This window comes from Dermochelys coriacea, chromosome 15, assembly GCF_009764565.3.
Source record: "Dermochelys coriacea isolate rDerCor1 chromosome 15, rDerCor1.pri.v4, whole genome shotgun sequence".
Classification (NCBI taxonomy): domain Eukaryota; kingdom Metazoa; phylum Chordata; order Testudines; family Dermochelyidae; genus Dermochelys; species Dermochelys coriacea.
The window spans coordinates 2,651,700-3,226,393 of NC_050082.1; the positions used below are offsets into that span (position 1 = coordinate 2,651,700).

The 574,694-nt window shown below is 48.2% G+C and overlaps 7 protein-coding genes and 2 long non-coding RNA genes across 26 annotated transcripts in view; 7 read left to right on the forward strand and 2 right to left on the reverse strand.

Annotated features, from left to right (window-relative positions):
- Positions 1–3,170, reverse strand: part of LOC119843888 (fish-egg lectin-like) — a 10,074-nt gene extending 6,904 nt beyond the window's left edge. The window contains 1 exon segment of the mRNA XM_038373836.2: positions 2,927–3,170. Within this exon segment, the coding sequence (XP_038229764.1) occupies positions 2,927–2,981 (55 nt within the window). The 5' untranslated portion in view covers positions 2,982–3,170.
- A 38,889-nt stretch (positions 3,171–42,059) lies between these two features.
- Positions 42,060–387,511, forward strand: OSBP2 (oxysterol binding protein 2). 8 transcript variants are annotated; one of them, XM_043497816.1, is made up of 15 exons: positions 42,060–42,387; positions 97,120–97,328; positions 102,220–102,297; positions 258,342–258,592; positions 319,315–319,513; positions 324,625–324,742; positions 327,310–327,376; positions 328,845–329,012; positions 338,654–338,899; positions 370,928–371,048; positions 382,598–382,701; positions 383,316–383,411; positions 384,095–384,279; positions 385,618–385,838; positions 386,643–387,511. In XM_043497816.1, exons 1-15 carry the CDS (start codon positions 42,206–42,208, stop codon positions 386,783–386,785), a joined length of 2,388 nt encoding a protein of 795 aa, XP_043353751.1. In that variant the 5' UTR covers positions 42,060–42,205; the 3' UTR covers positions 386,786–387,511. The 8 variants fall into 8 exon arrangements, with proteins under 8 accessions (XP_043353751.1, XP_043353755.1, XP_038229476.1 ...); XM_043497818.1 differs by lacking the exon at positions 42,060–42,387 and adding an exon at positions 62,197–62,344; XM_043497819.1 differs by lacking the exon at positions 42,060–42,387 and adding an exon at positions 62,386–62,408.
- On the forward strand, positions 48,220–60,965 carry LOC122456763. Its single transcript, XR_006275805.1, has 2 exons — positions 48,220–49,762; positions 60,002–60,965. It is a non-coding gene; the product is annotated as an uncharacterized LOC122456763 (long non-coding RNA).
- A 4,321-nt stretch (positions 387,512–391,832) lies between the features above and the next one.
- LOC122456764 lies at positions 391,833–393,348 on the forward strand. Its single transcript, XR_006275806.1, has 2 exons — positions 391,833–391,996; positions 392,226–393,348. It is a non-coding gene; the product is annotated as an uncharacterized LOC122456764 (long non-coding RNA).
- An 814-nt stretch (positions 393,349–394,162) lies between these two features.
- Positions 394,163–418,921, forward strand: LOC119843811. Its single transcript, XM_043498365.1, has 11 exons — positions 394,163–394,199; positions 397,675–397,857; positions 400,538–400,618; positions 403,972–404,081; positions 404,595–404,676; positions 408,902–409,242; positions 409,294–410,188; positions 411,790–411,897; positions 412,452–412,559; positions 413,060–413,111; positions 418,593–418,921. The coding sequence occupies exons 1-11, from the start codon at positions 394,163–394,165 to the stop codon at positions 418,828–418,830; spliced, it is 2,235 nt and encodes a 744-aa protein (XP_043354300.1). The 3' UTR covers positions 418,831–418,921.
- A 9,478-nt stretch (positions 418,922–428,399) lies between these two features.
- On the forward strand, positions 428,400–457,138 carry LOC119843813 (trichohyalin-like). 6 transcript variants are annotated; one of them, XM_043497833.1, is made up of 18 exons: positions 428,400–428,742; positions 429,217–429,352; positions 429,633–429,695; positions 429,738–429,788; positions 430,399–430,503; positions 432,550–432,777; positions 435,985–436,047; positions 436,676–436,771; positions 441,639–441,740; positions 442,519–442,692; positions 445,379–445,510; positions 446,229–446,449; positions 448,528–448,666; positions 449,618–449,701; positions 450,501–450,703; positions 452,860–452,938; positions 454,070–454,285; positions 454,822–457,138. In XM_043497833.1, exons 2-18 carry the CDS (start codon positions 429,317–429,319, stop codon positions 454,846–454,848), a joined length of 2,019 nt encoding a protein of 672 aa, XP_043353768.1. In that variant the 5' UTR covers positions 428,400–428,742; positions 429,217–429,316; the 3' UTR covers positions 454,849–457,138. The 6 variants fall into 6 exon arrangements, with proteins under 6 accessions (XP_043353768.1, XP_043353769.1, XP_043353766.1 ...); XM_043497834.1 differs by having other exon boundaries at positions 432,553–432,777; XM_043497831.1 differs by having other exon boundaries at positions 428,402–428,742; positions 429,193–429,352; positions 432,547–432,777.
- Positions 457,139–458,067: 929 nt separating this feature from the next.
- Positions 458,068–485,831, reverse strand: LOC119843872 (zinc finger protein 883-like). 6 transcript variants are annotated; one of them, XM_038373788.2, is made up of 6 exons: positions 485,694–485,831; positions 483,495–483,655; positions 481,123–481,204; positions 477,598–477,724; positions 469,628–469,747; positions 458,068–465,807 (listed from the first exon to the last, which is right to left on the reverse strand). In XM_038373788.2, the coding sequence occupies exons 2-6, from the start codon at positions 483,506–483,508 to the stop codon at positions 463,976–463,978; spliced, it is 2,175 nt and encodes a 724-aa protein (XP_038229716.2). In that variant the 5' UTR covers positions 483,509–483,655; positions 485,694–485,831; the 3' UTR covers positions 458,068–463,975. The 6 variants fall into 6 exon arrangements, with proteins under 6 accessions (XP_038229716.2, XP_043353763.1, XP_043353761.1 ...); XM_043497828.1 differs by lacking the exon at positions 481,123–481,204 and having other exon boundaries at positions 485,694–485,825; XM_043497826.1 differs by lacking the exons at positions 481,123–481,204; positions 485,694–485,831 and adding an exon at positions 479,900–480,099 and having other exon boundaries at positions 483,495–484,628.
- A 34,541-nt stretch (positions 485,832–520,372) lies between these two features.
- LOC122456765 (tripartite motif-containing protein 15-like) lies at positions 520,373–525,283 on the forward strand. Its single transcript, XM_043497836.1, has 4 exons — positions 520,373–520,668; positions 522,419–522,505; positions 523,920–524,141; positions 525,065–525,283. Exons 1-4 carry the CDS (start codon positions 520,597–520,599, stop codon positions 525,182–525,184), a joined length of 501 nt encoding a protein of 166 aa, XP_043353771.1. The 5' UTR covers positions 520,373–520,596; the 3' UTR covers positions 525,185–525,283.
- A 3,316-nt stretch (positions 525,284–528,599) lies between these two features.
- Positions 528,600–555,876, forward strand: LOC119843815 (zinc finger protein 420-like). Its single transcript, XM_043498366.1, has 11 exons — positions 528,600–528,623; positions 529,304–529,413; positions 533,887–533,900; positions 534,175–534,288; positions 534,641–534,988; positions 542,715–542,828; positions 543,204–543,695; positions 548,977–549,090; positions 550,484–550,987; positions 552,952–553,065; positions 553,442–555,876. Exons 1-11 carry the CDS (start codon positions 528,600–528,602, stop codon positions 554,023–554,025), a joined length of 2,532 nt encoding a protein of 843 aa, XP_043354301.1. The 3' UTR covers positions 554,026–555,876.
- The last annotated feature ends 18,818 nt before the right edge of the window (positions 555,877–574,694 follow it).

Here is a 574,694-nt window from a genome sequence, read left to right on the forward strand (position 1 = left end):
GGGATCACAAGAGCAGATCTCCATTCTGGGGGCATTTGGGATAGCCTGAGAGCATTTTCCATAACACATTTGTTTGGAAGTGAGAGGAGCTCTTCCATTCTGCTCCATATGGAAACCTCATGTGTTGCTCAGGAAGGTCTCAAACTGTACCCATGAAGAAGCTGCCTGCAGTTTAAACATTCACAGCAGCTGCAGGCTGACCCATTTTCATAGAACCATAGATTCCAAGGCCAGAAGGAACCATTGTGATCATCTAGTCTGATCTCCTGTATCATACAGGCCAGAGAACTGCCCCAAAATAATCCCTAGAGCAGAGCTTTTAGAATAATATCCAATCTTGATTTTAAAATTGTCAGTGACGGAGAATCCACCATGCCCCTGGGTAAATTGTTCCAATGGTTAATTACCATCCCTGTTAATTCTCCTAGATTGAAGAGTGCATTATCCAATATCTGTTCCCTATGTAGGTACTAATCAAGTCACCCCTTAACCTTCTTTTGGTGAGCTAAATAGACAGCCAGTCCCTGTGAGCCGGTGCAGGGGATCCAGGCCTTGTGAGCTAGTGCGGGGGATGCTGCCTCGGCAGGGTGGGAGGGAGTCTCAGAGCTGGGCTACTCAGTGTGCGCTTTTTGCCCCACAGGGAAGGAGCCCATTTCTGGGGGGGGGGGGGTCCTGGTGAAGGAGCCATGGGTCATCAGCACGCAGCAGTGCTTCTCCTGCTGGTGGTGGCTGAGAGTTTGCACCAGCCACTTGGAGGGGCACTGGAGCAGGGGAGGGACAATGGTGCCTTGTCTAAGGACGGCTCTGGATCTGCTGGATTCTGATTGGCTTAGAGAGCAGCTAGCTGGTGCCTTTCAGTCAATTAGGGCCAGCACTAGGATTATCACCATCCTGCTCCTTCTCACAGCCCCGGGGCAGCAAGGCTGGGGTCAGCGAGGGGCCAGGGAGCTGGCTTGGGTGTGCCTGCATGTGGTGGGAGTGCTGCAGTGCCCACAGGACCCTGGCAGCTGGTGGTGTCTGGGCAGCAGGAAAGAGGAGCCCATGGCTTTGTCCCCCTTCATCCCCGACCTCTCCACCTGCAGGCTGGGCAGCACCATGCTCTGTCCCCATGGGCCTGGCCTCCTGCTCCACCCTGTGTGTCATGGCTTCTGTCAGCCCCAGCGCGTGAGACCTTTGGGCAGGGGGAGCCCAAAGGGCTCACGCTCTGGGGCACTGTGTGCAATTCTGGTCTCCCATGTTTAACAAAGATAAATTCAAATGGAACTGGTGCAGAGAAGGGCTACTAGGTTGATCGAAGGAAAGGAGACCCTACCTTATGAGAGGTTTCAGAGTAGCAGCCGTGTTAGTCTATTGGCAAAAAGAAAAGGAGTACTTGTGGCACCTTAGAGACTAACAAATTTATTTGAGCATAAGCTTTCGTGAGCTACAGCTCACGATGAAGTCCAATGAAGTGAGCTGTAGCTCACGAAAGCTTATGCTCAAATAAATTTGTTAGTCTCTAAGGTGCCATAAGTACTCCTTTTCTTTTTACCTTATGAGAGGAGCCTTAAAGAGCTTTGTTTGTTTAGTCTAACCAAAAGAAGGCTATATGATTGCTGTCTATAAATACATCAGAGAGATAAACACCAGGGAGCTAGAGGAGTTATTTAAGTTATGTGCAGTGTGGAGCCCAGGGCAAATGGATACAAACTGGCCATCAGCAAGCTTAGGCTTGAAATTAGGTGAACGTTTCTAACCATGAGAGGAGTGAAGTTCTGGAGCAGCCTCCCAAGGGGAGCAGTGGGGTCAAAAAACAAAACTGGCTTCAAGAGTGAGCTTGACAAGTGTATGGAGGGGATGGTATGGCCTATCAGCGACTGCCTATAGCAAAAATCTCCAACGGCTGCAGATGGGACACTAGATGGGGAGGGCTTTGAGTTACTACAGAGAATTCTTTCCCAGGTATCTTCCTAGTGGATCTTGCCTACATGCTCAGGGTCTAACTGATCACCATATTAATGTTCGGGAAGGAATTTTCCCCGGTGTCAGATTGGCTGAGACCCTGGTGGTTTTTTGCTTCCTCTGCAACATGGCATTGGTCACGTGCAGGTTTAAACTAGTGTAAATGGTGAATACTCTGTAACTTGAAGTCTTTAAACCATAATTTGAGGACTTCAGGAACTCAGCCAGACTCAGGGGTCTATTGCAGGGGTGCGTGGGTGAGATTCTGTGTCCTGCAAGGTGCAGGAGGTCAGACTAGATGATCACAGTGGTCCCTTCTGACTTCAGTAAGCATTTCTGAGTAAGAATATACATTAAAATTTTAAACCCAACCAGTGTCCTCCCATAAGTTACTTGCCACAGATGTCAGAACACGTTAGTATTAGAGCTGAGTGGGTCTAATATTTATTTAATTTTCTATCTAGATATAGGAATTAGATACAATGCTCCTGTCAGAGATTTCTAAGTTATTATCTGCAAAAAAAAATTAGAGTTGTCACTTGCCTAAGTAGCCCCTGGAATCATGGTTAAAGTCCACAAAAATTGTGCATACTTTACTTTGCATTTATCAACTTATAGAAATCAAACTACACCTATGGGCTGAGCCTGGGGGCAGGGCTGGGAAGTGAGGCCAAGCAGGTAGCGTGGCTCAGTCAGGGCACAGAGAGCTCCTGCAGAATGGACGGGCGATAGACAACTTAGTGACACCCTTTAAAAAACCTAATTATCAGTGTTTATATTACTGTCATTAGTGCAGACTGCAGGGGCCAGAATGTGAAAGGGCAGGCCATGCATAGAGGAAAATCTGGTCCCCAACCCATGAGCATCTGTCTAAAAACAATTCCCCAAAATGTGGCAGTGAATCCAAACTCAGTCCTGCACTGGGGCTGAGAGACCCACGCAGCCGTCTGCAAACCCTTTCAACAAAATCACTGTTCCCATGTACATGAGCTCCCTGCAACCAGGGGCGGCAGCAGCAGCAGGAACTCCCAGAGCATCATCTTCTCGGCCCGCCTTCGACAATGCGAGCTCTCCCATTGGCTGCGGTGGGGCAGTCCAGGGGCTTTTATAGCTCAAGCGCAGCTGCAGACTGAGCAACCTTCCCTCTACATCCTCAGTAAGGAAATAGGGGAATATTTACTTGGCAACACCACCCCCTGGAGCAAAGGCTATTGATCAACATTATGGGTTTCCTCATAGCAGCTCTGACACTTGATCCCTTACATGCCAGCCAGCCCAGCAAGTATTGTGTTTTCTAGGTGAGCACTTGGGTTAAGTGTTTCCCCCTGCCACACCCGTTCGGATTTCTGAGGTTAACATATGGAACGCAGCCTTCTCCCAATGACCTTACAAATGTTTGTCTTAGGAGGTAGATACACAGGGCGGGCTCAGAAATCCCCAGGAGACTAGATCTCCAGGCACAAGGTACAGTCAGGGAATCAGCCTCCAATTCTCTCTGGGTCTTTTAGCTCACAGTGGCGTGTGAACTGGCCCCAGGGTTTTTTCATCCCTGTACGAGCTGTGATCCAGAGAGGGAATTGAATTGTCTCGTTAGACTGACCTCACACTTGGTAAGGCAACTCCCATCTTTTCATGTGCTGTGTATTTATACCTCGTACTGTATTTTCCACCCCATGCATCTGATGAAGTGGGTTCTAGCCCATGAAAACTTATGCCCAAATAAATTTGTTAGTCTCTAAGATGCCACAAGGACTCCTCGTTGTTTTTGCTGTTACACTCAGTGTTTGGAGGGTGCCCTGGCAGGTGAAGGGTTGATACCAGAACTGGTCCCATGTGATTTTGGAAAAGGGGGACGTCCACATGGACACATCTCAAGCCCACCCCTTAAAAACAGTCTCTAGGGCTATGTCTACAAGGTAAGCAGAGGTGTGATTTGCAGACATGCCCATGCTAGCTTCAAACTAGCTAGATCATGAAACATAGCAGAGAGCATGAGGTGACACAGGTTTCCGATCTGTTCTGCATAAGCCCCCCTGCTCCCCCAGCTCCCCGCATTTGTACTTGTGTTGCTAGCCCCCACTGATGTCTCCTCTGCTATGGTTAGTGAGTTAGCTAGATTAAAGCTAGCATGAGCATGTCTATGAAAACTGCAAATGACACCTCCGCTGGCAGGGTAGATACAGCCTACAAGGAACACAGCTCTGTGAATGTTCAGTGTAATGTAGGGATGGGCTAATAGGAGTCAGACCCGCCATAGTGGCTTCACCTCCAGCCTCTGCTGGTTGGTGGGGGGGAAGGAAGTACTGTCCAGCTCCCGTGAAGAGATAGCTCGCTGCCCATCTCTCATCTTGCTACTTCCTCTTTGCCACCTGTCCAATGCAGTCACACAGTGCCATGACCACCTAGTTCAGCTGTTGGTGATTACAGCTCTAGGATTGCTGTGTTGAAACTGCAAGCTGTCACTTTAAGAGTGAGAGTTGCTAGTTCTGCCTGTGGGCCAGAGGGCTCTGCAGGGTCGTGTGCAAGCTGAGCCAGTCTGGAAATAACTAGTCTAGAACCACATGGGGTGAGCTGTGGGAGCAGCCTGCTTTCTCTCTTTCTGTTTTTGGTTACTGTGTGTTCTCATTCTGGATTCTAAATGTTGAAATCTTCCAGTGGTTTTTTTAATATAACATCTCTATGTATAAGCTGGGAACATGACATTGGCTAGAGCAGCATTTCTCAAATGTGGCCACCAGAGGTTTTTCATGCGACCACAACAGACTCTGGGCAGAGATGCGGGAGGGAACAAAGCAGTTCCCCCCTCCCTGCACCGTTCAGGGGTGGGCTTCAGCCCCCCCTCCTGATTCAGTCAGAGGCTCCAGTGGCAGGCTTCCTCCTACCCCCACCTTCAGCTGGAGGCTCCGGCAGTGGACTTCAGTCCCCCTCCCCTGGTTCAGCCAGATGCTCCGGCGATGGGCTTAGTCCCCCTCTCCTCTTTCAGCTGTGGGGCTCTTACTTCAGCCCCCCCTCCAGCTTCAGCAACAGAGTTCTGGGGGCAAGCTTAACCCCCCACCTTCAGCCTTGGGGCTCTGGCAGTGGGATCCATGCTTCAGCGCCCCGCCTCCCTGCTTCAGCTGCGGGGCTCTGGGCTTCAGCCCCACCATCCCCACCCCAAATCCAGCTGTGGGGCTCTGGCTCTGGGCTTTAGCCATTGGGCTTCAGCAGGGCCGGCCTTACTGGATGCCATGGTGAAAAGGCAAAGAGCAGGGTAAGCCTGAGGTGCGAGGCCATTGAAGGGAGCTTGGAGCAATGGGGGCAGAGCAGCGGGGGCCTCAGGGATGATGGAGAAGCAGTGGGTGCTGAAAATCTGTGGGGGGAGACTGTGGAGGCCGAAAGGATCCAAGGGGGCCAGGGAGAGGCATCAGGGGCCAGAGGCAATGGGCAGGGAGCCAGGGGAGGCAGTGGGGGCCAAGGGCACCAAAATACAACTGTACATTATTTTTATTATTGGACCTGCAAAAAACCCTACATAAATAAATGACAATGATTTGGACATGGATATTTGCATATTTATTTGCTTTTCCTAAAGTTAATTAAATATTTTAGGAAAATTTGTCAGAGCTGCCACCAGCAAGAGTTGAGGGCCGCACTCTGAGGCCACCAAAACATTTGTTGTGAGAACCCCTGTGCTAGAGGGCATCTTGCTGCTGCTGTGTCTCTCAGCTATGGGGTGTGGGGTTGGTGGGACGTGTGAGGCTGTGACCGAGTGGAGCTATGTCTGTTTTGTAAATGCCATTTGGCTTTAGGGGCCCCCCTTCGTATTGTAACCATCGTACTGCAACCTCCTCTGGGGACTAGAGAAGCCATTTTGTAGTAGAGCTTGACATCTAGCAGAAAGACTATGGCCAGTGTCAGGCTGTCTGGAGTGATTCACGAGCATGAGAGCCAACCTCGGGACAGACTGACAAGAAGCAGGGCAGAGCCCCCAAACTGGCTGTATGTTCTATAATTATATTTCAGCAGCCCAGTAACAAGTGTGAACTCCCAAAGCACTGTAACAGCCTTACCCCGGAGTTACAAACAGTCCCCATGGGCATTCCAGCCTATCTCACCACTCAGGCAAGCTCAGCTCTGTTATAATAGTTGCTTTACTCCAAAAGTAGATTTTTGCTTTACTCCAAAAATCACACGTACTCAGGTTGAGTCCAGTCCCAAGAGACCCGTCGCTTATCCCAGGTCAATTTGTACCTCAGATCTCACACCAAAGACAATGCTTGTAGACTATCCTATAGTAAACTAAGGATTTATTAACTAAGAAAAGAGAAATGTTATTTACAAGTTGGAGCAGGCAACATATATACACAAATGAGTTACAGTTAAGCTCCTTTGTTTTCAGTTTAAACCAATTGTTACCAAAAAAATCCCAGGTTTTACAGAAAATATTACATTTTTTTCCAAATTTCACCCTGCTTTTGTATTATTCAAATATATATAAAAAAGCTTGTTTTATTAGGAAAATACAATTCATTGCATGAGACATAGAATATTAGGGTTGGAAGACACCTCGGAGGTCATCTAGTCCAAGCCCCTGCTCAAAGCAGGACCTACACCAACAAAATCATCCCAGCCAGGACTCTGTCAAGCCGGGCCTTAAAAACCTCTAAGGATGGATATTCCACGAGCCCCTAATCATGTTTGTTGCCCTCCGCTGGACTCTCTCCAATTTGTCCACATCTTTTCTATAGTGGGGGGGCCCAAAACTGGATGCAATACTCCAGGTGTGGCCTCACTAGTGCTGAATAGAGGGGAATAATCACTTCCCTCGATCTGCTGGCAATGCTCCTACTAATACAGCCCAATATACCATTGGCCTTCTTGGCAACAAGGGCACACTGCTGACTCATATCCAGCTTCTCTTCCACTGTAATCCCTAGGTCTTTTTCTGCAGAACTGTTGCTTCGCCAGTCAGTTCCCAGCCTGTAGCAGTGCATGGGTTTCTTCCTTCCTAAGTGCAGGACTCTGCACTTGTCCTTGTTGAACCTCATCAGATTTCTTTTGTCCCAATCCTCTAATTTGTCTAGAAAAAAAGAAAAGGAGTACTTGTGGCACCTTAGAGACTAACAAATTTATTTGAGCATAAGCTTTCGTGAGCTACAGCTCACTTCATTGGATGCATTTGGTGGAAAATACAGTGGGAAGATTTATATACACACACAGAGAACATGAAACAATGGGTTTTATCATACACACTGTAGGAGAGTGATCACTTAAGAAGAGTTATTACCAGCAGGAAGGAGGGTGGGGAGGAGGAAAACCTTTTCTGGTGATAATCAAGGTGAGCCATTTCCAGCAGTTAACAAGAAGGTCTGAGGAACAGTAGGGGGTGGGGTGAGGGGAGATATAACATGGGGAAATAGTTTTACTTTGTGTAATGACCCATCCACTCCCAGTCTCTATTCAAGCCTAAGTTAATTGTATCCAGTTTGCAAATTAATTCCAATTCAGCAGTCTCTCGTTGGAGTCTGTTTTTGAAGTTTTTTTGTTGAAGGATAGCCACTCTCAGGTCTGTAATCGCATGACCAAAGAGATCGATGGGGCATCCAGGATTTCCAGGTTTATGGATCTTGGGTAGCAGATAGAATACCCCAGGTTGGGGTTCCAGGGGTGTGTCTGTGCAGATTTGTTCTTGTGCTTTTTCTCTCTATGCAATTATCTAAATCATTGATGAAGATATTGACAAGAACTAGACAGAACTGATTCCTGCGGGACCCAACTTTGTATACCTTTCCAGCTTGACTGTGAACCACTGATAACTGATTACAGTGGACGAGAAGTTGGATAAAAGTCAACATTGTGCGCTTGTTGCCAAGAAGGCTATTGACATATTGGGCTGCATTAGTAAGAGCATTGCCAGCAGATTACAGGAAGTGATTATTGCCCTCTATTCGGCACTAGTGAGGCCACATCTGGAGTATTGCATCCAGTTTTGGTCCCCCCCACTACAGAAAGGATGTAGACAAATTGGATTGTGTCCAGCAGAGGGCAACAAAAATGATTAGGGAGCTGGGGCACATGACTTACAAGGAAAGGCTGAGGGAACTGGGCTCCTTTAGTCTGCAGAAGAGAAGAGTGAGGGGGGATTTGATAGCAGCCTTCAACTACCTAAAGGAGGGTTCCAAAGAGGATGGCGCTTGGCTGTTCTCAGTGGTAGCAGATGACAGAACGAGGAGTAATGGTCTCAAGTTGCAGTGTGGGAGGTCTAGGTTGGATATTAGGAAACACTATTTCACTAGGAGGGTGGTGAAGCACTGGAATGGGTTACCTAGGGAGGTGGTGGAATCTCCATTCTTAGAGGTTTTTAAGGCCTGGCTTGACAAAGCCTTGGCTGGGATGATTTAGTTGGTGTTGGTTCTTCTTTGAGCTGGGGGTTGGACTAGATGACTTCCTGAGGTCCCTTCCAACCCTAATCTTCTATGATTCTAAGAGAACCCCACAGTGCTGCAGTTGGGGGTAAATGTCAGAGGACCCGACATAAAGGAGTTCTCATGTTTACTGGTTGCACTAGGCTTGAATTCTCTGGGACACTGTATGCTGGTGAACCTGACCACCAGTCTGGGCCAAAACATCACCCAGATCCAGTTCCTTTTGTAGCCCTTTCCCCAGGGCTCTATTTATTCTCCAACACATGATTATTCTATGGTAACACACAAAGGAAATACAGAACAAACGGAAACACAATAGTCCTGTTCTGAGCTGGGCTTGTGGGACCCTCTGGTAGAATCTTAGAAGTGTAGGACTGGAAGGAACCTTGAGAGGTCTTCTAATCCAGTCCCCGTAGCTAAAGAATCTGGCCCTGACCAATCTGGAATCTCCATCCTTAGAGGTTTTTAAGGGGGTGGGGCGGGTAGGGGTGTCCACGGAGCCTTTTTGCCCTCTCACAGCCTTCTGCTGCAGCCACAGGAGAGCATACTCTCAGCCCTCTCTTGGAGCGGGGCCCTTGTTTATATCCTGCAGCTGGGAATCAGACCCAGTCATTAGCTGCTCTCCCTCTGGTTCAGCTGATTCCCAGCCCCTGCCTGCTGGGTTTTCCTCCAGAGCAGGCCTGGGTGCGCCCTGGCCCTCTGGCTCTCAAAGAGACAAACCTGCCCTGTTCCACCCCCAACCAGCTCCAAAGTGGAGTCAGAAACATGTTTTTTGCCTACGTAGGCTCCCTACCCCGTGAAAGAAAGCCTTTATTCATATCACTGAGTGTGTAACATGATGAAGTGTAAATGCATCTGGCTGCAAAGCCAGGTACCATCATGTCAGCCTCTCTCATAGCATGCAGCCACATTAGCAGGGCGTGGCCAGCAAGGAGAGTGCAAGGCAGTCCAAGCAAATAATATCTCAGGGCCTCAATGGGTTACACTAATAAAATAAGACCATCAGGATCTTGTAAAAGGGATAAGGCAAAATGCCACATTTATTGTAAATATAATAAAAATATAGAAAACACATACTGTTATGTTACTACTTATTCGTTACTTATCCATATATCCATTCATACATTCATTCATACAAGTTCTGCATAGAGGTTATAGTAACGAGCCTAGAAGTTGCTCGTGACAGAGCACTGGCCAGATAGCTTGTACACAAGAGTGGAGCCAAGTCCGTGTCAGATGCACCTCCAATGCTCCTGGAGGGTGGCAGAACCAGAGACTCAAAGTTCTCAGTTCTCAGAGTCTATTTTTATAGGAATTTATTCCTATGCTCATCCATGGAAATTGCGTCGTCATACTGTTAGTCATGACGGCTCCATGATGGCTGTCAGGTGCTCATCAGCTTTCTTTATCCTTTGAATCGGTCAGGTGGATTCCAGTTTGCCCTCCGGGGGTTCTCTGGTTGTTTCCACTTGGCACCTTCTTCGGCCGATTGATACCAAATTCCTAGGCTGGCATTTCCCTGATTATTCAAAACCAATCATTCATTCACATACATTCTTTACTTTAATAAAAACACATTTATCATTTCACTGAGTATTGTTATTTATTTGAGACTCCCTGTCTTTTAGCATAGCAGCCATGTTGGTCTGTATCTGCAAAAAGAAAAGCAGAACTTGTGGCACCTTAAAGACTAACAAATTTATTTGAGCATAAGCTTTTTTGAGCTACAGCTCACTTCATCGGATGCATGCAATGGAAAATACAGTGGGGAGATTTTATATACCCAGAGAACATGAAACAATGGGTGTTACCATACACACTGTAATGAGAGTGATCAGGTAAGGTGAGCTATTACCAACAGGAGAGAAAAAAAACCTTTTGTGGTGATAATCAAGGTGGGCCATTTCCAGTAGTTGACAAGCACGTGTGAGGAACAGTAGGGGGAGAAAATAAACATGGGGGAATAGTTTTACTTTCCTATTTTCGATGTCTCCGACTCAAGGAATATTTCCAACGCACCTCTGAGCAGCACGCTAATCCACAGAAACCTTCCTACCAACACTACAAAAAGAAGGATTCTGGGTGGACTCCTCCTGAAGGTCAAAACAAGACAAGACTGTAGACTGGACTTCTACATAGAGTTCTTCCGCCGACATGCACGGGCTGAAATTGTGGAAAAGCAGCCTCACTTTCCCCATAACCTCAGCCGTTCAGAACACAACGCCATCCACTGCCTCAGAAATAACTCTGACATCATAATCCAAAAAGTTGATAAAGGAGGTGCTGTCGTCATCATGAATAGGTCGGAATACAAACCATAGGCTACTAGACAGCTCTCCAACACCACATTCTACAGGCCGTTACCCTCTGATCCCACTGAGGGTTATCAAAAGAAACTACACCATCTGCTCAAGAAACTCTCTGAAAACACAAAAGAACAAATCTGCACAGACACACCCCTGGAACCCCGACCTGGGGTATTCTATCTACTACCCAAGATCCATAAACCTGGAAATCCTGGATGCCCCATCATCTCAGGCATTGGCACCCTGATAGCAGGATTGTCTGGCTACGTAGACTCCCTCCTCAGGCCCTACGCTACAAGCATGTAGCCATGTACATTGGCCAAACCGGACATTCTCTACATAAAAGAATAAATGGACACAAATCAAACGTCAAGAATTATAACATTCAAAAACCAGTTGGAGAACACTTCAGTCTCTCTGCTCACTCGATTACAGACCTAAAAGTCTCAATTCTTCAATAAAAAAACAGACTCCAATGAGAGACTGCTGAATTGGAATTAATTTGAAAACTGGATACAATTATCTTAGGCTTGAATAAAGACTGGGAGTGGATGGGTCATTACACAAAGTAAAACTATTTCCCCATGTTTATTCCCACCCCCCACCCCCGCACTGTTCCTCACATGTTCTTGTCAACTGCTGGAAATGGCCCACCTTGATTATCACTACAAAAGGTTTTTTTCCTCTCCTGCTGGTAATAGCTCACTTTTCCTGATCACTCTCGTTACAGTGTGTATGGTAACACCCATTGTTTCATGTTCTCTGTGTATATAAAATCTCCCCACTGTATTTTCCACTGCATGCATCCGATGAAGTGAGCTGTAGCTCACGAAAGCTTATGCTCAAATAAATTTGTTAGTCTCTAAGGTGCCACAAGTCCTCCTTTTATTTTTCCTGTCTTTTAACATCCCTGATACAAGCTACAGCGCTGCTGGTCTCCACCTCCCCGACAGCAATAAAGTTTGTTGCACCGCCACTGGCCCAATGCGCTGTGATCAACCTCCAGAAGTATTCGGAAGTATCCCACAATGCCTGTTCTAGCCACTCTGGTCATCAGTTCGAATTCTACTGCCCTGGCCTCAGGTGGACAGAAACACAGGGATTGCTGGGATGCGAAGCGATGCATCACGAGGCTTTGGGACAGGACCCAGAATGCCCCGCACCCCACGTCCCCTTCCCACAACTCACAGCGCCAGAATGGGAAGAGGTGCTCTGTGAGATACCTGCCCATAATGCACCACTCACAATGCCGCTGCAAGTGCAGCAAATGTGGCCACAACAGTGCGCTAGCAGCTGCCAATGTGGACAGACTGCAGCGCTTTCCCTACTCAGCTGTATGAAGGCGGGTTTAACTGAGTGCTGCACATCTGCAAGTGTAGCCAAGGCCTTAGAGAGAGTAGAGTCAATTGAGCGGTTTACGTTTACAAGCGTCAATCTCAATCACAAAGTATCAGTTTAGGGAACGGAGTCAATTGAGCAGAACCAATTGAGCGGTTTGTGTTACAAGGTGTCTATATCAATTACAAAGCATCACTTAGAGTTAATTAACAGCTTACAAGGTACGTACTTAGAGTCAATTGACGGTTTGCAAGCCAGCACGTCTGCAGCTATGGAGAGCTGCAAATCAATATTGCAGAATTACAATTATTACAAATAGGAGAATTACAAATATTATAAATAGAATTACAAATATTATAAATATGCCTACAAATGGCCTGCCCCACCACCAGACATTCCTCAATCACTGCATTGGTTCATGCAAAAGGCAGCTGCTTTCTGCTCAGGTATAAATGCGGGGCTCCCTGACCTCCAACTCCTGCAAGGGCCCAGCCCCCTTTCCCTGTTCAGACACATTCATCTACAGGATAAACCCTTTAATTTACATCTGGGCTACATGGTACTGGGGGTGCTGCAGAGGATCTGCCTTTTCTCCGCAGTGAGTCCAGTGCGCCTTGCGGGGCACCTTGTTCCACAGAAGGGCAGTTAAAGGGGCTGTGATTGTTGAAAATTGGGATATGAGCTGCCGATAACACCTGGCAGTCCCAGGGAAGATTTCACTTGTTGCATTTTGGTGGAGACTGGAGATTCCACAGGGACTTTACCTGACCTGTCAGAGGCTTGATTCTCCCATTTCCCAGAGCATAACCCAGGTATTTCGTTTCCATGCAGCTAATCCAATGTTTAACTGGATTGGCTGTGAGACCCTCTGCCCTGAGGGACTGGAGCACAGCTCTGATACGCTGGAGATGCTCTGATGAGGTGGTTGCATAAACCACTGCATCATCCAGGGAGGTAGAAGTATCTTGTCCATTAGACTTTGAAACATCAGTGGGGCTCCACGGCACCTGAACAGATGGACCTGGAATTGGTAGAGACCATAAGGTCTGGCAAATGCACTCCAGCTCCCTGGACTCGGTCCAAAAGGATCTGCCAGTATCCCTTAGTGAGACTTAAAGTTCCTAGGTATTGGGCCTTCCCCAGCCCAGCCAGCATCTCATTAATTCAAGGCACAGGGTATGTGTCAAATTTAGATGCTGCAGTTACTCTGTGGAAGTCAATGCAAAACCAGCTGGCTTGGGGACCAGAATGGTTGGACTACACCATTTGCTGTGAGATTCCTCAGTCCCACTTGGAGCATGCTCTGCAGTTCTTTCTTTATGGCATCCTTTGACTGCTCAGGTATGCAGGAGCAGCCCTTCTGGACAGAGCAACAAGTTGAAGATGAATGTGGTGTTTGATCAAATGGGTTCTCCTGGGCTGGGTAAGCCACAGGATTCTATTCCCAGCTCTGAGCCATGGGGTGACCTTGGGCAAGTCACTTTGTGCCTCAGTTTCCCCATCTGTAGAACAGGGTTGATACTGACCTTTGTAAAAGGCTTTGTGATCTACTGAGGGAAAGATGGAAGTGGTATTATTATAATAAGTGGCTTGAACACTGGATGGATAAGGGAGACCTGGGATCTATCCCACCTTTTTTGTGAACCTGGACAAATCATGCCCCCTTTCTGCCTCAGTTTCCCCATCTGTGAAATGGGAATAATGGTATTGGCCTCTCTTGTAATGCACTGTGAGATCTATGCATGGAAAGCACTGTTCTCTGTTCCTCTCTCCTAGGTGTGTGGCAGGGATTAATCTGTGGGTGGTTGTGTAGGCCTTGGCAGATGTATGCGGCCATTCGAGTCACAGCCCCACTTTGTTCCCTGGCTCAGAGGCAGGTTGGATGTTTTAAATTTTGCTTCTGCTGCTCAGCCCAGCCCAGGAACAAACAGCCTTGCTGATAAGGTAACAACCACATCAATCCACTGCTGAATCAGCTCCAACTGTAAATAGTGGGCAGGGTTCTTGAACAATAAACCCCCTCTCATTACCTGGCTGGCGGGCAGTCCTCCCCATACCAGCACCCTGTGCAATTCCACTGAAGCGAGGTGTCAGGCAGGGCTTGTCACTCAGGCATTAGGGCACCACCTGCTGCACTGTGTGGAGCCTCCCAGGCTCCAACTAGTTCTAGCTGCCTGCAGCACATCACATTCCACCAGATGCAAAATCGGGCTCAGACTTTCCAAAGTGTCCATTACGCACAGTGGTTTCCCCAGGAATTGAAATGGGGGGGCGGGTTTCAAATTTACGGGGAGGGGTCAGGGCCGAGGAGGGATGAGACCGTGAGGGTGAAGATGGGCTGTATGGCACTATAGTAAAAACTGAAAAATGTTTCCTGACCATTTTATTAGATTTTAAAATCATCACACCAAATTAAAGTTGGCTACTCAAGCCTTCTATGAAGCACTATGTCTACATCATTCTTGGTTTCTTGTTATAATTTTGCACAACTCTGTTAATGAACTTCTTGAATGCAATGCATTCATCTTTGGTGGCTTCTCGTGAGTCCGGTACTTCCATTCCTTCAACTGATATGTTCATTAGTTCATTCCCATGATCAGGCAGAAGGAGACTTCTTTCAGAACACAAAATTCTATTCAATGATGAAAAAGAACGCTCGACTGTAGCTGTTGTGACTGGGAGTAGCAAGAGATGAATTCCTACTTCTTTCATCCCAGGAAACAGAGCACAAAGACCGGGTTGAGCCACTAGTGATGATAAAAAAGAAGTTGAAGTCAAATCTTCATTCATTCGTCATGTGATATTCCACTGTGTGTTCAAATTCTCTATTCTGTCCTGAGCATATGGCAGCCCCATTGCTGGTAGTGCCTCACTCCACTCAACTGTTGGTGTTTTATAGGACAGGGATCTGTAAAAGCTACGTAGAGGTTGAATAGAATCTAGAAGTTGCTGTTGTAGATTTTTAAGAATCAAGTCTGTGTACTTTTTCAGTTGTCTTAACAAACACTTCTTGTCCTCTTCACTTAAGGATTCAATATAAATGCCTTCATTAGTGTGGTGTTTAGATGCTGCTTATAATTATTAGAACTGGGAGCACTGGCTGTTGAGTGTCTGAAATGACAGGAAACAGGAAGGGGTGGAGGGAAGTTGAGGAGGCAGAGTGAGAGCTACCGAGGGTGCAGCAGCAGCTTGGTAAAGAGCTTTCCACATTAAAAATAAAGTCCTGTTGAAGTTTGTTAGTACTTTGCCTGGTTGCTACAACAATTAGTCAACTTCTGGACTGAAGTCTTTGCTTCTTCCAGTACTTTTTCAATTGGATATCTCTGAGTGATCCAAATGTAGCTTCTATTGCTGGACAAAGATCTACTACTGTTATAGCAGATGCCTGGATGGCATTGTTTAATGACCCAAGTGGTTTCAACAGTAGACTTACAAGAGAAAGAATGGCAATAGTCTTCTCTGAACGTAGTAGCAAAAGTAATCCACCAGCCTCGCTACTTAGATCCATCCCATCTTGGTAGATATTTTCCAAAGCCAGTAATAATGGCTGGAGTAATTTTAAGACAATAGCCAAGGAGAAAGCCAGCGGGTTTTCCCAGGTTGGACTAATTTGAACTTCAGTCCCAGTGTATCTTCTATATTTTCCAAGATATTCAGTCTTTTTGGACTCTTGCTGAAAAAAGAATATAATGAAGATGTTAAATTTATGGCTGTTTTAATGTCTTTTGAAGAGTCTGCAGCTCGTACTAGCACTAGTTGGAGTAGATGGCCTCTGCAGTGTGTATAGGAGAGACTAGGGTCACACTTTTCTCTGAGCAAAGCTTGTGCTCCACCATGTCTTCCAGTTTGCAGCTCCATCAAATGCACAAGCAGCCATCTGTCTGGGCTCCAATTGACAAGCATTTAACTCTTTTAAGATGTGGGTTGTCACAGATGCAGACAATCTGTCTTCTATAACTTGAACATCTAGAAATGCATCTACTGGTCTACTACTGACATCAAGATAATATACACAATGACTTAATACTTGATGCCCATTTGCATCGGTGCATTCATCAGCCATGTATGCAAATTTTGGGAATGTGGTGAGAGAGTTCTTCACTTTTTCATCTGTTGAGTCTTTCATTGTTGCACCACATGGGTCTAGCCAGTCAGTTGAATTTCTTGCAGAAAGATAGTGAGCATTTGCTGGTCTTGTTCGGAACCAGTGTTCAACTTCAGGATGAACAAGTGACAATGCACTTAACATTGGCCTCCAGTTTGTAACGTATGGTATCTCTTGCCTAAATAGAAAGTATGATGCCACAGCCATGTTTTTTCGCATGAACTATGTTTTGTAACAGCCTCATTAACACTCACCGGTGTTGTCCTTGGTCAGTGGAGACTCAGAGTTCAGAGGTGCTTTCATATGAGTTCACCTCCCAGGTGGGGGCAAGAAGATACCTTGCTCTTTCCTCCAGCTGCTCACTGTTCACTCCGGCCGCTGTTGTTCGTTGTGCCACTGTTCACTCTATTGCTCTGTTGCCAATGGCCCTGCGCCATCACCTTCTGCTGCCACCTGCCACTGTGACCTCTGTGAGTTGGTCTCTTGAGGTTCCACCAGCTCTCAGTGATTTCAGCTGAGCTCTCAGTGCAGGAATTTCACTGCTAGTGCGGACTGGGCCCTCTCTTCAAATCAGGTCTAAGTGCTTAGATCCGATTATCAATGATTTCAGCTGTAGTGGTTACTTAACAAAACAAAAGATTATCTATGGAGCCTAATCAGTTCTGTCTTTAAACAGTGGAGAGGGGCAGGTCTAATAATACTTGAGACTCAGGCAGACCATCAAGCAAAACACCTGTCCCCACCTTCTCTGTTGGTGCCCTCAATCACCACAGGCTAAATACAGTTCTACTGCCCTTTACTCAGACAATAAGAATAACAACATTTCTTTACCCCTGCATTCAAGTGATTTGTAACCCAATCCCAGCCAAAATCTATCATTTGGGCAACACTGCTCTGTTTGCTGGATACCTAGGTAATTAGGTGTGAATGTAAATACAATCTGGTCCTGAAGCCTTTCCCTCCAGCCCCCAGCTCATCACTAGCTGTCAGGGAGAGCTCATTTAGACTTTGCTTACAAATCATCATTTGAAAGTATTAGGTTGGCCAACATCACCGAAATGAATGCACTGACATGGTCATAAAAACAACAGCTGTACAAGGAAGCTAGTCCATGTTCATACTTTTCAAATCTATTATACTTTTTCAGATACACGTATTTTATCATGCACTTTATATGCTTTTAAAGTGTGTATTAATGTTTCAATTTTAATTCAAATTTCCAAACAATCACTAAATTGGCAATACTACATGTAACTAATTCACAAAACTGAGGGGGTGTTGGAGAAATTCAGGGTAGCAAATTCCCCCATGGGGAGTGGTGTAGGGAAATCCCTGATTACGCAGCAGGTCCCAGGGAGAACAAGAGCTGCTGGGTGCTGAGCACTGGGGACCTTCTAGGGTGCGGCATTTCCAATAGGAGAATTAGGGGGCAGGACTCACCCTGGGTCTGACCGAGCATCCTCAGCCCATCCTCCTTCCACTGTCTGACAGTCCCCAGACCTGTCATCTGGGGCCTACTTCAAGATTGTGGCTTCTCAGTCCCCACCACAGCCTCTTTACCAGCAGGTGAGCCCTAGCCCTGGTGGGCATTCACGGCTCCCATTGCTAGGGTGTCCCTCCTCCCTGGTTTCCAGGGGTACTACAGATGCAGGGAGGGTACCAGGGGGGAGGAAACGTGAGATCCCACAGTTCCTGAAAGCTAAATCAGTGTGTGCAGGTGTCTTTGCTGCAGAGTTAACCTGGCTAATTGGCACCTGGGTCTGAGCACCCAGCTTGGCCTCGCCCAGGTTAGCCACAATGGCAAACCAAGAGCCACACTTCACAGCCTGACTCAACAGCCTTCCTGTGCCTGCATCCTCACTGCTGCTGCACTCCCTGTGCGTGTGGCATTAGGACTTCTGGGGGCACTGCCCAGAGCTCTTTGCGCCACCCTAACTGAGCCACTCTATGCTCCTTTCCCAGTGAATTGTGGGAGAACTTGTCTGTCCTTCTGGGCACGGGGGGGAATTGTGGAAGATACTGGAGGACTGTCAACACTCAAGTAGTTTAACCTGCGTTCACACTACAAAGCAGGCAGGTGTCAGCCCATGTGAAAGCTGCACCCAGGCTGTAGCTTACAGCCCAGAAAGGGCCAACTAGCCTCTGTGTAAAGCACCACCATGCTCAGGTGAGAGGGGTTTGTGTATGGATGGGAGGGGGGTTGAGGGATACATCTGGGTAAGAGTCTGGGTGACCTCGGCAATGAAAACCATCCTGTGTGTGGTATGTGTGCTCCTTATCTCCTGCAGAGTGCACAAGTGAGCATTACTAGGTATAGGAACCTAGTACATCTCTGGGCACTTGAGAAATGCTCACTGCTACTGTTTTAAGACTAGCTATGGCCCTGCAGTATTCCTAGAGCTGAGGCCAAGATGCAAAGCTCTGAGCCAAACTGAGGTCCAGAGGGCTGGTACTTAGAGGGCCAAGTTTAATGATAACCCTTAGCTCTTATGCAGCAGTTGTCTTCAGGGACCTCAAAGCACTTGCCAAAAGAAGGCCAATATTGTTACCCTGCTTTTGAGATGGGGAAACTGAGGCACAGAGACTTGGCCATGGTCACACAGCAGGGACTAGAAACCAGGTCTCATGATGCTCAGTCTAGTGCCCCAGCCACTCAATCATGCTGCCTGTCTTTTGCGGGAGTTAATGGAGTCGTACCCACTTACCCAGGTCTGTATCTGGACCTTGGCTGTAATTGTCCTAGAGGTTCTCTTCTCCTGCCTCCCAGAAGGCTGAGTTCTCTTGCCCCCTGTATCCTGAGATGGTCACTGTGGAAGAACCAGAGCAAAGGCAGCGTCAGCTTCATCCCTTGGGCAGAGCCAGCAAGAGGCTGGTGTTTGTCTGGGAGCCCCACACAGTCCCTCACCCTGCAGAAAATAACTCCGTGCAGTGCATATTCCCTGAGCGAGCATCACCTCCCACACCTCCCTGGGCGTTGTCCCCAGACCACAGCAGCTTTCGCTCCTGCTCAGCCCACCAGAGGAGCCCGCCCAGCAGAGACTGTATCAGGAGTATGCTGCTGGAATACCCTCTGCCATCCTGGTTCGTGGGCCCTTCGGTTGTAGCTGCCTTGCCACGCTGCATCTTTGCTTTTGGCTGAATTCCTGCAGGAGCCCTGCACTCTCCTGTACCAGGGGATCTGGAACCCCCTGGCCCACCATTTGATGTGCTCTGCTCTGCTTCTAGATGCACAGCGCAGAAGTATCCACAGCTGGCTGGAAGAGCCCTGTGGGTGTGAGCCTGCAATGAGCAAACCAGGCAGCGGTCAGCGACTTTGGCCCTTTTCACCTCTCACATCAGAAAAGGTGTCTGCTGGGACATTTAAAAAAATCCCTCAGGAGGCTTAGAGCTTTATGATAAATAAACCCAGCCATTCCTGTCTCTATGCAAACTCACACAGTCCTTACTTGGTGAGCTGTCTAAACACTACCCAGATTCTCCACTATATAGAGTGGGGCCGGGGGTGATGACACATCTGTTCAGTCAGAAAAGGACCCAGCTCATAAACTAGCTTTTGTGCTTGATCCATCTCTGGTCTGAGCATTTAATCATGTCCATACTGCCTTACCCCTCACTGCAATAATAAATGCACATGAGTCTGTGCAGGTGCACACACACACACACACACACACACATGCTCTGCAAAGTTGGCTTGATGTTCACATGTTCCCATAGTTGGGGTTGGTCCTGCTTGGAGCAGGGGGTTGGAGTAGATGACCTCCTGAGGTCTCTTCCCACCCTAATCTTCTATGATTCCATGGTTCTATGCCATAAGTGGATGCACAGGAATCAACTGGGTTCAGATCTTTGCACTAGTTCCTCACCCCAGGAACGCAGCACATGGAACGTTACATAACACCATGTCAGCCCTTCCCCAGGCGCTGCTCTGTCCACTCCGACCTATGAAGGAGAGACGCTGGGTGTTGGTGCATGCTGAGAGCATCCTTCCTGAGCCTGGTGCGAATGTCCCCTCGGAGTAGTGTGCTGTAGCAGCACCAAGGACAGACTGGAGCCAGAGGTGCCGGAACAGGGGTCTATGCCCTCCCACTTTTTACCAGCTGTAAGGGTGAGTGGGGGGAAGGAGTAGTGAGCGGGGGGCATGGCCTTGAGGGGAAGAGGCAGTGTGGAGGTGGGGCCTTGGCAGAAGGGGTGGGGTGAGGGTGGGGCCTTGGGGCGAAGGGGCAGTGTGGGGGGGCAGGGCAACAGTTCAGGTGCCGGTGGCCCCCACTTTTAGGGAGGTTCCACTGCTCCTGACTGGAGTCTATTCTGATTGTTCATTCAGGGCCAGCTCTCCTCTCTCCCCAGATCCTGTGGGTACATAGAATCATAGGGTTAGAATGGACTATAGGTGCTGACTCCATGGGTGCTCCAGGGCTGCAGCACCCATGGAAAAAAAAACAGTGGGTGCTCAGCACCCACTGGCAGCTCCACGGATCATCGCCTTCCCCTTCCCCTAGTGCCTCCCGCCCACCAGCAGCCCTACTGATCAGCACCTACTCCTCTCCCCCCGCCTCCCGCCCGCCAGAGGTCAGCTGTTCTGCAGTGTTGGGGTGGCAGAGGAGTGGAGGCAGGGAACAGGGCCAGATTAAGACATTCTGAGACCCTAAACTATGTCAAGTGTAAGAGGCCCCATACCATAAAAAAATTAATTTATTATTGTTACAGAAAGGACATATTGACTATATAAATGTAACCCTTCTGCCCATCAGAGTTGGCAGCAACAAGGGCCGGGTTCAGTATCTAGGGGTTCCATTCCAATAACACAATGCAAAACTGGCTTGAGCCCCCACCCAACGACCTGGGACAAATATATACCACCCCTGCTGGGCGCCTCCAACAGGCAATACTTCCCCTCTCGCAAGCACATAGTCTGAGTATAGCAAAAAGCCTTTTAATAAATGTGGCATTATGTTGGGGAAACACCACCAACAGGATTCATAACACAACCCATGAGCAAAAAAAACCCCACCCCAAGCAAATTGGGGCATGTCGTTTCCCTTTGGTTCTTGAGTCCAGCAACCCAAAATCACCCAAGTCCCAAAAGTCCAACGACCCAAAAGTCTCTGTCACTGGTCAGGGCAGCCCGAGAGTTCGAAAGTTTATCTGCAGAGCTTTACCTCCCAACCTTGGTGGAGATGGGGGGGGAGGGGTTAAGGGGCACCTTACGTGGTCCAAAGCTGATTGCCCCACCTCTCTATGGGGTTCCGCTCTGCCAGCCGCCCCCATGAGCTCCTCCAGGCATCCGACAAACTGCTCTGCTCCACCAGCCACTCTGCTCTGCTCTGCCAACTGTCCCGCAAATGGCTTTGCTCCACTAGCCGCTCTTCTCGCCGTCCCATAAATGGCTCGGCTCAGCTCTGCTTGCCATCCTGCAAACTGCTCCGCCATATATCTTCAGGCTCCCCCACTACACAACACTCATTGATTTCAGCTCTTAGTAAGTTTAGCTCTTTTGTGATTTCAGCTTGTAGTAAAAAGAAAAGGAGTACCGGTGGCACCTTAGAGACTAACAAATTTATTAGAGCATAAGCTTTCGTGAGCTACAGCTCACTTCATCGGATGCATTTCGATGCATCCGATGAAGTGAGCTGTAGCTCACGAAAGCTTATGCTCTAATAAATTTGTTAGTCTCTAAGGTGCCACCGGTACTCCTTTTCTTTTTGCGAATACAGACTAACATGGCTGCTACTCTGAAACCAGCTTGTAGTAAGGGAGCCTCAGTGCTGGTGCACCATTAGCCCAAAAGGGAATTCAGCTCAGCAGCCTGTAACTAGACTCCTAATGGAATCAAAATTAGCTCTGATATTCCACAGTGGAGAGAGGAGGAAGTGCAATTAGCATGTAAGGCCCTCACCAGGGGGCCTAGACCACCAAGTATTAATACCTGTCCGCAGCCTCCCTCCTCTCACTGGGTTTTTGGAACCCATGACCCTTGCCTAGCAAGTGCTGCTTAGTCGATGGTAGAGTCCCTCCATCATAACAAAAGGCCGAGTACAGTTCCACTGTCCTTGATTCACATAATCAGGATAATAACTGTTTATTCTTGCCCCAATAACAGAGAAACTGGGGCTCCTACAGCAGCCAAAGTGACCATCTAGGCAGGGTGGGGTGCCTATGCAAATGAGATCAGCCCCTGAAGTTCTTTTCCACAACCCACCATGACTCGCCACCAGATGTCAGGGTAGAGCTCATCCTGACTCTGCTTATATCAATATGAAAGCTTTGCATATATTTGCATATATACAAAGGTGAAGTTGTAAAAATAGAATAATAATCTAACTAAAACACGTCTTGCAATATACCTGTTTGCATTATAAAATAGTTTCAAATTAACATATTTTCATCTATGATTTCTTAATTAGTAGATATGAAAACTTTATATCTACAGCAACACAAGAGCAGTTACAGTTACACAGACCAGCTTACTTAAAGGAACCAAGACAACTTGCAGTATGTCTGTTTGCACATCACATTCATTTTAAAGCTGAAATTTAAAACATTTTCCTTCATGATTTTTGGGGAGCAAAGTCATTGGTGATGTCCTCAAATGATAAGCTACACTTTCGATGTCACTTTCGATGCACAGAATGTTTAGGGCGGATAGCTTTTCTTGCAGCATTTTCTAGGCAGTGATCTCACTTTGGTTCATTTCTCTATCCTCTATCTCCCCCAGGACCACTAATGAATCTTGAGTAAACACCCCGGACACACAGAGTGACCACAAGCTATATGCGTGAAAGGCACAGAAAGAATTTACCAGAAAAAAGACTGGTAATCTCTAGAGAGGCATTGAAAATGTGAGAAAAACTAGCCTATATTCAAGCAAATATCATGAATATTATAGGCTTTAATAGCTATAAATCATATATGCACATAGTTTGAAATAACTTGCTCACCAAGTACTCAGAATATTTTGATATATCTGTATATCTTCCTTCACTTCTCTCAAAATCCTCTATTTATCCTTTCGTCAGTGCTCTCTGATATTTACTGGGAAGGTTCCCGAAACTGACAGAGGGAAGCCAAAGCAAATGTATCCTCCTCAAGGTCCACAAGCTGATCACCTGCAAACTCAGTCGTGTGAAGCATGGATAGTGCATGAAGCAGAAAGCAGTGTGTGCACTAAAATACACAATTGTACGTACGTCCAGATCAAAAGGAAAAAGAACCCACAAACACTTAAGAAAGCGAAGAAAAACAGGAGCGAAGGCATTATACGACTGAGCATGCTGGACCGTAAACAAAAGACGGCGCCCTTCTGGCTATTACCAGCCAAGGGGGACGCTGTACTCCTAGGACAAGTCCCATGTGAGTATGAGCTTGGCAGCATGGCATCACAGCACTGCTGTCTCAGACCTCACATTTGCCCCGATTTTATCGGAGGTGAGATTATTTATTTCTTTAAATAAGTTCTGAAGGCACGGTCAGAATGTTACCAGTGGCAGCTGGCCAACAAAACTCTGCTTTAGGAGACCGATAGCAGACTTACTCATAGAAATACTAATTTTACAAGTGCAATTACCATTTTTTTCTTAGCCCTGGCCTCCCGCCTGTCAATAATGAACAATTAGTGAAGGGTAAGGGTATTTGTGTAACCAGATGTGTATATTTTTGTCATATTTGAACAAAAATGTCTATATTTAGAAAAAAGAAAAGGAGGACTTGTGGCACCTTAGAGACTAACAAATTTATTTGAGCATAAGCTTTCGTGGGATATAACCCATTTCATCAGAGGCATGGAGTGCCAACTTCTATGTGGATGCTCTTAACTCAGTTGAAGATATTTTGGCCTATTTTGGTTTAGTTTAAACCTGCTCAATTTAAGATAGCTTAGCTTAGCTTAGCCCTAATCAATTTAAGATGGACTGAAATCAGTTTGGTTTAAATGGAAACCAGAGCATGAACACAGCCTCCTCGACCAGTTTAATAAACTGGTTTAAAATCCACCTTACGTTAAACTGGTGGAATTTTCTCTCTGGAGAAGGCCTCAGTCTGTGGAGGACTGAGCAAAAGCTTGGAACTCAGTATCTGACCTACTGAAGTCAACTGATTTCAGAGTAGCAGCCGTGTTAGTCTGTATCCGTAAAAAGAACAGGAGGACTTGTGGCACCTTAGAGACTAACAACTGAGTCAACTGAGTAAGTCAAGGGGGTAAGGGCTGATTAGTAGCCTCCAAAACTGCCATGAAAATTTACTGGCCCAGGTACAAAATCTACTGAGATGTAGCTAATGGGCTGACTCCATCCCTGCAGTAAGCAGAACTGTTGGCCTTCAGTGTATTTCCCCCCTGCTTACTCCAGATCTGAATTTGGCCCATAGCCTCAAATAGGGCTACTTTTCTCATTCCAGACTTCAATAAACTGTACTTTCAAAGGGTCATTTTGCTGCTTCCAACAAACTTTGCTTAAAAGAGGCAAATGTAAATCTCCTCCTATAGTAGGGTGACCGTCCATCCCATTTTTAAAGGGACAGTCCCGGTTTTGGGGACTTTTTTTATGTAGGCACCTATTACCCCCCACCCCCGTCCCGTTTTTTCACAGTTGCTATTTGGTAACCCTACCTACAGCTACATAGTATATACACCCCCTCTGTCTAGGTCTGTACCATACGCAGAAGAGTCAGGGCTTTAACCTTCCCAGAGTGCCTTGGTCTACTTCCCATGCTGGAGAGCAAAAAATCATTGGTTTATAAAGAAAACGGGAATTATTATCAGACCCCATTTAACTGCCAAAATATCTGCAGAACGAATGGGGATAGGCAGCCTTTTGTTAGAAGCAGGGGCTTGCTGCAGCAGCTCCAAGGCATGCAAAGGAAATGGTCTCTCTGCAGTGCTATTGTTTTTCTTGTTACAATGTCACTGGTATGTTACTAGCAAAATGCCTGACTACTGGGCCAAATAATCATCATAATTGTTTTACAGCTTTCATATGTTCCCAGCGCTGCACAAATGGCAGCGAAAGGCTCCTCAGAACAACCCTGGGAAGTGATACATGTAGTCAGGTCAGCTCCAAAAAGGTAAGTGAGTTGGTCAAGGCAACAGAGTGAGTCAGTAGCAGAATTCGCAAAAAGAAAAGGAGTACTTGTGGCACCTTAGAGACTAACAAATTTATTAGAGCATAAGCTTTCGTGAGCTACAGCTCACTTCATCGGATTAAAATTAGAAGTGTATGTGTGGGTCCTCCAGACCATGCTGCCTTCCCTTGGGGCCACACCTGTGTGCGCAGAATCACAAGCCACCAGCTTGTGAAGGCAGTCCTGGTAATGGCCAGTGATGCCCAGAGTGCTTAAAACTCAAGCCCCGTATATCCTGTGCCATGAGGGTGTGTGGCTAAGTACTGCCATTGGATTTGCTCCCAAACCCCTGCTGCAGTAAACGATCAAAGCCAACACCTGGGATTGTGTCATTTATTGCTGTTGCTGCTCACTCCACTTTGGCCAAATGCCAGTTCCAGGCATGCAGTAACAGTCAAACAAAATAATGAGTCTAACCCTAGTAATGGCTGCAATAGGGACTGGCTCAGAGCTGTTCACTGGCCTGGGTGAAATGGGTTGAAGTTCCAAGTCCAGTGCCCTCCCAAACCACCGTCACCACTGGCGCTAATTTGCATTGGCACTTTTCAACATTCAGTAGAGACACCAGATGAGCCCAGAGACTGAGCAGATCCCTCCAGGTGAGGGGTCAAGGACACAGGTTTGGCTGGGCAGTGCATGGAAAACTTGCTAAACTGCAGTGTGGATTATCCCTGTTCCATGCAGAAAGACCTGCTTACAGTCTCTGGGGTTCTCAGTCCAGCTGCTTTCACTGGATTCCACAGTGAATTATGTTAAATTGAATTAAGGCCACTTTAATTCTGAATAACAACCTCCACATGGGGATTTTATGCAGTTTAACTGATCCATTTCAAATTCACATATTTAGTTAATTCAGATTAATTTTCCCTGGATGGCCCCATGTAGACAAATCCAATCCACTTCCCATTTAGAATAATAAACAGGAAAGGTCCATACCAGTGCTTGAGCAGGTGGCCCAATCCTTCAAAATTTACTGATATGCAGAGTCCAAAATAGAGTCAGTGGGAGTCAGGGTTTCCTCCCAACTTTGAGCTCTGGGGTACAGATGTGAGGATCCACATGAAATACCCCCTAAGCTTATTTCTACCAGCATAGGTTAAAAACTTCCCCAAGGCATAAATCCTTTCCTTGTCCTTGGACGGTATTGCTGCCACCACCAAGTGATTTAGACAAAAATTCAGGAAAGGGTCACTTGGGAGTCCCCATTACCCCCAAATATTCCCCCAAGCCCCTTCACCCACTTTCCAGGGGAGGCTTGAAAATACTATACTAACCAATTTGTTACAATGTGAACACAGACCAAATTCCTTGGGTTTTAGAACACTGAAAATCAATCAGTTTCTTAAAAGAAGAATTTTATTTATAAAAAAGTAAGAGAATCACCCTGCAAAATCAGGATGGAAGGTAACTTTACGGGGTAAATAAAAAGATTCAAAACACAGAGGATTCCCCCTCTGACTCTGCTTCCCAGTAACAAAAAACAGGAATAAAACTCCCTCTTAGCATAGGGAAAATTCACAAGCTAAAACAAAAGATAATCTCATGCATTTCCTTGCCCTTACTTACAATTTTTGTAATCTTCAGTGGATAATTTCAGGTATATTTTCAGGGGATGTTTTGCCTGCCTTGTTCCTCTCTCTGTCCAGAGAGGGAACAAACAAAGAGAGCACAAACAAAACTTCCCCCCCCCCCCACAGATTTGAAAATATCTTCTTTCCTTATTGGTCCTTTTGGTCAGGTGCCAACCAGGTTATTTTTGCTTCTTAATCCCTTACAGGTAAGGTGATTCAGTACCTCTGGCCAGGAGGGATTTTATGTTACTTCATACATAAAGATTGTTACCCTTCCTTTTGTATTTATGACAGTGGGACTGACTCACACAAGTAAAGATTATGCCCAGAATTGGGCCCAGACAAGAAAAAACAAACGTTGTTTTTGTTTAGGTCCTACATAGAATCATAGAATATCAGGGTTGGAAGGGACCCCAGAAGGTCATCTAGTCCAACCCCCTGCTCAAAGCAGGACCAAGTCCCAGTTAAATCATCCTAGCCAGGGCTTTGTCAAGCCTGACCTTAAAAACCTCTAAGGAAGGAGATTCTACCACCTCCCTAGGTAACGCATTCCAGTGTTTCACCACCCTCTTAGTGAAAAAGTTTTTCCTAATATCCAATCTAAACCTCCCCCATTGCAACTTGAGACCATTACTCCTCGTTCTGTCATCTGCTACCATTGAGAACAGTCTAGAGTCATCCTCTTTGAAACCCCCTTTCAGGTAGTTGAAAGCAGCTATCAAATCCCCCCTCATTCTTCTCTTCCACAGACTAAACAATCCCAGTTCCCTCAGCCTCTACTCATAAGTCATGTGTCCCCTAATCATTTTTGCTGCCCTCTGCTGGACGTTTTCCAATTTTTCCACGTCCTTCTTATAGTGTGGGGCCCAAAACTGGACACAGTACTCCAGATGAGGCCTCCCCAATGTCGAATAGAGGGGAACGATCATGTCCCTCGATCTGCTGGCAATGCCCCTACTTCTTGGCAACAAGGGCATACTGTTGACTCATATCCAGCTTCTCATCCACTGTAAGCCCAGGTCCTTTTCTGCAGAACTGCTGCCTAGCCATTTGGTCCCTAGTCTTTAACATCAACCCTTTATTGTTAATTCTTTTCCCCATCAGATGTTAACAATATTCATCTGGTTCCAGTGGGTATTTCATTAGGTTTGCAGGGTTGTTGTAGCTGGGTTGGTCCCAGAGCTCTATCTAAGTGCGGAAGCTTGTCTCTTTCAGTGCTGGTCCAATGAAAGCTATTACCCCTCTTTGTTCATTAGGTTCTCATTTAAGGCAAACAAGGTTTATTTTTCCTGTGTCCTACCTGGATTCTATTGATTTATAGTGGGATCACTACAGAGCTCAATCTAAAGGTTTTTAAAGTGCCTGAGCATTCCACATACTCGTTGCTAACTCAGAGGTAATCAACTAATTAGACACAAGTACTATTTGCCTTTTAACAGCCTGGAGCGGTCTGGAGTTCATTAGCCTGTTAATGACGACTGTAGGTACAGGGTAATATAAAGTCACCTTTCCATAACAGTACCGTTAAAATAATAATATCTGTTTAATTTAAATCAGAAAGGCTGACTGATAATGTGGCTTACTAGCCAAATCCAGCAGAGAATATCAACAGCCACCTTAACCATATAGGTGGGCAATCATTATGCCATGAGGTGGGTTGACCAGAGTGGGCAGAGGCAGGAGGTTTTAGCTGCTGGGGAGGAGTTTTGAGACCGGATTAGCAGGGCCTTCTTTGACAGAAAGAAGCAGCTGCTCCATCTAAGCAGCTGCTCTACAGAAAATCAAGTGGGGGGCGGGATTATAGAAGGACCCAGTTACAGAAAGTAAAGAACATGATTTGTCCAAGCAAGTAGAATTGTGCTCCTTTCACTCCCTGGCCATTGCAATGCAAACCCTGACTTCAATGCCTAATTGTATTCATTGATTTATTTGACTTGTTTCTATAGTTCCTGTCACTCCTGTGCAATTGGATATGTTTCTGTTGTTTCCTCAGAAAGATCAGAAAGGAGAGATAGGCCCACCCCCAAACTTGGGATCCAGGTTCAGATATGACCTAGGGTTACCATATAGCAACTGTGAAAAAACGGGACGGGGTGGGGGGTAATAGACGCCTATATAAGAAAAAGTCCCCGAAAATGGGACTGGCCCTTTAAAAACGGGACGGCTGGTCACCCTAGATCTGACTGAACAGCATGGACTTATTCTCAATGGCAGAGTTGGAAGCCCCCAAAATGTGAGAAGGTTTGGAAACCAGACTGCAGACCCCCTGATTTGGGAGCTGGGTTTACGTAGGTCCAGTACTGAGATATGGTGCCAGATCCTCAGCCTCTACTAAAGTCCTTTTGTGCTACTCCAGCTGTGCAATGGGACATTTCACCAGCCCCCAATGGACAGGTGAGGATTTCCCCAGCATGACATAGCCAGCTTTACACCACCTCCTCCCCTGGCCAAGGAGGCTGGGAAAAGGCATGTCAGGAGGTGGAGCTGAGTAACTGCACTGCTCAGTGTGTGTAGAGGTGGCAGAATCTGCATCTAAATGACAGTAGAATAATCCTCCTTCCTGTCTTGTTGTTATCATGAATAGGTCGGAATATGAACAAGAAGCTGCTAGGCAGCTCTCCAACACCACTTTCTACAAGCCATTACCCTCTGATCCCACTGAGAGTTACTAAAAGAAACTACACCATCTGCTCAAGAACCTCACTGAAAAAGCACAAGAATAAATCTGCACAGACACACCCCTAGAATCCCAACCAGGGGTATTCTATCCACTACCCAAGATCCATAAACCTGGAAATCCTGGACGCCCCATCATCTCAGGCATTGGCACTCTGACAGCAGGATTGTCTGGCTATATAGACTCCCTTCTCAGGCCCTACGCTACAAGCACTCCCAGCTATCTTTGAGACACCACTGACTTTGTGAGGAAACTACAGTCCATCAGTGATCTTCCTGAAAACACCATCCTGGTCACTATGGATGTAGAAGCCTCTACACCAACATTCCACACAAAGATGGACTACAAGCCGTCAGGAACAGTATCCCCGATAATGTCACGGCAAACCTGGTGGCTGAACTTTGTGACGTTGTCCTCACCCATAACTATTTCACATTTGGGGACAATGTATACCTTCAAATCAGCGGCACTGCCATGGGTACCCACATGGCCCCACAGTATGCCCACATTTCTATGGCTGACTTAGAACAACGCTTCCTCAGCTCTCGTCCCCTAATGCCCCTACTCTCCTTGCGCTACATTGATGACATCTTCATCATCTGGACCCATGGAAAAGAAGCCATTGAGGAATTCCACCATGATTTCAACAATTTCCATCCCACCATCAACGTCAGCTTGGACCAGTCCACACAAGAGATCTACTTCCTGGACACTACGGTGCTAATAAGAGATGGTCAAATTAACACTGCCCTATACCGGAAACCTACTGACCATTATGCCTACCTACATGCCTCCAGCTTTCATCCAGATCACACCACACAATCCATTGTCTACAGCCAAGCTCTACGATATAACCGCATTTGCTCCAACCCCTCGGACAGAGACAAACACCTACAAGATCTCTATCAAGCATTCTTACAACTACAATACCCACCTGCTGAAGTGAAGAAACAGATTGACAGAGCCAGAAGAGTACCCAGAAGTTACCTACTACAGGACAGGCACAACAAAGTAAATAACAGAACGCCACTAGCCATCACCTTCAGCCCCCAACTAAACCCTCTCCAATGCATCATCAAGGATCTACAACCTATCCTGAAGGACGACCCATCACTCTCACAGATCTTGGGAGACAGGCCAGTCCTTGCTTACAGACAGCCCCCCAACCTGAAGCTAATACTCACCAGCAACCACACACTACACAACAAAAACACTAACCTAGGAACCTATCCTTGCAACAAAGCCCGTTGCCAACTGTGCACATATCTATTCAGGGGACACCATCATAGGGCCTAATCACCTAAGCCACACTATCAGAGGTTCGTTCACTTGCACATCTACCAATGTGATATATGCCATCATGTTCCAGCAATGCCCCTCTGCCATGTACATTGGCCAAACCGGACAGTCTCTACTTAAAAGAATAAATTGACACAAATCAGACGTCAAGAATTATAACATTCAAAAACTAGTTGGAGAACACTTCAATCTCTTTGGTCACTCGATTAGAGACCTAAAAGTGGCAATTCTTCAACAAAAAAACTTCAAAAACAGACCCCAATGAGAGACTGCTGAATTGGAATTAATTTGCAAACTGGATACAATTAATTTAGGCATGAATAAAGACTGGGAGTGGATGTGTCATTACACAAAGTAAAACTATTTCCCCTTGTTTATTTCCCCTCCTACTGTTCTTGTAAACTGCTGGAAATGGCCCACCTTGATTATCACTACAAAAGGTTCCCCCCCCCCCCCGCCCGCTCTCCTGCTAGTAATAGCTCACCTTTCCTGATCACTCTTGTTACAGTCTGTATGGTAACACCTATTGTTTCATGTTCTCTGTGTATATAAAATCTCCCCACCCTATTTTCCACTGTATGCATCCGATGAAGTGAGCTGTAGCTCATGAAAGTTTATGCTCTAATAAATTTGTTAGTCTCTAAGGTGCCACAAGTACTCCTTTTCTTCTTCCTGTCTTCCTTGCCTTATTTTTCTTTTCTTTTTTGACTATTACCCTTGCTCATAGGATACTCTTAACTCCCTGGGGATGGGATTCTGAAAAGCCTTTCACAGGCACACTCTTATTTCAGTGCTGCTACAGAGACTTTCAGGGCAGGGTTTGTCTTAATGCTGAACTTAATGCTAATAAAATGTTGTTATATTGGCATCAGCTGCATTAGAAATACAGGGAGATAAAACATGCTCTGAGCATTACTATGGGACATGAGGATCCACCCTGCTGTGAGAAATAATAGTAATAATTAATAATAATGTTCAATATAAAGTGTCTATCAATTTGCCACAAAGAACATACAGGTGATTAAGCACTGGAAGGCAATGAAATAGGGCAGGGCAGGGCAGGGGGACCCCTGTTACTAGGGAATACAGGAGCAGGGCCAGCTCTGTTCAGTGCAGGCAGCCCCCCGCTTGCTGACCCCCGTGTCCAGGCCTAGGTGCCGACTCCCCAGGGCTCCAGCACCCACTGAGAAAAAAACGGGGTTGCTCAGCACCCACGAGCCACAGTCTATAGGGGGTGCATGACACGTGCGCTTAAATCCTGGAACGATTTCTCCAGCGGGGGCTGGTCCACAGCCGCAGCTCGGAGGAGATGCTTTCACTGAATGACGTGGAGCTGGGAGCGCGGCAGGGGCACAAAAGGGGCTGGATGGGGGTCGAGGCAGCTGAGCTATGGGGAAAGCGCCTGTTGCTGAGTTGTTTTTGCTGGTGGGTGCTTTGGAAGAGGTGTGTGTGTGTGTGTCGGGGAGCTCTGCCAGTTTTGGGGGGGCTATTGTCAGCATATTTGTACACTTCTTTCATATTCTAGTTACTGTGGCTCGTGGGTGCTGAGCAACCCCGTTTTTTTCTCAGTGGGTGCTGGAGCCCTGGGGAGTCGGCACCTAGGCCTGGACACGGGGGTCAGCAAGCGGGGGGCTGCCTGCACTGAACAGAGCTGGCCCTGCTCCTGTATTCCCTAGTAACAGGGGTCCCCTTATTAATTATTACTATTATTTCTCACAGTAGGGTGGATCCTCATGTCCCATAGTAATGCTCAGAGCATGTTTTATCTCCCTGTATTTCTAATGCAGCTGATGCCAATATAACAACATTTTATTAGCATTAAGTTCAGCATTAAGACAAACCCTGCCCTGAAAGTCTCTGTAGCAGCACTGAAAAACAGATTCAGATTATGGCCTGGTCTACCCCAAATTTTGTGCCGTAGCTGTGCTGCTGTAGTCACTGTAGTGTCGACATATCCTCAGATAACAGCAATTAAGGGTTTTGCAGAGGTATAACCCAGAGAGGATTTTTAAATTCTATTCTTCTTGCTCTGCATAGTCTCCCTCATGGGTGGTGGGTATAATAGGCCAGGGAGTGAAGGCTCTGCCTTCCCTGGCTGGAGCCGCTGCTGCAGGACGCTGGGCTGGGGCTGCTCAGGCCAGCCAGCCTGGGGCTGGTGTCAGACGGCCCACATGGCTGGGGTTGATGAGGCTGTCCAGCCCAGGGCTGGGGTTGGCCAGCCGGAATGTAGAAGGGTTGTAGAGGGGGACAAGAGGGCTCAGGGCTTCTGCCGTGGAGGGCCTCCCTCCCTTTAGTTGCCCTCTGCTCTCCAACTCTCCTTCTGTTTTCTTCCTTCTCTCTTCCCTCTTGTAGACTATGGGACATGAGGATCCACCCTGCTGTGTCCTCTGCTGCCCTCCATTGTCCTACCTCATTCTGTTCTCTCTTGTCTCTTGAGATTCTCAGCTCCTCAAGGTTCTATCAGTCAGATTTTTCAAGGAGACATCGCCCTACAAGGTGACTGGAGGAAAGAGGCTGTATGAGTACTGGGAGGAAGGATGGTCCAGTGATTAGGGCAGGATGTGAATCACTGGACCATCCTTCCTCCCAGTACTCATACAGCCTCTTTCCTCCAGTCACCTTGTAGGGCGATGTCTCCTTGAAAAATCTGACTGATAGAACCTTGAGGAGCTGAGAATCTCAAGAGACAAGAGAGAACAGAATGAGGTAGGACAATGGAGGGCAGCAGAGGACACAGCAGGGTGGATCCTCATGTCCCATAGTAATGCTCAGAGCATGTTTTATCTCCCTGTATTTCTAATGCAGCTGATGCCAATATAACAACATTTTATTTCTTTCACAGTTCAGGGCAATTGCAGCTGTATCCCTCTCCGTGGTCTATCTAGGGCACCCGTTTCTAGGCTCCCAGCTCCTTGGCTGGCTCCTCTCCTGGGCAGACACCCGCGTCTCTCTCTCCCTCCTAGCCCAGGTAGTTCATGGCTGCACAGTGCCTGGCCTACACTGTGCGTTCTCCAGCAAGTCAAACTGCCTCTGCTGGCCAGCTTTGCCTTCTCCTCAAAGGCTATAAATACCATAATTGCCCACAGTTAAATTACCACCCAGTTCTTTCTAAGCAAGCACATTTATTCATAATGTGACTGCATTACAGAGTAAACATATTAAAAACAAGAAAAGAACCTACTTGCAGGCCAATAAGATTACCAGAGATCAGCCCAACCCCAACAAGTGCTTTGGCAGGTGATTGGTCCTTCAAACCCCACCAAGGCATTTTTCTGTGGTTACAAGTTCATAACACCTTTTGCTCAGAACAAGACCTCTCCCCACTTGAATTGGAGTCACTCCTTTAGACATGTGACCCATGAGTCCCTCAATGCCAATTGGCAAGGGGGTTACAAGAACATCCCGGTCTCCACATTCTGGTTCACCTAAGAATGTCAGATGAGGTCTTAAAAGAAAGTCAGGGTCACACTGGTCGTTAATATAGTTGTAAGATGTATGTCTGACTCTGATGTAAGCAATTATATATATATGCTGAAAATATGGTCTTCGAGTTTCTATCACAGCAGAGGTGGAGAGACAGACAAAAGATTTTTATTTGCCTGTCTCTGTCAGCATGTACATTAAACATCAAAAGCCAACACAATGGTGGCACAGTTACAGATGAAGTCAACAGAGAGATATGAAGTCAATGAGGAAAAGCACAGAGTGTGGGAATGGAACCTTATCTTGAGATATGCTTAAAAGGTTAGCTGGACTATATTTGCGGAACAGAGAAGACACCCTGTCATCCTGCACCTAGGAAGTAAACAGGCCATGTGTTTACATTCATGAAAATGGGACCTCAACTAGCCTTGTGTGAAAGTGGCAGTGGTTCTCAACCAGGGGGAACGCACGTCTCTCTTACCAAGAGAAGTTGGTCCAATAAAAGATATTACCTCACCCACCTTATCTCTCTAATTCCCTGAGACCAACACAATTACAACACTGTTATGCTTTTGTTTAATATGTAAAACATATTACTTCCAGCATCCTTACTCACTATCGCTTGAATCTTTGATAATAAACTTACACTTGTTTTCACTGTCGATATAGCTCAGTGCAGTGGTATTGAGCAAGAAGCTGATACTGAGTTAAATCAGACAAACTGGTGTGTACACTGCCTTGGGGACAGCAGCTGGTATTTCTGTGAGTATTCAGTGGAGAAGGGCCTGGACACTACAAAGGAAGACTTCAAAGGGACTCAGGGGGCGGGGTAGACCAACCGTAAATCTGAATGGCATAGGCCAGAGGAAGGGTTTGGGTGGCTGACATGCAGGTGATATCAGGGAGCTGACACCCAGCTAAGCACAAGCAAATAGCCCTCTTACTGAAGGCAGGGGGGTAACAAGATGGTGCACAGTCCTGGGTACCCCAAGAACCATCACAATACAGTTTGGGCCTTTGATCTTGGAACCCTAAGAACAGGTAATCATTACTCCATAGGGTGCAGCTTCAAAAGGTGGGGTCTGGAGGTGGGAATCTGCATTCAATTCCTCCCAAGCATTTCCAGTTGTTACAAACTGCCCTTCCCCCAGGACAATTCAGTCAAGTTCAAGAGAGACTAGGTGATTTTAATGATTTATTGAAAACTACAATAGGATCTAAATATACGCTCCTAGGCTACAATGACAGCAAGTAAATCAAATCTCACTTCCGGCTGGGTGGTCAGGTGAGGCGTACAAGCTGCGGTCAGATGAATCTGTTTCTCTGTCTAGAGTCTGTCACCACTGCACTGCATGCCAGACACCACACATCCATATATACTCTAGGCCAGTGGTTCTCAAACTTACAGTAGAACCTCAGAGTTACAAACCCTTTGGTTCATAACTCTGAAATGCATCCGATGAAGTGAGCTGTAGCTCACGAAAGCTTATGCTCTAATAAATTTGTTAGTCTCTAAGGTGCCACAAGTACTCCTTTTCTTTTTTCTGAAATGTTCGTAACTCTGAACAGTCCTTTCAAAAGTTTACAGCTGAACATTGACTTGATACAGCTTTGAAACTTTACTGTGCAGAAGAAAAATGCTGCTTTAACCATCTTAATTTAAATGAAACAAGCACAGAAACAGTTTTCTCACTTTGTCAAATCTTTTTTTAAACTTTCCCTTTATTTTTTAATAGTTCATGTTTAACACAGTACTGTATTTTTATTTTTTTTTGTCACTGCTGCTGCCTGATTGCTTACTTCTGGTTCATCAATGAGGTGTGTAGCTAACCGGTCATTTCATAACCCTGGTGTTCATTAGTCTGAGGTTCTACTGTATTTAATTGTGCTCCCCTTCTTTGTGTCTGCAGTTGTTTATGTCCCCCCACACCTCACACATAGATATACCGATAAAAAGAAATCAACATGTAATTCTCACTAAATATTAAAATCAGTAAGGCATTGATTCAAATGAAGCCAACAATCCACTGTAATAAGAGCAAAAGCAAAACTGCGAGTATGGTCGATGCTTACAATAAAATGTGCTCACCATGTCCTAGCAAATGGATTAATATATAGATGGTAACGACTTTATATAATGCTATATAAGCTTCACAGAACTCTGTCAAAATGCACAGCATCAGCTGATGACCTGATATGGCTGGAGGAATCCGCTTTGTTAGTTGTTCAGTGTTGTGGGTGAAAGATGTGCATATGTTTTTCCCCCTGAATCTTCTCACGCCCCCCCAGAATACATTCCATGACCCCCAGGGTGGCCCGCCCCCCAGTTTGATAATTTCTGCTCTAAGCTATGCATGCGGCTCCCCCTACTGCTGGAAAACGTGAAACACATACTAAAAACAAGAAAGGGTAGAGGTGCCTCACCCCGGGGACACAGGAGCGTCTCAGGGTGTGGCCTGTATTGGGCTCTCCAGTCCCCTAACATGCTTGGAAAGGGATTTATGATAAATCCCCCAAAAAGCCACTTTTGCACCAGACTAAGTGTCCACATGGTGTGTGTGTGTGATCCCAATATAACTATAACTGTATATAACCAGGGTCTGAATGAGCTCTCCCCTGACAGCTACCTGGGAGGGGGAGAGACTTAGGAGCAAACTGTACTTATATGAACACACCTACTATGCCTAGATATTTAGCAGATAGAGCTGTGTTGATCAAAGTGATCAACTTTGGCTGGGGTTGGTTTACAAATCCCTTTAGTACTGAATGCAGGGTTAGTGAAATGTTATCAATGTTGTTGTCTTTATTGTATGAATAAAGGGGAGCAGAACTGTGCTTAACCTGTCCCAAATGAGGGGGTGACCCACAGCTGAAAGGATCTCATTAAGCCAGGGGCTTAAATGCCAGAGCTCTGTGAAAGTAAGAAGGGTGGGGACAGGTATTCCAGCTAGGAGGAGTGGACTCTCCCTAAGGATCCCCAGTCTAATTTAACCTTTTCCTCCCCACTGTTCAAAGATAGAGCTAAATAGGCTCCATTAGGAGCCTTTTGGTTTTTTAAGTGCTCAAAAGAGTTGACAATCGCTTGTGGTGGGACAGCTCTCTGCACAACCCCAGAATTGAAAATCACTGAGAGCTGGGTGAAACCTCAAGAGACTGACCTGCAGAGGTCACAGCAGAGAGGCAGGTGGCAGACGAGTGGCACAGAACAAGTGGGGCAGCCAGGCAGTGAGGAGTGGCCAGCCAGAGCAAGCGCTCAGATGGTGGAGCAAACAAGGTGCCTTCTTCCCTGGGTGGGAGATGAACTCACACAGATGCACCTCTGAACCCTGGGTCCTCACCGACCAAGGACAACCACTGTGAGTGGGGTATGGTGAGGAAGCAGAGAAGGGTGCAGAAAAGGAACTGTTGGTTGTAGAACTCAAGAACATGAGGTGGAAGGCACTGTCCTATGCACTCTGGGGTGGGTGTCCTGCTCACAGTTTTATGTTTATGAATCCTGCTTGTGGCATTTTCCCTAACTAATGTCGGGTGACTTCCCTCCTTTCATTAAAAGTTTGTTTTCTACACTCAGACTCTGCTTGTGAGTGGGGAAATATTGCCTCTCAGAGGCACCCTGGGGTGTGTGCAATTTTCTCAGGTTACTGGGTGGGGGCTCGAGCTGGTCCTGGGTTGTACTGTTGAAAAGGAACCCCTAGGTATTGAACCCAGCCCTGGTTGCTGCTGGCTCCACCTGGCAGAAGAGTTACATATATAAATGGTAAAATTTCCCCATGTAAACAAGCCATTTGTTCTGCAAATTCTGCATCCCACTTTTGCTTGCTTAACTTCATTACGTTTTAGAGTAGCAGCCGTGTTAGTCTGTATTCGCAAAAAGAAAAGGAGTACTTGTGGCACCTTAGAGACTAACAAATTTATTAGAGCATAAGCTTTTCGTGAGCTACAGCTCACTTCATCGGATGCATTTGGTGGAAAATTCATTACGTTGAAACTTTTTCCCGTTGGCAGGAGAATTAAACCCTTAGGCCTGGGCTACACTAGGTGGGGGGTTCGAACTAAGATATGCAACTTCTCCTACGCTATTCGCGTAGCTGAAGTCAAAGTATCTTAGTTCAAGTTACCTGGCCGTCCTCACGGCAGCGAGTCGACCGTGGTGGCTCCCCTGTCACCTCGGCTTACTCCTCCTGCCGAGGTGGAGTACAGGCGTCGATTCGGGGATCAATTTATCACATCTAGATGAGATGCGATAAATCGATCCCCGATAGATCAATCACTATCCGCCGAGCCAGTGGCTAGTGAAGACGTACCCCAAGTGTGCTAGTGGAGATTCTGTTTGAGGACTGAGTAAATTAACAATGGGCACAGTACTATGACATCCGGGTTCTATGTCCAAGGGAATTTATGTTTCCAAAGACATATGGCCTAGCCTTCGACCCTTTGTAGACTACGAGGGGTTAATGTCTGTCAGCTGAGCGGCTAGTATACAGCACTAGGAATCAGGATTACTGGGTTCTGTTTCCTGCTCTGTCTCACTGTGTGAACTTCAGCAAGTCACTTCACTTCTCTGTGCTTCAGTGTCTCCACCTGTAAAATGGGGGTGATGACTCAGGGGGTGACTGTGTGTATGCAGGTGGGTTATTGTTAGCACTAAATCTTATAGTCTTCATCCAGGGAAAGCTTCCATGGAAGGTGGGGAAGGGGCAGAGAAATAATGGAAGGCTGTGACCCTCTCTGTTTGTAGTTTGGGAAAGGTGCTAGAACATACCTGCTGCCTGCTCCACAGAGTGCAGACCAGTCCGATTTGGTATTTGTAGTTCTGCCATTCTCCTCTGCCCCATCCACCTTGATTAGTAATAACAATATCTACCTCTTACGTAGCATTTTTCATCCATAGATCTCAAATCACTTTACAAAGGAGGTCTATATCCCCATTTTACAGATGGGGAAGCTGAGGCACAGAGAGGGTCATGACTTGACCAAGGTCACCCAGCAAAGAAGTGGCAGAGCTGGCAGTTGAAACCAGGTTTCCTGAGACCCAGTCCATTGCCCTTTCCACTAGGCCACATTGCCTCTACATTTACCTCCTCCCACCTTAGCTCCACAAGACAGTCCTGAGTATTTGGCTTCTCCTTCCTCCCTTTCTGGCCTGTATTACAAAGCTCCTACACCCTGGGGACAGCCACATGTGGCAAAGTACACGGAGAGGTGGTTTTCTTTTCCTTCCCTTCCAAGAGTGTCTCACCAGCTATGGATGGGGCTGAGAAGGAAACGCTGTGCTGGTATGTCGGCTGCCCACTGCTGTGGCTCTCTCCATGATATGCAGGAAAATTGCCCCAGCCACATGAGCTGTGAGTCTCTCACAGGCCAGGAGCCAGAGGGACAAAAGAAGGGCTATGTGTCACACTGCAGATTTCAGGGCAGTGCCACGGTACAGGGTACTGGTATTGGTGAGTTTCCTTACATACATTAGTAAGTGCATTTATCTGGATTGTCTAAATGCTGCATAGCAGCCCTAGGGACTGGAAAAGGCCATAAGCCTAATTTTCCAAGGCTGAGCATTGGTATCGTCCCACTGGTTGCACTTGGAGTTGTGTGTGCTGAGCACTTCTGAAAACCAGGCCTGGAGAACAGCTTTGAGACTGATTGGTATTTCCTGGTCTCAGTCCTATGACCTCACCTGGATCAAGATAAACAAAGCTTACACGCCATCACATGGGGAGGGTCGGTTTCTACTGACTCCATTGGCTGCTGTTACAAGCACCCATGGTGTTTTTGTTTCTTTGTTTTGTCTTTTAATTACTGACCAAAATGTCAACCCTCCCATCTCCCTTTACTACTGGGAATGAAGGCTTTAGATACGGGTTATAAGTCCATCGGTAGCTTGGGAAAACTTGGCAGGTGCGTTCAACAGGGGCTAAGTGCCTAGGCAATTTCAAAAATCCCCCTAGACATTTGTCTGCATCTTTAGGTGGCTAAATACCTTTCCAAACCTGGGCCTTAAAAAAATACCTCTATGTCTCAGTTTCCCCTTCTGTTATATAGGATAATAATACTTTCCTAGAAAGAAAAGGAGTACTTGTGGCACCTTAGAGACTAACAAATTTAGTAGAGCATAAGCTTTCGTGAGCTACAGCTCACTTCCGATGAAGTGAGCTGGAGCCCACGAAAGCTTATGCTCAAATAAATTTGTTAGTCTCTAAGGTGCCACAAGTACTCCTTTTCTTCTTCTGAGTTAAGTGATTATATGTGAGTCTCAGCTTTCATTTTAAAACAGGAGTCAATTTCTAGACCTTGTGATTGCAGAGAAAAGCATGAAAAGATGACCCCAGTGCACCTTAAATGTCCAAAACCTAGAAGGCAAAGAACCAGAACCCCATATTGATTATTTTTTAAAAATTACCTGACTTTAAAGCCAATGTTATTATTTTTTTGAAGCCTCATTCATGGTTTCTGATTGTGTGGGGCTAGCACTACTGGGTGATATAACTTTCCAGTACAGGTTTTCTTGCCCCTTCCCCTGAGGCAGCAGGTCCAGGTCAGGGCACCAGGTGAGATGGACTCTGATGTAGTTACACCAGGGCACATTTTTCTAATGCAGCCAGGGCCTACTGGTGGGTGCCAGAAGGGGGTATAGAGACAGGCAGGCACTTGTACAGGCCCTCCCTGAGAAAGGGTTATCTGAAGAGGGATGGATCACCATCCAGCATGGCAAGGTCAGACCTTCAGCAGGCCTTGTATGGCACAGGCCCCATGGGCAGCAGGGCTGGGTGGGCAGGCAGCAGAGAATGCATCCGATGAAGTGAGCTGTAGCTCACGAAAGCTTATGCTCTAATAAATGTGTTAGTCTCTAAGGTGCCACAAGTCCTCCTTTTCTTTTTGCGAATACAGACTAACACGGCTGCTACTCTGAAAACTGGTCGAAAAGGGGCTCTGGCAGCTCCGGCAGCACAGCTGATCGGGCCACTAAAAGTCCAGTTGGCCGGCTACGTGCAGCTCCTGGAAGCGGCAGGCATATTCTTCTGGCTCCTAGGTGCAGGGGCAGCCGGGGGGCTCAGCATGCTGCCCCCGTCCCGAGTGCCGGCTCCACAGCTCCCATTGACCAGGAATTGCAGCCAGTGGGAGCTGCGGGGGCAGTGCCTGCAGATGGGGGCAGCATGCGCAGAGCACCCTGGCCCCTCTGCCTAAGAGCCAGAGGGACATGTCACCGCTTCTGGGAGCCACTTGAGGTAAGCGCTGCCCTGAGCCCTCACCCCCTCCCACACCCCAGCCCCAGCCCCGAGCCCCCCCTGAACCCAAACTCCCTCCCAGAGCCCACACCCCCTCCCGCACCCCAACCCCCTGACCCTGCCCGGACCCCGCCAGAGCAGCCAGGGACTGAGGGCAGGAGAGCAGGCTCCCTGGGCTGGCTCTGGGCCAGGAAATAAGGCCCCAAAGCAGGCAGGCCCCCACCCCAGCTCGGCTCGGCTCGGCTCGGCTCGAGACAGGCCCCGCCCCCTGTGTCATGGCTCCGCCCCACCCTTGGGGAGCCCTCGCACAGCGGCGCCTCTAAGGGCTGCCCAGCCCGAACGTGCGCTTCCTAGCCCCGCCCTGCTCGGCCCCGGCCCCGCCCCTCTGCGGGGGAGCCCCGCCCCTCTGCTGGGGAGCCCCGCCCTGCTCGGCCCCGGCCCCGCCCCTCTGCGGGGGAGCCCCGCCCCTCTGCTGGGGAGCCCCGCCCTGCTCGGCCCCGGCCCCGCCCCTCTGCGGGGGAGCCCCGCCCTGCTCGGCCCCGGCCCCGCCCCTCCGCGGGGGAGCCCCGCGGAGCTCCGGCCCCGCCCGCCACTCTCACACGTTGGGGGCGGGGCCGCCGCTGCCCGGTCACGTGAGCGCGGCGCCCCGCCCCCTGCCCTCGCCGGTGCCCCCGGCGGCCGGGCGGAGCGGCGGCGCGGGGCCGGGTCTGTGGGGAAGGCGGCCGCTCTGTGCAGCGGCACCCGCGGGCTGGTCTCCATCCTCGGCGCCGTCCCCTGCCTGGCCTGCAAGAACCCGCCGGGCCAGCCATGAGCGCGGGCAGCGAGCCGGGCAGGGGCGGCGGCGCCGGGCTCGGGGCGCCGGCCGCTCCCGCCGGCTGCGACACCGACACCGACACCTACAAGGGCTGGCTCTTCAAATGGACCAACTACCTGAAGGGCTACCAGCGCCGCTGGTTCGTGCTCAGCAACGGGCTGCTCAGCTACTACAGGTAGCGGGGGTCCCGGGGGCTACTGCGGGGGTCCCGGGGGCTACTACAGGTAGCGGGGGTCCCGGGGGCTACTGCGGGGGTCCCGGGGGCTACTACAGGTAGCGGGGGTCCCGGGGGCTACTGCGGGGGTCCCGGGGGCTACTGCGGGGGTCCCGGGGGTCCCGGGGGCTACAACAGGGGTCCCGGGGGCTACTGCAGGTAGCGGGGGTCCCGGGGGCTACTACGGGGGTCCCGGGGGCTACTGCAGGTAGCGGGGGTCCCGGGGGCTACTACGGGGGTCCCGGGGGCTACTGCAGGTAGCGGGGGTCCCGGGGGCTACTGCGGGGGTCCCGGGGGCTACTACAGGTAGCGGGGGTTCCGGGGGTTACTGCGGGGGTCCCGGGGGCTACTGCAGGTAGCGGGGGTCCCGGGGGCTACTGCAGGTAGCGGGGGGACCTGGCGGCTACTACGGGGGTCCCGGGGGCTACTACGGGTAGCGGGGGATCCCGGGGGCTCCTACGGGGGTCCCGGGGGCTCCTACAGGTACCGGGGGGGTGGTCCAACTTCTGTAGGTATGGGGGGGACTACCGGGGGGGTTAGGCTCCTACAGGGACTGGGGGCTACCCCTGGAGGGACAGCTATTATAGAGATGGGGGACCCTATTGGGGGGCGGCTGCTACAGATGCCAGGGGTGTAGCTGGGAGGGGTCTGGGTACTATAGGTAATGGGGGGCTACCCTGTGGGGGTACATGGGGACTGAGGTGTGGTTCAGCTACTATAGGTACTGGGGGTCACCTGGCTATTACAGGGATGCGGGGGCTGGTGGCCTGGGAGGGCTTCCTTGGGGATACAGAGACTGGGGAGATGACACGGCTATTGCAAGGATGGGGGACAGCTATTGCTTGGGCCAGTGTCTTGGGCACAGGGATGGGGGGAGGCAGCCCAGCTACTTGGGGGGACGTGGGAGAAGAGACTTATGCAGGTACTGGGGGACTACTGCAGGGACCCAGAGTGGGTGGGCCTGTCTCCCATGGGTGGGGAGGGGGTAAGCTGTAGCTTACGAAAGCTTATGCTCTAATAAATTTGTTAGTCTCTAAGGTGCCACAAGTACTTCTTTTCTTTTTGCAAATACAGACTAACACGGCTGCTACTCTGATACTACAGGGATGAGAGGGTTCTGTGTGGAGCACTCTGGGTGTGGGGAGGCTCCAGATGCAGGGGGTAAGGCTCGGTGGAGTGGGGGTTTGGGTGCTGGGGTCTCGGTGGGGTGGGCTGTGCGTGTAGTGGGATGAGTCTAGGTGGGGAGGTCAGTGGGGTCTGGATGCAGAGGGGTTGGCCAGATGGGGGAATCATTCCCCATACAATGTCCCCTCCCCCTGCAGCTGAGGAGTGATAGGGACAGGGAGCTGGAGGGGAGTGCAGAGCTTCCTGCAGCTGGGGTTGGTTTCTGGGCATGGGTCTGACCTGGGTCTGGGCATGGGTCTGACCTGCTCTTTACAGGGGAAGAGGAAATCCTATTCTTGTCAGCCCATCTGGGACTAGCAAATGAGCCCAGCACAGTGAGGAGCCACTCTCCAGGGCTTCCCCAGCCCCACCCCCACTGCAGTGATTTACCTGTCCGCTGGTCTGCTCCAGGCACCCAAAATGATGCACCCGTGCTTTTTGCGAGTGGTGCGTGACCACTCTTGCTGCTTCCCTTTGCTTCACTATCAGAAGTCATTTTTCTGCAGGGAAGCAAATAAATTTGTGCAGGACATGAATTCTGTAAGTGTGCGGTGGTGCAGAGTTCCTCAAGGAGTAATATACACAACAAATTACACGAGGCAGTACTTTCGCTAGAGACATGCTCTCTTCTCAGTCTGGTCTGCAGGACTGTAATGGGCTCGTGTAATTGCCGAGAGTGCCCAGCTAAGGTTTGGGCTAGTCAGTGGGGTGGTTCAATTGATATTTACCTTGGAAAAAGCTTTTAATTTGTTCAGGCCAACTGTTTCTTCAAACAGGATTGGGCTAATCAGTGGGGGAACAGGGCCAAACTGTTTAAGCATAGTTCAGAACTGTTCTAACCGAGGTAGGGACCTAAACTGGAACTCTTTTTTCATATTGTTTTTCACATGGTTAAGTTCAGTCCACACTGGTCATTGTTTAGTTAGCTTGAACCAGTTTAAAACAGTATTTTAAAGTGTGGTATGGTCAGAAAAGTGATGTAAATAGTAATAGCTACTTGTTTTTAAAAAAAAGTTTTTTCCCTAAGTCATCTCGGCTGCGAAATGGGCAGCTGGAGTGGATTCATGATCTAGAATGATCAACAGAACTGTTAAGTTCTGAGTGCAGTATCTTCGTTTCTTCTGATGGTGCATACAGGAGCTAGGAAGAACACAACTTGACTTTCCCGGGTTGAATTTGCAGAGCTGGCAGTTGGAAACTTGTAAATTGAGCATATTTGTTATGGAGTAATTGATATTGAATCCCTGATGCCATCTGTAGTCACTTTTCAGTGTATAACTGTGTTTAAGCTGAGTATTGTATATAAAGAATGTAGCCGGTATCATTAACGCTTTTTTCTTAGCATTTCACTCAGTTTGGGGCAGTGAAAATAGTCTAGTCATTTCCTTCTGGTTCTCGGGCATTACTACAGGGCTGAGGTTTTTGGGTCGCAAACCTTGCCAGTGAATGTTTTAAATCAAGACAAAAGTTCACACGCTCTTTTTTCAGAAGAGAGCACTTCTATTAATGTTTTTTGTTAAACGTTTTAACCAGACCTTTAGCTATACTGGCAAGAAGCTAGTGCACCCGCAATAGCTCTTTGTAGAGACAAGCTGGCGGCACCTGCTTTAGGCCTTCTCCAATTTGTTCTTCTAAAAGTTCTGCATTCACACTGTAATGAAAATAAGGGAAAAGTTTGTATTCTTTAAATCCTCTGTGTATTTCAGAGGCCAGTCTTGGATTCAACAGTTGGGGCCAGTGTGATGATCATAGAATATCAGGGTTGGAAGGGACCTCAGGAGGTCATCTAGTCCAACCCCCTGCTCAAAGCAGGACCAACCCCAACTAAATCATCCCAATCAGAGCTTTGTCAAGCCTGACCTTAAAAACCTCAAAGTAAGGAGATTCCACCACCTCCCTAGGTAACCCATTCCACTCTCCTTGTGAGAGAGTTTTTCCTGATATCCAACCTAAACCTCCCCCACTGCAACGTGAGACCATTACTCCTTGTTCTGTCATCTGGTACCACTGAGAACAATCTAGATCCATCCTCTTTGGAACCCCCTTTCAGTTGAAAGCACCTATCAAATCCCTCCTCATTTTTCTCTTCCACAGACTAAACAATCCCAGTTCCCTCAGCCTCTCCTCATAAGTCATGTGTTCCAGCCCCCTAATCATTTTTGTTGCCCTCCGCTGGACGTTTTCCAATTTTTCCACATTCTTCTTGTAGTGTGAGGCCCAAAACTGGACACAGTACTCCAGATGCGGCCTCACCGGTGCCGAATAGAGGGGAATGATCATTAATAACTTCAGTAGTCAAAGCTGGAGGTTAACATTACTACGTCCCAGTCATTAGGCAAAAGTTACATTTTCCTGTGGTGCAGTGTTTGAGAGAAGGAAGCAAAGGTATATATGTCTGGCAACTAAAATAACAGAGATATCAGCAAAACATTCACAGTAATAAAATAAAATTTTTATTAGTAGCACTCACAAGTCAGTTCCATTTTTTGTTCTAGCTAATTCTAAGTTATTACTATACACTTATGTTTATATTTAGAAATGTGATGCATATTGAATTTTGAATTCAAATATTTTAGGCTATCTAAATTTAATTACAGGTTTCAGAGTAGCAGCCGTATTAGTCTGTATCCGCAAAAAGAAAAGGGGTACTTGTGGCACCTTAGAGACTAACAAATTTATTTGAGCATAAGCTTTTGTGAGCTACAGCTCACTTCATCAGATGCATTTGATGAAGTGAGCACATAAGCTTTTGTGAGCTACAGCTCACTTCATCAGATGCATTTGATGAAGTGAGCTGTAGCTCACAAAAGCTTATGCTCAAATAAATTTGTTAGTCTCTAAGGTGCCACAAGTACTCCTTTTCTTTTTGTAAATTAGTACACCTGGATATTTCAGAAAGGAAAGAGGATTTAGTTGGATTTAGGAACGACTGTAATACAGTAACATACCTTTCTGTAGGAAGAAAGAAGTTGTTATAACATTTAGACAAAATTTTTAAAGTTACCATCTTCCTTTGTAATCTGTTGTGATTCTGATTATTTTGAATGCAGAATATAACTTGTTTCCTCACCACTGAGTACCGCATCTAAATGCTAGGTATTATGACCAAAACTTATGGCTTCTCACAAGAGAACTAATAACTGCTGTGCATTATATACCTTCTGAGGTAGATCTGGTAGGGATATTAACTGTATAAATTTTGTACAGTTCTGTCTCTTGACTTCCCATGAGTTTGAAATTTTGCTTGAGATTCAAAGGACCACATTTATTGTTGCCTTCATAAATGATATTGTTTGTGGTGATTAGTTTGTCATCCTATTTTCTAAGGAACCTTGTTTAGCCAACGTTGGGAGAAATTGAAACTGTTTAACTATATTAAAGGTGACCAAAATGTGTTATATGACATACATAAATCCTTAAGATCCCAGACACCAATTACAAGATTAGATTTAAATTATGACTACCCTTTAAAGGCAAATTGAAAGCTACTTTTCTGCCAAGACCTGAGATCATACCAATGTGGAGAGCCCTGTGATATTCTTATTTTTTATAATTTTGGGGGGAATTTCATCCTATTTCATTTTAGCCCTCACGGGACAGTAGCAAAAGGAGCTGCTGCTGTGTTGGGTGAGTTTTTGTTTGTTTGTTCAGGTTTCTTGTATTTGTGAAAAACATTGGGCTCTACTGGTACAGTGTGTGATGGATTCGGTCACAGGGATCCCATTGGGACTGTCACCTGATGTGCTGAAATTACCTCTGAGCCTGTTTTCCCTGCCAGCTTGGGAGTCCAGAACCCTGCCTTGTTGAGCCAGACATGCTAGCCTGCTGCAACACAGATTCAGAGTCTGGGCCGTGCCCCAAAACTGCAGACTTTAACCAAAAACAGCTCAGAAGGTTACCTCTCCAGCACCCAGACACCCAGTTCCCAATAGGATCCAAACTCCAAATACATGCGTTTTACTCTGTATAAAGCTTATACATGGTAAACGCATAAATTGTCCGCCTTCTATAACACTGATAGAGAGAGATGCACAGCTGTTTGCTCCCACATGTATTAATCACTTGGGGTCCATTAATAACCAAAAGTGATTTTATTAAGTGTAAAAAGTAGGATTTAAATGGTTTCAAATAATAACAGACAGAGCAAAGTAAGTCACAGAGCAAAATAAAACAAAACACACAAGTCTAAGCCTAATACATTAACAAACTGATTACAGGTAATGTCTCACCCACAGAGATGTTCCGATAAGCTTCTTTCACAGACTAGACTCCTTCTTAGTCTGGGCCCAATCCTTTTCCATGGTACAGTCCTTGTTAGTTCCAGCAGACATTTCAGGTGGTAAGCAGGGGTTTTCTCATGACTGGCAACCCCTTTTGTCCTGCTTCATCCCCTTTTTATAGCTTTGGCACAAGGCAGGAATCTTTTGTCTCTCTGGGTCCCCACCCCTCCTTCTAAATGGAAAAGTACCAGATTTAAGATGGATTTCATTATCTGGTGACATGGTCACATGTCCTGTGAGACCCCAGCCTCCATTCTTTCTGGGCTGGCCCACACATACACAGGAAGGTTTGCAAGTAAACAGAGCCATTTACAGTTCATTGATTCTGAAGCACCCTTAATGGCTTCCACATGGTTTACATCAGTAATACGAGTTTACATCTTATTCTTCTAACTCCAGACATAGAAATAATACATGCAAACAAACAGGATGAACACACTCAGTAGGTTATAAGCTTTGTAATGATACCATACAAGGGGTATTTAGCGTGAAGCATAGTCCAGTCATGTCATATTCATAAGCATATTTCCATAAAGCATATGGAGTGCAACATCACAGGGTGTTCTGTTTCCTCTGCTACAACTGACATCATTTAGCTATTTGGGAGCATCATGCCTTACACAGCATTAGCTATTAGTCATGTCATCGGGGTTGGAAGAGAAATAAGAATCCTGGGGTCCTGAACTTGGATCTTGGCAGGTAATAAGTCTTCCAATTGCCTTTAAAGTGATTCTGGCATTCTAAAATGATTAGCCTGGTCTCTGGCTAAATAGTAGGATTCAAAAATATATAAAAAGAAACATTTCAGTTCATCTTCAGATAACCAAACTAATGTATTCCTAAACTGCTGAAAAGGCTTCTCTATTTCAATCTAGAGTAAATTTGGTCTGGTCAAGTCAGACAACCCTTGAAAGCAGAGCAATAAAAACTGATAATCACTAAGTGTCTTGTGTTCTGACAGGGTTACCTATTCCTAGCTTTCTAGGCCTGCCCCTGTATTTGGGTAACAGTTTCAGTTCATCAATAACTGTTTTTGAAACATTATAGGTTTTCATTGTTCTCAAATTAAGATTGTTAAGAATACTTTTTTATGATGTTAAAAAAATGAAAATCTGAGCAGTTCATTTTGCTGTGTGTATAAAAGTTGACTGGAGATATTCATCTTGTGGCGCTTATAAGCAGTGCAGGAGTGCAGTCTTTCATGGCTGTTGCGAAAATGTGTAGAAAAGTATTATTATGCAATCGTGGAGTTGCTGACTTCAGACATGCGTAATCACTGAACCAACTTTGTCATACTTGGATTCAAAGAGGACTGAGTTTTTGACTCAGCTGAGTTATGACTATAAAAACTTGGGTGAGAACATATTGGAATGTGTCTTCATTCTTGTAACTGGAATTTCTAAGCGAAGCATAGCTGATGCTTTTTTGAAAACATCATCACTTTTGAACTGAGGCCAAGCCTAGAAACTTCAGTCCAAAAGAACTGAGAAAGTTAGTTATAAAAAGAGCTATAGTACTAGTTAGAACTCAGCCATCATTGTAGCAGTCTCAGCCAGCAATCACTGCAATGAGTTTACATAATCTCAGATAAAATATATACTACTTTTATACAGCTTTAGGGTAGTAAGTAGGAGAGGAGTAACCCCAAATGATTAAGTGCGGGTTGACTTTGATTTTGTGTATCGTTCATTATTCTCCTACTTATTCAAAACCTGCGAGTGTTTGTTTCTGTTTTATGTTCGAGCTGCATTTTAAAGTGACTCTGAAAAGGCCTCATAGGATTTCAAGTTCAGCTTGCCTCAGTGTCTGTCAGTGCTTCAAAACTGAAGTGAAGACCCACTAAATCTATGACAGAGCACTCTCTGATACTCCACCGGAACGAGAGGAGTAAGGTAAGTCGACAGGAGCGCGTCCGGGCTCAAGTGTAGACACTGCAGTAAGTCGACCTAAACTACGTTGACTCATGCTACTCCACCTACATGAATAACGTAGCTGAACTTAGATTGACTTACCCTGATAGTGTAGACAAGGCCCTTTTGGGGACCTGCTCTGAGGAGGTCAGGTCAGCAACTCTGGAAGAGCTATAGTTGAACCTCACTTCCATACTGCGCTAGTGGTTGCAGGTGTATCTGAGCAAGGGGGCTTAGGTGTGCATAAGTGTGCTTCCGATCACATTACACTCTGGCATCTGCTTGCCTCGTTTAGTAACACCAGTGTGTGGGAATATTACTTTGGGAAAGCTGCTGATCATATTTTTCAATTAAAGTGGCATTTATTAAGTCTGGTTTCAGAGTAGCAGCCGTGTTAGTCTGTATTCGCAAAAAGAAAAGGAGTACTTGTGGCACCTTAGAGACTAACAAATTTATTAGAGCATAAGCTTTCGTGAGCTACAGCTCACTTCATCGGATGTGAGCTGTAGCTCACGAAAGCTTATGCTCTAATAAATTTGTTAGTCTCTAAGGTACCACAAGTACTCCTTTTCTTTTTATTAAGTCTATTCCTGATTTTCAAGTCTGATGTCCTAGAGCCTTTGGAGGGAAATTTACATCCAACAGACGTGGTCTTCTACCACTGCCTTGGCCACACGTACAATGGGTTAGAAATACTGGAAGGAAATTCTAAATTGGAAGGGGCCATAAAATTATGTGGTAACTTTGTCTTATAATAGTGATATGTCTGGAGTTATTCCTTCTATTTTTTCTTCTGCTTTTCTAACTGTCCCTGCCTGTTACCTCACCTTTTTCAGTATGGCTTGAAATCCCAGAACATTAAAAGCTGTTCTGTATTGGTGACTCTATGTGGGGAGGGAGGGGGAGGGCAGGATCTGGCATTGCTGCTTCAACACCCTCTGAAGGGGATTTCAGAGAGGGTTCCTAGCCCAGTGCTCGGCTTATTCGTGTTCAGACTCAGGAACTTTTATAGATATTTCTGATAAGCTCCCTCTCTTCCAAGCAAGTTTCTTAAATAAAATTGAATTTAGTTTTACAATTTATCTTCTAGGGCTTGTAATGCCTTTGATGGGATTAAGGCAGAGGAGAGGAGGCAAACGTTTTCACCCCCCATCCCCGGGATCTTGTTGAGGAGAAGGAAATGGGTTTGATGTTGGAACAGAGGACTAGGAACCTGTGCATGTGTTGGAGAAAAGATCTGGCCTTTGGATCTGCCTCCCCACGGTTCTAAGGGGGATACTAAAATCTAGAATGTGACTGCTGCCTTCATGGTGCTCTCCCAAAGCTCTGTACATGTCTTTAAACTCTACTGTACTGAATCTTTGCTCTCTCCTTCAGGAAGCAGAAAAACCTTTCTTCTTTAACTTCAGGCACCGTAATTTCTTTAGCTTGGTAAAGTGCTAGGAGACAGGTTTTGCTACATTGCCCATTTCCAATGTTGCCCATTTGGGCCAGGACACAGGTGCTCGTTAATGCTCAGTCATACTCAGGTTTGTGCATGCTTTATCACCCTTATCTTGTATAGAAAGTAAATAATGGCCCCGGGTGCATGTTATCAATTCTGCCACTTGATACTAAAATAATTCATACAAAACTATTTTGCCATGGAAGTCGTAATTGTACACTATGGGATTTTAACATCTTCACATCAAGATTTCTAGCTGAGTTTTGTAATTTCTTGCACAGGGGTAAATAGTTGAAGGAGCTGGTAGAATTCCATGTAGCCCTGAATTTAAAGTTCAGCTCTCTGGGTTCTCTAATGGTTTACTTTTTAGGTATTTATCGGTGTTCCGATTATTACTGTGGCACTTCCTAGGAGAGGTTATAGAACAAACAGTGTACTGTAGGCTGATACCGCGTGGCCTGGGGCAATGACACAATGCTATGCAAGTTAAATATTTCCCCTACCCTGTCACATGTGCCTCACTCTTCGCTCCAAATGTCATGTTAGTATGAAAAAGCTGCTGTAATCTCTCAAATTTAGACTCCCCTCTGATACAATTTTTGATCAAGAAACCGGAGAGGACATTCAAAGGATGGCTTCAGGCAAAAGGCTGTTGGTTTGTTTTTAAATTGCAAATGACTGAGATCTGTATTCAGGAAAGGAAGTACCCTTCATGGAAATGGTATATAGGGTGACATAACATCTCCATTTTGTATAATTTGGATTTAGTGCATCTGGCAATTTATTAGCTCAAGAGAATTATGTAGGTCTGAGTTGTTTTACTCAGCTTTATTATACTAGCACTTTATAAGAACGTACATAGAAAAGAGCGGCAAGATTAGGTCAGATCATGGTCCATCTTGCCCAGGGTCCTGTCTCCAATAGTGGCCTGTATCAGCGCTTCAGGGGGAGTGTACATAACAGGGCAATGAAAGATCCCTGTCTTCTGCTCCCAGCTTCTGGTGGTCAGCAGTTTATGGTGATCCTGAGCATGGATTTTGTACCTGACCTTCTTGGCTAATAGGCATTGATGGACCTATCCTCCATGAACTTACCCAGGTTTTTTAAAATCTGGTTATATGTTTGGTCATCACAACATCCTATGTCAGTGAGTTTCACAGGTTAGTTGTGTGAAAGAGTACTTCTTCTTGTTTGTATTAAGCTGCTGTCTTTTAATTTCATTGCTTTGCCTCTGGCTCTTGTATTGTGTGAAAGGGTAATAACATTTCTCTCCATATTTTCCTGCACCAATCTTGATTGTTATAGACCTCTATCATATCTCCCCTTAGTTGTCCCTTCTAATCTTTTGACTCTCTCCTTGTATGGAAGTCATTCCATATCCTTGCTCATCTTTGCCTTTCTTTGAACCTTTCCCAGTTCCATTGTGTGTCCTTTTTGACATGGGGTGACCAGGACTGGACACCATTTAAGGTGTAGGTGCACCATGGATTTATATAATGGCATTATATTTTTGTTATCTTTTCTATCCCTTTCCTAATAGTTCCTAGCATACTGTTAGCCATTTTGATTGCTTCTGCACATTGAGCAGAAGTTTTCAGAGAACTAGCCACAGTGACTCCCAAGATCTTTCTTGAGTGGTAATAGCTAATTTAGGTCAGTGGTTCTCAACTAAGGGCACGCATACTCCTAGGGGTACGCAGAGGTCTTCCAGGGGGTACATCTACTCATTTAGATATTTGCCTAGTTTTACAACAGACTACATAAAAAGCACTAGCGAAGTCATTACAAACTAAAATTTCATACAGTTGTTTATACTACTCTATATACTGAAATGTAAGTACAATATTTATATTTCAGTTGCTTTATTTTATAATTGTATAGTAAAAATGAGAAAGTAAGCAATTTTCCAGTAATAGTGTGCTGGAACACTTTTGTATTTATATGTCTGATTTTGTAAGCAAGTAGTTTTTAAGTGAGGTGGGACTTGGGGGTACACAAGACAAATCACACTCCTGGAAGGGGTACAGTAGTCTGGAAAGACTGAGAGCCACTGATCTAGTGGCCTCACTGTTTGTCTGGCAGTTTCCTGCTTGTGATGTACTTAACTTTTTTTTTTTTATTACTGTGTAACAAGTTGCTTCTCAAATTCTTTCTTGGCCTGGCTTCTTATACTTGCCAGAGTTTGTGTGCTGCTTCCTATTTTCCTCATCTGACTTCCAAATTTAAAAGGATGCATTTTTAGCGGCAATTACGCTGTTCAGCCATGGTGTCATTCTTTTGGTGTTCCTACTGTCTTTTTTTTTATTTTTATACGTTTGGCCTGAATTCCTCTGGAATGGTGTTTTTAAGTAGTCTCCATCCTGCTTGCAGGTATTTTACCCTTGTGACTGCTCTTTTTAACATCTAACTACCATCCTCTTTCTTGTAGTTCCCCTTTTGAAGTTAAATATTACTGTGGTAGGTTTTTTATATTTTTTTCCCTCACAAGGATGTTATGCAAAAATAAAAGGAGTACTTGTGACACCTTAGAGACTAACAAATTTATTTGAGCATAAGCTTTCGTGAGCTACAGCTCACTTCATCGGATGCATTTGAATGCAAGGATGTTATGGTCACTATCACCAAGTGGTTCAGTTATGGTTGCCTGTTGGACCAGATACTGTGCTCCACTTGGGACTAAATCAAGAATTGCCTCTCCCCTTGTGAGTTCCAGAACTACCTGCTGCAAGAAGCAGTCATTGATGATGTCTAGAAATTTAATCTCTGCATCACACCCTGAGCTGATGTACCCACTCAAAATGAGGATAGCTGAAGTCCCCCCCCCCCCTTATTATTGCATTTTCTGGTTTTGTAGCCTCTCCTACTCCCTTAATATTTCACTGTCACCATCCTGGTCAGGTGGTCAGTACTATATTCCTACTGCTCTACTCTTATTAGTCAAGCATGGAATTTCTGTCCATAGAGATTCTACAGCACAGTTTGAGTCATTTAAGATTTTCACCTTATTTGACTCCGCTTTTTTCACATTGCGTTCATGGGGGAGTGGCACTATATAAGAATCATTTCCATTTCCTCTCTGAGCTTTGTTTTATGCATTGCTGGGATATGAATACTACCCAGATAATTGAGAGTGCTGCTTGTGGGCTATGGAGTAGTACTGCGTAGCTTGCTGCTATTTATCTACATACTGTATTGGAACTTTACCTTGGTTTTATAGACACCAATAGGCTCATACAGTGGATGTATGTAACTAAAACACAGTCCATCTGTCTTCACCCACCAAGACGTAAGACAAGGAATATACATTATTGGTCAGATATCCAGGGCTTGTCTTGGCCTTAGTAAGGCTGAAGAGGGAGAACTGAGCTCTGCTGGACAGAAATGGGAAATGAAATGATGCAGGGGCAGTGAAGGGGCCAATATGCAGCCAGTGCATTCTGTGGCTGGGATAATCCATTGCCAAGGAGCCAGAGGAACTGGAAGGAAAGCTGGACTTTGGAACATGGGAGTGATGAGGTTACATTTTTTTAAAACCCGAGGAAATTAAATGCCCCAAAGTTTAGTTAACACAGAGTTCAGGTTGTTCATTGGTGTCTTGTCCTTCCAGAACACGGAGCACAGCACTGGGCAAGCTTAACTCAGGGTTAATGAAGTTTTTGGCCACCTAATTCTAAGAGGAGCTCAGGTGTTAAACCAAGTAGAGAAAATTGAGCTAGCTAATTGGATGACAGCCATGCCTTAAAGTCCTATATTTTGTGACTTGCTTAGGCTGGAAATACTTGAGGGTCAATGGAAATGCTTTCAGAACCATAACCTTCCCTAAGCAAGGGGAAGTTTGTGTTCCATGGCTTATTACAGCTCATAATGAGCTTTGCCTCTTGACAAAAGTCTCTTCTGACTGGTGCTGCAGATCCTCTTGTTAGTGTGGAGTGGAAAGGAGAGCTTTCCTTCATCTTTGCATCCATCTTGCATTGGTAGGACTGCTCCAGAGGGATTATGGGAATAGTAGAGGGGCCTGCAGATATTCTTACTATGTGGTCATTACATCTCTTTCCTGGGGGCAAAACGCCTGCAGTTGCCTCTAGTCCTGTGGCTGCAATACAGCAGCAGAGATTCTGCACAGGCTGTTCTGGAACCTGGGAGGAAATCAAATCCTGGCCCAGTTACCCAAGCTGTGAGCATGAAGGGAGGTTGTGACAGTAACCATCTTTGAAATGCCTTTCTGTGCCTCAAAAGAAAACAGGAGCCACTTATAAATCTGAAAAGCTGCTTTTGGGGAGAAATGAGAACATTGCTACTTTAAATAATAACCAAACTACTTTATTCCACTGCTATGGATTCTTTGGTTATGCAGCTGCTTTTAGTATTGTGGAGAGCTTGTGTAGTAAAACGTTAGCATTACTCATTAAAAATTGTTCCAGTTCAAACCTAACAGCTAATGAAATTCCTGGATGGCTTATCATAGTCTGTTTAAAAAAGCAGAATAGTTGAACAAGCCAAGCTAGCGTGTTCTCTTAAAATTACTGCACATTTCAAAAAAGCCAGCCACATGTAGCTTTATGGAAGAGTTATTGGTTGAAGCACAGAAAGAGCTTGAATGCAGGTGATCCAATATGAATACAGCTCTGAAATGTTGTGGAATAATTCATTCATGCACTAGTTGGCAACTTTAGTTCCAAGGAGCATTGAATTTCTGGGGCCAGTGAATCTATGGAATTGCAGGAAAATGAGGTTGAGAATCGGGCCTTTCTAGCAGGGCTTCCTTACCCTGTGGAATGGAACTTGTGACCATTTAAATATGCTTTCTAGATTGTCCATGCATTGCTTCCTGCTGCTACTACCCAACCCTAGCTTTCAAATACATTATACTTTTGTCTCAGCCTACTTTATGTGGGTGTGTAATTTTTTTTACTCCCAGATTAGCTTTTTGAGTACATACTGGCTAAGTAATGCAATTTTCAGGAAAATACTTAAATAGTGTTAGGAGGAAATAAGACAAGTGAAAATTTCTGGACATACTTTGTCACCTGAGTTTGTAAATAGAACTTGAATTAAGAACTGAACTGGAACCTTAATGTTGACCCTGTAACGTGCCCATTATCTGCTTATCCACCAACACCCCTTTGGCACCAACCACCAAGCCTCATTCACAAGTCCATTATCAACAGTACAATACTGTAAATAAAGAACCATAACTATTGGATTACCTGGCATTGGATTTGAGTTGGATTCTAACTGGAGATACCATCAGCTGTCGTACTGTAAGGAGCTCTTATATTCCCCCCATGCCACCACACTGACCCAACCACACTTTCCTCCACTTCAGCCAGTAGTCTACAGTGATAACTTATTTCTTATACACAGTGTAGAACAGCACCTAGCTACCACCACTATGGTTATGTCCTCCATAGGACATGAGATGTATGGTCAGGGATACATTTAGTTCAGATTCAAATTTTACAACCACATTTCTCCTAGCTTAATTAATAAGTTTTACTACATTGCCCTATCTGTGGGAGCAGGGGGAAGTCTGTGGTCTTGCTTTCTGTGACCATAAATTAATGTTTCTGTAATCAATTTTACTGCTTTGTTACAGCGTACCGTATACTGTGTGCACAGAGATGCAGTAATGCAGTGTTAAAGTTGAAGTGAAGCACTTAAGTCAGGGAACTCAGAAGTAAGGTTTTTACTGCATCGTTAACTCTGCATGTTTGCATATTCTGTGTTTTAGGGCATAGATTAATAAATGATATGCAGAGCCCTACATTAAATGATGAAAACTGGACTGAAAATACATGGCATGAACATTAAAGTGGAGTGAAATTACCATGACTTTAGGAACCTTAATCTTGGAATTGCCTGAATTGAGTGCTAGCTCGCATAGTCCTTAACCTTGCACCATCCTGTCGCTTTTAATTTCTCTCTCCTTTTTTAAGGCTGAGAAATTCAGTTATCAGGTACTGAAGAACTTAAGTTGGTGTTCCAGCTTCAATTTTAACTAGCTTCTGCTAATGGCAGAAATTTCTATAAAAATAGATATCATGTAAGGGAAGCAATGGATTTTTAATTGTAAAAGAAAACATGCTGTTATACTTTCTCAACATTCAGCATACCACTTACTTTTGAGTCTATCCATCAACTCCTCATACAAAAACATATTGATGGAAACAAGAAAATTCACTCTTCCAAACCTGTCTGTCTCATTTTCAGTAAAGGTTAAATGCCTTGATAAGTCTGAATTACTGCTTTTTTTTTTTTTTTTAAATATGCAGACATTTCTAGTTTCGTCTGCATGGTCATTTGTAAAACTAAAGAAAAGAATTATTGGCAAGTATGAATTTATTGTTTAAAAACCTATGGGCTCTGAGCTCTTTTTTACTGCATTTCTGTAGGGCCACACACCTTTAGAAAGGAAGTTTTTGCTAGTTGTACTTTATTTTTTGTGCTGCCAAATATCTAGACCAGTAACTCAAATTGAAGTTGGCAGCTCTTTCTTGTTTGGCAATAAACAGTCTACAGTCCTTCAAGTATCACATTATCTCACTGGGGTTTGATAGCAAGATGTGTAGAAAGTTAGTGTACGCGTTGAGTGCATTGTTGAACTTCATGTTTCACTCTCCTTGAATAGGTCTGCTGCCAAATTTACATGACTGCTGCTTAATAAGAATGGATTTAAAAACTAAGCCGTGCTGTGGTATTGCAATCTTCCTGATAACATTTACTATAAAAATAGGCAGTCTCCTTAATTTCTAAAGTAAAACCTAGCACTGCTTTAAAAGTAATGTGAGAGTCCTGCATAAAGAATATTCCTCGTATTCAGGTGCAGTGTAGGGATGTGTAATCCTTTTTCAGCAATCGGGTTTCTTAATCCGTTTGTGTGTAATAAATATTCCCAGCCAAACAATAAAACTGACACAAAGAAGATAATGGCTTTGGCTATGGATAAATTGCTGGATAAGGAAAAAACTTGCTCCATAACCTCTCGTCAGGGATTCATAAGTGCAACTGCCTCAGAATGACAGGGTTCAGAGTAGCAGCCGTGTTAGTCTGTATCCTCAAAAAGAAAAGGAGGACTTGGGGCACCTTGGAGACCAACAAATTTATTTGAGCATAAGCTTTCGTGAGCTACAGCTCACTTCATCGAATGCATCCAATGAAGTGAGCTGTAGCTCATGAAAGCTTATGCTCAAATAAGTTTGTTAGTCTCTAAGGTGCCACAAGTACTCCTTTTCTTTTTGCCTCAGAATGGATATCTTCCTCAACTGAAGAGGGGAAGATTTCCTTTCAAATCTGCTACAATGCTGGAAGTGTTGATTAACAAATCTGCTCATGCTGAACTATAATTCCATCCTGCAGTAAAAGTTTTATATTTGCATTAGCCCAAATGAGAATTCACTGTTCCATATCCACAATAAACATTTTTTCTTATTCCTCTCAAGGGGTTTTGGGTCTCAAAATGCAGGTATGCTCCAGATTTTTTTTAGACAGAACAAATGATCCATTTATATAAGAAGGAGCATGGTCTAGTTGCTAGAACCCAGAATTCATGTTTCCCCATCCTTTTCTCAGATCTGTCACTGACTGCTTGGGCAGGTCACAAACCTGGAGCCTCTGTTTCAGTTAAAATAGGCTAAACCTCCCCTGCTCTGGTGAGGTTGAAGCTTTGGTTGCTTTAATGTCAGGTGAACTGAAAAGCAGTATAGAAATGCAAAGTCATCTTGGAGGTTGAGAGCACTGAGAGGCTGAGTGCTTTCTGCATGGGCAGCCCATGTGCTACAGCTCCAAAGGTGGTGGTTCTGCCAGTTTAGGTTTAATCCGTTTCCCTAAACGTATTCCTAAATACAACAGTCTCAGGTGGGGGAGAGCTGAGTGGGCTTCCTGTCTTGTGTGGTACTTTGGGAGGAATAGTAGGGGACTCTGGAAAGAGGAAAAGCAGCAGGATTGTGATAACCATATGGCATGCCAAGGAGGAGTTTATAGCCTGGGGAATTTAACATTACTAGCAAGAGTGCTCAAAATTGTCCAGTTGCAGTACTCTTGCATGAATTTAAATTGCTGCTTAATGCTAACCTTGAACTGTAATTCTGCTGAGTGTCTCATCCTTTTCACATAAGTAAAAAAGCGATGTTATATTATGCTTAAATATCTTTATCTGCTTCCAAAGGTGGTGAATGACGCTGGATACCTGACTGCTCTTAAGCACCATTGTTAACATCCTGTGGTGATTCTCTAAACTGTCAATGCTCCTTCACTTAGTCAAGGAAAGGAGAACTTAGGATTTCCCCATCCAACCCCTCAATCACCCAGTTTTTGGTTCTTCAAACATTTCATTCTCTGTAAGCTGCAAGTAAGGGACTGTAGAGACTGTGCTGGAGGTTTTATTTAGCCTAATAAAATTGAACAAAGGGCAGAAAATAACCATTTCTTTTGCAATTGTTAAGATTCCCGTTTGGGACAGTGAAGGGGTTTCCTGCAACATTTTTTTCCATTGCTGATACTCTAGGGATCTTCCCTTTCTCTGAATCAGAGTTTAAAATCACACATTTTTAAATGTTTCTTTTCATGGGCCCACTTTCAAAAAATCAGAAGGAAAGGAAGCTGGAGAGAAAAATGAAGGTAACTGAAAACCAGACTTCAAGGACAAAAGCATTTCATTGCCTCTTGGAAGGAAAAGAAGATGACAAGCCTATGTTTATTTTTCTATATAAACTAGAGTTTTGTATTTGGTTATTCATTCTTGTGCTCTTTAAAAATTGGTTGATTCTTTTCTGTTGTAGTGCATTGTCGTCTTCTATACAAACCAGCGAAGGAAACAATGGCAGCTGAAACCAGTGCCCAAGTGATCTGTCAAATGAAAGATTACTAAAGGTGCAGACTGAACTGCTTTGGCCCTCAGTTGGGAACTTTTGTTTACGACCCACTGCAATGATGTTGTTGGACAACTTAGCGAGTCTTCGCTGGAATGTTACGCACCTGTCCTGTCTCCGCCTCCATTGTCGTTGACTTTCCATCTATTATAAAGCTTGCCAAGAGGAGGAACTGAAGAGGCCTATTGCGTTGCTTTCTAAAGAGCCATTTGGACAGACGGAGCCTAACACAGGAGAGCTCTTTACTTTATCAGACCTTAGCTGCTGGAAATGCCTGTTCCTTTCCTAGAAATTGCTGCCTACGTGAGGAGAGAGAATGGGGAGGTAGATAACACAATGCACTTTGAGATTCTAAATGCTTCCCATTGTTACATGTTTGTATCAAGAGAAGGCTGAGCTGTCCTAAGCAACAAGTGGAAGATGTAACTGAAACCTTAGCCTGTCCTCTTGGTTACTCTTTCTTGCTCGTATGCAAAATATAGCAAATGAAAGTGTGGAAAACCATTTAATCTATTCTCAAGCAAAGGGGCTGAAGAACTATGCATCTCTTGAAACAATCTGACTGCAGGATTAATCCTTTGAGCCTATTGATCAAAGGGATTTATCCAAGGTAGCCAGTGCTCTTTTGCATTGGAAGACCAGAGTTCTGCGTTGTGCTGGCTCTCTTGCAGTGTACTCTTTAAAGTACTGTGGGGCTGTTAATGGGGGGAGGAGATAGACCAGAAACGGCTGTCAGTTTCACAGCTGGCCTGCAGCAGACATAAATCGGTGATCTAGAGATGTAAGGTGCTTTCTTCCATTTCAGTCTCATGAACCATCTGGTCTTGATTAGCTTCACGTGCCAGTGTGTAAACTTTGTAAGGCAGCTGTCATTAATAATAATAATAATAATTATTAATAATAAAAAAAGGAAAGGGTAACCACCTTTCTGTATACAGTGCTATAAAATCCCTCCTTGCCAGAGGCAAAACCCTTTTACCTGTAAAGGGTTAAGAAGCTAAGATAACCTCGCTGGCACCTGACCAAAATGACCAATGAGGAGACAAGATACTTTCAAATCTGGAGAGGTGGGGGAAACAAAAGGTTTGTCTGTCTGTGTGGTGCTTTTGCCAGGAACAGATCAGGAATGCAGTCTCAGAACTTCTGTTAGTAAGTAATCTAGCTAGAAATGCGTTAGATTTCCTTTTGTTTAAATGGCTGATAAAATAAGCTGTGCTGAATGGAATGTGTATTCTTGTTTGTGACTTTTTGTAACTTAAGGTTTTGCCTAGAGGGATTCTCTATGTTTTGAATCTGATTACCCTGTAAGGTATTTACCATCCTGATTTTATAGAGGTGATTCTTTTACCTTTTCTTTAATCTTCTTCTTTTAAGAACTGATTGATTTTTTTCATTGTTCTTAAGATCCAAGGCTTTGGGTCTGTGTTCACCTGTACCAGTTGGTGAGGATTTTTATCAAGCCTTCCCCAGGAAAGGGGATGTAGGGCTTGGGGGGGATATTTTGGGGGAAGATGTCTCCAAGTGGACTCTTTCCCTTTTCTTTGTTTAACACGCTTGGTGGCGGCAGCATACAGTTCAAGGCCAAGGCAAAGTTTGTACCTTGGGGAAGTTTTTAACCTAAGCTGGTAAAAATAAGCTCAGGGGATCTTTCTTGTGGGTCTCCAGATCTGTACCCTAGAGTTCAGAGTGGGGAAGGAGCCTTGACAGCAGGTCATTCACTTTTAAGAGGGAGTGAAACAATCACTTCAGAGTGAAAGTGTTGCTATGAAGTCTTACATCACCACTTCGTGCAGAACATTTATTTTGGTTCTTTTGTTTAATTAATGAAGTAAGTTTCACTGTGTGAAGTGAGTTGAGATGCATTCCCAGGGTCATGACAGCAACTTCAGAAGACTCTTCTGTTTTTGTTTGCACTTGTCCACACCAGCACTGTAAAAACAAGTGCAATATTTACTGTCCCTGATGATCAAGTGGGCATGGGCATAGTTTGCAAAAGTCAAATAGAGATAATGATAGCAGTAGTAAGTGTGAGGAGTACTTCCTGATAGGTTAAAGTGACATCCACCCAAAATTTAGGTTTTATAAAACCTCTTATAGGTAGAAATTCTTTCATGACTTTACAAAAATAAACAAGCCAGGGCCCTCTGTGCTTGAAAATGAGACTCTGTATCTTCTAACCTCTACATAAAGACTTTCCCAAATTAGGCACTCTTTCCTTCCCATTGCAAAAGGGATTCCTTCCAAGAACTGCAGGTGAGCAGATCGGAGACGGTGTTAAAACATGAATCTCTTGTGCCTAGAATGGCCACAGTGAAAGGTGAGTGTTTAAGGCTAGGTTCCTTTCTGAACAGTGTCTGTTTATTAGTAAAATGCATCTGATGAAGTGAGCTGTAGCTCACGAAAGCTTATGCTCAAATAAATTTGTTAGTCTCTAAGGTGCCACAAGTACTCCTTTTCTTTTTGCGAATACAGACTAACACAGCTGCTACTCTGAAACTATTAAAAGAATGGGCACATTCCTGTCCCAAAACCAGGCCTACATTGGAGATGCTCCAGAATTGCAAGTGCCTAGCACTGCCTTCTTCAATATACCCCCAGTTCTTGATTTGGGCTTATATAACCTATAAGGTGCACTATATGATGTGGCTTTTATAGTAGCTTGTATCTGCTTCAGCCATTCTGGAAGTGTTTCAAACTGTTGCTCTCATTTCTGACTACTTATGGTTAGACAGGGCTCCTCTGTTAAATCTCCTCCTACAGCTTTTGAAGGAGGATGCTACAGAAGGGAAAAGAGGCATTTTGTTTTTCCACCAGTGTGCTTAGTTTGGGAACTGATCCCTCTAGTTATCTTAAATAGCAATTCCCTGCCTTAGTGTAGTAGGTTCTGCAGCTAAACCAAATTGGGGCAACTGCAGAGGGAAAGGGGAGTGTGGGAGGGGCGTGAAATCCCTGTATGTGTACACTTTTTCTAGAGATTCTGGAATTATGTAATCTTCAGACCTATTTTCTTCTTGGAAGCAATGTTCAGCTGAGAGCCTTCACTGTTATGCTGCATTCCTAATGTGTGTATCAGTGACGACCCAAGTTTGTAATAGCAGTTTCAAATCAAGAAACTGAAAGCTCAAGCAGATGAACTAGTCTTGCCTGACCTAGGCAGCACACAAGATGCCTAGCGTTGCATGCTAACCTGATGGCTGTGTGGTACAGTGAGGAGCCAGGAGAAAGTTGTCTATAACTTCAAATCTCCTCACTCTCTGTAGTTTGTCACAGCTTTAAGTTGATTCCAGTATATGACTGCATAAATCTCTACTAATTGTAGTCAATATAGCAACCCAGAACACTCAGATAACTGTCCAAATGGAACTGTTGCTCTAAATGTATATTTGCAACGGGGGGTTGGTGTATGGGGTCTGTCCCCAGGATCCCACATAATATTTTTTTGCGGGGCGGGGTAGCAGTCACTGCTGTGCCAAAGGTTCCTGTCAGTTTTGGTCTCACTTCTGTGAAGGGCAGGATGCATTCAACCCGGGGAACTAACACTGTTCTCCAGGTTGGCTGTAAGGGATTGCTGAGAAGTGATGAGGCTTCTCGACAAAGCCACTGAGCATACTGTCTGCAGTGCTCTCGTAGTGATAGTCGGAGGAGCACAGGGCTGAATTTGGGATCCTTTTCCAGCCCTGACTGGTAGGAAGCCTCCCCTCCCTGCCTTTAGTGCTGCCAAGGGTGGGTTTGTTAAATAAATGCATATTGCACATATACAGACATATCACAAACTTATTGCAGCTGTTGTATGTGTGATTTTTCTAGATCTTATAAAAGGAAAAGTCCAGGGCTATGTGGCATGTGGGATTTGCTATATTGTATGAGCCTTAGCTAACAAGCTTATAAGTTCCTTGAACATGCATATGCTTTCCCTGCATGCCATCTCTCTCCTGAAGTTGCAAGCCTGTTTTTTTACTGGGAGTTCAGTATATAATTTTTCAGTTATCTTTTGTTAAAATCTTTTATTTTCTAGACCAAGTGAAGGCATTAAAGAAAGGGAGGCTGTGTCCATGCTCCTGCAGAGTCTCTCACTTCGGCTATTTGAGCTTTAGGCCTAAGTGCCACTAGATATTTTGGAAATGGAAGTTTTTTTAATCTTGCATAACGCAAATGAGTGAAGGGATTTTGCTTAGTTTAACCCCTCAAGCCCTGTCTCCATTACCTCCTGGAGAAACTGAGCATGGAAAATCTCAGCTTGCATGGTGAATTTTGCAGAAAGCTGTGTGTGTAAGGTTTGCAGTCTTTAAAAAATTCTCAGTACATTAAATGCTATATTAAATTGAATTGAGGGTATAATGGCACCTTGCAGCTTGCTCTGTGTTGATGCTTGTTCCCAACCAGTCACTGGATACCGAATTTCAGTACAGAGATTTAACTGCTAAGGCTTAAACTCCTAATAACAGTTGCGCTCGGAGATGGAAATGCTGATCCGGACCTTCACTAATATGGCACAAGCAGCGCCTGTAACTAGTGCCAAGATAGTGAGTGATAGGTTAAGTCATACAGAAGATACCCTTGGCACATTAGCAGACTGCCCTTTCTTTAATGATACAGCTGGTGGTTCTCACTCAAACTGCCACGTGGAACAGAGTGGCTGGTACAATATGTTTTACGTATGTGGTTATTCAATGAGTTTTTGATGCAACTGTGCATGTAACATTGGTCTTGGTCTTTGTAAATGTGATCTCAAGTTTCATGATCTTGATATCTCAAGTTTTGTCCCCATCTGAACTTGCTTCTTATTTGGCCTTTTCCTTTGAAAAAGGATGGGGTGGTTGTCATGGTGAAAGTACGGAACTCTCAGCCTTGGAATCAAATCATCTCTGTCCATAGAGCAGATATAGCGCAGATAGCAGTGGAATAGTATTCAGCCCCCTTTCCCCTCCCCCATCCAATTGTGCATCTCACCCCTGACCTGGAGGGGTCCAGCTCTGTGTATAGATTCATAGATATTAAGGTCAGAAGGGACTATTCTGATCATCTAGTCTGACCTCCTGCAGAATGCAGGCCACAGAATCTCACCCACCCACTCCTGCAATAAACCTCTCACCTATGTTTGAGCTATTGAAACCCTCAGATCATGGTTTAAAGACTTCAAGGTGCAGAGAATCCTCCAGCAAGTGACCCTTGCCCCTGGCTACAGAGGAAGGCGAAAACCCCCCAGGCCTCTTCCAATCTGCCTTGGAGGAAAATTCCTTCCTAACCCCAAATATGGCGATCAGCTAAACCCTGAGCATATGGGCAAGATTCACCAGCCAGATACCCAGGAAAGAATTTTCTGTAGTATCAGAAGGAAGCTGACAGCAAGGCATCTCTGGTGGGACTTGCTGAGCAGATCTATTTCAGAGGAAAATATCAATTCCTATTGTTGAGGCTTTGCTGGCAGAAATTTGGAGTGGATCATATCCTTAGCTACGGATCAGGGTTAGAATGCTGGCCATCAACATGTTTGAAAAAAGCTTGTTTAATCCCACTTAAACCCAACAGCTCAAACACTGCCACAAGTACTCCTTTTCTTTTGTCTCCCTAATGTTTCCTCTTCAGCATCAAATATTTTTGAGATCCAGTTCACGGCACAGAAATTCACATGTTACCCAGAGCTGACTTTTGCTTCATGAAATATGTGGAGGGCAACTTCCCTGTGGGAGAATCAGAATAGCCATATGGCAGACTAATTAGAATTTCTCTGCCAGCCATCTGGAATGCAAGGGTTCACTTTTTGCTAATTGTTCGTACCTCCTAATCACTGCTTGTTGTGGGGGAAACATCCATCCCCAATCACACTAATGAAGGGATCAGCCCAATTAGAATTTTGTAGTACCATGTAGCTTGCCCAGACTGCAATCTTAAAGCATTGGCCATTTATAAACCCATTGCTCTTATCTGCAGGCAGAGTAGCGTAACTAAACCTACAGTCTGTATTATTTGCCGTCCAAAGCTATTACATTGTCCAGTTCTGCTTATTTTACACTTCCATGTCCTCTGTTCTTGTCTTTGCCCTGAGCTGTCTATGCAGCTTATTAAAGGGCATTTCCTAGTGCCTTAGTCAGTGTAAATGTAGTTACACAGCGATAGTGCCATCAGTTTATAGTTGAAGCTGATAATCTTGCAATACATCAGGAAAGTGGAACATGTAAACTAGCTGGAAAACATTAAAATTAAACTGGCTGCAAACTAATCTCGTTGAAAGAGAAAGCATGGGAGCAATATTATTTCGGTTGTGATCTCTGAAGACCATGGGAAGGTATACTGTAGTATTGCAAGACACTAAAACGTATAGCCTTCATAGGATCCTGAGTTAAATAAAACAATGTTCTTGATATATTGCATGCTGTGCATACGTTAATATCGGAGGATTCTTAGTGTCACTGTAGGAGAGGTTGTAGATAGAAGGACGCATTCAGAGTTATACTATCAAGTTACACTTAACATGTGGAAAATTGGGGAAGAAGACTTTGGTTTGGCTTGGGGTAACTTTAGGTTTGTGCTTCAGTATACAGGAGCATCTGTCTATGGAAGGCTGTAGCTGATCCAGTTCAGCTGACTTTTCTTTGATTCCTCTCACATTGATTCCTCTCACTAACACGGCTGCTACTCTGAAACATCTCACATTGTGAATTATTACTCTCTGCCAAAGCAAAAAGAGTGATGTGAGAGTTGTACTTAGCTGCTCCTGGCTTCTTAATAGGTGTCAGTAATTAATTCTGAATGGCAACTTGGGAAGTGGAAATGGTAGAAAGTGTTACTCTCAGAAGAGCTATGTGAGAGCTTAGCATCAATGAGGAATCCAAGAGCACTCCTAAACTACAGGCTGAATTGACCAATTGTGGTTGTGTACTGCCAACCCAAAGAGACAGAACATTTCTTTTGGTTCTTTTGTTTCATTAATGAAAGTAAGTTTCACCCAAAGAGACCATGCCGAAAACTGCCCACTTGTATCACCTCTGTCTTTTGGAAATAATGGACTTGTTTTTTAACATTAGCAAAAGAAAAGAAGAGAGTTTAAGGAAACTGAGAACATGTTCAAAACCTCCTAATAGCTTGAAACTATTTCTTCTTCCTCCGCTAGGTTTTTAATTTTAGAAATTAAAATAAGTTGCTTTTCCCAGAGTATGAGTTAGTAATTTGGGGTGCAGTGTTAATGTTGAGTACAAAGAGTCCTTTGTGTCAGTAACAATCAGATAATTCATGTGTGATGTAAAGCCAACAGTGTTTTTATGAAATCATTGTAAACTAATGCAAATATTTTTCTTAACCATGTGGCTGAAGGCACTGATTGTAGAAAGGGTGTCTGGTGCAGAGATTGGGTTTGTTAAAACTGTTCTTGTGGCCTTGTCGGTGCCCTCCAACAGCCCATTACATGAGTCTGGCTTTGGCCATTCAGATGCATAACGACAGAAGAAGGTTCAGACAGATATCTGCTTTTTTGGCCACTAGAGAATAGTCCTTGCATTGTTTGCAAGGTTAACTGAAATGAAACAAGCTTTTTGTTATGCAAACGCTAGTATGAGGGAGCGTGGCACAATTTCTGCATTAAAATGACTCCACTGTTCTGAAAGACCTCATTGGAGATAGCAAGCCTAGCTAACCAACACAGCTTTAGGATCTTTATGGTGGTGGGGGATGGGGAAATGAGTTGCAGAAGTTTTGTGTTTGGATTTTACATTGATTTTTCCAGGACATTATAAGAGACAGGATGGTGAGGCAATATCTTGTATTGGACCAACATATGTTGGTGAGAGAGAAACTTTTGAAAGCTTCTTTACCAGCAGAAGCTAGTCCAATAAATGAAATTCTCACCCACCTTGTCTCTCTCCTATCCTGGGACCAGCATGGCTACAAAAACACTGCAAACAGGACATTACAGACAGGAAAGCAATTTTCTTTCCTTCTGTAATAGGAAAGCATCCATTTTTAAATGAGATCCCTTTTAGGTGCATTTTAGTCTGCCTGGTACCTGTTACAATACCATATGGTTACACCTACGTCCAAGGTTACATTGTAAAGGTCTCAATGGTCAGAGTGAGCTGGAATTTCATAGAATCATAGGTTTCAGAGTAGCAGCCGTGTTAGTCTGTATTCACAAAAAGAAAAGGAGTACTTGTGGCACCTTAGAGATTTTCCACTGAATGCATCCAATGAGGTGAGCTGTAGCTCACGAAAGCTTAGTCTCTAAGGTCCCACAAGTACTCCTTTTCTTTTTTCATAGAATCACAGAATATCGGGGTTGGAAGGGACCTCAGGAGGTCTAGTCCAACCCCCTGCTCAAAGCAGGACTGATCCCTAAATGGCCCCCTCGAGGATTGAACTCACAGCCCTGGGTTTAGCAAGGCAATGCTCAAACCACTGAGCTATCCCTCCTCATGAGTAAGCAAGGAAGGATGCAAAAAGAAAAGGAGTACTTGTGGCACCTTAGAGATTTTCCACTGAATGCATCCGATGAAGTGAGCTGTAGCTCACGAAAGCTTATGCTCTAATAAATTTGTTAGTCTCTAAGGTGCCACAAGTACTCCTTTTCTTTTTGCGAATACAGACTAACACGGCTTCTGCTCTGAAACAAGGATGGATGATTGAGTTTGTCACTGCCAGGTTCCCATCACAGGGAAATGTCATCCCCTCCCACAGAGTAAAGTGCTGGCCAGTTAGTTCAGTAGGCCTGCTAAGTACTAAGGCCCCAACATCCTTTTCCAGAGATGCACTAAAATAGCATGATGGCTGAATTGTTACCCTTGTCACCCTACAAAATTGAGCAGGAAGCAACATAGCCAGGAACAGCTAGAGAAACAAGGCTCAGTGTAGCTAGATGGGGACTAGATGTGAATGGTTGTGAATACTGCAGCCCTTTGCTCCAACACAAACCTCATCCCAATTCAGTGTCTCCTGAAGAGGCTGGCAATGGAAATTGTTCTCTATGACAGAAGAGAAGGCAAAGAGGAGGGGAATATGGTGAAACTATTGTGACTTTACTCACTCAGCGCTATGCAGTGACTGAGCTGACTGTAAGCGTCTAATTAAATGACGTAGCCAGATAAGGTGCCAGGTCACTCTAGAATGGGTCTAATGCTCTAGCAATGCAGTAGCGTTCACCTTGCAGCATCCTTGAACTCTTACAGTATGTCTGTACTGTGGTGATAAACCTGTGGCACGGAATCTCAGAGCCTGGCTCACCTGACTCGTGCTTGCAGGGCTCGGGCTGTGGGGCTAAAAGTTGTAGTGTAGGCATTTGGGCTGAGGGTAGAGCCTGGGTTCTGAGATCCTTCCGCATCACGGGGCCTGACCCCAGACGTCTGAACTGCAATTTTATTGCCCCGCAAGCCGAGCCCCACAAGCCTGAGTCAGCTGACCTGGGCCTGCCGCAGCGTGTCACAGGTCTTATCGCAGTGTAGACAGAACCTTAGGGTCCATTTGGAGAAATGCCCACCCAGCCAACACGCTTATCTCTGCTTCACCATCCTTCACATTTATAGGCATATTAGTGGGCTAAGGCTGGTGAACTTTGGCTTCCTTTCATGCCATTTCAGTACTTTCCACACAGTTCTGTTAGTGTACATAGGGGTGGAGTGAGGCTGCGTGCATCCTTTCCTTATCTATTAGTGAGTGTTCAGTCAAACATTACTGTCCCAGGAATCGGTGGCTATGTCTACACTGCAGCTGGGAAGCAAGTCTCCCAACTCTGCTAGACAGACGCGCTAGCTCTGCTCAAGCTGGCACGCTAAAAACTGCAGGGCGGCCATAGAGTCACGGGCAGCGGCATGGGCTAGGCAGCCGAGGATGGACCCAGAGGGGTCGGGTGGGTTGTACTCAGGGGGCTAGCTCGTGCCTCAGCATCCATAGTGCTGCTCTTAGTGCACGACTTGAGCCGAGCTAGCACATGTCCATCTGCCCAGGCTGGGTTGAGAGGCGCGCTCCAGCTTCATAGTGGGCACAGCCCGTTGCTCCGAAGGTGGAGTTTCATCTAGCTTCAGCCTACTACTGGAGCAGATGGAAAGGCAGATTATTTTTTTGATTCCTACAACTGTCTTAATTTCCAGATCAGTTTTAGAGAGGGCCTAAAATGACAAGAGAATTGAAAGGCAGCAGCTAGCGTGCTCTGATTACCCATCTCATGGAGGAGAAAGTTGTGTGCATAAATCCTCTGTCCTTGTGTGCACGGTCAAGGCCCACTGTCTGAAAGGACACATCCTGGCAGAAGTTCCTTAGGAGTGAGCTAGGTACAGTACTGACAAGAGTGCTGCAGAGTAGCTAGGAGGCTCTCTGTAGAATTGCTTCCCAAAGCCAGCAGTAGAAAAGGGGGGCGATCTGAAAAATATCTGGCCTTGGGACACTGTGTGAGGAGGAAGAGGATGGTGCAGAAGGTTCAGTGGAACCAAACAATATTTGTGAATCCTTCTGTTTTATCCCTACTCCTGTTAGTTCTCTGTACGATTGGAGAGACCCCTCACCTCAGGCCTTACCTTTCACACTACTCTCTGTCTGGGGCAGCTTTGATTGAGATGTTCTGATCTCCTTCAGCATGCAGTACACCACAGTATGTTACGGAACACAGGGCGTTGCAGGCAGCAAAGGGGCTAGGCCCAAAGCAATCCTAGCAGCAATGGCTGGAGCAACTGGTTTGCAACAGGACACTCATGCTATTTTCCTTTCTCCGTGTATTTTGATTCTCCGTGTATGGCTTTCCCAGTAACTGTTGCATAATGTTGGGTGGGGGGCTGGCAGGGACGAGTCAGATCCTGTTGGAATTGCTGATAGTTTGGGAGTGTTGAGGGTCATAAACAGTGGCCTGAGATCTGGTGTCAGGAATGTGAGATGTGGTATTTGACCATGAGACATTTTTTCCCCCTGACACTGTTAAAGACCTAGCTAGATGATAGCTAGACAAGTATCCAGTCAACACTGCTTCCACTGTCCCAGCTGGTATAGACAGTTGATATATGGGTGTGGTCACCTGGTGACAAACCACTGCAAGTGAGGATTGCAGCTGATCTGAATTGTTCCACAGTTTTGCTTCTGTCACATACTTGCTACCATGTGATTGTTTTGTTGAGCCCAGTTGATGTGAACAGCACTGTCCAGTACATGGAGACGTGGTATTTTGTGACTCTCTGCTATTACAAGATCTCCAGGTAGGTTATCAAAATCTATTGTGGTGAAAGCAGGAGGAGGAAACTGCTCAGCATTCAATAACCTTGCTACAGACATTATTATTTTTCTTCTGGACTGCAAATCATCTCTCCATTGCTCTGCTTTTGGGCATTGGCATCTTCAAAATTCCCCTGGTTCATGTCACAGCTCTTTTGCAGAACAGAGGTGTTCCGTGAAACTGCTGGAATTCACATCTCCATTGCAGCACTTCTGTGTAACTGGTTAGATTCTTCAGCTTCTCTAAGCAGCCACTGCTACTGTTCCCTTGAACCCTCCTCAGCACACTCAACCACTCCTTCAGGTTGCCAGTGGCCTTTTGAGGGTGCTAATTCCTGCCAGATCGGCTGTTCTCATTCTTTTTTCAGCCTATGGAGATGCACAAAACAAGATTTTACCAATTCCATGGGCCAAAATACTAAGAGCAGCAGATCTGGTAAGGCGTGGCCCTGAGTATAGAGCCAGGGGCTCAAGTTGGCTTGTATTTGAGCCACTGGCCTATGCTTCTGTTTGTGCTGCAATGTCCACGTTGGCATTGTTGCTGAGCTAGCTGGGGCAGAGTGAGCGCATGTCTGTCTGTGCTGGAAGGCTTCCTTCCCACTGTTGCCTGCTCTGGAGTTATTCTGGGGCAGGGCTCTGGCCTGTGCTATGCAGGAGGCCAGACCAGATGGTCACAATGGTCCCTTCTGCCTTGGAATCTAGGACTCTGCTCCTCCTGCTTTTCTCTAGGCCTATGTCTTGGTGCTCTGCCTTGCTACCCTGTGGCACAGCCAGGAGAGCCCCAGAGCTCTCAGGCTGGACTTCGGCCCTGTGATTATGCTGTAGTAGGGAGAGCTGCACAAGTGAAAACTTGAACTCCAAATAGCGAGTCCTGATAGGGGGCACTGGAGGGCCAAATACAGTAGGCAGGCTGCTGTGCATCCAGTTTTGGTTTAAAGGGACAAGGTCAGTGTTTTGCCCCACACTCAGACTTCCTTTCAACATGAAATATATTTAACTTCCCTCCTGAACTTGGGGAATAGAGGAAATCTCTGTGCCCAAAACAAGGACTACAGCACAGATAAAATTCCAGTTGCTCTCCTGGACTTGTAAGCCCCAGATTTCTGGGTTCTTCCCAATTGCAGGCACACTGCCCAGATACCCAGTTCGTTCTTGAGAACAAGGACAGATTTTGAAATATGTAAGAATCCCCTCTCCCAGAGCAAGAGCCTTGTATGTTTCAATATCTTGTCTGCTCATGTGAACAGAGCAGGCAGGCAGAGTGGAGGGGCAGCGTCACCCACCCATGTCTGCAAAGCAAAACACAGCTTAGAAAGCTCTGATTCTTAGGCATACTGTCCTGACAGTAGCCATTTCAGTCTTGTTGGAAAGTTCTTTCCAAATCCATCTCTAAGCCCGTATCTCCATGTAGCATCTTTCTCATTTTCTCCCTTCAAAAGAAGGTGAATATCAGCAGTATTCTGCAAAGATCTACATCTCTTTAATCTGCTAGCATGTCAGAATGGGCCAAGGCAACATATGAGTCTCTCCTTGCCCCCAGAGGGCTCACTGCTTCAGTGAGGAAAGATCTTGGACGAGATGGGAGTGTCTTATAGCATTTCCGGTTTAGGAGCAGAGAACTCTGCCAGAAGAATTGGCAAAGAGTCCTGTGGCACCTTATAGACTGACAGACTTGGTGGCACATAAGCTTTCCTGGGTGAATACCCACTTCGTCGGATGCAACCCACAAAAGCTTATGCTCCAATACATCTGTAAGTCTGTAAGGTGCCACAGGACTCTTTGCTACTTTTACAGATCAGGACTAACACTGCTACCCCTCTGATACTTGCCAGAAGAATGTGATTCCTTTAAATGATTCTAATGGCAAACTCAGTTTAGCTGTCGTGCAGAAGAAATCAAGCTATTGAGAGATCAGCTATAAGTGTCAGATTTGGCAAATTTGAGTGGTGAGCTTGGTGTATGACATGCAGTTTGGATGTATCATTGGTTGGTCTGGGGCAGTTTCTTTACCACATCCTTTCAAAGTCGTGTTTCTTTGAGAGTGCTTGCAGTGTGGTCTGGTCTTGGTTCAGCATGTATGTTAGTTGCTTTCCACGTTTCGCATGTGGGATTTTGGAAGACCCTCTCCTCTATAACTCGCCCTCCTACATATCTTTTGTTGTACTGGCTGGGGGCTGCTAGACACTACATTCCCCTGATTCTCTTTACCCACTCTCCAGAGAAGAGGATCCACTGCAGTTTTACTGCTTCTTCAACCCTTTTGCTGCCTTGGCTGTTCTTGCCAGATGTGACTGCTGACCTGGATGTGAACTGTGGTATTGATCTAAGGACATGGCAGATCATTTTGTTTAATGAGAAAAGCAGGAGACTGAGTTGAGGGTCTTGGCTCAGAGAAGGAATGTTATTCTGTGGTTAGAGCAGGGACGTTACTTCTGTTCTTGGGCCAGTCACTATCTCAACATGTGACCTTGGGCAAACCTCTCTGTGTCTGTTTTCCAACTCATAAAATGAGCAGTTAACTGCTGGAACAATTTATTAAGGCTCCTGGTGGATTCTCCATCACTGACCATTTTTAAATCAAGATGGATGCTTTCCTAAAAGATCTGCTCTACAAATTATTTTGGGGAAGTCCTAAGGTCTGTGCTGTACAGGAGATGAGATTAGATAATCACAATGGTCCCTTCTGGCTTTAGGGTCTATGAATCTATGGAAAATGGATATTGTAATGCTTTCCAGCATGGTGAGGACTAATGGATGCTTTGGGATCCACAGGCATAAGGTGCTATAAGTACCCAGCAGCATTAGCACTGATTTCAGTCCTCCTACACATTGTGGCTTCCACTATTTTAACCTGTGTTTGGTTTTTTTTTTCTTTATGAAGGATTTTGAGAGAAAGTAGGACAAGCGTAGTCCTCTCATGTAATCGCAGTGCAGCACCTGGCTGAGTCCCCTTGGTTCATTAATCATCCAGCTGCTGATTGCAGATTTAGGGAAGCAGAGAGCTCTAGGTAGCAGCATCTCCTCAGCCTGTAAGGACATCATGTGATTTGACTGATCTGAAACAAGCAAAAGCACTCAGACTAGAACACTGAAGTCACATGATGCCATTATTTGTGCTTAAGAAGCTATTTCTGGAACAACTCTTCAAACTCAAACATAAGCATATATATTTTCCCTGCAAATCTGCTGGCTTAGTGCATATGCCTATTATCAAAAATGTGCAAAGCCTCTGCTGTCTTGAGTCTTAAATGCATAAACCTTCCTTCTTGCTATGATTTATTTGTTTATGTACAGTCATTTCACGCACATGCAACTAATCATGTTAGATAGACTAGACTGTTCTTGAAAAATTGATATCCCGGAAGGAGCAGAACATATGGCAAGAAAAACAGATTTTCATATAAATGGCATTTTATGAAGAATTTCAGTCTTCTTAAGCATGGCTTTGGTGACAAAACTACTACTGTATTTGAATGGTAACATGGCAGCTGGCCACTTGTGCCTATTAATGCATTATAAATGTTAAAAAGGCAATTATTTATTGTAGCAGCTTTATGTTCAGTGATTACCTACAGACATTTACAACACTGCTTTTCCCAAGGCAAAGAATGACTCAGACAGCTGCTTCTAAATTGTGCTGGCTCTCATCATGACAGCCTTGTGCTCTAAAGGGAAGAAGAAAAGGAGTACTTGTGGCACCTTAGAGACTAACAAATTTATCTGAGCATAAGCTTTCGTGAGCTACAGCTCACTTCATCGGAATGCATTCCGATGAAGTGAGCTGTAGCTAACGAAAGCTTATGCTCAGATAAATTTGTTAGTCTCTAAGGTGCCACAAGTACTCCTTTTCTTTTTGCAAATACAGACTAACACGGCTGCTACTCTAAAGGGAAGAATAAATCCTGTTTGTTAAAATGTCTGACTGGAACTTCTGAAGGAGAAGCAGAATATAATGTACATTCCAGACATTTTAGCTGGTTTGAAGGAATGAGATTTTCATGTAAGTGTTTAATTCATCCTTCATCTCTGGGTTATATTTTAATGGGAAGGAAAATAATCTTTTTCTTAGGGATGGCTGTTAATTCTCAACGCTTGATTGACTTCTTGTGCCTTTCAAAGGACTGCCATGAAGAGGTGGCTGGTTTCAGAAGCACAGTAATGGTCCCCACAGCTAGCTCACTTCACCAGGTGTAATTGAATTACAGAGCATGGTGGCATTTAGGACATATCAGGCTTACCCATTTAATCAGGCTTTAACTAAGGCCTGGTCTACGCTAGAAATTTAGGTCAGTTTAACTGCATCAGTGGGGGGAGGGTGAAAAATCCACATCCCCTGAGAGTCATAGTTAAGCTGATCCAAGTCTCTGTGTAGACAGTGCTAGGTTGACACTCGAATTCTCTCTTCAACCTAGTTACCACCTCTTGGGGAGGTGAGTTACCTATGCTGATAGGAGAACTTCCGTTGGCAGAGGTAATGTCCACACTGAAGCGGTGCAGCGGCCCTGTTGTAGTGTTTTAAGTATAGGCGAGCCCTGATTTCTATGAGACGAGTTGGGAGGTCCTGCTACAGGACAGATGAAGGGGCAGTGCAATTTATTCAGTCATTCTCACGACTGACTTAATTTATAATTTTTTTCAACTTTCTGTGGAAAGTGCACAATGGTTACCATAGAAATACAAGAGGAGATGTATTGGCTCCTCCACCTCAAGAATTCTCTGGTCATGGACTGAATATGGCCTGCTGGCTTTTTCAGATCATCATCATAGGAAAATCATTTACCTGTTCGATCGGACCTTTTGTGATAGCCTGATGGGGCTGATAACTTTGAGGAGGAATGTACTTAAATTGCATTATGAGCTTGCATGTGTGCCAATTTGTTCATATCAAATTTGCTCCATTCAAGTTAGTTTGACTAACAGCCAGCACTACAAGCTCTCACTAGGATCTGAGAGTCAGTCAGGGCTATTTCTGGATCAGTGATCCCTATGTGTGCACAATAAATAAATAAATAAAAAAATCTGCGATCAGAACTTAGCCAACAGTTTTGTTTCATGAGCCACAATAGAATCCAGCTTGTTCTTTCCTAGCTGTATGGGCTCAGGAATTAACAGTAATAAAAGTTTATTTGATCAAGAGTCAGCAGATGAGTCTAAATAGACCTGGGACTGATCTGTTGCATTAAGTTGGTGACCTTTGAGCAGTCTCCAATGGCTCTTTTTTTCTAGTGCACCTGCACTCTGTTTTTAACACTCCTTGGTTATATTTTTTGAAAGTGCTGAAGCTCCATTTTCTGTAATGATTTATGCACTTAGGAGCCTAAGTCCTATTGCCTTTCAGTAAGATTTAGGCTCTTACATGTCCAAATCACTTTTGAAAATGGAGCTTAGCTCATAAGGCACTCAAGGCTTTTGGATATGTTAGCCTTAGTCTCCATGGTGAGAGTTCTTGGTGGAAGTTGGTTAGTAATTGCGTGATGGGGCAGTCACACTTTGGGGTGCAGTCCAGACCAGTGAGGGGTTGTCACCTCTTACGCTGTAACCCTAGTGCCTCACAATGCTTTTCCTCTGCAGCTCTCTGCCTGGGGAGCTCACTGCATGCTTGTTGCTGACAGGTCACGCTCTGAGTGTCTGTTTCCTTGTTATACCAATAAAATAAAAACCAGCAGGATCTTATTAAAGGGGAAAAGGCAAAATGCCACATTTATTGTGAATACAGAAAGAATCATTGTAAGCAGTTATAGCTATAACATTCCATTCAATTTCATATTTATTCACACATACACACACACGTTCTGCAAGGTTGTCATCATAGTTACCAGCCTTAGAGTTGCTCGTGCCAAGCCACTGGCCAGGTGGCCTGGACATGAGGAGGGAGCAGGGCCTTGTCTGATGCTTCTGGAAGTTGATTTGCAGAATCAGACCCCAAAGTTCTCACTTTCTAGAGTCCATTTTTATAGGAATTTCTTCCTATGCTAGTCTTCATCATGCTGTTGCTGAATCAGCAGATGGCACATTCCTGATGCATCTGTGCTGCCAGATGTTATCTTGTTCTTTGGTTCTCCCATCCTTGAGGCTGTTGGGTGGATTCCAGTCTGCCCTCCGGGGGTCCTCTGGTTATTTCCACTTGACACCTTCTTCAGCCGATGGACACTGGATTCTTAGGCTGGCACCTCCCTGATCGTTCAGTTATTATCCACACCAAGCATCCATCCACATATATCCTCTATCTCTATTTTAATCACAATTCTTAACAAAGCAAGATGAATACAACAAAAGGGCAGGGAGTCTCTGGGTGCTGTTTCTGTTGTTAGAGTATTGCTTTGAGTCTCTCTCTGCGTCAGTAGTTACAAAGAATTGCTTTGAGAACAGACTCTGTCATAGAATGTACTAACACAATTAGCAGCTTGCAAGTTTCACACAGAGAGGGAGAGAAACAGTACCAAAAACCAAGAGACCTCTTAATTAGTAATACCTTGGAATTTAAACTATAGGGAATCACTCATTTGTGATTTTCATATAGAACTTCTTTAGTATGATCCAACATAATGATGAAAGCTTGCTTATATTTTCCGAAGTTCGATGACCTCATGCTGTTCTTCCCTTCCTGTGGATTTCCTATCCCCTCCTGATTTCTATGTAAATGGGGCTTCTCCTGGTTTTGGTCACACCTTGCTTAATTTCATTGGAGACAGGCAGATAGCTGCCTTCCCTCCTGTCTGGAAGGGACCCTATTTCCTCCTTTGTTTGATTGCAGACTGTAACCCAATATTAGTGAGTATCCCTAAAGCCTTATGTAGTGGTAATAGAATAGCAGCCGTTTTAGTCTGTATTCGCAAAAAGAAAAGGAGTAGTTGTGGCACCTTAGAGACTAATAAATTTGTTAGTCTCTAAGGTGCCACAAGTACTCCTTTTCTTTTTGTAGTAGTAATACATACTCCTCACAATGATCTCACCAGTGTGTCATTAACTTTCAGAAAAGACCTCCCTTGTTACACTTCTATAATACAGTAAAATTGTATACAATCAGTTGATTCAATTGTTTATCACTTGAGTCAGCCTCCCTGCTTATAATAGACCAGTAAACCTTTGCAATGAATTCTTTGAAAAGTAAAAGCCAGATCAAGCTTCTCTTTTCTGCCATGCTGTCTCCTCCCCCACTTGTTACCTATTGGCTTCAGTTCCATTATATCTAAATAGGCCTTCATTGTCCCTGCCTGATGACCAGGCTATCAGAAAAGCAAATACAAGTTCCTTTGTCTAGGGCAGTCTGGGCTTAGGGGTTGCTTGGCAAATACCTTTAAGGACATAATTCTAGTGCATTCACAACTTTTTGTATATATCTCTGCATGCATCATGCAAGAATATTAATGACCAGTGAGTTATTAATTTTTGAATGACCTATTTCATGACCTTTCTTAGATAAAGATTATAACAATAAGGTGTTAGGTGTAGTGAGTATGACAGGTCTGACAAGCTGCTGACAGAGTAGTGAACCACCAGTGGGCCTCTTTGTCACAGGGGCTTCCCGAAAAAGGGAACTTCTCACCATGTTAATGCTTACGTTATTGGGAAAAGACATTAATTTACAATAATAGTAATTTGTGCTGCAGTACAACTCAGAGTTAGATGTAAGTAGTTTCTCCTTTGATACCAGCAAGGGATGTTTCCAATTCCATTCTAGTGAATCTAACACTGAAACCTTTCCCTCAGCCTCTCCCATCCTCCCTCCAATAGAATGTTGGGAATCATTAGGAAAGGGGTAGATAAGACAGAAAATATCATATTGCCTCTATATAAATCCATGGTATGCCCACACCTTGAATACTGTGTGCAGATCTGGTTGCCCCATCTCAAATATATATATATATTGGAATTGAAAAAGGTACTGAAAAGAGCAACAAAAATGGTCAGGAGTATGGAACAGCTTCCATATGAGGAAAGATTAATAAGACTGGGATTTTTCAGTTTGGAAAAGAGACTAAGGGGGGATGACAGAGGTCTATAAAATCATGACTGGTGTGGAAAAAGTAAATAAGGAAGTGTTATTTACTCCTTCTCATAACACAAGAACTTGGGGTAACCAAATGAACTGAATAGGCAGCAGATTTAAAACAAAAGTATTTCTTCACACAACGCACAGTCAACCTGTGGAACTTTGCCAGAGGATGTTGTGAAAGCCAAGACTATAATAGGGTTCAATAAAAAACTAGATAAGTTCCAGGAGGATAGGTCCATCACTGGCTATTAGCCCGGATGGGCAGGGATGCAAAACCATGCTCTGAAGTCTCCCTAGCCTCTGTTTGCCAGAAGCTGGGAATGGGTGACGGGATGGATCATGATTACCTGTTCTGTTTGTTCCTCTGAAACACCTGGCACTGGCCACTGTCAGAAGACAGGATATTGGGCTAGATGGACCATTGGTCTGACCCAGTATGCCTGTTCTTATGTTCTTAACCCTTTGAGCCCTGAGGGTTCCCCAGTTTCCCCTAAGAGTCTGATGAACCTCACTTTTCTTGCGATAAGGATGGGGCAGGATATGTTTTGGATGTGACTCATCAATGATATCCTTTTGGCAGCTGTTAGAGGCCTGGGTGCTCAGGCTGTGTGAGATGTGCTCAAATCTTTCATTGTGTTTTTGGGAAGAGGTGCTATATAGAGCAGAATCAGCCAGGTTCCCAGTCTTTATATGTTCTTGAGTCCATCTTTCTTCATTTTGGATGGAGTGGGAGATGACAAACAGTTGAGTCATGAGAGTAAAAATCTGGTGCTCCAGATGTAGACTATTCAATCTCCAAACAATGTTGCTGGAACGCTGCCAGGGCCCCACTGGCTGTCAGCTCCAGAGTCCTGCAGCCCCTGGGGCTGAATCGGAGAATGTCACGGAGGTCTCTGGAACTCTCAGATTCCGTGACTTCCATGACAAGTAGTCAACGCCCTGTGATCAGTGGTATCAAAGGCAGCTGATCACTCTCTAACAAAGTTGGCAAGGAGAGCACCTAGGAACAACACAAGTGCAGTGTCTGTACCATAACCAAGTTCAGGGAAATACATTATTTTGCTACCTTGCATTTTGTGTATGATCTTAACCAAAACTGGAAGACTAGTACTGGCAATTGGATAGATTCTTGCCATAAAGGGTGGACTTCTTGAGCAAAGATTGCATCTGTTTTTCTAGGACTACTTGGCAGTTGCCCTCCTTTATAGGAGGCATTGACAGTCTCCAATAGCAAGGAGCCCAATATGTTCCCTGCTCAGGAAGGACGTGGATCCAGTGCACTGGTTGTGGCCCAATCTCTCTCAAGACATGTAGAACCTCAGTAAGCAATAGTGGCTGAAATTTGAACATGGAAGACCACTGCAATAGTCCTTTCAATAGCTTGTTCTGCTGCCACGGACGTGGACCGCTTGATCTGGATTCAAGATTGGAGAGACTTGGAGGAGGAAGGTGTGGATGTCTGTTCAGAGGCTTTCAGAGAGAAAAGGACGTAATTGGAAATGGTCTTAGCATTGTTGACGAAATGTCAGACTTTTACCAAAGCAGTTCTGTATGTGCATCTCTGTGAGAAAGCAGTTTTTGGGCATTTGCCTCTCAGAGAAGGGACCATAATAAAATTGGGTAACAATGTTGTAAGAGCACTTTGGTCTTGTGCTGATGGGTGTTAGCTAATTGCTTTTAGAGTCAGGAAGTGTACCTCCATACAGTGCATTGCGCAGACTGGACATGTAGGTGCCTTACGGGTCTCTCTACCTTGCTATGACGTAGCAGCAATTGTGACTGCTGAGGCAGGCATTGATTGTTAGTTTGGCATGGCAACTCTGCTATCTCTGGAAAGGGAATATTGAGCCTCCCAGAAACAATGGCTGATTTAAATACTTTCTGAAGAGCATTAAGTTCCAAATATAAGAAACATTTCAGTTTGGCTTAAATGATTGACTCTATAAGCTAAGCACTCAAGCTACTTTTTTGGTTTGCGCAATCTGTTAGCTCAATGCCAGGTATTGATAATTAAGGCTACGTTTGTCACAGAGGTCATGGAAGTCAGGGAATCTGAGTTCCAGAGAGCTCCCCGACATTCTCTGCTTCAGCCCCAGGGGCTGCAGGACTCTGGAGCTGACAGCCAGTGGGGTCCTGGCAGAGTTCCAGCGACAGGAGACAGCAACAAGTAATAGGGGGCCCCCTGCAAAGTCCCACTGACAAGTGACAGATTCCTGAGGGGGCCGTCCTTAGGGTTCCAGTGATGGGCGACAGCCTCACACGGTGGGAAGGGGACGCTAGGCAAGCGGCTGGGCATCCCGTTTTCTCTTTGGGAAGTATGGTCACCCTGCAGCTCCCAGCTGCTGCAGGCAGAGGGGGAACCCCACAGCTCCCAGTCGTCATGGTGGTGGGGGAAACCATAGAGCCCCAGCAGCAAAAGTCACAGACAGGGTCACGGCTTCTGTGAATTGTTTATTGCCCGTGACCTGCCCATGACGGTTACTAAAAATAACCGTGACAAAATCTTAGCCTTATTTATAATCAATAAGAGTCCGTATGTGCAGCATTTGAAGTTAAATACATGGGATGAGACATTTATTATGCACCTTTGATGACCACCTCAGCATTCTACCCATTAATCGGGATGCATAAAAATCAATGATTAAAAAAAACCCATAAAAATCAGACTTGCATTTAATGGAAATAAAGGTCTGATTTAAATACTTTTTGAAAATAAACCTATTTAAAATTAAATAGACAATCTATATTATATTAAAGCCTATATTGAGGGTGAAACTTACCGTAATGTATTAAAATCATTTATATTAAATAAAAATTGAGCAGTAATGTTTGCTGCCAAACTTTTAAAGACAGTCAAACCATTGAATTGGTGAACTTCACTAGCTAAGCAACTGGAATCGGAAGGCTTGTTGAAGTGCTAAACTGGCTTTTGACAGCAGTAGCCTCTTCTAACTTCAATTTATTCAGATAGTTCAGTTCAATGACTAGCTCCTTCTAAGTTTGAGACATTGATTAGGAGTTGAAAAAGCAGGGAAGCTTATTGTTCCCTTCCAATCAGTGAGTAAAAATGAGCTGAGAGGATCTACTAGTTCTAAAAACTTGAAGGATAGAGTGAGTCAATTCATTAACTGCAGATAATACTTTGTTTGCTTAATCAATCAGTTTGCTTTAAATGCAAGACATGTTTTGATAAACTTTTTTCTTGTATCCAGCACATTTGATGTTATTTAAATTAACTTTAAATGCAGTTTGTGCATTTGTAATTGAATTTTTATCTCCATCCAAATGCAGCTTGACGAAACAGAGTGAAATATTAATCTAATAAAAAAAAAAATCAGTCACCATTTTGTAGCATTATAAAAATGTAAAGATTAAATATATGAATAAATGTATGTTTAAATTTGCATAGCTATAGTGCATCCTCCAAGTTTAGTGTAAAGGCTGTATTTAGTTGCAAATCAGCATGTTGTAAAGTTTACTAACAAATGAATATCAACCTTTCTTTAGGAAAATAACTAATGTACAAAGAAAGAACAAGATTTAAAATCAATGATTTAAATAAAGATTTCCTGCTTGATTTAAATTTGATTTAAATCGGTCTACCCTGCTTTTAATCCATATTTCCTCATACTAATACCCCAAACCTCTGAGAAGCTTGGAACAGGAATGTGGAATGGTTACAATGGTTAATAATTAGAACATTTCTAAAATAGCTATTGTAAAATGTGGCGTATGCAGAACTCATGGTGTGGTATGATGGTTTTGCTGGCACTCATTGGTGTATCGGTCATGTAATGTCATCATTCTGAATTCCTACCGATAAATCCTTTTACCACATAATGTAGGAACAATAGGAAAGAGTTGTGGTACTGAAATGGGTCACCTGCAATTGCCCAATATGTGATAGCTTCTGAAAAAGGCTAAACCCTTCTGTAAGACATCTAGCTGGTCTTCTGTGTTATAGATGGTGGAAAGATATTCATTGATCAATTGCCAGGGAAGGAAGGAACGTCCTGAAGCATGGAGTCTTGTTATGTTTGTGCAGTTGCAAATGTTGTTCACTATTCATTTTTAAAATCCAGCCACAGTACATTTCAGTTCTTTGAGGATATGCCCCTGTAGGTGCTCCACTGTAGGATGCACTTGGGCCCATATGCTGTTGATTGGAGACTGCAGAGCAGTGCCTGTGGGCCATGCCTGCGCAGAGCAGTTCTTCTTGCTTTGAACGAGGGCATATAAGAAGGCTCGAGTCTGCTGCCACTCAGCTGTTTCTCAACATCTGCAGCTCAATCAAGCTTGAGCGTTCTGCTGGTACCACGACATATGGTACCAGACAACGGTCTGCCATTGGTATGGTATTAGTGGATGCTAGTGCTTTTTATTGCTGTTTGATAGAATTGGTCACTGTTGTGACCCCATGAGTCCCCCAGCGATAAGCAGTCATTGGGTCTACAATGTTTGGCAGGTTCCGTAGGATCTTGCCTTCCTCTGTAAGGTTCTCTTCACCTGTAGAGGGGGCAGTAATGCGATCCCATGCTGATTTCAAGATCTTCCAGGACCTCATGAAAAGGCTAGCGACTCCTTTTCAGATCCCACTAGGGGAATTCCAGGAGTGTAAACATTCCTTGGTGGACATCCTGAATATTAACCCTAAGGGAAAGGTTGCTTTATCCATCAATAAGGCATTATCTCCCATGCACACCCTGTGGCAAACACCTGCCACAAACCCACCAACCTTTAAGCAGGCAGAGATGTAATACTACATCCCAGCAAAAGAAATGGACCAGTTCTTCTCGTACCCCAGCCCCTTTCCCATGCAACCAACGAGAGGAGCCATCAAGCTCCTTCTAGGTCTTCTCCATACTCAATCAGCCCCTCCCTCTAAGAGGCACTTTTTGACACTTCGGTTGAGGGCATCAAACAGCCCACTTCATTGGAACATAACTCTCCCACTACTTACGCACTTGGGAATCTTATTCAGATAAGTGGATATTAGTGGTCGTCGAAGTGGGCTACTCTATCCATTTCCATTTCATCCCTCATCTTGCCCCACCCCCTCAGTTCCTCTTCAGGGATCCTTCTCACAAACTCCTAAGACAAGAGATTCATCCCCTTCTCCTCCTGGGAGCAATAGAGACGGTTCCACTGTAGTTCATTGGAAGAAGGTTCTAATCCCATTACTTCCTTATTCCCTAGAAAGACAAAGGTTGAGACCAATCCCTGACCTCAGGAACTTGAACTACTACAGCCTACCACAACGCTTCAGAACGGTGACACTAGCTATGACAAATCCATCCTTTGATGGGTTCATTGCTCTCAACCTAGAGAACACCTGCTGTCATGTAGCCATCCACCTCTCCCACCAGTGCTTCCTACGCCTTGCAAAGGGGTAGACTACCATTAATGTTGAGGTCTCCCCTCTGAACTCTCCTCGGCCCCTAGGATGGTCACAAAGGTTTTCTCAGTGGTAGCAGCTCATCTCTGCCAGTGGGAAATATCAGAATTTCCATACTTGGATGAAAACAATGAGGAGTCCGATGTTACCTTAAAGACTAACAGATTTATTTGGGCATAAGCTTTCGTGGGTGGTAAACCACTTCTTCAGATGCACTCATTTTTTACCCACAAAAGCTTATGCCCAAATAAATATGTTAATCTTTAAGGTGCCTCCGGACTCCTTGTTGTTTTTGTGGATACAGACTAACATGGCTACTCCTCTGATACTTGACATACTTGGATGACTGGCTTCTCAGAGGCTGGTCGCCCCAAGAGCTCAGGTTGTCAATGACCAGGGCATTAACACTATTCCAATCTCTGGAACTTCTGTTCAACCCCAAGAAATCCAGGCTAACTTAAGTAGAGACAGCAGACTTTATCAGTGCTACTCTAGACTCCCAAACAGCAAGAGACTGCCTACCCAAGGAGAGATTTGCCACCCTATCCAATCTGATCTCAACATTACAGTTCACCCCACAAACCACAGTAAGGATTTGCCTACCTACCTTGGATCATACGTTGGCCTCCATATGCGACTCCCCATGCAAGGATGCATCTCAGATGCTTCCAGACATGACAAAGGGCAGCATATACCCCAAACAGACACAGCCTCTCCAAACATGCAAGTGCCTCAGAAGGTGCCCGACTCACTCATGTGGTGGAAAGACCCATGGAAGTGTAATAGTATATTGGGAAATCTCAGCTCAGTTTACAAAGGCTACTTTGTGTCCTCTTCATATCAAGGGAGGGGAAGACTGGGTAATAAGTGAACACAGGTCAGGCTTCTGATCAGGGCCAGACAGTACACTTCTGGGGTGCGAGGCTGGGGGCTTGGGAGATTTGCTGGTGCTTTTCACTGTGTGATTCATGAGTGGCTCAGGAAACATTCATGCAGGCCTCCACCTGATGATGTACTAAGTGATAACAGCATCTGGAGGAAAAAGAAAAGGAGTACTTGTGGCACCTTAGAGACTAACAAATTTATTAGAGCATAAGCTTTCATGAGCTACAGCTCACTTCATCGGATGCATTTGGTGGAAAATACAGAGGGGAGATTGATATACACACACAGAGAACATGAAACAATGGGTTTTATCATACACACTGTAAGGATTCATAGATTCATAGATACTACGGTCAGAAGGGACCATTCTGATCATCTAGCCCAACCTCCTGCACAGCGCAGGCCACAGAATCTCACCCACCCACTCCTATGAAAAACCTCACCCATGTCTGAGCTATTGAAGTCCTTAAATCATGGTTTAAAGACTTCAAGGAGCAGAGTAGCCTCCCTCAAGTCAACCATGCCCCATGCTACAGAGGAAGGCGAAAAACCTCCAGGGCCTCTCCAATCTGCCCTGGAGGAAAATTCCTTCCTGACCCCAAATATGGCAATCAGCTAAACCCTGAAAGGAAAGGAGTACTTATGGCACCTTAGAGACTAACAAATTTATTAGAGCATAAGCTTTTGTGAGCTACAGCTCACTTCATCGGATGCATTTCTTATGCTTATGCTCTAATAAATTTTAGTTTCTAAGGTGCCACAAATACTCCTTTTCTTTTTGTGAATACAGACTAACACGGCTGCTACTCTGAAACCTGTAAGGAGAGTGATCACTTAAGGTAAGCCATCGCCAGCAGCAGGGGGGGGAAAGGAGGAAAACCTTTCATGGTGACAAGCAAGGTAGGCTATTTCCAGCAGTTAACAAGAATATCTGAGGAATGGTGGGGGGGGGGGAGAAATAACATGGGGAAATAGTTTTACTTTGTGTAATGACTCATCCATTCCCAGTCTCTATTCAAGCCTAAGTTAATTGTATCCAGTTTGCAAATTAATTCCAATTCAGCAGTCTCTCGTTGGAGTCTGTTTTTGAAGCTTTTTTGTTGAAGGATAGCCACTCTTAGGTCTGTAATCGAGTGACCAGAGAGATTGAAGTGTTCTCCAACTGGTTTTTGAATGTTATAATTCTTGACGTCTGATTTGTGTCCATTCATTCTTTTACGTAGACCAATTTGACCAATGTACATGGCAGAGGGGCATTGCTGGCACATGATGGCATATATCACATTGGTAGATGCGCAGGTGAAGGAGCCTCTGATAGTGTGGCTGATGTGATTCGGCCCTATGATGATGTCCCCTGAATAGATATGAACAGTATCCCCGATAATGTCACGGCTAACCTGGTGGCTGAACTTTGTGACTTTGTCCTCACCCATAACTATTTCACATTTGGGGACAATGTATACCTTCAAATCAGCGGCACTGCCATGGGTACCCACATGGCCCCACAGTATGCCCACATTTCTATGGCTGACTTAGAACAACGCTTCCTCAGCTCTCGTCTCCTAATGCCTCTACTCTACTTGCGCTACATAGATGACATCTTCATCATCTGGACCCATGCAAAAGAAGCCCTTGAGGAATTCCACCATGATTTCAACAATTTCCACCCATCAACCTCAGCCTGGACCAATCCCCACTGTTCCTCAGATATTCTTGTTAACTGCTGGAAATAGCCTACCTTGCTTGTCACCATGAAAGGTTTTCCTCCTTTTCCCCCCTCCCCCCTCCCGCTGTTGGTGATGGCTTATCTTAAGTGATCACTCTCCTTACAGTAAAAAGAAAAGGAGTACTTGTGGCACCTTAGAGACTAACAAATTTATTAGAGCATAAGCTTTCGTGAGCTACAGCTCACTTCATTGGATGCATTTGGTGGAAAAAACAGGGCTGTCAGGCTTATGCTAGAGATCAGAAAAATAACGAATCTAAGACAAAGCTTCTGCTTCTCTGTTAGAGCTCCAAGCACTGTCTGCTGCTGGAGAGGTAAAAGGTCATAGTCATGCTCTGCCTTCTCAGGATCTGACTTCTAGAGTTTATCAAAGTGAGGTGGTTAAACCATTGGCCTGAGTCTGGCATGCTGCAAGCCAGCTCTGTGCAGACACCACTCCCTGGCTGGGCACATCAGTCTCCTGGTCCAGAGCACCATTCGCCTTGGAACCTTCCTGAGCAGAAATTACCAATCTGACCAAAGCATGAGGAGCACTGGCTTGTGACTGGCAAATAGGGAGTAGTTGGCACAACCCTCCTGGAGTACATTCATGTCTGCAGAGTAAGTCTCATCATCAACCCCTCGACCCTTCCTGTTTAATTTTCTCATGAGCAGCAGAGCGTCCCTCCCAACGGTTGTGTTTTCATAGATTCATAGATACTAAGGTCAGAAGGGACCATTCTGATCATCTAGTCCGACCTCCTGCACAGCGCAGGCCACAGAATCTCACCACCCACTCCTTCGAAAAACCTCACCTATGTCTGAGCTATTGAAGTCCTCAAATCGTGGTTTAAAGACTTCAAGGAGCAGAGAAGCCTCCCTCAAGTGACCTGTGCCCCATGCTACAGAAGAAGGCGAAAAACCTCCAGGACCTCTCCAATCTGCCCTGGAGGAAAATTCCTTCCCGACCCCAAATATGGCGATCAGCTAAACCCTGAGCATATGGGCAAGATTCACCAGCCAGATACTACAGAAAATTCTTTCCTGGGTAACTCAGATCCCATCCATCTAATATCCCATCTCAGGGGATTAGTCCTATTTACCCTGAATATTTAAAGATCAATTACTTACCAAAATCCCATTATCCCATCATTCCATCTCCTCCATAAACTTATCAAGTAGAATCTTAAAACCAGATAGATCTTTTGCCCCCACTGCTTCCCTTGGAAGGCTATTCCAAAACTTCACTCCTCTGATGGTTAAAAACCTTCGTCTAATTTCAAGTCTAAACTTCCTGGTGGCCAGTTTACACCCCCTGATCAGCTGGTTCGTGAGATGCGGGATGGGGAGGAGCAAGGGCATGGCAGGCTCAGGGGAGGGGGCGGGAAGGGGTGGAGTGGGGGCAGGGCCTGTGGCAGAGCCAGGGGCTGAGCAGTGAGCACCCCCTGGCACATTGGAAAGTTGGTGCCTGTAGCTCCAGCCCTGGAGTCTGTGCCTGTACAAGGAGCTGCATATTAACTTCTGCAGAGCCGCATGTGGCTCCGGAGCCACGGGCTGGCCACCCCTGCAGGGTGAATAGACTATGTCTGTGTGCCTTGTCCTGATTGGCGTCTGTGGTGAGACACCAGGAGCCCTTGTAGAATCCCTTTTCAGGCTGGTTTCAGAGTAGCAGCCGTGAGCTGCCGTGTGTTGCAGTGGCCACTAGGATGTGAATCTCACTTTGCCGTGACAACCACCTCAGTGCATTTCTCCCCACTCTTGCACGTTTTTCTATGCGTGTGTTTAGAAAGCCACTGGTGTAGGCCTATGTAGCATCTGGCCTGCCGCCCTGGGGCTGGATCTCCCTTCACTGGTTTTAACATTGGGGCTGGTTTTACGCCAGCGTACTCCTATTCACGTGCTGTGGAATGTTCCATGTCCTGAGCGTCTCTGGGCTAGTGTTTGTGATACAGGGGAGTTGTGAGTATTTTGTGCTGCATTCGTTTATAATGTGTATAGAAGAGCAGCAACATGGCTTATTTTAAATACTGTGTGAGCTTCCGGAATTGATTTGAATGGTGAATCTGTAAGGTTTGTGTAAATCAGCTGCAGCAAATCCAGTGCTACATCAATTAGTGCAATTAGTTTGTGTGAGTGGGCGATTGGTGGGACTCACTGGTGTTATGATTGTAAAAACATTTCAGTTAGAAGCTGCAGTTTGTCTTGCTCAGGACTTTCTGAAATATTCATCTGTGGAACTGAAGTATACTGCATTTGGACAGTGGGGCAAAAAATCCCAGAAAACTGAAGCAACATCCCTTGAGTGCTTTTTAACGTTTGTGGGTAAGGGAAAAACCTACTTTTTTTTTTTAAACTCCACTTTTTAAGGCCGGGCTACAGCAAAAACAGCTGCTGATCTCTCCCACAATCTTCCTTGTGGGAGAGGTCAGCAGTTTATATACATCTTGGTAGATTAATTGACAAAGTAACCCATCAAACCTACCTTTTCAATGTCCTGCTGAGCTTGAATGTTATGGCATTCCTATGGGATAGTGGAGTTTATCTCTGGGGACCAGTTCAGGGTTGTTAGTTCTATCCTGTCTGGATTCTCCTTTTGAACTCCAATATGTCTTTCATAGGGCACCCTAGCAGAGTGTTTATGCGGGACACTGGAATTTGGGGCATCTCTATGAAAAGGTCACTTAAAATTAATGCCCCTCTGCCCTGCTGCTGTTCTCTGGTGCCTCTCTGCAGAGCCCTGCACTCAGGTCTTCAGTAACAAATTCGTCACAGGCATGTTCAGGGCAGCTCAGGCCAGAGCCATGGGAACAAAGGAGGAGGTAATGGGAAGCAGCAAGGTACTCCCACTCCTATAATTTCACCACAGCAATGATTTGGATTATCTATGTTCATCTGTCCAGGCAGTCTGCTCAGCGTTGTGCGTGAGTAGCTGCTGTGCATAAGTTTGTCCTATTTATATCCCTGAGGTGCTGTGAAGAACTGTTCATTTATGTTTTTGGTTCCCTGTAAGCTGAATTCCTCCCATTAGAGGGGTGTGTGGGGGTGTGTGTGTGTGTGTGAGAGAGAGAATTGCAAACATTCAGCATCAGCATGTGTCATGTGCACATGGTATCCCTTCATGTATCTAACCTCAGGTCAGTTTTTGTATTGGTGGCCCATATGTTTCCCACATATGTGCAGCTCCCAGATTATCTCAGAAACCCTGGAATCAGGAAATCTTCCTGGGTCACATTATGCAATCATTGAGTTGATGTGAGGAACAGGCAGATCTGTCTGTCCAAACTCAGGGGAGCTGCTGAAGGCACCTTTCATTTTTGTGCTTGGAGATGGAGGAGCAGTTGGAGGGCATTAGGCGTGCAGTCCGTGGTGTCCTGTGCATGTACTCTAATTTGTGGTAAATGATCTCCCATGCAAGTTTCCCAGCAAAAGGTCACTTTTTTAAAAAATAAAGCAAAGCACCAGTTAAAAATTAGTAGCAGTTTCCCTTGGCATGGAGGAGCAGAGGTGCTGTGATTAAGCTGGCTTAGTGGAGTCACCTTAGAACCCTTCATTTTATTTGCAAAAAACCCATCATTTTGGGGCTTGTGCCTTAAAGAGGAAAGCAGCCCTCCTGTGAGGGTATCACCAGGGAAGGTGGTGCCAGACATGGAAGTGGTAGCTTCATTGCACTCGGGGTCAAATTCAGCCCAGGTGCAAGCAGATGCAGCTATGCTGAGCTCCATAGGGTTACACCAGGGTTGAATTTGGCCCACAGTGCTAGTAGAGACTGAGGTGGCAGAGGGCATGAAAGGGGCTTTTCTTCCCGCTCTTTCTTTGTGCTCCTCTGTAGCGTCCAGCCCGGAGCTGCATGGGGACCACAGGCTCTGTGCCAGACTCCAGTCTTCCTGGGACAGGTCAGGTTCAGAGCAGATGGGGAGTTCCCAGGAGGTGCTGGGTGGGCTCCCTGGGGTTTCTGTAGGGCTCTATTCAACCTCAGTAACAGAACAGTAAAGGCCTTTGCCCCCTTCCCTGACTGCCATCAAATTCTGTAAAAATGGGCATGGCAGCCCTCATGTCTCTGCAGCTGCTTGTCCTGGCTCCTGGTCAGCTAGCCCCAGCCTGTGCTGTCCGGAAAGGGCTGCTCTTCCATCCTTTACCTGACTCCAGTGCCTGGAAGTTGCTGTTTATTCCTCACAGCACGGGCTTATTGGAGCATCATCCTAGGAGCTGGATCATGACTATGGGTCCCCCTTCAGTGGCACAGAGACTTCTGCACCCTTTGGTCACGTTCCCCAAAGAGGGCAGAGTGGGACTGGGGCCAGGGCTTTGCACCTGTCAGTAGAGCAGAATCAGAAAGTTAGGGCACATGTGCAGTACCTATAAAGAGATGGCAGAGTGGCTGCTTTATGGAAGCCCCAGACTAGAGGAATTCTGGCTGAATCAACAACATCTCTTCCAAGGACTCCCAATGCACTGGGTGGTCTTAGCTCATCCCACATGACATAGCCGATGGCTTAGAGTCACAAATAGGAGGGCAATTCTTTAGTGAGTCTGTGCTAGCCCACAGTCCTTTGGCATGTCTCTCTAATCTAAAGCTCTACCAGCCTGTGATAGTGACACCTAAAGCAGGCCGAGCTTGGGTGACTGCGTCCCCTGACCGACTCCCAGGACTTCCCTCTCCGTCTTGAGAGGGAGGAGTCCCTTCTAATCCAGCCAGAGTTCCTTGGTTCTTGTCAGTTCCTGTGCTTTGGCCCTGTGTGTTTAAAACCAATTGAGCAGGCTTTGTGGAGGTTGGCCCAAGCTCCTCGGAGCCAGTGGCCCTGCTGTTGTCCCATAACACCCTCACGTGTTTGCTGAGGGATGGCTTAGCATGAGCCATTGTTTCCATCCTGCTCACTTTTCCTTACAGCCGCCTATTAAACTAAACCAATAGATTCATACAGTAACACACACTTTCTTGGTGCGGCCAGGATTGTGAGTCACAATGTTACCCCCCCGCCTCCAGATGGAGAGCGTCTGTCTTGTGGTAGCTGGGTGTAAGCAAGTACCCTTTTTCTTTGTACAGCACCAGCCTTTCAAATGCTCTCCTCAGGACTCTGCCATGGATTGCTTTGCAGGTTAACGATAGGTACCCCCACTGAAGAGTGTTTCCCCTGTATCTTCCAGCCCCTATCACTGGACACTCAGTAATTACCAGGGATGCTGTCCCCAATGAGACAGTGTTAAATACAGCTGGAAGGTTACAACTCAGAATCAGATCCCTTATAACAGCACAGCATTGCAATTTATTTATAGTGAAAATAAATTTGTTTACAGGATGCATAAAATTCTTACGGAACAGCTTCATGTCCATCACTTGCACAGTTACATGGTGATTGGCTCTGAGCATGCAGGATTCTTCAGGGTAGAGAGGCTTGGCATTGCTGTGCTTGGCTCAGTGAAAGCATCTGCTAGGGAGCAGCAGCAGTTCAAAAAGTGCACCTGCTTTCTGGGTGAATCCGAGAAGATGCAGAAAATAGTTAATCTTCTCCTGAAGCACTGGCTGAGATCCCTGCCTCTCCTTGAGGAGCAAAGAGCTGAGATGATGGTCTAGAGAAAAGCAATAGGAAAGGAGCAGAGAAAACTGGGGCAGGAGGGGGCGTAGAGAGCAGGTGATGTTGTGAGGTCCCTCCAACCCTACATTTAACCCAGTGATTCCCAAACGGGGTTCATAGATCATCTGCTGTAAGACTGTGGAGAGCTGGGTGATCACATGGTACAGGTTCTCCACATTCCCAGCTTCTTTGGCATGGCAGGACTCTAAAAGCAGCTGGAAAGGAGGAGTCATTATTCTCTTATACTCACCTACAGTTGCTGCAGAAAATACTTCACATTCCAACCAAATGGGCTTTTCAAAGGCACTCGATTTGTTTGAGCACATCCCATGAACTGCCAGTGGGATCTGTGCTTCTGAGCCACTTATGCGCCTTTGAAAATCCCACCCTAATGAGTGAGTTGGCTAAGGAGTTACATATGTCTGGGATTTTCACAGGAGCCATAGTGAGTAGGAGCCAAGATCCTATTGGTTTCAGTGCGAGTTGAACACCTAACTCACTTAGACTCCTTTGAAAATCCCTGCATAAAGTAACTGGCAAATTTATGCATGACCATTGTGTGTCCAGTGAAGGAGAGGATGGCTGGCTGCCAGGGCAGTATGCACAAGAAGGGAATAATGGGTCCAGGAACATAGAAGAGAGCAGAGGGAAGGGGAGGTGAAAAGGCAAAGGAGACAATGTAGTTAACTTTTCAAATCGGTGGAACCCTTAAAATCGGTTTGATATATTTTAAATGTCCCCTGATGTCACTGTTCCCTGTAAAGTAGTTGATGTGGATGACACAGGGTTATGTGACCAGGTGGGGGAGGAGCAGGTGGAGGACAGGTGTCCATAAAAGAGTCTTTCGCTGAAGGTGGGCTACACTAAGGATTTATCGGGAAGAGGAATTAGAGGGACCTTGAGGGGCTTTGTGAAAATTGATCCGTCCCCTTTGTCTTTACCCTGTTCCATGGTACTCATGAGAACTTAGTATCTTTAGAACCAGTCAATGGACAGAATACATCAGGTAGCGACTATGTAGCCAATAATTAACCTGCGGGACTCATTGCTGCAGGAAGTCACCGAGAAATTCTGTAGATGGCTTTTTAAAAGGCCTGGATAATGTTATGGCCACTAATAACATCTGGAATGGTGCAAGGTAAGCACATGTTTAATGCATCCGATGAAGTGAGCTGTAGCTCACGAAAGCTTATGCTCTAATAAATTTGTTAGTCTCTAAGGTGCCACAAGTACTCCTTTTCTTTTTGCGAATACAGACTAACACGGCTGCTACTCTGAAACATGTTTAATGAGGTCTCTAACTTCAGGGCATAAACTGTTCTGTAGGAATCAGAGCCTCCTGCTTCCCACCCCTGAAGCATTACACAATTGGCCAGATGTAATTATGAGCTTTTTGTGCAAGATCTTGGATGTCAGATGTGATCTGATTGGTTAATGAGGCCTGTCATAGATGCATCTACACAATACACCTTGACACATCTCTCATATGCTGCTACCTCTGGGACTCACTCCTGTGTGTATGTGCTAACACTTGCACATCATCTACCAGCCTTTATTATAGGTCGGGACCCCTCAGGGGGTCATGAGCTGTCAGCTTCCACCCCAAACTCTGCTTTGCCTCCACCATTTATAATGGTGTTAAATATATAAAAAAGTTTTTTTAATTCATAAGGGGGGGGTCGCATTTGGAGGCTTGCTATGTGAAAGGGGTCACCAGTACAAAAGTTTGAGAATCACTGTTCAAGGTGAATTAGCATCTTGCTGCAGTATGACTCCTGCAGTGAAGGCTGCAAAACTCTTTCCCCATACTCCCTATTTTCACATGCCTCCAACTTTCCAAAACCTCTTTTGGGCTGAAATTTCGCAGGGATGGTGTCTGACTGAAAGTAATTTTTTTCAGAAAGCTTAAGCAAAATCCCTGCCTCCATTTTTGAGTCAGGGGAAAGGGAACGGTATACTTCGTTCATAGAATATCAGGGTTGGAAGGGACCTCAGGCGGTCTAGTCCAACCCCCTGACCACATTTTTGAAACAAGCCTATAGCAAAACCAGCTGAAGTTTAGAATGATAAACTTGTCCTGGGTATACTCCTTAATTGGGATTGAGCGTCACTAGGCGTAGGGGAGAATTAAAAATAAAAAATGGCATCAGTAATTGAAAAGTCACTGCAAATCATTGAGCAAACTGCTGCTATTCTCAGGCTGTTGCTGGGGAAATTTGCAACCAGGAGAATGTCACTGAAACACACTCAGCAGCATTCTCCCCTTACTGCCCCAGCTCCTCCCTGCCCTCAGCTAAACATCAGGCACAGGAGGAAAATCTTGCATTCTGCAGTTCAAAATATGACAACTGTTTTTTAAATGCAACTAACAAGATACCAGCAAATCAGCCCACAATCTGCTCACCCAGAAGCACCATTCCTCCTCCCTCTTGCTTCTCCTTCCCATTGCCCTTCCCCCTCCCAATCATGATCTGCTGGTCTTCAATTGCCTTTGAGGTTTAATTAGATCATCAATTCTGCAGGCCTGGGACCCTGCTACTTAATTGTATGAAAAATTCCTTGCACTTCATGTAAAGCTAACATATGCAATAAACCACCACTGAGGGGAGAGTAAAAAGTGACACTATGATAAAAAGGAGTTGGAGGTTTCTAAATCCCATGCCATGGTTTCCATTTTTATTAATCATGGTGGTGCCTAGGGACTAACCAAGAATGGCCACGTACTTGGGGCTGTACAAACAGAGCTGCAGACAGTCCCTGCCCCACAGAGGAATGGGGGGAAGGGGGATAATGCACAAGCAGAGTGAACAATTTGAGGGCAGCAAATGATTTGTTTGGCTGATGTTGTGTGGTTGGGAGGGGATGCACCAAATGGCAAGGCAAACGAGAGGGAGTATTGAGGGGAGGGAGTGGTGGGGGCAAGGGCCAAAGCAGGAGGGTATGAGGGGCAGGTGTGGAGTGAGGTTGAAGTGAAGAGACCGAGGGAGGCAGTAGGCAGGGGTTGGCGCAAACCGCCCATCAGCCTACGCCAGGGACAGGCCTGTCCAACTGTAGAAAGTTTTCTGACACTGGTGTCCAAAGGTCCCTGACTGAGCAGCTTCTGCAGCTGTCTGCTGGCTGATTCTTGCTGCTTCCTCCACACTGCTACTGCTGCCTGGATCCTGCTGCCCAGGAGAAGTGAGAGCAGGATCCAGGCATCACAGCAGCTCGGAGGAAGAAGCAGCCGGAGCCAACGAGTGGACAGTCAGCAGCCTGTTCCCATCCCACGTGGTCCCCGGAGGTGCTCTTCCGTGCAACTGCAGCTGCTTCCTGGATCCTGCTCCCCACGCTGCTGCTCGCTGCCCAGGGGAAGTGAGTGCACAGGTGAGAGATGGGAACCAGCATTTGGGAAGCATTGGCATATATCATCATGAGCAACAGGCACTTTACAAATGCAGAGTAAATCTAACAGCCTGGTTTCCTGCAAATTAGGGGATGAAATCACCCCTAAGTAATGATACCTAGGAAGATGTTTGTCCCCAATAGAATATTTGCCAATGACTTCCCTCGCAAGGCATACCTACTGGACTTAGTACTATGAATTTGTCTGGGGTGAAATGAATTCTATGGGAGTTTAATCCTACAAAAATATGAGGCTGAGCCTGCAGCCCTTGCTCACATGAGTAATCCCATTATAAACAGGAGTGTTGTCAATACATTTTGTAATATTTCTAAAATGCATTTGTACAGCATTAAAGCGCTTCACAGATGGAAAAGTCACAACTTTTCCCCCAACCGCTTGCAATCTAAACATCAGACAAGAGGTAACAATTGAGAACAGAAAAAAGGGCATGGCAGAGAGAGTTAGTCTTGTGAGCCAGGGCTACTGAATGGGACCCTAGCAATGAAAGTGGGAAGGGAAAGAAGCAACAGTAAGAATTAGGTGGGAAATGCTGGGGGGGAAAGAGCTTTAAGTAGTTTAACTTTGGACAGCAAGAAGTTTATTTTGCTGGATTGCAAAACACTAAAGGTAACAGACAAGGGCTGCGCAATGAAAGCAACTGAACACTTTATTCCAAACTGTATGTGTTGGATTGTTTCTGTTCCTTTTGGGAAGCGCTCCTGGCTTTGAAGGGTCAGTTTTGTTCTCTGAATTCTCTGGGTGTTTTTCTTCGCAGCTGCTTTAGAGGTTTAGTTTTGCAGAATGGTGCACTGCCAGCAGGGAAATGGTGAGTGGTCAGGGAATAGTAGTTTTTTTAAAAGATCTGAGTGTGGACCCAGAGGATTTTATACCCCTTCTCTCTTGTTGTGCAGGACACAGGCTGAAATGGCTCACACCTGCCGCGGAACCATCAACCTGTCAACAGCACACATTGATACAGAGGACTCTTGTAACATCGTACTCTCCAATGGGGGAAGGACATATCATCTAAAGGCAAGCTCCGAAGTGGAGAGGCAACGATGGGTCACTGCTTTGGAGCTGGCCAAAGCAAAAGCTATCCGTATGAGGAACAACCAGTCAGGTAGAGTGCTTATTAGGGCGCAAGCATGGAATTGGATTGCTTATAAAATCCTAATGTGGATAAATCTTCCTGCCTTGCATCCTGAATTGTGAAAGAACTTTACCAGTGTAAGGGGGAAATAGGGCTTGTTAACATCCCTTAAGAGTTTTCTGCAGAACTGTATGCACAGTATATCTAGTGTTCTGGGTCATACAGCAGTGAGCCAATTTTTTTAAAAAAGCCCTTGGGGTAGTTTTACAGTAGGCACTGTCTCCTGTGCAGCTTGAGATATTTACAGGGGAGGGCAGGACTCACTTGCCTTTGTCTTGAAGAATTTGGGTTCACAGCCTGGGCAGTGAATATTTCAATGACTACATCACAGCTGTGGGTGGAACTCTAAGGAGATCAAAAACAGCAGCTCCCATTTTAAAGCCAGAACAATGCCTTTGTCACACAGGCTGTGTCTACACTGCCGCTTTCAGTGCTAAAACTTTTGTCCTTCAGGGGTGTGAAAAAACGCATAAAAGTTTTAGCGCCGAAAAGCACCCGTATAGACAACGCTTTATCACTGGGAGCTGCACTCCCGGCCGTAAACCTACCATCGCTTGTTAGGGGTGTTGGGTTTTTTGTTGCTAGAAGAGCTCTGTTTATACTGCCCACGTCACAGCGCTGCCGCAGCAGTGGTATAACACGGGTAGTGTAGACATACCCACAGTCACAGCCTGTTTACGATGGGTCTACAGTATATAAGCTCTGTGTGAATGAAATCTGAATTTAGTTCAACTGTTGACATGTCACACACTCAAAAATATTACCGTGATGATGGTGTAGTATAAAGGTCTGACCGTCATGTGCTTGGGTGGTTGCATTAGGTATGGCTGGCAAAGTTATATGTGAGGTATACCAATCAAACCTTTGTCACACCATCATGTATTCTATAGATGATACGTAGTTAGCAAGCAATATATTTTAGAATTGTTCAAAAGTTTAAATTTTTATTGGCATTATATTTTCCTTTCACATCAATAAATCCATGTGTAGGTCTTAGAGGGCAAGAGAAAAATGTACATGGAAAAAAAAAAAACACAAGTCAGACACTCATCACAGACTGGGAGTACTAGTGGCACCTTAGAGACTAACAAATTTATTTGAGCGTAAGCTTTCGTGAACTACAGCTGCTCAAATAAATTTGTTAGTCTCTAAGGTGCCACTAGTACTCCTTTTCTTTGCAAATACAGACTAACACGGCTGCTACTCTGAAACCTGATCACAGACTGAATTCTGCCCTCTTGGAAATGGGGCCCATGTAAGGGAAGTAGGAAGGGAGCGTCCTGTATTTGGAGAGGGAAGGAGGGAACACCTTTGGGGCAGCCTGATTTAAAAATAAACACAGCTTCCCACGTCCCCCTGAGATCTGGTATGTTAGAGGTAGTCCTGGTGGGGGTAACGTAGGAGAGGCAGTGGAAGGGGCATGATAAATGTTATTTCTCACATACCTGTGTCGCTTGGGGCTTTTTGTTCTGCATCTGTACAGTGCCTAGCACCCTGGAGTCCTGGCCATGACTGGGGCTCCTCAGTGCTACTGCAGTACAAATAATGAATACATGGACCCTAGTGGTGTGTGTGTGTGTGTGTGTGTAATTGCACGCACGACAAAGCAGGTGAGTAACTTATCAAATTGCCAGCAGGGAAGGTGAGAGGTGGGTAAATGCATTGATGACAACCTGTGGGGGACTAGGGCTGCGTCTGCATTAAACACAAAACTAGTTCTGCGATGTTTGACAGCAGGTAATGGATATGGCTCTTTCTCTGGGTCACAACTGTGCCAGTGTAGATGGGGTCAGCTGATTTCTCGGTCTTTGTAAAGACACCTGGTCAGCCTCAGTAAAACAAATAGACCATGCTTCGCAAAGGCAGAGGCTGAACTTGTTCTTGTACATGTTGGACACCCATCTTTGGTGGTGGCTGCTGTGGGCATTGTGCTGGAGTCTGTTCTTAACACTTGGTTGATATACAGAAGGATATTGTACTGCAAACAGTCATTGATTCATTGTAGCATGAGCCCTGAGTTCTTTATAAAAATTGGTCCCTGTTACATAGTTGGCAGTTCCATGAGATTATATGGAAGCTAATGATTAGTGTGAGAGCCACTGACTTATTGCCCATAATAATTTAATGCATTGCATTTCCTGGTTCTAGTGCCCCTAGATGTAATCACATTAAGAACTGTTTGTGAACCCTCTGTTTCTGCACCCTGCAGCACTCGCAAGTGCTGATACTAACGGGAGAATCAAAACAAATTTTGTGAAGCACATGGAAGATTTCTAGGCAGAGCAAGAAGTTACCAGTTCTGTTTGAGAATTCTCTGGAGTTGGTAGCAGGTTCTTTCATTTGAGCGAATGTTTGTTGCTCTGCAGAAAGAAGTTAAGATTGGGATGGGTTCGTATTTGAAAAGGGTCTTTAACACCAAGCTAATCACTCTTAAATTAAACCTCTTTCTGGATCACTGATTTTGCTCCCACCTTGCTGTACGTCAGAACCTGCAGCTTGGGAGCTTGATTTCCCCCTCTTGGTCATGTCAGGCATGTGCAGAAGGATGAGCGCTCAGCCTGTCCAAGGGCTGCAGTCCAGTATGTAGCTTTAGGAAGATGTCAGTGAGAATTTGAAATGATTGCTGCCAGAGAGCTGCACGTAGCTATTTTGGCGTGTACTCCTAGCTGAAAATAGCACAGGTAAAGCCTTCCCTGTCTGGAGCCTTTGGGTGCCTGTTAGCAGGAGCTAGCAAGAGTAGTGGCTAGAAGCAGCGCAAAGGCACATGTTCCTGATCCTCGAATTCCTGTAACTCCTGGGTGAAGGTAAATCTGCTGTAGCGGACTGTGAGGATTTCTGAGTTATTCCAGAGAGCTCACTTATTGCTAATGCACCAACTTGTGTCTCAAGTTACTGAGAGCCTTTAATTTACTAAGGGTTACTGTTAAAGCAAAGAGCCTGCCGGTTTGAGCTATGACAGGTCTGCTTGAAACTAACTAAACTCTCAGCCTTCTGCCCATGTGCATACCGGTGTTCTCAAAGCCTGTGGATTTCTGTGTGGGGCTTCTGTATTGGTTATTCTGGTCTTTGATTGTGCCTCTCAATTCTGCTCAGGACGGAGCCATCTGTTTGTGGATCTCCCACTTCTGCATGGAAGGAGGAAATCAGCTGGCTCCATGGTGCTATTAGCCTCCTCTCTTCCCAAGACCCCATAGAGGCTGCTCCGTGGGATTGATGTGGGGACTGAGGGGTCCTGGCTGGGGCTGGGCAGTGTATGGCCCTGTGTTAGGTTTGTGGAGGGGCAGGGACATACGCTGATCCCCATCTGACCACATTGAACTGTCTGGAGATGTGATGCACCATGGTTTCCCCTCACTAGTGGTTCCCCGGGGCCAGTTGTGACAAGGGAGCACTCTCTGGAGCAGCACGACCAGAAGTTGGTGATGCCCACTGAGTCACAGAGCCAGTATGGAGGCACAGGTGGATGGATCCTTCATATTTGGGGTGGGCCCTGTGGGGGGGAATATTGTAAAGGCACTCATGAATAGTTCCTCCCTCGGAGCCACTGGCTGTTGGCCTGACTGCGTGAACCTGGGTAGGAATGCAGCAGGAACTGCTCCCTGGGCACTGCAGGCTGAGCGTTCCACACTAGCACTCTCAAGTGTAGCGTTTATGGAGCACTCTTGCTTCATAGTTTGAGGACATGTGTGGGCCAGGGGAAAAAAGCAGATTAATTCACGAAACTGTACTAAAGAAGCCAAGTGATGCTGAAGGAGCAAAACAGGCCAGTGGCCACCTAATGCTGAGTGAATCACCTATTACATCCGAGCGGGTGACTCTTCAGACAAGTACATCGAGTCTGGTGACCAGCAGGTGTGCCACTGGACATGACAAAGTGCAGCTGGGGATGGGGCGGAGGGGGAGTGGACGCGGCGGCTTTCCCATTGGAGTTTGCTCACAGCCAGAGTGCTCTCAGGATGCTTTTGTGTTAATGGGAGAATTATCAGTGGTGTCTTTGGTTTTGTTTGGTTAAAGCCCCCAAGAAACAAGCATCTGAGAAGGGGAGCTCCTGAGAGAGATGGAAGGTCCCCCAAACTGCCCCGTTTTTGGCATGTGATGATCCTGGATATGCTGGTGAGTGAGGTGTAAAGATCTAGCTGGGAGGGAAGCAGGCACCAAAGTCCTCTATGCTCTCTGAGCTCATCCCCTGGAACAGGCAGAGGTTTTGTTGTGGACTGGCAGGCCCTGAAATGATTCAGTGGCTGTGGGGAGTTTGTCCCTCGTGAGCATGGTGGTTTTCTGAAGGGCAATGGATCCTGAAGCTGCCCCATGCTTGCTGGGAGCTCATGTGAGCGACTTGGGGCTCTGAAGGGGCCTATGTTTATCCAAGTCAAAGAGAACAATATTTAACATGGAATAAAAAGGGATTTTTCCTCCTTTTTTGAAACACTAAAGATGAGCCATGTTTTGCCAGAGTCTAACATTGAAAATAAGCACAGACACGCAGCCTAGACTGGGAGTTGTGGCCGTCCAAGACCATGCTTAATTCCTGCTTCGTTATGCCAATCGGTGTAGCATGTTCAGCATAATACCGAAGTACAGCCAGGAGAGCCTCCCTCCCATGGCTCGCAGACTGGATCACAGTCAGTCGGCTGCTCTTTTTATGGGGACTGGGGATCTTTTTAATCAGTCATGCCCGTACAAACAGGGCTTTGTTCCAGACACCCAGCTATTGCAGAGCCTTGGAGCGGTTTCCATTTGCTGTCAGCGGGGGTTTAACGGGCACGTTCATTGTGCCATGGCAGGAATATCAGCCAAGATTGCTTATTCATCTGTTTTCTCTGCAAATAAAAACTTCCTCTTGCATCTCCCCCATTCCCAGGAGGCACTGAGGACAAACTGTGCTGTCTAGATGTGACATGTTTCTTGGCCTCGTCACTCCAAAGGGCTTTCCTAACCGGTGGTTAAGGGATCGCATTTAATAGGCGATAGAGCTGTTAAAGCAGGCTAACTGCATGAGTGCCTAACCCCTGTGACTGCTTTGGGAAAGCAGCTGAGACTCTCCTCACCCTATTTTTGTGGGTAGTTTTCTTGAAACAAACCACCCCTTTATAAATGTCGTTCCTTGACATTTTGTGGTGGATCAGAGTGATGATTTCAGAGTTGTGCACATGAGAGCAAGTGGCACTCATGAGATTAGCTCATTTTTCTGTTCGAGTCTGAAATGAACATGTAACGAGGGTATGGAAGGAGTGGGCTGAGACACTAGGTCAGCTACTCTGGAGAGGTTTTGTGGACAGACGAGGTTGTGTATTTTGCCTTTCTGTGCTGTGTGAAACCCTAAAAGGGTATTTAAGTATATTGTGGCTTTGTGGAAATCACATGCCGGTGCTCCTGCTGGCATTGATGAATATTCCCTGGCTACTCGGCCACTAATGTGAGACTATCCCCTTTCGTTATAATGATATCTTATTTGGTGCTATTGGAGAGCATATTTCAGCAAAGGCTCTTGAAGCATGTTACTGGCATTAATTAAGCCTCATAATCACCCCTTGAGGTAGGTCAGTGTTCTTATCCCCATTTTACTGAAGGAGAAATGGCGGCACAGAGGTTAAGTAACTTGCTTAAGGTCACCTAGTGAATCAGTGGCAGTCAGGAATAGACCTGAGGACCCAATCCTCTGCTCCCATTAGAAGATGACACTTACTTCTCTCAAAAACAGAAATTCACATGTCTAGTTAAGTTTACAAAATGGTGCTTAAATCCCAATGAAATACGGTGCCTGGAACAGTCGATGCTTGTTACGGCTACAAGGATCATCCATCATGTGGATGCAATTGCATTGAAACCTGCAAGAACTGAGCCTCTTTACATCAGGGCTGAATTTGGCCCATTATGTTTGCAAATGGCTGTCTGTCCCCATTCTGAAAATAACAGGGGCCATAATCACCCGCTGCGCATGTCTCCTGAATAATGCCAGCATTTACTGTAGCCCTGTGTTGTATTCATGTCACCTTGGGGGGTTTGCCAGTATATACGTTAACTTCTTACGTAAGCTTTAGAATTCACCACATACCGGCAGGGCTGTGAAGTACCACAGGGAGGCTTAGCTTGGCAACCCGCTAAGGGGAGCTCCTCAGTCAGTGAGAGGAGTCTATCAGGATGGCTGTGTAGGACTCTTCCCTCTGCCAGGGGCTCTCAGGGAGGGAGGAAGGAAGGAGAGTGTGCCCTATCGTGACCATTGCAAGGCAAGGAAGCATTGTTCTCTCTTTCAGTGGTTCTCTCTCTCTCTCCTTACAAGCACTGTACTTTCATGGCTCAGGAGGAAAATAGGGGAGATGCCCTTTTAAGGGTGTAATGAGGTTCATGGAGCTCCCTTAAACATCTGATGGTGATCAGCGGTGATACCATGGTGATAGGTACAATAGATACAGCAGTGTCTCACTGACTTTCTGTGACTTCCCTTTTTCTTGAGCTTGATATTTCTCTCTGTGGGATGGGGTGGTAGCTGTCGCATCCCACTGGCTCTTGAGGAGTCCTCTCTTACAGGGGGTTTCTCTTCTGCTTTATTCCTTGTCTTTTCCTCCGTTTTGTTTTATTTCAGGCCAGGGGAAGATCAGGATTGTGCAGCTTCGATAGGCCCTGTTATGATTGAACAAATAGACCTCATCTGGCCACAGAGCACATCAGAGGTTAAGGATACCAGCTTACTGTATTCCTGGTTTCCATTGGAAATGGAATTGGGTGACCTACAGGATTCCAGTCTGGGAGGAGGTGGGTTAATTTTGAGTCTGACTCTAGTTCTGGGAGGGTTGGGTCAGTTATCTCTCTCAGATGAGTCGGCCGTCAGTGCCTGCCAGTGGATGAGTGAGTGGGATTATCATAGTGAACAGCTATTAATGTCTCTTCAGAGACCCAGTTCAGCTTTGCTGTGCCCATGAGATGCTCCTTCTAGGCCAGGAGAGCTGAGGTGCGTCCTGAACTCACGTCCTCTGTGGCAGAAACTGACGGTGCCAAGGTCCCTGCATAGGCTCACTTGGTGTAATTTAGTCAGTTCTTGATTTCTCAGTCATGTCATCCTTGGAGAGGGAAAGCTCAGTGGCTGGAATGCTTCTGCTGCTAATATGCAGAAAGAGCAGATTTGCACTTTCTGTGTCTGGATTCTTGAGACCTGAAATGTTTGTGGGGATCCCGATCTCCCTTAGGAAACCGAGCCCTTCTCCACTTCCAATCTGGATCCATTGCTGATTCCAATGCTAGAGTTACAATACCTCAGCCTGAACAAAACCCCACAGGTCTAGTGTCTGGAAAATAACCCTGCTGTTCACCTTGTCTGATTGAGAGTGCGACCTGCTAATCTAAAACTGTAAAAAATTAAAGCTCTGGTTTTAAGACCAGTAACGTTCTGCTGTTCACGAATGACTGTGTGTGGCCGCATTCACATACTGCTTCTTAGGTGATACAATATCACCTCCTCTGGTGCTTGGGTGCAGGATTTCCTGCCAACATGACACCACAGATGAATAATGTTAGCTCTTCCTGGGATTCCATTTGTTTTGTTTTCAAAACAAGCAGATAAACAGAAGAGAACTCTTGCAAGAGCATGGTTACATCATGCTCCTCCCTGGTGCAATAGTCCAAATCAGTTTAACCAAACTCCAGGCTCCCTCAGGGATTAATTAACAAACCTATTGTTCCATGGGCAATTGTTTGAAAAGTCTGGGAAGAAGACTGGATGCCAGCAAAGGTACTTCTGGAAAGATTACTGCTCCTCATGGTCACCACCTGGTAAGTCTCTAGCCTAATGAAATAAATGAAGAAAGAATAAGAGGAAGAAAGCACTAGGTAACTGGAGGATGGATAGACCCATGAGCGCCGGCCAGCGTGGTGGTGTGTGGAACAAAAGTAGTGAGACAAACAATTGCTTTGTTGGATTGAATTATGATGTTAGTGGGTGAAAGGAAGGTCATAGCTATGATACGTCTGGAGTGCACTTATTACTAGACAGAGACTGACCAACTGGAAGGAGTTGGTAGAAGAGCAACACATGGTTAAGGAATTGGAGGGATGGATTCATAAGAATATATAGCTTGGCCAAGTGATGACTAGTGTGTGACATGAGTCTGTGTTTGTGACAATTGTAAATGCAAAGGAGGAATTATCTAGTGTAGTGCCAGGGCGTACAGCTTGGAGTACTGGGGTGAAGTCGTGGAAGCTGAATATCAGGGAATGCTGCCTGATAGTGGGATCCTTGTGTCTGTGGAGAAGCCTCCAAGGAGGCTGTGATAAATGAGAGGGGGTAGCTTCCTTTTATGGACACCCAGACAGCCAGCTAGCTATAAAATCCCTCTTAGTAGTTGTTCTCTACTTGCTTTACTTGTAAAGAGTTAAAAAGTTTCCTTAGATAGGTAAAAGGAAGGGAGCAGGCATCTGACCAAAAGAGGCAAAATTGGGGAAAAAACTTCCCCTTTGTCTGTCTGTTCTCAGGGAGAAGCAGAGACAGGGCTGCAGCTATGCTGTAAGAGCTTGGGGCCAGGTATGAAAACTCATCAAATCATACCTAGAAACTACTCATTTGAAACCCCAGATATGTAAGTAGATCAGAAAATGTCTAGGAAGACGTGATTAGGTTTATTTCTTTTATTTCTTTATGGCTTGTGGACTTCTCTGTGCTTAACCCCAGGTGCTTTTGCTTTGCTTGTAATCTTTAAGCTGGACCTCAAGAAAGCTACTCTTGATTCTTAATTTTTGTATTTTTTTTTTTAAATCTAGCAATAGCCTGAGTTTTCAGATGTATTTTCTTTTTTTTAAATAAAATGTAAGGTTTTTTTTAAGAATAGGATTGAATTTTTGTGTCCTAAAAGGTTTGTGTACATGTTGTTTAATTAGCTGGTGGCAACAGCTGATTTCCTTCATTTTCTTTCTCAGCTCTTCCCCAGAGGGGGGTGAAAGGGTTTGAGGGTGCCCACAGGAAGGAATCCCCAAGTGCGCCTTCCTGGGTTCTCAAAGGGGTTTTTCCACTTGGGTGGTGGCAGCATCTACTCAGCCAAGGTCAGAGAGAAGCTGTAACCTTGGGAGTTTAATACAAGCCTGGAGTGGCCAGTATTAATTTTTAGAATCCTTGCGGGCCCCCACCATCTGCACTCGAAGTGCCAGAGTGGGAGATCGGCCTTGACATGGTAGCAGAGCGGTGGGATCATTTTGAACCAGAAGCACAGACCTCAGAATTTTAAAAGGATACATTTTCCCTTTTGGCAGCCTGCGAAGCCAGGCTTTTTTTCTTTTCTTTGCTGCCTGAGGGAGAACATGTATGAAAAGGGTTCAGCCTGCCATGGGAGTCCAACGAGCAATTTATTTTTTTTCTAGCATCGTGGCCAGGGCCCTCCCTAGCTGTTCTGGGGCCCTATGCAGCCCCCCCACGGGGGGGGGGGGGCCCAGGCCTCTGCAGAGGAGGAGTGGGGGGGTGGGCCCCAGGCTTCCGCGGGGAGGAAGGGGGGAAGAGCCAGGCCTCTGTGGGGGAGAAGTGGGGTGGCTGGCCCCAGGCCTCTGCAGGGGGGGCTGGCTTGGGGGCCAGGGGGAATCACCTGCCAGCACTCACTGGCAGCTTGGCGGGGGCCGGGTTGCTGCACTCCCAATGCTGGTGAGAGCCGTGGTCCAGCCCTGCTTCAGTCCTCAGGGGAGTGGGAGTGGGGCTGGGGCAGGGAAGAGGCGGGGCAGGGCATGGGAGGGGCCCTGGGCAAGAGCCAGAGCAGGGGCTGGAGCAGCACGTAGCTGCGCAGGGCACCAGGAAATTTGGTGCCCCACGCAGCAGCATGCTTTGCATATGGATAAAGAGGGCCCTGACTGTAACAACGAAATAGCTAGGCTAGAGTAGGTCCTATGGATGAGGTTGTGGTCGGGCACTGAAACCCTAGAGCAACCAGTCTTCCCAAAGCGGCACACCATGGAGAAGACAGACCTAGATCAAGCCCAGACATCCAGCTCCATGACAGAAATTCAGGAAGGGGATGGGAGACCAGAGACTTCCCAGGAGGGAAGGGTCAGCCCTCCCCCACCCGAGATCCCAGTACCAGGATGGAGGGATGTCCTTAACCCAGGCTGAGTTCTAATTGCAGAAGAAAGGAATTTCTTACTAGAGATGAAGCGCTTGGAGGTGGGAGAGAGGCGAAGCGCTTGGAGCTGGAAAAGGCTAAACTGGGTCAACCAGGTTGCCCTAACAGTTCTCCTCCAGGTACCTCTCCCCAGTCCAAGAAATTCCCCACATACAAGGTAGGTGATGATACAGAGGCCTTAGAAAATTTTGAAAGAGCCTGTCTTGGGTACAGCCTCCTCCCAGACCAGTATATGGTGGAGCTGACGCCACAACTCAGTGGACCCTTAGCAGAGGTGGCAGCTGAAATGCCTAAAGAACACATGAATGACTATGAACTTAAAAAAAAAAAAAAGGGGGGGGGGCAGAATGGGGCCGACACCTGAGCATGCCTGTCAGCAGGTCAGAGCCCTACGGTGGAAACCGGACGTGGCATTTCCCTGACACGCAGACCACATTGTGAAACATTGGGATGCCTGGATATCCGGAGCGAATATTGAGTCTCGGGAAGATCGGTCTCTCCCCTAATGCAAACAGAGCCATTCTCAGAGGGTGTCCCTGAGGAGATAGAATGGTACATCCTCGATGGGAAGCCCAAACCTGTAATCAAAGCAGGGGAGATCAGAACCAAATGGGTGGAGATGGCGGAGGAGAAGAAAGCTAGTAACAGTTGGTGTGGATACCAGAAGGAGCAACCCAAGACGACACCCCACCATCGGAGTCAGTCCAAGGCCCCACCTCGCAAGGAGGAGCCCTCCACGCAGCCAGAGAGACCCCAGATGCCCTCTCTTCCAACTACCCACCTCGCCCCAGCCCACAGTCAGCTGGGCAATGCTTCAAATGTAATGAGCTGGGGCATGTGAAGGCCAACTGCCACAGGAGCACCAGCCAACTGCAACTCATCACCCTGGGATCCCAATGAGCATCTTCAGGCCCAGATGTTTCACAGATACCCCCAGAGAGAAGGGAAACTAAGTGTGGGCGGGAGGAAGATTACTGCGTGGAGAGACATTTAAGCACAGGTGTCACTATCCACCAATCCCTGGTGGACCCCAAATTCATCAACCCAGAGGCCCAAGTGACAACCCTTTAAGGCCAACTCCTAACTAGCCTACAGCCAAGTTGCCTGTCCAGTACAAGGGCTGGTCAGGAATATGGACTTTTGCAGTCTGACGATTATCCCATTCCCATGCTTCTGGGAGAATACTTAGCCTCACATGGTTGGCAAACAAAAAAGGTGGGGATGGTCACTCGCAGCCAGGCTAAACAGGCCTCCACACCTAACTCCATTCCTGAGCCTCCTCCAAGAACCCAGTCTGTGGCAGCAGTTGTAGATCCAGTTCCTGGGACCCAGCCAGAACCAGCCCTAGGATCGGAACTGCTGGAGCAGTCAGCACGAGAGCCTGTGCTTACAACCCCACCAGAGTTAGGGGAGCGAGCACCAAAGGGCCTGCACCTGGAGCAGCAGCTAACCCGGCGCAAAAAGCTCAGCCGGAGCCTGAAATACAACCTAGTGCACGAGCAGAGAGTGGCTCACAATCAACGGAGACACCGCATCAGCTGCATCACTTCCAGTGGGACTGGGACCAAGCCCAAGTCCACAACCCAACGAGGAACTAATGTCTCCAGGATCAAGGGAGCAGTTCCAGGCAGAGCAGGAAGCAGATAAAAGCCTCAAAGGAGCTTGGTTGGTGGCACGGAGTGACCCACCTCTCAGCTCTTCAAATAGGTCCAGATTTGTTGTAGGAGGAGGACTCTTGAACAAGGAAACCTTTCTAGTGGGCACAAGGAGGGCTGGCGTCCTCAGAGACAGTTGGTAGTTCCAACTAAGTAGTGTGTAGGGAAAAATTCTGGAGCTTAGCCCATGATCACCCTAGCGGCCATGCTGGGGTGAACAGGACCAAGGACTGTTTGGGGAAGTCATTCCACTGGGAGGGAATGGGCAAGGACGTTTCTACCTATGTCTGGTCTTATGAGATGTGCCAGAGGGTGGGAAAGCCCCAAGACCGGCCCCTCTCCAGCCACCCCCCATAATTGAGGTTCCATTTCAGTGTATAGCTGTGGATATTTTGGGTCCTTTCCCTAAGAAGACACCCAGAGGAAAGCTATACATACCAACCTTCATGGATTTTGCCACCTAATGGCCGTAAGCAGTAGCACTAAGCAACACCAGGGCTAAAAGCGTGCGCCAGGCGTTGGCAGACATTTTTGCCAGGGTAGGTTGGCCCTCAGACATCCTTACGGATTCGGGAACTAACTTTCTAGCAGGGACCATGAAACGTCTTTGGGAAGCTCATGGAGTGAACCACTTGGTTGCACTCCTTACCACCATCAAACAAATGGCCTAGTGGAGAAGTTTAATGGGACTTTGGAGGCCATGATACATAAATTCATGAATGAGCACTCCAATGATTGGGACCTAGTGTTGCAGCAGTTGCTCTTTGGCTACAGGGCTCTATACCACATCCTAGTTTGGGGTTTTCACCCTTTGAACTTGTTTATGGCCACAAAGTTAGGGGGCCATTACAGTTGGTAAAGCAGCAATGGGAGGCGGTTACATCTTCTCCAGGAACTAACATTTTGGACTTTGTAACCAACCTGCAAAACACCCTCAAAGACTCTCTAGCCCTTGCTCAAGAAAACCTACATGATGCTCAACAAGAGCAGAAGGCCGGGTGTGATAAACATGCCAGAGAGCATTCCTTCAGAGTAGGTGACCGAGTCATGGTCCTGAAAGTGCTCCAGGCCAGTAAGATGGAAGTGTCGTGGGAGGGGCCATTTATGGTCCGAGTGTGCCTGGGAGCTCATAGTGTTCCCAGACCCTACCCTAAAACCTAAAGTATACCATGTTAATTCTCTAAAGTCCTTTTATTCCCCAGAAATCAAGGTTCTCCAGTTTACAGCCCAGGAGAGAGATGATGCTGAGTGTCCTGAAGGAGTCTACTATGAAGGAAAAAGCAATGGTGGCGTAGAAGAGGTGAGCCTTTCGGACTGCGAAGCGCACCCGCCACCTTCCAGAGACTGCTAGATAACCTTCTGGCTGGATTTGGAGAATTTACCATCGCCTACCTTGATGACGTGGCTATATTCTCAGATTCATGGGCAGAACACCTGGAACACCTCCAAGCAGTCTTCCAGCGCATAAGGCAGGCAGGATTAACCATTAAGGCCAAAAAATTTCGAATAGGCCTAAACAGGGTAACGTACATTGGACACCAGGTGGGTCAAGAAACTTTCAACCCCTTACAGGCTAAAGTAAATGCTATCCAAAATTGGCCTGTCCCCAAGTCAGAGAAGCAGGTCCAATCCTTCTTGGGCTTGGCCTGGTATTACCAATGATTTGTACCACACTACAGCTAAATTTGCCACCCCACTGACAGACCTAACCAGGAAAAACCAGCCAAATGCAGTTCAGTGGACTGAGAAGTGTCAGAAAGCCTTTAACCAGCTTAAGGCAGCCCTTACATCTGACCCTGTACTAAGGACCCCGGACTTCGACCAACTGTTCGTCGTAACCACGGATGCGTCTGAGCATGGTGTGGAAGCAGTTTTCATGCAGGAAGGACCAGGTCAATAATTCCATCTTGTTGTGTTTCTCAGCAAAAAACTTTCTGAGAGGGAAAGCCACTGGTCAGTCTCAGAAAAGGAATGTTACGCCATTGTGTACACTCTGGAGAAGCTACGCCCATATTTGGGGATGGTGTTTCCACCTGCAGACTGACCGTGCTGCACTGAAGTGGCTTCACACAAAAAAACTTCTTCTTTGGTGGAGTTTAGCTCTTCAGGACTTTGATTTTGAAATACAACACATTTCAGGAGCCTCTAACAAACTGGCTGATGCACTCTCCCGGGAAGGTTTCCCAGAATCAGCCAGGTAAAAAAAAAGTCCCTGTATTCTAAGTCATTGTACTCCTTGAAATGTGAAAAATACTGTGTAGTTCTTCATCTAAGTAGTAGTAAAATTAGAGGTGCATGTATCTTATTAACTCTGTTTCCTAAACCTCCAGGAAGAAATCCCAGCTGGTGTGGACCCAACCTGAACCAGGCTGGCCAGCACCATCTGTGATTTGGGGGACCTGTGTTAAATGAAGGGATGGGATAGAGCTCCCTTTTATGGACACCCAGCCATCCAGTTAGCTATAAAATCCCTCTCAGTAGTTGTTCTCTACTTGCTTTACCTGTAAAGGGTTAAAAAGTCTCCTTAGATAGGTAAAAGGAAGGAAGCGGGCACCTGACCAAAAGAGCCAATGGGAAGTCTAGAACTTCTTAAATTTGCGGAAAAAACTTCCCCTTTGTCTGTCTGTCTTCGGGGAGAAGCAGAGACAGGGCTGCAGCTATGTTGTAAGATCTTGGGCCAGGTATGAAAACTCATCAAATCATACCTAGAAACTGCTCATTTGAAACCCCAGATATGTAAGTAGATCAGAAAATGTCTAGGAAGACGTGATTAGGTTTATTTCTTTTATTTCTTTATGGCTTGTAGACTCCTCTGTGCTTAACCCCAGGTGCTTTTGTTTTGCTTAAACCTTTCAGGAGGTTTCCAAGTGATAAGATTTAAACAAAACAAAAAACTCTAATTTGTTCTTTCTTTTGCTGTTGCTTCATGGTTAATAAAGTTAGCCTGGGAGGTTTAAAATAAATAACTCCCTGCTTGTATCATAGAATATCATATCATATATAGAATATCAGGGTTCTAAGGGACCTCAGGAGGTCATCTAGTCCAACCCTCTGCTCAGAGCAGGACCAATTCCCAATTTTTGCCCAAGATCCCTAAATGGCCCCCTCAAGGATTGAACTCACAACCCTGGGTTTGGCAGGCCAATGCTCAAACCACTGAGCTACCCCTCTCCTGAGACCTTAGAAATAGCCAGTATGAGAAGTCTCGTGTTCCCTTGTTTTTTCATAGATTCGTAGATACTAAGGTCAGAAGGGACCATTCTGATCATCTAGTCCGACCTCCTGCACAGCGCAGGCCACAGAATCTCACCCACCCACTCCTACGAAAAACCTCACCTATGTCTGAGCTATTGAAGTCCTCAAATCATGGTTTAAAAACTTCAAGGAGCAGAGAAGCCTCCCTCAAGTCACCCATGCCCCATGCTACAGAGGAAGGCGAAAAACCTCCAGGGCCTCTCCAATCTGCCCTGGAGGAAAATTCCTTCCCGACCCCAAATATGGCAATCAGCTAAACCCTGAGCATATGGGCAAGATTCACCAGCCAGATACTACAGAAAATTCTTTCCTGGGTAACTCAGATCCCATCCATCTAATATCCCATCTCAGGGGATTAGTCCTATTTACCCTGAATATTTAAAGATCAATTACTTACCAAAATCCCATTATCCCATCATACCATCTCCTCCATAAACTTATCGAGTAGAATCTTAAAACCAGATAGATCTTTTGCCCCCACTGCTTCCCTTGGAAGGCTATTCCAAAACTTCACTCCTCTGATGGTTAAAAACCTTCGTCTAATTTCAAGTCTAAACTTCCTGGTGGCCAGTTTATACCCATTTGTTCTTGTGTCCACATTGGTGCTGAGCTTAAATAATTCCTCTCCCTCTCCTGTATTTATCCCTCTGATATATTTATAGAGAGCAATCCTATCTCCCCTCAACCTTCTTTTAGTTAGGCTAAACAAGCCCAAGCTCCTTAAGTCTGCTTTCATAAGACAAGTTTTCCATTCCTCGGATCATCCTAGTAGCCCTTCTCTGTACCTGCTCCAGTTTGAATTCATCCTTTTTAAACATGGGAGACCAGAACTGCACGCAGTATTCTAGGTGAGGTCTCACCAGTGCCTTGTATAACGGTACTAAAACCTCCTTATCCCTACTGGAAATGCCTCTCCTGATGCATCCCAAAACCGCATTAGCTTTTTTCACAGCCATATCACATTGGCAGCTCATAGTCATCCTATGATCAACCAATACTCCAAGGTCCTTCTCCTCTTCCGTTACTTCTAATTGATGCGTCCCCAACTTATAACTAAAATTCTTGTTATTAATCCCTAAATGCATAACCTTACACTTCTCACTATTAAATTTCATCCTATTACTATTACTCTAGTTTACAAGGTCATCCAGATCCTCCTGTATAATATCCCGATCCTTCTCTGAATTGGCAATACCTCCCAGCTTTGTATCCTCTGCAAACTTTATTAGCACACTCCCACTTTTTGTGGGAAGGTCAGTAATAAAAAGATTAAATAAGATTGATCCCAAAACCGACCCCTGAGGAACTCCACTGGTAACCTCCCTCCAACCTGACAGTTCGCCTTCCAGTAGGACCCATTGCAGTCTCCCCTTTAACCAATTCCTTATCCACCTTTTGATGTTCATATTGATCCCCATCTTCTCCAATTTAACTAATAATTCCCCATGTGGCACGGTATCAAACGCCTTACTGAAATCTAGGTAAATTAGATCCACTGCATTTCCTTTATCTAAAAAAATCTGTTACTTTCTCAAAGAAGGAGATCAGGTTGATTTGGCACTATCTACCTTTTGTAAAACCATGTTGTATTTTGTCCCATTTACCATTGACTTCAATGTCCTTAACTAATTTCTCCTTTAAAATTTTTTCCAGGACCTTGCATACTACAGATGTCTAACTGGCCTGTAGTTACCCGGATCACTTTTTTTCCCTTTCTTAAAAATAGGAACTATATTAACAATTCTCCAATCATTCGGTACTACTCCTGAGTTTACAGATTGATTAAAAATTCTTGCTAATGGGCTTGCAATTTCAGGTGCCAATTCCTTTAATACTCTTGGATGAAGATTATCTGGGCCCCCTGATTTAGTCCCATTAAGCTGTTTCAGTTTCGCTTCTACCTCAGATATGGTAATATCTACCTCCATATCCTCATTCCCATTTGTCATGCTACCATTATCCCTAAGATCCTCTTTAGCCTTATTAAAGACCAAGGCAAAATATTTGTTTAGATATTGGGCTATGCCTAGATTATCTTTAACCTCCACTCCATCCTCAGTGTTAAGCGGCCCCACTTCTTCTTTCTTAGTTTTCTTCTTATTTATATGGCTATAGAACCTTTTACTATTGGTTTTAATTCCCTTTGCAAGGTCCAACTCTACTCGACTTTTAGCCTGTCTCACTTTATCCCTACATGTTCTGACCTCAATTAGGTAGCTTTCCTTGCTGGCCCCTCCCATCTTCCACTCCCTGTATGCTTTCTGCTTCTTCTTAATCACCTCTCTAAGATGCTTGCTCATCCAGCTTGGTCTACAACTCCTTCCTATGAATTTTTTCCCCTTTCTTGGGATACAGGCTTCCGATAGCTTCTGCAGCTTTGATTTAAAGTAATCCAAGGCCTCCTCTACCTTTAGATCCATAAGTTCTTCAGTCCAATCCACTTCCCTAACTAATTTCCTTAATTTTTGAAAGTCAGCCCTTTTGAAATCAAAAACTCTAGTTGCAGATTTATTTTTGTTAATCCTTCCATTTAGTTTGAACTGAATTCGCTCATGATCACTTGAGCCAAGATTGTCCCCTTGTTTTGCTCAAGGGGTCCGTGGATGTCTCAAAGCATGTGTCTCATCTTAATCAAAGAGGTTTGAGTGTGGAGGGGGTGAGGAGAGGCAGGATTTGAATCTTTTAATAAAGGTACCTTTTAATTTTCATCAGCTAATGAACTTTTAACAAAAACAAATGAAAAAATCAGAGTTGTGAACCATCTGACCTAAAATCTGTTCCCCTCTATGTCCCTATCCCTCTCTTGACTTTTCTATTGTCTTCATTTCACTGGTTCTCATCATCATCCAGGGCAATCGGGCCCCAAACTGGGAATGTAAATAGGCAGAACAAAACTGAGAGCGAGAGAAGTGAAAGAGGGTTTTCTTTCAGGCCTAGTCGAGCCCATAAGCCCATTTCCCCCCTTCCCTTTCAGATACCTTGGAGTTTTCAGTCTCCTCTTTAACTCTTCCCGTTCATGGGCATGCATTGTGATTGAATTATATGAGAAATGTGATCATGTAATTCATCTAATATCAAACCTTGTTCTACAGCCTTAGAGGCACATGTAGTATCTGTTGTACTACATCTGACTCTGTATTACAGATATAATCCACGAAAATCATTTATAGCCAAGGTACAAAAAAGGCTAATGTAGTGCCCATCTTTAAAAAAGGGAAGGAGGAGGATCCTGGGAACTACAGGCCAGTCAGCCTCACCTCAGTCCCTGGAAAAATCATGGAGCAGATCCTCAAAGAATCAATTCTGAAGCATTTAGATGAGAGGAAAGTGATCAGGAACAGTCAGCATGGATTCACCAAGGGCAAGTCATGCCTGACTAGTCTAATTGCCTTCTATGACGAGAGAACTGGCTCTGTGGATGAGGGGAAAGCAGTGGACTTGTTGTTCCTTGACTTTAGCAAAGCTTTTGACACTGTCTCCCACAGTATTCTTGCCAGCAAGTTAAAGTATGGGCTGGATGAATGGACTACAAGATGGATAGAAAGTTGGCTAGATTGTCGGGCTCAACGGGTAGTGATCAATGGCTCCATATCTAGTTGGCAGCTGGTATCAAGTGGAGTGCCCCAAGGGTTGGTACTCAGGCCGGTTTTATTCAGTATATTCATTAATGATCTGGAGGATGGTGTGGATTGCACCCTCAGCAAGTTTGCAGATGACACTAAACTGGGAGGAGAGGTAATGTGCTGGAGGGTAGGGATAGGATACAGAGGGACCTAGACAAATTAGAGGCTTGGGCCAAAAGAATCTGATGAGGTTCAACAAGGACAAGTGCAGAGTCCTGTACTTAGGACGGAAGAATCCCATGCACCGCTACAAACTAGGGACCGAATGGCTAGGCAGCAGTTTTGCAGAAAAGGACCTGGGGTTATAGTGGACGAGAAGCTGGATATGAGTCAACAGTATGCCCTTGTTGCCAAGAAGGCCAATGGCATTTTGGGATATATAAGTAAGGGCATTGCCAGCAGGTGGAGGGACATGATCGTTCCCCTCTATTCGACATTGGTGAGGCCTCATCTGGAGTACTGTGTCCAGTTTTGAGCCCCACACTATAAGAAGGATGTGGAAAAATGGGAAAGCGTCCAGCGGAGGGCAACAAAAATGTTTAGGGGACTGGAACACATGACTTATGAGGAGAGGCTGAGGGAACTGGGATTGTATAGTCTGTGGAAGAGAAGAATGAGGGGGATTTGATAGCTGCTTTCAACTACCTGAAAGGGGGTTCCAAAGAGGATGGATCTAGACTGTTCTCAGTGGTAGCAGATGACAGAACGAGGAGTAATGGTCTCAAGTTGCAGTAGGGGAGGTTTAGGTTGGATATTAGGAAAAACTTTTTCACTAGGAGGGTGATGAAACACTGGAATGCGTTACCTAGGGAGGCAGTGGAATCTCCTTCCTTAGAAGTTTTTAAGGTCAGGCTTGACAAAGCCCTGTCTGGGATGATTTAGTTGGGATGGTCCTGCTTTGAGCAGGGGGTTGGACTAGATGACCTCCTGAGGTCCCTTCCAACTCTGATATTCTATGATTCTACAGTCATTGGTGCTTATATAATAGGCTACAGATTCAATATTACAGGAGAGAATAGTAGTGAACATTGACATATGTAGGCCATCTAAATTCACATCCAAGTTACCTCAGTAGCTGATTGCTGCATCCTCTGAGCTATGCTGAAGGAGGCTGTGCTGCTGGCTGAAAAGAAACCACACATACTACACAACTGCTGGCTAAATTATTGCAATAGTTGAGATGGACGAGAATTTATCATGTAAGTCAACAAGGACCTGTAAGTATAAGTGTGACAAAATATGACATGCTGATAAAAGTTGTAGAAAAAATTGCATGGAATTATATTATCTGACAAATAGGATGTGATTTTTTTAATTAGAGTCTTGGGTGGAGCCAGGGAAAGCATCTGTCTATATATACAAGAGGTGAGGGTACGCACAAGGGGGCAGGGTGAAAGTTGCACTCTTGGGCATTTCCTGGCTTCTGAATTCTTCATTTTTGTGATTGATTGTGTGTGTGTGTATATGTGTGTGTGTATATGTGTGTATATAAAATACAATTAAGCATATACATATTCAAATACCTCATTTTCAAAATGACATGTTGGAGAATACATGTGCCCCAGGCTGAGAAGCTGATTTTGGGCTCCTCAGATCCAGGCATACAGTTCAGGAACTGGCAGTCGCACACATTAAATCGGCTTCTATGTTCTGGTGACTGATGACAAAAGTCTTCCTCCCCACCTGGTTCTGGAGAGGACCACATGAAGAAACCCTTTTTTAAAAAAAGTTTCTGCTAGGGTGACTGTGCCTGTAGTGTGCCTAGGGCAGTGTTCTGTGAACAGTTTTCAAGACTAATTTTGTTGTTGTTTGTTAAAGCCTTGGCCATCTCCATTGCAGACAGTTTCTCAACATGGTTTGATATGTGTAGGGCAGTGTAGACCAGGGTCTGTATTGCCATCCCGTAACATCTTTGGTGATGTCATGGTAATGGGAGGCTTGACATAATCAGTGGAGCCATGCAAAAGGTACGTGAAAACCTCAGAGCTTGCGGTTTTCACACTGGTGTGATGTCACAAGAATGGTGCAGATCTGTGAAAAGCTGCCAGATCAGTGTGATTGGTTTGGAGTGACAGCTGAGCCACTTCCCCTCTGGACCACACCCAGTTTTAGAAAGCGAACTCTGAATGTTCTGATTGTTCATCTTGAACACACATCACCTTTAAGCGTATGGAAGTTAACATTTTGTTACATGTTTGAAGGCACGAACCCTATGGGCAGACCTACACAGGTCTACATTGCATAGCAACGTGTTTCAGAGGTGTGAAAAATCCGAACCCCGGAGAGACGTAGTTAAGCCGCCCTACCTCAGGCAGTGCTAGGTCAAGAGAAGAATTCTTCCGTCGACCTAGTTACAGCCTCTCAGAGATGGATTAACTACAGTGATGGGAGAACGCCTGCCATTGCCGTGGTGAGTGTCAACACGTCAGCACTACCGCAGTTCAGCTGCAGCTGGGCCACTGTAGTGTTTTAAGCATAGACATTTCACAAAATGTTGCAAAATAACTAGACTTTGCCAGTTGGAATGACCCAGAATGAAATTCTGAATGTTTGCAGGTGTTCTGGATTTCACACCAGCTTCCTGATAAACCCAGCTAGGATAATCATAGAATCTCAGGGTTGCAAGGGACCACGGGAGGTCATCTAGTCCAACCCCCTGCTCAAAGCAGTACCAATCCCCAACTAAATCATAATACTGCTGCCATTTGCACTGGAAGATTTTGCAGGAGTTAACAACTCTAACTCTGCAGCTGCCACTGAGGGGAGCTCATCTTAGCTTGGTGGCATGCAGATTTTAAGCCCACTAGAAATGTCCCATTCATCCCACATTTTTACTGTAACAAACCACTTGGTCCCCTGGGTGAGCCTTATCAAAAGGTATCACTGCATTAAATGAAAGCAACAGAGCTGTAACTCCTAGCCTTATGGAAAAGAGAGACTAACTCAGGGCGGGGATTCGCCTGCTCTTTGAATATATAAATATCTGCAAAACAATTGCAACAAAGTATTGTATTGTTTTCTATGTAGACTGTTTTACATATGGCTGCTATTGGAATTGTTTGTATATACAAGTGTCTGAAAAATGCTGGTTTAACAATATCATTGTTTTGTTTTGTTCATGACTTTGTGTCCATCTTATTTTACTTTTGTGAAACTGTTTTGTTTTGTGTGTATTTTTCCTGATTTAATTCAATGTACGGGATTCCCATCGTCTGCTCTGGGCAAACACAGCTACCATTTCACCACGGCTAAGTGCATGTCTTGACTTAAGTATACTAATTCCCCCATTCATGCTTTCCAGCAGTTTGTAAATAAATGTTGCCTGTCTCAAAGGCTTTGTGGCTTCTTTGTTCTTTCCATGTATTGTCATTTTTCCAGGATAAAGGGAAATAAGACCAGGGTTTTGTTACCCAGATAAATTCAATACTAACAAAGGCCTAGTTGTATTAAATTGGGGTTTGTGATCACTGCATTCCATCTTTCCCTGTTAGATCAATAGACCAGAAAGGACTGTGATCATCTAGTCCAGGGGTCTCAAACATGTGGCCTGCGGGGTTATTTCCTGCAGCCCGCCAAGCTCCCTGGGCCACCGGAGTTATTTCCTGTGTGCTGCCAAGTTCCCCTCCCCCCCACCCCCAGCGCACCGTGTCCCTGCTCCTCTGCCTACCTCCAGGCACTTCCCGCCATCAAACAGCTGTTTGGTGGCACTTAACGCTTTCCAGGAGGGAGGGGGGAGGAGCGGGGAGCTGCGAGCTCAGGGGAGGAGGCAGAGAAGAGGCGGGGATTTGGGGAAGGGGTTGGAAAGGGACAGGGAGGGGGTGAGTTGGGGTGGGGACTTCGGGGAAGGGATGGGGCCTAATGGAAGGGATGGAGTGGGGGCGGGGCCGTGGGCAGTGCAGTCAGGGGTGTGAGTGATGTGGCTCTTGGGCCAATGTACTAGTCCTCATGTGGCCCTCGTGGTGATTCGAGTTTGAGATCCCTGTTCTAGTCTGACTCCAATATAGCACTGGCCAGAGAATTGCCCCATCATAATGCCTGTTTGAACTACTAATGCATATGTTTTAGGAAAAAAATCCAATGTTGATTTAAAAATTTCCCATGGTGCACAGTCCACCAGAACCCTGGGTAAATTGTTCCAATGAGTAATTACCCTCACTGTTTAAAAGGTATGAGCTCTATTTCCAGGCTGTTTGTGCCTAGCTTCAACTTCCAGCCATTGGATCGGGTTAGACTCTGCTAGATTGAAGAGCCCACTATAAAATATTTGTTCCCCATGAGATACTTACGGGCTCTAATCAAGTCAGCCCTTAACCTTCTCCTTGTTAAGCTAAACAGATTGAGCTCCTTGAGTCTATCACTCTGTGGCAGGTTTTCTAACCCTTTAATCATTCTTGTGGCTCTTCTCTAAACCTCCTGCAATTTATCAACATCCTCCTTGAATTATGGGTAACAGAACTGGACACACTATTGCAGCAGCAGTTGCACCAGTGCCAGATACAAAGGTAAAATAACTTCTCTACTCCTAGTCGAGATTCTTCTGTTCCTGCATCCCAGGATTACATTTGCTCTTTTGGCCACAGTGTTGCATTGGGGGTTGTTGATTATTCTTCCTCCTCCCCCCAACCCGAGGGGGGAAAAAATCCTTTTTTGCGGAGTCTGCTTCCCAAAATAAAGTCCTGCACCTTGTAAGTATGGCCTGCATTCTTTGTTCCTAGATATATAACTCTCCATTTTCAGAACCCCATCTTCCTTCTAAAGAAGATAAAGGGAGCCTTTCTCTAGATGTAATTGGAAGTTGGACAGGGGTCCTGTTGCTCCAAGCAGAGGGGCTGATCCTGCTCCTTTTGTCTCCACTGAAAGCAGGATCAGTTCCAGAGACACTGAATGAAACAACAATCTGATCCCTTTGGACTTTGAGACTTTTTCAGGAATTGCTCACCAGATAAACAGATGTTAAAATGCAGATGCCAGAACAAATGTATATTGACAGGAAGCCAAACCAGGAGCAGGTGCATAGAGGCTTAGAACTGGGTTTGAACAAAGGGCTGAATCCAGGAGAATGTAATGTGCCACTCAGTCAGCCTTAGGCTATGTATATAATCTATGGACCATTGTGGCAGGGTTAATTGCCTGGTCCCTCTGGTGTTGGCTGGGGCATGAGAGAGAGTCTGGCTTCATCTTATGGTGGTTGTTTCCATCTGAATGATATTTTCCCTGGTGGCTATTGTGAAAGTTGTTGAGCACAGCCATCCCCATCAGAATCACACACAAGCTCTGTCCTCGCCTCCTGGGCAGTGAGCCCAGAAGTTGGATGCCCACTCCTCTCTCCTGTTAAGTAGCCATGGCAAGGAAGAGGGTGGTGGGTGTTGCCACAGCCTGTCCTGCACCTGTTGTGCAGCCAAAGACAAGATGCTGGGCTCCAGTGCTGTCAGGTCAGCCCCTTTCCCTTTGGAAAATGCACTCAATCAGAAAGGAAATGTGTGCATTACAAAAATGAGCCCACAGTACACTTCCCACTCACTAAGGGGAGAGGTCCATGAGCTCCCTTCTCCACATGAGCAGGTTGTGAGATTTCAGAACAGCAAGTTCCCATCAGCTCTTTTTGTCAGCAAAGTGGCATCTCCCCATTGAACTTTGGGGCTAGAGTTTGCCGTCCCCTGCCCCCTGGAGAGCTTGGGCCAGGGGCCTGCGGCTGTCCCACAATCTGCCTGATCTTGGCACTTTCCAGGGTCATTCTCCCCTCCACCTGCCTGCTGCCTTGTGGGATAGGAATGGAGGGAATCAGAAGGGGCCACAGCAGGAGCTGCAGCTGCTTGTGCTCTGCATGTGCCCTATGGACCCTGGAGAGCTGGGTGATACCTGGAAGGGCAGCTGCCTCTGCTCACAGCCTAGAGGAGAGCATGGTCTTGACTCTGGGTACCATGGAGGGGGGAGCTCATACAGGTTAAGGCCAGATGGAACTGTTAGCTCATGTTCTCTGACCTCCTGCATAACACAGGCTATTACATGTCACCCAAACTTTGGGTGGGCTGGTTTCTTCCAGCTGAATCAGCCATTTGGCATTCACTGCATGGTACATCAGCTGCGTCCTGAGCAGCAGGGAAGCTGCAGAGTCCGGTGTGGCTCTGAGAGCGGCCGCCAGAGCTGGAAAATCAGAACACACCACAGTAGACTACCAAGGTTCATTCCAGCCTGAAGTACAGACTGTCCAGTACAACCCCCATCCTGCTCACAGGTAGCACAGCACCTTCGCTGGGCATGCTTTGCACTGAAATGATCAGGGACCGTACAGGAAGACACCTGTGGGGCCTGGCATGGTAACACTGCAGTCCCCGCTCCCCAGGTGCGGAGTGCCGGTTTGGTCACTGCCTTCTCACTGGCTGCAGATGTTGGACCGTTTCCTTTGGCTGGGGCTGCGCCTCTGGCTGATAAGCCCTCTCGAAGCCTGGCCTTTGTCTCCCAAGGCTCTGGTAGTGCCAGTGGAACAGACAACTATGGCTTTTTGTAACTCAGAAAACACCCACAATTTCCTTTTCCCATCAAGGCATCTAATATTCTTCAGGGTTACTGGAGCCAGGTGTCGAGCAGCCATGGGGATGGCTGACATGCCTGGAGACTGCAATTTTGAACACACGCTTGAGTTCGGACAGTCCCTTCAATCACCAAGCCCATAGCCCTTCTGCCCCACAAAGGGGATGTATGTAGGATTGGATGGGACCCCCAGGTCATCAAATCCAGTCCCCAGGTATCATGAGTAAAGTCAGTAGGTTCCAATCTGTGCTTTCCCCAAACAAGAAAGACCTGAAATCCAGCTCTTTGCTTGACTGGCAGGGAGAAACCCCATATTCACAACTTACAAATGGTTTTGGGTTTGCAGGTTTTTGGGAGGCTTTTCTTCCTGTATTTTAAGTCCATTGTCTTTTCTCTCTTCCCAGGGCACAAGCTTTTCCTAAGCTGTAAGGCTGGGAGGGACTACTTGGCTCACGAGTCTCACCTCCTGAATGGCAGGCCATAGACCTTCACCGAGAGAACTCCCATTTGAACTATTAAAAAAGCATCCAACCTTGATTGTCTAGTTAAGGGAAGCTCTGTGCTACGCCCTCCTGCCTGAAGTTAGGCTGCCCACTTGTCAACCCGCTATTACTAGACAGACTCTGTTGGTTTCCCCTGCTTATGACCTGCTCATTTGTGTCTCTCCTTTTTTCCCCCCCCATTTCCTTAGGGGATTGTTTCTCTGAACCCTTTTTCAGCTTCACCTCAGTATAACATGAGCCTGACCATGTTAGCTCAGCTCCAAGTTAAACTTGTGAACCCAGGCTCAAGTGGATTTGGAATTGGACAAAGCGAGTTGGCCCAGTCCTACCTTTCGGGGGTTGCTTCCATCTGTGAGCGCTGTAGAGAAGGTGGTGCAAAGAAGGCAGTGTGGCCTCAATTCTGTTCCCAGTGGAAGTGAAGGAGGAGTCTTACTCATTTCATGGGAGTTGCACTGGATTTTTGGGTGTAGCTGAGAGCAGAATATGGCCCAGTACGTTCTCTGTGTATGTACAATACAATTTATATTCAGGACCAACTTTAACAGGCAACACACTCTCTTAAGTGACCACTTTAAGCTAGCCCCTGTGGTTTCCACTACAATATTGTTTGTCCATTAGTTGAAGCGCCACTTTTGCTAGGCAATTGGTGCTGGTCCCTGGGGTTGGGGTCAAGGCCGGTTTTGCTGTGCGCTTTCCACATAATGTCAGCATGCAGTGTATACTCTGTACAGTCTAAATGTCCCCACCCAAGTGTGCATGGTACTCTCCTGTAAATGCATTTCACCTTGGTAATTAATCTGCATCACTTCAGTAATAGGGAATTTAAAATATTCTTCCCTAAACACAGCAATGTGCAGCTTGTTGTATGGCACAGAGCAAAACATTCCTGTAACAGCCACATCTCACAATGATCCCCCAGCTCCTCTGCTAGAAGAGTGCAGGGTGATGGTGGAGCCAGAGGGTGGCACGGCTGCACCAGTCATGCAGCATTGTTTGTATTAAAGAGATTTGCTTAAAAGGTCTCTAGGCTCTGAGGGTTGGCTAAGGCTTGTTGGTGCGTGGGTACATTGCAGGTGTTGGAAACATGGTTATGCTGTCAAGAGAATGTGTTGACAGGTTGTGTCAATGCAGCAGACACCGTTGTATAGAGATCCCAGCCCAGCATTCAGATGGACCAGCTGACTCCAAGGCAGCTTTCACACATTACTGATCTGAGATGGGTTCAGACTGGTCACAGATGGGAGAGTGGCTCTAGCTTGTTACTAAGCCCTTGAGCCAGTCAGTCTACTGGTCAATCTTTGGGGGCACTGAAAAGCAGTTGCCATTTAGGCCTTAGCTACATTAGAAAGTTGTCTGCTTTAAGGAGGCAGTGTGTCCTAGTGAATAGAGCACGGGCCTGGAAACGGGGAGGATGTGGGTTCTACTGGCCTGCTGAGTGACCTTGGGCAAGTCACTGCCCCACCCTGTGCCTCAGTTTCCCCCGCGGTAAAATGGGAATAATGATACTGATCTCCTTTGAGATCTATTGATGAAAAGTGCTAGGTGAGAGCTAGGTATTATTAACTTTGCTAGTATAGTTAAACAGCCCCCCTTGGGTGGATGCAGTTATACTGGTGTAAAGGTGCTTTATGCTAATACACCTTTTCCCCCTAGATCAGAGTATAACCATCTCCACCTGAGGGGTTGTACCAGTTTAACTGTATTGGTAACAAACACCTCTAACCTACATAATTATACTGCTACAATGTGCAAGTGTAGACCAGGCCTTAGAAATAAACTCTGGAGAGGATATGCCTCTTGGATCCTTCCCTTCCCCTCTGAGTTGGCAAAAACAAGGGATACATTTAAAAATGTTTTAAATAAAACCAGTCCCACTTGTAAATAATTACTAACTCCTTTAGGCCTGTTTATGGGACACAGTTACAGCACTTGGGCTTTTTCAATGAACTGCAGTTAAGTAATTGAATCAAATATATTTATTATTGGGCATTTTAAACTCCAAGTGTTTTAAACATACTGCTATGAAATAGATAAATTGGAGGGGCTAGTAATTAATTTATCACACTGGGAAATAATATTTATGTTCAACAAGCAGAAAAACAATCAGTGTTTTTTTAAATTGTGTATGTAGCCATCCACATAAAGATTGGGACCAGACAATAGGGAGGAAATCAGTGTTGTCGGATGGTTAGAGTGGGGGACTGGGAGTCGAGACTCCTGGGTTCTAGTTTGTCTCTGTCAATGGTTGGCTCTGTGATCTTGGGCAAACCCCCTAATCGTGCTGTGCCTCTATTTCTCTATCTGTAAAATAGGAATAATAACACTGACCTCCTACAAGGCTGTTGAAATTCTAAAGCAGTCTGAGAGCTAAAGAAATGCAAGGCTTTATTAATTTAGTAAAGATTACAAGGGCTAATGGCCTGGGTAAACAGCGACTACAGAGGGACGTTTGCTAATTGTCTACTAGTGATCAGCACTAGTGCCTAGGGTGATAAAGGCATATAAATAGGGATAAGGGGCTGAAACTAAGCAAAGGGGAATTGAGGTTGAGAATGGGGTGAGATCTATTAGCCTGAAGAACAGCCTGGCTAAGGAAACCATGCGAGCCCCATCATGCTAGTTTTTTAAAACTAGACTGTGTAAAGCATGGAGAGCAACCCTTCATGAGCAGCCCAGCCCTGGCCGGGGGCGGGATGGCGAATTTGGACTAAATCATTTTGTTCATTTCACCCACCTCTCACGTCCAGGCGATTGGTGGTCCCCTCTGCCCTGGGGCATGGAGGTGTGATGTGCTGATGCTCCGGGGCAGGGCGAGCATCCTGAGGGGATTGCTGAAGTAAACATGAGCTCTTCTGCCTAGATCAGCAGACAGCAAATGATGCTCCCTAGTTTTCTAGCCTGACTGATTTTCATTTTTCTTCTTGTGGAATAAGTTTCTCACAAGTCATCTCAGTCCACCTTTGTGTGCTACTTGGAGAAGGAGAGAGAACCTTCTGCAAACCAGCTTTGTTGGCAAGGGTTTCTTTTCCGTTTAAAAACACGTTCCTGGCACCAGCCCTCTACCTTTACTGGGAAATAACAAAAAGCCAGGGGAATGCCAGTGCACCACTGACACTGCATTTTCTGCAACAGATGCGATAGAGGGAGACTTCTTTAACCAGCGGGTGGTGCTGTTGCACCAGTATTTGCAACTTCAGCATCAAATAGTTTTGGTCCATAGGTCTTGTCAGATAAAGAAATTCTGAAGGGACTCTACCTCCTCGCTAGTCTGTCAGTGCTCCGGATTCCTTGGAGCTTTCTGTTGAGCTGATATGTCTCACCAGAAGGTTTGACCTCCTCTATTCTGCCCCAGTTCTACAGTAATAGCCCGCCTCTCTCCCCGAGGAACAGAAAACTACAGGGGAAGTTCAAGTGCTGAGTGACTCTTGCCCACCACACCTGGCAGGCAGGTACAATAGCGCAGCTCTGGGGCTGTAGTGTCCTACAGGAGCAGGTTATGGGCAGGACTTTCCTAGCCGAAGGCCCTTTTTTATGGCACTTGTTCCCAGGAAGGTCCTGCCTGAGCCCCTTGCTGGCTGCAAGCCCTATTTATTTTGGCAGTCTGCTTCTTTTCCTGCCAATGTAAACCAATTTGAATGTGTTCACACAGTGGTTTGCACCCTAGATTGATTTCAAAGGCAGTTGTAGTTACAGGGCTCGTTGTGTGTGGACCAGGTCTCGGACTGAGACTCGGTGGGGCCAGGCTCACTGTTGAAGGGGCTCTGATTTTGCCATGGTAGGCCCAGCCGAGCCCAGGAAATGCCAACAGTGGGAAGGAAGCATCCAGAGCAGATTGTGCTAACTGAATAACCAGGACAGCATGAACCACCCCTTGATAGCCAATGGTCCAGTGGTGAGGCTCTCCCTAAAATGCCGAGACATGGCAGAACTAGGCTGTAGACACTGCCCTGCCTGACTCAGAGGAGGGACTTGAACGCAGGTCTCCCAGATCCAGGTGAGTGCCCCAAGCAATGAGCTACAGACTGTTCTGGGGTGGGACGCTCTCATGCTCTCCTGCCATTCCACTTTGTATAAATAATTAAATATTAATTAGGCCAGCGGGAGACTGATCCTGTTGCCCGGTGCGTGTGGTGTGCACCTGAGATGTGGGAGGCCCAGGTTTGAATCAGACAGAGCAGGGGCTGGAATATGGCTTTCCATTGCCCAGTTGAGTGCCCTACCATCCAGGCTGTCTCGTCTTTCTTAGTCTCTCCTGTTGGAGTTGTTCCACTTGGTATACAGAATTAAATATTCACCGGAGCTGGGACTCAAACTTGCGTCCTGCTCAAATGAATATTTGCTTATTTATACAAAGTGCAGCAGCTCCAATAGGAGACCTTGAGAGCCCTCCTGCCCCCCAAATAGCCACTCGCCTGGTGGTGAGGGAGGTCTGGGTTCAAGTTCACACTTTGGGTAGGGGTCTGGACCTGGTTCTCCCATGTCCCTGCAGCCTCAGGGAGTGCCGTCACCACCAGGCTGTTGGCTGTTCTGCTCATGGTTTCTCTCTCTCTGGTTTTCAGCAGAAATTCCACCCTGGACCTGAGAAACCTTCCTGGGCAGAGGTTTGGGTTTGACAAATCGACATGTTCCATTGAAAAGTTCCCTACACATGTACTACGGAGCCCAAGAGGGAAAGAGATGGCAAGGAAGTAAATGGCTTCCTCATATTTGCTTTTCCAAAACGCTTACACAGCAGAAGAACTGAGTATTGGTATGAGGTATGATTAGGAGAGGGCGATGCTTGGGTTAGAGAAATCCAGAGTCGTAGCCCTCAGGAAACTGTTATTCAGGGAATCTCAAAGCGACTTTACTGGGAACTTCCTCAGTGCATTTTAAATCTGAGCCAGAAGGATGAATCAGTGGTAGGCTGAGCTGTTGTGGTAAATCCCTTCCCCAGATCTACACCATCTCTGTAGCCACCGGGCAGATTTACTGCCGAGTAGGGTGTTACTGTTCTGAGTGCTAAACATTGCACCTACCCATGGGGGTGTATTTCACTGGGTAATTCTCAGCACCTGCACAAAATACACACCCCTCTCTGCAGGAAGTGTAGGAGTGGGAGGCTCTAAACCTGCGTGTATTTCTTTGCCCTTTATTGACTTTATAATCATTCCTTTAACAATATCTTTGAAGAAATATATCTGAATAAAGAAATCCAGATAGGTCTGTCTGCATCCCTCAGGATAGTCTGTCCTTCCAACAGCTAAATGAACCCTGGGACCTAGCACTCAACCCTCTTCGCTGCCTCTGGCCATCCAAACCCACTGCATATTGGTGTCACTGACTGGTAAGGAGCTGCTGACAAAGCTTATCGAGTCATACGCAGTGTTTGCTAAGTATTGGTACATTGCTCCAGGCCAATATTTTCCTGTTCCATGGGTAAGAATAACTAGGATGATTGCTGACGATAACATATACAGAAGTTCTTGTTAGGGCTGCAGGGTCTAAAGACAAGCAGCACTATCACAATTTCTGTTTATGAAATTATTTCTGTGGCAAAAATTCTGGCACCTTATACTAACAGTTGTGCTCAGAGTACTGTATGGGCCCAGAGCAGTGCGTGTGCTCAGAGCAGTGAATGGGCTTGGACCGTGCGTGTGCTCGGAGCAGTGAATGGGCTCAGGGAAGTGAATGGCTCATTTCCATAAATCAGAGGCCAAAATTTTCAAACTTAGTGCCCAGCTTTCGGAAGAGCATCCACATTGATTTCTGTAAGGGTGGCACAAAATAGGCACATATGTAAAGCATGAAAAAGCAGCCATAACACAGACTCCGGACAGGCTACTGTCCCCATCACAGCCTCCTGCCTCTGCCCTCTTTCCTCCCCCAGCAATGTATTCACTCCAGGAACAAACCCTGCTCTGAGGAGACATTTCACAGCTCCTGCAGTCAGGTCCATAGTGAGCTGGGTGATTGGGAGGGGAGGCAATGCAGGTACTTGGTAGGGCCTGTGCACTTCTTGGGGCTCATCAGGCATTGCTGCAGATGTTGCCTGTCCTTGCTTCCCACAGGGCTCATGGTAGCCGTGAGTTTTCAGGAGGGATGTGGACCGGGGAGAGGGGCTTGGTGAACAGGTTGGGGGAGGCTGTTCTAGGAGTAAGGGCCATGTGGCAGAAGGTGCCAAGAGGCCTGTGAGAGGTGGAGGCAAAGGGGGCTTTCAGGCTGTTATCATTGGTGGAAGATGGGACCAGGCAGACTGTGAACAGATCGCAGCCCCAAGGTGTGGGCAGAACTTGTGCTAAGGCTGATGTGCCAGGGGAGGGGCCGCCGCATGGATCTCCTAGAGCCAGTTACAGAGGCGGGGTCCCAGGCCAGCATTCATTGCTCTGTGCTCCCCTCCTCACAGCGCTGGTCTCTGAGACAGGAATACCAAGGGGAAAGCAATGGGCTGTACAGTCAGGGAGATGGGAAGAGGCTGCAACCCCCCAGGAAGTGTTGGGTTTTGGATGGGACTGTTCCAAAGCTCAGTGGGGGCACAGCCCTCTCCCCCCGCAAACAATTTGAATAAGCCCCACAAAAAGCCCCCCGTTCAGTTTTTGTTCCCCAGAACCCCCTGTCAGCAGGATTTCTGTGTGAGGGGTAAGCAGGCCCTAAAAATACAGTGACCAGCCCTATTCCCATGGAAATCATTTGGCACTGACCTCCATGTGCATGGTGGCTATTAGAACAACAGGTTCCTCTAGGCACTGGGGCTAGCAGAATTATTTCAGCAATCTGCAGGTGGAACAAGAGGCATGAGGTTTAGTTTTGCTCAAGCGGAATCAAGGGACTGATTTGGGGCGAGTGCCCCTTATTGTTCTCAAGAGCTTGGCATAACAGTACCCCGCATTAAAAGCAAAGCTCTGAAACTGTCGTAAACAGACACCAAGGAGCATATGACAAGATTTCTGGCCAGCGACTGGCCCTGCAGCCGTCCTCCCTCTGCTGCCAGGCTCTCATGTGTGGTCTCACCTTGTTCCCTGTGTGGAATTCATGTGATATCAATCATGCCACCATGCAGCCGGACCTGCAGTGCAGATGCGAGTGGGGCAGGGCAGGGAGCAGGAGTTTGCCCTGTGATTTTTATTGCCTGGAAAACTCTTAGTGCAGAGCTCCCTGTGGCTGGTGAGTTGCTTTTCAAGACATATCTTTTCCCTATGCTGCACATGTGAATGGGACTTTCCTTTAAAGCGTGAAAACCAGGAGAACTTGGAAAGGGTAGGTGTATTATGGTTTCTTCCCCATCCTGTATCGCAGCAGGTATTCATCCTTGCTGGAAGGGAGATGCAGCACTTGATAGGCCAGTGGCCTAGTCCATTATGGCAAATTTCTCATCTTTAAACATATTAAGAAAGTAAGTAAAGGACAGAGGCATAAAATGGGAGGATCCCCTAAGATTCTGGCTTGCCGAGCATGCTCAGAAGGCCTCATGGGGAGTTCGGAGCACAGAAGGGGATCCAAATACAAGAAGGTGACAAAGTTCGTGTGAACTACCTCTGCCTTCACCAGCAGAGCACGGTCCCTGTGGAGGCCCTGTGAGGGGGAGAACCGTGGGGGAGGCTCCGTGTACCTGCTGCTGCAGTGTCCAGATCTGCCATCCTGGAGGCAGAGCAGGTGATCAGGTTGGTAAATCTTGGGTGCAGAAGTCCTAGTGGGCCTGATCCTCTATTGCCTCCTGTCATGTCATTTGCACCTGTGAAAACTGGGTGTGAACTGCTACCCTTTCCTGACACCTGTGCAAAGTGGGTATTATTGACAACAAGGGCCAAGTTCAGGGAGAATCAGTTCCCAGGTGCATAAAGTGGCTTCTTTCTTCTCTCGCCCTGCTTTTCAGCTGTCTGGCCTTGCGGAAGCTGACAGTTCAGACAGCTTCTCTTCCTGCCATTTGCCATCTAGCTCTCCCATGGTACTGAGCCTCCCATCATCTAGAGATGTCAGGTGTCCCCTGAGAAGGCCAGATAATCGAGGTTCTGCTGTAGACATACTTGGCCGGCATTTCCCAGGTTCCCTTTGCTTTTACTTCAGAGCTTTGTGTTCCGATAGGTGTCTTCTCCCTGCCAAGCTCCTGTGTGGTCTTGCAATGAGCTCACCATCCTATTGCAACCCTATTGCTCACCATCCTATTGCCTGCTTCGCTTAATCCAGATGGCCACTTTATTGGGCTGTTTCCCAGTGACCGAGCCTAATGATAGAGAATTGCAGTGACTGCTGTCAAATGGAGATAGATATAGCAAAGGTGCTGCTTAATTGCTCACTATAGTCATTTGGGGCTTGGTATTGCTCCCGTCAGATTCACTGGCAGTCTTGCCACTGACTTCAGTGGAGGATCCAACCAGTGGTATTTAGCTGTGGCATTTGCTTCCCTTGTAGATCTGACAAGTACAGTGCCTTCGCTCACCCAGACACTCACTAGCCTAAGGTGTGGATGGGAGTGGCTGTGGAAAATTTCTCCTCTGGTTTAGTGCAGAAATGGTCGGATAAGGAAGGCAAAGGAAAGATCAGTTCAAGCTGAAATGCAGCCAATGCACACATATCCAGTCCGCTATTTTACTCCATTTCAAGCCATTTGGGGCTGCTTAAAGAAAGGATTTCTTTAATTGCAGTGTGGTCATTCAGAGGGAATTGATATCACACCCTGAGCCTTGGGAAGTCCCTGTCGGGCCAGAAGGGAGAGGGAGGGGGCTTGTGGCAGCGTGAGCACAGGTAGCCCTCCTCACTGGAAAATCTGGGGACACTTATCAGAAGTTTCTAAAAGGCAGCCAGCCTGGGGAGGCTGGCAGCTTCCTTCCATGAGAAGGTATCTGGTTAATATCGAGTTGTTTTCCTGATGGATGCACTTTTCCGTCGAGCTCTGAGGAAGCTGTTTGTTCACAGTCGGGCTGCTGTACACTACAAAAGGACTTTCCCTGACACACAAAACACATAGTCTGTTCCATCCCTTTGAAAGGATAATGCTGATCAGTGTGATCCACTCTCCAGCTCCATGGAAATACCCATATACTGATGCTGGAGCAGGTAGGATGGGATGGAAAGGAGGCAGCTACTGGCTGAGCATAGGGACAGGCTACAGAATAGACACAGATGAGGTCAGAGAGATGGTGAGTTTGGAGAAGATCTTGCTGTGGGCTCTGAGAGGGGCCAAAAGGTTCTAGGGGGTAGTGGTGGGGGATTTCCCATTTTCAGGCATGGAGATGGGGTGCAGAAAGGGGCTGTTGGATTTGGGAGAAATGTAATTTGGACAGTTGAGGACATTAAGGAGACCATATAAGAAGGGTGTTTGGGGAGGAGGTGAAGACAGGAATTAGGGTTTGGAAGAGGAGTGCATCAGATCAGATGATATCCGATGTGGTGGGTGGGTCGGACGTGATAGTGGCCTTTGAGATGTGCAAGAGAGAAGAGGGTAAGGAGCCAGTGGGATCCTGGCAGCGGGTGGCAAATGGAGGAGCGGGCTGAGACAAGGGAGGCCAGAGGATGTTTGGATGGAGGCAGGAGCTGTCTAATCGTGCAGTTTCGGTATTAATGCTAAGCTTATTGCTGAGGTAACTGAGAGCCTGAGGATGGAGCCAGTGGAGGAGAGAGAGGACAAGTAGGTGTGAGGAACTCCCCGAAGCACCTCACCTAGCCAGGCTGCACAGGGCCAGATGCACAGACCCCTCTGGACCGATTCCTGTCTTTGGTTCTATTGGAAGTGAAATATTCACCAGAGAGTAATCGAAACTCAAACCGCATGTGGTAAGCAGCATCTCCTCCCCACACTGGGTTCCACCAGACCCAGCTTGAACCCAGTTCTAGAGCAGGCAGCCAGAGCGGAGCTGCTGTGCTCAGATCCACCAACGCTGGAACTGGGTATAAGACCCAGAAGAGATGAGTCAGGTGGGCCCCTTCCCCCCCAGCAGGAGGACAATGCATGTTCAGGCTTAGACACATTACACACAGACACATCAGTCCTGGTGACTTGGTAAAGGACATTGATTTAAACAGCTATTTTTCACAGTGAATGTGCCCTAAAAATACTAATGTGAGAGAACTATAAGCAGCGATCTGGATTTCAAGAGAAAAACAATCTTAAAAGAAAATGCATCAGAAATGTTTGCATTGCTAAGACGTTGCAAGCGTTATTTGCATGTCAATGTAATTACCTTGATTACAAATTGCTTCTTTTTATATCTGAAGCACATAATGGCCCTTTCCCCAACTTATTATCAAATGTTAATCACTGTGTTGTCACTTGGCTACTTATAATGTTCACCCGTGTTCCTGTGATGTCAGGTTCTGAGCCCTGCCTGGGAGGAATTAGCTGCTACATCAAACGTAGGCTCTGCCATTGTGTGTCGATATTCACGGGGGCTGAATGTATCTGTCATAAATATAAAGGGAAGGGTAACCACCTTTCTGTATACAGTGCTATAAAATCCCTCCTGGCCAGAGGCAACCTCCTGTTACCTGTAAAGGGTTAAGAAGCTCAGCTAACCTGACTGGCACCTGACCCAAAGGACCAACAAGGGGACAAGATACTTTCAAATCTGGAGGGGAGAAAGGCTTTTGTTTGTGCTCTTTGTTTACATGGTTGTTCTCTCTTGGGACTGAGAGAGGCCAGACAGAAATCCATCTTCTCCAACCCATCCTGATCCAAGTCTCCAATATTGCAACCTGTAGAGGTAAGCCAGACAAGGCAGCTTAGTTTATCTTTTGTTTTATGTGAATTTTCCCTGTGCTAAGAGGGAGGTTTATTCCTGTTTTCTGTAACTTTAAGGTTTTTCCCTGAGGGGGAACCTCTGTGTTTTGAACCCTGTGAAGTATTTTCCATCTTGATTTTACAGAGGTGATTCTTTTACCTTTTCTTTAATTAAAATTCTTCTTTTAAGAACCTGATTGATTTTTCATTGTTCTTAAGATCCAAGGGTTTGGGTCTGTGTTCACCTGTACAAATGGGTGAGGATTCTTATCAAGCCTTCCCCAGAAAAGGGGTATAGGGCCTGGGGGGATATTTTGGGGGAAGACATCTCCAAGAAGGGCTCTTTCCCTGTTCTTTGTTTAACACACGTGGTGGTGGCAGCATACAGTTCAAGACCAAGGCAAAGTTTGTACCTTGGGGAAGTTTGTACTTTGGCTGCAAAGAATAAGCTTAGGGGGTCTTTCATGTGGGTCCCCACATCTGTACCTTAGAGTTCAGAGTGGGGAAGGAACCTTGACAGTATCTATGGAACAAAATTGAACATCAAAGCTGATAATGCTGTTTGCTATTTTCTTGTGGGAAAAGGTAACACTTCTAGCTAGAATGCTGCATTATCCTGCCTTAACATCTTGTACAATGCCACTTCCTCCTGGTGTCATGTCTGAATTCAGCTTTGATGGAGGTAATAAGTGTTTTTAGCCATCCTTGTAGCTGTGCTGATGCAAACCCCTAGTGCAGTTAACCCCAGTGCAAGCCTTGATTTTCCTGGTGTCACGTTAGTTTTGTATTGTTCTAGTTTTTTTAAATCAAAATGCTGTGTAGTACCAAGCCAAATGTCTTAGAGAAATCTAAGTGTACTACATCAACAGTATTACCTTTAACAACTAAATCTGTAAGCTTATCAAAAAAAAGATATAGGGTTAGTTTGACAGGGTCTATTTTCCATAAAGCCATGTTGACTGGCATTAATTATATAGCCTTTTAAAATTATTTATTAATCAAGTCCCATATCAGCAACTCTGGTATCTTGCCGGGAATTGATGTCATGCTATCAGGACTATAATTACCCAGGTCATCCCATTTACCCTTTTTAAATATTGGCTCAACAGTAGCTCTCTTCCAGTCTTCTGAAATGCCCCTGATGTTCCAAGAGTTATTGAAAATCAACATTAACCATCCAGCAAGCTTCTTGATCAGCTCTTATAAAACTCTTGGCTGCAAGTTTTCTAGACCTGCTGATTTTAAATGGCTTACTTTAGTAGCTGCTGTTTAACGTCCTCCTGAGTTACTGTTGGAATAGGAAGGGTATCATCATGATCATGAAATATGACTAGATCTTTTTTCCCCCAAATATAGAACAGAAATACTTATTGATCACATTGGTCCTTTCTGCATTCATATTGACAGCTCTGTTGAAGAAGAGGCAGTTGTGTACCACGTTGTACAGCCATGTTTGTCTTGTGGCCTGCACTAATTTAAGCGTCCCATGTTTTTCTTCTAAGCCAAAAACAAACAAATGCTAATTAGATCTGTGCAAGAGTAAACAGAGGGCTGGATTCAGATGTTACACATACAATCGTGTAATTAAAGGCTATGTCTTGATGTGTACCCACAAGGGGGGCAAATGAAAGTTGCACAGGCAATGATTCCAGCATTTTCTAGCTTTCAGGTATCTGACTTTGCAACTTTGACATTCTTTACATGTCGATGTTTTTGGTGTGTAATTATTTAATACCTGCTGGGTGCAAACCCACTCTGCAGCAGGGATCCACCATCCACGAGCTTATCCAATGGAACTGCCAGAGAGCGAAGCTGCAAACCAAAGAGGGGGAATGGTTGCAGAGCTGAGCGGTGGAAGAGGAAGCATCACCTGTGCCATGGGGAGCAGAGCTGTTTTCAGGGAGAGCGATGAGTCTCATGTCCCTGTGGGAAGGAAACACAATGCACAGACAGTTTCATTAGTCTGGAAATCCTATGTAGGTCACCGGAGGAAATCAATTGTATTTCTTTCTGATCAGAGATTAGCTCATTGTTCCCTTTTAAAAATCTCCAGCTGTATGTTCTAAAGGCCTTTAACTGCATCTGGTTAAAGAACAGCACTAATTCAGCAGCAGGCATGGTTCGTTTGCTTGTTGTGGTGGAGGAGCTGCACTGTGCAGGCTCTCTTCTTGTTTTCTGACTCCTCCAGCATCCGGCCATGAGAGGGTGCCGTGCAGAGGGCCAGGCTTGGGACTGGAAGCCCAGAGAAGGAAGGCAGGAAGGCTCGCCCCTGTGGCTGCTCTTTGTAGGATGTATCTTGTGATGACAAAGCAGGGCTCAGGTAACATTGCTGTAGAGGGGGCTCTGCTGAGGAATGAGCTAGATTAGACTGGCTCAAAGCTTGACAAAGCAGGACTTGCCTTCCTGATAAAAGTTCCCACTGTCACTGGGGTGGGAGAACGTACATCCCAAGCAGAACACCCAGGAGCCTCAGAAGACTCCATGCTGTCCACTGAGCACTTTGCCATGCAAGCCCAGTGCACCCGGGAAATACTTAGGTACCATGGGACTGGGCACTGTAGTCCCTTCCATATATACTATGTATCCCTTACATGGATGGGTGGAGAGTCCCTTCCGAGCTCTAAGGCTGTGTTTGCAGTGATGTTAGTATGTCTCTCGGATCCACTCTATACTTCCTGCACCCCACTGTTGGGATTCCATCCAGACCTGTACCCCTGGGGTGGCCTGCTCCCATTCCCCAGGCCGCTCCTCAATTCACATCACATGCTCAGTTGTGTCTTGCTTTGGTAGCTCATTGCAGGGAGGATGGGTTTGAGGACACTCATTTCCTCTGTGCCAATCAGATCCTCATTCGACATATAACAAAAGACTAATCTAGTTCCTATTAATTAAAACTGGATTAAAATTATGGAATCATGTAGTCATTCATGCAGAGCATTCCCATTGTAAGGAATAGCATTTCCCTAGAAAAAAAGAAATGAAGTCATGAGCACCCTAACAAAATATCACCTTTGCCATTGTGTCTTACCTGTTTCTTTCCTTTCCCACCAGAGCTTTTCATTAATTGATACAGGAACTAGACACAGGGGTCAGTTCATCTGCCACTGAAATGCAGCCATGCTGCAGATGTTTAATGTTACTCAGCTGCAGCTTAGGACAGAAAGTGAAGAATATCCTATCAAACTACAACAGAAGGGGGAATGTTAGGGAAGCAGATTAGTTGGGCTTTGAACAAGGCACCAGTGTTAACTGTACAACATTTGCAAAAAGTACCATGTGGTTGTCAATAATCACAGATGATTGATCGGTCAATTTTACATCTTATCTGAACAATGATGGGTGGAATTTTCAAATTGCCCAGGTGATTTAGGAGCACAAGTCTTGGTCATCAATTGGACTTGTGCCCCTAAATCACTTAAGTAATTTGAAAGTCCCACCTGACCCTTTATTATTATTATTATTATTGTAATAATTTGGTTATGGTACTGTCTAGAGAACCCCTGGAGCGAGGCACTGTATACACATCAAGTGAGAGACAATTCCTGCCCCAAAGAGCTTATCTAAATAGACAAGACAGACAAAGATTGAAAAGAAAAATAGGTGGCATGACTTGTTGATAGTCCCACTGTGCATAGCCATGAGTTAAATCCAGTTGCATAGCCATGAGTTGCATAGCCATGAGTAGAATCCAGATCTCCTGACCCCAGCAAGTGAGCTGTAGCTCACGAAAGCTTATGCTCAAATAAATTTGTTAGTCTCTAAGGTGCCACAAGTACTCCTTTTCTTTTTTAGATTATCTCTGTTCACCTTCAGTGCTGGCATGACGCAGCTGGGCAGGCCGGGTTCCAGCTAGCAGACAGAGCAGGAAGTTCTTGTGGTTGGCCCCTTGTCAGAAGAGCTCAGAGTGAGCCAGAGCCTGACACGTAAAATAGATCTTTTAAATAAAGCTTTACCCAGAACCAGTATCCTCTTAAAGTCCTGCATGCCTCAAGCCCAGCTCTCCTGCTTCAGATACATGGAGAAATATCCAACACTTTTCTGTGCAGTGCACAGACACCTAGCTGATGGGTACAGTATATTCACTGAAGATCAAACTATTGCTGACTCAAAGGAACATGTCTCCCACAATTACTTACTGAAGTTTTCTGTCTCCTAGCCAAATAATGACCAGACCCAACAAGCTAAAATGAATAATAGCTGATGCTAGCATGCCCCGCAGTGGCACAATACTTCCTTCTTTTATCATGCACACATCTATACCCCCACCTTTCATCCACCTCTGTAACCTGAGTGGCCATTGTATCCTCAGGGAATAGGGCACTTTTGTCAGGAGACACTTTGCACTATTCCTTTAAAACCAGATGCAAAGTGAGTGACAGCCAACTGTCTATCAAGTTTGTGTTTCTTTATTGCTAGAGCCTCTTTATCTAGTCAGCTTTATTTTGTGGTCTAGCAGACTGAGGTTGTTTTAAAGGGCATTTATCACTGTAGATAACAGAGGAGAATATGTAAATCTAGTGCCAGGTGCTAGTCATGGAGTCCCCGGACAGAGAGGACATAGGCAGTTGCTACTGAGAGTTTGTGTCCGTGAAAGTGGGAAAGCTTTGCCTGCTGGAGAATTCATCTAACTAAAGAGAAGTGTCTTGCCATGGGGAGGGTTCTTCAGCATGAAATGGAGAATGTATGGTACAGTGCAGCCAGCAGATTAGTACCTTTATTGGCTCTCCCATCTCCTTTGGAGCACTTGCAGTCCTCAATAAAGTCCAGGGAGGGCCAGAGTCTGCTCTCAGAGACAGTCATGTGAGGGCCATGGAATTGCACTGGATTTACACCTGCATAGCCAAGACCCTCGTATGTGCTGCCAGTCTTTTAACAGAGGGAAGGACTCCCATGCTCATTCCTTCTTCGCATGGTATGAACTCTGTCTCTGAGGTGCAGCAGGCACGAAGGTTGATAGATGGAGGGAAGCTATCATCTTTGTGAAAGACTTACCCCCTGCACGCACACATTCCGGGGTACCACCTGATGTACTGGGGTACCATTGAGCCCACCTGTTCCAGCATCCTGGGTTCCCTTACACTGTCCTGCTGAGCCAGGCCCTCAAGCCTCCTTCAGCAAACACATACATAGGGACACACCCAACTGCAGAAAAACACAGACACTGAAATCAGCTCTGTATAGGAAGACTCAGCTAGGGAATTGCCCAGCACTCAAGTGCACACCCCCTCGGGGGTGCAAACCCAATATTGTATTATCTTGTGCTGCACAGCATAAGCTCATGAAATTCACCCCCTTCCTCAATGTGGAGGAAGATGTGCACAAGTTTTTGCCCCTCAAACAAATTTATTACTACACAAGATAGATTTTAAGTGACTATAAGGGACAGCCAACAGATTAAAGCAGATTACTGATCAAATAAAACTAAGCTTAATACACTAAAGAAACTGATTACAAGTAGTAATTTCTCACCCTAAATGTTGTTTTAGGCATTTCTTTCACAGGACAGACACCTTTTTCAGCCTGGGCTCAGCTCTTCTCCCCCGGTTTTGTCTTTGTTTCTTAGATGTTTCCAGGAGTCATCCTGGATGGGGATTCAGTGAAGAATGAATCCTGATTAACTTACTTTCCTGTCTTAAATAGGTTTTACATATGATGGGGACCCTTTGTTTGCCAGGGTGGTTCCCACCCCCCTTATTGGAAAAATACTGGCATTCTATGATGGAGGTGTACCAGGTGACATGATCACATGACCCTGCAGTGTCAAAGTAGCCATGAGTCAAAGGCTGTTTATAGCATCCCAGGAAGCTTCTCAGGAAGGTGGGAGATTAGCATCTTCAGAGACCTATTCTTCTCCCTAATGGCCCAGCCAGACTGATTGCCTATTGTCTGGTGGGCGTTCCCCAGGTGCAAACACTTTTGTAATTGATATAGTCAATTTGCTCAAGTTGCAATGGGGGAGGTTTAGATTGGATATTAGGAAAAACTTTTTCACTAAGAGGGTGGTGAAACACTGGAATGCGTTACCTAGGGAGGTGGTAGAATCTCCTTCCTTAGAGGTTTTTAAGGTCAGGCTTGACAAAGCCCTAGCTGGGATGATTTAACTGGGACTTGGTCCTGCTTTGAGCAGGGGGTTGGACTAGATGACCTTCTGGGGTCCCTTCCAACCCTGATATTCTATGATTCTATGATTCTATGATTCTAGTCAACATTCCTACCTTCAGATACCAAAATGATACATGCATACAAATAGGATAATCATATTCAGCAAATCATAACCTTTCCAATGAGATCTCACAAGACCCATCTTGCATAAAACACATCTTAGCTATGCCATATTCATATCATAACAATATCTCTCTGAAGAATATGGGGCGTAGCATCAGTCTTGTTTTCCTATTTAAGTAAAAACACTTTTACATAACTGAGGAAGGAGTTAGCACCCCTGGGTGAAGGGGTTTCTGCTCACTGGTGTGGAATGCTTGCATTTTATTCTTGGGAAATAGTCTCTATTTCAGTGGGATACCAGAGCGTGCGACTTGAGTAATTTGGAGCCTGTGTGTTGTGGGTTAGGGGGTCATATGGGAGTCTGGAGTTATTTTCTCCTGGGGAAATTTGTAGAAAGCACTGATCATTTGGTATAAAGGCAAAAAGAATTGCTCTTCAACAGTGTTTTTATATGCCCCAGGGATAAGTCATCTCTGACAGGCAGGGTTCAGAGATGGGGTGACTGTCAGAGGCAGGGGAGCCACTCCAGTCCTTTCGATTTGGTGGCAGAATTTTCTCAAAGGTCAGAACACAAGTGGAATGAGTTACTAGTGTGGTGCCTGTAGACTGCACCTGGGATTGTTGTTCATTGTTCAAGCATAAAACCAGAGAGTGCCAAGACACTGCAACCTCTGGGCTTTATTCCTTCCCCCATATATATGGTCCTGTCTCATCAAGTACCTTTCTTAGTTCTTAGAAATTACTCTCTACATGAGCATACTGCTACACTATAACATCCCTTGTTGGGAAGCTGTCTATTGTAATATCCCTTTGGTCACATTGGAGATATCAAAATTGAACATGAATAAGTCTTCATATTGTACAGAATCTTGTGTATACCTTGCAGGCCGTTTGATGGTGGAGTGAATGCAAATGTTGGGTCTCCTTGGGGGGGGGGCGGTGTTGGGAGAATCTGTTCCAATATCTATCTGTTGCTCATTGGCATGATAGCTTCTATGTCCTACTGATCAAGTCTCAGCAGAAGGCGTATTTCACCGTCCTTCATGTCCATGTTTTGGTCTTGTGTACATAATGGGCATATAGAAAAGGAGTACTTGTGGCACCTTAGAGACTAACAAATTTATTAGAGCATAAGCTTTTGTGAGCTACAGCTCACTTCATCGGATGCATTTGGTGGAAAAAGCAGAGGAGAAATTTATATACACACACACACAGAGAACATGAAACAATGGGTTTATCATACACACTGTAAGGAGAGTGATCACTTAAGATAAGCCATCACCAGCAGCAGGGGGGGAAAGGAGGAAAACCTTTCATGGTGACAAGCAAGGTAGGCTAATTCCAGCAGTTAACAAGAATATCAGAGGAACAGTGGGGGGTGGGGTGGGAGGGAGAAATACCATGGGGAAATAGTTTTACTTTGTGTAATGACTCATCCATTCCCAGTCTCTATTCAAGCCTAAGTTAATTGTATCCAGTTTGCAAATTAATTCCAATTCAGCAGTCTCTCGTTGGAGTCTGTTTTTGAAGCTTTTTTGTTGAAGTATAGCCACTCTTAGGTCTGTGATCGAGTGACCAGAGAGATTGAAGTGTTCTCCAACTGGTTTTTGAATGTTATAATTCTTGACGTCTGATTTGTGTCCATTCATTCTTTTACGTAGAGACTGTCCAGTTTGGCCAATGTACATGGCAGAGGGGCATTGCTGGCACATGATGGCATATATCACATTGGTAGATGCGCAGGTGAACGAGCCTCTGATAGGTTTCAGAGTAGCAGCCGTGATAGTGTGGCTGATGTGATTAGGCCCTATGATGGTATCCCCTGAATAGATATGTGGACAGAGTTGGCAACGGGCTTTGTTGCAGGGATAGGTTCCTGGGTTAGTGGTTCTGTTGTGTGGTGTGTGGTTGCTGGTGAATATTTGCTTCAGATTGGGGGTCTGTCTGTAAGCAAGGACTGGTCTGTCTCCCAAGATCTGTGAAGAATTATAACATTCAAAAACCAGTTGGAGAACACTTCAATCTCTCTGGTCACTCGATTACAGACCTAAGAGTGGCTATCCTTCAACAAAAAAGCTTCAAAAACAGACTCCAACGAGAGACTCCTGAATTGGAATTAATTTGCAAACTGGGTACAATTAACTTAGGCTTGAATAGAGACTGGAAATGGATGAGTCATTACACAAAGTAAAACTATTTCCCCATGGTATTTCTCCCTCCCACCCCACCCCCCACTGTTCCTCTGATATTCTTGTTAACTGCTGGAATTAGCCTACCTTGCTTGTCACCATGAAAGGTTTTCCTCCTTTCCCCCCCTGCTGCTGGTGATGGCTTATCTTAAGTGATCACTCTCCTTACAGTGTGTATGATAAACCCATTGTTTCATGTTCTCTGTGTGTGTGTATATAAATCTCTCCTCTGCTTTTTCCACCAAATGCATCCGATGAAGTGAGCTGTAGCTCACGAAAGCTTATGCTCTAATAAATTTGTTAGTCTCTAAGGTGCCACAAGTACTCCTTTTCTTTTTGCGAATACAGACTAACACGGCTGCTACTCTGAAACCTGTCATAATGGGCATATGTATTTGCTGTCTTGGTGAAATATATGCCCATCCATTGCTACGTGGAATGAGGATTTATCTGTTTGATACATGTAGCATGCTTCCAAATGTGTGATTTGCCCTGAGGAAATAATTTGATACTGACAGGGTCTTCTAGCTGTAGTTTTGGAAGGTCTTTAGCTTGTTGGTCCTAGCAGGGTTTGGCCTTTGTATCTCTTTCTTTTTGTCTGTGACTCTTCCACCATTGTCAGTGCAGCAGTGCTGGGCTATAGGCACCTGGTACACATATGACTTTACATCAAGTTCTGTTCCAGGCTGTTAGTAAGGCCTGCTATGCGAGGGTCTCCCCAGTCCAGAATAGCTTACCATATATTTTCTTTGCCTTTTTGAAGCTTTCTTTAATAGAGTCTTAACAATTTTAACTGCTGATTTGGCTTTGCTGTTTGATTGACTCTGATATAGTGATGATGTGATAAGACTGAATTCCTATTGCTGGGCAAATTGCAAAACTCACTGCAGGTAAACTGGGGCATGTTGTCTGAAATGACTCCGATTAGGATCCAATGCCTGCTGAAATGCTTCCTTGATTTGTCTAGGCCTGGTCTACACTGCCAAGGCAGCTTTTGTGGATGAAACAGCAGAGGTGCACGTACTGTGAAGCTGCGTTCGTGACGAAACTCCTCAGTTGCAGCACTGTGATAAAACCACCTGGACGAGAGCGATGAGGCTTTTTGCGCAAAGGTTTTATCGCCAAAGTGCCAGTGTAAACACCTTGCTTGCTTTTCTCGCAGTAATTGGCCTCCAGAGGTGGCCCCGGATGTTTTGAACTCAGCAGCCCTGCAGGCATCTGTCCCTCCCCTTTCAAAGCTCCGTTCTGACAACTGGCCTGCTGCACTGCTTTGCTCTGCTCTGTTCCGGGAAACAAAGAGCAAATCATGAATGTGGAATACTCCTGGGTGTGTGTGTGTGTGTGTGTGTGTGTGTGAGAGAGAGAGAAAGAGAGAGAGAGAGACTGTGTTGTGCAGAGCCAGGTAGGGAGGCGGGGGCTGATGTCGGGGTTTCCCCCTCCCCCTGTCTCAGGACAGGTTGCTTCCGGCGGCTGTCTGAACTTAAGAGACAGCACGGACACACTTACTCTCACGGGCCCCCACTAGGGTTGCAGGCGTCCAGTTTTCGACCGGAACGCTCGGTCAGAAGGGGGCCCTGGCGGCTCCGGTCAGCACTGCCAAGCGGGCCGTTGAAAGTCTGGGCGGCAGCGCGGCAGGGCTAAAGCAGGCTCCCTGAAGCGGCAACACGTCCCTGCGGCCTCTAGATACAGGGACCAGGGAGGCTCCACGCATTGGCCTCGCTCTGTGAACCAGCTCCGCTGCTCTCATTGGCCAAGAACCGCAGCCAATGGGAGCTGCGGGGGTGGCACCTGTGGGCGCACACAGCACGCACTGCACAGAGCAGCCTGGCTGTGCCTCCACCTAGGGGCTGGACATGCCAGACGCTTTCGGGAGCAGCGTGGAGCCAGGGCAGGCGGGTAGGGAGCCTGCCTTAGCCCCACTGCACTACTGCCCAGGAGCCGCCTGAGGTAAGTGGCACCTGGCCGGAGCCCACATTCCGAACCTCTCCTGCACCCCAACCCCCAGCCCTGAGCCCCCTCCCAAACCCTCTCCTGAACCCCAACCCCTGGCCCCAGCTCCCTCCCAGAGCCCACATCCTGCACCTCAGCCCACTGCCCAAGCCCTGAGCCCCCATCCTGGAGCCTGCACCCTCTTACCCGCTCCTGCACCTCAACCTCCTATCCCAGATCTGAGCCCCCTCCCACAGCCAAACTCCCTCCCGGAGCCCACACCCTGCACCCCCTCCTGCACTCCAACCCTCTGCCTCAGCCCCTTCCTGCATTCCAAACTCCTCTGCCCCAGCCTGGAGCCCCCTCCTGCACTCCAAACCCCTCATCCCTACCTCCATCCCAGAGTTCACTCCCCCAGTCAAAGCCTTCACCCTCTCCTGCACTCCAACCCCCTGCCCCAGCCCAGTGAAAGTGAGTGAGGATGAGGGGATGGAGTGAGTGGGGGTGGGGCAGGATGTTTGGAAAAGGTGCGGGGCAGGGACGGACCTCGGAAGAGTGGGGCAAGGGTGTTCGGTTTTGTGCAATTAATGTTCCCTGTCACACACTTCCCCCCCCCATCATCATCTCTGGTGATCCTACAAGGTCGAGGATGATCTCTTTCACAGGTTTTATTTTTCATGGGTCCTTTGGTGACTGAGGAGTCTGATCTTTGAGCCACAGGCTCGTTGGCAGATGTTGCAGGTGGTGGTGGAAGACAGGGTTGCGCGAGACCGTTGTCTGTCCTTTCTTTTCTGGTGTTTTTCTGAGACCAGAGCAAGGCGATTTTCCTCAAAAGTGGACGTTCCTTCTCCTACAAGTCTTTGCCGGTTATCCCGATCCTGGGCTGATGTCTCCCAGTGTGTGGTGTCAATGCCACATCTCTTGATGTTTATCTTGAGGGTGTCTTTAAAGCGTTTATTTTGGCCTTCTCATTTCCTTTCTCCTTTGGTGAGTTGGGCATACAGCAGTTGTTTTGGTAAGTGTACATCAGGCATGTGTAGCAGCCGTGTTAGTCTGTATTCGCAAAAAGAAAAGGAGAACTTGTGGCACCTTAGAGACTAACAAATTTATTTGAGCATAAGCTTTCGTGAGCTACAGCTCACTTCATCGGATGCACGTTCAGGCATGTGCACACTGGTGCTGGATAATCAGGGCCTCAACGCTGAAGATGGCATCTGTGAGGACACTGACAGTGCGATGATCCTCCCACTTTATGTTGAGGATCTTCCGAAGAAAGTGCTGGTGCTGGTGCTCCAGGTTTTTCAGGTGTTTTCTGTAGGTCACCCAAGTCTCACAGCCGTAGTGGAGAGTTGGGATTATCCCCGCTTTGTAAACTAAAAGTCCAGTGTGTGTTCTGATGATGTGATTGTTGAACACCCGGCGAGACAGTCTGCCAAAGGCAAGGCTGGCACAGCGAATTCTGTGCTGAATCTCGATGTCTGTCTGCTCTCTGTGAGAGATGGCTGCCAAGATAGGCAAAGTATTCTACATTTTCCAGTTCTTCTTTGTCAATGTAGATCTTCTTTGGTGGGTCTGATGATTGACCGGGGACTGGCTGGTGGAGAATTTTTGTTTTCCCAATGTTCAGAATTAGCCCTAGGCTTTTGTAAGCTTCAGAGAAGCAGTTAAGGGCTGTTTGTAGATCCTCCTTTGAGTGTGCAACTACAGCTCAATCATCTGCGTACTGGATTTGAGTTATTGTTGCCAATATTACTTTAGTTCTGGCACGGAGATGAGAAAGGTCGAAGAGATTGCTGTTAATGTGATATTGGATGCTAATGCCCTGTGGTAGATGGTCTTGAGTTAATGTTTTCATAGCTACTAAGAAAATAGAGAAAAGGGTAGGTGCCAGTACACAGCCTTGTTCTCTGCCAATTCGGATGATAAAGGTAGAGTCACGGCACAAGATGGAGGCAGTGATCTGGTCATGGAGGAGTCTTACAATGGTGATAAATTTGCTTGGGCAGCCAAGCTTGACATGATTTTCCACAAAGCCTCACAGCTGACGGAGTCCAAGGCTTTGGTCAGATCGATAAAGGCCATATACGGCTCCTGGTGGTGGTGTTGAAATTTTTCCTGGATCTGCCTGGCTGCGAAAATCATGCTAGTTGTGCCTCATGATGGTCTGAAGCCACACTGGGACTCTGGAAGTACTTCCTCTGCAAGAGGTACTTCCTCGGTCTGCCTCTCCCCCTCCCCTCCATACACACACGCTTCCTGTCACACACTCTCCCCCCCCCCCCCAACACTCCCATTGAAAAGCAGCTGGCAATCTAGTAGGATACCCATGGAATGATAGGATTGAGAAACCTGCATCATTTGACGCTTTACCTGCCCCATGAGGCATTGAAAACCCTTCCCAAAGCACCCTGTAGCCAGTTGCACAGTGGGATAGCTACCCATAGTGCACTGCTCTCTGTGTCGATGGAAGAACTGCTAGTGTGGATGTGCTCTGCCGACACAAGGAGCTAGTGTGTACATGCAATAGCAGTTTAATTAAAGTGCTTTAATAAAAGTGATATAACTTTTGGTGAAAAAACTTGGCAGTGTAGACATAGCTTAAGATGATCACTGTGGTGCTGTCTGACAGCTCAGTTAGTTCCCAGAGGTCTGAACAGTAGTCTACAGTAATGAGGTCATCTATATGGTTTGTGGTGAAAAGGTCCGTTCCTACTTTTCTTCAGGGTCAGTTGCTGACATATCCAGAAGCTGTTGGAGCATAAGACAGACTTTTGCCTTTTACAGCTTTTTATCTAGCTCTGTTGCAAGTCCATAGTTTTTCCATTGTGATCTAAGAATATCCAGTTGTTAAACGCATCCCCATTCCTGTCCCTCTGCTTGGGGATAGGAATCTGCTATGCTGCCATGAAACCTCTTTACTTTTTAGTTAGGTTTAGGTTGGTTTTGCAGTATTTTGGTTTCTGATTTCATGTACCTGCAGGAGCCAGCTCATGTTCAGCACCACGTTCAGTGTTCAAGCATAAAAAGAGGGAGAGCCAAGGGGCAACGTTCAGATTTATTCCTTCCACCACATTTACTGTCCTCTCTCATCCAGCAGAGTTCTCAAAGTTCCTCAACAGCACCACTCTCAGATGACGGCGCCCCGGTGGGAAGGGAGCATAACCAGCAGGGAGAGGGATGTACTCAGAGGTCATCAGTCGCTGACTGATCTCCCACTCTGTATTGGGCCGGCTCATCCTTATGGGAACCCCCACCCTCAGGCTGTCATTTTGATGTCTGTTCTGACCCAATCCCCAACGCAAGCTCAGACCTGGATAACTAGGCACAGGTGGGGCTGAGCCCAATTCTCCTTAAAGAGCCAGACCACCTGTGATAGATACCTCATCTCTGGGAACTGCACTGAGACCCACTGACACAATCCACATAGGCCAGCAAAGAGCAAACAGCCCTTGGGAGGCAACTGTGGGTCACCTCCTCCCTCCTTTGCCATGCAGTCAGTGTTGCAGTTTGATTCTGTAGGGCAGAGGTAAAGACATAAATGGAATGGAGGGTGCTATGCTAGGGTTTGGATGTAGTCTGGTTTGATGGAACAGGCTCTTGACTTCTGCCTTTTTCAATATAAAATCAGATACAGCTGTAGTGTAATGCAACTATATTGCCAGGGACAATGTTAATTGAGACTAATAACTGGTGGCTTTTGACCGACAATTACTGCATGTGTAGTTTTGCAAGGTAAAAATATGGCTTTGATAGGTCTTGGCAAATCTAATCTCTCTTTAGCAACAGCCCATTCACACAAAACATTTAAATGCTCATTTACAACCAAAGGGAGACGTGTCCTTGAGGGAAAACAAGACATGTCCTTGTGGGAAAACAAGACGGGGGAGAGGGAGCAACAGGAAGATAAAAATCTGATTTATGATTTGCCTGCTGTGTACTGATGGGAGGGTACGTTGTTGACAGAGGAGCCTCTGGTGGAGAGAAGCTGCGTCTGGTGGAGAGAAGCAATGGCATTAGCTATGGGGGGGCTGACAGACGTGGCACAGTGGGTATCGTTAATGAGCCTGGTTGCTGACATGAGGGAGAATCAAAAGGCTACAGAAAGAGGCCCCTGACGCAGGCAGAAGTAGAAGAGACGGTGCTGAAGCTGAGAAGAAAAGGGCTGGATGGCAGGGGAGCTGGCATTCACTTCTGAGAGATGAAGGGACACAAATCAGCAGGAAGAATCTCTAAGCAGACTGTTTGTGGGACTGAGATGTCCAGAGCACTGGGGTAGGTTTATCTTCCTCCTGCAGGGAGCTGAGCTGGAGGCTTGGCATTCTCCTGGTATAGCTAGTAAGGTTTCCAACAGGATGCAGAGCTCTCAGTTGCCAGCCAGACAGTGGTGTCTGCCAGTGACCGGAGTAACAGGCTTTTGATCAGGATTCTTCTCCAGGAAGATGGGAAGCATACCGACTGCTGGTAATTGCAGGTAGTGGTTTCTCAAGCAAAGGGCTAGTAGCTTATTATCAGCTAGAGAAGGTCATGGAGTGTAAGATGAGAAGCAGAGGGAACAGGAAAATACTGTCTGTCTGCTTGAGCCTGCAAAGAGAATGAGTGCCTGGCTAGATGTGCTGACTGGCTGCTTGGGCAAAGCTCTGTAGGTCACTCTGAAAACATCTGCTCAATGTGCAGCAGCCATCAAACAAGCGACCAGTGTGAGGAGCCATTAGGAAAGGGATAGAAAATGAAATATAAAATATCATAATGCCACTATATAAACCCATGGCATGCCCACACCTTGAATACTGTGTGCAGATCTGGTCGCCCCATCTCAGAAAAGACCAATCAGAATGGGAAAAGGTGCAGAGCAGGGCAACACACATGATTAAGGGGACGGAATGGCGTCCGTCTGAGGAGAGATTAAAAAGAGGGGACTGTTCAGCTTGGAAAAGGGACGCCTGAGGGGGGAGAGGATTGAGGTCGATAAGCTCATGGCTGGTGTGTGGGGAACGAGAGCAGGGAAGAGCTATTTACCTCTTCACACAACACAAGAACCAGGGGTCACCCATTGACATTAATAGGCAGCAGGTTTAAATCAAACATAAGGATGTTCACCTTCATACAACGCACAGTCCACCTGTGGAACTCTTTGCCAGGGGATGTTGTGAAAGCCAATAACTGGGTTCAAAAAAATTAGATAAGTTCCTGGAGGGTAGATCCATCCATGGCTATTAGCCAAGCTGGTCAGGGATGCAGCCCCGTGCTCTTGGTGTCCCTAAACCACTGACTGCCAGAAGCTGGGACTGGACAACAGGGGATGGATCACTCGATAACTGCCCTGTTTGATTCCCTCTGAAGCATCTGGCATTGTTTACTGTCAGAAGACAGGATACTGGGCTAGATGGCCCATTGCAGGCATTTTTGTGGTCTGAATATTACTCAGGAAGGATGGAGCAGGTTTTCTACAAATCGATTACTTCCTAACAATAAGGAACCAGTAGTCAAAGTGGACACGTTGCCTCTAGCCCTGCGTGTGGTGGCTCTGAATCTGAATGACCCTGCATGTGCCCTTCTGTCCCATTTCCAGGACTTCGAAGAATTAGGGGGTTGCGTTTTTACTTGTGTTCTGCCTCCCTGAACCATTTCTCACTCCAGATTTCACCTTAAAACCTCCCCTTTTGCCACAGACTGATTAACACTCCTCTGGGCTCCCCTTTGCCTCCCCTTCATTCCTCTCTCTTCTCTGTCATTGGCTACTTTCAGCTCTCCCTCCTTTAAATGGCAGCTCTGCTCTGTTTCTCAGCTCTGGGTCTCTTCCTCCCTTTCTGCCTGTGCTGTAGGAGCTTTGCTGACCCTAACTCTGTGAGGCACATTCACTGTCTATTCTACTTCTTACCAATACAGTATATAGAGGCAGGCCCTAACCTGAAGCACAGCGCACTGTAATTAGCAGAGTCAGGTACAGATCAGTGCCCCTTGCAGCAGATATTCTCTTCTGAATATCCGAGAGCTTTCCTGACACTGAGATCCATTAAACTTTGGAATGATCCCCTAAGGGACGAGGGGGCAGCCCCGTCACTTGGGATCTTCACTGCTAGAGTTGGCCATGTACTGCGGGTTGAGCAGTGCTACACTGGTTGCAGAGATTGGCTGATGTGTGACACTGATGACGTTTCCTGTCTCTGGGTTTTGTGGTTGTCTGATCGTGTCTGAACCCCTTCAGCTTGCAGCTGGCCAGAGGTCAGATTTTGATCTCAGGTGCCCAAGGGGATGACAGATCAAGTTGGGCAACCAGATCCTCAGCCTGTAATTTACTGCAAGTGCTACATATTTTCCACTGCATCTTTGGCTAGCAACACAGCTGAGGGAGGGGCATGGACCCTCCACCTCTTTACCCCTTATGGGTGTCTTGCATCCCCATGGGTACTAGCAGAAGTCAATGCAGCTCGTACAAGCTCTGCAGTTTTGCCCAGCTTCTGATCAGGGTGCAAGATGGCAGGAGAGAGTCCTCTTGTGCCTCTCCCCACTTCCTGTGCACCCGTGGAGTGAACAACTGGTCGCCTTGGAGGCCTGTATTTCTGTGCATGTTACACATTGTAGTCCAGCAGCAGAACGGTAAGTTCTGCTGCCCTTGGGAGAAAGCCAGAGCCTGTGTCATTTGCATTGTGATTATCCCAGAAATAAAAAACTTGAGCAATACAGTACCTGAAGGTGGCTGTTACAAGATGCATGCGGGAAATAATTTGATACTAGGTCCCGCACCCCTATCCCCCCCAAGCAAACACTGGGCTGGCATGGCTTGAATCTGAGAGAAATGAATCTTGCATGCCGTGTCTGAGACTGAAGACTCTGGGCTTTAACCTTCAACTGCAAATATTTCAAATCTCATCAATTTCGACCTTCAGTATTATTTGCTCAACAGATGTTACCACTGAAGATTGAAGTTCAATTTTTTTACTTGCCATTTACATTATTACACAAAGATGTTTAATGCTACTGTTTAATTCCAAACTAAGGCACTCACAATATTGCTGAAAGGGTTTGAATTAGTGATTGTGCCTGTATAAATCATTCAGGTCAAAGCTTTTCTCTAGCACAGTGGTGGGCAAACTTTCTGGCCTGAGGGCCACATTGGGCTTCTGAAATTTTATGGAGGGCTGGGTAGGGGAGGCTGTGCCTCCCCAAACAGCCTGGCCCCCCGCCCCCTCCCACTTCCTGCCCCAAGACTGCCCCCCTCAGAACGCCTGACCCATCCAACCCCCCCTGCTCCTTGCCCCCTCCTGGGACCCCCGCCCCTAAATGCCCCCCCCCCCGGGACCCTACCCCCATCCACCCCGCTCCCAGTCCCCTGACTCCCCTGACCCCTATCCACACCCCCACCCTCCCAGGACTCCCATGCCTATCCAACCTCCCCTGTTCCTCCCCTTGACCGCTCCCCCCCCCCCAGATCCTCTGCCCCTTATCCAACCCCCCTGCTCCTTGCCCCCTTACCATTCTGCTCAGAGCAGCATGTCTAGCAGCCGCTCAGCTCAGCCGGAGCCAGCCACACTGCCGCACTGTCCAGCAGGAGCTTGCCGCCCCACCGCCCAGAGTGCTAGCGGCATGGTGAGCTGAGGCTGCAGGGGAGGGGGGTCAGCAGGGGAGCTCAAGGGCCTGGCAGGACGGTCCCACGGGCCATAGTTTGCACACCTCTGCTCTAGCGCTTTAAGATTAAAGTTAGACCAATGCACATACAGTAAGTGATTAGAAATATATTCTACACATTTGTTAATTACTGTGTATGTTTTAGGGGGAAAAGCTCAAGAACTGTGGAGTGTGGGCTCATTTACGCTTTTCTGAGTAGATCTATGTAGTCTATTTCATTTTATTAAAGGAAACATGGTCTGTCATAACGAATAAGCAGAACATGATTCCTTTCAAGTCAGGATTACAAGCAGCCACGTCTCTTAGGGGCAAATCCAGATCACAGCTTTTGGTCCAAGGAGCAGATTGGTTGCTGGGGAAATATATATGTGGAGGAATGAATCTTGGAGCATTTGCTGAGCATCTCCACAGAAGTTATGTCAGCCCAAGGACTAACATATTTTATGTGGAGCCCTTTATGCGGCTCACCATTGGATGGGCAGGACAGGAGGAGCTGCCCTCACTTGCTCCGCCATGCCCTGCCTCTGCCCACCCATCCTCTTGCACAGCAAAACCATACTTGTTTGTCTGACTACAAGGGGGTGTCTGCATTTGCTCAGGAGGGGACTAGATTTTCTCCTAGCAGAACACCCACCAGGATGCCTCATTGACTTACACAGGAGATGTCACTGCTGAAAGCTTCACGCCTCACAGGGTAAATTAGAGACTCAAAACTTCAGTAAGTCGTAGGCTCTATATCTGGCGTTTTCAAAGTTGTCACCAAATTTGGTGGCCTGCATTTTTGGGTGCCTGACATGAGACATCTCACAGACTTTAAAGCCAGAAGGGACCATCATGATCATCTAGTCTGACCTCATGCATATTGCAGGCCACAGAACCTCACCCACCCACTCCTGTAATAGGCCTATGAGTGCTGGCTGAGTTACTGAAGTCCCCACATCGTGGTTTAAAAACTTCAAGTTACAGCGAATCCAACATTTACTCCAGTTTAAACCAGCAAGTGAGCCCTCCCCCATGCTGCAGAGAGAGGCAACCTCAGCCCCTCCCCCCCCGGTCTCTGCCAAGCTGGCCTGGGAAAAAATTTCTTCTTGACCCCAAATATGGTGACCAGTTAGACCGTGAGCATGGGGGCAAGACCTACCAGCTAGACACCTGGGAGAGAATTCTCTGTAGTAACTCAGAGCCCTCCCCATCTAGTGTCCCATCTCTGGTCATAGGGCATTTTTGCTACTGGCAGTTGCAGATGGGTCATAACCCACTGTAGGCATCCTCATCATATCATCCCCTCCATAAACTTATCAAGCTCAGTCTTGAAGCCAGTTAGGTTTTTTGCCCCCCCACTGCTCCCCTGGAAAGGCTGTTCCAGAACTTCACTCCTCTGATGGTTAGAAACCTTCACCTAATTTCAAGCCTAAACTTGTTGATGGCCAGTTTATATCCATGTGTTCTTGTGTCAATTGATGCTTAACTTAAATAATTCCCCTCCCTCCATGGTATTTATCCCTCTGATGTATTTATAGAGAATAATCATATCTTCCCCCACCTTTGTTTGGTTAGGCTAAACAAGCCAAGCTGGAGTCTCCTTTCATGTGGTAGGTTTTTCATTCCTCTGCACCCGTTCCAGTTTGAATACATCTTTCTTAAACATGGGAGACCAGAACTGGGAGACAGTACTCCAGATTTTTGAATGTGCACTTCTACTGAAGTCAGTGGGAGCTGCAGGATTCAAGATGGGAACCCAAAAATGAAAAGACGCTGACAATTAGAGGCCCTTAACTTGTTCTGTCCCTGTTGTTTCAATAGTAGAAATGCTCAGGCTGCACATGAAGAATGCCAGCAGATTCACACTGCCCAGCTTGAAATATCCAAAGACTTTAGAGCAGGAGTACAAAACTTCCTTGGCTGGATGCATCTGGTCTGTTGCAATGATCTGCTCCCTGTGGAAGGGCTGCCAACGCTGCATTCGGTCCCCTGGTTCATTTTAGTTCCTTGTTGTTGCAGGCATCAGCTGGCAATCGCAAGGGAATGGTGACCGGGCCATGGCTAGGAATGTTGTGCTCCTCCTCCAGATCTAGTAAGGGAGCTTGTCGTTAGAAGGGCAGAACCACTGAAATTAACATCCATTGTCTTCCTTCATCTATCACAATGACATGGTTTGTTCCACAAGGCTAGAGTTTAGCTGTCCAATAACTCTTTTAAATTGGGAACTTCCATCTAAGCATCTCTGATGATTGCACTATGTTCCTTTTCATCCAGGGCCTCTGAAAGTACAGTGCTGCTCTGAAAATTGGCTCAGTAAAGACGGTATCATGGAGCTTCATGTGATCTCTGTGACCCCATTTCACAAGAACTCACTGGGCCTGATTCTGATCTAGGCTATACTAATGTAAATCAAGAGTAACTTGACTTGAGTTTCATTGGAGTAAAACAGGTGTGAGGTCAGAATCTGGCCCAGTTTGTTTTTCTGGCTGCCAGCCCTGCATGTTCAACATCATGTTAGTGAGTCGAGCTAACATGACTGCACATCCCTGGACTGCACATCACCAGCAGTATAAGATTAGTTAGTTAGACCAGTCCAAACCATTGCGTTCAAAATCTTCCTTATTTCTCTTTGCGGGGTTACACAGCTGTAGCTGAAGGGATAACCTGGCCCTGTTTGTGATTTGTATGAGCCAGAATTGAATCCAGCTCCCTCTCCCACAGCTGTGTGGAAACTGCATAATGTTAACAGGAGTAAAAGGTACCAAAAACTTCTTTTCTCTCTAGTCAGCTGATCCTAGGCCGCTGCACACAGGGCGCAGTTGTACAGTATGTGTGTGTCATTTTTACATGGTCATGTTGGATTGTAGAAGTTACCATAGCTTGCAAGCCAAAAGAAATCTTGTTGCAATTTTCTCTAGTCTGCCACAGAAACTGCAGAGTAGTAACATTCTGGAAGTAATTAAAATACATTAATGAAAGATGGTATACAGAGGAACAAAATGGGTTTGTGCCCTTTTATGCTGCTTTGTGATGGATAAAGGCCTGTTGAGTTTTTTTTCAAATTAAAGTGTTTCCCCCCCCCCCCCCCAGTTATTTTTGCCATTAGAATTTCCGGTCTTGCCTCACTTGAAGGTCTTTGATTGGAGAGCTAGTGAAATGATGACACTGATCACAAGATGATCAATCGTGAATGGTCTCAAGAGCCAACAGAGTGAAACAGAGAACCTGGAGCAGTCAGAGGGGAAGGGATTTTTACTTAGGCCTGTTCTACACATAGTATTTGTACCACCAGTAACTGTGTCAGTTAGGAGGTGATTTTTTTTACCATATCCTTATACCAGTACAGCCCCTAGTATTGATGCAGTTATCCGAGTATAAAGATGGCTTATTCTGGGATATCTTATTCCCATACAGAAAGAAGCTATTCTGCTATAAATACCTGTATATGGATATAATGGCATCCATAGGCGGGGGTGGGGGTGTCTAACACTCTAACTACAAACTGATGCATAGACCAGGCTATTGGAATCCTTCTCGCGCTGTCAAACATCGCTCAGCGTGTGGACAAGGCCCTGCTCTCCCGGGCTGTCCTGGGCCACTCTTTGCATATCCTCTCTGTTGTTAAGTCCCATAAGTTTTCCATCTCTGAAGTAACATTTGATGGAGGGGTTCTTTCGGTGGGCCACTTTTGCATGTTCCTCCAGCTGCCCCATGGCGTGCCTGCTCAAGCAGATTCTCTGACTTCGTTCTTAACACAGGTCCCTGATAGCTCCATCTTCTTTTCTGGATAAATTTGGAGGTTGAGAGTTGTTGATTCAGGCCACAGATGAATAAACATGACCCACCTTTCAGGCCTTCCTTATACACATAAAGAAACAAAATAGGGCCCAAATCAATGTTTTATAGTCATTTTAAAGCAATAACAATTCACGCTGGATTTTGAAGTCTGTTGTACTGTCATTACTAGAAAGCACCTAGACGTGCAATGATCCCATTACAGAGCAGGTCTGCCGAGAAGCTCTGGGTTTAGAACAGATAGAATTGCCATGTTCGCCCGGGCTGAAGGTTTATGCTCTGTGATGATGTGTTTATTTTATTGATTTCTATAGCACCTGGCACCTAGCAGCACATTTACAAAGTTAAAGCACGTTAATTATGTAAAAATGTGAGAGGAAAATATACAAATGAAAGAGAAAGCACAGGAATGTGCTTCGCATTGTGCCCTGAAAGCTAATGCTCCTATTAAAAGATGCTAACTATAGTGGTTTTCTCCAGGCGGCTTAGTCTCAGTGATGCTTCATTATCCCTTGATCAAAAGGCAGTTGCTGATAGGGATGGAGGAAACACAGATATGCCAGGTTTGGCAGTGAAGCCACACCGTGGAACTGCAGCAGGAACATTGTTAATGAATTCCTGGGGAATCCACACAAGGTCTCCAGTCATTGCTATGCTGTATTTGCTCCAGAACTGCCATGTTCCAGCCGGAGGCTGGAGCGGGAGACTTAAAAGGACTGAAGGGAGATTTTGACTCCCTTTTTGTTTTCTCTGCACTGTTTTGGTTTCCTGCATTGCTATAATTTGCTTCCAGCTCCCCCGCATTCCATCCTCACCCCCACTGTTCCCTAGAAGCGACACTATTTAAGGCTTAAATGGGCTTAAACGGTGCATAATAAGCCTTGCGTTGGTTCACTGCATAGCGGTAAATATCACCCTAAGTCCAGTTTTAATTAGATAGACTATTCTTCTTCCTTCCCATCTTATGAGGCTATGTAGTGTTGCTGTGCAGTCTCAGCTGGCAACCGTGTTCCACCCAAGAGCTGGCTGCATTTCAGTGGTGGATGGTTACCCCACATACTGTATCGAGCCAAACTCTGGATTCCTGTGAAAATGCTCCTCAGATGAGTGCACTCATATGCTTAAATGTACCATAAGCAGCACCTGTTTTCTTTCTGGCCAAAACCATCTGTCACAGGGCAGCCCTACCTGGAGTGCCCTCCCATGGCAGTCTCTGGCACAACAGGCAAGTTTGCCTCAGTTTCCCTCCTTAAAGTCTTCCCAAGTACAAATATAGTCCATGTGGGGTTGTTAGGGTTCCCTCCCACTCTGAACTCTAGGGTACAGATGTGGGGACCTGCATGAAAGCCCCCTAAGCTTATTTTTACCATCTTAGTTTAAAAACTTCCCTAATTCTTTGTCTTTGGATGGTAAACTGCCACCACCAAGTGATTTAGACAAAAAATTAGGGAAAGGACCACTTGGAATTCCTGTTCCCCCAAAATATCCCCCAAGCCCTACACCCCCTTCCTCGGAAGGCTTGAGAATAATATACCAACCAAATAGGTAAACCAGATTCTTAAAAAACAAAACTTTATTATAAAGGAAAAAAAGTAAAAGAAGCACCTCTGTAAAATCAGGATGGAAGGTAACTTTACAGGCTAATCAGATTCAAAACACAGAGGATTTCCCTTTAGGCAAAACTTTAAAGTTACAAAAAACAGGGATAAACCTCCCGCTTAGCACAGGGAAAACTTACAAGCTGAAAACAAGGTAATTTAATGCGCCCTGCCTTATTTACTTACTCTTTTTGCAATATTGAGACTCACTCTAGGATGGTTTATAGGAGGAGGAGTTTTTTGACCTGGTGCTTCTCTGCTTCCCAAGAGAACACACAAAACAAAGAGCACACACAAAGCCTTCCCTCCCACCATTTGAAAGTATCTTCTTTCCCCATTGGTCCTTTTGGTTAGGTGCCAACCAGGTTATTTGAGTTTCTTTACCTGTAAGGGGTTAGGAGGAATTCTAGGCTACCCTTAGCTGTATGGTTATGACAGAGGTTCATTTATTATAAAAGATCCATGCAAGTAAACCATAAGAGAACAAGTTTCAACACTAAGTCCCACAACCATAGTCCAGACTGTACATTAAGTAGATTGTTGGCTTCCCTCCCCACGCCTCAGCTTCCCTGACCATGCCCCGGCCTCCCTCAGCGCGGCCCCGGCCTCCCTCAGCGCACCCCAGCTCTCCAGCGCGGCCCCGGCCTCCCTCAGCATGCCCCGGCTCTCCAGCGCAACTGTGGCCTGTCTCATCTCATCCCCCTCTGCTGCTCTCAGCCTTCTCCCCTCTCTGGTTCAGAAGGGACAGCTGACTTGCACTTCCACAGGCTTCCTAGCCCTCAGCCAAATAGTTCCCAAACTGTGGGGCATGCCCCCTGAGAGGAGCATGGCAGAATGTTTGAGGGCACATGGTGGCGCGTGGGCCAGTTCCTACAGAGGGCAGGGAGGTAGTGCCATGCTTCCAGCGCTGCCCCGCCCCCAAACCAGCTCCATCCCCAACTCCTTTCGGCTCCCAGTCCTGCTCTGCCTCCAGGCCAGAACTGCCCCCAGGCCCACTCCACCCCCAGCCCAGCTCCACCTCCATCCCCAGCTCCGTGGCTGAGGTAGCCCTGGCTGTGCAGCAGTGGGGGAAGATGTGGACAGATTCTGTTAATTGTAAGGGGGGCGTGACTGGAAAAGTTTGCGCACCGCTGCCTCGGCCCTTTGGCATTGGCTCAGGAAGATGAGCCAGCTAGACTCTCCTCTGGCTTCCAGATAATTTCTCCTGCTTTCCTGGAAAGGACTGCAAAGAGCCTGCTGCTCTCGGCAGCTTTCCCCAGAGACCTGTCCCAGTGTCCTGATTTTTCCTGCCTGCCTTTCTCCAGGTCTCGCCCCACTCAGATTCTGCCTGATCCTTTACAGTCTCGTGCTGTTTTACCCTCTTAATTGGCCAAAGGGGAGCACCTGTTCTGGCACAGGAGAGCAGGTTCTGCTTCATATACAAGGGCCAGCCACCCTGTGACTCCATCACATGCACAGTACAGCCCCAATCTTGCACAGATGAGTCCTGCTAGGTGCATGACTGATCCATGGAGGAGTGAGGGAGTAGGGCATGGATGCCATTGCTCTGTTGAGGGCACGTGCAAAACCTAAACTGGAGATTCCTGCCTCGCGGAGCAGCCTCTCCTGGAGTCTTGGGGCATCCAGAATAAAGGGGAAAACATCAACTCTCTGCTAGGTGAGAGGTCAGTGTTCTGGGCACAATCTGATCTTACACTGGCTCTGCCCATGAGGAGCGGTTTGCAGGTGAGGGCCTTAGTTTAGAGAGTGCTCTGGGATCCGTTAGACAAAAAGCACCTCAGTGATGGGTAGGGCATAAGGGCATTGAAGTCAATGGGAATCCCTAAAATGTCTAGATGGGTAGATAATGTCAGCTATTGTTGCTGGTAGCAGAGACTGAAAACTGCTGGTATCATGAGGGAAACAGAAAGCTCTGAGCGTGTTTAACTTTTACTAACTCTGAGTTGTGCCATCCAAGAAATAAGGCCCTGTGCTAACAGATGGCTGTGTTCATTTGGCAGAGCCTAGCAATCTGAAAGTTCATGAGGTAAGAGTCTTCTCCATGTGAACAAACTGTGCAATGAAGATGAAAACACACGCACAGTGCCATTGTCTGTGTTGCTATGCATTTTGGTGAGCCAGTATGTTCGTGCATGCGGGGCTTTGGAGTAAAAGTGTTGCCACAAAATGTTCATAATCAGGCATATTTTTTTATTTTTAAATTCTGCAACTCATATTTCATATTATGAAATCATGTAAAAATGTTTTCTTAAATGTCTTCATTTAGAGCATCACTTAGCGAGCTATTCTGATAAGGACAATATAAGCAGTAAGATTAGTGCATTAGGAATGATCAGAGCTATGGTATCTTTGAATCTGAACTTCTTTGCTTTTATGAATATGTGACTCACCTTTTCGGTTACCTTTTGGGTCTTTAGCACTTTGACTAGCTAACAGTTACCCACACAGAAAAACCTTTACAAAACTATGCTAATGACCTCTAAGGATGCAAAGTCAAGCACTCAGAAATTAGGAAATGTCACAATTAAGCTTGCCCATGCAACGTCAGTTTAGCCCCCACATTTGTATGCAGCTTTGGGCCGGAGTATGCCCAGTACAGATGGAATGTTCAAATCATTTAGCTGCCCGACTCTGAAATCTCTACTGAGCATGTGCAAACTGAGATTCGCAGAGATTCATAAGTTGGCCAAATTTAGGCATATTTTAATGGGGACCACAAAAGGCACATCCATGACACACTGACATCTGTGCTCCAAAACAGGGAGGCACTAAAGCTCCTCAGTGAAACACTTATAAGAATTTTTTTAATATGGGCAAAACAATACTTCTTCCTTTGTTCTTGGAAACTGCTGAACCATTTTAGATGAAACTTTTGAAAAAAGAATAAATCAACACAAAATAAAAACAAAAACGCACCCACCACCACCAAATAAAACACACAGCCTGAAGCAGACACTCACATGGAAAATTTCAGACCAAGTGGTTAAAGTTTGGCAATGTTATAAGCAACTGAAAATGAAGTCTTACAGTGGAAAACGTTAGGCAACAGTAGCTGTCGGTATGGGTACCTGCTCTGCCAACAGTAGTAGAGAGCTTTTCAATGGTAGATTTCCGAGTGTTCTGCAAAGGTGGGAAAATATTGCTATCTTCACTTGAGGGGCAGGAAGCTGAAAGCACAGAGTGGTTAAGTGACCCTGTCCAAGGTGGCCCAGCTAGTTAATGGTAGAGTTGGGAAGAGAACACAGACCTCTGGACTCCCAGTCTAGTGCCCTGCCTCCTTTTTATAGCTTAAACAGAAGTGAATCTTTTCAGTTTCCTATGGAGAGGTGACATACACCTAGAATGGTGGCACCCCCATGACCCTGCACTGTTGTGTTCTGTTACAGCTTTGCCAGGCCTGCGTATGCGCAGTAGATGGTGCTCAATAAGCTCAGGACGATAGGGTGTACTTTTAAACTGAAGGGGAAGATGAGGTGCCATTTTTCAGATGGACATATTTTCTTTCTGATAGTTTGGTTAATCCGTATCGCATTGTCAGCACCCATAAGGCGACTAGATTTTATATGGGGAACACATACTGTTAGATTTGTCACCTTTTCTCTCCTTCCCCCCATCTCCCAACCTCCTTGTTTGTATTGTTCACCTGTTAAGTCTTTTCTTCTGGAATTTGGGACAGGAAGTGTCCACAACAGTGGTTCCTTTAACCCACCCAGCAATATTGTTAATCTATCCAGCTATACTCTTAGCCCAGCAGAAGAATCTGTCCTATCTCAGGGCCTCTCCTTCTGCCCCTCCACCCCCACGGACATGATACAGTTCTGTGGTGACCTAGAATCCTATTTTCGACATCTCTGACTCAAGGAATATTTCCAACACACCTCTGAACAACATATTAACCCATAGAGACCCTCCTACCAAGACTACAAAAAGAAGGATTCCATGTGGACTCCTCCTGAAGCTCAAAACAACAGACTGGACTCCTACATAGAGTGCTTCCACCGATGTGCACGGGCTGAAATTGTGGAAAAGCAGCATCACTTGCCCCATAACCTCAGCCGTGCAGAACACAGTGCCATCCACAGCCTCAGAAACAACTCTGACATCATAATCAAAAAGGCTGACAAAGGAGGTGCTGTCGTCATCATGAATAGGTCGGAATATGAACAAGAGACTGCTAGGCAGCTCTCCAACACCACTTTCTACAAGCCATTACCCTCTGATCCCACTGAGGGTTACCAAAAGAAACTACAACATTTGTCAAGAAACTCCCTGAAAAAGCACAAGAACAAATCTGCACAGACACACCCCTGGAACCCCGACCAGAGGTATTCTATCTGCTACCCAAGATCCATAAACCTGGAAATCCTGGACGCCCCATCATCTCAGGCATTGGCACCCTGACAGCAGGATTGTCTGGCTGTGTGGACTCCCTCCTCAGGCCTTATGCTACCAGCACTCCCAGCTATCTTCGAAACACCACTGACTTCCTAAGGAAACTACAGTCCATCGGTGATCTTTCTGAAAACACCATCCTGGCCACTATGGATGTAGAAGCCTCTACACTAACATTCAACACAAAGATTGACTACAAGCCATCAGGAATAGTATCCCCGTTAATGTCACGGCAAACCTGGTGGCTGAACTTTGTGACTTTGCCCTCACCCATAACTATTTCACATATGTGGACAATGTATACCTTCAAATCAGCGGCACTGCTATGGGTACCCACATGGCCCCACAGTATGACCACATTTTTATGGCTGACTTAGAACAATGCTTCCTCAGCTCTCGTCCCCGAATGCCCCTACTCTACTTGTGCTACATTGATGACATCTTCATCATCTGGACCCATGGAAAAGAAGCCCTTGAGGAATTCCACCAGGATTTCAACAATTTCCATCCCACCATCAACCTCAGCCTGGACCAGTCCACACAAGAGATCCACTTCCTGGACACTACAGTGTTAATAAGCAATGGTCACATAAACACTACCCCCTACCGGAAACCTACTGACCACTATGCCTACCTACATGCCTCCAGCTTTCATCCAGACCACACCACATGATCCATTGTCTACAGCCAAGCACTACGATACAACCACATTTGCTCCAACCCCTCAGACAGAGAAAACACCTACAAGATCTCTATCAAGCATTCTTACAACTACAATACCCATCTGCTGAAGTGAAGAAACAGATTGACAGAGCCAGAAGAGTACCCAGAAGTTACCTACTACAGGACAGGCCCAACAAAGAAAATAACAGAACGCCACTAGCCATCACCTTCAGCCCCCAACTAAACCCTCTCCAACGCATCATCAAGGATCTACAACCTATCCTGAAGGACGACCCATCACTCTCACAGATCTTGGCAGACAGGCCAGTCCTTGCTTACAGACAGCCAACCTGAAGCAATTACAGCAACCACACAACAGAACCACGAACCCAGGAACCTATCCTTGCAACAAAGCCCATTGCCAGCTGTGTCCACATATCTATTCAGGGGACACCATCATAGGGCCTAATCACATCAGCCACACTATCAGAGGCTTGTTCACCTGCACATCTACCAATGTGATATATGCCATCATGTGCCAGCAATGCCCCTCTGCCATGTACATTGGCCAAACTGGACAGTCTCTACATAAAAGAATAAATGGACACAAATCAGACGTCAAGAATTATAACGTTCAAAAACCAGTTGGAGAACACTTCAATCTCTCTGGTCACTCGATTACAGACCGACAAGTGGCAATTCTTCAACAAAAAAACTTCAGAAACAAACTCCAACGAGAGACTGCTGAATTGGAATTAATTTGCAAACTGGATACAATTAACTTAAACTTGAATAAAGACTGGGAGTGGATGGGTAATTTCACAAAGTAAAACTATTTCCCCATGTTTATTCCCCCCCCCCCCCCCCCCCCCCCCCCCGCTGTTCCTCAGACATTCTTGTCAACTGCTGGAAATGGCCCACCTTGATTATCACTCCAAAAGCTTTCCTCCCCCCACCCCGCTGGTAATAGCTCACCTTACCTGATCACTCCTGTTACAGTGTGTATGGTAACACCCATTGTTTCATGTTCTCTGTGTATATAATCTCCACACTGTATTTTCCACTGCATGCAGCCGATGAAGTGAGCTGTAGCTCATGAAAGCTTATGCTTAAATAAATTTGTTAGTCTCTAAGGTGCCACAAGTCCTCCTGTTCTTTTTTTGTTGTTTCTTATGTGTCTGTAGAATGCCTAGCACAATAGGCCCAGCCAGTTTTGTGGTCTTTATGTGTTACCACAATATAAATATCAAAACAACAGTAATTAATAATAACAATACAGATGCTAAATGAATTTTGCACATATTTCACACATTAATTGGATTGATAGCTTAATTTTAAAGGGTTAATTTTTAGTTGATAATGCAGAAGGCCCAGGACATTTTGAAGAGATGAAATTATATTGGCAAAGTTTGCTGCCAGAAGCAGCCTATCTTTCAACTGATGGTTATCAGATTTCTAAAGCTTTAGGATACAGGTAAATGCTTCCTTTATAAATAGACTTGAAGACCTTGTCTTGTGTTCTGGGCCCTGCATTTTAACAATGTGTGACCCTGGCCTGCTGAGAATTGGAGAGCTGTCTTGTGCCTTGCTGCTTTGTCGCCAGGTTCATTATATCATGAAACTAGGAGATCTTGGAAGCCATTGGAGTAGTTAAGTGAAGAGACACCAGTTTGTTGTCTGCTAGACTTTGTATCCCTTAGCACGGACTGAGTCTAGGTGGGGCGAAGAATGCCACGAGGCATGGACTCTTGCAGCCTGAGCTGTGTGGTAAGGCTCTGTCTGAGCCTCAGACTGTTCTTTCTCCTTTGTGGGGTTGGGGAGGGGGAATAAAAGGGAAAATACATAAGGGAGCATGGAGTTTCCACATTTCTCAGCTTTTTCAGAGTCTTTTGGGGCTGCTGCTGGTGATCTCCCTGATGTGCAAATGACAGACTAGCTGCCTCTTCTCCTTGAGTTTGTAGCTGTGACTTTTTGGAGGCTTGTTGGCAGCTGTCCCTGGTGCTGATCTGATCTAGCAGCAGCTGCTCTCGTGGGTGGGGATTGGTTGGAGCTGCCTGCAGATTCAGTCCAGAGATTAGCTGGATTCTCTCAGCAAACAGGCAGGGGCTGTAGATACAAATGCAAACAGACAGCAAGATGAACTGAGAGGGAGAGAAAGAAAACACGGGAGCAGCGTGGCAGGAGGAGGCGGTGCTGGTGTCACTCCAGCTGCTGGTGTTGTAAGAACCTCCAGTGCCCCTGCAGCCAGTGAGGCAGAATCAGCACCAGAACCACTGGGTAAGTAAAGAGATTGCTTTTCATGTCCACTCCCAGCTTCCCTCCAAGAGCACAGAGCATAGGGGGATGTGATGGGATCTCCCCCTCCCCTACAGCCCACTCTTCCCTTGGACTCCTGTGGTGACAGCTGTGCCCAGTGCCTGGAGTCTCTGCTGACACCCCTTGGGAAAGGGACCAATAGGTGGCTGAGCATGCTTACTGCATCCCCTCCTGAATGGGGGACGGTCGGCATCTAGCCATGCAGGATGCCAGCTTTACCAGGACATAAAGGAGATGGGGGGAGGGGGTGCAGCTTTCCCTGAGCTCTGGATAAAAGGGCGTCTTCCTGACTGACATTTATTACCAGTCTAGACACCAACCCATTCACCTTCCCCTGCAATGAGATTGAATAACAGGCTTTTACTTGCCAGTCAAAGAAATGACGCCTTGGCAGTGAGGCAAGTGAATTTTGCAAGGCTGGGTTAATTGATCTGGGATACAGAGATGAGCTAGAAAAGCTTTGGGTCTCATTATGGCACAGCCACATTTATTGGCCAGGCTCAGGCTGGATGTCCTAGTGCTGCAACTGGGCTCTGGGTTGTTGTGGGCAGGGAGAGAGAAGGCATTGGGCTGCTAATAACTTTCAGTGCCCCCCCATGCAAACTTGATTTTTAAATTCAAATTGGTCCAGTGTTATATGTATAAAACACGAGCCTTCCCTGAGCCTGGAGACTGCCTCTGTGTAACTACTCCTCAGTCTCCCTGTGAAGCTGGACCGCACAAGAAGTGCTGGGTCTCCTGTGCCCCCAAGCCACCCCCCTCTTGCCATCCATCCATGGGGGAGATGTGTCTAAACCTCATGGGTCACCTCTGCCTGCGGCCCCATCAGAGTGAGGTCTCCATCACCTGGCAAGGTCAGACAGAAAGACAAAGAGCCAACCTCTGGGGGCTGTTACTGCCTGCTGCCAAGACAAAGAGCTTGGAAGGGCTTACTCTGCTGGGGAGATGTGACAGGAGATGCGAGTGGCAGTGGAGGGGGCGGGTATGCACATTGCCAGCACTGGCAATTGAGATCTTTGAGTTCCTGCAGCTCAGACAGGTTCCTAGACAAATGATACATTTATTTTAACCAACTCAGTGTGACACAGGCAGCATGTTTTGACAGGCACATTCCAGCAGACTCCAGGCAACTGTAATTTATGTTTCAGTTTGTTTCTTAAATCAAGTGTATTTTAAATTATGGTGGTTCCAATATCTGATTCTTCAGGCTGCTGCTTGGATCATCCTCATGGGTTTGGGATCCATGAAAGAATTGAGAAGCTGTATAAAATTGTGTATTGATTTTTAAGGTTTGTATAGCGAAGAGAGTGCTGTAATGCTAGCGGGACTTGTTTGAAAAGAACTGGTTAGAATTACTGTGTAAAACAAACCTTTACATTTTTCTGATCAGATGATGTAAATGTCTCTGTTTTCCAGTAGTCTGTTGGACAATAGTGGAGATGTTGATTGGAGCTGAGAAAACCTACTGCTTAATATTGTGCTGCATTCGTTTTGGGAGTTTGGTATTTATGTGACATTTCTGAGGCTTGTACCCTGGCTGGTTAGGTGAATAGTTAGAAATGAGCAGAGCATCCAAAGGAAAGAAATGTATTCAGATGTTTTCCTTGTCGCACAGTTAGGCAATTGCAATTATTTTTAAATTTTAATTTAATAAAATGTATTAAATCACGGGATTTTTGCTGTATTAATTCTGGACAAAACTGGCTAATATAAAAATTTTACTCAAGCGTATATCACACCATTATTATTTATTAATTATTAATCATAATAATTATTATGATTAATAAAACCTGCCAATTGTGTTTGGGAGTGTTGGCTTTACTAGCTACATTGCAGGAGCTACTTGACCTGTACTGTCTGGAGCAGGTGTGGTGTGTTGCAATTCCTGGCTGCATATAAACGGATTTATATGCATATAAACTGCATATAATCAGATTCCTCCAATGGACACATGACAGTCACATTGTCCAGTATTTCTGAAGAAAAGCAATTCCCTGTTTTTAATTCAGAGTTAAAGTGCAGTGACAGATTTCTTTTGCCTTTGCTGCCTGGGCCCCTAACATTTTGGTTGAGAAAAAGGAACCTGTATGATTAGATTTTGCTGCTTTTTTATCTTTAAATAATCGATTCCCTGAATTAGAGAGAACATTTGAATAATGCTATTAGATATTCACAGTAGATTTCCGTATATCTGGCAGGGGCCAGAAAGTTCACATTGTTTTAAGGAGGCATTCAGGGGAGGGAAATATTAGATATGGGGGATGGGGAAATGAAAGATCCTCCGGTGCTCCTGATGCTGTGATTTACAGTCAGAGAACAGTGAACATTTAAGGTCCATAGCACTGAACTTTCCACTTTGTTAAAACTGTTAGTCCAGAATTTTATTTTTCTTACTGTCATGCGCAGAATAATTTGCTTAAGACTTTTTAAAAAGGTAATTCTAATGCAGGTAGTGAGTCTCTGTGAATTGCTAACTATTTCATGCATGTTTCTCAGTGAATGACTACTTGACCTTTGGATGCTATAATGAAATATATGAATGAATGTTTTATTCATGGAGGACATTGTTCTTCAAAGACTGATATATGTTGCTGTAGAAATGTCAATATTTCATCCCCTTTTCAAGAAGACAATAAAAATCTATCTTCTGTACTGTCAGCATCTATTGATCCATGTGAAGCATTGATACTTTTGGGGAACAGAGGCCTGCATTTTAATGCCGGATTCCAGTGACAACAAGACAAATATTCAAAGCCATTCCCAATCAGAAAGCCACTGATGTGTTACTTGTCAGCTTTTCACGGTGTGAAGGAGGGGTGGTGACTCCCTAGTTCAAGCCTTAGGTTCTGTTTTCATTATTTGATAGTAAGCTATGAATGACAACACAATATGTTGCTGTGCCTTTTCTCTGGGGCCTTTCCTGTCTCACGTTTTGCAGTTATTCTGTGCATTTTAATTCACTGCACCGAGGCCCGGCTGACCAGAGCAAAGCGAGGCCTTAATCCAGACCTGGGCAAACTATGGCCCGTGGGCCACATCCAGCCCGCGGGACCGTCCTTCCTGCGGGACCGTCCTGCTCGGCCCCTGAGCTCCTGGCCTGGGAGGCTAGTCCCCAGCTCCTCTCCTGCTGTTCCCCCTGCCCCGCAGCCCCGCCGCCACACGGCGCAATGTTCTGGGCTGTGGGGCTGTGGAGCTGCAGAGCCTGGCCTGACCCAGTGCTCTGTGCTGCGCGGCATGGCTTCCTGTCCTGGTGCAGCCGCCCCCCAGCCACCGGTGCTCCAGGCAGTGAGGTAGGGGGGCAGAGAGTGGGGGAGAGGGTGGATAGAGGGCAGGGGGGTTCAGGGAGTGGTCAGAGGCATGGATAGGGGTCGGGGCGGTCAGAGGGCGGGGAACAGGGGGGGTTGAATTGGGCAGGGGTCCCGGGTGGGGGGCAGTCAGGAAGGAGAAGGGGATTGGATGGAGTGGTGGTGGGCAGTTAGGGGTGGGGGGCAGTTAGGGGCCAGAGGTCCGGGGGCGGTCAGGGGGAAGGGGTGGTTGGATGGGGCAGGGGTCCTGGGGGGGCAGTCAGGAAGGAGGGGGGGTTGGGTGGGGGGTCTGGAGGCGGTCAGGGGACTGAGAGCAGGGGGGGGTGGATGGGGCAGGGATCCCCAGGAGGCCCTCAGGGAACAGGGGGGGGTTGGATGGGGAAGGAGTCCCCAGGGGGCCGTAAGGGGGCGAGAAGCGGGGGGGGGGGTCGATGAGGGCGGGAGCTGGGCCATGCCTGGCTCTTTGGGGAGGCACAGCCTCCCCTAACCTGCCCTCCATACAATTTCAGAAACCTGATGCGGCCCTCAGGCCAAAAAGTTTGCCTGCTTCTGCCTTAATCCGTGTTCGTCGGTGCATCGCTGTCAGGGTCCACTCCTGCTCCTGTTGAAATCAATAGCAAAACCTCCCATTGACTCGATGAAGAAAGACCAGGGTCCTATCAGACAAACTACAAGAATACAGCTAGAGACAGATTGTCTGTACAGTCCATCTGCTTAGCAGTTTATGGTCCATAAATATGTAAAACGTGATCCTAGGCAATTTACACTGCTAAAGAGCAGGCATAAGAGAAGCACACATGAGCAGAAATGTTATGTACTAATAAAAGATCTGTCCTTTAGCTCCTCAGCAACCCAAGCTTGGAGAAGGGTTATTTTAACCAGTTTATCCTCATCAGTAGGATGAATTTCTTGTTTGTTAGTAATGCAAAACCGATGTAGCAAGGATGACTGTCTATCCACCATTGACCCCTTGGGAGCAGGATACAGCCCATGGGCATTTTTGTCATGCTTTTTGAATTAAAGAAAGTAAGCTAGGGAGGGCAACAAGGAGAGAATCCACCCTCTTCCCCCAGGCAACTGAACTTGAGGAAAAGCAAGTTAGTAGTTTTATCTCTGGTATAAAACTAATTCAAGGCCTTCCATGTGTCTGCCTAGCTGGGCCTACGGAGATCTGAGATTTTCTCCTTTGACTTCCTATGTGACCCTGGGCAAGTCACTTTGGCCACCATGTTCTAGGGTGCCTCAGGTTTTGGGTAGACAGCTAGAGACACATTGGGCCTGACTTTGAGGTGCTGAGCACCCACACATTCCATTAATTGAAGTTGGAGCCAAGGATGCTTGTGAGCTCTGAGAATCAAGCCCCAGTATCGCAAGCTGAGCATCTCAGAATTAAGACAACCAAAGTCAAAGGCCTTCTCTTGAAAATGTGGGCCTGCCCTTTCTTTTGCCTCTCTTGCCACTTCTGTAATATGAAGATAATACTTCTGTCATGGGGGTAGGTGGGAGGCCTAAATCATGAGTGTTTGCCACGTGCTTTGTGTTTGTAAGACACTTTGAGGGCTGAGATGGAAGATGCTCGAGAAGGACAAAGTATTATTAGCATTGTAAGACCTAGAGCGTTGGAGCTATTTTTAAGATTGACCTTTTTAAACCAACGTGTGGAAAGAAATTACCTACCACAGAATACTGACATAAACCTGCATTGTTCTTTCCCGCCGGCGTACATTAAGTATAGGCTGCCTCAGCTGAGAAAGGTCAAACCAAACCTCCAAAATCTCTTTCTCTCAAGGGCTTTTCATATCTGCATATGTGGGTTTGCGCCTCAAGTTTCCTGACCCTGGCTTAACAATCAAGTTGACGGTGAAGAGGAGGTGCCTGGAACTGGGAGGAGATGAGTGGGGTTTGTGGCTATATCCCTTTAGGGTTGTGACATGCGAATCATACAGCTGCTCTGCTTCGTTACTGAAATGCTGGCTTTCTTGCAGATTGTCTGATTGAAGCTGACTTATTGGTTAGGAGTGAATTATGGGGTTGTATATAATTAAATACAGATTATATGCAGACTGGAATGATTGGAGAAGGACAATTCCAAGTAGACCCCTGACTAAAAATGTCTTGGACAGTGATACCCAGACCTCAGTGGTTCAGGAGCCAAATTAGCAATCAACATTACGCAAAAGGGCCACAGCAGTGTGAATTCATTGTTTCATAGTGCTATACATTCAGTCACACAGTGTTTTAGCGTCATGTGCTGCAAAGAGCTGCAAGAGACATGTTAACAGCCACTTGCAGCTTGAGAGCCTCACTCTGAGTACCACTGATCTAGGACATTAATTTTCTAAATACATCCTGTGTGTACCAGTGGAGACTGCACGACTCATTAAAAAAAATCTGAACCCCCATTCTTTTCAGTTCATGACAGCAGCGATTGTTGCTTAGGGCATTTCTTGGGAGGAAGGTATAGACTATGGAATGTTCATCAAGAGGTGATTATTGTTGCTTATACGTTACTTCTCTATGATTTGAAAGGACCTGTTCAAATTACTGGCAAAAGTGACCTCTCCCAGATTGTTTCCACTATGGATGGAGAAGTGAAATAGTATGCTGGCCCCCAACTGTGGGTCAGGTTTAGAGATGTTAGTCATGTTTCTTAGAGTACTTCTGGAGGGCACTCAGATGCTATGGCAATGAGGGCAGTATAAGAACCTGCATACAATAGAATAGAAGATCCTGCTGCATGAGGGAAGGAAGACATTGCCACTGTTTTTGGGATGTTTATTTGCTAACTTAATAGGTGGAATGACAGGACTGTAGGCTCTAAAGATGCAGAGCCATCCTGCTGACTCACCCCAGCGGTCAGATTAGGTGGGTCTCATTAGCTCTAAACCAGGAGTTTAAAAGGTTGAGAGTCTCTCTGAAGCAAATGGAACAAGGGACCCTGTAAGGAGGAATGCTAGGAAAAGCCCGACACAGGAGGGAGTGCATATTGAGCTTTGTGTTTGTATAGGTTAACAATAAATACCCTCCCAACCATGGGCATGCTATAGTTCTGTGAAAATGAAATCTTGGAAATTCTTTCTAGCCATGTAAAGTTTATGTAGTTTGTCTTGTAGGGATAGATAATGGGGTGAGAAACCACCTATCTTTAAGGTTGCACAACACTTCCCATTATAAGACCCTGTGTTCAGTTGCTTGTAACTGCCAACGTTTAATTATTTTGGTTGAAGTTTTCCACGTCGGATGTCTGCCTGAGGCTGAATCTTTTTGGAAAGTTGTGCCCAAAGTGGGCAGCCTGTTTCTGGGAACAAGGGCAGGGAAACGTGCATTGTTTTGACATTTAAAAAACTTTTGGTGAACTTTTGTTTGAGAAGCTCTAACACCCCTGCACTTTGAAGCAGGGACTTGAAATTTGGCAGGGGATGGCCTTTGTGTCAGGGATGTGCCTTTTGCTGTGCCCAGGAAATTCTGCCCAAATTTGACAAAGTTATAAGCCTTTGAAAAATTTCCGTTTACGTGCTCCATTGAGACTTGCTAGAGCGTAATCAGTGAAATCTCTGAGGATTCCATCCTGAGAACTGTACTGCCTAGCCCAGCAACTAGTGCTGACCAGACTGTGCAAGCACCATCCCCATGGAGTGACTGAGGATGCTCCATCCAGCCCAGGGTTACAGGGATAAGCTGGACTTTCCCTATAACGGGAGCTCCGGCTGCTCCTGCCAGAGTTGGGTTGGGCACCATAGCTGATCTCAGGGAGCCTGTCTCTCCTGTGCTCTCACCGACCCCCCTGCTGCTGCCCAGGTGTTGTGATGGAAGAAGTCACCTGATGCAAATGTAAATGGAACAACAGCCGGACCAGCGGGGTAGGGGAAGACAAGGAGGCTGGTGAGAATCAGGCAGGACGGAGGGACAGAGATAAACAACAGCCTCCTTCACTGCAGAACCCTGATTCATCCTCAGAGCCAGTTTATTCTGTACACTGAATGAGGCAGGGGCCCTGGGGAAAAATTGTATGTGATGATGTAATTTCAGCCGGTGTCGTAATGCAGGTGCCTACGGGGGAGGGGGAGGCAAATTAATGTTTTACAGGCAACTTTAATATGGCATTTCCTATCTTTTGAGTGCTTGACTTTGCAGCCTTTGTTTTTTTAACAGTGTTTTATGTCTAATATATATTAATGTGGATGCATAGCTGTTTGAGAATTCAGTAAATAGTCCTATAGATAATACACACCAGCTTGTATGTCTGTCCTCCAATATCCCTAAGAAACTTACATATTTAACAGAGAGAGAGAGCCAGTGCTGCAAGCGGTTGGCCTGACTCACAATAGGACATCTCATGTGAGTCAGGGCTGGCAGGATCAGGCAAATAGGGATCACCTTGTCCCCCACAGAAATGCAGTCACCTCGTGGAGGGAAGGGGGCAGCTGTTTAATTGTGCACAGTGACTCTACATAGCAATTTAGAACAGATAGTGAAGATGGTTTGCTTCTTACTGTATCCTGCTGAAGCTACAGGGAGAAATTAGGTTGAGGGATTATAATGAATTGAACTGGAATTTAGTCTGTTTTAACAAACATAATCTTATTAAATGTGTTACATTCCTTTTCCTTAATTGATCACGTGTTTTGTTTGCTGGTATTGAAGGACATACATTCGGGTAAATAAAAATGTAAGAAATATGACACAGTCTTTAGGTGTCAGGTGGACGGTGACAGTGTCATTAAAAAGACACTGCCAGGAGAAAATCTACTTACAAATAATATGCAAAAATGCTGCTACCTGTGTTAGTAATCACACTTGGGACTATGAAAACTGAAAGGATGTTTGTTAATCTAGTTTACTTTCTTTCTGAATTTCACCTGTTTTGGGGAATGAAATTAGACTAGAGACAAAAGTGAGACTGAACAGTCTCTAGTTTCACTTTCTGTTTCTCTCCTACACTAGCACCATCTTTGGGATGCAAACACTACATTTCCCCATGTTTATCCCCCCCCAACTCCCCACTGTTCCTCACAAGTTCTTGTCAACTGCTGGAAATGGCCCACCTTGATTACCACTACCAAAGGTCCCCCCCCCACGCTCCTGCTGGTAATAGCTCACCTTACTTGATCACTCTTGTAACAGTGTGTATGGTAACACCCATTGTTTCATGTTCTCTGTGTATATAAAATCTCCCCACTGTATTTTCCACTGCATGCATCCGATGAAGTGAGCTGTAGCCCACAAAAGCTTATGCTCAAATAAATTTGTTAGTCTCTAAGGTGCCACAAGTCCTCCTTTTCTTTTTGCAGATACAGACTAACACGGCTGCTACTCTGAAACTACAAAGGAATGTTTACATTTAAAAGACAACATGCTTTTCTTGAAATAATTAAAAAAAAACCCCTCTCTCAAAACCACTGCTATTATTAACAAAACCTAAAATTAGAGCTGGTGACTCCAGCTGGCTGTGCTTTTTTGAATAGTTTTTATTAATAATAAATGTTTCTATTGTAGGTATTATAATTAGCTCAAAATGAATGCATGATGCTTGTAATGAGAAGCAAAGCGTGGTATTCTTTTAATGTATTTTGTCAGGGTCTCTCTCTGTTTATTCCCCTCTTCACTCATGCCCGCAGTTGTGGGATCTTCTGGCTTGGAATTTCACGCATTGATAGAAAACCTGTTTTGTGTTCCGACTCCCAGTGCATTCATTAGATGAGACTCGTGGCTGGACAGCAGTGTACCCAGCTCTCTTCCTAAGGAGGCCTGTGCTCTTTGTGATGCCTTGGGCTCCTGCAGCGCTGTTTTTGCTAGGGGTTTGGTTTGTCATGTCGTCCTGTTGCGCCCCCTGCTAGCCAAGCATGGCTCTGCCACACCCTGCCTCAATTTCTCCTTCACAGGTTCCCAGGAATAATCCAGAGACTTATATCCAGTACCAACCCCTTTTCTTGGGAACTGAGTCATTAATCCAAGGTAAAGTCAAACCCAAAGCAAAGTCTCAGCCACATCTCCTGCCCCAGTCTCCCACTGGGCAAAGCCCTTCCTTCCTGAGGTCTGTCTGACTCCAGGCCTCTCCACTAGGAACAATTTTCAGCCCTCCCAGGCCCTGCTCAGTCTCCACCATCAGCTCCCCATGGGTGCATCCATTCTCAGGCCTATGGTGTCTCCCCTTTCCAGCCAGGGGTTGCACAGGTCTCCTTCTGGACTCTCAGCTGCTGTTCTCCCTAGCTGCTGTCTCTCCATTTAGCCCAGCTGGGCAGCAGGTAATTAGTCGCAGGTGTACTGGACCCCCTGCACCCTCTGAAAAGGCCCAGACACCCTGGGACAAAGTTTAACTGGTGAATTTGGATTCTCCCTTCACCCTGGTTGCATGAAAGGGCCTTCCCTTTGCTGGTTGTGTGGTTCTGTGAGCCACCAGCAGATCTGGGAGCTGTGCCTTTCAGAGGAGAGAGAAGTGAAAGGAAAAACGTTCGTTAGAATCTGCTAATTTGGGTTCCCAGAGCTATTGGCTTTGGGAACAGCAGCTCCTTGTTTTCCTGTCTCTGTGGAATTCTTGGTAGTGCCTCCTTCCTTTTTGCCTGCAGTAATGCTTAGCTGTTACACAGCATTTCTCATCCTTGGTTCTCACAGGACTTTCCAAAGGAGAAATTGCAGGCCAGAAGACAAAGGGACTTGCCAGAGTTGTACATCAGGTCACCACTAGTTAGACTCCAGGTCTCCTGACTTCCAGAACAGTGCCCTATTCACTGGCCTAGCCTGGAGAACCTTCATTTCATTGGTGGTGTGTGGAGGGTAGCCAGGACAGTCCTCCACCTGCCAGAGCTGGGATTCAAATCCCAAGCCTTGGGCACAGGAGAAAGTGAGTTTGCCAGGTGTCTGCCCCCTGTGAGTCTTTGTGCAGATCATGCCAGATGGTTTGGCACGAGTGATCTCTGCTGAATTGGGATGATGTAGGTCAGGCTTGGAGTGCGTTAGTGCTGCCCTGTGGAAAGGTTGCACAGAACCTGCCTGCTTCCTCCTTGGTTTTATCTAGTGGAGGCAGCATCAAATTCACAGGAAAGAAGAAAGACTAAATGTACAATTAGGAGCACCAGAGGAGGTGGGTTCCCCTTCCTAGGCACTGCTGCTCATCATCCTTCGCTCTGCCTTTGCCACTTCTTCCGGTCTTCGCACTGATTCTTTACTGTCTTCTCTGCTGGGTCAGCTGGTTGTTTGCATTCACTCCTGCCCACCCAGTTCCCCTCTGCTGCATAATAGTAAACCTCATTCCTGATCAACCACGTGCTTGCCACATTTCTGAAATTCCATCAGCAGGAGACAGATGAAGCAAATGTGGCAGAAAGCTTAAAATGTCACAGTGCTAAACAAACAAGCCAACAACCTTCACAAAACGCACTAAAGATCGATTAAGATATTTCCTCCTTGAAATATACATCATAAGATTCCAGTTTTGCCTTGAACATTTGGAGAAACAAAACCAGCACGTTTTCTTCCCATAATGCATCTGTGTGGGATCCTCACTTCAAAGCCCAGTATATACATTGTGCTGCTAAAATCTCTGTTTATGACAGAGTGAATTATATCCAGAGTCAAAACCAAAATATGTGTTCAAAGAAACTGACAAATTAAAAATCCCACTGTTCTCTGAAGTTATTTTGCCTTCTATTGTTTCAAGTAACCCCTACGATTACTAGATCTGACAGAGATCAGAGGGACAAATTATTCTCTGGTTTGCCATTTTGCTTGCTTAGTGCACTGGACAGCTCTTTGTGTATAGTCAGTTTCCATTTCCCCCCACCCTCAAGATGGTCCCTTTTTGTTTTGATGGGTTTTTCACACAGTGGCGGGGGGAGATAAATCTTTTTTTAAAATAGGAAAATATAGGCCTGCTCCTATGAGCCACACGCAGGTAACTTGATATTGCTCAAGCCTTCTCATATTTGCAAGAGAAAACCCACAAAATCTGGCAGCCGTGACTGGGTCAGGGTTAGTATCAGAAACTACTTTTGGCTCATTTTTTGGAACTGACTAGGTTCATGATGCACCGTGTCACATGAATGCAGTTGGTAAGCCTCGTGTGTGCTACTTTAACTGAGGAGGTCACAACTGAACTTGCCTCCAACCTTTTCCTGGACTGGTGGTAGTGGGGAAAAAACCAACCCGCACTTATGTGACAGTGTGCACGAGGAGCTGTTTGCAGGAACGAAAGGCAAATGTGTCTTGAAAACCGACATCTGCCATGCTGGTTGCCAATAGTGAATTATGTTGATTAGTATAGGAATTCCCTTCAGTTCTTCCCTTTACCTGATGTCTGTCTGCCCATCTGTCTTGAGATTGTGAGCTCCTTGGGGCAAGCACCATCCCCTAATGCTCGGAAAGCTCTAGCACCACAAACAAACAATAATAATAATATAGTTAAATGTCTCTCTCTTTTTCCTCTTGTGGCAGGGCAGGAGCGGGATAACAGAGCAATGAAAATGGAGAGCACTTGGTTTGCCTCATTTAATTCAGCCTCTGAAAACCTGGTTATTGTCACCTGTCAAAGGTGTAAAAAGGGAGATTTTTGACTCATGTAGAAATGGTGAAGCCCTGGGCCCAGAACAGCCATTTGGACTGTGAGAGAAGGACACAGCCATATACTAAAGGATAGGAAAATGGTAGCAAATTGGGCAGGTAATGCTTCTGCTCCAGGAATTCCCTATAGCACCACGTGCACGTTGGCACCTTACTACTGCTGCTAGTCATCTCATCTAGGGTCAGAGAAACCTTCCTGCAGCAATCCCAGTGAGAAGAAGATCTGCGAAGGTCTCCTCGTGGGCTATCCCCAAGGTTATTTCGTGGGGAGCATGCTGAGATTTGCTTCCCCAAAGAATGAGCTGCCATTCCTCACTCAGGGTGAAATTTGCCCCGTGCATAGGGCTGGCACAAGATCTGCACCACTCAAATCCCACTGACACCCTCAACATAAAGAAATATCAAGCACATAATTAGCTGGAGCAAAAGAAAAGGAATTGATTAGGTAGGCCAGACATTTCACACTTTGTTGCCTAAAGCTGGCACTAAATCCATATTTAAGCAACTAAATAAATGGGCTGATTTTCAGAAAAGCTGAGCACATCATTCATAATAACGGTTGTGCAAGAATGCTAGCTTGTTCTATGTGTGACTTTACACATTTGAGTCACAATCCTAATCACTGATATGCTCACATGGACCCTGGTTCCCATGTGGCGAACAAATCCAGTGGCAGGTTCAGGGCTGTGATTTTGGGTAGAATCTCATTATGAAATTTTGTTGCTGTAGAGAACAAAATAGAGAATTTTTCAGTAGGTTTTTTTCCATCGAAATCGCTGTTCATAGGAAATTAGTTTTGCACCTGCAAAAACTAGCCTTTTGTTTTTGCCAAAAAATAAAAGCGAACAGGGAGGTGTTTTTTGCACCTTTGCATTCAATTTCCTTCTAGAGTAGCAGCCGTGTTAGTCTGTATTCGCAAAAAGAAAAGGAGTACTTGTGGCACCTTAGAGACTAACAAATTATTAGAGCATAAGCTTTCATGAGCTACAGCTCACGTTTTTTTTTTTTCCACCAACATGCATACCGATGAAGTGAGCTGTAGCTCACGAAAGCTTATGCTCTAATAAATTTGTTAGTCTCTAAGGTGCCACAAGTACTCCTTTTCTTTTTGCGAATACAGACTAACACGGCTGCTACTCTGAAACCTGATCACTTAAAATAAGCCATCACCAGCAGCAGGGGGGGGAAAGGAGGAAAACCTTCATGGTGACAAGCACGGTAGGCTAATTCCAGCAGTTAACAAGACATATCTGAGGAACAGTAGGGGGTGGAGTGGGGGGGAGAAATACCATGGGGAAATAGTTTTATTTGTGTATGCACTCATTCCATTCCCAGTCTCTATTAAGCCTAAATTAATTGTATCCAGTTGCAAATTAATTCCAATTCAGCAGTCTCTCTGTTGGAGTCTGTTTTTTGAAGCTTTTTTGTTGAAGGATAGCACACTCTTAGGTCTGTAATCTAGTGACCAGAGAGATTGAAGTGTTTTCCAACTGGTTTTTGAATGTTATAATTCTTGACGTCTCTGATTTGTGTCCTTCATTCTTTTACGTAGAGACTGCTCCAGTTTGGCCAATGTACATGCAGAGGGGCATTGCTGGCACATGATGGCTATATCACATTGGTAGATGCGCAGGTGAACGAGCCTCTGATAGTGTGGCTGATGTGATTAGGCCCTATGATGTATCCCCTGAATAGATATGTGGACAGAGTTGGCAACGGGCTTTGTTGCAAGGATAGGTTCCTGGTAGTGGTTCTGTTGTGTTGGTGTGTGGTTGCTGGTGAGTATTTGCTTCAGATTGGGGGGCTGTCTGTAAGCAAGGACTGGCCTGTCTCCCAAGATCTGTGAGAGTGATGGGTCGTCTCTATTATATCTTGAAAATGTACGTACTGTATAAATATTGTAATCTCAGGAAGATGCAATTTAAAAGATGGAATCCGGGATCTTTGCTTTTTTCTGAAAACCTTGGAAATCTTACTGAAAATGGCAAAGAATAGCCAGAGTAACATCATAATCCTTGTAATATTTGACAGCACTTCTGTCTCCAGTGTCCCTAAATCATTGCTTACCCAGCCAGCTGTTCAGTTTGCTGAATGGCATACAGAATGAGCTTGCTGCAGCCGCTTACAGGGCAATAGAGTTGTGATTTATGCAGCATTTCTCCTAGACCTGTCAATTCTTCCAACGCCTTCCCCACTGCTAACCGCGAGGAAAACATTAAGGCTTGGGAAAATCCAATGTCACATAAAATACAGGGGTGAGAAATCATGGTGTGTGATCATTAATAGAAAAGCCTGTGGTTTCCTGGCTAAGCTGTTAGGCTGATTTAAAGTGTTGCCTGTGGAAAACCCTTAATCAAGTTCCTTAAAAAAAAGTCTTCTGATGCATATTCTAGGCAAGTGTCCTAAAAATAACTTGCAGCAGTATTTAAAGGGACAAGCCTGTTTCCAAATAACTGTATGCTCCCAGAAATGTTATCCCTTCACATTCAGTTCTCAGGATGAATATCCTAAAGCATGTTCTGCATTGCATTAGAGACAGCTTCAGCAAAACCTTCCACGGGGTCATACCTAGGGATGTTTTTTCCTTGCTCCCTGACAGATGATCCATCTGTCCAGCACTGACAGAGTTAAGCATTGCCTTATGCACTGAAGTAAGCAGTGGTGCATTCTGGTTATAAGGTGTTTTGATGGTTGCTGTGAGTTCCATGGTGTAGTGCACTGGTAACAGCATGGGGCGAGAATTTATCATGTGAAATGTGGAACTGTAAGTGCAGCGATTGCAGCATTAGAGCTGATTGCTGAATAAGGACATTTATATCCATCCCAGGCTGGCTAATAGTACTATAGAGCTTAGCATCCGCAAGAGCGATCCTTCCAGCTGTGGGATGAAGGTAGGGGCTGCTGGGAGACAGGATCCGTTCGTTCCTTCTGCAACTCCGGCTGTCTGAATAAATTTAAGAAGGTTTAGTGGCCTTCCCGGCTTCCTCAATGGATGCCCTATGTTTCATCTAATCAGCCCTTGTTCTGTTGCTGGTATTTTTACTGCATGATCAATTCAGGTCCAGTGTGCATTCCATCAAGCAGAATGGCATGGATTTTTAAAATGTCACGCACCACGGTTTTCGTGTGTTGGATGTGTCTTGCAATGTGTTTTTGGCAGTGATGGAGGGTTTGTAGCAGTTAGAAAGGGTCTTCCTGAGAGTCTTGTATTTAACTTCATACAGAAGCCAAAAATGTACTAAGTCAAAAAGAAAAATATGTGAAAACAACCCATTATTCTACTCATCTTCCGCGCTGCATGGTAGTACTGCATGTTCTTTCGGAACAGAGAGCTGACTTGTTAATTGCCTAAAAGGGGCAACTGGGAACTGTGTGCTGCATCCGTTCTCATCCTGTGTTTTCAGCTTTATCCAGTGCATGGCACTTTCACTTGGATGAGTTGTATTAAGTCATGAAGGTCATATAGATCCCCCCAGCCACCCTGTGTTTCTATCTGGTTCTAGTGCTGAAGGGGTTAAACTCCATTATTTTTTATTCTTTAGTCATTGTATTTTTAATAATAGAAAATAGTTAATTGGGATGTTTGTCATTGTGGGAAATTAGCTGCTGTGAGAGATGAGCCTTCTCTGCCTATGACTTGTAAAAACAGTTGGTTTTCATTGTAATTGAAATTGCAGGTGAGATGAAATGTGGAGGTTTCACTTTTTTGCATGGTAACTTGCCTTGTCAGTTCACACAGCTCACTCCCTTTGAGGCTCAGAAATGTTCCTCCGGAAATCCTTCTCTCTGAATAATGAATAGAACTGATTGGTGGCAAACTGTATTATTAGCTCCTGAATTCTAGACACCTGCTCTTTAATGCAGGCTGAACTTACTACAGTAATGGCTTTCTAAATGCTCAGCAAGAATTCACTGTAGGTTATATAGTCTGTTGGAGAACTTTGGTTTATATGGGTTACTGATTCTATGAAGCAATTGTACTGAACAGCACCAGTTTGGGATTGAAACTCCCCCTTGCCACACTCGGGAAGGATTTTGTTGTTATTTTCTGGGTCAGATCCTGAGGACCCTGCTCAGTGGTGTATTGAGATGTTGGAGGCAGTGGGAACTTGCCTAGTAAGAATCTCAAAGTTCAGTCTAAAGAAAAGGAGTACTTGTGGCACCTTAGAGACTAACAAATTTATTAGAGCATAAGCTTTCGTGAGCTACAGCTCACTTCATCGGATGCATTTGGTGTTTTTTTTTTCCACCAAATGCATCCGATGAAGTGAGCTGTAGCTCACGAAAGCTTATGCTCTAATAAATTGTTAGTCTCTAAGGTGCCACAAGTACTCCTTTCTTTTTGCGAATACAGACTAACACGGCTGCTACTGTGAAAAAGTTCAGTCTGTTGTTTGTTTTATTTAGAGTTGTTTGGTTTTTTCTGTGATCCTACACAGCTCTGTTGACTGGAGCAGAGTTCCTGGTAGGCCCAGCAGTCTGTCAAAGCAGAACAATTTGCAAGGCTGGGGCCGTAGACAATACATACAACTCCATGTCTATGGCTTAGGGTGGTTACAATGGGGTAGGCATGCTGTAGAATCCTGCCTCTTGGGGGTTTGCAATGATTCACTGTCTTCTGTTTAAACTGTAGTAGCTGCCTTCCAACTGAGCAGAATCTCACTTACAGGTACCGTTTAGGGAAATTATATTCACAGCCACTTTCAACTCAATGAGCCTTTTTTCATGGATTGGCTTGCAAGTTGCTACCAAGCAAGGGGCCAGTTAGAAAACCTGCCAATCATGAGTTTGTAAGAAAAATAGAGTTCTCTGAATGTGCATCTCCAATGAATGGCGACCTTCCTCGTGGGCTTTGGAGAAGGACTTCTCTGGTTCAGTGGCTGTGGCACTAACAGCTGTTTTATTAGTCATTATTTGCATCACAGCGATGCCGAGTGTCCCAGTGGAATTGGGGTCCCATTGTGTGTACACGCTGGACAGACAGATTGTGTTGTGGTCAGTTTTAATTGCTAGCATTTTGACTGAGCCTGGATTATCGGAGGTTAGGCACCAAAATCCCATTGAAACTCAGTGGGAGTTGGGCCTCTCATTTCCATTTCTTCCTTTGAAAATCCCAGTTTTGAAAATCCCAACCTTAAGGTTTACCTCTCTGATTTAAAAAACCCCAAAAGACTGACAACTGTGAGTAGTGTTAAATTCAGCATTTCCTTTCATTGTAACAAACTCTGATGCTGTTCTTTGTGGCATGAGAATTTGTCCCTGGGAACTGAACTAAGTCCACCAAATCCATTTCACAGCTACAGTGTAGTACACACAAAGTTATTCCCAGTCTGTAAAATCTCAAGTATAATTTTGCGTTAAATTAAGTAGTTTCTTTAATCTCCTTTTTGAAAAATGTAGATGAAGTGGAATGTGATGCTGCATGGACTTGAAGGGTGTAATTAGATTGTTCGTACAAATAAACGTATGCCAACGGGCTGTTACAGTTAGTTACTGACTATGACCAGGGGATGCTCATTCTGAGCGTCAGGTTGTCCTATTTTTTATATTTTTCTTTTGTGTGGCTCTGCACTATTTTTATAGTCGTGGTATATAATGGTATATGTACATAAAGAGGTGTTCATGCACACACAAGCTGTTGTGTGTTATGTAACACACACACACAAATAGAATCAACTCCACATTTAAGCAGGAAAACCACCTGATTCCTGTGGCACATAAGTGGGAGAAAAATGCACAGCCCTGTTAAAAAGAGTAGAGAATGCCAAGGGCATTTTTTGTATTGGGCCAACTTCTGTTGGTGAGAGAGATGAGCTATCTAACTCACACAGAGCTCTTCTTCAGGGCTGGGAAACGTATTCAGTGTCACAGCTAAATTCAGGGTGGAACAGGTTGTTAGCATAAGTAGTTAACATATATTTCAAGGGACCGTTCAAGGTGAAGTCGTCTCTTAACACCCCTCCAGTCACAGAGGGGAAAAGAGGAGAGGAAGGTGATTAGTGGGTTACAAATTCTTGTAATAAGCCACAAATCCAGTGTCTGTTCAGTCAATGATTTATAGTGTCCAGCAGAGTTATGAATTTAAGCTCCCAGGCTCGTCTTTGGAAGATGCCCTGCAGGTTTCTTTTGAGAATGGAGGCAAAGAGATCAGATACAGAGGGATCATTTTGTGGAAAGTATTCACCCACAGGCCTGGGCTACACTAGAAAATTAGGTCATTTTAACAATGTCGGTTGGGCTGTGAAAAATCCACTCCCCTGGGTGGTGGTGTTAAGCCAACCTAACCCTGGTGTAGACAGAACTAGACAGATGGAAGAATTCTCCCATTGACCTAGCTACCACCTCTTGCGGAGGTGGATTCCCTATGCCAATGGGAGAACCCCTCCTGTCAGCATAGGCAGTGTCCATGCTGAAGTGCTACAGTGATGCAGCTGAAGTGGCACAGCTATGTCCCTGTAACATTCACGTGACGGTGTACACAAGCCCCACTTTTCACAAAGCGATCCCTCCATATCTGATCTCTCAGCCCTCATTCTCAAAGGAAACCCGCTCAACACATTCCAAAAATGGAGCCTGGGAGCCTAAATTCATGACTTTGCTAGACACTTAACATCATGGGCTAAATAGAGACACTGGATTTATGGCTTATGATAACAAAGCGTAACCAATAACAACCCCAGCTGCCTATCCCCCCTTCGTTTCTCCCCCCACACCCCATGACTGAAGGGTGTTAACAGCCACTTCACCTTGAATGGTCCCTTTAATATGTGTTAACTACTATGCTAAACAGTCTGATCCACCTGTATAAATAAATCTGTTAGTCTTTAAGGTGCCACCGGACTTCTTCCTGTATTTAGCAGTGACACTCAGAGTACCTTTCCCAGCCCTGAAGAAGAGCTCTGTGTGAATTTGAAAGCTCCTCTCTCTCACCAACAGGAGTTGGTCCAATACAAGATATTGTCTCTCTAAGGCCAGATCTGTACTAGAAACTTACATCAGTCTAACTGCGTCGCTCAGGTGTGGGAAAACCCACTTCGCTGAGCCACATAGTTATTTTTAGAGCCCTGCGCAGATACAAAATTTGTATCCACATGTGAGCTGCAGACATGGTCCGCTGATATCTGTGGAATTCGCAGGATCCAGTTAACCTAACCCCCTCTGTAGACAGCGCTAAGTCGACTGGAGAATTCTCCTGTGGACATAGCTACCGCCTCTCGGGGAGGTGGGTTAATTACACCCACGGGGAAGCCCTCCCTTGGGCGTAGGCAGCATCTTCAGGGAATCGCTGCAAATGGCGCAACTACAGTATTTATGTGTTAGACTTTCCCTAATATCCTGGGACCAACACAACTGCACCGACACTGCCTACAAGGACTTTCTGTATGTATACATTAAAATTAAAATAGCCCCAGGGTTGCCTTTGTGCTGTTTCCCTGTGACTCCCACCCTGCTGCGGAAATGTCCATCCATCCATCTCCTACTTATTCAAATACAATGAAATATGAATTTCAGCGTTGGCAGGGGACAGCAGCCACAGAGTCTTGCTGCAAGAGTCATTCCCAGCATGCTATGGCAGTACACACATAACTTATTTTATATAGGTAAAATGTTATATCTATTTTATTATATATGTGTGTGTATATCACCTTGATCGAACTCGAACCATCAGCCCTCACAGAGAGAGCGCAGATCACAACATGTCATTTGTGTTATTCTAGCCAGTCCTTCAGCTACCCCACTGGCCAGGCTGTCAGTGGCACCAGACACCCGATTGGCGCAATGCACCACAGCTCAGAACTCCAGAGCGATCGGCTAGCCTCAGCTGGGAATATAGGCACATGCCCCCGCGCCCGGTGTGTGTATGTATATACACGCATCTAAATATTATTTGTGTGTGTGTATATCAAAAGTCCTAGCCAATCTTCATTATGACCTGTCCTAGCCTTGTTGCTAGCCTTTTCCATACAGCAGGACGGACAATCTCTTGCCTGATCCCACTGGGCTTAGACTGGTTAAGAAAATCTTCTTACAGTAACTGCACACAACACATTGCCTTGTTGGAACATAAATCCTAAATCAGGGGGACGACACTTCCCTTCATGTGTTCCGATGAATAATGGGTTTCTGCATTACATACTTCAGCTAGGAATACATTCTGGTGTGTCTATGGAATCTCTTGGCAGATAGTAATGTGGAGTAGCTTTCAGTAGGATTGTGATGGTATTTCACTGACGGAAAAAGAATGCTTTTGGAAGAATCCAGGGCAGTCCCATAACTATAGACATTTTCCTATGTCAGACCATTATGTATGGTATACCTGGCCAATCCCGAATGACCTCTTTGTCTCCCTCTCGCTCGCTATCTCAGAGTGATGGGGTTGTTGAAAGTACAAGCTGCGATTGGTTACTAGAACAGTTGGATATTTCCTGTAACCCAGTCTGTATCTTAAATAATACTGGAGTGGGAAGGCGTTCCCCAGACTGTTCCATTGGGGTGAGGTTGGGCGTTTGCTTTTGGGTTCACAGAATTGGGTGTTCTCGGAATTCCTCTGGAAGGACTGGGCCCATCGGCTCTCCATCACTACCCTAGCAGCAATGGTGCATGCAGAGCTGTGGTGACAGGGCTCCCTAGTTGGTTGCTGCCCCGGCCACCCCTAATGGGGTCTACAGCACAAGAGGGCTCCGTGGAAAGAGGCTATAGTCCCAGGCTGTTACCTTCTAGACAAATTGTCCTGGGGCTGTGGGTGATGTGCAGCATGCATTAGTCTTCCAGCTCCCTCCAGCCCTCAGAGAGCCTTCTCCGGGACAAGGCCATGTTGCTGTGGGTGTTGAATCCCCTACTCTTTTATCATAGGCAGGGGGAGATACCTGCATAGATGGAGCCCTTCCCATTTCTATCTGGGAGGAAGCAACTGAGCCAAAAGCCTCATCTAGGCAAAGATGTTACTTTTTCACCTCCCAAGATTGTTCCCATCACTGCCACCCTTGCCTCAGCTCTCCTGGGCAAGCAATAAAGGGCTGGACTAGAACTAGGAGAAAAAAGCCAAATACTTTTTGTCAAAAATTTTGAAAAAGCAACTTTCATTGTGTAAATTTCCCACAAACATCTTCCAGTCTGTCCCTGAAAAACTGAAACCAAAATCTGAAAATACTTTTCTGAAAACTGGAAACGTTTTCCAAGGAACTGGTTGGGTTTCAGTTGAAAACCCAGAAAATTTCTGCCTAAATGAATATTTTCTGCAGAAATGTTCATTTTGGTCAAAAAGCCATTTTTTCCTCACCTAAAAATGTTTTGACAAAAAAAAGTGTGAACAGCTCTAGGGTGGACCCTGAGGGTCGCTACCACCAAGCCCCCAAATTCTCAGGATGCTCCCTTTAAAAACGGGTTCTTTTGGGAGCAGTGATCTTGGGCCTATTGTAGGGATCGGTTGCTATAGGCAGAAGTCTTTGGAGCGCCTTCTGTGAATAAATAAATACAATTGGCAGTTTCTCTTTATATTTTGTATCCCGTAAGTGAGTGTTTCATCACATCTGCTGCTTCCCTTACTGACTGGGGGCGTCAGGGGACAGGGAGCAGGCGGGGTGGCTGGGGCAGGGGTACCAGGAGGGCAGTCAGGAATGAGAGGAGGGGTTGGATGGGTGGCAGGGGGCAGTCAGGGTTAGGGATTCTGGGGCAGTCAGGGGACAAGAAGAAGGGGGTGGTTGCATGGAGCAGGGATCCCGGGGGGGGGGTAGCAGTCAGGAAGGAGAGGGGTTGGATGAGGCGGCGGGGGGCAGTTAGGGGTGGGGGGTCCGGGGGCAGCCAGGGGACAGAGAGCGGGGGTGTGTGTGGGTGGGACAGAGGCCTGGGGGCCATCAGGGAACAGTGGGGATTGGATGGGGCAGAAGTCCCGGGGGGAGGGCCGTCAGGGGGCAAGAAGCAAGGGGGTCAGATAGGGGGGGCGGGGGCCGTGCCATGCCTGGCTGTTTGGGGAGGCACAGCCTCCCCTAACCAGCCCTCCATGCAATTTCAGAAACCCAATGTGGTCCTTATGCCAAAAAAGTTTGCCTGGCCCTGTGTTAAGTGGTTTGCCCTGGGTCATACAGTGCATTCAGTGTCAGAGCCAGTGCTAGAATCCAGAATCCTGACTCTCAGTCTGCTGTTCTAACTACTATCTTATAAAATTATAATTGTTTGTATTCTGATAGTGCCTAGGCACCCTCTTCATAGACCAGGACTCATCCAACACTTTAGAGTCTTTCATTAATATTTGATCTTGCTAGATTTGAAAATTTGTATTGAGAGTCAACCCCAGGTCTCCCACATGGCAGCAGAGGCACCTTTGCTTCTTGCGTGCTAATGATTTAGTTAACAAGTCAGTGCTCTTGGGCTTACAGATGATGTGCCAATTCTAAGGCAGAAAAGACTTTTAAGGCCAAATTATGAAACTCTAAAGTGAAGTTTTAAACTGAGGTGCAGACAAAGTATAATGTGTAATTACTGCTGCATTACATTGATATGAGATTACACTTAGCCCTCGTCGTCAGAAAAAGGGTCTCTTGGTTGATGGATCAAAGAAAGGATCCAGCTGTCTAGATTGGCTTCCAGGAGTTCAGATGCTTGCTCTGCCTTTATCCAGAACTGTTTGGTGTGGAAATCAGGCTGAAATCTCATGTTATGGGGCTTCATGGAACTTTATGGTACTTTCTGCTTTTGCATGGGTCGGTAAGCTTCCCTCAGTGCCTTGGTGCTTCCACTTCCAGCTGAGTCATGGGAGCCATTCCCACAGTATCTCTGTTCCTCCTGTCCCAGGCTAGCCTCTATCACAGTATTGTGCTACTGCTACTTCCTTCCTCAAACCCTTCCCCACCTCAGGAATGGTTCACTGTGACTGGGGGGGAGAAGTTCCAACCCGTTTCACCTGTCCTTAGTATTTGGGCTTCTCCTGGGAGTGCAGGGCTAGCAGCCACAGTTTTTCAGTTGCTCAGAAGTAAACCAGCTAGCAGCATATGTGCCATTTCCTGTATAAACTCATCCATAAACCAACTCCCGTCACAACTGCCTGTCCCTGTATTTACACCGTGAAATACATACAAAAGTACTGACCCATGTATAAGCAGCATAGACTGATACATGATAACCAACGTCACATATAATCATAGAATATCAGGGTTGGAAGCGACCTCAGGAGGTCATCTAGTCCAACCCCCTGCTCAAAGCAGGACCAATCCCCAATTTTTGCTCCAATCTCCTAAATGGCCCCCTCAGGATTGAACTCACAAGCCTGGGTTTAGCAGGCCAGTGCTCAAACCGCTGACCCATCCCTCCCACATGGTCTTAAGGTGGCTCCTGAGACAAGAGGTGTTGACAGAGCCTGTTTTAGACAGTGCAGTGCTTAGAAACTGTTCAGTCTCAGTCTCGTGGCACTGATGATCTGTGATTTGTGGATACACTGATCCATCATAATGCAGGCCAGACATTTTTCCTAATAATTAATCTGTGCACAGTTCTATGTGGCATCCAATGTGAGTGACTGGTGCAGTGTGACTTGGGAGCGGAGCTCATCAAGAGAGTGTGAAACAGTAGCTACTGTCTGGATGATAACGTCAAGCCTCAGATATTTCTGGCCCAGGAAGGATTCACAGAAGGGGCCATTATGATCATCTCATCTGACCCTCTTGCTTACACAAGTTGGAGAATTTCCCCAAATGATGCATCAAGCCTATAACTTCTCTTTGAGCTTGGCATCTCTTTTACAAAGACATCCAGGCTTGATTTAAAGACTTCAAGAGACGGCGTTTCCACCACATCCCCAGGTAAGTTGTTCCAATGGTTAGTTTCCTTCACAATTAAAGAAAAATTATGCCTTATTTCTAGTCTGAATGTATCTAGCGTTAGATTCCAGGCATTGGATCTTGCTGTGCCTTTGTCTGCTAGATTAAAGAGCAGTCTACTAGGGGAAATTTCTTCCCGAAATAGTAAACCAGGATCAAAAATCACTTCTTTACTTTCTCCTTGGACAAATGAAATAGATTGAGCTTCTTATGTCTCTCATTGTAAGACACATTTTCCAGACCTCCAATTTGCTTGTACCTCTTCTTTGAACTCCTTATAATTTTTAATATTTTTTTGACATGTGGTCACCAGACCAGGACACGGTATCCAGCAATGATCTCATTAATGCTGTTTTCAGGAGATACCACCTTTCCATTCCTATTTGATATTCCCCTGCTTACACATTCAGGGATCATGATCCCTACCCCTTTAGCTAAAGCATCACATTGGGAGCTCATGATCAATTGGTTATCTGCCATGACCTTCAAGTGTTTTTCAGTGTCATTGCCTTCCAAGATACTATCTCCCATCCTGTATGTGGTGTGAAAGAAGGGTTACATGGAGGGTCACAGTGAGCCTCTGAGGCTAGTGAAATCCGCCAGGAAACATGGGACCCACGGAGGCAAGGACAGAGCTTTGTCACAGTGGGATCTAATTCCTTTGTTCCTAGATGTATCAAGTGCGGTGGGTCAGCCTCTGAAACCTGTTCTTTTAATTATTTACCACTCCATCTATTTTTGTGTCATCTTCAAATTTTTCCTAGCAATAATTTTATATTCCTTTCAGATCATTGATAAAGGTATTGAATAGCATTTAACCAAGAACTGATCTCTGCCCAACCCCGCTAGAAACATCCCCATTGGGTGACAATTTACAATTACTTTTTGAGACTGATTGGTTAGCCAATTTTAATCCATTTAATATCGGCTACAATGATTTTGTATAGTGCTAATATTTTATATCAGAGTGTCATGTGGCACTAAGTCTAAGTATATTACATCAACACAGTTACTCTTTATCAACCAAATCACAAAAAGGATTCAGATTTGTTTGACAAGATCTGTTTTCCATAAAACCATGTTGACTGGCATTAATCATGCTACCATCTTTGAATTCTTACTGGTTTTGTCCTCTGTCAGTCTTTCATGATTTTGTCCAGCATTGATGTCAGGCTAACCACCTATAGTTTCCTGGGTCATCTCATTTACCCTCTTTACCAATTGGCAAAATATTAACTTTTTTCTGGTCCATTGAATCTGTCTAAACTTTGTTAAAAATCAACATTAATGGCTTGGAGAACTCCTCAGCCAGTTTTTTAATCCTCTTGGGTAAAAGATAAATGGCCATGCAGATTTAGAAATGTAGGAGTTGCTGTTTAACATCCTCCCTAATTACTAATGGAATCGAAGGTTATAGTAACAAGGGTGTGCACATGTGTTACTGTTACATCACTGTATTATCACTGTGAATACATCATCATCTTGTCTCTTTCCAAATACAGAACAGAAATATTTACTGAATACTTCTGCATTTTCTGCATTGTGATTGACAATTTTACCATTATCATCCAGTATTGGACCTAAGCTGTTGCTAGGATTTTTGTTTGTTACTGATGTATTTAAAAAATTCCTTCCTGTTGTCCCTTAATTCTACTGTCCATAGGTTTTTCACTGATACCTTTGACTTCCCTTATCAATTTGCTGTTTGTACTCATTATCAGCTTCCCTTTTTTTCATTTGTTATATATTATGGTTTTGTTTTTAATTGCTACTTTAATTTCCACTCCTTAACCAAAGAAACCTTATTTCATTATTGCAGAACTGTGATTTTTTTGGGCATCTAATAAAGCATTCTTAAACAACACAGTTTTGCTCAGGGTTGTTTTCAGCTTTGGGAAATTGATCCTTTTAAAATGTGAAGCCAAGCCTATATACTGCTGGTCAGAACAATATTCTGTTTGCACATAGAACATTAATTATATTATAATCACTTACACTTGGGCAATCATCAGTTTTTTAGTTCAGTGACCTTTATCCATCAGAATGAGGTCTAATATAGAATTACCCCAAGCTGATTATAATACTTTTTGTGTGTGACAGGGTCAGGCCAGATGGCTACAGGAGAGTAATAGAAGGCAGATATATTAGCCCCAGGTTAAGTAGATTCCTTTTCCCTTGGTAAGGTAACAGGGAAGGTTCCAGAACAATCAGGAACCTTCTGGAGACAATTAAGACAGACAGGCTGATTAAAACACCTGCAGCCAATCAAGAAGCTGCTAGAATCAATTAAGGCAGGCTAATCAGAAGGACCTAGACAAATTGGAGGATTGGGCCAAAAGAAATCTAATGAGGTTCAATAAGGATAAGTGCAGGGTCCTGCACTTAGGATGGAAGAATCCAATGCACCGCTACAGACTAGGGACCGAATGGCTCGGCAGCAGTTCTGCGGAAAAGGACCTAGGGGTGACAGTGGACGAGAAGCTGGATATGAGTCAGCAGTGTGCCCTTGTTGCCAAGAAGGCCAATGGCATTTTGGATGTATAAGTAGGGGCATAGCGAGCAGATCGAGGGACGTGATCGTTCCCCTCTATTCGACACTGGTGAGGCCTCATCTGGAGTACTGTGTCCAGTTTTGGGCCCCACACTACAGGAAGGATGTGGATAAATTGGAAAGAGTACAACGAAGGGCAACGAAAATGATTAGGGGTCTAGAGCACATGACTTATGAGGAGAGGCTGAGGGAGCTGGGATTGTTTAGTCTGCAGAAGAGAAGAATGAGGGGGGATTTGATAGCTGCTTTCAACTACCTGAAAGGGGGTTTCAAAGAGGATGGCTCTAGACTGTTCTCAATGGTAGCAGATGACAGAACGAGGAGTAATGGTCTCAAGTTGCAATGGGGGAGGTTTAGATTGGATATTAGGAAAAACTTTTTCACTAAGAGGGTGGTGAAACACTGGAATGCGTTACCTAGGGAGGTGGTAGAATCTCCTTCCTTAGAGGTTTTTAAGGTCAGGCTTGACAAAGCCTGACTGGGATGATTTAACTGGGACTTGGTCCTGCTTTGAGCAGGGGGCTGGACTAGATGACCTTCTGGGGTCCCTTCCAACCTGATATTCTATGATAATCAGGGCACCTGGGTTTAAAAAGGAGCTCACTTCAGTTTGTGGTGTGCGTGTAAGGAGCTTGGAGCAAGAGGTGCTAGGAGCTGAGAGTGAGAACGCCGACTGTTGGAGGACTGAGGTGTACAAGCATTATCAGACACCAGGAGGAAGGTCCTATGGTGAGGATAAAGAAGGTGTTGGGAGGAGGCTATGGGGAAGTAGCCCAGGGAGTTGTAGCTGTCGCAGAGCTGTTCCAGGAGGCTCTCTAGACAGCTGCATTCCACAGGGCCCTGGGCTGGAACCCGGAGTAGAGGGCGGGCTGGGTTCCCTCCAAACCTCCCAACTCCTGGTCAGACACAGGAGGAGTTGACCTGGACTGTGGGTTCATGAAAACAGCCAAACTGAGGGCTGCTGTGAAACTCCGAGGTGAGCAAATCCGCCAATAAGCGCAAGACCCACCAAGGTAGAGGAGGAACTTTGTCACGTGTTAGAAAGTTCTCAGCTATAATTTTTTTAAACTCCAAGAATATTTTACCAGTGGCATCCTGAGCCTTCCAGCACATATCCCCCAGGTTGAAATCCCCCATGATACAACAGCTCTTCTTTCTGCAAATTATAAATAGATGTTTAAGGAGCCGCTCACCTTTCCATTGTCTGATTTCTTGGGCTACAGCAGACCCCTTCACTACCCAGCACCTTGTGATTTATCAGTCAGAACATGAATCCACTGGCATCTGCTTGATATGTTTATAAAAAGGAAGACTCATTCCTTGTTCTGCTCAGGATTGTTCCCTGCTTCTTTCTTTCTTTAGACCTTCCTGGAACTGTGCTTAGATGAGAATATTCCCCATTCCTTTTTAACACTATGAAATACACTTCCTGTGGGAGGGCTGCGACCTTGTTCGGTAGTTTTGCAGCAGGTACAATAGAGAGGCTGGGACTCATTCTCCATTCACTTTCACTGGTACAAATGGGAGTAACTTCACTGAGTCAGTGGAGCTACCGTAGTGTAAAACCCGGTGTAAGTGACCAGAGACTCAGGCCTACTGTTCCCAGCTGCGAGATGAGAAATTAACACGCACTACAAAATAAGTGTCTTAGTTAAAGGGACGAAAAACCCAAGTAGGTCACGTAAATTCCTACAGCTTGGGGCAGCAGCCACTTCTGTGCTGCCAAGTCCCATGGGTTTAACAGGCCTGCAACTATTCAGTAACAAATGGCCGTGCCCCACTGTAACCCTCAGATCACATGGAACACTTGCTACTGTACGGTGAACTCTGCCAAATACTCCATGCGATGGAAGGCTCACAGAGACGAGGTGATGCAGAGAAGCCAGAGATGGAGTCTCTTGAAAGGCGCAGATGTGTTGGTGCTGGGGAAGCTTTGTGCATTTGAGTATGTTTTAAGCATGGGTTGGCCAAAGTGCAGTCTATTTGGGGTGGTGGTCACAGGCAGCTCCTAAGTGTAGCATCCTGAATGCAGCTCACACATGTTGTCCTGTTACCTGGGGTTCTTTCAACCCAAAGCTCTTGGTAACTTTTACTCTGTGCGAGATGGTGTCAAGAAATAAATCAGGGGAGACACGGCCGTCTGACCGATAGATGGCTGGCACAAACAGGACAACATAAGAGTGCTTTCACTTAAAGCTAAACTTTACTTAGTCTCAAGCACTTATACACACATCCGCAAGAGGTTAGTAAAACACCCCCAAGCCTTGATAATTACCAAAGCTGAGTGTGGCTCTCGAGTGGCACAGCGGCAGCCCATCTGCCACTGGGAAACACAAGATGCATCCAGAGGGAGAGACTCCAGTCCTGAAGAGTCCCCCTATCTCAAACTTTTCTCCCTTATTTATACATTAGTAATAGAATGACATGTCCCTTAAAGAAAACTTGTTAAGCAAGCAGTTCCAATGGGCAAGCAAGAGGCTCCTTCTGATTATCAATTAACCAGTGGGTTTTTCCAGAGTTTGCAGCCTTGAGGCCTCAATAGACATTCCTGGGGCACATCCTGCTCTTCTAAGGTGAATATATCAGCAACTTCAACACAATTCTTATCAGGAAGGATGCGGGGTCAAGCTGCCCTTTCTGTGGCACCCAAAAACCCCCCTCCCCTTCTGCCTTGGTTAAGCTAAGCCTGCTGACTTGGCTGCTTTTAGCAATAAGCCATAGTGGTTTCAGGCACTTTACTGGTTTGCCAAGTCTCCCCATACAGTCCAGCACATGGCTGTTGCTAAGGGGTCACCACTCATCCCCTTTTTGATGGGGCTGTTCCCAGTCTGGCATGCAGAGACTGCTGGCATTGCAATTCTTTGGGTACATTTTGGGCTCCCCCAATGTCATCCCATCACAGTGCGATGCAGTGTCGCTGTCATAGCTCAGTGATGTAAATGCTCTGACATGATGATGCCACAGATCAGTCCTGGAAGTTGATGACAAAGACAGAAAACTGAGTGGCAGTCACCAGTTTCTTCCCCTGCTTCTGCTTGCTCCTACTGCTGCCATGCTTGGTTAGAAACAAAGGCTGGAGGCAGGTGGTGCATGCAGCGAAAGTGATGCAGCATCTTGTGGCACAAGGTAGAGTAGGGGAAGAACCACAACAGATCAGGCAAACAGGAGACAGTGGCTTATGGAAATGCAGCAGCAATCTGGAGAGGCAACATAGTCTTGCTGTATCTTTTGAGGCTCCTAACATAAATCTGCTCCACACATGCTCTGCTCCCGGCAGATATTTATAGAAAACATGTCTCTAACAACTATCACAAGGCCATTCATTTCATGGACACTTTGAGGCCCTTCTGCACTAGCTGACCTGTATCTGCTAAGTGTTTTGCAGGCCATAATGATCTTGAATAGGGGAAGGGCTGGGTATATATTGAGCAGCAAAGGTCTCTCTTGGCTGAATAAACTGGATGAGCGTCAGAGCAAAAAGGGTGTGCACGTGTGTTCTGGGTGAGCGGCAGAACACACTGATTTGTCGGTGAGCAGGAATGGGAAAAGATGCCAGTTAACAAGGGCTCTTCCCCTTCCCTTGGTCCTCGGGTTAAAGGAGGCTTGGAGGAGAGCTAGCTGTTGCATTTATACCCTGTGGCTGCCAAAAGGCCAGGGAAAACGTACACATCTTGGATGGCATCTGTCACAAGGTTGCTGATTCCTTTAAGGGGCGTCTGGGTCCACGCTACCTATGACAAGCTAATTTAAGGGAACCTAGGCATGGTAAAAGGCCATTAGGGTACAGTTGCAAGGAGGTGCTCACAGAGAGATGCTCTTCTAAGGGAAAGGAGCTCCTGGAGTCCACAGCCCCAAGGAGTAGGACTGAGCAACTTCCTGAGCCAAGGAGAGAGACTGCAGCCAGAGAGGCCGGACTGAGAACCATAGGGCCCAAGGAAGAGGGCAGTGCAGCCTGTAAGCCAAGGAAGGAGTTTACTTGGATGTAATGAAGTAGAACCCCAGCAAGGGTGTTTTGTCTTACTCCCCTTTGTATTGTGTGAGTTTGTAAGGGGCCCTCAGAGAAGAGAAACTGAGGCAGAGGGTGCCTGCAGCACCATGCTAGGTCTTGGGGATGCTACAGGGCAGGCATTTCCCATGATATCATCTCAGGAAAATTCCATGCAGCCTGTTCTGTCCCATGTTACCAGGAGCTCAGAGTTCTGATCTTTTTGTCATCCGTTCTCCCATGCCAGGCTGTTTCTCACTGCATTAATCGGCATGTTTCTCTTTCTCTCTCTAACTTCCACTTCAGTTTTCCCAATCCTGGCTAATGGGAATGGTTGACATTTCCTGTGCAGGGGAGGGGGGAATAATTGCAGGGATTGTGCCACATTCTGCTAATTTCAAGAATTGTGATGTTTAGATGTGTGGGTTAATTGGAAATACCAGCCTGACTAGCCTTGCATCCAGGGTGGCAGGTGTTAGCCACTTATCTTCACAGCACAGGCTCAGCCCAGAGAGCTTGTCCCTTGGCTATTATCAGAGCAGACAAGGTGAGAAGAGGAGCTGCTGGGGCATATGGCCTGCGTATCACCCTTTCTGCTCTGAACTTTCCAACGGCATCCTGTGATTTCTCAGTGCCATTGATCAGTCGTCAGCTGCTCCATGTGACACTGCTGTGTGCATACACGTAGATCCATGTTAACCACTGCTCTTCAATGTTCAGAGACCAGAACGCTGCGGGTCACACTGCTCTCAGATGTGTGAGAGAGACTCTGAGACCACAAGAACTCAGATGCTACAGAGGTGCCTGGGAATGCACCCGTGCAAGTTGGGTGCACATGTCTGAAGTCTGAGTTTTGCTCATTAGACGTGACTTGCTGCTTCTGATCAGTCTGTTCCACTCTGCATATTCAAACCTCCCCTTTTACATGTATGTAATCTGAACCCCTTCCTTCCCCTGAAATAAAAAATCATGTGATAGGCCGAGTTTCAGAGATGCATAATAAAGCCTCTCAGCTCTGGGACCTGGTGTGCACTTTACTCTAGTACTAGTATAGGTAGTTAGTCAGTTTTTCCTGTCCTGGGAAATCCTCCCAGGGAAGCTGGTATTATGCCCAGAGTCCCAGGGTGCAATAATTGTATTTTCTCCCCCACCGACCCATGTTCCATGAGTGATGACACCTGGTGAAAACCAACCGGCCCCATTGGCATATGCGGAAGACAAAACTGAACTGGATCAGAGCAATTTCATCGTCTTCCCCAGAAGACAATGGTTACCCCATCTTCACGATCTCCACCTGATGACTACGGTTAATATAAGGAGCTCCTACAAAGGGTGGCTTCTGAGCTCCATATACAGCTTGAAGAGGTTCAGAAGCCACAACATAGGTTACTGAACATCTTGCAACTCTCGGGGCCTAGTTGGTAGTCCTCCCAGTCAATTAGGTCATCATAGATCCATCATCCAGCTAGAACAGTTTGTGCTCCCTGAGAAATGCTACTGCATTCCATCTAAGGGGACAGAGTTTCTATTCTTTCATGCACTGCCCATTTCTCTGGTGGTATATGTAGCCTGCAATGCCTCAAAACCACACCCTGAGCCAAGGGTGCCAAACGGCTCGAGCACCTCGGGAGAAGGAACTGGAGAAGTGCCAGGCTGCATAGCTCCTCAGACCCTAGGTTCAGAGCACAAGGAGAACAATTGCACATGTCCGAAACAGCGGACACTGCTTACAAAAAATCTCTGGACTCGGGCATGGGGTGCGCATTCATACCCATGTGTGGAATACAGTTAGGGACCAAACATCTCAAAGAGCCTCCAGTTACAGGCAAGTCTCTTCCGCTTGTGCCAAGCTAGGGGAGCTCTCAGTTTTAAGCACGTTAGTAGAGCTGATGCTCTTGGCATGGACATGGCATTGTTTAACTATGTAATGTCTGTCTGTCTATTGGGTGTTCCTATATGAGCACCCATCACCATGCTATCTGAGCCCCTAATGCTGGTGTTCCTCTCCAGGTTCCAGAAGCAAGGCAAGAAATGCTCACATTTCATTCATCCATTGAAGAATGAGGAACCCATGGATTTCTCACTAAACCCATAACATTGAGCTAGCTGTGTAGCTGTGTGTGTGAGATGGTACAGTCCAGGTCTGCAGGGATTGGGCCTGTCCTGTGAGCTGTTAGCATCTCCACCTCCCACTGCAGTCCACAGAGGGGATAAGCCCCAAAGTGGACAGACCCAATATACAACCATTAGTTCATAGAAGCAAATTCATGTAAGAGCCAGGGTCACATTCATCTCACATTTGCCTACTGAGCGAGTCTCTGTGTAGCAACAGGAAACTCAGTGGCGTAGCTTGTCTGGTTCCACATACCTGGTGCTTTGGAATTTCCAGAAGCATCAGAGATTGGCACTGTTCATAACGGGGGAATTTTTCTCTAAGTCTTCAGGCATATGATGAGCAGAAGGGACAAGTGCTTGCAGCTGTATCTCTCCTTCAGTCAGCCCATGTCCACCTGAGACTGCTGACTGTGGGAGCTGAGCCACTTACTTTGTTTATGAACTATCATTCCCCGCCCCATCCCCTTCATTTGAAACAATCAAAGCTTGTCAAGCACATCATTATACCATGAACATGTGCAGTGTGCTCACTGGTAAGTGAATTATTTGTTGATGAAGAAGCCCAGTAGAGCCAGGCTAACGGTAGGAAATGGATATGCACTGATACTATCAGCAAAACAGCATGCGGAGTGCTGGCCTGGAATCTGGGCATAAAGAGAGGTGGAATGGCAAAAGATGTTCACATCGTTGGAGCTATTCAGCTGACATCAGCAACAATGCAGGGTTTTAAAATATGGCTTCAATATAATTGTCTAATCAGGGAGAAAGTGGCCATCTTGACAGTCTGATGGCATAATTAGAGACAGGAGTTGCAGTTAGCATTGAAATGAAGGAGGGGAGCTTCAAAGCTCCATCCACCTTGGCCTTTAAAACAGAGATTTTTTTTGTCCTGGTGTAGATACACCATGGCAGCACTTCTACCCTGGGAGATTGCACCTGTGCAGCTACAAGACACCAGTGCAGACACCCTAATGTAGACGAGCCTCAGCCAGTCAGCTACATTTCTCACTTAATAGTTGGAAAGGAATGCCATTGCCTATCCTGCTTCGTATCCCTGTGGAGTAATTAACCAAGTATAGTTTTCATGCCTGTTATTGAGGCCACTAAGTTTCCTTCTATTTCAGTTCAGTCTAAGAATACCGGATTAAACAGCCCATGTGCCTTATGGAGGCATCAAAACATGTGAAAACCAGGATACCAAGATTAGCAGCGGCAATGCTATATTTGAACACTACACACATCACAAGTAGTTGTCTGAATTGTAAGTTAGATGAGCTATTAGTATCATCACTCTAGAAGTGCAGCAACTCCCTAGGAATGCACAACACATGGTGCTGGCTGTTCCTGTGTTCGGTCATGGGGCCCCTGCAAAGGAAAGAAAAAGAGGCAAGGCATGTGTGCCCTGTTTTGTTCACTTATGTCAAAGAAGGCCTGAAAGGAGATGTTTTCTGGCTTTAAAAAAAACAAACAAACAAACTTCCTTTTGCATGTTTCTTACCTTAGAAATATCAGGAACGCCAACTCTGATCTCCTCTGGGTGCGGATCTCTCAGGCGTATGGAGTGGGAGTTTTCTCAGCCTTTAAAGAGGCAGCAAGGGGACCTTTTCTCCCAACTATGAGAGTTAAAATGGTGTAAAAAGCAAAGGTTTCATTTCTTCCCTCTAGGGGGTCTCAACGAACTGATCATGGGTCTCTGATTCTGCACCAGCCCAATCATGGCATGAACTAGAGCAGCCTGGGAGCTGCTCTAACTTATACAACTGGGAAATGGTGCCTGAGGTACCTTAGGCTAGTGCAGGATTGGTTTAGTGGAGCAGGCATATGGTCTGGCACACCCCCTGCTAATTCTCCAGTCAACCATAGAGTCTTGTACGAAAATCAGGGTAGGTGAAACACGAATGTATAATGTAAAACACAAGCAGAACCATCTCCTTCATTCCCCTCCCCCCCATGGACAGATAAACTGTCAGGTTTTTGTTGTTCATAACATAAAGAAGCAAAAAATGGCACGTCCCAGTTTGTTTTTCCTTTACAGGTTGCTGCCTTCAGGCATTAGTGAACCATGGCTGTGACATTCCTGACAGCCTATCAGAGAGCTGCAGATGTGTCCTGGCTCCTCCAGCCATTTCACATGGGTATTGGGGGCCCACAGATGATGCTGGAAAGGATTCAGATCCAATCGCACGCAGCAGGAACTGTTGCATAACTATTGAAAAGGCAAAAGTAATCCAACTCTCTGCTCCCCGGCAGGGGAATCAGCACTGCGTCTGTGAGGTCACCCTGCATTGATGTCACCAAACGACCTTACACATACCATGGACTGTGCAGCCACAGCGGCCCTTGCATGGCGCCCAGTGTTCAGCTGCTCCCACTGTGTCACTGGGGATTACAGGCTGCCGTACTGATGTGTCGCTGACAGAGCTGGGGATGCGTGAGCGCTCCAGGACTGAAACAGTTCCAACGCTGTCCGTGAAAAATACTTCAGCCAGGGAGGAAGAAGTGGCTGAGAGTGGAGGGGGCTCTGTGAACAGCTGAGATGGCTGGTGATAGGACAACAGGAGTTTTCCCAGGGGGTGATAAAGAGCTCCCATTATTTACTAGCCTAGGGTAATAGCCTGCTTCACTCTTTCCAGCTCACAGTTATTGACATGGTCCCTTCCCCAAGGAGTGTGAAGTCTTAGGGCCATAGTCTGACCTCATTTACACCTGGTAATACTGGAGTAACACCAGTGACTTTAATAAAAGAAAAAATGGAGTACTTGTGGCACCTTAGAGACTAACTAATTTATTTGAGCGTAAGCTTTCGTGAGCTACAGCTCACTTCATCGGATGCATTCGGTGGAAAATACAGTGGGGAGATTTATATACACACACAGAGAACATGAAACAATGGGTTTTATCATACACACTGTAAGGAGAGTGATCACTTAAGATGAGCTATTACCAGCAGAAAGGAGTGGGGGAAGGAGGAAAACCTTTTGTGGTGATAATCAAGGTGGGCCATTTCCAGCAGTTAACAAGAACTTCTGAGGAACAGTGGGGGGTGGGGTGGGGGGAGAATACCATGGGGAAATAGTTTTACTTTATGTAATGATTCATCCATTCCCAGTCTCTATTCAGCCTAAGTTAATTGTATCCAGTTTGCAAATTAATTCCAATTCAGCAGTCTCTCGCTGGAGTCTGTTTTTGAAGTTTTTTTTGTTGCAGGATAGCCACCCTCAGGTCTGTAGTCGAGTGACCGGAGAGACTGAAGTGTTCTCCGACTGGTTTTGAATGTTATAATTCTTGATGTCTGATTTGTGTCCATTTATTCTTTTATGTAGAGCCTGTCCAGTTTGGCCAATGTACATGGCAGAGGGGCATTGCTGGCACATGATGGCATATATCACATTGGTAGATGCGCAGGTGAACCAGCCTCTGATAGTGTGGCTGATGTGATTAGGCCCTATGATGATGTCCCCTGAATAGTTATGTGGACAGAGTTGGCAACGGGCTTGTTGCAAGGATAGGTTCCTGGGTTAGTGGTTCTGTTGTGTGGTGTGTGGTCGCTGGTGAGTATTTGCTTCAGGTTGGGGGGCTGTCTGTAAGCAAGGACTGGCCTGTCTGCCAAGATCTGTGAGAGTGATGGGTCATCCTTCAGGATGATGCATTGGAGAGGTTTTAGTTGGGGGCTGAAGGTGATGGCTAGTGGCATTCTGTTGTTTTCTTTGTTGGGCCTGTCCTGTAGTAGGTGACTTCTGGGTACTCTTCTGGCTCTGTCAATCTGTTTCTTCACTTCAGCAGGTGGGTATTGTAGTTGTAGGAATGCATGATAGAGATCTTGTAGGTGTTTGTCTCTGTCTGAGGGGTTGGAGCAAATGCGGTTATATCGTAGAGCTTGGCTGTAGGCAATGGATCGTGTGGTGTGATCTGGATGAAAGCTAGAGGCATATAGGTAGGAATAGCGGTCAGTAGGTTTCCGATATAGGGTGGTGTTTATGTGACCATCCCTTATTAGCACCGTAGTGTCCAGGAAGTGGATCTCTTGTGTGGACTGCTCCAGGCTGAGGTTGATGGTGGGATGGAAATTGTTGAAATCATGGTGGAATTCCTCAGAGCTTCTTTTCCATGGGTCCAGGATGATGAAGATGTCATCAATGTAGCGCAAGTAGAGTGGGGGCATTCGGGGACGAGAGCTGAGGAAGCGTTGTTCTAAGTCAGCCACAAAAATGTGGGGGCCATGTGGGTACCCATCGCAGTGCCGCTGATTTGAAGGTATACATTGTCCCCAAATGTGAAATAGTTATGGGTGAGGACAAAGTCACAAAGTTCAGCCACCAGGTTAGCCGTGACATTATCGGGGATACTGTTCCTGACGGCTTGTAGTCCATCTTTGTGTGGAATGTTGGTGTAGAGGCTTCTACATCCATAGTGGCCAGGATGGTGTTTTCCCCCCCTCCTTCCTGCTGGTGATGGCTCATCTTAAGTGATCACTCTCCTTACAATATGTATGATAAACCCATTGTTTCTTGTTCTCTGTGTGTGTACATAAATCTCCCCACTGTATTTTCCACCGAATGCATCCGATGAAGTGAGCTGTAGCTCACGAAAGCTTATGCTCAAATAAATTTGTTAGTCTCTAAGGTGCCACAAGTACTCCCTTTCTTTTTTGCGAATACAGACTAACACGGCTGCTACTCTGAAACCATTAATGGCGTTCCTGCAGACGTGCAGTGGTGTAGCTGCGATCAGACTCTGGCCCTAAGACACAAATAGGTAGTGGGAGTTTAGAGGACAGCACCAATGGAGGGGTTTTGGCTATGTCCTATCGAACAAGGCGGTGATGACAGTTAGAGTCTGATGTGAGTTAGGGTCTGTGTTCGTCGGCCTGGTGGAAGAGGAGATTTCAGAGGGATCTGGGTGGAACATGGGTGTGGCCTGGCACGCTGATGCAGGGAGCCTGTTCTGAGGCATACGTGGCACCTAAAATACATTGGCTCTTTGGAGTGGAGGGCAAGGGGAAATCTGCCATTTCAACGCTAGAGCTCTCCCTCCCTCCACCATGCAGGGCAGGGCCACTGATATGAACAAGGGGTTAAATACAGCCAAGATTCCCCCATCCCTTGCTCAGGTGCTCATGGGAAGGACTGCAGATTGGCTGCTTGGAGCAGAGAGGCAGAGAGTGCCAATGGGCAGGACAGCTCTGCACTCGCTGGGTAGTTCCCCCCAGGTGGCGGTTGCTAATGTTGACTTACTTTCCTTTCTTGTTATAATGCTTCTGAAGAAAGACTGCTGACTCCGACTGTTGGTTTTAGCTGCTGAGTCATGACACATCTTACACGTGGCTTGTAGTCGTGCGAAGGGCTCTGTAGGTGATGCATCTGTGTGTCAAGTGGAGAGTTTGCAATGGTCAGGCTGTCTAGTGACCTGATTGATTGATTGAGAGACTCAGACATACTTGTCTTTAGTCCCAATGTCAATCAGGCTTCTACCACAATGGAAAGAGTTGATGGCTTTGAGTTGGGGCTGGATAAAAATCTCCATCATAAGAAGCAGACACAAATCTGCAGATGACCGCAGTAACCTTCCACCTACGGTTTGCAATGGGTTGAAGCAGTTCAGGATTAGGTACGTTTGGCCACATAAGTTGGCCATGCCTTGCTATAACCGTTGGGTCACCATCCATCTGGAAACTTGCTGGACAGTTCTGGTTTTCAACTGTGCTTACCTGACATCCAAGAGTCTCCAGTGTGCAATGTGATGGAATTTGTGTCAAAACGGGATGACTCCTGCTCATTTGCGCTGTGGAACTGAGCTCAGTGATAACTACCCTAGAGTACACCCCACCGTCTCCTGCATGCCAGCAGCTCGTCAGTTCTTGTAGAACAGTCAAGTATTGTCCAAATCCCTTTTGCTACTTTGGTGAAACTGATCTGATTGGGAGTATTTGGCCTCTAAACTATAGCTTTGGCTCCTAGTGAATGGCGCCGTAGAGGTGAAGTAGGTCAATGGTGAGTCAATACTGTTGTTTTTATGCACAAATTGGCTGGTTTTAAGCCATTCCATTTGGCAACCAACCAAATGGTACATCCCACTCTCTACAGCCTCTGAATTATTGTATGCAGCATCACTATTTATATCTAATTAAGCAGGGCCGAATACTGCTAGTAAATTGCAGCATTTAATTAGCATTAGCTTAGGTCACAGAGGTATAAATTTTGCTATTCACTAGTTCATGTTACTTTACTTTGGGAGAAATTACCAGTAATTATAAACCTCTTTGCAGCTGTGCTTTAATCTAGACCTTAACTTCTGGATTCACGTGCAGTGAAAGACTTCGAAACAAATGTAGCTGTGAGCTGCCCTTGCTGCCATGGTTTCCCTCAGGCTGTGAATCACTTTGTTTCTACCTGTGCTGACCACCTTGCTTAATTGAACATCACTTGCTTTGAGGTGAAACCCAGGCCCCACTGAAGTCTGTGGCAGAATTCCCGTTGACTTCAGTGAGGACTGGACTCTTGTTGTCTCCACTCTTATACTGTGAAGCTTTGAATTCTCTCCAGAGGCACCACATGAAGCCTTCTCTTCCTCTCTGTATAAAATCTTTTTAAAAAATCCACCTAGGCCAAGGGCCCTGGAATCAATAGTGTTAAAGGGGAAGGTTTACTGCAGTATATTCCCAAGGTTTTTTCCTTTTTAAAAAACCCAGGGAGTGTGTGTAATGTTTTGAAACCATGGGCCAAATGCAGAGATGATGCCTATGGTGCATAAGTTAAATTCCCTGAATTCATCCCCCTAGACTGACTTGTCACTCCACCAATGTGTAAAAGTCCAAATTACATGGTGAGGAACTGGGAGAAGGTGCAAGACATTTTCGTGTTAAACAAAATCCCCACCCTGCCTCCACTGACACCGTCTTACGCTTTGCAGAGCCAGGAGAAGGTGCCAGATAGACCCCTCAGACTCCCTTACCCCGGAATAAAGTAGGAGTAGTTAGACCAGGGATCAGAGTAGTAGCCGTGTTAGTCTGTATTCGCAAAAAGAAAAGGAGGACTTGTGGCACCTTAGAGTAACAAATTTATTAGAGCATAGCTTTCATGAGCTACAGCTCACTTCATCGGATGCATTTGGTGGAAAATACAGGACTCCCCTCTGTATTTTCCACCAAATGCATCCGATGAAGTGAGCTGTAGCTCATGAAAGCTTGTGCTCTAATAAATTGTTACTCTAAGGTGCCACAAGTACTCCTTTTCTTTTGCGAATACAGACTTACACGGCTGCTACTCTGAAACCTGTAAGGGAGAGTGATCACTTAAGATGAGCCATCACCAGCAGGGGGGGGGGGGGGGAAGGAGGAAAACCTTTCATGGTGACAAGCAAGGTGGGCCATTTCCAGCAGTTAACAAGAACATCTGAGGCACCCCCCACTGTTCCTCAGACCTTCTTGTTAACTGCTGGAAATCGCCCACCTTGCTTATCACCATGAAAGGTTTTCCTCCTTCCCCCCCCCCACCCTGCTGGTGATGGCTCATCTAGTGATCACTCTCCTTACACTAAAAGAAAAGGAGTACTTGTGGCACCTTAGACTAACAAAAGACTACTCTGAAACCTCTCCTTACACTGTGTATGAGAAAACCCATTGTTCATGTTCTCTGTGTGTGTATATAAATCTCCCCACCGTATTTTCCACCGAATGCATCCGATGAAGTGAGCTGTAGCTCCCGAAAGCTTATGCTCAAATAAATTTGTTAGTCTCTAAGGTGCCACAAGTCCTCCTTTTCTTTAGACCAGGGAGTCTCGCTGAACAGGAGCGGGTCTGAACTCAGCCTGTGCAGCTGAAGAGCATTTTTTTCCAAGATCTAACTGTCTTGATGGTCAATTAAGAAGAACTTGTGCAACTGTCTGCAGTAGGGCCATCGCACTTCCTGGGGTAGATTTTTCCATCATCCAGTAACTCTCACCTCTTCGTTCCCCACCTGTAGCCACAAGCAGGGGGTCAGAAATGCAGGTTTGATAGAAGCTGTCCTAACCCATCGCTTAGTCTGACTCTGAAAAATGGTGCTTGGCCTTGATGCTTACCCCTTTGTCCCACTTCCCTAGCCTCAGTGTGGATTGCAGCTCTGCCTCCCCTCCTATTTCTCCTCTTCCAGCCCTCCCTGGGGATTGCAGTTCTACCTCCTTCTGTCTACGCCCCCTCCCAGCCTCAGTCTGGACCTTGGCTCCACCTCCCTGTCTGTACTTTTATTCTCCTTATTGAGGTTTAGCTAGGAAGCAACTGGCACAAATACCAAAATGGTCCCTCATAAATCGCCAACTATTTTCCATTAGCATAGGAAAGCCGGGGCGGGAAGTGTGTCTAGAAAGAGTACAAGCATATGTTCTGCTGAGGCATTTTCCAGAAGAATATCGAGTCTCATCACTTACTGCAGGTCTCTCCTTTTGCTACCAATGGATAATTAGACATGAAATCTCCCTACCAAGAAAAGCCTGCATTCGAAAAACTGTGTTCCTAGCAAGCCACAGCCCAAACTCATCCCAGCTCTAATCCCGGGAGGCACCAGAGTTATGCCAGGGATGACTTTGGCCCAGTGTGTGGAAGGGGCTCCATCAGGAGTAGGGCTGTGGGGAATGCATTGAATCCTGTTTAACTCCCTGCAGCTCTTGTTAGATAATGTTCTCTTCAGCTTCTGTATGTCTCCAGCCATGCTGCAAGCAGCGATTCCCTTTTCTTTGGCCCAAGGATTTTAAGCCGCGAGGCTGACCTGCATTGTGAGCTGCCCTTCCTGTGCTAGTGCAATCTTAGAAGGACCTGAGGGTGGAAAATATTTAAAGACAATTAAAAATGTATCTTCTGTGACGCATTGAGAGCGATATCCGAGAAACCGAGAGTTAAATAACTGCCTGCCAGGACACTGCCGCTATTGGAGAAGAGCATCCAGGGGAAGGCTGAGATCAGTGATGGTGTCAATGGGAGCTGGTGTAATTTACATGCCCTGTTGTCTAAGGTGTCTCAGGGGCATTGGCCTAGGTTGAAGGTAGAAGGAGAAATGTCACCCCAGGGGAACTCCAGGAGGCTCCTCAGGAAGGCACAGAGCTCCCCAGCTGGCAGGGGAGTGGGAACACTCTGTCATCCACTAACGAATGTGGAGAGTTCATCTCTTGTGTGACTAGTGATGCTAGCTGCGTGCAGTGCTGGCTTTCAGGAGGACACGCTGACACCTAGTTCCCCAGCCCCGGCACGTGGGTGTAAGAGGGGCATTCTCCTTGAACTGTTCACTCTTGGGAACCAGGCAGGGGCTGGGCACAATCTGGCCACCAGGAAGTGGAAGAGCAGGGTTGTAGAGGTAAATACTACAGGAAATGAGGGGTTCAAAGGTGCTAGGGAAAATCGCTCCCCTGATTTTACTTCTTGCACCTTATGTTAGTTGCTTTTCTTGCTACAAACAAGTTTTTCCTCCTCCCTTTCCTTCTCAGTGTCTAAACTGCAGTGACACCAATGTATAACCTACACCCCCAGGTATATTACCTTGGGATTTGGGCTGAAGTGTCTGAGCTCAGAAGGCTCTCGGGCTCTCATACCTGGGCTATTCAACACTCCTTATGTGCAGCATTCCCAGAAAAGCAGCTGCACTCTGTGTGCTGTATTGCAAAGATATGTGGTCTTGTGTTCCTGTTTCCCAGCAGGGGCACTGGAACAGGAGCACCCTGGCCCTCCCACTTTTGAAGGTGGACAGGCCTGGGCAGTCCACTTTTCACCATGGGCCCAGCCCCCTGCCCCTCCTCTTCTCCCCAAGGCCTCGCCCCCCTGACCAGGCCGAAAGCTGGAGCCTGGCCCAGGTAAGAGCGGCCTGAGGAGCCCGGGCAGCTGTGAGGAGCTGCAGATCCCTAAGCCCCCCCGGCCAGGGCAGGTGGAGGCTCTGCAGCTCCACACAGCTGCCGCACGGTTCTTACCATGGTAAAAGCAGCTATGGGGAGCTGTGGACCCACCATCTTCCCTGGGCTGGGGAGCAGGGACATGGGCCAGGGGCTGCTCTCGGGCCCCTCCACCCCGGCAAGTAGAGGGGTCTGGGCTTCCCAGCCTGGCTCCAGCTTCAGGCTTGCCTGGGGGAGCAGGGCCTCAGGGGAAAGAAGAGGGGCCCTAGAGGGAATGTCAGGGCCCGCCCACAACATTTTGGCGCCTGAGGTGAGCACCTCAAATGACGCCCCTATGTCCCCTCGCTTGGGCCAAAACTTTGAAAGGTCTCAATTCTGCCTTCTTCCTGTTCTACTCTTCTCATAGTACTGCTCTATTCCTACCCCAATAAAGGAGAACTAACAACTTAAAATGCCTTGTTCAAAAATTTTAAGTAACACTTCACTTTCAAACACCTGAACAGCAAATGTAACTTGTCTGCATAGTAAACACTGGCATTTTTATCTGTATGAATACTCAAAGTGGTGCTTTCCGTGCCTTCTTGGTTGCAAAGGTTTGCACTGCTTCCAGAAGGTCCACAGTCTGGGCCAGCTCATGCTCTGTTGAGATGGTTGCATGGCTGACCAGCCTCTCCTGTGTCATTGTGGAGCGTAGATGTGTTTTTTATTAACTTCAGCTTAGAGAAGTTGCCTTCTCCACTGGCAATTGTTACAGGAAGTGTTAGACGTATGCGCAGAGCAACAAAAGTATTTGGAAAGAGGGTGGTCATCTTATTTGTGCACATATATTCCAGAACAGCCTTTGGAGTTGATCCTGCTGAAATGTATCTTGAAAGGGCTTTCAGTTCATCACCTAAATCACTCGTATCAATATCGCACGTCATCATGTGTCAACACTGTCTCTAGTGCCCTGCATTGCTGGTGTAGGTCTTCTTCAGGTATAGTGAGGAGTTTTGGAATATGTGGCAAATTGCCGCACTACTATGATGGGTCTGCGCTTTTATTCTTGGAGGGTTAGGCACCATTTCTTGCCCCTGAACTGGGGTATTAACTGCCCCACTAGAGTCCTAGAGGAGGGAATGGAGAGGGAGAGACCCGGGCCTTCCCTCTACTCCGGGTCCCAGTGGAGGGGCCCTAGGGATAGCAGTAAACCACTAGAACTAGCGGTTCCTTCCGCTGGGCTACTTCCCTTTCCTGCCCTTCAGCTGGTGGGGCTTCCTGCCCTCCTCTGCACAAACCAGGTGCCCCTTTACCTAGGGTCTTGGTCTTCTTAGCCCACCGCAGCACTTCTCCAAACTCTCCTCTTCTGCCCACCAAACTGCTCTCTGCTCCAACACCAATCCACTCTGTTTCAACTCCTCCAAACTGCTCTTTGCTCCAATGCCAATCCACTCTGCTTCAACTCATGAATTCATGCTTGCTAGGGGAGATGAGCGGCACAGAAGGGGAAGTATGCTGCACACTTTTTATGTCTGCTTTAGACCACTTTCCCCTGGGACCAGAAAAGGAGTAGGTAGAATTTGAAATCTTGAAGTTGCTATTCCTCCTGAAGCTCCTCCAGAGGTAGTGCAGCCAAGCAACCTCCTACTCAAGGTTCAAGTTAGTCATAGCCGAGTCCTGTGTTTCAGAGGTGCTCATCACTTGAAGCTCCCATTGATTTCAAGACACCTTAGTTTTGGTGCCTGAGATGAATTTGAGCCTAAATGTCTATATTGTCTATGCTACACATACTAAACCATGATCCTCTCTGATAGCCTGTACTTAATTTCCCCAGTGCACCAACTCTAAGTGCTCTTCATTAACTTCTAGCTTCTCTCACCAGGGCCCTTCCATGCCCCAGGTTTGCAGACCTTTGAAAAATCATACATATTTAGAAATACCAAATACCTATAACATATATATAACAGAAGGCTTCTAAGAGAAGAACGTTAACCTGTGTGGAACAACAATGTTTTGAATTACCACATCAATTTAATCCCAGGATGGGCTAACTGCTGTATTTCCAGCCATATTATTGGATCCCTTGTTTGACATTTCTCTTGTTTGCAAAACAGATGTTTGAAAAAAGCATGAGCCAGGATGAGTTATGTATGCTCTACAGCAAATGCAGAAGAGTACTAAATTCATATCACTTGAACATGGGCTTAAACAGTTGTCCAGCCCAATAAAAGGGAAGGACACAGAGTGGCATTTATCATTTCTGTGGGAAATTTTTTGTTGTTGTTACAAAAGCACCATTAAAGTCATTTGTTCCATATGGCTGATGTCAGGTGTGCAGTCCAGAATAACAGAGTAATATCTTGCTGACTTCAGATCTGCCACAATCTTCTGTTTGACTTTTGTTGCCAGTAACTGTATGATCTCATTTTGAATTGTTTTTCCAAAGTAGTCGTGGGTGTACATTTCTTGGGTGGTGGCTCTTCTTAGATGCTCCTGGAGTACAGCATCAAACTCAGCCATCAGCTCCACAATTTTAAGGAAGTTTTCCATTGTTTGGCACATACAGCTGATCTGAAGTGCCACACAGTGCTAGGTTTTGGGTAGCAAGCATTCTCACAATGCAATGAGCCTTTTCAGAACATTTTGCCAGTAAAGAGACTCAGATGAAATCTTCTCTTGATGCTGATCATCTGTGGTGGCCTTTAACCTTAGTTTAATCTCAAGCTCTTTCCACCTATGGAATGCTCTCTGGTGATTTGCTGCCTTCTCATGGCATGCCAGATTTCTAGCCAGATTCTTCCAGTCATTTGTTCCTGTAGAACCCAATGTGACTGGAACATTAGACTGGAAGAGTTGGCAACAAAAACAGTCTGCAGCATTCTGGGTTTTTTGAGTACATAAGCCATGGCCTCTCCACTTCATCACCATTGGGGATTTCACGCCAGTAATGTGTTGGATGGAAACTTCTATTTTCATTGTCTTTGGGGAACATGAAGTTTTTTCACTTGCTGTGGCCCATGCAGTACAAGGAAGTCCCTCAGCTACTGCTCAAGTGGGTCCACAGTCCTGGATCACCTAGACTTAAGGAACTAAACTCAGCAGCAGCCGTTTCTTGCGCCTCCACCACACTCTTCTCTGATCGACGCTTTTCTTCAGGAATGTGCAGGGTTACATCCATTTGAGATGGAGATATGGATGCTGCAGCAGCTGCCAGGTCACCTGCACTCTGACTAACTGGAAGATCAGGCATCTCCTCACCACTCTCATCCTCACTGGGGCCGGAAGGCTCACCGTGAACATTGTGTCTATGTATCTCAGGAGAGCTCCTTCCTGCTTAGATAGAAAAGCTTCCTTTGCTTGCTTACTTTTTCTGAATGCTGCCCCAGAGGGCGTTTTCTTCTTTCACTCATGACTGCTGTTCTGTGCCAGCTATAGTGGCTCTCAACACTCAGTGAAGGGGACAAATAAGCAGCTTGGTAGCAGGGCCTGAGTGAGGGAAGATATCAGCGTCTTAAGGGCCTAACTGGCTCCTACTACTTCAGTTAACTGCCTGTTCTCCTCAGGTGGGTTCAGAGAAGCAGCAGGAAACAGGAAGCTCCCTGAGAAGCTGGGCTTAATCAGTCCAGGTCCTGGGGGAGCTAGAGAGGTACATAAGAGGCTCCTCCTCCTCACTCCCCCTGCAGCTGCTGCTGCTTTCTGTTATTCCCTCTCCCCTTTTCTCCTGCCTGCCTGTTCTGTCTCTTGTGCCCTCTTTCCTCCAGCACAGCTCTCCCCCCATCTCTGTGCATCTCCAGCAGAGAGAATCCAGATGCACCACCAGCAAACACCATTTTCTACACTCTGGGTCCTAGGGGTGCCCCCGCCACAGTCTGGCACCTGAGGCAGCTGCCTTACTTCACCTCATGGTAAGGCCAGCCCTGGGGGGGTGGGGCCTCATGGCTCCCTCACTTTTAGGAAGAATCCCGTTTCCCAGTCCCCCATTGAAATGCAGTAGTGCTTACATTTCAGAACAGTGGAACCTTGTTTATTTATGCTTATCACTGGTTACTAGTGAATTTAGAAGAAAGAAAACAAACACAGTTACAAATTAGTATGGATCATACATCCCAGCATGCATTTTGTTCATTTATTAGGCAGGAGCAGTTGACTTTTAGTTAGTTATTATAACATGTTGGCGTGTTCTAGTAAATATTCTGCATTCAGTTTTTAGAAAGTATGGAAGCCTTAGGTAACATGTGACCTCCCTCCAGTCCTGTCATCTGTTGACTCCTGGCTGGAAAGAGGGAATTGTGTAGGGGTTGGAGGAGCTCGCAAAGTGAAGACTCATGTTGTTTATTCAGACGTGGGAGTGGCTGCCCCAGGGGATGGGAATGTGGTATGGAGCTTTTCATCTCTCCCTCTCTGCTGTGGGAATGTCCAAAGACAGCAGTGGCTGAGGAGCACAATTTCAAAAAGCAGCCTCTCCATCTGTGCTTGTAAAGTTCAGGATTTGCGTCTTTAAATCTGGTGATTAGATGTCTAACTATCCAATTTGCATGTGCAGGACTGCAGGGGTACATTTAAAGCTACACGGAGGCCCTTCTGAAAACTGGATGCTAATAGTTGCCCTCATCTGATGATTGTTTGGCAGCCCATGCACGGTGAATTTGTGGGTCTCAGCCTAGTTTCAAGGGGACAGATGGGCATTAATCACAAAAAAAACCTTCATAATTGTCACTGATTGGCAGCCTCAGCAGAGCAGTGAAGGAACAAGAGGGCCATGAAAAGAGAACTCTTCCCTCATCCCTAGAGCTGGCCCCTTCAAGCAGAAGTTGGCGTGTTCTGTTGCATCAGTAGCAGGCTAGGAGCTCTACAGTTGAATAGGCAGACAAGTTGTCAAGGCTCCTTCCCCACTCTGAACTCTAGGGTACAGATGTGGGGACCTGCATGAAAACCCCCTATGCTTATTTTTACCAGCTTAGGTTAAAACTTCCCCAAGGTACAAACTATTTTACCTTTTCACTTGGACTTTATTGCTGCCACCACCAAGCGTCTAACAGATATATAACCGGGAAAGAGCCCGCTTGGAAACATCTTTCCCCCCAAATCCTTCCAAACCCTACACCCCCTTTCCTGGGGAAGGCTTGATAAAAATCCTCACCAATTTGTACAGGTGAACACAGACCCAAACCCTTGGATCTTAAGACAATGAAAAATCAATCAGGTTCTTAAAAGAAGAATTTTAATAGAAGAGATAGTAAAAAGAATCACCTCTGTAAAATCAGGATGGTAAATACCTTACAGGGTAATCAGATTCAAAACATAGAGAATCCCTCTAGGCAAAACCTTAAGTTACAAAAAGAAACAAAAACAGGAATATCCATTCTATTCAGCACAGCTTATTTTCTCAGCCATTTAAACAAACAGAATCTAACGCATAGCTAGCTAGATTACTTACTAAGTTCTAAGACTCCATTCCTGTTCTGTCCCCGGCAAAAGCATCACACAGACAGAGCGAGCCTTTGTTTCTGCCCCCCTCCAGCTTTGAAAGTATCTTGTCTCCTCATTGGCCATTTTGGTCAGGTGCCTGCGAGGTTATCCTAGCTTCTTAATCCTCCCTGGCCAGGAGGGATTTTAAAGGTGTTTACCCTTCCCTTTATATTTATGACACAAGTGCAGTTTGAAGAACATAGAATCTGAACGCACATTGGCAAGAGCAGAATCTGTCATTGTCTGTGATGGGCTTGTTCTGTGGGTGAATACCATGCTGGGTTTCGAGGGCTGTCCCTACGACAACTTTCCCTAATAGGAAATTGACTTTTAAAAAATCTGAATCCAAACCTCATTAGGTTCCGTCAAGGCTGCGTGAACTGTAGACATGTCAGTCTCTGTTTCGCACCTTAGCTGATTGAAGACTTTATAACACACTATAAACAGGTCACGTGGCTGTTGTCAGACTCACGTTGTAGCAATCGTACTGGGTAAAGCTGCAGGTTCAGTTTGCATCAGTGACAATCCTTTTTTAAATCATGAAATCTGGAAAGAAAGAGACAAACAAACTGTATCATAGGACGTGCGTGGGAAGCACGTGAGGACTGAGTGCATATGCAGCATGTGGGCACCGGTTACCAGAGACCTCCACGGGCTTCAGTTCATAAAGAACAGGAACTAGTTGGCTCTCTTCAGTGTGGCACTATCATTTCTTTAGCTTGCTCCTTGTTACAGCACGCCAGATGTCCCAGCAGCTGTCTCCCTCTCACAGATACATGTGCCAGTGTTGGCAGATACTGTAACTGATTAACATCATATGTAACATCATAATCAAAAAGGCTGACAAAGGAGGTGCTGTCGTCATCATGAATAGGTCGGAGTATGAACAAGAGGCTACTAGGCAGCTCTCCAACACCACTTTCTACAAGCCATTACCCTCTGATCCCACTGAGAGTTACCAAAAGAAACTACAGCATTTGCTCAAGAAACTCCCTGAAAAAGCACAAGAACAAATCCGCAGACACACCCCTAGAACCCCAACCTGGGGTATTCTATCTGCTACCCAAGATCCATAAACCTGGAAATCCTGGACGCCCCATCATCTCAGGCATTTGCACTCTGACAGCAGGATTGTCTGGCTATGTAGACTCCCTCCTCAGGCCCTTCGTTACCAGCACTCCCAGCTATCTTCGAGACACCACTGACTTCCTGAGGAATCTACAGTCCATTGGTGATCTTCCTAAAAACACCATCCTAGCCACTATGGATGTAGAAGCCTCTACACCAACATTCCACACAAAGATGGACTACAAGCCATCAGGAACAGTATCCCCGATACTGTCACGGCTAACCTGGTGGCTGAACTTTGTGACTTTGTCCTGACCCATAACTATTTCACCTTTGGTGACAATGTATACCTTCAAATCAGCGGCACTGTGATGGGTACCGCATGGCCCCACAGTATGCCAACATTTTTATGGCTGACTTAGAACAACGCTTCCTCAGCTCTCGTCCCCTAATGCCCCCACTCTACTTGCGCTACATTGATGACATCTTCATCATCTGGACCCATGGAAAAGAAGCTCTTGAGGAATTCCACCATGATTTCAACAATTTCCATCCCACCATCAACCTCAGCCTGGACCAGTCCACACAAGAGATCCACATCCTGGACACTACGGTGCTAATAAGGGATGGTCACATAAACACCACCCTATATCGGAAACCTACTGACCACTATTCCTACCTACATGCCTCTAGCTTTCATCCAGATCATACCACTCGATCCATTGTCTACAGCCAAGTGCTACGATATAACCGCATTTGCTCCAACCCCTCAGACAGAGACAAACACCTACAAGATCTCTATCATGCATTCCTACAACTACAATACCCACCTGCTGAAGTGAAGAAACAGATTGACAGAGCCAGAAGAGTACCCAGAAGTCACCTACTACAGGACAGGCCCAACAAAGAAAACAACAGAACGCCACTAGCCATCACCTTTAGCCCCCAACTAAAACCTCTCCAACGCATCATCAAGGATCTACAACCTATCCTGAAGGACGACCCATCACTCTCACAGATCTTGGGAGACAGGCCAGTCCTTGCTTACAGACAGCCCCCCAATCTGAAGCAAATACTCACCAGCAACCACACACCACACAACAGAACCACTAACCCAGGAACCTATCCTTGCAACAAAGCCCGTTGCCAACTCTGTCCACATATCTATTCAGGGGATACCATCATAGGGCCTAATCGCATCAGCCACACTATAAGAGGCTGGTTCACCTGCGCATCTACCAATGTGATATATGCCATCATGTTCCAGCAATGCCCCTCTGCCATGTACATTGGCCAAACTGGACAGTCTCTACGTAAAAGAATGAATGGACACAAATCAGACGTCAAGAATTATAACATTCAAAAACCAGTTGGAGAACACTTCAATCTCGCTGGTCACTCGATCACAGACCTAAGAGTGGCTATCCTTCAACAAAAAAGCTTCAAAAACAGACTCCAATGAGAGACTGCTGAATTGGAATTAATTTGCAAACTGGATACAATTACTTAGGCTTGAATAGAGACTGGGAATGGATGAGTCATTACACAAAGTAAAACTATTTCCCCATGGTATTTCTCCCTCCCACCCCCACCCCCCCACTGTTCCTCTGATATTCTTGTTAACTGCTGGAATTAGCCTACCTTGCTTGTCACCATGAAAGGTTTTCCTCCTTCCACCCCCCCCCCCCCCCGCTGCTGGTGATGGCTTATCTTAAGTGATCACTCTCCTTACAGTGTGTATGATAAACCCATTGTTTCATGTTCTCTGTGTGTGTGTATATAAATCTCTCCTCTGTTTTTCCCACCAAATGCATCCGATGAAGTGAGCTGTAGCTCACGAAAGCTTATGCTCTAATAAATTTGTTAGTCTCTAAGGTGCCACAAGTACTCCTTTTCTTTTTACTATCAGAGGCTCGTTCACCTGCACATCTACCAATGTGATATATGCCATCATGTGCCAGCAATGCCCCTCTGCCATGTACATGGTTTTTTTTTCCACCAAATGCATCCGATGAAGTGAGCTGTAGCTCACGAAAGCTTATGCTCTAATAAATTTGTTAGTCTCTAAGGTGCCACAAGTACTCCTTTTCTTTTTGCGAATACAGACTAACACGGCTGCTACTCTGAAACCTGTAACTGATTATGGAGCAGTATGGACACACCAGGTTCTTTGGGAGAAGAAGCCACAGTGATTTCCTCGTTAGATAGTTTCGCCTTTTCTCCCCAGACCAGGATTATTAATTTAATCCCCTGGATGTAATCAGTTTTACCTAAGGCTTTTCCTCTTCATTTCCCCACTCTAGCCTTCAGCTCTAGCTGGGCTTCAGCCACCTGCACTGCTGACTTCCCCCCCTTTCAGATCAGGAATCGAAAGGAGAAGAAGAGTTCCGTTCTGTTCTAGGAAAGGCCGAGGAAGACGGAATGCTGCAGTAATTTAGAGACAAGGAGAGCGAGCGAAGGACCATTCAGACCTTGCAGACACCCAGGAAAGGTTTTCCAGGGCAGGAGACGTTACTCAATGGCCTAGGAGTGGAGACACAGTGGAGCTTGCACCCGCTCCATTCAGCTCAGCTTGGAAGGAACTCGAAACAAACAAGGTGATAGGTTCCATACCCATCTTCTTGCTTACATGGGAGACCTTTTCCGTACAGCCTAGAGACAGAGAGCGATAAGCAGTCTTCCTTCAAAGGGCCCTGTACCGTTGCCTCCGAGAGGCGATGGGAACGTATCTCAGCACCTTTACTAATGAATAGTTCAATGACTACATAGGGGGCTGCACTCGACCTGTCTCTGTGCCAAGCTCCCACTCCTGTCAGTGGGACAGATACCAGAGATCGAAGGGTATCCATGGCCATTACTTTGTAACCCCAGCCCACTCCACAGCATGGCACAGACACCCCATGTTAAACCAATGGCAGAGGCTGGTAATTCTGTCCATCTGCATCCTTGATATTTTATTCGTGCTCTGTTTGTAAAGCCAGTCATGATGGTGCCAGTAGTAAGGGAAGCACAGAGCCTTCTTGCCAGGTGCCGGGTTGGTGAGCTGACAGTCTGAGTGCAGATGTAGAGACTGTGCTTTGCTAACCATATGTTAAACTCTGTCCTGGCAAATTGGCTCCGTAGGTGTAGCCCTTCCCCTCTCTCCCCACTGCAGGCATCTTCTCTAGGCTCAGTCATCACCTCCCACCTTTCCCTGTGATGAACAGACAGCCTGGGTACCAGCAGGCTGGCTATCAGGAAGGGTTGATGGTGTTAATGATGCTCCCTGTCTAAAGATGCTCTTAGCCGCATCAGTGATGCTTGTTCTCAGCAGATGCAAAGACCAATTGAGCTTGCAGGCCGGAAGGCCCTGTGGTGCTGGCTTGCTCAGCAAGTTGGAGAGTCTAGCTGTGGTTTTATAGGGCAGTGCCGCTTATCACAGATCTCCTAATGTGTCTGTCTTAATTTGTATGAGTTCAGAGAGCAGACTGAGAGCGCCTCACAAGCACAGCACTGATTCCCTGTCTGGTTTGATCACGTCATGGCTTGGAATCTCTTCTCTGTGTTTAATGAACGTTAAGCATTTTGTAAATGGAATCCTGGTGAGACACTCCAGGGCTTGTTTAAAATGCAAGAGGTACAGTGGGTTCCCAGCTGCAGATGAGCGCTCCTCCTTCTCAGGAATGTCTAGAGGAGGGTGAGGGGAGATGCTTTAAACGATGAAGTCTGCACCACTGGTAGAAATCTTACAGGTGGGACCCACAGCTGTCACAGAGCTTCTGGCATTACCAGCACTGAGAGGCTGGGCTGGGTGTTCTCTGACAGGCCTCTAGAAAACATACAGGCTTCCGGAACTTTGACTGCAAGATTATTTTTTTTCAGGCTGCCTCGTCCCACAGCCCCATCTGCACAAAAGAACATAAGAACGGCCATACTGGGTCACACCAAAGGTCCGTCTAGCCCAGCATCCTGTCTTCTGATAGTGACCAATGCCATGTGCCCCAGAGGAAATGAACAGAACAGGTGATCATCAAGTGATCCATCCCCTGTTGCCCATTTCCAGCTTCTGCACCAGTGATAACCAGACACTTGCCAAACTCCTCATGCTCAACCCAGAAGGCAAGCGTGATCTTCACCGCTGTACAGCAAGGACGCTCAGGAAACAGTGTCCTTACAGATGGGGCTTAGAGGAGACTGCGTTACCTTCCTGCACAGAGATAGAGAAGTGAAGACGGACAGGATGGACTCCCCATCAGAGCTCACTAGCACTGATTCTAGCCTAGCCAGTAGTGGTCACTGCATGTGTGTTTTGGAGCACTCCTGTTTTGTGCCTCTCTGAGTATGTCTACACGGGGATAAAAAAACTGGCTGACTCGGGCTTGTGGGGCTTAGGCTCGTGGGCTGAAAAATTGCTGAGTAGATGCTTGAGCTGGGGCCCGAGCTCTGGGACCCTGTGAGGGTGGAGGATCCCAGAACCCAGACTCCAGCCCGAGCCCAAAGATCTACACAGCAATTTTTAGTCCTACAGCCTGAGCCCCGTGAGTCCAAGTCAGCTGAGCCGGGCCACCCATGGCCAGTTTTTGTCTCCATGTAGACGTGCTCTCTGTCTCTAGCTCTGCTGTTAGTGCCTAAGCCAATGAATTGCTGAGCCCCGCCGGAGTGGTGCTGAGCTCTCTCCAGTCCCCTTTAAGATTATTAGCATAGAGAGTGCTGAGGACCCCTTCAAAGACATACAGCCCCGTACTGGATGAGGCTTCTAGGGAAGGAGGAACTCAGTCTGGTCTCAAGCCGATTGTGCACCAGTGTATCTCCATTGGCATCAGCGGAATTATTCCTGATTTACACCAGAGTAATTGAGAGCAGACTTTGGTCCCAGGACTGAGAATTGACTACAAGTCTCCCACACAGCAGCAGAGCCCAGATGAGAGGCCACTGGCCTCTCCCTTAAGAAGCTGAATATCACAAGATAGCCTGGACTTTGGAGCCTGATTTTTAAAGCTGGAGCCTGGTTTGCACTCCCAATCTTGCCGGAGCATGGAACTGTGGGTTCAGTTTTGCAGTCACAAATAATGAGTGGCGCATTTAATTGCCATCATTTGAGCCTACAGTTAATTGCACCAGCAAAAGAGGAGACAGGTTTCTAGAGCAGACCCAGAGCAAGGCAATGCTCTGCATCCCAAGGCAGCTCAGTCGTTGCGGGCAGAGTCTTTGGGTGCTGCCGGTTTCCTAAGGCTCAGCCCTATAACAGGAAAACTTCCTATTGCTAGCAGTCCATCTCTGCATATTTTTTTTATTTCACTGGAGATGAGATGAGCAGCGGAAGCTGCTAGTTGTCTGGGCAATGCACGGCCATCTCCCCATAATCATACCTTCAGGAGCCACTTTCTTGCTGTTATTCAAAACCCTCTTTATGCAGGGATGTAAATTGGCATTTCTGTGCGGCCGATATGGCCAACTTTGGCTCTTTAGCATTTAAACAATAGTCTCCGGTGGGCATATTTTTATCTCTGATTATGTTTCCTATCAGTTTCTCTCGTCAAGATGTGTGTGATTCCCAGGCTAGCCTGTTTCCAAGCTGGTTACCTTGTTCCCAGCATTTGCTTTTCAGTTACCTGACTTGCATACAGACTGCTGCTGAACTTTCTGTCCCAGCAGAACTGCAATGAGGAGAATGGCAGCCTGCTTGAGAACAGGCAACAAAGCTCACTGAAATCTTTCTGAGACGCAAGTGCTGTCGTTACTGGCTCTTGAGGCGGGGCTTGGAAAGCTTTTTAAGACATTCACTTCTAAAGACCTGTGTTTCTGTTGTAGCCTTCAACAGTTCCCTAAATCCTTATTGATACTTGCCCTGCTTTTATCATTTATACATTTGGGGCCCAACTCTGGTGCCATTGAACTTAATAACTTAAACAGGATTCCAGGTAAGCCTGTTCTGAATTTGACCAGCTGTAGCTTGCTCTGTTTGGCTGCTTCCTTTTTTAGTATGATCATGAGTCTTCTCTGCTGTGCTGCAGAGCAATGCAATGTCTTTCTTACCTAACGTTGCCATTGATCTTACCTAAAGTGGCCCGTGTGGGGTGAGAAGGAGAGTTGGAAAATCTTTTGTATTAGCAGGAGAGGGGGTGGTGGATGTTTAGAGAAGCTGCCCTATTGGATATTGACCGATAATGTCACTTTCTAATTGCTGAAATAAAAGGGTCACTTGTAGGAACAGAACATGCTACAATAGTCACAATAAAAATACTTTGTGCTTCCCTGGAGCCTTTCATTCAAGGATCCCAAAGTGCTTCACAAGCATCCATGGACTGGGCTCCCCTCACTCCCAGGAGGCTGGTTTATTATACCCACTTAACAGAAGAGGAAACAGAGTCAAAGTGGGCTGGATTAATCCCGGGTGTCATGCCATTGATTTCAGTGGCTTCATACCAGGGGTGAATTTAGCCATGAGAGATTAGTTGTCTTGTCAAGGTCACACCTTCAGTCTGTGGCAGAGCTTGAGGCGGACCCCAGATCTCCTGGCTTCCAGCCTTGGGCCTTGACCACAGGAACTTCTTTTGTCTCTCAAATGAGTTAAGATTATATATTTTTAATGATGGCAACGATGCAGAATATATGAAAATAGCTGTTCCATATTCCATTGTTTTCTGGGAACTTTATACTCTGCTTCCCATCCATCTTACAGGAGAAAGCCTTGATTGTATTTGCTTGTCACAGGATTGAATCTGCTTTTCATGCAGGATTCTCTCATATGTGTCAGGGACTGGGGTTCTAGGTCTTTGCAAGAAAGATGCCGTTTCACGCCAAATATGTGACTCACCAGTTGTGATTTGGACTGCGGTGGCTTGCACTGAACGTCAGGCTTTCCCCTGCTGTGCCCCTCTGCTCCAGCCTCTCTGGGGGGCCGCTGATTGAGATGGGCAGGAATCAGAGCAGGAGCCCGTGGGGAGTGAGGAAGGGCGGCTCAAGCAGGGGAAAGCATTGTATCCCACAAGTGCAGAGGAGCACAGTGGTGGGGATTGTGCTCCTGTCACCCAGCAGTGACATGGCGTTCACACTGGTTAGAAGTACTCCTTTACCAGACAATACAATCCGCAATGAGGCGAGTAGTAAAATATGCCATTGTTAAGGTAGATCAGATGTTCAACCCACTGACCCCTAGTTTGGCCTCCTTGTCTGTGCTGGCACATTGGCATGGCTAGGAACAGAACTACTCAATGTCAGAGCCAGAATTACTGTATGAAACATCCACCCTTCCCAAAAAAATACCACCTTTGTGTCTGGCTGAGAGGTTATTCCAGCTCCACAGTTGCTCTTGACTGGGCCAGGCTGATTGAGTTCAGCCAGGATGCATTGGATAGTTTTGTTCTGGGTTCTTCTCTCTGTTTGGATTTCTGCTGAATCCATGAACGTTTACTTTAAAATCACAGCTTGGATCACCCTGGCTGCTTTTTTTTTCTTTTCCTTTGTAATTTATCCTGAATGGGTGGCAAGAAATTATCTGTTCTGACAACTTTTAATCCTTCCAGGCTTCTGCTCTTGGGTCTTATCAGATCTGGGCCTACCATGTAGTTAGATTCATTCCCCTCTCCCTTTACAATCTCAGTGAAGGAGTTCAGATAGATATGTTTGATTATTCCTTCAAGTGAAACTACTGTCTTAACATGTTTCAGAGTAGCAGCCGTGTTAGTCTGTATTCGCAAAAAGAAAAGGAGTACTTGTGTTAGTCTCTAAGGTGCCACAAGTACTCCTTTTCTTTTTACTGTCTTAACATGTGACTTGTTCTGAAGAACTGTTGTCCTCTAGACCTCACTTTGGGCTTGGATAAGGTTAGTACTTTTTCTGCACTCATCTCACTTTCTAATGGTTGGGTCTGTTCAAAAGCGTTCACCAGGAGATGTGGCAGATGAACGGCAAGGTAGTGTTTCTATTCTTATGGTCCCATTTGCATGAACAGCTTTCCAGTCATATTAGCAGTCAGAAAAATACCATCGTGAGCCATGTTATAACTGTTAATGATCATTCAGATTTGGGATAATTTATGAAGGATGTTTTCTACATGATTTTGGTGATTTAAGTTCCAATATAATTTGTTAGAAATGAAAATGTGCTACATCTGCTTCTATTCACAGAGCCAAAAAAACCCCAAACCTCTCTTTGGACATCCAGACTAGACTGTTATATCTAGATACTAATTTCCATTAAATATTCATAGCTATTAAAAAGTAATCAAAGCAGATGAATTCTCCACAGCCAACATGAAGATTTCTTCATTAGAGAAATGACTAAAAATCAAAATTTCACCATGTGATAGGAAAATAGAAATCAGCAAGAGCAGCATTTCAGAATAAAATTCATGGGGTCAGAAGGGAAGTGAATCTTAGGATAACAGAGGGATAATTTATCTCTTACACAACAGCATTGGTTTTCATGGTAAAACTCCCACTCCAAAACACCTGTAAACAGTAGATCATTCAGATTTTTGTCTCAGATCTGTACAGTGGCTCTCAGCTCTGATAGTCTCCTCTCTTCAAGGTCCACACTCCTTTGCCTTGGGAGAAAGGAAAAGATTCTAATAAGCAGGTGTCATAAATATAAGGGAAGGGTAACCACCTTTCTGTATACAGTGCTCTAAAATCCCTCCTGGCCAGAGGCAACATCCTGTTAGCTATGAAGTGTTAAGAAGCTCAGCTAACCTGGCTGGCACCTGACCCAAAGGACCAATAAGGGGACAAGATGCTTTCAAATCTTGGAGGGCGGAAGGCTTTTGTTTGTGCTCTTTGTTTATGTGGTGTTCTCTCTTGGGACTGAGAGAGGCCAGACAGAAATCCATCTTCTCCAACCCATCCTAATCCAAGTCTCCAATATTGCAACCGGTATAGGTAAACCAGGCAAGGCAGATTAGTTTATCTTTTGTTTTACGTTAATTTTCCCTGTGTTAAGAGGGAGGTTTATTCCTGTTTTCTGTAACTTTAAGGTTTTGCCCAGAGGGGGATCCTCTGTGTTTTGAATCTGAATATCCTGTAAAGTATTTTCCATCCTGATTTTACAGAGATGATTCTTTTATCTTTCCTTTAATTAAAATTCTTCTTTTAAGAACCTGATTGATTTTTTCATTGTTCTTAAGATCCAAGGGTTGGGTCTGTGTTCACCTGTACAAATTGGTGAGGATTTTTATCAAGCCTTTCCCAGGAAAGGGCGTGTAGGGCTTGGGGGGATATTTTGGGGAAAGACGTCTCCAAGTGGGCTCTTTCCCTGTTCTTTGTTTAAACGCTTGGTGGTGGCAGCATACTGTTCAAGGCCAAGGCAAAGTTTGTACCTTGGGGAAGTTTTTAACCTAAACTGGTAAGAATAAGCTTAGTGGGTCTTTCATGTGGGTCCCCAAATCTGTACCCTAGAGTTCAGAGTGGGGAAGGAACCTGATAACAGGGGAAGCCATTTCCAGATACATTTAGAGAACACAACATGAGTCAGATAAGAAATGAGGCAAGAAATCAAATGATCTCATTGGGTAGTAAGTAGAGCTGGTGAATTTTTTTTGAACAAAACTTTTTTTCATTGAAATGGCCTTTTTACAAAACCAATTGTTGTGCAAAAATGTATCCATTCTCTTTTTTTTTGCTTTTTTGTGATATATTTTCCTATATATTTTATCATTTATATTTTCTTCCCTCCCCTCACTTTCCTTTTTTCTTTCTCTTGTCTTCTTTTCTCTTTTTTTCCAGTGATTTTTGATCATTAACATTTTCTTTGCAAAATGACTGGAGCAAAAACAAGAAAGAGGAAACATGAAAAGAATTAAAAACTGAAAAAATGAACAATATTGGGAAGATGTGATTCCATCATTTTGAACCGTGGGGAACAAAAGCAATGTCTGCATTTTGAAACTGTTTGTGAAACTGTTTTTGATTCAACTTTAATAGTCAGGGTTTGGCATGCTGGCACTAATAAAACACAAGTCATTGACCCAGCCTCAAAACCAGACCTTGGTTCTAGTTCAGGCTTCTATCCATTTGTAGTTAAGTGTTTCCAGAAATGCCAAGGATTGGCTGTCCTTGAGAGATTGATTTGCAACCCCAGGCATGAGAGTCAAGACCAAAGAGTGAGACTTTCCATGTGGTGTGTGAAGTCATTGCTTAAGACAGGGACTCTCATCTTTGGACCTTGGCGATATCCAATAGACCAGGTTTTTAATCCAACCAGAACTTAACAGTCTGTTTTAAAATGTACATTGCATAATATTACATATGAATAAGCCCCTTCATTTTCAGTTTAAACGGTTTTTTTACTGAAAACATCTCGGGTTTTACAAAAAGTATTATTCTTTTTTTCCGATTTTCACCCTACTTTCGTATCATTCAAATATCTAAAAATAATATATTTGTTTTATTAGGAAAACAATTTGTTTTGTTAGGAAAATACAATACATTGTATGAGATATACATATTACGATAATGCATTAATGTGGGTATGTATACAGAGCTGCTTGTTGAAGTAAGGCTATATCTTAGCTATATCTAGACGATGCACACAATAAACGAGCAGGCACGCACGCAAGCTATGAAGTGCGTGTGCATCTGAAAGTACTGATGAATCTCATCACCACCACATGCACATTTCAAGCTGCTAGTATATAATTGCTTAAAGATCTGACACACTGAAATGGGAAGAAAACAAAAATCTGTATTAGAATATGTTTCAGAACACAAGGAAGTATTTGAAAGTTTTTAAAAAAACAAAAACAGGAGAAAAGGATGAAGTTGAGTGTATGCACCGCAAATGGTGTGGCCCAATTATTAAATGTACATATTTATAGGCTAATAGTTCTAAGTCTACAACAGTAAACTGTTTATTCAAATGAAAAGTTTTATTTGGGATTAGAGATGTATTAGTTTCTTAAACTCTGAGGTGACATTGTGTTTTGAATTCTGTTTTAGTTCTGCAGCAAACCACATTGGATTCCATTCATCAAAGCCTTAATCTACTGAATATCTTTTTCCCCTGTCCTTCCATCCACCAAAATAAACCCCGATATTTACCCAGAAAAATTATTAATAGTTTTTTTTCTGCCAGTTTTCACCTGTTTTTCTTTTTGTAGTAATAAACACTGACAAATTCCCGGGAAAAATAAAATAAAATAAAAACCGAAAACGAAGGGCCCTACATAGGAAACAAGTAAATGTCCCAATCCATACTAATGTCTAGGGCACATGAGAATTTTCTGTGCAATGCAAACCAGTGGCTTTTAATAAAAACCATTATTTGCTGATTGAAACAGAAACCTGGATAGTTGGAGATCCCTGGGGACATGAATTTGCGTAGTGTGGTTTACATTTTGAACTGTATTTTGCAGAACCTGCAAACTTTCGATCAAGTCCTTGTTTTTTGGCAAACTCATATTTTTTGGCCATCACACACACAACCCCCCACCCCGCGTAGCCTCCTCTCGCGCACATATAGAACGCGGGCCTGTAGTCTCCATGGTTACCACAGTACACAAGCTTGGAAAGTGGCTTGCCAAGCGCGAAGCCCCGGCCTGAGGCCTCAGATGAATTGTTGTTTCTTGCATCGGCAGAGTAACAATATTTTAAATTTTTCTATATTTACTCAAAATGAGTGAGATAAGCTTAGGAATGCGTGTGAGTGAGAGAGCGTGCGAGTGAGTGAGTCTCACATCCAACCTGTGGGACTGGACATGTCTGTGTTTCAGGAGGGGATTCCCTTTAAAGCAGACTGAGATGTGTGGGGAAAGGCTGGCTTCCCCACCCTGACTGCTTCTGCATTGTCCCTGGAAAGCTCCAGAGCTGAAAGCTTGGTACTGAGGATTTATGAGCAGGTCCCTGTGGGAGGCAAGGGGAGAATAGAAGAATAGGAAATGGCCCCAGTATTGGGCTAGCTCTATGCAGCCCCCAGTGGCTGGCCAGTTGGTGATGTCTGAGATATTTGCTTATCATGTGAGATAAGGGAGATGGAGACTGTGTCATAACCGAGCAGAGATAGAGACAGTGTCCGTCCCTCACTCCAGGCTCCTGCAACCACCAGCAGATATTCTCTCCATAAGTTTGCTTACCCAGTTGTTCAACCCCTTGGAGCCAGGAGTGGGGTTAGAACTAAACCTGCTAAACCCAGGGTTGTGAGTTCAATCCTTGAGGAGGCCATTTAGGGATCTGGGGCAAAAATTGGGGATTGGTCCTGCTTTGAGCAGGGGGTTGGACTAGATGACCTCCTGAGGTCCCTTCCAACCCTGATACTCTGTGAAACTAGGGGATACCCAAAATGGGCTGGTTTTTGAGGGATCATAGCATCTCAGGGTTGAAAGGGACCTCAGGAAGTCATCTAGTCCAACCCTCTGCTCAAAGAAGGACCAATCCCCAATTTTTGGCCCCCATTGAACTCACAGCCCTGGGTTTAGCAGGCCAATGCTCAAACCACTGAGCTATCCCTCCCGCCCATATCTTTCCCCAGGATAAGCAGCCTGGCGAGAAAGAGGCAAGATTTTGTACCCAGTCATTTAGTTTGTACAGGCTAGTAACAGTGGCAGAAATTAATAGTTGAGTGGCCGGGGTAATGGTAAAGTGAAGTGTAATAAAGACAGGCAGCTCTAGATCTCTGGTGTATTGGAAGCGAACACATTGAATCCTGAGTGGCATTTATATACTGTAGGAACTGGTGCACTAGGAACACCAGAGAGAGAAAAAATAGACAGGCAGCTAGACTAAGTAGATTCATTCCTAATTACTCCAGGTTTATAGTACACATCCACCAGCCTGGGTCATAGCCATCTAACCAAAACACCTAGCAACAATTCTCAGCTGTCCCATCCCCTTGGCACACCTGCCTGAATCAGAAATGCGCTGATGACTGGCCTGGGGGGAAGAGTGTGGTAGGTCAGAGTTCGGGGCCAGAGCCAGGGTCCCCACCCAGGCTAGAAGGGCTCAGCTCTTTGGGGGGGACAAGGTGGAAGGAGGGCTTTAGACCATGCATCGCTCTGGCCAGTTTAGGAGCGATATTGGTGAGCCCCACGGGGGAATGGCCGGTTCGCCTCAGCCAGAGGGAGAGGGGCTGGCCGGAGGCAGGGGAGTAAAGAGACAATTGAGTGATCTTTGGACTTCCCATGGGTATCAGTCGCTGGGAATGGGGACAGAGGGAGGAAGCCAGTTTAGATTCTCTGGATTTACCGTACAGTAACTCCTCACTTAACATTGTAGTTATGTTCCTGAAAAATGCGACTTTAAGAAAAACGATGTTAAGTGAATCCAGTTACCCCATAGAATTAATGTAATGTACTACAGTCATCTTTGCTGAGTATGAAGCTTGGTTGAGGTGGTGGAGTCAAAGAGTGGAAGAGGATGGATTGTCCGACTGCTCCTCTTGCTGTTCTTGCAAGCACTGGAACCGACTTTGCCAGGAGCAGGGGGCTCAACCCTCGGCCCGTCCACTCCACCCCTTTCCTCAAGCCCCCACCCTTAACCCACCTCTTCTCCCCACCCACGCTCCACCTCCTCCCCCTTTACTCTGCACGCCGCATCCTCCCCTCTCCCCCCAGCCTCCTGGCCATGGCAATCATCTGGTTTGCCTTGTTCAGGAGGCTGGGGAGGGAGGGCGGGAGGCTGTGTGCTGTGTTCTCCCCTTTCCTCCCAGCCTCCTGAATGTCACAAGACAGCTGATTGCTGTGAGCAGGAGGCAGGGGGAGGTGGGAGAAGGCGCTGATCCGCAGGGTCCACCGACGGGCATGAGGCGCGGGGGGTGGGGGCATAGGGGAGCTGATAGGGGGGGCTGCCAGCCATGGACAAAGCAGGTGGCCAAATGACATTATAGGGGAGCATTGCACAACTTTAAACGAGCATGTTCTGTAATGGAGCAGGGACATAACATTGAAACAACGTTAAGCGAGAGGATGTCAAGTGGGGAGTTACTGAATCCTGCAGATACAGTGTTACATGATGAGAAATGTCGATGTAAACATTTACTGCAATAATTTGTTGCAAGTGACTGTTTGAACTATTCATGGCTGCTGAAAAGTTGAATAACTTGGGCCACCAGTTATGGTAATAACAGTGATGTGTATGTAGCACTTGCAATAGCAGTGTTCACAGGACTCCAGCAAAGGATCTCTCTGGGATTTATTACTTGCTGAGACTGGGAAACTTGGCTAGAGAGTTTTAGTCTACAAGTTAGTAACTTTGATACAATGTGGAGAAAAATACCTTCCTCTCTCCCCCGCTTTCTTTTTAAGTTTCTAGGGTTGTCTTTCTGTTTCAGGGGAGAGTCAGGGGTTCTCTTTCTGTTCTGTGTCCGTACAGCGCCTAGGTCCATGGTTGGCATGCCTAGGTGCTATCATGATGCAAATAATAAATAATCATAGAGTCAGAGAAGTGTAGGACTGGAAGGGACCTCAAGAGGTCATCTCGTCCAGTCCACTGGATCTCTCTGGAGAGAGATCCCTGACGGCCTCTCCAAACCCATGTCTCCTGGACAGCAGCCCCTCAGAGTGTGGCTGTCCATTCTTTGGGCCACCCTGCATTGCTGAGTTGAGGACACCATGAGGTGTGCAAGGCCCAATTTTCAACATGAATGCCTCGCTGGATGTCCACCTCCCACCGTTGGACACTCAGTCCGGTACTTGACTGCCTAAAATAGACATTCATGCACCAAAGTGCTGAGCGAAGTGCCCAGATGGGGGCTGCGAACGTCCTCGTTGGGTGGCAAGGTTTGCAATTGGGCTCCCCATGTAATTCGTTTCCTCCAAAGGTGCTTTGGGGAGGCCGGATCATAGCATGGTGAAGGCACAGGCCTATGTTCTATTCATGGCTCTGTCACTGTATGACTTGGGGCAATTCACGGAGCCCTCTTGGCCTTGGTTCCATTTTGGGGGCACTGTCATATTGCTGAAGTAGTAGAGCAACTCTGATTATGAAGCTGCATGAGACAGAGCTCTCCTTCCATCGTACACTTGTGCTGCTTTCCTCAGGACATGTCCTCAGTTAGCCTGAGAGTTACTGATGAACAAAGGCGACAGAACAGCCCTCAAAGGCAGATTTTTCTAGGACCCTTGGAACTGTCATGATGGATCGGATCACACGGCAATCTAGCCTGGTGTCCTGTCTCTGGCTGGTCAGTACCTCTGAGAAGTTTGAAAGATTTGATTGAGGATTGCAGGAGGCTCAGGGAATAGTTGAGGACATGGAGGTGGGAAGAGACATTCTTCTCACTGAGAATACAAAGGGTATGTCTACACTACAAAGTTTTGGTGATGCAAGTTACATTGGCATACAGATGCTGCAGTTAGTACATTGCCTGTGTGCATGCATGCTTGGCTCCTTGTGTCAGCACCGGGTGTGCTCAGCAGGAGTGCTTGGATTGATGTGCAATGTGGTGCACCTAGGTAGGTGTCACAGTGTACCACCCACCACCATTCAGTACACTTTTTGCATAGTTTTGGCAATGCACGATGGGGCAAAAAGCTTCAGAGGGGTAGCTGTGTTAGTCTGGATCTGTAAAAGCAGCAAAGAGTCCCGTGGCACCTTATAGACTAACAGATATATTGGAGCATGAGCTTTCGTGGGTGAATATCCACTTCGTCGGATGCAGCCTATAAGGTGCCACAGGACTCTTTGCCGATGGGGCAGAAACGAGTCATGGAGGGGTGACTGGGAGCAAGTTGTCAACTTCCCATAATATTATATCTATCCCATACTTTTCTCACCTATTTTCAGTTTCCCATGAACCCATGCTGGACTTATTGCTGTCCACCATCTCTGACAAAAGCATGAAGTCTGCACAGCACTACACTATGGTTGTGAGCATTGCAAGCACAGGACACACAATCCTCCGGTATTTGAAGAGCCACTGGAAGAATTGAAGGGAACATGATGATTCCACAGAGGACAGATTGCTGGGGGACACAGCGCGGACCAGTTCGAGATTGTTGGTGTTTATGGAGCAGCTGCAGACGGTGGCGTGCTCGGCATATCTGGGATCAAGCAACAAGCACTGACTGGTGGGATCGGATCATAGTGCAGGCTTGGGATTACAAGCAGTGGCTGCAGAATGTTTGGATGCTCAAAGCCACATTCCTGGATCTGTGTACTGAGCTCACCCGGCCATCCAATGCAGGGACACCAAACTGAGAGCTGCACTGACAGTGGAGAAGTGAGTGGGGACAGTGCTGTGGAAACTCGCAATGCCAGATTGCTACAAGTCAGTGGAAAGTAATTTTGGAGTTGGGCAAATCCATTATGGGGGCTGTTGTCATGCAAAAGTGCACGGCCATTAATTGTCTCCTGCTGTGCAGGACTGCGACTCTCGGCAATGTGCAGGACATAGTGGATGGCTTTGCAGCAATGGGATTCCCAGACCGTGGTGGTGCAATGGACAGCACGTCCCTATGTTGGCCCCAGAGGACATCAATAGAAAAGGCTACTCTTCCATGGTTATGCAAGTGTTGGTGGATCATGGGGATGCTTTGCTGATATCAGTGTGTGCTGATCAGGGAAGGTGCTTGACTCTCACATCTTTAAGAACACAGGACTGTTCAGAAAGCTACAAGCAGAGACTTTCTTTCCCAACCGGCTGATTATCATTGGCAATGTTGAAATGCCAATAGTGATGCTGGGGGGGCCCAGCCTACCCCTTACTCCCCTGGCTCATGAAGCCTTACACTGGCCACCTCGACAGCTCCAAGGAAAGATTCAACTCTGACCTAGCAGGTGCAGAATGCCAGCTGAATGTGCTTTTGGTAGATGGAAAGGGCACTGGCATTGCTTACTCACCAGATTGGATCTCAGTGTGAAAAATATCCCAGTGGGTACAGTTGCCTGTTGTGTCCTGCATAATATCTGTGAAGCAAAGGGGAAGAACTTGCTGCAGGGGTGGAGGCAGAGGTGGAGGGGCTGTCTGCTGAGTTTGAACAGCCAGACACAAGGGCTATTAGCACTGCCCAACTTGGAGCTATATAGTTCAGGGAGGGTTTGAAAGAGCACGTTAACTGTGAGCCACAGGAATGCATTGTGGTGTACTGGGTTCTCCCTGGCCCTGCTGTTTCGGGGCCTGTTAGGAATTGTGTGGTGCTTGGTCTATGTGTATGAATATAACACTGACAATGCACCTATTAATTTTGTGGTGCTTGCTGTACATTGATGATTCTTACACTGTGTTTGTCACTGATCCTATGAATTGTTAGTGTACAAGACCACTATGCCTGCCGGCATTATAAACTAATGTGTGTTAGAAACTAATAAAAATGAATAACTTTCAAAATAAAAGAGTTTTATTCAGTAATGAAAACACCACCTAACAAATAATCTAAAGAACATACTAGTAAATACTTTTTAACTTTGAAAAATCTGGGAATGCTTAATAAATACACAAGGGCATGGAACCCTGGTGTGCACTGTAGCCATGCATACATCAGCCATGGCTCTCCCAGGTCCATGTACTGGCAGCTGTGACTGTCCATGCTTTCCCCTGCGGTGGAGTGGTAGGGGTAGGCGCGCTGGCCCTGAGGCCATAAGGAATGCCGGGGGGAGGTTGTGTGTAGGGAGACGCTGTGCTGCAGTTCTCCACCCACTGCAATGGCAGTTGAGCCTGGGATTGTTGAACCTGGAGATCCACCAGACTCTGCAGCATCTGTGTGTGCTGTCGGCAGAGCTGTAAAGAAGCATTTTAGCATCTGGATGAGCAAGCCTGTTTGCACCCTGTAGAGGCAATGTGGGGGGCCTGTGGGGTCACATCTCCCTCCAGATTTCTGCCTTCTGTTTTAACACAGAGGTTTTCAAACTGGGAGCTGGCCGAACCACTTGAGCCCCTGGCTCTTTGTTGTGGGAGCTGGGGCACTGGTTGGCTGTGTAGCAGCCCTCCCTGCCCTGCTCCCTGAGCTGAGCCACCTCTGGATGGCCAGACACTCACCAGGCAGGGCAGGCAGCACTGCTCTAAGCTGCGTCCCTGACATGCTCTTGCCTTGCTCCTGAAGGAGCCTGGCACCAGAACCATCCCCTGCCTTGGCGCGCCCCACGGTTTGAAAACCTCTGTGTTAAATGAAAGACAGAAATCGTGGGGGCAGCATGTGGCCCCACGCCACCCCCACTTGCCCTGATTATGGCCCTGGCTCCGGAGAAGCTCCATTATGTCCTGGTGCATCTTCCTCCCTTTTCCTGGGCTTTTCTCCTGTCCACTCTGTCCTTCTCCATGCAGTCTGCAAGATTCAACCTCTGTTCAAGGTCTGAGCCAGCACTGGCTTGCAGTATCTCGCAGAACATGACCTCCTGAGTCCCAGGTCTTCTGTTTTCTCCTCGTATCTGTGTCAGTCATTCTGCTGGTGGGGAGGATGTACCGCTCAAGGGAGCAGCTACAGGTAAAACACAGAGGTGCAATTGTCAGTATAGTATGTACAGAAGGTGAAACAAGATTTGCAACCCCTCCCTCCCTTTGGTCCCATAAAGCGCTAAACAACACGACCTTATTGACACTTCTGCTTTGGAGAGCTTGTTCCTGACACCACTCCCAGCACCAGCCATGGTGAGTACAGCCTGCCGGGGTGAGGGAATTGCTCAGTAAGCATGAAACGGAGCATAGGGCATGGGCACTGAGGAATTGCTGCATTTTCCACAGGCAGTGGTGGTGTTAGTTGATATCTAAAGTAACAAAGGGAGAGAGAGCACGGCTGCTGCTGGTGTCCCGTTGCCAAGGCTCATTTGCTGCTTGCCTGTTTAGGGCAGTGGTGCCTGCTGAAGTTATTGCTGCCTGGCGTGGGGCAGAAATAAGGCTGCTATCCCTAGAAACCTTCAGGAACAGATTGCAGGATGTGGCACATCCATGGAAGTTTCATCAAGATCTCAGGAGGATTCAAGGGAGGTTTGCCCTGTACATAAACAAACTGCTTCCTATGCCCTAGAGGGGAATGGGAAGCAGATAACAACGGCCTGCCTTTGTTGTACCATTACCTCTTCTAGTGTGAGGAAATTAATTAGAATTCAATAGCTGGGTCCTTACAAGTTGGGGGTGCCATCCCTGGAATGGGAATTTCATTGACACCTCATACCGAGGTTCCTTCTCCTGCTTTGGGCTTGTCTGTATTTGACTGCAGGGACTGGCTGAACTCCAGTGGACTCAAAGCAGACTCCACAGGTCCTGCCTGGCTGGCAGCACAGCTAGGTCCCCCAGTCGCCTGTCCTCCCCCTACACACACACACACACACACACACACACACACACACACACTTTCCCTCTTCCTCCTTGCTGCTCATGGCAGGGGCCTGTGACGTGGGCTCTTCAGAGTATCCATACGGCTGTGCGGGGTGGTGGTGGGCTCTCCACCAAGTAGGGCATGCAGCTCTTTGTAAAAGCGGCAGGTCTGCAGCCTGACACCCAATCGACTGTTGGCCTCCCAGGCTTTCTGATGTGTCTGCTGGAGCTCCTTGGCTGTCACACGGCACTGCTGCTGGTCCCCATTACAGGCCTTCTCGTGCATCCAGGGCCATCCTTACCCATACGCAAAGGATGCAGCTGTGTAGGGCACCAGGAAATTTGGTGCCCCAAATTTCCTGGTGCCCTACACAGCTGCATGCTGCACCACCGGCCAGCCCGGTCTCCTGGCAGGCTGAGCAGGCCAAGAAAGCTGCCCTCGCCCCTGCTCCACCCCAACCCCGCCCCCACTCCCACTCCACCCCTGCCCCGAGCAAAGTCCCAGGGGACTGCAGCAGGGGACGGGTGCGCGGGCTGCGGAAAGTGGAGCGACCTGACCCCAACCTGCTCTGCTCCACTGGCTCGTGCCGAGGGGCGGTTTCCCCCCTACCCCCAAGCCTGCTCCTGCCCCCCACAGAGGCCTGGGGCCAGCCTGCCCACACTGTCCCCCTCCCCTGCCCCCACGGAAACCTGGGGACACCCCCCTCTGGGGGGGGGCTGCGTAGGGCACCGAAATGTCTAGGGATGGCCCTGCCTGCATCCTCCGAGCAGTCTGCTCGTAGCTGCCCACGTTGCTATGGCTGATTCAGAGCGGTGCTTGCACAGCCTCTTTTCCCCACAGGCCCAGGAGATCCAGTATCCCCCGTCTACACCCGGCCAGAGCGCGTCTGGAGCGTGTAGCCGGCATGGTCAGCTGGGCAGTTGCACACAACAGTGGAGAGCTGTCCTTGCTCCGCTGGACAATCAGGAAAAGGCATTTCAAAAATGGGGTGGGGGGGGCCTTAAAGGAGGGGGAAGGGACTTTTTTTTTTTTAGCTTGCAGGTCACAGATCTGCCCATGTGGCTCTGGCAGCTTCTGCAAACACACAGAATATCTGCATCAGAAATAATAGCCTGATGACGTTCTCACATGTCTGCAAAATCACAGGGCACCAGCAGTCACCTACTTCATCCTTTTATTCTATTTTTCCTTCCAAACAAAAGCAAAAGGAACGGATGAGTGCAGGGGTTGTCTGTAAGTTATAACAAGAGGTGGCTTATGTCAGCTTAACTTTGTAGTGTAGACCAGGCCAAACAAAGGGAAAGTTTGCTAAAGATCTGCTGAGCACGATGGGTTCAGAATTATCAGGAGGGTGAGCGGGGCCTCCACAGAGGTGACGGCTATCATTATAATGGAAACAGTGGAGGAAACACATCACTGATTGTATTCTATAATGATTCATAGAAATGGGGTCCTGTATCTTTTGTGTGCTGAAGCTTCTACTGCAGTGTACAGGTTGCACTGGCAGGGACGGGGGCGGGGGGCACTAGCCAGGCTTGGGTGGCAAACTCAGGAATTCTAGAACTGTAAATACCAGGATTAATTCCAAAAGATTTGGTCCTCTTGTCTCCCTGCATTCCCGGGCATCCACCATGCAAGGGATTCCTGGCAATGGATAATTAGCTAGAAGAAAGCGTGTGACCTGTGAAATAATCTGATCAGCAGCTGCAGAATTCCAGGATCTCTGCTGATCATTCGGTGGGAGTTTGCAGGAAGTTGTGCTGACCCTGTAGTGGAGTGTGCTGTCCCATGCACACACTGTAGCCCATCACCTGTCTTTTTCTGTGTTGCTTGGTTTTGCCACAGGCCAAAATGCAATGATCTGATGTCTCACCCGTGCAGCACAATGTCTGTATCCTCTGAGAAACTCTCTAGCAAAATTGTTTTCTGATGGCTCCCAAGTAGGGTTGCCAATTTTGGTTGGACGTACTCCTGGAGCTTTCATCACATGACATAATCTTTAATTAAAGAGTAATCTTTAATTCCTGGAGACTCCAGGAGAATCCTGGTGGGTTGGCAATTCTACTCCTCAGAGATTGAAGGCAAAGTTCAGTATTTAGCAGAAGAAAGTTGTATGGAGAGAAGGGAAATAAGAGAAATGGGTGATGTACTGGCAGCTTCTTCCTTAATGGCCTTGTGTCTGCAGCATTGTTCTGTCACTAGGAAGTACTCCTTTTCTTTTTGCGAATACAGACTAACACCGCTGCTACTCTGAAACCTAGGAATTTCATGCATTTGCTCTCCTGAGCTGATAGGTTGAAAAAGCAGCCCAAAGAGGCTTACGGCTGGTTAGCTGCTGATCCATTCTGCACAGGAGATTAACTAGGATCATGGTTCTAAAAATGGTTGGTTTCAGAGTAGCAGCTGTGTAACTCTGTATCTGCAAAAAGAAAAGGAGGACTTGTGGCATCTTAGAGACTAACAAATTTATTTGAGCATAAGCTTTCGTGAGCTACAGCTCACTTCATCGGGCTGCATGCAGTGGAAAATACAGTGGGGAGACTTGTATACACAGAGAACATGAAACAATGGGTGTTACCATACACACTGTAACGAGAGTGATCAGGTAAGGTGAGCTATTACCAGCAGGAGAGAAAAAAAACCTTTTGTAGTGATAATCAAGGTGGGCCATTTCCAGCAGTTGACAAGAAAGTATGAGGAACAGTGGAGGGGGGACGGGGGCGGGGAATAAACATGGGGAAATAGTTTTACTACAAAAGGTTTTTCTTTTTCTCTCCTGCTGGTAATAGCTCACCTTACCTGATCACTCTCGTTACAGTGTGTATGGTAATACCCATTGTTTCATGTTCTCTGTGTATATAAAATCTCCCCACTATATTTTCCACTGAATCATCCGATGAAGTGAGCTGTAGCCCACAAAAGCTTATGCTCAAATAAATTTGTTAGTCTCTAAGGTGCCACAAGTCCTCCTTTTCTTTTTGCGTTCTAAAAAATAGTCTTCCTAGCTTATGGTGAGGCTGGCTGTTCCCATAGCAACTGCCTTGTGCTTAGTGTCCTATAGATAAAAATCGAAACCAAGGTGCTTGTAAGTTTGGTTGCAAAACAAAGTATAAAATAAAGTGATGAGCAGAGTTCCGGGATGGCCTGTGTTTTTCAGGGTTTGTTTGGTACGTGGGTTAAGTGCACGTATCCAAATAAAAACCACGTGCACCTGCAGTTAGGCGATCCATTACAATTAATCAATAATAAATAAATGACTTTGTAAAATGTCAAACTGTTAAGTAAGTGGACATTGACCAAGTCCATGGGCAGGGCATTAGATGGAGGGTTAGAAGACCTGGGGTCTGTTCCAGACTCTGCCACTGATCTCCTGGGTGCCCTTGGGGAAGTCACTTCCTCTTTCTGTGCCTCTGGTTCCCCTCCCACCCGTTGTCTGTCCTGAGTGGTTAGATAGTAATCTCTTTGAGGCCCCAAAGCTGGAAGGTGCCTAAGAACTCATTGATGCCAATGGGACTTCAGTGCTGTCCTGAATCAGAGTCTGGGGACTCTTCCTACCTTGTGTGTGTTCAGTGCTTAGAGCAATGGGCCCTTGATCTTGGGTCGGTCCTGTAAGTACCGCTCTGTACAATAAATAATAACCCGAGTAAAACAGTGCACCGCACAGTTATGGGTATTGACTTTCCAAGGGGTTTCTGCTGCATTTCAAGGTAAGTTAGCAGGTAGTTTAAGGGAAGAAAAACACTTAATACAGAAATGTCTTTATTATGATTTGTAATTTGGTAGTGCCTAGGGGCCAGGGCCCTGGTGTGCCAGGCGCTGTACAAACATAGCACAAAGAACAGTTTACAATGTGGGGTTGGTTTTTTTAAACTATGAAAACACCTCCTTGATTTCAACATTTCTCAGCAGTATGCAAAAACCAGAAAGTGAATCTGACTAGAGTGATGGTTAGTATGCATTATTTGTATCATGGTAGCACCTAGAGCCCCGATGGGCTGGGCACAGTACACACAGCAAGGCATATCCTTTCCCAAAGAATGTACAGCCTCGGGAAGCTGACCAGGCTAGTGTCACTCTACAAACTGTATTAAGTCCAGTAACTAAAGAAGTGGAATAAGTATTGAAAAGTTTCAGAGTAGCAGCCGTGTTAGTCTGTATTCGCAAAAAGAAAAGGAGTACTTGTGGCACCTTAGAGACTAACAAATTTATTAGAGCATAAGCTTTCGTGAGCTACAGCTCACTTCATCGGATGCATTTGGTGGAAAAAACATAGGAGAGATTTATATACACACACACAGAGAACATGAAACAATGGGTTTATCATGCACACTGTAAGGAGAGTGATCACTTAAGATAAGCCATCACCAGCAGCAGGGGGGAAAGGAGGAAAACCTTTCATGGTGACAAGCAAGGTAGGCTAATTCCAGCAGTTAACAAGAATATCAGAGGAACGGTGGGGGATGGGGTGGGGGGGAGAAATACCATGGGGAAATAGTTTTACTTTGTGTAATGACTCATCCATTCCCAGTCTCTATTCAAGCCTAAGTTAATTGTATCCAGTTTGCAAATTAATTCCAATTCAGCAGTCTCTCGTTGGAGTCTGTTTTTGAAGCTTTTTTGTTGAAGGATAGCTACTCTTAGGTCTGTGATCAAGTGACCAGAGAGATTGAAGTGTTCTCCAACTGGTTTTTGAATGTTATAATTCTTGACGTCTGACTTGTGCCCATTCATTCTTTTACGTAGAGACTGTCCAGTTTGGCCAATGTACATGGCAGAGGGGCATTGCTGGCACATGATGGCATATATCACATTGGTAGATGCGCAGGTGAACGAGCCTCTGATAGTGTGGTTGATGTGATTAGGCCCTATGATGGTATCCCCTGAACAGATATGTGGACAGAGTTGGCAACGGGCTTTGTTGCAAGGATAGGTTCCTGGGTTAGTGGTTCTGTTGTGTGGTGTGTGGTTGCTGGTGAGTATTTGCTTCAGATTGGGGGGCTGTCTGTAAGCAAGGACTGGTCTATCTCCCAAGATCTGAGAGAGCGATGGCTCATCGATGGTCACATAAACACCACCCTATATCGGAAACCTACTGACCGCTATTCCTACCTACATGCCTCTAGCTTTCATCCAGATCATACCACTCAATCCATTGTCTACAGCCAAGCGCTACGATATAACCGCATTTGCTCCAACCCCTCAGACAGAGACAAACACCTACAAGATCTCTATCATGCATTCCTACAACTACAATACCCACCTGCTGAAGTGAAGAAACAGATTGACAGAGCCAGAAGAGTACCCAGAAGTCACCTACTACAGGACAGGCCCAACAAAGAAAACAACAGAACGCCACTAGCCATCACCTTCAGCCCCCAACTAAAACCTCTCCAACGCATCATCAAGGATCTACAACCTATCCTGAAGGACGAGCCATCGCTCTCTCAGATCTTGGGAGATAGACCAGTCCTTGCTTACAGACAGCCCCCCAATCTGAAGCAAATACTCACCAGCAACCACACACCACACAACAGAACCACTAACCCAGGAACCTATCCTTGCAACAAAGCCCGTTGCCAACTCTGTCCACATATCTATTCAGGGGATACCATCATAGGGCCTAATCACATCAGCCACACTATCAGAGGCTCGTTCACCTGCGCATCTACCAATGTGAGTATTTGCTTCAGATTGGGGGGCTGTCTGTAAGCAAGGACTGGCCTGTCTCCCAAGATCTGTGAGAGTGATGGGTCGTCCTTCAGGATAGGTTGTAGATCCTTGATGATGTTTGGAGAGGTTTAGTTGGGGGCTGAAGGTGATGGCTAGTGGTGTTCTGTTGTTTTCTTTGTTGGGCCTGTCCTGTAGTAGGTGACTTCTGGGTACTCTTCTGGCTCTGTCAATCTGTTTCTTCACTTCAGCAGGTGGGTATTGTAGTTGTAGGAATGCATGATAGAGATCTTGTAGGTGTTTGTCTCTGTCTGAGGGGTTGGAGCAAATGCGGTTATATCGTAGCGCTTGGCTGTAGACAATGGATCGAGTGGTATGATCTGGATGAAAGCTAGAGGCATGTAGGTAGGAATAGCAGTCAGTAGGTTTCCTGACCATCCTGACCATCCCATATAGGGTGGTGTTTATGTGACCATCCCTTATTAGCACTGTAATGTCCAGGAAGTGGATCTCTTGTGTGGACTGGTCCAGGCTGAGGTTGATGGTGGGATGGAAATTGTTGAAATCATGGTGGAATTCCTCAAGAGCTTCTTTTCCATGGGTCCAGATGATGAAGATGTCATCAATGTAGCGCAAGTAGAGTGGGGGCATTAGGGGACGAGAGCTGAGGAAGCGTTGTTCTAAGTCAGCCATAAAAATGTTGGCATACTGTGGGGCCATGCGGGTACCCATCGCAGTGCCGCTGATTTGAAGGTATACATTGTCACCAAAGGTGAAATAGTTATGGGTGAGGACAAAGTCACAAAGTTCAGCCACCAGGTTAGCCATGACATTATCGGGGATACTGTTCCTGACGGCTTGTAGTCCATCTTTGTGTGGAATGTTGGTGTAGAGGCTTCTACATCCATAGTGGCTAGGATGGTGTTTTTAGGAAGATCACCAATGGACTGTAGTTTCCTCAGGAAGTCAGTGGTGTCTCGATGGTGTCTGGGAGTGCTGGTAACGAAGGGCCTGAGGAGGGAGTCTACATAGCCAGACAATCTTCCTTCAGGACAAATACTTCCTGAGGAAACTACAGTCCATTGGTGATCTTCCTAAAAACACCATCCGAGCCACTATGGATGTAGAATAAACTAATGTAGATGTAGAATAGACTAAAATATTTGGGGGTTGTGGTGAATAATCAGCTGAACTCTGAAACCAGTGCAACACTGTGGCCAAAAAAGCTAATGAGATCCTTGGATGCATAAACAGGGGAATCTTAGGTAGGAGCAGAGATGTTGTTTTACCTCTGGATTTGGCACTGGAGCGACCGCTGCTGGAATCCTGTGTCCACTTGTGGTGCCCACAATTCAAGAATGATGTTGATAAATTGGAGAGGGTTCAGAGAAAATGATTAAAGGGCTAGAAAACATGCCTTATAGCGATAGACTGAAGGAGCTCGATCAATTTTGTTAAACGAAGACAAAGTTAAGGGATGACTTGATCACCGTGTATAAGTACCTACACAGGGAACAAATATTGGATAATGGGATCTTTAGTCTAGCAGAGAAAGGTCTAATATGATCCAATGGCTGGAAGTTGAAGCTAGACAAATTCAGACTGAAAATTAGGTGTACATAATTAACAGAGAGGGTAATTAAGCATTGGACAAAGGTCATGGTGGATTTTCCATCACTGGAAATTTTAAAATCAAGATTGGATGTTTTTCTAAAGGCTCTGCACAAGGAATTATGCTGGGGTAAGTCTCTGGCCTGCGTTGTACAGGAGGTCAGACGAGATGGTCCAAATGGTCCCTTTTGGCCTTGCAATCTGTGATTTCTTGGGGGTGACGTACAAATGAACACATCAAGCCTCTTGCTTTGCTTCAGAATCTCAGCATCCATTCCTACTGCAGGCAAGCAGCTTTCGGAGCAGGGCTGACCTAGAAAGAGCGTGTGTTTCCCCTTACTGGAGCTCCCTCTGCATTTGTTAACCCTTGTCTGTGTTTTAAGGAGGCTGAAATTCCCAACCCCTTGCCTCATTCAACATAAAGGATCAGCCCTGCTCTGGTGTGGGTGATTAGACAAGGCAGCTGATTATCTTACCTTTTCCATTGGTATTTCTGTGTGTTTCTCAGTTTCGTAGAATCACAGAAGATTAGGATTGGAAGGGACCTCCGGAGGTTTTAGTCCAACCCCCTGCTCAAAGCAGGACCAACCCCAACTAAATCATCCCAGCCAAGGCTTTGTCAAGCCTGACCTTAAAAACCTCTAAGGATGGAGATTCCACCACCTCCCTAGGTAACGCATTCCAGTGCTTCACCACCCTCCTAGTGAAATAGTGTTTCCTCATATCCAACCTAGACCTCCCCCACTGCAACTTGAGACCATTGTTCCTTGTTCTGTCATCTGCTACCACTGAGAACAGCTGAGCTCCATCCTCTTTGGAACCCCCCTTCAGGTAGTTGAAGGCTGCTATCAAATCCCCCCTCACTCTGCTCTTCTGCAGACTAAACAAGTCCAGTTCCCTCAGCATAAGTCATGTACCCCAGCCCCCTAATCATTTTCGTTGCCCTCCACTGGACTCTCTCCAATTTGTCCACATCCTTTCTGTAGTGGGGGGACCAAAACTGGACACATACTCCAGATGTGGCCTCACTGGTGCCGAATAGAGGGGAATAATCACTTCCCTCAATCTGCTGGCAATGCTCCTACTAATACAGCCCAATATGCCGTTAGCCTTCTTGGCAACAAGGGCACACTGTTGACTCATATCCAGCTTCTTGCCCCTTGTAATCCCCAGGTCCTTTTCTGCAGAACTGCTGCTTAGCTAGTCAGTCCCCAGCCTGTAGCAGTGCATGGGATTCTTCCATCCTAAGTGCAGGACTTTGCACTTGTCCTTGTTGAACCTCATCAGATTTCTTTTGGCCCAATCGTCCAATTTGTCTAGGTCACTCTGTACCCTATCCCTAACCTCTAGTGTATCTACCTCTCCCCCCAGCTTAGTGTCATCTGTGAACTTGTTGAGGGTGCAATTAATCTCATCATCCACATCATTAATAAAGATAGGTTTCAGAGTAGCAGCCGTGTTAGTCTGTATCCACAAAAAGAAAAGGGGTACTTTAAAGACACATTTGATTTTCCCCCCTCATAGCATCACTATAGGTAGAGCCCTGTGCAGATACAATATTTGATCTGTGATCTGCAAAGATAGTGCATGGATATAAAGCGGATATCCACAGGTTTGCATGACACTTACAACAGGGTAGAGTTAAAGTTATTTGGATGCTTTAACTGTGCGTTTTTGACTTTAGTATGTTTGGATTTTTTTCTTAGTGTAACATTAACACTAAATTTCCTGGGTCTATAATGCTTGGTTTGGGGATAATTTTGGATAATTACAGCATCCCTGTAATGCTTTTATTTGTAAATCACATATATTAGCAATTTAAAGGTAAAAACATTTTACCCTTACATTATAGACCATGTTAATTTAACCATTCCATGAGAAGCTGATTTTCTACATCTTCAGGTTTCTGTGATGAAACTTATACCTGTTAGGAGCAGGAGGCTAGTAAAGACTTTTTGCTTTTGTCCTTCCAGTTTCAGAGATACCTCGGAAGCTCCAGGAGGCTGGACTGTTACCCAGCTTGAATGTAAGGCCCTGAGTTGCAGCCCCAGTACAATAGTTTGAAAACCCATTTTGTGATTTGAACAAATTATGTCTGGAAGTCACTGAGAGAGAATAAACCTGGATCCCAATATGTCAGTGTTCCAGAACTGCTCTGTACTGCTAGTCTCCAGCAGCTCGTTAAGCAGACAGATCTGTTTTATAACTGGCCCTTCCCTTGGACACCTCCTATGGGCTTTCAGGCTTTTTTCAAAGCTTCTTTGTTTCCCTTTCCGTGCTCGTTTTCTGCTCCTCTTTCTTTCTAAGCAGGCTGTTGGTTTGTGTGTGGTTGTTCTGAATTCCAGTAGCTGCAGCCGTTATGTAAAACAGAATAAAGGGAATAGTCCTTGGCTGACCTAATCCATCCTGAGCAGAACAATAGCACAACTGTCACCATTCGGCTCAGGTGCATTCGCTTGGCAGGAAGGGGTCTTTTTTTCCAGGCTTGAGTTGCTTATGTAACTTTGTGTAGCAGCAAAAAAGCCTGCAAGCACTGGTCAGAGCCGAATGCCCAGAGAGAGCAAGAGGCAGAATTTAAGCATCCTTGATAAACAGATCTGCCGGACTACGGGAAATGCTAGTGTCAAAGGATGGGGAAAAGCAGAACACTTTGTCACTAAGGGACACAGTCCCCTCTGGCATATACAATCTGGACTGTACAGTACTGGTTTCAATCCAAACCTACCTGCACAGGCTCTGAATCTGTCCCTGTCTTTTATTTTATTATTAGTAGTAGTGGATCAAATCCTGAGGCCCTTATTCAGATATTATTCAGTCCTTAGGCAAAAACTCTTGGAAGCCATAAACTTTGGCTGAGTATAAACTGAGTATGGGCCCAAGATTCAGCCCTAAAATAACAATTAATAATCACAGAATCATAGAAATGTAAGCCTGGAAAGAACCTGGGATAGGTCATCTAGTCCAGTTCCCTGCACTGAGGCAGGACCAAATAGACCATCCCTGACAGGTGTTTGTCTAACCTGCTCTTAAAAACCTCCCTAGGCAATTTATTCCAGTGCTTAACCACCCTGATAGTTAGGAAGTTTTTCCTAACGTCCAACCTAAATCTCCCTTGCTGCAAGTTAAGCCCATTGCTTCTTGCCTTTCCTCAGTGGTTCAGGAGAACAATTTATCACTCTCCTCTTTATAACAGCCTTTAAGTATGGTTATTGTGTTCCCACCCCCTCAGTCTTTTCCAGACTAAACAAATCCAGTTTTTTTCAATCTTTCCTTGTAGGTCATCTTTCTAACCCTTTAGTCATTCTTGTTGCTCTCCTCTGGACTTTCTCCAATTTGTCCGCATCTTTCCTGAAGTGTGGGGTCCAGAAATGGACACGGCACTCCAGATGAGGCCTTATCAGTGCTGAGTAGAGCAGAAGAATTACTTCTCGTGTCTTGCTTACAACACTCATGGTAATACATTCCAAAATAATGTTTGCTTTTTTTGCAAGTGTTACACTGTTGACTCATATTTAGTTTGTGATCCACTATAACACCCAGATCCTTTTCTGCAGGACTCTTTCCTAGGCAGTCATTTCCCATCTTGTATTTGTGCAGTTGATTATTCCTTCCTAAGTATAGTACTTTGCATTTGTCCTATTTATTTCAAATCTTTTCTCCAGTTTGTTAAGAGCATTTTAGATTCTAATCCTGCCCTCTAAAGTGCATGCAATCCCTCCCAGCTTGGTATCATCCACAAACTGTATAAATGTACTCGCTATCTATTATCCAAATAATTTATGAACATATTGAATAGAACCGGACCCAGGACAGATCTCTGTGGGACCCCACTCGATATGCCCTTCCAGCTTGACTGAACCATTGAAAACTACTCTCTGAGTATGGTTTTCCAATCATTAGCACATGCACCTTATACTAGGTTCGTCTAGACTATATTTCCCTAGTTTGTTTATGAGAATGTCATGGGAGACAGTATCAAAAGCCTTGCTAAAGTCTACTGCTTCCCCCCATCTACATGGGTTGTTACTCTGTCATAGAAAGCTATTAGGGTGAGTTGACATGATTTGTTCTTGACTATTACTTATCACCTTATTATCTGCTAGACATGTATTATCTGTAGAGTGTATTATTAGTCCCTTTGTACAGATGGGAATTTGAGGTCTGTAGAAATAACTGCCCCACGTCACATAAGGCACAGGCAATAGCATCCAGGAGTCCTTACTCCCAGCCCCTTGCATTAACCACTAACCTTCTAACCTAGTCCTTCCTGGGGAAGGTCAGGTACAGAGCCCAATTTCAGTAATCCACACAGTCCTTTGCTGTCAGTAGGAGGCCGTTGAATGATATCATGTGTCACAAACTCACAAGTGAAGGGCATGTTTCTTTCTTAATGATGGTTACTAAGACACTGTAAATATGTCACTCCCACCACTCAGACTCCTTCTCCCTTCCTCTTGTTACTATATAGCTGTATCTCCAGACAAGGGGTTGGCTTAATTATGTATGCACATTTCCAATAGGTTATCTGTGACATAGCCATGGTGATTGATGCGTGGCTCCTATGAGGTCTGGCAAAGAAAACCAAGCCAGCGTTGCTCTTTGCAGTCAACAGTGATTCATACTTTCGCTTCTTCCTGTGCTTTTAAAAAATGCCGATTAGCCACTAACAATAAGAAGGTTTCAGAGTAGCAGCCATGTTAATCTGTATTCGCAAAAAGAAAAGGAGTACTTGTGGCACCTTAGAGCCTAACAAATGTATTTGAGCATAAACTTCCATGAGCTACAGCTCACTTCATCAGATGCATCTCTAAGGTGCCACAAGTACTCCTTCTTTTAACAATAAGAAATGTAACAAATATGGCCAGGAAAGGCCATTGCCGAGCAGCGCGGCTGGCTGTAGCATCCAGATGTTTCATTAATGTGAAGGGACATTCCATAGAAAAGTACTACTGGAACCCGTTACAGCAGCACTGAAGAGCTAAACCTTGGCAATGGCCACTCTTCGTGGCAGACGGGCAACAAGATTGTCTCCTGATCAGAGCACGGACCAAGCGCCTGGAGGGTGGGTTGAGTCCTTCAACCAGTGTGCCAGCAAAATAAGTAAGAAGCAGAACCTCCCCCAAAACAGGCTGATATATCCGAGCCCTCCTGTGTAAATAACAATACAATGCAAATCATGGGGGTGTGTGTGTGTGTGTGTGTGTAAACCAGGCTACTGTGGGAAGGAGAGACTTTGGTTTTTGACAGTGTTAATTTTTGGTCTGCACACAAACACTACAATGACAAGCACAGTATAAATGCTTACATAGACCTAGCTCTAGTTTATTCATCTATATTTGCTGCAAAGAGATTTTAGTCTCCAGACCAGGATACTTTTCATTTCCCTCATCAAGCCTGGTGAATATTCTATGCAGCCTGTTCTGAGCAGGAGCGTGACTATTCGGACAAACATCTGTGCTCAAGAGTTGTTGTTATTTGTCCTCACTATCCTGGAACCTTGCAGTAGAGACACAGAGACTGCTGTGTTACTCATTACTTTTCATTGTCTTTGGCTGTTTACATACCTTGGGGTGAGAACTGGGTTACCTCCTAAAGCTGTGATCTCTGTCCGAATTGGAGAGCACTCTATTCCCACCTGCTCCTTGCTTTCCTGGCTCTCCACCCCCTGTCCAACATCATGCTGCGCAGGAGACAGGTGATAAATACACAGCGAATGTGGCACATGTTTTGCTTTGATGCCCAGAAAAAATGTCCATTTTTGATGAAAGAAAAGGAGTACTTGTGGCACCTTAGAGACTAACAAATTTATTTGAGTTGATTGCATTGCCAATACAAAGCCGCATTCTCATTAACCATTTGATGCAAGGGCTTGTCTGTGAGCACTGCCTGCAATTAGTGCTGCAGTATGCGTGTTTATGCTCACACTGGAATTCAGTCAACGCAGACGCTACTCAGAAGCTGGTTCCTCTAATTGGAATATTTCCCAAAGCATACTCCTGTTCCACCTAGTCCTGCTGGAGCATCTAACGAAGGCTTGTCCCTCCTGCAATTGAATCATTCTTTGTCCTTTCTCAGACATGGATTTTGAAAGCCATAAAACGCTTACTACTCCAGTTCGGTTTAATCTTTGCGTTTTCATTGCCAGAGCTCATTAGAGACAATAAAAAAAGGCCTGGAAACAGGCTTCACCTGTTTTCAGAATTTGAAAAGCTGCAAGAGTCAGATTCTTCTCTCTGTTCTACCCGTGATGTCAGTGCAGCTACTCCAGGATTATGCTGGTATAAGTCAGAGCAGAATCTGGCCCTAAATATTTATGACATCTTCAGCAGTGAACTGATTTCACACTGAGCCACTGCTGGACAGCCCTGGCTGTCCTGCCAGAGAGGAGCCCCAATGAACCTGTCAGCCACCCAGCCTGAACCCTGCCACTGTCACCCCCTAGTTCTGTGCTTGCCGCAGTCCTGGTTCCTGTTGTCCTGGGGTATCTGATAACAAGGGGACAAAAGGAGAGTCTCATGTCTGTCCTGACCCAGCCAGTTGTCCACTCACAATTCACAGTGCTGATTCTTAGACAGGATCTGCTGTAAGCTGCTTTCAGCAAGGTCAGTGTATGACAAATAAGAACTATTCTGAGGCTCAGCTGAACACCAAAAGAGGTTGATTTACTTTCCTTATACTGAGACAGAGTTGGCTAGAGCATATGAATGGATAAGTAACAAAGTCCCTCCGAAACCTGACACTGCCTCAGTTTCCCCGTAGGGTATGTCTGCACTGGAAGCGAATGTATGATTGTAGCCCTGGTACCCATGCTAACAGTACAGGTAACAATAACACTGTAGACATGTGGCATTGGCTGGCATCCTGAGTACATACCCAGGTCCCTGGTAGGCTTGTACTTCATTAGCCATGTGACCAGACCCTACATGTCAGCCATTCAGCAGCTCCCAGCGCTGTCAGGTTGCTGCAGTGACTTAGCCAGAGAACAACTAAAGTCCAAACAAACTCAACACATCTTCCAATGTTCTGCCAGCCTACCTGGGCTCAGCTCCCTTCCTCCTCCTCCTTTCCAGGGGTCACCACATCACTTGCTAGGCAGCTCCACAAATAGTCCGTTTGTGCCCCCTCACCAAGGAGCAACGTAGGAGGAACTCAGGCCCAGCCTCTTCTATGGGTTCCCAGCCCTGGGAATCCTAAACAGCCAGGCTGTCTGCCCCATAATCCAACACTACCCTGTCTTCTCCCTGGGCCTTCTCCTATTCCCTCCAGCCTTGGCCTCCTTGTCCTCGCTGACCCCTCTGACTTCCAGGCCTGCTCTTTCCAGGGCCTGCCTCATCCACTTCTCTCCTTTGCTCACTGGCTGCTCCTGTCCCCAGCTGGCCTGGTTTAGTCACATGTGTTTACCCTTAATTCCCTTCACCCGGGCTGTGCCAGGCTGCATGGCTTTAGTGCATGTGATCTTGGCTCCCACTAACGGTTGGTCCCAGCAACTACAAGAGCTTGCTACTCACCTCTAAAGCGGTGGGGGGTTTCAGCGTGAGTGGCCAGGGCTTGTGCTTTTGGTGCTGATGGTCCCAGTGCTCCTCCCCTTCTGGAGGACAGACTCCCCTGACTGGTCTTTCCTCACTGCTGCTCTGTTTTGCACTCCGAGGACATGGCATTGATCTGAATTAGCTGGGTTATCCCAGTGCTTTGTGAATCGACACTGAGCCCCGGGGTCCCTTCGTCGATCACTGACAGGGGCAGGCTTGCCTGGCACCATTTTGCAGTCCCTTTGCCCGAATCCCAGCTGTCTGATCTAGACCAAGCCTAGAGGAGAGTTGCCTCAGCAGTCTGGCAGGGCGCTTTACTGCACCCGCCATGAGATCAATGCAGTGCTCAGCTCTGCAGCTCTCTTTTACATGGCGTGACGCACTTGCCATAAGTTGAGTCTCCCCCACGTTGGTCAGCCATGGTGCACCGGCTTTTCCTGTCCGCCTCAGTGGGTTTGAGGAAGAACTCTGCTCTTTTCTTGTCAGCTCCACCAGCCACCTTTCCCATCTTTTCAGTCATTGCTACTTGTCGAGACGAGGCGTCTGTTTCTGCATCATAGCTGATTGCTCCAGCTCTGATCCCCATCTGGCCACTCTGTGCGCTCACGTCCAGTTAATGCATCATTGCCTGCTGCCCTGATTGCTCCCCCATGCTGTAACACTCCTTTTTTAGCTTTGCCCTTTAAAGAGGGACATTCACATTGAGACAGACTTGGAACCAAGGTGCCTTTCCCAGCCTGTTCTCACACTGAAGTCTCGTGCCCATGTAATGCCAGCAATCCATGCCTCTCCCTCTCCCGCAGCATCTGGCTTCTCTGGACAAATATGTTAGCAATATGCAACATAAAGTTTGGCTTCTCCCTGGCTTGGCTGCTCCCATGGGCACAGGGCTGTTCCAAGTCCTCTGTGTCTCTACAGAGACACTCCCTCCTCCCCTTGTGTGTAGTGGGAGGGAACCCACTTACCCCTTTCCTAGCAGAATCAAAGCCTGTGGCAAGTGGGGTGTTGGAGGCAAACCCTGCCAGCCTCTTGCAGGAACATTTTAAAACCCCACAATGCAGTGCTGAGGATGGGCAGGTTAGGGGAATTTGTAATGGGGTGTAGAGTCCTCCATTTCTAGGTCCTCTGTTCATATCCCGCCCAAGTGGGGAGTGGCTGGAACTGCTACCACCTGAGGAGTGGTATGGGAGGCCAGCTGAAATGAGTAGGTGGGCTCAGTCCTGTTTGTGATGGATAGGCCTCCAGGTCACAGACCACATCACTGCCAATGAGACTGGTTGGTCAGAGAGGCTGAGGTGGCTGCTCCCAAGCCGGAGATGAGGATTTCAGTCACTGTCTGTCCAGCAGGGTTCACCACATGGCATGCACGTCCCCTGAGGAGTTTGCAAGGTGTTCAAGGCTGTGTCCAGGAGAGCTGTATGACCTCTGGTTCGGGACTGGGTGCAATAGAATAATTGTCAAACCTCGATGGAAGATGTCAGATCGCTTTTCCGTTACTGCTGCCCCCCAAGGCGAAAGGCACTTAGGAATTCCCGAGGCAGAAGGGGAACCTGCTCAGCCAGATGCGATTTGGTGAGTTTCCTCCTCTCCATTAAACCTTGCTGAGTGGTTATTGTGACAGGAGTGCATAGGCTGCTCTTGGTGTAAGCCCGCTTCCATCACACCGCTGCCAACTCCGGTACGTCTGTGTGCTCGGAGTGAGACATGGTGTGTCACCAGCAGTATGTCCGTGGGCTGGAGGCGGGATGAGGCCCGTCACCCCCAGTACGTCCATATGCTGGGGGTGGGACGGGACCCGTCACCCCGGTACATCTGTGTGCTGGGGGAGGGACGGGGCCCGTCACCCCTGGTACACCTTGTTTTTATGGCCCGGCTTGAGAAAGCCTTGGCTGGGATGATTTAGTTGGGGTTGGTCCTGCTTTGAGCAGGGGGTTGGACTAGACCCTCCTGAGGTCCCTTCCATCCCTGATCTTCTATGATTCTGTGATCCGTGTGCTCAGGGTGAGATGTGGCTCGTCACCCCTGGTACATCCGTGTGCTGGGGGTGGGATGCTGCCCATCACCCCCGGTACGTCCATGTGCTGGGGGTGGGACGCTGCCCGTCATCCACGGTACGTCAATGTGCTGGGGGAAGGATGAGGCCTGTCACCCCCGGTATGTCCATGTGCTGAGGGTGGGACACTGCCCGTCACCCCCGGTACGTCCATGTGCTGGGGGCAGGATGAGGCACGTTGCCCCCGGTACGTCCATGTGCTGGGGGCGGGATGAGGCACATCACCGCCGGTATGTCCCTGTGCTGGGAGCAGGACGCGGCCTGTAGAATTTCGTGTGGTCTCATCTTCCCAGTTGTTTTGTTGTTCCCTGACCTGTGTCTATAACCCCCGTCCTGTAGTTTGCGGCTGTGTCATGCTTCCCCTGGGACCGTACGTTCTCTCACACGCGCTGTCCCAGTGATCTGCTCGTGAGCTGTTGTCGTGCTGACATCACTGCAGCTTAGCAGCGCGGATACCCTTCTTTCCCCTGCCCTGCTCCTCACGTCTCAGACTGGTTTTTTTCCTGACTCTGGAATCCTTCAAGGGCGTTTTGTTGCTTGGTGGTTACAAACACTAGCCTTGATCTTTTGCCCTCAGTAGCCATGATTCATCTTACCTTCTGGCTGTGTGAATTGCTTCCGAAGTTTGTCATCTGCCTCTGGGCCTCGGGGGGCCCAGCTTTGGATTGCAGGGAGATTGGTTGGCCATGTTGTGCGATACTGAACTGGAGCTCTCTGTTACGAGATTCACTGCATTTTGTTGCTTTCCCTGCATTCCAGCAGAGGCTCTTGGGTTCGTTCTCTCATCTGGCTGAGGCTTGAGGAAGTCTATAGTGTCGGATGAGCCTCAGTTCTGAGTCACAATTACTTCCCTTTCCTATGACACCCTGGCTAAATAGAATCAGAATCTGGGCATTTGGCAGCAAGAGTCAACTTCCCAGCTGCTGACATGTCCCCATTTCCTCGTTTTTCAAAATCTCTGTGGGTGAGTTATTAGCCCTGCCACTGAGGAGCTCACCACATTGAGCCAGCCACGGTGCAGATGGACACAGTGCAGGCTTCTCCACAAAACTCTGCCAGGAGCTCAGGCCGTGTCTGATGTGATTGCCATTGAGCGGGTCTGAGCACAAACAATTCAGTGCGTGCCTGCTCACCATGCCAGTCTTGCACTGTTCTCATTTGTTCCAGTGAGTGTGTTCTCCAGGAACCTGTCTCCCAGTGCATTCTGGGTGATAGTAAAAACCCACCATTCCCCTCTGGGGTAATAGAGGGAGGACTAGTGGATCTACTTCAACTTGTCCATGTCCACACTGGCACTAAACTGGGTCAAGTTTAAACTGAACAGTTTCCTAAACCTGCTGAGAGCTAGTTACTCCAGCTGGCTCTCAGAATGCTTGTAAACTTCTTGAAGCTCTTTTGTTAGAGGACATGAGGTGTTTTGCACACTCTAGGGGGCTAGACTGGTTCCAAATGGCCAATGTCTTATTGCAGCCAGGGCTGTAGTTACCTGCCTTGACTGGGTGTTGTACAGGTTAATAATGGATGTGCAGTGTTTTCACGTTGAATGGATTGCTTCCCTTCACCCAAGAGGGGGCATTTGAAGGGATGCTGGATAAAGCACTTGGGGATGGAAGTTGCCCCTGTATACGAAGTTATTATCATCTCGTGTGATTACAGTGGAAAGGCCACTTTCTCCACATGGCCGCGTAACGTGCTTCGGACTGCAGCTCAGCACACTTCCCAGGCTGCTGCACTTAGTTTTCTTGAGCACTTGGGGCTGATTGTCCTTCTGTGCTACCCAAATTGCTCTGATTCCTGTGTTACAAACACTGCTTGAAGAAAAGGAGTACTTGTGGCACCTTAGAGACTTAACAAATTTATTTGAGCATAAGCTTTCATGCATCCGATGAAGTGAGCTGTAGCTCACGAAAGCTTATGCTCTAATAAATTTGTTAGTCTCTAAGGTGCCACAAGTACTCCTTTTCTTTTTGCGAATACAGACTAACACGGCTGCTACTCTGAAACACTGCTTGGTTGGTTTTAAACCCAGGGCTGTTTCCCCTTCCGTGAGCTGTGGAATCAATGTGCTACTATTGAATGATGGCTGGACATTCGTCTCAATAGTATCGTCTTGAAAATCGTATCAATAAGCGAGGGATAAAAAGCCACATCCGTTTATCAGACGAAAGGCAGGAGATGAGGCAGCAGCTGCTCCTGCCTTTCCAATCCAGAGCACCTGACAGGCCAGTGAAGCCATCCTGCTCTGACTGTAATTGAGGCTCCTTTGAAGGCTCTCAGCTCTGGCGCACAGCTTGGGCTCTCTTGCCATAGAAGAATTTGTTGACACTCAGCCTTCTCCCTTCTGTCCCTGCGTGCCGTGCCAGGCAGAGAAGCCACAGAGAACAAGCCCTGCTTTCATTCCCGGTGCTGCTTTGTTTGCCTGCCTGAGGGCAGGATTAACTGTGGGAAGAAATTCATCCCGTGGACATGCAGGGACTTTGATTAGGTTTGCAACTGGTGGGAGGTCTTTCTTTTAGCTCCAAAACATGGGACCGTGTTCACTGATGACATAAGCTAGGCAGCTCGATTGGCAGCTTTCAGTTCAGCCCTATGACTTCTCATTGCCAGAGATAAGTAACTTGTGGAATGATCAACTCAACTCATGGAGGTTTTGCATGGGAGCCGGGTCACCATCCTCAGATTAGTCACATGTACATCAGGATCCTTCCTCTAACTAGGACATGTGGGCCCTGCGTTTGGCTGCTCAATTTGGCACTTTGTCTTCACATGCTTACTTAGCAGCCTTGGGCCAAGGGCAGCTCCTATATGCACCAGTGCAAGCCTTTTGGCCTTGGTGTAGTTACATACTTTAGAGAGCCAGTTTAAAGGCCCAAGTACAGAACCTGGATGTCCCATTTTAAATGTCCATGTTTGACAATCCAGCTCACAACATGCACATTCTAGCTGCTCTCAGCTTATGCACCATCCAACTTATGCATCAACTGAAATCAGCTGAGAGGCTCCTTCTAAGGGTCTCTGGCTTTGAGCTCAGCACGTGTAGAGGCTGAAGGCCAGGTGTTCTCAAGAGTGAGCCCGAGCTCTGGAATTCATTTTCCAGCTTGTTCTGGCAAAGCGCAGGCTTGCTGACCCTCTGAGCAGGCTCGGAGCTTATCTAGGCACTCAGCTTTATTCCAGGGACTTAGGGTTGTTCCTTTCGTGGACTTGGGGTTGATTTGGAGTTGACATTTATCACTATTTATCATTTCCTTTGTGCAGATGTACACAGAGAGAGCTGCGCACGCCTTTGTTGTCAGTCGGTAAATACTGTGCTTTAGAGGATGGACAGGACAGGGAACTGCCTCCAGAAAGGGAAACCCAGGGCAGAGACAGCCGCCTCCCCACACAGTCCTGAAGCACAGTGTAACTGGCATATGCCTCACAACATCTGGGGCATGACTCTCTGTATCAACGTAAGGATACAAACTGGTGGACAGAGTGTCTTAGCCTGGAATTACAGCCACCGCTCAGCCCTTCCCAGGGCTTGGCCACTTGGGCTCATGCTGAGTAGAACGGGATCGCTGTCACTCTTTGGAGGGCTGTCTTTTGTAACGTTATGCTTCTTAAAAAAAATAGAATTGCTTGAAAATCAATGGGACAGAGTCCCTGCTCCTGGGGGTGTGACTGGGGACGGATGGAGAGTCCCTGCTCCTGGGGGTGTGACTGGAGATGGACAGAGAGTCCCTGCTCCTGGGGGTGTGACTGGGGACGGATGGAGAGTCCCTGCTCCTGGGGGTGTGACTGGAGATGGACAGAGAGTCCCTGCTCCTGGGGGTGTGATGGGGGACGGATGGAGCATCCCTGCTCCTGGGGGTGTGATGGGGGACGGATGGAGCATCCCTGCTCCTGGGGGTGTGACTGGAGACGGATGGAGAGTCCCTGCTCCTGGGGGTGTGACGGGGGATGGGCGGAGAGTCCCTGCTCCTGGGGGTGTGACGGGGGATGGGCGGAGAGTCCCTGCTCCTGGGGGTGTGACGGGGGATGGACGGAGTGTCCCTGCTCCTGGGGGTGTGACGGGGGATGGGCGGAGAGTCCCTGCTCCTGGGGGTGTGATGGGGGATGGGCAGAGTGTCCCTGCTTGTGGGCACGTGACGGGGGATGGGCGGAGTGTCCCTGCTCCTGGGGGTGTGACGGGGGATGGGCGGAGAGTCCCTGTTCCTGGGGGTGTGACGGGGGATGGGCGGAGAGTCCCTGTTCCTGGGGGTGTGACGGGGGATGGGCGGAGAGTCCCTGTTCCTGGGGGTGTGACGGGGGATGGGCGGAGAGTCCCTGCTCCTGGGGGTGTGACGGGGGATGGGCGGAGAGTCCCTGCTCCTGGGGGTGTGACGGGGGATGGGCGGAGTGTCCCTGCTTGTGGGCACGTGACGGGGGATGGGCGGAGTGTCCCTGCTCGTGGGCGGACAGGGACAGACCACATCTACTCATGGGGCTGAGGGGAACGGGAGGCACACCTGCAGCCAACATGCAGGGGAAATGGAGTGTGCATGCACCAGGGGGAGGGGGATGAGGACGGAGTGCAGCTGCACCCGAGTGGGGGGACGTGAACCAGGGGGCTGGGGTAGTAGGGGACAGACTGCAGTTGCACCCAAGAGATGATGGGGGACAGGATGCACATACTTCTGGGGACATCGTTGGGCACACAGCTGACAACTGCTCAGACCCGGCACAAAGCCATAGTTGTGTGGCAGGTGTCCGTGTTTGGTGGCGTTGGTAAATCGGTGCCCAGCAACATCATGTTCTCTTGCTGTGCAGTGGGGGCCTTCCCGGGTGTAGCAGAGCAATGCCCCACGGACTTGGTGTTGCCCCTGCTGGTGGAGCAGGATGTTGGGAAGTGACACGGTAATGCCTGCAGCTCAGGGCTATGGGCCTGCCCTCCAAGCTCAGCCTGCAAGGCAGATCCAGGGGGCATGAACTGTGGGCCAGGATGGTGACAGTGTGGAGCCGAGTCAGTGCAGCACGACAATCTTTAATGAGACCCAGGATGTGTGTATGGGGAGGGTGCATAGCTGAGCTGCAAATGCTCTAAAACCACCCCTGGAACCTCTGTAGTGTCAGGACTGTTTTCCCTTTCTCAGTTTGACTTCCTGGTGGATTTTTTGCTGATGTCTCTGATCCCTGCTTAGAGCCTCTTGATCCCCAACTTGTGCTCGACTCCACCTGCCTCTAGGGGAGGGAGAATGGTGCATTTTAAAGAAACTCATCACATTACACTCATTATTCATTGCTTGTTTAACAACACACAGTGTTTTTATGTTACAAAAATAATCACCATTTCCGTTGAATGTCAGTGATATTGAACATACTCCCCTTCTGCAGTGCCGGTTTTGTTGTTGTAAATATTAAATGGATATTTCCTTACATGGTAACATTCATGGAAGTTGCCAGCACTGTGCTACCTGTGTGGCTCTGACCGAGGCCAGGACACTGAAGGCATGAGTTGGTTATAAAAAACAGATTAAAAATGTGGATTGGACTCAAGTGTAAAACTATAATTAAGCAGCCAAAAAAGAATTTGAAGAGCAACTAGCATGAGACACAGAAAAAATTGAATCTATTTCCCCATGTTAAGTATCCTCACACCTTCTTGTCAACTGTCTGAAATGGGCCATCTTGATTATCACTACAAAAGTTTTTTTTCTCCTGCTGATAATAGCTCATCTTAATTAAATAGCCTTTTAGAGTTGGTGTGGCAACTTCCACCTTTTTATGTTCTCTGTCTGTATATATATCTTCTTACTATATGTTCCATTCTATGCATCTGATGAAATGAGTTGTAGCCCACGAAAGCTTATGCTCAAATAAATTTGTTAGTCTCTAAGGTGCCACAAGTACTCCTTTTCAAGGATGACAAGTCCGTTGCAAAGAAGCTAAATGAATTCTTTGCATTGGTCTTCACTGCAGAGGTTGTAAGGGAGAGTCCCACTCCTGAACTATTCTTTTTAAGTGACAAAACTGTCCCAGATTGAGATGTCGGTAGAGGAGGTTCTGGAACAAATTGATAAATTAAACAGTAATAAGTCACTAGGACCAGATAGGATCAACCCAAGAGTTCTGAAGGAACTCAAATATGAAATTGCAGAACTACTAACTATGGTATGTAACCTATCATTTAAATCAGCGTGTGTACCAGAGGGCTAATGTAATGCTGACTTTTTTAAAAAAAAAAATGGTTCCAGGGTGATCCGGGCAATTACAGGCTGGTAAGTCTAACTTCAGTATCAGACAGATTGATTAAAACTATGGTAGAGAACAGAATTATCAGACACTTTGATGAACACAGTATGTTGGGGAAGAGTCAACACAGCTTCTGTTAAGGGAGATCATGCCTCACCAATGTATTAGAATTCTTTGTGGGTGTCAACAAACGTGGACGAGGGTGATCTAGTGGAACATAGTCTCCTTGGATTTTCAGAGAACTTTTGACAAGGTCCCCCACCAAAGGCTCTTAAGCAAAGTAAACTGTCATGGGATAAGAGGCAAGGTCCTCTCATGGATCAGTAACTGGTTAAAAGGTAGGAAACAAAGGGTAGGAATAAATGGTCAGTTTTCACAGTGGAGAGAGGTAAATAGTGGAGTCCCCCAAGGATCCATACTGAGATTAATACTGTTCAACATATTCATAAATGATTTGGCAAAAAGGGTAGACAGTGAGGTGGCAAAGTTTGCAGATGATACAAAATTACTCATGTTGGTTAAGTCCAAAACTGGCTGCGAAGAGTTACAGATGGATCTCACAGAAGTGGGTGACTGGGCAACAAAATGGCAGATGAAATTCAATGTTGATAAATGCAAAGTAATGGACATTGAAAATGTAGTCCCAACTATACATACAAAATGATGGGGTCTAAACTAGCTGTTACCACTCAAGAAAGAGATCTTGGCATCATTGTGGATAGTTCTCTGAAAACATCTGTTCAATGTGCAGCAGCAGTAAAAAAAGCTAATGTTAGGAATAATTAGGAAATGGATAGAGAAGAAAGAAAATATCATATTGCCACTATATAAATTCATAGTATGTCCACATCCTGAATAGTGCATGCAGTTTTTGTTGTCCATCTTAAAAAATATTTATTGGAATTGGAAAAGGTACAGAGAAGGGCAACAAAAATAGTTAGGGGTATGGAGCAGCTTCCATATGAGGAGAGATTAATAAGGCTGGGACTGTTCATTTTAGAAGAGAGGCGACTAAGGGAGGGTATGAGAGAGGGCTATACAATCATGGCTGGTCTGGAGAACGTGAAGAAGGATGTGTTATTTTTCCCTTCACAGAACACAAGAACCAGGAGTTCTTAATAGGCATTAGGTTTGAATCAAAATAAGGAGTACTTCTTTACACAACACTCAGACAACCCGTGGAAGTGGTTGCCAGGCGATGTTGTGAAGGCCAAAAGTATAACTGGGTTCAAAAAAGAATTGGATAAGTTCATGGAGGTTAGGTTCATCACTAGCTATTAGCCAAAATGGTCAGGGATGTAACCCCTGGCTCTGGGTGTCCCCAGACCTCTGACTGCCAGAAGCTGGGACTGGATGACAGCGGATGGATCACTCAATACATTGCCCTGTTCTGTTCATTCCCTCTGAAGCATCTGGCACCAGTCACTGTCAGAAGACAGGACACTGGGCTAGATGGACCATTGGTCTAACCCACTATGGCCATTCCTATGTTATTATGTATGTTTTTGAAACTTAACCCTTAGAGAATAGCTCATCCTTATTAAATTCATTAGGGCTTTATATGGAAATCACTCTGATCCCTGTCGTATTTAGTGAAGAGTGCTCTCCTTTCTGTAGAACTTTGAAAACATCCTATACTCCCCCGTCTGCAGGATTACATAGGCTGGTTTCAAAGTGCTATAGAAAGGCTGTTATTCTATACTGAGTGTCTAGGACCTTTCCATGTGGATGAAACTTGAAACCATCCATAACAGAATAATTTTCCTTATGAAAGACAGGTGTTTCAGCGCTCCCTGAGGGTGTGTCTACACAACATTTTGGAGCAAGCTGCCCAGCCCAAGTTGATAGATGTGGGCTGGTGGGCTCAGACTCATGCTCTAAAAATATGGTCAGTGCTTGAAGTTGAGGCTGGAGCTCAGGCTCGGAAGCCCAGCTGTCTCCCAAGGCTTCAGAGCCTGAGCTGCAGCCCAAGCCGTGAATTCAAAGCGCTGTCTAAATGGCTATTTTTAGAGTGCTAGCACAAGCCTGCTAGCCCCTGTCTGTGGACCCCCTGGGAAGCTCGCTTCAAAATGCTGTGTAGACATACCCTCAGTGGTTCCGTCGGTCCCAGTGTCACACAGATGGAGGCACAAATTCCGATCCAAACTGCACATTTGTGCTAATGACCCACGTGGTTTGACTAATCACAGTCCAGGCTGTTATGATGGGAACTCCCAGGCAGAGGTTCTGGGGTGGGGGGAACTCCCCACACTTGCTGTTGTGGGACTTGGCCCTGTGTGAATGCCCTCCTTAGTACAGTAGTGGCTGGCACTTGCACATCTAGCTCTCCTGACCCCTGCATGGCAGTTAGCCTCTTTTGGGGGTGGCTCTATAACTTAGTGAAGTCACTGGGAGTTTTCCTGCTGACATCTCTGGGCTTTGGATCTGATCATTACAACATTGTTCTTTTTTGGATGCAGGAGACTGGGCACTCCTGGCCTAAACTCACCCCAGTGCTTAGGTGTTCGCTAGGGCCCCCCCCGGCCTCATTACTCCCAGTGGCCTGGCGATGCTCATTCCCCCAGCGTGGCAGTCTCAGGTGGGAGCTGGGAATGTTAGGACAGAGCACCCAGAAAATGCAGTGCTGCCTGGGGACGCTGGCTGGCTGTTTTTTTCACAGGCAGAGACGTGCTCTGCACTGACCCCTGCTTCCGACACACAGGAAGAGCTTGGCTACAGGAGGATTGAAAGCAGCTAGGAAGCAGGAGGGGGGAATAGGAGCTCCATGTGTAGAGCAGAGGGAAGAGCTAGGGGCTATTCTGAAAAGCTGTCCCCAAGAGCAGCATGCAGGCACTTGCTCTCTCACCCCCAGCCCAACGGCACTCAGCCGGCACTCAGCACAAGCAAGGAGCCCTTGACTCACTTGGGCTGCACAGCCTGACTTCATGGTTTAGTACAGTCCGGTGGTAACCATGGAAACCCTTTTTTCTCTCCACCCCCCACACCCCCTTTCCAGATGACTCTGGTGATGAGGAACCAACCTCGCAGTCTGACAAGAGTGAGCTGCACAGCACTCTGAGAAGCCTTGCCAGTAAGCTGGAGGATCTAAGCACGTGCAATGACCTTATTGCCAAGCATGGGGCGGCTCTCCAGAGGTCCCTGAGTGAGCTGGAGAACCTGAAGCTGCCTGCCGAGAGCGGGGAAAAGATCAAAGCCGTCAATGAGCGAGCCACCCTCTTCCGGATCACCTCCAATGCTATGATCAATGTAAGTGCTTTGTTGTGCTTGAGTTCTCTTGGAAATCCTGGCAGTAGCAGGGGTGTGAGCAGGGGCTTGGCTTGCCTGTAGCATGTGTAACTCCTCACTGGTCCCTGCATGCAGTGAACAGCTGTGTGCCAGGTAAACTGTGCACGAGTGTGCGTGTGCTCCACTGTTCTGTTGAGAAGAGGACAAGGAGGCATTCACTCCCAGGGTCTGCTGTTCTCCTTCCCTTTTTCTTCGTTCCCGTCCTCCCCCAGCACATGAATTGTCTTTCCCCCCCTCCCTGCCCTGTTTCCCCTCCATGCTTTTCACACTGGAGGAGAGAATGGCAAAGGCTTTCATGTCAGATTAGCATTGGGATGGGCGCTTGGGGAGCAGCTTGGAGTTTAGTAAAGGCTCGGCTGCCATTTATTCCGGCTGCACAGCAGTTAACAAGCCAAAGAAGGTTCAAACTTGACAAGGCACAGCAGAGAGATGAGAAGCCGGGCTGCTTAATGGTCTGTGGTGTAATGTGTTCATGGACCCATTCGGAACGGCTGTGACAGTGGCTAGATAAGCTAAGTTTGCACAAACCATTTATGGGAGAGGCTTCTCCAAATGTCCCAGTGGTCAGCCACCGGCTGGAGTTAGAACTGGCTCCTTAGCCATTCTGTGGGGAGCAGGTAGTTTGCCACCTGGTAGCACAGCAGGTCGGGAGCTGATGTATCCATGGGTTCATTCCAACTGCAGATTGAGATCCTCAGATGGCATAAATCCACACTGACTTCAGAGGAGCTGACGTAGCATACACCAGCTGGGGATCTAGCCCTTAGCCTTTAAATGCCAGGACAGTGACCTGGATCCGAGGTGCCCAAATGCACAGCTCTGGCTTCTCCTAACCAGCCAATCAGTATTCACACACCTCACCGCACCCTGCGGGACAGTGCAGGACTCTTTTATTTTGTGGTTGTCCTGCATATTGGGGAATTCTGATCGGCTGCTTTTGTGGTGAAACGTTCTCTGTGGTGGGGAGGGGTGTGGTTATTTTTTCCTGCAGGGAGGAATGAGCAGAAATTCCGTAAAGGAAGCAAAACATTAACGGTAAAAAAGGGAATAATTGATAATGAATGAATTCAGCCTGGTGGAGATCCTGATCCTGGTACTGAATAAACGATTCATGGCAATGTGTAGACTGCACCTCTCCTAGGCAGTCAAAGCAACAGAGAATTCCACCTGGTTCAGTGTCAAAAATTAAAGTGTTCACCAGCCACCAGAATCAAAGGCTAATCCCTCCTCCCTACCCCATTCAACCTGCCTCCCCAGGAAAAGGCTGGGAAAAGAAGCTTTTCAGTGTCCTTCCCCTTCTTCCCAGCAGGGGCACTGCACCCGTTCAGCTTTGCTGGGTGCTGTCTTCAACCACATCTTACATGTTGGTGGTGCTCTTGCACCTTAAGATGTATCTTGACAGTGAATAATCATTTATGGTGTTATCCTGCCCAGCCTAGCAGCAGGACAGTGTGCTCCAGTTGAGGGGACACAGGCTTGGAATCAGGAGACCTGGATTTTATGTCCTGCTCTGATATTGACTCACTGTATGATCTTGGGCAGATCACATTGCCACTTTGTGCCTCAGTTTCCCCATTGTCAACATGGGGTTAATGACACTGACCCTTCCATGAGATCTGCAGATGAAAAGTACTGTGAGCCAGAGTCTACTACTTTCCCTCACACTGTGTGCCATAGGGCCCTGAACAGCATCAGGGTGTGAGAATCTGGCCCTGTACAAGTATAAATTATTACCAAAGAAAAGTATGGAACCAAAACATCTCCTAGCAACAGATGAAGTTAAAGTGCCCATGTGACAATGCTGATTCTTTTAGGTCTGTCAGCTGCCTCTGATACCACTGACTGCGAGGTAGTGTATGGCCATTGATACCACTGACTGCGAGGTAGTGTATGGCCATTGATACCACTGACTGCAAGGTAGAGAGTGGCCATTGATACTGCCGACTGCAAGGTAGAGTTTGGCCATTGATACCACCGACAGCGAGGTAGTGTGTGGCCATTAATACCACCGACAGCGAGGTAGTGTGTGGCCATTAATACCACCGACAGCGAGGTAGTGTGTGGCCATTGATACCATCCACGTCGAGGTAGAGCGTGGCCATTGATACCACCGATGGCGAGGTAGAGCGTGGCCATTGATACCACCGATGGCGAGGTAGAGCGTGGCCATTGATACCACCGATGGCGAGGTAGAGTGTGGCCATTGATACCACCGACGGCGAGGTAGTGTGTGGCCATTGATACCACCGATGGCGAGGTATTTTTGATGTGCCTGTGATCCCTGAGAGGCATAAATGGAGCCACCCTGGTGCGGCTCCATCCCTTTGTCTGGGAGAGGTTCCAGACATAAGTTATGGGCAGTTGTTGTTGCCTGTGGGGTTCTGCAGGGTCTCGGGCTGTCAGCCCCCCTATCAGCGTGCACCTGAAGCCATGCGGGAGGTTTAAAGCATAGGGGTCGGCTATGCTGGTTTTAGTATGCTGAGGACACGCAGTCCTCTCGCGCTCCTCTGCTGTGCAATGGCTGTCCCAGGGAATGAGTTAGGAGATAGCTGGCTGAGCCTCAGTCCAGTAATGACTGAACTGATGTTAGCAGATTGGAAGATGCAATGAACAGTTGGCTGAGATTTATTAGCGGCCTCGACTGAGGGAATACCCCTCCCATTTGTTTCCCTCATTCACAGTTTAGGGTTGTCGTTAGATCCAGGGCAGCTCCTAGGTGCTCCAGCAGCATCTGTGGCTGAGTGCTTTTTCCCTTGTGTGTCTGGTGAAGAGATTAATTTGCTACCACATGCTCTACGTGAGGCTACAGCTTGGACCATCTGGGAGCTGAAGCGTGGGCAGAATGTGGCGGCTGCCTTTGCTAAGCAGGAGTTGATACCATGAGCACATTATATGAGCGCTCCGGAATCAGCATTGGCTGCCAGTTGGCTTCCAGGTAGAGTTTAAGGGGTTAATTTTGGCTTGCAAAATCCTAAATAATCTGAGCCCAGATTAGCTGAGAGATTCCTTTCCCCTCTTTACTGCTCCCCTTGTTGTCTGTGGAGGCGCTGGTTTATATGGGAGGGGTTCTGAACTCTGAAACTTGCTCCCTGCTTTGGTCCATTGTTTATTGGTAAAGCATGTTGCAGACCTCTCTTGCTTGAGCGTGTGGGTTGGCAGAAGGGTGTTCTTGTGGGAGGTCTGGGTTTTGTGCTTTAGGCAGGGGTATGGCCAGCATGGGCTACATCACATTGTACATCATGTATTTGTGAGTTTTATCTGGCTGGATCTGGTCTGATTGTGTGAATGTTCCTAGAGCCATGGAGAGGAATGACCAAGAAGCAGAAATAAAATAGATACATAGATAATAAAATAGTACTGCCACCCTCTTTCTGTAAGCTTGCTGTATGCTCCTCAGAGAGGTGGGGTGAACTGAGCGTGTTCCAGACGTGCTGGGCCCCATGCAGCTCTGCCTTCCTCTTGGGTAAACTGGGAGTGACTCCTCTGTTTTCGATGGCATTCCTTTGGGTTTACGCTGGGGTAAAGGAGAGCAGAATTCGGCTCTCTTTGTCGCCGAGTTAGTGCTGGGTGGGATGGGAGAGGAAGGCTTGACAGCAGAAAGATGGCAGCAGCACATGCCAGCTAATTATTTTTTGGAGAGGTGGGAATGGTGAACTCAGAGTCTGGAAGTCTTGTGGCCTGGATGGCTTCCCACCATCTCCACCCAGAATTCCCTTCCTCTTGCTCACGAAGGGGGTCGAATGCCCCAGAAGGGAAGTCCCTTGCCAGGGGCAGGGGCCAGCCAAAGGGATTTTGTCTAGAATATGATACAGCGATGGAGATAGCTATCTGCCTTAAGTACTTACATGACCCCCACTGCCATGGTATTGGCACTCACAGTCTGTAATATAGCTATCCTCACAACCCCCTGTGCAGTACCGAAGTATTACTATCCTCATGGGGTTTTTTTGAGAGACAGAAAGACTAAGTGACTTGCCCAAGACCACACACAAAATCTGTGGCAGAGAAAGGACTTGGGCCCAGGTCTTCAAAGTTCTAGGCTATTGATCTAACTGGTGGGTCGTCGTTCCTCTCCTCTCCACCAATAATTGTTAAATATTACATAGCTGTGTTGGTGAGAGAGTGCAACTGCCTTTGAGCCCAGCTGACCCTAAACAAGGCACAGGCTGATGTCAGTGAGTGGGGCTATGAAGAGCAATAAGCAGGAGGCACAGAAAAGCAAGGGTCAATCTGCTCTGGAGGAGGAGTGGGAGGTGCGTAAAAATAAGGAGAAAGCAATTAAAGGCTAATTAGAGGAGCTGCGATGAAAAGAACCATGCTGTGCTGCAGACACTATTCTAGTGAGCAAAGGAGGAGCCCTTCGAATAATTTTGCAAGCAGACAGAAGGGAAGAGAGACTCGCAAGTCAGAGGAAACCGGCTTAGGAGTCAGGAAGAGTTTAAAACTCTGCAGGTAGAGCTGGAAATAGATCCTTAATGGGGATGGATTGTGCTACTGTGAAGTTCAGGGGCAGCTAAGCTAGCTGTCTGGCTAATGTCTGCGGTTCTTTTTTTGTCAGGCAACAGTCTGAGCAAATGTTTGAGTGCAAATATATGGGTTGAATTTGGCTTGCCCCAGTGGCTCAGGTACCACATTGAATGCAATGGTACCACTCAGGAGGGAGGAGAACAGGCTTGAGCCCTATGTCTGACCAGTCAGTAAGGAGTTTAATTCTTTAAGGGTTCTTTAAGCCACCCATCTCCAGGAGCAGCAGGTGCCAGGTGCTTGCAGACTGGGGTGATTTTCAGTAGGCCAGTAGCAAGGTTTGAGAGTGCCCAAGGAGCAGACTCTTTAGGTGAAGAGACTCCAGGCAGGTTTGCCCAGTAATAGTCTATCTTAAAACACCACTAAAATATGTTCTTCTGTCCTCGTGTGTTCTCCCTACCTCAACCGATCACAGGAGAGGGAAGAACCACAGAACTTAGCAGCAGAACTGAGCTATGGATGAGCAGGGTGTTGTGATGCCGACCCATCTCTAAAGGGAGACTCGCATCCCCTGGAACAGGCTCCGAGCCCAACAGCTTTTCTCAAACTGGACTGGCCGACACAGCACCTTGGCCCTGGTTTCCTTGCTGAGCTCCACTCTCCCTAGCACTGTGCAGGAGAGAACAAGCTCACACGGGAAGCTCCTCTGGCTCCTCTTACACCTTCCCTCCTACTGGCCTTGAAGCTCCTGCATTCCTTCTCGTCCTCATGCCATTATCTGGGGAAGGATGTTCACATCTAGCCCCTTGGTTCCTGCTTCCAAGCTCACTCGAGTAACAAAACAGGGAGATGGAGGAGAGAAATAAAGGAGCCCAGGCTCCTGGTAAAAGTGGCTCCAGTCACTGGTCCCGGGATGCATCTCTGGCATGCTCACATCAACATGAGCACGTCCACCCAAATGCTCCCAGTGAAGGTAGCTTCTTCTTGTGCCCTCCCCCAGCGAGCCTATACCAGCAAGCCCATGCCCTCCTCACCCAGAGCCTCTGAACCCCCAGGGGATACTAGGTACGAAATAAAATCCAATGCTGTTGGTGGGAGCTAAAGGACCAGCTGCTGGTATGGTCATGGGAGACCGGCTACCAGCCAGCTTGGCTGTGGGAGGGTTGCACAGGAAGAGCAGACTCTCCAATGCCAGAGGAATCAGCCAAACAGCAGCTAGCGTCAGAAGCACTAACTAAAGCTCACTAGGGCCCAGGGGCTCTATGAGGAAGGGCCCAAGTCAGGGGAGAGAGAGAGTATTTGGTCTAGGCCCAGTAATCATTCCTCTTCCAGAGTTACTGAGAGCCAGTTCATTGTGTGGCCACCTCTGCCTTCCTCCTGCACGTCTCTGAGTGCCCTCAATTCCCATTGGCTGCACTGGGTGTGGAGGGAGCTCAGCTTTTTCCAGGAGACTGCATCAGCAAAGGGAGTGGAGATAACTCGAAAGTACAGTATTGTTATTGTATCAGGCACTAGTCAGGTTTCACCCCTGCGCATAGGGAGCTTGGGCCTGTCCAGGAGAGGGCCAGCAGTGGGGAAGCCAATTGCTTATGTTAGGAGCTCTTGTTGAGAAGGAGGCTGAGCTGATTGCTCCTGGAGAGAAGCCCTGGAGCTCAGCTTCTGCTGTTTCCTTTTGTTCTTCCTGTTGGGAGCTTTTCTTGTTTCACACCGGTGAAGCTCACAATGAAATGAGCTGTCCCCATGAGTAAATGGGGTAGGGACACAGACCATCTTCTGCCCTTGGAGTCCAGGAGGAGAGATCCCACTGAACTCAGGGGAGCTCTTCCATGTTTGCACTGGGGGAGACCAAAACTGTTCTGCTAGAGGGAGGGAACCAAACGAATGTCCGTTCTGAACGGGGAGGAGGGATAAGCAGGGAATTAGAGCCCAGCTTTAGGAGCTGGCGTATCCACCAGTGGCGTTTGCTATTGGAGAAAACACAATGCCACTGAGGTGTGTCACCCTGGTCACAAGAGTCACAGTTTCCATAGAAATCAGAGACGTGTGGTCAGCGGGGCCCAGTGTGAGATTTTGTGGGCCGTGTCATGCAGGACAACACAGGGGCCAAGAGCACAACATGGGTCACTGCCGTGGGCTTCCAAACTCTGCACAAACAGACAGTTATCAGACAATGAGGGGATTCACATTGGGACGGGGGAAGACCATCCATAGGCAGCAGTCTTCAGGTGAGAGGAACTCTTCGGATGCTATAATTAGCTCTTATAGCAGAATGCTCAGAGATGCTGTGTGATGGAACAATTGTGGATTGTCTTGTGCCCAAAGGATCCCAGTGCACTTAACAGTCTTTGCAAACTGATTTAAAAACTATAAATAAAGGAATCACATCACCTTTTGAAATGCAGCTACTTCTGGGGTAGTATGTAGCAGCCTTTAACAGCACACAGCAACACTATACAGCAGTTTAGGACTGAAGTGAAGAAGAGTCCTGTAACCAATTGAAATCATGGGGGGGGGGATTTTAAGTATGTTCGATACAATTAGTCCAATAGAAGCTTGATCATTATCAACCTGTCTCTTGAAATAACTTCTTCTCTGTCAGAAGGAGTGTCTTTTTTGCCAGAACTCCATACTATTCAGTGGCATTCACCCTGGCAGGGAGGGTGAATGATAAGAAGACAGTAACCCCAACTCACAGCAGCCAGATGGAGTGGGAGCAGAGTGTTGGAATCAGCTATTAAAAGATCTAACTGGTGTCATGTGTGTCTGTAAGTGGGGCGGCTGATTCTGAAAACCAGCTAATTGATAGGCATGTGCGATTCGCTTGTTAGAACCATAATCCGGCAGGATCTGGGCTTGGGCTTTCCTCTCTGAGAGCGTTCAAATGTGCACACTAACTGCCTCGCAGTGGCTGCTGTGGAGGAAAAACATTGCCATGGGATTCATGTCAGTAAATCAGATCCTGTATAGCTGGAATAACATAATCTGAGGAAAGGAAGGTCTATTCTAGTTTGATGGCCATTACCAGTGCCTTTATGTTGTCACGATCATTGAATTACTGTCACCATTTATCTCTAGCAGGAGCCCTGAGGCCATGCCTGATCTCAGCTGTGCTGCTTGAACTAAGGTCTCGCTGCACAGGCATCTGCTGTCTCCTGGTCCATGGGGAAGCTCCCTGTCCCAAGTGTGGGAGTTACCTCTAGTTTCCATGCACCTATGTGTGATGTTGTGTCAGGGTGTGATGACGTAACATCGTCACACACATGCCATCAGCCAGTGACACAAATGACTCAACTCTGCTGTGTGATGAATTTGTCCCAAGGAAAGGAACCTGCTGAAATGCAGACATTTAATTGGGATGGACACAGCAGCCATTTAATAATACACAGCGACATGACACAAGAGTTTAGTACTGAAGTGAAGAATCCTGCAGTTCCAGACTTCATTCAGCCAGTGGGGATCCTATTAGTCCCGGGAGCAAGAGGGTTTGGCCAAGTCTCCCACATGGCATGCTGAGCCTTGGTGTCAGGCTGTGAGCAAAGCTAGCACCCATAGCCCTTTATGGCCAGCGTTTTCAAACTTGGTGTCTACAGTTAGGCATCTAGCTAAGCAGCCTGATTTCCAGCAGAGCTGAGCCCTGCAGGTGCTCAGTCAAGCTGGCAACCAGGACAATTTTAGTGAGGTACTACCCACTCCTGACCTGCCAGGGCTTTTCTCTTTTAATTGTAAACAAATGCTTTCCAATGTGCCCACAGCAGTCATTAATTTCCACTCACTCACGGCACTGGCCCCGTGGGTTTTGCTGCAGTTCATAGAATCATAGAATATCAGGGTTGGAAGGGACCTCAGGAGGTCATCTAGTCCAGCCCCCTGCTCAAAGCAGGACCAATCCTCAACTAAATCATCCCAGCCAGGGCTTTGTCAAGCCTGATCTTAAAAACCTCAAAGGAAGGAGATTCCACCACCTCCCTAGGTAATCCATTCCAGTGTTTCACCACCCTCCTAGTGAAAAAGTTTTTCCTAATATCCAACCTAAACCTCCCCCACTGCAACTTGAGACCACTACTTCTTGTTCTGTCATCTGCTACCACTGAGAACAGACTTGATCCATCCTCTTTGGAACCCCCTTTCAGGTAGTTGAAAGCAGCTATCAAATCCCCCCTCATTCTTCTCTTCTGCAGACTAAATAATCCCATCTCAGCCTCTCCTCATAAGTCATGTGTTCCAGTCCCCTAATCATTTTTGTTGCCCTCAGCTGGACGTTTTCCATATTTTCCACATCCTCTTTGTAGTGTGGGGCCCAAAACTGGACACAGATGAGGCCTCGCCAATGTCAAATAGAGGGGAACGATCACGTCCTTCTATCTGCTGGCAATGCCTCTACTTATAAATCCCAAAATGCCATTGGCCTTCTTGGCAACAAAGGCACACTATTGACTCATATCCAGCTTCTCGTCCACTGTAACCCCTAGGTCCTTTTCTGCAGAACTGTTGCCAAGCCATTCGGTCCCTAGTCTATAGCGGTGCATGGGATTCTTCCGTCCTAAGTGCAGGACTCTGCATTTGTCCTTGTTGAACCTCCTCAGATTTCTTTTGGCCCAATCCTCTAATGTGTCTAGGGCCCTCTGTATCCTATCCCTACCCTCCAGCATATCTACCTCTCCTCCCAGTTTAGTGTCAACTGCAAACTTGCTGAGGGTGCAATCCACACCATCCTCCAGATCATTTATGAAGATATTGAACAAAACCGGCCCGAGGACCAGCCCTTGGGGCACTCCACTTGATACCAGCTGCCAACTAGACATGGAGCCATGGATCACTACCTGTTGAGCCAGACAATCTAGCCAACTTTCTATCAACCTTATAGTCCATTCATCTAGCCCATACTTCTTTAACTTGCTGGCAAGAATACTGTGGGAGTTAGTGCTTGTTGGCTCTTGGGGAGTGTTTATTACAGTGCCAGCATTCATTCCCCTGACTGGAGCCCTTGTGGTGGGAAGCACAGCTCGCCTTTCTGGGATTGATTGGAATGTGGGAGCATTTAGTGCAGCATTCCAGCAAACGGAGGGACTGTGAGAGGCCAGGGTTCTATCACCCGAATGTGGCTGTCCTAGCAGTGCAGTGTAATGCAGCTTCCCTTCCCCAAGGCTCCGCTCAGCAGGAAGCAGGAGTATTCACTGTGAAGGTGTGAAGTCTTCACTAATAGTGTTCCCTGGCCTCCTGGCGACACCCAGCTGGCTGTGGGTGACATGCAGTCTGTGCTCTGCTCTCTGCTTGCGCCCTGCCATCCGCACACCAGTTGTCTTCTCTTGCTTTTGTCCCATATCAGGGAGCTCACGACATGCACTGCCGATGCCCTGGGGGTGGAGACGTGTCTCTGGTGGGGTGCTGACACAGGACATTTCAGACTCCCGTGGTTTGTCCTGGTTATGCTTGGGCCTATCAGCACTTCCTGTTGCCATCATGGGAAGGGATTTCTGGCAGCACCGCCAGCGTAAACGCAACTCCTGTGCAAACTCGCTGCTTTAGCTTGTGCTGGCTTTTCAGATGGGAGCTAGTCACATGAGAATGGCCAGCAAGTGGGCACAAGGCCAAGTGAAAAGACCAGCCCACCATCTGTACAACTATGGAGCTTGGCTGCTGACTTCAGCTGGGAACTGCCAATTCTGTCCATCCTGGGTTAAATACTTAATGCTGTGCCTAGTCTGGGCCTTGGCTGAGGTTGTTTCAAAGTAGATGGGACACAACCTGTATCTGGCTGAGCTGTGTTTGTCACAGAGGGGACTGAAAGTTGGATCTAGGCACCTTCCCACTCCCTGGGCACTCGGACTGGCCAGGGGCTTCTCCAAATTATGGCTGCTGGAGTGGCCTCATTGTGGGTGCAATGCTGGCCTGGAGTGGCCACACCCTTGCCGCTCCCTATACTAGGGCACAGAAGTCAGCTGTGGTGGTGGTGGTGGGGTTCTGTTTTGTCAGGAAAATCCTCATCTGCCCCCTTAGCTCTTCAGCTGCTTTCCAGGATGGAGTGGGGCTCATCGCTGGAGGAGGGCCCAGGATCTAGCTCTCAGAGAGAGCGAGTGCATGCGCAGAGACCTGCGGTGACGAGAGCCAGCAGGGCTGCACAGATTGTTTGGGTTTTCCCAATTTATACTGAATCAGAGATTGGATTGAGAACATCCTTCCTCTGGCCCCTTCGAGTTCACCCTCTGCCGAGACCTCCCCAGCCATTGCAGCAGCTGTGGTGGGGTGATAGGGTAGGAGGGGAATGGACCATTTCCCAAGAGACAGGTGCTGGCATCTCCCCATCCCCCTTGCTGGGATCTGCAGGTGTGGGGCCCCTCTGTGTATGTGCAGAGGGAAACTGAAATGAGGAAATGTGTAAATTCATTGTTACTTTACTAAGAAGCTAACCCTCTTGTGAGAGGGATTAATTTGTAATCCTAAACCCATGTCAATAGTGGAGCAGCGTCTGATCTCAGTCAATCTGGAGTAACTGCACTGAAACTAACAGAGTTCCTCTGGGTTTTCACTGGTGTAGCTGAGATCACATTCTGGCCCATGGAATACTTTTTAATGACTTGTTTTAGTGACAAAAACCACTGTAAGTGTATGTATGTCTGATTTAAATGCCACTTCCAGCTAATTAGCCAGCAGAGTATGATCAAATAGCCTCCAGCACTTCGCAGTGCTTTTTAAATGGTCTGTAGCTGTAATTGCCAGGGCTTCCTGAGCCATCATTAGGAATTCTTAGGCCTAGTCTACATCTAAAATTTAGATCAACCTAACTCCATCGCTCAGGGCCATGAAAAATGTCACACCTGTGCAATGTAATTAGGTCAACCTAACCCACAGTATAGACCGGGTGGGCAAACTTTTTGGCCTGAGGGCCACATCAGGGTTCCGAAACTCCCCAAACAGCCTGGCCCCCACCCCCTATTTGCCCCCTCCCACTTCCCGCCTCCTGACTGACTTAGAACTTCCGACCCATCCAACCCCCCCGCTCCTTGTCTCCTGACCTCTCCCTCCTGGGACCCCCCAGCCCCTATTCAACCCTCCCTGTCCCCTGACTGCCCTGACCCCTATTCACACCCTCACCCCGTGACAGGTCCTCCAGTACTCCTGCACCTATCCAACCCCCCAACACTCCTTGTCCCCTGACTGCCAAACCATCCAACTGACCCCTGCTCCCTGTCCCTTGACTGCCCCCCGGGACCTCCTGCCCCTTATGCAACCCCCCCGCTCTCCACCCCCTTACCATGCTGCTCGGAGCACCAAGACTGGCAGCTATGCCGCCCGGCCGGAGCCAGCCACGCCGCCGCGCAGTGTAGAGCACCGGGGCAGGCTGGCGGCTCTGTAGACACAGGTAGGATAGGGATAGCCCAGATGAAAACCCTGCTGTGGCTGCTTGGATTGTTCTTCACCACCTAGCACATACTGTGACTCTGAACCAGCCATTTGCAGAGCCAAGGCCTGACTCTAAACCGAAAGAGAGCATCTTTCAAATGAAGCCTACAGGCACTTTGCGTTCACACTATCCTCTCCCCCGTCCCAGTCCCTTGCAAATCTGTGACAAAATCCAAGGTCGACACACAAAGTTCTTGTTCGCAAAACAACAAGCTGATAGGCTTGGCTGATGCTGGTGCCTCGACCTCACGTCAGGGCATGAGCCAAACTCTGACGGACAGAGAGTTAGGAGGAAACATCTCTAGGCAGGTTGTTCCACACATGCCCATGATGAGGTTCCTTGAGCCATCCTCTTCTGGGCCTGGCCACTGCAGAAACAGGGCACCCCTGGTCTGTTCCAGCGTAGTGATCTCTGTTCTCCTCTGTATTATGCAGATGCTCCAGCTGTATCCCTCCACTCTCCTGTCACGGGGTGAGCTGGCCTCAAGGGGGAACTCTGGCCCCAGCTCTCACCTTTGCCTGGTTTCCTCCCAGAACACAAGGCTTGCTGGGGGAGGGGGCTGGGTTCTGAAGAACCCCCTTGGGTTGAGGAAACATGGAAGAGGCCTATGGTGAGGCTCTCTGCTGGCTTGGGGCGGGAGCTGGGGGGGGCAGTGGCAGCAGCAGCACTCTCCTGAGAGCCAGGTCTAGGCCAAGCTTCCTGCTCACAGGCAGCTGGGAGAGGTGCTCGGCGGGGGGGGGGCAGTGACCGAAGATGCCTGGGCTGGGAGGAGGATGAGGAGAGAGGCAGTCCTAGGAAGTGGCCCTTGAGAAAACTGAAGCAGGTAGCATGAGTCTGGGGTGGACATCTGCAGCATGGTCCTGGGTCTCTTAGGGTGCCATCCAGAGGTGGCATTGTGACACATCTTCAGTCAAGGGGAGAAGAAGGAGGTCACCCAGGCCTTGCAGATGTAGGAGTATTCCTGGAAAAGCTGTTTGTGTTGGGACTTGTGGCTTGGCCAGAAGGGTCAGATCAGCCAGGGGGTGACTGTCTCTGGCAGGGAAACTGAGCCACAGGGGGCCAGAGTGAGCTGCACTAACTCCCAGCTCCCCTCTCTAAAATGCAGCATTTCTCAGCCGTGTAGCATGGTGCTGATGTCTGTGACACTCCAGAGCCTGTCCCATGGGCTGCCATCTCAGCTTCAAGGGCAGAAACATCTCCCATCCTTTCTGGCCTGCGTTTCAAAGGTCCTGCCCTACCAGATGGCAAGGTTATCTCTGGCCCAGTGTGAGGGCGGATTTCTCTGTTCTGGCTTTTCGGAAAAGAATGGTTCAAACACACCCGCGCTGGATAACTGCTGCCATGACAGCAGCTCAACAAGAGTCACATGGAAGGGACTTGTACATAGCGGATAGAGCAGCCAACAGTTTTGACCTTCTGGTTCTCCAGGCAGAGAGGACCTGTCGGGATTGCCCCTCAGATAGGTGATATCATGACATAACATCCACATACTTTCCTGTGCGGATAACAGTTTGCCAACACAGCAAGGTGAGCCCTGATCAATACCGTCTGGATCATTCCGGGCTGTGATGTATATTGTTCTTTAACCAGACACTGGAGACAGTGGCTAAGAGTTTAGACCTTCCAACAGCTGCCACGTGTCTGTATGTTGTGGTTATTGGTGCATTCAGGGGAGACTCATGAAGAGCTGCTAATAACACAACATGTTACATTCTGTTTTAATCTTTTCTCTGGCTCTGCCCATTGTAACACCACAGGGCCTTTGTTAGACTCTGCATCGCACAGATACTGGGGGAATCTGGTCCCCAGTCACGGCTCAGGCATAGGGCAGAACCCAGCCCTGCTGCACCACCTGCAGGATATTAAGACCACCTCATCTGTGTCCCGACCCTATGGGCTCCGCCTCTGGCAGTGCCCATTTGCTCTGGAGTTAATGCCAGCAAGTTTGTGAGCTAGGAGGACACGTGAGATTGGCGAAAGCTCCTGGGGATCCGGGCTGGAGGCCTGTTAAGAAGCTGTGCATGTTTGCAGTAAGCATTTATTGGAGATAAGTAGCACAGCAGGTTGGGGCCATGTTTAGTGCTCTGATGCACTCCAAGGGCTATGAGAGGAGCGACGGGGACCTGTGCATGGCCCAAAGCACAACCTGGGTGTTCTCTTTGTGATAAGTTATTCTGCAAAAGGCCAGGTGGAAATATCCACTATGGACACACCTGCTGGATCGGTGTGCTGTAAAATGTAAACAAAGCCATTCTGGACTCATCGAAGTGCAGAACAAGCTGCGGGGAATCGGTGCCGCTGCATCCCTCCCAGGCCTGTAAAAGCAACTAGAAGCAAAGAGGAAGGAGCCAGCCTAGTGGCCCCTGCTCAGATCACAGCTGCTCCTTAGGAGGAGGAGGGTGTTATGGCATTCGGGCGATGGGATCCATATCAGTGAGGGGCTGTGTCACCGCCTGCCCTGCACTCCTGGGTGCCTCACAGTGTTTTGCTACTGTAGCTCCCAACCAGAGCTGTGCCCAGCCAGCCGAGCAGCATGCAGTGTCTGTGTATCGCTGCAGCCCCGGCCCGGCAGCCAGTCAGCAGCACCCCAGTCACACTCTGGCTTCCACCAGCCTTGGTTACAACCGGCAGGGTGACCCCAACAAACCCCGTCCTGAATTTTCCCCATACCGTGTGCCCTGAAGGGTCCCAGCTCCCTCCTGGACAGCTCAGGGAAGTAATGAGACTTGTTGCTCCTGTAAAGAGACAAAACTGCATCCCAGCTGATTGACTTAACGGGGGGGTAAATATACTCTTCCCTTTAAACACCGCACTGAGTTGGGTTGTCGTAAACATAAAACAAATCTGTTAACAACAGGACACAGAAAGCAATCCAAGTAACAGGAATAAAGTCAGAGAGAGTTACCAGCAAACTAAAGTGAAAACACACCTAGAAGAGTCTAAAACTTACTCTAGCAAGAGACAGGCTTTGTTCAAGATGGTTTTTCTCACCCGTCATTCTTCTTCTCAGCCATGGCTGACTTTCCCTCAGTCAGGCCCTTCCACAAACACACAAGGTGCTAGCTTCCCTTGTCTTCCTAGGTGAAAGATCTTTGCTCGAGCAGGTTTCTCATGTATCATCAGTTCCAGAGACTTCAGCCCCCACCTCTTGGCTGAAGGACCCATTTTCCCTTGCAGGAGCTCTGCTCCCTCTGTCAGGTGATGCCGAAGATGACCTTGTAAACTGGAGTAATAGAAATGGGATGATATTTAATAGGGCAAAGTACAAGGTCATCATGTAAGGACTAACAAGAATTTTTGTTACAAGCTGGGGACATAGTTGGAAGTGACAGAGGAGGAGAAAGATCCGAGTGTATTGGTTGATCACAGGATGACTATGAGCCATCAATGTGTTGCGGCCATAAAAAAGGCTAACACAGTCCTGGGTTGCATCAGGTGAGGTATTTCCAGTAGAGACAGGGAAGTGTTAGTGCCATTATACAAGGCACTGGTGATACCTCATCTGGAGTACTGTGTGCAGTTCTGGTCTCCCATGTTTTGGAAAGATTTATTCAAATGGGAACAGGTGCAGAGAAGGGCTACTAGGATGATCCAAGGAATGGAAAACCTACTTTATGAGAGGAGACTCAAAGAGCTTGGCTTGTTTAGCCTAATCAAAAGAAGGCTGAGGGGAGATATGATTACTCCGTATAAATACATCAGAGAGGGATGGGAGAGGAGTTATTTAAATTAACCACCAATGTGACCCCAGAACAAATGGATATAAACTGGCCAGCAACAAGTTTAGGCTTGAAATTAGATGAAGGTTTCTAACCATCAGAGGAGTGAAGTTCTGGAGCAGCCTCCCAAGGGGAGCAGTGGGGACAAAAAACATAACTGGCTTCAAAAGTGAGCTTCTTAATTTTATAGAGGGGATGGTATGACAGGACTGCCTATGATGGTGTATGGCTCATCGGCGACTACCTGTAGCAAAAACCCCCCGTGGCTGGAGACAGGATACTAGGTGGGGAGGGTTCTGAGTTACTACAGAGAATTCTCTCCCAGGTATCTTCCTGGTGTATCTTGCCCACATGCTCAGGGTCTAACTGATCACCATATTAGTGGTCGGGAAGGAATTTTCCCCCAGGTCAAATTGGCTGAGACCCTGGTGGTTTTTAGGGTTTTTTTGCCTTCTTCAGCAGCATGTGGCCTCAGTCACTTGAAGGTTTAAACTAGTGTAAATGGTGAATTCTCTGTCACTTGAAGTATTTAAACCATGATCTGAGGACTTCAGTAGCTCAGCCAGAGCTCAGGGGTCTATGACAGGAGTGGGTGGGTGAGGTTCTGTGGCCAGTGATGTGCAGGGGGTCAGACTAGATGATCACAATGGTCCCTTCTGACTTCAGGGCAGTGGGGAGCCACACCGGCTCGCTACATACAGTTGACTTGGGGGAATTTGTCCAGCCACCGGAGTCTCCCTTGGCAGCCCTTGCGGTAACTGGAACGAGCACAGTAGGCCCGGGCCCTGAGTCAGGGCAAGGCACCCAATAGTCAATAGCTCAGGCCCTCAGGCAGGGGCTGAGCAACACAGCATGTGTGAATTAGCCCAGGCCTCCAAGGACCTGGGAGAGGGGGAGACGGCCACCCGCGAGTTGGGTGGCAGGGGGGATGCAGGCCCTCCCACTCCATTGCATCCCAGCCCGGGGCCCTAGCAGCAGCAAATGACCCGCTGCTGGGTCAGTGGGGATCCTGGCCGCAACACACTGACATGGGTTCTGGCAGAGTTACAGCCAGAAGAGGGTCGGCTGTCCCCGGGCTACTTCCTAACTCCCCTCTTCCTGGTATCTGGGACACGGCGGTGTTCTCCAGGGGGTTCAGCACCTCGGGGTAGTGGGCAAGCGGCTGGCCCGGTAAATCCTCTATGTAGCGGGCACAGGGCAGTCCGGTAACTCCCCTGGAGAGCAGGCGCAGGGCAGCTCTGGTAAATCCTCTATGTAGCGGGTGTGGGGCAGGTCCGGCAACTCCCCTGGAGAGCGGGCGCAGGGCAGGTCCGGCAACTCCCCTGGAGAGCGGGCGCGGGGCAGGTCCGGCAACTCCCCTGGAGAGCGGTTGCGGGGCAGGTCCAGCAACTCCCCTGGGTAGCTGGCGCGGGGCAGGTCCGGCCAGTCCTGGCGTGGACTTGGGGCCGTGGGGTTTTCCCAGTCACAGGCTAGGCTGGCTACGTCTAGCCTCCCCAGTGGCTGGTCCTCTAGTGAGCTCTGGGGCCCGCCTTTCTACTTCCGAGTTGCCGCCTCTGAGGGGCGGGCTCAGAGCTCCCTGGCTCCGCCCACTCTGGTGTCTGGAGGGGCTCGACCCTCGCTGCAGCATCCGAGTAAGAATATACATTACAATTTCAAACCCAACGAGTGACCCATAAGTGACTTCCCACAAGATGTCAGAACACATTAGAATTAGAGCTGAGGGGATCTAATATTTAACTTTCTTGAGATAGGAATTAGATCCAATGCTTCTGTCAGATAATTTCTAAGTTATCTGCAAAAAAGCTAGAGTTTTCAGTTGCCTAAGTAGCCCCTGGAGTCATGGTTAAAGTCGTTCTCTCCCCGCCACAATCTGAAATGGCACTGCTGTGGGCAGGCATGGAATTTACCTCCTCTCCCTTCCCCCTCCCGGCCACATTGGCATGACTGGAGCCGCCCCCCAAGTATAAAAGTCAAACTACACCTATGCACTTAGCGCTGTCCCCACGTCCATTCAATGGGAGTGGAGCAGAGGTGATCTGTACAACGCTGGCCTGGTGTGTTCTGCTGCCATGTCCCTCAGCTGGAGCTAGAGCAGGGCGTGGGCAGGAAGAAACACCTGTCTGCCCAGGGTGAGGGAGGGAAGGAGACACCAGAGAAAGACAAACAATGCAGAGTTGCATAAAAAAGTGAAAACTGGTTTGAGAAGTTCAATTTAGATGCTGAAAATCTAGCTCTCTGCAGCTGTTCTTTATGTTCTTCTAAATATTAAACCTAAAGGCAGTCCTAAGCACTGGTAATTATATCCCATGGTAATTAGATCCCATAGAAATACCATGAATAAACAGCCATAAGCCAATCAGTGCCTGAAAAGGAGCAGTATAAAGAAATAGCATATCAAAGCTGACCGGGTGTCCCTCTCTGCCAGCTGGTGATCTGCATCTCATATTCAAGTCTGCTCTGCAAAGCTGTCTTGGGTTGTACTCGCTAGATAAGTGATAGGTTAGCACTGAAAACTTGGAGTCAGCCCTCTTGGGTTCTATCCCCAGGAGTCCCACTGACCCACTCTGTGATTTTGGGCAAGTCACCTAACCTCAGTGAACTCATCGATTTCCCCATCTACAAACTGGGCATGCGCCACTTTTCCAACCCCTCTGCGGTGTAGGCAGGGTCAGTTAATGTTAATGCAATACACAATAGAAACTCAGAGTTTATGAACCACACACCTCACTTGGAACCGGAAGTACGCAATCCGGCAGTGGGAGGGAAGCAAATACAGCACAGTACTGTGTTAAACCCAAACTTCTACAAAAATACAGGGAAAATTAAAAAAAAAAGATTTGACAAGGGAAATAAACTGTTTCTGTGCTTCTTTAATTTAAATTAAGATTTTTTTCTGCACTATAAAGTTTCAAAACTGTATTAAGTCATTGTTCAGTTGTACACTTTTGAAAGACCAACCCTAATGTTTTGTTCAGTGCTGCAAACATTTCAGTTACAAACAACCTCCATTCCCAGTGGGTTTGTAATTCTGAGGTTCTACTGTAGCTGCAAAACATTTTTCTAATTTTTCTTGCAATAAAATAAGATGCAGAATCAGCTCTTAAACAGATAAATGCATGAAGAGCCTGCACAATTTTACTTTAAAAGCAAGTTTTTAATCAGAGGGTCACCACAGTGTGCTGAAACCACAAATAGGTACTTTTGTATTTGTACGAGTAATGCCAGGACAGCCAGAGCAATCTACATTAATTTGGCAACGAGCTTCCTAAACAAATGTTGCCCTGCAGCATAGCTCTTGTGGGATAAATTAATTTCTGGTGCAAATCCACTGAAATCAATGAAATTACTCCAGAGACAAATTTGACTACATGGCAAGATTCTGCCTGCAGCAAATTTTGTTATGGATTTATAATACGCCCCCTCAAAATAGAAATAGAGGATTATTGAGGAAACAATGGCAAATCCTTCACCAGGGCTGTGTTAAAAGAGGCTGCTTTAATCTATTACCCACACAACATTATGTAGGCTGCAGAATCCATGATCATAACTCAGTAGGGACAATAAAAGGAAGTATTCATTCGAGCTCTGAAAACAAAGCTGCAGAAAGGAACAAAGCCTTAGTGCACATGCTGTGCAGAGTGCTGAAAATGGCCTTGCTGTTCAGCATATCCTACCAGGGAGGAGTGCTAGGGCTGCCTGGTGATCTTATTTACTGATACAGCGACAGGCGTACTCCTGCCCCAATGTAATTAGGGTGTCGGGGTGGGGAGGGGAAGGAGAGAAGGCTGATGGAACTGAATTATCAATGTACCGAATAAACTCACAGGCTCCCCTTAGAACACACACCCAATGGCATCTCCCACTGTGGGATGGGGGATGTTTGCCTGGAATTATGACTCAAGTGATTGTGAACAAGGATCATTGGGGGGAGTTAGTAAACAGGTCTGCACTAGACAAAGGAACGCTTTGTAGGATCTTCTTTTATGATGTTCTGGTTCTCCTCCATATTGGCAATACCTCCCAACTTTTGTGTCATCTGAAAATTTTATTAGCACAATCCCACTTTTTGTGCCAAGGTCAGTAATAAAAATGTTAAATAAGTTGGTTGCAAGTCTGATCCACGAGGAACTCCACTAGTAACCTCCCTCTAGTCCAGGGGTGGGCAAACTACGGCCATCAGGGATTTGGATCCGGCCCGCAGGATTTCCCCCCGTGGTGTCGCGGGCCCCGCGCCGCTCTCAGAAGCTGGCACCGCATCCCTGGGGTCCCGGGGGGCAGCGGGGAGTGGGGGCAGGCAGAGGGCTCCGTGCATTGCCCTTGCCTCCAGGCACCACCCCCTGCCGCTCCCACCAGGCCGGAGCCTGAACCCCTCCTGCACCCCGTCCCCCAACTGGCCGGTCGTGGCCGCCAGGTTACCTTACTTGGCTGGCTGGTGGATGCGTCCCTGCCTCACTGCTGCTCCTGTTTGCTGCCAAAGGGAGCTGTGGCCCCAGCAGCACATGAGAGAGGAGACCCCCTGGCCTGCCACTCCCTTCCCCTGGCCTTTTTCTGGGGGCCACCAGCAGCAGGGCATGCAAGGGACTGCACCTGTGCTGCCCGGCATCCCAGGGAGCAGGGCAGCAGGACAGGTGCGGATGGACACCCCACCAGGGGAGTGCGCCCATGTCCCCTACTGCGCGCCCCCAGCTGGCCCCTCCCCTGGCTGCCTACTGTGGGGTGCGGGGCTGCCAGTGCCAGCCTGCAGCACGAGCCCCGGGAGCCAGCAGGAGCCTGGCTCCCCAGCTGAGAGAGCGCCCCGCACGCCACGCCTCCAGCACAGCTCTTAAACGGCTCCCTCCCTGCTCTCCCCTGCAGCTTCTGCCCCTGCAAGGGTTCCCCCCCCAACGCAGGGGGTGCTGGGCTGCCTGGCCCTGGGGCCCCCTGTAGTTGGGGGACCCCATGCCAGGGTACTGTGTGTTTCATTGTAAATCCACCTCAGCATCCAGGTAGATTAGATCTACTGCATTTCTTTGGCTAAAAAAATCAGTTCTCCTCTCAAAGGAAGATATTAGTAACTTTGTTACCTCCTCTTGAATCCTACAATTGTAGAAAAATCTACAATTACTTTCTATCATTTAGGCTACTCACTTTTTGCAGTTCACCAAGTTTGGAACAGATCATTGACCTTTAGGAAATATCCTAACAGCCCTTTCTTATCGTAATCACTCTGTTTATAAACAAAATTCTGGCTCCCTGCCACAGGGGTGCAAGCTGGGAGAAGTCTCCTGTCTCCTCGGCAGAACTCATTACATTTGCACACTCAGGTTGCCTGCGTGCCTGAGGCTTGCCGTCTGGGGGGACGGGGGCAACGTCCCGACATGCCCAACCCAAAATCCACCCATGACTAAGCATGTCTACACTTAGAGGTGGGGCTGTGATTGCCTGCTCCAGGAAACATGCTCACACTAGCTCTGATTGAGCTAGCGCACTGAAAATAGAGTGTAGCCATGGTGAAGCAAGATGCCCTGAGTATGTCCTGGGTGTCTTGGACAGGCACGTACTTGGGTGGCTAGCCCTTGGGCCACTCATACTGCTGCAATCTAGGCTAGCACAGGTATATCTCCTCAGGCTGGGAATTACACCCCCAGCTCAAAGTGTAGACCTGCCTTATACAGAAGTGTCCTCCAATTCCAGGTCCTGCCACTACTCCTAAAGACTCCCCACCTCTACAAGCATCCATTTTCTTCTGTGTCTTTGTCCTTGTGCTTTGGGGAATGAGACCCCATGGGCACTCCTGCACCTGAGTGTCCTGTGCTGAGATGTATCACAGATGATGTATGCAGATTTTTTAAATGACATTTTTGTCCTTTAAGAGTATCTTGAACCCCTGAATTTCAGTTCCCCACACTTCCGATCCTCCCTCTTCTTGTCATCGTGGGAGGATTGCTTCGTAACATTGGCATTGTGGGGGCTGCTGTGTGTAGTTAGATGTCTGTGCAGCATGACAGGTTTCCGAACAAGGTTGTATTGCAGTTTTATGTCTCGTGCTAAGGCAATCTCAGGATGCAGACTCTTTCCTCTCTTCACCACCCTCTTCTTATTTTCCTTTCCAGTTCCTCTCAGGGACTGTGTGGCTGTGATGTTCCCTCTGGTGTTGTCTGGACCAGTGATCTGCTAGGCCACTCCACTCCTTGACTCTGGGAGCCAGACTTACCCTGCTCTGCTGTGAGAACCCCACTCCTGGGCTGCTCACACACAGCCTCTGGCATGTAAGCTGCTCCTTGGATTTTGCAGTCAAATGACACTAGCCAATACCTCCGGTTCCAGATACAACCCTAGGAACCTCCACCTTGCAGTGTCCAGTTATGCCCGCTGGACGCTGCAAGCTTATATGAGTTCATCCATTTAACAAAGAAATTGATATGCACCAGGCTTGTTCTCCCAAGGGGAGTCTCTGTCACACTTCAAACCAAATGCACTGCTTCAGGTAGAATAAACAAACAGATTTATTAACTATAAAGATAGATTTTAAGTGATTATAAGTCAAAACATAACAAGCAGATTTGGTCAAATGAAATAAAAGCAAAATGCATTCTAAGCTGATCTTAACACTTTCAATGCCCTTACAAACTTGGATGGCTCTCACCGCAGGCTGGCTGGTTGCTTTTCAGCCAGGCTGTCTCCTATGATCAGTGCTTCAGTCGCTTGGTGGTGGTGTCTGTAGATGTAGGTGGAATTGTGAGAGAGAGCATGGCAAACGTCTCTCCCTTTTATCATATTCTTTCTTTCTTCTTGGCTTTGCCCCTGCCCCCCACCCTTCAGAGACAGGTGAGCATTACCTCATCGCAGTCCCAGACTGACCAAAGGAAGGGGGGTGACTCACTCGAACGGATTCTTTTGTTGCTGCCCAGGCCAGCGTCCTTTGTTCCTGTGAGACTGGGTTGGATTTGTCTCATACCTTCCCTGATGAGGTGTGAACTGCCCCTCCACTCTTGGAGAGTTTTTTGCCTGGGCTTATTTTTAGCCATGAGGATACATTTTCAGCCTCATAACTATATACATGAAATTATAATGTATAACATCACTATAACAACAATGTTCAGTGCATCATGAGCCTTCTGAAGACACCCAACATAACAAACTTTGAATTGGATACCATACCATCATTTTACAAGGATGAACATGGGGGTTCTGGGGGTTCCCCCGAGGTACAGAGCGTCACAGTGACATTCTCCCTCTGTTTCAGTTCTGGCACTGTTCAGAAGGGTGGACAACACTGGTCCTCTTTGCTACAGAGAAATTGCTATTTCTGATCTGACAAGCTGTCCACCATGTTTCATTCAGGTAGTGCAGTAAATGGGAATGGCAAGGAAGGTTCCACAGTGATGGTACACAACAATTAGATCATCTGGGGGCTGCGTCTCTGGAGCACTGAGATTCAGATCACTGACGTTAACAAGGGAATGGACTATTTTACTTGCTTGGAATTGAAAATGTGACTTTAGAAACCACCCTTCTGAACTGAGAGGGGAGTGGCTGAGATGGGCACAGTGTGTTCAAGAATCCTCTGCTTATTGAAATGCAGACTCAAGCTGCTAGTGTCTTGCTGCCTCTACATTATTCTCAGTTTCCTGCACTCAGGAGCCAAAGCTTTGTCCCCAGCCATCAGCAGTAGTCCCTCATTCTGTGCTGACCTCTTCTGTTAGCTCCATCCAGCCTAACTGGCATTCTGCAAGGGGCACCTGGGCTATCTAGAGACAGTGGGGTGGGCAACACTCTTCAGGAAACCACAGTCCAGCTCTTTGTTTGAGTGGTTCTCAACATTTTCCATTCCAGGACTCCCTCCCCCGGTTCAAAAGATGAGGGCAAAGTGGTTGCCAGCCCGACACCTGTGACCTGCAGGTTGAGAGAGCATGCTCTGCCAACCCCAGAGGTGCAGTGCTGGAATGGAGTTTGGAAGTAGATATTGCCCTGGTTGGCAGACAGAGGAGTCAGTCACGATCTGAGGAGGAACTTCACTATTTAAAGGTTTGCTGAGTTGCCAGCAATATACACTGCCTCCCCTCTCCGGGGCTCAATGCTCGAGCAGTCCTGCTCAGCACCTTCAGAAGCGGTGCAGAAGAATGGGTTGGTGCCCAAAAGAGGAGCTGTCTGATGCCATAGAGAACTTGGCATGGCATTTAATGCTGGCAACTGTAGAATCTGCATCTGGTGAGGAACAGCAACACTAATAATTGGGCTTTGGTCCCCAAGTGGAGGAGACAAAAGAAAAAGACCTCAGGAAATCAATGTGTGATGCAGTGTCTGGTAAAACTCAGGGCTGGCTGAGTTGTAACGACATGGGGCTGGCTGGATTGTACTGGCATGGGTCTGGCTGGATTGTACCAATGCGGGGATAACCTGAAAGTCTGAAATCCCCAAAGGAGCGGCCTGGGGCTCTGGCACAGTTTGAGAACTGGGTGCAGCTTTGTTTCCCCAGTTTGATGAAGGCGTTCCCATTCAGATATTAGTGTGCAGAGAAGTGTGCATAGCCATAAATAAAGAAGGTGGAGTGTGGATGTAATCACGGTTGGCAAGTACTCGGTTGGCTCAGCTCTAACAAGAAGCACCTTTATGTGGGTATAAATTGCATCCCCTCTAGGGGTCACTCTGATTTCATGGTACCCGTTTCTAACTGATAGTAGTTAAATTGGGACAAAATCTGTGCAGACAAGCTCTGAAGTCCTGTATGAACAGGCAAGGTGGGGGTGACAGCAACAGAAGGGAGATGCCCTTCCGCTAATGGGCCTCATCCGTCCTAGGAGAGAGCTCTCCAGGGGTGAATGGGGAGTTCAATCTATAGGCCTTTACTGCTGAATTCACTAACAAAGGGGCCTTGGCAGGTTTTGTGGCCCACTGGGAACTGGACTCAGACCCCTCCTTCATGTTCCATAGGCCATGGCTGAGCAAACACCCACTGCAGCTCCTTGGCCCCTAGGCCTAAAGCTCTTTGCAATTCAGGGAATCGCAGAACTTCAGGGTTCTGTCTAATCTCGGCAGCCACAGGAGCTGGCTATTTTGCCCCCCTGCCGGTGGTTGATTCACTTACTGGGAAATTTAGAGGCATATTTTTTAGATGAAATGGAAACAAGGCGACACAACTGGCAGCTATTCCATTAACGCTGAATGCATTGGAGGAAACAAACATTCCTGAGACCCTCTTTCCTCTAGTTCAAAGCCCCCACTCTGCAAAGGTGTGGGCGTGCAGGCATGCAGGCAGCAACAATCCTCAGGAGCAAGGTTCACAATCGCAGAGCTGGTGAATCTCCTCTGTAAGTTCTGCATTTCATTCTTGGGCTTAGTTCCCACTGAGACACCTGAGAGAAGGAAAAGCATCTGGCTCTGGGCTGCTCAGAGCCCTGAGTAGGTGATGGCTTTCGTTTGTATTGGGGTCTGGGCTCCACAGGGCATGGGTAACCTTGGCCAGCCATTGTCAGCTGTATAAATAATTTGCAGAGCTCTAATGATTTTTCTATTAGTCTCTGACAAGCCAAGAAATCTGACATTTTCGCCATGGCTAACCCATGAAATTCACGGGACTTGTCTGCTCTTGGTGCCATGTCTGGGGCCTAGCATGACAGCGTTTCCATTTTGTCTGTTCCCAGCTGGCATTTGGTCACCATCAGCATCTCTCACCAGGATAGTCTGCATGGATCCAAGGACCCTTCTCCCCTTATGGCCAATCTCTGGCAGCCAGCGGGAGCTATAAACACTCAGTGGGGGACTGGACATCCACCCCCTTCACAGCTGTAATTCCTCTCACTCACCTGCCCAGAGAAGGAGGTGTGAAAGGGCTACCTGCAATCTGAAGTGCTAATGGCCATCAGCTTAATGCTCAGTTAGGGCTCCCTGTATGTTAGGCCGTTCCACCCTTTGGGGACTCTATTGCATCAAGGCACATGTAACCTGCATCAGTGTTTAAAAGGGGGTGGGGTGCTCTGATTTACACTGAAGTTGCAGTAAATTCTCCCAGTATCTGTAGTCTCTGTGCCTAGTGTCCGCAGCTGGAAATGGGGAGGATCTGGATCTGCCTCACAGGAGGGGGTTTTGGGTTAGTTAATGCTGGACCATGGCTTTGAACATGAGAAAGTGCTGCGGGATGATCCTAGAGAGAGGCAGGACAGTGTGGCCTAGTGGATAGAGATTGGCCTGAGCCTTGGGGACCTGGCTTCTATTCTTGTCTCTGCCACTGGCCTTCTGGCTGAGCTTTTCATAGACCCCAAGGCCAGCAGGGCCCACTGTGATCATCTGGTCTGACCCCCTGTATCCCACAGGCCAGAGACCAGCCCCCAAATCCTTCCTAGAGCAGAGCTTTTAGAAAAACATCCAGTGTTGAGTTAAAAACTGCCAGTGATGGAGAATCCACCACGGCCCTTGGCAGATTGTTCCAGTGCTTAATTACTCTCATTGCTGAAAGTTTACATCTTTTTTTCATCTGAATTTGTCTAGCTTCAACTTCCTGCTGCCCTGGATCAGGTTAGAGCTTTCTCTGCTAAGGTGGAGAGCCCATTAGTAAATTTTTTTTCCCCATGTAGGTACTTACAGACTTTGATCAAATCAGCCCTGAACCTTCTCTTTGTTAAGCTAAACAGATTGAGCTCCTGGTATCGATCACTGTAAGACATGCTTCCTAATCTTTTAACATTCTTTTGACTCTTCTCTGAACCCTCTCCAGTTTATCACCATCCTTCCTGAATTGTTGGCACCAGAACTGGACACAGTATTTCAGCAAGAGTCACACCAGTGCCAAATAGATATATCAAAAACCCTCTCTACTCCTACTTGAAGTTTTTCCTGTTTATGGATCCCAGGATCCCAGTAGCTCTTTTGGCTGCAGCATCACATCGGGAGCTCATGTTCACCTGATTATCCACTATGACTCCCCAAATCTTTTTCAGAGTCACGCTTCCCAGGATAGAGTCCCCCAGCCTGTAAGCATGGCCTGCACTCTTTGTTCCTATGTGTTTACGTTTACATTTAGCGATATTAAAATGCATATTGTTTGCTCCTGCTCAGATACCGAACAATCCAGATCGCTCTGAATCAGTGACCTGTCCTCTTCATTATTTACCACTCCCCAATTTTTGTGTCATCTGCAAACTTTACCAGTGATGATTTTGTATTTTCTTCCAGATCATTGATAAAAATATTAAATAGCACAGGGCCAATAACTGCTCCCTGCCTGACTCAACTGGAAACACACCTGCTTGATGACAATTCCACATTTACAGTTACATTTTGAGACTTGTCAGTTATCCAGTTTTTAATCCATTTAATGTGTACCGTATTAATTTTATATGTTTTAGTTTTTTGATTAAAATGTTGCGTGGTACCAAGTGAAACTCCTTACAGAACTCTAAGTGTAATACATCAACACTATTACCTTTATCCACCAAACTTGCAGACTCATCATAAAAATATAGTTAATTTGACAGGATCTGTTTTCCATTAAGCCATTAAGTTTATTTGCATTAATTACATTACTATCCTTTATTTATTTATTAATCAAGTCCTGTCTCAGCCACTCCATTATCTTGCCTGGGATCGGTGTCAGGCTGACGGACCTATAATTACCCAGATCATTCCATTTGCATTTTTAAAAAATTGGCACAACATTAATAGTCTTCCTTCCAGTCTTCTGGAACTTCCCCAGCACTCCAGTCTTTTTGAAAATCAGAGTTAATGGTCCAGTGAACTCCTCCTCAGCCAGATCTTTTAAAATTCTTGGATGCAAGTTATCTGAACCTGCTGATTTAAAAATGTCTAATTTTAGTAGCTTCTGTTTAAGATCTTCCGGAGATACTAGTGGAATGGAAAGAGTGTTATGCCCATATGATGAGACTACATCATCTACTTTTTCCCCAAATACAGATAAGAAATATTTATTGAACACTTCTGTCTTTTCTGCATTATAATTGATAATTCTATTATTTCCATCTAATCATGGTCCAGTACCATTGTCAGGATTCTTTTTGTTTGTAGTATATTTTTAAAACTCCTTATTGTCCTTAAACTCTGCTGGCCACAGAGTTCTTCTTGTGTCCCTTTGCTTCCCTTATCAATTGTCTACAATTCCTAACTTGGGCAGGTTACTTCACTGTGCCTCAGTTTCCACATCTGTAAAATGGGGTTAGATATATTTTTAAAGCATTTTGAGATCTATGGATGAAAATCGCTAGATAAGAGCTAGGTATTGATATTATTATAGGGAAGTTCTGTGGAGGGTGCCATGGCAGTGTAACTAGCATGATTCTGCCATTCAAAGGGACACACACACAGTTTGGGAACAGGATGGAGCTCAGCACTGGAGGAGCTCTCTGTGTGGTAGCATGCAGGTGCTGAGGAAGACAGGCGGCAGACTTGGCTGCTACAGCACTGATTTGTCTCACAGTCAGGATGGGAGTGGTGGCCGTAGGGATTCCTCTCTCCTGCACATGTCACTCAACACTCAGCTCAGTACCCATGCCCCATGAAAACAAGCCCCTTTCTCCTTTAATGGCTGAAAGAAATCCCAACCCTGCTTAAGGACTTCAAAGCGGCTATTTCTGGCATGCAAGTGCAATTGTTTTCTGATGCTGTGCCCACTTGTATGCTGGCTAGGGGCTGACTTTGCAAAGCATGCAAGGCACAGATGGCTGAGCAGAAACAGGCAACCTCCTTGCATGTAAAACAGTGCCAGGGTTCTTAAAAAGAAGCCAAGTCAGATGCTCTGCATTTCCGCTGTGGAACCCCAACAGTCATGTTCAACCTGCTTGCCTAAGGCAGACTTTGGCAATGACCACAGCGGCAGGTGAGGAAAGGGACTATCTTCAAACATCTGGGGGCGGGTTGCTTCTGGGCAAGGTGAGCAGGACTTCGGGGTAGCTGCCTGGGACAGGGGAGAGATTCAGCTGATGGGAAAATAGGAGAAAGTTGAAGCCAGTCACAGTAGTGGCCTGGAGACAGGACAACATGCAGAGGACTGGAAGGCTGGGCTGAGTTCAGGCCCAGCAGAGGTGTGGGGAGCTCAGCCTCTCCTGTCACTCTTCATCAATCACCCTCAGGAGTACACTGAGGTCAAGTGCCTCCTACCCTCCTTGCTCTAAAGAAGGGTGCCGTTGTGAGAGGTCTCTGAGGGTGGAGCTGAAGAATTGTGTGTGGCGTGTAGAGAGGGGGGTTCCTAGTGACCCTCAAGGGGTGGGTGGGAGAAGGGGTGATAAGGAATGAAGAAATTGCTTTCCTTTCTATTACATATAATATGGCCATTGCCTTTGCCTTGTATGCAGACACTGGGCTTTGGTCATTGGTGAATGGCTCTGAGAATCCCCCAATGCATTATGCTACATTTGCCTCGTTCGCTGTGCGGGAGGGTGCCCCTTTGCAGAGGGGCCAGCACAAAGCTTAGCCCCCAGGTAACTCCCATGTACACCCCTGCAATTCCTTTCTGCAGCAGAGCAAATGAAAGCCATTGCCCAGTCACTGGAGCCTGGGAAATGTAGATTCCACTAAGATATTAACCGCCTGTGGCCACAAGCTGCAGTGGCTGGGCTCAGAGAAGCATTCAGAAAGCTTAGACACATGTGGCCGTGCAAGGACATGGGCTGAACTCTCTAGTGTGGAGACACTCTGGGAGGGGCATTCCTTCCCTGGGATAGTGGGAGGGTAACCTGTTGGGTGCAGGCACGCAAGGGTGGTTTGGGGGATAATCACAACATGCCTGATACGTACTCAATCTTAATTCCCATTCAGTGTCATTTGATCTGCCATTGCTTTAACACCAGGTGCATAGAATTCTTTACAGTGATGCTCTGGCCTTGGAAGATAAGTAATACTAAGCATTAGACATCCACAGATCTCAAAGCACTTTGTAAAGCTGAGTCAGTATCATTCTCCCCATTGTACAGTGGGGACATTGTGCCGCTGTTTTGAGCTTGGATTACAGTGTAGGTTGGTTTCCCCTGAAGCCGAATATCACCAAAGTTGCAAGTTTATTGTAAGTTGGATCTACCTGTAGCATAGATTCATAGATACTAAGGTCAGAAGGGACCATTCTGATCATCTAGTCCGACCTCCTGCACAGCGCAGGCCACAGAATCTCACCCACCCACTCCTATGAAAAACCTCACCTATGTCTGAGCTATTGAAGTCCTTAAATCATGGTTTAAAGACTTCAAGGAGCAGAGAAGCCTCCCTCAAGTCAACCATGCCCCATGCTACAGAGGAAGGCGAAAAACCTCCAGGGCCTCTCCAATCTGCCCTGGAGGAAAATTCCTTCCCGACCCCAAATATGGCGATCCGCTAAACCCTGAGCATATGGGCAAGATTCACCAGCCAGATACTACAGAAAATTCTTTCCTGGGTAACTCAGATCCCATCCATCTAATATCCCATCTCAGGGGATTAGTCCTATTTACCCTGAATATTTAAAGATCAAAGCATCTATAGAGCGGTCTTCACCTTTGAAATGCCATATAAACATTTCAGTAATTCATAGAGCCGAATGAGAAATGAGGACATCAATAGAAAGGTTTGACATAATCATGACAGGCTCGGCTCATTTTCATCTCTAAAGCGGGCAGAATCATAGCAACCAGATCCACACCTGGGCCATTGTTGAAGTTATGCGGCCTAAAAACTGACCTGTCTCGACAACAGCAATCCTGCTTTGTAACTCCTACCCAGATTAGACCAAACCTTACTGAACGCTTTTCAAACTCCACCATTTCTTGGGATAAAATTACATCACGCACTGAGAGATGCTAAAACTCAGGAAGCCAAGCGGTGTGCACAAGTGGTGGGGCAGGTTTTCTGTTTGGCTCCTGTCTCTTTTCCACTCTGCCTGCTTGAGGAAAGATAAAAAACAGCAGTGTAGTGTGACCCCAGCTGAGGCAGCACAGATGTCCAGCCTCACTGGTTTCTCCTGAAGCCAAAATGGCCCTTCTGGGAAAATATTCAACAAACTCTAATCAGAAACAAGCAGAACAGACTCTGTGATTAGTTCAACCTCTCAGTTAGTGGGTTACTCAGGAGAAAACAATAATTATGATCAGGAAGATCTTTTCTGGCAAGGTTCGTTTTTATAACAAGAGAGTAAAGTGAACACAAGCAGAGAAAAAAGAAAAGGAGGACTTGTGGCACCTTAGAGACTAACACATTTATTTGAGCATAAGCTTTCGTGAGCTACAGCTCACTTCATCGGATGCAAGAAAGTTTCCCCAATCTGAGACTCATCCCCATGCCATGACTCCCAAATCACCAGGGTACTCCTCACATGCACAAACGGGGAAATCTTGAGTAGAAGGAGTAAAGAGGTTATTTTATCTTTATATTTGGCACTGGTGTGGCCACTACTGGACTCCTGTGTCCAGTTCTGGTGCCCACAATTCAAGTAGGATGTTGGTCAATTGGAGAGGGTTCAGAGAAGAGCCACATGAATGATTAATGGTTTGGAAAATATGCCTTAAAGTGTCAGACTAGAGGAGCTCAATCTATTTAGTTTAACAGAGAGAAGGTTCAGAGGTGACTTGATCACAGTCTGGAACTACCTACGTGGGGAATAAATATTTAATAATGGGCTCTTCAATCTAGCAGAGAAAAGTCTAACATGATCTAATGGCTGGAAGTTGAAGCTAGACAAATTCAGACTAGAAATAAAGCATACATTTCTAATGGTGAGGGTAATTAATCATTGAACAATTTACCAAGGTTCTGGTGGATTTTCCGTCCCTGCCAATTTTAAAATCAAGATGGGATGTTTTTCTAAAAGATCTGCTTAGGAATTATTTGCGGGCAAGTCTCTGGCCTGTGTAAAATTGGAGATCAGACTAGATGATCACAATGGTCCCTTCCAGCCTTGGAATCTACAAATCTAATTTGGAAGGTCAACGTTCTCAAAGTCACGCTGCCCTTTCCGTAGCTCTTCTAGTCTGAACACTTTGCAAAGGGAAGGGGAAATGGAGCTGAAGTTAATCCAGGAATGCCAGAACCTTAGGAGAAATGGGGAACGACGAGGCCCCACCCCTCTCCGTGGCCCTGCCCTCTGCTCCTTCTCTTCCCTCTCTGGCCCAGACCCCAGCCAGGCCGGAAGCCATAGCCTGGCCATGGTAAGAGCTGCCTGCTGTGGGGAGCCCCAGATTCTCCACCTGCCCAGGGCAGGGAGGCCAGGGGGTCCAAGAGCAGCCCCCAGCCCATGTCCCCACCCGCTGGGATGCACTGCCCAGGGCAGGTGGAGGGTCTGGGGCTCCCCACAGTGGCCCAGGCTCCCTGGGTAGCCCTTTTTAAAAGTGGGGGGCCATGGCCCCTAACTTAACCCCTTGTTCCCCAGGACCTAGACAGGTGCCTTATCTCATCTCAACCATTATGCGGGGAAGGGTTGAGGGGAGGGGTTATTTTACATAGATTCCAAGGCCAGAAGGGACCATTGTGATCATCTAGTCAGACCCCCTGGATAACACATGTCCTGTACTAGTTAGTATGCCGCAATGCTGCTGTAAACACTCAAACCCCTTTGGGCTGGTTTAGAACTCTGTACTTTCTGGGCACTATGGGCGAATCAGGGGTTGTGAGCTCAAGAAATCTAGAGTCTAGGGCATATGGACATGTGCTCTAGGCTGGAGCATTTGTCACCTGAAAGGTCTGTCTCATCTAGAGAACGTGGGCAATGGCATCCCTGTTTCATGTTCTCTAAGAGGCCCAGGATCCTCCACCAGAATCTCTTGGTCTGTCTCCTCCCTTCTGTCTTGTGTGTCAAGCCCAGTCTGTGGGGCTGCACTTGCAGCTGCCCACTGGCAATTGGTTCTGGTTGGGCCACTCCCTTCCTTATGGGCAGGGGAATGTGCAGCTGGCCAGTGGCTGGAGCTGTAAGGGGAAAGAAGCAGATTATGGGTAGAGCAGCTGCTGCTGCAGATGGGACCTTTGCTCTGATGTGACATGACCATTGGGAACTCACTCTGCATCTACATAAAGCACCTTCCATTCACTGGACTTGAAACTGGGGCTTTTAAATTGAATCCAAGGAAACAGATGTAACCAAAATCTAGCTTGAAAAAATTAATCACATCTGTCTCTCCCTCTGCCTCTCTCTGAGCCAAACTCTTCCCCAAGATGTGCTGGCTCTGGGACCGCAAACCTCACTGGGAGTTGTGCAGGTGTATTGGGGAACAGATTTTGGCCCTTCAGTTTTTCTTTCTGCTGCTATATACCTGTGTAAAAGGAGGAAGGCTGAGTATACTGGACTCACCTGTGGTCAGTGCTGACTTGCTGGAAATGAGAGTAATTCTGTGCTCCTACCCCGGGGTAATCAAATGGCGGAGGATCAATAAAGATCCGCCTTGCTGCCTGGAAATAGAGTTCTGTCTGCATAGAACAGCAACAAGGACAAGTGCAGAGTCCTGTACTTAGGACGGAAGAATCCCATGCACCGCTACAAACTAGGGACCGAATGGCTAGGCAGCAGTTTTGCAGAAAAGGACCTGGGGTTACAGTGGACGAGAAGCTGGATATGAGTCAACAGTATGCCCTTGTTGCCAAGAAGGCCAATGGCATTTTGGGATATATAAGTAGGGGCATTGCCAGCAGGTGGAAGGACATGATCGTTCCCCTCTATTCGACATTGGTGAGGCCTCATCTGGAGTACTGTGTCCAGTTTTGAGCCCCACACTACAAGAAGGATGTGGAAAAATGGGAAAGCGTCCAGCGGAGGGCAACAAAAATGATTAGGGGACTGGAACACATGACTTATGAGGAGAGGCTGAGGGAACTGGGATTGTATAGTCTGTGGAAGAGAAGAATGAGGGGGATTTGATAGCTGCTTTCAACTACCTGAAAGGGGGTTCCAAAGAGGATGGATCTAGACTGTTCTCAGTGGTAGCAGATGACAGAACGAGGAGTAATGGTCTCAAGTTGCAATAGGGGAGGTTTAGGTTGGATATTAGGAAAAACTTTTTCACTAGGAGGGTGAAGAAACACTGGAATGCGTTACCTAGGGAGGCAGTGGAATCTCCTTCCTTAGAAGTTTTTAAGGTCAGGCTTGACAAAGCCCTGTCTGGGATGATTTAGTTGGGATGGTCCTGCTTTGAGCAGGGGGTTGGACTAGATGACCTCCTGAGGTCCCTTCCAACCCTGATATTCTATGATTCTATGATTTGAAAGAGGAGAGGAGAAGAGAGGAGAGGAGAATCCTCATGCAGCTGAGCTCTCCTGCATCTTGCAGAAGCAGAAGCTCTTTGAGAATGCAGACTTGAAATGCGGGCTCATCCCAGGAGCCTCCTGTCCCTCTGCGTGTCATGCTTGCTTTTCATCAGTGCCATGTTCTTTCAGAACAGATCATCTCAATTCCCCACCAAGTGTCAGGATTCCTCAGGTGGCTGCTTTTCAAAGGGCTTTGGGAGGTGAAATGTGGGGGAACTTTGGCAAATCAATTCTAGCAGGAGAATAAAGGTTTTGTGAACAGAAGTGATTTTTGTGTGCAGTCCTTTAATTCCACCACTGTTCTCTCCCTGGATTGCCAAACATATGCTGCCATTCAGTGCTGAGGCCAGCTGAAAAGTCTCACATCACCTCACTGTCTCTTCTGCCAGTGCCAGGGCTGTCAGGTGTACAGCCACTGCCTGTGCAGCATTCCTAGTCCCCCGTGCTACGTGAAGAGGGGTTGTCCTTGTACATTGCCGAGAGGCTCCGCCAAGGAGTACAGTTCTTTAGTCAGCTGTGGAGCCCAGCTGGCCTGTGCAGCAGCATGATCGGCAAGACTCCTGGGCTCCCAAGCTGACCCACAGCCTCTTGGAGCATTTGCCAGAAGGGGTATAAAGGCTTTTAGATCCCTCAGCTGGATGTGTGCAGGTCGAGGGGAAATGGGGCACAAGGGAATACATTAACAGGCTGACTCCGGGACTGGGTCTCATTGCTTGGAGATCAGGCATCCATTCCCAGTGATAAATGTCCAGCTAAATCAATGCACTTGATGGCTAGAGGCTGGGGTAAGTTATTTTACTCTTCATGTATTTTTTCCTCCTTTGGCTGGAAACTGTAGTGATATTAATACCAATCCTACGTGCCATCTAGCCACAGCGCTTCATGAACACGAACTAATGTCTGTACACCTCGTACAGGGACATCTCTTTAAACCCCTCCCCAGGGGGTTCTAACACTCGTACAAAGTACTGTGAAAGCCTGTGCAAGCAGATGGGGGGAAAGGGTGGAGGGTTTATTTTATGTATGACAGGAACTAGGCTGTCTGTCATGTGGCTGCTGTGCCCTGCTTCCTGCCAGCATCACAGCGCATGTTAGACCCAAGAACGAGATCTGACCCACTTCAAACAGTCTCTTGTGCTGTGCTCCAAAGCTTTTGTGTCTGCAAGTCTTTCTAGTGCAGCACGCCAGACGGGCTTTACAGAGCTGCCATTATTAGCCAGGGTCTGAAAGCATCTCATCTGCTCCCAGTGGCCAGCCCAGCACCAGAAACATTATTTCAAGCTGTCAGCACATCCACACAGGAAGGAGCTAACCCTCTGCAGCCTGTCCCTACGGGCTACTGGGAGAGAGGGGAGGGGAAGGCTGGAAGATAGAGCCAGGGGGCGGACGGCAGAGAGAGGAAAGGGAGAGTGAGCAAGAGGGATCCATCTCAAGTTCTAGTTATCCAGAGAGAATTAAAATACCCAGAGGACTGACTCCTGCCCAGTCCTGTGCCAAGGCACAAGGAGGGTGCATGGAGGTTCCCTGTGCTGTCAGATCTCAATGGGGTCTCAGTGCTAACAGGTGTCCCCAGCTGCCATCCCCCACAGCCTCAAAAGGTTGTGGCCTGCCAGCAAGGGCTGAATCCAGCCTCCAGCCAGATGCGATGCTGCAGCATGCAGCCTGCACAGTCTGTGGGCATGTGCTGCTTCTGATCAGAGCAGCAGCTTCATGTACCACAGGCCTCCCTGGGGAATCTTACCATGTCCAAGCACAGAGGAGGCATCTGACGACGTCCCTGCACCTCCTTGCAGTGCTGACCAGCACGGAATGGCCCGAGGTACACACGGTGCAGCCTCCGTGAGCATGGACACATTTAATGTGCAGGTAAATGAGTCTTGCTCCCCGAGCCACTGAAGTCTAGTTTGCCACATGCTCCTGAGCCAGCAGCCATTCTGCCTGACTGCCAGGCATCCAGGACCTCTTTATAACAGCTCTGCCCACATAGCTGAGCTGGAGCCGCCCTGTGTCAGTGCCCCAATCATATGCGGGTAGTAACGGCACGTCTGCCTACAGCTCCAGCCCCTGCCCACTCCTAGACAGCAAAGCCCCGTCCTCCCTGCATTATCTGCTCACCTGTTTGTATCTGGCTCAGGTGAACGTTAGGCCCCTAGCCCTCAGTGCTTAGAGCAAGAGCATCTTTTCCTCCCAACCTGGCTCATTCCCCTGCCTGATCCTGCAGACAAACCATTTGTTACCCTGGGTTTATGACATTACAGCTTCCATGGTGAGGTCACAACTTCACTGCGGGGCTGCTTGGTAAGAGCCTATGACCTTGGAGGGAAGATCCCTGATGGAAACACCCTAACCTCTCCTCTCCCTGCTGCCACTGTGCTCTGCCCTCTCTGATTCCAAGCCCCATCTGTCTCCCCTCCACCATTCGCTGCCTCTCCAGTTGTTCACACGCTGTGGAGGGCTTCTGGAGAACACTCTAGGATGACGCTGATTGTCCCATCTCTGCCCGCTCCCCTCTGGACAGCCCAGCTTCTCCCTCTGGATCAGTTCCTATGGGGCCAGTCTCCTCAGCCTTTACTTCTCTCCTTGTCCCCTCTTCCCTGGCCCTGCTCTGCCCAGGATCTTACCAAACAAAATGGATGATCATTCCTCCTTCTCCATGCCCTACCCGCGTTGTCTCACCCTTCCACGTCTCCAGCTTTCCCTCCCACCCTGGCCCCTGAGCCTTGGCTCCCTGGGTTCCTCTCTCTGCCCATGTGGCACTTGTGACTCCCCTTCCCTGCATTCTACTTGCCTCAGTAGCTGGTGTCCCATGCCCCTGCTGCCTAGACTCCTCTCCTCCTGTGCCCCCCACTCACCCTCCCCACTCGCTGTCTGCTCCCCACAGCCACCCAGGCTGCTAATGACCCCTTCCTAGCAACACTGAAGGAACATTTCTCCCTCCTTATCCTTTCCGCTCTGTCTGCTGCTGAGCTCTCGCTCTCCCACATCCTCTTCTTTGCTCTCCCCCAGGGGCCCCACCAGGGTCTATCATCAGTCCCCTCCTTTCTCTCTGGATGACCTTATTTCATAGGTATAGTCTGACTTCTATATTTGCTGGGGGTAGGGCTCCAGTCAAGCCAACATGAGGGAGGGTGCCGGGGGCGGGATTCTTTTGCCATCGCACAGGGGCACGATTTTAGATTTTCCAGGTGGGGGGGCAGAGAGACTTTAATCATGACACCTGGGGCTACTTAGGCAACTGAAAAATCTATTTTTTTCCAGATAACTTAGAAATCTCTGACAGGAGCATTGTATCTAATTCTTATATAAAGAAAGAAAAATAAATGTTAGACCCACTCACCTCTAATACTAACATGTTCTGACATCTTGTGGCAAGTCACTTATGGGTCACTAGTTAGGTTTCCAATTGTAATATATATTCTTACTCAGATACACTTACTGAAGTCAGAAGGGACCATCATGATTATCTAGTCTGACCTCCTGCTCATTGCAGGCAACAGAACCTCACCCACCTACTCCTGTAATAGACCCCTGAGCGCTGGCTGAGTTCCTGAAGTCCTCAAATTAAAGACTTCAAGTGACAGAGAATCCACCATTTACACTAGTTTAAACCTGCGTGTGACCCATGCCCAATGCTGCAGAGAAAGCAAAAAACCCCAGGGTCTCTGCCAGTCTTACCTGGGGGAAAATTCCTTCCTGACTACTAATATGGCAGTCATTTAGACCCCGAGCACGTGGGCAAGATTCACTCGGTAGATACCTGGGAAAGAGTTCTCTGTAGTAACTCAGAGCCCTCCCCATCTAGTGTCCCATCTCCAGCTGTTGGGGATTTTTGTTACAGGCAGTCACCGATGGGCCACCCGCCACTGTAGGCAGTCCTGCCATACCATCCCCTCTATAAACTTACCAAGCTCAGTACTGAAGCCAGTTTGGGTTTTTGCCCTCACTGCTCCGCTTGGGAGGCTGCTCCAGAACTGCACTCCTCTGATGGTTAGAAACCTTCGCCTAATTTCAAGCCTAAACTTGCTGAAGGACAGTTTATATCCATTTGTTCTGGGGTCCACATTGGTGCTTAACTTAAATAATTTCTCTCCTTCCCTGGTATTTATCCCTCTCTGATGTATTTATACAGAGCAATCATATCTCCCCTCAGCCTTCTATTGGTTAGACTAAACAAGCCAAGCTCTTTGAGTCTCCTCTCATAAGGTAGGTTTTCCATTTCTCAGATCATCCTAGTAGCCCTTCTCTGCACCTGTTCCCGTTTGATTTCATCATAAACATGAGAGACCAGATTTGCACACAGATTTGGACGAGTTCTCACCAGTGCCTTGTACTAATACCTTCCTGTCTCTACTGGAAATACCTCACTTGATGCACCCCAGGACTGTGTTAGCCTTTTTTTACGGACGCATCACATTGACAGCTCATAGTCATCCTGTGATCAACCAATACACTCGGATCTTTCTCCTCCTCTGTCACTTCCAGCTGATATGTCCCCAGCTTATAGCAAAAAGTCTTGTTGTTAGTCCCTGAATGCATGACCTTGCACTATGCACTATTAAATTTCATCCCATTTCTATTTCTCCAGTTTACAAGGTCATCCAGATCTTCTTGTATGATATTCTGGTTCTCCTCGTACTGGCAATACCTCCCAACTTAGTGTGATTCGCTAATACCCACTTTTTGTGCCCAGGTCAGTAATAAAAGTGTTAAATAAGGTTGGTCCCAAGACTGATTCCCAAGGACCTGCACTAGTAACCACCCTCCAGCCTGACAGTTCACCTTTCAGTATGACCTGTTGTAGTCTCCCCTTCAACCAGTTCTTTATCCACTTTCCTTTCTCATATTAATCCCAGCCTTCTCCAATTTAACTAATAATTTCTCATGTGGAACTGTATCAAATTCCTTACTGACATCCAGGTAGATTAGATCTACTGCATTTCCTTTGTCTAAAAATCAGTTCTCTCAAAGGAAGATATTAGTAATATCTTGAATCCAACAATTGTATAAAAATCTACAATTACTTTCTATCATTTAGGTTACTAACTTTTTGCAGTTCACCAAGCTTGGAACAGATCATTGAACTTTAGGAAACATCCTAACAATGCTTTCTTTTAGTAATTATCTGTTAATCACTCTGTTTATAATGACAGGTTTCAGAGAATCAGACATGTTAGTCTGTATCTGCAAAAAGAAAAGGAGGACTTGTGGCACCTTAGAGACTAACAAATTTATTTGAGCATAAGCTTTCGTGAGCTACAGCTCACTTCATCGAAGCTTATGCTCAGATAAATTTGTTAGTCTCTAAGGTGCCACAAGTACTCCTTTTCTTTCTGTTTATAAACAAAATTCTGACTCCCTGCCTCGGGGGCCCAAGTGGGAGAAATCTCCTGTCTCCTGTGCAGAACTCATTACATTGCACACTCAGGCTACCTGCCCGATGCTTGCAGTTTGGGGGTGCAATGCCCCCCAAACTCCACCCATGCCTCATTTGCTTCCGTTTCAATGCCCTTGTAATGTGGATCCACTCATCAGATCCTCCCACCTGCACTGGGCTGTCTTCAGCTGCCCTCCTGCTGCCCCTCCCATCAGTCTGCCCAGCCAGCTCCACACCCCTTCCTGACTCCCAGGCTCCTGTCACCTGCAACTCTCCTCCCAGGTGCAGTCTCTCTCACTAAGCCCTGTCTATTTTCTCTTTAATATCACAAATCCCTGCCCTGGTCCCACCTTGGCCATCTCTTACTGTGGCTACTGTAACCATCTGCCCACCCCCACCCCACCTCTCTCCATTTGATCAAAAATGTCACTGCTAACATCATCTTCCTGTCTTGTTGCCTCCCTCCTCCCGCCCTTCCCTGGTTCCTGTCTCTCCCTGTACCGTATCTAAGCTCCTCACCACCACCTTTCAGGCCCTGAGCATTTCCTTCCCCCAGCTCCCTTGCTGCTTCCTTCTTTCTCCCACTCTCAGCTTTGTGCCTTCCATCGCACTGGACCTTGCGCTTGGAGCAATTGCCCCTTCTCTGCCAGTCACACTCTTCCAGGCTCCCTTCTCCCGGGTAACTCCCCACCCTTCCTGCAGTATTGCTCCATGGCTGATCTTTGCCCTTGTCCACTTAGCTCTTCGGGCAGGGAACATCTCAAGCATGCCAATTTGTGGCACCAGGTATGTGCATTTTGGTAATAGTAAGAAACAGTGTTGGAAAGTGTCAAAAGCGTGACAAGAACAATGCTAAGCAGCCTGCAAAAGGCATCTGCAAGATATGTAAATATAGGCGTGGCTAATTGAAACACAAAGAATGAAGAGTATCCATAGCCTGAAATATTTGCATTTGCACACTGACTCTGATTGGCTTGCAGGCACTTTCAGGAATCCAGGGGAGAGTTAGCTCTGTTCATACCCCTAAACAGGTTCCTTATTGATTTATTGGTGAAACAATGGGCTGTCCATATCATTGTGTCCTACCATTGACCTTAATAGCATCATGTCTCTCTTGTGTGCCTGTCTCCAGCCGTTATCCTTATAACGCCAGCGCAGGACACTGTGTGTACCCAACTGCTTCCTGAGTTGCATAGCATACTGTTACTACCCTTGGAGACACCAGCAAATGGTTGTATTAGGAGAGAGGGTTGCTGCGTGGGAAAAGAGTGCCGTTTGCTTCTTTCTAGTTCTGTAATTCTAAGTGCTGTGGAAAATATTAGTAACCCACTGTCAAGGTTCCTTCCCCACTCTGAACTCTAGGGTACAGATGTGGGGACCTGCATGAAAACCTCCTAAGCTTACTTTTACCAGCTTAGGTTAAAACTTCCCCAAGGTACAAACTATTTTACCTTTTGCCCTTGGACTTTTGCTGCCACCACCAAACGTCTAACTGGGTTTTTTATTAGGAAAGAACCGTTTGGAAACATCTTTCCCCCCAAAATCCTCACCAAAACCTTGCACTCCCCTTCCTGGGGAAGGTTTGGTAAAAACCTCACCAATTTGCAAAGGTGACCACAGACCCATACCTTTGGATCTTAAGAACAATGAAAAAGCATTCAATTTTCTTAAAAGAAGAATTTTAATAGAAGAGACAGTAAAAAGAATCACCTCTGTAAAATCAAAATGGTAAATACCTTATAGGGTAATTAGATTCAAAACATAGAGAATCCCTCTAGGCAAAACCTTAAGTTACAAAAAGACACAAAAAAGGAATATCCATTCTATTCAGCACAGCTTATTTTCTCAGCCATTTAAAGAAATCAGAATCTAACACATATCTAGCTAGATTACTTACTAACTTCTAAGACTCCATTCCTGTTCTGTCCCGGGCAAAAGCATCACCCAGACAGACACAGACCCTTTGTTTCTGCCCCCTTCCAGCTTTGAAAGTATCTTGTCTCCTCACTGGTCATTGTGGTCAGGTGCCAGCGAGGTTATCCTAGCTTCTTAACCCTTTACAGGTGCAAGGGTTTTTCCTCTGGCCAGAAGGGATTTTAAAGGTGTTTACCCTTCCCTTTATATTTATGACACCCACTTACTGCACTGTAGTTTTCATTAAATGTTCCTATAAATGCCTCTTGCAAGGAGCCCTCTGAGATGGAAGGTGGAGATTTGAGTTATGCCAGAGACAATCTGTGTGCGGAGACTTCACAAATTGAAAATAGATCTGCTGCTTAAAGGCTGAATGTCTGGGCTCCCATAACCCATGAGAGGTCAATCACCCTGCCCTGAATGGGGGCTGGTGCATGGAGCCCCCCACAGCTACTGCTGGGAGCTGCAGCTTTAGGCGCAGGAGCGTCACGTGTTTCAGCAGAAAGCAACAGTGAGCAGGATTTTAATTATTGCTTCTGACAGATGGGGAGGACTCTAGCCAGCAAGACAATCAAATGGCACAGCGTTGCTTACTATGCATGTTTTTCATCTAAAGGGATTAGCATGTCATCGCTGCTTTGCGATCAAATGGGAGCTGCAGTGGCTGGGACCAAAAAGCCAAATGTCCCAGGAAGACAAACCCATGTGGGATTACTCTGATCGAGTGGTGTCAGGTTAGAAAAATAAACAGCCAGGGCTGACGTACCGGCAGTGCTGGGCCAAGATGGGACGGCGTCAAAGGATAGAATAGTATGCTGCTGGCTGGTACCTGCTGATGTTCCTGTCCGGGACACACATTCATGGGTAGGGACTTTCTGACTAATTCTGAGGTCAGTCAGAGGGATCTGCTCTGGGTAGCTTTTAGAGCAGATGGAGGATTTAAAAAAGAGAATGGAAACGGCAGACAGAATGCAATTTCAGATCTAGGGCTTCTTATTGGGTCACAGAGACATCGCTGCAGTCAGAGATTGTCCTGACCCCAACCATTGTGTCATGTAGGTAATAAGGGTTAGTGGGAACCTCAGCCAGCAACTCCTTCCCCAGAGAGAAAACAAACAAGCTTAAATTCTGCTTGAAGAACAGAGCTAGCCATGTCCTCAGCTCGTCCTGGAGCCAAGATAGCCTTTGTAACTGACAGACCAGGGGCTGATCCTGCGCCCTCTTACACAAGTGTAAATTTGGAGTAGCTTCACTAAAGTTAACAGAGTTACACTGGCGATGTATCTTGCTGTTAGGAAGGCCTTTAGCAGAGCCCCACATGACGTTCTCATACGCAGACTAGGGAACTGTGGTCTAGATGAAATTACTAGAAGGCAGGTGCACATCTGGTTGAAAGACCTTAGGGCTTGGCTACACTTGCGAGTTACAGTGCAATAAAGGAGCCCTGGGCGCACTCGCTCACTCCCCATCCACCCTGGCAAGGCACGTAGAGCGCTCTGACTTCGCGGTTTATGCGCTGCTGGTCTCCACCTCGGCAAGTGGAATAACATTTGCTGCGTCCCCGCTGGAGGGCCGCAGTGCCAGTGTGGATAAGGTGTTGCATTACTGCGCTCTGATCAGCCTCCGGAAATGTCCCATAATCCCCTTAAGTCAAGTGGCCACTCTTGCAATTGTTTTTGAATCACTGTAGGAATGAAGGGGGGAGGGATAGCTCAGTGGTTTGATCATTGGCCTGCTAAACCCAGGGTTGTGAGTTCAACCCTGAGGCACAGAGAGGTTAAGTGATTTGTCCAAGGTCACACAGGAAATCTGTGGCAGAGACAGAAATTGAACCTGGGTCTCCTGAATGCCAGAGTGCCCTAACCATGGGTCCATTGTCCCTCTTCACACCATACTCCATGAACAGAAATCAGTGGGGTTATTTACAGTGTAAGCTATGAATAAGGTGGCATAACTGAGCCCTCAGTGACTGCAGTCAGAGCTCTCTGGGCACACCTGTGTCTTTGCATCCATGTGTGTGGGGAGGGGTTGCTAGTGTATTTGAGTATTTGCTTCTCTGTGGATTGCTTCCTTTCTGCTCTCAGGTCTGACATGTGCTGGCTATTCTTTGTGGGGGCTCCAGGTCTGAAATAGGGCTGCAGCAAGTCAGGACTGAGGTGTATCAGCCATGCAGTATGGAGTCCTTGGGATGGAATTGCAGAGAGACAGTAAACGTCATGATTGAGCTGCCTTAAAAAGAGCTGGATGTGAGTCCCAGGACTGGATTAGCTGGGGGGTCACTGGGGCAGGATTGGTGGACATTGACAGCACTGGCTGGGAGCTGGGGAATGGAACACCAAAGTACGCGCCAGATCAGGAGTAAGCGACACTGACAGAGAGGTGGGAGGCAAACCTGCCCTGGGCCTCCCTTCAGTATGGTGGGCTCTGCTTGCATTTCTGCAAGGGGGTCAACCTAGACACTTTCAAACCCTGATTCCTGCTCCGTTGATGCATAGCCCACAAAGCTAAGATAACTATATTTACATGCCCTGCCAAGAGCTGGAAATGCAACTTATGATCTAAAGTCAAAGAATATCTGTCACTGGATAATGGCCTCCTGCTGCTGGATAAATGTCTCAGGAGTCTCCTAACATTCCATTGACATCAGTTCTTTTGTAGAGTGCTGGCTGTTCAAATAATCAAACACACACAAATAAATCTGTTAGTCTTTAAGGTGCCACCAGACTGCCCGTTGTTTTTGAAAACACACACAGCAATTTCCAGACTGTTTCCGACCAGGGGTCTGTCTAGGATCCTGTCTGTGGCAGTGGCCAGCACCATGTGCTTCAGAGCTGGACAGTGCTGTGCAAGAAACTCCAGAATGCCCAGTTCCTTTCTAGCCTGCTGGCTGATTTATTGCTCTCCAATGGGGAATACAGAGTTTTCTCCACAATGGTCTGTTCATTGACGGTGTCACCTTGTGATCCCGTTTGGTGTCACAGGCTAAGCAGGGGTGGGCTGGGTCAGTACTCGGACAATGAGATGCAGTCAGCGTAGGCGATGCTGTCCCCTCTGAGGATATGTCTAGCATGCGGGCTAGCCTTGTGAGTAATTACCCAGAGCCCACATGGAGTCTCATGCTGCTGCGGCTTTGCTGTTCTGGGACCCAAACTAGTGAGATTAGAACTAGTTTACGTATGTCGGCTCAAGCTGCAATGACACCCAGTGATTGAAGTCTAAAGGTACCCAGAGACACAGCTGAAACTGTATCTTCTGGAAATCCTTGTTCAAAATCTGATACTTTTAATGAAACAGCTGCTGCTTTTCACCCCAGAGGTGACTGCAGCTCAGTGGTAGGTAAAGTGATTCCTGTGAGGTCCTTTCCTACCTTGCAGAGGTCTTATGATGCTTAAAGATTCATTGCTGTTTGAATAGAAAGGGCAAAGGGTGGTTGTTCTTAGGGCTTCTAGGGCAGAAGGAATGTTGCTGGCTTACCAAATAATGCTGTAGTATAGGAAAACTTTACAGCAAGTTTAGAAATGGCTTCAAGGTTTATCCTATGGACTGTTGGGGCCATGACCCTCCATGCAATTCAGACCTCAAGCTGGCAGCTCTCATCTTAACCTTGCCCTCCTCTAGGCCCTTCTGCTTACTCATGAGGTGACTCCTTCAGATCTAACACAGGTGGGTTATAGACTGAGACCCAGTGAGTGATATGGGTTCACTTTAGCATTATTCTGATTGGCTGGGAGAATAGATTTGTTTTGTGCTTCTGGACAATCAAAGAATAACTAACAGTAAGAATGATGGTCTCTGATCAGCTGGAAGTTTTTACTTTTTTATATTGGTCAAAAACAATGAGCCACCGGATGATCTGCTGATCTGATTGGCTGGCAGAGAAGCTGCATCACTGCACCACGGTGGTGGTTTTTTGTATTTTATCTCATTCCTTTTTCATGAAGAGTTTCCATGATCTAAAGAGATTCCATTTATGGAACTAACTAGAGTAATGCGAAACATGCTGTTACATCAATATTACTGTCCGAGACACAGATGTGGTTTTGTGTCCTGGCTTATCGTACCCCGGAGCTACATTGTAGATTTTCCTGCTTGAATCTTACAGCTATAGCTTGGATGTAACGGCCTCTTTCCATTTGCCATCCTGCCAAAATCTTTTGCTCTTCCAGCGTCTTCCTGGGAAGTTCTAATCAGGGGCAGCATCTCTTATTTGGTCTGTCTGCTTTCTGCGAGGCAGGCGGATGTGTCAGGTCTATGGGCAATGGTCCCTGGTCAAAGAATAGGAGAGGTCACCATGGTGTCCAGATTCTACTGAGTGGAAGGGAACTGTTGCCTTCATTCAGTGGGGTGTGTTTTGGTTGGCTAGCTCCCAGTACGAAAAGGGAAGGGTCTATGGGAAAACAGGACCCTGAGACTGATAGCCCCCAGGAACAATGGGGAGAGGCCAATGCTCCGGGTCAGCCTAAATGACAGGGTGGGCAGGCTAATCAGAGAGTCAGGAGGCCAAGGAGGTCCCCTCCTCCATGTGAGCTGGATTTGCCTGGGTCAGACAGAGTGGGGCAGAGCTAAGGAGAAAGCAGGGGCCCAAGCTAAGCTGGGGAGCAGAGCTGTGCCAGATCCAGAGGGACCAGAAAAGCAGCGCAGAGAGAGCGGACCCTGTGCTGGGAGCAGAACTGCAGCCCCAAAGCCAGAGGCACAGCCCAGAGAGAGCAGACTTGCCCTGGGAGCAGAGCTGCAGCAACCAGAGCCAGAGGGGCCAGAAAAGCAACCCAGGAAGCAGGTCAGTGCTGGGAGCAGAGTCACAGAAGCAGCCTGCAGAGCAGACCTGTCCTGGGAGCAGAGCTGCAGCAACCAGGGGCAGAAGGGCTAAAGAAGCAGCCCAGGTGGCTGGAGGCAGAGCAGCAGCAGCAGTGCTGAGACCGAATGGTGGGGCTGGGGCTGGAGCAGTCTGGAGCTGGGTGCGGTGAGCAGCTGGGGAGACTGAGGGGGACCCTGGGTAGCGGGCCCAGCACAGGGAGACGCCTCAGCCAACGGGCTCTGCATGCCAGGCTTGGATCGTAACCCCGACAGGGTGGGGGCAACGCTGGGAAGAAGGGTCCTACCACTTAGAGCCTGAGAGCGTGTGGCCACCACAAGAGGAAGTGTCCAACTCACAGCATCCTTGCAGCACAGCCAGGGCCGGAGAAGAAGGCCTGGGACTTACAAGGAACAGACTGTGAACTGCCCTGACATTCCATAGACACTGTTTGTGATGATCCCTGCCACACAGCGGGGTGATGTGTTTCCTTTAACCTTTCACATTTTTCCTTATTCTTTTTAAAATTAATTGTTGATTAAATAACTTACATTTGCTTTAACTTGTATGTAATGGTCAGTGGGTCAGAGAAGTGCCCAGTGCAGAGAGAGTGCCCGGGAGTGGGAACACCCTAGCCCCTGTCCTAGGTGACCACAGCAGGGTTGGGGGTCGAGCCCCCCAGGAATCCTGGGCCCAGCCTTGTTGGGATTACGAGGACTCTGCCAGACAGGAGAGTGGAAGGGGAGCCCTCAAGGGCAGGGAGGCCACTGGGTAAAGGAAGTGGAGCAAGGACTCAGATCCTTTTGCTAGCCCACTTCACCGGGGTAGTGCAGAAGCCAGGAAAGTTCCCCACAAGAGCAGGACTATTCCCCCACTTACACGAGAATGGGGAAATGGGGAACGCAATGTCAAAATGCCTGGGACCACAAGAGAATCAGAGGGCTGGATTTACTGGTTTATCTCGTTAGTGCCAGTGACTCCCCACTCACATGCTCTGCTTTGAACATTTAGGCCCCGAGTCTCCTCTCACCTGTTCAGCACTTCAGTTGAAGTCCATAGGGTTACCCTGGGTGGCAGACAGCTGTTCCAAACTGGGATTTATCTAGGATTTTAGCATCCATCCTGATATTGACTAGGCCTGGCTGTACTTAGCTGATGAGATCCACTCAGAATGCAGCCCACACTGGAATGGACGCAGGTGGTTGCTCTTCACAGTAAATTGAAAATACATGTCCTGAGATGTTACCAGGGCATCCAATCCAAAAGCCACCAGAGTTGTTGGCTATTCTGACAGCGTAACAAAGAGCTGAGCTCATACACATGGCCAGGGAGTTATTTAAAAGCATTTAAGTGATTATTAATAGCCTCATCTCAATGAGAGCGAGATGATCCTAGCTGTACTTCTCAAAGGCAGCAGTGCTCCTTCCTCAGATGTGCATGTCACAGGCTTTCCTGAAGACTGAACATCCCAGTGAGAGCTGGAGAGAGCCACGGGCTCCATGCTTTGCAGGGAATTCTGTACCCTCTAGTCAAAAGAAAGGCCTTGTTAAATTAGGCCACCAGCATAGTGGCTTGTTTTCTTCTCCAGTACTAGGGAGAGTCCAAACCAGTGGTGAAAAGGGGCTGCAGAAGGCATGGCTTGGCAATGGGCTGTGTATTTTTTTTATAGCAATGCAGGCAAACAAAGGAGCTGTCACTTCTGTAACTAGAACAAATTTCAAACCACACTGTACAGCAAGCCAACAGGGAAGAGCCCAGCATGGAACTAATTTGGGAGAACTGTGACATTATTAACATTCACATTTGCTCGAGGGCTCTCTTCCTGTCTTTGCAGAAGGAGGTTACCTTTTCTCCCTTTCCAGTGCCAAGAGGGAAATCAATTTAGCGCACTTGCAAAGCATGTCCCTCCTTGAGCCCAGTGCAGGAGGGAGAAGTATACACAGCAGCTACATGCCAGTGCAAACAAACACCAGCAACTAGTAACTTCACTCCACGAGCTACTGACCCTCCTGGGAGCTGCTTCCCAACCTGGCTTTGATCCCAGCTGTATTTGTGGTGTTTGTTTCTGACTTGAAATGTTGGAGTTCTCCACCCCAAAACTGGATTTGATCAGGTGACCTGGCTATGGTTAATAAGGGCTACAGAATCGCTGCTGGAGCCGACAGAATTCTTCTGCACAACAGCATTGAAGTCACTGAGACTAATTGATCGGGACAACTTCAATGTCTATGCAGCTGAGGACTCATTAGCTCAGGACCTCCTGGCAGCCATAGCACTGTCCGAGGCAGCCTCTGGCTTAACTCCCAGGACTGGCCATGCTCTGAATCTTGCCTCCTTCGGGCTGGGATTTGGAGGTCAAAAGTTGTGGGTAAATTATGCCCAGGCCACGGACAGGCCATTATCTCCTTGGTTTGAGGGCAGGGGTGCATCTCTGCTGCGGGGATGCAGGACCCGTTTTCATGGTTTGCCCTCAGAGGCCATTGGAACTCATTGGGTGTCAGAGGACAGACTGCTGGGCACAGTCGAGGTCCACAGCTGTGCTGTCACCATAGCATCACAGGGGAATTCTTACCTGGCCTTCCCCCTGCGGCAGGGGTCTTTCTTTCTGTTCTAATGTTCGTCCCAGCAGCATTTTTCTTATACATCAAGGGACTGTCATTTTCTTCTGTATTTGTACAGCACCTAGCACAATGAGGCCCTGGTCCATGACTGGACTCCTAGGTGCTACGGTAATGCAAATAAATAACAAGAAGTTTGCCTAAGCTTGCCCTATGTCTGGTTCAGATACAAACCATGCCTCAGTTGATCACATTGTACCATTTATCACCAAACATTGCTGAGAAGTGTCCCCCAAGTCCCTGCCCTGGTGTGGACCGGGTCAGGTTTGCTTAACCACCTTCAAAAGTCACCAGCCTGATGCCTGGGGCTGTATAGAGTTCACTTCCAATCTCCTTAGTGGTTGCTGCTGGGGCCCTCAGATCTGGACAGTGAAATTTTTCTTTACACCCAAACAATTCCCCAAACAAAAGCACCTGGGGAAAGTGGATCCATCCCCCTGCCCTATTTTTATTAAGAAAGGAAGGGATGCAGCATCCTTCAGTGGCTAGGACACAGGACAGGAGTTGGGAGCTCTGGATTCTTTCCCCTGCTTTGCCACAGACCTGCTGAGTGATCTTTTCATAGATACATAGAGTTTCAGGTCAAAGGGACTGTTTAGTTTGATTTCCTGTATACCGTTACCCTAATAATGAGCCCAGTAACTTGTGTTTGGCTAATGCGTATCTTCGAGAAGGGCATCCAGTCTGGATCTGAAGACATCAAGAGGTGGAGAATCCACCACTTCCCTTGGGAGTTTATTCCAGCCATTACTCACCCTCTCCATTAAACGTGTGTGCCTTATTTCTAACCTAAATTTCTCTGGTTTCAGTTGCCAGCTCTTGGTTCTTGTTCTGCCTTGCTCTGCTACATTATAGAGCCAGTAGTACCTGGTATTTCCCCACCATGAAGGTACTGCGATACACTGCGATCAAGTCACCTCTCAATCTTCTTTTTGACAGGATGAACAGATTCAGCTCTTGTGCCTCAGTTTCCCCATCAAAACGGGGATAATGATATGACCCTCCTTATTGCAGTGCTTTGAGATCTACAGATGGGAAACTCTAAGAGTTATTTTGATCAGGTTTGTCCATCATGTAGGACATTTACTTCAACACAGTGACCTTGATGTTCCCCTCAGGAGTCTCCCTTAGCTCCTGTTTCTTTCCTGTAGCTCTGGGTACCTTGGCACAGTCCTGTTTGTAACTATTTCCTTCTTCTTTGTAATTTACCACGACACCAAAGCTGTTCAATTTCCTGTAACTGTCTTAAAGACCAAATTTAATTGCCGCACGGTAATTACAGGTGAAGATCTCCAAATGTATTATTAAAAAACATGAATTCCCCTGAGCCCAGAGACAGCTGGTAATTCCCATATTACACTTCGCCGAGCAGCTCTGGAACAGCTATTGCTGCGCATGTCACATGTGTGATGACTGCAGAGCTGGAACCTGAGACCTCTAAAGCAGATAATGAGCTTTCCCTGAATGGGAAGGCCAGTGCCACTCGCCAAGTACCTGCTTTTGTGATATCGTTCTTTTATCACAACCTTGCAGCATAAAGAAGCTGGTTGGCACGCTGGCTCTCTGTGTACAATTAATTAGAATGCCGTCAGTGCTGGCAGTTTTCAGAATGATACACAGATGAAAAAGTCTTTGATTTGGAGAGAGACTTCAAGACTGAGGTTGGGTACAAAACATCAAAGCCTTGGAGATGCAGCATCCACCCATGTCTGCTGCCTGCCCTGTGGATGGCTCCCCTGGTTTGGCAGATGTGTCTAATGGAGCAGGCGAGGGAAGGCTGTTATGCTCTGCCTCTGGGGTCAAGCCAGGGTGGAGTGACTGTCTGTAAAGGGTGCCCGGACGTGGCACATTGTGGAACTCTCTAAAACTTGCTGTTCAAGTTTCTTCTCTTTCTCCTTCTCTTAGGGACAGAGGAACTTTCAGTGACCCGTGTCTGTGCATCTGGGTTCTTCACTCTGCTGTTCTGCTGCCCCTGTGTCTCAGGGGCATGTGCCAGGCAGCTGTCCCTGCAGCTCTGCGAGTTACAGTGCTGGTATTAGAATCATTGTTACCCTCTCACTGGGGGGGAAGGGCAGGTGTGAGGTGGGGCGAGCCCTCCACAGTTAGACTCTGGATTCACCGCCCATGGACATGGGGGAGCACTGTCACTGGGGCACTTGCAGCCAGGCTGTACAGAATGCTAGCCAGTAGATTGGAGGGACCAGTCCTGGGGTGGGGGGAGGTGATGGATGTGGGGAGTGAATTGGTCTTTTCCAGCTAGGAGTATGGGATAATTTGGGGACAAATCCTGCCCCCTCCTGTGTAGGGTCTGCGAGGGCAGATGCAGAGCACTGGGTACAATTTCATTGCCCAGGGGAGGAGAACAGGATCCAGGGAGTCTGCCCCCATGAACACCATGGAACCCAGCTCCCCAAAGGCTCCCTTCATACAGCCATGTGTCGGGGTGGGGGGGGTGTATGTGCAGGTGGAGTGGGGGAGAGGCCATTGGTGCTGACTCCATGGGTTCTCCAGGGCTGGAGCACCCATGGGGAAAAAATTATAGGTACTCTGCACTCACCTGCAGCCCTGCGGATCAGCTGTTCAGAGGTGTGCAGGAGGCTCTGTGGGGAGGAGTGGGGGCAGGAAGAGGCAGGGGGTGGGAGATTGGGGGAAGGGGTGGAGTAAGGCTGGAGCCTGGGGCGGACCCTGGGGAAATCCCAATGTCGGCGCCTCTGAAAGGGGTAGATCTACCAGCCATTCTCCCCATCCCCACAGAAGCTAGTCCAGCCCTGAGGCTGGAGTAGTAACTGCAGAACATCACTGCTGTCCCGCTCTGACCTGGAAGGATTTCATCCTCCTGGCTCTCCAAGAGCTCTTGGTGCTAGAATAAGTAGAAGCCAAGCCATGGCGTCCTGGATGTTTGGAGCTGGCCATGGATCTAGTTCAGTTACGAGCAGAAGGGCAGCTACACCTTGTGGCTGGTGCTACAGAAATGTCCCTTTGCCAAGACATACTGCTGATGTCTCTCCATTCCACTGTGGGTGGCAGCATTCGTGGACTGGGTGTGACGGTTCCCATGGCTAGTGTGGGCCAGACCCGTTCAATTCACTCTGATGCGTGAGCAGACTAACCAAGGGTGACCCCTGCTCTGATCCTGCATTGTAGATGCCAGTGGACCACCAAAGCCCCGCATGAAGAGGGATTCTCTAGCAAAAACCCAAGGACTGTGTATTCCCCGGGTGCTGGGATGAATGCAGGGGTGATAGGAAGGGAGTTAAGGTACATCTCAGTACGTGGGTCAGAGTCTGAGTGGCAGTTGGTCTCACACGGATGTTGAGGGTTGGAGGGAGGTGCATGTACCACCAGCCCAGCATGCCTTTGGCTTTGACCCATAAGACATGAGGCAGGTCTGGACTGGGGCCACTTCCACCTGCGTCTGGCCCCTCAGCCTGGCAGCTACTCCAGCTCAGACTCACTTCAGTCAGATGCTGCTCTCAGTTACACCTCTGTCTGTCCAGAGTAAAACCAGTATGAGCTCAGAATCTGGCCTTTCCGCTGTCTGGTCCAGATCCTGGCAGTCAGCTTTGATGTTCAGGGAATGCAAAGGGGGATGTAAATAAGCTGTAACCCACAGCGGGAGATTCCCCCAGCATGTCCATCCCCACACCAACTCCCCGGCAGCCCCTGGCATAGGGCGCACACGTTGAGGCTCTTGTGAGCCTCGGCTGGTCGGTGACCCACAGGGCACCAGAGCCAATGAGCGTAACTCAGAACAGCAACTTTCTCCAAGGATTTTAGCTCCTGTTGACATTTGTATCATCGTGTTTAGGGCTCTCTCTCTTATGCAATGCCCCCTGCCCCTCTTGATGGGCATTATCCCGTGCCACAAGGAGGGGTCACCCCAGGGCTGCCTCAATCTCCTGTTTGCTCCTTTGCCAGACCAGGTGATAAGCAGACTGTCTCCGAGGGAATCCTTGAATCTGCATGCTGCATTAACACTCTGTTGGCTCAGTGGTGCAGTTCAATACTTGGACCTGCTACCACTGAAACACTCAATGGACTTCCAGGGGGTAGGATTGGACCCATTAAAAGGCGCCGTTCTCGATAAATTCAGAAATAGACAGGAGTGGGGACAGTGGGCAAGCAGAAACATCTCCCAGTTAGGAACCCAGCTCATTGTCTCAGGCGAGTGTCTCTGGCACTGATGTCATTTTGCAAATGAGAAATCCCCGTGTTTAAGAAGTATATGGGCCTGATTCTCCATTACATTACACTGATGTCATGCTGGGGTAACTCCTTTGACTCCTGTTTACACCTCTTTAATTCAGAACTTGGCCACAACACTCTCTGCAGCCTGTCTCAGGCAGGTCACGTTGGGATTTTTAATGAAGTAGAAAATATGCCATGTGGCCGTTGCATTCTGCTCCCTTTGCTATGCCAGCTGCTCGGTCACCACCAGTCTCCTGTGCCGCTTACTGGCTGACGCATTGTGCCCCCATGCAGTACCACTCCCCTTCCTGGGCCAGGCTCTGTCGCTCCAACTGCCCCATGGACACAGTCAGCCCCCCATAAACATAGGGATACTGAGCTCTCAGGGCAGGTGCACACTACAGAGTTGTGGTGCGATAGCTGCCTCGGTCAGGGATGTGAAGCGTCCACAGCCCAAGCGATGTAGTTATACTGGCCTATCCCCTGTGTAGACAGCACTGTGTTGATGGGAGAGCTTCTCCTGTGACGTAGGGAGGTGCCTTAACTGCAGGGAGGTGCATTAACAAAGCTGACGGGAGACACTCTCCCATTCGCATAGTAAAGTGCTACCTCAGCACAGCTGCACCAGTGCTGCTTGTAGCGCTGTATGGGAAGACAAGCCCTAAGAAATGCATGACACTCCCTCCCTCCCCCACCGCTGCCCCAGAGCTAGACCCATGGCTCTGGCGGCAGGGGAAGCGTTAAGGCCTCTGTCATTCTCTCTGCAGAGGGGATTGCCTGAGCGTCCTAGCCTGAATGTCCTTTTAATGTGCTGTTAATGGGCAAAGAGCTATTGAACTGTGCCCCGGAAATATCCCTTTGTAACCTTCTCCACAGTGCTTCTGGGTTGCTTCCCAGAGTCGTACTGCAGCTCATGAATTAGAAAGACTATGGAGGCAGAGAAGTGCTGACTGCAGGACAAGCTCCACCTGTTCAGAGCTGCTGCTCTTGCTTGCAAGCTTTTTTCCAGGGAATTTTTATTGCTAGCTAACAAAACTGCCTGCGGCTATATCTCATTAGGGACCCTTATCTATGCTGAATAGTACTTCATTCCGTGGATAGTACTTCATCCCACAGGGCTGCTTACAGATACCAGCCAGCAATCAAAGATAGGTTTCAGAGTAGCAGCCGTGTTAGTCTGTATTCGCAAAAAGAAAAGGAGTACTTGTGGCACCTTAGAGACTAACAAATTTATTTGAGCATAATCTTCCTTCACCATAGTATCTGGGCGCCTTCCATGTAAAATCAACAATAGCCAAGTCCCTAGTACACCCATCGACTTCATAACACACATGAACAGACAGAGGTATGCACACATGTGCACACACACACATCCATGCTCTCTCTCACACACTCTAGCAACTGTGTGTAATGTGCCTTTAACGTGTGAGGGTTATTTCCTTCATTGCACATTTCATCACATAACTCACAAGATAGTCTTCAACTTTCCAGTATTTCCATGGTTTGTCTTCCTCCGGGGGTTTTTAAGGGGCTCTGTCAATGTGGTTTAGGCCCAAAATTTGCTTATGTTGTAGACAAATGGTTTGGAAAAATCTAACTAATGGAAATGGTTCTTTTTAAAAAATCTCTTACGGAATCAGGGTTCCATTGGGAAACCCAGACCCAGCAGCATGGGGCTAGAACATGAGAACAAGAAAGTGGAGCTAACTAGAAATTTAAATGAAACTGACTGGTCTTGGTTCATATAAGTGAAGTGCAAAAAACTGGGTGAAGTGCATGTGAAATCCAAGTAGACTGAAGCTCAAAAAATAAATGAGCCCCATTAATGATGACAAGTGTATTAGATGTCTAAAATTCTTTCCCTTTTAATCATCGGAATTGTTATTACTTACACACCTGTGGGTTTTTCAGAATGATTTTCATCTTGATAGTGTCCCTTTCCCCCCTTTTGTGCTACAGTAGCTTAATGACAGGTTTCAGAGTAGCAGCCATGTTAGTTTGTATTCACAAAAAGAAAAGGAGTACTTGTGGCACCTTAGAGACTAACAAATTTATTTGAGCATAAGCTTTCGTGAGCTAGAGCTCACTTCATCGGATGCATCAGATGCATTCAGTGGCCATTGCATGCATCTGATGAAGTGAGCTGTAGCTCATGAAAGCTTATGCTCAAATAAATTTGTTAGTCTCTAAGGTGCTACAAGTCCTCCTTTTCTTTTTGCGAGTAGCTTAATGGTATCTCTCACTGCCAACTAGACATCTCGGCACTCTCAAAGATGAATTAAAGGTTGTTGCAAGTGCTAGCATGACCTTGAGTCCCCCTACCAATTTTTGGGCACTTACAATAACATTTCCCTGGTTTTTAGATCACTTTTCTCTTCTGCACAGCTGTGTGAGACTCCACAATAACGGGGAATTGACTCAGACCACAATCTGGCACACACAGGCAGGTTTAACTTCTGTCCCAAGGCTATTAGTGAATCGGACTAGGCGCAAAGTACTGTCAAATGCACATGTAAACAAGCTGAAAAGAGAGAGCTGCGTGTTCCCTACTCTTTCATTTGTGGTGATCTTAGCTGTTACTTTTACAAAAGCTAACACATTTTCAGAGAAAAGTGTGCTTTATTTTTTATTGGTAGTGTCCCCCTGCCAGAGTGGGTCACCTGAATTTGGAAATCATCCCGTTGTCTGCATAGGACTAAGATTCCAGCACATTCTTGTAAAGTTGTAAAGGAAACAAAGCTAGCTCGCCCGTTGCAGCCTCTGGGGAGTTGTAGGGATATATTGGCCATTCCTTGACTCTGTCTGTGTGACTCTGATGCTGGATGCAGTCTGCTGTAGCCATGCTGGGCCCAGGATAGACAAGGTGGGCGAGGTAATATCGTTTATCGGACCTGCTTCTCTTGATATTACCTCACCCACCTTGTGACTCTGATGCTGGTGAAAGAGTCAAACTGACAATCCTGGAGGCTTCTGTTAACCTGCTACCTTCCGTCGCTGTAGGCCACACTCCTCACCTTGGAGATTCAGGGCTTGGCTACACTTACAGAAGCAAGTCAGAGCGCTTTCAAGGGCTAGTGTAGACAGGCTCCGAGTGCGCCGAGGCTCTGGCTATGCAGGAGAGCTTATAGCAGCACAGCCGCACTGATGTGGCTGCACTGCTGAAAGCTCTCTGTGTAGCTGTTCTAAGCCAATGGGAGAGAGCACTCTCGTCAGCTTAATTACTCCATTCTCCTGGAGTGGTGGTAGCTTCCCGCCAACATAGCGCTGTCCACACCGGCGCTTAAGTCGGCATAAGTTACGTCACTCAGGGGAGTAGCTGATTCACACACCTGAGCGACAAAACTTATGTTGAATTAGGCTGCAGTGTAGCCATAGCCTTAGAGGTTTTGCAGACCGCTCCATGTGGGAGACTAAGTAGCTGCTTGCCTGTCAGCATAACCTGTCCTCTCTCTACCCCAGGGGAAGAAATGTTACACTTTCAAACCATATTGTGTCTAATTAGCAGCCAGGAGATTGTAGTTCTGGCTGGACTCTGCTTCAGCAAAGATGGAGGGAGAGGGCTGTCCTTCTTCCTTATTAGTCAGCGAGAAATGCAGTGCCTGTCTCTTCCGTTGGCTCTTCTTTTGTTCTCATCCTCGTTCCCAAGCAATATTCGTCCCCATCACAAAACCTGTGCACTGTTTGGATGGAATAGGCCTGGACTATGGTAGCAGGGGGCGAGCCCAGGACTGGAATAGCAGGGGGGCTGTGACTGAGGTGCATTGACAGAACTGGGGAACACGACCAAAAATAGGGGTTCCAGTTCAGACTAATCCTTGTATTGGCAGAGCAGCAGGGCTGCTGAACTGGAATAATAATCCAGAACAGCCCCCCCGGGAGGACATGGCATCAGTTGTGAGAGCGAAGGGATTTTAGAACCCTAGGAATTTACTGAGTAATTAAAAGCTATGGTATGTGATCTTGGTTTGGATAATCAAGTGTGACAGACCCAGATCAGTGGGGTACAGGAGTCTGGTCTTATTGGGATCCAGGAAGTGGGCGGGCAAAGGATCCCACCCCAGCCTAAGAGGGGGGTCCACAGGACCTGGAAAGCCAAGTAATTACGGGGGACAACTAATGAACAACAGGGCCAGAAGTGCGGTAAAAGGGTCAAACGAAGGGAACCGGATGGGGACACCGAGCAGAGAACCCCGGACAGCGCCCACTGCTCCTCGAAGGTGTCAAGGGAGTCAGTGGACGCCGCCCAGAGGAACTCTGCCCGGAGGCGTGAACGGATGGAGGATCGGAAATAGGCCCCATAGTCACAGGAGACTCTTATCGGCTAACCTCCTGGTTTTAGCCAGGGCCAGGAGATCCCGTGACTTAGTGGGGCTACGGACAGGGAGTGCGTAGATAAGGAGGTAAGGGGAAAAGTGCAACCAAAATCTTAACAAAATATTCGTGAGGAGCCGGAATAAGGTCTGCAGCCTGGCGCACTCTAGGTAGACGTGCGCCAGGGTTTCCCTCACACTGCAAAAGGGGCAGGTGTCCGGGATTGGGGTGAACTGCGCCAAGTACACGCCCGTGCTCACGGCCCCATGAAGGAGCCGCCAACTGATATCCCCGGCGGGCCTCGGGACCAAGGTGGAATAGAGGCCGGCCCAGCGGGGCTCCTCACCCTCTAGGGGTGGCAGGAGATCCCACCACTTTGTGTCAGGGCGGGACGCGAGGGTGAGGACGTGAAGGGTGTGGGGCACGAGCGTGTATAGATGTTTCCTTGGCGCGGTCTGGAAACGGACCGGCTGTAGCTCGTGTAGCCAGCTCGCTGTGATTTGTGAGCAAATCCGCCAATAAGTGCAGGACCCACCAAGGGAAAGGAGGAACTTTTGTCAAACAAGGTTACACTGTTTCTAGCACTGCACGTTTTTAAAATGCTGTGCAAATATTGACCAGGGGTGCCAGGACTGAAATGTCCAGGGGAATGGGGAGGTGGCAGGTCAGGGTTGAAGAGTAGTGGCAGAGCTGGGGTGGGGGGCGGCATCCCATAACTGAAATGACAAGGGACCTGCAAGTGAAAACTGAGCTGCATCAGCAGAACTGAATACATGTGAAACTTGCAGTGCAGTTGGCACTACCTAGTGGTAAAACTCCCTCACTTCCCCCAACCCAAGGAGGCCTGAAGCCTCTTAGTGCTCAGTATATCTGTGTTTGGATGCTCAGGGCAATGAGCCATGACTACAGATTCCAAGACAGTTTCTCACACCATGGCTGTGTGACCTGTACTGTACTTGCCTAGCTGGGCAAAATTTTTGGACAAATAGGTTATCTGCCAAAAAATGTAGCTTTGGGTGACATGAATTTGCCAGATTGTTTTGGCTACAGAGCAGGTGGGATGGTGATGCCCCCTTATAACTTAGAATCATAGAAATGTCAGACTGGACGGGACCTTGAAAAGTCAGCAAGTGCAACCCCCTTCCTCAGGCCAGACCAGGTCAACCTACACCATCCCTGACAGGAGTTTGTCCAACCTGTCCTCAAAAACCTCCAATGATAGGGATTCCACACCATTCCTTAGAAGCCCATTCCAGAGCTTAAGGAATGAGGCTGAGGGAACTGGGTTTATTTAGTCTGCAGAAGAGAAGAGTGAGGGGGGGATTTGACAGCAGTCTTCAACTACCTGAAGGGGGGTTCCAAAGAGGATGGAGCTCAGCTGTTCTCAGTGGTAGCAGATGACAGAACAAGAAGCAATGGTCTCAAGTTGCAGTGTGGGAGGTCTAGGTTGGATATTAGGAAAAACTTTTTCACAAGGAGGGTGGTGAAGCCCTGGAATGGGTTACCTAGGGAGGTAATGGAATCTCCTTCCTTAGAGATTTTTAAGGTCAGACTTGACAAAGCCCTGGCTGGGTTGATGTAGTTGGGGATTGGTCCTGCTTTGAGCAGGGGGTTGGACAAGATTACCTCCTGAGGTCCCTTCCAATCCTAATCTTCTATGATTCTATACCCTTATCATTAGAAAGATTTTCCTAATATCTAACCTAAATCTCTCATGCTGCAGATTAAGCCCATTACTTCTTGTGCTATGTTCGGTGGACATGGAGAAAAACTGATCACTGTCTTCTTTAGAATAACCCTTACCATATCTGAAGGCTGTTATCAGTTCTCCCTCAGTCTTCTCTTCTCAAGAGTAAATTTGCCCAGTGTTAACCTTTCCTTGTAGGTCAGGTTTTCTAAACCTTTTATCGTTTTTGTTGCTCTCATCTAGACTCTCTAATTTGTCCAGATCTTTCCTAAAGTGTGGTTTCTAGAATTGGACACAATATCTAGCTGAGGCCTCACCAGTGCTGAATAGAGCAAGACAATTACCTCCTATGTCTTACATACAACACTCCTGTTAATGCAGCCCAGAATTATATTAGTCATTTTTGCAACTGCATCACATTGTTAACTCATATTGAATTTGTGATCCACTCTAACCCCCCAGATCCTTTTCAGCAGTACTGCCACCTAGCCAGTTATTCCCCTTTTTGTTGTCATGCATATGAGTTTTCCTTGCTGAGTGAAGCACTTTGCACTTGTCTTTATTGAATTTCCTCTTGTTGATTTCAGACCAATTCTCCAATTTGTCAAGGTCAATTGAATTCTAATCCTGTCCTCCAAAGTGCTGGCAACCCCTCCTAGTCTGATGTCATCTCCAAATGTTATAAGGTTGCTCTCCACTCCATTATCCAAGTCAAACAACAATATTGAATAGTATTAGACCCAGGCCTGACCCCTGTGCCACCCTGCTAGATACGCCCTGCCCGTTTGACAGGGAAGCACCGATACCCACTCTTTGAGTAGGGTCTTTTTCAACCATATGTGCCCCTACCTGATAGTATTCAGAGTAGTAGCCGTGTTAGTCTGTATTCGCAAAAAGAAAAGGAGTACTTGTGGCACCTTAGAGACTAGTCTCTAAGTACTCCTTTTCTTTTTGCGAATACAGACTAACACGGCTACTACTCTGAAACCTGTCATTATGCAAGGCACTGAATTTAGCCGTATAGAGTGGAAATCTATCAACTTCATGAAATTTGTTAGTCTCTAAGGTGCCACAAGTACTCCTTTTCTTTTTACCTGATAGTAATCATCTCTAGCTCAAAGCTAGCTTTTAGCTGTGTGGTCAGGGCAATCCCCTGGGATGTGGGAAACCCAAGTATGAATCCTCACTGAGGAGCAGGATTTGAACCTTCTCCTCTGCCAGGGACATGCGCTCCCCACCAGGCTTTTAGCTGTTCTGGGGTGGGGTGCCCTCAGGGTCGCCTGCTGAAGCTCTTCCATTTTGTATAAATTAAATATTCAATGGTGCAGAGACTTTATCTCGATGCTGTTACCCTCTGGTGAAGAGCCTAACCTCCAAGCTGCAGTGTCATTGTCTCCCCATTTTATCCTCTGGCCCAGTGACTGTTCAAGTACTTTATACTAAGTGGGACAGGAAAGAGAGAGAGGCCCAACCCCAGGCTAATGGTTCAGGTCAGGGATGGTGGAGACCTGGGTTCAAATCCCTGACCTGCAGGCTCTCCAGCTAGAATTGTCCTAAGTGAGCATGCCAGCCAGTGGGCTAAAAGGGGAACCGCACCTTTGGCCATTTTATGAATCTAGCCCTTGGAAAATGCTGTATTTCCAGTTGAACAACATGCTTTGTTTGACCCCAGACAGACTGTTTTGATTTGCAGAAATTTTTCAAATTCAGTTTGACTCAAACCAAATGTTTTATTTTCATTTTTTGGAACTGACAGCAAACCGAAAAGTCCCCCAGCTCTGTTCCCAGCCCCGATTGCACAGGGAGGGCAAGGCTGGGGGGGCTGAAGATCTGAAGGGGAAATGCTGGAGTGCTGCTCCTGGTGAAGGGCTCCCCAAGATGTGGGAGGAGCACAGAGTTCCAGAATGAAAAGCCCCTTATCTTGGCTCCTGTGACAGAGACGCTGAGCTGCAATGGGCAGTGCTATTTGCTCGCGACTGGGGCCTGTCCCCGAGGGAGCCTGACCTGTGTGTTTCTTGCTTCCCCCAGGCTTGCCGCGACTTCCTGGAGTTAGCCGAGAGCCACAGTCGGAAATGGCAGCGGGCACTACAGTATGAGCGGGAGCAGAGGATCTGCCTGGAGGAGACCATTGAGCAGTTAGCCAAACAGCACAACAGCTTGGAACGGGCCTGCCGGGGAGCCCCCGGCCTGTCCTCGAGTGCCACAGCAGTCAGCAGCACTTCCAAGGGTGAGCGGCCTCCTTCCCCAGGGGCCCAGATGGCTGGGATGCCAACAGCCTGGGTCCTGCCCGACAGCCCAAGAGCTCTGCTGGGATGTCACAATGTGAGCTCTGCTGCTGGGATGTCACAATGGCTGCGGGGAGCAACCGAGAGAGCCCAGCAATATGGGGGTGGGGAGGGCGATGGGGCAGGAGGGATGGGGGACTGCCCTCTCACTCGTTCCCAGTCAGCCGCTGGTAGGGCACCAGCAGAGACGGGAAGGATGGACAGGGCAGCCCATCGTGCCCATGGATTTTTTCTCAGGTAAAAGCTTGTTGAGGGGTCCAGGAAAGGTGTGTCCTGTGACGAGGCAGTAATAGAGCTGCCTCCCTAGGAGCTGGTCTCCCCAGGGGAATCCCATTCTTCCCACCGTTGTCTCTACTGAGCATGAGAGCACTGGAGCCCTTTGCCCACGTCCCATGGCTGGGGTCTCATCTGGGTTTCGTTTGCTGGTTGCAATCGTTGCTGGAAAATAAAACCCAATTGCAGTTGATGCTGGTGCCAAATTGTCTTCCCCAGACACCCTTCTGGCTGCACCAGCAGCAGCAGGGTTTGGTTTCATTGTAACCCACAAACGGAGCCTTAACTGACCAGTAGCAGCTCGTTCCTTGGCAGTGTCTAATGCCGGGCTGGGGCAGTTCCCTTGTACCACGTTGGGGTCAGGGGAATGGATACGCTCAGATAAACATGTAACATTCAACCCCACCCGTGCCCAGAGCCCTCCAGCGTAAAGGAGCCTCTCACTGTGACACTCAGTAGCTGTGGGGCTGTTCCCACAGGGCAGTGCCATCACAAAATGGGTTTGTGATACAATATAACAGATAGGTGGCCTCCTGCCAGCGAGGAACATGGGGCATAAGTGTGAGTATATCAGCTCCTCTAGGGCCTTTGGCCCAAGTTGCTCAAAGCATTTGACATCCCTGGGAATGGCTTATTGTTCCCATTTCTATGGGGGGAGGGGAGGGAGCTGAGGCAAAGAGGCGAAATCACCTGCCCAGTGTCACGGAGCAAGGCAGTGGTACAGCAGGGAATCGATCTCAGGGATTCTGTTTTCCCCCATGCTGTGACCACTAGATCACATCCCTTCAAGAGCCAGGATCTGAATCCAGATATCCTGACTCCCAGTCCCCTACTCTAACCATGCTGCCTCCAAGAGCTAGAGATTTAACCTAAGAGCCCAGCTTGCCAGGCCCCTGCTCTGACCACTAGACCATACTCCTTCCCTGTCCAGGACATTGAATGCAGGAGCCTTGACCTGTGGGTCCCCTGCTCCAGCACAAGAGTATATTTCTTCTGGAGTCAGGAATAGAGCCCAAGAATGGTTCTGTCCCATGCTGGGCCAGTCTGAGACATTATCCTACTTCTCCAAGACTTTCTGATGTCTGGCTGCTAACTGGAGATGCCAGCCTGCCAAAGGACAGTGAGAAGCGTCTAGGAGCAGGTGTTTCATATCAGCAGAGGCCTCGAGTGCGGCACAAACTAAGCTGCATTTGCAGAGCTGGGCTATTTCTCAGGTAGGAAGAGCCTGGGCTTTGCAGAAGCCCCATGCTGTGTACAGCCCCATCGGGTGCTGAAGGGGGACACACCAATCTATTTCCCAGAGTGTTGCTGTGGCCAAAAGGGCTAATGTAATCCTTGGTGCATAAACAGGGGGATTTTGAGTTGGAGTAGAGAGGTCGTAGCACTTCCGTATTTGGCACTGTTGTCATTGCTGCTGGAATATACTGCATTCAGTTCTGGGGCGCATAATTCAAGGAGGATGTTGATAAATTGGAGACGGTTCAGAGAAGAGACATGAGAATGATTAAAGGATTAGAAGACCTGCCTTAGAGTGATAGACTGAAGGAGCTTGAGCTGTTTTGCTTAACAGAGAGAAGGTTAAGGGGTGATTTCATTATAGTTTATAAATACCCGCATGGGGAACAAATATTGGATAACGGGCTCTTCAGCCCAGCAGAGAAAGGTCTAACAAGCTTCAAGATCTGGAAGCTGAAGCTAGACAAATTCAGACTGGAAATGAGAAGTACATTTTTAAGAGTGAGGGTGATTAACCATTGGAACATTTTATCCAGGGGTGTGGTGATTCTCCATCACTGGCAATTTTTAAATCAGGAGTGGGTATTTTTCTAAAAGCTCTGCCCTAGGAAATCTTATGGGGCAGGTCTCTGGTCTGTGCGATAGAGGAGGTCAGATCACAGTAGTCCCTCTGGCTGCACTGCGTGGAGGCTGGAGAGGAGGTGTGCCACCCTAGCAGAGCTGGATGGCAGTATGATGTGTTTTGAAGGCTTACTGCCCCCAACACTGGGAGAAACATCCCCTGCTACACTTGGGTAACCAGCATAGCCATCATGGCTGGAAGGAGGCAGGGCTAGGAGCCGGTCCATGTCCCCACCCACATTGCCCCTCTCTGGGGCCATTAGCTAGCACACAGTGCTGGGAGGCAGCTTGTAGCAGGGTGTGCTGGGGAGCAGCCCCTTGTGGGTCCTATTCCCCCACTAGAATCCCGCACGGCATAGACATTTACCCCCAGCCCGCTCTTTAGGCTTCTGAAGATGCGCAGTGTGTTGTGCTGATTAGCACTGCCAGGGAAAATGTAACAGCACCTCCCTTCCATATGGAGCCCAGTGAGCCAGGACGAAGCAAAGAGAAGAGAGCAGATTTCCTTTGGGGGATGAGAGAGCAAAATGCAGCTTGCTGGCTGGAGAAGGTGCATGGACAGCACAGTGTCTGGGTCTTCTTTGCAAATTCTTCCCTTGACCTACCTACTGCCTCTCGGAGAGATGGATTAGCTACAGCAACGGAATAAGCCCTTCTGTCGATGCAGGAAGTGCCTGCGCTTTAGTGTCGTAGCTGTGCCGCTGTAATGGCGGCTGTAGTGTAGATTTGCCCAGAGCCTGTTTACGTGGTGCATTCGGCAGCACTTCATGTGTCATCATTTTGCCCCAATAGGCAGCAGACACAGCTGGTTGTGATGCCTGCAGTTACAATTGCCTCTATCTTTGTTCCATTTTTCAGTTGCTCCTAACTTTGTCAGATTGAACCATTGAGCTGAAAATTGCCTGCCGGGTCTCTGTGATTTGTATTGCAATAGCACCCAGCGGCCCCCAGTAGAATTGGCGCTGCTTGGTGCCGTACAAACACACGGGAAGACAATGTCCCTTCCCCCAAAGACCTGACAAGGTCTGAAACAAGGGGGAGCAAGTGACTGTGTTCCACCGTGGGAGCAAAGCGAGGAGGGAGGCTGGGTAAAGGCCATTGTAGCATGTGGACACCACGGAAGTCATTCCGCAATTTCACAGTCCCAAATCATTAGAGGTGGTTGTTTTTATCAGTTCTCCCCAAATGCCCCAGGCCCAGCCATCTTTGGTTGGCTGATTTCTTGAAGGAGGTGGGCCTGAGGAAGGATTGGAAGGAGGAGAGGGTGGTAGCCTTATGGCTCAGCTCCTGGAGGGGGGTTCCATGCATCAGGAAGGGCAGCATGGAGATGTGTGTTGGAGAAGGGGCCAAATGGCATCTAAGGCTGGCTTCAGTGGCAGAGCAGAGGGAGAGGCAGAGTTACAATGATCTCAAGAAGCTCAATCTTGATGCTGGTGAAGTGCTCAGATAGTCAACCTAGGATGTGACTCTTAGTAGCTGCGTCTTGTATCGACTGGAGGGTGTGCCATAAGAGCGCCCGCCCAGAGGGAGTGTTAATGGTCAGTGTGGGGGATGATGGGGTGCTGGTGTCTGAATGGAGGAAGGGTCAGATCATAGCTCTTGGGGAACGAACAGCAGCAGGGTTTGGAGTCCCTGGGCAGGGCTGCTGGAGCAATGTGTATAGTGAGGGGGCTGAGAGCCATTGACCCAAACTGCAAACTCTTTATATGATGGAAACCACTTGAAGCCAGGGGGTGCTGCAGCACCCCTAGTTCTAGTGCCTATGTCTCTGGGCAGGCATGTTCCCTGTTATTGGTTCAGATCTCTCAGGGAAGAACATTTTTTAAACATAAGCAAACGTTGTTATAAATCCCTCCCCTTGCCCCCCCCCGCAAATAGCAGGGGCCTTGGGGACAGCCCCAAAAATGCCATTAAACTCGTTGTTTGAGATTGACTAGATTGCCAGTTGAACGTGTCTATTTTGAAATTTGAACCATATTTGATTGGACACACAGGTCGCATGGTAAACTTCCAGCGTAATCCAAGCATTGATGGCATCTGTGAGGCACTCATCACCGTGGTACCAAAGCGTTTTGTACCCTGATTGGGCAAGAGCAAAGTCTGCCCAGCAGTGTCCCTCTCATCTTTCGCACCCACGTGCGGAATGAATTTTGTTATGTGCATCAATAGGGAGGTGTTGTGTGACACATGGCCTTCATATTGGTACACATAACAAAATTCATGTGGTGGGGTGGGGCTGAGGGGTTCAGAGTGTGGGAGGGGGCTCAGGGCTGGGGCCGAGGGTTGGGGTGTGAGGGCTCTGGCTGGGAGTGCCAGCTCTGGGTTGGGGCTGGGGATGAGGGGTTTGACGTGCAGTGGGGCTCCCTGGGGCTACAGTGGGGAGAGCGGACCCCCCCCCAGCTCTCTATCGCCTCAGCAGCTGGGCTGGGGGAAGAGGTGCCTCTCCCCAGCTGTGGCTGGGCCGGGCTGGGGGAAGGGCGCCTGTCTCCCAGCGGCCGCAGGGCTGGGCTGGGTTGGGGCCGGAAGAGGGGCGCCTGATCCCCAGCCACGGCATGGCCAGGGCCAGGCCAGAGGAGGGGCGCCTGTTCCCCAGCCGTGGCAGGTTCCCCGCTGCAGCCCTGAGTGCCTGTATGGCACTTAATAGGCAGCTGCACGGTCACACAGCTTAGAGGGAACTTAGCTACCCATCTCCACCAACACCCTTCAGCCAGCGTAACGCTGGGCGTGAGAGAGGAGAGGGAAGGGGACAGACAGACAGACAGCACAATGGGGCGGGGGGAAGAGCGCCTGGTCTGCAGGCACCTGCAGAGCGAAGGTCTGTGGGGATCCACTGGGGCTCTGGTCTGGGAGCAGATGTTAATGTTCTGTTGAGCAGTCGGGGGAAGAAGCGGCACTGACCGGGTTTTTCTCTTTGTGCCCGCAGGGAGTGTGCAGCCTGCCAAAGGGGAAGCCAGTGATGAAGATGAGGAGACAGAGTATTTTGATGCCATGGAGGATGCACCAGCTTTTATCACAGTAACTGCAGACCCCAAACATCACAGGTATGAAGCTACCCACAGTGCGGTGCAGGCCCACTGCACGAATAGGAAGAATGGGGAGGAGGCACTTAGTCTGGCTTCTCACTAATAATGTAGAGGCAGTATCCTCTTGGTTTGCATTAATCTCACACACCCCTTCATGTGGGTCAGCTGTGCGGGCAGGCAGCAAGAAGTTTCAAACATCAGTGCTGGCCAGTGGCCTAGAGAGTGGGGCCCTCTCCCCCGGCAGGGCAGAGTGCCCTCAGACAGAGCCACCAGGGCCCCTTATTCCTGGACTGGAGGGACAGCCTCTGGCTGGCTCTCACCTCTCCACTGGGGCTAGTCAGGGCCACTGGCAATGATGTTTTTGCAGTGTGGACTCTAGAAACTAGACGGAGACCCGCCAACCCGCTGTGCATGGGGCAAAGAGCCGTGATCAGGAGGGAACAGCATGAGCTGGATTTGAAATAGCCACATAGGTGAATGGCTCCCTATCTTGGACCCAGTGGCCTGGTCTGTCCCCCCGAGGCCTGATTAGGAATGTGGGATTTACCGAGTGTGAGGACAAGTTTCTAACTCGATAACACAGGCCCAGAGCCTCCAAGTCATTTAGGCTCCCAACTTCCAGGGAGCTCGGAGGAGTCTAACTACCTGTGAGGATCTGGGCTGGAGTCCACGGCCCAGGGAAGCTTTCAGAAGTCCGAGATCCCAGGCCAGAGAGCACTGGGGACAGAGGTCAGCAGCTGCCTGGCTCCTGGGGCTCTGGAGGAAACAGCTGCTCCACACAGCAGCAGCACCCTCCAGGCTGGGCCTGTGTCATTGGACCCAGTGCGTGGCAAGTGTAGGGCGCTGCCATTCTCACTGGGCAGCACTGCACACCCACTGCCTTGGTGGCAATGAGTGCATGAGACGGAGGGGAACAGGGAATCCCTGAGGACAAGCAAGGCCTGCTTTGGGACTGGTTCCCATGCAAGGTCACAAGCAGGAGATGCATTGTGCCCTCTCCCTCCTTCTCAGGAGCCACAGGGACCAGGCACAGCCTATCCCCCCTTTCATGGCCACTGGGGTCTGGTTTGCAAACAGGGAGGAGGCCCTATTTATCCAGGAGCCCAGACTCCTCCCACTTTCCCAGCCTGCTTGGCAGGAACTGCAGTGCCCAGCTTGCCTTGGGAGGCCTCCATCTTCTGTAGGGAGGGCTGGGAGGAAATGGCTTCTCCTGTATTCTAGTGCTTTGGCCCCGGTGAGTTCTTCCAGGGAACACTCCCTATTCTGGACCCCCGCAGCCTTGCAGAGCAGGCCCCCAAGCCAAGGTAACGAAGAGGGTGGGAATTAGGGTGCGCTGGACCCCGACATAACAAGGGGGTGTCCTCACCCATTACCTGCAGCCCTGTCATGGGGCATGCAAGCAGAGTGCCACTGTATGCCCCTAACACCACTTCCTGGCAAGCCGGGGGACTCCACTATAGCTGGGCACAGCACCACTGCCGTCTGGTAAGAAATCCACCTGCCCGGGGGCTCTTCCTGTCAGCGGATCCCTGCTTCCCTTTAAAGGGGCTTCCGCAGCCAGGGAAGGTTGGGCTGAGCAGCCTCTCCCAGTGGCCTGATCCCTGAGAGGTAGCGGGGATGGGGAGTTCCTGAGTACACTTGTGTGGCCAGGGATTGCTCAGGCCCACTGAAATCCAGGCCTCTTGATTAGGTGCCTAGCTACAGACTTGGGGGCCTGATGTGCAGCAGTCTGCTTTGGCCCTTCCAATGGCTTGGCGGGTGGTGCTCGCCGTGAATCAAAAGCAGAGCTGCTGCTGGCCCAGTGGACTCTGACAACCCAGGCTCAATTATCTGCTCTGCTACAGACGCCCTGTGGGAGCTTGGGAAAGTCACTTAGCTTCTCTGGGCCTCAGCTCCTATCCATCTGTGGGGATAAGCCCAGCCCTGCCTGGAGGGCTGTGAGGCTAAATCCATTAGAGACTGTGAAGGGCTCTGAGCCTTTGGTGGTGGGGGCCACAGACATACCTATGATGGAGCCAGGAGCAAGAACTTAGGTTGCCTGGCCTCCCTAGACCTGAGCTTTAACCACTAGACTGCACTTCCTACCTAATCAAACCATGGCAATGGGGGCCAGAGCTTGAGGAGGGCACAGTGATGTCTCTTAGTGAGAGACCTGCCAGCACCAGGAAATGTCTCACACATAGCTCTATTTACATTAAAGAGACAGACTGTTGGAAAGCTGGGTCCAAGTGTGATTTGCAAACCAGTTTGGCTTTGGTTTCAGAGGGCCTGGTGATGAGATTTGGCACAATGGATCCTAGATCTGGGAATCGGGATCTTTAAGGGCTTGGAAGTGAGTTTTAGAAAGATCCTTTTCAGCAATCCATCTTCGTGTGCACTCACTGACACACAGGAGCAGCTGGCTTCATAGCAAGAATGAAAAGAAATAAGAACCTCCGGCATGTTTGTATACTAAGCTCCACCTATTGCAGCCCCCTTGCAATGTCCTGTGGGTTAAATCAGGCCCCAGCATGGCCAGAGCAGCCATTCCTGTTCTGTTCTGTGCCTGCTTGCGCCCATGCCCTCTGCCTCGGTCTTCCCTGCAGGCATTCTGGCAGCAACCTGAGCGGGGTCAGCGAGGGGCACCCTGAGGACTGGAACCTGGAGGACAATGTGAGTGCATCGAGCAGATGGTGCTGGTAGAAAGTAATGACATGGGGCAGGCCCCAGGGGACGAAGGCAACTTGGGGAAAATCTCCATCCCATTCCCTCGCAGGGCACTAGAATGGGCCATAACGGGGAAGTTGGGAACTGAAGTCTCAGTTACAATATTTCAAGTGTGTCGTTCAGCAGGGAGCAAGTGGAAGCAGAGGGGAGAATAAGATGGATCCGCTCCCCGCACTTCATGCAGAATCAGCCATAGTTCTGGTGATACACCTCTGCCCCAAAGAGTCTTCTCCCTCCACCAGCAGCTTTGCACTGGGGCCGGGTTGGGGCGCCAGGGGGCTGAGTGCAGCTACCAGGCCATATCAGCCTATATGTGGTCCTCCTGAGTCCTTCTTGTGAGAAAATGCCCTGGCGACCCGGAAAGCCGGCCCAGAGCATGCACGTGCTAAGCAGCACCTGTACTGCTGTTGAGCGGATTTCTGCCCATCCCGACAGGCCTTTTCTGAGAACAAGCTCAGACAAAGAAACAGAGCCGCCTGCTGGGGGACGTTCTGGGTCTGAGCTGCCCTTGCCCTTCATGGGGAGAGGCCAGATCCCAGGAGTGATACCTCAAGAGCTGACTGTCACCAGCCGCCAGGTTTCCGTGGTTGGTTAGGGTTGCCAACGTTCTGATTGCAGAAAACCGAACACCCTTGCCCCCGAGGTCTCACTCCTGCCCTGCCCCTTCTCTGAGGCTCCGCCCCTTCTCATTCCATCCCCCCGTCACTCATTCTCCCCCCTCCCCCCACTCGTTCATTTTCACTGGGCTGGGGCAGGGGGTTGAGGTGTGCAGAGGGTGAGGGCTCCAGATGGGAGTGAAGGTGTCAGTGTAGGGTCAGAAATGAGGGGTTCAGGGTGCGGGAGGTGGCTCCAGGATGGTGCAGGGGGTTGGGGCGCGGGCTTCAGCTGGGGGTGCAGGCTGTGGGGTGGGGCCAGGGGTTGGGGCATGGGAGGGAGTGCAGGGTGCAGGCCCAGGGAGGGAGGTGGGGTGCAGGAGGGGGCTCAGGGCTGGGGGAAGGGGTTTGGGGTGTGGTGCAGGCTCCAGGCGGTGCTTACCTGAGGTGGCTCCCGGAAGTGGCGACATGTCCTCTGGCTCCTAGGCACAGTGGCAGCCAGTGAGACTCTGTGCATTGCCCTAGCCAGCACTTGGTGTAGGGGCAGCACGTGGAGCCTCCCTGGCTGACCCTGTACCTAGGTGCCGCAGGGACATGTCGCCGCTTCTGAGAGCCACACAGAGGTAGGGCAGGCAGGGAGCCTGCCTTAGCCGTGCTGCGCCGCCGACCGGACTTTTAATGGCCCGGTCAGCAATGCTGACCGGAGCCGCCAGGGTCCTTTTTCGACCAGGCGTTCCAGTCGAGAACCGGATACCTGACAACCCTACGGTTGGTTGATCTGGCTCTTTGACCCTAAGATAGCTGCTTTGCTGCTTCCCCAGGTCTTCGAGAGTGCAAATAAAACTGGCTACAATGAATCAACGTGCAAAGACGTCCTGCCGAAGAAGAGGAGACGAACACGCATCCCAGACAAACCCAACTACAGCCTTAACCTCTGGAGCATAATGAAAAACTGCATTGGCAAAGAACTGTCCAAGATCCCTATGCCTGTACGTGAGTGCTTCCCCACTCTCGCCTGCGCCGCGCCTGATCTGAACGCTGCTTCCTGTCAGTATTTTGGTTAGACATATGTGAAAGGACCTGATCGTGGGAGGTGACGAGCTAGGGGTACTTGGTATCTGCCAGGATCAGGCCCCAAATAAGGAAATCGGAGGCAGTGCTGAACAGCAGAGGTAGGGCTGGGGGCACCAGGAGGTGCATTCTGGGTCAGGCTGGGTTCACCACTTAGCAGCTAAGGCTCCATGAAAGGGGGAGAGCTGTGTTTTCTCTCTTCCTGTTAGAGAAGGAGGTAACAGAAGCTGCGGAGACCTGGACACTGGGGAGTGGCTGACGGCAGCTGAGCTGCTGCTGCACACGAGCCTTGAGCAGAGTCTGGCTTTTGCATTGTGAGGCACTTTAATCAGAAAATAAATGGAATGATTCCTTGTGTGTTTCCAGTGCTCAGATGACAGTTGCCCCCCAGCAAGCCTGTCTCAGGGCAACTGTCACTGCTCGGGACCCTTCAGCGGAGCGAATTTTGCATTGCTAATTGGTTTTGGTGATTGGCTCTTGTGACTGTTAATAAGAGAGGATTGAAGCAAGTCAGCTGTGCAGTGCAGTCTGATCCTATCCGCCCCCGACCCTGCCTGCCTCGTGCGCAGGAGTTAGGAGCAGCGGCGGGATTATGTCCTGTTGGTGGGTTTGCTGGTTTGAATGGATTGGCGCATGTGGGTGATGGGGGACAGGGAAGGAGACAACTCTGCCTGTAAACTGGGTTTCTGGGATCCCCTGCACCAGCCTGGACTCGTGGGTTTGCTCCTCACCTTCTGAAGGATAAAGCAGAGGGGCTGCAGTGAAAACAGAGTTTGCCCTGTTGCGTAGCATCGGGGGAGGGAGGCAGTCACTGACACCAAATGCTCTATGGAAAAACCTTCTGTGATGATGTGGGGTGGGATAGCTCAGTGGTTTGAGCATTGGCCTGCTAAACCCAGGGTTGTGAGTTCAATCCTTGAGGGGGCCATTTAGGAATCTGGAGCAAAAATTTGGGATTGGTCCTGCTTTGAGCAGGGGGTTGGACTAGATGACCTCCTGAGGTTCCTTCCAACCATGATATTCTTGAATGGAAAGTATCCAACGACCTGGCTTGATCTCCTCCCACCTCTATGTGGAGCGCTGTTCTCTTCCCAGCTGGGAGGCACTGGCCATGGGAAGTGCTCTATGGATTCTGGCGTTTTCGGCACTGACAATGGTGTCAGCGTCCCCCTGTTTGGGTCACGTGTCCCCTGTGCCGTGGGGAGGGTCTGAAGTTACTTACTCCTGTCGGAGGATTGTTTACAGCCATCTGCTTTCGGGTTCCCTTCTCAAAGTGCTTTTCTCTGTAGAAAAGGAAAGCAGAGTCCTGTCTTGACAGTAAAGTTTCTGGTGCGTAGTCTGAACCGGGAAACCTCTTTGTGGAGTCCACGGCTACATTGCCGGTGAATTGTCCCAGTTGGGGGAGAAGAATTGCTTAGGTCTGGGCAGATGACACTGGGATTCATGCTTTAGAGAGCTCTCTGAACCACTGAGCAAAGCTCCTAGGGTGCGTGACATTCCTGAGCCCGTTAGATGCGGTTCTGCTCTGCTAGCACAGGAGAATCTGTTTTTTCTATCCCTGGGTCAGAGGGCAGCTTTGCCATCCTGTAGAATAGCAGGTTGTCTAGTCGTGCAAGCAGCTCCTATGGTAGCAATTCACAGGAGGGGCCTCCATCATTGGGTTCACACCCATGCAGCATGTGCTTCCTGTGGACTGCTAGTTGGTGAGCCTGCTGCAGGAGCTGGCAGCCCTGGAAAGGGTCAATTTAAGGGGCTATTGCAGAATATTAGTAAGAAGTGAACTTTGAACTTGCATCAGATAATTGTTTGCTGTGAATCGTTTGCTCAGCCTTGGCCTGGAATCTGTGGAAGGAGAACAGGGCCTGGGGCTCCCTACTCACAGTGTATCCACTGCACGTCTGTCAGGAGAAGAGGGTGGAAGTTCCTACATGCGCTGTAGCCTAGGGATGTTCAGGGAAAGATGATTTGAGCCAGCATGGAATAATTCCCTTCCTTCTAGTTCTTGGTCCAATCATGACAACTTTATTTATGCAGCCCCAGCCCCAAGAGTCACACAGACAATTCAGCTGTACCTGACATCACGCACAGACCACAGTCACAATTAAAAGGGCAACCCCCCCCCCAGCCCCCTACAAGCATCATCTGGCGAGAGGGCCGAGCTGAGCCCTCCCCAGGGCACTTGGAGATTCTAAAAGGGATCTTTCTTTGCAGTAGCAGAGTTGCTCATGTCTGATGGGGCAAGACATTGGTTGAGGAAGATGATCTAAGGGGAAGCAAATGCTAGACCCCTGGAGCCACAACAGAAAGCAGCTGTGACCTGCCCTCCTGTCCCACCACAGAGGAGCCAGGAAGACATGGCTGGTGTCAGTGTGGATAGCTGTCTAGGACAAGGCGCAGTGAGGAGACCCAAGCCAGATTGACTTTCCATCTGGCGGCTGCTGCTGTCAAGCAAGAGCCAGGCACCTGCGTATCCCTCTGACTCAGATGCCCCATCTCACGGTCTGGTGCTAGCTCTCTTCTCCGCACACCAGCAGTGGGTAACCCAAGACCTGCCGTATATGGGTCAGCTCTGACTTCTCCGCTGCTTCAGCCAAGTGTAGGCTTCCTTGGAGAGACGCTGCCTATGGCTGGATTTTATTGAAGGCTGGGTCGTTAATAACACTTCCAGCTGTGCTAGCTAAAACAAAGAGAAGGTGATCTAGGCCCCTGCTTCAGTGAATTGAATGAAAAGACTAAGCAGGAGGTTCTCTTCCCACTTGCCCCATTGCCCAGTTGCATTGGTGTCTGGGGGTTGGCGGGGGCAAGGTTGGGGAACATAGGTTCCTGGCTGCTGTCTGAGCTGCAGGTACCTGCCTAGGTGGGCCAATGGCTCTGATCCAGTGTGGCAACTCTGAAGTAACAAGATAACAATTCTCTCCATTTCCCCATTAATCTCCAGGCAGCCCTGGGCATTAGGTGTTTAAACAGACCCCAGCTTGACTACAGTCCACAGTATCATCAGTGCAGTAGAATCATAGAATATCAGGGTTGGAAGGAACCTCAGGAGGTCATCTAGTCCAACCCCCTGCTCAAAGCAGGACCAACCCCAACTAAATCATCCCAGCCAGGTATTTGTCAAGCCTGACCTTAAAAACCTCAAAGGAAGGAGATTCCACCACCTCCCTAGCTAACACATTCCAGTGTTTCACCACCCTCCTAGTGAAAAAGTTTTTCCTAATATCCAACCTGAACCTCCCCCACTGCAACTTGAGACCATTACTCCTTGTTCTGTCATCTGCTGCCACTGAGAACAGTCTCGATCCATCCTCTTTGGAACCCCCTTTCATGGAGTTGAAAGCAGCTATCAAATCCCCCCTCATTCTTCTCTTCTGCAGACTAAATAATCCCAGTCCCTTTAGCCTCTCCTCATAAATCATGTGCTCCAGCCCCCTAATCATTTTTGTTGCCTTCTGCTGGACTCTTTCCAGTTTTTCCACATCCTTCTTGTAGTGTGGGGCCCAAAACTGGACACAGAACTCCAGATGAGGCCTCACCAATGCCAGGGCCCAGCAGGAACCACGGTTCTTCCTGCTTGGCCCTGGCATAGGGACCTGCAGGATGCTCTTAAACACCTTGCTGAGCAGTGCCCATGGGAGACACTAGGCTTTGGGGACTGGTGCTGGCCCAGATAAAATTCTGCCCTTAGTGATGCCCAGGAACCCATCCCCAAATTGCATCAGAAAAGGTGCTTTGCAAAGGAAAATCGCCTTGTACGGGTGGCTGATTCTGTATCTCCTGCTGGCTGGCTCTGTAAGCACCATTCCTGGGACTCGGTCTTAGTGCAGTCGGACCAGTCTCCATTTGAAGATTAAGCACTGCCAGGCTAAGGAGCATTACCATGGCCGCTGGAGAGTTCCAGCAGCGAATGTAGGTTATCGTGACCCTGTCAGAGGACGGAACGGACCTGGGAACCATTGTTCCAGTCAGGAGAGAGTTTGCACTGTAGCCATATAGCCAGAGTCCGGCTCTTGCAGAACTCACTGACTTCTCCCCCCAGGGTCAGAAGGGAAAATGTCCTGTTATGGCAGCTTAAGCATTTTATTGGGAAAACACCCATTAGACTCTTCTGCAATATCAATTTCAGGGGAAAGTTTGAAGCGTACAGGAATGTGCCTAGACCTAATGGAATTGTGTAAAAATACCAGCAGCTGCTGTGTCTGCAGTTTGGAGCAATTTATACCTTTTCTGTCAATCAGAACATCCCGGGAGTTACTAATGCAGAGTCAGGAATGTGAGAACAATATGTTCTGCCTGCCCCAATAACATCATCTGTCAGCCTGTGGGAATTAATTACAATAAATCCCAACGGGGCAAATTAATCCACACAGCTTCCCCAAGTTGCTGTCACCAGTAAACTGTACAATAACCCCTATGCTGTAAACAAACCTCTGGGACCTAACAGTGACCACAGCTGCCTGTCATCTCCCTCCATCAATGCACTCAGCATCCTCAGCACAAAGACCTAGTTCTGTGAGGCACTGAGCTCCCATTTGAAGTCTGGGGAGGGCTGCCCCAGTTACCTTCATTTGAGATATTTACTCTGAGAACCATAAACTCTTGGGAAAGGCTGCAATTTAAAGCCAGTATCTGTGATCCGTTTGCTTCTAGTGCAATACAAATCAGCAGGAGGTTGCAATGGACTGGTCTGGGTGCTGTGCATTAATGTCAGAGCCCTTTGTCATTCCCAAGTTAATAGCGCCAGGATAGTGAATGTGGGGAAAAAATCTTTAATGTCTTATATACACTTCTAAATATTTCCCGGGCCGGTTCTCTTGTTCCCTAGTCCCCATTTCCTCCCTTAAGCACACCAGTGGCAGATGTAAGGAGCTTACTAGATTTTCTATTCCATAGAGCATTTTTCCAGACCCCATCTCCTCCCTAAATGACACGAGAGATTTGAAATCTTCCTGTGCAATTGAACAGGTCCCTGCTGATTTTCATTGTGAGTTGATATCTCTGCAGTCTCAAAATGGAATGTGCAATAAATCAGCTTTGGGAGTTTTGCATTTTTGGAGGATTACACTTTTTTATTAATGGGAAGATTTTTGGTTTTCCATTGAAAGAACAGTGTTGATGGAGCAGCTGTTGGGTTGGTTCTGGTACTGTGTGTTTGAATGGATCAGTTTGCCTGATTTTTCTTCAGCGATTTCTCTCAAGGTGGTAGAGCTTTCCCTATTTTGTAAAGGCTGTGTTGTAAATGTGCAAGGAAAACAACCTTTTCTACACAGCTGATTAACTCTTCCTTTAGCTCTCCACCACTTCAAAGTTTTGAGGATGCTCTAAGGACCCTATTGCCTATATGCTAAATCTTAGAGGGACACTGACCAGATTTTAAGAAATGTGTACATAGAAATATAACTAGGGCTGAGGGGGAAGTGGTTTTCCCATCTCATGAGAATTTTTGAGATTTCAAACATTTTTTCCTATACCAAATCAGGACAAAAAATTAAATCTTCTCAAATGGACCATCTGATTTGGGTCTATTGAAAATTTCAATTTTGACCACTCTTTTTTTACCCTTTTCACTATAAATGAAGTTACATTTTTAAAAGAAAAGTTATTTTGAACAAAACCCCCCAAACTTTTTGTTTAGAAAATGTTGACCCAAGACATCTTAACAATTTTGATACATTTTTGTCAGTGGTTTTCAAGTCAAAACTGACCCTTTCCCATTAACAGTTTCAGTGAATTGTTTTTTTCCTTTTTGTGAAAAAACATTTAGTCAAAATCCTGGCCAGCTGTAATAATGCAATGTAGTTGTAGATGTGTCAGCACCAGGATACTAGAGAGATAAGAGTGACCCAAAAGAGCTCTGTGTGGCTTGAAAGCTTGTCTCTCTCACCAACAAAAGTTGGTCCAGTAAAAGATATTGCCTCGCCCACCTTGCCTCCGCTGTAATTGTAACATTCCTTCAGCTTGGACAATGAAAATGGTCTGATCAGTTTCTCTTTTGCTTTTAGTTAGTTTCATGTTCTGGTTCTTATGCACTAGCCCAGCGCTAACACTGCAGTGGACACTTTACTTTTTTTTTTTTAAACTTATATTTATTGGAAACTCCTTTTTAAAATTTCATGGTAACATTTCCTTTGGTCTTAGATTTTCTTGAAGCTGTTTTTTTTTTCCAGCATCTACTTTCAGGGGTAGACTTGCTCTGACAGTGTTGCTTTAAGAAAGAGACCCATGATCAAATCTCTACAAATAATGATTCCAGAATATTTTGCTGCATTTAGCAAGAGCATCGTCCTTCAAGTTTAGTGGGATACACAAAAGAAGGAATGATTCTAGATGCCATGCAGGCTGCAGCTGGAGTGGAGAGAACTCTGGACCCTGAGGAGGTGCTGGGCTGAGGATTTAATTGCTGGTTATTTATAGAAGAAGGGAGACGGAGAGGGGAGTAATTAGCTGTGCAACAAAAAGTTAGGTGTGTACGTGTAGTCTCCCCCCTCTCCACATGCCTCGTGCTGCTGCAGGATGTCCAGCCATGATCCCTTCTGCAGCATGGCATCAGACTTGAGCTCCAGCTCTGCTATCTATCAAACATGTTTGGCGGGAAGAGCGAGTGTGGAATTATTCAGGTTACCTGCAGAGGCAGACATTTGCAAAGGCACAAGAGTCATTATCCTGGCCTCAGCCCTGAGGTGAGATACCAGCACTCTGCTAGCTGCCACCATTGGGTCTGTGATGAATGATGCAAGTAGGATAGAAACAGAGCACACAGCAGCAGCATTTCCCTGCTCCCAGCCCCACCGTTACAGTACATAGATCTCTGACACGCTCCTTGTACCTCTTCCCTTTTGATGGCTCTGTTTACTGTGTCTCACACCTGAGATCTAGGCAGGGCAGAAAGCCCAGCTTAATCACGGCCAGTATCTGGAACTCAGGATGTCCGATTGCTAAGCCATTGTTATTTAAATCTTATTAGAGAGAGTTCTTTCAAAGCTGTGGCTCTCTGTACTGTCTCAAAGCTCTCTATTTTCCTATTGAGGCCTTTCTAGGCTGAAGATATGCCCCAGTTCCAGCCCTCGGTGCAGCTACACAAGCGCAAACCTCTAGTGCAGACAAGCAAGCCCATATTGCACCCAGGCAGCTTAACTCTGCTATAAACCAGGGCAAGCTGCAGAGGTGTAAATCATGGCGTAGAGCAATTGTTCTCAACAGGGGGTCCATGGACTATGTTTAAGGGTCCGCAAAAGACTTAGACTGAAAACTGACTGAACAGAATTCAACTCTATATACAGACAATCGATTTCCAATGGGGTCTGCACCTCATTCGAAATTTCCAAAGGGATCTGCAAATGAAAAAAGGTTGAAAAGCAAGGGCATAGAGCATCCTTGCCCATGTGTGCTAGGGATTGCATTGATGCGGCTCCACTGGTGGTAATAGGAGCTAATGTGTAGTGCAGAGAGTGCCCTGGGGAGGGACTCTTGCCCGGTGTCAGACAGTTCAGGTCGGTTCGCCTCTAGCTCTGCACTAGGTAGGCTTGGTACCTGGCTTTTCAAACTGCCTTACTTTTAAAACTTTACTTTTAGAACGTTCTCCTGGAACATACCATTAGCGCCACCGTCAGCTGCCTGGCATCATGTCCCCTCTGTCCCCTGGCCCAGGAGTTGTGTACTCAGCTTGAGGACCCTCTGGAGTGTGCAATCAGATACTAGAATGAAGTGGGAATTGGTGCACTGCTTCCCTCCGATTTCGTGTGGCCCAGGAAGCAGCTGGTTTTCACCTTGCTATTAATAAAGCTGCAGGCCGGTCTGGGGCCTGTTTGTGGGCGATCAAACGCGGGGTGCTGACTGAGTCTGGCAATGGCTGGAGGCCCCTGTCTATGGTCCTTGAGTAACCCCATTGTGCTGACACGGGAAGCGGCGCTGAGTGAGAGGGGCCCACCCTCGGCTGGGGAAAGACTCCTTACGGTTGGTTTGTAAATAGAAGGTAGCCGGTGGTGGAGGATGCCAGGGCTCTGTTCCGCACAGAGTATATTCCCTTTGCTGAAATGTTTCACATCTGAGGATTGGTGTTGGTATTGACACAGATCATTTTGCCTGAGTGCTCTGAAGAGGGGATGTTTTAGTGGTCTCTGTGTTCCTGGCAGGTGCGGAGTTTCTGGCCCTGAAGCATGAATTCCCCTGTTCCTCCCCCAGAGACAGACGCTCGCTTCCCTGCTAATGTGCCTCAGCCCAGACCTGGAGGGACGCCCTCTACAAGCCAGCGGGGAGTCAGGTCTTGGACCCATTGACTCCTTGACTCTCTTCTGAGCCGGTTTGGCCTGGGTGACTGGTGCCAGCTCTGGATCTCGAGGGGAAAGTGTGTCTGTGCACGCGACACAGGATGCAGCTGAGAGCCGTCAGTCCGTGCAGGTCCCAAGTGCCAGGTCACACTGTTCCCCACTGATCCTGGCCATGCTGGTCGAAGCCCCCCAGCCCTGGTGATGTGATGCAGAGCCTAGGAGCCAGGCATGAACCACCCTCTTCACCTTAACACTAGAGTTAAAATGAGAGGGCAGCCTGGGCAACTTGCTGTGTCTGAGCAGATCCAGCCTCCCCCGGCAGGTATGCCCTCTTCACTCCACCCCACCTGGCAGCAGTCCCCGCCCGCCTTGCCATTCATTGGTAGCACCTGCCCACACATGCTGTTGCACTGTTTTAAGTGAGGTTTCCTGCAGCTCCCACATGGAGGGGGATGGGAAAATCTAGGCTAAGGAGGGGAAGAGACTGTAGAGTGAAGCACAAGGAGCCACGGCCGGATTAACCTTTTGTGGGCCCGGCGCCAAACTTATTTGTGTGCCCCCATGGAGGCAACAGAGCCTGGGACGAGGAGGTCAGTCCCTGGAACAAGGGGACAGCCAGGGGCAAAGGGGCATGGGCAGGGATGGCCCTGCTCCACCCAATGTGAGGGCACTATTTACAAACTGGCAGTTGCCCCACGCGTAGTGGCCTGCCTGGCCCTGTGCTGCCAACAAGCCCCTTCCCCTTGGGGGCAGGCCCATGCCATGCCACACAACCCCCCCACCAAACACCCCCAACTCCCTATTGCCAGAGGCCCCCAAGACCCAGCCGGCGGGCAGGCCAAGAGGAGCAAGTGGTGGGCGGGGGAGCCAGTGGGATCTCAGGGTGCAGGGCAAGTGGAGCAGGCCGGGGCCCCTTCGGAGCATGAAACCGGCTCCATGGAACCACTGGAGCCATTGTAAACCCGGGACTGCAAGGAGCGGAGCTGGGGTTGCAGTGCGCTCAGTTTGCTCTGGCGAATTAGAGCATTCCCTTCCTCTCCAGATCTCTGTTCAGGACACAGTCCCCTCAGAGGCTGAGGGCTCAGCACTGGAAGCCAGGAAATCAGAGGTTACCTTGAAAGTTAGATGTGTGGGAGAGCAGTGTGTACGGGGATGGATGTGCAACGCGACACAGTGGGACAGCAGCTAGGCCATAGTCTACCTGGAGATCACTGACTGCCAGTGTCTTTGCCGGAAGCCCATTGCTCACCAATTAATGCACTTGTCTAACTCTCTATTCCCCCTGCCTGCATTAGGTAAACTTCAATGAGCCACTTTCCATGCTGCAGAGGCTGACAGAGGACCTGGAATACCACGAGCTGCTGGACAAAGCCGTAAAGTGCGAGAACTCCACTGAGCAGATGTGTTTCGTTGCTGCATTTTCAGTGTCTTCCTACTCGACGACTGTGCACCGCACTGCGAAGCCGTTCAACCCCCTGCTGGGGGAAACGTACGAACTCGACCGGCTAGATGAGCTTGGCTTCCGATCGGTCTGCGAGCAGGTATGGGCAGGGCTGCGGGAAAGGGGCTCTTCATCTCAGTCTTTCAGGAGCACTGTCGCATTCTTCGAAGAGTGATTCCCTGGGGCTCCCCTGCTCCACACTGGTCCTGCTTCCACTGCAGTCAATCTGCATTTGCCATTGCTATGAAAGGGCCCAGCACTGGACCCTACACAAGTAACTCTTTCAGAAGGCAGAAGCAAAACACGCATTCTCCAGGGGAACAGGGTGGAAATGATGGGGAGACCAGGGGGAGGTGGGAGCCTCTTCCAACCTGTCAAATCTAAAATGAAACTATCGCAGTTTTAACTAGCTGGACATAGGTACCAAATTACTAGCCCTGGGTCTGGGATGAGCTTGCACATGGAGCTTCGCAGCTAAATTCTCCACAGATGTTGTCTCTGTCGACAGTTGTGCTTAATCTGTAGGCCCAAATGTGAATCGGTTTTGTGGCTCCATTGTGAGGGGATGCTCCTGATTGTTCAGAACCTAACGTCAGGATACATTCAGTTAAATCTGGTTCGGAGCAATTGTTCCCATATGTAACATGCGTGAGGCCCCCACTGTATAAACCTGGCTATGACTCCATCCTCTGCTTCCAGGGTCTGACGGGAGCTGCCATTGGCTCCCTTAGGAGCAGGCACAGGGCTGGTCACAGGGATCTGCAGGGGACAGAACAGGATACCCGGTGGAAGTCAAGGAGCGGGCTCATGCAGTGACACCCCCAGGAGGCTAAAGGGAGCCCAAAAGTTTCCCTGGCACCACCAGTTGGGCTTCCAAAGGCTGCCCAGCTGAGCTCTTGGGCAGGTGGGGGTGTGGTGTTCAGTAATGCCCACAGAGTGCATGGATGGTGCAGGGAGCAGGAGGATGGTGAGTGATCATAGTGAAAGCCAGGGAGTGTTTGGGGGAAGGCCAGGAGTTCAGCTTTGGCCATTCACTGCTCACTCAAGCTTTGCGACACCCAAGAGGGAGGTGTCAGCCAGGCAGACCGGGAGGCAGGATAGGATGGATGTGACAGATCAGGTGTGCTGAGCCAATCAGGCTAGAGATGGTAATTGGAGTGCGAGAGCATGAGGTCACCCAGGAAGAGGGTGCAAAGTGAGAAGAGGAGGGCAAGGTGGGACCCCCGGAGCATGAGAGAGAGAGGAGGAGAAGGACCCCCAAGCAGAGATGCGGAAGCAGCAGGAGAGCGGGTGGGACACGCTTTAATTGCAAATGAAGAACACTCCTTGTGGTGCCAAAATTATCCCGAATGACAGAAGAAATGAAGAAAACAGCAAGGAGATGGTCATCCCATGGAATCTTGGCTAGAAGGTTGCTGTCCCCCAGGCAAGGTGGGTCTCTGTGGTTTCTCTCCCTGAGGTCCCAGCCGCATGGTGCCAAAGCCGGTCTTGTGAGAGTTCTGCTGTAATTGTCTATGTGCCAGGATGGGTGGCAATCATGTGACTCTCACAAACTTGCCCTGTGCATGGAGGATGTTGTCTTCCCAGCCTGTGGCAGGAACGATGACTCAGTCATGGGTGGCCACTGTGGGAAGTGATGTTGATTCCAGTAGGGAGTAAAAAGCCATGGCAAGGAATGGCCTCCTGTCGGAGACGAGAGCGAAGCATGGGAGTCCTCAAACACTCCTTCCCCTCTGCATTCCTTCAGCATCAAGGGAGCGCAGCCCCAGAATGCTTAGGGGCTCTGTTGCCTAGTGGGTTCATGCTCCCACTATGTAGCTCTTGCGCCCTGTATTCCAATCCTAACTGGCTACAGGCCAGCAATAAAACAGGCTAGATGGTCTCATGACAGAGATTAGCCCATCGGCCTTTGGGACGGGGTTTCATCTGACGTTTGAGCAGAATGGGAAATAGCAGTGAAGGCGAAACTCTGCTACAGCTGAACTGCTGCCTTTTGAAATCTCATAGAGAGGCATGTTTAACAAGCTGGTTCCTCTCTGCTCCGAGTGTCTCTGCAGAGCTGGATGGGGCTCGGTAGTTTTCTTTGTCCTTGTCTTGGAATGAAAAGGTTTCATTTCATGGCCCTGACACAAACAAAGATCCTCGAGCTTCCCAGTGTATCCAAGGCTTGCCTGTTGAGCCGAAGGTCTTAATTAAAACCTGGTGAGCTTAATTAGTTGAGATCTATAAAGAAAATTGACTCGTGACAAATGACTGTTCAATACTTTCAGCTGCTCCATCCTATCCTCCTGGTGGATAGATTTACAGGGCCATTTATTTTCCTTCCCCCATATGTAGAAAGTGGTGTTGACATGGTGATTTATGTTATCCAGGAGGTTTAATTGCTGTCTTGAAAAACAAGGTCCCATGGAGCAAGAGAACTGTTTGATCTTTGTCTAGATCAGTGTTTCTCGAATGCAGCCACCATGGTCGCATGTGGCCACCAGCAGATTTTTTCTGCAGCCACAACAGCCTCCAAAGTATGGGCAGAGATGGGGGGGAAAGCAGCGGCCCCTCCCTGCAGCACCCAGCTGTTGCTCCTGAATAGCTGTTACCAAGAGTAGCGAGATGTGCCACCTTGATGTTTGCGCTGGCACTGCCAGCAGGGATCGGTGCCCTGCACTGCACCACCACCTCGGAGCTCTGGGCAGCACCTCTGGAGACACATGGGGCCGGTGTGTGCGGTGCCGGAGTTTGATCTTGTCAGTGGAGGCGACTGCAGCGTTTGGTCACCAGGGCTCTCCTCTGGGCAGCTCCCCCGCCTGGCTGAGGCCCAGGGAGCCTGGAACTCTGCATCTGGCCAGTGAGTTCTCGACCCACCTTCCCTGGAGCAGACTCTCAATGAAGAGCTGCAGGAGTCAGGAACAGAGAAACAGGGTTTGTCAGAGCAGCCACCAGCAGGAAACCCTGGTCTAGATTATGAAACCCTGAACAAAACACAAATATCTGCATGTAAAACACAGCCCATCCCCCTGCAGAGGCAGGACATGGCTCCCTGATTGACGTATCCGATATGACACTGACCCTGGCATCTTCTGGAGCTAATGCTCTGGTATTAAACTCTTGCTTCTTTCTACACTAGACATTTCTCTTAAGGTTTAAACTGGTCTTGATGTCAAAATGTTCCTGAAATACCTTTGCAATGCAGTGTGAGAAGCAGCCGGTCAGCGGCTGGCGCTGCATGGCGAAAGCATTGTGTGTTACATCAAGCGGAACAATCTCGTACCCCTGTCTCCTTGACAGCTGACCCCTAGGTACAGCCCTGTGGACTTGCCTGGTCTCACTTACAGTGGTGTCTCCAGTGGAGTTCGCTTGGAGTGAAACGATGTAAAGGGGAGAAGAGTGGGGCTCAGGCAAGTCTACCGGGATCTGAGCATTCGGGAAAGTGCAGGGTTAGCCACTACTGTGTGGGGAGCAGATGGGAACAGGAGCAGGGACCAAGTGCATGCAAGTGGAGTGAAAATATTCCGGTATATCCCCAAATCCTACAGTTAGAGCCCTTGTGAACTGAGAGCCAGACTCCTCCATCTATTGCTAGGGTCTGCTGACTGGCCCTCCCCAGCTCACAAATAGCAAGGTCAGAGCCCAGCTGTTTCACATTGTCAGCTATGGGCAGCTTAATGTGCGTAGTGAAATGCAGCTTGGAAATGCGTAGCCTTTTGCTTCTGCATATTGCCTAGGTGGCCAAAGTGGCATAAGCATGCCCCTGTACAGGAGATCTGCAGTTCCCTCAGGGGTGGACTTGGCAGTGCGAAACGGGCAGGTGCAGACATCTTGTTTGACTGAATCTGGAGTTGAAATAACTTTGCTGTTGGTTACACTGTGCTCCTAATGAAGTGGCTCTTATAAAACTGAGAATGGGGCTTGATTGGTTCTTGGGGCAGTTCTCTGCTCCCGCTTGGGGATGGTTACCACAAACGGCAAAGAGTCCATCTGCAGGAGACAATGTGCATGGATGGTGGATACAGGAGACCAGAGGGCAGGGGGAATGCTGAGAACCCTGTGATGTTCTTTGCATGATTGTCCACTCTTGGTGCACATGTGCCTCATGCACACAAGATCAGGATCTTTTTGGTCAACAGTGCCCGTTAGGGCCGCACCTGAGCCATAGATGTCCTCAAGTTCCCCCCTTCCCCCCCAGGGCAATAAAGGGCAGAGTGGGCTTGACTGCCCCTCAGGTCCTTCTTCCTGCCAGTGGCAGTGAGATGGAACCCCTGTGGTGTCACCTGCCTCACTGGGCTGGGGAAGGTAGGTAGTAGTCTGAGAAAGTTCATATCATTAATTAGATAGTTATTGCCTGTTTGCATAATGTATATCTCTCTGCGTTTCTGTGGGGCTAGCCCCATACCCGGTAGTGTCTAAATCTCCTGGGTCCAAACCTGCCCCTTGTGTGAAGCTTCAGTGCTCATTAACACCAGGCACTCCCTCTGCCAAGGAGCAGGATGTATCCCTGGGAGATGCTCCACATGTCGCTCCGTTTCCAAGAGCACTCGGAAGGCTAGAGAAGCCAGCTGGAGTCGTGCCTCCTGGAGAGCTTAGTGCAGGCTTCCTTGGGCACCGAGTGGAAGGGCAGAGCTACACCTCAGGCCTCCACTCAGTTCCTCTCCATGCACATCCTGGGGAGTTGAGATTTCCCCCCAGGCTCCCGGGCCACATCTACTAAGAGGCTCCACTCGCCCGCCATCATTCCAGCTTTGACGTACTCTGATGGGGCAGGAAGGTACACGCTGCAGGGATGAGCCCGGGCACAAGTCACCTTCTCCAATGCTAGGCTGCTCACTCATCTTGGGCTCCACCTCCTGAGAGCCAAAGGCCTGGAAAGGCCCCTCGTGTGCCTTGGTACTAATTAATGAGAGAGCATCAGTAGCCCCCCTCAACCTGGGCCTGTGACCCTTCAGCACCATGCTGAGTACCTACTACCTGGGAGTCATGTTCCTGGCTACCCAGCATTTGAGTATCGGCTATCTTGCTTTTGAGTGATTTCACTGTGAGCCTGGAGGCATCTCTCCTGGAGAGGCTGAGGATGGTGAAATCTAAGCCACCAGTTACTGAGCCAACAATACAGCTAGTCAAGGAGGTGTCTCTGGTACTGACCCCTTCCCTGGAGTCAAGGCATCTTAGTAGAATGGTCCATCCTTGGAGGGAATCTCCTTGTCCCCCGTCCACACAGAGCCGGGGGACCTCTCCCACCCACTTGCTGTGGCTCTGGGAGGCAGAGATGCAGCCACTCCAAGCTTGTTTAGGGCTTTGAGTGAGAGCCAGGTTTTCCCATTGAGCTGATGCCAGTGCGGTGCAGAGAGCCCTGGTGTGACGGCCCGCACTGCTGTGTTCTGAGCTAGCAGAGCGTGCTCCACTCCAGATCGCTTATTGCCGCTGCAGATTATGTCCCCATTGGATAGGAAAGGGTGACCACAGCCAAGGAAAGTGCATGTTATTGTGTGCCCAGGGACAATTGGAGGGCAAAGGCCCACATCTGCAGTGAGGCAGCCACTCATCCAATGCTTCTCTTCATCATTCAGCATTGCCCCGTTCCTCCCTGGATGGAACCTGAGCCAGCCACTTTTCACCCAGGACCCTATTCTGTGTAGCCCCTAGGACAGCAGGAAAACAGCACTCTCTGTGCTTCCTGAGAAGGAGCTGTATGGCTGGGTGTTCAGTGTGCTGCTAAACGCTGTTGCCCAGAGCATCTTCTGATCCCTCCTGGCCACCTGCTGTGGAAGGAGCTGTGTGATGGGACTGAGCCCTGTTGGAACATGGAGAGTCTTTGGAGAAGAGGAGCAGGTGTCCATCCCAACCCTGGGAGAGTTCTTCCAGAGGAAGGAACAAAGCTAGCTTAGGATAGCTCCATCCACCCCCACCAGTTTCCAGGGAGAGGTTATCAGCCCCTTGCGATCCAGGGTGTTGAGGGCCTCCAGTCGGTCTGAGATCATTGGCATGGGTATTCAACCATGTCCTGAGATCATCCATCACTTAAACCAGCACCATCTCCAGGCAAGATCCAGCACCGAGGCCTGGTGGGAGGAGAATGAGATTCTGTAGGCAGTAGGAAACTGCTGGAGGTGACCATAAACACCGTCTGGGTGTCCTTTCCCATGAAGGGGAGGCTGGGACTGAGCAGCGATTTGTGAGGCTGGTGTAGAAAGATGCTGATTTCAAGCGGCATTGCTTGGGACCTGGCTAACGGGAGTTGGTGTAACACATGGGGCTGATTTCTCGTTGGCTCCTACTCATTGCAATGGAAACCCAGCAAGTGGGAAAACCCACGATTCCTGTGAAATGGCTGCTTGCGATTCCAAGCTCCAGTGATGCCAAGGCATTGTTTGGTCTAAGCATTCCAAGATGTTTCACAGATGTTTCGCTGGAATCACCAAGAGGGTGAGTGGGTGGGGGTGGGGAAGCGTAATCCCTTCTTATCTGAATTCAGTGGCAAAGTTCCTGTAATGGAGGCAGTTAAGAGGAGAGGGGTCGGCTAATAGGACAGGGGAGCCCTGGGTTTTCTGGCTTGCTTAGTGCTCAGGGCTTCACCCTGTCTCCGAGCTGCGCGCTCACCTTCTGGATCTGCCACCCCATTTCCTATCACACTGAAACCGTTCTGGCTTCCTGGCTGGATGGAATCGTTCAGCCATTGGAGAGTGTGCACCTTGCTTGCAGCAGTTTCTCTAGGCTGGCACATTTTGGTAGGGTTGTGCTGTAACCTCTCCCATACCTGTGGTTACAGGGCCAAGGTGCAGCAGAGCAGGCCAGCCTAGAGCACCACAAGCTTTGTTATAAGCTGGGCTTTGGGTCAGTCTGTATCACCAAGTCAACGACCACAGCTGGCACTGCGTGGCCCAGCAGAGAGGCCAGGGAGCCCCTCCAGGGCAGAGCTGGGGAGCAGTGTAAGGGAGATGTGCATTACTGCTCTTGCTATGCTGGCTGGATCCATGGACCAGGCTTAGACTCCAGAAGCCAGTGAAAAAAGCGTCCGCCCTGCCGGCTGCTTCTCACACAGCATCTATTCAAGCTCTAGGAAGCCCATCTCTGCCGCATCCTACTGCTGCTAGGCTGCAAGGCCAGGATTTTCCTGTAATGCACTTGAACATCCCAGAAAGGAAGTAGCTTGAAATGGCTTCAGTTATGGGCTCCTCGGGTGAAGAACAAATCAAATGGGGTGTCTGCATAATTCTCAGAAACCTTCCGGTACATCCCAGATGCCGCCCTCCAGCCAGGGTACAGGAACTGTGGAATGCTGGCATCATCCAGGACTGGCTCGCTCTCCAGCATCCGCTCCATGTAGGGGACCAGTGGGAAGCCCCATTTCTGCTAGGTGCCAAGTGGACCAGTGAGTTAACCAGCCTGCCCACCAATGCTGGAGAGTGAACTTCAAAACTTCCCATCACAATGAGAATGAGCTTTGATAACTTGCAGCCTTGTCTGTTCAGAACATCTGTTCTCATCACAACACCGCCAACTCAGAGCGACAGGGAGGGGCAGGGCTGCAGGTCGGGCTGAGGTTCATCAGCAGAGCTATGGCGGGAAGGCCTCAGGACTGGAACAGCAGGGAATGCTTGGTGCAGGTCAGGACTGGCAGAGCTGTGTTGGGAAGTCAGCAATCGGGTGCTGCTTCCTTTTGCTCGCCAGCACCAGCCTCATGCACCAAATGTCTCTTCTATTAAAAATCCGCTCTGGAGGTGTTGCAAACCTCGCTCAGCCTTCCTTACACTGGCATGGCTTAACAGGAGCAAATCATGTTGTGGCTGCACTAGCAGAGCATGCTCCCTTGCAGAGACGTGTGTCACAACAACGCTCCCAGGGCAGCACTCCTCAGAGGAGCGGGTAAAAGAGAGGCTTTGGGGGCTCATTTAGACACTCTGTGGGGCTCTACTTTACACCATGCTGTGACAAAGCGGGACTGTTCTTAATGTTTCCTCTGAATAGTGTGGGGGTGCCTCAGTTTCCCCTATGCAGTTCTTAAGTATCTAGGTGGTGGGATAAGGGTGTATGATCGTTGCAGAGCCATAGAGGGCAGATGTGTGCAGGGGTCTGGACACAGAGAATGGCCGACACCCTGTTTCCTGGCAACTGATGGCCTGGCCCTTCCCCCCTGCAAGGTGAGAGCTAAAGCGTTGGAGAACAAAGGAATCCAGTGACCTCCTGGCCCGGGAAAGGGACAAAGCCCAGAGGAGGAGGGGCTGGAGACAGTTTCAGTTTGGGGCTGGCTGGGGACATGGAGTGAAGTGCAGACGTGGTTGTCTGGCTCACTGCTCCCCAAAATGGACCCAGCTGAGGGGTCCTGTTCTCTGCACCTACAAGCTGTGGTTTAGACCATGTTCCTGTCGTCTAATAAACCTTCTGTTTTACTGGCTGGCTGAGAGTCATGTCTGACTGCGGAGTTGGGGGGCAGGACCCTCTGGCTTCCCCAGGACCCCGCCTGGGCGGACTCGCTGTGGGAAGTGCACAGAGGGGCAGAGGCTGCTGGATGCTCCGAGGTCAGACCCAGGGAGGGGAAGCCGGGTGAGCTGTGTGTCCTGCAGACAGGCTGCTCACAGAAAGGAGACTTCCCCAGAGTCCTGCCTGGCTTCGTAGGGAGCAGTTCCAGAGCATCGCCCAAGGACTACATGACAACTGGTGGTAGCAGTGGGATCTACTGCACCCCGTGGATGGTGCTTCCTGCAGTAAGTGACTGGGGAGCAGTAAAATGAATGGGGGTTGAGGAGGACCAGGCGTGCTGAAGGCTCAGAGAGGAGCGGTTTCGGGAGGCGGTTAACCCCTAGGAGTGTGTGACCAGTGAGAAGGACTCTGCAGTAATGGGGTCCCCCTGGGGACTGCAGTGAGCAGTCTCAGGGGCGGAAGGGCCTGCGTCTTGGCCCGGGGAGAGAGAAGGATTTTTGCAGTAAGAGGGTTCCCCTGGGGATTGCAGCGAGCAGTCCAAGGGGCGGAGGAGTCTGCAGCTCAACCCTGGCAAAAAGGTGGTGACCTCGAGAAGAGCTGTTTTCAGAGTAGCAGCCGTGTTAGTCTGTATTCGCAAAAAGAAAAGGAGTACTTGTGGCACCTTAGAGACTAACAAATTTATTAGAGCATAAGCTTTCGTGAGCTACCATCCGATGAAGTGAGCTGTAGCTCACGAAAGCTTATGCTCTAATAAATTTGTTAGTCTCTAAGGTGCCACAAGTACTCCTTTTCTCTTTTCGAGAAGAGCTGGCACACTAGAGGATCTCCCTGGAAACTATGGGGAGCTGAGCACACAGGCCTGTGAGTCCACAACAACTTGGGAACAGCGGAGTGATGGCCTGTCACCGTCTCCTTAAGAAGGACATTGTAACCTTGTGCAAAAAGAGAAGGTTGAGCATTAGAAAGGTCACCAAAGCACAGTTAATCGTGCAGCTGGAGGAGGATGACCGCTCTAAGGAGCAGATTCCTGATGCAAATGGGACTATAGCAGGATATGGGAGCAGCTGGAGCAGTAGCCAGGCATCCCCAAGACTCCAGTCCCCGACCAGATGAGGGTTTTCAGGATCAGGTTCCCCACCCAGGGATCGGAGATGGATGGGATTGGAGCTGAGTCCGAGAGAGCGAGAGGACTGTGAGAGACAGTGAGAGCCCGAGAAAGAGCTGCAGAAGCAACAGCAGCATGAACTGGCGATGGTGGAGCGGAGAGGCAGAGGGGACCTCTCAGGGGTGAGTGGGGATAGACCCCGGGGTTCCAGTTCCACAGGGAACCTTATTACTAAATTGCTGCCCCTGGTTAAGGAGCGGGGGGATGTGGATGCCCACCTCACTGCCTTTGGGCAGGCTGGCGATTTGAACCAGGGGGACCCTGCGGAAAAGCTCCGTTGTCTAGCTCCCTTGCTGTGTCCCAAGGCCATAGACTCCGTCAGCCAGATGGGTGGGGAGGTGGACAGGCTCCCACTCCTGACCCCCAACCTATATGTCTGTGTGGAGGTTCCTGGGGCCAGCCCCCTCAAACCTCCAGTGGGAGTGGAAGGTGATGGTCAATGGGGAGACATTCCTGCGGTGGTGAGATCCTGGGACAGAGAAAACTGTTGTCAGGCCCCTGGTGGTGCAGCCTCAGATGCTGAGGGGCTGTGTGACCCGGGTGAGGGTCCAGGGATGAAGCTCCTCGCCCTGCCTATGGCCCAGATCCCTGTGCAGACCCAGGAGGGGTGGGGCTGGCTGGTCGTTGGGGTTCTCCAGGATATCAGCTGTGAGACCCTGTTGGGGATTGATTGTGTCTCTTTGGGACAGGATCCGGCCCTGCTCCTGTAACAGCCAAGGGTTTGAATGTGAATCCAGGGAACCAATCGGCGGAGAGGGAAATGGTCAGTGAAAATGCAGATGACCTGGCTGGCAGGGGGGAGGAGCTGCTAGGCTCCGGCTATCTGCCTGCCTGTAACCAGACCCCTGGGGCTGGGTGGGACAGAGAGATGCTCCCTGCCCCCTTGCACACCAGAGAGGGGGCTCACACTGGCTCTGATGCAGTGAGGAAAGCAGCACTGCCTACCCCCACTGGGACAGCAAGGGCAGCGCTGAGCACAATGGGAGCTGAGACCCTCGCTGGGGGGGGGGGGAGACACGGGCAGGGCAGGGGATCTGTTGGGAGTGGCAAGGTGCTTGGTAAGGAAAGTTTGGATGAGCCTAGGCAGCCTTGTGAGCTGATGGCTTTGTCTGGTCAGCAGGGTGGGAAGGCGAGGAGAGTGGCAGATGAGTGTCCCTGCACCTTACCTGTTAGCTGGGTGGAGAATTGGGACAGTGAAGGAAACGTGCCTGTGTCTGTCAGGGGTATTGACTTGCCTATGGAGGGAGCTACCCCGGTCTCCAAGCAGTTGTCTGTGAACAGCCCTGTGTGCTGGGACCAGGGGAATGAGATCCCGAGCTGTGTCTCTGGTAAAGGAAAAAAGAAAAGGAGTACTTGTGGCACCTTAGAGACTATTTCACATTTGGTGACAACGTATACCTTCAAATCAGCGGCACTGCGATGGATACCCGCATGGCCCCACAGTATGCCAACATTTTTATGGCTGACTTAGAACAACGCTTCCTCAGCTCTCGTCCCCTAATGCCCCTACTCTACTTGCGCTACATTGACGATATTTTCATCATCTGGACCCATGGAAAAGAAGCTCTTGAGGAATTCCACCATGATTTCAACAATTTCCATCCCACCATCAACCTCAGCCTGGACCAGTCCACACAAGAGATCCACTTCCTGGACACTACGGTGCTAATAAGCGATGGTCACATAAACACCACCCTATATCGGAAACCTACTGACCGCTATTCCTACCTACATGCCTCTAGCTTTCATCCAGATCATACCACTCGATCTATTGTCTACAGCCAAGCGCTATGATATAACCGCATTTGCTCCAACCCCTCAGACAGAGACAAACACCTACAAGATCTCTATCATGCATTCCTACAACTACAATACCCACCTGCTGAAGTGAAGAAACAGATTGACAGAGCCAGAAGAGTACTCAGAAGTCACCTACTACAGGACAGGCCCAACAAAGAAAACAACAGAACGCCACTAGCCATCACCTTCAGCCCCCAACTAAAACCTCTCCAACGCATCATCAAGGATCTACAACCTATCCTGAAGGACGAGCCATCGCTCTCTCAGATCTTGGGAGATAGACCAGTCCTTGCTTACAGACAGCCCCCCAATCTGAAGCAAATACTCACCAGCAACCACACACCACACAACAGAACCACTAACCCAGGAACCTATCCTTGCAACAAAGCCCGTTGCCAACTCTGTCCACATATCTATTCAGGGGATACCATCATAGGGCCTAATCACATCAGCCACACTATCAGAGGCTCGTTCACCTGCGCATCTACCGATGTGATATGTGCCATCATGTGCCAGCAATGCCCCTCTGCCATGTACATGGTTTTTTTTTTTTTCCACCAAATGCATCCGATGAAGTGAGCTGTAGCTCACGAAAGCTTATGCTCTAATAAATTTGTTAGTCTCTAAGGTGCCACAAGTACTCCTTTTCTTTTTGCGAATACAGACTAACACGGCTGCTACTCTGAAACCTGTAAAGGAAAAAGTGTGTCCGGCTCCTCTTTGTCTGTGGAGTACACAAAAGGGGTCTTTCAGACTGTGATGGTTGAGAATAGTGCAGTTGTCTCAGAGTTGGTTCTGGATTCAACTAAAGCCCAGGAAGGGAATGGTCCTAAGTTTGTGTCTGCTCGGGAGAATGGCCCTGTAACTAGGTCGCATCCAGTTAGTGTCTATGTAAAATCCCAGAGCCCAGACAATTCTGGTGCTTGTATTTTGCCTGTTGCTAGTGTGTTGTTGGGAAAGGGTGTAGCAACCCTGTCTAATCAGGGTGAGATCCTACCCAGGGCACAAGGAGAGCAGAAAGGTGATTTGATTGTGCTACCTACTAAGGGTGTGCAACCTGTAGCAAGAAGGAAAAGATTCCTGAACTTGTGTGTGGCAAAGGGAAGGAGAATGCTTCTAACCTTTTATCTAGGATGTCTGAAAGTTTGCCTGAAAGGGGATTGTGTAGGAATCCGCCTGATGGGCCAGAGGTGATTCTGGATGTAAGTGAGACCCAGAAAGAGTCTGTTGTTGCTCAGTAAAGTGTTCCTCTAGAGCAAGCCCTAGGTGAAGAGGGTAAGGGCAGAATTTCTGTGAAGGGTGAATTGTTGCATAAAAAGCCCCTAGGGAAAGGAATCCTCTTGGTAGTCTTTGCAAGCAGTTTACTGCAACTGAAGGGTGTGAAAGTGATTTAATCAAGAAAGTTTCAGTTCTTAACAGCCAGAAATTTTCTGTTGTGAATGGATCCACTGACATTCCTGTTGAAAGATCCAGTGTGGATAGCTTTGAGAAGGTCTCAGATGGAGAGAAAGCTATTAAGAAAGTTAAACAGTCCTCTAACCAAGTGGTGGTGTTTGGCCAGCTTGTTGGGGAGACAAGGTTGTTGAGAAAGGCATGTCTCCATGCTAGTTCTGTAAGTGAACAGTTTGTGGCCCAAGTCAAGATGGGGGCTCTTAACCAAGAGAGCCCAAATTACAACCCTCCAGACTGGAGCGCTGGGAGAAGACCCGATCCCAGTTTGACCCCCAGCGGTTTTGGGGTGGCAAAAGGGCACAGACCACATAAACCTTCCTGCATGTGCGTGCTATCGACCACCCCCGACCTAAGGGAGGGCGTAAAACCGGAAGGGCCTGGTGTAACTCCCACCAAGGGATGGGAGAGATGCTGGGGCACCCATGGGAACGTTGGTGGGTTCGAACTTCCCCAGGTCACCAGCTAAAGTGACCCCGCTCAGTTTGGTCTCGAAGGGGGGAGAGATGTGACGAAGTGGGACTGTTCTTAATGTTTCCTCTGAATAGTGTGGGTGTGCCTCAGTTTCCCCTATGCAGGTCTTAAGTATCTAGGTGGTGGGATAAGGGTGTATGATCGTTGCAGAGCCATAGAGGGCAGATGTGTGCAGGGGTCTGGACACAGAGAATGGCCGACACCCTGTTTCCTGGCAACTGATGGCCTGGCCCTTCCCCCCTGCAAGGTGAGAGCTAAAGCGTTGGAGAACAAAGGAATCCAGTGACCTCCTGGCCCGGGAAAGGGACAAAGCCCAGAGGAGGAGGGGCTGGAGAGAGTTTCAGTTTGGGGCTGGCTGGGGACATGGAGTGAAGTGCAGACGTGGTTGTCTGGCTCACTGCTCCCCAAAATGGATCCAGCTAAGGGGTCCTGTTCTCTGTACCTACAAGCTCTGTTTTAGACCATGTTCGTGTCATCTAATAAACCCTCTGTTTTACTGGCTGGCTGAGAGTCACGTCTGACTGTGAAGTTGGGGTGCAGGACCCTCTGGCTTCCCCAGGATTCCACCTGAGCGAACTCACTGTGGGAAGCACACGGAGGGGCAGAGGATGCTGAATGCTCCGAGGTCAGACCCAGCAAGTTGGAAGCCGGGTGAGCTGTTTGCCCTGGAGACAGGCTGCTCCCAGAGAGGAGACTCCCCCAGAGTCCTGCCTGGCTTCGTAGGGAGCAGTTCCAGAGCATCGCCCAGGGACTCTGTGACACACGCATTCAGCAACAATCAGTCCCACAGATGTGACAAAGGCTAGATTGTGCAGCAGGGGCCACAGCGCAGGTTTTGGGCACAGTCTGATGGATGTGGCTGGGAGTAAACAGCAAGCTGGCTTGGGTGTGCTGCAACAGCTTGTTTATAATTCAGTGTTCTCTGCCTGTTTTGGTAATTTCCTTTGGTGGTAATCTGTTGGATGGTGGCTTGACTCTCTCGCGCTATTGGGACAGTCTTGCTAAGCAAAGGATGTACAAGACCCTGATCTCAGCTGGGCTCCAGAGGTGTTACTGTGATACAAATAATTAGCAATCATAAACAGCTTAGGTAAAATCTGTGCAACTGGTGTGCGTAGACAAGGCCAGTTTGCCTGCAGAAAAACCGAGGGCTGTAACCGTGTGGTGAGGTGGGCTGACCTGGACAGACATGAAGGCTCTTGCTGAAGAGGTTGATCCAACTGGAGGGAGGGTTGGCTTCCCCTCAAGCCAAAATGGACTTTTTGGGGTTTTGTTCCCTGTAACTTTTTTGCCAGGTTGTCACCTTTGGGCATTTAAGCCAAAATTCTCTCCCTCGGGCACCTCACGTTAGACACCTAAATGCAGCCAGGGACGTCATTACTCATACGCAAAGCACGCAGCTCCATGGGGTGCCATATTTCCTGGTGCCCTGCGCAGCTGCGTGCTGCTCCAGCCCCTGTTCTGGCTCTTCCCCAGAGGCCCCCTCTTCCCAGCCCCGGCCCCACCCCCACTCCCCTGAAGATTTTAGCCAGGCCCAAGCCTGCACTCACAGCGTGGTAAGTGGAGCGATCCGGCCCCAGCCTGCTCCGCTCCCCTGACTCCCAGCTGCGCTGCCGGTGAGTGCTGGGGGGCGGTTGCCCCCCCTCCCCCCAAGCCTGGGAGCCAGGGGAGTGGAGCAGGCTGGGGCTGGGTCACTTCACTTACCTCAGGAAGTAGCCAGCCCTCCTCCCCCATGGAGACGTGGGGCCAGCCCCTCCATCCCCACTCCCACCCGTGGAGGCCTGGGCCCCACACCGCCCCCTGCCGCAGGGCTCCATAGAGCACCAAAATAGCTAGGGATGGCCCTGAATGCAGCCATCTCAGCACCTGAACAGCTGGCCTGCACACCCTCCGCTCTGAAAATCCGGCCCCCACGTGAGGTGCCTAAAGATGGATGGAGATGTCTCACATTAGTTGCCAAGGGCCCTCCTCCTGTCAGGAAAGCCATAGGTCAGGCAAGATCCCTTCCAAAGCTTTGCTGAAGCGAGCGGGGTGGATCTTCCTGGAAAGCTGCTGAGCTCCTGTGAGATTGCTGCCAGGGACTGGCCTCTATTTCAGCTATTTATGGAGCAGCAGCATCTTCCGTGGGTGCGTGTGAATTGCTTAATGCTCCATGCATTATTGATCAAGGGCTCTTTAACTAAACAAAGTTACGTCTCCTACCCCAGAGTTGGCCCGCCAACCAGACCTTCCTGGCAAAGACAAAGCATGCGGGTACGTGCCACAGGGCTCATCATTCTCAGTATATTAAGCTATCCAAATAACACTGCTGCAGATTTGCCTGTGCTGCTTTCTATGCTCAGCATGTACGATAAGCTGCCCCTTGCTTGGTCCATTACCATCAGTGCAGCAGGTTGTGGGTTCGTGTCTGGCCCTGTATGTCCACTAACTCTTTACTGCTCTGTGGTCATGGCCATCAAGGGGGCTTGTGTATGGCCCTTTGCTAGTGTGCCAGAGATGTCCGAGTGGTGCTCAGGGGAGTTAATCTTTCCCTGAATTCAGTGGTATGTGACAGAAGACTCAGTACGCTAGGTGGCGCAGCTGGCACATTCCAGCCCTGGGACTACCCCAGCGTGTCTCCTAACAAAGCTCTTTGTATGGATCCCTACAATGAGCTCTGAGCAATGTCTGAACCGGGGACCTTCACCACCAAAGTACAGGCCTCTGGCACTTGAGCTAAAGGAATAACCCAATTAACAGCCAGCTGTAGTAGGCTGTTATACTCTCTGTGTACCAGCCATCTTTGGCTGGAGCCCTTGTGGTGAAAGCTCTGGCCTGTGATGGGATGCCAGCTGATTAGGGCCATGCAGCCTGCCCTTCTGCATTGTAGGTTGGCACATCAGCCTTCTCCACTCTTTTCCACTGCTGACAGTTACCCGCCAACCAGTAAAGGGTGTGAGCAGGCTCCAGGCCACTTATTTAAAGCAGGGTCTTGTGCCCCACCCCCCCAAGGCAGGTCACTGATTTCTAGCTGAGTGAATAGCTAGGAGTCCGGTGATGTTTGCCACTCCTCCGCAGCCCAGTGATCACAAATGTCCCTGCCAGGGGCTGGGAGTGTCCAGGCAGCCCCTGCATCCAGTGCACCACGCTGCTCAGACCCCCCCAGTTTAATTGATACCTGTGTTCTCCATCCCTGTTAAATTACACTACTGTGGCCTGTCCCCCTTTAAATATTGCTGTGGTGGCACCATCTCTCCACTGGGGGAAGGGAGGGGATTGAGAAACACAATTCTCCAATGCCACAGTCCTGGTCTCTGTGGGCAGTGTGGGCTCATCTGCAGGCCAGTACCCAGCATGCCCTTTGACTTTTCCAGCTGGCAGAGAGCAGCCCCTGTATGAGGGCACACAATGAAGGGAAAGAAAATTCTGTCCATGCCCACAGCCAGGATTGGATAGTGGGCTGCAGTGGATAGTGCCATCTGCCAAGGGGACTGTCAGGAGCCTATTGCTTGGGATTTAACACTAGTGTTTTGTGGGAATGATCCTGCATGGCCCCAGGGAGATGGGCTGCAGCTCTCTGCCAGCTGCAGCCTCTGGTCTCCTGTGCTGGGTAGGCAGAACCTGGGACTCTAGTCATGGGACTTTTCACTGTGGGCACTGGTTACTGGAGCATTGCAAGTAAAGCAGTTAAATACCTTGACCTCAGACTAGAGTCCGTACAGATAATCTGATTCTCTTCACTAGCTCTATGCCAGTCCCCCAGCGACCTAGCTAGTGGGCACTTACTGCTGGCCTCTGGTCTCTGAGCAGAGGGAGATTTGCATAATGATATGCACAAAGGAGAAGGAGCAAGCTAGCATGTGAAAACTGATCTAACCTTGCAAGTAGGTCCTGAGTGCAGGAGGTGACCCAGTGTAACCCTTGCAGCGCTGCCTGCCTGCCTGCACGGGAGTGCCAGGTACAGCTGGAATGCATCACTAAAACAGCACACCACTGGGCTTCTCGTAATGCCAGCTTCTGCACTTCTGCTCCCAGAGTCATTCTGTTGTTCTCGCCTGTGTGTCATCCAGGGATCAAGCCGTTTGTTAATTCTGTGCAAGTGTGGGTGAGCTGATTCTGCACAGAGGCAGCTGTTGAAAACACAGGCTTTCGGTTATTGTGTAGTTACTAGTCGTCTTGGCAGAAAACCTGCCTTGTGCAAAATCTCTGCAACAAACTGACCAACCGTTTACCCCAGCCATGCCTGGGAAACCATAGGAGGGGATCGCTTTGCTGCTGGTCCTTCACCAACCTTGCTGTGTCCGCTCCCCGGGACATGGAGGTGTCTGGAACAGCCATGGCTCCTGTGGACTAACTTGCTGGGGCTAAGTGGCACAGCGGGATCATGCCCAAAGCCTTTCTCTTCTGAAGACTTTGTGTCAAGTCCCAGGGTGGGAGGGATAGCTCAGTGGTTTGAGCATTGGCCTACTAAACCCAGGGTTGTGAGCTCAGTCCCTGGGGGGGGGGGCATTTAGGGATACTAGCAGACCCCTATGCTTCCTGGTGAAATGTTTTTCCTCTTAAAAAGGAGCTCTCCAGGGAACTTGTGAAGGGCCCCAGCAGCAGGACTAAGCTATCTCCATGCCCATTGTCTGAGATACTGCCCTGCATCTACACCTCTATTGCTGAGGTAATTCTCCCTCTGTCTCCCACTGTCACAGGGCAGTGCTTTTGCCAGTGTAGCAGGCGCTTCTTCCATGACCTTGAAAGTAATTGTCTTTCCATGCAATGGGAAAAAACTCTGAGCAGCAACTGACTGATTTAGGACAATAGGTCTGATAACGTGCGACAGTTCTGTGCAAGGGGGGCCTGAGAACCCTGCACACTGCAAAATGATAGCACAGCCACATGGCACTCTCCCTATGAAAAGAGGCTTCTTAAAGGAACATTGTCAAATGAAGACCTAAAATGTGACCGGCCGATAGGTGCAGGTTAGACGTCAGGCCTGGTCTACACTAGGAAATTAGGTCAGTATAATTATGTCACTCAGGGATGTGAAAAATCCACACCCTTGAGTGATGCAGTTAAGCCGACCCAAACCCTGGTGTAGACAGAGCTGGGTCTATGGGCGAATTCTCAGGGAGGTGGAGAACCTCACCCATCAGCATAGGTAACATCATCGCTGCAGCATTTTAATGTAGACAAGCCCTTAGTCTGCAGAGGAATGTCCTTCAGCTTCCAAATAGCCCTTCTTGGGTGGGAGAGGGGTGTTAATCTACATAAATTAAACAACTTGCATAATTTGGTGAACAAACTGACATTAATTTTCAGGCTGATGCGGCTGAGATCCAAACCAGTCAGCAGAGAGAGCCCCAATTGAACACTCTTCCCTGATGCCCTAGATGCTGCCGGGTGGGAAGTGAAACCAGGCAGGGCTGTGTGGGCTCCAGCCTGGTTGGAATCCAGGGGATCCAGTAATTCTATCCCTGGAAAAGGAGGAAAATGATAATAGCAGAAATGTAATTTCCGAGCTTTTACAGGGCTCTGGGGAATGAGCTCTGGGACGGGGCCTTGAACTGTGTCCTTTTCAGTCGCTTCTCCAGATCATCTCTTAAAATGCTCCAATTCTCCCCCCTCACCCCATCAGCATGCTGCTGCCTGTGCCCAGAGCATCCGCCCTGATCCTCTTTGCCCCAGAGCCTCCCTCTGCTCTTTCAGACCCCTCCTCCAAACCATCAGTCCCCCACACAATGACCCCCCTCCCTGCCAACCAACCATGGGCAGCGGATAATGGAGGCCAGGGGAGGCTAAGCCTCCCCAAACCTCTGCTAATGCTCCCTGAGACAGCCCTGGGCCACATGACGAGTTTCAGAGCTCCTCTGGGGGGCCCAGGCTTGGGGCTTGGCCAGCCAACTGGGGCTCAAGCTCCTCCAGACTGCTCCGGGCACCAGTGGGCCGGCCAGTGTTCAGGGCTGTTCCAGGCGCTGGCCAGGGTTTGAAGCTGTTGCCGGCAAGCTGGCCGGCAAGAGCGAGAGGGTGGAACGAGCAGAGTGGGGGCGGGGTCTTGGGTGGTAGAGGTGTGGTGGGGGGCTAGCCTCCCCGAATGGAGGATGACTCAGTGCATGACTGTGCCCAGGACTCTGGGCTTCCTGCCCGCGATTCTTCTCCATCAGCGTCGACCACCAGTGCTGTCTGCATTGCCTTGCGGAAGCTGGCGTCGCAGCGAGGTGCAATATCTGCTCATTGTTCCCAGCCAGATTCGAGGAAGGCAGAAACGTTGTCTCTGCAAATACCCAGGCCGGGGAATGACCCTGTACGTCGGCCTGATTCAGCAAGGAGTGCACCTCCTGCTGCGAAGTGTGACTCCGGTGCGGGAGACTCCACCCCTGCAGACTCTACAATAGAGCCTTGTCAGGAAGCTAGGAAGCACTCTCATAAGCATGAAACTAAGTCTTCCACAAAGTGCACTTCAAAGCCAGTGGGCTCAGTTGTAACAAGCCTACCAGCTCACCCCATGAGGACTTAGGATGTCCTATGTCCCAGATGCCCAACAAGAAAGCCCCTAAGCACTGGGCTCCATCAGTACCAGTCTGTGTTCCATCGGAAACATCATCCCAATCTCCTCCCAGCCCTGGGATCTGTTGGCACCAACGGAATCTGATCACTCCCAACTTCAGATACCACCCTTCTCGCCGGCTGCGATGGCCGGACAAACAGAACCCTTCTCACACCGAGGAGAGCCGAATCTGTTGCTGCCTAGAGTGGGGCAGTTGCCCCACTTTGGCAGACAAAGGGATAATAGCAGCCCTTGGAGGGGCTGTGCAGAACCCAGCCAATCAGAGAAGGCTTAGAAGCAGCCAGGCTGGGCCCTATATAAAGGCTGCAAAGCAGAGGAGACAGGAGTCTCTCCCTGACAAGCAATGGAGGAGGACTGGCTCCCAGAGAGAGCACCGGAGATAGAGCAGCGCTGGGCAGGCTCAAGGGAGCAGAGAGAAAACTCCAGTTGATGCCTGCCAGGCTGAGGCCCCTGAAAGAAAGGGCTGAGAAGGTGCAGGGGCCAAAGGGGAAGTGGCCCAGGGAGTGCGAGCAATAGAGGGGAGAGAAGGAGGGCAGGACATAGTTGCCACCAGAGGGTCCCTGGGCCAGGACCCAGAATAGTGGGCGGGCCTGGGTTCCCTCCTGCCCCCTAACATGCACCTGCCCGTGGAGGAGCGTGGCCCGATACAGACTGTGGCTTACCCTGAGGCCAGGGGCTAGACTTTGGGGCTGCAGTTGGCCACAAGGGCAGGTGCAGACCGAGGACTGCGGATACCCCCAGAAGGGGAGAGAACCGAGTGGGGCAGAGCTGAAGGACTGTGTCCAGAAAAGGATGCCGCAAGCCAGGGAGCAATGCGGGTCCCAGACAGCACAGCAGAGCAGGCAGCGGGCGGGACCCCACCCGCAGAGGGCGCTCCACGGCTAGGACAGAGCTAATTCCCGGAGCAACCAGCAGGAGGCGCTGCGGTGGTGAGTCTGAGTCCTGTTACACTGCCCAACGGGACATTTTTGCTCTCCCGGATCTGGAATCCCCTCCTCCATCAGGCCTTCCCGTTTCCAGGGAAATAATAGCACCTCCGAGAGACTTGACCGCTGGAAGGAACTTATCACCCATCCCATACACAAAATACATCTACCCTCCGACGGCACCTATGGTTCCGCCACTGGAACCGGAATCAGCCTTTTGCTCATCGGGAGATTCTGAGCCATTTGATGAACCTCTCTTCCCCGATCCTGTTGTCGGTCCCAAGTGGAGTGGGGCTCGGATACACTCAATGAAGCCACTCCAGGTGCATAAGTATAACCGGTTTTATTGCTAAAGTATAATAAGCCTCCCGGCCTTCACGCATTACTAAATACGTGCTTTCCAGCAACCAAGCAAGAATCAATGCATATACCCCTTCTCCTACGGACAGTCCTGGACCCTCCTGCCTTGTCCTTGAGGGCTCGTAGCAGGCTCTGCTCTAGCTTGGGGAATTCCTGGGCACCCAGAAGACCAGGGTTTGCAGGTGAGACTATTTGCCTAAAGCAATTCTCATAGCTGCTTTTAATTATCCCCTCCTTCTAAGGGGGGGCATATTCACTCACAAGCAGGCTCTGGCAGGAAACACTGCTGTTTTCTATTCCCACACTTTACAGTCTTAGGCCTTTCTTTTCTCTTCACTTGTTTATTCAGCCAAGCAGCTGCAAGCCAGCTCCCCCGGTCAAAGCCAGTTCACTACTAGCTCCCCCCAAACCATTCTGTAGCATCAGCCCCAACACCTGTGTATCCACCACCACCCAAAAAACTCTCACAGACATGGGACTAACCTCCATCTCATCTAACGAGGAGCTGCTGGTACTCCATGCCATGGGGAGCCCCCGCAACCACATGTCAACCCCTCCTACTGGCTGTATTGGGGCATTGAGACCAGTCCCCCGCTGCAGAATCAATTCGATCTGCTAGAGTCATCCCTTGCCTCTCCTCTAAGGGGACGCTCAGATCTGCCCCTGGATACAACTGAAAAGGAGAAGGTCCTGATCTGGCGATTCTGCCAGAACCAGCAAGACTGCCATCATCATTCCCAGAGGAACAAGATACATCTACATCTCCTCCACTCCGGATGACTTCAGGCAGTTCCAGGACCTGCTCTGCAGAGTTGCTGGAGAGCTTCAGAATCCCCTCAAGGAGATCCCAGGCTCTCAGCACAAACTCTGAGACATCCTGCATGCTTCCATACCCAACCAAATTGCTCTTTCTGTTCATGAAGCCATACTGGAGCCAGCTAGGACAGTTTGGCAGACCCCTGCCACCTGAACTCCTACCCCAAAAGAAGCATTATGACGTGCCAGCCAAGGGCACAGAAGTTTTGTTTTCTCACCTCACTCTCAAGTCACTGGTGATTTGTGCTGCTTCTAAAGGGCTTTACAGCAACATTTCTGGTCTACTCCTGCTGAAAAAGGAGGACAGATGCCTGGATCTGCTGGGAAGAAAGGGCTTATCATCCAGCCTCCAGTTCAGGGTGACCAATTACCAGGCGCTACTGGCTAAATATGAATTCCTGAGCTACGCCAAGTTTGCGGAGTTTACTGACAGCCTTCCGCAACAGAACAGAGCTTGTTTTCAAGCTCTGATAGATGAAGGCAAAGTGATAGTCAGGACCGCCATCCAGTTTTCAAACCTCCTCTAGAGCTATGGTTACTGTCATCATCATGCGCAGGGAGTCAAGCTCCATACATCAGGGCTCCCTAGGGAGGGCCAGAATATTGTCGAGGACCTCCCCTTCGATAAATTGCACCTCTTTGGATAGAAGATGGACGACTCCCTACAGGATTTTAGGGCTACCCTTCATGCTCTGGAGATGTACACATCTGCCCCCAAAGAGGAAATGTCACCCCCATAAATCAAATTTAGACGGATGGCTCAGCAGTTTTTGCATAAGAGGCCCTGTGAACCACCATGTAAGAGACAGGTCTTCCCTACACCCTCTGCAACAGGCTCAGCATCTCAAGTTCGGTCCCTGACTCAATGTTATTTTTGATGGGAGCTCCTAAGCCCCAAAACACTGTCTAGCACCTCCTGCCCCCCCCCCACCCCGCACACCATTTGGGGGTTGTCTAAAACTCTTTCAACACCTGGAGTGTAAAAGCAATGGACAAGTGGGTGCCGAACATCATCCACTCTGGCAATACACTATAGTCTGAATGCCTACCTCCCCTGAAACCCCCCTCCCTCCTGCCCCCTTTAGGGGCCACTCTCATGAGAGTATTCTCAAACAAGAGGTGAACTCCTTACTGCAGCGAGGAGTGATAGAACACATCTCTCCACATTATCAAGGGAGAGGGTTTTGCGCCCTCTACTTCCTGATCCCCAAAAAGAAGGGTGGTTGGAGACCAGTCCTCGACCTCTACCATCTCAGTCACTTCATTCGCAAACTCAGATTTCACATGTTGGCAACAATAATTCCATCTTCAGAAAAGGGCCTGTGGCTCACAGCTCTCGATATGAAGGACGCCTACTTCCACATAGACATTCTTCCCTCCCACAGCTGCTTTCTCAGATTCATGGTGGGCTCTGACCATTTTCAATACAGAGTACACCCCTTCGGAATAGCGGCCACCCACAGAATCGATATACTCCCCAAGCCGTCATTCCATGAACCTCCTGGTGACAGTTCTGGTCAAGTTAGTGTCCACCACAGCAAGGAAGACAAATTCTCCTGCAGTATGCGTGGGCATCCCCCTTCTCCTTTCCTCTCCAAACGGGACCATTATTATGGACACATCCCTATTAGGTTGGGGGGCGCACATGGACAGCCACACAGCATAAGGTGCCTGGACATCTTGAGAGGCCAGGATCCACATCAATATTCTGGAGTTGCGAGCAGTTTAGAAGGCATGCGAGTCCTCCTTCCATTCATCCATGCTCACCATGTCCTCATACTGTCGGACACCATTATGACTGTCTTCTACATCAGCAAGCAGCGGGGAATGAGATCAGCCTCCCTGTGTGCAGAAGCAGTCGGCCTCTGGAATTGGTATATCAGCAATCAGATCACCCTGTCGGTGGCCTACCTTTCTGGGAAGCAGAATGTGCTTGCAGATTCCCTCAGCAGACATTTCACAGTTGACCACAAGTGGGAGCTCTGTGATTCAGTACAGAGCAATATTTTCCCTCCATGGGGGACCCCAACCAGGGATCTGTTCATCTCTCAAGCAAACAGGAAATGCACCACGTGTTGCTCCAGAGGAGCCCTAGGTCGCCACCCCCAGGGCAGCGCTTTGCCTCTTCCTTGGTTGGACAAGTTCAATTTTGCCTGCCCTCCACTACCACTCCTGCCATGAGCTCTACACAAAATCTAGCAGGACAGAATGCAGGTCATCCTGATCGCCCCCTTCTGGCCCCAACGGTTCTTGTTTCCCAACCTCCTATGCATGTCCTCCCGACCACCAGTCATCTTCCCAATATTCCCTGGTCTTCTGAGCCTGTGGAATGGCAAGATCAAGCACCCTGGTCTGTGTCTGCTCCACCTCAGGGCTTAGTGTTTGGATGGGCATCATCCTGAGAACGTTCATGCTCCACATCCATACGAGACATACTCCTCAATAGTAGCAAGGACTCTACTAGAAAATCTTACCTAGCTAAATGGAAACACGCCTCTTCCTGGGGATAACAAAGAGTTGTGTGATGGGTTCGGTCACAAAGATCCCCTTGGGACTGTCAATTTCAGCACATCAGATACCTCTGAGCCTATTTTCCCTGCCAGCTTGGGACTCCAGAACCCTACCTTGTTGAGCCAGACATGCTAGCCTGCTTGCAACACAGGCCCAGGGTCTGGGCCACACCCACAAAGCTGCAGACTTTAACCAAAAACAGCTCAGCAGGTTACCTGTCTCCAGTACCCAGACACCCAGCTCCCACTGGGATCCAAACCCCAAATAAATCTGTTTTACTCTGTATAAAGCTTATACAGGGTAAATTCATAAATTGTTTCCCTCTATGTCACTGAGAGAGAGATATGCACAGCTGTTTGCTCCCCCAGGTATTAATAACTTACTTTGGGTTAATAAAATCACTTTTGTTTATTAATGAAGTATAAAAAGTAGGATTTAAGTGGTTTCAAGTAATAACAGACAGAACAAAGTAAGTCTCCAAGCAAAATAAAGCAAAAACACACAATTCTAAGCCTAATACATTAAGAAACTGATTACATGTAATATCTCACCCTCCAAGATGTTCCAATAAGCTTCTTTCACAGACTAGACTCCTTCCTAGTCTGGGCCCAATCCTTTCCGCGGTACAGTCCTTGTTAGTTCAAGCAGACATCTCAGGTGGTAAGCAGGGTTTTTTTCATGACTGGCAGCGCCCTTTGTCCTGCTCCACCCCCTTTTATAGCTTTGGCACAAGGCGGGAATCTTTTGTCTCTCTGGGTCCCCACCCCTCCTCCTAAATGCAAAAGTACCAGATTTAAGATGGATTTCATTATCAGGTGACATGATCACATGTCACTGTAAGACCCCTAGTCTCCATGGGCTGGCCCACACATACACAGGAAGGCTTGCAGGGTAAATAAACCATTTACAATCAATTGTCCTAGTCAATGGGAGCCATCAAGATTCTAAACTACCATTAATGGCCCACACTTTGCATAATTACAATAGGACCTCAGAGTTCTACTTCATATTTCTAGCTTCAGATACAAGAATGATACATGCCTAGAAATAGGAGGAATATATTCAGTAGTTTATAGCCTTTGTTATGATGTCTTACAAGAGACCTTTTGCATAAAGCATATTCCAGTTACATCATATTCACACTCATAGCATTTTTCCATAAAACATATGGAGTGCAACATCACAAACCAGAGACTACAGCTATTTCTCTCCTTTTGGACTATATCTAATCTGTGACGACATCAGCTTTGTCCATCAACTCCTTGCGAGTCTATTTGGCAGGGATCAACGCATACCATCCACCTTCTCAAAGCTCCTCAGTCTTCACCCACCCCCTGACCAATAGATTCTGGAAAGGCCTAATCAGAACCTTTCCACCTACTCAGGAGCCTGCTCCCCAGTGGGAAACAAACCTTGTTCTCGCAGCATTCAGAAGTTTTCTTCCCCACCGCCCTCGCCACCTTTGAACCTATAGCTGCTTGCGCCATGCCCCTCCTTTCCATGAAGGTTGCTTTCCTTGTAGCCATCACCTCAGCAAGAAGGGTTGGAGAACTTGGAGCAGTGATGGCAGATTCTCCATACACTATATTCTTTACATCTACACTCCAAATTCACCCCTAAAAATATTTTAGAATTTAACCGTAACCAATTCATTCACTTACCTGTGTTCTCCCAGAACTGCACACTTCCACAGAGGAGCAAAAGACTCCACTCCCTCGATGTTCGGCAGGCCTTGGCTTTTTACCTGCAGAGAACAAAACCAGCAGCCAGGCAATCCCGGAGGCTGTTTGTCGCTGTAGCAGAAAGAATCAGAGGGTGCACCATCTCCACCCAGAGACTCTTCAGATGGATCTCAGGCAGCCTTCTAGTCTGCATTCAGTTATTGAAATCCCCACCCCATGGGGCAAGAGCTCATTCCACCAGAGCGCAAGCAACAGCTATGGCATCTCTCCAGGAGGTGCCCTTCCTGGACATCTGCAAAGCAGCCCTGTGGGGCTCCCTTCACACATTTGCAAGATGTTATGCTCTGTTGCAGGACTCTTCAGCCTCCTTTGGGACACCGGTGCTCCACTCAGCTCTACTATGTACATCCTCCTCCTACTGAGGTACTGCTGGTCAGTCCCCCACAGTGGAACACAGTATGGACCATCAGTTGAAGAAGAGGTTACTTGCCTGTAATTGGAGGTGCTTTGTGATGTGTGATCTGATTTGCAGTAGAGAAGGAACTGGAGAGGCGGTTGGTCTGCCCCTCAGTCAGTGGCATGAGGTGAGCCAGGGTGCATGCACAGACCAACTTGCAAAATTCTCCGGCTCCAGGTGCATGGTGCACATGCATAGCCCACAGCGGAATGCAGATAGAGACCAATCATCTCAAAGAGCCTGTAGTACAGGTAAGTAACTTCCTCTTCACTGTAACCTGAATCCAGATTTGCCTATAGCAGCACCTTGAAGCAATTCAGGAGTGGTCTCCTCCTTCACTGTGAACATTGTCACGCTAGATCACCCTGGTCCAGGCAGGCTTCACAATATACTGCTCTGCAGACAACCCCCAAACGGACTGCTCCTACTGGATTTCATGTGTTTTAAACTGTGAAGTTTCAGAGCTTTCTCTTGTGGATCCTCTTGGCAGAGAGAGATGTACCTTGGGCGAATTTCCCAGGGCTGTAGCGCATCTGGGGTGAACAGGTGAAGGAAGTGCAGATTCAGATGCACATTTTCACACAGTCAGTGCTATGAAATTCTCCTAGAAATGTATGTGCACTGCTCACCCCCCGAACACAGCGAACAAAGTATTGATAATCTCATGACTAAAATCCAGTATCCAAATAGGATATTCTCTTGCCGGTTACAGAGGAATTGAAGGAGGAGATTTTGCTGTATTTCTCATTTGTAATCCAGTTGCTCAAGGGATTTGGGCTATAATTGCATTGGTACAAATAATCTCTTAACTCATTTAATGCAGTAGGTCTTTGGGCCCCTGGCTGCAGTATGTTACAGCTGATGCACAGAGCTCACTGCACTGGAGACTGTGCAGATTGGCTGCCTGAGCGCCAGACTGGGGGCTAATCTGAAGGGCACTGAGTTTCTCGGAGTGCTGCCCTGGCCCTGGGGTTCAGTGGGGAAGTGGATGGGTTTCGATCACTGTGCTGCTGAATTCCCTTGGCGGTAACTAATGAGGCAGGGCTTTACTGTGGGGACTCCAATGGGAGGAATGAAACTAGGACAGAAGGAAGGTTGTACCATAGACAGGGCCTGACACGCTTGTAGTTTTCTGACATCCCCCAGACAGTGAAACAAGGAGCTGTGCCCGTGTTAGGCAGCCAGATGGTGACATTGCTTATTATTTAATTCTGAACATCCTAATGCCCTCAGTTCTCAGCTCCCTGAGGGCACCTCTCCTCTGCACAGAGGGGGAGTGCAGCAGCACCAGGAGCCCCTGCTCAGCTTTGAGGTGCTACCAGTGACATGCTGCCGATCTTTGGTTGGGTGAGGACACACTACTACCCCTAAAGGTGAGGAGGAGGATGGCAGCTTCCTCCAGGCAAAAGCTAAGGACAGGGCTGAGATATTTGGCTAATGGCTGCTGGTGAGATCTCTGTTGCTTTGGTGCACTGGGGCATCAAGACAGGGTGGGATGTTAGGCTGAGAAAAGGGCTGATTATAAAAGTACTGTCAGAGCAATAGAGGCCATTATATAGATGGGAAACTGAGGCCCAGAGAAACTAAGTGGCAGAGCAGGGAGTTGAACCTCGGTCTCCTGAGATGCAAGCTAGTGCCCAAACCCACGGGGCACTTCCTTCTCCCATCTCTTCCACCAGGGGTGACTGTGCTGTCACCCCATAAGAGGAGAGGTTGGGGATGACTGTTTTGTTCCTTTGCCCCCACAAGGAGTGTTAATTTCTGTCAGGAAAATGCCTTCATAAGTGGGAGGGGGTCTCCACATCCGGCCTGTGTGTGCAGTGAGGGTCCGGTTCTCCTCCTGTGAGGAACTGACCCTTCCTTCGCTTTAGAAGCGCAGAGGAAATCAGGGGCTGCCTGATAGTAAGGCAGAGCCATGAGAGGCAGTGGCGGTGGGGGGGGGTTCCTCCCCTGACACAAAGGCAGGGTTGGTAATAACATGTGCCTGTTGCAGGCCCTGTCCAGGCCTAGACTGTGCATCTGTCTTTCCCCTGGGAGGATTTAGGCTGTTCAGAGGGTAACACTTGTGTGACATGTCCTGCTGGGCTGAGGACTGGAGCCCTGTCTATCAGTAGGAAGGGTACAGCCAGGGCATCGCAGAGCCTGCTGACCCCACAGTATGTCCCAGCCCTGCCCTGGAGGGAGACCACTTCTGGGGGGGAGGGAGGGGTCAGGAAGGGAGCTGAGTCTGAGCCAGTCAGTGCTTGGCCCCCTTGCGGATGGTGCCGGTGAGGAGGCTGAGCTGTGGTGGTGTCCCTGGGGCCTGGGTGCCTGCCTTCTAGGAGCTGGGCTGACGCCCACACCCTCTCCCATCTACTGGCTACCTGCGAGGCTCCTAGGCTTGGACTGGGTTTGGCTGGGCCACCTTGCAGTGTGCTCTTGCTACCTGTCCCCCTCCTCACCAGCGTGCAGGAAGGCTGAGCTGCCCCCTGCCTGCTGAGGGCCATGGGTGGCTCCCTTCAGAGATAATTACACCTCAACATGGCACAGCTGAGGCCCTTGTTCCAGGGAAGCATAAGGCCCTAGCTCCCTCCATGGTCCCCATGCAGTTGGGAGGGAAGGGAGCAGACATTGGGACCCAAACATGGATTCCCACCTGGCAGCCGCTAGCACTGTCAGCCCCTGCAGCTTCTTTCCTAGTGTCCCGTTAAACCTCCCTGGGGCAGTTGCTCACCAGCTGCATTCTCCCCAGTGAGTCCACCCTGAAATCCCATCTCCTCCCCGAGACGTGCTGGGGCCAGTTTCCTCCGAGTGCGGCAGGGGCTGCAGCGCAAAGGCTGTCAAAACAAGGCAGTGGGGTGCGAGGCGAAAAGCACTAGTTGAAGCGTACAGCTGCAGCTGCAGTTCTTCACCGCAGGCCGTACCACTGCCCGCTGAGGGGAGTCCAGTAGGAGCCGGGCCTGCCTTCATCTCTGCATGTCATTGCAGAGCCCTGCATAGTTAGCAAGCTGCCTGTTGAGCAAGCAGCCCTTGATCAGCATCCTCATTAGAGACGGGAAGGGGAAAGCAGAGAGATTTTAATGAGGTTTCAAGAGGCTTCCACGAGCTAATAATAACAGGTCCTTTGTGGGGCCCAACAGAGTGTGAGATGCCAAGACCCAGGACCCGATTCTGCCCTCGCTCTCACTGGGATCAATAAGGAGGAGCTCCACTGACCATACCAGCAAGAGGAGACGTGGATCCTACCTCCTAGTCTGGAAACAACCTGCCTAGGTCCTGGTGCCTCCTTAGATCCACCAAGCCAAGGCGGATGGATCTGGCCATGTGGCGAGACTAAGAAACCTGAGGGGAGCAGAGCTGCCCCAAAGGGGGAGATTAGAGACTCTTCTGGGGAATAGCTTCATGGCAAATTTAAATGGGAGGAGGATGGGTACCACTCCCAGTAACTTCTGCTCGAAGATTCCCTGCAGTCTCTGCAGAACTAACCTTAGAGCTGATCCTATTGAGCTATCGGCATCTTAACTGTGTCTGGAACAATATCCTCAGACAACTCCAAGCCTGGGATTTCTGCCCTCGGGATCATTCCAGAGTTCTCCGGAAGCGACACTGAGGATTTGCTGATGTAAAACTCCGAAGGGGCCAGGGTCTGAAATCCAGGATACAATATTTAGGAAGGCTTAGGGTAACTGTAGGAAGCCAGGTGCTTATCAGTCCCAGCCTCGAGCAGCTGGAGATCTTGATATCAAGAAAATTGTCTGGAAATCTCCTCTGGATTCAGTCCCTCCAGTCGAACCCGTCCAGGCTGCAGATAGATGGACAGCAAGCTGACTCATACGCGTACATCTTTCTGTGCCTGGACTTTGCTCTGGAGTTATAAATGACCAGTTGTCTGTGTAGGCTCCTCCGGGGCTATGTTCATGGGGTAGGTAATGCAGGGGGTGGGATCTGTGTTTCTTGTCCCTGGATGGTTGTTTTCTTTTGATTCCCCCTGTTGGCATGAGAGGAGTCTGTTTGGTCTCTGCCATGCCCTGGCATTGGGGAGCTGGGTTGGGTTTTCTTACAGAGTTGGAGGGTAGTGTGTGTGTGTGTGTGTGTGTGTGTGCCGGGGGGGTGTGGGAAAGTGGGTTTACACTTCCTAACCATATTTAAAACCAAGAATGGATCATTCAGGAGCAGGGGCTGGGGCCATGAGATTGAGTGTTTTGCTGTTGTCTCCTGGCACCGGATCTTTACATATGAAAGCTGCTGGGTTGTTTTTATAGCTTCCGGGACTTGCTAACAAGTGCTAGCAAGTCCTGGCAAGATCTCTCTGCTGCTGGCTTGGAGTGCTCATGTACCAGCACAAGGAGTTGCCAAGATAGATGTACTGCTTGCAGTTGGAAAGGCTGCCGCCCCCCAAAAAGGAACCTGCTCCTGCTCCAGTGTCTGTTGCTGTTGCGCTTGTTAGTCACAGAGATTAGTGAGTGTAAATGTCTTGTTGGCACAGTCAATAAACAGCCGCTGCTTTATCATGAGAGAAACAAGATGGGTGAGTGGCATCTTAGTGGACCAACTTCTGTTGGCAGAAGGTACAAGCTTCTGAGCTATACAGAGCAGCAGCTACAGCAACATTTGGGTACATCTGTGAACCCTGAGTGTGCAGGTGGCAATTTGCTCTGTGTCGCTGTGTGTTCCTTGCCAGCCAAACATCCCAGCTGAAGCAGGGCACCCTCTGCCTGACATTTTGCTCTTCCGGTTATTAATGACCGGAGCTGCCTCCTGCGATCACTCTGTAAATACAAATAGAGCCGTGCTGGCTGCAGGGAAAGAGCCTCTCCCAGGAAGTGCGAGCGCTCAGAGTGCCAATCCATGCACAGGCCACAGAAGCTATTGCCTCCTGAACTCCTTGTAAATGTTTAAGAAACGCAGCCCCACAGATCTAAGCAATTGTGTGTCTAAAAGACTTCCCAGCTAAACCATTTTCCATGTGTAGGATTCTACTTACCGTGTGCATCTGTGATTCACGCAGCTTGAGGAGAGGAGAAAGCTGAATTCTGAAGGGCTGTTTACAGTTAGTGTGACAATGACAGGAGGGGGTGTGGCTCTGGGGACCCCTAAATTCTGCAGGGCTATCCCACTTCAAATGACTGTATATAGATGACTAGGAGACAAGGAAATGTAAGCTTGGAGCATTAAAACCAGGAGGGGAAGAAGCCTGTATGAGAAAAGTGCATGTAGTGTCCCTGAGTGGTGTAGCTGCATGTCCTGTGAGATGGGGCTTATCAGGCAACGACTGCATGCTACCACCCATAGGTGGGCAGGGAACACTGTGTCTTTTACTGTGCAATGTCGTAATATCCTTCAGGAAATCAGAACGCGTCGCGTCCTCGGTTTCAATGCCAACCCCAGGTTGTCCCCTCCCACTCTGAGTATTGCTGCCTGGATACCAGAGTGCCATACAAACTGTGAAATAGATCATGGCCCGTGGGCCCCTCTCTCCTGCCCACCTGTTGGGGTGGGACATTGTTTCCTGTTCTGAGCCTTTCTCCCATGGGTGTGATATTGCTTTCTCCTTATGTCTCACAGGTGAGCCATCACCCACCAGCTGCGGCCCATCATGTGTATTCCAAGCGAGGCTGGACGCTGTGGCAGGAAATCACAATTGCCAGCAAGTTCAGGGGCAAATACCTCTCTATCATGCCACTGGGTAAGTGACTAGCCCAGATGCTGAGTGTTGACACCTGGATGCATTTGCTCTACTTGTGCACTACTCAGAATGTTTGACTAATACCTGATCCCATGGGGATCACATAAACCCTGCAGAGGGTCTGAACCGAGAATCATAGAATTGTAGAATATCAGGGTTGGAAGGGACCTCAGGAGGTCATCTAGTCCAATCCCCTGCTCAAAGCAGGACCAATCCCCAACTAAATCAACCCAGCCAGTGCTTTGTCAAGCCTGACCTTAAAAACCTCTAAGGAAAGAGATTCCACCACCTCCCTAGGTAACCTATTCTAGTGCTTTACCACCCTCCTAGTGAAAAAGTTTTTCCTAATATCCAACCTAAACCTCCCCCATTGCAACATGAGACCATTACTCCTTGTTCTGTCATCTGCTACCACTGAGAACAGTCTAGATCCATCCTCTTTGGAGAGGCCAAATTGAACTGATCTCCCTTTGCAACACGTCCGCAGGGAGAGACACAGGCACTGTAAACCACCAACCAGGGGAAACCAGGCAGATCTGAGGGGTAGGAGGAGACACAGATGGTCCAGATTTGCGTGTTCTCTACATGCAGGGAAGCAGGGCTGTCTTGTGGCTACCACTGTAGTCAGGGTTCCTGGGTTCTTTTCCTGGCTCTGTCACTGACTGACTGGGACTTTGGGCAGTTCACTTAGGGTGGGATTTTCCAAAGCCACTAAGAGCACAAGTCGTATCACTGCTGAGTCATGCAGGGACTTTTGAAAATCCCATACTTAACACTCTCCCCATCTACAACATAGAGATGATGGTTCCAACCCCACAGGGGAGAGGCAAGGCTTTGTTCAAAGCACTAGTTTGTGCCTTGTTCAGTCCCTGCTTCCTACCAGACTCTAGCCAGCAGGGGGCAGCAATACACAAACACTACCCAGAACACCCAAAGCAGTTCTCAGGCTGTCAGTCTCTGGGGCACTGCAGAGTTGGTGGGTGGCCGGCACGGACTGTGGGATGATTGCGAGTCAGGCTGAAAGAGTCGGTGGCGCTGTTTGATGGCTTAGGGAACTGGAATGGTTCCTAGTGAATGTTTCTTTCAGTTACAGAATTTCTCCCTACACCCTTTGACCCTTTCTCGTTTCAGTGCGTGGAGCTGACTTGTTCTAGTCAGTGGGCATCTGGCTTCCTGCTGGCTTGTGAACTAGTCTCTCCTTAAATTATATTTAAGACACTTAACGTGTCTAGCAATTTTTTCCCCCTGTTAATTCGATGCAGTGCAGCTCTGGTCTTGTGTTTTCCCTTACGAAGCATTTGCTCTGGGTCAGAATCAGACTTTCTGCACTGGCTGTTCCCCTTTGATAGTTCTGTATCTCAGAGCTCTACCTACCACTTAGTCCAGGCCTAACAAGCATCACAGATGGATATGGCTCCAGTTACCTGATGGAAAGATCGTATCATAGAATCATAGAATATCAGGGTTGGAAGAGACCTCAGGAGGTCATCTAGTCCAACCCCTGCTCAAAGCAGGACCGATCCCCAACTAAATCATCCCAGCCAGGGCTTTGTCAAGCCTGACCTTAAAAACCTCAAAGGAAGGAGATTCCACCAGCTCCCTAGGTAACGCATTCTAGTGCTTCACCACCCTCCTAGTGAAAAAGTTTTTCCTAATATCCAACCTAAACCTCCCCCACTGCAACTTGAGACTATTGCTTCTTGTTCTGTCATCTGCTACCACTGAGAACAGTCTTGATCCATCCTCTTTGGAACCCCCCTTCAGGTAGTTGAAAGCAGCTATCAAATCCCCCCTCACTCTTCTCTTCTGCAGACTAAACAATCCCAGTTCCCTCAGTCTCTCCTCATAACTCATGTGTTCCAGTCCCCTAATCACAGGTTTCAGAATAGCAGCCGTGTTAGTCTGTATTCGCAAAAAGAAAAGGAGTACTTGTGGCACCTTAGAGACTAACAAATTTATTAGAGCATAAGCTTTCGTGAGCTACAGCTCACTTCATCGGATGCACTTGGTGGAAAAAACAGAGGGGAGATTGATATACGCACACCTAGAACATGAAACAATGGGTTTATCATACACACTGTAAGGAGAGTGATCACTTAAGATAAGCCATCACCAGCAGCAGGGGGGAGAAAGGAGGAAAACCTTTCATGGTGACAAGCAAGGTAGGCTAATTCCAGCAGCTAACAAGAATATCTGAGGAACAGTGGGGGGGAGAAATAACATGGGGAAATAGTTTTACTTTGTGTAATGACTCATCCATTCCCAGTCTCTATTCAAGCCTAAGTTAATTGTATCCAGTTTGCAAATTAATTCCAATTCAGGAGTCTCTCGTTGGAGTCTGTTTTTGAAGCTTTTTTGTTGAAGGATAGCCACTCTTAGGTCTGTAATCGAGTGACCAGAGAGATTGAAGTGTTCTCCAACTGGTTTTTGAATGTTATAATTCTTGACGTCTGATTTGTGTCCATTCATTCTTTTACGTAGAGACTGTCCAGTTTGGCCAATGTACATGGCAGAGGGGCATTGCTGGCACATGATGGCATATATCACATTGGTAGATGCGCAGGTGAACCAGCCTCTTATAGTGTGGCTGATGCGATTAGGCCCTATGATGGTGTCCCCTGAATAGATATGTGGACAGAGTTGGCAACGGGCTTTGTTGCAAGGATAGGTTCCTGGGTTGGTGATTCTGTTGTGTGGTGTGTGGTTGCTGGTGAGTATTTGCTTCAGATTGGGGGGCTGTCTGTAAGCAAGGACTGGCCTGTCTCCCAAGATCTGTGAGAGTGATGGGTCGTCCTTCAGGATAGGTTGTAGATCCTTGATGATGCTTTGGAGAGGTTTTAGTTGGGGGCTGAAGGTGATGGCTAGTGACGTTCTGTTATTTTCTTTGTTGGGCCTGTCCTGTAGTAGGTGACTTCTGGTACTCTTCTGGCTCTGTCAATCTGTTTCTTCACTTCAGCAGGTGGGTATTGTAGTTGTAGGAATGCATGATAGAGATCTTGTAGGTGTTTGTCTCTGTCTGAGGGGTTGGAGCAAATGCGGTTATATCGTAGAGCTTGGCTGTAGACAATGGATCGTGTGGTGTGATCTGGATGAAAGCTAGAGGCATGTAGGTAGGAATAGTGGTCAGTAGGTTTCCGATATAGGGTGGTGTTTATGTGACCATCGCTTATTAGCACCGTAGTGTCCAGGAAATGGATCTTTTGTATGGACTGGTCCAGGCTGAGGTTGATGGTGGGATGGAAATTGTTGAAATCATGGTGGAATTCCTCAAGGGCTTCTTTTCCATGAGTCCAGATGATGAAGATGTCATCAATGTAGCGCAAGTAGAGTAGAGGCATTAGGGGACGAGAGCTGAGGAAGCGTTGTTCTAAGTCAGCCATAAAAATGTTGGCATACTGTGGGGCCATGCGGGTACCCATCGCAGTGCCGCTGACTTGAAGGTATACATTGTCACCAAATGTGAAATAGTTATGGGTGAGGACAATGTCACAAAGTTCAGCCACCAGGTTAGCCGTGACAGTATCGGGGATACTGTTCCTGACGGCTTGTAGTCCATCTTTGTGTGGAATGTTGGTGTAGAGGCTTCTACATCCATAGCGGCTAGGATGGTGTTTTTAGGAAGATCACCAATGGACTGTAGTTTCCTCAGGAAGTCAGTGGTGTCTCGAAGATAGCTGGGAGTGCTGGTAACGTAGGGCCTGAGGATGGAGTCTACATAGCCAGACAATCCTGCTGTCAGGGTGCCAATGCCTGAGATGATGGGGCATCCAGGATTTCCAGGTTTATGGATCTTGGGTATCAGATAGAATACCCCAGGTCGGGGTTTTAGGGGTGTGTCTGTGTGGATTTGTTCTTGTGCTTTTTCAGGGAGTTTCTTGAGCAAATGCTGTAGTTTCTTTTGGTAACTCTCAGTGGGATCAGAGGGTAATGGCTTGTAGAAAGTGGTGTTGGAGAGCTGCCTAGTAGCCTCTTGTTCATACTCCGACCTATTCATGATGACGACAGCACCTCCTTTGTCAGCCTTTTTGATTATGATGTCAGAGTTGTTTCTGAGGCTGTGAATGGCATTGTGTTCTGCATGGCTGAGGTTATGGGGCAAGCGATGCTGCTTTTCCACAATTTCAGCTCGTGCACGTCGGCAGAAGCACTCTATGTAGAAGTCCAGGCTGCTGTTTCGGCCTTCAGGAGGAGTCCACCCAGAATCCTTCTTTTTGTAGTGTTGGTAGGAAGGTCTCTGTGGGTTAATATGTTGGTCAGAGGTGTGTTGGAAATATTCCTTGAGTCAGAGATGTCGAAAATAGGATTCTAGGTCACCACAGAACTGTATCATGTTCGTGGGGGTGGAGGGGCAAAAGGAGAGGCCCTGAAATAGGACAGATTCTTCTGCTGGGCTAAGAGTATAGTTGGATAGATTAACAATATTGCTGGGTGGGCTACGGGAACCACTGTTGTGGCCCCTTGTGGCATGTAGTAGTTTAGATAGCTTAGTGTCCTTTTTCTTTTGTAGAGAAGCTAAGTGTGTGTTGTAAATGGCTTGTCTAGTTTTTGTAAAGTCCAGCCACGAGGAAGTTTGTGTGGAAGGTTGGTTCTTTATGAGAGTATCCAGTTTTGAGAGCTCATTCTTAATCTTTCCCTGTCTGCTGTAAAGGATGTTGATCAGGTGGTTCCGCAGTTTCTTTGAGAGTGTGTGGCACAAGCTGTCAGCATAGTCTGTGTGGTATGTAGATTGTAATGGACTTTTTACCTTCAGTCCTTTTGGTATGATGTCCATCTGTTTGCATTTGGAGAGGAAGATGATGTCTGTCTGTATCTGTACAAGTTTTTTCATGAAGTTGACAGATTTCCACTCTATACGGCTAAATTCAGTGCCTTGCATAATGACAGGTTTCAGAGTAGCAGCCGTGTTAGTCTGTATTCGCAAAAAGAAAAGGAGTACTTGTGGCACCTTAGACACTAACAAATTTATTAGAGCATAAGCTTTCGTGAGCTACAGCTCACTTCATCGGATGCATTTGGTGGAAAAAACAGAGGGGAGATTGATATACACACGCCCTCCGCTGGACGCTTTCCAATTTTTTCACATCCTTCTTGTAGTGTGGGGCTCAAAACTAGACACAGTACTCCAGATGAGGCCTCACCAATGTCGAATAGAGGGGAACGATCACGTCCCTCAATCTGCTGACAATGTCCCTGCTTATACAGCCCAAAATGCCATTAGCCTTCTTGGCAACAAGGGCACACTATTGACTCATATCCAGCTTCTCGTCCACTGTAACCCCTAGATGCTTTTCTGCAGAACTGTTGCCTAGCCATTCGGTCCCTAGTCTGTAGTGGTGCACGGGATTCTTCCGTCCTAAGTGCAGGACTCTGCACTTGTCCTTGTTGAACCTCATCAGACTTCTTTTGGCCCAATCCTCTAATTTGTCTAGGTCCCTCTGTATCTTATCCCTACCCTCCAGCGTACTTACCTCTCTTCCCAGTTTAGTGTCGCCTGCAAACTTGCTGAGGGTGCAATCCACACCATCCTCCAGATCATTAAAGAAGATATTGAACAAAACTGGCCCCAGGACCGACCCTTGGGGCACTCCTCTTGATATTGGCTGCCAACTAGACATGGAGCCATTGATCACTACCCTTTGAGCCCGACAATCTAGCCAGCTTTCTATCCACCTTATAGTCCCATCATCCAGCCCATATTTCTTTAACTTGCTGACAAGAATACTGTGGGAGACTGTGTCAAAAGCTTTGCTAAAGTCAAAAAGTAACACATCCACTACTTTCCCCTCATCCACAGGGCCAGTTATCTCGTCATAGAAGGCAATTAGATTAGTCAGGCATGACTTGCCCTTGGTGAATCCATACTGACAGTTCCTGATCATTTTCCTCTCCTCTAAGTGCTTCAAAATTGATTCCTTGATGACCTGCTCCATGATTTTTCCAGGGACTGAGGTGAGGCTGACTGTCCCCGGATCCTCCTCCTGCCCTTTTTTAAAGATGAGCACTACACTAGCTTTCTTCCAGTCTTTCGGGACCTCCCCCGATCGCCATGAGTTTTCAAAGATAATGGCCAATGGCTCTGCAATCACATCCACCAACTCCTTTAGCACTCTTGGATGCATCGCATCCGGTCCCATGGACTTGTCCTCGTCCAGCTTTTCTAAATAGTCCCTAATCACTTTTTTCTCCACAAAGGGCTGGTCACCTCCTCCCCATGCTGTGCTGCCCAGTGCAGTAGTCTGGGAGCTGACCTTGTTCGTGAAGACAGAGGCAAAAAAAGCATTGAGTACATTAGCTTTTTCCACATCCTCTGTCACTGGGTTGCCTCCCTCATTCAGTAAGGGGCCCACACTTTCCTTGACTTTCTTCTTGTTGCTAACATATCTTGAAGAAATCCTTCTGGTTACTCTGAACATCTCTTGCTAGCTGCAACTCCAAGTGTGATTTGGCCTTCCTGATTTCACTCCTGCATGCTTGAGCAATATTTTTATACTCCTCCCTGGTCATTTGTCCAATCTTCCACTTCCTGTAAGCTTCTTTTTTGTGTTTAAGATCAGCAAGGATTTCTCTGTTAAGCCAAGCTGGTCACCTACCATATTTACTATTCTTTCTACACATCGGGATGGTTTGTCCATGTAACCTCAATAAGGATTCTTTAAAATAAAGTCAGCTCTCCTGGACTCCTTTCCCCCTCATGCTATTCTCCCTGGGGATCCTGCCCATCGTTCCCTGAGGGAATCAAAGTCTGCTTTTCTGAAGTCCAGGGTCTGTATTCTGCTGCTCTCCTTTCTTCCCTGAGTCAGGATCCTGAACTCGACCATCTCATGGTCACTGCCTCCCAGGTTCCCATCCACTTTTGCTTCCCCTATTAATACTTCCCGGTTTGTGAGCAGCAGGTCAAGAAGAGCTCTGCCCCTAGTTGGTTCTTCCAGTACTTGCACCAGGAAATTGTCCCCTACATTTTCCAAAAACTTCCTGTATTGTCTGTGCACCGCTGTATTGCTCTCCCAACAGATATCAGGGTGATTGAAGTCTCCCATGAGAACCAGGGCCTGAGATCTAGTAACTTCCGTTAGTTGCTGGAAGAAAGCCTCGTCCACCTCATCCCCCCTGGTCCGGTGGTCTATAGCAGGCTCCCATCACCCTTGTTGCTCACACTTCTAAACTTAATCCAGAGACTCTCAGGTTTTTCTGCAGTTTCATACCGGAGCTCTGAGCAGTCATACTGCTCTCTTACATACAGTGCAACTCCCCCACCTTTTCTGCCCTGCCTGAACAGTTTATATCCATGACCATGCTCCAGTCATGTGAGTTATCCCACCAAGTCTCTGTTGTTCCAGTCACATCATAATTCCTTGACTGTGCCAGGACTTCCAGTTCTCCCTGCTTGTTTCCCAGGCTTCTTGCATTTGTGTATAGGCACTTGAGATAACTTGCTGTTTGTCCTGCTTTCTCAGTATGAGGCAGGAGCCCTCCCCTCTTGCGCTCTCCTGCTCGTGCTTCTTTGCGGTATCCCATGTCCCCGCTTACCTCAGGGCTTTGCGGTATCCCACGTCCCCACTTACCTCCTTCCCCCGGTGAACCTAGTTTAAAGCCCTCCTCACTAGGTTAGCCAGCCTGCTTGCGAAGATGCTCTTCCCTCTCTTCGTTAGGTGGAGCCCATCTCTGCCTAGCACTCCTCCTTCTTGGAACACCATCCCATGGTCAAAGAATCCAAAGCCTTCTCTCCGACACCACCTGCGTAGCCATTCGTTGACTTCCATGATTCAACGGTCTCTACCCAGGCCTTTTTCTTCCACAGGGAGGATGGGCGAGAACACCACTTGTGCCTTAAACTCCTTTATCCTTCTTCCCAGAGCCACGTAGTCTGCAGTGATCCGCTCAAGGTCATTCTTGGCAGTATCATTGATGCCATGTGGAGAAGCAGGAAGGGGTAGTGATCTGAGGGCTTGATGAGTCTCGGCAGTCTCTCCATCACATAGTGAATCCTAGCTCCTGGCAAGCAGCAGACTTCTCGGTTTTCCCAGTCGGGGCGGCAGATAGATGACTCTCTCCTCGGGGATTGAGTCCCCGACCACCACCACCCGCCGCCTCCTCTTGGGAGTGGTGGTCGTGGAACCCCCAACCGTAGGACAGGGCATCTCATGCCTTCCAATCGGTGGATTCTTATTCTATTCCGTTCCCTCAGATGTATCATCTTGTCCACTGTCTGCATTAGTACCTGTGGAGAGAACATGAAAACAGTTGCTCACCTGTACCTGCATTTCTGGTACATGGACGCTCCTTTCTTCTGGAGGTCATATGTTGCCAAATTTCTTCACCGTCCTCCTGTCCCCGCTGTGCAGCCTGCTCTGAATCTTCAGAATGTTGTGTCTGTAGAAGCATATTGTGACGTCTGTCCAGGAAAACTTCAGTTTCTCTTATGCAACGCAGGGTCGATACTTGTTTCTCCAGACCTTGAACCTTCTCTTCCAATATGGAGACCAGCTTGCACTTTGTACAGACAAAGTTGCTTCTGTCCTGTGGAAGAAAGACAAATATGGCACATCCTGTACAGGTAACAACAGCTGATCGCTCACCATCCATATTACTTTCCTTCTACGAGCTTCCTCAGGAGTTGTAGTAACTTCCCAGAGAAGCCTGCAAGATGTAAGCCTCAGTGGGCTCTCCCCAGGCGAACTCCCTCTGTTAGCCTCTCCGCAGTTCGCCGCTCAGCTGAAGCTGTCTGGCTTTTTATAACAGTCAGGCCCACTGAAGGCTCACCTGGAACAAAGCACTCCCAATTCACACTTTTCAAACAATCAAGCACACGGTCAAACTGTCCCCACAACAGACACTCAGATACTCAGATCTTGGCTGGAGTTCATGGAAATGTGCAAGATCTATAGGGGCCAAGTCCCATTTCTTACGACAAGTGCAGTAAACTTGGGTCCACTCTTCCTACACAGGCAGGAATGGCGGGTTATTCAGCTCTCTTAGCAGTGAAGGAAGTGCTGCCTTGCACTTAAAGGAAGACGCCCAGGCGGTGGTTCTGTGGCTGCTGGCACAGGCTCATTAGGGAGCAGCTAAGTATATTTGCTCCATGCTTCTGAGTCTCCTTACCCTTGGTTCAGGCCCTTTACCTTCAATGAAGATGCTACTGCCGCCAATGGGAGGTGTTCTCCTGTTGGCATGGAGAATCCACCTCCCCTAGAGGCAGTAGCTAGGTCGATGGAGAATTCTAGCACTGTCTACACTGGGGGGTCAGTCGCTTTAACAGCGTCACTCCGTGGTGTGGATTTCTCACACCCCTGAGCAACATAGTGACACTGACCTAATTTCCCAGTGTAGATCTGGCCTGACACTAGCCTCTGAGGACTGGCCTGCAGGAGGCTGGTGCAGCCATGCTGCTCCTCGATGATCCAAGAGTCCAGCTCTGCCTGTGACTGTATGGCAGCATCCCGGCTTCAGCCTGCTCCAGAACACGGGGGGTCGGAGATCTTGCTCCAGTGACTTGCCAAGGGAATTTGCTTGGAACCCGATAGGAGGAGGAATTTTGCAGCTGTCTCCCAAGCGGTGGGCAGGGGAAAGCTCTCTGCTCTCCCCTGCACACTGATGAGAGGCTCCCTCATGCTTCACAAACACAAGCCCATGTAGGGTATGCCCAGATGGCAGCGAGAGGTGTCAGAGTAGCAGCTGTGTTAGTCTGTATCCGCAAAAAGAACAGGAGTACTTGTGGCACCTTAGCGACGATGAGGAGACATAGCCAAGCTAGCTTTGATCTAGCTCCCTCCAGTACCAACGCAACAGGACGAGCTGGCTGCTCGAGAACCTGCCCTGGGTCCTGGCAGGGCTGTACAGTCCGTGCTGCTGCCCAAGCAGTCGCAGCGTCATTGCTATTGTTCTACATTGGCATAGACAACTTGTGCCTCCCAGTAGTGGTGGGGGGCACAATCTAGAAGGGACGACATGTCACCGCCCCACGTGTTCCTCTCTACAGCGACCCCCTCCCCCCCCCACACACGCACCCTGCGCCCAGCCCAGGGCTGCCGCGCTCTCCCTGCCCCACCTGAGTTGCAGGGGGTGGGGGGAGGCTCTGTCCTCCTTCTGTGCCTCCACCCCAGCGTGTTCAGCCGCTCTCCCTGGCTGCTGGGCCCAGGCACAGCGCGGGAGAGAGCAGCCTCTCACGCAGCTGAAGTCGGCCACTCCTGGTCGCTGTGTGAGAGAGCCCAGCTGGGGAGGCAGCAGCCTGCCCTGCCCCCTCTGCTCCCTGCCTGGGCCTGGCTTCCGGGGACAGGGGCCAAGCGTGCTGGGAGGAAGAGGGGACTCCAGCTTGCTCAGCCCCAGTTCCCAGCATCCAGGCCTGAGCAGAGCAGAGTGGGCAGGCCGCTGCCCCAGACAGGCTCTCACAGGCAGCCACCACACTGCACAGAGCAGCGACCCAGAGCAGCTGGCGGGAGAAGTGGCTGGTCCCATCCCTTCTGCTCCCCGCCTGGGCCCAGCTGCCAGGGACAGGGGCTGAGCGTGCCAGGGGGCAGGCATAGTGGGAGAAGGACAGAGCCCTTCTTCCTCCCCCTCTACCCCCGCAGGCTAAGCAAAAATCGGGAGGGGTGGAGCACTTGACCCCCCCCATGCGTCCCCTATGTACAGAGCTCTCCCAACAAGCCAGTGGCCTGTGCAGAGTTCCCTCCTCCACCCCCACCACCTTGACCCCAGATGGAGCTTCACCTTTCGATGGTTCCTTTTTAAATACAAATTCAGCATGGGGATAACTGGAGGGCTCAAGGGAAGAGGTTCCACCCATGAGCAGCCTGGCCTGGTCTGCACAGCCACAAAGCGCTATGTCACCGGGGGCAGGCTGAGCTGGGACTGGCCAGCCTGCAGCGGGCAGCACAGCCATGTTCCCAGTGGGCTGCCGGCCACGCTGCTGGCACCTGTCCTGAGCCAGGGCTGATAAAAGCAGCAGACCAGGTCGGGGCCGTGCTGCCTGCTCCCAGCAGGAGCACAGCGCGGGGATGGGAGGGAAGAGTTCACATCTGCCAAGTGGGAAAAGCCTTAAGCCAGGAAACATTATTCAGCTTTTCAGCTCCTAGCAGAGTGCTTGGGAGCAGTGAAGAGTTGAATGAAAATGTGGGAATGAGAAGGGGTGGTGTCCCTTTAAGAAGTATGAGACCATGTCTACACTAGCGAACTTACAGCAGCACCACTGGACCGATGGCACTGCTGTAAGATTGCTCGTGTAGCTGCTCTGTGCTGTAAGATGGCTCTCCTATCGACATGATAAACCCACCGAAATGAGTGACAGTAGCTATGTCTACTGGAGAAGCTCTCCCGCTGACCTAGCACTGTGCACGCGAGCGCTTGTGCCAGTGAAACTTAGGTTGCTCAAAGGGGTGTTTTTTCACACCCCCTGAGTGACATAAGTTTTGCCAACATAAGTGCTAGTGTAGACATGGCTGTAGTCTGGTGTCTTCATGGTGCTGCTCAAGGATAGCACAGTGTCTGACTGTCCCCTAATGTGGGACTGTCTCCCTCATCTCAAAGCAAAGGGCTCTCTCCCTCTGCCTCCACAGGTGCCATCCATCTAGAATTTCACTCCAGCGGGAACCACTATGTCTGGAGGAAGGTCACGTCCACCGTTCACAACATCATTGTGGGCAAGCTCTGGATCGACCAGGTCAGTAGCAAGCGGCGTGAGGATCCTGGTCCCTTATTGCCCCACTCCACGTGTTCTGTCCTGGTTTATTTTGTTACAGTGCTCCAGCAAAGGGGGGCTGGCTTGTGGAGGGGGCAGTGAAAGGATCCCAACTGCTGGCTGTCGGGAGAGGCTTCCACTCATCTAGTATGGCCCCTCACCCCCTAATAACCTTCTGAGAAGGAAGATCTATCCCACCAGCTGCAGCAAGCATATGGGGAGGCCCCTCAGTCAGGTCCACCTTGAAGCTCCAGTGGGGTTAAGGGTGGCAGAACTGGCACCCCTTGGTAGCCCCCTTCTGCCCCACGGAGTTGGCCCTGGCCTTTCTGCCCAGGCTGACAGTGATACTCCCAGTCCAGCACTGGTTTTCCCTCTCCCTGTCATGCCAGCCCCAGTGAACTGGTACAGAGCTGCTAGGCTGGCTTCTGTCATCCACACCCCCTGGGAACCTGATCTGTTCGCTGGCACTAGGTTAAAGTGCCTGAGTTTGGGAGACACAGTGCTGCTGATTTGCATGTGAACAAACTGAAACTAATGCTTGATTTGTCTCTTTGTAAAACCCTCTCTCTGCCTGTGATTCTGTGTCTTTTCTCTAGTCTGGTGACATAGAGATTGTTAACCACAAGTCAAAAGATAAATGCCAGCTGAAATTTACCCCCTACAGCTATTTCTCCAGAGACGTCCCCCGAAAGGTACGTATCCAGAAAAAACCCAACTCAGTTCAGCAGCCTCACACATGGCAGAGGCACTGATTCTTCTCTCCGGGCAGTGCCAGTTGCCAACGGGATGAGATAGCTGTTGCTGTGGACAGACAGTACCTGGGGCAGCAGGAGTCCAGCAACCCTAAAATAAAGTTGATGATGATTTCCTTGAAACTGTGTTGGCACCCCCTAGCGGCCAGCTCCCTGCACCGCATGGAATGTGATGGCTCATACTTACCTCTGTTCTAGCGTTTTCAAGGCTAGATAGTATATAGTGAACTGTCCTGCATTCACGTCCCTACCCGTCTTGTTAAACGGGTTCCATCTGGCTCCATCATCTGCTCCTCCAGAGTCACAAGTTAAAGCAATAACACGGGCTGCGTTTGAGACCCGAGAAGGGCGAGACGAAGCTGGACAGCAGAATGAAGGAGGAGACGGGCTGGGTCTGGGATGAACCCCAGCGTGAAGTGTGGGGAGCTGGGTGTTCCCTGTGCATGACTCTCCTAAGCCTCAGTGCTGCCGTACCAGAATCAGGCCTTCTGAATGACACCAGGCCCCAGTGCTTACCATGGGCAGCCAGGAGGGTGCTGTGGGCACCACTCTAGTCTCTGTCCTCTGGATGTTTGCAAGCTCCACCATCGTAAGCCCATATGATTTTCTTCCCCCGGTGCCAGGTGACGGGCGTGGTAACGGACGCAGATGGGAAGGCGCATTATGCCATGTCTGGCACGTGGGACGAAAATATGGAGTGCTCCAAGATAGTTCAGAGCAGCCATGGCAGCACCAGCTCGGAGGGCAAGCAAAAAACCGTCTACCAGACGCTGGCCCCAAAGGTCCTGTGGAAGAAATATCCTCTCCCGTGAGTCCTCTCTGCAGCCTTGGTGTACTGTGGTCATGCTCTTCAACAGCTGTTGCATTTCAGCCCAGAGGTGACTGCAGTTCAGTGGTGGGCAAAGTGATCTGAGAAATAAGGACTTATTCCTGCTCTGGCCAGTGCAGGAGGGGGACCAAGTGCCACCAAGTGCCAGGGGTAGTGGTGCTATGAGGCACACTTTGCTGCTTCTCTGAGGTTTGCTGCTAACTGCAGCATCTCCCACCCCTGAGTATATACCCAGGGTCCTGCGTGGGTGGGGCTAGCCCGCTCTGTGGTCAGTGTAACTGCACCTTCAGTGCTGTTGTCCCTCAGTTTGGCTACATCAACCCATCTAGCGAGATCACAGCTATTTTGAGTATATCTATACATGCTGCAATCATACCTCTGATGGCAGTGTAGATATACCCTCAGTTGCAAATAAGGTTAGGGACTTTACGGTAGCATGGCTTAGAATGGAATAACATGGTTTTCAACACTAAAGGGTGTTTTACAAAGCCATGTTACAGGCATGTTCCAGAACCATGTCTGGAGCCGGCAGGAGCTGGTTTCTAACATGGGTCTGACCATCACGGCTCATTCCCTTTCCAAAACAGTCTCATCAGCTAATGTCATTCCTGGAAGAATTGCAAAGACATACTCAGCCCCGTTTGGAAACCTGCTTTGCTGACACGGTTAACCCACGTTCATGTAACTGCTTTTCATGCCAGCTTAGCAATCAGGGTGGCCTGGTTTCCACCCTACCAAATCTTTGTACTCCTTTGTGTTGCCTTGTTTGGCTCGCTGCTGAGAGCTAATGCCAAAGGCCATTAGTCCTCCGTGTGCAGCTGCGGTCAAACATGTGGCAAAAGCAGCAAAGCACTAATGCACGCTTCTGGCTTTTCGCTAGAATTCCTCCTATTCTCTGGGATGACTCTCACCAGCTTGGTTGTGGGGCAGCAGCATTGCTGTATGTGGGAAGTGTGTTGGGAGTGACCTGTGCCCTCTTGACTTCCTGGCCAGTGGCACAGAGTTGTAGGAGGAGACCACTACTCCTGTGGGAAGATCACGGAACAGCATTGGTTGAACTGTTTTCTCATGTGAAGGTACCTTAGGCGTTTCCATTGGGGTGGTAGGAAGAAAGGCTCCCCAGAGGAAGAATTCTGACACCTCACTGAGGACTCCCTGCACTCCAGGCAGGTAGTGTGGCCAGGTCTGGATCTAATGGTAGGAGATGCTTAGATACCTCAGTGATGGGGGGCCATGCAAGTGGATGGATGGATGGAGACCCTTCGTATCTGGGTGGGTGGAAGAATCCACCCACTAACCTGACCCCTTCTCCTCCAGGGAGAATGCCGAGAACATGTATTTCTTCTCTGACCTGGCCCTGACCCTTAACGAGCCCGAGGAACGAGTGGCCCCCACAGACAGCAGGCTGAGGCCTGACCAGCGGCTCATGGAGAATAGCAAGTGGGATGAGGCCAACGTGGAGAAGCAGAGACTGGAGGAGAAGCAAAGGGCCGTCCGTCGCAGGCGGGAGGCAGAAGCTGTGGAGGCCTTGGAGGAAGGTGAGTTTGACTGGGTTGCAGGGTTCAATAGATAACCAGGGGACTCAGAAAGGCTGCTGGTCTCAGGCTGTGGGAACTGCGGCCAAAGGGAGGCAGCAAGTCAGTCAAGTGTCTCAAGTCCCAGAAGAACCATCCCTGAATCTGCCGGAACAGCACAAGCCTGAATTGGCAGAGGATTGGGTAGGGAGCCTGGTCGCTCTTTCCCGTCTCTAGACTCCTTTGAGGAGTTTAATGGACTCAGCTGAGGGCTGGGGCTCAGGTGCCCAACGTGGGTTATGTTTCAGACTTGCTGGGTGACTGTGGACAAATCCTTTCTCCTCTGTGCCAGCTGGCCCACCTATAAAATAGGGACAGTGCTATTTCCCACCCCCTCCAGCCCCCGGTAAAGAGATCTGAAGTTCCAGGACCAGATGTGCTGTGTCATTATTGATGTGGCAAAGAAACCCGCCTTCAGCTGCAGTCACACCCATCTCCTCTCCTGAGCTGACTGGGCACAGCCTCTGAGCCTTCCAGCTCTGACACTCCGCCAGATGTCTCTTTGGGAGCCAGCCACAGCACATGGAAGTTTACCAGCTCCCCTAGAAGGCCTAGGCTCATGAATTCATAGGGTTGGCTGGTCCTTCCAAGTAGCAGGAGTGTCAATAGCAGTGGGTGACCCATGCATGGCTTGTTGGGCTGATTCTGATCCCTATGTTCCTGTTCACTGCATTATGCTGACAGCACGGTGGGGATGCCAGCAGAGCAGCCTGGCTTCCCTACAAGATGTGCAACCAACCCTTGTGCTGTGCTCTCCGCTCTCAACAGGCAAAGACTATGAAGGCTACATCCCGCTGTGGTTTGAGAGGAAGGTGGATCCCCTGACAGGGGAGCTGATTTGTGTTTACAAAGGTGGATATTGGGAAGCCAAGGAGAAACAGGACTGGGATCTGTGCCCTGATATCTTCTGAGCTGCTCCTCCCACGCCAGGCTGGTAGGCCACAGGAGAGGAGGAGGAGCACCTGGGACGCATCGGGCAGCATCCTGCTGTTTATGTCACAGCGCACAGAAACACACACACAGTAAATAAATACAGAAATTTAAAAGAAAATAAATCAAAACAGGGATTCCAAACCTATTTTTTTATGCACTAATAAAATAGCATTCAGTGTTTTTTTTTTGACGGTGACAGTTTTTTAGCTACTAATTAGGAACAAGGACACACTGATTTGGTTCATTTTTAGCCTAGCGTATTTATTGCTATCCGAAGTTGCTGCCTATATTTTTCGAAGCCTCAGCTTTATCGTCGACTTCCAAAGATGCACGCGTTGCGAGGATACGATGCACAGTCCTTGGAGCTCTTCCTTTTGACTTTTTTCCCCGTTTGTGTATGGACTTAATTTTTAAAAAAATCTGCTTGTAGTTCAGGTTCCTTTTTAAAGACACGAGCAACTCTCGGACCCCATTCATCTCTGAAGCTCTAGGGAGAAGATGACTTTTCTAGAGACGGTAGATTAGGTGCTTATTCCTAGGTTCTCTCCATAGTTCCCAGCAGCGCCCGATGCTCCCATAACTATGAATTAGGTTATTTCTGAAGCTCTTTAGGTGACTTTTGGGGGGGATTGTTTGAGTGGATTTTTCCAATCTGCACTATTTAGTTGATATTTTTTAGAACCGTCTCTAACAAGATGCTTTTTGGATCATGTTCATTTTAGTTTTTCCCTGCAACTCTGTCTTAATGGGAAACAGTTCCTTACAGAGAGCAGAAAAGAGGTGATCTGTCTAGGGAGACTTTTTAAACCTGCCCTCAGTCAGAGTAGAGTCAGTCTTTGTGGACTAGAGCCAAGACCCTTACTCAGCAGTTCATAGATACCACCAGTGCTTGTCGGGATCCATAGCCCACCCAAGCCCAGCTCCTCGAGGCCCCTTCCCCCTCCATGTCTCACAGTACTCATTAATGTTCCCAGCTCTCTACGCCTTCCTGCAACGCTTTCCAGGCAGGGTTTCAAGCTTCGGCCACCAAGCAAAAAAGTTGATGTATGGATGGTTCCTGTCATATTGCAGTCAGTCCCCATAACGGACAGTTGGAGGTGCAGGGAACAGTGACACTCGTTTAGGCAAAGCAGTAGTAAGGTTCATGGCGAGCTCAGTGTGAGAACCCGAAGTGTAGTAGGAGGCTCTTGAACAAGCAGATGGCTCCCCTAGCCCTTTCCTTTCCCCCATTCCCATTCCCTTGGCTTCCTTCCACTTCCACCCCATCCTCCTACTATCTCCTTGGCGTTCTTTCTCTTGTGCCCACCCCCAATCTGGTGTCATCTCCTTAGGCTCTACTCCCCTCCCACAGCCCGGGCCACTGACTTCAGTGTGCAGGGTGGGTTGGGGAGCAGAGCATGGGAGTTCAGCAGAGGAGCAGGAGGAGAGACGTAGTTATCTGGCGGGATGCCCCAGCTCCAGCACAGGGACCCCTGAGTGAGGCTGGCTCTGTATTGTGACTGGCTGTGAGTTGTTGTAGCTCAGTCACATGTGACTTGTAGATCCCAGTTCCCACTCTCCTAATGCACAGACGGGCCAGATCCAAGATCCCCAAATGCAGCTGGAGGGATGCAGGATTCCAGCATGGCCCCCGTGACTATAATGGGCTGCTCCAGAGTCTGGCTCTGAGCACCAACCCCCAAACACCATTAAATCACCCTGCAGTCCAAGGGGAGAGATGCCCAGGAGCTCTGCACACAGACCCCCCGCTGAGCCCTGGGCGGTGTCCCACCTCTGGCAGGACTGAGTCTAGTTGCTGAGCTCTGTCACAGGTGCACGGGAAAAGCCCAGAGACTTTTGGGCAGAAGGAGTGAGGGCAGCCGGTTCCTGCACTACAGAGGATGCTTGGGGCTCGCACCAGCTGCTGGAAATGGGGCACAGCATTGTAATGGCCCAGTATAAAGCTGAGTGCACTGTGGGCCACTGGATCCAGTCTGCCCTAGGGCCCTCCCTTGGTTCCCTGCAGGAAGGTGGCAAGCAAAGGTTTGCTTTCAGTGCTGTGTGCAGGCACCAGTCCTGGATTGTCACTGACTGCTCCAGCTCACGTGCTTCTAGCCTATCGCCCCATGCTGCAGGGCTCATTTAGATCCATGCAGTACTGCAGACACTCCCCTCCCCCCCACCGCAGGGCTGGACGAGCAGCAGGCTACCCTAGACCAGGGCCTATTCCCTAGACCGTTGCTGCTGAGTGGCAGACAGCAACCTCTCTCCTCTGGGTGATTCCTCACATCCCTTGCCTGATGCTAAAATCCCTCGCTGCTGGAGTTTCACGCAGTGACCAAAATATCCCTCCCTGGGCAGCAGGCAGCCCTGAACCCAACAGACTTTGGCACATGGACTCGCTTCCTTCCAGGCCCCTGGATCTAGACCACCCCCCATTGCAACATGAGAACAGCAGGGCAATCCCCTTCCATGGGGCTCTTGCTGTTGCCATTATTAGGAATGTCCCATCACTAAACATCCGCTGAACCGGCGCAGCAAACATTACAGCAAATATCGGGCCACACTCACCTCTTGGGGCTGTGATGCCAGTGGAACTAGTGTCTGTCCTGAAACAGCTCCGCTCCTAGATCTCCTGCTTTCTGTACCTCCCTTTCCAAGCGCCCCCCCTGTTGCGTGGGGACAGAGGCCCATGCACTTCTGCTGCTTCCTCCCCACCAGAGCAGTCTCCTTGCTGGGATACTGAGTGCTCCGGAGATGCCCAGAAAGGATGAGCAAGCCTTCCAGGTGATAAATGAGCAGCAAGAGAAGGTGACTCACTCACACATCCTGCTCTGGTGTATATGCCTCTGGTAACTGAACTGCAGGGTGTCCCAGAAGAGCTCTGTCTGCGCTGGCTTTTGGGAATGGGAGTCCGGATTTGCACACTGAAGAGCCCTGCCGAGCATCCCGGGCTTGAGAGGGAGCTATGTGTGAGCTCTTGGGAGGGCTAGAGGCAGGGTTCTGCCTTGTGTGCTTTCATTTCTGATGTCTTCTGCTCTGGCTTTCCACCATGTCACACCTACCACTCTGCTCGTGTGGGTCAAAGGCCATGCTGGGGCCAGCCCACATCCACAGGAGAAGAAAAGTAGCAATAATGAGCTTCAAGGCACTGGTAACTGAAAACCCAGACTGCACAAGGGACTCGTACGCAATCAGGTTCTGAAGACCATCAGTCTCCTGGTCAGTCCTCTTCTCATCTAGCACCCACAGACTATGATTTACAACACATGTATGTATACAGTATATATACAACTTGTACAATGTAACATTAGTGATTGTCTATCAGTGTGGTAACACAGCTGATTTCCGCATACCCTTTAATCTTTTATTTGCTTCTAATTTATATATAAATATATATAAAATTATTTTGCTTAAATTTATATGGTACATAATAGATGAAAAATAATGAAGACAGATATGGCTGTCTGAGGTTTTGTAGTACAACCTGTTTGGTACATTTCAGCTTATCTTTCAGGTAGGCTTGTTCTAAAATGAGCAGGGAGAGAGAGGTTTAAGGTAATTGCTTAATTAGCTAAGTAACAATTGCTCCAAAGCCAAATGCTTTCACATTCAAAAGGTGTTAATTCGAAAAGATATTCCCTTTTAGAAAACAAGGCATTTCAGCTTTCTAAGGCCTGGTCTACACTACAGAGCTAGGTCGACATAAGGCAGCTTACATTAACCTAACTCTGTAAGCGACTACGCTAAAATGTAGCTCCCACCGATGTAACTCGCCCACAACACTGACTTAATAACTCACCACTGTGAGAGGCGGAGCGCTTAGGACAATGGAGTTAGGTTGATGCAGTGTCAGTGCAGACATCGACTGTTACCATGGGCGGCGGGTTCTATGGGCCCCTGGTGCCCAGGCACCACCAGCCCCGCTCCAGCACTGGTCTCTCCCTCGGCCCTGCCTACTGCCCCCGGGTGCCCCCTCCCGTGTCTCCTGGACCATTTAAAACAGCCGGGGCCCCCACTCACCACCGGCAGCACAGCGGAGCTGAGCAGCTTCCCGCCTGCTCGCTCCACGTGGCTGCCGGCCCCACCCTGTGGCTCCTGGGCGGGGTGGGTCTGTGTCCTGCCCCAAGCACACCTGCGGCCAATAGGAAGCTGCGGGGGCAGTGCCTGGGGGTAGCAGCGCACGGAGACCTCCCGGCCCGCCCTGCCTAGCAGCCCCAGGTAAGCACTGCACCCCCCCCTTACTGCCTGCCAGAGCCTGCATCCTCACCCCTTTCCCACACACACATACCCTCTGGCCCCCAAACTCCCTCCCAGAGCCTGCACCTCCTCCCTTCGCACCCTCTCCAGCCCCCAAACTCCCTCCCAGAGCCTGCACCCCCCTCCCTCTGCATCCCCTCTGGCCCCCAAACTCCCTCCCAGAGCCTGCACCCCCATCCCTTTCCCCCACACACACCCTCTGGTCCCCAAACTCCCTCCCAGAGCCTGCACCTCCTCCCTCTGCACCCTCTCCAGCCCCCAAACTCCCTCCCAGAGCCTGCACCCCAGTCCTCCGCACTCCCTCCCAAAGCCTGCACCCAAACTCCCTCCCAGAGCCTGCACCCCTCACCCCCTCCCCCTTGCCCCAGCCCAGAGCCTACACCCAAACTCCATCCCAGAGCCTGCAACCCTCACCTCCTCCTGCCCCAGCCCAGAGCCTGCACCCAGCACCCAAACTCCATCCCAGAGCCTGCACCTCAGACCGCCCTCTCCTACCCAAACTCCCTCCCAGAGCCCAACCTCTCACCCATCCTGCACCCCAATCCCCTGCCCCAGCCCAGGGCCTGCACCCCAGACCTCCTCCCCCCACCCAAACTCCATCCCAGAGCCTGCAACCCTCACCTCCTCCTGCCCCAGCCCAGAGCCTGCACCCAGCACCCAAACTCCATCCCAGAGCCTGCACCTCAGACCGCCCTCTCCTACCCAAACTCCCTCCCAGAGCCCAACTTCTCACCCATCCTGCACCCCAATCCCCTGCCCCAGCCCAGGGCCTGCACCCCAGACCTCCTCCCCCCACCCAAACTCCCTCCCAGAGCCTTAGGCAGGTGTGGGGTGGAGTTTGGGGGCAGGCAGGCTCTGGGCATTCTGGGCACCACCAAAATTTCTACAAACCTGCTGCCCCTGACTGTTGCTGCCTGTGAGAAGCCATCCCCCAATGTCCCACACTGACAGTGAAATCAGTAAAAAGAAGAGCAGTACTTGTGGCACCTTAGAGACTAACAAATTTATTAGAGCATAAGCTTTCGTGAGCTACAGCTCACTTCATCGGATGCATCCGATGAAGTGAGCTGTAGCTCACGAAAGCTTATGCTCTAATAAATTTGTTAGTCTCTAAGGTGCCACAAGTACTGCTTTTCTTTTTGCGAATACAGACTAACATGGCTGCTACTCTGAAACCAGTGAAATCAGTGCAAGCGCTTCTGGTGAGGACGTGCACCACCGACAGGAGCATAGTGTGCATGTGCAAAAGGATTTAATTACTTCAGTGGCTGTATGTTGACGTAACTTAGGTCGACTTAATTTTGTAGTGTAAACTTGCCCTACAGAAAGGCTGTCAGTATTCCAGCTAGTTGCCAAGTTAGAAATTCAATGCTGTGTTCTCCTCTTCTCTACTTGAGCAGACTGGCACTCGGGTCTCATGGTCAGCCAGTGCAGGTGCATGCACGACTTTCAACCTGGCTGGCTGTGTGGGTTGCCTGGGGCCCAATAAAGCAGGGGAATCTCTCCCTTTTTTGAACTGCTGTGTTGACAACATTGAGCCGCTTGGATCCAGCCTGCTGGGCAACTATTGCGTATTCCATCACGGAGGCATTTAGACCCTAACTCTTTTTGAGACACACTTTATGTAACTGTGAGAGCACAGAAGGTTCTCTGCTCCAAAGCTCTTCAGTCATGCCATTCTTTGTTTGATTTATAACATTACATTGGGGGGAGGGGCGGTCCCACTCAAGTTCTGATTCAGGTTCATTAAAGGGAATCGAAATATAGCTCTTTAAAATGCCTTATTTTTCCTTGGGTATTTTGTCCAAACAAGTGTTAGCCCAGAGCTTGGAAGGATAAGAGATTCCTACATCTGCTGTCACTAAAACAGGACCCGAGTGCTGTTGCAGCTAAACAAAGTGCAAAGTGAAATTAAGTGTTGGCACTTAAATGCCCAGCTTTGCTGGTCTCTGGGGCAGCAATTAGTCCTGATCTACCTTCAGTAAATGCATTTGTGTAGAAGCCTCATACACAGACACTACAGAATAGCAGAGCTAAACGGGGGAATATTGGGAATACACCCCAAAACACCTAGTCATTTTTAGGACAGCTAATTTTAAAAGCAAACTACTGTCTCTTACACAGTTCCTTTAGTGACAACACTTAATCTGAGCACTGTCCTGGCTTTCTATTTTCCCACCAGAGGATTTTAATGTCATTCTACTGTAAATGCTGTTGAATGTAATTCTTTGGAACAATATATTGTGTGATCCCTCTTCTCCTACACAGTAATAAAACTTGGATTCAGGAGTTTTAAAATGCATCATGCTGAAGTGTCGTCACTTACTCCACTGGGCTGCCCCTGGGGCTTGGGAAATGCTCTGTACGAAGCTAGAGGCATGGGGGGCAGTGGGTACCCCAGGGCAGTGGCAGCTGGGTGGGTTGGAGATGCTCTTCTAGGGGGGGCTCTGGGTGCTTACTGTGGGGATTGGGAGCTGATAAGAGTTTGAGGAGCATGTCACTGGGGTAGCCAGGGGCATTGGGTCCCCAGCTTTTTTTTTCAAGATGGGGGCTGTCTAAGCCATTGAAGGGATGTGCTGGGAGGTGGCACAGAGGTAGCAAACCACAGTGTAGCTCCACTGGCATGTATGTGGTGCCAGCCCTGGCAGAAGGTTCCCTTGTGCTAATTCACCCAGGTCTTTCAGGGTAACTGACTCCTTTTTCCCTTATGCTGCACAGTGACCACATGTTGGGTTCAAGGAGCTTTGGGAACCATTTGCTAAGTAGCAGGATGCCTGTGCCCTCTGAATCCTGTCCTTGTTCCCATCATTTGCCCTGTCCTTCCTCCCCGGGTCCTCCTTAAGTCATGGTGAATGGGAAGTGGAGGGGGGCCCAGGTACTGGTGAGTGAGAGGGGCAGCAGGGCCAGGCAAAGGCCACGGGGAGTCAGGTGGGGCCAGGTGATGGCAAACGGGGGGAGAGGGTCAGTGAGACAGATAGTCTTCCTGGCTGCTGCCAGTGATATGGAAGCGTTTGAGAGCCCCTGATCTAAAGGGTGTTCCAGCCACTGTCGGGGAGAGCTGCAGGACTTTGCTGAATGGTGCCAAGCTGTAGCTGGCCTGGGAGATCCCAGTAGGGATGGGGCCTTACGAAGGAAAAGGCCGCAGCCCTGCAGGTACCAGCTCTGACCAACTTGGGCTGAACAGGTGCCTAGGACACCAGCCCAGCCTGTATCCCTTCTGCAGTGTGCCACCTGCCCCATTACAGGGCCTGAGACCCACGAGGAAGATTTCCCAGCCATCCAGTTACTCCACCCCCTCTAGCAGCAAGGGCAGGGCGCCTTGTGGCTAAGGCTCTTGCCTGACATTATAGATTTGTCTCCCCCTTGCAGGCAGATAGCTCTGCTCTCTGCCCCCACCCCATCTCTCTCAGGAGCCCTCCTTGTGCCCTGCGCCTCACCCTGGACACCTAGCATCTCACAGTCCTGCCATTGCACAACCTCACGAACTTGGCAGCTTGAGGCTGAGCCTCTGAGCAGTTTCCTTAGCCTCTTAGGTCCCCAGTCCTAAGAGCTGCTGCCTCTGTGCAGTCAGCAAGGTCCGGTCCCATCTGGTGCCTGCTCCAGCCAGGGTCCTGCTTGGGCAGAGAGATGGGATTGGCCTCTCCCGCAGCACATGTGCTTTCTCTTCCACCTTGCAGGGTCCCACAGTCACAACTGCGATCAGGTTTCAGAGTAGCAGCCGTGTTAATCTGTATTCGCAAAAAGAAAAGGAGTACTTGTGGCACCTTAGAGACTAACAAATTTATTTGATCAGGTGGTTGCGCAGTTTCTTTGAGAGTGTGTGGCACAAGCTGTCAGCATAGTCTGTGTGGTATGTAGATTGTAATGGATTTTTTACCTTCAGTCCATCTTCCTCTCCAAATGCAAACAGATGGACATCATACCAAAAGGACTGAAGGTAAAAAATCCATTACAATCTACATCCCACACAGACTATGCTGACAGCTTGTGCCACACACTCTCAAAGAAACTGCGCAACCACCTGATCAAATAAATTTGTTAGTCTCTAAGGTGCCACAAGTACTCCTTTTCTAACTGCGATCAGAGTCTATGGGGCCTTTGCCATATGGGCTCCTCCCTGGATGTCTGGCTCTGCAACCAGCTTCTAAGAGACACATTAACACTGTTGTTTTGAAGGTGTTTGCAGGGCCATTGGCCCTTTATTTACTACCTGCCTCTGCCCCTGCCACCTCTTTGTGTACTAGAGGATCCCTGGCTCCAGTGAGGATATGTTTGGTTTGTTTGAATTCAAACTGGGGTTTCTTGAATGAGACATTGAATGTTAATCAGATTTTGTTAGTACCTCCTGTCTAGTGCTTTCTAAATTACACCATTGGTACATTAAGAAGTTCAGGCTTATATTACATTCTTTGTAGTATTGGCCAACACATAATTAACAGTGCTATAACCAGAGGCAATAGTTTAAAGTATAAACTCAGATAAAATGCTAATAGACATGGCATGAGAAGACAAGACAATGAAACGAGACTGCACCTTCAGACTTCGCTGTAGCTCACGAAAGCTTATGCTCAAATAAATTTGTTAGTCGCTAAGGTGCCACAAGTACTCCCTTTTCTTTTAGCAATGTTATTGCTGCTGCTGATGTCCAAACCAGAACAAGCCCAGTGTGACTCTCTGACCACAAGGTTGTTTCTCAGGAAAAGTCTTTTTCCTCGTGAAACAAGCTTATTTGAGCCAGTCAGTGAAGCCGCAGAACTGAGCAGCGATCACATCCTATTTCCAACAGGAGTTGTTTCAGGGAAATTCCATGACCTGTTATACAGGAGGCCAGGCCCTTTCTGACCTCGGAATCTTGGCCATTTTGCAGTTACATCTGACAGCAGAACTGCACTTTGATGTTGTCACAGATCCACAGATGTGGTGCTCTCGCACAGCTCTGGAGCAGTCCCCGGGAGGGTCCCCTTCAGTGTATCAACCCCCTTAGGGGCACACTCTCTCGCCCCTTGGCTTCATCGCCTCCTGGGACCAAACTTTGGAGCTTTCAGCACCCCTGCTTCATGCCGTGAGCTCCCCTCAGAAAATCCATCTGGATTGGATACCTGGGGGAGACTTCACTCCCAAAAGAAGCCAGGCACCCCCAACTTCCTTAATCTGGAGTAAAAAGAAAAGGCGTACTTGTGGCACCTTAGCGACTAACAAATTTATTAGAGCATAAGCTTTCGTGAGCTACAGCTCACTTCATCGGATGCATCCGATGAAGTGAGCTGTAGCTCACAAAAGCTTATGCTCTAATAAATTTGTTAGCCTCTAAGGTGCCACAAGTACTCCTTTTCTTTTTGCGAATACAGACTAACACGGCTGCTACTCTTAATCTGGAGTGACTCTCAGCCAGTGTTGTACAAACATAAGGGTTTATTAGACATCTAGAACACAGCATAGAATGTCCTTTGTTAATAGAGAATGGAAAGTTACAGCAAAGTATATCTGGACCCTCTCTGACCCCCCTCTTGAATCCCAGTTCAGAAAATTCTCTCCCTCTTCTAGCAGCCCAACTCTTAACAAGCCCACCTGATCCCTCCTCTGTCCTTTGTTCTTGTTCCAGGACAAACTTCTTCACCTAGCCTTCCCCATTAGCCTTTTGTTCTCCAGCTGGTCACACCCAGCTGGCTTCCTGTGGAGGAGTCACCCTCCATGGTCATTAGTTACTAGGTACCAAACATCTGGCCAATTGGAGTGGCCACATTGTCTTTTTTGAGCTCTCCATGGCATGGGCTCCAGGCCCCAGTCAGCCAGGTGTCAGTCACGCCTGTATCTCTGGGTCACTGCAAAGAGTAAGCAACCTTTTCCCACCACCTAGTTAACCAGGCACCACATAGGGGAAACTGAATCACACACAAGATTCATACAAAACATTACAAAAATTTCCCACAGTCACAGATGTTACAGTACTGGCAGAGTTTCCCAAATGCCCAAGGAACAGCATATAACAAGACAGATAATACCTATTTTTAAAACCTCTACTCTGGTTAAGGTTTGTGCCTTGGGCCTGTTGTGTACATTTGGATCCTGCTGTTGGTGGCTGGTTAGACTTGTAAGCTCCTTGGTCCAGGGACTTCATTTTCCCCTGTGTGGAGTTCAGGGCTGAGCTCCGGGCAGCAGGCCCTGAACAAACAAACATGGGCTAGGCCCCTCCTGGGGGGTTGATTCTTCCTCACCGATGCTGGGTCTATTCCCTGTCCCCTGGGCTGTGAGGCAGGAACTGCAGGGGCTGGTGACCCCAGGGTTCACTCCGGTTTTTATGCAGGGCAGGTTCCTACCCCATGGGCCTTGGGGCTCCCTGCAGAGCCCGGCAGCAGGTGCCATGGGCCGGACTGGTCCCCGGCGCTACGGCCCTGTCCTGGGGGCTGGCTTGGGGTGGGGGTGGGGGTGGGTTGAAAAAGAGAAGAGCCCCCGCAGGGGAGGGTCTGCAGTGCCCCGGCGGCCAGGCTGGGGGAGGCGCATCGGGCTCCGGGTGGGGATGGGGGCGGAGGAGCGGGGAGGGTCCCGGCCGGCCGGATCCCGGGTCTCCCGGTTTGGGACGCTCCAGCCACCGCTGCCGGCCCACTTGGCTTCCCGCCGCCTCTTGTAGGTTTCCGCCTCGCGCCGTCGCTAGGCAGCGGCTACACGTGCCCACCAATGAGAACGCGGAGGGGCCGCCGCGTTCCACGGTTGCTGCGCGACCCCGGCCGGGGCGTTCCAGGGTCGCTACGGCGAGCCTGGCCGGTCCTGTCCTGCGGAGCCGTTGGCCCCGGAGCCAGACCCCTCCCGGCAGGTGAGTCAGACCCTCCCGCGCTGCAGGGGCTGGATCAGGGGCATCTGGGGCAGGAGCCCGAGCGGGGTCCCCCTCCCGCCCACCCGGGACGCGGAGCCCCTGGGAGCACCCGACCCTGGAACCCAGAGCCCCTGCCCTGGATCAGGCCCCCTTGGAACATCTCTCCCCCCGCGATCCCCCTGAGCTTCTGTCCTGGGCCGGACCCCCTGGGAGCACCCGACCCCGGGACCCGGAGACCCTGCCCTGGGCCAAGCCCCCTGGGAGCATCCACTGTCCTGGGACCTGGAGCCTTGACTGGGCCCCTCAGCTGGGTGCCCTCACCCTGGGGAGCCTAGCACCCACATAATTGTCTGTGCCACCCCAGGTGAGATGGGGAGGGGACTGGTCCCAGTATGCAATGGTCCCTTGCCAGCCAACGACCTTCATTAGTGAGGGCAGCATGAACTTCTGGGGCTCTCTCTAGGGGCCCACTTCTCCCCTGCCAGCCCCCAGCCTGGTGACCCCTCTGCCTGTGTGCAGAAGGGGTGTAACACGCCACTAAATTACACCCTCTCCCCAACATGCTGATACACCCACTGAGCACTCACTTTGCTCTAGGGTAGATGGCACACCGGCTCTCATTCCGTCCCTCTTTCACCACCCATCCCTGCAGGACCCAGGCACCATTTACAGCCACATGAGTGTTCCCAGGTACCTGCCGAGGTGCTGGGGTGGCTCCGGGTTGGGCAAAGCTTGGGTCCCCTGGTTCCATTACTCCCACGGAGGGTTCTGGGTACCACACCACCCCTGCATGCGTGTGGTTGCCTGCTGCCAATGATGCCTGCATGCAGATCTGCCTCTGGAATGCTATCCTCCATCCCATGCCCAGTGTTTGTGAGGAAAGTATGGGCGCTTGGGTTGAGCCTCTTTCAGCATGCTCACCAGGGGCAGCAGCTCTCACATTGGCCTAGTTCTTAGCGGTTGCAGGATCCCAGCCCCATTGCTGGGTAATTGGCCACTCAAGGGTGAATTAGCTTTTAAAGCTGAATCAGAGCAGGAAATGTGGATTCTCCCTGTGGGGGCAGAAGCAATGGGATAGATGTCTGAACACCTTACGACAGGAGCAGGGGCTGCCAAGCATAGTCCACAAACAGATCTTTGGTTGTTCTCTCTCACGCATCCTTGGCCTTTTGCAGCAGGACTGGGCACTGCTGCATACGGAGATCTTCAAATGCATTTCCTTTGGAACTGGCCCCTGGGCCAGCCTCTCCCCACGGCTCCTCAGTTAGAACTCAGTGTATGTGCTGAAGCTAGAATGGTAAAATCCCTCTCCCAGCACTGCATGTTTCTCAAACCCAGTCAAGTGATGAGTTCTGTCACCCTGCTGCCTCCTGCTCTTTGGTATCTCTGCATAGGGGCCTGTTCAGGCAGCATGCCAGAGACACACTATCACCAGGTTCTGCTCCCTTGAACCCTGGCCCACAGTGCCACTGCTGAGTTAGCACCTAGCTCCAGGGACACTTGAGTCTGGGTCAAAGCCTCTGCCTGGCTGAGATGCTGGATGAGCTGCTGGATGACCCTGTCAGGCAGGGCAGGTCTGGGCAGATCTCCCTGCCCAGCCACGTGTGCTCTGGACATACTGACGCTGAGGAGCCTGTTGGCTTTCAATGAGTGGGAACAGTCTGGGCTGGCGGGGGGGGGAGAGAAGCTGGCTCTGCGTGTGGAGGGCTCATTCCCTGCCTAGCAGACCGGTTGGCTGCAGTGTCACCAACTCTCAGGATTTTATCACCAGTTTCACAATAAGTGTGTTTTCCTTAAAGCCCCAGTTCCTGGAGTCAGGTGATGATGTGAAAATTTCATCTTTAATTTAAAGGGCGTCAATTTCTTGCCTTTCTGATGCCAGAGAAAAACCTGAAAATGGCCCTAAAAGGCAAATAAAGTACACCATGACTGTTGTAAATCAATATCATAATTTGGAGGGCCACTACTGGAGCCTCTCCATTAGCTGTTATCAGTGTTGGGAGCTGTGACACACAAGCGAACAGTTCTGAGTCCATCCAGCAGAGAGCAGCACTGCACAGTCCTAGTCCAGTTTGCTATGGCCTTTATATTCAAAAGAGACACTGATTTTTGGGGCCCAGTATGAGCCTCCCCACAGAGACATGATTCCAGGAAGTGCTGTGTGAACTCCACCCCCCTTTAAAATGTCTCCAGTTGGGCCCCCAGTCACTGTTTCCTCTTGAGAACTTAAGCCTACATTTGAATGATTTTCTCTGACGTTGCCACATGCTGCATGTGACCCTTTTCTGGCATCAGTGCCTCTGGTCTTGGGAAAGAGGCAGCTGGAATGTCCTAGGTCATAGCTGGGCGAGCGGAGCCAACCGCAGCCGTATCCGTACAGACAGTCGTGGCTGTCACAGGCAGTGAACTCAGGAGCTTCTGCACCAAACACATGCATCTAACACAGGAGGTCAGGGGAACTTCTGCAAGTGGGAGTTAGCAGCAGGCTGGCATGTGCCCTCGGTGGCCAATAGACATGCCCACATGCACAAAGTTCGGTCACTGCAGAGCGTCAGCCTGCTCTCAGCAGTGGCAGAAGTAAGTCACGTGAGCTGCCGCAGAAAGGTCCCCCAAGAGCCATTTGCCCCAGGGCAGCACGGAGGGGAATTGACCCACTTGCTGCTGCGCTTTTGTGTTCCAGGGCCAGGTAGCATGACCGACATGGAGCTGGAAGAGGATGGAGCCACCCTGGAACACGAGGATGAGAATGGCACCAAATCCAGTAAGGGCATGGCCTGAGGGTGGGGATTTACACCTCCTTTGTGCCAGCACAGACCTCCCACACACCCGGTAGTGCCCGGCCAGGGGCGCTGCCATGACCAATGGCCGTGGGGGGTGCGGGGCGGCGCCAGGGGCATGGACATTTCCAGCTGCAGTTAACTCTGTTTCCTTAAGCGAATTGGGGGATGGTGGAAGGTGCCAGTGTGGCAGCCCCAGAGCCTGAAACCCACAGTCCAGCTTATACACTGCTGAGTGAGCTACCGTCCCAGAGCACCCAGCTGAGAGCAGAGCACAGTGGGCACATGGCCATGTGCCACAACCGATGAGGGGCAGACGGGGGCACAAAGAAAGGGGCGGGGTTTGGGGTTCATTTGATTGTATTACAGTCAACATCACAAACACATCTCACCTGTCTGCACACACACACACAAATACAGAGATATGAACACACATACCCAGAGCTCACCCGCCAATGCATGGACACACACACACACACACACACACACACACACACACACACACACACACACACAGCTCAATCTCCAAGTGCACAGAAATACAGGGCTAAAATTATACACGTGCAAACACCTGTCTGCAAGTCCCCACCCCCAAGTCTCCCCAAGGGGTTTCCACATGAGGTCACGGCATTTTGTTGGTGACTCCTTATAACGTGCCACCCACTGCTGCGTTTCTTTGGCTGCTGTAATGGGGCAGAGGAGCGACCGTCTCCGTATCAGCCTGTGAGCAGAGGCAACAAGAAAGCATCCCAGAGCTGGAGTTGCATGTTACATTGCAGCTCCCATGTCCCAAAGCAATGGCAGGCTGGTGCACAGGGTGGGAGGGAAGGGTGTGTACACACCCACACTCACAGTCTGGGGGACTGGCGGGACAGCAGTGTGACTCCAGCCCATTGGCTCAGCACAGCCTTGTGTGTGTTCCATCTGATACTGTATATCTGACCTTTACTCCATCAGCCCTCACGCTGCTCTGGGAAGGGGGGCAAATGCTCTTGTCATCCCCAGGCCCCAGGTGAGGAAGCGGTGGCTATGCAGTGACAGAACTGGGAGTAGAACCCAGGAGTCCTGCTGCTTTTCTCATGCCTTATCACCACAGCCCTGTGCATTTCTGCTTCTCCATGGGTTTGGTGTGATCCTACCAAATCGCAGTGTGTGAGCCACACCTGCTGCCTGTGCAGCAGAGGGCAACACCCTTCCCAGCAACTTACCGCTGACCTGATACAGAGAGAGAGAGAAGCCCAGGGCAGCCTGGTTTTGTGGGCACTGAGGAAAGAATGTGGTGGAAGGGAAGGTCTGTCAGGTTCTGCATACAGTCAGAAATGTTCAAATCTCAAATTAGATTAGTTTTCAGAGTAGCAGCTGTGTTAGTCTGTATTTGCAAAAAGAAAAAGGAGGACTTGTGGCACCTTAGAGTAGCAAATTTATTTGAGCATAAGCTTTCGTGAGCTACAGCTCACTTCATCGGATGCATTTGGTGGAAAATACAGTGGGGAGATTTATATACACAGAGAACATGAAACAATGGATTTTATCATACACACTGTAAGGAGAGTGATCACTTAAGATGAGCCATCAGCAGCAGCGGGGGGGGAGGGAGGAGGAAAACCTTTCATGGTGACAAGCAAGGTAGGCCATTTCCAGCAGTTAACAAGAACATCTGAGGAACAGTGCGGGCTGGGGGGGAGAAATAACATGGGGAAATAGTTTTACTTTGTGTAATGACTCATCCACTCCCAGTCTTTATTCAAGCCTAAGTTAATTGTATCCAGTTTGCAAATTAATTCCAATTCAGCAGTCTCTCGTTGGAGTCTGTTTCTGAAGTTTTTTTGTTGAAGGATAGCCACCCTCAGGTCTGTAATCGAGTGACTGGAGAGATTGAAGTGTTCTCCGACTGGTTTTTGAATGTTATAATTCTTGACGTCTGATTTGTGTCCATTTATTCTTTTACGTAGAGCCTGTCCAGTTTGACCAATGTACATGGCAGAGGGGCATTGCTGGCACATGATGGCATATATCACATTGGTAGATGCGCAGGTGAAGGAGCCTCTGATAGTGTGGCTGATGTGATTAGGCCCTATGATGGTGTCCCCTGAATAGATATATGGACAGAGTTGGCAACGGGCTTTGTTGCAAGGATAGGTTCCTGGGTTAGTGGTTCTGTTGTGTGGTGTGTGGTTGCTGGTGAGTATCTAATTAGATTAGATTTCTCTTAGATTTACTTTCCTAAAATACCAGTTGTGTTGCTCCTAGCCTGATTCTACAGGCACACGCACAAACACACACGCACAGGAACATGCAGATACACGCTGATCTCTGGTTTGCACTTCTCAGGTTATTAGGAAAACTTGCCCAAGAAGCTGGAAATGTGGAAGCATCTTGTTAGGGTTCCCTCCCCACTCTGAACTCTAGGGTACAGATGTGGGGACCCACATGAAAGACCCCTTAATCTTATTTATACCATCTTAGGTTAAAAAATTCCCCAAAACACAAATCTCTATTTGTCCTTGGATTGAGGTATGCTGCCACCACCAAGTGATTTAGACAAAGCATCAGGGAAAGGACAACTTGGAGTTCCTATTCCCACAAAATATCCCCCCAAGCCTAAACCCCCTTTCCTGGGAAGGCTTGAAAAATAAACAAGGTGAGCACAACCAGACCTTTGGGTTTGTAGGACACTAAAAACCCAATCAGATTATTAAAAAACAGAACTTTATTATAAAGGGAAAAAAAGTAAAAGAATCACCTCTGTAAAATCAGGATGGAAAGTAATTTTATAGGACAATCAGATTCAAAACACAGAGGATTACCCTCTAGGCAAAACTTAAAAGTTACCAAAACCAAGGATAAACCTCCCTCTAGCACAGGGAAAATTCACAAGCTAAAACAAAAGATAAATTAACGCATTTCCTTGCTTTACTTACAGTTTTTGTAATCTAGATGCTTAGTTCAAATAGGGCTTTGGGAGATGTATTTTCCATGTCCTGATTCCTCGCTGACCCAGAGAAAATCAACAAAGAGAACAAAGCAAAAAACTTCCCCCACAGATCTGAAAGTATCTTCTCCCCTTATTGGTCCTTTTGGTCAGGTGCCAACCAGGTTACCTGAGCTTCTTAACCCTTTACAGGTAAGGAGGGATTTTATGATACCTGTAGCTGTATGTTTGTGACACACGTAGACAGAGGCAGCCCTAAAGCTCCCCTACTCTGGGGAGTGGAGGCCATGACATGAGCCTCTCCCTGCAGGACTGGTGGGGATTAAAGCTGTGGGGCTGTAAGGCTTGTCCCTGTCTGGCCTGCTGGGGTATGTGGGTACTGACCAGATGCTGCCACCCCTACAGATCTGGAGACAGTGGAGCCGCCATCCTGTCCTGAGACTGCAGGCACCCGGGCAAAGGACGGTTGCGATTCCCTATTGGACTCCATCGACACTCAGCTTAGCCAGCTGCAGGTGTGTGGGGAGGGGCTGGGGGAAGCCCCAAGGAAGGGGCAATTGCTGTGAATCAGAGGAGGCATCTGAAATGTGGCAGGTCTGGAGGATTGGTCTCAGGATTCAGCTTATGCACCAACAACTCAGGCAGCTGGCTGGTGGGGGCCGACACCTGCCCAGGGCCGGCGGCTCGCAAGGAGTAGTGCCTGCCCGGGGATCCGGCCATCTTGCTGGCATAGGGTGGTGCCTGCCTGGGACACGACCACCCGGCTAGTGTGAGGTGGTGAGTGCCTGGGGACCTGGCCACTTGGCTGGCGTGTGCCCGAGGACCTGATGGCCAGTATCTCTGTCTGGACACACATCTCCCATCATGAGCCCCAGGGGCAGTCTCTGTCATGTGGTGGATCTGTGCCGAATGGGTTTGTTTCATGCACACGCACCCCCCTGCTATTCTGGATGCTGCGTAACCAGGAGGGGGGCACGGGTAGCCTGCAGCTGTGCCATTATCTGTTTCTTCTCCTTCTGCAATGGCAGGGCCCTGGTGCAGGAGTCGCAGGTGGTCACACAAATGGGGACACCTCCCTGGAATGGTCCCCCAACGCCTCCTGGACTGCAGGTGAGTGAGCAAGGGCCAGCATGATTCTGGGAGGGGTGGACCTAGGCCCATCCAAAACTAAATACCCACCCCCTAAAGCGAGAAGCAGGGGCCACGAGGCCAGAAAGCAGCAGAATACTTGGGACAGCAGATGTAAAAACAGGATGGGAGTGAAGGACAAGTAGTCAGAGTCAGGGCACTGGGCAGGATGAGCGAATGATGGGACGAGCTTGATCCTGGCGTGCTTTGTGGAGAGGCAAACCCCCCAGTGCAGGGGAAGCTGGCTAGAGGGCAGCTGTTGTTGGGGAAGTCCAGAGGCTCTGTTCAGAGACAGCTCAGAAATACAAACCCCTCCCTCCTAGAGCTGCAGAGTTGGATTGTGCCCATCTCAGGACGGGCTTTCTGGCAAGATTCCTGCTTTGTTTCAGGCCCCAATATCGCCCAAACAGCCTGTCACACTGTATCTTGCTACTTCCAGTCCCCTGTAGAGTAGGGTGACCAGCCAGCAAGTGTGAAAAATCGGGACGGGGGTGGGGGATAATAGGAGCCTATATAAGAAAAAGAGCCAAAAATCAGGACTGTCCCTATAAAATCAGGACATCTGGTCACCCTACTCTGGAGTCAGGCACTTAAAGGATTTGCTGTAAAGTGAAAAGGAATTGGGGTGGGGAAGGTTTTTCAGTATCAGCAAAGGGTCAGGCTTTTGCTCTGAGCTCTGGGGTCATTTTACCAGAAGCAGTTCTGCCTTCCCCACCAGCCAGACCGTGTGTGTGGACTCTGCCATGCATGGGAGTTCTGCTGCAAGCCTCCGATAAACAAAGCAACTGAGGTTTCTAGTGAATTAAATCTGAACTTGAATGATGCTCTCAGCAGCACTGCCCCCCTGCAGTTTAATCCGTTTTTGAATTCAGTTTATTTTGAACTGCCCCCTAATCTTGAATTCTAAGCACACTGCAAGATTTTGAACTGAAAACACATAACTGCATCATCAACTTTGTTGGGGAAAGGAGGTCCTGGAAGCCAAGGAGGGGACCATGGGGTCAAGGAAGGTATCGGTGTGGGAGGCGGTTGGGGATTTTGTGATTATTGCATCAGACAGCTAGTTTTGCTAAAACAATCAGCAGTGAAATAGTTAATGAAATGATAATTTAAATGGACATCAACTTCAGAGTTAGTACCCCATCCACGTGATGAACTAGGGCAGTTCACGCTTCCTGGTGCTCTTCTGTCAGGCTCTCTGCAGACTCAGGCAGGCTCAGTTGCACCTGTCACACTTGGTTCATGTTTGGAAGGTTTTCTTGGCAATCAGAACTTATTTTTTAAATGAAAGCTTCACTGTTCGAGCCCAGTTCTGCAGCAAGGTGAGGCCCTGCCAAATAGCTGTGGGCTTTTATGGGAAATAAAGTCTCAATAATATTGAGCTAAATAATTCTCTGATCCTCTTCTTGATAGGTCTCATTTGCTCCCTGCCTGATGTCACAGTCCTCTGCTTGTGACATCACAGCAATGGCCAGAGCAGCCAGTCTCTGCTCAGCCCCACTCCAGGAGGGCAGACGGGTACATCTGCAGGGGAGGGGTCGCTGGGCTGCTAGGAGGAGGAGCAAGGACTTGTGTTCACACTCTGCAGGGCTGTATTGCTGCTGACACGCAGATCAAGGGCTCGGCTGAGGGCACGGGTCTCAGGCAGAGCTGGGTGAATGGTGTAACTGCATTGAAGCCAACAGAAGTTCGAATTTGGCCCACGAACAGCATGGTGCTTGGCAGGGATGCCGCTTGGTCCCTTCATCCCTGTGTTGTTTCAGGAGGTGAGGGGAGGGAAGTGGCAGCTGGGAAGGGAGGCGGGTGGGGTGCGGCAGCAGTGTGTTTGGGATGGAGCGTATGTGAGTGGGAAAGACAGAACAAGGGTGAGGAGCTAGTGGGGGAGCAAAGAGGGGTGGTCGCTGAGCAGGGGGTCACTGCTGGCGGTAGGGGGAGCCATGCGATGCCATGTGATGGGGGGGCAGCAGAACCGTCTGAGGCCCTTTAACAGTGTCAAAGTGGAACAAAGGGATTAACTGAGGGCGGGTCTTTGAAGCGAATAACCAATCACAGGAATAGCTTGAGGAGAAAGGTGCAACAGAATTGGTGACAATACAAGCTTGCTATTCCTAGGCCGGGATTGGCCGAAATAACCTTTGTGACATGCTGATTGGACGGGAGGTTCAGAGTGCAATGGGTCCTGCGCAGGCTATGAAATCTGAGCAGTTATAGGGGCCCACTGGCAAACCCTGGGCCTTGATCTGCCCCGCATAGCGAACCCTTCCCTATGGGAACAGACCCCGGTGGGGGGAGGAGCTTGTGTTATAAGAACATAAGAACGGCTATACAGGGTCAGACCAAAGGTCCACCAAACCCAGTATCCTGCCTTCTGACAGTGGCCAATGGCAGGTGCCCCAAAGGGAATGAACAGACAGGTTATCATCGAGTGATCTGTCCCTATCACCCCATCCCAGCTTCTGGCAAACAGAGGCTAGGGACACCATTCCTGCCCATCCTGGCTAATAGGTCCATCAATGGCTATCTTCCATGAATCTATCTAGCTCCCTTTTGAACCCCATTATAGTACTGGCCTTCACAGCACCCTCTGGCAAGGAGTTCCAGAGGTTGACAGTGCGTTGCGTGAAAAAATACTTTCTTGTGTTTGTTTTAAACCTGCTACCTATTAATTTCATTTGGTGTCCCCTTGTTCTTGTATTATGAGAAGGATTAAATAACACTTCCTTGTTTACTTTCTCTATTCCACTCATGATTTTGTAGACCTCAATCATATCCCCCCTTAGTCGTCTCTTTTCCAAGCTGAAAAGTCCCAGCCTTATTAATCTCGCCTCATACGGAAGCCGTTCTATCCCCCTCATCATTTTTGTTGTCATTTTCTGAACCTTTTCCAATTCCAATATATCTTTTTTGAGATGGGGAGACCACATCTGCATGCAGTATTCAAGGTGTGGGCGCACCATGGATTTATAGAGAGGCAATATGATATTTTCTATCTTATCTATGTTACCAGATAGTGACCCCCTAAAGGTGACTGAGTGATGTTGACGGTCCCTGGAGGGAGCCTCCACCATTCCAAGGAGGTCTCCAAGATGGCGGCCACGCTGCTGGGATGTATGCGGTGGTGGGAGGGGGGATTTGAGCTGACATGCTGGCACTCAAAACTGGAGGCAACCAAAGCCAGAGGCTGCTTTCCCACATGCCAGCCTAAGGCGTCCATCTTTCCCAGCCCCTTTGCTTAATACCCATCCCACGTGTGCAAGAAACACTCCGCAAAGGAGCAGGGAAACCATGGGTGGCCAACAGCAAGTGGTTCCGCTTAGAAGGTGTAGTCTGGCACCCAGACACTGCAGTGATGGGCTCTCATGAGTGGGTGACCACAACACTTCTAGAAAGGAACAAGAAAAAGCCCCCCGGGGGGGGATTTTATGGTTTGCCTCCTGCCAGAACAGAATCTACATCAAATAAGCTTTAAAATGGCAAATAGGAGCATATGAATAGCCAGATTGGATCAGAGGAAAGGTCCGTGTTGACCAGTATTCTGTCTCTGAGGGTACCCAGTGCCAGACACTTCAGAGGGAAGTGTGAGAAACCTGCAGTGAGCAGGTACAGTCCCATAAATACCTGCAGAGAGAAGGCAGGTGATGGAGGCAGCATGGCCCAATGGGTAGGACATGGCGGGAGACTCTGGAGACCTGGGTTCTGTTCCTGCCTCTGGCTTCCTGTGTGTTGTCAAGCAATCGACTGCCTCTCTGCCCCTCAGTGTCCCCCTCTGTACAATGGGGCTAGTGGTACTGACCCTCCTGGGTAAAGCAGGGAGAGATCTGCAGATGAAAAGAGCAGACTGTCCTGTCTTCTCACAGTAGTGAGCTTGAACGCCTTTGCAGAGGAAGAGACCGACTTGTTGTTAGTATAATGATATTTACAAATGAGTTCCTCCTTCATTTAGCTTTCAGGACCAAGTTCAGAGGTGGGTGGATTTTCCCCCCTGCAAGATCAGACATTGCTAGCAGCTCCTCGGGCAGAACAGAGCAGGCAAGGCAGGAACTCGGCTGCCCCATATGGAGTGCTAGCTCTGAGCCTCCCGGCTGGATGGCCCCTGCTCTGTTTCCCATTGAGATGAGCAGGCCTGGGAAAATGAGGGTGCTCACCGGCGTAATGCTGGTTTGGGGAGGGACTCACAGCTCTTTGTTTACTTCCCTCCCTTGTGCAGAGACGGAAGGATGCTATGTGAACCAGGACGGCACCTCCTGGGGCGAAGCCGGCCCCTCTCGGAAGGAGGAGTACGGCTGGAGGCTGCTGCATCTCCTTGGCTCTGAGCAAGCACCGGAGAACCTGGAGGACCAGAGCGACTCGAATTCCGTTTGCACGGAGGACTTTGCTGCTAGGTTTAGGGACGGCATGGTTGACCCCCTGGTGAATTCCGATGGGGAAGGGGATGTGCCATCTGGGGATTTCCCAGCTGGAGACTCTGCTGAGGAAGGGAGCGTCCCGAGTGTCAAAGCCAGGAGCACTGGTCTCTCCCCCTCCACGGAGACGTGTGAGGCTGTGGCAGAGGGCTTCACACTCGGTGCAGCAAGGAGGCACATCCTGCAGCAGTTGGAGGAGGGGCGAGAAGGGGACTTACCCCTGGCTTTGTCCAGCAGCATGGAAGGGCCCCAGTCCCTGAGCTCTAGGACCAGGAGAGAGAGCCTGGAGTCTCTGGGGGACAGGATATCCAGGCTGAGCCAGCTCAACACCATGGATATCCCAAGCAGCATGGACACGGGGAAAGCCAGCTCCATGGGAAGCCGGGCTCCCAGACTAGCCCTGCCTGAACGGGTGGAGACCTCAGAGGAAAGCATTCCCTGGCCCCTGGAGGGCTCTTCCCGATGGGTTCAGGACTCCCAGGAAAAGTCCCTACCTTTCAGCAGCCCCTTGCTCGTGGAGGAGCTGGGCCCCAGCCAGCCACTCAGAGCTCTGGTTGCCACTGCCAGCGGCACGAGAGCCTGGGCCAGAGAGTCCCAGCCTGTGAGGACAGCTCTGAGTACATTTGGGAGGAGACAAACTGAGCATGGGCACGTCTGGTCCCAAAGCCCCTCTCACTCCGCATCCACAGCGGCTTGCAGCAGCCCTTCACTGGCCTCCAGAGGGGGGAAGAGCCCCCGGCTAATAGCATTCCCCTGCCCCGAACAAGGGCTGCCCCTGGAGAAGCTGGGACATCAGGGCTCTGCTTTGCAAGGGTTTGGTGCCACAACACAGCTGGCTAGTAGCCCTGAAAGTGCCCAGACGTCCCAAGCTATGGTTAGCGATGGCTGCGTGGTGACGCAGGGTGGGGTTGGTCCAGGAGATCCCAAGAGGGAAGCCCCAAAGCTGCTGCAACAGGGGTCAGTGATTCCCCGGGGACCGTCTGGAAGGGGCATCACTCGTGCTGCGGCTAGCGGAAGCAGGGAGGGAATCGGGCGGAGCTGTGAGCTGCAGTCTGGCCAAGCGGAGAGGGGAGCTCACGGCCTGGCACTGTGTAAGTCTGGAGCACAGGGCTGAAAGTGGAGTCTGGCTGGCTCCAGAACTAGGGCTGGCTTGTCTCTCTGCCCCATCACCATGGAACTGAGTACGTGGGGAGAAAACATTCACCACTGAGCTAGGGAGGAGGGTGTCAGCATGGATGGGAAGCACTGGATCAGCACATGGGGGAGCAGTGACAGTACGTGGGGGGGACGCTGTGACAGCACAGTGGGGACTGCATTGGCCATGGGGGTGAGATGATGGAGGCTCTTGTGGACTCTTCCTGGCTCATAAGGGCTCTGACAAACTCCCCGGGGAGTGTCGCATTCCCAGTGATCACAGGCATCCTTGCAAGCTCAGCAAAGCCCCATGGGACCTGGCCAGTCTGTCAAAGGGGATGGGCAGGTCCTGATCACGTCCCCACCTTGTGGGGCACTAGCAGGGAAAGGTGCTTGGGGCTGCCCTCCCTTGGGCAGGGACACATGCATGCATTTCTGCCATGCTGTGAATGAGACACAACCAGTTGTTCCTATCCCCCACCTTCCACCAGTGCTCCCTGTGCCCGGAGCAGCGCTGGCTGGTTGGCTGTCCTTGCTTTGGCAGCAGGAGGATCTGGGGGGGGCAGGGCCCGGGGAGTGGCTGGGAAGATAAGGCTATGGCAACACAGGGCTGGGGTTGCCCGCGTGACAGCAGGGACGGGACTGGCAGTGTGGAGTGACACTGCAGCAGCGGGGGAGCGGATCAGTGGCGTGGTGGAAGACAGGGAGAACCCTGGGGCTGGGTTACTGCAGCCTCGTGTGCTGTGCAGCTGGGGGTGAGACACCGCCCCGCCTGGAGCACCTGCAGTGCTTTGCCAGAGGACATTGCAGCGTGGCTGGCCAAGGGCATGTCCCGGTCCCGTCTCCACCAAAGGGGGTGTTAGCAGGGGATTGGCCTGTGCTCAGGGCAGTGCAGGGAAAGTGACAGTGATTGGCCCCTGCACAGCAGGGCAAGGGGGACCCCCTGCTCCTCTCTCAGTGGGGCTTGGTGGTCTAACGCTGGGGCAGGGCCTGAAGCTCTGAGCAGGGCCAACCCAGCAACAGGAGTGGTTGGGGGCTGGGCAGGGCCCAATGGATTCCAGGAGCAAGGAGGAAAGGTCAGATCCTTGGGGCAGGAAGCTGAAGGATTCTGGGGTGGGCAGGTAGCTAGAAGGGGTGACACTTGGGGCCCCACAATGTGGTCGTCCAGGCATCCTGTCTGTGGGTGCTGGGGGGAGGCACTCCCAGCTGGTGAGGAGGGAGCTGGGGCACCACAAGGGGAAAGACTGGGCTCCGAGAGCTGCCCCTGCTTTCCTGGTTACCCCCACCCTGACTCCCATGTACTCTCCCTGCTCAGTGCTGGGTGGGGGGGGGCAGGGGAAGCCCCCAGCCCCTCCCCCAGTCATTGCTAAGGGGAGAGTTCCACCTGGCCCCCGATTTGCCTGGCCATTCAGCCTGGTGCCTCATGCTGAGCATCTGGTCCCGGGGGGCCCTGTGCTACCAGCAGCTCTGTCCCGCCCCTGCACGGCCCATGATGCAGGAGTGCATGTGTCGTCCAGGAGCCCCTGGCTACTGGCTCCCGTTCTCATCCTCTCTGTAGATCCTAACCCAGAGGCAGGCATCTCCGAGAGTCATGAGATGCAGAGCAGCCTGAACCCAGCTCGGGACGAGGGCTATCCGGGGCCCTGCAACTACAAGCACATGGCTGGTAAGAGGAGCTGCTGGCTGGCTGCCGCTTCGTGGGGAAAGCACTGGGTCCTGCCCAATGTTCCCTCTAATTTTTGACGGGCCATGTGTGCAAAACATTTCTTCTGTGCAAATTGTGCTTCTGTGCAAATTTTTGTGCGCGTGGTGTTTCGCCATGTGTGTGGGATTTAGAATCTGTGTGTCTGCACACACGCACACGCGCATAGCTTAGAGGGAACAGTGGTCCTGCCCCCAATCCTGGGCCTGCCCCTGCCTGGGATCTGTGCCCTCCCATCGATCTGCTCCACTCTTGGAAAATGGGTGATCCTGTCCTGGCCTCACCTGCTTGTCCCCCACCCTGGGAGATGCCTGCGCTCCTTGTCACTGCAGGGAGGGTGGAACAAATGCAGGATCTGGGGGAGGACAGAGCCTCCGGGTTTGTGCTGGGGCTGGGAGAGCAGGGGAGTCACCCCTGGTCACAGGTTCAGTTGGGTGAGAGGGTGGCAGGGAAACCCCTCTCACTCTGGGGTCGGCTGGGTTTGGCATCTCTCCCATCCTTCACTCATCCTCTTTCAGGCGTCCCCATCACCAGTTTCAACACCGTCACCATCGATAGTGACCTGGACTCATTGAGGACGGAGACAGTCCAGGTTCACCTCTGCAAGGCCATCAGCTGCCGGAAAGGTGCGGCCCGGGGCTCAGCCAGACGGCCATTCCCCAGGGAGCTCATCAATGCCCTCAGTGAATCCCCCTTGTGTCTCCTCCTCCAGACCAGCCTCTCTCTGCCCCCGGCCCTGCTCTCGCTGTTGCAGGGCGATAGAGCTGCATTGAGGGTGTGGGGATGGAGCTGCCTCTTGCAGCTGTGCGGGCCCCGCTCTCTCTTGTTCCCATCCCAGCCCACAGGTGACTGCTTGTGCCTGCTCTGCTCTCCGTGTGGAACGCACCCCAAACCTCCCCTCGCATTCACACCTTGCTGCTGGGATCCCAGCCCCTGCCCTCTCCACCCCTGCTGCATTAGCCACATACTGTTAGGGGCGATTGCCTTAGCAGGGTGGCTCAGACTCAAAGTCCAGGCTGGCTCCCTGCTCCCCACAGCTCCTCCTGCTGGCTCTCGGGTGCACTTGCTGTCCCAGGAGCTAGTCTACTATTGCTGTGGAGACATAATGTTTCTCTTCTCCAAACAGCTCCTGGCCGCAGCACCAAGGGGCCCTGCTGCCCACGGAGAGACTCTTTGGGGTAAGTGCTGATGAGAGTCCATCAGCTCGGCTCCTGGTGCAACGCCAAGCAGTGATGGTCCTGTGGAGACTCACGCCCAGGGCTCCCGTTGCCTGTGGCACTGCAACCTACCACAGCGCCATGCCAAATCCTGCAGACAAGAACACAGGAACGGCCGCACTGCTCAGACCAGTTATCCATCTAGCCTGGTGCCTGGCCCTGACAATGGCCAATGCCATATGCTTCTGGCAGTCCGCGGTTCAGAGACATGGGGTTGCATCCCTGCCCATCCTGGCTAATGGCCTTGGACCTATCCTCCATGAACTGATCTAGTTCTTTTCTGAACCCTGTTCTAGTCTTGGCCTTCACAACATCCTCTGGCAATGAGTTCCACAGGTTGACTGTGCGTTGTGTGAAGAAATACTTCCTTTTGTTTGTTTTAAACCTGATGCCCATTAATTTCATTGGGTTACTTCTAGTTCTTGTGTTATGTGAATGAGGAAATGCCACTTCCTGATTTACTTTCTCTGCACCACTCGTGACTTTATAGACCTCTGTCAGATCCCACCTTCGCCGTCTCTTTTCTAAGATGAACAGTCCCCGTCTTATTAATCTCTCCTCGTACGGAAGCCGTTCCACCCCCTTAATCATTTGTGTGGCCCTTCTCTGTGCCATTTCCAATTCTAATATAACTTTTCTGTGATGGGGCAACCAGAACTGCTCACATTCATGGTGAGGGCATCCCATGGATTTATATAGAGGCAATATGATATTTTCTGTTTTATTATCTATCCCTTTCCTAATGATTCCCAATATTCTGTTCACTTTTTTGACTGCTGCTGCACATTGAGTGGATGTTTTCAGAGAACTATCCACAATGACTCCAAGATCTTTCTTGAGTGGTAACGGCTAATTTAGACTCCCTCATTTTATATGTATAGTTGGGATTATGTTTTCCGATGTGCATTACTTTGCATTTATCAACATTGAATTTCATCTGCCATTTTGTTGCCCAGTCACCCAGTTTTGTGAAATCCCTTTGTAACTCGTCTGCTTTGAAGTTAACTATCTTGAGTAATTTTGTATTGTCTGCAAATTTTTCCACCTCATTATTCACCCCCTTTTCCACATAATTTATCCTGCATGTCTCTGCTCATCCTGCCCTCCAGCAGTGGCAGTGAGACTGCATTGGAGCAGGATGATGTAGTGATTAGCACAGGGGGTTTGGAAACCAGGATTCTGTCTTAGGCTCCACTGCACCCTGCAGTAAGTATCTTGCATTTTTGGGTTGTTTTTTTTAAAAGCCACAACCTGATCTGAGCAGGCCAGGGCAGCTCGGCTGCTTCAGGGAGCCACCAGCTGAGATGTGAATTCTGAAATGGTCAAGAGCTGCTGACACAAGACTGGATGGGACTACATCCAGATCCCCCAGCTAATGCAGTGTCATTCCACTGGCTCATGCAAAGTAGGTTCCCCTAGCTTTCAGCCCTAGACACAGTCCCCTCCAGTCCTGCATCAGCATCTCTTGGCCATTTTGACAGTCCTCCTGCAGGCTGCAGTACTCCCAGGTGGGACACTCTCTCTTGCATTGATCCTTAGTTGAGGCACAGGGTACTGGTACCTCCATTTGACTTTGGAACTTTCCTCTTGACCTTGGAGCACAGAGCCTGCCAACTCTAGGCACTTGGAGGCTGGGCCCAAAGAAGGCTTTGAGCTGGGCCACATGCTTCAAGCCAGCAGCCTTATAAAAAGGCAGCCAGTTGCAAACTGAGTGAGCAGCGAAGAGGAAACTCAAACAGAGGGAGCTTGCCTGGGAGTTTGCCTGGAGGGAGTTCGCACAGAGTGTTTTTGCCTTTCAGGCTCCAGTGAGCAGTACATACAACATCTGAGGAGCCTCTTAGAAGGAAGACATGGATAGTGAGCAATCAGTTGTTGTGACCTGCTCAGAATGTGCCATGTTTGTCTTTCTCCTAGACGACAGAAGTGATTTTGTCTGTATGAAGTGCAAGCTGGTCTACATATTGGAAGAGAAGGTTAGAGGACTAGCGAACCAAGTGTCATCCCTGCGTTGCATCAGAGAAAATGAATAGAAGTCAGTGTTTGGTTCTGGAAGCAAAATGTGCTGAAGAATCAGAGAGTGCAGAGCAGAGCGGGGAAGAATATTGGTAGCATGTGACCTCGAGAGGAAGAAAGAGGAGAACCTATGTACCTCCAATGCAGATAGAGGTGCACAACCACTTTCAGGCTCTCTGCACAGGTACTGTGGCGGAGAATGGTTTGGAAGAGCCCTCTGAGGGAAAAGTATCAGAAGGAGACCGCATCAGCCGAAGGCATGGGATTAATTGTCCTAGGGATGGGGGTTCCATGACTACCATTCCCAAGAGGAGGAGACGGGTGGTGGTGGTCGGAACTCCCTCCTAAAGGAGACCGAGTCATCCATCTGCCGACCAGACTGGGAGACTCGAGACGCGTGCTGCTTCGCTGGAGCTAGAATCCAGGATGTGATGGAGTGTAAGGGAGCAGTATGACTGCTCAGAGCTCCAGTCTGAAACAGGAGAAAAACCTGTTGAGGGTCTTTAAGTTTAAGTTAGAGGTGAGAGGAACAAGGGTGATGTCGTGGTGGGCGAGTGCTTTAGATCATCAGACCAGGGGGATGAGGTGGACGAGACTTTCTTCGGGCAGCTAACTGAAGTTTTCAGATCACAGGCCCTGGTTCTTATGGGGGACTTCAATCACTCTGATATTTGCTGGGAGAGCAATACAGCAATGCACAGACAATCCAGGAAGTTTTTGGTTAGTGATGGGGACAACTTCCTGGTACAGGTGCTGGTGGAACCGACTAGGGGCCGTTCTCCTCTTGACCTGCTGCTTCCAAACAGGGAAGAATTGGTAGGGGAAGTAGAAGTGGGTGGCAACCAAGGCAAGAGTGACCATGAGATGGTTGAGTTCAGGATCCTCACAAAAGGAAGAAAGGAGAGTAGCAAAACATGGACCCTGGACTTCAGAAAAGCAGACTTTGACTTCCTTAGGGAACTGATGGGCAGGATCCCCTGAGAAGCTAATATGAGGGGGCAAGGAGTCCAGGAGAGCTGGCTGCATTTTAAAGAAACCTTATTGAGGGCGCAGGAACAAACCATCCCAAAGTCCAGAAAGAATAGCAAATATGGCAGGCGAACAACTTGGCTTAACAGTGAAATCTTCGGTGAGCTTAAACTCAAAAAGGAAGTTTACAAGAAGTGGAAATTTGGACAGATGACTAGGGAGGAGTATAAAAATATTGCTAGAGCATGCAGGGGTGTAATCAAGAAGGCCAAGGCACAATTGGCGTTGCAGCTAGCAAGGGATGTGAAGGGTAACAGGTTTCTATAGGTATGTTAGCAACAAGAAGAAGTGTGGGACCCTTACTGAATGGGGGAGGCAACATAGTGACAGAAGTGGAAAAAGCTGAAACAATTAGGAGTCCTTGTGGCACTTTAGAGACTAACAAATTTATTTGGGCATCAGCTTTTGTGGGCTAGAACCCACTTCATCAGATGCAGGGAGTGGAAAATATAGGAACAGGTATAAATACATGAAAAGATGGGAGTTGTCTTACCAAGTGTGAGGTCAGTCTAACGAGACAATTCAATTAACAATAGGATACCAAGGGAGGCATAATAACTTTTGTAGTGGTAATGCGAGTGGCCCATTTCAAACAGTTGACAAGAAGGTGTGAGTAACAGTAGGGGGAAATTAGTATGGGGGAAATTAGGTTTAGGTTTTGTAATTGAAGTACTCAATGCTTTTTTTGCCTCGGTCTTCACAGAAAAGGGCAGTTCCCAGACTGCTGCACTGGGCAACGCAATATGGGGAGGAGGTGTGCAGCCCTCAGTGGTGAAAGAACAGGTTAAGGACTATTTAGAAAAGCTGGGCATGCACAAGTCCATGGGTCCAGATCTAATGCATCCAAGGCTGCTGAGGGAGTTGGCGGATGTGATTGCAGAGGCATTGGCCATTATCTTGGAAAATTCATGGTGATCGGGGGAGGTCCCAGATGATTGGAAAAGGCAAATATAGTGCCCATATTTTTAAAAGGGAAGAAAGAGAACCCGGGGAACTACAGACCGGTCAGCCTCACTTCAGTCCCTGGCAAAATCATGGAGCAGATCCTCAAGGAATCCATTTTGAAGCACTTGGAGGAGAGGAAAGTGATCAAGAACAGTCAACATGGATTCACCAGGGCAAGTAATGCCTGACCAACCCCCTAATTGCCTTCTGTGACGAGATAACTGGCTCTGTGGATATGGGGAAAGTGGTGGATGTGATATATCTTGACTTTAGCAAAGCTTTTGATACGGTCTCCCACAGTATTCTTGCCAGCAAGTTAAAAAAGTATGGATCGGATGAATGGACTATAAGGTGGATAGAAAGCTGGCTAGATTGTCAAGCTCAACAGCTAGTGATCAATGGCTGATGTCTAGTTGGCAGCCAGTATCAAGTGGAGTGTCCCAAGGGTTGGTCCTCGGGCTGGTTTTGTTCAATATCTTCATAAATGATCTGGAGGATGGTGTGGATTGCACCCTCAGCAAGTTTGCAGATGACACTAAACTGGGAGGAGAGGTAGATACACTGGAGGATAGGGATAGGATACAGAGGGACCTAGACAAATTAGAGGATTGGGCCAAAAGAACCTCTAATGAGCTTCAACAAGGACAAGTGCAGAGTCCTGCACTTAGGAAGGAAGAATCCCATGCACCGCTACAGGCTGGGGACGGATTGGCTAAGCAGCAGTTCTGCAGAAAAGGACCTGGGGATTACAGTGGACGAGAGGCTGGATATGAGTCAGCAGTGTGCCCTCGTTGCCAAGAAGGCCAACGGCATATTGGGCTGTATTAGTAGGAGCATTGCCAGCAGATCGAGGGAAGTGATTATTCCTCTCTATTCCACACTGGTGAGGTCACACCTGGAGTATTGCATCCAGTTTTGACACCCACCACAAAAGGGATGTTGACAAGTTGGAGAGAGTCCAGCAGAGGGCAACGAAAATGATTAGGGGGCTGGGGCACATGACTTACAAGGAGAAGCTGAGGGAACTGGGCTTATTTAGTCTGCAGAAGAGAAGAGTGAGGGGGGATTTGATAGCAGCCTTCAACTACCTGGAGGGGGGTTCCAAAGAGGATGGAGCTTGGCTGTTCTCAGTGGTAGCAGATGACAGAACAAGAAGCAATGGTCTCAAGTTGCAGTGGGGAAGGTCTAGGTTGGATATTAGGAAACACTGTTTCACTAGGAGGGTGGTGAAGCACTGGAATGGGTTACCTAGGGAGGTGGTGGAATCTCCATCCTTAGAGGTTTTTAAGGTCAGTCTTGACAAAGCCCTGGCTGGGATGATTTAGTTGGGGTTGGTCCTGCTTTGAGCAGGGGGTTGGACTAGATACCTCCTGAGGTCCCTTCCAGCCCTGATAGTCTATGATTCTATGAAGGGGTGGCCTCTCTGCGCTGCATTAGCTGCTGCTGCTCTTACAGGTGCCTGGGATCCAGCAGTGCAGTCACTGACGAAGAGGAAGAGGAAGAGTTCCTGTGGTCTTGTGGCAGCGCTGACTGGAGGAGCAGCAGCCCTGCGAGGTGGAGCTCAATGCCAAGCAGGGCAGAGTCCGTCTGGGAGGATACCAGGAACAAAGCCTGCATGGAGCACAAGGTGCTGTTCCTGTGGCAGAGGGCAATTCTCCCATGGGTGTTGGGATGGCAGGTGCACTGCAAATAGGGAAGCCCTAGGCACCACTGTGTGTGACTGGGAATGATGCCTGTGAAGTCCAGCTGGGGGCGGGGGGGGGGGGGGGACCCGGCTTTCCAGCTGGAGAAGGGTGGAGCCAGCAGGGGAGAAGTTGTATTTTGGGCTTTTGTAGGGTGGTTCAGAAGGGGTTGACAGCCACGCTCCCCGTCCAGTGATGCCCCAGAACCCGGACAGAGGCTATAGCAATGGCACTGGCTGGTTGCCCTTGAGCTCAGTGGCAAAGCTCCCCATGGCTTCGGTGGCAGTGGGAGCAGGAGGATGAGGGGGCCCTGAAGGAGGACGAGGGGGATTGTGCATCCTCATGACCCAGTGCAGAGGCACCAGGACACGGCGGCCTGTGGTTGGGATCTGCTGGTCTTGCTAGTGAGTCAGGGCTGGAGGGATAAGGGTGTCAGGAAAGGCTGCTTCCCTGAGTGTGATTCTCCAAGCAAAGAATTATTGACCTCCTGGCTCTGGGGGTGGCCTGGGAACGTACCTGTACTGCAGGTGCCACCTCCCCGGCAGTCTCTGAGCCTTGCTTCGCTCTGAGCTGGTGGCTAGCCCGGCTCATTCACTTGTTACAGCTCTCCCCGGCCACTGCATGGCACAGAGCAAACCCGTGGCGTGCTGATAGGGGGATCCCAGAGGAATCCATCGCCAGACTGCGGCAGGTGTGCTGGCTCCTGACTCAGGGAGTGGGCACGAGGGAGGTCGAGAAGCAGATGGAGGCTGCGAGGTGGGGACTGAGGCAGGTAGCAGAGTTGCCTGAAATTGACATGAGGAAGTGCAGAGAATTGTTACAAGGCAGCTCTTGCATGAGACCGTAGCAGCGCATGGAGCTACGCACTATTCTGGAAATCCAGGCAAGGGCAGTGACCCCACCAGCAACGTAGGAAATCCCAGAAGCACAGTATAGCAATACTGTCTCCTGTACCATAGCGGTAGCAGTGTTGTCCAGTAGTAAGAGCAAGGTGCTGGGGGTCTGCTGACTGCCTTCTAGTCCCACTCCTGACACTTCCTCCCCACATGGCCTTGGGCAAGTTACTTAACCCCACTGCCCTTTAGTTTACAATGAGGATAACACGCTACCCACCCTTTTATAACACTGGAGCCTTTGGGGTTATATCAGAGCTAAGTATTATTCCACCCAAAGAAACTGCATGGGAAGAACACGGTGAAGGCTGCAGAATTCAGCACTCCAAAGATGGGAAATGCTGGAACTAAGATTCTTCTTTGAGAGCTGGTCCGTGTGTGTATCCCACACGGGGGTGTTTGTGCGCTGGGGGCCCGAGTCCAGAAATTCTAACAAGCCATGTCCAATAATAGTTCTTCGTGTGGCCCAGTCCGAGGGCACAAGAGGCAGTGCGAGTTGACATCTCTCCAGTTCCTTCTCACTGCCACTTGGCCTGAGTTGGAATGCCTGTGTCCACAGATGTCGCCAGCTTTTATTCTTAATACTTGGTAAATCAATTTGTAAATAGTTTGTGGTTTTTATGTTAGCGTAGCTAGAGTTTTTAGGGTAGTTAGTGTAGGTAGTTTTTCCCCCGTACCGGGGGGTCTGGGACTATGCCAAGGGTTCCAGGTTCAAGAACTGTGTCTCCTGCCCTCACTCTTCGTGTTGGGTGAGACACGAATTCTGCACAGTGCAGCTTCTGTCACTCTTTTCCGCTGCGAACTTGCCAAGTCCATGAGCTTAGATGAAAGAAACACTGTGTGGAGAAGGCTATGAGGCGTCACTCTGATCCAGGCCAGGAAGATCCCCCTGTACATCAGCCCCGTCGGATGAGCAGTGCCCCTCCGAGCACGAGCTTAGGAACCGTGTCTACAGCTGCTAAGCCCAGGACTCTTCTTCCCAGGTTTCCATGAGCGTAAGGGGCACTCTGATGACTCTCTCATGATCAGATCCCCCCAAATCTGTCCATAAAAGAAGGGATCCCTTCCTGAGCCCGCCCAGGCTGGGTAAGCCTTCACATGCAAATCCCATGGGTCCAGGTCCGTGAAATACCCCCAGGCTGGAGGGTACAGTGCACAAGAAGAAGGATCTTTTGGTGGCTCCGGCTTTGAAACACAAGGACTGACACCTGCCAGCTCCATCCAGAAGTGTTGGACCTGCTTCTTCCTCCGTGCTGTCCCATCCTCCTAAAGACCCAGCCCGGCTATTGATTCCTGGGACATGTCGGAACCGTTGTTCCTGACCACCGGGTTGTCTGGAAACCTACATTATACTAGAGGATATTTTCTTCCCTTATCCCCAGTCTCCTCTCCTCACCATCCCAGTCCTTCTGAGAGACAATGCTATGCCAGAGGACAAACCTGTGTCAGTGTCACTGGAGCCATCCCCTCTCCAGCTGACAGACAGGAGTATGCACCTTCCGGTACCATCCACCCCACCACTGGAGGAAGGGCAGTTCTCAGCCGCTCTGGCTGGTCAGTCATCTCCTCACAGAGATCTCAGCCCTGATAGATGGTTGAAGAGATCTGAGCCCCATCCTCCATGATGCGACTTCCCCAGGGACCACTGGTACCCAATGCTGTGGGGTCCCCCCACCTGGTCGATCCCTCCTTTTGGCCATATTGGAGCCCCTATGAGAGACGCCCTGGACCCGTCCATGAATCCTACCGCACCTCTCTTACTCAGCATTCACCAGATCTGACAGAGTGCGAGGAGGACAGAGACCCAGATTTGCAGGTACTGACAGGAATCTTGTCCTCATCTCTGTCTGAAGCTGTCACTCCATCCTCATCCTCTCCACCGGACGACCATAGGCAGTACCAAGAGCTGCTTCGGAGGATAGCCAATGACCTCCAGAGGAGATCCAGGACTTCTCGCACTGGCTCCTGGCTATTCTGCAGCCTACAGGTCTGAGCAAGATGGAGCATCTGGTTAACGAGGCCATCAGGGAGCCAGCCAGAGTGGTGTGGCATAACCCTGCAGTTCTGCTTCACTAACTATTGCGGCTTGTTAGCGAATAGGATTTTACCAATCACTCCAGCCTGGCCAGTTTTAAGGATAAGCTTCCCCCTGATGATAGAGCCCAGGTTCAGCCTCCCTTAGAAGAGGGCACGTTAGTGGCTAAGGGTATGTCTACACTACGAAATTAGGTCGAATTTATAGAAGTCAAATTTTTAGAAAGCGATTTCATACAGTCTATTGTGTGTGTCCCCACTTAAGACCATTAAGACCATTAAGTCGGCGGAGTGCGTCCACAGTACTGAGACTAGCATTGACTTCTGGAGCGTTGCACTGTGGGTATCTATCCCACAGTTCCCACAGTCTCTGGGTTGAGATTCCAATGCCTGATGGGGCAAAAAATATTGACGTGGGTGGTTCTGGGTCTATGTCGTCAGGCCCCCATTCCCTCCCTCCCTCCCTCCCTCCCTGAAAGCAACGGCAGACAATCATTTCATGCCTTTTTTCCTGGGTTACCTGTGCAGATGTCATACCATGGCAAGCATGGAGCCCACTCAGCTAACTGTCACCGTATGGCTCCTGGGTGCTGGCAGATGTGGGACTGCATTGCTACACAGCAGCAGATCATTCCCTTGTGGCAGAAGATAGTGCCATACGACAGGTAGCCATCCTCGTTGTCTCCTGGGTGCTCTGGCCGGCCTTGGTCAGGTCGGTCAGGGTGCCTGGCCAGACATGGGTGCTCCTGGTGGACCTCGGTAAGGTCTGTCAGGGGCGCCTGGTCGGACATGAGTGCTCCTGGTGGACCTCGGTAAAGTCCGTCAGGGGCGCCTGCACATAAATGGGAGTGACTCAGGTCATTCTCTTCTTTAAGTTTTGTCTAATGGAGATTCAGTCCTGCCTGGAATATTGGCAAAGGGATAGCTCTCCCAGCCAACAGCACTGTCTGCTGCCAGCCTACCCCTCCCTCCCTCCGAGAAAGCAATGGCCGACAATCGTTTTGTGCCTTTTTCTGTGTGGGCGCCATATTGCTGTCAGCATCGTCATCCACCCGCCACTTCCGCTGCCACTCGCTCTCCTGCTCACACCATACCACGGCAAGCATGGAGCCCGCTCAGATCACCACGGCAGTTGTGACCGCTCTAAACACCACGCACATTATCATGCAGTATATGCAGAACCAAAACCTGCAAAAGCAGGCGAGGAGGCGACGGCAGCACGGTGAGGAGAGTGATAAGGACATGGACACAGACTTCTCTCAAAATACGGGCCCCAGCAATTTGGCCATCCTGGGTGGCAATGGGGCAGGCTCATGCTGTGGAACGCTGATTCTGGGCCCAGGAAACAAGCACAGACTGGTGGGACCACATAATGTTGGAGGTCTGGGACGATTCCCAGTGGCTGCAAAACTTTCGTATGCGTAAGGGCACTTTCATGGAACTTTGTGACTTGCTTTCCCCTTTCCCGCAGCGCCAGAATACCTAGATGAGAGCAGCCCTCACAGTTCACAGGCGAGTGGCAATAGCCCTCTGGAAGCTTGCAACGCCAGACAGCTACGGGTCAGTCGGGAATCAATTTGGAGTGGGCAAATCTACTGTGGCGGCTGCTGTGATGCAAGTAGCGAAAGCAATCACTGAGTTGCTGCTATCAAGGGTAGTGACTCTGGGAAATGTGCAGGTCATAGTGGATGGCTTTGCTTCAATGGGATTCCCTAACTGTGGTGGGGTGATAGACAGAACGCATATCCCTATCTTGGGACCGGACCACCAAGGCAGCCAGTACATAAACCGAGAGGGGTACTTTTCAACGGTGCTGCAAGCACTGGTGGATCACAAGGGACGTTTCACCAACATCAATGTGGGATGGCTGGGAAAGGTACATGACGCTCGCATCTTTAGGAACTCCGGTCTGTGGGAACGGCTGCAGCAAGGGACTTACTTTCCAGACCAGAAAATAAATAATTGGGGATGTTGAAATGCCTGTAGTTATCCTTGGGGACCCAACCTACCCCTTAATGCCATGGCTCACGAAGCCAGACACACGCACCCTGTATAGTAGTCAGGAGCTGTTCAACTATAGGCTGAGCAAGTGCAGAATGGTGGTAGAATGTGCATTTGGATGTTTAAAAGCGAGCTGGCACAGTTTACCGACTCGGTTAGACCTCAGCGAAACCAATATTCCCATTGTTATTACTGCTTGCTGTGCACTCCACAATCTCTGTGAGAGTAAGGGGGAGACATTTATGGCTCATTTATAGGGAGGTTGAGGCATATCGCCTGGCCGCTGATTATGTGCAGCCAGACACCAGGGCGATCAGAAGAGCACAGTAGGGTGCGCTGCGCATCAGAGAAGCTTTGAAAACCAGTTTCATGACTGGCCAGGCTATGGTGTGAAAGTTTTGTTTGTTTCTTGATGAAAACCCGCCTCCTTGGTTCACTCTACTTCTCTGTAAGCCAACCGCCCTCCCATCCCCCCTTTGATCACCGTTTGCAGAGGCAATAAAGTCATTGTTGTTTCAAATTCATGCATTCTTTATTAATTCGTCACACAAATGGGAGGATAACTGCCAAGGTAGCCCGGGAGGGGTGGGGGAGGAGGGGAAGATAGAAGAACAAGGCCACACTGCACTTCAAAACTTATTGAATGCCAGCTTTCTGTTGCTTGGGCAGTCCTCTGGGGTGGAGTGGTTGGGTGTCCGGAGGCCCCCCCACCACGTTCTTGGGCATCTGGGTGAGGAGGCTATGGAACTTGGGGAGGAGGGTGGTTGGTTACCCAGGGGCTGTAGCGGTGGTCTGTGCTCCTGCTGCCTTTCCTGCACCTCAACCATACGCCGGAGCATATCAGTTTGATTCTCCAGTAGCCTCAGCATTGCATCTTGCCTCCTCTCATCACGCTGATGCCACCTTTCCTCTCGCTCGTCCCTCCTCTCCTCTCGCTCGTCCCTCTTGTCCTCGCGTTCATTTTGTGTTTCCTGGACTCTGACATTGTCTCCCTCAATGCATTTTGCTGGGCTCTTTCAGCATTGGAGACCTACATGAGCTCAGAGAACATTTCATCATGAGTGCGTTTTTTTCGGCTTCTAATCTTTGATAGCCTCTGGGACAGAGATGATAGGGGGAGTGTTGAAACATTTGCAGCTGTGGAAGGGGAAAAAGGGGAGATTAGTCTTTAAAAAGAGACATTTTAGAGAACAATGGGTAGACTCTTTCACAGTGAACCAAGCTGTTATCATTTCATAGCACGTGTGCTTTCTTTACAAGGTCGCACTTTGCCTCTTATATTGAGGGCCTGCCAGTATAGCGTGAGAGATCACACACACAGGGCCGGCAGGCAAAAGAATTCGGCTTGCAGGCAGCCATGGTAAGCCACAGTCTTTTGGCTTCTTTAACCTTTCTAACGTATAGGAATAGTTTCAAACAGGAGCACTCTCATTTCCCATACCAAGCACCCGTTGGGTTGTCCCTTTAAAATGGGTTGTCCCTTTAAAAGGAGGGGCCGCGGTTTTCGGGTTAACGTGCAGCACAAACCCAACTAACCCCCTCCCCATTCTCTGGGATGATCGCTTCACCCCTCCCAACACTGCATGGCTAACAGCGGGGATGATTTCTGTTCAGCCATAGGCAAACAGCCCAGCAGGAACGGCCACCTCTGAATGTCCCCTGAATAAAATTCCCCTATTTCAACCAGGTGACCATGAATGATATCACTCTCCTGAGGATAACACAGAGAGATAAAGAACGGATGTTGCTTGAATGCCAGCAAACACCGGGACCATATGCTGCCATGCTTTCTTATGCAATGATTCAAGACTATGTGCCGCTGGCCTGCCATGGTAAAGTATCCTTCCATGGAGAACGGAATAAGGCTGCCCTCCCCAGAAACCTTTTGCAAAGGCTTTGGGAGTACATCAAGGAGAGCTTCAGTGAGATGTCCCTGGAGGATTTCCGCTCCATCCCCATACACGTTAACAGACTTTTCCAGTAGCTGTACTGGCTTTGAATGCATCCCAAGTCTTCAGGGCAAATTAATCATTAAACACGCTTGCTTTTAAACCATGTATTTTATTTACAAAGGTACACTCACCAGAGGTCCGTTCTCCACCTTCTAGGACCGGGAGCCCACCTTCGGTGGGTTGGGAGGGTACTAGATCCAGGGTGAGAAACAGTTCCTGGCTGTCGGGGAAAACAGTTTCTCCGCTTGCTTGCTGTGCTTCAACCTCTCCCTCCTCCTCCCCTTGTCCCCAAAATCCGCATCCCTATTGCATGAGAGTCCATTGACAGAGTCCATGCACAGGGCTTGGGTAGTTGTAGGGGCACCTCCTAGAATGGCATGCAGCTCATCATAGAAGCGGCACATCTGGGGCTCTGACACAGAGCGGCCATTTGCCTCTCTGGTTCTTGGTAGGCTTGCCTGAGCTCCTTAAGTTTCATGCGGCACTGCTGTGGGTCCCTGTTATAGCCTCTGTCCTTCATGCCCTTGGAGATTTTTTTCAAATATTTCGGCATTTTGTCTTTTGGAACGGAGTTCTGATAGCACGGATTCGTCCCCCATACAGAAATCAGACCCACTACCTCCCATTTGGTCCATGCTGGAGCTCTTTTGCGATTCTGGGACTCCATGGTCACCTGTGCTGAAGAGCTCTGCATGGTCACCTCTGCTGATGAGCTCACCACACTGGCCAAACAGGAAATGAAATTCAAAAGTTCGCAGGACTTTTCCTGTCTACCTGGCCAGTGCATCTGAGTTGAGAGTGCTGTCCAGAGCGGTCATAGTGGAGCACTCTGGGATAGCTCCCAGAGGCCAATACTGTCAAATTGCGTCCACACTATCCCAAATTCGACCCAGCAAGGTCAATTTCAGTGCTAATCCACTCATTGGGGTGGAGTACAGAAACTGGTTTTAAGAGCCCTTAAAGTTGGAAAAAATGGCTTCATAGTGTGAACAGGTACAGGGCTAAACCGATCTAACACTGCTAAATCAGACCTAAACTCGTAGAGTAGACCAGGGCTAAGACTTCCCTTCATGCTGTGGTGGACATAGTGGATACTGAATCAAGAGGCTTAGCCCCTAGCATAGTCATGAGTGTGTCTTGGCTTTGCCCTGATAGCAAACATGAACAAAGAACAGTCCCCTTTAACACCCACATAGATGATAAACTTGATCACGGTAACACTGGGCTCCTTGCAGCAAGAGCTTTCCTCCCCGTGGACAGATGGTAGCTAATGAGCAATCTGACTGTGGTCAGGATGTGCCTTTGTCTTCTAAGCCACATGACACCATTCACCAGGCTTCATCTAGGCTGCCTACAAGCTGGGCTTCTGTCTGTCTACTCACCAGACGGGGAGTGCATCGACACCAGGGTTACTGTACCTGCCAGGTCCATTGCCTCTCTTACCAGGCAGTCGAACCCAGATTGAGTTAGAGTTGGTGTCCCCTTCGTCACTCTGCCCCCAGTGCTGCCATCATGGAGCTCACTTGAACAGGGTCCCTGGAACCACAAGGAGGCAGGCAGCACATTGATCCACTGCAACTGTGGGCAGACTGCCTGGCAAGGAGGGATCTTCTCCTGCTCATTCGATCTTTTCATGTCCATGTGATGTCAGACAATATCACCACGGTCTTTTACATAAGGAGACAGGGTGGAGCAAGGTCTCCCCGCCTTTGCCTAGAAGAGGCAAAGTGCGACCTTGTAAAGAAAGCACACGTGCTATGAAATGTTAACAGCTTGGTTCACTGTGAAAGAGTCTACCCATTGTTCTCTAAAATGTCTCTTTTTAAAGACTAATCTCCCCTTTTTCCCCTTCCGCAGCTGCAAATGTTTCAACACTCCCCCTATCATCTCTGTCCCAGAGGCTATCAAAGATTAGAAGCAGTCAGGCTTTGGAACAAGTGCATCAGAAACCACATCACTATCCAAACCACGTACCTTCTGAGTCCAAAACTCTTTAGCAGACAACCTGGGCAGACATCCCTGGCTTCCAATACGGAGAAGCCTGAATCATGGATGGACCTGCGGCTTCCTGCTGCTTCCTGCTGGCCTCCTGCTAAACTCAGCCCTAGACCACATGCTTCTTGGGGCTCCTACTATGTTTTGCACATCGTTTGTCCTGGGACAGTTTCTAGCACTGGGAGAGAGGCCTTGCTTTTTATTCCAATTCAGTGAACAAAGGAGTTATCCTGGCAAAAGCCCTATTTTGCTGGTAGAATCGTGCCTACACCGGGGCTTTTGTCAGCACAGCTATGGCATAAAAAACTCCCATCCTAAGTGACGTAGCCGGGTGGCAAAACTTTGAAATGTAAACCTGGCCTTACATGGAATCTGTCGTGCCCACATACCATGGTGATGGGCCCCAGACAGGGCGAGCTCATTTCCTGTATAATCTAGCCGGCAGGTGGGGAGTTCCCAGGTGTGGGCAGCCCGGCCTCACACTGGACCTATGTTCTTGCTTCTTAGTGGAGGGGGCTGATGGGCTCCAGCTCCTCCCCACTGCACCTGCTTGGGGCCTGCAAGGAGGATCCGTCATGTTGGCCCTATCAGACCAAGGCAGGAAGCTACAGAGTCCTAGGCTCATCGTGGCAAAGTTCTTGCTGAAGGACCCCAAGTATTTGGATCTGTCAGCAAGAGAGTCCCGTCTGAGCACTGCTGTTGGGTTGCCAGGGGAAGGGAGAGGTCCACTCCATGCTCGCGTTACTCACGAGCAACAGTCGTGTGTGTCTCTGTCTGGGGGAGACCCGTCCCGCCTGGACTCCGCTCCCCTTCGGCACCTGGGCCTGTGGGGTGCAGCAGTGGGTTCGGCCTGTGGCAAGGTATAGGGCCTGGGCGGCAGGGCAGGTAGATGGACACGTGCCTTTCCTGACACCTTTCCTCCCCTCTGTTGCCAGCGTGCGGTCCAGGAACTGGAGTCGCTGCATGGGGCCCTGGAGAGGAGCCAGAAGGGGGCGGAGACGCTGGAGTCCTGCCTGAAGGAGACTCGGAGCAAAGCAGATGAAGCCAGGTATCTGGGGTGAGGTTGGACACACAGGGACCTTGGCAGGCCAACGCTGGACGGAGGCTGGGGGAGTCGTCTTGCAAATATGGGTCTGCTCTCCCTGAAGCCAATAGCAAAATGCCCATCGAGATCAGTGGGAGCAGGAGTAGGGCCAAGAACGGGTCGCTCCTAGCCAGTTAATGACACAGGCACCCTGCCCAGCAGAGGGCTGTGCTGGCAGTGTGCTGGACGAGTCTGGGGGCCACCTCTGGCTGGCACTCACTGGAGCAGATGGCAGCCACACTGTGGCACATGGAGGCCAGATGGCCCCATAGACTAAGCTCCCTTGTGATCTCAGCAGCCCTTGCATAGATCCAGAGGGAGCAGTGCATGCTGGGACCAGTTGCCTCTGCAGGCTGCACCTCCCTCTAGACCCTCAGCAAACTTCTCGGTCTAGAAGTGTGCTGCCTCTCTGAGGGCATCGGTCCCTTCTTCCCACAGGGCAGACGTGCTGCTGCTGCAATACAGACGGGACTCGTGCCTGCGGGAGCTGCCGGAGCTGGAGAAGGTGCTCAGTACACTGAGACAGCAGCACTCCACCATGCACAGCACCCAGCTGGGGGCCTTCCAGGACGAGGTGAGGGTGGGGGTCCGAGGGTGGCCTGTGGGTCAGATGGTTTCCATGGGGGATTGCAGGAGCAGTGTCCACATTGCAGGTGGGAGGGGGAACAGGAGACAAAGGCAAGAGGGGCGGAGAGATGGAGTAGGGAGGGGAGGGGGAAACCCCATTGCCCATTGCAGGGATAAGGGGATCTCTCATTGCAGAGTCAGAAGCCGTGCTGCTGGGTTTCCATGGCCAGGAAGCAGTGCTGCGGGACACAGGAGCCAGGCAATCCCATTCTCTGCTCATTTCCCAGGTCTCCTCACTAGCAGCCGAGCGGGAGGAGCTGAAGGCCCATGTGTGTCACCTGGAGGGCAGCTTGTCCTTCCTGGAGCGTCAGCTGAGCTGCTGCAAGGCAGAGTTGTCCTCTGAGCAGCGGGCAGCCAGAGCTAGGATCGAGGAGCTGCAGGAGGTAGGTGAGCTCCCCGGGGCTCCCGGCTGCTTCTGAAGCACTGCTGCCCGGTGGGAAGGCACCTGGTGCCACCTCCCAGACGCCACTGGAAGCAGAAGGTGTCTGCAGAGCAAAGGACCCCCATGTCGGGCTGGGTCCTTCCCCTATCCTGTGTGCTGAGAATGAGATCTGGAATGCGCCTGTAATTCTCCAGGTGCCGTTTGTTTCCCTAGCAGCTGGGAGGGCCTCCCAGCCATATGATTTATTGTTTGTATTGCAATCAGACCTCGCAGCCCCAGTCACGGCCCAGGACCCCCTGGTGCTAGTCGCTGCACAGACACAGCACAGAGACACAGTACCTGCCCCAAAGAGCTCATGTGGTAGATAGTTCTCTTGTCCCCCAGCCACACAGGAGAGGATTCCCTTGGAGGCAGCATCTCGTGGCTGAGGTAGAGCTCACGGCAGAGCCCAGTGTCTCTCCCCACCCTGAGCCCTTCTGGTGGGAATGACCCAGACGCTGTCATCGCTGTGAGTGGGGGTTGCCCAGTCTGAACAGCAGCTGTGTGATGCGCTCATGCCCGCCCTGGGCTAGCTCACACAATGTGAATTGTGTGCGTTCTTTTGCCGGCAGTGCCTGGAGGAAGCTCAGAACAAGCTGGAGGAGAGGAGGGTAAAGGGGATGGAACTGCAGGAGGAGACCACGCGACTGAGACTGCAGCTCAGGGAGCTGGAGAGGGTGAGGGAAGCCCAGGTTCAGATCAGGTGGTTTCCACATGGGGAGGGAGGGGAGTGGGGCAACGGAAGGTGGGAGGTTTGCTTGGTAGGTGTCGGGTTCCCTCCCCACTCTGAACTTTAGGGTACAGACATGGGGACCCACATGAAAGACCCCCATAAGCTTATTTCTACCAGCTTAGGCTAAAAACTCCCCAGGCACAAATTCTCCCTTGTACCTTGGGTTTAAGTAACACTGCCAAGTGATTTAACAAACCAGGGAAAAGGATCACTTGGAATTCCTCTTCCCACAGCAATCCCCCAAGTCCTTACACCCCCTTTCCTGGGAAGGCTTGAGAATAATATCCTAACCAATTGGTTACAAAATGATCAAAGACCCAAACCCCTGGGTCTTGGAACAATGGAAAAATCAGTCAGGTTCTTAAAAGAAGGACTTTATTTAAAAAGAAAGAAAGGAAAAATCATCTCTGAAAAATCAGGATGGAAAATACTTTACAGGGTATTCAGATTCAAAACACAGAGGATCCCCCTCTGGGCAAAAGCTTAAAGTTACAGAAAACAGGAATAAACCTCCCTCTTAACACAGGGAAAATTCACTTAAAACAAAAGATAAATTAATCTGGCTTACCTAGGCTGGTTGCAATATTGGAGACTTGGATTGGGATTGGTTGGAGAAGATGGATTTCTGTCTAGCTTCTCTCAGTCCCAAGAAAGAACAACCACACAAAACAAAGAGCACAAACAAAACCTTCCCCCCTCCCAAGATTTGAAAGTATCTTCTTTCCCCATTGGTCCTGTTGGTCAGGTGCCAAGCAGGCTATTTGAGCTTCTTAACCCCTTACAGGTAAGGAGGAATTCTAGGCTACCCTTAGCTGTATGGTTATGACAGTAGGTTTAAGAAACTGTCCCCCTTTGTATGCCACACCCCTCTCCCACTTCCAGTAGAGAGGGGTGTGTATGCAAGCACTCACATGGGTATCCGGGGCTGCCCCTGGTTCCAGTGCAGGCCTGGTGGGAGCTGGGTGGTGAGACTGTTGGGGCATGAAGAATAACAGGGTGAAGGCTGGCTGCCGGGAGACCTCTGCCAGCAGCGAGTTGTATCTAGCCCCCCATGGGAGAGATGAGAACCCCATTGCTAGGGCAAGTCAGACCGGAAGTTCAAAGCCCTGTAGCCAGGGTCTGCCGATGTTTCCATAATGTGAAACACACCTTAATAGACAGAGTGTCTCCCAGACCCCACCTCCCTTCCAACAGGGCATTACCCAGACCCTACCTCCCTCTCGTTGGTCATTGCCCGGACCCCACCTCCCCTCCCATAGGGCATTGCCCGGACCCCACCTCACGTCCCACTGGTCACAGTAGCTGCAGCCAGGGTGCAGTGGAGCAGTAAGAGGCAGATGCTGATGGATCTTTAACTGTCTCTAATGCACCAAGTGATTGGTCCTTTATGAAAACTGCTGGGCGGATTGTCTCCTTTTGCTCTTCTTCGTGTCTCCTCCTCTCCTCCCACCTCTCTGGTCCATTCCTCCTTCTCCCCTTCGGCGCCTGCTGCCCCATGCTGTACTGCTTGGGTGCCTTGTTCCTGCCCTCATGTCCTTTCCTCTCCTGCTGGGGACTGGCAGCTCTGCCCCCTTGGTAGTTCCTGGTGCCCAGGACATAGCTGTGGCCCCTGGTTGAGGCAGTTGGCCTGGTTCTTCCTCCTTGCAAAGGGGTCCTAGGCACTCGAGGAATGAGCTGGAAAGGAGGAGACAAGGAACCAGCACCACGTGACTAGGCAGATCTCCAGGTACCCTGACAGGTGCTCCGTGCAGGATATGCAGGAGCAGTTGGGGAACTGCTGCCCTAGGGAATGCACTGGAGGGGACAATCATGCCTTGACACATGCAGAAGATGAACTCCGCTGTGCTTGGCCTCTTTCACCCTTTGTTTGAATGATCCTTTGACTCCCGCTTCATGCTTCTACCGACACCAGCGGACACCAGTGGCCCCCAGAGCCTCTTGGTGCCCGTGCCAGTTTGTGATGGTTACACAGGGCTCTCTGTTCTAAAAGCAGGCAACAGCTCTGAGTGGGCAGATCCGAGACCTCCAAGTGCGGGAGAGGGAGCAGGAGCTGAGACTCTCTGCTATGGAGAAGATCCTCTCGGAGAAGGAGCTAGAACTGGTGAGGCTGCAAGAGGTCGTCTGTGCCCTAACGGCTGAGAAGGAAGTGCAGCAACGTGCTATGGAGAACCTGAGAGAAGAACATGACAGGCAGCTGGGGAAGATGCAGCAGGAGAAGGTACCAGCCCTAAGCGGTCCAGCCTGAGCTGGGCAAGGGGCTTTCTGTGCATGAACAGGGGGCTCCCTCATCCCTTGCTCTTCTCATTCATTCTTTTTCGCCCCCTACCTAGCTGAATGGTTTTTATTCATAAAGGTGCAGATCCTGCCCCATGTCAGGGAGTGGAACTGCTCTGTTTGGAATTTAAGGGAACATCCGGGGGTCTTTGCACCAAGTATATGGCCCAGCTACTTCAGGCTGCTCTGTGGCCACCGGCAGGGGGCTTTGGGGCAGTCTGGGCCATTGGATTCCCTATTATGCAGTTCCAGTGGCCATTGACCCTGCAGAATGGAGACACTGGCAGCCTCGGGATTCCTGGCCCCCTGCAGAGATCACCAGCATGCAATGCACCCATCCTCTGTGTTTAGGCCAAAAGTGGAGGAGGGGGAGCTGGCTTCAGCCTGAGAGAAGTAAATATTAAACTTGCCTTCCTGTCAATAAATCTTGATAGTCTCCGAAATAAGGAGTCTGTGTATATGTTGCTACATACACTCTGAACAACAGTGTCAGAAAACTCTCCTTTTGGGTCACACATTCTTAAATTACATTATTTTGCAACCAACGTTTTAAAGGAGAGATAAAATGGAGGACTCCTGGACGATTGGAAAAAGACAAATATGGTGCCCATCTTTAAAAAAGGGAAGAAGGAGAATCGATCAGTCTCATCTCAGTCCCCAGAAAAATCATGGAGCAGGTCCTCAAGGAATCCATTTTAAAGCACTTGGAGGAGAGGAAGGTGATCAGGAACAGTCAATATGGATTCACCAAGGGAAAGTCATGCCTGACCAACCTAATTGCTTTTTATGATGAGATAATTGGCTCTGTGGATATGGGGAAAACAGTGGATGTGATATAACTTGACTTTAGCAAAGCTTTTGTTATGGTATCCCACAGTATTCTTGCCAGCAAGTTAAAGAAGTCTGGATTGGATGAATGGAGTATAAGGTGGACAGAAAGCTGGTTAGATCATTGGGTTTAACGGGTAGTGATCAATGGCTCGATGTCTAGTTGGCAGCCGTTATCAAGTGGAGTGCCCCAAGGGTCAGTCCTGGGGCCGGTTTTGTTCAACATCTTCATTAACAATCTAGATGATGGGATGGATTGCACCCTCAGCAAGTTCTCGGATGACACTAAACTGGGAGGAGTGGTAGATATGCTGGAGGATAGGGATAGGATACAGAATGACCTAGACAAATTGGAGGATTGGGTAAAAAGAAATCTGATGAGGTTCAACAAGGACAAATGCAGAGTCCTGCGCTTAGGACGGAAGAATCCCATGCACCGCTACAGTCTGGGGACCGACTGGCTAAGCGGCAGTTCTGCAGAAAAGGATCAGGGAATTACAGTGGACGAGAAGCTGGATCTGAGTCAACAGTGTGCCCTTGTTGCCAAGAAAGCTAACAACATATTGGGCTGCATTAGCAGGAGCATTGCCAGCGGATTGAGGGAAGTGATGATTCCCCTCTATTCAGCACTGGTGAGGCCAAGTCTGGAGTATTGCATTCAGTTTTGCCCTGCCTCCCCCCCCCCCCGCCCCACTACAGAAGGGATGTGGACAAATTGGAGAGAGTCCAGCGGAGGGCAACAAAAATCAGTAGGAGACTGGGGCATGTGACTTATAAGGAGAGGCTGAGGGAACTGGGTTTGTTTAGTCTGCAGAAGAGAAGAGTGAGGGGGGATTTGATAGCAGCTTTCAACTACCTGAAGGGGGGTTCCAAAGAGGATGGAGCTTGGCTGTTCTCAGTGGTGGCAGATGACAGAACAAGAAGCAATGGTCTCAAGTTGCAGTGGGGGAGGTCTAGGTTGGATATTAGGAAAAACTTTTTCACTAGGAGGGTGGTGAAGCCCTGGAATGGGTTACCGAGGGAGGTGGTGGAATCTCCTTCCTTTGAGGTTTTTAAGGCCCAGTTTGACAAAGCCCTGGCTGGGATGATTAAGTTGGGGTTGGTCCTGTTTGGAGCAGGGTTTGGACTAGATGACCTCCTGAGGTCTCTTCCAACCCTAATCTTCTATGATTTTATGACTTGTCTACACTGGAAAGCTAATTTGGAGTAAGGGGGGGGGGTGAATTAAAAGCACAGTAGCTATTCTGGAATAACTCCATGTGTGCGTGCGCCATAAAAGGCCCAGAAAAACAACAACCCCTATTATTGACTTCTGATAAGTCAGTTAGGAACAGTTTGGCATTTGCAGTCTGATTGGCTCCTGTACCAGGATAAAGTAGTTGCCTCTCTGGTCTGATTGGTCTAGTCAGTGTTCAGTGTCTCCAAGAAACATCACATGGCTGATGCATCACATGGCGCCTTTCAGTTACTCGTGGACGAGAATTTTCTTCATGCTTGTAGCAATAAGAATGAAGAAGAGGGTCTGGGTGCATTGAACTGTACATACATGAATTTAAGGAGGATGGGAAGTGAGATGAGACAGTAGTTTTATCAGACAGCTCTGAAAACAGCTAAAAGAGGCATCATGAGATGTCCTTGTTTATTGTCTCAATAATTGCTATATCAAACATGCCCAGTTTACCAGTCAAATTATTTTTCTCACTGCTCAGCCTGCAACATTAATTGTGGATCTGCAAGTTGAGCTGGACTCTTTTCTTCTCACACATCATCGCCTGAACTACACGTCACTGATGATGGCCCTGCAAAACACCTGTGTAGCCCCATAATCTTTCAGCTAGGCCCCCACTAACACCTGGTCAGCCCCATTGCTTTCCATGGGTTTACTCAAGGGTAGCTGACTGGAACTCAGTAGCAACTGCATTGATGGCACACAAGAAAGAACGGCACTCGCTGTTGGAGAAACACTGGTGCCAAGATCCCTTCTTTTCAGCCTTCACTGAAATGCAGCCACCTCTGGAATGGATGCAGCTGCTGTTTTCCAGGGCACAGCCGTGCTGCATAGCAGTTTAAAGGCAGGAGCTGAAAGAGAGCCCTGGATCCAGTAAAGGGTCAGGGCAGTAGCTTGGGTGGGAGGAATGTAATGACCTGAAGTGGAGTCTAGCCAGGACTCTGAGGCTAATGATTCTTGCCAGCAGTGCATACAACTCTGTGGACTCTGTGGCTGTGCAGTTATGGGGCTCTGTGCATCGGCAGGAGGGAACATGGCGGCTGGCTGGGTTGCGGGGTGTGCAGTGTGGCTAGCTGCTGTTTTCTGTGCCTGTAGAAGCTGGAGTGGGACCAGCAGAGGGAGGAGCTGCAACGTCTGAAGCAGCAGGAGCTCCAGGAGGTTTGTATCATGCAGTCCCATACTCATGTGTCATGTTCCCTCCAGGTGTGTGTGCAGCTGATATGGTGACTGTTGTTGGCATGTCCTCCAGCAAGCTGGCTTGTGCCATATGGAGTAGCTGCAAAGTGCTGGGAGGAACAGGTGGCTGTGTGGCCCTCCCCACGTGTCAGTGTCTCAGTGGTGTGAGTCGTGTAATGTGGCAGATGAGCTCATGCACTGGAGTAGGGGGTGACATGTTGGACGTCGAATTGGTTCCCTCTTTCTCTGACTTGTTCTCCTTTGGCCAGGAGCCTAGCTTCGTTTGCAGTGGGGAGGCAGCATGGCCCTAAACAGAGCACCTGTTTGTGACCATAGCCATATCCCCTCACTTTTCTGTGCCTCAGTTTCCCCACCTGTACAGTGGGGCAGGTGACACATTCTGAGCTGCATGGGTGAGGACAGCTATTTAAGGGTGAAGCTGTGGTGTTGTCAGTACATTAAATGCATTGTAATGTCAAGGAAGTCAGTCGTTCTCCATCAAGCACTGCCTGGGATCAAAGGATCTTTCAGGCAGAGAGGAAGAGCCCCAAGGGCTCCTTGTCTCGTGTCTAAAGGCAGAGGCTCCCCATTCTCATGTCTGTCTTCTCAGTTTGCAGAGAGTTTGGAGCAGGTGAAGGCCAGGGCCCTCCAGGATCAAGCTACCTCCTTCCAGAAGGAAGTGGAGAATCTCACCAGGGTGCTCAAGGTAACTTCTCCCCACAGGGCAGGGAGAGTGGGTGGGTCCTGGTTTGAGGAAGGGCGAAATCTGACCCACCTGTCTGAGTGTAATAGAGCCATGGATTCCAAGGCCAGAAGGAACCATTGTGATCATCTAGCCTGAGCTCCTGCAGAACCAAGACCCTTCAATTTTGGTAGTTACTGATTTTCTCCAAAAATTTCCCAGGTTTTGAGCAAGCCGGTATCTGGATTTTTATCGATCTCCCCACCCAATTTTGACTTTTTTGGGACCTGGGTATTTTTCTACGGCGAAGCAGACAGAGCCACTCTGAAGCACCAGGTCAGGAGGGTGTCCCCCACACCCAAAACCAGACTCAAGACACCCCTACAATGGCTTGCCTATATTTGCAGCTTAATCCTCAATTTGTGTGGTTTTGGTAGGTGAAAGTGGGTGGCCCACTCTAGTGGATTTACCAGGGGGTTTCTCTCCAACTTTTGGAGGACTCCCCGGACTAGACTAGCTCTGTTGACCCTTGGAAGGACATTGATACAGCCTTCCACTCCAAGGATTCACACTCAGGCAGTCGTTCTTTGAAAACAAAAATAACCTTTATTTAACACAACATACCCTAATACAATAAATCTAAAGCATATTTAGAGAAACAAAAGCATAAGTTTTTACAATTTAAGACACATATTACAAGATAACAAACTCTATTAGCACAGATACACATTGAAGTACCCAAACTTGCAATATTTTACAATTGGGAAATAGTTTTAAGTGGTTACATTCTGTATGCGATGGCCAGTCACATATAGGATGCTGATAGCAAGTTCTTAAACATTAAAGACTAGACATACTAAAACATACATACACAGCTATCCAGCTTTATTATCTCAAACACACTCCTTCATACATTCTCGTTATTCTTTACATGAGCGTCATTGTGATTACTTCCCCGCAGTCCTCTTTCCCTCTGCTTTACCTAGGTCCTTATGATCTGCCAGGACTGATGTTGTCACTGCTACTGCTTCTGCCTTCATTCTTCAGTGATTTCAAATCTTATTTTTCAGATTCTGATTCTCCTAATGTTCACTCCAGTGCCTTTCACTCACACTCACTCAAGCCTGTCAGCTCTCTGCCTTGTATATAGATTTTGGCCTGTTCTGACTGGTTATTTTTTACAATCCTAAACATTCCCACCCAATGGCATAGCTAGGAGTGGAAATTTGGGTGGGCTCCAACAAATCATGCTAGCTCAGCTTCTCCCCCAACACCACACCCTCTTCCTAGCCCTGGTGCCCTCAGACACAGGGCTTCACCTGCCAAGCTGGGCACATCCATGGGGCAAGGACCCACCTCCATGCTCCAGTGTGGGTAGCTGCTGGGGTAAAAGAGGTTTCCCCCCTTTGGGCTGAAAATTCCCCACATTCCTTAGGGAAGAGGGGGGATAATATGCACTGACCTCCCCACCTTCAGTTGAGCAGAGTCCAAAGGCTACACCACCTTGCAGGGTACCCAGTCAGGGAAACAAGTTTCCTGAGTCTCGCCATCTTGGGAAAAGAGAAAGTTTATCCAAAGCAGGAAGGAAAAACAGGGGTGAGGGGGCTGGATGGGGGAAGGCAGAGGCCAGGAGCTGGAGTTGGGGGAAGGGGCAGGACCCAGGGGGGCATGGGACATAGGTGAGGCGGAAGAAATGGGGGGCATAGCAGAGCCTGGAGCTGGAGGCGCAGGGATAGGGCTGGCTGGGGCACTGGAGGGATCGGGGGGCCTCTCCAGCCAGTCCTTACTGCTCGGCAGGCACCAGAAGACGAGGCTGTCTGGGGCACATAGGCTGTCCATGTGGCAAAGAGGTCCAGGGCTCAAGCTCTGCCCACCCCTCCTGACCCCAGCTTAGTATCCATCTGCCCGGCTGCCATGTCTCCCTTTCCTGCCAGCATTGCTGTGTCCGTCCGTCCTGCACCACGTGCAGCTGCCCTGGTCTCCGGTGCCCTGCCCTTGCCCAGCCCAGTCATGCGCCCGGCCCAGCTCTGCTCTGGCCCCAGCACTCCCCACACCCAGACCTGCCCCCACGAGGCACAGCCCCTGCCTGGGATGACTCTCCTCCTCCCAGCCTGTGGATTCAGGGCGCCCCAGCCCTGCCCGTGCTCCGACCTGGATTTCAGGTGCCCGAGTGATGTGCTGGGCCACTGTGGCAGCGCTACACCCCTGCTCAGATTTGGGTGGGCTGTGGCCCATCCGTGGCTACGCCTCTGTTCTCACCAATCAGGTGTAAGCCCACTATCTGTCAATCAAAGCTAGACCTGATTGAAGACTTGTGCCTTAGATGCTGGACCTGATTGAGAACCAGTGTTATGCTTAACTGACCCCCCTGGCCCCCCTTCAGGTTTTGGCGGGCCCTTTGTCTCACCTCAGTCTGCCGGCTTGGCCAAATCGCTCCCAGACCTCCATTTTGGATTTCTCTGACTGCTTGCGATCGCCATCTTGTCATTGCTAGCCACCTAAAACCACCCTCGTTAATTATTGAGTCTCTGTCATTATAAACAGCTGTCCACATGTCAGTGTATCCGGACGCTATGACTCACTGTCACCCCCTGCTTTTATTGTTTTACACAAGTTTAATTCTGATCTCTCCCTGCTGTAGCTTGTGGTGGCAGCCCAGCGCTCTCAGGCCTTACACAGAACAGAGCAGCTGAAAAGTCTCCTGCATCAGAGGGGAGCAGGAGGCTGCATCCCATGCGTACTGGCCCCCTGCGGGACAGAGCACCCTCGTGACCCTGCCCTTCCCTGCTGCCTGGGGTCGTGTTGCAGGGCCAGAGACAGCAGTGGGCTCTGTCCAGCGGGGGAAGTGGATGGGGTTCCGTGCTGGGGGTTTTGGCTGCCGGGGCCAGGCTCCCTGCCCGTCTTTCTCCCCCACTGCACAGCTGCAGCAGCCACCAGCTGATAGTTACCCACCTCTGTGGGGGAGGCCAGCAGGAACTCGGCACTCAGGGACTCAAGGCTGCACCCCATGAGGACTGATGCCTGCCAGACAGAGCCTCCTCCTGACCTGGGCCGTCAGCACAGCCCCGTCTGCTTCTTCTGCACAATGGGGAAGTGAGAGGGGCAGGGACCCGGGTCTCAGCAGCTGAGGCCACCCAACTGCTGCGTCATGAGTACTCCCCTCCCTCTCCCTGCTTGGCCCCCATGAATACCTAGCACGCATCCCCACCCCAGCCCACTGTCCTTTGTTTTGAGTTTTTACCCATTTTCCATTTTACCATTTGTTAAATTTTGGACAAACACAGATAAATTACTGAGAAATGTATATATAAACAAGCAGAAAACAAAGGGCCTTTGCATAACATAGGCCAGAGAGCATCCCCTGAATGAGCTGTGGGGGGCTCGCATTCCAGTCCATAGTGTAAGAGGAACCCATGTCCCCATATCTGCTGGCCTTTGCTGGCAGGGAAGAGGCCTTTGCCCACATGCCCCCATTGTTCTAGATCCTGGACTTTGCTCCGCTTGCAGCAGTCATTTCTGTGGCAGCAGGCTGTGGGGAGCTCCCCAGAATAGCTGATAATGAAAGCACTGCCCATCTCCAGTGTCCTCCACCCTGGTAACCTCAATGCTCTGTAGAAACCTGAGCGAACGAAACTTCTAGTTCATGAGGTGGGTGAGTATTACTATCCCCATGCTACAGATGGGGAAACTGAGGCAGGGAACAGGACAAAGATATGCCTGCAGGCATGCAACGAGTCCAAGGCAGAGCTGGGACTAGAACTCACCATCCCCTGATTCTCAGTCCCTTTTTCTAACTATCAGACAATGCTTCCTTCGTGCTGAGGATCAGCAGCTGGCTGCCTGGGCAGGGGAACATGGAGATCCCTAATTCAAGGCCAGATGTTTGTTCTGATAAAAGCTGAAGCACAGAAGTGCACTGGCCAGATCAGCTGTGTTTTCCACAAACAGTCCTTCCCTTTTCAGGTCCCTCACTCCGTCTGTATAATGGCAGGGTGCATGTGGCCAGACACAGTATTGTCCACTGGGCTGAAGGCAGGAATGGAGACTGGTTAGCAAGCTGAGTCAGGAGACAGGTACCGAGCTCAAGCCAGGCTGGGGTTGAAGGCAGGAGCAAGTTGGGATGAAAGGCAAGTCTGCAGCAGCAGCAAGCCAGAGTCTTCACTGTCACTCAGCTCCCTGGGCCAGCTTCCTGGTTTAAATAGTTGGTGCGGACCAGTCAGGTGGCCACAGGGTTCAGTTGCTCTGGCCTCTTTGGGCAGGACGTGCTGTGGTTTCTAACCCTCCAGTAATTGTTAGATGCTGCTTCTCATGGCTCCCAGTGGCAGTGAGAAGGTGTCCGTCGCCCAGGACTTTGCAACCCTGGATTCCAGCCCCCCAACTCCATACAGTCCAGGTGGGGGGACCCAGGGGCTGTGGGGACTGCCACTCTGTTGTGGTGTTTTACAGGCCTGGGCAATGCTGCACCTGGACGTTGCCATGAAGGCCCCTGGGCATGGCTGCAGCTAGGGCTTTCGAGAGTCAGGGGGTCTGTTTGAGTCATTGAGGCATGGTCCTGAGCAGTGAGGCACTGCACGGACCCAGGAGGTGCTGTGACACAGCTCCTATGGAGCACAGCCCTGGGAGAGTCTGCAATGCACTCTTCTCCCCCGAAGCCACTGCTGAGCACCATGGCGTGAGGTGGGACAATGATCCTGTCTCCTCCGGACCCCTCCCTTTAGTACTGGCCCTGAGTACTAAACCCTGCAGGGGTGGCCAGAATCTCTGGGTGTAGGGGGCACAGGGGTAGAAGGTTGTGGCCCTCCCAGCTCTTCAGCCCGTGGAGAGCTGGATCTGGACCAGAGGATCCAGTGGGCAGTGAATTCAGTGGGCTTCTCTTTACAATTCTGCCCAGGCCCGAGATGAAGATATTCGGAGGCAGCGGGAGGCCATGCAGCAACAGAAGAAGTCTACAGAGCAGTTGGTCAGAGAGCTGAAGCAGGAAGCCAAGGAGATGGTATGGTCCATGAGGGAGCCTTGCAAAGGCGACTGATTGGCTCGGGGCTGGGGAGGCAGTGTGGAGCCTATTTCCTGTAGGGCACTGACGTCTGTCCACCAGAAGTTGTTGCCATGCAGCTGTAGTTTGGGGACTGCCTGAAGTGAGCTGGGGACGGGTGTCCATGCTTCAGAAATTGCCGTCATGCATAGGCAGCTGCTTAGAAACCTCTGCCTTACGGCTGGTGCTGGCTGGCATCTGGCTGGGAGTCTCACCGGGAAGGCTGTGGGTTGGCTAGGGCACGCAAATGGCAGGAATCCCCTTCTCTGCCCTAGAGGCGGTCTCTCCAGATCAGGGTTGATCCCCAGCCTCAGGGCTTGACTACATATGGAGTTATTTCAGAATAGCTCCCTGAATAGCCATGTGTGGATGCTCTTATTCCAGAATCAGAATGCCTTGTTTCGGTTGAGTCTAATCCACTGGCATAAGAGCGTCCGCACATGGAGTTGTTCAGGCTTTAAATTCACACCCTACCTCAATCTGAATTAACTTTCCCCACCTAAGTGCTGTGGGGGGAAGCTTGCACTGCTGCCCAGGCTGTAGTTGCTCTGCAGCTAAACGGACCCCTTTGCTGTCCCTGCGCTGGTATTTCACATGTCTCCATGGCTCAGCGGTATTTCCTTATGCCTCCTCCTGGTGACAGTGCTGCTCAAACATGATGTGCACCCCCATGAGCAGCTAGCTCTGTTCTGCTTCCTTGCGGGGAACTCACCAAGGTCCCTGCTGTGCGAGACCCTAGGTTCAGAGTGCTCTGCTTCAAGAGCGAAGGAAGTGGGAAGCTAAGAAGAGGGAAGCGCTCCAGGTGCAGCGTGGGACGCTGGAAGAGCAGAGCCAGAGAGTGCACGCTGAGGCCCTGGACAAAGAGAGGAGGACAGTGTCCGTTTTGCAGAATAAAACCCTGGAGTTCCAGAAGGTGGGTGTCTCTGTAAACCTTCATCCACGCAAAGACAGGCTGGCTACAGAATTGAAGCCAGAGCTACCAGGTTCTCTTCCCACTCGAGCCAGTGACTTGCTGTGTAGCCTTGGGCACATCACTGCACCAGCCTTGCCTTCTGAGCTCTTTTGCATGTCTACATTCCCCAGTTCCATAGCATTTGAGCATTTCACTGTTTTTAGTGTAAACACCCTCACAGGGCAGGGCTATCTTCCCAATTATATGAGGGGAAACTGCAGCCCAGGGAGATGAAGTGACTTGCTTCGGTCACACAGGAAGTCTATGGAAGAGCAGGGATTCAAACCCAGGTCTCACAGTTCCCAGGCTAGCACCTGAGCTGCTGGGCCATCCTTTCTCTGTGCTTAACACACATGTTAATTACTAATTAACTCAGCTGTAAAGGTTGTTCCAGGACACAATTGTTTGATCCAGGTTGTGGTTCACTCTAGGGCTCAGCATTGTGTGAACCACCACCAGCACCAAACCTTTGTGAAGAGTCACTAGTTGCATTTACAGTCATGTGGGCTAATTCATGTTAATTTGAAATTAACGTGTTACAACACAACCAGAAACCCTGGTCTAAATAGGGCCTTTCCCTCAGTTTTCCCAGCTGTAAAATAGGGATAATAATACTTCACCCAACTCTTGGAAGTGCTTGGATCTTGGATCTTCTGCTGGACAGTGATGTCAGTGCAAAGTGCTATCATATGTTTACGTGGTGAGCCAATGGTCTGGCTTGCTTCTAGTCCCACAGCGTGCTGTGCTTTAGCAAACCTGTGCAAAGTCACATTGAAGGCAGAGGGGTCCAAACCCCTCTTCCCATTTTTTGCGGCAGAGGCTCTGACTTCTAAGACACTTCACAGAGCGAGGAAATGATATGTTCCCCTGACCCTTCTGATCTGGCACAATCACCTTTTCCAGGGAGCTGCAAAGAGGTGCTATGCTTATGATTCTTTTTAAAAGAGCTTGTAGCATCAAAAAAGGGCTGGCAAAATATTCTGCAATTTTCCAGTGGCTCCACTGAATGGGGAGGTGCTGGCAGAGTGATGGGTAGGTACTGGCAGAGCTCATGGGTGCAGGATTACTACTGCTACTAATTTTGTGATGTATCCAGGGTACAATCCAGACTAATGAGACCTGCCTTCTAATCTGGAGTGCCCTTTGCATTGCTTTGCTGCTGTAGCCTCCAGTCTGGCCTGCTCACAAACGGCCTCCAGCATGCAAGTCACTCCCGGCTACACCTTGGCTCTCACCAGCCTTGGTTATACTGCAGGGTGACCTCAACACCCCCCCAGTCTTAGATTTCCCCCCAGAAATGTAGGTCCTGTACTGCCCAGTCCTCTCCTGGACAATACAAATTCATAAAGTCCATATTTCTTTAATAGGAGTAATATGCACACTTCGTTGCCACAAATGGAGTTTCCCTGACACTTCAATTTAAACACACTGGTTTAGATAAAACAATAAAACAAGTTTATTAGCTACAAAGAGAGATTTTAAGTGAGTGCACGTCATGAGGCATAAAAGTCAGAAAGAGTTACCAGAAAAATAAAGATAAAATGCAACTGGTGCCTAATTTAACTATGTTAAATTCAAAGCAAAGTTTTCTCACCACATGCTCTCAAGAGTCTTATTGACCAAACTTCTTAGGCCAGGAGCCCTTCTTCTGTTTAATGGCTGCTTCCTTTGTCCCTTCTCATGCAGTGAATCAGTGGACAGAGAGAGACGATGAAGGAGGGGTGCCTGGGAGTATCTGCCCCTTCTTTTTATAGTCCTGTTCCCCCTTTGCGAAGCATTTCCAGCTGGAGCATGGCAACAGGCAGCCTGTGTGGATGGGAACTCCATGCTGTTTCTTTGCTAAAATGTAGATTTTTTTTTCCCCTGCCCCCTTTCCTGCCAAAGAATGGCCACTTAGCAGCCTTGTTTACATCTGACTGAGGCAGCAGCTTGGGCTTTGTCTCTGAGGAACTGGTTTGGACACTCCCCAATCTTCTCTGGAAAACATGCTTTTAGTCATGATATCAAATTACGTTTATAACTTCACATATAACACAGCTTCGTGCATTTTGCCATGACATTACTGATCAGCAAATTATGAGTTTTCAGAGGGTACCTCACAAGGCATATTTTGTACAAAACTGTGGACATGGGGATATATTCTGTCACAATGCAGGATTACTACTGCTACTAATTAGGGTTTATATTTGTAAATCAGTTTATAAACATAAAGGAACCCGCTTGCTCAGACCCTGCTGTGAAGATCAGTAGGGAAGTATTATCATCCCCATTTTACAGATGAGAAACTGAGGCCCAAGCAGGGAAGTTGTTTGCCCAGCACCAGACATTGGTCAGGAACAGAGTGGGGCCCAGAACCCATCTTATCAGACCGTACACCTCAGGAATCTGCGCTGAGCAAGGGCCAGTAGCTGATTCTTTGATGTCACTTTATCTCCCATGTACTGTGTTGTGTTTCAAGCTAAGCTGGCATCCCTGTGCTGTACGTGGAGTAGGCCATGAGTGGCAATCGGCTTGTGGCAAAGCCAGTGTGTCGTGATGTGGTTTCCCGCAGGACAGAGTGCGTGTCAGCCTGAAGAGGGCTCACTGGGGAAAGGCAGGGGATGGGATGGCTGGAGTTACAGCAGGTTGCTCCCGGCTTGTGTTGCAGAGAATTCAGGAGCTGGAGCTCCACAGCCGCTCGCTCCAGCGGGAGAAGCAGGAGGCCCTGGAAGAGCTGCGGACGTTGCTGCAGGAGGAGAAGACAGAGGCACTAAGGAGACTGAGCGAGGAGCTGGAGCAGGTGGGGATGGCTGCCAGGCCAGCCCCCAATCACAGGGAGTGTGACAGAGAGTGGGGGAATGAGGATTTTAGGGGCTCATGGACATGGAGGAGGATTAGACCTGACTCCCCTGCAGGAAGGAAGCCACTGGCCCAAAGCTCATCCCTCCCCACCACCGATTGACCCAGCCTGCTTGAACATGGATCGTTCTGTCCTATCCCAGTGAGTCCTGTGTCTTGAGTGTTGTGAATGGGACTTCATCCCCTACTGAGCAATTGGCTGTAATGGGCCCTCCCAGCAGGTAGGATCAAACCCACATTACCTGCAGTGCAGGAAAGGGAAGCTGCATCTACATGTGCCACATAACTGAGAGCCTTGGGGCTGTAGCAATCCAGATGTGCTGCAGTGATCGGAGCTGGGAGTCCTGCAGTCACAGCAATCTGGATGTGCTGCTGTGATCGGAGCCGGGAGTCCTGCGGTCACAGAAATCCAGATGTGCTGCAGTGCTCAGAGCCAGGAGTCCTGCGGTCTCAGCAATCCAGATGTGCTTCTGTGATTGGAGCTGGGAGTCCTGTGGTCGCAGCAATCCAGATGTGCTTCTGTGATTGGAGCCGGAAGTCCTGCAGTCACAGCAATCCAGATGTCGTGCAGTGCTCAGAGCTGGGAGTCCTGGAAGAACAGAAATTTCCTTCCCAGTGCATTGTTGCTAAATCCTCTGTTTTTGTGTCCCTCACCCTAGGAGAGGGCTCATGAGAGCGACCGGCTGCGAGCGAGGCTGCAGCAGCTGGAGGAGGAGCAGAACCACTTGCGGGCTGAGCGGAATGAAATGTCCTTCCGGGAGTGGGAGGTACAGGCCCAAGCTGAGCAGGCCGAGCGCTCCCTGGCCAGGGAGATTGGTGCGGCATGCCAACGCCTCCAGGACCTGCTTCCTGAGAGAGCCAGGGGGCAGATGGCACATGGGTGAGACCCTTTAACCTCTTGAATGTGGCATGGTTTGTAATACCTTTGGAGGCCAAAACCCTGCCATCTTGCCCAGCGCTGACCAATGGCAAACAGGCTCAGCTGCATTTGTCCTGCTCCTCCTGGGAAATTCACCTTTGGGCAGAAGGCCAGCCTAGGCTTCCGTGGTGCCCAGGCCGTATGCTGGCCCTCTGCCCAGGGGGGAATTTCACCCACTGTGTCCTGAAGGTCATTGTCTTAGGGCTGGATCCACACCCCCTGCCGAGAACAGCTGGTGTTCCCACTGCCCCCCTGCCCCCAGGGGGGGATGGAAGCTTTCGTTGCCACCAGGACTTCTGTAGGAGCATCCCCACCTGAAGCTGCAGTGGAGAGCATGCTCTGAACCAATGCGCACTCCAGCCACTGGCTGCCCCTTTCCCTGCCAGAGTCAGCTGTGTATGGGCCTCCAGCTCTCCCCACAGTGGGATCGCTACCATCACACTATAACCTCATGGTTTCCTGGGGCTCCCCACCTGTCTGTCTTATACTTAGGTGGTCCCCGCCCCAAAGAGCTTGCTGTCAGTTTGGGCTGGGTTTGTATGGGGCTTAGCACAGCGAGGCCCTGCTCCGTGGCTGGAGCTCCTGGGTGTGGCTGCAGTACAGATGATAACAGTCACCAGAGAGACAAGGAGGGGGAGATAGGGTCCTTTACTGGATCAACTTCTCTTGGTGTGTGAGACACGTTCATTGCCTTTTGCTGGAGCATCAGGAAGTTGGTCCAGTGAAAGATCTCACCTCCCCTACCTTGTGTCTAATATCCTGGGACTGACACGGCTACAACTACCCGCAGGGGGCTGCATAGGGCCCCAGAATAGCTAGGGATGGCCCTGCCTGAGGCCTTCTGATTCGTGAGCCTCTGAGGGGGTTCCCCAGGGCGGTAGGTCCACAAATTCCAGGGCTGGTGCCCACATCTTCAAATGGGGCTTCCACGTATAAGCCGCTGTGCCAGGAGCAGGGCCGGTGCAACCACGAGGGGAACTAGGTGGTCGCCAAGGGTGCCAAGTGGTTGGGGGTGGCTCAAAGCGTGCTCCGGGGAGGCGGTGGAGCGGAGGTGAGCTGGGGCGGGGGGGCGTGGGGAGGGCCACCTGCAGTAAGTAACGGGAACTGCTCCCTGCCCCCGCTCACCTCTGCTCCGCCTCCTCCCCTGAGCCCCGCCCCGCTCTGCTTCTCTCCCTCCCAGGCTTGCCGCCAAACAGCTGATTGGTGCCGCAAGCCTGGGAGGCGGGAGAAGAGGTGGTGGCAGCCTGCTCAGGGAGGAGCCGGAGCAGAGGTGAGCTGGAGTGGGAGCTGCCGCATGCGGCTCCCCGGGCTGGGGGGGGCGGGGAGCTGCCCTGGGGGGGTGCCTCAGGGTGGGGGGGCGGGAGCTGCTGCAGGGGGGGCACCTCAGGGTGGGGGGGGGTGGGGAGCTGTCGCAGGGCTGGGGCGGGGCGGGCGCAAGGTGGAAGTTTCGCCTAGGGCACGAAACGTCCTTGCACCAGCCCTGGCCAGGAGTAGATGCTAGACAGCTACGTCTAGCCTGAGAGCTGGGAGGAGAACGTTGTTTGAACCTGTCTGTCTAGGGTGTCCATCCCCATGGTATCTGGGTGCCTCATCATCTTTAGTGTATTTATCCTCACAGCCTTCCTGTGTACTAAGGCAGGGTTGCTCTCACTGCACAGAGGGAACTGAGCCGGAAGACGCAGGCCAAGGTCACTCAGGGGGTCTGTGGCAGCACCGGGACTTCAATCCGGGTCCCCCCTAGGGAAGTGAATCTGACAGCACCATTCCCAAGTGGGCTCTGCCCAGCGGGAGCACAGCTGGGAGTGCTGCCGGCATAGCCCCTACTGGCACAGTGCTGGGCTCTGCTCCCCTCTAGTATCTCGTAGTTGTGGCTAGAGATTTACGAAGCTGCAGCAGACTCCAAGTCCTTTAGCTTAGGCAGTAGAAGTGCACACCGTGAGATCCCGAGATGCCAGGGTCAGTCCCACACAGCTGATCCGTGGCGGCCCAGACGGGTTACGTGGGTGTTCTCATCCCAAGCCACTGCTTGTTTCCTTCAGGAGCCCATCTGCCCTCTCAACCAGCCACGCACTCCAGCTCCTGCATGGAGTGAGCGAGGAGACCCAGCGCTACCTCGGAGCCTTGCAGCAGGAACTGGAAGCTCAGAAACGTACCATGCTTCACTTCCAGGAGGAGAAGGTGATTCGAGAGAAATGTGGGGTGAGAGATCGTTTCATTTCCCACAGAACCAAATGCCGTGGTGGGGCTTTCAAAGGGGCTGAGTGGTTTACTGACCTTGGTGGTTATGCTGGCCAGGACAAGGGGCCTCATGCTTCAGGGCAGAAGCTGCTAGCCACAGAGGCAGGAGCAGTGTTCCCCTCTATGGACAGTACATTTGGCCAGATGCATTGTGGGCTTTTCCTTTTTCTTTTGCTGATGCATCAGGAAGTGGCCACTGCCTGAGGCAGGATGTGATTCTAGATGGCGCCCTGGCCTGACTCAAGGCTGATAGAGCCTGTCTCTCTCTTGTCTATTTGGTATGTAAGCTCCTCAGGGCAGGGCTTGTCTTACTCTGTATCTATCAGTGCCCAGCACAACAGGGCTGTGATCTCAGCTGGAGAGGGTGCTGCTGGGATAATAGAAAGTCAGCAATGCCCCTGGGGTTACTGGCCTCATGCCCTGAGCCCTGCCTCTCTGGCAAGCTGTAACTAGATTCTGAGGAGGGCCAGCTCCTTGGCACAGTGCTGTGGTGAGGGCAGCAGCGTCCCTGAAATCCGGACATGGAGGGCTCCATGGAGTTGAATATGCCATGTGCTTGGCACAGATCCCTTTGCCATATCGATTGCAATGGTCCATTTGTCCCCTCTCTAAATGCTTAATGTAAAACAGACAAGATCTAGTGTCTGGTGTCACCGCAGGGACCAGCCCTTGAGCTGAATGGCCCTTCAGTGTTTCTAGCGCTGAGCAGACAGCTGCCTGCAGGAAAGGGAGAGGAGGGTGGAAACAACCTGGCAGAGGAGAGAAGCCATTAAAGGTGCCTTTGTGGCCAACCATAGCACCACCCCTAAGCTACATCAGTGTATTGGCAGTGGGTGGCCATCAAGGTTGTGTGACTTCACCCTGACAGCAGCGAGTCCCTTCTACCTGCAGGAGTGGGAGCTGAGACAGCAGCGAGAGCAGCTTCACTTGGAGAGCAAGGAAGCCCTGGAGGCCCTGAAGGAACGACTGATCCAAGTACGTCCCGCTGGGAGCCTGGCACGGATCTGCCCTCGGGGGCACTCCTCCCACTCCCCTCATCCCGTGAGGCTGAGCTGCACCCAGCACTCTTCAGCCTGGGCTCCCTGTAGAGCTGAGCAGGGATTGTGCCTGATGCTTCACACCACCAAGAGAGATGCTGAGACTGGGCCGGGTAGCAAAGCAGGCCATAGCCCAGCCTTTTGCTGCTGGACACCTGGGGCTGGATTCTCAGATCCTGCTGCTTTCAGAGGGGGAGGAAGGGTGTGAACCCTGAGTAGTCTCCCCTGCAGACTCTCACCTCTGCCCCCAGGCAGCTACCTTCATTTCCCCATCCCGTCCCCAGGATCTCTGCTGCAGCCCTCTGGGTTGCGTCTACCACCCAGAAGGACATGCCTTCTGGTGGCTCCGTGTGGCTGAGAAGGGAAAGGCTGGAGTACAGGGGCAGGCCATTCAGGTTCCTCACTTTCGGGTAGGTGGAGGGGAGGTCTCTAGCACCTTCCCTATTCACGGGCTGCCAGGATCCCAGCTTCCAGCCCGTACGCCATCCTCCAGGCCACGCCTCCCCCCGGGATGGAAGGCTTCTCCGACAAAACTGAGATGAGCCTGGATCTGAACTGCCCTCCCCAAACCTTCAGATCTGGGTCCAAGCACTGCAGCAGCCTGTGTCTAGCTTCTGTCATGAGTGAGAGACAAGATGAGTCCCCCACCCGTCGGTTCCTCTGGCCAAGGGTGGGTGGGGAGGACAATGGGCATGTGAGATCTGGGACCAGCTGTGCTGACTGGCCTCATCCTGCAGGAGCACCTCCAGGAGATCGCCAGCCTGCAGCGCAGCCAGCTGAAGGAGCCTGGGGGCGGGGAGCAGCAGATGCTGCGCCAGCAGCTGCGGGAGAAGGACAATGAGCTGCAGGCCATCCAGAGGAGCATGGCCCACTGGAAAGACCAGACCACCTGCAAGCTGGCCCGCAAGTTTGAGGAGGAGCTGAATGCCGAGCTGGAGATGTGAGTGAATAGCTGGGGAGGGAGGGAAGAGAGATTCCACAGGTAGTGTTAGGGGCCCTACCACCGCCAGCAGCCAGACCTCTGCTCCTCGTTGGGGCTTTGAAGTGCAGGGCTCTAGCCCATGTCTCCAGCTTCCTCGAGCAAGCCCCGAAATGGAGGGTAGCAGCGTGTCCCCAGTGGCCAGTGCTCTGGGCTAAAGGGGCAGGAGATGTGAGAGCTGCTCCCAGCTCTGCTCCTGAGCTGCTGTGGACCCTCGGATGAATCCCTGATGTCCCTTCCACATCCAGAGTGACACACTGCACAAAAAGTGCTGCTTCTGTGAGGGTGCAGGTGGGTGGCACCCTTGTTTGTGCTGGGCCCAGCTCCCCTGTAAAGTGGGGAGAGTAAACTCGCCCACTCGGCATAGTGCTCTGGAGCTGGGCTGAGTGTTCACAAATCAATAAGGGATGCAAGAGGGCATCAAACTAGTCCTGCTTCTGCCCGGCTGGGCAATGACTGGAGCCCGGCACCAGACTGCAGAGGGCTCTGGGGGTTCACACTGTGGGTCCGGGACCCCTTAGGAGGGGTGAGGGGTTGGCCTGCCTGCCCCTGCTGGAACCAGTGGAGGGTTTAATCGTTGACGTCAGCAGGAGTTGAGTTAGGCCAATGCTGAGCACTTCTGAAAATCCCTCCGTGGAGTAAGTCAGGGAGGAGACAGGTGGGGGGCTGGGGCCTACTTCCGGTGTCAGCTAGAGCGAGAGAGCAGCCCAGTGCCCGGACTGGAGACTGAGTGAGGCCCTTGCTCGCTGGGCAGCGCTGGGTGTCAGGGAAATCCAGTAACTCTCCTGCTCTGGATAACCTGGGGTGCTGTGCTGGAGCTGGCTGCTGGGGGTGGCTGAGGCAGTGCAAGGCGCTCGGGGAGGTATTTCATTCTCCGGTGCCCATTCAGGCCTAGACTGCTGACGTGCTGACAGTCCAGTGATGGGGAATGCCTGCTCACTGGGACCGGGGCTGAGACCCCTCAAACTCGCTTCACCCCAGCCTCTGAACAGCCCCCTGGTGGTAACAGTTTTTGGCCACTACCATCCTGGCCCAGGTTGACAGCAGTGAGCACAAGATCATCCAAGCCAGCTAGCCTCCCTCATTGCCATGGAGCCAGTCTGTTCAGTGAAACAGCTGCTGCTTTCCCTGCAGCCGCAGTATGGCATTTGTAAGGGAAAGGTGACTGCTGGCATCAGCATGTGCCGAGCACCCCATGGGGGCCCGTTGCTGGCAGTTCCCGTAGAACGGACTCATAACAAAGCTACTAGACCTTACACTAGCCTGCCTGGCAAATGGGATCTTGCTGCTATCGGCTCTGGGGGGTGGATCCCTGTGTTTCACGGGGGATGAGCTGGGAGGCATCAAAGACAATGGAAGGTTTGTCTCATATTGGGGCACTCAGCAATGCAATCCCAGGGTTAACCCTTTGAGCCCTGGCAGGTTTCTGGGGGATAGTACCTGGAAGCTGACAGGGCCTACTGTCCTCTGCTCCAGGCCAGCTTTACACCGGTGTCACCTGGTGGAACCCAGCGGGGATCAGGCCCTGCGTACTTAGCACAGGGAGGTGGCTGGGGAGGGTGTGTCGCAGCTGGGAGTTGAGGTGAGATTCCCGCCTCCCATTCTCCATGCTGTCCCAAGTCCTCCCTGAGCCCTGCGTGACCCCACCCCAGTCCCATTGTCCGCTGAGAGCCAGCACCCAGGAGCTGGAACTGAAGTTTGCAGCCTTAGTTTTTTGTCCACTGACACCTGTCTTTACTCTTAAAGTTTGCCCCTCGGAGGGCGGCTGTTACTCCTGGGAATAGCGTAGGAATGTTTGGGATGGAGAAGAGTCTGTCTGGGCCAGTGGGGGGTTTGCCATGCAGAGGGATCTGGCCCTTGCTTCCATTCTCAGCTCAAATGTATCTGGAGAGAGCTACACAGATCTCTGCTGCCCTTCTCGAGTCCCACAGCATATCGCCCTCCCTCCGGTCACCATTCACACGACGCTGTGTATATGGCAGCTCCCCACCCAGACCCTGCCGTGGAGGGAGGGGGAGTCGCCCCTGGAGGTTAACTCACTCTGGCCAAGGAGCAACTAGGCTGCCTTGCCTTCTCATGCCATCTGCCCATGAGGGAATGTGATCTTCCCCCCACAGGCGCTTCTCCTGGGACAGGCCCAGGGGCCTTCGCAGGAGTGTGGAGAGACTGGACGCAGAAATCGGGCGGCTTTCCACGGTAATGGAGAAATACTCGCCTCTGGCTAAAGCGAGGACAGTGAAAGGGCCCCGGCTGGTTCAGGGACCTTCTCTGCTTGGATCAGTCTCACTGGGAGGGCACACAGCAGCTCTTCCTCGGCTTGCCAGGCATGGGAAGCTCCCAGCCACGTGCTGGGCTGAGATGAGTCTGTGGAGCAGGGGATTGTAAAGGGCAAGACAGCCTCTTAGGGAGAGGCCAAGGGAGATAATAGTCCAGGAGGCTAGAATCCAGCCCTGCGTGCAGAGTAGTGTCAGTGTTAGTAGCTGATGGGTGCTACAAGCTGCAGGGCTATTCCAGTGGCCCTAATATCTCCCAGGCACCTTACGTGTCCTGCAGCCACGTCCCCTAATGCTGTGCCCTGGAGAACTCACGGGCCAAGCAGAGACAGCCAGGGCTGGCACTTGGACAGAGTGGTGGTGCTTCAGGAAGCTGCACTCTTCCCTCTGAGACAGCTCTAACCTAATCCCAGCTGCAGGGGGCAAGGGCAGGAGGTCTGTGCGGCTGGGGGCGCTGTCTCTCACATGAACTGATCCCTTATGCTCCTTAGCGTATATGAGTCCTGAGCCCCAGTGTCCTGGCCCTATCCAAGCTCAGGTAATTCCATTCTGCCCCCCGACCAATGCCCCCTGCACTCTCAGTTAGACGCATTCTACTTCATCTCTTGGTAGTGTGGCCGTGTGCTGTTAAACCGGTGCCCCGTTCCACCCCAGGGATGGCTGCATTTCAAGGTTCCCAAACCTCTCCTGCCTTGGGGGAGTGTTATGGTACTTAACTAATTAAGGGTTGTCAGACCCTACTGTGCCAAATCCCTGCACTAACAGCATGCAGCCCTGGTATTGGGTGTCTCGCCCGGATGTCTCTCAGCACAGTGGGGAAACTGAGGCTCACTGCTCTGACTTATCTGTGGTCACCCAAGAAGCCTGTGGCAGTCAGGAACAGAACCCAGATCTCCTGGCCTAGTTCCAGGCTCTGGCCCCCTGACTGTGCACCTCACCAGTGGCCAGGCGGGAGTAGCCCTGGTGTCTCCAGTGTGCTGGGCCCATGTGCCTCCAGCTGTGCTCAGTGTGATTTGACCCCCAGCTAAAGCTTACTCCTTTTTCTTGCCCACAGGACCGGCACGAGCACACCCATCTCTGCCCGACCACCTCCTCCTCCCTGTGCACCACCCCCCAACTTGGGGGGCGCAGCTTTGTGTCCTCGAAGCTCCTGCGCCAACTGCAGGGCCGTGTGAGGGAGCTGCGAGCGGAGCACGCCCTCTACCGCGGGGGCAGCCTGGACGACCTCGCTGCCCTGCGAGCAGAGCCAGGCCAGACGGGAAGAGAAAAGGTAATGGGGCCAGCACACTCACCCCAGCCTGGCCTGAGAGACTAGCCGCGAGCTGCAGGCTGTGACTGCCCGGTTCGGCTGCCCAGCCGCCTATTGCATGGCAAGGCTCACTGCAGCCATGACCTACTGGTGCTGGGTTCAGCAGCCCAGTCCTTGAAGGTATTTAGTTGTCTAACGCTCATTGAAAGCCATTTAGGTGCCTAAATACTTCGGAGGACCTGGGCTAAGTGTCTCTAAACTCCCCTTCCTTCCTTGTCACTGTGGCTTTCCTCACACCCTCCCCCCTGCTCCGGTGTCCTCGTCCCCACCCTCTTCCTGATTGTCTCCCACACTTCCAACCAAATCGCTTTCCTTCTTCCCCTTTCCTTCGGCAGTTGGCTATTGGGCTCCATCTGCCATGGGCTGGGAGACCTTCTCACCCAGCTATATCAAGCTGCATGGGCGGGAAGGAGCTAAACCATAGGGAGCCCAGCTTGTGTGATTTTTCTCTTCTCCCTGTTCCAGGGCACCTGACACCAGCTCTCTCTTTCCCACAGTTCCCTGGGGCAAACTATAGGAAGTAGCGCGTGCGCTGCTGGGGAACATGAAGCTGAGCAGGTGGAAGAGTCATCTTCTGTGGCTAGACAGTGGGTGGTACAGGACTGGCTATGGCAGGGGTGGAGTCGCTCTAGACGTCGACGGTATCCAGCGGTGCACTCGCTGCTCCTGGGAGTCAGGAAAGAAGCTGTCACATGAGTTTGAGAAGAACCCAGGAGGTTCTCTGCTGGTCACAAACCCTTGGCTGCTTTTCATGCTCCTGGGCTGTTTCCTGCTTGGTGAAGCCAAGGCCCTTGTTCCCTTCCGATCAGACCCGTTCCAGTCCGTGGCTGAAGACGGGAGTGATCGGTTCAGAGAGGGGATCTAGGGCAATACCGGAGCCATGCAGTGACTGTTCAGTGCTGGGGCCAGTCCAAAGAGCAAGTCCAGGCAAACACTGGAAGAGTCTCCGCTGATGCATCAGGGGGTTGGTGCTGTGAGAGAAGGGGCGGAGAGGGTCTCATAGCCTCGGGACTGGGGTGATGTTTCTTCTGCTAGCAGAGGGAAGGTGGAGAAGCGCTGCACCTCTGGGCTGAGTGTGGGTGGCTCTGGCAGCTACAGGGCAAAGAGTGCCTGTTGTTGTGGCCGCTGGTATTCGTACGTGTCTGAAGGATGCCTTGGCATCCTTTAAACCCAGCCTGGCTCCTGTTCCAAGCAGGAGGACTTTATGCTAAGCTCTTTGGGGCAGGGACTGTGCCTTCCTCCGCGTTGGCAAGTGCTACCAGCATATGACTAATGATGTTAACTCAGCAATCTGTGGGAAATTACCAAAATGATGATAATCCCTAGGTCTTCAATAGCACTGTTCATCGGCAGATCTCAAAGCTCTTTAAAAAAGAGGTCAGCTTCATTAGCCTCATTTTACAGGTGGGGAAATGGAGGTATGGAAAGGTGAAGTGACCTGCCCAAGGTCACCCAGCAGGCCTATGGCAGAGTCAGGAACAGAACTCAGGTCCCCTGAGGGGGGGTCAGATATTCCAGAAGTACATGCATGCCCCTCCCAAGAGCAAGCCGAGCGGTCTGGGCACAGTGCTGGCTGGTTGGACCGCAGCGTCTGAAGATGGCTCAGGATTCTGCATCTTGTTTTCACTGCTGGTTGCTAGCTATCTGGGTCCCCACCTCGCCTCCAAGTAGCCTCAGAGCCGTCTTTGCAACGCCTTGTTGCAGCGCTTTGCCAGCTTTCAAAATGCAGCTGGGGGCAGGTGTGTGTAAAAGTAGCCTAGATGTCAGGTATGAGGCCTGCTGCAGAGCCAGTCTCTGGGCAGCCTGATGAGTGCAGCTGGCGTACAGCAGGCTGCCGGATTTGCTGTATCCCGATGGGTGGGCAGAGGCTCAAAGCATTTGCCCATGGCTGTGATAGCTCCTGTTCCTGCTTGTTTCCAATCCTACTTGTGCCTTGCCTCAGTCCAGGTAATCCAGCTCTGACTCACAGCTCTAACTCCAGTTCCTCCCCGAGCTCCTATTCTTGGCTACTGAATTGTTCCAACCACTAGGCATGACTGCCCATCTCCGGGGCTCTGAGACCGAGCAGAGGGTGAGTTCCAGGGCGGGTCAGCACTGAGAAATGGTCCAGATAAGCTCACGCTGCTGCAGCTGCCTTTGTAGATGTGCTGCTACTGTCTAGCTTCAGTCCCTACACCAGCATCTTCTGTTTAAATGCTGATGGGGGTGCTAGAGTGGATGTTGATCAGGTTTTTGCCTCAGTGCTTCAAAGAGTCTTTAAAAAGTCCAGTGTGTTAGTGTGAAAGGTAAGGCTTTGGCCTCCTCAGGGGGCCCACAGGATTTGTGGATTTGGAGCATCTTGAAGACTAGCAGGCAAAGCGCTCCCTACGCCTTGCAAGCCATGGTTAACCCACTAGTCCAAGCCCTGCTATATTGTGACATTAATGTACCGTACCAGCACAATCAAGACATCTGTACCTCTTATTACATGCAGGGTGTTCCAATTTCTGTCCATGCCCATGGAACAGGGTATTGCAACCATGGCTGTAGATACTTTGTATATGTTTGTATATAAACACAATACGGCATGCTGGGAGCTCCTGGTTTTATATGTGGGGGGCAGTAAGAGGTTTTTGGGGGAGTGGGGTGGTAATTTTGTAGGGATGTTTTACAAGACGCTTGTCCAGCAGGCCCCTCAGGGCAGTGTTTGAAGCCAGGATAAAACTGCAGCAGCAGCATGACAGTGGGGGAAAGAAAACATAAAACAAGGGGACCCACAAATACTAAAGCTGTGACACACCTTTGGCCAGAATAAATCTTTTATCCCCCACAAAATGCCTCCTAGTTGCATCAGTTTCTATTCACATGTAATAACATGCACAGTTCTGCAGGAGGCAAATTGAACTCATCAGTGTCAGACTGTAGGAGCTGACCAGGGAGACTTGTTCCAAACTAACCCGCTTGCAAGAGCATCACCATCATTTAAACTCTGCCAGTGGCAGAGAGACCCTACCAAAGGGGCCGTAGGACTGGAGCAGAGTGGTTTTCCATGCTGGTAAGAGCTCAGGACTAGATCTACAAAGGGAATTTTGGCATGCCGGAGATCCTCAACACCCCTGCTCAGCTTCTACCTAAGCCTGTAGTTGGCAAAAAGAAAAGGAGTACTTGTGGCACCTTAGAGACTAACAAATTTATTTATTTAGTCTCCAAGGTGCCACAAGTACTGCTTTTCTTTTTGCGAATACAGACTAACACAGCTGCTACTCTGAAATCTGTAGTTGGCAAGTTTCCCCAGGCACCTCTATGTCTAGTGATGCATGTGCCCAGAGCCGCCCATGGCCTGACACTGCTGAGCATTGGAATGCCCACACCCCTTTGTGGAGCTAGTCCTCAGCACCCAACATGCACCTGCTGTGCAATTCTGAGAATGCTGGGCTTAATCACCGGAGAAGGGTGTGGGGCCAGGAGGTTGGGAAATTGGTCAGGAGAAAAGGACGTGAATGGGTCTGCGGTAGGTGAGAGAGCAAGAGACTGTGGTGACTGTAGAGGAGTCAACATAGTACACTGGTCATAGTCAGGATCTGAACTGGCCAGCTTTGTCCCATAGCTTGTACTGTGCCCTAAGAACTGCAATGGCTGTTTCCCCTGGGATAATCTGGCATAGTTGCCTGTAATCTGGGAATGTGCTCAAAGCACCTTGATCTTCTGTGATGGTAGGGAAGGAACCTGCCCATTCCATGCTGATAAATAACAGAGCAAGCACATTGCATTTTATGCTTTAGTAAACAGCATTATAACAAAACAACCATCACACTTACATGCAAGGGGGAGGAAAGGATACATACAAGTGACAGGAAAGGATTATAAATACATTTCAGTTTCTATTTCCACTCTCTATATACTAAAGCTGTGAGACCCCCCCTCTATTGCGATAAAGTCATGTTTGAGATGGGAATGACTCTCCCTGCAAAACCACTGCAGTCCTGCCACCAAACACAATTAAGATGCAGTGAAGCTTAACTTAAGACCCGCTGTATGCACAGTGAGAAAAGGAGTACTTGTGGCACCTTAGTCACTAACAAATTTATTTAAGCATAAGCTTTTGTGATGAAGTGAGCTGTAGCTCACGAAAGCTTATGCTCAAATAAATTTGTTAGTGTCTAAGGTGCCACAAGTACTCCTTTTCTTTTTGCGAATATAGACTAACACAGGTGCTACTCTGAAACCTGTCTGTATGCACAGTGTTTGTACGGCTGTAACTATGCCAGGTGGGGAGAGGGAGGTGATTTCTTACCAATCTAGTTCTACAGTAGAACACCTAGTGTGGAGCATTATGCTGTACAAAGTGCCTTATTAGAGTATAATTTATTCCCCTTCCTGTATGGAATAAGCTATACCATTGTAAGCACCTTTACATTGGTTTAACTGCATGCACATGAGGGTCAGGTGTACCGCCTTTACAATACTGCTATGGCTGACGCAGTAATATGTCTGGGTGGAAACAAGGTCTGTAGATGTGATTTTATGCCTATTTAGTTAAATCAATGCAAAATCCTCCCTGGACCCACTCAGTAACAGCAGCTTATTTTGGTTTAGCTTAAGTCAACGGGGAACAAGTTACAGTTAAACCCAAATGAGCCACTTTTACCTTGGCCTAAGAGGCATTTGTACCTGTATCTGATTTAACAAAATCAGGTTAAGTTAAACTTGTGTAGGCAAGATCTAAGGATCTCAGTGCTAACAGTACCTAGGGGAAAGCAGTCAGTGCTTGTGAACTGGGCTGGCAGCTAACAGCAGGCACATGGGCCCAGACTTTTAAAGGTGCTTATGTGCCTAGTTTCCATCAATTTCAATGGCAGTCATGCATCTCAATACCTTTAAAAACCTGGCCTTTAACTCCTTGTGTTGCAGAGAGAGATGGCAGCTGCCTGAATGCGACCCACATTCCTTTATGACACTGAATTTTGAATAGGGCTGTCAAGCAATTAACAAAATTAATCGCAATTAATCTTGTAATTCAAAAAATTAATTGTGATTAATCACACACTTAATAGAATACCATTTATTTAAATAGTTTTGGATGTTTTGTACGTTTTCAAATATATTTAATTACAACACAGAATACAAAGTGTAGTGTTCACTTTATATTTATTTTTGATTACAAATAATTTGCACTGTAAAAAAAATAGTATTTTTCAATTCAACTAATACAAATGCAATCTCTTTATCATGAAAGTTGAACATACAAATGTAGAATTATGTACAAAAAACCCCCTGCATTCAAAAACAAAACAATGTAAAACTTTAGAGTCTGCAAGTCACTAAATCCTACTTCTTGTTCATCCAATCGCTAAGAGAAATAAAAAGAAAAGGAATACTTGTGGCAGTTTGGAGACTAACAACGTTAGTCTCTAAGGTGCCACAAGTACTCCTTTTCTTTTTGCGGATACAGACTAACATGGCTGCTACTCTGAAATCTAAGAGAAACAAGTTTGTTTATATTTACTGGAGATAATGCTGCCCGCTTCTTAATTACAATGTCACTTGAAAGTGAGAACAGGCACTCGCATGGCACTGTTGTAGCTGCCGTCGCAAGATATTTACATGCCAGATGCCTTAAACTTTCAAGTCTCTTCATGCTTCGGCCATCGTTCCAGAGGACATGCTTCCATGCTGAAGACGCTTGTTAAAAAAATAATGCGTTAATTAAATATGTAACAAAAACCCCTACATTTGTAAGTTGCACTTTCACAATAAAGAGATTGCACCACAGTGCTTGTATGAGGTAAACTGAAAAATACTGTTTCTTTTATCATTTTTACAGTGATTTTTGTAATCAAAAATAATATAAAGTGAGCAGTGTACGCTTTGTATTCTGTGTTGTAATTGAAATCAATATATTTGAAAGTGTAGAACACCCAAAAATATTTAATAAATTTCAACTGGTATTATATTGTTTAACAGTGCGATTAATTGCGATTAATTTTTTTGAGTTAATTGTATGAGTTAATAACTGCAATTAATCGACAGACCTAATTTCTAAACGTTTACTCTTATGTTGCTATCAAATTGGCCTTTGAATAAGGAACCAATCAGCCTCAGGATTCCTTTTGTGTTATGCTAAGCAGCCCTGGATAAAGACAATCCACCAACCTGAGCCATGTGACTGACATAAACCCAGCGAGCGGGAATGAAAGGTCATGTGATGGGGAAGGGATGGGTGGGGATTAAGATATTTTGAACCTAGTTCCAATTCCCGAAGGCTCCTGGTGTTCCGAGATGCTCTATGACCTCACGCTCATCCAAAGCCAGGTAAGCAGCCTGTGCATCACATCACTGAAGAGGCCAGCAGGATATATCCTGACTTTAGCGAGGCTTTTGATGCTGTCTCGCATGACCTTCTCATAAACAAACTAGGGAAATGCAACCTAGGTGGAAAACCGCTCCCAGAGACTAGTTATCAGTGGTTCATAGTCAAGCTGGAACAGCATATCAAATGAGGTCCCACAGGGATCAGTTCTGGGTCCGGTTCTGTTCAATATCTTCATCAATGATTTAAATAATAGCATGGAGAGTACACTTATAAAGTTTATAGATAATATCAAACTGGGAGGGGTTGCAAGTTCTTTGGAGGATAGGATTAAAATTCAAAATGAACTGGCCAAACTGAAGAAATGGTCTGAAGTAAATAGGAAATTCAGTAAGGACAAATGCGAAGTACTCCACTTAGGAAGGAACAATCAGTTGCACACATACAAAACGGGAAATGACTGCCTAGGAAGGAGTACTGCAGAAAGGGATCTGGGGGTCATAGTGGATCACAAGCTAAATATGAGTCAACAGTGTAACACTGTTGCAAAAAAAGCAAACATCATTCTGGAATGTATTAGCAGGGGTGTTTTACGCAAGACACGAGAAGTAATTCTTCCACTCTACTCTGCGCTGATTAGGCCTCAACTGGAGTATTGTGTCCAGTTCTGGGTGCCACATTTCAGGAAAGATGTGGCCAAATTGGAGTGAGTCCAGAGAAGAACAACAAAAATTAGTAAAAGTCTAGAAAACATGATCTCTGAGGGAAGACTGAAAAAATGGGGTTTTTTGAGTCTTAAGAAGAGAAGACTGAGGGGGGACATAACAGTTTTCAAGTACATAAAAGGTTGTTACAAGGAGGAGGGAGAAAAATAGTTTTCTTTAACCTCTGAGAACAGGACAAGAAGCAATGGGCTTAAATTGCAGCAAGGGACGTTTAGGTTGGACATTAGGAAAAACTTCCTGTCAGGGTGGTTAAGGACTGGAATAAGTTGCCTAAGGAGGAATCTCCATCATTGGATGGTCTAGATAATACTTAACCCTGCCATGAGTGCAGGGGACTGGACTAGATGACCTCTTGAGGTCCTCTCCAGTCCTATGATTCTATGATATTCTAGGACGCCTTCTCTCACTGAGCTGCAGCAGCTATCCACTTCAAAGTGACTATGTGAGCATCTGGGTCACCCTCCTGTACTATCTTGGACTAGTGCTGCCCAGAATGGGGGAGTGGGGTCAATCCCTCCCCCCTCCCCGCACACAGCTCCCAGGGAGTCCATGTAAGGGAAGTAGGATTCAGGAATGGGTTAAAGGCCTTAATTAGCCCTGCTGTTGCTGCACCTGGGGAAGGGCAAAATTATCAAGAAGGAAGCCCAACAGCGGGTACGGGGAAGCCAGGAGGAAGTCCTGGGTCTGACAGAAGGAATGAGGACCCAGGAAGGGCACTGACCAGCCTGCTAGCAGTGGGCCGTGACAGCTGAGAGGCATGAGTCCTTGGAAAGAGGCCCAAGTGGCTGAGGATGGTTGCAGGAGGTAGGAAAACTAGGCCAGAAGTAAACTGAGGCTGTAGGAGATGAAGACTCTTGGTGTGGTGGCCACAAAAGAGGGTGTAGTGAGAACTGAGTGACTGGAATGGACTAAGGTGGTGAGTGTGCTGGGGCTGGAAACACTGGGTAACACTGTTAGATTTGTCTTTATTTTCAGAATCCCAGGGGAAGGCCTGAGGGCCCAAGCAGCGGGCCCACAGATACTGAGACTGTGGTTTTGACTTGGGATTTGGTACCTGAAAGGGTGAACTCGCTGGAGGGTTACCTTGTGGGAAGCGATGAACCACTAGGTAGGTGTCCAGAAAGGTTGCTGACAGGGGCAGGGAGAAGAAGAAACTCTGCTATGTGTGCTCAGGCACTAGGGCGCGCACCAGGCAGTGGGTTGCTCTTTCACGGGATTTTTGCCATGGAAAATTGATCATTTTTTTTCCACTTTTATGTAACTTTGCCCCAGAAAATTTCGACTTTGTCAAAAACTGCATATTTTTTGGCTGAAAGCTTCCAAAAACTGAAAGTTTTCCAATTTAAAAAAAAATGCTCAAGGAAAGCAAACACTTTTCCACTCTTGATGGAAATGTTTTGAACACCCATAGCTGAGACTAGCAGTGTTGCCAGATTGTAAGCCTTGTAATATTTGGTCCCTTTCCTAAAGCCCAATGGCTGGAATCAGGTTATAAACTGCGGTTCTCAGTTATCACCTTTAAAAAAAAAGGTTTCTAGTCCTGATAGCTGCAGAGAGATGTTTCAGGTGTAGAAAGAAACTTAGAAAAAAAACAAAAATTTCCCCTGAAAATCTGTTTCCAAATTAAGTTTTTTTTTGTTTTGTTTTGTTTTTAAACAAGTAGCTGCAACAATAAAACATAACCTCAGTGTGAGCTTTTTCCTCAAGGCTGCGTAATCCCAGCAGGACCTTCTGCATCTCAGACTCTCATTCCCAGAAGGCCTCCAGATCATTGGTGAAAATTAACAAGACATGCAGCAGCACAATGAGTCAGCCAGACCCACTCAGACGGTTTTTTGCAGGGTTCCAATAGAAGAGAACTGCCACCCTGTTACGGGAACCAATAGTGCAAATATTCACATTGGCGTACTACTCACATGAGTCAGGGGTCTTCAGATGGGGAAATTTATTTCATGCAGAAGGCCTGTGCCTGGCTAATGTACCACTTAAGCCCTTATAGGGAGTACATGATGCTGGCCTTTTGCAGAGAAGTGAATTTCACCACAGTGGGAGTAAGGGCTTCATTCTCATGCCCCTGCCACTGAGAACCTCAAACACCTGATCACTTCACACTCTGTGCCAGTCAATTTACAGTATTTGCTACTGTGTAGTTATTGAACATTGAACTTCACTTGTCTTGCAGACCTCACTGAGACTTAAAGAAATCTAGCCAACCCTGTTGACTCAGCTATGCTATACTGTAACATACGGTCTGTAGGGCTGCATAAGAAATTCTTGTTTGTATCAATTACATTACATTACATTAATTGGCAAATCTTTTTATAATCAAGATAAATCCTGTTTGTAAAGGGATAAGCACAAGAGGACAAAGGTAAGACAACACTTAACTCTGCATTGCCTGGCTTGGGACAGCTTGTTTTCTCAACCTCAACGTTCTATAGCACTAGTTTTTTTGCATGGAATTTCCTTGTTCATTCCCAATTGTCCCAAAATACGATTATTCTTTTTTCTTCATGAAACAAGTCTTCCTCACTCTAGAAATACTGCCAATGGCACTTCCCGAACGCTGCCTTTCCAAGGTCACAGGAACACATCTGCCTTCAACAGCTAGCTCTTTGTGTTAAATGCAGCCAGTTCCTATGGTGCGTGGGTTTTCTGGTGTTCTCTCAGATGTGCGTGTCGTCTAAAGCCTCTCTTGCACTCAGGACACTTATAGGGTTTGTCTGTCATGTGGATTTTCTGATGCTGAATGAGCGTCGAGTTCCTGCTGAAGCTTTTCTCACAGGTGGGACATCGATAAGGTTTTTCTCCCGTGTGGATTCTTTGATGATCTATGAGACCCGACTTCTGAGTGAAGCTTTTCTCGCACTCATTGCATTTAAAGGGTTTCTCTGCGGTGTGGCTCCTCTGATGCGCCATCAGCTTGGAGCAGTGGACAAAGCATTTCTCACATGCAGAACACTTGTAAGGCTTTTCCCCTGTATGGGTTCTGGAGTGTTTGGCAAGGGTTGTGCTGGAGCGGAAGCCTCTCTTGCACTCGGGACACTTAAAGGGCCTCTCTCCTGTGTGGACTCTGCGGTGTTCAACAAAACAGGATCTCCTAAAGAAGCTTCTCTCGCATTCGCCGCACTGGTAGCGTCTTTCCTTTCCAGGGTCGCTCCTGGGGGCGTTCGGCTGATCAGAGGGGCTGTCCTCCTCCACAGCACCCTCCTCCGTGTGGACTCGGAGGCGGTGATCGCTGAGGGCCGAGCTGCGGCTGAAGCTCTTCTCGCACTGGGGACATTTGTAGGGTCTCTCTCCTGTGTGTATCCTCTGGTGCTCAATGAGCCGGGAGCTGCGGCGGAAGCTCCTCTTGCATTCAGGACACTGGTAGGGTCTCTCCCCTGTGTGAATCCGCCGATGCTCGGTGAGGTGTGAGTTCCGCACGAAGCTCCTCTCACACTCTGGGCAGTGGAAGGGTCGCTCCCCTGTGTGGATTCTCTGGTGCTTGATCAGGTGTGAGCTCAGAGCAAAGCTTTTCCCACACTCTGTGCATGTAAAGGGCCTCTCTCCGGTGTGGCTCCTCCGATGCGCGATCAGCGCCGAGCCCTGCTTGAAGCTCTTCTCACACTCGCTGCACGTGAAAGGCCTCTCGCTCGTGTGGGTCCTGTAGTGGGTGGTGAGGGTTGAGCGGTTCCCGAAGCTCTTCCCGCACTCACCACACTGATGGGGCTTTTTCCCAGTGTGGACCCTCTGGTGCTCTGCCAGCCGTGAGCCTCGGCTGAAGCTCTGCTGGCAGTAGCTGCACGTGTAGGGCCTCTCTCCCGTGTGGACTCTGTAATGCTGCAGCATGCTCGTGCTCTCTGCAAAGCTCTTCTCACACCTGGTGCACTTGAAGGGCCTCTCCCCCGTGTGAATTCTCTGGTGTTTGATCAGTCTGGAGCTCTGGCTGAAGCTTTTCTGGCACTCAGGGCATTTGTAGGGTCTCTCCCCCGTGTGGAGTCTCTGGTGTTCCATAAGCTTTGAACTCCGGCTGAAGTTCCTGCCGCACTCAGGGCAGCTGTAGGGTCTCTCACCCGTATGCACCTGCTGATGCTGAATAAGGTGAGCACGCCGTCTGAATTCCTTCTCGCAGATGGGGCACTTATGGGGTTTCTCCCCAGCATAGGCTCTGAAGTGAGAGGTTACATGCGACAGGTGAGGAAAGCGTTCATTGTATTCCATGCAGCAGTGCAACCTCTGCTCTGGGGTGGTTCTCGCGGAGGCAGCAGCATCTTCCACTTCACTGAATCCTCTGCCACACCGATTCGCTCCACAACTTTGGTTTCCTGCTGGCTTCCCCTGCTGTCCTTCTGACCCAGGCTGACCTTTGCCCACACCCCTGCCGCAGTCTGGGAGAGCACTTGCTCCGGCTCCTCGTGGCGAGGTCCTGTGCTTGCCCAACCTCTCTGGAGACTCCTCGTCATTATTTCTTGAGACAAGCTTATTGGCTGGAATAAAGGGGAACAAAGGGGAATAAAGGTGCATGCATGCACTCAGCTCAGTGGCTACTGAACTTATTTCATAAATGCCTAAGATAAATATATTTATGGTAAGTCCTGTTTTCAAAAATGATTTAGATACTCCAGAGCCTTAGGCTTGGTTTGCACTACAGAGTTAGGTCGACAAGGCAGCTTATGTCGACCTAATTATGTCAGTGTCTACGCTAAGCCTTGCTCCTGCCAATGTAAGTACCCCACTATGCTGACATCACTCCACCTCCACAAAAGGCGTAGGACTTATGTCGGTGTAGTTAGGGCAAAGCAGGATCTGTGTAGACCCTATTACTTACATGGGCTATTGGCTGTGTCTGCTGGAGCCATGAAACTGACAAGAAAGCTGGATCCAGGCTCCCCAGCCGGGTTGCTGCAGAGTTTCCACTCCAGGCTGGGCTGCCCCCGGGGGTCCCAGTTCCCCACTCCCGGCCGAGAGCATGGCAGCCACCCGGGCTGCTGGCTTGGGCTGCCACCCTGGCTCCCCACTGGGAGCCCAGCTGTCCCCCATAGTCCTGGTTCCCTGCTCCTCACCGAATGGCAGCGAACCAGACTGTGGGTGTGAATTTCCCCACCAGAGGCAAAAAGCCCTGGATGGCTTCCCCCCCCACTCCCAGCAGGGAACCAAAAGCCGGGGGGGAGGGGGTAATAGCTGTGCCCCTGGCGCTCAGTCCCCCACACTGTCCCTCTCCAATCCATGGAAGTGCTCCTGGTGAGGATGCACAGCACTGTGGCTGTAAAACGACCTAACCTGGGTCGATTGAAGACTGTAGTGTAGACATGCCCCATACCTCATCGAGGTCAATGGGACTTAGGCCTAAGGGCTAGATCCACAAAAAGACTGAGGTACCCACTGGAATCCTCAGCCCCAGATTCAGTGTCCAGGCTCCCTACACAAGGCACAAGAGTTGGGTACCTAAGAATGTGAGTTACAGGAGACAGCAAGCTGGGCATTTTGCTGCTTAAGTTAACCAGTAGGAAATGCTGACGAGAGGGCTGCGGCTCAAAGGTCATTAGAACTGGGATTCACAACTGCAAATCCTCTCCTGGAGTTCAGTGCCTAAGCCAAGACAGCCCTTTCTCACAAACAGCCAGACTGAGAACCCCACCCCATTATAGCCAGTAACCCAGCAGTCGGGCACTCACCTGGGAGAGGAGACCTATTTTCAAATCCCCACTCTGCCGGATTTGGAGCAGGGACATGAACTTGGTGCAAACCTCTGACCAGTGCCCTAACTAGCACTTGGGTGTTCTGGGATGGCTTTGTTCAGGTTAGCCATGCTACGAGAACACCTACTGGATTGGGCCCCACAGCCAAGACAGGCAGGAAACACCTAGCTAAAGAATCCTATAGGGACTTGGACATGAGCTAGGATGCTGAGCAGCTTGGCAGCCTCAGGAGTTACCCGGACTTGTGCCTCTCCACCAGCAAAAACTTAGCCCCCAGGGAACTTCACATGCAGAAACACGGGCGCTTGCAGCGTTGGGCAGAAGCTAAAAAGGGGTTCTGAGGATTGCTGTGGCACCTAGCCACTGGAGTTTGGTGCCAAAGTCCCTTTGTGGATCTAGTCCTAAATCACTTCTGAAAATGGGACTTGGGCTCCTTGGAAAGCGTTGCCCATCATCTACAACAGAATATCTCAGCAGCCTATTTAATGAACGTGAATCTGGAATTCCAAACAACCATCTAATAAACGCATAGTGATCCTACTGCTGTTCATAGACGACCACTTGTTTTCTCTGTTTTGTGTGTCTTGTACAAGCAGACGACACTTAAAATTGACACCTCTCAAGCATACATTGATTGTTCCTAAATCTCAATCTTGCAAGAACAAGCACCAGCTGGAATTTAGTTACCATTTATTATAAAGGAATCCTATTTGTTTTCAGAGTATTTGATTAATCCTAGAAAAATCTCTTATGTGTACTAAATATTCTGTAAACCGGAATATGCTACAGGATAACTTGTTTATTCTTTTATAGGACCTTTTTTTATTGTTTATAAGAAATCCTGAAATCAAGTGTTCAATAGAATAAATACCTGAACTAATATATATATTACAACCATCAGATTAAGGAAGATTAATTGCAAATGGAATCCTGTGGAAGAGGGAAGCTTTTGAAATACTCAGACAGACAAGTATCAGCCAATTAACTGATCTGGCTGATTAGAAGGTTATCCCACAATTTTCCCTGCTCTGCTCTCTTCTGGGCTGTTATCTATGCAACATGGAGAGCTATCTAGGGCCGTGGTTCTCAGTCAGGGGTCCAGGGCCCCCTGGGGGCCATGAGCAAGTTTCAGGGTATCCACCAAGCAGTGCCAGCATTAGACTTGCTGGGACCCAGGGTAGAAAGCTGAAGCCTCACCACATGGGGCTGAACACCACGGCTCTGAGTCCCGCCACCCAGGGCTGAAGCCAAAAGCCTGAGCAATGTAGCTTCATGGGGGCCCCTGTGGCATAGGGTCCCTGGTAACTGCTCTGCTTGCTACCTCCTAACATCTGCCCTGGCTTTTACATGCAGAAAACCAGTTATTGTGGGACAATTGCAATTGAAGGAGGCGGTTCCTCTGAGCTCATATAAAATTCATATAGATTGCATCAACAATCAACTGTTCTCAGTGAGGAGTAGGCATGTTTGTGCTCCTTGCTGGAGAACAGTTAAGAGAAAAGAAAGGCAATCCAAGCCATTAGAAAACTGCTTCTGGGACCCTCCCAATCCAAAAATCACATCACACAGCACATTGTCTTTGGTCAGAACCCCGCTCCTGAAAGTCACTGATCTTTAGTGACCGCAAGCACGAAAACAAAGGAACTAGAGAGGTGTCCCTAGTGCTATATACCTCACTACTGGACCCTCTGTATGCACTGTCCAGCAAAGAAGTGCAGGTACACATGGCCTCCTCTTCAAAAGTGTCCACTGATTTGGGGTCCCTGAATTGCTGGATTCCCAAGTGGAGATATCTTTCTTCTGATTTTTCAGAGGTTTTCAGTATGAAGATAAGGCACCTGGTGCCTTGTGCCAAGGTTCAGGTACCCAGAGTCAGTGGGCATTCTTCAAAAAGTTGGCCATGAACTTGTTTCATTAGTGTCCCTGTAGGCTTCTGAGGGTATCTCACAAGAACAGTGAGCATTATATTGCTCGTTAAGCTTAGGTGCCAGACAAGTCACTTCAACCATACTGTAACTAGGAAAGGGGGTGGGAAGAGAATTACTTAGCCAGTATAAGTAAGGACAATGATACAGGCCTGACAGGGCTGAGAAGAGCGTGGAGCTAAATATGCAAGTTAACAAGGATGGGGCCATGTTAGCTTTTTGGATCCAGAGTTTTGGTTTAACCCATTCTGAAGATGGAGACCACACGCAAGCCAGTCCAACTTCAGATTGCAAACACCCCCAAGGTATGGGGGAGTTCAGATCCAGGGCTCTTGTCACTTGGGTTCAATAGCATGAATATTTTATTACTATGCAAATCAGAATGCACAGTGTATTGCTATGCGAGTAAATATGCAAATTTTCATTACTATGGAAACTGTGTGGCAAATTTTATTACTATGAAAATTAACATGCATCTTTTATTAGTATGCAAATTGGAATATGAAAGGATAAAACGAGGCCAAATCTTTGGTCCTCCAGTAGTTTTAGTCAGTCCTTACTTCAGTGAAGGCTTCTTTTGAGGAAACACCAAGTCAGAATCAGACAAGCCAGAATCAGCCAATATTTCACTAGGCAGTTTTTAAAACATGCAAATAACTGTTAAAGTGTAAATTGTTACTCACCTGAGGAAATGTACCTAGAATTGCCTTCTTTCCTTGAGTCCTGGCAAGTCTGGGCACATGGCTCTTCCCCTTGTTCTATCAGCCAGATAAGGGCAGGTTTGGTAGCTGCATGACCTGGCACTGGAGAAGAATGAACATTAGAAAAAACTCATTTCAAATATAAAGAATTTAATATTTTGTATTGATAAAATAAACAAACTTTTCCAATGAACCTTTTTGGGATGGGAAAATTGGGGTTTTGATTAAACACTTTTTTTTGGTGAGAAGGGTCTGCTTACTGCAGAAACTGTTGTTTAGGTGAAAACCTGAATGTCTAAAACCAAATATTTCCATTCTGAAGAGCTGCCACAGAGCCCCATGCTCCCATCCACCTCTACGGGCTGGACTCCCTAGCTGGGCTCCCGTCTCCGTTATGCAGCACAGCAATGTGACCACCCCGGTGCACCACCTCCCCTCAGCAAGACAGGAGACCACTGTGCATCATGAGAGATATAGTCCCATCAGGGAACACAGCTTACAGAACAAAATGGAGCATGGGAAACTTGATCTACAACTCCCAAGGCACTGCAGCATCATTTTCCAAATAGAAATATTTTGGGGGTTTGATTTTCGGTGGGGAAAGCCCCAGGGAATATTTTGACAAAAACTATTTTTCATTTTCATGTACATTTTCTGCAGGAAGAAAAGACCAGAACACTTTCCGACCAGATAACTGAGGACTGATCTACAATATGTGGTTATTTCGGAATTAGCAGAGTGAATTTGAAATAAAACTCATTCCATCCACCCGACCAAACCCTTTTTTTTCAATTTAAACGGCTCTTTAATCAGATTTCTGTACTCCACCTCGGCAAGTGGAGTAAAGCTAAAATCAAGATCGCAGTTCCGGGTTACAGGTACTGTGGATGCAATTTGACATTATTGATCCGCGGGAGCTATCCCAGAATGCTCCCTTGTGACTGCTCTGGACAACACACTCAACTCTGATGCACTTTTGAATTTCATTTCCTGTTTGCAAAAAGAAAAGGAGTACTTGTGGCACCTTAGAGACTAACAAATTTATTAGAGCATAAGCTTTCGTGAGCTACAGCTCACTTCATCGGATGCATTTGGTGGAAAAAAACAGAGGAGAGATTTATATACACACACACAGAGAACATGAAACAATGGGTTTATCATACACACTGTAAGGAGAGTGATCACTTAAGATAAGCCATCACCAGCAGCAGGGGGGAAAGGAGGAAAACCTTTCATGGTGACAAGCAAGGTAGGCTATTTCCAGCAGTTAACAAGAATATCTGAGGAACAGTGGGGGGTGGGGTGGGGGGGAGAAATACCATGGGGAAATAGTTTTACTTTGTGTAATGACTCATCCATTCCCAGTCTCTATTCAAGCCTAAGTTAATCGTATTCAGTTTGCAAATTAATTCCAATTCAGCAGTCTCTCATTGGAGTCTGTTTTTGAAGCTTTTTGTTGAAGGATAGCCACTCTTAGGTCTGTAATCGAGTGACCAGAGAGATTGAAGTGTTCTCCAACTGGTTTTTGAATGTTATAATTCTTGACCTCTGATTTGTGTCCATTCATTCTTTTACGTAGAGACTGTCCAGTTTGATCAATGTACATGGCAGAGGGGCATTGCTGGCACATGATGGCATATATCACATTGGTAGATGCGCAGGTGAACGAGCCTCTGATAGTGTGGCTGATGTGATTAGGCCTTATGATGGTGTCCCCTGAAGAGATATGTGGACAGAGTTGGCAACGGGCTTTGTTGCAAGGATAGGTTCCTGGGTTAGTGGTTCTGTTGTGTGGTGTGTGGTTGCTGGTGAGTATTTGCTTCAGATTGAGGGGCTGTCTGTAAGCAAGGACTGGCCTGTCTGCCAAGATCTGTGAGAGTGATGGGTCGTCCTTCAGGATAGGTTGTAGATCCTTGATGATGCGTTGGAGAGGTTTTAGTTGGGGGCTGAAACTGTAAGTGTGTGGGACTCACCCCTGCGGCGCCTCCTGCTGGTGCCCGGGGAATTAGCTCTACTTCCGGCCTTGGAGAGCCCTCTGCATTCTGGTGTCCCACTTACACCAGGCCCCTGTGTTCCTCCCGGACCCAGTGCCCCTTGTACACCGAGGTGCTGCCCCCTGGCAGTAAACCCTCACTTGCAGAGTCTCCCCACCTCCTATCCCCACCTCACCTCAGTCTTTGGCTACTGCCCAGTCACTATTTAGCCCCCGTTCACTGGGGCTGACTGCAGTATATAAGCCACCCCTCACAGGCAAGGGGGTATCTCTGCTGTCTCTGCCTACCCAAGGGCTGCCCCCTGCAACCCCAATACGTAACTGGCCTTGGACTAGGCCACAGCCTGGGGGGTTTCCAGGCCGGAGCTCCCTAGCTCCCTTGGCCTTCCCCCAGCCCTGCTCGACTCTAGGCACTTGGTTAGGCTCCCCAGCAGCCAAATCTTTCTCTCTCTATGGACAGAGAGAGTCTGTTTGGACTCCTGGCTCACAGCCTCTTATAGGGGCCAGCTGGGCCTGATTTGGGCATGGCCCCAGCTGTTGCTGCCTTCCCCAATCAGCCCAGGCTTCATGTCCCCAGCCACAGCCCTCTCCGGGACTGTTCTAAGCCACTCAGGGCAGGAGCGGGTGTCTACCCCGCTACAGTCACCATCAGCACAGTCCACCATCACAGGAGACCACACAGTCCCGGATTCGCAGACAAGCTCCAGCATGGTCCAAACAGGAGGTACTGGATCTCATTGCACGATGGGGAGACGAATCTGTTATGGCAGTATTATGTTCCAAAAAAAGAAATGCAAATACATACGCTAAAGTCTCCAGGGCCATGACGGAAAGAGGCTACTCCAGGGACACAGAGCAGCGTCGTAGAAAAATCAAGGAGCTCAGGCAAGCGTACCAAAAAGCCAGGGAGGCGAACGGGCGCTCTGGATCACAGCCCATACATGCTACTTCTACCATGAGCTGCATGCAATGATGGGGGGTGATGCCACCACTACCCTACCACTGTCCGTGGACACCTGCAAGGGGGGAGTTGCAGGGAGCGAGGAGGATGAGTTATTGGAGGACGAGGAGGAGGAGGACAGTGCACAGGCGGCAAGTGGGGAAATCCATTTTCCCCCCCTAGCCAGGAACTAGTCTTAACACTGGAGCCAACAGCCTCCCCCCGCTCCCAAGGCGGGCTCCCGGACCATGAGCCTGGAGAAGGCACTTCTGGTGAGTGACAGCCTGATTGGAGCCACGCAATGGGGGGAAACCCAGCCACGCTGGACTGTTCGTGTTTAGTTTAAAGGGCTCATCCCTGCTCAGAGCCTCATTGGAGCCACATGGTGGGTGCGGGGGTGTGTGTTGTATGAAGCAATCATCCCAGAGAGCCTGCAGGCCCTCCTTTTATACGGCAAACCCACCAGGCTTTGCTTGCTATGGGAAAGGGGGCCCGGCTGTTTGAAAGCATTGAAATGAACACGGAAGAAGCAGAACCCCGCATGCGCCTAGAGCTTACCATGGTTGCCTGCAAGCTGAATTCTGTTGCCCGGCCGCATGTGATGGCTTACTCACACCAAAGTGGCAGGCACTTCAGTAGAGGCAAAATGCAACCTTATACAAAAAGAACACGTGCTGTGTACTATGAATTGCCTGTTTCACTGAAAAAGAGTATCTTCTAAAATACGACCCTCCCTTTTTCTCCTCCTGCAGGTGCAAATGTTTCAATATGGCCCTTATTTACTCCGTCCCAGAGGCTGGTCCAGATTAGAAGGCGGAAAAAACAAACTCAGGACGACATGTTCACCGAGCTCATGAAGTCCTCCCGCACTGATTGCCTCCACGCATTCAGCGGGGCCCTAACAATTGTGGAGTTCCGTAAAGCATTACATGAATACGAAGAGAAGGGACGCACGCGATGAGAGCAGGCAGGATGCTATGGTCAAGCTCATGGGGGAGCAAACTGACATGCTCCACTGTATGGTGGATCTAATGCAGGAAAGGCAGCAAGACCACAGACTGCCGCTGCAGCCCCTGTATAACTGCCCTCTCTCCTCCCCAAGTTCCATAGCCTTCTTACCCAGATGCCCAAGAACATGTGGGGGGCGGAAGGCTACAGGGACCTACACACTTAACCCCAGAGGATTGCACAAACAGCAGAAAGCTGGCATATCCAAAATTTTGATTTAGTTTCTGGGCTTGTGCTTCCTTCCTCCACCCTCGAACCCAATACCCATCCCTCTCCCCTGGTCTACCTTCTGATCTAACCGAGTCAGTAAACTGCGCCAGTGCACTTTCAAACATCCAAAAGCACATTCTACCACCATTCTGCACTTGCTCAGCCTATAGATGAACTGCTCCTTACTCCTGTCCAGGGTGCCTGTGTATGGCTTCATGAGCCATGGCATTAACAGGTAGTCTGGGTCCCCAAGGATAACTATAGGCATTTCAACATCCCCAATGGTTATTTTCTGGTCTGGGAAGTAAGTCCCTTCCTGCAGCTGTTCAAACAGACCAGAGTTCCTGAAGATGAGCGTGTCATGCACCTTTCCTGGCCATCCCACGTTGATGTCGGTGAAACGTCCCTTGTGATCCATGAGTGTCTGCAGCACCATGGAAAATACCCCTTGCGGTTTATGTACTGGCCACCCCGGTGTTCCGGGGCCAAGATAGGAATATGTGTTCCGTCTATCGCCCCACCGCAGTTAGGGAACCCCAGCGCATTAAAACCATTCACGATGGTCTGCACAAGTCACTACCCTTGACAGCAGCTGGTCAATGATTGCGCTGGCTTCTTGCAGCACACAGCCCCCACGGTAGATTTCCCCCTCCAAACTGATTCCCGACTGATCGGTAGCTGTCGGATGTTGCAAGCTTCCTCACTTCTCAGCTGTGAGGGCTACTCTCATTTTGGTGTCTTTGCGCTTCAGGGCAGGGGACAACAAGTCAAAGTTCCATGAAAGTGGCCCAACACATACGAAAGTTTTGCAGCCACTGGGAATCATCCCATACCTGCAACACTATGCGGTCCCACCAGTCTGTGCTTGTTTCTCGGGCTCAGAATCGGCGTTCCATGGCATGAACCTGGCCCAACGCCACCATGATCTCCCAATCACCACATGCCATGCTTCTAGGAACGTCTATGTCCATGTCCTCATCAGTATAGTAATCACACCGTCGTCACTTCCTCGCCCGGTTTTGCAGGTACTGCACACACTGCTGGATAATGCGCAAGGTATTTACAATGGTCAAAACTGCAGCGGAGATCTGAGAGGGCTCCATGCTTGCGCTATGGCGCCTGCACGGGTAATCCTGGAAAAAGGGCGCAAAATGTAGGAGAGCAGAGTGGCAGCGGAAGAGGTGCTGTTTGCGTCACGATAGCCGAAAAAAGGCGGGAAATGGTTGTCTTCTGTAGCTTTCATGGAGGCGGGAGCCCAGGACAGACAACATGGAGAAGCTCGGTTGCACGGCAAGAGCAGGAGAGCAGAGTTCACAGTGGAAGCTGTACTGCTTGGTTCATGATGGCTTAGCAGAGTTGGCAGAGGAAGTGGTCGATGAGGAAGAGAAAGAGTAGATACTTATAGAGATTACATAGAAAGACAAGAGGAAATGCGAGGTGGATTCATAGTACCAGGAGAGAAGCGGTGCACCGTACTGCACCGTCAGCTGAAAGCAGTATGGCATCTGCATGCCAAAAAGTCACAAAATGATTGTCTACCATAGCTTTCATGGAGGGAGGAGCGACTGAAGACACACACCCAGAAACACCCGAGAGAATGTTTTTGCCCCATCATGCACTGGGAGCTTAACCCAGAAGTCCAATGGGCGGCGGGAACTGTGGGATAGCTACCCACAGTGCACTGGTCCGATATTCAATGCTAGCCTCGGTACTGTGGACACACTCTGCCGAATTCACGCGCTTTAGTGGGGACACACAAGACTGAATGTATAAAATCGCATCCAAAAATTAGAATAGAATAATTTCAAAATAATTCTGTACTGTAGATGTACCCTTAGACATTTTAAGGGAATTTGGTGGCAGCAAAAATTAATTTTTGTAACCATGAGACTGATGCCCCCAGATTGCTCCCAAAGTGGATAGCTTATGTGCTTTCCCCCTCACTGTACTGTCAGTGTACAATCTGGAGGAAGAGCAGTTTGGTTTTCCTACCAGTTTAGTCCTTGGACTTTCCAACGGGGCTACTTACAACTTGTGGAATTAAGTCCTGGTCTAGTAAAGCATTCCAAGAACATGTTTAATTGTAAGCACGAGTGATCCCACTGACTTCAGTGGGATTAGTCTTATCATATCCTTACAGTAGTTTGCTGGCTCAGGTCTTACTGCCTGTTGTGATGGAGTTTGGGATCTAGACCCAAAGCCACTGGGAACAGGACTAATAATTCGTTTCACACCAAATGGTAACCAACATGAAACCAACACCATTTTTTCACTGAAGGTGACATGGGTAGCGGATCAATACTGAATGCTAATGAGGACCCTAACAGAGGAGGCATACAGAATACAGTGTGTACATAAGTGTTGGAATTATGGCTCCTGCGCCCCCTGGTGTGAAGTGGTTTCCATCATATGCAGGGTTTACAGCTTGGTTTGATGGCTCGCAGCCCCCGCCACGATATACATTGTTCCAGTCCCCTTCACTGGAGACATGGGTGAGCTCAGAAGTTTGGATGGTGAGGCAGCATTAAAAATTCCTTCAAAGCCCATGGATTGAGTCACTCACCTATTTAAATACCTGAACACACTCTTCTCATTTTCAGAGGGTTTTACTGAATGGAGCTTGTGTAGCATATAGGTGATGTCTTTGTTTGGTGTCTCCTGGGGAGCCTATACAAAATGCAGGGGCGCTCTGTGTTTTAAATCTACACAATTTATAAGCTAACTCCTTAACCACATGAACAAAATGTGTCAAATCAACATCTCACTGTCCATGGTACCGACTAATATGGCCAGCCTACATCTCCCATGCTGCAATGTGGTTGTGCAGTGTTGTGCATCATGGGAGTCATATATGACTACAGGTATATCCTGGGAGATATAGGCCAGCCAGGGAAACTGGCTCATAGGGGAGAATGAGGCCATCGGGCACCTGAACTATAACTCCCATGAGGCACTGCAGCACCACAGGGAGATGTTTAATGTTGAACTTTTTTGTTCCATGCAGTTGGAATTACAAATCTTAATCCTGATTTGGGATGAAAACAATGTTGAAATAACAGAAATTCCAGTCATTCACTTGGTTCTAGTCATCATTCAGAGATGGTTTGTTGAGCAAGAATCTAAGAATTACTTCTTCAAAAAGGAAGCTACCTCTGTTTTTAGAGCTGGCAGGTCTGACTTTAGTCCATTTTCCTAAAACTCCAGGAGGGATCTCTCTTATCTATTAGAAAGTGTATTTTAGTAGCAACCTGGTCTCAGTGTTTAAGACTTTCATCAATCAACACATAACAACAATGCTTATATGAAGCATTATGAAGAAGCAAGGGGTAGTGAATGAGGGTTAATCTTGGGGCTGGTATATAATGTTTTGCTTCTCCTAGTTACTTGTGTGGGGTTTTAAATATTCTTGCATTATAAAATATGTGTAGTTAATTGCTCTTATCAAAAGAATTTGTAATCCTCTTAAAACTATTACTCCATGTTATACGTAATGAAGCAGATTTTAAACCAATATTTAGTATATAAATTCGTTTTTCTTACATGCATAATTAAATGTGAAGAAGTATATAATACTTATTTGCAATTGGAGGATGCTGTCAATAGAGATATTGCAGCTACTGCTATATTTTGGAAACATGTGAGAATCTATGGAACTTGTCTACACACAGCTTTTATACTGTTTGAAACTGGATTAGTTACATGGTACAACCCTCCACTGTGGAGCACCAAAAAATCAATGGCACATGGAAATAACCATGAACTGAATCTGAGTGAGAGCTGGCAAAGAAAAATTATCTTTACCCAGGGAGATCAAAGTCTCATAGTTGTCCCTCATCACGTCCCTGTACAGCTCTTTCTGCCATTCCGCTAGGTCCTCCCACTCCTCCTTGCAGAAATAGATGGCAACATCATCAAACGTGACCAAGGCCTGAAACGACAAATAAACCATGATCAGCAAGGTTTGCTTCAGTCACATCCTGACAGTGGTAGCCCTGGGTCCCGGCAGGGCAGGGGAACCTTTTCCTGTATGTAACTCACACGGATAGCACACATTCCAGCTGGTGCATCCAAGGTAAATCCCACACTCGCTGCTCTCCCTTGTCCCCACAGGGCTTTGATGGAAGAAAATCAATTTCTGCTGGGATAGTGAGTAGTAGCTTTGCCATTCTCACAGTAGAGACTCCCCAACAAGGCAGCACTAGTTGCCACCACCCTTCTTCAAATGAGGGACACGTGACCCTCAGGATGAGGGACAATGCACTGTGAAATGAGGGGCACGATGAGAGATGTACATTTCCTTACTGAGCACCCCCAGGAGTGCACATTTCCTGCTTCTCCACAGCCCCATCACCAATGAGCTTTTAAAAACCTCCCTCCACTGCCAGCTCCTCCGTCTCCCCACTAAACACACCTGCTCTCTCTTAAGCCACATCCTCCTTCTATCTCCAAGGCTCCTCCAAGCCTGTTCCTTGCAATGACCACTCTGAACCAGTGTGTTCATCCATCCCCCGCCCAGCTCCCCTCCAAGCCTGGATCCTCCTGAGCCTGTGGGCCTTCTCCCCTGGCCCTCATACCAGCTAGGACTGAGGACTTACAACTGTGCTCTGAGCAGCTGATGAGCACAGCGGAGCCACAGCAGGGTCACCCGATAGGCTTGCTGACTTCTTTGGCCAGCTCTTAGGCCCAAGAGCAGATCTCTGGCTGCTCCATGAGGCACATGCCTGCAGCTGTGGTCTTGCTGCTGCCTGCCCTGCTCCCAGGCTTGAGCCCAGCCTGGCTCCTGCCTTGTTCCTGTCCTACCCAGTTCGTTCCACCCCTGCTCAGTTCCTGGCTCTGGCTTCTGCGCTATTCCTGGCCACTGACTCCAGCTCGGACCACGAGGCCTGACCACCCACGCCCCGGTTCATGACAATGCCTCAACCACCTTTACATGGATGTTAGAGGGGCTGAGACTCACTCCTCTGAAGCAGGATCAGCCGTCACCCTGCATAGCAAGGGCCTCTGGCTCTGCACCGAGAGCCCACGGCTGGGTGGGCAGCGAGAGCTGTGGCTCCACAAAACCTACCTGAGCAGGGTGATAAGATGTTCCCGCCCCCCAACCCCGAGCCACAGGAGGCTGCAGCTGCCCCCTCCCTGCACTGCTGATCAGCTCAACAGTTGATCAGCAATGAGGGACTGCATGCTGGCAATGTTAAAAATCAGGCCAGATGAAGGTTGTCTGGTATGAGGCTCAGTACAGGCATAACTGGATGAAATACTCTGGCTGCGCCATACAGGAGGTCAGACTAGATGGTCTAAGTTCCTTCTGGCTCTGGTGTCTATGAACCAACAACAAGCAGATATGAGGAAGGCTAAGAGAACAAGCCATTGTTTGTGGTATGCTCCACAGACTGGAATTCCAGCGTTTCTCTGCATGCCCTGCAGCTGCGTTTGGCTGGGTTAGGTGCAGCTGCACTGAATGGTGGAGGGAATACATGAAGCAGCTTGGCAGAGTTGTCCCTGTGATATGAGGAGATGTGCCCATGCGCCTTGAGGGATCCAGGCCTCATTTCAGTGCTGAATTTTGTAAGTTGTGTCCATAAATCTACATCAGGGCATCTTCTTGCCATGGGGACGGCCAGCAGTCTGGTGGTGGGTTGCTGGGGCTGAGTGAGACCAATGCCTCAAAAGGGTGAAAGGGGTGGCAGGCCTGGAGTGACCCGTGTGTGGTAGGCTCCGTGTTTGAACATACGGCAGGTGCAGGTACACCTGACTAAACCTGAGTTTTACCTGAGCAAAGAGGTGTTAGACTCTGTCCCCAGGAGGTTCTGGAGCATCTATGTGGGTAGCGTGCTAGTATATGTTACTGGCTTGTTGGGGCATTATTCAGAGGGCAGGATTAAGGTTGCATTGTGGGGGTGGCATGTGCCTTATCCCTTCATGTTCTGGTTTTCAGAGGTTTACATTTAGCCACTCTCCATGTTCAGGGCATATGGCACCAATGGACAACCTTAATTCTGCTTTAATCAAGTTTTAGGGCATTTGATTTCCTTATTTGTTTTTAAATAATTTCTCAGCACCCATGTTTCATCCTCTATGGCTCTAGTTCCTCGGGAAAAATTACCTCGGCCACAGAATGGACAGGCTGCATGTTCATCCCTTCACAGATCTTGCATCAGCTCTCCTGTCTGCCTGGCCATCACAGCCTGGTTCTCCCTCCTCCACTTCGAGAGGCAGATGTCAGCATGGACCCTCCTGGTTGAGGAGTTGGGGAGAGGGTGCAGGAGCAGTGCAGGGAGCAGCATGGAGTCAGTGGTGATCTTTCTGAAGGGGGGGGACAGACCTGGGGAGTGTATACCTGCTAGAGGCAGGGAATGAAGACAGTCCCTACCCCAAATCTGGGCCTAGCGTGAAGAGAAGAGGCTGTACTCCAGGAGGCTCAGAGAGGTGTGAAGTGGCCCATTCATTTTAATATGATGTTCTCAGTTGAATGAGAACACCCAATGGATGTGAATACAGCCTGAAACAATCTGAGAGGAGTGAACCACTCCATTCATCTCAGTGGCTGTTCCCTCCCCAATTCCTTGGGCATTTACTGTCTGCTCGCACATTTGGGGCAGGGAGAGGTCTACTGCCCGTTTGTTCCCCCTCCCTGCCCCACACACACACCCTTCAAGTAGCATGACCTCCATAGACCTTGGCTCTCACACTGGGGAGGGCAGTGGGGAGTTCACAGTTATCATGACCCCTCCTCCTTCCCCATTTTTGTGAGGACCAGCCCCCTATGAGCCGGGACAACAGACACTGCCTAAAGAGATAGAGCTGTGAATGGGAGGCATAAACTAGAACTTTTGGTCTCCGGGCAAAATTTCCAAAAGGAGACGCTCCAGAATGCGGGCAGAGAGCAAGGATCATGCACAGGACACAGGGCTTGTCTACACTTAAAATGCTACAGCAGCACCACTGTAGCACTTCAGTGGAGATGCTACCCATGCTGACGGGAGGGCTGAGAGTTGGTAGCTAGAATTCTTCCGTCAACCTCGCCCTGCCTGGGGATTTAGGTCGGCTCAGCTACACCGAGCAGGGGTGTGGATTTTCCATATCCCCGAGTGCCATAGACCAGGCCACATTCTCTGAAAATAGCCAAGGGAAGGGCGTGAATTCCCAGCGTGTGGGTGCAGCTCAGATTGAGCAACCACATTGCATCATCCTGAGCACCAAGTTACCGTGACAACAGACTGCCTGGAAATCCTCTTGCCTCAGCAGAACCTGAGCCTGTCTGCATGTGTGTTCACTCTCTTAGATGCCACAGTCAGACACACGGCAACCCGAAGTTACAAACTTTACCTCTGATAATGTTTTCAGAAGTGCTTCCTGGCAGGGGCAGCAGGAGCCGTGCACTAGCTGAGAGGAACTGAGCGAGGGGGGTCTGTGGAAAGGATCAAAGCCATAGTCTGAGCCGCAGACGTGACACAGAAAAAGAGTTAGAATGAGAAATTTATAAAATGCTCATTGTAAGGGGGCTCTATCCCCTTACTCAAATAGCCCCAAAAGTGGCATTAACACTGCCCAGCAGTCCCACAGGGCACAGCAAATTAAGACAATTCCAGGCAATATATGAAATCTGGAACACTTAGAATTATTCCTCTTCAAACCCGAACCATTGCTTGACCTTACCTGTAACAGAACTGGCATTCAGCTATACCAGTAGTTGTGTTAGAGAGGCAGGACTGTTTGTACAGCACCTAGCACAATGGGCTTCCGGTCCATGAGAGAGGCTCCTAGGCACTCCCACAGTATAGATAATAAATAATATGGAAAAAATGTAAGCTCCGTACTAAGCCCACTCAGATAGGGCAACATGAACCAAATGTCACAGTTTGTAGAAAAAGACATCACAGGGGAGATGACTGTTGAATCTGGTTCCAGGGTTAGAATTCACTCTTCACTCACGCCATTCTCTTCAAGATGCGATTTTGGGTCTAGCACCGATAAGTGACTGAAATCACTTCACAGCTATGGAAGATGGATTTCTTGAATGTCTTCTATGTTCCCATCGCCTTCTGAACCAGGAAAGGGAATATGGGCAGCGTGTGAACCACTGGCTTGGGGAGGCAGGCCCCTAGCCTCACCCCTTCTGCTCTCCCTCCCCTGCCGAGCCCAGAGACTCCCCACTGCAGCCGCTGGTCCCCCAGCCCTGGCCCCCCTGGAGCCCAGGCTACGGGAAAAGAGCAGAAAGCAGGAGGGAGCCTGGATGTGGAGCATGGGCTCCCCTGGCCTGTGATCCCTTTCACAGGCGGTGAGTAAGATGAATAAAAGAGCCCTGGCCAATCAGAGCAATTAGATTGTTTTAGAGGAGCTAGAGCAGAAGGGTAGCCTCGTGGTCAAGGACTCAAGAGACTGGGTTCAATTCCCTGTCTGCCAAACACTGTGTGTGACATTGGGCAAGTCACTTAGGGCTGGTCTACACTGAAAATCTGTATCTGCCTAGCTATGGCACTCAGGGGTTTGAAAAATCCACACCCCAGGGAGACAGAGCTATGGCAACTTTAGGGCTTGTCTACCCTTGAAACACTGCAACTGTGCTGCTATAGCGCTTCAGTGTAAACACTTCCTACTTTGACAGGAGGGTTTCTCCCATCAGTGTAGGTAATCCACCTCCCAGAGGTGCGATAGTTAGGTTGATGGAAGAATTCTCCACTAGGGGTTAGGTCTGCTTAACTATGTGGCTCAGGGGGGTGGATTTTTCACACCCCTTAGCAATGTAGCTGGATCAACCTAATTTTTTAGTGTAGACCAGGCCAAACCCCAGGTGTACACAGCGCTAGGTCGACAGGAATTATTCCGTCAACCTAGCAATCGCCTCTCAGGGAGGTGGATCAACGCCCACAACTGGAGAACCCCTCCCATTGTTAGAGTGAGTGTCTACACTTTAGCTCTACAGCAGTTCATTAGTGATGAACCTTCCATTTTGCAAGTTTTGGGATTTGGGATATTCTGGATATCTTTGTCTTTCTGCATTTCTGGGATACTAGAGGTTCGTTTGTCCCCCTCAACCTGGAAATAGTGAAGTAAATTATTCTTTGCATCGTTTCCAGTGTCAGCTACTTGCCCTATATTATTTTTGCCTTTGTTCCTTTGAACACCACTGCTGGTTCCAGGCCTTTGTTTCCAATGATTTCTATATAGCACAAACCAATGGTTTTATTCTGACTCTGATCAGACACATTACAAAGTGTCTAGACTTTGGCATGAAAAATGTTTCATTAAATATAATGATGATTAAAGTCAAAATTCATCAAGCTTCCACTTAGGCTCCTCTATGTCCCTCCTTAAAGCCCAATTTTCTCATGATGCCAACAGATCACTATAGTAGGGCTGTGGATGGCAAGTGGCAAGCTGTGATTTCTGCATTTCTGCTAAATTCTGTTAGCCTTAGTTTTAGCTCATCCTCCCAGCTTGTCTGTCCGTTTTGTCTACCTGTTGTGGCCTGACATTTGAATTGTGCACTCTCCGTGGAACACTCTCTCTATGCAGCACCTAGCACAACAGGTCCAAGATCCGTGATTGGGTCCGAGGCGCTCCTGTGCTACAGTTAATAATCTTTACCATTATCACTGGTTTTGATCACGTTACAGCATTTGAAAACCACGGGCTATGCTAGAATTTTCACTGTATCTTCTACCCACAGCCCATGAGGTGCCATGATGGAATCCTACCTGAACAGAGCCATCTGCAGCCATTTCCCTTCCTGATGTTCCTCTGAAAAAGGGCTTGTTTCTCAGCAGTAGCTCGCCAGCCAGTGCGGAATCCAGGTCTCTTCCTGCCTGTGACAAGTTCCCCCCACCTGCTGAGCTGAGACTGCCTGCACCTTGCTCACCTTGCAGGAAAACACAAACAAAGGTTAAGTGACTGTAGGCGAGCAGCATTTCTGTGCAGCACTGGAACAAGCCATCAAACTCTGTTCGCCTATGTCCGTTTCTTGACTGTAAACTATCTTAATTTACAGAAAAGGAACATGAATTTCACAGGCACAAAATGTAAGAGAATAAGATAGGCTGCTCGAATACCGTGTGATAGTGGAAATGGCAGCAGCTTTAACCAATATAAAGAGCAAACAGCCCAGCACCATGTGCAGCAATGGGAGATCCTGACAAGAACTGAGGGAAGAGGTGGACCTTGAGTGGGTGGGGGGAGAGGGTAGCTGGGGATCCTGAGAGGATGGGAAGCAATGGGAGAAGTTCTGGAAGAAGGGAGAGATGCTAAGGCCCTGCATCCAGCAGTGCTCAGGCCACGAAGGGGGTCACGTGGGGGGGAGGGGGTAGCTCCACCTGTGCATAGACATGCCCCCTCAAGTGATACTGTGGTAGGCTCCTCCGAATCTGCAAGCAGCAAGAGCCAACAGGCAGGAGCAGGGATAGGAGCCACAGCTACGCAGTGAATCCAGGGTGGGCTCGGTCCCCCACAAGAACACTTTCACCAGCTGCTTATGCCCCTAACTAATCAGATAAACATGTTCAAAGTATGATGCAAACATTAACCAATTTATCACAGCAAAACAATTGTCCATCAGATATTATTGTCCCCATTGTAAACAGCTGGGGAAACTGAGGCAGACAGACAGTGGCTTGCCCAGGCCACACAGGGAGCTGATGCAGCAAAAGTATTGCATCTCCAGGCTCCCTGTCTCGGACCCTGTGCTCATCCCTCCCTGCTGTCTCAACAGGGACCTGTTCACAGACGTTGGGGAACGTATGGCTCATCCTGTAGGGGACCTGGGCTAGCCTCGCACGCTTGCGTTTCAGCGACAGAGCTGCTATTAGGGCCCAATGAGCACCTGGACTGACTCTGGTGGGCCTGGCTCCAGGTGATTCCCACCCCACCCCAGGGACTCCCACCCTTGCCTGTTTGGGGACTCCTGCCCCACCCTGCCCGCCTGGGGTCTCCCACCCCACCGCCTGCCCTGCCCCCTGCTCTGCCCCGCCCACCTGGGGTCTCCCCCCGCCCCGCCCCGCCCCGCCCCGCCCCCTGCTCTGCCCCGCCCACCTGGTGTCTCCCCCCGCCCCGCCCCGCCCCCTGCTCTGCCCCGTCCACCTGGCGTCTCCCCCCGCCCCGCCCCCTGCTCTGCCCCGCCCACCTGGGGTCTCGCCCCGCCCCCTGCTCTGCCCCGCCCACCTGGGGTCTCCCCCCGCCCCCTGCCCGGCCCCCTGCTCTGCCCCGCCCACCTGGCGTCTCCCCCCGCCCCGCCCCCTGCTCTGCCCTGCCCACCTGGCGTCTCCCCCCGCCCCGCCCCCTGCTCTGCCCCGCCCACCTGGGGTCTCCCCCCGCCCCCTGCCCGGCCCCCTGCTCTGCCCCGCCCACCTGGGGTCTCCCCCCGCCCCGCCCCCTGCTCTGCCCCGCCCACCTGGGGTCTCCCCCCGCCCCGCCCCCTGCTCTGCCCCGCCCACCTGGGGGTCTCCCCCCGCCCCCTGCCCGCCCCCTGCTCTGCCCCGCCCACCTGGCGTCTCCCCCCGCCCCGCCCCCTGCTCTGCCCCGCCCACCTGGGGTCTCCCCCCGCCCCCTGCCCGGCCCCCTGCTCTGCCCCGCCCACCTGGGGTCTCCCCCGCCCCGCCCCCTGCTCTGCCCCGCCCACCTGGGGTCTCCCCCGCCCCGCCCGGCTCTCTCTGGGCCCAGGAGCGGCGCCCCCGCCCCCGAGCCAAGCAACCTAACGAAGCGATCTCAGCCACCCCCCACGGGCACGGGCACGGGGTCTGCCGCAGAGGCGGCGGCGCCGAGCCCGGAGAGCAGCAGGGTCCGGCGCCCGGGCGGCTCCGCTCGGCGGCTCGCCGGGGCCCGGGCCGGCCCACTGGGCGCAGGCTGGCCGCGGGAGGGGCGCAGTCAGTCCGGCTGCGGCCGCCGCAAGGGACCCCCGGGCTTACCGCCTCCATCGCCGAGGGCGGGCGGCGGCCGGGGCGGTTCGCAAAGCGCCGCAAAATGTCTGCGGGGCGGGGGCGGGGGCGGGGCGGGAGCGCTCCGGCCCCCAGCGCGGGCTGCGGGAAGCGGCCCCAGCGGCGGGGGCCTAGCGCCGCCTTGTGGCGCTTCGGGGACGTGTTGGGAGCCGCTCGGCCAAGCCCCAGCTCTGGCCCTTCGCGTTTTCTTCTCACGTGCCGTGGGCGTGGGCCGGCAGCAGGTGGGCTCCGTGCTGCCCAAGGGGGCCCGAGTGCGGCACTTGGCACGTGTGAAGTCGAGCAGCTGTGCCAGCGTCTGCAGGGTGAGGGTCTCAAGCAGGAGGCTGCAGAGGCGATGGCTGGCAGGGATTTCCTTACACTCCCCCGAATTTTCCCAACGCTTCACCCGCCCCCCAGTTTTGCGAATTAGTTACATGCAGTGTTGCCAATGTAGGGACCGTTTGGAAATTTGAATTGAAACTGGAACGTTAATACGCACTTTAAAAGCATATACGGTGTATGATAAATTACGTGTGTCTGAAAAAGTATCACAGATTTGAAAAGTATGAACGTGGACTAGCTTCCTTGTACAGCTGTTGTTTTTATGACCATGTCAGTGCATTCATTTCGGTGCTGTTGGCCAACCTAATACTTTCAAATGATGATTTGTAAGCAAAGTCTAAATGATCTTTCCCTGACCGCTAGTGATGAGGAGGGAAAGGCATCGGGACCAGATTGTATTTACATTCACACCTGATTACCTAGGTAACCAGCAAACAGAGCTGTGTTGCTCAAGTGATAGATTTTGGCTGGGATTGGGTTACAAATCACTTGAATGCAGGGGTAAAGAAATGTTGTTATTCTTATTGTCTGAGTAAAGGGCAGTAGAACTGTATTTAGCCTGTGGTGATTGAGGGCACCAAGAGAGAAGGTGGGGACGGGTGTTTTGCTTGATGGTCTGCCTGAGTCTCAAGTACTATTAGACCTGCCCCTCTCCACTGTTTAAAGACAGAACTGATTAGGCTCCATAGATAATCTTCTGTTCTGTTAAGTGACCACTACAGCTGAAATCATTGATAATCGGATCTAAGCACTTAGACCTGATTTGGGACAGTGTTCCTGTGGAAGAGACGGCCCAGTCTGCACTAGCAGTGAGGTTCCCGTACTGAGAGCTCAGCTGAAATCACTAAGAGCTGGTGGAACCTCAAGAGACCAACTCACAGAGGTCTCAGTGGCAAGTGGCAGCAGAAGGTGACGGTGCAGGGCCATTGGCAAAAGAGCGATGGAGTGAACAAACAATAGTGGCCAGAGTGAACAGGGAGCAGCTGGAGGAAAGAGCAAGGTGTCTTCTTGCCCCCACCTGGGAGGTGAACTCATGTGAAAGCACCTCTGAACTCGGAGTCTCCACTGACCAAGGACAACACCAGTGAGCGTTAATGAGGCTGTTAAGAACACTGGAGACACAACACAGTTCATGTGAACATACATGGCTGTGGCATCATACTTTCTATTTAAGCAAGAGATACTACACACTGCAAACTGGAGGCCAATATTAAGTTCATTGTCACTTGTTCATCCTGAAGTTGAACACTGGTTCTGAACAAGATAAATGCTCGCTATCTTTCTTCAGGAAACTCAGCTGACTGGCTAAATGCATGTGGTGCAACAGTGAAACACTCAACAGTTGAAAAAGTGAAGAACTCTCTCACCACATTCAAAAAATTTGCATACATGGCTGATGAATGCACCGATGCAAATGGGCATCAAGTATTAAGTCATTGTGTATATTATCTTGATGTCAGTAGTAGGCCAGTAGATGCATTTCTAGATGTTCAAGTTATAGAAGACACATCGGCTGCATCTGTGATAACCCACCTCTTACAAGAGTTAAATGCTTGTCAATGGGACCCCAGACATATGGCTGCTTGTGCATTTGATGGAGCTGCAGCCTTCTCTGGAAGACATGATGGAGTACAAGCTTTGCTCAGAGAAAAGTGTAACCCTAGTCTCTCCTATACACACTGCGGAGGCCATCTACTCCAACTAGTGCTGGTACGAGCCGCAAACTCTTCAGAAGACATTAAAACAGTCATAAATTTAATGTCTTCATTATATTCTTTTTTTCAGCCAGAGTCCAAAAAGACTGAATGTCTTGGAAAATATAGAAGATACACTGGGACTGAAGTTCAAATTAGTCCAACCTGGGAAAACCCTCTGGCTTTCTCATGAGCGATCCTTGTGTAAGCGGGGGAATAGTCCCGCTATTGTGGGGAACTTTCCTGGCTTCTGCACTACCCCAATGCAGTGGGCTAGAGCGAAAGGATCTGAGTCCTCGCTCCACTTCTTTACCCAGTGGCCTCCCTGCCCTTGAGGACTCCCCTTCCACTCTTCTGTCTGGCAGAGTCCTCGTAACCCCAACAAGGCGGGGCCCAGGATTCCTGGGGGGCTCGACCCCCAACCCTGCTATGGTCACCTAGGACAGGGGCTAGGGTGTTCCCACTCCGGGGTACTCTCTCTGCACTGGGCACTTCTCTGACCCACTGACCATTACATACAAGTTAAAGCAAATGCAAGTTATTTAATCAACAATTAAGTTTAAAAAGAATAAGGAAAAATGGGAAAAGTTAAAGGAAACACATCACCCCGCTCTGTGGCAGGGATCATCACAAACAGTGTCTATGGAATGTCAGGGCAGTTCACAGTCTGTTCCTTGTAAGTCCCAGGCTGCCTTCTCCGGCCCTGGCTGTGCTGCAGGGATGCTGTGGGTTGGACACTTCCTCTCGTAGTGGCCACATGCTCTCAGGCTCTAAGTGGTAGGACCCTTCTTCCCAGTGTCGCCCCTGCCCTGTTGGGGTTACGATCCAAGCCTGGCCTGCAGAGCCTCTTGGCTGAGGCGACTCCCTTTGCTGCGCCCGCTGCCCAGGGTCCCCCTCGGTCTCCCCAGCTCCTCACCACACCCAGCTCTCTACTGCTCCAGCCCCAGCTCCACCATTCGGTCTCAGCACTGCTGCTGCTGCTCTGCCTCCAGCCACCTGGGCTGCTTCTTTGGCCCTTCTGCCCCTGGTTGCTACAGCTCTGCTCCCAGGACAGGTCTGCTCTGCAGGCTGCTTCTGTGACTCTGCTCCCAGCACTGACCTGCTTCCTGGGCTGCTTTTCTGGCCCCTCTGGCTCTGGTTGCTGCAGCTCTGCTCCCAGGGCAAGTCTGCTCTCTCTGGGCTGTGCCTCTAGCTTTGGGGCTGCAGCTCTGCTCCCAGGACAGGGTGTCCTCTCTCTGGGCTGCTTTTCTGGTCCCTCTGGATCTAGCACAGCTCTGCTCCCCAGCTTAGCTTGGGCCCCTGCTTTCTCCTTAACTCGGCCCCACTCTGTCTGACCCAGGCAAATCCAGCTCACACGGAGGAGGGGACCTCCCTGGCCTCCTGACTCTCTGATTAGCCTGCCCACCCTGTCATTCAGGCTGACCTTGAGCATTGGCCTCTCCACATTGTTCCTGGGGGCTATCAGTCTCAGGGTCCTGATTCCCCATTGGCCCTTCCCCCATTTTAGTACTGGGAGCTAGCTAACCAAAACACCCCCACTGAATGTTAGTAAGGGGGCAACAGTCCCCTTACACTTGGCTGTTGCCTTGAAATTACTCCAGCTATTATTACTGGCTTTGGAAAATATCTACCAAGATGGGATGGATCTAAGTAGTGAGGCTGGTGGATTATTTTTGCTACTACGTTCAGAGAAGACTATTGCCATTCTCTCTCTTGTTAGTATACTGTTGAAACCACTTGGGTCATTAAACAGTGCTATCCAGGCATCTGCTACAACAGTAGTAGATCTTTGTCCAGCAATAGAAGCTACATTTGGTTCAATCAGAGAGCTATCCATTGAAAAAGTACTGGAAGAAGCAAAGACTTCAGTCCAGAAGTTGACTAATGAAGGCATTTATATTGAATCCTTAAGTGAAGAGGACAAGAAATGTTTAAGACAACTGAAAAAGTACACAGACTTGATTCTTAAATATCTACAACAGCGACTTCTAGATTCTACTTGGCCTCTACGTAGCTTTTACAGATCCCTACCTTATAAAACACCAACAGTTGAGTGGAGTGAGGAACTACCAGCAATGGGGCTTCCATGTGCTCAGGACAGAATAGAGAATTTGAACACACAGTGGAATATCACACGACAAATGAATGAATATTTGACTTCTTTTTTATCATCACTAGTGGCTCAATCAGATCTTTGTGCTGTTTCCTGGGATGAAAGAAGTAGGAATTCATCTCTTGCTACTCCCAGTCACAACAGCTACAGTTGAGCGTTCTTTTTTTTATCATTGAATAGAATTTTGTGTTCTGAAAGAAGTGGCCTTCTGCCTGATCATGTGAATGAACTAATAAGTTTATCAATTGAAGGAATGGAAGTACCGGACACACGAGAAGCCACCAAAGATGAATGCATTGCATTCAAGAAGTTCATTAACAGAGTTGTGAAAAATTATAATAAGAAACCAAGAAGGATGTAGATGTAGTGTTTCATAGAAGGCTTGTGTAGCCAATTTTAATGTGTGATGATTTTAAGACATGAGTTAAATCTAATAAAATGGTCATGAAACATTTTTCAGTTTTTACTGTGGTGCCATACAGCCCATCTTCACCCTCACAGTCTCACCCCTCATCAGCTCTGACCCCCCCCATGAAAATTTGAAACCCTCCCCCTCCCCATTTCAAGTCCTGGGAAAAACACTAGGTTTGATAAGCAAACACCATTTGTAGTTTCGCGTTTACAACCCAGTAGGGGTGCTCAGTTCACCTGCATGCACTAAAATGACTAGTCTAGCTTGTATTTCTTTATTTGAATTCAATCATAGAAAAGAGGGCTAGAAACCAGCTTTGGCCCCCTGACAACAATTAAATACACATCCCTATCAGGTATCACCCTGCCGCACCACACCATATAGTATCATCCCAGCCAATCAGTGTAGCAGCAAAATCATCCCTCATTTCACTCTGCCCTGGCCTCACTCCTTTAGCTCTCCTCAGAAATTACATCTGTATGATAAAGTATGGTCGTGCTTTTTGTGCCAGGCTTCTGGTGGTTTATGGATGGCCAGACTGATCACGCAATGGGGACAGGGCAGGGCTGTCAAAATTTCATAGTTTGTTTTTAAGATAAGAAGGGACCATCATGATCACCTAGTCTGACCTTCTATGTAGCAAAGGCCAGAGAATTTAACTCCGTGATTTCTGCATCAAAAGGCTATAATGTCAGGTTGAGATTGGCTATCTTTTTCAAGATATATGCACTCACCTCCCTCAAACCAAGCCTCTAATCCCCATCCCAAACCTTCTGTGAAAACAGAAGAGCCCAGAAGGTGCCGTCACTGCAATTCCACTGATCCCCTGAGGATTACATGCCCTGTGCTGGGAGGGAGCAAATAGCCCATGTTAATACTGCTCTCCTCAGCACAGAAGCCTCTCAAGTCCCTGACACTTATACTGGTTTTGTGGGATTAGCATCTGCAGAACCAGACATGGAGCACATAAAGTTTAAGATTAATGGCAGGGAATACTTAGGACGGGGAGATAGAGGTGTAGAGAATTCTGTGATTAAGCTGAACGTTATTCAACAAGTGGCAAAGAGGCCTGTGGCACCTTATAGACTAACAGATGTATTGGAGCTGTGTTGTTTAGATGTTGCTTGTAATTATTAGAATTAGGAGCACTGGCTGCTGGGAGTCTGAAAGGAAAGAAACAGGAAGCGGGGGGGGGGGAGGAGTTGAGAGGCTGGGAGAAAGCTACAAAGGGTGCAGCAGCAGCTTGGTAAAGAGGTTTCCACTTTGAAAATAAAGTCCTCTTGAAGCTTGTTAGTACCTTGCCTGGTTGATACAACATTTTGGTGACGAGGATGGATCTTCTGCCTCTGAACCCATCTGAATCCTCTCTGCAAAACCCAGTTTATTGCTTTTACTACCTGAGTCCATATGTTTGAGACTTGTCTGCTTGCAATCAGTACTACAGAGATTTCTGAAGTAAGAAAGCATGCTCTGCTAAGCCACTGCCTCGGAGCAGAAGGGCAGCATATATTTTACACTTTTCCCCTCGCAGATGATAAATATGAGACTGCACTCACTGCATTAAAGAATGTTTTTGTGCCAAAAGTGAATGTAGTAGTTAATTGCTACAGATTTCACCAGCGTGAGCAGAAACCAGGGGAAACTATAATGCAGTATATTGCTTCCCTGAGGAGTCTGATTGTAATTTGTGACTTTGGGAACATGGCAGATGAGATGGTTAAAGACCAGCTCATTGAGAAAACAACCATGCTTCATGCAAGAGAACGCTTACTTCTAGAACCACAACTTACGCTAGCAAAAGCAATAACCATTGCTACTCAGATTGAATCAGTGACAGCTGAAGCCAAAATAATGAGCATGGATACAGGAGGCACAGTCCAGGCTATGACTCCTTTGCAGAAAAGTTCACTATTGCTGCAGACACATGATTGCAAGAGGAAAACTAATGAAAAACCACCGAATCAGCAAATTCAAAATACAGAACAAGCATGTTTTTGCTGTGGATCCCCACAACACCTTGCAAGCTACACAGAATGTCCAGCAAAAGTACCTCAGTGCAATCATTGCAAAAAGATTGGGCATTTTGCTAAAGTATGTCGCAGTAACCAGTTCAATCAACAGATGCATGCAGTTACAATACCAGATGTTACTGTGCTGAGCGTGGACAAAATCACTACTGCACATATTCCAGAACGAATAAAGTGCACTGTAAAAGTTTCTGCCATGCTCTCAGGCAAAATACTCTATTCAACTAATGTTGGACACTAGCTCAGCAGTACTATACTACCTGATTCCATCTATCTGCATTACTTTAAAGATGTGCCTCTTACTGAACCCAAACTTTACTTGGTGTGCTATTTGAAAAACCATATTCCAGTACATGGCTGCCTGCCAGTAATAGTTACTTTTGGTGATTGCTGTGTAACTGCAGAGTTCTACATTGTCCACAAAGGCATTCCTATCCTTGGCAGAGATTTATTAGCTGCTTTAAATCTCAGGAAGTAAAGGAGTACTTGTGGCACCTTAGAGACTAACAAATTTATTTGAGCATAAGCTTTCGTGAACTGTAGCTCACGAAAGCTTATGCTCAAATAAATTTGTTAGTCTCTAAGGTGCCACAAGTACTTCTTTTCTTTTTGCAAATACAGACTAACACGGCTGCTACTCTGAAATTAAATCTCAGGGTAGTTAATGGATGAATTGATTTTCTTCAGCAAAGCACGCTTGCGGTACACACTCCAGTTTCAGCTGGGACCCAACACTAGGTTGAGGAGAAATTCGGCTGTGCTTATGGGTTTCTGCATTAAGTTAAAATGCAAAATAATGTGATGCCTGTACGACAGAAGTTACGGTGCTTACCATTTTCAGTCAGGGAAGCTGTTTCAGAGGAACTTAGAAAACTTGTTCAAAAGGACATTATTGAAGAGGTTGACTCCTCGGAATGGGTTTCACCTATAGTAGTGACGCAGAAGAAGGGTGGAGGCATTCGTCTTTGTGTGGACTTAAGGAATCCAAATAAAGCTATTGTGATTGACAGCCATCCTCTTCCTCACATAGAAGAGGTATTTGCAGAACTCCATGGAGCAAAGATGTTTTCTACTCTTGATTTGCAGACCGCATACTATCAGGTTATGTTGCATGAAGATAGCAGAGACCTCACAGCATTTATTACACATGAGGAACTATTTTGTTTTAAACCTGTTCCATGCAGTCTCGCATCTGCCCCAAGTGCCTTTCAAAAAATGATGTCATTGATTCTGAAGAATCAACATGGAGTTCAGTGCAATCTGGATGATATTATTGTGTTTGGAAATACTTCTGAGGAGCATAACAATAACATACAGTCTGCATTAAACTCCATCAGCACAGCAGGCCTCCAGCTCAATAGGTCTAAATGCAAATTTAGACAAACTGAATTCTCCTTTCTGGGGCATACAATTTCACAGGCTGGACTAAAACCTGATCCAGATCATATCCTGGCAATTTCAAATGCTCCTCCTCCAACGGATTTGCAAACCTTATGTTCCTTCTTAGGTCTTACCTCCTGGTATGCAAAATTCAGTCCCAATTATGCTTCTGTAATTGAACCATTACGGGAAATACTACGGAGAAGTTCAACCTTAGTGTGGACAACGGATGCAGAAGCTAGTTTTGAAACAGTGAAAGACTTGATTGCACATAGTCCAGTACTTACAATTGTGGACAATGCAGGAGTGAATAGTGCAACTACTGATGCTTCTGATTATGGACTTGGGGCTTTCTTCCCACAACTTCATGAGAACAACACAGAGAGGACTGTTGCATTTCCTTAAAGGACACTAAGTAATGCTGAGAGAAAATATTCTACAGTCAAAAAAGAAGCACTTGCTAGTGTCTGGACTACTGAAAAATGGAGAAGTTACCCATGGGGCCGCACATTCAAGTTGCGCACAGATCACAGCCCTTTGACGACGTTGCTCACCACGAAAGGACTGGGAAAAGCAGGATACCGTATTGCTCAATGGTCTGCAAGACTACTCTCTTTCAATTATGAACTGGAATATAAGTCTGGAAACCAAAATGTGGTCTCTGATTGCCTTTCTCGTCTGCCTTTGCCTTCAACATATGGTCCACTGGAGGATGAGGATGTAGTGGTTGTGTTTATTACAAGCACTCTCACTGCAGTTACAAGAGAACAATTTCAAGCTGCTTGTTCAGCGTGTCCAATTCAACAAAAACTACGGGAACTTCTGACAAAGAGATGGTCCAGTCACCCTAAGGTATGCTAAGGGCTGCATTAAGGAGGCTGTGTTGGTGAGTATCTGAGTGTCTGTTGTGGGGACAGTTTGACAGTTTGACCGTGTGCTTGATTGGTGGTTTGAAAAGTGTGAATTGGGAGTGCTTTGTTCCAGGTGAGCCTTGAGTGGGCCTGACTGTTATAAAAAGCCATTCAGCTGTGAACCAGCTGAGCAGCGAACAGCAGAGAGGCTAACGGAGAGAGTTTGCCCGGGGAGAGCCCACTGAGGCTTACATCTTGCAGGCTTCTCTGAGCAGTTACTACAACTCTTGAGGAAGCTCATAGAAGGATGGTAATATGGATGGGGAGTGTTCATCTGTTGTGACCTGCACTGGACGTGCCATGTTTGTCTTTCTTCCACAGGACAGAAGCAACTTTGTCTGTACAAAGTGCAAGCTGGTCTCCATATTGGAAGAGACGGTTCAAGGTCTGGAGAAACAGGTATCGACCCTGCGTTGCATAAGAGAAACTGAAGATTTCCTGGACAGACATCAGGATATGCTTCTAAAGACACAACATTCTGAAGATTCAGAGCAGGCTGCACAGCGGGGACAGGAGGACAGTGAAGAAATTTGGCAGCATGTGACCTCCAGAAGAAGAAAGGGGAGCATCCATGTACCAGCAACACAGATACAGGTACATGATACACATCAAGGAATTTTAATGTTCTTTCCACAGGTACTAATGCAGAGAGTGGACTAGATGACACATCTGAGGGAAGGGAACAGAAGGAGACTCCACCGATTGGAAGGCATGAGATGCACTGTCCTAGGGTTGGGGGTTCCATGACCACTGCTCCCAAGAGAAAGAGGCAGGTGGTAGTGGTCGGGGACTCTCTCCTCAGGGGGACTGAGTCATCTATCTGCTGCCCTGACTGGGAAAACTGAGAAGTCTGCTGCTTGCCAGGAGCTAGGATTCACGTTGTGATGGAGAGACTACCGAGACTCATCAAGCCCTCGGATTGCTACCCCTTCCTGCTTCTCCATGTGGGCACCAATGATACTGCCAAGAATGACCTTGAGCGGATCACTGCGGACTACGTGGCTCTGGGAAGAAGGATAAAGGAGTTTGAGGTGCAAGTGGTCTTCTCCTCCATCCTCCCTGTGGAAGGAAAAGGCCTGGGTAGAGATCGTCAAATCATGGAAGTCAATGAATGGCTACGCAGGTGGTGTCGGAGAGAAGGCTTTGAATTCTTTGACCATGGGATGGTGTTCCAAGAAGGAGGAGTGCTAGGCAGAGACAGGCTCCACCTAACGAAGAGAGGGAAGAGCATCTTCGCAAGCAGGCTGGCTAACCTAGTGAGGAGGGCTTTAAATTAGGTTCACTGGGGGAAGGAGACCAAAGCCCTGAGGTAAGTGGGATACCAGGAGGAAGCACAAGCAGGAGGGCACGAGAGGGGAGGGCTCCTGCCTCATACTGAGAAAGAGGGATGATCAGCAAGTTATCTCAAGTGCCTATACACAAATGCAAGGAGCCTGGGAAACAAGCAGGGAGAACTGGAAGTCCTGGCACAGTCAAGGAATTATGATGTGATTGGAATAGAGAGACTTGGTGGGATAACTTACATGACTGGAGTATTGTCATGGATGGATATAAACTGTTCAGGAAAGACAAGCAGGGCAGAAAAGGTGGGGGAGTTGCACTGTATCTAAGGGAGCAGTATGACTGCTCAGAACTCTGGTATGAAACTGCAGAAAAACCTGAGAGTTTCTGGATTAAGTTTAGAAGCGTGAGCAACAAGGGTGATGTCGTGGTGGGAGTCTGCTATACACCATCGGACCAAGCGGATGAGGTGGACGAGGCTTTCTTCAGGCAACTAACGGAAGTTACTAGATCGCAAGCCCTGGTTTTCATGGGAAACTTCAATCACCCTGATATCTGCTGGGAGAGCAATACAGCGGTGCACAGACAATCCAGGAAGTTTTTGGAAAGTGTAGGGGGACAATTTCCTGGTGCAAGTGCTGGAGGAACCAACTAGGGGCAGAGCTCTTCTTGACCTGCTGCTCACAAACTGGGAAGACTTAGTAGGGGAAGCAAAAGTGGATGGGAACCTGGGAGGCAGTGACCATGAGATGGTCAAGTTCAGGATCCTGACACAGGGAAGAAAGGAGAGCAGCAGAATACGGACCCTGGACTTCAGAAAAGCAGACTTTGACTCCCTCAGGGAACTGATGGGCAGGATCCCCTGGGAGAATAACATGAGGGAGAAAGGAGTCCAGGAGAGTTGGCTGTATTTCAAAGAATCCTTATTGAGGTTACATGGACAAACCATCCCGATGTGTAGAAAGAATAGCAAATATGGCAGGCGAACAGCTTGGCTTAACAATGAAATCCTTGCTGATCTTAAACACAAAAAAGAAGCTTACAAAAAGTGGAAGATTGGACAAATGACCAGGGAGGAGTATAAAAATATTGCTCGGGCATGCAGGAGTGAAATCAGGAAGGCCAAATCACACCTGGAGTTGCAGCTAGCAAGAGATGTTAAGAGGAACAAGAAGGGTTTCTTCAGGTATGTTAGCAATGTTCTAGGCCACCACGTGCTGCTTGCCTGTGTACTCTGAGCAAATGTGCTGAGGCCAGTGCCCCTGTGAATACCCTGCCACTGATGTTTTCTAGTCTGAACCTTTATACACTTGTGTAATAGAGATTTAATAAGTCCTGTTGCTTGCTACAAGTTTTCTCTTTGTTTTTTATCTTATCAAGAGGTTTGCTGTGGACACAGCAGACTAGTCGGCAGTGGATCTAACCTCAGTTGTTGTTTTATCAGGTGAGGAGGAGCTGTAGACAGAAGAGTTGGGGGGAGTGAGTTGCGGGGGGACAGAGGGGCTGGGAAATGAGGATGGGTGGTAGGCAAATCCTGGATTTATTGTTTGAGAAATTCTGTATTTTACTATCCCTGAGGGAGATGTAGGAGGCAGGGGCTACTTCCTGCTCTCGAGGCAGATTCATGTGGTGTTTCCAAAGATGCAGTGTGAAGGCTTGAGAATGACAGCGCAAGTACCTTGACCTCTGAGGGAAAAGAAATATGGGCACTGCCAGGGTTGCTACAACATGTGAATTCTGGGCGAGTCCTGGATCACAAGGTTGCAGAAGTTTGTGGGAAAGCAAGGCATTTACCATGGCATGGGGACTGCTGACCACAGGCTGCTTTGGGTGGTGAGAGATGGTCTGTGTTGGCATTGTGTTTTGCCCACCCTACAGCATCTCACCGCTGACCTAAAAGGTCACGATTTACCGGAAACTGGTGATTCACTCAGGTGGAAATAATCTGGGCATTATTCCTGTGGTACGCCTCATACAATACAATGTCTGAGAGCTGGTTTGGTCCATGTTAGAGATTTGTGTCCAGGAGCTGGAATAGTTTGCTCTGATTTGGCTAAGTGTCTGAATAATTGCTATAGCGACCATCTGAAAGCTAGTGATAAGTGTTGGAAGAACATTAATTGGGAAATTGGGGGGTTCATGGCTGACTGGAAAATGTGTGCTGTGTGGCATAGGACCCTTGGCAGCTCTGGCACCTCAGTGATTCTCAGAAATGGGGTACATCTATTGGGCAGGGCTCAGGGGGTCTTTCTCTCAAACATAAAACTGTCCGTATTTTGGAAGAGAAACCCTGTCTGTGATTTCTCTCACTGGCCCTGCCATAAATGCTGAAACACAACCAGGAACACCATTCCACTGGAACGTAATTGTCCTTTGCACCAGACACTGCATGTGAGGTGGGTTGTGGTGGTGGTGGTGGTGAGGGGGAATGTAATAGAATAGAATATTCAAACAGAAATGCTTGTATGGCAGGAAGTGAAGACTTCAGAGAGATGTGTTCCCCGCCTGCAGTGCTGGGGGGAGCAGAATCGGGGGAGTTGGGTACAGTAGTGGGGAGGGGGCCAAGTGGGAGTGGAAGGATGCAAAGGGGAGTGGCTGGAGCGGTATGCCCATGCAGGGCTGGTGGGGCGCAGCTGATGTGTGTGCATGAGTGGCAGGACAGCTGGCTCAGTATGCGTATTGCAGGGCATGGTGTCTACAGAGGCCTAAATGATTACTACCTGTTACGAACAACATATCTTTTTCCTGTTCAAAACAACTAGAAAATAAACATTCAGTGGCAAAGAACTATGTTAACACAGAATTAAGTTTGCTCAGTGGTAGGTCGTCCCCTTGCAGAATACTGAGTTAAGCAAAACTCAAACTTCTGACAACCAGGAAATGCAGTTAAGGTTGCCCATGCAATCTTAATTCTGCCCTCTTTCAGCAATGTTCCAATACAGCCCATTAACACACACACCTTCACTCTGCCAGCCCCACAGTTGCTGAAATGTACAAGCTCTTCCGCTCCTTTTATAGCCCATTCACTCTCACACACAGGATTCCATCAAACGTTACTAAAGGACAAAAAGGAGAGGGGAAGAAAGGTTGCCAACTTTATGTCTTATTCCCCTGGAGCTCACAGTAGCCAATAAGAATTATTTGCACACGCTCCAGGTGCAGTCAGTGTGTTAGGTGTACCTATGCTAAATGGTGCAGGCAGTAGTTGGGCCTGCTTGATAAAGGTGCATTTGTAATCTGAGAACATGTGTGGATTACTTTGAGGTGTGTGACAGAACTGTGATTATCAGATGAGGAGATCTACATATTGCACCCTCCAATGTGTGTGAGCAAAGGGGAGAGCTGTATATGTGCCTTCAGGTTCCAATATGCATCACATCAGTGCAGAATTGTGTACATTATATAATGACCAGGACACAGGGGTTTTATTATTAAGGGTATTGGCAATGTGAACTGGGTTATTAGAGCAGTCAAAACATTTATTATCTGTCTGCAGTCCAGGTAAAGTGAGTGTGGTTGGTATCAGGTATAGCAGTACTGGATGTGTGGGGACAGTGGTTAGATCAGCTACTCCTGGGGGAATTCTGCAGCACTGCGCATGCACGGAATTCATGCTTCCCCACAGAAAAATGAGTTTCTGACAGGGAAGCAAAGGGAAGCTGCAAGAGTAGTCACGCACCACTCCCTAGCTGCGCAAGTACATCATTTCAGGCACCCAGAGCAATCAGTGGAGAAGTAAATCACTTCAGGGCTGGGGACACCTCAGCCAGTGACTCCTACCCTGATCCGGGATCAGTTGCTAGTCCCAGCTGGGCTGGAGGCAGGAGAGGACAGAACTTCCTCTTCTCCTGCATCAGCCATGTCTGGCTTTTCTATTGTTGTATCTGAAGGACTAGTTATGGGTGGCACCCAAAGTGGCATATTTGAAATACAGATGCACATTTGAAATACAGATCAATGGTCAATATTTTTGCATCTGAAGAAGTGAGGTTTTTACCCACGAAAGCTTATGCTCAAATAAATCTGTTAGTCTTTAAGGTGCCACCAGACTCCTTACTGTTTTTATGGTCAATATTCCTAACTTCAGATACAGAAATGATACAGGCATACAAATTGGATAATCACATTCAGTAAATCATAACCTTTCCAATGATATCTTACATGAGCCATCTTGCATAAAGTATCAGAGGGGTAGCTGTGTTAGTCTGTATTCACAAAAACAAGGAGTCCGGTGGCACATTAAAGATTAACAAATTTATTTGGGCATAAGCTTTTGTGGGTAAAAAACCCACTTCTTCAGATGCAAGGAGTGAAAATTACAGATGTAGGCATTATTATACTGACACATGAAGAGAAGGGAGTTACCTTACAAGTGGAGAACCAGTGTTGACAGGGCCAATTCAATCAGGTTGGATGTGATATAATTGATGAGGAGGTGTCAATAATTGATGAGGACGTGTCAATACCAAGAGAGGGAAAGTTGCTTAAAGTATATATCAGTTATGTCAGATCCATATCATAAGCATGTTTTCATAAAGAATATGGAGTGTTTGCCTCCAGCTACAGAGCCCATGGAATCCACACCCATCGCAGCAGTCTTTCTCGCTGCTGACAGACCCCTGGACAGCTTGAACCACATTAAAAAAAATTGTTACCCAGAAGAATTTGTGTAGGATTCTGAGCAACGGTTAATTCAGCTTGCAAATCCTCAGTTTCTATGTGCACTTTAGCCAAAGGCATAAGGATTTTGTGACCATCAACTAACAAAAGCTCTGCCATCTGTCCTGGCAGTATGTCTTTCTCCTGAACTGGGTCTCTCCTGACCACAGAGATTTCTGCACCAGTATCTCTCCATGCAGGGAGCTCCTTGCCATTTATTCTGACAGCCCTGTGCTTACTACCTGGCTGTGCCATGGCAACCTTTACAAATCCTGTATGAGAAGTGGCAACTGTCTGAGGTGCCTCTGTGCTCTGGCTAGCAGCATTTCCATGAGTTGCCTCCTACCTGTTCCCACTCAGCACAGGGAATTTATTCCTCAGGTGCTCAGTGGAATTACAATGATAGGACCTCCTGGGCTCTTCTGATTTTACAGGAGATTTGGGACAAGGACTGGAGCAGTGAACTTGGGGAGGTGAGTATCCAGCCTCGCATCCGCTCTCCTTCTTCCCAGGAGTAAAACGGGGACCTTGCTTCCCACCAAACTTTAACCCCTCTGCCTGTGATTTATTCCTACTAAGTGCTTGGGATTTCTCAAATTTATCTGCAAAAGTGGCAAGTTCTTTGACTGTCTCTACCTTTTTATCCCATAAACACTGTTTCACAGCATCGCTAGACATATTCAGAACTGTTCCTGAGCGACCAAATCACACATTCCTTCAAAGCTTGTAACACCTTTTCCCCTGACCCACTTATCCAGTAGATCTCTCATTTGGTTCACATAAGCCACATTACTTAATCCAGCCCCTCTCTTAAAGCTTTTAAATGTTACTCTATAAATTTCAGGTGTAATCTGAAACCGTTTTAAAACCCATGTCCTTAAATTTACCATAACTGAAAGCATCACCAATTTGCATCTTATTGAATATGTCCCGAGCTCTCCCAGTCAACTTTGCAACCAAAGTGGTTGTCTTTTGATCGTCAGGAATCGCATGGAGCATACACAGCCTCTCAACGGTGATGAAGTATTCAACAATGTCCCCAGATTCGCTATATGCTGGACACAACCGCTCCTACTTGTGGATTTTTGGAGAAGTGGAGCCCCCTGGTGGGGGGGTTCTGTCTCCTCCACTCCATTATGACCAGTTCATGCTTCATTTCTTTGTCTTTCAGTTCCAGGACTATCTCATTGTCAGCTTTCTGTCTGGCTGCTTCTGTGTCAATTTCCATCTGTTTTAATTCCATCCGTTTCTTATGCATTCAGTCATTTTCTTCTGCTTGCAACCTGTGGCACTCCAACTTTTTGGTAACTTCACTTTCAGTCATTTTGCTGTTTTTCCTGTCCCTACTTCTCTTGTCTGGAATAAACAAACAGAAAATAACAAACCAGTAACCACTTTGTCTGTTCTCAAGCCAACACCATTAAAACTCACTTAAAATCACCACTAGTGTCTAAGGGCAATAAGCTGTGTATGTTACCCTGCCTGACATTTGGAAAGATGAGAATTTCAGTTGATGAACCTGCCAGTTAATAGCTGCTGCTGGAAATACCAGACAGATTAAACTAATCAGGCCTCTGGACAATTTACAAGGGGAATCCAGAAAGTTTGTAAATTGGGATTCTGCAGAAAAGTACAAGGGACTGAGAGCCTGTATAACCTTGGGCAAGTCACATCACCTTCTGTGCCTCCAGTTTCTCCTCTTAAATTTCCCCTCCTCTGGTCCAGGGTTAGCAAAGTGTGACGGAGGGGGGTACCTCTGGCACAATTTGCTATGAATGTGACAGGGCATCACCCCAGAGCACCACATGAGAAAGTTCAGTGGCAGCAAATCTTTATGGATGATTTATGCCCTGTCACACTTTGTTACCCTTGTGAAATCTTCATTGTAAATATGGACACAACGATAGAGAGGTATTTTTCAAAATATAAAACCTTTAGTATTGTAACAAGATACAGAAACAAGAACATTTTCGTTTGTTTTATTTTCAACCGTTTTAAAAAAACAAGCATCTGGATATATTTATAGATACAGTTATTAACACTTTTTTTTTTACTGAAATGTACAGTAATGTTACAGCTGAAATATAAATGAGAAGTAATGAGGTGTATTATTTGAAGAAAACCAAAATACTCCTTTTAATAAAATCATTCTACAATGTACATTTTAGTTAAATATCTGAGCTATGCACACTTGTTACATCTGTATTCTTTCTTCTCATCAGTCAGGTTTTCTTCATTGGTTCCCTCTGGAAGGCAGGGCATGTACCCACATCTTATGAGAGTTGCACTGCACCTTTGATAAGTAATAGATGAGAAAATGAAAGCACAAAACTAACAATGGTACAGATAATTTCAATTAACTAGTAAAATTTACAAAATAATATTCCTTGAACATCATTACTCAAGATATGACTATCAGCAGTGGTGGAAATACTCACTACAGTGGAATTATTACAAGAATCCTGATTCTTAGGCAGGTTATTACTTTGGGTCAATATACAACTGGCTACATCTTCAGCCATGAGTTTATTCTTGTACTACAAATAATCATATTCTCATTTATCTGCTCCAACATATGGTGTGTGTTTCTCATACCATTTTGTGTTTCTTACCATCATGCCATCTTTATTTTATTTTGCAAGTCACATAACTGCAGTATAAGCAGTAGTCCTCCACGCTCTCTGAAAAAAAAATCAATAAAATATAGTCAAATGGTGGTTACATTGTGACCAAAACTGTAAATAGAAATCTTGATTTGTTCATTAGTATCAATTACTCCAAATAATTAACTGATTTGCAAATACTTTTTTTGGTGGTCATATTTTAAATTATATTTGGAGCCACAGTCTGTTTCTCCAAATGTTGGTTTACTGCTGGTGGATAAAATGCTATCCAAATAGATTTCACTGCTTTATCAATAGGAACTATTCACTCCCACCATTTTAACACTACTTAAAATGACTTTATTCCATGCTTTCTGTTATCTTCCCATATTCTATGGGCTCACTAAGTATATGTAACAAAGTTATTACTTGACTCTTTCATTAAAATAATTGCTATTTTTCTTCTAAACGTAGTTAAAGCCTCTTGTGTGGTTTCTACAGTACTGATGTCTTTATGCTATAAATATGTTTCTGCAAACTAATAACACTTCTAATTAGAAAAAACATCATAATCATGCATCATTAACAATTAATATTGAACATCTGGCACTGAATACCTTTTAGGATTAAGAAAAGGAGTACTTGTGGCACCTTAGAGACTAACAAATTTATTTGAGCATAAGCTTTCGTGAGCTACAGCTCACTTCATCGGATGCATTAGGATCCTTTTAGGATTAGTAGTCCACAGTTGTGCCCATCACTTTGTCTTTTGTGTTCCACTATTTTGGTTTTCCAATCCACTGTGAGTTTCGAGTTTCTTGGTAGAGGACAGACCTGAAATTTGAAGGGACTGTACCGGAGCTGACTGTATAAGAGGGAACCTCATCAGATTTCATTTGGCCCAATCCTCCAATTTGTCTAGGTCCTTCTGGACCCTATCTCTACCCTCCATCATATCTATCTCTCCCCCCATCTTAGTGTCATCTGCAAACTTGCTGAGGGTACAATTAATCCCATCATCCAGATTATTAATAAAGATGTTGAACAAAACCGGCCCCAGGACCGACCCCTGGGGCACTCTGCTTGATTCTGGCTGCCAGCTAGACATTGAGCCATTGAACACTACCTGTTGAGTCCCACAATCTAGCCAGCTTTCTATCCACCTTATAGTCCATTCATCCAATCCTTACTTCTTTTAACTTGCTGGCAAAAATACTGTGGGAGACTGTATCAAAAGCTTTGCTAAAGTCAAGATATATCACATCCACCGCTTTCCCCATATCCACAGAGCCAGTTATCTCATCATAGAAGGCAATCAGGTTGGTCAGACATGACTTGCCCTTGGTGAATCCATGTTGACTGTTCCTGATCACCTTCCTCTCCTCCAAGTGCTTCAAAATGGATTCCTTGAGGACCTGTTCCATGATTTTGCCAGGGATTGAAGTGAGTCTGTAGTTCCCAGGGTTCTCTTTTTTCCCTTTTTAAAATATGGGCACTATATTTGCCTTTTTCCAATCGTCCGGGATCTCCCCCGATCACCACGAATTTTTACAGATAATGGCCGATGGCTCAGCAATTACATCAGCCAACTCCCTCAGCACCCTTGGATGCATTAGATCTGAACCCATGGATTTATGCATGTCCTGCTTTTCTAAATAGTCCTTAATCTGTTCTTTCACCACTGAGGCCTGCTCACCTCCTCCCCATACTATGTTGCCCAGTGCAGCAGTCTGGGAGCTGCCCTTGTCTGTGAAGACCGAGGCAAAAAAAGCGTTGAGTACGTCAGCTTTTTCCACATCATCTGTCACTATGTTGCCTCCCCCATCCAGTAAGGGTCCCACACTTTCCCTGTCTTTATTCTTGTTGCTAACATACCTGTAGAAACCCTTCTTGTTGCCTTTTACATCCCTCGCTAGCTGCAACTCCAGTTGTGCCTTGGCCTTCCTGATTACACCCCTGCATGCTCTAGCAATATTTTTATACTCTTCCCTAGTCATCTGTCCAAATTTCCACTTCTTGTAAGCTTTCTTTTTGAGTTTAAGCTCACCGAAGATTTCACTGTTAAGCCAAGCTGTTCACCTGCTATATTTGCTATTCTTTCTGGACTTTGGGGTGGTTTGTTCCTGTGCCCTCAATAAGGCTTCTTTAAAATACAGCCAGCTCTCCTGGACTCCTTGCCCCCTCATATTAGCCTTCCAGGGGATCCTGCCCATCAGTTCCCTAAGGGAGTCTTAGTCTGCTTTTTGGAAGTCCAGGGTCCGTATTTTTGCTATTCTCCTTTCTTTCTTTTCTCAGGATCCTGAACTCAACCATCCCATGGTCACTGCTGCCTAGGTTGCCACCCACTTCTATTTCCCCGACCAATTCTTCCCTGTTTGTGAGCAGCAGGTCAAGAGGAGCATGGCCCCCTAGTCAATTCCTCCAGCACTTGTACCAGGAAGTTGTCCCCAACACTCTCCAAAAACTTCCTGGATTGTCTGTGCACTGCTGTATTACTCTCCCAGCAGATGTCAGGGTGATTGAAGTCCCCCATTAGAACCAGGGCCTGTGATCTGGAGACTTCAGTTAGTTGTCCAAAGAAAGCCTCGTCTACCTCATCCTTCTGATCCGCTGCTCAAAAACACACGCCCATCACGACATCACCCTTGTTGCTCTCATCTCTAAACTTAACCCAAAGACTTTCAACAGGCTTTTCTCCTGTTTTGAACTGGAGCTCTGACCAATCATACTGCTCTCTTACATACAATGCAGCTCCTCCACCTTTCCTCCCATGCCTGTCATTCCTGAACAATTTATACTCATCCATGACAGTGCTCCAGTCATGTAAACTGCCCCACCAAGTTTCTGTTATTCCAATCACATCATAGTTCTTGATTGGGCCAGGACTTCCAATACTTCCTGCTTGTTTCCCAGGCTTCTTGCGTTTATGTACATGTACCTAAAAAAACTAGCCAATTATCCTACTTTCTCAGCATGAATCAGGAGGCTTCCCGTCTTGTACCCTCCTCCGTATGTTTCCTCCCAGTATCCCACTCCCCCACTTATCTCTGGGCTTAGGTCACCATCCCCCAGTGAACCTAGTTTAAAGCCCTCCTCACTAGGTTAGCAAGTCTGCCTGCCAAGATGCTCTTCCCTCTCTTCGTTAGGTGGATCCCATCTCTTCCTAGCAATCCCTCTTCCTGGAACAACATCCCATGGTCGAAAAATCCAAAGCCCTCTTTCCAACACCACCTGCGTAACCACACATCCACCTCCACAATTCGACGGTCCCTACCCTGGGCCTTTTCCTTCAACAGGGAGTATGGACGAGAACACGACTTGTGCCTCAAACTCCTTTATCCTTCTTCCCAGAGCCATGTAGTCTGCAGTGATCCATTCAAGGTCATTCTTGGCAATATCATTGGTGCCCACCTGGAGAAATAGGAAGGGGTAGAGGTCCGAGGTCTTGATCAGTCTCAGCAAACAGTCCATAACATCCTGGATTCTAACTCCAGGCAAGCAGCACACTTCTCAAGTCTCCCGGTCTGGTCAGCATATGTATGACTCTGTCCCCCTTAGGAGGGAGTCCCCGACCACCATCACCCGTCTCCTCCTCTTGGGAGTGGTGGTCATGGAACCCCCATCCGTAGGACAATGCATCCCAGGCCTTCCGGCTGATGGGATCTCTTTCTGATCCCTTCCCTCAGAGGGCTCTTCCAAACCCTTCTCCACAGTAGTATCTGTGGAGAGTGCCTCAGAACAGTTTCGCACCTCTATCTGCATTGGGGGTACATCTTTCTTCTTTTGGAGGCCACATGCTGCCAATACTCTTCCCCGTTCTGCACCATACTCTCTGATTCCACAGCATGTTTTGCTTCCAGAACCAAACACCGATTTCTATCCAGAAAATCTTCATTTTCTCTGATGCAGTGCAGGGTTGATACCTGGTTCTCTAGTCCTCTAAACTTCTCTTCCAATATGCAGACCAGCTTGCACTTTGTATAGATGAAGTCGCCTCTGTCCTCTGGGAGAAAGACAAACATGGCACAATCTGACCAGCTCACAACAGCTGATCGCTCACTAGCCATGTCTTCCTTCTAAGAGGCTCCTCAGATGTTGTATGTACTGCTCACCAGAGCCTGAAAGGCAGAAACACTCTGGGCGAACTCCCCGGCAAACTCCCTCTGTTTGCCTGTCCTCTGTTCACTTAGTTCACAACTGGCTGCCTTTTTAAAAGGCTGCTGGCTCGGAGCAGGTGGCCTGGCTCACAGCCTTCCCTCCAATCAACCACTCAAGGCCCACCTGGAACACAGCACTCCCAATTCACGCTTTTCAATCAAACACCGACACGGTCAAACAGTCACACTATTCAAACAAACAAGCACACTTGAATTCAACAGTGCAGACTATATTATTTATTTTTACATTGCCAACAGAATAACAGTCTTCAAACTAGTGTTTTATTTCCTAAACTGCAGTCCTCAGAATTTCAAGACTTACATTACAGTTCAATTTTCATGTATTAACGTTATTAAAAACCCACAATACAGGAAATTATATCACTGGTACACAGATGTATTTGAATCCTATGAAATAATACATTAAGTACAGACAATCCCAAAGTATAACAATGGAAAACATTTTACCATAATAACCCAAGGATTTGGTGTGTTGAATGGAAGCAATAATGTATCACTTTGCAGAATTCCACTCTGTAATCATTGAAAAAAGAATTAAAAATGCAGTTATACTTGCCTGTGAAGCAAAGTGTGGATTACATTGTATTTCCCAATTTCAGGACATGCTTACTATTGCTCATTCCCCCAACATAGCATTGTTTTTGGTGTTTCTTAAGACTGTGCTTAACTGCCTTTCTGAAAATGGAATTTGCCCATGTTGGTCATGAAAGCTTGTTAACATTTACCTTCTCTAGTTTCATTCATCTTGCTCTGCCTGACAGAATGCTAGTGGCAACTAATGACGAGATGGCTTGTACCTGGTAACACTCAAGCAAGTTGTTAGTGTGGCACACAAAAAACACAATGTAATTCATAAGAAAAAAGGCATGGAAGGGATCCTTATTGTTACAAAAAACCTATGTAAGTCTGTTTACAAAACGTATGTTTTTAAGACCACATGTGCTCTGTTGTACTTACTTTAAAAACTGACTAAGTAATGCATATATTTGTGTTGATGTCATGGCCCCACTGAACTGTATATCAAAACTAATGTGGCCCTATACATGTCATGGATTGTATCTCAGGTATATACCTTGAATTACTTCTGAGTACAGGTTTGGCAGCAGTAAGTACAGCGAGATGCAGCAATTAGAGGTTTGTACTCACAATTCCAGGCTATGTGGAGTTAAACGTGTCTTAGCACATATTCATCTGATGGTTTGATTATTGATATAATTGATATTTCCATGTAGCATCACAATAAGTGGCCTACCTTTCCACTTGTTTTCTTGACCACACAACACAAATACGCATCAATAACCTACAACAGGAGTTGAAAGAATAGCTAACATTTAAAAAACATCTGAGGAATCAGTCCAGTCACCTTCCATGCAGAGGCAGATTTACCATGAAACAAACTGTGTGGTGGCACGGGGCCACCAATGACAGGGCCCCCCCAAAATACAGGACAAATCTCATCTGACAATCTGCCCCCGAGTCCCGGGCGGCGGTGCAGCAGGGCTCAGGCAAGCAGGCTGTCTGCTTTCCATGGCCGGTGGCCCCACGGCACTCAAAGAAGCAGCTGGCTGCTGGCATGTCTCTGCGTGCCCCTGGCCGGGGGAGGCGGCTCCATGCACTGCCCCCGCCCCATGCAGCATACGGAGACGCACTGCCCCCCAGCCCAGTAGGGGTGCGCAGAGACATGCCAGCAGCAGGGCTAAGGTGGCTGGCTCCCTGAGCGCCCTGCCTCCATCCCTCCGTGCTGCGCCACTCCCAGAAACTGACGGCATGTCTCTGCAGTCCCTGAGGGGGTGGGGGTGTCTCCGCACGTTGCTCCCATCCTGAGCACCGACTCCGCAGCTCCCATTGACCAGGAACTGTGGCCAGTGGGAGCTGTGGTGGCCGTGCCTGCAGGCACTGGTGCACAAAGACACCCACCCCCCCGCCTAGGAGCTGCTGCCAGAGGGGTGTGCTGGTCACTTTGGGAGTCACGCCACCCAAGGTTAATGCTACCCCCTGACTCCTCCTGCACCCCAGCCCCCTGCCCCAGCCCAGAGCCTGCACCCAAACTTCCTCCCAGAGCCCGCACCTCTCACCCCCCCACACCCCGCCCCAACCCAGAGCCCCCACTAACTCTAAATCTGCCACTGCTTCCATGTTTACAGCTATTTCAGTTTACCTCCTCATCCAGCCATCTTCCTAGCATGAAGTGTCATGCAAACTGATTTTTCTTACTTTGGCCTCCAGTCTTTGTGGGTAAGTACAAATCTTACTAAAAAATAAAAATTAACGCATATTACATGTATGGTAACACAATTACTTTTTCCTCTGTTTGACCATCATGAATGCTGCCATTCTTACACGGAAACTTTTAACATGCTTCATAAATGAAAGTTTGTTAACAAATGGTTTAAAAATAAATGTGTGGCGAGCATTATCTTTGAGAAACCATTCTTTGTCTTCACCATCCCCCATAAGCCTGTCATCAACATCACTTGGATCACTGCTTGCAACTTCTGCCACTACACACTCCTCTTCTTCCATGTCTGTGACCTCCACCTTGATCTCTTGGCTGTCATGAGGCTGGTGAGATACATCGCCTCCTGTTTCTCCAGTCTCTTCTGAGGTAACTGTTTTCTCACTGTCACCCACAGCAGTTTCCATTTCTATGTTTTCCTGTGATCTGTTTTCAGGGCCTAATGTTGGAAGCTCTTTAAATAGTTTTAAGAGGGAGATACTGTACATAGATCCTAAAAGTTCCCTGAGATAGTTTCCAATTTAACTCTTTTACCCTCAGCAGTGGTCACTTTGTATGGTCCACAGTAGGTAGGTTGCAGCGGCCCTCCCTATCTTGTTTTCCTTCTCGCATTCAGTAACATGACACTGTCCCCAACCTCCAATGTTAGTTTCCCATGTTTACAAGTCTTACTTCTGGCATATCATATTTGTGGTTTTTCTTGTGCTTTAGAAATATTACTAAAAGCCAGTTCAATGTCAGCATCATTTCTACATTTCAAATGTAGGCTGCACTCTTTGTAGTATTCTTCACTGAGCTCCTCGAAATCTGTTGGCTTTGTAAACAAATGGAGAAGGAGTTGTGTTTGTAAAATGAACAGTCACAGAATAACAGGTGCATCTGAAAGCTGATGGTTGTTAAAGACACTTACCGTGTAATTGTCTGAGACTTGGTCTGGGAATGTTGCTTCAAAGCCATACAGTAGTCAAAAGGGTGTTATTTTGGTGGTTGTGTTTGGTTTTGATTGCAAATAAAATGTCACCAAGAAATTCATCCCAATTTCTCCCAGTGTCATCAACCAACTTCCGCAATGATCTTTAACAAACGGTGATGGATTATTTGTGGGGGGAGGGGAAAGGACTGTGTTTACTGAGAGAAATTCTATGGAATCCAAAAGGCTTAAGGAGGAGGCCATCCTAGTGCACTGGTATGATTACTTTTTCTTGAAATGCATGAAAAGTGGACTTGCAATGTCCACTGAAATAACTTTGAAGATTTTGAAGCAATTTACAGCTTCTGTCATAGTTCATTCTCCTTGCTATTAGTACTATAATTTTCCCAGCCCTAAAAATACCTTTTGATGGATTTGCTTGTGTTTTCAGCCAATCCATTGGTTTGTGGGTGGTATGGGCTGGTGAAGCTATGTTGTATTCTCAATTTTTTGCAAAGCTCCAGGTCACACTGAAAGAAAATAAGTTATGCCATAAACTTTCCTTTGGACAGGTTTGGTTGGTAAAAAGAAACCAAAGAATAAAATGTTATAGCAGCCCTGATGGGATGACCAGCAGTAATCCTTGCCAAAGTTGAGTGGAAGTTCATAGTAATTTATCAGCAAAAATGCCCATAAAGAAAAACTCACCAGGACAATGAAGCCCATGTTCACCGTCAGCTTTCTGTGACTGAATGTGTGGTTGAAGACATAGTCAAAAATAACCTCAGAAATAAGTATTTACCTCATTATTGAATTCTGACCCACAATCTGTCAATATACGCTGTGGACATCCAAATTGCATTATAATTTTGTACATTTTGTGTGCCACCACAGATGCTGACCTATTTATGTCTTGGGGTTGTAGATGTGTGTTCATTATGTTTTGAAGGTCAAAACTATAAATGGGTTCAACAAAGAATTAGATCAGTTCCTCAGGATAGGTGCCTCAGCAATTAGCTGAGATAATCAGGGATGCATCCCCATGCTCTGGGTGTCCCGAAACCTCTGACTGTCAGACGCTGGGAATGGACAATGGGATTGGCACTATATTTGCCCTTTTCCAGTCTTCTGGAATCTCTCCCATCTTCCATGACTTTTCAAAGATAATCGCTAATGGCTCAGGTATCTCCTCAGTCAGCTCCTTGAGTATTCTAGGATGCATTTCATCAGGTCCTGGTGACTTGAAGACATCTAATTTGTCTAAGTAATTTTTAACTTGTTCTTTCCCTATTTTAGCCTCTGATCCTACCTCATTTTCATTGGCATTCACTATGTTAGACGTCCAATCACCACAAACCTTCTTGTTGAAAACCAAAACAAAAAAGTCATTAAGCACCTCTGCCATTTCCACATCTTTTATTATTGTTCCCCCCACCCCGCATTGAGTAACGGGCCTACCCTTTCCTTGGTCTTCTTCTTGCTTCTAATGTATTTGCAAAATATTTTCTTGTTATCCTTTATGTCTCTAGCTAGTTTGATCTTGTTTTGTGCCTTGGCCTTTCTAATTTTGTCCCTACATACTTGTGTTATTTGTTTATATTCATCCTTTGTAATTTGACCTAGTTCCACTTTTTGTAGGACTCTGTTTTGATTTTTGGATCATTGAAGATCTCCTGGATAAGCCAGGGTGCTCTCTTGCCATACTTCCTGTCTTTCCAATGCATTGGGATAGTTTGCTTTTGTGCCCTTAATAATTTCTCTTTGAAAAACTGCCAACTGTCTTCTATTGTTTTTCCCCTTAGACTTGCTTCCTATGGGATCTTACCTACCAACTCCCCGAGTTTGCTAAAGTCTGCCTTCTTGAAATCCATTGTCCTTTGCTGTTCTCCCTCCTACCATTCCTTAGGATCATGAACTCTACCATTTCGTGATCACTTTCACTCAAGCTGCCTTCCACTTTCAAACTCTCAACCAGTTCTTCCCTTTTTGTCCAAATCAAATCTAGAACAGCCTCTCCTCTAGTAGCTTTCTCCACCTTCTGAAATAAAAAATTGTCTCCAATACATTCCAAGAACTTGTTGGATAATCTGTACCCTGCTGGGTTGTTTTCCCAAGAGATGTCTAGGTAGTCGGAATCCCCCATCACCACCAAGCCCTGAGTTTGGATGATTTTGTTAGTTGTTTAAAAAAAGCCTCTTCCACCTCTTCTTCTCTTAGGTAGTCAGTAGTAGATCACCCATGTAGATCTCCACCCTTGTTTTTTTTTTTTTTACCCCTTTTATCCTTACCCAGAGACTTTCAAGAAGTCTGTCTCCTATTTCCATCTCAACCCCAGTCCAAGTGTATACATTTTTAATACACAAGGCAACACCTCCTCCCTTTTTTCCCTGCCTGTCCTTCCTGAGCAAGCTGTACCCTTCTATACCAATATTCCAGTCATGCATATTATCCCATCAACTCTCTGGGATGCCATGTCACAGTTGTGTTTATTTACTACCATTTCAAGTTCTTCCTGCTTATTCCCCATACTTCTTGCATTAGTATACAGACATCTAAGATACTGATTTGATCCCCCCCCCCCAAGTTCTGTCTTGTCTCTCTTTTATCCCTGCTATAACAGACCATGCTTCCCCCAAATTCTGACCCTTCTCCCAGGTCTCCATGTTTTTCACTGACCTGTGGGGTGTGGTCATCTGCCCCTGTTGAACCTAGTTTAAACCTTCTCACAAGGTTAGCTAGTCTGTATCCAAATATGCTCTTCCCCTTCTTCAATAGGTGGACCCCATCTCTGCTTAGCAGTCCTTCCTGGAGCAGCATCCTGTGGTCAAGGAAGCTGAAGCCCTTCTGGTGACACCATCCTTGCAGCCAGGCATTCACCTCCAGGATGCATCTGTCTCTGCTTGGGCCCCTACCCTTGAATGGAAGGATAGAAGAGAACACCACCTGTGCTCCCAACTCCTTCGCCCTTACTCCTGTGCTATAAAAAGAAAAATTTAGAATTAAAAATTCCAAATTAGAAGTCATAGGAAATGCTATACTAGAAACACAGATGGCATTGCTAAAACTACTAGCAACTATTTACTTAGAAATATTTTCAGCGATTATATGCAATTACAATATAAATTAAATAGCACAATGAGATCCATCTGCACTAGGTTAACAAAGGTCAATGATGAAGTGCTAAAAGTAATGAGTAATAAAATTTTTAAAAGAAGGAGCAAAAAGTATATTTAAAATGGATTACAAGGAAGGGAGTGCAATTCAAGGAATGGCATCAGTAGATACGTAAGACTAATGCCTGAACTGCTAGGAGACTTTCTTCAGACGTATAAACTGATAACAGGTTTCAGAGTAGCAGCCGTGTTAGTCTGTATTCGCAAAAAGAAAAGGAGTACTTGTGGCACCTTAGAGACTAACAAATTTATTAGAGCATAAGCTTTCGTGAGCTACAGCTCACTTCATCGGATGCATTTGGTGGAAAAAACAGAGGAGAGATTTATATACACACACACAGAGAACATGAAACAATGGGTTTATCATACACACTGTAAGGAGAGTGATCACTTAAGATAAGCCATCACCAACAGCAGGGGGGGGAAGGAGGAAAACCTTTCATGGTGACAAGCAGGTAGGCTAATTCCAGCAGTTAACAAGAATATCAGAGGAACAGTGGGGGGTGGGGTGGGAGGGAGAAATACCATGGGGAAATAGTTTTACTTTGTGTAATGACCAACGTCTCTGAGGAAGCTCATAGTAGGTAGGTGATATGGAAGGGGGGGGTTCAGCTGCTGTGACCTGCACTGGATGTGCCATGTTTGTCTTTCTTCCACAGGACAAAAGCGACTTTGTCTGTACAAAGTGCAAGCTGGTCTCCATATTGGAAGAAAAGATTGAAGGTCTGGAGCAACAGTTAACGACCCTGCGTTGTATACGAGAGACTGAGGATTTTCTGGACCAAACTCAGGATAGGCTTCTAGGGGCACAAAGCTCTAAAGATATAGAGCAGGTTGCACAGAGGAGCCAAGAGGCCAGTGAAGAAGCTTGGCAACATGTGACCTCCAGAAGAGGTAAGCGGAATGTCCGGGTTCCAGTAACACAGACACAGGTAACTAACCGCTTTCATGTTCTCTCCACAGGTACCAATGCGGAGAGTGGACCAGATGATATGTCTGGGGGGAGAAAGCAGAAGGAGACTCCGCTGGTTGGGAGGCATGAGATGCGATGTCCTGAGGTTGGGGGTTCCACGACCACCACTCCCAAGAGGAGAAGGCGGGTGGTGGTGGTCGGGGACTCTCTCCTCCGGGGGACTGAGTCATCTATCTGCCGCCCTGACCGGGAAAACCGAGAAGTCTGCTGCTTGCCAGGGGCTAAGATTCGTGATGTGACGGAGAGACTGCCGAGACTCATCAAGCCCTCGGATCGCTACCCCTTCCTGCTTCTCCACGTGGGCACCAATGATACTGCCAAGAATGACCTTGAGCGGATCACTGCGGACTACGTGGCTCTGGGAAGAAGGATAAAGGAGTTGGAGGCGCAAGTGGTGTTCTCGTCCATCCTCCCAGTGGAAGGAAAAGGCCTGGGTAGGGACCGTCGAATCGTGGAGGTCAACGAATGGCTACGCAGGTGGTGTCGGAGAGAAGGCTTTGGATTCTTTGACCATGGGATGGTGTTCCATGAAGGAGGAGTGCTGGGCAGAGACGGGCTCCATCTTACGAAGAGAGGGAAGAACATCTTTGCCAGCAGGCTGGCTAACCTAGTGAGGAGGGCTTTAAACTAGGTTCACCGGGGGAAGGAGACCAAAGCCCTGAGGTAAGTGGGAAAGCGGGATACCGGGAGGAAGCACAGGCAGGAAGGTCTGTGAGGGGAGGGCTCCTGCCTCATACTGGGAATGAGGGGCGATCAACAGGTTATCTCAAGTGCTTATATACAAATGCACAAAGCCTTGGAAACAAGCAGGGAGAACTGGAGGTCTTGGTGATGTCAAGGAATTATGACGTGATTGGAATAACAGAGACTTGGTGGGATAACTCACATGACTGGAGTACAGTCATGGATGGTTATAAACTGTTCAGGAAGGACAGGCAGGGCAGAAAAGGTGGGGGAGTAGCACTATATGTAAGGGAGCAGTATGACTGCTCAGAGCTCCGGTACGAAACTGTGGAAAAACCTGAGTGTCTCTGGATTAAGTTTAGAAGTGTGTGCAACAAGAGTGATGTCATGGTGGGAGTCTGCTATAGACCACCGGACCAGGGGGATGAGGTGGATGAGGCTTTCTTCCGGCAACTCACGGAAGCTACTAGATCGCATGCCCTGATTCTCATGGGTGACTTTAATTTTCCTGATATCTGCTGGGAGAGCAATACAGCGGTGCATAGACAATCCAGGAAGTTTTTGGAAAGCGTAGGGGACAATTTCCTGGTGCAAGTGCTAGGGGAGCCAACTAGGGGGAGCGCTTTTCTTGACCTGCTGCTCACAAACCGGGTAGAATTAGTGGGGGAAGCAAAAGTGGATGGGAATCTGGGAGGCAGTGACCATGAGTTGGTTGAGTTCAGGATCCTGACGCAGGGAAGAAAGGTAAGCAGCAGGATACGGACCCTGGACTTCAGGAAAGCAGACTTTGACTCCCTCAGGGAACAGATGGCCAGGATCCCCTGGGGGACTAACATGAAAGGGAAGGGAGTCCAGGAGAGCTGGCTGTATTTCAAGGAATCCCTGTTGAGGTTACAGGGACAAACCATCCCGATGAGTCGAAAGAATAGTAAATATGGCAGGCGACCAGCTTGGCTTAATGGTGAAATCTTAGCGGATCTTAAACATAAAAAAGAAGCTTACAAGAAGTGGAAGGTTGGACATATGACCAGGGAAGAGTATAAAAATATTGCTCGGGCATGTAGGAAAGATATCAGGAGGGCCAAATCGCACCTGGAGCTGCAGCTAGCAAGAGATGTCAAGAGTAACAAGAAGGGTTTCTTCAGGTATGTTGGCAACAAGAAGAAAGCCAAGGAAAGTGTGGGCCCCTTACTGAATGAGGGAGGCAAGCTAGTGACAGAGGATGTGGAAAAAGCTAATGTACTCAATGCTTTTTTTGCCTCTGTTTTCACTAACAAGGTCAGCTCCCAGACTGCTGTGCTGGGCATCACAAAATGGGGAAGAGATGGCCAGCCCTCTGTAGAGATAGAGGTGGTTAGGGACTATTTAGAAAAGCTGGACGTGCACAAGTCCATGGGGCCGGACGAATTGCATCCGAGAGTGCTGAGGGAATTGGCGGCTGTGATTGCAGAGCCCTTGGCCATTATCTTTGAAAACTCGTGGCGAACGGGGGAAGTCCCGGATGACTGGAAAAAGGCTAATGTAGTGCCCATCTTTAAAAAAGGGAAGAAGGAGGATCCTGGGAACTACAGGCCGGTCAGCCTCACCTCAGTCCCTGGAAAAATCATGGAGCAGGTCCTCAAAGAATCAATCCTGAAGCACTTAGAGGAGAGGAAAGTGATCAGGAACAGTCAGCATGGATTCACCAAGGGAAGGTCATGCCTGACTAATCTAATCGCCTTTTATGATGAGATTACTGGTTCTGTGGATGAAGGGAAAGCAGTGGATGTATTGTTTCTTGACTTTAGCAAAGCTTTTGACACGGTCTCCCACAGCATTCTTGTCAGCAAGTTAAGGAAGTATGGGCTGGATGAATGCACTATAAGGTGGGTAGAAAGCTGGCTAGATTGTCGGGCTCAACGGGTAGTGATCAATGGCTCCATGTCTAGTTGGCAGCCGGTGTCAAGTGGAGTGCCCCAGGGGTCGGTCCTGGGGCCCGTTTTGTTCAATATCTTCATAAATGATCTGGAGGATGGTGTGGATTGCACTCTCAGCAAATTTGCGGATGATACTAAACTGGGAGGAGTGGTAGATACGCTGGAGGGGAGGGATAGGATACAGAAGGACCTAGACAAATTGGAAGATTGGGCCAAAAGAAATCTAATGAGGTTCAATAAGGATAAGTGCAGGGTCCTGCACTTAGGATGGAAGAATCCAATGCACCGCTACAGACTAGGGACCGAATGGCTCGGCAGCAGTTCTGCGGAAAAGGACCTAGGGGTGACAGTTGACGAGAAGCTGGATATGAGTCAGCAGTGTGCCCTTGTTGCCAAGAAGGCCAATGGCATTTTGGGATGTATAAGTAGGGGCATAGCGAGCAGATCGAGGGACGTGATCGTTCCCCTCTATTCGACACTGGTGAGGCCTCATCTGGAGTACTGTGTCCAGTTTTGGGCCCCACACTACAAGAAGGATGTGGATAAATTGGAAAGAGTACAGCGAAGGGCAACAAAAATGATTAGGGGTCTAGAGCACATGACTTACGAGGAGAGGCTGAGGGAGCTGGGATTGTTTAGTCTGCAGAAGAGAAGAATGAGGGGGGATTTGATAGCTGCTTTCAACTACCTGAAAGGGGGTTTCAAAGAGGATGGCTCTAGACTGTTCTCAATGGTAGCAGATGACAGAACGAGGAGTAATGGTCTCAAGTTGCAATGGGGGAGGTTTAGATTGGATATTAGGAAAAACTTTTTCACTAAGAGGGTGGTGAAACACTGGAATGCGTTTCCTAGGGAGGTGGTAGAATCTCCTTCCTTAGAGGTTTTTAAGGTCAGGCTTGACAAAGCCCTGGCTAGGATGATTTAACTGGGACTTGGTCCTGCTTTGAGCAGGGGGTTGGACTAGATGACCTTCTGGGGTCCCTTCCAACCCTGATATTCTATGATTCTATGATTCTATGAATGACTCAATACTCAAAATGTGTGTCACAGTTTTTGGAGGTGTATGTAGAACAGAGGTGGGCAAACTACGGCCTGTGGGCCACTTCTGGTCTGTGGGACCATCCTGCCCTGCCCTTGAGCTCCTGGCCAGGGAGGCTAGCCCCCGGCCCCTCCCCTGCTGTCCCCCCTCCCCTATAGTTACACTGCTGTGCGGTCAGTGTGGCTGGCTCTGGCCAGGCAGCACAGCTGCTAGTCCCGCCACTCTGAGTTGCATGGTAAAGGGGCGGGGAGCGAGGTTGGGGAGGTTGGAAAAGGGGCAGGGGGTCCCAGGGGGCAGTCAGGGGACAGGGAGCAGGGGGGTGGTTGGATGGGGCAGAGGTTCTGTGGGGGGCAGTCAGGGGACAGGGAGCAGGGGGCGGTGGGATAGGTGTGGGAGTCCCGGGGGGCCTGTCAGGAGGCAGGGGTGTGGATAGGAGTCGGGGCAGTCAGATGCGTCAGGAGTTCTGAGGGGGGTGCAGTCAGGGGACGGGAAGTGGGAGAGGGCAGATGGGGGCAGGCTGTTTGTGGAGGCACAGCCTTCCCTACCTGGTCCTCCATACAGTTTCACAACTCCGATGTGGCCCTCAGGCCAAAAAGTTGTCCCCCGCCCCCCGATGTAGAATATTTCATTGAATCAAGCCTCCCGCAGCTCTTCAATAGGTTATATCTGATAGAGAGGTGCTGCCTGTCTAGGTATTAGGATGCCCTGTGCCTTTATGGACACGGCCCTGGGAAGCTGAGCTGTCCTGTTGTGTGAGAGGGGAAGTAAAAAAGCCCCTCTGCCCTCCCGTCCCTCCCTGTGCTGGGGCTTTGCCCTCTGGCCGTGCCTCCTCAACCCAGTTCATAACCCTGGCTCCTGCCCCTTGTTCCTGATTTTGCACCTCAGCCCCTCATCTTCCCCTGCCTTCAGCCATTTGATCCCCCTGCACCGTCACTTTCTGCCTCCTGCACATCCCCCCACCCTCTGTAGGGTGACCAGACAGCAAGTGTGAAACATTGGGACAGGGGGTGGGGGGTAATAGGAGTCTATATAAGAAAAAGACCCCAAAATTGGGACTGTGCCTATAAAATCGGGACATCTGGTCCCCCTACTCCTTTGTCCCCCTTTTAGCCCAGTGAACAGCAGGCAGCAGATTTTAAACCCGAGCAAGGGCAGTGGCTTCCACAGACATTACTAAGCATGCTCAGTCCACCCCAAGCCACCAATGCTGTCAGGTAGTGTTCGCACGGGTGCAGGGAGCCCAGGGTGATGCTTCTTTACAGGATAATGCTGGAGGCAAAATATAAACGTAATGCATCCGATGAAGTGAGCTGTAGCTCATGAAAGCTTATGCTCAAATAAATTTGTTAGTCTCTAAGGTGCCACAAGTCCTCCTTTTCTTTTTGCGAATACAGACTAACACGGCTGCTACTCTGAAAAATATAAACAGTTTCTACGCCCTGATCCTGACAAGTAACAGTCACCATGGACCCACCCCAGAGGTGGCTACATCTCAGCACCGGATGAAGTAACCCCTGGTGCAGGGCATTTGTCATGGGGTTTGGGGACACTCCTGGTGAAATCAGGGATGGGAATGGGTGGGGTTAATACAGTAGTAGGGTGATTCTCGGACACCAGACAGCAAGGACCCGCCTACACACTGAGCATCCTGTATCCCTTCCAGGCCCCGTTGGTGGCAGGGAGTGAGCACCCCACGCCCTGTGCAGAGGCAGCTTCCCACCCTACCAGGTGGGTGACATCATTTCTTTTGTTGGACCAGCGTCTGTGGGGGAAAGAGACAAGTTGGTCCGACAAAAGGTATCACCTCTCCCGCCTTGACTCTCTCATATCCCGGGACCCACAGGGCTCCAGCTGCCACCTGGAGGCAGCCCTGTCTCAGGGCTCTCCCAAGCTTCACCCACTGACCCCTTGCCCCTTTAGGGGCTGACTCAGGGCAACCATTTCCCAGCCAAACAAGGACAATCTCCTGCCGATAAAATGGCTGGGGAAATATCTCAAATGTGAGACGACTGGGAAACTGACCATCAGAGAGGAAATGGGGGGGGATGTGTGAGGAGAACCCCGAAAGGGGCAGTGAGGGGGGAGCTTCGTGGAGCGTTTAGAGAATCAAAGCGGGAGACGGGACGGCGAGGGACATCCCCGCACGCCCGGCGCAGGCGGCTGTTAGCAGGAGCAGGGCGGACCCAGCCCAGGGCAGCGCCCCGGCTCCCTGGCACGGCGGGGGGCTCAGGAGCTTTCCCGGCCCGAGCAGCTCCCCGGCCCCGAGCGTCACAAGCACCCTGCGAGGGGCCCGCCGGGGGCAGGGCCAGGCCCGGCTTGGAGCCGCCCCTTCCTGTCCCCTTTGTGTTTGCAGCAGCGGAGCCATGGCCGGGGCCGGGAGCGCGGCGCGGAGGCTGCTCCAGCCCCGGGGGCCGCGCGGAGCGGGCAGGGCCCGGGTGGGCAGAGGGGGCCGAGACACGCGTGGGGCGGACACGCTCCTGGCGGGAGGGGCCGGGCCCGGCTGCCCGGCTCGCCCCCTGCCCGGGTCCCCGAGGTGCCCGCCGCCGGAGAGGGGCTGCCGGGGGCGGGCGGCGCGGAGCAGCCAGTGCTGCGGGGGGCCGGTGCGAGGGAGCCCGGGAGTGGCCGGGCCAGGAGAGGCCGGAGCCCGGCTTGGCGGCAGAGCTCGGTGCCCAGGCTGGGCCCGGGAACGAGGGGCTGGGGGCAGCTGGGGGTGGGTGTATCTGGGGGCAGTGATGAGCTGCCAAAATCTTAACAACGGGTTCCCTCCTCACCCCACAGGGGCGTCGTTGCCCACCCCTGTCCCCCTTGGACTCCTGCCTCATCCCCCCCGCATTCCTTGACGCCCCCCCAGGACCCCTGCCCCATCCACCCCTGTCCCCTGACTGCCCCCAGAACCGGGCAGGAGGGTCTCGTGGGCCACTGTAGTGGGTGCCCACCCCACCCCTAAGAGCCAGAGGCACCTGCCGGGGGGCGAGGTGGGGGGTCCCGGTGGTGCTTACCTGGGGCAGCTCCCAGGAAGCATCCGGCAGGTCCCTCTGGCTCCTAGGGGTGGGGGAGCGTAGCTGGGGGGGAGCAGGGGGAGCGGCCGCTCCCCCCACTGATCACATCAAAAGTGGCTCCTTAGGCGCCGACTCCCTGGGTGCTCCGGGGCTGGAGCACCCGTGGGGAAAATTTGGTGGGTGCAGAGCCCCCACCGGCAGCGCCCAGCCCCACCTCACCTCACCTCTGCCTCGCCCCTGAATGCGGCGCCCCGCTCTGCTTCTCCGCCCCCTCTCCCGGCTTCCCACAAATCAGCTCAAATCAGCTGTTTGGCCAGAAGCTGGGGCAGGCTGAGAAGCAGGTGGCAGCTTCCCACTCAGACGGAGGGAGGCGGAGATGAGCTGGGGTGGGGAGCGGTTCCCCGGCGCCATCCCCCCCGGGTTACCTGCTGCGGTGTGGCAGCCTCCTCGCGCCCCCTCCGCTCCCCGCTCACCTCCGCCTCCCTGGGCCTGAGCGCGAAGCCACCACCTGCTTCTCAGCCCGCCCCGGCTTCCCACTTGGCACTTGAACAGCTGATTCACGGAAGCCAGTGGGGGGGCTGCGAAGCAGAGTGGGGCTGCGGGTTCAGGGGAGGAGGTGGAGCGGAGGTGGGCTGGGGGTGGGGCGGGGCGCGGAGCTGCTGGTGGGTGATGTGCTGGAGCACCCATGGAGTCAGCGCCTAAGGCACCACTTTTGGCCAGTCAAATGAACAACCGGTTCTAAAAAGGCTACTAAATTTAACAACCAGTTCTAGTGAACTGGTGCGAACCGGCTCCAGCTCACCACTGTCTGGGGGTCAGAGCTGGGCTGTGCGGAAGGGCTGGGGCTGGGGCTGTTTGGAGTGTGTCAGTGTGTGGGGATCAGAGCTGGGGATTGGGGGATATTGGGGGGGGCATGTCTGAAGTTAATTGTTAGGGACGTGGGTGTGGCTGGGAGGATGTTCACCAAGGGGTCCTGTGTTTTCTCTCTAAAAACATGCTCCCCCTTTCACCAGCCCCTCTTGGATCTTCCTTGCTGTGGTTGAACTAGACCTGCCTGGAAAAAAAAAAAGTCGAAGTGCATCCCAGGGACTCTGCTTGGGCATCTTCAGGGCAGGCTGGGCTTTGAAGTCTAGCAGTTGTGAGGCCATTTGTAGCAGTTTGTAACTCTCTCCTCTGCTTCTTCCAGGAGGCACCAGAAGAGTGTCTGGCCCCTCTGCAAAAAGAGAGAGAAGTAGCCAAAGCCGAGGAGAAGCGGCAAAATGAGGAGCTGCTGGTAAGTGCCCCCTGTCCCTCAGGTTTGCCTGGGCTCACAGTGCCTTGAGTGACATTGTGAATGCAGGGCCCATCCTGCCAGGAAAGCATCCCCACTGGAGCCCAGGGAGCATGCAGGGTCAGGCAGGTGAGTAACATGATGTCCTTAGGGTGCAAGAAAGAGGATGCTGTGCAGGAGAGTGTGAGTCTGTGTGTTAACCCAGAGACCCTGCCCACAGGCTGTCTGGATGTTACAGTTCCTTTATAGCAGTTAGGGGAGATGGGGAGGAAGGAGATGAAATGTGGGCTGCAGAGATGGAGAGTTTGGCCCAGGGCAATTTGATGAGATTTTGGGGAGAAAAGTCTCTTCTGGTAGCGATGTACAGCTCATTCCTGCTCTGATCCTTCCCCCGTTCCTGGCCTAAATGAATTTCCCATCACCCACTGCAGGAGATCCTGTGTTCTGGTCAGGGTGGATAAAAATCAATGATTTTTTAAAATTTTTTTTAAAAAATTTGATTTTTTTTATTTAAATCGGATTTTTTTGATAAAATGCTTTTTGAGGAAAAAACCTAAATAAAGATATCTTTGAGCTATAATGTGTCTAAATTAAAACTATCTCATCATGGAAAAGGGATTATAAATTCTAATTCTATAGTATGAGACAATATATTCATGTAATGTTTAAGAAAAGTTTTATAAATGAGTTCTAATAGTTCATGGATTAGGAACCCAATTTTATGGGGTTCTAGGGGCTTCTGTATAGATTATTTAGGCTAATCTTTCTGTCTACCCAATGGGACTCAGTGCTCAGTCTAGAAGATACCATCAGAGATGCTTAGTTTTGCAGTTCTCAAACTGTAGAATTGTGTCTCCAGAGATAATGTGCTTGTTAACAGCAAAATATTTTTAAATAAATAAATTATATATAGAGATGAGAAATAGTTAAATAAAACAATTTAAATGTCTGTCTGGTGGTGATCTCCTCCTAATACAGCATGGCAAGAAAATCCTCCATATATTAATGATTAACCAGTTGAATTGGAGATTTCATAAATATGTGCTTCAGTTACCTTTGGAAAATGAAATAACCAAACAATCATTCATTTTCTGATATAGCTGTAAAACTGATGTGAAAAGTTTTCAAAATAAATCACCTTAAAAATGTATAGCGTGTACCTTCTAAAAAAGAAACCTACATCTATCTCTGAGTTGTGAAGAATATGCTTTAAGGTTATAACAACCAACAAGAATGTACTTTTATGTAGAAATCCATGATTAAATCGAGGCTTCCTGACTAGTGATTTAAATCACGATTTAAATGAATTTGATTTAAATCAAATCCACCCCGATTCTGGTAAATAACTCCACCATCAGCAAGAGGCACATTTATGGTTCTCCCTTGTGAGTGATCTGCCCTTTCCCTGTGATTGCAGAAACAGATGGAAGTCGAGAGGCAGAAGATCATCTGGGAGTGGAAGGAGCTGCAGGGGTTTCTGGAGGAGCAGGAGCAGCTGCTGCTGTTCCAGTTGGAAGAGCTAGAGAGAGCCATTGTCCAGAGAAGGGATCAGGGCCTCTGCAAACTTTCCGAAGAGATTTCTGTGCTCAGTGAGAGAGAAGGAGAGAAGGGGCAGCAGCCACTGAGCCAATCCCTGCAGGTCAGACCATGTTATTGCAATGATAATATGCAGTGTTTCTATAGGAGCATCTTAGCCCTCGACCCCAAAGCTCTTTAAAAAGGGGGGGGTCAGGGCAAGGTTCCTATTTTACAATGGAGAAAGTGAGGCATGGGGAGGGAGAGGGGCAGAGCTCTGACCAAGGTCACACAGTAAATGCCTTGTACATGTCTGACTGCATTTGGGCTTGAGTGTGACATCCCTTCCCTGCCATGCCGAGGTCCTGAGTAATGTTCCTTCTAATTTTTTCCATCCATGTGTGGAATGAATTTTATTTTGTGTACCAATATCGAGGTAATGTGCGGATGTGCGCCACTAGTAGAAACAAAAATCCTCGATGTACTATATATTTTTTAAAAGTTACCATAGAGATAATTACTCCAGCTAGGACAGGTTAGGCATTTTAGAACTTACTACTCAAAGAATTAAATTTAAGCATAAGAGAGAAATAAAAATTATGCAATGCATAGACAAGTCAAAAAACTAAAATAACAGCACTTTGAAAGAATAAAATTACAGAGAATATATGTGCATTGCTGGAAGTACCAAGAAGTAACAACAACAATAACACAAGTATATGTTGGGAGGTGAGGGTGAAAGAGACAGTGTGTGCGAGGGCGAGAGAGAGCACCAGTGCAGGGGGGTCCCGGGAGCAGCTGGCCAGTGGCTCCAAGGCAGAGGGCAGGAGAAGCATGGCAGCGGGCAGAGGGGCACCTAAACACAAGTTGCTGGATGTGCGCGGCTCTACTAATCAATTGTGCGGTACTTGATTGACTTTTGCATGGCTGCCCAGCTTAGAGGGAAAGCTGGTGCTGAGCGTAAGGCCCCACAACACTCCAGGTGAATGGGTTAAGGAGTAGGGTGCTTGCGGGACTCTCAGCACTAGTGGGAATTTCACTTTCCAGGCAGATGCATATTTTCTTCCTTGTAAAGTGCATGGGCAGAAACTTTCCCCGATGACGACGTCCCAGCAGGGATCCCTGGGGGGAGGCAGCTGCTCTCCGGACACGAATTTGAGTGTCTGAAATTCTCCAAACACCCAAGACTCCAGTGGTGACTGCCCTGCAGAGCAGGAGGTCTCCCCAGCCTTGGACACCCCACCTGACTGCATCTCCTTTTTCTCCCTCTCAGGGTGCTGGAAGCACTGGGAGCAGGTAAGTCCCTGGCTCCATTTCACTCTTCTCCTCTTCCCCCTCCTCCCCCCCCCGCCCCCGTGCTCAGTTATGCTTGGGAACTGCACTAAAGTTGGAGCTTCCCCCTGCCCCTGCAGTGTTAGTGCCTGTGATCACACCTCCACTAGTGGCTGCCTCACCAGGGGGAAGAATCTGTTACTATCTGACAGCTAATGAGGTCACCAGCGCTGTCAGACATATGGGCCAGACCCTGCCTGTTTGATCTATTTATGTGGCCACATCACATATTCACATTGTGCAGAAACTCAGCTTTCAATTTTATAGTAAGTTTCTACTGTTCATGGTTACAAAGAAACCCTCCCAAATGCAAACGGACACACTGTTGTCTGTCTGATTCAGCAACGGCCTAAAGCTGTGGCTCAGACAGCTGTGAACTCCCCCCATCCTCCATTAATCCTATTGGCGTGTCAGCTGAAATGATGCCACTTTAATGTTAACATTCAATATTCCATGGCTGATCACTCTAGCAGGTGGAATGGGACGGGGGTGGAAGTGAAGCCCTTTAGGGGCGGGAACAGGGAGTTTCTGTAGGAAGGACAGAACAGAGGGGAGATACAAAGACGAAAAAGAGAAATAGAGAAAGGAGAGTGGAAAGGAAAGGAAATAAAGAGTAGAAATAGCAGGAGCCCTAGCGGGTGTGGGAGGGGGCTATATTCCCACTGAGTGATACTAACTCAAAAGTTTATTTCCTATACAAAGGGCAGACTCTCACCTTGACCTTGGTATGTGGGTCTCCCATTGAGAGCAGGGGGTGTCCTGCCAGGAATGGAGCAGTGTACAGAGTCCTAAATTGATGCCATGGCCCACTGACCGTAACAGGAAGTGGAATATGGCCATCTTCACCATATAACCTGGACACCCCAGGGTTACAACTTCTGTTGAAGGGCTCAGAGTTCTTGGCATTAAAGGGCCTAGGCTCATTCCCTGCTGAAGACCTGGCCTCTGTCTGGGGCCTCAGTGAGCATGAGAGACGCCCACTCTTTAGTCCATGTCTCCTCCCTTTCCCCATAATCCCAGTGCCGGTGCACCTTGTTACCGGAGTAACCCAGTGTGGGAGGTCAAGGAGAGTGTCCCAGAGAAAGCTCCCAACCTGTCTCCATTCCTCCTCATGTCCTTTCTCTCTGGGCCCTTGGAGAGCACAGGGCTGAGGGCAGGTGACTCACCAGAACCGTGATTATTTTAGGCTACAAAGCTCAGTTCCAGGTTTCTTGGAGTTTGGGGGCTTCTGGGGCTGGGGCCCATTTCTCATCCCTCCTGCTTTCCTTAGCAGGGAGGACAGGAAGTTTCAGAAGCCAGAGCCAGGGTTTGTGGAGCTGGAGAAGAGGCTTTGCGATTTCTCTCTGAAAAGTGCCATCCTGCAAGAGAAGCTGCGGGGATTCAAAGGTGAATTGGAGTCTGGGGTGGTATCTCCTCTTGTTAGATTGAATTGCCCTGGGGAGGAGTCGGGGATCTAACAATGTCACTGATCCTGGGCTCCATTTCACAGTCCAGCTCAGCGAGTCACCCTCCCAGGGGAGTACCCCTGTGGGACTGCTCTGTCTGCAGCGGTCTGTGTCACTATCTCATAGTAAACGGCAGTTACCTTAATAACCACTAGGAACAACCCCATGAATGCCAGGGCCTGAATTCTCACCTCTCCCATCCTCTCCTTCCCCTAGAGACTCTGCGACTGGAGCTGGGGAGTTACACAGGTACGTTTCTGTCTCTGATGGGCTATGCAGAGATTTCAGACCAATCGCCATGTTGTACCTGGAAGCTGTTGAATAGTGTGAAGCAGGGTGAGCCTCGTGACTGTCCCATTCGCTTCTGCTGTGGCATCTGAAGGGGATTCAAAGTAAATCCTAATCTTGGGTGTGTTTTCCCTGTGGGGAGAGGAACAACACTCTGAATGATGTGAAATAGGGTGAGACAAGGATGAAACATCCAGACACCGAACAATCTGACAGCTTTAATGAGTGACTGAACATGGTCACATAGGGGCCTCCGAGTTTCAGGAATGAGGAGGGGGTGGAGCCCAGGTGTACCCTCAATAGAGACTGACCCTGAATGAGAGATTGGGCTGGTCTTCTGTGTTCAGACTGGCTGTGAAGGGGAAGAGAGCCCTAGATTGCATATGGGATCATTGTGAATGAGAAGGGTGCTGCTAAAGTGCATCAGTGTTTCTCACACTTTTCCCATTGGTGACCCCCCCCCCTTTTTTTTGGTCCAATCCCTTACGTTTACTGTGAAAGTAAGAATAAAATGTGTATAAAAGCTGAGCCTACATGACTTGGATGTGTGTGTGTCTCATGAGGCTGACAGAGAATAGTTGACCTTGAAGTTTAAAAGTGGCAGGAAGTGGGAGAATGAGACTTTCTTTCCTTTAAATCGTAACAAAACAGATAATATCTGATTGCCTGTCACAAGCTGCTTGGGGTTGTGAACCACTGCTTGAGAAACAGCAGACTAGATCATTCATTATCTTATATCCCTGTTGGCTATGAATGGGAAGAGGGTATTGCTGTGTATATGGACCTACTGTGAAGAGCAGTTAGCTGCTATACAAGATATGGACTGAGCCAAAGGACAATGAATTCCCATAAAACCCCCATTTCAAAAATCTTTTCCTTACTTTAGAATCCCAGCTGTGAAATCAGGCAGCTTGCAGCTGGCCCAGTGACCCTTTCGCTGGTGTGTCTGTGTCACAGCCAGAGAGACTGAAACCCAATCAGGGGTTAGCAGAGATGAGGATGAAGCACAAAGATTGGATCCAAAATTCATTAACACTTGTAGGATAATGAAGGCCTCCATAAATAGACAGTAATCAAGTCACCTCGGTAGAGGGAGGGGAGAGAGAAACTGAGGAGAAATAAGTGGGGGGAGAGGTACACAAGCGCCCAGACCTACTCATATCCAGTTTCTGTTCAGCACTGGACAGATTTTGTCCAGTCCCTGCCTCTGCCTAGATCCAACCCAGCCGGGGAATGTGCTGCCCTCGGGGACCATGTCGGGTGTTAAAAGGTCTCCGTGGGTTTAGCCCTGGTGGGAAGGCTCGGGTCTGCACTGCAATAAAGCGACTGAGCGTTTTGCCTGTAAGAGAGCCTAGAACATTTCTCTGCAGGGAAAGAGCCTGGGGGAACGTGCTGTGAAATTATCTAAAACCGGTTTTGAAATCTCTCCAATCCCCCTTCTCACCCTGGCAGGCTGCAGAACAACATCCACGTTTCACTCCAGATGGGCCCAGCCTCCCAGGGGATGTGGAAGGGAAATGGCTGCTGTGGAGCTAGCTCAGGTAGGGATTATGAGAGAGTTGCTCATGAGTTCCCTCTGGACTGTGAGGGGCAGTAAACACATAGGAGATGGGAACTTCTGGGGAGTTTAGTTTGGAGATGGGAGAGGGCAGGAAATCCACAGGGTGGAGAAAAGGAGGAGGACAGAGTGGTGACCATACCTGCTGGGACTGTTTAACCTGAGGCTCACATTCTAGGAACAGATCCATTGGGGTTGAGGGAGGAAATTGGCCTATTTGTGGAACAGGGAAACACCCACTGGACAGGGCTGGGAAATTATCAGACTGTCAGTGCTGAAGCTGGAACCTTACTAACCAATGGCTCCTATGAGATATGAAGGGGGCATCCACTGGTGGGGCTTAGGGAGATGCCCTATCCCCTCACATCTAGCTGCTGGCAGTGAGGAGGGTATTTGGATTCCCCTCAAGGGCTCCATCCACTATTACGGTCTCTGGCTAGTAGGTTTGTGAGGCATGAGAATATCCTGCTCCCCTCTGTCTGCTGGGAGGGATGAGGGACTCTCTTTCTCCCCTCACCCTGATGCCTCCTGAGAGGGTGCGGGTCGGACTCTGCTGACTGCCTACCAGAGTTTCCATTTGATTGGCCCTGCTTCCCTGTGACTGGGGTAGACGGTGCTGAGTGAACGGACTCTTGTTTTTTTAGGGTCTGGTGACCTTCGAAGGAGGTGGCTGTGTACTTCACCAGGGAAGAGTGGGCTCTGCTGGATCCTGCTCAGAGAGACCTCTACTGGGATGTCATGCAGGAGAACTATGAGATGGTGACCCACGCTAGGTAAGGATTTCTTTCCTTGGCTATTAGAAGTGGAAATGAAGAGTTAAAGTTGACATCATCTCCATAATACAACCTTAACTCTTCCCTGTTTCAGCAACACCCTGACATGCCAGTGACACACACACTAGCTTTCTACCCTCTGCTGCTAGAGAACACTTTGGGAGCAGAGCACAGGAGCTGTATAGCACAAAGTCTAACATCTTCTGTACGATAAGACAAAACTCAGGTGAGGTTTGCCATAAAGAACAGAAGCTGCCTACACCCCTGGCCAACACTCGAACACTGAGCCCACTCAAACCATCTCCAACTTGCAAAATGTTTCCACCTCTTTACCCCCAGCCCCTGAGGATTCCTTCTGAGTCATTGCCTTCATGTACCCATCAGGGTTCCCTCCCCACTCTGAACTCTGGGATACAGATGTGGGGATCCATATGAAAGACCCCCTAAACTTATTTCTACCAGCTTAGGTTAAAACTTCCCCAAGACACAAATCTCTGTTTGTCCTTGGATGGATGGTATCCTGCCACCCCCAAGTGATTTAGACACAGGTTCAGGGAAAGGACCACTGGAGTTTCTATTCCCCCAAATATCCCACCAAGCCCTTATACCCCCGTTCCTGAGGAGGCTTGAGAATAATATCCTAACCAAATGGTTACAAGTGATCACAGACCCAAACCCTGGGTCTTGAGGATGCTGAAAATCAATCAGGTTCTTAAAAGAAGATTTTATTTAAAGAAAGATAAAAGCATCACCTCTGTAAAATCAGGATGGAAGATAACTTTACAGGGTAACAAAAGATTCAAAAACACAGAGGAACTCCGTCTAGGCTTAGTTTCCAAGTTACAAAAAACAGGAATAAACCTCCCTACAGCAAAGGGAAAATTCACAAGCTAAAACAAAAGCTATCCTAATACGCCTTGCCTGGCTTTACTTACTATTTTTGTAATATTAGGGACTCACTCAGGATTGTTTGGAGGAGATGGATTTCTGCCTGGCCCTCTCAGTCCCGAGAGAAAACACACAAACAAAGAGCACAAACAAAGTCTCTTCACACACACACTCCCACACCCCCCGCCCCCATTGAAAGTATCTTCTTTCCCCATTGGTCCTTTTGATCAGGTGCCAACCAGGTTATTTGAGCTTCTTAACCCCTTACAGGTAAGGAGGAATTCTAGGATACCCTTAGCTGTAGGGTTATGACAACCCCTAACTGAGCCCTGGACAGAACTGGCATGTACGCCTCCAGAGTGCTGAGAACCCTCATGGCAAGAGCACACCCTTGTGCACATTTGCTGACACAGCCTGCAAACACATCACTGAAATGAGACAAACTTGGTCCTTCAAGGTTCACATGCACCTCTCTTCATATCACAGTCACAGCTCTGCAAAGCTGCTCCAACTAATTCTTCCACCATCCAATTACAGCTACAGCTGACAGTGCTCGCAGTTGCAGTGCATGCAGATCAATGCTGGTATTCAATCTGTGGAATACAACACAAACAATGTCATGTTCTTTTAGTCCTTCCTCATAGCTATTATAGATTCATACATTAAAAGGCCAAAAGTCAGGTCATGTAATCAGACTTCCTGTACAACAGATACTGCTCTACTGGCCACAGCATGTCTCCTGGAGTCAGCTAAGCACTGTGAGAGCTGGAAAACATAATCTCAACTATACATATTTGGAAAACATCATCCGAACTATACATATAAAATTATGGGGTCTAAATTAGTTGTTACCACTCAAGAAAGAGATCTTGGAGTCATTGTGGATAGTCTCTGAAAACATCCACTCGGTGTGCAGCGGCAGTCAAAAACGCGCACAGAATGTGGGATCATTAAGAAAGGGATAATATATATAATAAAACAGAAAATATCATATTGCCTCTATAAAAATCCTATAAAAAACATCTTGTATACTGCATGCCGATGTGGTCGCCCCACCTTAAAAAAGATATACTGGAATTGGAAAAAGTTCAGAAAAGGACAACCAAAAATGATTAGGGGTATGGAATGGCTTGGAATGGAGAGATTAGTAATGAATGGAGAGATTAATAAAACTGGGACTTTTCATCTTGGAAAAGAGACAACTGAGGGGGGATATTCTAGAGGTGTATAAAATCATGAGTGGTGTGGAGAAAGAAATAAGGAAGTGGTGTTTACTCCTCATAACATAAGAACTAGAGATCACCAAATGAAATTAATAAGCAGCAGGTTTAAACAACAAGAGGAAGTCTTTTTTCACTCGACGCACAGTCAAACTGTGGAACTCCTTACCAGAGGATGTGTGAAGACTATAACAAAGTTCAGAAAGGAACTAGATAAGTTCATGGAGTGGAGGATAGGTCAATCAATGGCCATTAGCCAGGATGTCCCTAGCCTCTGTTTGCCAGAAGCTGGGAATGGGCAATAGGGGATGGATCACTTGATGATTACCTGTTCTTTTCATTTTCTCTGGGGCCCCTGGCATTGGCCACTGTCGATAGACAGGATACTGGGCTAGATGGACCTTTGGTCTGACCCAGTATGACCGTTCTTATGACAAAAGCTCTCTGTGGTTAATAGTCTGAGTCTTCCTGTGAATATGATTTTCAGTCTCTTTGATTTATCAGTTTCACTTGTAGTAATCTGAAATTCCAAATTCTAGAGTTAACTTTTTCAGTACTGCTTCCCCAGAGAGGCAGTGGAGGCCACGTACTGGCTGATATAATGCCAAGTGACTGAGTCAGTCAAGGGACAATAGAAGGACAGTTTCAGCCTAGGTGTGTCTAAAATGTTGTAAGAATAAGGGGATTTTGTAAAAAGGTTCTTTTTTGGGTCGGGGTGGGTGGGATTGGGAGGGAATGCCAGTAAATTCTTGCTCAAATAACACCAAATTTAAACCACTATCCATGCCCTGCATACCCATAGCAAATGTCAAGACAATCTGAGCACGCACGTGGATTTCAGAGAGGTTAGATTACTCAACTTTTAAATAGTTTTTAATGTGAGAGTAAGATGGGCCCATTCCACTCATAGAAGCGGTGTGAGGCTCCTATTCTTAGGAGAAGGGAGAACAGGGAGCGTAAAGGGAATAAATGGATGGGGTGCTGGTGGCCCTGCAGTACCAAACAGCAGAGAGGGCTGAGGGCAGTGGGAAGAAGGGGAGTGGGTGTCCTAGTGAGTGACAGAGCTAGCTACACCTCTGTCCCCTTCCCAGTATCTCTAAAGTGGCCCCCTCAGCAAGTTGTCAGCCTCATGCCTTTCCGTCTCCTGAAGTGGATTTTCTGCAGTTCTCCCTCCTCAACCGGGCCCTGGGCTACCATACCTGGCATACCTGCTGTGCTTACCCCACAGATCAGGACTGAGTGCGGACACCTTTGGAGCCTGAGATCAGTGGTGTACAGTGACAAACGCTCCTTTGGTGTGCAGAAAGCTGTTTTATTTTGCAGTAGGAACTAGTTGAGGTAACCTCAGCACCATTAGCAATTATCATGAGAACTCATGGAGGACAGGTGAGGTCCAGAGAACTGGTGAAGGGCAAACATTGTTCCCCTTGTTAAAGATACCTAAAGAGGCTATGTCTACACTGCACTTTTGGCAGTAAAACTTTTGTCGGTCAGGTGTGTGAAAAATACACCCCCTCACCGACCAAAGTTTTACCAACGAAAAGCGCCGGGGTGGACAGCGCTTTGTCTGTGAGAGACGCTCCTGCCAACAAAGCTGATGCCACTTGTTGAGGTTGGTTTTATTTTACCAGCAGGAGAGCTCTCTTCTGCTGGCAAAAAGCAGGTACATGGGAGACCTTACAGTGGCACAGCTGGTTGAAAGATCATATTCAATCTTAATCTGCAGCAAGGCAATTTAGGTTTGCCATTAGGGAAAAACTTGTAACTACAAAGGTAGTTAAGCTCTGAACAAGATCCAAGGTAGATTATGGAATCCCAATGATTGGAAGCTTTTCAGAACAGCTTGGACTAGTGGTTCTCAACCTATTTATCATCGTGGGCTGCATATGCAGCTCTCTATGTTTATGTGGGCTGCATCCACACAATATATAGACCTGTATGGCCCTGAGGATGTCACATGGGCTCCAGCTGTGTGCTGGTTGGGCCACAAACGGCCTGGGAAACTGCAGGTTGAGAACCACTGGCTTAAACAAATACCTATCAACGATGGTCTAGGTGTACTTAGTCCTGCCTCAGTGCATGGGCTGCATTAAATGACCTCTTGAAGTCCCTTTCTGCCCTGTGTTTCCGTGGTTCTGTCACTTTATAACCTTCACCATTCACTGGGGGATTTTCATACTCCTTTCCATTACATCTGACTCGCTATATTCCCTAACTCTCAACATGTGCTTTCCTGATACCTAACACCCCTGACATACCATACACAGTGGTATCCCCTTAACTGCGCTGAGCTCCACCAGCCCATTCTCTCCAGCCCCAGTTTCCTTGTGACAGTCTCATAGCCCTTGGGTCTCTCTGTCGTTAGGAATCGGTTCCAAGGTGATTTCCCCATGGCTTTCTGTGATGTGGAGTTACTTTCCCTGGGTTTTAGGAGCTGCTTTGATCAGGAATGTCTGGCTGTGTGCCAGCAGAGCGGTGGAGAGTTTATCCCATTATAGGCAAAGTGCCTGGCACCTTACCCGGCGAGCTAGCTCCAGAATTTCACTGCTTTAAAACGAGCAGTAGTTAAAAAAAAAAAAAAAAAGGCCAGGCTCTTTGTGACCCATGAGCTATAAATTCACCTGATCTCACTTGTTTTCCTTCATCTGAGCAGGGTTACCAGTTTCCAAACCTGAGGTGTTGTCCCAGCTGGAACGAGGGGAAGAGCTGTGGGTCTCAGATCTCCAGGGCTCTGAGGAAAGCAAGCTTCTGAGACGAACCTGCACAGGTGAGGAGTCATTAGAGCAACTCAGATACTGTTTGGACCTGAAGAAAACAGCTGGAATTCCCTATATAGCCCTTGAGAGCTCTTGAGTTCGAGGTTGTCCCCCAGCAGGTGTCATATCCTCAGGGTAGATAATCGCTCATGGCTTCCTTCCCATCCTGAGCGAGTCCTGGCAATAGCTCCCTTCCTAACCTCCCTTCATCCTGAGTGTTGGGATGGTTTATGGAGTCAGAATTGATCCCTTCCTCTTTCCCCTTTGGGGAAGGGTTCAGGGAAATTCATTTTCTGATATTTTCCTCTTCTCTCCAGCACTTACCCTTGGTTTCCTCTCCCCTTTTCCATTCATGCTTCTTAGGTTTCTCTCTCTATGTCTCAGGAGATGGTGGGATGGTGAGTGAGAACGGGGAGCAGAATACAAAGCAGGAAGATGCTGAGCATGTGGAACCACATTGGGAATTATCGAAAGGGGACATGTCCAGGAGTCATGAGAAGAGGCAGCAGGGAAACCAACCAGGAGAGGAAAATGAGAAATCTATCAATTGTGAGGAAAATCACAAGGACCTCCAGGAAACCACAGCCCAGCAGAGAATCCTCATGGGAAAGAGGAAACACGTGTGCCCTGAGTGCGGGAGGAACTTCAGTAGACGCTCACACCTCATTCACCATGAGCGAATCCACACGGGAGAGAGACCCTATGAATGCTGTGAGTGTGGGGAAAACTTCACTCGGCGCTCAGACCTTATAGACACCAGAAAACCCACACAGACGAGAGCCCTTATGAATGTTGTGAGTGCGGGAAAAAGCTTCATTTACTGCCAGACCTGAGAGACATCAGAGGATCCACAGGAGGACAGAGACCCTATGAATGCTGTGAGTGCGGGAAAAGCTTCTATGGAGTCGTGCCTTATTTATAATCAGAGAATCCACCAGGGAGATAAAACCATAAATCCTTGTCTAGGGCTGGCAAAACATACATTTTTTTTCTTTAATATTTTGGTACTTCCCACACATGGCCTTTAAGGCTGTTCAGTTACATTTACATCATTGTGGTCTCAGCTCCCCCAGGTGAGTTGTTGCAGTTCTGCTTTTTGCAGCTACCCTTTGGGGTGACTCCCCAAAGACCCTTTCCGCCAGCTGCGTTGTTCTATGTGTCGTGGGAGTATGAGTCCTCTTACTAGGAATGGGCATCAGCCCCTGATGTGGGAACACAAATGACCTCAATTAGTTGCATTATGTTAAAATCTATCCGGGCCTTGTCTCCATTAGCATTTTTTTGCAGTTAGCCAGCTCGATGTGAGCTATCCAGATGTAAAATCACAACTCTGTTTTCGGTGTTGGACATGACCCAAGTACAATAGTCTGGTTAGCTAACATGTTTTCCCTCAACCTGTCCTAACCTCCTCCACTTTTCCTAGTCTAGACAAACCATTATCATGATGCTAAACTTTGTAAATAACACAACTCAATAATAAGGAGAATGCTGAGTGAAGCAGGTTTCAGTGGATCAGAGGAAATGCAACGTGAAAATCTGTGGTTCTCATTCTGAGTTATCCGATGTAAACATGCTCTAGAATCTCATTCTATCTGAAATGGAAAGTGTCTTATGCCTCTGTGAGATGTAGATTTTTCTCTTTCCTGAAGGCTGTTTGGTCACACAACTGGCAAAATGTAGTTCAGATTTATTGGGGACTTTGAGTCAGATGACCATTTTCTTCAATAATTATTTCTTCCTTTGCTTTTGCTTCTTCCCCACCCCTCCGAGATTTCATGGGAAAAGTTCAATGCAGCTCAGTCAGCTGGAGAGAATACTCCCAGTTCTGGGGTATGCTACCAAGGAAACAAGGTGTGCTTTTAAATCTCTAGTCTGAGATGGTGAATGTCTGCACACCCCACAGTCTGCAACTAACGGGATATAATCACAGCGTTGTTCAGTTATTTAGGTCAGTAATTATCTCAGATACCTGTGGAGAGAGTTCCACCATAAGTGACTTTGAACTAGGCAAAATGCCCATGTATTTGGTTCCCAAAGCAGTTGTAATCAAGGCAATACTGGAGGTTACCAAGTACTAGCTGAGATAAATGCCAAGTGACTGAGGTCAGTCAGGGGGCAATAAACAGCATAGTTTCATCTTAGATGTGCTTAAAAGGTTGTAAAACAAGGAGGTTCCTAAAAAGGTTCTTTTGGGGGGAGACCCTGGGGGAATCTAGGGAACTCCTTGTTCAAATAACCCCAAATTTTGAACCACTAACTATGCCCTGCATGCCCATAGAGAGTAGCAAATGCCAAGACAATCTGAGCACCGTGGATTTTAGAGCTGTGGATCAGTCAACGTTTAAACTGAAAGCAGTGCTGACCCATAAGAGTGTCCAAGCTGACACTCTGCTGTAATCACTTCCCAAATGCATGGAGCATGTGGGAGTCAGCTGGGCCCATCCAGTGATACAAGACAGTGTGAGGTTCCTATCAGTGGTCCTTGGCAAAAGGGAGAGCAGGGAGCTCTGGAGGGGATAAATTGATGGGCTGCAGGTGACCATGCAGTACCACACAGCAGGGAGGGCTGAGGATAGTGGGAAGAAGGGGAGTGGGTGTCCTAGTGAGTCACAGGGCTAGCTTATCTCTGTCCCCTTCCCAGTAGTCTGAGCCCCCCCACCTCCCAAGGTGGTCAGCCTCATGCCTTTCCATCTGTTGGAGTGGATTTCTGCCATAGGTGGAGTTTGAGGGGGGAGGGGTCTGGGAGGGCATTGTCCCCCCCCCCCCAACTGCAAGCCTCAGGCAGGCACCTTGAGTGTGCAATGTGATGAGTCCCGCAGGGGAGACAGGAAATGCGCTGCTCCTAGCTTGCACCCCTGAGACATGGAGTCAGAATTTTGTTATAACAGAATGATTAACTGGTGATTAAGATAAGAAAGGGTTGTTAGAATGTTTCCTAAAGTTAAATGATCTGTTCCAACTTGGTGAACTGCAAAAAGCAAGTAGCTTAAGGCTTTGTCTACACTGGAACTTTGCCTGCAAAACTTTTGTCGTTCAGGGGTGTTAATCCCTCCCCCCCGAATGACAGAAGTTTTACCAATGAAAAGATGCCGGTGTGAACAGCGCTTTGTCATCCTGCGGACAAAGCTGCTTCCACTCACGAGGGGTGAACGTTTTTTTTTTTTGTCAGGAAAGCTTTCTCTTGCTGACAATAGCAGCTACACTGCACGGCTTTTAGCTAAAGCTGTGTGGGTAGACAAAGTCTAAATGATAGAAAGTAATTATAGATTTGGAGAACTGATTTTAGACAAAGAAGATGCAGTAGATCTAATCTGCATGGATGTTAGTAAGGCATTTGATATGAGAAATTATTAGTTAAATTGGAGAAGGTGGGAATTAATATGAGAATGAAAGGTGGATAGGAACTGGTTAAAGGGAAGATTACAACATGTCATACTGAAAGGTGAACTGTCAGCTGGAGGGAGGTTACTAGCGGAGTTCCTCAGAGATCGGTCTTGGTACCACTATTATTAACATTTTATTTCTACCTTGGCACAAAAAGTGGGAGTGTGCTAATAAAATTCGCAGATGACACACAAGTTGGGAGGTATTGCCAATATGGAGGAGAACCGGAATATCATACAAGAAGATCTGGATGACCTTGTAAACTGGAGTAATAGAAATGGGATGATATTTAATATGGCGAAGTGCAAGGTCAAGTATTTAGGGACTAACAACAAGAATTTTTACGATAAGCTGGGGACTTATCAATTGAAAGTGACAGTAGAGGAGAAAAGCTGGGTGTATTGGTTAATCACAGGATGACTATGAGCCATCAGTGTGATGTGGCCTGTGAAAAAGGCTGATGGAGTCTTAGGATCTATCAGGTGAGGTATTTCCAGTAGAGAGGGGGGTTACATCATTATAAAACGCACTGGTGAGATCTTATCTGGAGTACTGTGCAATTTTGATCTCTCATATTAAGAAAGATAAAATCAAATGGGAACAGGTGCAGAGAAGGGCTACTAGAATGATCTGAGAATGAAAAACTACCTTATGAGAGGAGACTCAAGAGCTGGCTGTTTAGCCTACCAATAGAAGGCTGAGGGGAGATATGATTACTCTGTATAAATACATCAGAGAGGGATACAATACCAGGGAAGGAGAGAAGTTATTTAAGTTAAGCACCAATTGTGGACCCCAGAACAAATGGATATAAACTGTCCGTCATCAAGTTTAGGCTTGAAATTAAAGTGAACGTTTCTAACCGTCAGAGAGAGACGTTCTGGAGCAGCCTCCCAAGGGGAGCAGTGGGGACAAAAAACCAAACTGGCTTTAAGAGTGAGCTTGATAAATTTATGGAGGGGATGGTATGACAAGACTACCTACAATGGTGTGTGGCCCATTGGCGGCTGCCTGTAATAAAAATCTCCAGCAGCTGGAGACAGTTACTACAGAGAATTCTCTCCCAGGTATCTTCCTGGTGTATCTTGCCCACATGCTCAGGGTCTAACTGATCCCATATTAGTGGTTGGGAAGGAATTTTCTCCCGGGTCAGATTGGCAGAGACCGTGGGGAGGATTTTGCTCCTTTGCAGCGTGGGGCATGGTCACGTGCAGGTTTAAACTAGTGTAAATGATTAATTATTTGTAACTTGCTGTCTTTAAACCACGAATTGAGGACTTCAGTAACTCAGCAGAGGTGAGGGGTCTATGACGGAGTGGGTGGGTGAGGTTCTGTGGCCTGTGATATGCAGGGGGTCAGACTAGATAATCATGATGGTCCGTTCAGACTTCAGTAAGCGTATCTGAGTAAGAATATACATTACAATTTTAAACCCAACCAGTGTCTCATAACTGACTTGCCACAAGATGTCAGAACATGTTAGTATTAGAGGTGAGTGGGTCTAAAATTTATATAATTTTATTTTTAGATATAGGAATTAGACACAGTGCTCCAGTCAGAGGATTTCTAAGTTGTTCTCTGCAAAACACCAGAGTCTTCAGTTGCCTAAGTAGCCCCTGGAATCCCGGTTAAAATTGCACCTTTCCCCCTCTACCCCCCAATCTGAAAAGGCGCCCCAGTGGGCAGGCATGGAATTTGCCCCCCCCCTCCTCCCCCCACACACACATGGCCCTGTTGGCCTGAACAGAACCTTCCCTCAATATAGAAGTCAAATTACGCCTATGGTTTCTGCAATTCTCCCTCTCCTTGACCAGGGCCCTGGGTCAGCATACCCTGCGTACCAGCTGCGCTAACCCCACAGATCAGACTGAGTGCAGACGCCATTGGAGCCTGGATCAGTGTGTAAAGAGACAAACACTCCTTTGGTGTGCAGGAGGCTGTTTTATTTTACGGTGGGAAAAAAGGATTTTAAAATAACAGTCTTCATACCTGTGCATCCGATGGTCAGCGAGGCAGGTCTAAGTTCTTCAGACGCCCCAGTGGGGTGTTCTTCAGATGCCCCAGTGACCCCAGTGGGGTTGTCTTGTCTCTCTCTTCCCCCAGACAGTCACCAGAACACCTGTGCCTCCCCCCCTGCCCCCAAGGGAGTCCCTTTTTAAACTGCTCCAGTCCGTTTGATCTTCTGGTCCTGTTCGTCTAAGCCAGTTCTGTACAATCGCTGGAGCTAAGAGGTAGAATACTCAAAGCTAATCATTCAGACATTATCTCTTAACAGTCCTTAAGGGTTTACCAAGGTGTGGCTCCTCTTGAGCCAGGCTGCTTCCCTTTCTGCTTCTTTTCCTGCCAGCCTCCTATTGAAGTAAACCAAAGTATTCATGCAGTAAATATCCCAGTATCCAGGACAACAGACATCATGTTATTACAGAGTCTCTCCAGCTCCACCACAGGGGACTTGGGGATCTAGGACTAAGGGCTTGTCTCCTGTGAATGCTACAGTAGCACAGCTGCAGTGCTGTAGCTGTGCCCTGGTAGCACTTCAGTGTAGCCATGAACTAGAGGGATGGGAGGGATTCTCTCATCACCGTAGTCAATCCACCTCCCCAAGTGGTGCTAACTAGGGGTTGCTGGAAGAATTTTCCCATTGACCTAACGCTGTCTGAACTGGCGGTGAAGTCAGCTTAATTGTTCACTTAGGGGCTTTTTCACCCCTAAAGAGTGATGGGTCGGCTGAATCTATGAATGATTCATAGATACTAAGGTCGGAAAGGACCATTCTGATCATCTAGTCCGACCTCCTGCACAACGCAGGCCACAGAATCTCACCCACCCACTCCTACGAAAAACCTCACCTATGTCTGAGCTATTGAAGTCCTCAAATTGTGGTTTAAAGACTTCAAGGAGCAGAGAATCCTCCCTTAAGTGACCCGTGCCCCATGCTACAGAGGAAGGCGAAAAACCTCCAGGGCCTCTCCAATCTGCCCTGGAGGAAAATTCCTTCCCGACCCCAGTATGGCGATCAACTAAACCCTGAGCATATGGGCAAGATTCACCAGCCAGATACTACAGAAAATTCTTTCCTGGGTAACTCAGATCCCATCCATCTAATATCTCATCTCAGGGGATTAGGCCTATTTACCCTGAATATTTAAAGATCAATTAATTACCAAAATCTCATTATCCCATCATACCATCTCCTCCATAAACTTATCGAGTAGAATCTTAAAGCCAGATAGATCTTTTGCCCACACTGCTTCCCTTGGAAGGCTATTCCAAAACTTCATTCCTCTGATGGTTAGAAACCTTCGTCCAATTTCAAGTCTAAAATTGAAATGAGGAATGGCCTAAAGGGACACCAGGTTAAGTGGGGAGGGTGTGGTTAGTGGGCGGAAGGGAGGGGTGGTTTGGGGATCTAGAGCCTGTTGTGAGAGAATTTGCCCTGTCCCCGTTGGTGGAGAGCGTGCACTCTGTTCTGATCAGAGTCCATTTTCAGTTCACATATTTTCAAATATGATGATTCTCATTCTTCTCTCCACTATTCAGGGCCTCCCTCCTTCCCACCGTCTTCCCTACAAACTGTGACCACAGCCTCTGTTCCTCAGTCCTCACAAGGTGATCCCTTCCCTGGCATAAATGTGCATTTGCTTGGTGACATCATAGGTTGGTAATGAAACTTCTGGGGACTTGGAGGGTCCTGCTCCCCCCTCCCTATCTGTAACAACCACAGTCTCTCTTCCCTGCAGGCTCCTTGGATCTCTGAGTCGGTCCCTGCTGAGATCCCATGCTCTTATTCTTACTTTTCCAGAGGAATTAGTCTGTTGCTACTGAGTTATAATCATATCTAATTCCCCAACCTTATCCTAGGTACTTAAGGAACTAGCTGAGGCAATCTCAGCACCATTAGCAAGTATTGTTGAGAACTCCTTGAGGACAGGTGAGGTCCCAAAGGACTGCTGAAGGGCAAACATTGTTTCCCATTGTGGTACTAAGGAGACCTGGGGAGTTATAAACCAGTGAACCCAACTTCTATACCTGGAAAGATACCGGAACCTGTTATTAAACAATCGGTTTGTAATAGAGGATAATAGAGTTATAAAGAATAGTCAGTATGGATTTATCCAGAATAAATCATGCCAAACAAACCTGATTTCCTACTTTAACAGAGATATTGGCCTAGGATAATACAGATAAGCAGCAGATTTGCTATATCTTCATTTTAGTACACCATTTGACATAGTCCCACGTGCCGTTCCCATAGGGAAATGGGGTCTAGATTAAATTATTATAAAGTGAGTGCACAAAACTGGTTGAAAGATCATACTCAATCTGCAGCAAGGGTGATTTAGGTTAGATATTAGGGGGGAAAATTGTAAGTCCAAAGGTAGTTAAGCTCTGGAATATACTTCAAAAGGAGGCTGTGGAATCCCCATCATTGGAAGTTTTTACGAACAGTTTAGACAAATACCAATCAGGGATTATCTAGGTGTAGTTGGTCCTGCCTCAGTGCATAGGCTGGATTAAATGATCTTCCTGTCTTACATTTCTATGATTCTATCATTCTGTAATTTTCTCCATACACTGGGGGATTTTCGTACTCCTTTCCATTACATCTGACTCGCTATATTCCCTAACTCCTCAGCATGTGCTTTCCTGATATCCCACGCCCCTGAAATCCCACACGCAATGATATCCCCTCTCCTTCCTATTCCTTACTGTGCTGAGCCCCAGCAGCCCGTTTCCCCGACTCTCTCGTTATCCTTGGGTCTCTATCAGAAGGAAGCAGTTCCAAGGTGATGTCCCCTTGGCTTTCTGTGATGTGGAGTTACTTTCCCTGGGTTTTAGGAGCCCCTTTGATCAGGAGCGTCTGGCCGCGTGTGTCAGCAGAACGGTGGAGAGTTAATCCCCAATTAGGCAGAGTGTCTGGCACCTTACCCGGAGAGCTAGCTCCAGAATTTTGGTGCTTTAAAACGAGCGGTGGTTAAAAAAAGACCAGGCTCTTTGTGACCCATGAGCTATAAATTCACCTGATCTCACTTGTTTTCCTTCATCTGAGCAGGGTTACCAGTTTCCAAATCTGAGGTGATGTCCCAGCTGGAACGAGGGGAAGAGCTGTGGGTCTCAGATCTCCAGGGCTCTGAGGAAAGCGAGATCCTGAGAGGAACCTTCTCAGGTGAGGAGACATTAGTCCAACAACTCAGATGCTGTATGTGCGTGAAGAAAACAGCTGGGTTTCCCTACCAAATCCGTGAGAGCAGTTTGAGTTCCAGATTGTCCCCCAGCAGGTGTCAGGTCCTCAGGGCAGATATCGCTCATGGCTTCTTTTCCATCCTGAGCGACTCCTGGCAATAGCTCCTTTCCTAACCTCCCTTCATCCTGAGCATTGGGATGGGATGTGGAGACAAAATTGATTCCCTTCTCTCTGCCCTCTGAGGAATAGTTTGGGGGAGTTCCTGTTCTGATAGTTTCTCCCATCTCTCCAGCACTTACCCTTGGTTTCCTCTCCCAATTTTCATTCCTGCTTCTGAGGTTTCTCTCTGTGTCTCAGGAGATGGTGGGATGGTGAATGAGAACAGGGAGCAGAATCCAAAGCAGGAAGATGCTGAGCATGTGGAACCTCACTGGGAAGTATCACAAAGAACGAAAGGGGACATGTCCAGGAGACATGAGGAGAGGCAGCCAGGAGAGAAAATGGGAAAATCCATCAATTGTGAGGAAAATCACAAGGACCTCCAGGAAACCACAGCCCAGCAGAGAATCCTCATGGGATTGAGGAAATATATATGCCCTGAGTGCGGGAGAAACTTCAGTAGACGCTCACACCTCATTCACCATGAGCGAATCCACACGGGAGAGAGACCCTATGAATGCTGTGAGTGTGGGAAAAACTTCACTCGGCGCTCAGACCTTATTAGACACCAGAAAACCCACACAGACGAGAGCCCTTATGAATGTTGTGAGTGCGGGAAAAGCTTCATTTACTGCTCAGACCTGAGAAGACATCAGAGGATCCACAGGAGACAGAGACCCTATGAATGCTGTGAGTGCGGGAAAAGCTTCCATCAGGGGTCACACCTTATTTATCATCGGAGAATCCACCAGGGAGATAAAAACCATAAAATCCTTGTCTAGGGCTGGCAAAATATATAATTTTTTCTCTAATATTAATGATAATTCCCACATGTGTCCCTTAAGGCTGTTAGTGCCATTTACGTCATAGTGATCTCAGCTCCCCCAGGTGAGTTGTGCGGTTCTGCTTTTTGCAGCTACCCCTTTTGGGGTGAATCCCCAAAGACACTCTCTGCCAGCTGCGTTGTTCTCTGAGTCGTGGGAGCATGAGTCCATCTTACTAGGAATGTGCATCAGCCCCGGGTGGGGGGAACACAAATGACCTCAGTTAGCTGCATTGTGTTAAAATCTACCTGGGCCTTGTCTCCATTAGCATTTTTTGCAGTTAGCCAGCTCGAGTGAGCTATCCAGATGTAAAATCACAACTCTGTTCTCTGTACTAACGTGGCCCAAGTACCATAGTCTGTGGATTTTAAAGCAATTTTATTAGTCAACTTTTACACAGAAAGTAGTGCTGAACCATAATAGTGTCAGAACTGGTGGTCAGCTGTAATCGCTTCCCAAAGACATGGAGTGTGTGGGAGTTGACTGGGCCCATCCACTGATAGAAGACAGTGTGAGGTTGCTATTCTTAGGAGAAAGGGGAGCAGTGGAGGGGATAATTTGATGGGCTGCTGGTGACCCTGCAGTACCACACAGCAGGGAGGCCTGAGGGCAGTGGGAGGAAGGAGAGTGGGTGTCCTAGTGAGTGACAGGACTAGCTATATCTTTGTCCCCTTCCTATTATGTCTGAGCCCTCCCACACACACATACACAAGGTATCAGTCTCATGCCTTTCCAGCTCCCGAAGTGGATTTCTGCAATTTTCCCTCTCCTTAACCGGGCCCTGGGTTACCATACCCTGTGTACCAACTGTGCTTACTCCGCAGGTCAGGCTGAGTGCAGACACCAGTGGGAGCCTGGAATCAGTGGTGTAAAGAGACAAACACTCCTTTGGTGTGCAGAAGGCTGTTTTATTTTGTGGTGGGGAAAAAGGAAATAACCCACAGTCTTCATCCCTGTGTGTCCAATGGTTAGCGAGACAGGTCTAAGTTCTTCAGACACCCCAGCGGGGTCGTCTTGTCTCTCTTTTCCCCCAAACAGTCACCAGAACAGCTGTGCCCTTCCCAAGACGGAGTCCCTTTTTTAACTGCCCCAGTCCGTTTGATCTTCTGGTCCTATTCGTCTAAGCCAGGTCTATACATTTACTGCAGCTAGGAGGTAGAATACTCAAAGCTAATCATTCAGACATTGTCTCTTAACAGTCCTTAAGGGTTTACCAAGGCGTGACTCCTCTTGAGCCAGTTGTCTTCCCTTTCTGCTTCTTTTCCTGCCACCCCCTATTGAAACCAAAGTATTCGTGCAGTAAATATCCCAGTATCCAGGACAACACACAGCACGTTGTTATTACAGAGCCACTCCAGCTCCACCACAGGGGACTTGGGGATCTAGGACTAAGGGCTTGTCTACTCTTTGAATGCTACTGTAGTAGCACTTCAGTGTAGCCATGAACTAGAGGGATGGGAGGGATTCTCCCATCACCGTAGTCAATCCACCTCCCCAAGTGGTACTAGCTAGGAGTTGCTAGAAGAATTATCCCATTGACCTAGCATGGTCTGCACTGGAGATTAGGTCGGCTTAATTGTGTCATTCAGGGGCATGGATTTTTTCACCCCTAAAGAGTGATGGGTCAGCTGAATTTATGAATGGCCTAAGGGACACCAGTGGGGAGGGTGCGGTTAGTGGGCGGGAGGGAGGGGTGGTTTGGAGATCTAGAGCCTGTTGTGAGAGGATCCCTGCCCAGTCCCCGTTGGAGAGTGTGCACTCCGTTCTGATCAGAGTCCATTTTCAGTTCACATATTTTCAAATATGATGATTCTCATTCTTCTCCCCACTGTTCAGGGCCTCCCTCCCTCCCACCATCTTCCCTACAAACTGTGACCACAGCCTCTGTTCCTCAGTCCTCATAAGGTGACCTCTTCCCTGGCATAAATATGCATTTGCTTGGTGACATCATAGGTTGGTAATGAAACTTCTGGGGACTTGGAGGGTCCTGCTCCCCCCTCCCTATCTGTAACAACCACAGTCTCTCTTCCCTGCAGGCTTCTTGGATATCTGAGTCGGTCCCTGCTGAGATCCCATGGTCTTTTTCTTACTTTTCCAGAGGAATTAGTCTGTTGCTACTGAGTTATAATCATATCTAATTCCCCAACCTCATCCTAGGTATTTAAGGAACTAGCTGAGGCAATCTCAGCACCATTAGCAAGTATTGTTGAGAACTCCTTGAGGACAGGTGAGGTCTCAAAGGACTGCTGAAGGGCAAACATTGTTCCCCATTTTAAAGATAGGTACTAAGGGGACCTGGGGAGTTATAGACCAGTCAGCCTAACTTTGATACCTGTAAAGATACCAGAACATGTTGTTAAACAATCAGTTTGTAAGCACCAGGAGGATAATAGCGTTATAAGGAATATTCAGTATGGATTTGTCCAGAACAAGTCATGCCAAACCAACCTGATTTCCTACTTTGACAGAGAGATTGGCCTATGACAGGGATAATCAATAGGTGGACCACAGGCCAAATCCAGACCACCAGACACTTTTTAATGGACCCCGAAATCTTTTTATTATTACTAGGGCTGTTAAGCGATCAAAAAAATTAATCGGGATTAATCATGCTGTAAAACAATAATAGAATACCATTTATTTAAATGTTTTTGGATGATTTCTATATTTTCAAATAGTGATTTCAGTTACAAGACAGAATACAAAGTGTACAGTGCTTACTTTATATTCTTGATTACAAATATTTGCACTGTAAAAAAGAAGTATTGTAGTGCAATCACTTTACAATGAAAGTTTAACTTATAAATGTAGAATTATGTACAAAAAAATACCTGCACTCAAAAATAAAACAATATAAAACTTTAGAGCCTACAAGTCCATTCAGTCTTACTTCTTGTTCAACCAATCGCTAAGAAAAACAAGTTTGTTGATATTTACAGGAGATAATGCTGCCCACTTCTTATTTACAATGTCATCTGCAAGTGAGAACAGGCATTTGCATGGCGCTGTTGTAGCCAGCGTCACAAGGTATTTACGTGCCAGATGCACTAAGGATTCAGATGTCCCTTCATACTTTGACCACCATTCCAGAGGACATGCGTCCATGCTGATGATGCTCGATAATGATCCAAAGCGGTGCAGAGTGACACATGTTCATTTTCATCATGTGAGTCAGATGCCACCAGCAGAAGGTTGATTTTCTTTTTTGGTGGTTCGGGTTTTGTAGTTTCCTCATTGGAGTGATGCTCTTTTAAGACTTCTGAAAGCATGCTCCACACCTCATCCCTCTCAGATTTTGAAAGGCACTTCAGATTCTTAAATCTTCAGTGGAGTGCAGTAGCTATTTTTAGAAACCTCACATTGTTATCTTCTTTGCGTTTTGTCAAATCTGTAGTGAAAGTGTTCTTAAAACAAACGTGCCGAGTCATCATCCGAGACTGCTAGAACATGAATTATATGGCAGAGTGAGGGTAAAACACAGAGCAGGGGAGACATAAAATTCTCCCCCCAAGGAGTTCCGTCACAAATTTAATTAACATGTTTTTTTAACAAGCAGCATCAGCATGGAAGCATGTCCTCTGGAATGCTGGTCGAAGCATGAAGGGGCATATGAATGTTTAGCATATCAGGCACGTAAATACCTTGCAGTGCCAGCTCCAAAAGTGCCATGTGAACACCTGTTCTCACTTTCAGATGATGTAAATAAGAAGCGGGCAGCATGATCTCCCATAAATGTAAATAAACTTTATCTTCGCGATTGGCTGAACAAGAAGTAGGACTGAATGGATGTGTAAACTCTAAAGTTTTACATTGTTTGATTTTTGAATGCAATTGTGAGATCCAAAAACCCTACATTTGTAAGTTGCACTTTCACAATAAAGAGATTGCACTACAGTACTTGTATGAGATGAATTGAAAAATACTATTTCTTTTATTTATCATTTTTACAGTGCAGATATTTATAATAAAAATAATATAAAGTGAGCAGTGTACACTTTGTATTCTGTGTTGTAATTCAAATCAATATATTTGAAAATTAGAAAAATATCCAAAAATATTTAATACATTTCAATTGGTATGCTATTGTTTAACAGTGTGATTAAAAATGCAATTATTCATGATTAATTTTTTTAATCACGATTAATTTTTTTTTAGTTAATCATGTGAATTAACTGAGACTAATCGACAGCCCTACTTCTCTTTTTTTTTTTATTGTTTTCTTTCAAGTCTGGACCTTGACTATCACTTGACCAAGATATTTGGATCTTGACAAAAAATAATTAACTACCCCTGGCCTACAGTATTACAGAGAACTTGCAGCTTTGCAATATCTTCATGTTAGTACATCCTTTGATCCGATCCCACATGCCGTTCTCAGAGGGAAACTAGGGAAATGGAGTCTAGATGAAATTATTACAAAGTGGGCGCAAAATTGGTTGAAAGATTACTCAATCTGCAGCAAGGGCGATTTAGGTTAGATATTAGGGAAAAACTTGTAACTCAAGGGTAGTTAAACTCTGGAATAGGATTCTAAAGGAGGCTGTGGAATTCCCATCACTGGAAGTTTTTCAGAACAGCTTAGACAAATACCTATCAGGGATGGGGTCTAGGTTTATTTGGTCCTACCTCAGTGCATGGGCTGGATTAAATGTTCCATTCCTATATTTCTGTTCTCCATACGCTGGGGGATTTTCGTACTCCTTTCCATTACACCTGACTCGCTATATTCCCTAACTCCTCAGCATGTGCTTTCCTGATACCTAACACCCCACACGCAATATCCCCTCTCCTTCCTATTCCTTACTGTGCTGAGCCCCAGCAGCCCGTTTCCCTGACTCTCTCATTATCTTTGGGTCTCTATCGGTAGGAAGCAGTTTCAAGGTGATTTCCCCATGGCTTTTTGTGATGTAGAGTTACTTTCCCTAGGTTTTAAGAGCCCCTTTGAACAGGAATCTCTGGTCATGTGTGTGCAAGCACAGCGGTTATTTCCCTTATAGGCAGAGTGTCTGGCACCTTAGAGCACCTGGAGAGCTAGCCACAGAATTTTGGTGCTTTAAAACGAGCAATGGTTTAAAAAAAGGCCAGGCTCTTTGTGACACATGTCCCATGAATTCACCTGATCTCATTTGATTCTTTCCTCTGAGCAGGGTTACCAGTTTCCAAACCTGAAGTGATGTCCAAGCTGGAACGAGGGGAAAAGCTGTGGGTCTCAGATCTCCAGGGCTCTGAGGAAAGCGAGATCCTGAGAGGCACCTGTCCTGGTGAGGAGTCATCAGAACAACTCAGATACTGTCTGGGCCTGAAGAAAACAGCTGGGATTCCCTACCAAGCCCTTGAGAGCTCTCTGAGTTCCAGATTGTCCCCCAGCAGGTGTCATGTCCTCCGGGCAGATATCGCTCATTGGTTCCTACCCATCCTGAGCGACTTGTGGCAATAGCTCCCTTCCTAACCTTCCTTCATCCTGAGCGATGGGATGGGAGATAGAATTGACCCCCTCCTCTCTCCCTAATGGGGAAGAGCTTGGGGGAATTCATTTCCTGATATTTCCCCCATCTCTCCAGCACTTACTCTGGTTTCCTCTCCCCTTTTAGTTCAGGTTCTGTTACCTGCGCACTCTTGAGTATTCCACCTTTACCATTCCCTGGGCTCAAGGCGTAACCTGGTTAATTTAAGTATCCTCACCCTTACGCAGTTCCTCGGGCTCAGGGCTAGCCTTACGCTGTTCCTAGGGCTCAGGGCATAATCTTCTGCAGGTTTGCAGGGTCTTTTACTAGTGAAAGAGCCTTACACAGTAATATCCTTAACTTCTATTTTTTAACAGTTACCAAAGCAGAACACACACACTAAGCATACAATGCTCACCACTCCCCATAATCAGATGAACTTTTCTTGGTGGCCAGCCAGGATCAGGTTGTCCGAGGCTCCTTCAGCTTCTGCATGATATAGTTGGCAGGTTGTTGAGGTCTGGCGGCTCTGATCTTGGGCTGTGCCCTGCAGTTGGTTCCCAAGAAATTCCTGTTGGACCCAGTTATTATAGGTTTCAGAGTAGCAGCCATGTTAGTCTGTATTCGCAAAAAGAAAAGGAGTACTTGTGGCACCTTAGAGACTAACAAATTTATTTGAGCATAAACTTTCGTGAGCTACAGCTCACTTCATGCTCTACTGTCACCAACCATTGTAAAGTAAAGTTCTGCAAACCATTATTTTCACCCATCCTAGCCCATTACGAAACCACTCTTTACCCAATCAGAGCCCACCACCTGAGCTGACTTAAATCTTGCCAAGTTAGTTATGCAACAGGCAGAAATGATCAAAGAACCAGACAGAGACCAGACAGATGAACAATAGAGAAGCAGGGACAATGAAGGCAAAACAATGAAGTACAGATTTCACAACCACATCTGTTAGGTGATTCCTTGCTAGACAGAATGCTGTCAACATTTTCTTTACATTTCTTACGATCTGTTTCTGTATCTGGTGATGGTGGGCGCTGTTACAACAGGAGCCTCCTCAACAGCCCGATATTGCATTGTTTTGATGCAATTTAGAGGGAAGGTGAGGCTGTGACTTCCTGCTGCTTAGCTCATGGCTGCTGCTGTCCTAATGTGGCTGCAAAAAAGTCCTGAGACATCACAGTTTCTCTCTGTGTCTCAGGAGATGGTGGGATGGTGAGTGAGAACGGGGAGCAGAATCCAAAGCAGGAAGATGCTGAACACGTGGAACCGTGCTGGGAAGTATCACAAAAGATGAAAGAGGACGTGTCCAGGAGTCCTGAGAAGAGGCAGCAGGGAAACCAACCAGAAGAGAAAATGGACAAATCCATCAATTGCGAGGAAAATCACAAGGACCTCCAGGAAACCACAGCCCAGCAGAGAATCCTCATGGGAGAGAGGAAACACATATGCCCTGAGTGCGGGAGAAACTTCAGTAGACGCTCACACCTCATTCACCATGAGCGAATCCACACGGGAGAAAGACCCTATGAATGCTGTGAGTGTGGGAAAAACTTCATTCGGCGCTCAGACCTTATTAGACACCAGAAAACCCACACATGCGAAAGCCCTTATGAATGTTGTGAGTGTGGGAAGAACTTTATTTACTGCTCAGATCTGAGGAGACATCAGAAGATCCAAACAGGACAGAGACCCTATGAATGCTGAGAGTTGGGAAAAGCTTCCATCAGGGGTCACACCTTATTTATCATCGGAGAATCCACCAGGGAGATAAACACAATAAAATCCTTGTCTAGGGCTGGCAAAATATATAATTTTTTCTCTAAGATTAATGATAATTCCCACATGTGTCCCTTAAGGCTGTTAGTGCCATTTACGTCATAGTGATCTCAGCTCCCCCAGGTGAGTTGTGCGGTTCTGCTTTTTGCAGCTAATCCTTCTTCTTCGATACCTGGAAAGAGACTGGCCCATATTGTTAAACATTCTCTTTGTAAGCACCTGTAGGATAAAAGCTTTATAAGAATAGTCAGCATGGATTTGTCAAGAACAAATCATGCCAAACCAATCTGATTTCCTACTTTGACAGGGAGATTGGCCTATAGTATTTCAGGGAAGCAGTGGATTTGCTATATCTTCATTTTAGTACCTCCTTTGACACAGTCCCACGTGCCGTTCTCATAGGGAAATGGGGTCTAGATTAAATTATTATAAAGCGTGCACACAAAACTGGTTGAAAGATCAAACTCAATCTTAGGGCTTGGCTACATTTGCAAGTTAGAGCGCATTAAAGCAGTCCCTGGCGCCCTAACTCCCAATGTGTCCACATTGGCAAGGCACGTAGAGCGCCTGGACTCTGCAGCTGGAGTGATCTTGGTAATTCACCTCCACGAGAAACACAAAGCTTGCTGCGTCCCGGCTGAAATGTGCCGGCATCAGTGTGAATGAGGTGTTGCATTACTGCGCTGTGATTGGCCTCCGGAAACGTCCCATAATCCCCTGAAGTCAAGTGGCCACTCTTCTCATTGTTTTGAAAGCTCTGTTTCGGACAGCTAGCGTGCTTATCTGCTCCGGGACAAAGCAAGCCATTAGTGTGGAATGCTGCTGTTGTGAGTGTGGTCGGGGTGGGGGGGGCAGGGTGGTCTGCTGCTGTCTGAACTTACAAGACAGCATGCTGACATGCTCTCAGCCCCCCAAAACACACTCCCTGTCACACTCCCCCTCCCCACCTGCCATTTGAAAAGCACATTGCAGCCACTTTCACACTGGGATAGATACCACAATGCACTGCTCTTTGTGGCATTGCAAGAGCTGCTAATGTGGCCACGCCAGTGCGCTTGCAGCTGACAGTGTAAACGCAGGGCAGCATTTTCCCTGCTGCGGTCTCTGAAGCCTGGTTTAACTCCCAGCGCTCTACATCTGCAAGTGTGGCCATGCCCTTAAACTGCAGCAAGGGCGATTTAGGTTAGATATTAGCGAAAAACTTGTAAGTGCAAGGGTAGTAAAGCTCTGAAATACACTTCCAAAGGAGGTTGTGGAATCCCCATCATTGGAAGTTTTTAAGAACAGCTTAGACAAATACCTATCAGGGATTGTCAAGGTGTACTTGGTCCTGCCTCAGTGCATAGGCTGGATTAAATGATCTTCCTGTCTTACATTTCTGTGATTCTATCATTCTGTAATTTTCTCCATACACTGGGGGATTTTCGTACTCCTTTCCATTACATCTGACTCGCTATAATCCCTAACTCCTCAGCATGTGCTTTCCTGATATCCCACGCCCCTGACATCCCACATGCAGTGATATCCTCTCTCCTTCCTATTCCTTACTGTGCTAAGCCCCAGCAGCCCGTTTCCCCGACTCTCTCGTTATCCTTGGGTCTCTATTGGAAGGAAGCAGTTCCAAGTTGATGTCCCCTTGGCTTTCTGTGATGTAGAGTTACTTTCCCTGGGTTTTAGGAGCCCCTTTGAACAGGAATCTCTGGTCATGTGTGTGCCAGCACAGCAGTTATTCCCCTTATAGGCAGAGTGTCTGGCACCTTAGAGCACCTGGAGAGCTAGCCACAGAATTTTGGTGCTTTAAAATGAGCAATGATTAAAAAAAGGCCAGGCTCTTTGTGACAAATGTCCCATGAAGTCACCTGATCTCATTTGATTCTTTCCTCTGAACAGGGTTACCAGTTTCCAAACCTGATGTTATGGCCCAGCTGGAACGAGGGGAAGAGCTGTGGGTCTCAGATCTCCAGGGCTCTGAGGAAAGCGAAATCCTGAGAGGAACCTTCCCAGGTGAGGAGTCATTAGTCCAACAACTCAGATGCTGTATGTGCGTGAAGAAAACAGCTGGGTTTCCCTACCAAATCCGTGAGAGCAGTTTGAGTTCCAGATTGTCCCCCAGCAGGTGTCAGGTCCTCAGGGCAGATATCGCTCATGGCTTCTTTCTCATCCTGAGTGACTCCTGGCAATAGCTCCCTTCCTAACCTCCCTTCATCCTGAGCATTGGGATGGGATGTGGAGACAGAGCTGATCCCCTCCTCTCTTCCCCTCTAAGGAAAAGTTTGGGGGAGTTCATTTTCTAATATTTTCCCCCATCTCTCCAGCACTTACCTTTGGTTTCCTCTCCCCTTTTTTGTTCTTGCTTCTGAGGTTTCTCTCTGTGTCTCAGGAGATGGTGGGATGGTGAGTGAGAACAGGGAGCGGAATCCACAGCAGGAAGATGCTGAGCATGTGGAATCACAGCAGGAATTATCACAAAGAACAAAAGGGGACATGTCCAGGAGACATGAGGAGAGGCAGCCAGGAGAGAAAATGGGAAAATCCATCAATTGTGAGGAAAATCACACGGACCTCCAGGAGACCACAGCCCAACAGAGAATCCTCATGGGAGAGAGGAAACACATATGCCCTGAGTGTGGGAAAAACTTCAGAAGTCGCTCTCACCTTATTAACCATGAGCGAATCCACACGGGAGAGAGACCCTATAAATGCTGTGAGTGTGGGAAAAACTTCATTCGACGCTCACACCTTATTAGACACCAGAGGATCCACACTGGTGAGCGACCCTATGAATGTTTTGAGTGCGGGAAAACCTTCATTTACTGCTCAGACCTTAGGAGACATCAGAGGATCCACACAGGACAGAGACCTTATGCATGCTGTGAGTGCGGGAAAAGCTTCCATCAGGGGTCACACCTTATTTATCATCAGAGAATCCACCAGGGAGATAAACACCATAAAATCCTTGTCTAGGGCTGGCAAAACGTACCTTTTTTCTTTAATATTTTTGGTAGTTCCCGCACGTGGCCTTTAAGGCTGTTAGTGCCATTTACGTCATTGTGGTCTCAGCTCCACCAGGTGAGTTGTGCGGTTTTGCTTTTTGCAGCTACCCCTTTTGGGGTGACTCCCCAAGGACCCTTTCTGCCAGCTGCTTTGTTCTGAGTCGTGGGAGTATGAATCCATCTTACTAGGAATGCGCATCAGGCCCAGGGGAGGGAAACACAAAAGACCTCAGTTAGCTGCATTATGTTAAAATCTACCTTGGCCTTGTCTCCATTAGGACTTTTTGTAGTTAGCCAGCATGAGTGAGCTATCCAGATGGAAAATCACAACTCTGTTTTCTGTACTGACTTGGCCCATGTACAATAGTGTGGGTTAGCTCGCACTTTCCCCCTCAACCTGTCCTAATCTCCTTTACTTTTTCTAGTCTAGAGAAACCATTATCATGATGGTAAAACTTTTGTAAAATAACACAACTCAGCAATAAGACAGTGCTTAGTGAATCAGGTGTCAGTGGGTCAGAGAAGAATGCAACAGGAAAATCTGTGGGTCTCATTCTGAGTCATCAGATGTAACCTGCTGTAGAATCTCATTCCATCTGAAACTGAAAATGTCTTATACCTCTGTGAGCAGGGTCAGATTTCCAACTACGCACAGTGGGCAGGTTGCCAAGTATGTGATTTTCTAGCCCAAATGGGCTATTTTTAGCTGTCAGTTGCCAGGGTTTTTAGCAGTTGCAAGTTGCAGTATTTTGGGTTATTTTGCTGCCCTGCTGCCACTGGCTACACTGCTCAGGAGGGAGGGAGCCTCCTGATCCATCCCGTCCTTTGCCGAGATGCCCCACACACTGCTTGTCTCACATCGTGCCACCTCCCCTTGGGTGACATTTGGAGCATGTGCAGAATTATTTTCCGAGGGAGGCAGAATTTTTTTTCTGCAAAAATGTGTTGCAGTTCTGTCTTTCGCCCACCAGGGGCCACTGTGGTGCCAGAACAGCCTGAGCTGGCTGAGGCTGGCTGGTCTGGCAGGCGGGTGGCAGGGGTATTTCTTCCTCAAGTGAAAAGTTACAGCAGCCTTCTTGGAACCAGTTTAGGAGGCAGAGCTGGCCACACAGGGCTACTGGGGGGGAGGTCACAGGACCACAGGGGGCTGCTTAAAATGCTGTCCCTAGGGGCACAAAAAGTGTAAATCTGGCCCTGATTTTTCTCTTTCCTGAAGGCGGTTTGGTCACACAACTGGATATTGCTTTTCTGTGGCAGAATGTAGTTCAGATTTATTGGGGACTTTGAGTCAAATGACCAGTTGCTTCAATAGTCATTTCTTCCTTTATTTTTCCTCCACCCTTCCATGATGACATGGGAAAATTCAAACGCAGCTCAGTCAACAGGATAGAATATTCCCAGTTCTGGGATATGCTACCAAGGAAACAGGAGTGGTTTGAAATCTCCAGTGGTGAACAACAGCAGACCCCAAACTCTGCAACTAACTGAAGTAACTGGGTATAATCACAGTGTTGTTCAATTATTTAAGTCAGTATTATCTCAGATAATGCAGGGAGAGAGTGCCACAGTAAGTGACTTGGAACTAGGTAAAATGCCCATGTATTTGGTTCCCAACACAGTTGTAACCCAGTCCTTACAGGAAGGTACCCCTGAAGATATCTCCTAGCTAATCCTAATATTTGGGAAATACTGTCTTTAGCTATGCAGATGTGGAGGAAATAGAATTGACGTTTTTGTTTAATTCACCCTTTGAAATGCTGCAAATATGTATAAAAGTTGAATGTGAGACAGCTGAAGAAAAATAACTCTTTTTGAATAGAAACCAGCCTCTTGTACCATCCAATGATTCTCACCAGGCCTATATCTAGTTTCTAATTTAAACCTGTGCTATCAGATTAAAGAAGTAAACTGGGCAGGTTTGAGGAAGTCATTCCTCACTAGCACAGCTGAGATTTTGGGTGGGTTGGTAAAGGATTCTTCTCCAGAGAAATGTAAATTTGTCCTCCTCAAGACCAAGGATTTGGCAAGAACTCAGAAACCACAGGCACCTAATTGCTGGTTTTCAGCACAGAGATGAAAGCTATGGTGAACTATGGTCCACAGAAATGTGTTTAGAACACAATTTCCTAGTTCCGTGGCATTGATTAGAGTCCCAATAGATGCCAGTTAGATTGAGAACAATTGTCCTTTACCATATGAATCCAAAGTTTCATGAGGCAAAGAAAAAGAGTTGATGACTTTGGAGGACATTCCCTCCTCAGCAGGGCCAGTGCAACCACGAGGGGAACTAGGCGGTCGCCAAGGGTGCCAAGTGGTTGGGGGCGGCTCAAAGCGCGCTCCGGGGAGGCGGTGGAGCGGAGGTGAGCTGGGGCAGAGGGGCGCGGGGAGGGCCACCTGCAGTAAGTAATGGGGTGGGTGGCGCACAGGGGAACCACTCCCCACCCCAGCTCACTTCTGCTCCACCTCCTCCCCTGAGCCCTGCCCCGCTCTGCTTCTCTCCCTCCCAGGCTTGCTGCCAATCAGCTGATTGGAGCCGCAAGCCTGGGAGGCGGGAGAAGCGGCGGCAGCAGCCTGCTCGGGGAGGAGGCGGAGCAGAAGTGAGCTGGGGTGGGGAGCTGCCGCACGGCTCCCCGGGCCGAGAGGAGTTGTTGCAGGGCTCCCCGGGGGCAAAGGGGGTGGCGGGGAGCTGCCGCGGGGGGGGCGCTTCAGGGCGGAGGGGAGCTGCCTCAGTGGGGGTGCTTCAGGGCGGAGAGGGGGCGGTGGGGAGCTGCCACAGGGGGGCACTTCAGGTCGGAGGGGGGATGGCGGGGAACTGCCGCAGAGGGGGCGCCTCAGGGCGGAGGGAGTGTGCAAGGTGGAAGTTTCGCCTAGGGCGCAAAACATCCTTGCACTGGCCCTGTTCCTCAGAAAGATCCCAATCTGGCTGCCTTGGACAATAAGCACTTTCCTTCTGTGCAAGTGATAGTAACTCATGAGGAAATGAGTGGGTCAAGCTCCAAGTTCAGACTGAGGATGTTTGATTATTGAGTCCTGAGTCTATGCTTTGGTGTCTTGGTTTTGGTCTTGTGTTTTATGCCTTTGCATTGCGTCTCCATCTCCTGCTACTTTGAAAGATTAAAAAGTGTGAAAATAGAATAGAAGGTTTTTTTCATGTTGCAAACCTTGCCACATAGTGTGAGACCCCTTCCACCAACATTTATGGCAGAAAAGCCATAAATAAATTAACTTCCAGAAATGGAAGGCACCTATATGGGTGTGAACTCTTCTGTAAAATTGTGGTTTACTTGGTGGAAATGGGTGTTAAATTAAATTAAAAGAAAGTAACATATAAGATTTTTGTTACCAGTAAGAATGAAATTAAACATGAAGTTAATTATTTGTTAACGAACAAGAGACTAATTATGTGATGACTCTCAGCTTTCCATAATTCTGATTTATGTTGTTTTCTTTTTATTGGTAATATAGGAAATGGTGGCTAATCCTTAAAGGCTTGTTTGATGTATTTTATTCCCTTCTGACTAAAGAATTCTGAAATAAAACTTTACTCCAAAGGTTGCGGTGCTAGAATATGTAAGAGAAATAAGGTATCTGAGAATACTGATCAGTATAGACATGTATTATTTCCATTTCAAATGGAATTTATTCTGACAAGCTTTAAAGTCAAATTTCTGTTAAGAGGAAAACTACTCAAGAAGACAAGTTTTTTTTTTTACTGGTTAGCCTATAAAGGTCACTTAGTTCCGCACTTCTCTTGTGAGCAAAGGAAAGACATGACTATTTATTTATAAGAAAGATGATGGATGCATTTGTTTTTGTTTTTGTTAAAAACTTCTGTAATTCAGACCCCTTTTCATTTTGAGAAGGCCACCAAATAAAGCCTGGCCATTGACTTCTTAGGCCAGGCTATGCAGACCTCCTCAAAACTGGCCTTGCTTTTCTTTCATTTTTATCTTTGGGATTCACATCCATATTGAATGTGGTTTTCAAGAACGGCTATTTTAAGAAAACTGCTGGATTAAGGGAGAATTTTCCAAAATGATGTTAACCCAAAGTGTGCCTCATTCCAACTGGATTGGGTCATGATTTCAGTATCCAAGGCAGACTTCACCCCCAAGCAGGACTGGATTAACTTTTTGTGGGCCCAGAGCCAAACATATTTGTGGGCTCCCCAGAAGAATGATTGTAAAAGGGTCCGGGGGCAAAAGCACAGTGGGGCGGGAGCTAGGGTTGGTCCCTGGAGTAACGGAGGGCCCAGGAGTAAACTGCAAGCGCAGCGGGGCTGGGGCTGGGGTAAACAGGATCCCCCCCGGCCCACATACAGCGGGTACCTACCCAGTTCTAGCCCATTCTCTTCAGCTCTCTCTGCACTGAGCTGCCCCTTCTCCCGCAGGAGCAGGACAGGTTCTCTTCCAGCCCTCTGGGGTGGGTGTTGGGAGTGGGATGAGTGGCGCTAATGTGGTTACTCCTATAACTGGACTTTTAGTTTCCACTCAGCACTGCTAACTGGACACTCAGGCCCCGTTTTCTACTGGAGTTCCCAGTCTAAAACTGGATACCTTGCAACAGGGCTGCCGGGAAAGCCTGACGGGGGGAGGGGCAAGCAATCATTTTTAAAAGTAAGAGGGCTAAGCTTTGGGAGGGGGTCAGGGAGGGGAAGAAGTGGGGGGTGAGCTGGGGGGTGGAGAGGAGCTAGTGGGCCGGGCCATGTCTGCTGTACTGCCCAGGTAGGTTGGAGACTGGGGATCAGCTGACACAGTACCCCCAGCCCAGGTGACGTGACAGCCGGTGGCGGATTTAGAGTGAGTGGGACCCCCGGCCCTGTGCTCAGCTCCATTTTTGGGGCCTCTCCTTGGGACCCAGCCAAGAAAAAGAACATTCACTCTTATCTCCCCCCGCCCCCGTTTTTCATTCTTTTTTTCTTCATCCTCCTCCTATAAGGAACAGGAAGTAAATGACAATAAAGTGAGGTATCTTGATTGTTCTTGTCGTCCAGCTTATTTTCCCACAGACCACTTGAAAATCACGGAGGGTCTCGATGCACCACGTAATGATCTCTCCAAATATTGTTTGTGCCGTTAGCTAACCACTGTAGGCGCTTTGGATAAGAGCATTTTATAAAAAAAATATTTAAAAAGTTGGAGTCCAGGGTCTGGCCAGGAGCTAGGGTGAGGGAGGGGCTCGGAGCTGGAGCAGGAGGTTGGGGTGTGGAGCGCTTACCTGGGGCAGCTACCATTTGGTATGAGGGGTGCAGGTGGGAATGTGGGAGTGTGTGTTCAGGAGCTCCCATTTGGTGCTCAGGGTGGGGAGGTGCAGGAGTCAAGGCATGGGGGGGTGGGTATGTGGGGGGGTAGGGGGCTAGGGAGGTGTGGGGTGGGTGCAGGAGTCAGGGCAGAGGGCTGGGCAGGTGTGAGGGGTTGCAGGGCTCAGGGTGGGCAGGGGGTTGGAGGTGTGTGCTGGGGTCATGGGGGTGCTCACGGCAGGGGGCTGGAGGGGTATGCCCTGATTCCACCCCCTTCCCCAAGGCCCTGCCTCCGCCTCTTCTCCTCCTTCTCCCCAGGCAGCGAGCTGCTGCAGCTGATCACTCGGTGGTAGGGAGGGGTAGGGGCGGGAATGCGGCACGCTGGGGGGAAGAGGCAGGGGAGGAGTTTGGCTGCCAGCAGAGCGGGCCCTGCTGCAGCAGGAGCCCCAGGAGCAGGGTGTAGTGTATTAAAGTGCTCCACATAGGAATGTGCTACTAGTAGCAGTTACTGATACATCAAAGATTGTAAGAAACTGCGATTGTAGTAAACTGCTTCCCGATGTAGCAAATGCTTACAGGTAGCAGTTTCTTGCACTATGGTGTATGTGAAATTGCTACATGTAGAAATGTGCTATCTGTAGCAGTTATTTATATGTGTAGATTGTAAGAAACAGCTTTTGTAAAAAGATGCTACTTCTCTCAGGTCATGTTTTCTAGACCTTAAATTTTTTTTTCTCTTCTCTGGATTCTCTCCAATTTGTCCACATCTTTCCTGAAATGTGGCACCCAGAACTGCACACAATACTCCAGTTGAGGCCTAATCAGTGCAGAGTAGAGCAGACATCCCAGAGTGATGTTCTGTTTTTTTGCAGCAGCCTTACACTGTTCACTCATATTCAGCTTGTGGTCCACTCTGACTCCCAAATCCCTTTCTGCAGTACTCCTTCCTAGGAAGTCATTTCCCATTTTGTATGCATGCAGCTTATCATTCACAAACTTTATAATTGTACTCTCTATGCCATTATCTCAATCATTGATTAAGATTTTGAAAGGTTTCAGAGTAGCAGCCGTGTTAGTCTGAATCCGCAAAAAGAAAGGGAGTACTTGTGGCACCTGAGAGACTAACAAATTCATTTGAGCATTTTGAATAGAAGCTTACCCAGAACTCATCCCTGGAGAACCCCATTCGTTATGCCCTTTCAGCCTGTGAATCACTGATAACTACTGTTAGAACTATTTTCCAGAGCTAATTTTGCACCCATTGCATTTTAGCTCCATCTAGGTTGCATTTCCATAGTTTGTTTATGGTCATGGGAGACAGTATCAAAAGCCTTACTAAAGGCAAGATAGACCATGTCAACCATTTCCCCCCATCCACAATGCTTGTTACACTGTTAAAGAAAGCTATCAGTTTGGTTTTACATGTGAGACCGCTTGAATTAGCTACATCAAATCGATGTCCTTTGTTAGGAAAGTAGGACCTGTTGCTGCTGGCGGTAACCCAGTCCTACAGATAGCATTTCCACACATACACATATATGTATGTATAAGAAACTGCAATCTGTAGGGATGTGCTGCCTGTAACACTGCAATCTGATGAAGCTAATTCCTACAGATAGCAATTTCTCACACCATAGATATGTGAGACTGCTATCTGTAGGAATTAGCTACATCAAATGTCCTTTTTTAGCACAGTAGGACCTGCCCTGCTGCAGGTAGCCATGTCCTATAGATAGCATTTTCACACATGTGTAGGAAACTGCAATCTGTAGGGATGTGCTACCTGTAGCAGAGAGATAGTGAATTCTTACCATTAGCAGTTCTTGAGAGCTGCGAAGGGCTGTACCTGTTAGCCTTGTGGTGTTCTGAACAACAATTAGCTATTATGCTAACAGAAAGGGAGATGGATTGGGTACAAGCTAAAGATATGACAGTCTTAACTGCTCTGCTGACAAAACATGAAAATAGCCTTTTCCTTCCATATGTGTCTGGATGGTACAAGGCCCTGGACTCTAATGTATACACATTGCTGAGATAATCTTTATGTGTTTGTGCATTCCTTCAATAAGCCACTAACATTATCTGGCCTCATCTAGCACAGCACATTTGAAATTCAGAGACATGGTCAATATTTCTAGTCTCCAATACAAATGTTACATGCATACAGGTTGGATAAATACAGTCAATAGGTCTTGCAATGATTCCCCACATCAGCCATCTTGCATAAAGTATATATTAGCTATGTCATATCCATATCATAAGCATATTTTCATAAAGAATGTAGAGTATAATGTCACACCCCACATGTATGTTTGCTGATCTTGCAAATAGTAAAGGAACAGGCACCTTTGGGTGCAAACATTCATGACAATAGTGCAGAGCCGTGCAAGCTCCATGATTCTGTGTGAGATGGCAGACAGTGAGGAGGGCCAGGCAGGTTTGTGGGTTTAGAAAAAAAGGTTTAAACATGTATACATTTAAGTGGGATACATATAAAATTAGTGGATGGTTAATGATGCATTATGGGAAATTGGATCCCCTGGTCACAACCACCTCTGTCTGACCTGTTTGGTACCCAGCATACATTGCCAAACCAAAGCTTCCCAAAATACAGTGGGTGAACAGTGGGATATCCATGGTGCACCTCACTCTGAATCTAAACAAGTACTTCTGGTGAATACCCTGGCTGCTGAGGCAGGGAGTCCAGTAGGCATGCACACAAGTGACATAGTAACCGTAGTGACTCTATGCTGACATAACTTGAGTTAACCCACACTTAAAGTGTAGATATGGCCTTAGGTGTATGAAATGTCTGGGAGACGTAACAGGACCAGTATGAGGATAGACTAAGATTCATTCAGGTGTTTAGGCTCAAGGCATTGGAACTGGCCTTACTGCACCCTACAGGCTCAGGAACAATGAGGCATATAAATAAAATATATCATTTATTTATTAAAATTTCTTGACTCAAGGGTGTATAACTCATGATTTTAGAATTCTTGTGGTTGTAAAGGTATCTTGGGGTTGTAGATGTGTGTTCATTATATTTTGAAAGGCAAAACTATGAATGGGTTGAACAAAGAATTAGATCAGTCCCTCAGTATAAGTACATTGACTATTAGCCAAGATAATCAGGGATGCAGGCCCATGCTCTGCATGTCCCTAAACCGTCCTTTGACTGCCAGATGCTGGGAGTGGACAATGGGATGGTTCACTGAGTGATTGCCTGGTCTGATCATTGGTTTGACATGTGAGACTGCTATCTGTAGGAATTAGCTACATCAGATTGCAGTTTCTAGCAAAGTAGGACCTGTCACTGCTGCAGGTAGTACAATCCTACAGATAGCAATTTCACACATCCTATGGTGTAAGAAACTGCTATCTGCAGGAATTAGCTTGATAGACAGCAGAGTTACAGGTACCACATCCTTCAGATTGCAGAGAGAGAGAGAGAGAAATGCTACCTGTAGGATCATTCTACCAGCAGCAGCGACAGGTCCTACTTTGCTAGAAACTGGTATCTGATGTAGCTAATTCCGACAGAAATAGTTTCTCACACCATAGGATGTGTGAAACTGCTATCTGTAGGAATTTGCTACCTGTAGTAGGGAGAGGTAGTGAATTGTTACCATTAGCAGTTACTGATACATATGGTTGTTCTTATGTGCTGACTTGTCCTAATTTGCTAACATTTGACAGTGGTATTGGATGGAAGCATAAAGTGTTCAGCTTTCAAATGATCCTGCCTGGATTCATTGTAGTGGGACACGGGACATGTGGAGGATAATTTAAAATCTTAATTTCGTTAGGGTTCATCTTCAACATACTTCTATGCTGGGGTGATCTCTGACCATTACAGTTCATCAACTCAGCAGGCCCCCGGATCACAACATAAGAATACCCCAAATCAAAAAACATAGAAAGAGAACCAAATTATGTATGTAATACCCTCAAATTAATGTATACCCCAAATTAAAAAAACATAGTAAGAGAACCAAAAAAGAGGCACCATGACTAAACAACAAAGTAAAAGAAGCAGTAAGAGGCAAAAAGGCATCCTTTAAAAAGTGGAAGTTAAATCCTAGTGAGGAAAATAGAAAGGAGCATAAACACCAGCAAATGAAGTGTAAAAATATAATGAGGAAGGCAAAAAAAGGGTTTGAGGAATAGTTAGCCAAAGACTCAAAAAGTAACAGCAAAAATATTTTTAAGTACATCAGAAGTAGGAAACCTGTTAAACAACCAGTGGGACCACTGGACAATTGAGGTGCTAAAGGAGCAATCAAGGACGATAAGGCCATTACGGAAAAACTAAATGAATTCTTTGCATCAGTCTTCACGGCTGAGGATGTGAGTGAGATTCCCAAACCTGAGCCTTTTTTTTTTAGGTGACAGATCTGAGGAACTGTCCCAGATTGAAGTATCATTAGAGGAGGTTTTGGAACAAATCGATAAATTAAACAGCAATAAGTCACCCAGACCAGATGGTATTCACCCAAGAGTTCTGAAGGAACTCAAATGTGAAATTGCAGAACTACTAACTGTAGTCTGTAACCTGTCATTTAAATCAGCTTCTGTACCAGATGACTGGAGGATAGCTAATGTGATGCCAATTTTTAAAAAGGGCTCCAGAGGTGATCCTGGCAATTACAGGCCTGTAAGCCTGAGTTCAGTACTGGAAAAACTGGTTGAAACTATAATAAAGAACAATACTGTCAGATGAACATAATTTGTTGAGGAAGAGTCAACATGGTTTTTGTAAAGGGAAATCATGCCTCACCAACCTACTAGAATTGTTTGAGGGGGTCAACAAGCATGTGGACCAATGGGATCCAGTGGATATAGTGTATTTAGATTTTCAGAAAGCCTTTGACAAGGTCCCTCACCAAAGGCTCTTATGCAAAGTAAGCTGTCATGGGATAAGACGGAAGGTCCTCTCATGGATTGGTAACTGATTAAATAATAGGAAACAAAGGGTAGGAATAAATGGTCAGTTTTCAAAATGGAGAGGTAAATAGTGGTGTTCCCAGGGGTCTGTTCTGGAACCAGTCCTATTCAACATGTTCATAAATGATCTGGAAAAAGGGGTAATCAGTGAGGTAGCAAAATTTGTAGATTATATAAAATTACTAAAGACAGTTAAGACCCAGGCAGACTGCAAAGAGTTACAAAAGGATCTCTCAAAACTGGATGACTGGGCAACAAAATGGCAGATAAAGTTTAATGTTGATAAATGCAAAGTAATGCACACTGGAAAGCATAATCCCAACTATACATATAAAATGATGGGGCCTAAATTAGCTGTTACCACTCAAGAAAGAGATCTTGGGGTCATTGTGGACAGTTCTCTGAAAACATCCACTCAATGTGCAGCAGCAGTCAAAAAAGCAAACAGAATGCTAGGAATAATTAAGAAAGGGATAGATAATAGGACCAAAAATATCATGTTGCCTCTATATAAATCCATGGTACATCCACATCTTGAATACCGTGTGCAGATATGATTGCCCCATCTCAAAAAAGATCTATTGGAATTGGAAAAGGTTCAGAAAATGGCAACAAAAATGATGAGGGGTGTGGAACGGCTACCATGTGAGAAGAGGTTAATAAGACTGGGACTTTTCAGCTTGGAAAAGAGACGACTAAGGGGGGATACGATAGAGGTCTATAAAATCATGATTGGTGTAGAGAAAGTAGAGAAGGATGTGTTGTTTAGTCCTTCTCATAACACAAGAACAAGGGGTCACCAAATGAAATGAATAAAACAAATAAAAGGAAATATTTCTTCATACAACACACAGCCAACCTGTGGAACTCTTAGCCATTGTTGGACTTATCCTCCATACATTTATCTAGTTCTTTTTTTAACTCTATTATGGTCTTGGTTGGCAGTTAGCCAGAATGGGCAGAAATGGTGTCCGTAGCCTCTGTTTGCCAGAAGCTGGGAATGAACAACAGGGGATGGATCACTTGATGATTATCTGTTCATTCCCTCTGGGGCACCTGGCACTGGCCACTGTCAGAGGACAGGATACTGGGTTAGATGGACCCTTGGTCTGACCCAGTAGGGCCATTCTTTAGATAATCAGGGATGCAGCTCCATGTTCTGCATGTCCCTAAACTGTCCTCTGACTGCCGGATGCTGGGAACAGACAAAGGAATGGTTCACTCAGTGATTGCCTGTTCTGTTCATTCCTTTAGAAGCACCTGGCAGAAGACAGGATACTGGACTAGACAGACTATTTGTCTGACCCACTACGGCAGTTCTAATATTCAGCAAAAATTACGATAGATTTTTGCCTTCGAGAAAGATGTTATAGGAGATAGTATACTGCCTTTATTAAATATTTGAGAATCAAGTTGTACACACAAGCAATGGCATGTGGAAAAACACTAAGGCCTGGATCAAGAGGTAAAATAACTGTTGCAAAAATGCAATCCCCATTGGTGGATTGAATCAAAACAAAGTTTTGACCCTAGGCCAGAAATTCAGTCAGAGTGGAAGTCAGATGATCCAACAGAATAAACATCTGCTCTAAAAATGAGAAGAAAAAATTAAAATTAAAAATTCAGGGAACTCAGGGAATCACAACAGCAGATAAGACAACTTGGGAAACTGCTAGGAGACTCTATGCAGTCAGATACAGTGATAAGGGATTCTTTGTTTCTGAGAGGATATCTGTAAAATGTTTCACTGAATCAAGTCTCGGGGATTATCTGCACTGGCAAGTGAAAGCGTTCTAACCTGCTGGCTCAGAGGTATGAACCCCCCCTATTCCCCCGACCGCAGCAAGTTTGAGCACTTTACAGCGCTAGTGTGGACAGGCTCAGCTCCCAGCTGCTCAGAGCTAATCCCCTCATTGAGGTGGATTACCAGGAGCACTGGCACCCGTGGCAGCGCTTTGAACTTTGTAGTGTAGACACAGCCTGAGTAGGTTAGATCAGACAGAGAGGAGCTGCAGTGACGAGGCATTGGTATGCCTGTGCCTTTAAGAACCCAGCCCTGGGAAGCCCATGCTGAGAGGTGCTGTCTGTGAGAGGGGAAATAAAAAAGCCCCTTTGGCCCCCATCATTTTTCCAAACACTGGGGTCTCAATCCCACTGGGGTAACTGTTACCCCCTGTGCCCCTGCCTGTGCTGGGTTTTGTCCTCTGGCAGCGCCTCACTCTCAGGCTTAACTCCTGCTCTTCATCCCCCAGCCCTGATTTTGCCCTTTAGCCCCTCTCCTAATGCTGCCTCCAGCTGCTTGACCCCCCCAACCAGTCAATTTCCATCCCCTGCTCAGACCCTGGCTCCCCCCGGCTCCAATTCGCCCCCTTTGACCCTTTTTAACCCTGTAAATAGCAGTCAGCATTTTTACGGCTAATAAGGGCAGGGTGAAGGGCAGTGGCTTCAGCAGATGAACTGAGCATGCTCAGTACACGGTAAGTAGCACATTCCTACAGAGAGCACTTTAATACACTACAGGTTTCAGAGTAGCAGCCGTGTTAGTCTGTATTCGCAAAAAGAAAAGGAGTACTTGTGGCACCTTAGAGACTAACAAATTTATTTGAGCATAAGCTTTTGTGAGCTATTGAGCTGTAGCTCACGAAAGCTTATGCTCAAATAAATTGGTTAGTCTCTAAGGCGCAACAAGTACTCCTTTTCTTTTTGTTAATACACTACAGTGGCAGCACCAAGCCTCTGCCCCCACAGCAGAGAGAGGGGGGCGGAGAAGAACGGGCCGGGCTGGGGCCCCTTTGGCACCACAGTAAATCTGGTACTGCCTCCGAGATCTCAGGGGATGCACCACAAAATGGAGTAAGCTGGAATCATCAGCCAGAAAGACCAAGGGAAAGGCTGACGTCTCTCACCTTTCAGGTCAACAAGCTGTCTAAGAAAGATCTATCTCCTCTGGGGAAGGAAGTCGCGTCATCAATGACAGGATCAGTCAGCCTTTTCCATCTCCCTGTAGCTGAGAAAACCTGCCTGTGCGGAAGGCTGGGCCAGCTACCTAATCACTGTGTTTCTCAACTGCAGCTACCGCCTCTGCCAGATGTGGATCCAAACACTGAGAGAGCTGGAGCGTTCCAACCCTTTGTCTTTTGAATGTTCCTTTTTCTACTTTTTAGTCTTCATCTTTACTAACTGGGAGATGTCCTGGCTTTTCTATTACATTAGGGCAGTGGTTCTCAACCAGGGGTACGCAGAGGTCTTCTAGGGGGTACATCAACTCATCTAGAAATTTGCCTAGTTTTACAACAGGCTACATAAAAAGCACTAGGGAAGTTAGTACAAACTAAAATTTCATACAGAGGACAACTTGTTTATACTGCTCTTCATACTGTATACTGAAATGTAAATGCAATATTTATATTCCAACTGGTTTATTTTATAATTATATGGTAAAAATGCAAGCATTTTTTCAGTGATAGTGTGCTGTGGCACTTTTGTATTTTTATCTGATTTTGTAAGCCAGTAATTTTTAAGTGAGGTGAATCTTGGGGGTACTCAAGACAAATCAGACCCCTAAAAGGGATACAGTAGTCTGGAAAGGTTGAGAGCCACTGTATTAGGATGTGGCTCAGTTTGTGCATCAGTGTTGATCACCTGTAGAATCCACACAGGGAAGGAACCAGAGAGAATAGTTCTCCAAATCCAAATAGCCCTTAAAGTCTGTCCTCTGAAATGATTGAATGTGCACTCCACATTCTGTGAAAGTCTGAAGAAACTAAACTCAGCTGTAAACTATTCAGTGACAGCTCTTAAACTTCTGCTTATTAAAGTCCCTGTAAAGTCTGGATCTCGGTTGCAAGGGGAGGCAGAAGGGTTTAGCCAAGAGGGAAATCGAAGTAGGAAGCTTTAATTGGCTACGAGGTTGTAGCTTAAACATGAACAATCATTTGGTTTCAGTATTCAGGTGCCTCAGTGTGAAGTTCTCTAATTGGGGCTTATAATTAAATGAATAGCTGCCTCTCCGAATTATTGTTTTAGGATTTATAAGGGTTGATTTTCTGTTCTGTTAATATGATGACTTGTTTCCAGTCTAGTATCATTGCTAACTCATTGATTCACTGATGTGACCTTTTTAAATTGTCTATTGGTTGAATTCACAGTTGAGAGGATAGGTGAGGAAATAGTCCAATAAAACATAACTTCTGTTGGTGCAAGACACAAGCTTTTGAGCTACTCACAGACTCATACACTTTAAGGCCAAAAGAGACCATCCTGATTATCTAGTCTGACCTCCTGCACATCGCAGGCCACAGCATCTTTCCCACCCACTCCTGCAATAAGCCCATAACCACTGGCTGAGTTACTGAAGTCCTCAAGTCCTGATTTAAAGACTTCCAAGTTATAGAGAGAATCCATCATTTACAAGCCAGCAAGTGACCCATGCCTCATGCTGTAGAGGAAGATGAAAACTCCCAGGATCTCTGCCAGTGTGATCTGGGGAAAAATTCCTTCCTGACCCCAAGTATGACTATCAGTTCAACCCTGAGCCTTTGGGTGAGACCCACCGGCCAGACACCTGGGAAAGAATTCATTGTGATAACTCAGAGCCATGGATGGCACATTGCATAGGCTGGGGAAGGCTGTGCCTCCCCAAACAGCCTAGCCTGCCTCCACCCACATTCCTCCCCTGCCTTGCCTGCCCTTCCCCCTTGGCCCCAGCCCAGGCAGGCTGCTCCTCTTCAGGGAAGCAGTGTGCTGAGGCTAGGGAGGCCGGGACTTCGGGTGGCTGAGGTGGTTCACCTGCTGTCCATGCTCAGAGCCCTCCCCATCTAGTGTCCCATCTCTTCCCATTTAGATATATGCTAGTAGGAGTTGCAGATGGCCTGCATGCCATTTCCTCTAGAAATGTATCAAGGTAATTCTTGAAACCAGTTAAGTGTTTTGCCTCCATGGCTTCTCTTGGGAGACTGTTCCAGAACTTCACTCCTCTGATGGTTAGAGACCTTCATCTAATTTTAAGCCTAAACTTGTTGATAGCTAATTTATGTTCATTTGTTCTTGTGCCAACATTGGCCCTTAACTTAAATAATTCCTTTCCCTCCTGAGTGTATACCCCTCTGATGTATTTAGAGAGAGTAATCATATCTCTCCTTTGCCTTCATTTGGCTAGGCTAAAGAAGCCAAGCTCCTTAAGTCTCATAGGGTAGGTTCTCCATTCCTTTGATCATCCTAGTAGCCCTTCTCTGCACCTGTTCCAGTTTGAAGTCATCTTTCTTAAACATGGGAGACCAGAATTGCACACAGTATTCCAGATGAGGGCTCACCAGTGCCTTGTATAATGGTAATGACACTTCCCTGTCTCTACTGGAAATACCTCGCCTGATGCATCCTCTAGGATTGCATTAGACTTTTTTATGGCTGCATCATATTGGCAGCATATAGTCATCCTGTGACAAGCCAATCTACCCAGGTCTTTTGCATGCTCTATTTCTTCCAACAGTTAAGTCCCCAGCTTATATCAAAACTTCTTGTTGTTAGTCCCTTGCAAATTTGCAGTTTACAAGGCTGGAAGTTCCACATAACATGAATAATTGAATTGTGCCAATCAGGATTGCTATTGCCAGATGGACAGGGTGTCCTAGAGAAACAGTTTATATTAACGTTATGGGTACTATTGAGAATGGACCACATAAGCAACAGTATTCTAGTGTCAAGTTAGCAACAAGAGACTGTAGAGAGAGAAACCCTGCATGTTGTCAAAGAACCCAGCATAGGTGGTTTGATGAATGCTCAATACAAGAGACTGAATCTACAGAGGGAGCCTGTAAAAGGTGGTACAGTTCGGTGACAGTGTGAGCGTGCTGGGATACCATCACTTTTTGATTGGGACAATGCCATGTCATGTGCACCTGGATGGATTTTGTATAAACCTCACCTCTCTGACTCAACTGGAACCTTTGCCCTACAGCCAGGTGTACGGATTGAGGACAGCATGATGGAGAAAGCAATGGGCAACACTAAATAATAATCATTCGTGACTAGCCGCTTTGTATCCATCCTCCCTCATCCATTAACCCAATTGTTTTAGTAAAGAGAAACACTGAGCAACAGGTGCCCATTACCCAACTGATAGCTCATCAACAGCAATTTGTGGCCAATGCTGTACAGCCAGATGGGCCATACCAGAGGAGGTGAGCTTGCATCCTTGGAGTTTACTGTAAGTTTAGTCTTAATGGAAATTCAAACAATTAAAACTATTGTGCTCCTGGGAATGTGTTGCTGGTCAATAAAACTAAAAGAAATGTTCAAAAACAAAAGAATGTGATGCAAATGAAACAGCTACTCCCATAAAAAGACAAACAGAAGCACTGGATTATAGGCATAGAACTTGCACAGAGCTTGATTTGAGTGCCAGGTTAAACTGGTTTCAGAGTAGCAACCGTGTTAGTCTGTATTCGCAAAAAGAAAAGGAGGACTTGTGGCACCTTAGAGACTAACAAATTTATTTGAGCATAAGCTTTCATGAGCTACAGCCCACTTCATTGGATGCATTCGGTGGAAAATACAGTGGGGAGATTTATATACACACACAGAGAACATGAAACAATGGGTTTTATCATACACACTGTAAGGAGAGTGATCACTTAAGATGAGCTATTACCAGCAGGAAAGGTGGGGGGGAGGAGGAAAACCTTTTATGGTGATAATCAAGGTGGGCCATTTCCAGTAGTTAACAAGAACGTCTGAGGAACAGTGGGGGGTGGGGTGGGGGGGAGAAATAACATGGGGAAATAGTTTTACTTTGTGTAATGACTCATCCATTCCCAGTCTCTATTCAAGCCTAAATTAATTGTATCCAGTTTGCAAATTAATTCCAATTCAGGAGTTTCTCATTGGAGTCTGTTTTTGAAGTTTTTTTTGTTGAAGGATAGCCACTGTCAGGTCTGTAATCGAGTGACCGGAGAGATTGAAGTGTTCTCCAATTGGTTTTTGAATGTTATAATTCTTGACGTCTGATTTGTGTCCATTTATTCTTTTACATAGAGACTGTCCAGTTTGACCAATGTACATGGCAGAGGGGCATTGCTGGCACATGATGGCATATATCACATTGGTAGATGCGCAGGTGAATGAGCCTCTGATAGTGTGGCTGATGTGATTAGGCCCTATGATGGTGTCCCCTGAATAAATATGTGGACAGAGTTGGCAACGGGCTTTGTTGCAAGGATAGGTTCCTGGGTTAGTGGTTCTGTTGTATGGTGTGTGGTTGCTGGTAAGTATTTGCTTCAGGTTGGGGGGCTGTCTGTAAGCAAGGACTGGCCTGTCTCCCAAGATCTGTGAGAGTGATGGGTTGTCCTTCAGGATAGGTTGTAGATCCTTGATGATGCGTTAGAGAGGTTTTAGTTGGGGGCTGAAGGTGATGGCTAGTGGCGTTCTGTTATTTTCTTTGTTGGGCCTGTCCTGTAGTAGGTGACTTGTGGGTACTCTTCTGGCTCTGTCAATCTGTTTCTTCACTTCAGCAGGTGGGTATTGTAGTTGTAAAAATGCTTGACAGAGATCTTGTAGGTGTTTGTCTCTGTCTGAGGGGTTGGAGCAAATGCGGTTATATCGTAGAGCTTGGCTGTAGACAATGGATCGTGTGGTGTGATCTGGATGAAAGCTAGAGGCATGTAGGTAGGAATAGTGGTCAGTAGGTTTCCGATATAGGGTGGTGTTTATGTGACCATCTCTTATTAACACCGTAGTGTCCAGGAAGTGGATCTCTTGTGTGGACTGGTCCAAGCTGAGGTTGATGGTGGGATGGAAATTGTTGAAATCATGGTGGAATTCCTCAAGGGCTTCTTTTCCATGGGTCCTGATGATGAAGATGTCATCAATGTAGCGCAAGTAGAGTAGGGTCTTTAGGGGACGAGAGCCAAGGAAGCGTTGTTCTAAGTCAGCCATAAAAATGTTAGGTTTCAGAGTAGCAGCCGTGTTAGTCTGTATTCGCAAAAAGAAAAGGAGTACTTGTGGCACCTTAGAGACTAACAAATTTATTAGAGCATAAGCTTTCGTGAGCTACAGTTGCATCCGATGAAGTGAGCTGTAGCTCACGAAAGCTTATGCTCTAATAAATTTGTTAGTCTCTAAGGTGCCACAAGTACTCCTTTTCTTTTTTCATAAAAATGTTGGCATACTGTGGGGCCATGAGGGTACCCATAGCAGTGCCGCTGATTTGAAGGTATACATTGTCCCCAAATGTGAAATAGTTATGGGTGAGGGCAAAGTCACAAAGTTCAGCCACCAGGTTAGCCGTGACATTACCAGGGATACTGTTCCTGACGGCTTGTAGTCCATCTTTGTGTGGAATGTTGGTGTAGAGGCTTCTACATCCATAGTGGCTAGGATGGTGTTTTTAGGAAGATCACCGATGGATTGTAGTTTCCTCAGGAAGTCAGTGGTGTCTCGAAGATAGCTGGGAGTGCTAGTAGCGTAGGGCCTGAGGAGGGAGTCTACATAGCCAGACAATCCTGCTGTCAGAGTGCAAATGCCTGAGATGATGGGGCGTCCAGGATTTCCAGGTTTATGGATCTTGGGTAGCAGATAGAATACCCCAGGTCGGGGTTCCAGGGGTGTGTGTCTGTGCGGATTTGTTCTTGTGCTTTTTCAGGGAGTTTCTTGAGCAAATGGTGTAGTTTCTTTTGGTAACCCTCAGTGGGATCAGAGGGTAATGGCTTGTAGAAAGTGGTGTTGGAGAGCTGCCTAGTAGCCTCTTGTTCATATTCCGACCTATTCATGATGACGACAGCACCTCCTTTGTCAGCCTTTTTGATTATGATGTCAGAGTTGTGTAAAAGAGCCTTTGTCCTGGAGCTGGTGTTTTCGAACTACGTGAGAGTACTCGGAACTGACACGCTTGCATGGCAGATAAGGGGAGGACATAAGCGACTGCTCCTTATGGGGCCTGCAAAGCGCTTGGTCCACATATGATCTGCGCAATGTCCACACCCATTGTATTCCAGAAGTATAGATGTTAGTAGTTAGGAACAATGTATATAAACTGTGTCGTGTGTGATATGATTGGGAACTGTGATATCACCCTGTACCTGAAACCACTGCGTCTGGGCCTGACAAGGGCTGGCATAGAGCCATAACAAGCCTAATATAGTAACAAATAATGATGTGGCATCAAACAGAGATTTTGGATCATGGAGGCCTAGATGTGGGGATCTCCCAGAACTGGACAATGTGTTCTGGATAAGCCAAGTAGAAAAGGTCTTGGAGGGAATTCCAACATCCAACTGCATACAACTCTATGCATACAGCCGTGCCGCAGGACTCAGTGCAAATCCATTCATCCTGCTACCCCCGAAGGCTCCAAGCATTTCCAGCCATCTGCAGCAAATCGCTCCTTGAGCGCTCAAGTGTCAAAAGCTTATGGGCAACGCAGGTGCCTCTGTCCTTTGGGAAAGCAAGCCAAACCCTAGGGCCTCATGTTATTTCAATGCAGTATTGGTATCAATAGCAGAGATATCGATAGCGCTGCATCCAAGAGCGCTAAAGGAGTTGGCAGATGTGATTGCAGAGCCATTGGCCATTATCTTTGAAAACTCATGGCGATCGGGGGAGGTCCTGGACTACTGGAAAAAGGCTAATGTGATGCCCATCTTTAAAAAAGGGAAGGAGGAGGATCCTGGGAACTACAGGCCAGTCAGCCACACCTCAGTCCCTGGAAAAATCATGGAGTAGGTCCTCAAGGAATCAATTTTGAAGCACTTAGAGGAGAGGAAAGTGATCAGGAACAGTCAGCATGGATTCACCAAGGGCAAGTCATGCCTGACTAATCTAATTACCTTCTATGATGAGATAACTGGCTCTGTGGATGAGGGGAAAGCAGTGGACGTGTTATTCCTTGACTTTAGCAAAGCTTTTGACACAGTCTCCCACAGTATTCTTGCCAGCAAGTTAAAGAAATATGGGCTGGATGAATAGACTATACGGTGGATAGAAAGCTGGCTAGATTATCGGGCTCAACGGGTAGTGATCAATGGCTCCATGTCTAGTTGGCAGCTGGTATCAAGTGGAGTGTCCCAAGGGTTGGTCCTCAGGCCAGTTTTGTTCAATATCTTCATAAATGATCTGGAGGATGGCGTGGATTGCACCCTCAGCAAGTTTGAAGATGACACTAAACTGGGAGGAGTGGTAGATACGCTGGAGGGTAGGGATAGGATACGGAGGGACCTAGACAAATTAGAGGATTGGGCCAAAAGAAATCTGATGAGGTTTAACAAGGATAAGTGCAGAGTCCTGCATTTAGGACAGAAGAATCCCATGCACTGTTACAGACTAGGGACTGAATAGCTAGGCAGCAGTTCTGCAGAAAAGGACTTAGGGGTTACAGTGGATGAGAAGCTGGATATGAGCCAACAGTGTGCCCTTGTTGCCAAGAAGGCCAATGGCATTTTGGGATGTATAAGTAGGGGCAT

Excerpts from the sequence above, each read along its gene's own strand:
- OSBP2 (XM_043497816.1), top strand. The coding sequence starts at position 42,206 with ATGAGCGCGGGCAGCGAGCCGGGCAGGGGCGGCGGCGCCGGGCTCGGG. Across the intron at positions 384,280-385,617 it reads TGGAAGAAATATCCTCTCCC|GGAGAATGCCGAGAACATGT; the intron begins GTGAGTCCTCTC and ends CTTCTCCTCCAG. Across the intron at positions 385,839-386,642 it reads TGTGGAGGCCTTGGAGGAAG|GCAAAGACTATGAAGGCTAC; the intron begins GTGAGTTTGACT and ends CGCTCTCAACAG.
- LOC119843811 (XM_043498365.1), top strand. The coding sequence starts at position 394,163 with ATGGGGCCTTACGAAGGAAAAGGCCGCAGCCCTGCAG. Across the intron at positions 394,200-397,674 it reads AAAAGGCCGCAGCCCTGCAG|GTTTCCGCCTCGCGCCGTCG; the intron begins GTACCAGCTCTG and ends CGCCTCTTGTAG. Across the intron at positions 404,082-404,594 it reads CTCAGCTTAGCCAGCTGCAG|GGCCCTGGTGCAGGAGTCGC; the intron begins GTGTGTGGGGAG and ends CTGCAATGGCAG.
- LOC119843813 (XM_043497831.1), top strand. The coding sequence starts at position 429,317 with ATGCACAGCACCCAGCTGGGGGCCTTCCAGGACGAG. Across the intron at positions 446,450-448,527 it reads AGGGGGCAGATGGCACATGG|GAGCCCATCTGCCCTCTCAA; the intron begins GTGAGACCCTTT and ends TGTTTCCTTCAG. Across the intron at positions 450,704-452,859 it reads CTGAATGCCGAGCTGGAGAT|GCGCTTCTCCTGGGACAGGC; the intron begins GTGAGTGAATAG and ends TTCCCCCCACAG.
- LOC119843872 (XM_043497824.1), bottom strand. The coding sequence starts at position 483,704 with ATGCTGCTCGCCTACAGTCACTTAACCTTTGTTTGTGTTTTCCTGCAA. Across the intron at positions 477,725-483,494 it reads CTGCAGATGGCTCTGTTCAG|GCCTTGGTCACGTTTGATGA; the intron begins GTAGGATTCCAT and ends TTGTCGTTTCAG. Across the intron at positions 465,808-469,627 it reads TTCTAGGTACATTTCCTCAG|CCAATAAGCTTGTCTCAAGA; the intron begins GTGAGTAACAAT and ends CCTTTATTCCAG.
- LOC122456765 (XM_043497836.1), top strand. The coding sequence starts at position 520,597 with ATGGCCGGGGCCGGGAGCGCGGCGCGGAGGCTGCTCCAGCCCCGGGGG. Across the intron at positions 522,506-523,919 it reads GGCAAAATGAGGAGCTGCTG|AAACAGATGGAAGTCGAGAG; the intron begins GTAAGTGCCCCC and ends CTGTGATTGCAG. Across the intron at positions 524,142-525,064 it reads CACTGAGCCAATCCCTGCAG|GCAGATGCATATTTTCTTCC; the intron begins GTCAGACCATGT and ends TTCACTTTCCAG.
- LOC119843815 (XM_043498366.1), top strand. The coding sequence starts at position 528,600 with ATGGCTGCTGTGGAGCTAGCTCAG. Across the intron at positions 549,091-550,483 it reads CCTGAGAGGCACCTGTCCTG|GAGATGGTGGGATGGTGAGT; the intron begins GTGAGGAGTCAT and ends TCTGTGTCTCAG. Across the intron at positions 553,066-553,441 it reads CCTGAGAGGAACCTTCCCAG|GAGATGGTGGGATGGTGAGT; the intron begins GTGAGGAGTCAT and ends TCTGTGTCTCAG.